We start from the raw sequence: 492,500 nt of genomic DNA, 5'->3' as shown, positions 1-492,500 counted from the left end.
CCACTGTGAGATTGAGCCGGAGTGCTGTGACCCTCTCTGATGAGTAACACACGTGGCTGAGATGGTGACAGGCACTGTCCTGCCCACGCTGTGTTATGTGTAGCTCAAATCTCAAGGGATTTCCTGAACCAAGATGTGTTTGACCAAAACAGTTGGCAAGCTAGCTTGCAGAGATGATTAATTCAGTTGACAGATAACATCTAAACACAAAACAGCTCACTGATAAGAACTTTGACTGATGGCTTGTGTGAGAGCTTGTTTCTGTGTGACATGTCACATCCTCCCTGTGGTCACTGAAACTCCCATCTTGTTGGTTGAAATCAGAGATTATTAATAACAAAAAGATGATATGGATGTCAAATGTCAATGCTCTGACTAAAAATTACAGTAAAAAAGACAGTTAGGGATTTCGTTGCAAAACACAAACTTGCCCATATGATGAAATGTCTAATTTACGCTCAAGAAGTTCACGGTCAGTAAGATTTTTCATGTTTTTAAAGAAGTGTTTTATGCTCACAGACGCTGTATTTATTTGATCAATACTACTGTAAATTGTAATTTATTTCCATGACAGTAAAGATATATTACCAGCATCATTATTTTAGTGTTCAGAAACTATAAACTAAATACAAACAATCTTACTGACCCCCAAACTTCTAAACAGTAGCATATTTTGGGGCAAGTTGTCACATATATTATATAATTGTATGTAATTCTTTATATTATTATATTATATAAAACTGTGAAACAATTAATTACAGTGTCTACTGGCTGAATCAATTTGAAATTTTTATTTTTTCTTTGATAATAACAATAATAATTATATTATAATTATTATTATAGACATTTTAATAGCAGATTCCTAATCTGACTTACTCATTATACTGTGTAAAAAACAAATTAAAAAAAAAACAAATTTGAAAATCAAAGGAAATCCAATTTTGAAATTCAAAAAAACTAATTTGAAAATGTATTTTTTTATATTGATTGATTGATTAGTATTTTATTTTGTATTTTATAAGACCACAGCAGAAGGAATAGGGTGTTATTTGAGTGGCTATCACCTTTCAATGTGTTTTTCAAGCAACAGTCCTTCTCGACCTAGTGGAAAGGCATCTCAGGTTCTTCAACACACTATAGTTAACCTGTCACCAAGACAATAAATAAATAAATAAATAAAAATAAAAATAAAGAGGCCTGGCAGCCTCTTGAAACCACTAGAGAGCAGCAGAGTGCTACTATATGATCTCTATAGCAATTAGTCAACATTTCCTTCTGAATTGCTTGGATTAGACTAAAATATGGTTCAAATGAGAGAAACATTGAAATAATAACACAAGCAACAAAATTTTAGTTTTCATACATTTTAAACCCATGACCCTCGCTGACAAATTTAGTTTTGCTTTAAGCAGAGAACAAGCAAAAAATATAAAACAGCATGCCCTAGTCAGAGAAATCCTTGTTAATAAATGTAAGAGGCTATATGTGAAATGTCTTGTTTATAAATGTGAGGTGTCAGCTCAATTAATTTGAGCTTGACAGCTTCATTGCTTTATCTTCAGGGAAGGGCAATCTGATGTAATGAAGAACAGTGGCTTTACTGCTCATCTGAAAACTTGATTTTAATGATTGCATCAATTACTTTATATTCATAGAGGTTCTCAAATGATTGCTCGTGTAGACACTGCCCTTCATCACGGGCCTTCAGCGGATAGTGTGAATTAGATTCAGAGCTCAGTGACTGGACAGTTATTGGACATCCAGTGAGGACAGAGTATCCTGTTCTTCTCTTTACTGCTCGACATGACTTATAAAACAATTCAGTTATATGCTCATATATGAATATACACACTCAAAAAAGTAATTATTTTGACAAAATTCAGTCTTAACATTAAACTCAGTTACCTTGTGATGTGATTAAAATGGATTTGGATAAACCTAATAAATTAGACATCACTGACATACCATTACAGTGGTGTAAAGCATTTGTGTAAATGTCAATAGTTACTGTACTTAAGTATCATTTTGGCTACTTTGCACTTTAAATATCAAGTAGTACTCTCTACTTGACTACTCTCAAAAAAAAAAAAAAAAAAAAAAAAAAAAAACTGGTACACTTTCAAAAGGTACACCTTACATTATTTACCCCTAAATGGTGCATTTTAACACCTTAAAGTTATGTATTCGTACCTAAAGTGCACATGGTAGATATTAGGCTACCTTATGAAAAGACAGCTTTTTCTATTTTTTTCTGAGAGTGTACATTTTTTGAACAAGTAGCTTAATACTCTTTACACTAATTACTCATTGTATGTTGCATGCCACAGATGTTTGTTTCTGCTACAAAAGAAGCGATATCGCCATCTACAGAGCATTGAAGTTACTACACTGAAAAAAAAGACTATTGGATTTACATGATATAATCACGCACTGTATATGAATCCCACAATAATCAGTTAGGTATAAGAAACGAACAAAATTTATTCACATTAATTCAAAATTATGAAATGAAATCATTTTAGCAAAAATGTGTTCTTCATATCCAGAGCCTAAGCAAATGCTCTACTCTTCTTCCCAATTTTAACCCAGTGTAATTTAAACGGTTCTTATTCAACGTAATCAAATATTAAACACTCTTAAACACTATCCAGTCCTTGCTTAAAAACACACTTCATTTCATCATTTTTCCTCTCCTTATTAAGTCCCGAGAAAAGCATGCTGGAAACTACAGTTTTAGCAAAAAAATCATTTTTGAGTACTTGATTGGCCCACATTTGCCCTAAATAATTGAATCTAGCAGATTGCACATTTTAGATAATTACATTAATTGAAAGCAAAGAAATCAAGTTTAGAAGAGAAAGACAATTTTGTTGTGTATCAAATAATATGATGGACAATAGTTTTTCAGTGTAGATCTTGTGAGATTGTGCACACAGTTTTGTCAACGAGGTTATACTTTAAACAAATACAATATCATTAGCAGCTAGTTGCTGTATCACAGGTGTTTCGTATATGATGAGGCCAAAACCAGCCAGTCCAGTCCAAGTTGGCTTTGACTATTTCATTTTACTTAATATTTTATTTATCCATTATCCTGAAGAGAATATTTTGAAGGACATAACTTATGCAGTTTGTGAGCAACTAAGACTTGAGTGTTTGTAGATGTTTAAAAAGCTGTTGTGCTGACGTTGATTTATTGCAATATTGAGGTGTTCAAAATAAACGTGACTGCTCTCCACACAAATCAGCAGTTTCTTTCTTTTTTTCTTTTTTACTGGCATATGTCTCTATGGGTCTCTAGTGTTAAATATCGTTTTGGATGTAATATTTTGCATTTTGAAACTGTCTTGAACTTGTAGATTTTTTTAAAGGTCTTTTGTTTCATAAATATGAACTCTGCAAGTACAGTTCTTTTTTAAGACTACACTACAAGGCCACATTCATACACTTCTTTTTCACAAGAGAACGCAAAGAAGAGAAGACAGTTATGCTAACTAAATATGTTTAACTAAAACAGAATATAGATCAGTCTTTACCTTGATTAGCCTGTGCCCCAAAACTCACAACGTTCTTCCCAACTTAACAGTATTAAACACCAACAAGTCCCCATTTTCTCATCTTGCTCAAAAACATTAACACTTAATTTCAACATATTCTCTCCCCATTCAGTCCCATACTGGGATCTAGAAATCCCTTGCCTGAAAGAAGCAAAATTACTCATGTTGTCCTGGCACAAACACATTCATTTAACACTGACTGCTTGTAATGAATTTAGCTTGTGACCAAAAAAATAAATAAATAAATAATAAAAAAAAAGAAATGTTGCATTAGCTCATTTTAATTAAGTAGATTGAGCAAGCAGCAACAAAAATCAATGTTTTGAGTGACAGTTTTTATTGTATATTTCACACTTGTAAAACCACCTTTTCTTACTGGTAGATGAAGCCCATGTAACCAGTAAAAGACCCATAAACCCATTCACACACACACACACTCACACACTCACACACACACACACACACACACACACACACACACACACACACACACACACACACACACACACAAACAAACATTTAATATTTAACACAAAAACACACAAAAACAAACACAAAAGTACTAGACTTTCCTCTCATCTGATCTTTGATGATGATATGTGTCCTTTATTGCACAACATCATTAAAGAGAGTTTTAATTCAGCCCTGAATACTAATAACAACCTTTGTCTGAATGATCAAATGCAGACTAGGTTCATTTTCCATTACATCGTACACATTAACAGTTACATTATGTTTCTTAGTGGGTGGTACACTGAACAATTTACCCTGAAGCTTCAGATGAACTTGATGTGCATCCCAACACAAACAAAATGAGTGAATTACTGTTGCTTGCATTGCAGATTGTGCAACACATGTTAATGCAGTGCGAAACATATTGTTCTTTACAAGAAGACAACAAAAAAATCATATGTGTATTGTGACTCAGCACTTGGAAAGTGAGGCCCATTAAAGAGTGAATTTGTACTGATTGCTGCTTTGCATTAATAACAGTTTGATCGCATGCAGTGAAATCAGTGACTAAATGATGAAAGTGCTGACATTGAGAAAAGGGATCGTTTTCAAATGAGCCACTTGACCATCGGCCTACAGAGTGGCCCGGGATAGGCATGTGACCCTTGGTTTTATTATTTAAACAGAAAAACTCTCTCAGCAGAGATGGGAATGAGGTGGAAAGTGCTTCTTCATTAAGCCTGCAAACATTACTGTCAGTCTGAGTGTCAGAAGCATTTGGTAATTGTAATAGTGGAGGATCTGAGCTGGATAATTAATACAAACTCAACCTGCACAGGACCAATAAGCATATAGGTGTTGGCATAGTGATTTTCATCTTATAATTCAACCTTAATGTTATGATAATGCCTCCATGTATACATTCATCTCTCTGTGTGATGGATGGGAGTGCTAGTCCTGTGATTTATGACTATAATTAACGCAGCTAACATTTGATTTTGTATAACAAGTAAACAAGGGCATTTTTCTTAAACTGGAGTTAGCAACACCTAGGCAGTGTTGTTGTAGTTAACAAATAATAGAACATTTTGTTATTGTTATTTGAAATAAAATAATTAAATGACATATTAGATGACAACTACTTTAAAATTAAACATAAAATGATGTAAATAACTGAAACAAGTTTAAACTACAATTACTACTATAATGGAAATTAAAAGAAATTAAAAGAAAAGTAAATATTAAAAAATGAATAAAATATTGTAAAAGAATATAACAAAAACAAATTACTAAAACTTAAACTTAAATTAGAATGAAACTTAAAATGAAAATATTAATTTGACATTTGACATAAATTAACATAACATAAATTAAGAAGATTTTTTTCTTTATTAAAGACAACATGTCAGTGACCCATATATCACATTATGAATGTAAAATGTGCTGAACCGAGCAACTTAAAAATGAAATATAAATACATTTTAGAAATATTCCAAATTGTACATTTGTATAAATATTTTTACAGATTTTTTTTAAAACAAAAACTAAAAAAATAAAAATAAATGGTAATTCAAAATATTAAAATACTATAATAATAATAATTGCAGAAATTAATAATAATAATAATAATAATAATAATAATAACTGTTATAATAACACTGCACCTACATGGCACAGCTACACTCTTTCAACTCTTTCAACCAATTACAAACACCTTGCAACATCTAGCACCACCTTGGCAACCATCCAGAACACTTTGCATTGTATCGGTGAGATCTGCACAGGTAAGCACTACTGAAAATGTGAAAATCTATTTTGTTGTGTTCTGTCTTAATATGTAAACTTTTAGACAATGTAAATGTATTACCAAAGGGCCTAATTAATACAAACAGTGTCATAATTATTCTAGCACATAAATGATCCATGTGCAGAGAGAACATGCAAACTGGGATAAGGGAATCCGCTGGGACTGTAATGCAACACAATTATTATGCATGTGTGTAATGTGTCTCGGTGAGAGAGCCGCTCAGTGGGTGGAGCTGCAGTCGTATTTCTCGCAGTGCTTTATGGCCGCAGTGAAACGCAGGTTGTAAATGCATCTCAAATGAGGCTCCACGCTTAGACAAAGGTTTTTCTCGGAGGACAAACAAGGGTGTCTGAGCACCTTGTCAGTTGAAGGGTGGGTTATGGGAGTCTAAATGAGATCATGTCACCTTGAATTTATCACTGTATAAATTGCCCTCTATATAGGATAATGTGAACCAGCCAGAGCTGAGTTTCTGTTTGAAAAATTGGGTGGAAATTCAGAGGATTACTGAAGACCCTATTTGGGTGATGTTTCTGCAGGAGGGTCATAATAAGAATATGGTGACCAATCTGTGCTTTAAAAAATGTCAAATAACTTATTTGTTCTCAAATGAAAAAATAAATAAATATACAAACAAATGTTACGTATATATATATATATATATATATATATATATATATATAAATATATATATATATATATATATATATATATATATATATATATATATATATATATATATATATATATATATATATATATATATATATATATATATATTCTGTGACCCTTCAATGAAGCAGAATGTTTTTCTGAACTCTTCCCCAGATATGTGGCTTGACGCAAACCTATTTCTGAGCTCTATAGGCAGTTCTTTTGACCTCATGGCTTGGTTTTTGTTCTGATATGCATTATCAGCTGTTAGACCTTTTATTAAGATGTGCATGCCTTTCCAAATTGTACCCATTCAACTGAATTTACCACAGGTTCACTCGAAGTGTAGTAACATCTACAAGCAATATGGATGCTCCTGAGCTAAATTTCAACTGTCCCAGATAAGGGTATGAACACTTATCCAATGGAATCATTAAAGTTTTTTATTTTTAATAAATTTATAAAGATATAAAAAAACATTTTTTTTTTTTTTGCTTTACCATTATGGAGTATGGCGAATTTAAAGCAGTTTAACATAAGGCAGCAACATAACAAAAGGTGAAAAAAATGAAGGGGTGTGAATACTTTTAAAAGGCACTGTATATATAGCACTCAATTTTCTCAATACATGTCTAATCAGTTAACTTCTAAAGCAAAAGCTGCATCTTAAGCAAAATAAGTGATTGAACCTTGAAGTGACTGATTTGGAACACTCTAAAAAAGCTCACAAAAACCACTCTTTCATTAGTTTGATGTTACACTAATAAGAATAAATGTGTTTAGCACAAACAAACAGTGTGTAAGATCATATATAAAATATTATACAGTATCAGCAGTTTTATAATATTTTTTTCCTGTATTCACTGAATTCTCTTTGTAATCCACACTTCTCTAACAGCATACACCATCTTTGATTTATTCTGCTCACAGAGCTTGATGCAGTGTATTCTGGGATCCTCTTTTCTGCAAAGCAGACATGTGCTGTTGCCTTGGAATTCAACCAAAATCAGGTATATCTGGAGGCAGTGTAATTATGCTTTATAATTATGCTGCCTACCTTTTGGAACAGTCCTCGCATCAGGTGTGCGCCTGTGAGGAGGCTGCTCACTAGATTTGGGAACAGCACGTTGGTGCCAAAGCAGTTTTTCAGAGAATCGTGCTGGCGAGCAAGCCAAGGACGATAAAGGCAAGGAAAAAACAGCTATGATGGGTAAGTCATCAGATAATCATGTCACTGAATCAGATGACTGAACTAATTTGTAAAAAATACACACAACTCAGACATATACGACTTTTGGCTCATTTTACAATATGCCTACTAATTAGGAAAAGAAATGATAGCCATGCTGGGAGCGATTTTTTCAAGTGGCAAAGAATGACAAAATGGCTCGCTGCTGTCTCTCAAGACAAATTTGTCTCAATTTCTCCATCAAAGCCTCAAAGCGTCCTGACAGTCCTATTAGAGGACCCCCTTCAATCCCAATGACTGTGTACGTGGAGCGAGAAAGAGTGCCAGAAGAAGACTCGCGAACACCTGAATTAAGAATAATGAGGACCGAACCGGACTGAGACATCGTTTCATCTCAAACCTCCATCAGCATGAGCAAACTCAACTTTAGATAAAAGACTATATTACACAGTTTAACCTATGGCTTCTGTAGGTTTGCACTTCAACATGTAATACTCAAGATTCAGTTAAACGAGGTGTCACACTGATTATCTTTGAATTGCTATTGGGGGAGATTTATATTTTGGCAGACACCATGGTTCATTCAGCCAAGTTTCTAAGTGAATTAATGGTGACAGGCTGGCAGCATACATGATAGATTTTGTCATTAAATTGATTCTGAGCTTGGTGTGGGGTTCTCGCTTTCATCTGAAGACTGTGAGGAGAGCTTTGAGACAGACTCTGCTCTTTACAATAAACCATTCAAAATGTCTTTACAAACCTTGTGAAAACAAAGTGACCTTAAATGTATTGAATCTGCACTTATTAGTATAATTCAAATCTTAAAAGCAGATTTAAAAAAAAAACTTAAATAAAATAAAAAGGCCACTTAAGTGAACCACTTAAGAGAATACACTTTCATGACTGTATTTCTTACTATTTTAAAAAGTAAACTTATTTGTCCAAAATAAATGCTTTACTTTCAACGTACATTTTAAATATATATTTTTAATAATCTTTTGTTATGTTTTAAAGAAGTTCACTTTTCATTACACTTGTTTTGACATACTTTTAAGCCATACGTAGGCTAGAATCTGTGATTTCGAAGTACAGTATCCACACTGGTGCAGTGACTGGCAGCCACACGTTCACCTCAAAACATTAGATTCATCCACGCTGTAGCTGTGTCGAGGCACGACCCACGTTTAGAAGATAATTCTGCTAATAACTGCAATTGCAGGTTTCAAACAGAGATGGCAACAACAAAGGCAAAACTTATGGCCTACAGCTTTAAATACAGTACACAAAGTTCAATAGAATAACATTAACATTTTTGAGAATATATCAGTTTATAAATGCTTGATAGTACATTCTGCAGTACACAATATTTCATAGACAATAAAAGCAATTATGAAAAAATTACATATAAAGATTCTTAACTGGGTCAAAAACACTCTAAAGCTCAGCTAATTGAATTTAGTATAAATTTAAACTATACATTTTAATCTAATTGCAATTAACATGAAATTAAGTGTCCAAAACCATTCAGTTCACACTTAAATATATATATTTTAAAGTATATTGTTTCTTTTAGAAGAAGTCTTTTTAAAAGTATGCTAAATTGTTGTTCTTCTTTTTTAGAGAATGTACTAGTAGACTTTAATATTTATAGAACTTATAGAATTGTATTTTGCCTTATTTTTTCTGTTCTGTGTGATTTCTGGAGACTTATTCAACTTGTTAAAATGTTTCTGTCACTTTACTCAAACCTAAACTTTAAAAAGTTAAAATAAAGGAAAATTCTGTGATTATTCAATTATTATATCATGTTTTTTGTTTTGATTTTTATGTGAGAATGATGGGTCTAAAACACCCAATGCAACAGCAAACTATCAAAAATGATTTCTAAAACTGCATACACATGTACTGTGTTTTAGATGCTGAACAACTTCAATTTTACACAAAACTTCATGAATGGCTTCAGTGGCGAATGTAGTGCACCAGTTATTCTGACTGTTTTTATAAAACTTTTGAAGAAAGAAACTATATATTGGATAGATATATTGGATATGTTGTTGTTGTTTCAGGTTGATTTGATAGAAAGCTCAGTGGTATTTCTCATCTTCTAGAGGCCACCTCACACCACCTGCCCAAGCTGATCTCGACCAGCGTCTGACCCTCTGACCCTTCAATCAAACACACAGCTTTCCTGAAGCAGCAAGAGAGCAAAACTAACAATGTACTCATGTTTGGTCATATCAGGCTTTAATATTACAAATACACACACACGCACACACACACACACACACACACACACACACACACACACACACACACACACACACACACACACACATATATATATATATATATATATATATATATATTCAGAAAGTATTCAGACCCCCTTCACTTTTTACAGTTTGGTTATGTTGCAGCCTGATCCTACAATTGTTTAAATAATTATTTTTTTTTCCTCATTAATCTACCCTCTGCTATGGGGAAAACTCCTGTTTTACTCTGTACTGAAGCTTGATTTGTTCATGTTTGTGTAGCTGCACAAACCAGTGGAACTTTAGCCAGCCGGAAAGGGCGGAGCTGACCCCTATATAAGTCAGCTCAGAGCGCGATTCATCAGATCATTCAACTGAAGTGTCAGTTATCGATTCGTGTGCAGCTTATAGTGTGGCTAGTGACGCAACACTCGTTCCCTTATCTCAGGTTGAGGTTCGCCTTATCTCTTTTGAACTGTCTCTCCCATTACGTATAACGCTATGGGTAATGCATCCAATTACGCCGCACAGTGTGCCCCAAGCTAGTAGCTGAGAAGCACAAATACAACCAGCTTTACCCAAAACGTGGAGAAGAATGGCCAGAGCCGGACAGTAACGGAGTACATTTACTTGAGTACAGTACTTAAGTACAATTTTGAGGGATCTGTACTTTACTCGAGTATCATTTTTGGGGAGTACTCATGACTTTACTCAAGTACATTTGAGAGGCAAATATTGTACTCTTTACTCCGCTACATTTCTATCCATAACCGTAAGTACCCGTTACATCTTCGGCCCCGTCCACACGGAGACGGAGCTTACCCCAATCCGATCTTTTTTTCCTCGTCTCAAGAAATATCCGCGTCCACACGAAACCGCAAACCGATGTAGTATACATGCCAGACCAGCATGTGGCGCTGTAATTCTGCCACAGAGATACACTAAAAACGGAGAAGAAGACTTGGACTATGCTCATAAACCTTGCGCGTGGTACACAAACAAACATGGAACAATACATTTATTAATCTGTGTTAATGTTAGTTAATAAAAAGACAATCGTTCAGTGTTTGTTCATGTTTTTGTTGGTATTACATGACGTTGCGGTGTCTGATTAGGGCGAGACGTGGGCTGATGACTTCATCATTTCAGAGAATATACGGATTCGCCGTCCAGACGAAAACGCAAGGGCGGCGTTTTCAAATTTATCAACTCTGGGACCCGGTTTCAAAAAACATCGGTTTCACTCTTCCAAAACGCCGGATTCCGTGTGGACGAAACACCTATCCGATAAAAAATTTGTGGGACGGAAAAAAAGAAGAATCTCAGAAATGTGTTGTTTCCCTCTCAAACGTGATTGGATTGTGCAGGCGCCACTGATTTAGACACAGCCTATCAGCAATCACATTCAGCTATCCGCCTAAGACTTCATGACATCTGACTGAATTGAAGTACAGTACACACACATAGATTGTGTGTGTGAGAATGGTGTTATTCAGCTGAAAGTATTTTCTCCTGCCTTTGTCTGTATGTCTATGAGAGGAAGGGGCTTAAAGGGTTAGTTCACCAAAAAATGAAAATTATGTCATTAATGACTCACCCTCATGTCGTTTCAAACCCGTGAGACCTCCGTTCATCTTCGGAACACAGTTTAAGATATTTTAGATTTAGTCCGATAGCTTTCTGTCCCTCCATTGAAAATGTATGTACGGTATACTGTCCACGTCCAGAAAGGTAATAAAAACATCATCAAAGTAGTCCATGTGACATCAGAGGGTCCGTTAGAATTTATTGAAGCATCGAAAATACATTTTGGTCCAAAAATAACAAAAACTACGACTTTATTCAGCATTGTCTTCTCTCCCGGGTCTGTTGTGAGTGCGTTCACAGCACTGCAGTTTAGTGATATCCGGTTTACGAACGAATCACTCGATGTAACCGGATCTTCTTGAACCAGTTCACCAAATCGTTTGAAATGGTTCGCGTCTCCAATAAGCATTAATCCACAAATGACTTAAGCTGTTAACTTTTTTAATGTGGCTGACACAGAATAAACCAATATCCCGAAGTAATTCATTTACTCAAACAGTACACTGACTGAACTGCTGTGAAGAGAGAACTGAAGATGAACACCGAGCCGAGCCAGATAATGAACGAAACATTGACTCGTTCTCGAGTCAAGAACCGGTTCAAGAACCGCCTTCATGTTATTTACATAAAGTACTTTACCTCATGTATTTAACATGAAGGTGTTTCTATGTACTTCAAGTACATGAAATTTCTTGTTACATGTTCTACATGCACAACATTGTTTCCTTTTATGTAATATAAAATTTGTTATAATAAAGATAAAGAAAAAAGAAACATGAATAAGGCTCATTAATATAACAATAATTCTTATTAATAATTATGTATTATGTATTTACTTATGTGTATTTAACTTGCCTCTGACCTGCCCCAAACCCAACCCCCATCTGTCGAGTCCCGCCCCCACGCTCACAACAGACCCGGAAGAGAAGACAATGCTGAATAAAATCGTAATTTTTGTTATTTTTGGACCAAAATGTATTTTCGATGCTTCAATAAATTCTAACGGACCCTCTGATGTCACATGGACTACTTTGAAGATGTTTTTATTACCTTTCTGGACGTGGACAGTATAACGTACATACATTTTCAATGGAGGGACAGAAAGCTCTCGGACTAAATCTAAAATATCTTAAACTGTGTTCCGAAGATGAACGGAGGTCTTACGGGTTTGGAACGACATAAGGGTGAGTTATTAATGACATAATTTTCATTTTTGGCTGAACTAATCCTTTAATACTGTCACTCAAATTAGCTGAATTTTATTTTTCCTTCTTTGTACGCTGACCTTAACACAGCTGATTAGCTGATTTTCTTTAATAATTATTATTTTCTCTTCTATGCTGTGTGTAAAACACGGTCAGGTTCAGAGGTGTGTCAGAACATTGCTATATTGCCTTCTTTGCTGGTTTAGGTTTATTGATTTGATTGATGAAAAAACAGAGAAACTCACATGTACACACAATTATTAGCTGAATTTTCTTTTCTGATATTACACATTAATGTAAGCTGAGCATTTTCTTTGATGTTCTTGAGTATGCAGTGTGTTTAACACAGTCAGGTTCAAATGTGGGTGCAAAAATTCCATTAAAACTCTAGCAGAGGTTTGTCAGAGCATTGCCATTGTGCGCAAGTGAGAAATGTTAAATAAAACAACATGGTAAAAAGATGAAAATGACTTGATTTTACTTTCAATTCCTTTTACATTCTCCAAGGTATTAACATTAAAATTTTTCATAACTCCATGTAGGACGTTTCTGTACATTTAGAAAATATACTCTTGTACTCTTGATACTCAAGTACTTTTAAAAAACAAGTACTTCAGTACTTTTACTTAAGTAGACATCTGACTGTAGTACTTTTACTTGTACTTGAGTAAAATTTAGCAAGGGGTATCTGTACTTTTACTCAAGTAATGAAGCTGTGTACTCTGTCCGCCTCTGAGAATGGCAATTTAAACTGAAGGAACCCGTTCCTGCAAGGCAGGGACATCTAAGTTGTAAAATCTGGCAAATGTAGACAGCGACAACCAGCCGGCGGCCGCACAAATCTCACCAATAGAAATTCCACTGGACCATACCAAGGAGGAGTCCATCCCTCTTGTGGAGTGGGCCCTCACACCTAACAAACAAAAATCTGCTCTGACTGTCTGAACAGGCTAGGGTGGTCTAGATATACTCTCAGAGACCTTAGTGGACAGAGCAGGTTCTGACATTGCTCACCATCAGTAGCAGGGAGCACCAATAGGGAGATCACCTAAGCTCTGAGTCGAGAGCACCTTAGGAAAATATCCATGTCTTGTTTTCAGGATGACTTTACAATTGTTAGATCCAAACTCAACGACTAGGTCGTTTCTGCCGATCGATTGGCCAGCTTCAAGAAAATATTCAAAGTGGCACATACACTTTGAGTGTGGTTACCACATGGGACACGTCACATGATACCGGGTCCAAACTCCGACCATTTTAGGCTGTAAAAGCGGCTTGTAGACGGTGCTTTTGCCACCAAAATGGTATTGTTTACTCTCACTGGGAGCTGGTTAGGCTCCCATCGAGGCACCATACATGAAGGACCCACAGCTCCGGCCAGGGATGCCAAATCATGCCTTTCACCTGTGATAGAAGCCACTGCACTAGCTCCCGGAACCAAACCTGATTCCTCCAGAGCAGGGCCATTAGAAGGAGGGAGCACTCGGTCTCCCTGACCCACCTGATGACCTGAGGAATCAGGGTGATCAGGGGAAAAGCATAAAGGCGAGCACTGGGCCAGTCATGGGAGAGAGCATCTCGCTGTATGGAGAAGTATGTTGGGCAGTGAGAGTTGTCTTCTGAGGCGAAGAGTTCGATCTCTGCCTTCCGGAAGTCAGACCAGATTTTTTGAACCATTTCATGATATAGCACCCATTCGCCCGGGGCTACCTTGCCTCTGGACAGCATATCTGCACCAAGGTTCAATCTGCCCGGCACGTGAACCACCCTTGAAGAGAGGAGTTCGGTCCGTGCCCAAAGGAGGAGGCGACAAGCTATCGTGTATTGAGCGCATGACCTGAAACTGCCTTGGTGATTGATGTAGGCCACCACCGACATGCTGTCTGACCAGATTAAGATGTGGTGCCCCTTTAAGGCCGGTATGAAGGTTTTTAGGGCTAAGAAAACCCCCAACATCTAGGCAGTTGATATACAGGAGCTGCTCCGGGACTTACCAGGAGCCAAACATCAGATTGCACTCCAACAGGGTGCCCCAACCTGAGTTGGAAGTGTCCGTTGTGACTACTATACTCTTGGAGGTCAGTCCTAACCTCATTCCTGTTTGAAACAGGTGAGAGGTTTTCCATACATCCACAGCCTACACACACAGGAAGCCTACCCAAACACTAAGCCGCCCCAAACACAAACCTTGAGCCAAAACTCAAGTTTTTAGCAAAAAAAGAAGGCGCCGCATGTGAGGCAGGCCCAGAGTAATTATAGAGGCAGCAGCCACCAGAGTAACCTCTGAAAAACCTTCAGGAGATGCGTCATCCCAGTTTGAGTGATGCCGCTAATCACTGAATGGTCAAGGATCACTCCGGCGTAATCCATGCCCGCATTTGGACAGAGTCTAAAATTGTTCCCAAAAAGTCAGCTAGCTGTCTGGACAGCAGGTGACTCTTCTGCAGGTTGATAACCAACCTGAGGCACTCTAAGTGGCTGAGTAACAGCTCTCTGTGAGCAGCCAACTCCCAGTCTGATCTGGCTAGAACAAACCAATTGTTGAGGTACTTCAAAATGTGGATTCCCATCTGCCTCAGAGGTGGAAAGAGCCATTTCCACACACTTCGTAAAAGTGCACAGGGCCAGAGACAGTCCAAACTGTAGGACTGCATATTGATAGGCATATTGATACTATTTGCACAGTGCCTTTTGCAAGCAATGTCTGCACTTCTGAAATGAGGTGGCCTGCAAGCGAACTGAAGCAAGTAAACTCGTTGGATTATGTTTAGAACCCAACTCGACCCATCCGGTATGGCTGCCTAGGGCTGTGTTTCTCAAAAGCTTCGTAAGCCTAAGAAGTTGGTTAAAATGATCGTATGACTGATCTTAATATTAAGTAACGTAAGTAGCACTTGAAAATCATCGTAGCTCTACAAATGCTCTTGAGTAACCGTAAAGCCCTAAATGCATCGTAAGAAGACACATTTATACGGTCACCTGCAGGACAATCGGCAGATTATACCATTAACTTTATTCAAGTGCAATGCGATTATAATATAAGGATTTGATCTTACTTGATTGTACACTTTATTACCCTTTTTTTATTCATTTATAAATTAAATAATTAAAAAGGGCAGAAAAATAGAAATACACATCTAAATTAAATGACTGAACAAAAAAAAAAAAACGAATAAAAGAAGTCATGTAGGAAATATGCCTCAAAGACTGGGGAAAAAAATCTGTCAATGACTTGCTGACGTGCACGAAAACCAGCCATGTATTGAACCCGGAAATAACGTCTCTCTCTCTCTCTCTCTCTCTTTCTTTCTCTCTCTCTCTCTCTCTCTCTATATATATATATATATATATAAAGTATAATGTTATACATATAACATAATATAATATACAGGTAATATAATATTATATAATATTGTATTATAGTTATTATATCCGAGTTGTCTGGAATGCAGCATTAGGTTAACATTTCAATAAACAAGCCTGTACTACAATTACGAGCCATTCTAAAGGGGACATTTCAGCACTTGACAAATGGATAGCGACTTCTAATTAGCACTTAAAACACAGCTATGTGCAACTGTGTTAAGTGCATTTTTTGGAAACACACATGAACTAATAATGAACGATCATAAATTGACTTGTAGAAAAGCACTAAGATCAATCGTTTTTCGAGAAAAGCAGACCAGGCCAATAGCCGGGATGCGAGAGGATCTATTGTGCGAATGAAGGCTTGCCGTGCCTGAATTCACAAGTGAGAGAGTGTGAAGAGGAAATTTGCTCTTTGGTCCGCTATAGCAGTAAAATATTTGGTTCTCCATTGCACCTGTAGGGCGTGACCCGCAGAGAACAAAACTCCATCTCTCAGAGGTGTTTGGAGGGATGGAGGATGAAAACAAGCTGTTTTTGAGGGAGTACCGACTGATGCAAGAACTAATCCTCTCCTCTTCCTCTCTGCAAAGTTTGCTTTGCTAGACTCAATGCTCTCACAATGAGAGAAGCCAGCCCCCCCGAGCACAGCGTCAGAGTGGGTGTGGTCCAGATGCGTCTAGTCCGAAGCTGTCAATGATAATAATCATTGGTGGCAGCATTCCCATTTAATCCACCTAAAATTTAAAAAGAACTGATGATCTTCATGTGTAAACACACTGGTTCAGAGGGCTGTGAGGAGAGTGAAATGCGCTGCTGGCGTGTGATCACTCAAACCCGGTTACTCAACTGACTTCACCATTTCTTCCTGGCGGTTCAAGTGTCGTGAGAGAATGAGCTTGTGGGCCCATTGCCGGGATGAGATCACTCAAACCTGGTTGCTCAGCTCTGTGACTTCACTGCTTCCTTCTCCGAGCTTGCTGAGAGAAGAGAAATGGGAGAATGGGCTGCCTTCATCGAAGAAGGTGGGAGTGGAGAAGAGCAAGATTCATGCTTCCACAGTGAAAGCAGCCTGTCTTAGTGAGCGCAGCCTCAGCGGCACACACACAAATGCAATGTTGTGAGCGATATGAAATCATTGGTGACAGCATTCTACTCCGATCCGCCCAGAAGGATGGAGCTGCTCTGTGTAACAAGGTGCTGCAGGGAGAGTGAGCACGCAGCCGGCATGGGATCACTCAAACCCGGTTGCTGAGCCGCGTGACTCCACTGTTCCTTTCTCCAAGCTCACTGAGAGAAGATAAACGGGAGATCTAGGCTGCCTTCATTGAAGAAGGCAATTCTCGAGCAAAGAAGAGCGAGACTCATGCTCTCTGTGAGAGCATTTCGTCTCAGCGAGCGTGCAGCTCTGTGTAGGTGCTGCCCAGACAGGTGACGCACTCACTGCCCTTCTGCATCATGCAGAGGATCCCCGCACGAACAAAACTCATGGAGCTACATTTGAAACCACGTCGCTAGGAGATTTGCTTCTTCTACGGTGGCGAGCTGCAGCTATATAGAGGTTGGCTCCCCCCTTTCTGGTGGCCTAAAGGGCCATTGGTTTGTGCAGCTACACAAACATGAACAAATCAGGCTTCAGTACAGAGTAAACAGGAGTTTCCCCCATAGTGTTATACGTAATGGGAGAGACCGTTTGAAAGGGAACTGAAATATCCCATTTAATTTAGTTCAGGTGCCTCCCATTTCTCTTGATCATTGCTGAGATGTTTCTACACCTTGATTGGAATGGTAAATTAAATTGATTGGACATGATTTGGAAAGGCACACACCTCTCTATAAAAGGCCTCACAGCCGACAATGCATATCAGAGCGAAAACCAAGCCATGAGGTCAAAGGAGCTGCCTGCAGAGCTCAGAGACAGGATTGTATCAAGGCATAGATCAGGTGAAGGCTACTAAAAATTTCTGCTGCACTGAAGGTTTCCAAGAGCAAAGTGACTTACATAATTCTCAACTGGAATAAGTTTGGCTGAACCAGAACTCTTCCAAGAGCTGGTCATCTAACCAAACTGAGCAATTGATGGAGAAGGGCCTTGTCTATACTGGTGACCAAGAATCTGATGGTCACACTAGTTGAGCTCCATGATCATATATGCAGATGGGAGAAACCTACAGAAGGATAAACATCACTGCAACACTCAACAGATCTGGGCTTTATGGCGGTGTGGCCAAACTCAATCCTCCCCTCAGTGAAGACATGTGAAAACACACTTGGAATTTGCAAAACAGCACCTAAAGGACCCTCAGACTCTGAGAAACAACATTATCTGGTCTGATGACTCTCAATTCAGTTTGAAGGAAACCAGCTCTGGTCATCTCCTGCAGAGTACCATCCCAAAAGTAAAGTGTGGTGGTTGCAGCCTCATGCTGTGGGGCTGTTTTTAGCAGCAGGGACTGAGGGACTCATCAGAGTAGAAAACCTCAAATGCACCAAAATATTGAGGTAGCCTTAATGAAAACCTAGTCCAGAGCATTCAGAACCTCAGACTGGGCAGAAGGTTCACCTTCCAACAGGACAATGACCCAAAGCACACAGCCAAGGCAACACAGGAGTGGCTTAGGGACAACTCTGTGAATGTCCTAGAATGTCCCAGCAAGAGCTCTGACTTGAACCCTATTGAACATCTCTGGTGATACCTGAAAATGGCTGTCCACCAACAGTGCCCATCCAACCTGACGACTTGAGAGGATTTACAAAGAAGAATGGCAGAAACTCCCTCATCCAGGTGTGCAAAGCTTGTTGCGTCATACCCGAAAAGACTCAAGGCTGTAATTGCTGGCAAAGGTGCTTCAACTAAGTATTGAGTAAAGGGTCTGAATATTTATATAAATGTGATATTTCAGTTTTTTCTTTTTAATAAATTTATAGACATTTCTAAAATTATGTTTTTACTGTGTCATTATGAGGTACGGAGTGTAGATTAATGAGAGAGAGAGAAAAATAATAATTTAAACAATTGTAGTATCAGGCTGCAGCATAACAAAATTGAAAAAAGTGAAGGGGGTCTGAACATTTTCTGAATTCACTGTGTGTGTGTGTGTGTGTGTGTGTATGTATGTGTATACATATATAAATATAAACAGGAAATAAAATAAAAAATAAAATAAAGAATGCAATAGTGTATATTGACAGTTTGCTTGGTGTTTGAAATAATAATTATTTTATAATATTATATATTACTATCATCAATTTATATTTCTTAATTATAATATAATTATTTAAATACTTTAAATACACACACACACACACACACAAATAATTTATATAAATTATTTAACAGTTAATTTAATTGTTGGTCATTTTAATGAATTTGATTATTAAAATAAATGAATATACAAAATCTAAACTGATACTCATGCTTTCTATTAGTGTTTCAACTCAAACCATCTGCTGTTACAGCCCATCTGGTAAAGTGGCTGTAATAACTGCACTTTGTATTTGACATTCATTTCCACAGTCTAGGGATCTAGAGATAACGTTGTAGATTTTTTAATTACTTTAATTTGTAAATAATATGGACACAACACATACAAGAAAGCTATGGCAAGTCTTACAGATGTTGAAAGAAAATGTGTTGCAATGCTTGTTTCCAACACAATCAGCTATGGAGCAGTAAATTGTGTGATTATTTATCACCAGTTTTGAAAGCTATGACTTCCAGTGTCTCGGTGGACTGCACAGATGCTGATGTGGACACTTTTTTACATGTCCCTTAATTGCAAAGCTGTCCCCTCTTGTTTCCTTTAGGTGCAGTTGTGTGGATATCTGATTTATGTAGTGGTGTTTTGTGTTACTTTTTTTAATGAGTTTTTCATAAACTAAAATTCCCTGAGGCTACAGCTGGTGAGCATTTGAATCCCCTACAGTTTTACTCTACGCTGCTAACAGATAACATGCTGCTGCTGTTTTACAATCAAAGATTCCATTCAAATTATCTTTAATAAGATTATTAAATATTCTCTTCTTGGCTTGCACAGTGCTCAAAAGCAATGCTCATTTTTTATTCCATTGTAAGTTTGACATTTATCTTTTGTTGTAGCCAGTGTTATTGCTGAATAATAAGTGCTCTAGTCAGAGGAAGCTGCATAATTCCTCCAGTGGAGGTTCTAATGGTACGCTGTTTGATGGGGCGTGAGCGCGCATTTGCATAATGCTCTGTTGGTGTGAGTAATGTGTAAATAACATCCTTTTGCTTGGTTTTCGTCATTACTTTCAATATTGTATCATTCTGAAGAAGAAAGAAAAGAGACGAGGATGAAAATCCTGATGTTTCATGCTGGGATGAATTCTCTTGAGGGTGTTTCTACAATTGTTCCGAATTCACATGCGTTATGGTTAAGCAGCAAAAAGATTTTCAAATTGCAGTGACTTAACTCTTACTGACAACTCTTACTTGCACACTTAATGCTGGTGACTTATCTTGATCTTCAAGCATAAAAAGATGGACATAAAATTGATGCGAAAGAACTCAATTGAGTACTTGCGCACTGTGTTCGGTGCGCACACAGAGTGCCGCGTCTCAGAGCGCAAACACCAAATTGACGCTCTTTTGCTTTTCTTGTGATTGAACAAACAAATACACTTCATCAATATAAACATTCAAGCACAAAAATGTCGTGTTAAGATGGCTATTCATGCAAGTATTGTGTTAGAACAGGCCAGGTGAGAGGAACGTCAAGACATGCAACTTTGTTGCCTAAACTCTCCACTCCCCCACTAGGGGGCAGTAGTTAACCATATCACCACATCCCCCTTTCTGCGATCAGTTAATTTACTCCGGTTTGTCCATTCCTCTGGTACTGAGAAGTCAAACTTTTGTAGTAGCGGTACCTGAAAACTAATCAATTTTCTCTTTTTACACAGCTCTCTTCTCTGCATTTGAATTTTCACATTAAATAGCATGAATTGTATGTATCACTAATACATTTAGCAGACACTTTTATCCAAAGCCACTTACAGTACATACAGGCTAACATCTTTTACCTAACGTGTTCCCTGGGAATCAAACCCACAACCTTTTGCACTGTTAACGCTTAACGCAATGCTCTACCACTGAGCCACAGGAACACTCATGATGAAAGGGCTCTCTATGTCCTCCTACATGCCTATACATGCTTGAGCTTCCGTGACCAAATTTGAATGTTCAGTACGTATGGTTTAATTCTTTGATCTCTTTAAGAATGTTTTGTGTGGAGTTTTGGTTGAACAAATTTTCAGTGGATTTGATTAAAAATATCTTCATTTGTGCTCTGAAGATGAAAATTTCTGTAAATGATGGAGAATTTGAATTTTGGGGTGAACTAACCATTTGAAATTAGAAATTGAGATGTATGCATCGGATATCACTCTTTTTAGATGTAGAAGAAATAAGAAAGACCAGTAACGTGATTTTGCAAGTGTGATATCGCTTTAAGAAACTGTTAAACAAGAAAAAAATGTCTTCATATTACCATTGTTTGGGAAAAATTTGGTGGACGAAATCCAGTCATTTTTAATAGGAATGCTAAAAGAGGAAGGTTGGAATTGGTTCTCCTTGCAAGAGCACCATCATGTTTGCCTGTCCTTGCCATCGAACAGAACCTGCGTTCGACTTGAAGATGCATAAGGTAGTTATGATTTATTTTTGATCACTCATTTCCATGCTTTCATTTGAATTATTCTTTAGTTTTGATGACTGTTATGTGAAAAGTTATTATAAAGAGTCAATGAGGTGTCCTGACTTTTGTCTGACAGAGACGTTAAAGTCAATGTTTTTACAGAGGTGTTCTTTAAGAAATTCCTGCTAATGTGTTTAGTCAAAATCATTCATGTTTTCCCATTTCAAGGTTGCTGCAGATGAAATATTCCTCTATTTTTCAGCATCTAAAGTGGGAGCACCTCACCCGACCGACTGCTTCACTTGCATACAATGCCAGAGGAATGTTCTTTCAAACCTAACAATAGTCCTCGTCTATTTCACCTCAAGGACTCCAAGTCTTTGTCATGATTTTTTGTATTGTGGCCCATTAATGTGGCAGAACTCACTGAATATGTAGTTCACAGCAAGAGAGCTACTTAAACACCCCAGGTATCACTGCCCGTCTGCTGCATACAGTACGGTGTGTGTGTGTGTGTGTGTGTGTGTGTGTGTGTGTGTGTGTGTGTGTGTGTGTGTGTGTGTGTGTGTGTGTGTGTGTGTGTGTGTCTGCTGATTATTATATTTTCTCTCCCCTGTTTGTGTGACAGTTGCAGGACATTACTGACATTCTGATAAGCAATGCTATTATTAAAGGATATGGCAGAATGACTTGGAACCCTGTGGTGAAAATCCAGGCAAGACATTCCTTCCTGTTTTTGCACATTGCTTTTTTTGTATTGATCATTTAGGCTTTTAGCGCTTTTACAGCTCAACTGTTCATTAACACCAGCCCATACCTCCAGACCCCAGGGTAGCATCTAAACCTCAGCAAATGAGAGAAACCCAGTGAACAGATTTATTGTTTCAGCCTTTCAGTGTAAAAGTTTAGGCCTGATGTTTCAAAACTGAAAGATAACGTGGAAGAATATTTTTGGTCTTCTTGCATTTTCTTCTTAATGTCCTTCACCTCTATCTGCTTTTTCTTCTTCTTCCTCTTTTTTTATTTTTTATTTTTTATTTTTTTTTGAGTGAAGATACAGCCTCATGAGACTCATATAGAGGGCTGATATTCAGATCTCCAGATATTTCAAATCTTATCAAAAACTAAATATATACATATACCTACAGTATAAATGTCACATCACTGTGACATTCCATATTTCATAGATGACTCTTTGTACTTCAACCGCCTCAAGAGAGAATTTAAAAGCTAGACTACATTTTAATGCAAACAGTGTTTGGGTGAAGAACACAAAACCTGTCAAGATGATGTCAATATCATATTTCACCCCAAAACCAACAGAAAGAAAGATATATTTTGCTTAATGAAAATTAAGTGTATTTTGTGTTTTGATTGTGACTGAATGCAGTCATTACTTGAATGCAGCCTATTTAAACCTGAAATGATTTATACATTTGTATCACATTGTAGTAGTTATTGTACTTCCATTAATTTATGCTTTTAATTAATAAAAAACTTGTAGTATAGTAATAAAATGTACAAAAAAAAAATTAATTCGAACTTTGAATAAAAACATTAATCCAACACAGTTTCTAAGTTTAACTCGCCCTTGAATGAATCGACAGTTGTGCCGTTTGTCATGAATATGATTATAGATCTGTGAGCCCTGTTTGTCAGTCTGCAAATATTGTCAGAGATTTTCTCTCTGATTGCTATGCATATTTAATAACATTGTGATATTAGCATAATGTTAGGACTGTTTTGAAGTCTTTCATCTTTATAACTAATTGGTACTTGCTTGTTATTTTCTCAGTACATTTTCAGAACACTGCCCATAGTCTCCATCTTATTATTCTCGGGTTTTGTTGGTGTTCTTATTCAGCAGAACCTGTGTCCTTCTGCATTGTACTGTCACTGAAAATTGCATGTTTATATATATATATATATATATATATATTTGCATGTTTATATATATATATATATATATATATATGTATATATATATATATATATATATATATATATATATATATATATATATATATATATATAATATTTCAAACAGGTTTCATCTCAGTATTAATGCCAAATTTCTATTGAGCCTTTGGTCAGTGGTTCTGAAAGGACCAGTTGCGTCACTTGGAGTTGGAACTCTGCCCACAAGAATATGGCTGCATACAAATATGTATACTTATATAGACACTATGTGAAAATTGTCTGAATTCACAGTATTCATAAAACAGTAGGGAAAAACGTACTCAGGTAATCTATGATGTGTGAATGCCAGTGAAGCAATACAGCTGATGCTGGTAGATCACATGACAATTCATACTATAGCATATACTATATATACCATTTTAAAGGTTGCAAAGTACCTACTCTGAGAGTATGCACAATTTAGATGGAGCCAATGATGGCTTTCACCATGACCATTTCAGATTAATTACAACTATGAATGTGGTGTAATCATATGTTGTAATAAAAAAACAAGGATTTTTATTTACAAGGAATAATAAATACTGTAGCAAATGTCTTACTCATTGTTGGTTATTGTTGATTAATGCATTAAATACGTTTTTAAGTATACTGTATTAAGGAAGCCTGTACTAACCTTGATTTGTCATAAGTTAATTTACCTTAAGTTAGGATGAAACAGAATTAGTGACAGATCTTTTCTTCTTTATTGTTATGCACATCCGAGTGTTTTTCAGTAAGGTTCAGTAATGGCATTTTGACCAAACATCACAAGGTCAAAAAACATAAAGAGCTGAACCATATGCACAGACGAATGGTTCTCAATAAGATCTATAACATGCATTTAGAAAATAGATACATTTTCATTCCATGCTGTCTTTAAGAAATGAATTGACCTTGATGCACACTGAACTTGACTTTTTGAAATTTGGAGACTTTCAAATATTAATAAGCAGAGATGCAATTTTATTTAAATAATATTTGTTTCTAGAAAATAATAAAAGCGTGTGCTAAACTACTTAAGATTTTCTCCATCAAAGAATTTCATCCTTTTAATTAGGCTTTTGTCTTCATTGATTTCAAGTTTATTGTAATACCCTGATGAGAAATATTTTTTATAATTGGATTTTAATTAAATTAAAAACATGTCCATTGTATATTCAAGTCAAAATCAATGCATGAATTGAATTTTAATGCATTTTTGAATAGATTTATCATTCAGTGTCACATCATTGACCCTTATGTTATACAAAAATAATATGGTAACACTTTATTTAAAGCCTATATAAAAGTAGTTTTAATGCATCAATTATGCCTTGTAATGCACCTTACGATACATCTCATGAATAATAGTAACCACAGTTATAATACATTATACACTTAACTATTCATCATTACACCTTTAGAAAGTATAATGCATTTAAAACACACACACAAAAACAAACATTTAAATATTACAATGCATTTGAACTTTGGTTACAATTAGTTATTAAAAAAGATATAATGCATTACAACATAGATTTTGAATAACTTTATAATAAAGGCTTTAAAAGTGTTACCAATTAGATGCCAGTAATAAGCAGCCCAAAACATATTGTAGCAAAATCTATATTTATCCTTGTAGCAAGTGAAGCCTTCTTTAATGTATTCAGGCTGATAATTGTCTTTTACCTTATGTTGTTTAAGGGGCAATGTACACAAGACTGCTATCAACTAAAACCTGCAAACTTTTATGCATTTTGGCCTTTCATATATATGTTAACAGCATTTTGGGGGCCTCAAAATGCAAACTTTTGAAAATGGATTTTAAAGTGCAAGCTTCTGAAAATGTTTTGTATAGTGTTGTCATGTAAACGTGTTTTTTTATAAAGAGGACATCGCACCAGCCTTCCATGTTGACATGAGCCTAATTTGACTATAGCTTCTACTGAATGATAGATGAATGTGTGGCAAAATACCATAGATCTTGATTGGGTGCACAGCCTTTGACATCAACAAGGAGATATTTAGCATTTTATTATTTGTAGTCGGTGTTCTTTCCCTGCTGTCCATGACCCTGTCAGATCAGACTTGCGGCCCACTGCCTCAAACCACTAGACTTTCATGTTTTCTTCCAGCATTTTAGCATGCCATCACTTTTCTGTTTTGCACCCACAGTGAACTGCACTGACACACTGGAAATCTGGTCACCTTATGTGGCAACACCTCGTGAGTCACACTTGTCTGCGAGATAGAAACATGAGGAAATTTACTTCACAATGCTGCTGTCAATCACAACGCAGCACTCTGGAGCAGCAGATGGTTTCGCAAATCCAAAAACAAATTCATCTGAACCCCAGCAACCGAGGTAAATAGCTCACGTGCTTGGAACAGACTCTTGCCGCCGTGGAGAAGGATCTCAGATAATGGGCTCTGTCCAGGGTGCCAGCCTTTCGAGCGCCGCACGTCTCCATCTCCTCAGTGCTCATCCATCACACCGGGAGCGATGACGGAGCGGAGGACTGAGGGAGGTCACTCTCCTCAACGTTATTCGCCTGCCGATAAGTGCCAGCGCTCGTCTCTTGAGGACCGTGCATTTAGGGCACTAAATCTGCCACAAAGAAAGTAGGAGGAAACCATATGCTGTCCGTCTTTAGGGGTTGTTAAGTGCCTCTTCGCACGTTGAGGTGGGATGGAACATTGAAGGATGAGATGGAGATGTATGACATGTGAATCAGGCAGGAAATAATGTTTATTAATGACCATGTGATTGATGTTTCAGAAGCAAGTCTGCTTTTGGTGTGAAATGTAAAAGGAGTCTTTGAATGTTGCTAAAGACCCATCCTCTCCAGTGACAGATCAATACATATTTATGTATTTTAGCAAATTCATTTGAACATCCTGTGTACACCTAATGCTATTTGTAGTTTGTCTGTTTCACGTGATGTCTTTATGCGATCCAACCTGATTTCAGTTGGAATGACACCTTTGAAGGGATAGCAGCACCTCTGCTGTCATTGCCAATAGAAATGTTCATGTACTTCAGTATTCTCTTTAAAAATGTCTAGCCCTGGATTTAAAATGTATTTCCTGCACTCACATATAATATTTTAAAGTTAAAAAAAAAAGGTCTTGGTGTCATTGAAACCAATTAAAAAGGGATATACATGCATGATGTAAATTTTAAGGGTGACCAAAACATGTTCAGGCCACATTTCATCCTCAATTAATAACCTTTATATATATATATATATATATATATATATATATATATATTTTTTTTTTTTTTTACTTTAATAAAAACTGAAAAAAAAAATTATACACAGAACAATTAGGCTCTAATGCAAATCCCCACTGAGAGTAATAAAAATGGTAACAACAACATAGCATTATATATATATATATATACCATTCAAAAGTTTGGGCTCTGTAAGACTTTTTTTTTAGTCTATTATACTCACCTAGGCTGCATTTGCTTTAACAAAAATATAGTAAAATGGTAATATTGTGAAATATTATTACAATTTAAAACAACTGTTTCCTATTTGAATATGTTTTAAAATTAAATTTACAAATAGTGATGCACAGCTAAGACATTATAGACATTATAAATAACTTTACTGACCAATTTATTGCATCCTTGCTCAATTAAAGACATTCCACCAATTTTTAATGGTAGTGTATAATATAGGCATGTATCTAGGTCGCCGTGATTTTGCCAAGTAAGACATGTTCCTAGATCAACATCTTTTGTTCATTCTGGATCAACATTATAGTCTAAAAACATAGACTTAACCCAGTCCCTATCCCTAAACCTAACCTTACCCAAAATTTATTCCTAAAATCAGTGGGAAATGATAGCTGATTAACAAGGGTGTAGAAGCACCTAACCCTGATTGTAAGCCTAAACAGATATAAGTTATATATCAATTCTGATTGGTTGATTGGAATGTTGTTCCAGGATCAACAAGGATGTTGATCCAGGAATATGTTGTACTCCGCGAAATCACGCTCACCATGTATCTATGTATGGGTGGATGGATGGATTACTTTTATTTTGGGGTGAAATATGACTTTTCTTGAGGAGTTACTTTGAATTCATTTCTAAATAATGAGCAGACGGAAAGTATTCTGCTTTTTGTTAAACACATACTTCAAATGTTCCATTGCATGGTTGAGATCCAGCCAACTGCAATCAGTTTGCTACAAAAACATAACAAAAAGTTTGGTTTTTAAACTAGGTCTTTTTTGCCTATTTTATTTAATTCAAACATGGCAGAATTGATAAAATTGTGCAAAACATTGTTTCATCTGAACTACCATTTGGACCAAAGACATCAAATATGTAACAGTAATGACTTCATATCAAACAGCAACAACAGTGACCCCCCTTCATAAAAGAATTTTCAGTTTAATGAACTTCTCAGCGAGTAAAGCAAAACATCAATGGCAAAAATAAATTGGTTAGCTTTCTAATTACAAAGTTTCGCAGCTTCGTACTCTTTGTAGAACGGTTGTTTGGCACTAAAAGTCTGCAATGTGGTGAGTATTCTCTGTACCTCGGAGCTGGAGAGTTTGAGCCTATGTCGAAGTAAGCAGGAGAACAGATCTAATGGCAGTGGTCCAGGAGGAGACAGTCTATTGACCCGATATCGGATCTCCATCAGCTGCAGCAGAGCAGAGTCCTGAGATCCCTGAGTGTACGGATAGTCCAACTGTAGAATCAGATCCTGGATAGCCTCGGGGTCAAAGTGCATGCTGTAACCGAACAGCTGCATGCTGTTGATCTTCATGTATCCAAAGTTCTGAGAGGCATCCGCAGCTTCCAGCGGCTCGAAGTAGACTGTTTCGTTCCCCTGAGAGGACTCGGTCCGAATGCGGCTCCTCAGGTAGAAGTGAACAGTCTCAAAAAAGCTCTTCCACCGGTTGCCCAAAGTCAAGGTCCAGTTGAAACAATCCAAAGGAATGTCCAGCTTGGTCTTTTCCCAGTCCGGGTAGCCATTCTGATTGATGGGCATAGTCCAGCTTTCTGAATGGCTGCCGCCAAAAGGGTTGACGTAGACAGACAGCGCAGGCTCCAGGGTGGAGTTCTTGGTCATGCAGATCTGCAGCGAGATGCCCAGGAGCATAATAACGACGCTGCATTATAACAACTTGCTCCTCATCATAATAAGCATCATCCTCCTCCAACACCAAGACGGGTCAAACCAGACGTTGAGGCGAACGTCGTTGCTGACGAAGATGGCGTGCGTCGTGATGCGGCTGTCCCGGTGTTGCAGTAGGTAGCGTAGCTCCAGGTCTTGTAGGTCGGTCTCAAAGCCCAGGTAGTGGTCTGTAGGGTTGGGTACGGCGTTTTTACAAACTCCATGACTGAGAACGTAACCTGGGTTGCAGCTGGAGCAGCGGGTGCGGTTGTCCACCGAGCAGGAGGCACAACGGTGACTGTCACCCACCTCACACGGGACAACACCCTGGCACGAGGGGCTCTCGTACGGACAGGCGCAAGTCCGTAATTCCTCTGCGTAAAATCCTAGTTGGTTATTCTCACTGCAGTACAGGATGGACAGGGTGAACTGTAGCCAGTAGCTCAGCGGCCTGTGAAAACCAATAATAAAAGAGTGAGGAAACATGACAAAATGGGATTTTATAGCTTGTAATGTATGCAAATAATTGCGGAGATTATAAGGCAATGATTCGCAACAAACGGTGACTGTCAGTAAACAGCTTTGTTTAAGCAACAGAACTAATTGGTTTCTAACCTTGAGCTTTGCTAATATCTGCCTTGAAAGCGCTGCTAGGGCAAAAGTAATCCATTAGTGCAGCAGTAGCCTCAGAGGCTGTAGTGGGTGGTTAAACAATAGATTAGTCATTAGTCTTTTTTACTCACTTGGAGATCAGGTTTGGCAAAACAATAGCGCTTTCAAATCAAAATCCAGTAGTGTAATAATCATCGAAGTGTTTTCACAATCCCAGAGGACAACTGCATTGCTCAGAGGTTACCTTTTCAAAGCTCAAAAGACATAATAGAGATTTTAGCTCTGTTTAATTTATGTATCATCAACATATTAAATAATAACAACTGTTGGTTTTAAAACTTGCCAAGAACAAAGACTGCTAATATGATGAACCTACATTCCTAAAACGTAAAAGCAGCTGTTTATCTTCATGTATAAAGAAAAAATAAACAATAACACAATATAAAGACAAATATTGTTTGCAAAATTAAATAATTGGCTTTTTTGTTGCCATTGTTCTAAAGCCGAAATAAATGATTAAAATATTTGGACTTCACGGTGTCTTTTTCAGCCCACTATGAGGTAGATGTATGAAACTGAAAGAGAAACATTTTCAATTCAAATGTATTTATATAATGCATTTCACAATAAATATCATTCCAAAACATTTTAACAGAGAATAGTAAATGAGTTAAAGGTGCCTATAGTAATTCCCTATATCTTCCTAAAGCTAAATGATTTTTTTTTTTTTTTTAACATCTCACTAAAACTAGATAGTTATGAATTAATGATTCATTTCATGATTTACAACAAAAAGAATGAAAGACAAAACAGTAATACAGTAAAATCAATATTTGCTCAATATTGTTAAATATTGCATGTTAAGCAATTCATTAATGTAATTGGTAACACTTTAGTATAGGTACCACTAGTAACTCATTGCTTATTAGCATGCCTATTATTATTTTATTAGCTGTTTATTAGTTATAAAGCACATATTCCACATCTCTAATCCTACCCAATACCTAAAGTTAACAACTACCTTACTAACTTTTAATAAGCAGCATATCAGGAGTTTATTGAGGCAAAAGTCATAGTTAATGGTTTGATAATAGCGAGAATCGGACCTTTAAATGAAGCGTGACCATTTAATTTAATCTGCCAAAAAAGTCTCAAAGAATCCATATGTTCCACAGAAGAAAATAAGTCATGCTGGTTTGAATAACTGAGATATTAAAGAAATCTTATTTGTGATATTTCTCTCCTAAGAGATTGAATGGGAACACATACCATTTCAACTCAAATCCAATGAATCTCAAACTTTAATGCACAAACATTCAGAATTCCTTATAGACTAAAACTTTGCAGATTCATTTGCATAGCTTGCATAATTATACAACACCAAATTTAGATTCATGGGTTTAATGTGTGCCTATAAATATGTTTTACCTCTCCCTTAGAGACACTATTTTGGGCTGTGTGCGGCATCTCTTGCTGAGGCTGAAGAGCTTGTTAGCAGTTCGTCGGGTCTTGGAGAGCAGGAGGCTAATGCGACTCTCTAGCTGTCTGTAGCGTTGCTGCAGAGCACTGTCTGTCCTCCACAACTGCTGGATTCTTGATGAATTTAGAGCGCTCTGTGTTGGTAGTTTACCCATGAAGCTCTGGAACTCATCTGATGAAAAAGTAGATCTGAATTAACACACCATTTTTGCGAAGATTTTCAAAAGGTAGTTGTCAGTAAAATAACGATACTATGAATACTAGAATTATCAGATCATTTCTAAGCACAAACAAATCACATTTAAAAAAATAATTATTTGAAGGTTAAAGTTGTAGTATACACAGTACAGTATATTCACAGTTTGTGAAAATGAGAGCATTAAGTACAATTAGAAAATATTTATTTTTAATTTATTCAAGACATAATTTCATTGTTAAAATGGGTAACTTTCAATTGTTACTTTAAAAATAATTTCTGCCCAATTTAACCCATAAAATTTAGTTGTGTTGCTATAATTTAAACATTTAGGTTCATTGAGCAATAAATAATGTTTTAAATTTAGATTTTTTTCAGTGTTTGTTATTATACTGGTTTGCCTTTTGTCTGTGTATTGTTCTTGTACTTTTATATTGTTAGTTTATACTCTTCAATTGTTGGTAATTTCCCTGCTTTATCTCAATTGTAAAGTATCCTTGAGCTATGCAAAGGCGCTATATAAATGAAAATTTATTATTATTATTATTATTATTATTATTAGTATTATTATTATTATTATTATCTGTTTGCTATTAGTAATGGTTACTATGAACTTTTTTTACATACTACAAGACAGCAACAAAAAGCAGATCCCAGCCATTGAAGATACTGTAACAGTCCTCTGTGTCCTCTGTGTTTTGGTCTAGCATTCATATGTTAATGCTATTCTAAAGTGAAGACTTATTTTAAAAAGAAAAAAAATCAAAATGCATGTGGACCAAACAGTACTATTATGAACACAATATTGCACATGGCAACAATTATTTTTAAATACAAAGTGTCTATTTGTACTCAGATGCAAATAGCATCTCCCACACAGTGCAGCTATTAGCAACCACAGTAATGTGAAACCACAGATATTTAGGACAAAATATCACTAAAATCCAGCTACACTACCCACATCTCATTTGACTCTTTTCCCAACTCTTTTCTCTTCCAAATCAACTACAAGCTTGTCCTCCATGTTGTTTGTTGACTTGCTGTTTTCGTGAGTTTGTGTGAGAATGTTATTTTGGGATGAGAGCTGATCATATAATTGCCACACGTAATCTGCGATAAACTAAATACTGTCAAAGTGCACAAGATGATGAGCTTCTGTCTTGTAATGTGTGCTTGGCTAATTTGTACATTATTATTGTTTATTACATGGCTTTCTGGAATACTTGATTTTGATTGGTCAATATGGTCATACAGATAATGAAACCGACTCGCTCTCTTTAGTTTCATACAAACAGCGCCATCCTGCATCTCACTTATCGACAATAGTGAAAATGACCTCAGAAAGTAACTGTAATATATTGTTAGTCTTGTTGCTACACTGTAAAAAATACTTTTCGAAGTTGAAAATCAAACTATTACTGGAGTAAGTTTTACAAGAAAAAATTATTTTAGTTTTAGTTTTCCACTTACAGATTTCACGTTTAATTAAATGTGTTGCTTGCTGTTTTTTGTAATTGTTTGTGAAATGACTGACAATAGCTAAGTAAATTGTTTCTAAAATTTTTTTGTTTGTTTGTTTTATTTATTTATTTAAGTGTAGACTGATTGTACATTGTAACAAATTACGTTTTTCCTAGCGAACCTAAAGATAACACAGGTGAAATGATAAAAAAAAAATATATGTATAATTGACAAATAATTCGATAAATAAACACCAAAAAAAACACTGCTATATAAGTTTTATTTATGAAAAACACAAAATGCAAAAAAATGTAGGTTCATTTTGATAAAGTCGTGGCCTAATTCACCAATAAAAGGGTTGTGAGTTCGAGTCTCGGGCCGGCAGTGCTATTTGCATAGTTTTTCAATTGACTATGAAAAACCCCAACTGACTCCCGGGCGCCGCAGCATAAAATGGCTGCCCACTGCTCCGGGTGTGTTCACAGGTGTGTGTGTGTGTTCAAAATGGGTTAAATGCAAAAAAATTCTGTAGGTTCACATACTTTGAAAGCAACAAAATGCAAAAAAAATGTACTTTTGATGAAATTAATTAATATCTTTTTTAATAAATTTTATGCAGGTATAAACAACATGTAAACACTGTAAAAGGTTTTGTCACAAACTCAACTGACAGGCAAGTAATTGCAAAAAATTATATAGTATACATAAAAGTAAATAATAAACAACACAAATAATATCCCTTTAAAGTCACAGTCAGTCAAGTTTATTATTTAGTAAACTGATTTCCACTTTAATAAAAAAAATATATATATATATAATTTCTTGTATATATATCTTAAATCTTTTTTAATAGTATATACATTTTCATACCAATTTATTAAAATTTTAACAAAAATTACATGTTCAGGGCCCTATGAAATGTTTTCTTTTTTCTCACCATATTGTTTATATTTTTTTATTGTTACCAAATTATGTGTTTTAGCATGTCTAACTATTTGAATGCATAAAACAATTTATCCATCTTATTTTTTTCTTCAAGTAGCCTTATAAATTTTTTTTTCCCCTCAGAAATTCTGTGTTGTGTATTTACATTTTTTCTGGTTATCAAATATAGGCATAAAACATTAATTTAATCATTTATCATTTAATTATTGAAAATTAAGCAAACTTTATTTTTTGACACTCAAAAGGGGATTTACTATTAAAATTAAAACATTGAAAAAATTATAAAAAATGATTATTGGTTCATTTTAGTAGTATTAGGTTCATTTAGGCTATCAAAAGTACTATTATACTGTCTAACATTATTTCAACTCTATTAAAAACTACACCAACTAAATAAAGACGTCACTGCGTAATTTTCCCACTTATCATGGACTTACATACCTTACATTACATACCACTGGTGAAAGGGCGAGTGTAATGCAAATATATCTGAAAGGTCTGCGTGAGGATATCGTCACCTTCTTGCGAGACCAGTCAGATCTCGTGAGACTCATCGGATCTCGTCACACACACCTAATTATTAATATTTAAAATTAGCTTTAGTTCCCTTTCAGTCGGTCACTCTCGACGTCACGTCAGATGACCGACAAATTGGGATATCGCATCGATAGACCAATCTACTTCGAATGTAAACTAAACGAGCCAATGCACATTGGCATACAATTATTGCATTCAGCTGCAGCTGATCACAGCATGAGCACAAAAAGGCAGCAGGTGCAATGCAGCTTTTTGCTTCGGGGCCGAGCGACAACATTGTTCTGCTCTATCCAAGGGTCTTCAGTGAGCTACAAGTTCAACGCACTCTTGAAAGCTTTTGGTGTTGGCAGTCTGGCGCTTCATCGGTGGTCGTTCCTGTGTCTAGTGGGTTGCACACTTCAGGTTGCACTACCCCCTGTTGTGCTGCAAGCAGCCATCCCCATTGGGGCATGTTCCCATTGGGGGAAGATGACCGTCTCGGAGCTGCGGGCCAGGCTCCATTGCCGCGATCTAAAGCTTGTCCTAGCAGCTGACAGGCGAGAACTATTTCCGCAGTGGCACAGGTGGTTTTGAGGATCACAGCGGTGGCAAACCCCTCAGGGAACCAAACCTCAGGGTCCACCACTCCTCTAGTGCTCCGATCCAGTTGAGTGGCCAAAGGAATGCGCTGGGCCCTCTTCAAAGAGGGTACCAGCTGTATCCTTCGGTGCTCATCCCGACAACTGGATGTCGATCGCTGCATTGGAGGGAGAGCTCTCTGAGGAAGATTCGGCTGCGCTACCGCCCTCCAGGATGGTGGCAATGCCTGAATCGGATCCAGAAATGACAACTATGCTTTCCCGGGCCGCTAAGAAGGTAGGGCTCAAGTGAAAAAATCCACTGCGTCCTGAGCCTTCAAGGTTGGACGTTTGGTTTCTCGGGGTGGCTCGCGCTGGTTCTCAGTGCCACGCCTTGGTGCCTTTCTTCCCGGAAGTGCATGAGGAGCTCAGCAGGTTGTGGTTGGGCATATGGCAGCAGCACTTACACCTCTAGGTCTATTGCATTTGAGACCGCTTCAGCAGTGGCTTCATGGCTGAGTCCCACGCTGAGTGGGCGTGGAAGCATGGCACTCACCGGGTCAAAGTTACACCAGCCTGTCGCCAAACTTTCATCCCATGGTCAGATCTTACATTTCTCTGGGAAGGAGTGCCCCTGGAACAGGTCTCCAGGCATGCTGTGGTTTACACGGATGCCTCCACCACCGGCTGGGGGGCCAGTGTCTGGGGTATAGATGCCTAGAGTTGTTAGCAGTGCGCCTTGCCTTGAAAAGGCGCTCATGAGGCAATCACGTGCTGGACTGAACGGACAACACACGACCGTTGTGTACATTAACTGATAAGGTGGTTTGCGCTCCCTTCGCATGTCACAACTTGCCCGCCACCTCCTCCTTTAGAGTCGGAAAGGTTCTGAGGTCACTTCATGCCATTCACATTCCGGGCCTGCTCAACCATATGGCCAACGAGCTGTCTCGAACTACGCTCCCAGGAGAGTGGCGACTCCATCCCTGTATGGCCAGCTGATTTGGAGACGTTTCGGAGCCACTCAGGTAGACCTGTTTGCCTCACCAGAGCTGTCAGTTGTTCTACTCCCTGATCAATGGAACACTCAGCACGGACGCACTGGCACACAGCTGGTCGCGGGGCCTGCGCAAGTATGCATTTCCCCCAGTGAGCCTTCTCGCACAGTAATTGCATGCCAATGTGCATTTGCTCATTTATTTTACACTCTAAGTAGATTGGTCTATCAAATCCATATAAAAATACTTCTAACATTAAAAAACACAACAACATTCCCTCTATCTAGCAAAAATGTCTACCATAAGTAACTGAGACGTTCTTCTATTTTGTTTTCATTTTAATTTCAGTTTAATTTTTTTCATTTTGTTTTGGGCTGTTTTAATTCTTAACCCGTTTATATTTAGCTTTTCAATTATTTTAACTATATGAATGATTCATTTGTAAATAATTTTCAGTAACTTAAATGTGCTTTATTTTAATCAGTTGCCAAAGCAACATTTCTGCTCTTCATTTACATTTTTTCCCTCTAATATTTGTATGTTATTTGATTATTAAAAATTAAAGATTTTATAATATTTAAGTAGTTAACAATAACAACACTTAAGCAGAATAATGTACAGTCAGCTGGTCAATAGTGCAACATAAACCCCTTACATAAGACAATGGACACATTTAAGTTGGTGGTTAGGTTGGTTAAGCAAGCTTGCAGCTGCCTAATGGGGATGATAATGTCCCACGAGAAAAAGAGAAACACAAGAAGTTTTGGCACCTGAGTCTTGAAATTCCTGGTTTTCCTGCCTCCAGGCCTCCTTCATGCGCTCCAGGTAGTTTTCCTGGGAACGGATATCAGCCTCAGGGCAGTTACACTGGGGAAACTCCTTACTGCACTGGCACCAGCAGTCATTGTCTTTACACACAAATTGGCCTTCAGCATTGCAGCCTATGTAGCCTAAGGCAGCCTGAACAAAGTTGCTCCTTAAATAACTAGGCAGAATAGCCTGAAGTCCTGGAAGGAGAAAGACAGAAGTGTGAGGTAGACCACACATGCCTCCACTTTTCCAGTATGGCCTTATTCTTGTCAGTTGCTAAATCCTTTAATCTCATTAGCAAGCAGAGTCAACTATCAACATTCAAGATTTGTGTATAATTAGCAGGCTAATTAGACAACGGCAGCATCAAGGCTTTGATCGTGTAGCTATACCATGGCTCATCACACAAGCCCGACCTCTGGAAAACACTTTAGAATCAGCATCAGGACGAGAGGAAGTGTTTTGAGAGGACGTGTGGGATTGTGTACTTCTTTACCTTGCAACTGAACTCTGTTCTCATGGCTGTGAACCAGAACGGAGCTGACAGAGTCGAGGTTGTCATAGTTACTGCAGCCCAAAGGGCCGGTCCTGGTCTCTGTTACCTGGAGAGAGAGACAAAAGCAATTATTGTCTTTGTCTAATAAGTTAATTGAAGTGACTGGTAAATATCAAACACATCTGATCAGTGGGTGAGTGCTTTTCAATGTACCCATCTAAATGATCAGCACCAGGGATCCTACACCTTTTGGCCGATGAATATCCACAGATTTTTTAAATATAATTTCCTCACAACAAGCTATTTTAATTTGGTGTAGAAACAATTTTCACTCAGAAATTGCTGGTTAACTTTGCAAACAAACAAAGAGCAAATAACACGCTGACTTTTGAAATGAAATTTTCAAGTAGAAAATAATTGAAATTATATTTTCTTGTAAAACAATCAAAAAATTATTTTTACAGTGTTATACACACACAATGCATTTTGTAATTTAATATCAAGAAAATAATAATTTTATTTAGCAAGGGTACATTAAAATGATCATATGACAGTATATTTTAGACTTACATTGTTACAAAATTTCTGTTTTAAATAAATGCTTTCTATTCATCAAAAAATATAAAGCAGCACAACTATTTTCAGTTTGTGTGTGTGTGTGTGTGTGTGTGTATATATATACACACACACACACACACACACACACAGTAGGCTATATATACAATAGATAGATATCAATGTAACATATCCTAGCTAAATATAAAAAGTAAAGCAAAGTTAAAGTAAAGTTTCAAAAAAAAAAAAAAAAAAAAAAAAGAAGAAGAAAAAAATGTGTACTGACCCCAAACATTTCAACGGTAGTGATATTGTTACAAAAGATATATATATATATATATATATAGCTATATATATATATATATCTATATATATATATATGTATGTATATATATATATAAATATATATATATATATATATATATATATATATATATTATATGTATATAGATTGAATTCTGGTCTTTTAGCTTTTTATTCATCAAAGAATCCTGACAAAAGTATCACAAGTTAAAAATAACTATTAAACTGTTTCAAAAATTGATAATATATAAGCATATTAGAATGATTTCTGAAGGATCATGTGACACTGAAGAATGGAGTAATGATGCTGAAAATTCAGCTTTGTATGACAGGATTTTTGTTTATTTATTTATTTATTTTACTGTTTGACCTTTTGAGCACTGGAAAGTAAATTTCACCCAATATATCTTATTTTCCTAATATTTCTTATTTTTCAATATTTCCCTAATAATCTTGCTACACTTGCCTATTTTGACACATTATCTAAATCACTTTATTTTCAAAAGTTTAGAAAAGAAAAAAGAAAATACACAAAATCAGCACTTTTTACCTTTGCAACAACAACTATGCAGGCCTACTTCTGTCTGTGTAATGATGCAAGAGTTGGTTGCATCTGGTCCTAATTTATCATGAAACTAATTAGGTTAACATCACTGTATTTAATTAACATTTTTATTATCTTTGCATCTTTGTGCAGCCCAGCGAGCACTGTTCATCTCTGTATTCTGCTGTGGCATAACACTATGGATTTTATCCAGCAATATAATTCAAAAGCTTAGGTAGTTCATCATTTATGAAAAAAAAAGCCATAAAAAATATTGAAACGGCATGAAGTCAAGGGCAAGAATCAGCAGAGTGTGAGAGACACAGAGAGAGAAAAATCACAACTTCATTACACCCGCAGCAGGCTCTTACGCATCTGTTAATGCTGCTGGAGGGAGATTCATTAAATCCTAAAAATTGTCTCTGAGGTCTGAGCCAGCTCATTGTCCCTGCAAAGGCCAGAAACATTATAGGCCAGTTGTAGCACTCTGCCTCTAATTGTACATCAAAGAAATAATTGAAAAAACTACAGAATTGTATTCAGGACCTAGTAAATGACAAACATACGGTTTGTTGTGAACCATGAATATAGAGGAGGGGGAGATTTTCTCATACAAAGCTATTGTGTGGCTTCAGAAAACCAGTGAAAGCTGTACTTTCATCCTTCAAAAGCTTAAAAAAAAAATTATATATATAGAGCAATATTTTGTACACCCTGAATATGTGTCCACATATTAGTAATTATTTAAAAAAAGTAACTTTTTGTGACAATTATTATTAATTATTATTTTTTTTTAAGAATTATTATGAATTATTAATTTGTATTACTTTTTTGAGGGGGTTTTAACATTGTGAACTTACTGTGCTTAAGGTAAAAGGGTAAAAAAAAGGTACATTTTTAAAAAAAAACTTTTTTTTCTGTATCACTGGTCACTGCATGTATAAATTGCATTTCAGTGTATTCAGAAATTTAATATATTTTTAAAAAATGTATTGTTATTAATATAGCTACTAAGGTGTCACATCACTGACCCTGGGAAAAATATAAGAGTGCAAATAATTTCCTTTTTGTGTGTGTGTGAAGAGTTCCTTTCAAACCACTGATTGACATTGGATGATAACATATTTTTAATTAGTGCTGTCAAATGATTAATCGTGATTAATCGCATCCAAAATAAAAGTTTTTGTTTACATAACATATGTGAGTATACTGTGTATATTTATTATGTATATATAAATACAAACGCATGTATACATTTAAGAAAAATGTTGTTTATATATAAAATATATTTATATATAATATAAAATATAAGAATATAAATATATAAATGTATATACACATGTAAATATTTTCTAAATATATACTGTATGTGTGTGTGTGTTTATATATACACATAATAGATATACACAGTACACATACATATATTATGTAAACAAACTTTTATTTAGGATGCTATTAATCGCGATTAATCCTTTGACAGCACTACTTTTAATATATTACCTTTATATTATATAAATATATTTTATATAATATATTTCATATAAATGAATATTTTATATGTGAGCATCAATTCTTTTCACTCAGTCTACTAAATCATTATTTTTTTTAAATAAATAAAATAAATTGGTCAAAGATATCATATATATAAATGTATTAAATTATTCAGAATTTTCATTTTTGTGTGAACTGATCCTTTAAAAGCACTAGTTAACACTAGATGACAACATATGGCCAGACACTGGCAAAACAACACCAAAACAAATCTTCCCCGGTGAACTTAGAGACACTTTAGTAGTGAAAACTGATTTCCGCTATCTAAATGATGGCATCCCGTGGTCAAATTTAATTAAGGTGCCAGAAAGAAGCATTTTGAGTTCATGTGAAGGTTAATGTACTTTGGCCTTCTGTCTTCCGCTTTACTGAAGAGTAAAAAACTGTGAATATGTGACTGTGCTTAATGTCTCTCTCCAAACACTCTGGATTTACTGCTTTGATTAATACAAATGCAGAGCGAGTATTTCACCCCCACTTTTACTGTCCATGTTAAAATGAAAAGCTAATTCAAACAGCAAGAAATCTCCACCTGATAAGACAATCAATACTCTTAATGAATAACATATAACATTATAAAACTATTATTGCACACAGACAAATCATTATTCTTCTAAACACAGTTAAGACCATTAATTAGTGAAGAGACAGATAATTGTTCAAAGCACAGATGAGGTCAGTTACTGATGCCATCTGCGACCGAAGACCCAGCTAAACTAATGAGGCCGAGAGATTCGAAAGCAGTGCATCACAATCAAACCTCTAATTTATGCTCTCAAACACCCTCTGAATAGCATCCTCCCTCACCTGCTCATCCATAAGACTAACATTGAAGAATCATCCAACTAGCTCCATTTAACACCTCGGCTAACCTTACAATGCATCTTCCATACATCTGTTTTCTTGCCTCAGAGCTCACTTCATGCTAGATGCAACTAATGAGCTGAATTAGTCAACGCAGAAAGGAATGTAAATGGAAGAGCCAGGCTGATCTATCACCGTGATGCATGTTGCGACTAACACCGACAGGCGCTTTGTCCTCATTAATAGCAACTTAGCCCAGGATCCTCTTAGTGAACGGGCTCAGACCCCAAAACGGTTTGCCTGAGTGAGATTGCGAATGACTGAATGTGGCAGGGCCGAGTTCGGATGGAAAACTGCAGCCTGGGATTAAGTCGCTGCTTTTTCAAAGGAAACCTTGGGTCATTCATATCTGAAGCACTTGAGTGGTTTAAGCATGGATTTATATTTAAAAGGCTGTGCTTGGCGCTGGCGCTTTAAACAAAGCCTGAGCAAATGAGATCAGCGTGGAGTCTATCACGAACGCCGCAGGCGCAAGGTTATGCTGCTGATAACTGCGCGTTGAATAATGAACTCACCTCTGAGGCGGTAATAATTGTATTCAAGAGGAAGGCGTTTGCACATATGAACCTAACATAAATTCACATTGAATAGCAATCCTGTTTTTTTGGTTGCAAAAATGGTGATTTGAGACTTGTCTTGGATTCCAATTTAGTGTCTTTCGCAGGATTTAAAGAGAAACATTTTCTCTGAATTGCGACAGTTTTGTAGAAACAAGGAATTTAATAAGTCCATTTCTGATTCTTTTATTATTCTTTTAATAATGATTGACTGATCAATTCAAATGCCAATATGTGGCCTTAAATATGTATTAAATAACAATACTAAACGACAACCCAAAAAAACTAAATAATAACAAAACATATGCATAACCAGTCAATAACTGTTTTTTACTATCATTGTAATATTTTGAATTAGACTATATAACAGTATGCTTTTTTTTTTTTACCATTGTCAATAAATTAGACTATTATATATATATATATATATATATATATATTATATAATATATATATATATATTATATATATATATATATATTTTTTTTTTATATTTTATACTTTCTTTCTATTTTTTTTATATATGTCAAAATAAAAGTTTGGTTTTCACTAAGAAACCGTGACAGAAATATCACTTAATGTAATATATAGTACTACTAATAAAATTATGAATTATTATTGTATTTCCAGAAAAATTATTTAACAGAGTTTATTTATCAGAAATATTACACAACACAAAAAAAGAAAGAAAGAAAGAAAGAAAATAATATATATTTGTTAATAAAATCAATTAATTAGAAATGCTAAAAATGCAGAATTTGGTAAAAAATAAAACTGAATTTGAGAGAAATAAAAAAAAATGAAGGGACTATAAAAATGTAATTTTTATTAAACTTTTAATAAATTGCTGTTAAATATTGTAAGTTTCATGATTTCAATTAATTAGACATGCATTTTTTTTTTACTAATAAAATGTAATACAGCCATTAAAACAATCTAAAAAATTAATAATATAATAATTCAAAGGGAAAAATAAAACAGAATTTGTGCCATATTTTATGTTTAACAGAAGAAAGAAACTCTTACAGCTATGGAGCATTTTGAGGGTGAGTAAATCATGACAGAATTTCTGGGTGAACTTACCCTTCAGCTGAGCTGTATGTGTTTGATTCACTAAAAAAGAACCGACTCATTCTCGTTCGAGACTGTGTGGACTACACTGGATGTGTTGTGTATTTGATTTACTTAAAAGAACCAATTCATAAAAGTCATTTGATCAAGAATCACTGGTTCCCCTGTACAGTATGTTTTCGATTCACTCACAAGAACTGAATCATAAGAGTCTTTCATTTGGAAAACAGACTACAATGTTGAGCTGTGTTTTTGATTTATTTAAAAGAACCAAATTATAAGAATCATTCTTTTGGGAAACAGACCGCACTGGTTGCACTGTATGCTTTTAATTTACTTTAAAGAAACAACTTTATTGTTATTCATTCAGGAAAGAGACTGCAATGATATTTAAATTAAATGGAACTGATTCATAATAAGACAACACTTTTGGTTCCCCACCAGGCCCCTGTTGGCATATTGGTGGAACATTCACCACATAAAACGTGCTAGAAATACAGAATCATTCATAATGTTAAATGTAGCTGTAGATATATTCTGGTTAAGCATGAGGGAAAACAAATCCCTGTTATCACAGTTATCCATTTATTTACTACAGGGAAAACAAGAAAGATTATGAGTGGGCATTCAGGGAAAGAAAAGCTATGTCTGAACATTGTTCAGTGGTTTTCATTTTTAATTTCTCCCTTGCTCACTTGGATAATGGGTAATGAATAAACTATCCATTTTAAAAGTACACAGTATTACGATAAAATGGTCTGTTGATTCAAGTAAAAACTTCTAGACTTATGTTATAATAAGAAAATTCAGTGAAACAATGTTACCACAGAGAAAACTATTACTTCAGGACTTGAGCTCTAGCGTGGCCTTTCAACATGGAACTGAACAAGACTTGTGAACATGTCTGGTCCCAAATCTTCTATAAAGGTTACCCATAAAATAATGGGCATTAAATAAGACCCAAATACTGTACCAGTAAACTGACTAGCACAAACCTTAGTAAATTACGTTGATTTATTTAAATACTCTCCTCCGTCTGAAAGGGAAACTCCTACTAATGCAAATGCTATAAAGTCCATGCCTTTTCATCCCTAATTCCTGACAGTAGTTTTTTAATGCCAAAAGTGGGTTTACACTGGCGCAAGTTGTTATTAAATCTGGCTCATAATTACCTACAGCTAATGCATGATTAAGTTTAATCAAAGCTGCCAAAAAGGCAAGTCCTTCGCTGATTTGATGTGAAGTTAGTCAATCAGTAAGAGCACTAATTCAAATAAAGCTAAATCAGACCCTGTTCCTTTTATATATTTTATACATATGATTATGAAAAGATAATTTACTATTAATGTAATGTACTAATGGGGGATTTAAACCCAGGATGATTTAATCAAGAGAAAAATTTAACCTCCGGCTCGACTAACCACATATCTCACAACGGTGTGTTTGAAAAAATAAATTAAAAAAAATAAAAAAACACTAGAAATTAAAGAAAACTTATAATATGCTACTAGGGCTGAGTTTGAAAAAAGAAATATAACAATAAAAAAACACTAAAATTATATTAAAAATATTTTGAAATAGATTTCTACAAATACCAAAGGAAGAAACAAAAAAATACATACTAAAGAACAAGTATGGTGGCCAAGAAATAAAAAAAATAAAAAAAAAAAAAAAAAAAACAAAAAAAAAAAAAAAAAAAAAAATAAAAAAAAAAATAAAAATTATTTTGAAACAACATGACATCAAATGTGCTGGAAATACTCCAATGCAACCAAAAACAGAAACACACTAAAAATACTTAATGCAACCAAATACAAAAACATCCTGCAAATACTCACAACACACACACACACACAAACAAAAAGCAAAAATGAAAACCAAAAAAAAAAAAAGAAATGTGTTGCAAATACTCACAATGCAACCACATACAGAAACATGCTACCAATACTCACAGTGCAAAAAAAGAAAAAGAAATGCACTGCAAATACTGCAAAAAACAAACAGACAAACAACAACAACAACAACAAAAACAGATTCACTGCAAATACTCACAGTGTAAACAAAACAAAAAAATCCAGAAACATGCTGCAAATACTCAATGCAAAATAAAAGAAATGCAATGCAAATACTCACAATGCAAACAAATACAGAAACATGCTGCAAACACTCACAACACCAAAAAAATATACAGAAACATGCTGCAAATATGCAAACAGATATAGAAACTCTGCAAGTCCTCACAATGCAAAAAAATAAAAAATAAAAAAATAAGTTTTTTGTGAGTTATTTCTACATTTTCTAAATTCCATAATGCTTAATTAATAGTTAAAACAAAGTCAAAATTGCAGATTGACGTTATGAATAATCTTTTTTGTTGTAGTCTGTGCTATTTACAGCAGTTTTCTGTATTTGGTTGCATTGTGAGTATTTGCAGCATATTGCCTTGTGAGTATTGTGAGTGTGTTTTCAAACTAATATATCTATATAGTTTTATATGCTTTCTTAATTTGCTGGTGTTTTTTCTATTTGCATGTGTTTTCTTCAGTTGCAGAGTGTTGAGCTCTCCCGGCCACCATAAACAAGTGTCTATTCGTTTGCATTTACACTCACACAAGACTTTATGCATATATTTTGACATACACTATCAAGTTTTTGGTACGGTTTATTGCCATGGCTAGCAATGTCAATCATTACATTTTCAAATTCAATCCTGCATTTAATACACTTGTCAGTCCAGAAAATTTGCAGTGTGTTGTCAGTAGCGTGAAAAATATGAATAGGTTGTAATAAAAAGCGTAGAAAGCGAAGACATTTTCGAAAGCAACCACCTATCGGCTTTGATGGTCGAAAAAAGGGGTGGAATTGACTTATTTTATTTATAAGCAAAAAGTTATTGCGATATATATGATATTTCCATATTTTATATCATCAGCAAAGATATTGTGATAATATCCCTAATATGCAATGTATCGCCCAGCCCTGTTTACTACATAGAAGCAAAATAGATTTTTGCATTTATTTACCGCTGCCATCACATTTCAAACCTGCTTTGTAGCATGGGGGTCATACCTTAATGGCGGTGGAGGCGATCTGGAGGTGATGGAGCTTCCGGAGCGTGCTGTCTCTGTCGATGAAATAGGATGCTGCCAGTTGGTGGAGGGCTTCGAGGGTCAGCGAACCGGCTGTAGAATTGGAGGCACCGTCATTCTGCTGACCTCTGCTAAGCTTGCTTTTGTCCACAAAAATGGTCAAGGACTCCTCACCTGATCAAAAGCCAGACAAATATTATCATTTCAGCTGGAGAAGCTAATCAACCCTAATCATCTACAGCATGAGCTCGCCCCATCTCAGCCCGTCGGGGCCCACAAAGCCATGTAGCTCTTCCCCATCTGACGCGTCAGCTCTAATTACACGCATGGTACAGATGAGAGTATCCTTCATCTCCGAGTGAGAGGACTCCAATGAAAATCAATTGACTCAGCTGGTGGGTTTGTTTGGAGAGAATAAATGCAGAAAGAAAAAAAAAATAGAGTCAAAGGTGTCCTGTGGAGCATTAGCCAAACCTTCAAATGATCTCCACTTTCAGCCTCTGTCATGGTATAAAAGCAGTTTATTTATGGAGTGAGATACTGATGGCTGAGAATATCTCTTTTGAAGAGGTGTATACTGTAAACAGTCTCTTGGCAGGCAAGGTATAAAGGACTATAGAGAACCGAGAGACTGCTGCTCTCCAATATATCTACAAATGAAGATGAGTTCTCAGAGCTGAAAAGCAGCTAAACAAACAGATGTACCGGTCCACACTTTTCATCTTGCCTATGGAAACTGACAAGGCAGTCGCAATCCATTTTACTTTCATATCGACATATTTTTGGGAGTGAAACAGATTATTCAGAGAGAAAAACACATGGGAAACTGATTGGACAGTGAGGAGTGGAAAAGATTCCTTGATATGTCACCAAAACTTTTGATGCTGGTGCTAATGTGAAGAGCATCTCAACATAAGCCAGAGCAGAATGGTTCCATGTACACCCAGCATTAATATGCATTTTCTGTGATCGTTTCATGATCAGAACACACTTCACCACATTAAAAAATGTGATCGGATCACTGCAAACACATTTTGAGGTGATCTGGAATATTGACTACATTTAAATGAGGGTGTAAATGCAAATGTATTTTTCATTATTCGTATGCAGCAATGAAAGTAATATGTGCTGAGGTCGGGCTGCAAAAAATTCAATTCATGCACTCTTTTGGTCTCACCCAATCCAATCAACAATTTCCCATTGAATTATTTTTTGGATTACACTTAGAATCTAATTTCTCTCAATTATCTCCCCCTAATAAGAATTTTAAACCACCAACCCCTCCTCTTTTCTCAAACCCCTACTAACATTTAGAATTTTTTTTTTTAAGTCTGTATTATAAATCAATGTTTTTCAAATGAATATAAAACAATATAAAATGATACAGGGAGAAATGTTTTTGCTGTCAGGTGTACAGGGAGCCTATGGTTATTATTGCTGTAAATTATATATTGCATGTATCATGTTGACTATTTTAGAAGGGTGGAATTACCTACAACAACAGCCTAAAACAATTCCTAATCAGCTATTTGTTAGCATTAACTATTAACTAATAGCCCGTATGGCCTATTGGTCAGTGGTTCCCACCCTTCTGACTCAAAGGCCTAAACTGTTTAACACAATATCTGAATATCTATTATTTAACATAACATTAACAGAATCATAACTATAAATACATATATTGACTATAATATATTATTAACAGACACAGTGTCACGGTTGCCTACTGTGCTGGAGTGGGGAACGAAATTGATGAGGGAATAACAGTAATAACAGTCTTTAATCATCCAACGGAACCAATAGCAAGCACATAGCAACAGGGATTTGACATTTAAGACTCGACACAGAAACATAGGGCAGAACACTTTAAATACACAACACAAACGAGGGAATGACAGGTGAGGGGATAAACTAATAATGAGACACACCTGGGATCAAATGAACAATCAAACACAGGGGAAACTCCCAGATAGCATGTAGTAATCTGCCCGAGCTCTGCTTGCCCTTGGCTCAGACTCGGCATCGGCGAGTGTTATCCAGGCTGAGTGTGGCCCGCAGCTCTCTCTCGCACGCATGTGTTTGTGATGCGGCTGTAAAGAAATGGCCCGATTCCTGTTCACTGTAACCGGCCTGAGTCTGACTGTAGAGTCCGCGCCACTTCTGTCAATGACTCAGCTCAGTTCAGTCATAGACGGTTACAATAATATAGCAATAATTTACATAAAACTGTTTTAAACTTGACTTAAGGCCTTTACAGTATCGTATATTGTTAACTACACATTTGTCCTGAATTTGAAAAACAGAATATCTGCCATAAAATGAAAAAACAAACAAAAAACAATATTAAAAGTGCTTTATAGGATAGAACATTCTCTAATATTTTTAACAATAGCAAATCTATATTTACGCAACGCAGCAGGTCATTCTTATATACACCTGCTTGTATGTATTTTGAACTCGCTACATTGCGCTCTTAGATGATTACGCTCTCACCTTCACTCGCGCAGCGTGGGCGGAGTCTTGTTCTCGTGGGTGCTATCCGCCATGTTTGTGAAGGTAGAATGCGAGCAAATCAATTGATTATTTACCAAGAGATATGGATGTATGGACTCATTTCGATAAAACACATCTGGTAAGTATCGTTAGGCATTTATTTTTAGTATTTTACTAGAGCAAGCGCTCATAAGCTCATAAAGGAACTCGCAAAAGTTCACCTCACGTGAGATTGCAGCGAACGCGGCTTGCTTGCTTTATGCAAAAAATAAATAACCGATATCTTTTTCATCTTTGATCTAATTACTGATCTAATAATCTTTGATCTACGAAAACTGACGAGCAACACTAGTCCACCAACAAACAGATGAGGAAGAGGAGGATGATGGCGGTCCAGCATATACAAAGAGAAAGTTTTTTTTTTGTATTTTTAGCTTCCACGTTCTTATTTTTGTAAATGCAGTTGCAACACGCAAATGTTGTTTTCCCCATATTTCTTAAAGTAGGTGAGAATGAAGATTTGTTTTGGTGTGTATAAGGTCATTGTTTTCAAATAACTAAATACATAATCTAGCTTCAGTTATTTTTATGATGAGAATGTACTGCAGTCATATATGCATCAGTTTGTCTGAGATCATCTGCAGTGGCTCTGTTCTGCTTTTACAGCTGCTAAATGCAAGCAGACTGTACATGTACAGATGCTCATCTCTGCCAAAACACATGTGACTGCAACACAAACACAGCATCACAGTTCATCACTTTTGTTGCTACTTTAATTGCTTCTTCACTCAGGACGTAGAGACACACAGGAGTAACTGATTATTTCTCTTAACATGCTACACATTTCTTTTAATATTTCTATGTTTTGTAGTAACCAAGAGAAGTGCCATCGCTGAAGGAATGGCAGACGTTACTCAGACACGTGTGAACACTGAATCATCTTTATTATACTTCTGACTGAACTAGCAAGGAGCATTAGAGCCAACGAGAAAGTAGATTCAAGTAAAATGTCTGCATTGACCATTTCACCATGTTATTTTCTGCAGTAATTGCGGGGAATATTAACTGAAGAGACCTGAATGATAATAATAATAATAATAATTTTACTTTATCCTGCAGTCCCCTTGGATTGGTTGCTGAGGCCCTTCTAGTGGGCCCCGGTCCCCTGTTTGAGAAACACTGGCATAGGTGACATCAGCCAAAAAGGAAAGTCATTTCAGAGTTTCAGTTTAACAAAACTGCATTTTTAAAGAAAGATGACAAAGACAAGCCTTTTTTCTTTTCTTTGGAATAACATGCACCGATGAAAGTTTGATAAATTTTGAGTTCGTTGTCTGACCTATTAAGTTTATCCAGGATCTGAAGTTATCGGTGTCATATCCATTAGACAACACTAACCCCAGTGTTCAATAATGCATAATGTCACGTCAGCCTCAACAGAGACTATATAAAGATGTCCTTGCAACTCAGGAACAAGGCAAGAATGAAAATCTGTTTTGCAAGGATAATAACTAGCTCACACGTAACAAAGTTTTCTTACCTCCCAGAGTGGCAGAGAGCAGGAAATGAGTCCCGTATTTCTTAATGATGGTGTCAGTAATTTTCTGCAGGCTTGGCCTTCTCCCCAGAAGCCTGATGTTATGGATAAAGTCGGGGTCAAAGGGCACGGCCACCCCATTGCCTTCTTGTCTCTCCGCAGCAAGGCTGTTGACCTTCCATCGGCCGAACTCCCTGTGAGTTCATAATTATTTACGTGAGACGTTGTATGAGCCGATACTAGAGCACAATAATCAGCACATTAGTCATTACAGTCACTTCCATGTTGCCCTCTCCTCAATCTGGCTCTTCTCCACATCAGTCCCTCTTTCCATGTTTGTTTGCTCTATTCCTATTCCAAAAAGCTCTTTTGGGCTCAACAGAGCAGCCAGGCCCGTAGGTGGTATTTCATTGTTAGGGGCTTGTAGAGCCTCCATAGGGAGCCAGGTGCACAATCTGAGCACATTTCTACAAAGAAATGTGAGGATGTAATCCCTTAAGATCCTCCTCTAAACTCTGTGTGGTGCCTGTGCATCTCAAAGTGTGCATATTAGTACGTTGAACAAGGTAAAGCTTGTAAACCTCTGTTTAACCACTCTAACCAAACACTGAGGTGGCACGGTGTCTTATATTGGCAGTTACATTTGCTTTCAGAACTATTATCTGATTACACCCTCACACAGAATAGCAGCAATCCCATGTTTGACTAAAGGAAGTACTGTAAACTAAAATGCATACTGTACACCCACTAAACTATGAAATAGGTATTGTGGATGGGGAATGGAATCTAGTTTCTTTCCATTTAAATACATTTGCATCTATTATTACGCAGCGAGAGAGCTCAGTTTCAAAGTTTAGTCATCTGATATTCTGTTCTAATCTGGTCTGACAGAATTTGTTGCATTCCCTGAAGCTAATGCTCAGATGGTAGATCTTCAAACAAAGCATCCCACTCGTGCGTCCCTAAACACTGTAGCAAAATTTGAGAGAGAATGTTAAACTTTTTTTTTTTTTGTTAATTTTTTGAAACTTTTCTTAGTGTGGAAACACACTAATTTTGAGCATCACTTTTCAGCTTCATGATCATATATCTGTAAAATAAAAAATAAATAATAAGAATTTCATACAGGCAATTAAGAATAAACGTGATACTCAAGAGAACATTTTGCCTTTGGGGAAGATATCATAAAGTTTACATGCAATTCAATATAATTATTAGGGCTGTTGATTTAATTTGGTAATTTGGTTTGATTAATTATGAAAAAAACAACAACAACGTTTAAATTATTTTTACATGTTTACCACAACCTGGCCTGGCCTAGACCTGCATGTCATCTTACACTGCATGCAATTGCTTAATGACGAACATGATGCAGAGAAATGACTCAGTGCATGATGTAGCCATATGATAATGCAGTTATATGCAAAAAAATATATACAATATTTTAAAAAAATATATACAGTTTAGCAATATCATTTGAGCAAGAGCAACAAGGCTATTTTTCCCCTAAATATTTGCATGATTGATTATGATGTGACATTGTGACATACACGTGATATTGATTTTATACAAAGTAAACAAGAAATAAACTTATATATTAATTTAGAAACATTATTGTCAATATCACTGTTTTTCTCATTTTACGAATGAAAAGAGCACCAAACAATAGTAATAGTATTTATTAATTAATTTATTTTTAAATTAGTCCTGTCAAACAAATAAAAAATATAAATCTAATGCCAAAATAAAATATATATAAAAAAAAACATATATGTGTATACTCAATAAAAATATTTATTTATAAATATTTACAAAAAAATAATTAACAAAAAATATGTTACGTTTATATATGAAATATATTTATATATTATATAATTTATATGAATATAAATATATACACATTAATATATTTAAATATTTTTTACAATAGATGCTGTATGTGTGTGTCTTTATATACATAATAAATATACACAGTACACACACATATATTATGTAAACAAATACTTTTATTTTTGATGTGATTAATCGTGATTAATCGTTTGAGAGCACTATTTTAAATGAATAAATTTATTTGGCAAGGATACATTAAATTGATCAAATGTGACAGTGAAGACATTTATCATGTTACAAATGGTTTAAATTTCAAATAAATGCTGTTTTTGAAGTTTCTATTCATCAAAGAATCCTGAGAAATGCATCACTTTCCACAAAAATATTAAGCAGCACAACTCTTTTCAACATTGATAATAATCAGAAACGTTTGTTGAGCAGCAAATCAGCATATTAAAATGATTTCTGAAGGATCATGTGACACTGAAGACTGAAGTAATGATGCTGGAAATTCAGCTTTGCATCACAGGAATCAATTACATTTTAAAATATATATTCAAACAGAAAACAGAAAATAATATTTAATAATATTACTGTTTTTACTTTATTTTTGATGAAATAAATGCATCCTTGGTGAACTTAATAGACATAAATGTTTAAAAATCTTCCCGACCCACAACTTTTGAACAGTACTTTTTATCTGTCTTTTCGTGCATCGCATACAGTAAAAGATCATTTAATATCAGTGTGTCAAATGACAGCCAATTCGATTTGTAGCCAGTACTTTTTGCCTTATGGGAAAATATCTCATAATTTATATACAAATCCATTTACTGGTATCCAGGCAGTGTACAAATTGCATGGCAAGCAAAAAAAACATGCCTCTTCTTCTCAGGTTCCGCAAGATCACACCATTAGATCAATATTTATTATTTTCTTTCATCCTATTTCCCACATTCCCTATCTCCATTACAAGGTTATTAGTCTCCACACCGGAGAAAACACAGGAGTTTCCCCAACCTTGGCTGAAGAAATCTCTCTTTAGAGATTAGCAATTAAACCACAGCCCTCTATACTAGTGACAGAGTTTAAAACTCATGGGAACCAATCCAATCACTCACATGAAGAGCCCTATCCAGAGAACAATCATGAAGGGAATGGAGGATGTCATTATCACCAATCAGCCCAACGAGGGATGGTGTAAGTATCAGATGAGGCGCCTGATGAGCACTAGCATTGAGCACCTAATCCACTGATCACCACCGACAAACCAGAAAGGGCAAAACGCTCCTTTGTTGGAGAGCTCTCTGAGAGCCTGCGGTGCAGACCTGAGGGCACCATGTAATCAAAAGCCACAAGCTATTTAGTAATCACAAGCAGAAACCAGAGGCATAAATGAAGATGAGATCAAGAGGAAAATGATGCTAATAATAATCTAGAGTTCGGCTGCAAGGCTTTGTGAAGGCTGTGGAGGTGTGTTTATGCATTATTACTTATTGTTTGGAGAAGGTATTTATTGGTGATTTCTAAGGTATTATGCTGAGTTTATGATACTTGACGTCTATTCACCAGGGATGTTATACAGAATTGTGTTATGATTTGTTTGGTTATGGCTAATATATGAGCCCATGAGAACAAATACTTCAGTAAACATTAGGAACGTTGTCACAAACCCACTTGACAAACTGTGTAATAGTGTATGGTGGGTTTTCATATCATGAAATGGCACCCTCAAACCACCCAAAGTCTGTTTGTTGCATAATGAATAAAAATGGCTAGTACTTTCTTGATCTGGCAAGCTATGATCTGATTGGCTGCTTGGCTTTACACAATTTTAAGCAGTTGGGTGCACAAAAAGTCATGTTTGGAAGGCATAAGGTTGCTATATTATGCAAATCACCTTATAATTGCCAAAGTTTGTAAGGCAGTGGGATGAAATCTTTGCAAGATATGAGTTTTGTTTTGAGGAACTCGCAATCAAGTAAACTAGACATTTTTGACTTGTATATTCCACTTTGTTTTCTGAGTTAGAGAAAAAAAAACTTAATTGGTGTTGATGGTCCCATGAATAACCTTTATCCTTTATGGAAACTTTCCATTTCAAAGGGTTCTGTAGCTAAAAAAGGTTCCTTAGTTGTTGTTGTTGTTTTTTTATGTTCTTCTGAAAAGTTCTTTGGGGGACACAAAATGGTTATTTTATGACATCTCTAAGGAAATCTTCTTTTGGAACCTTTACTTTTAGGAAGGATCTTTAAGATAATTTGCATGTATTAACATTTCTTATTATAATGTGTACACACATATTTTACAAATCCTGTTTTACATGTACATACTATTTACTTATTATAGTAATTACATAAATTGGGTAATAACCAGATACTAACCCTGAATGTACCCTTAAAGCTAACCTTATACCTTATATTACCCAGTACTTTCTTTGGAAAGTACACTGTAAGTGCACATACTACAAAATATAGTGCAACCCATATTTCTGATAAACTCCCCTCTGAACAGCTTGTACAGATGACCTGTGGTTGGTTGTTTTCCATGCCAGTCAGACAGTCTCATGTTGTTTATGTGGGCAGTTCTTGGCTAGAATATCCTGTGTGGTTTGATGTGGGGGGAAGCAAATCCCAGTTACTTAACCATGAATTAAGAAAAATATTATCCAGTACATTTTGTATTTTTAGAAAGAAAACACTCCATGACATGCACATATTCAGATGTGTCATTTCACCAACACACTTTCAAGAGGAAACAGAGGACCCCATTACTTCACCCATGACAAAACTTTAAAATGTTCAAATGAAATTAATTACAATTCTGTTATTTACTTATTAATTTACTTTTTGTTTGTCAGTTTTATGTGGAACTCAAAAGGTGTTTTTTTTATTGTTGCTAAAAAAAAAACATAAAGCACTGAAGTAATATAACAGGTTTGTTTAAAGAAGAGACCCAGATTTAAGCAATAATTGTGATAAATTTAACTGAAAAATGTCCTCTAAACTCAAATTTAAACACTCAAAAGTGTCAGGAAGTGTTGTGACACATTGGACATCAGTAACATCAAATCCATTTGATGTCACTTGACTTGCAACAGATTTTAACACACTAATGTGTGGATGTATCTTTTTAAATGGGAAAGTTTTCAGTGAAACCCAACTTAAATTTTGCCCTGCTTTTCACACAAACTATGCCTTAATAACACTTGGAATAAGGCATTCTTTTAATTATATAATTATATTTATCATACTGGCTTACATGCCATGCTCTCTTGGCGTTTTCATTTAATTAAACAAATGCAAATGCGATTAAAAAAAAAAAGGAACAGATTTTTTCTCTATAAAAAGCAAGATCTATTAGAAATATATAATTAAGCAGGATTTGTTTTCCTCTACAGATGGGTGATAATGTGAGCCAATACTAAGCGAACGCTATCTGTTATCATTTTCCAGCTTCAGTGCTTGAAGCATGGGTTTCTTTTGGAACTATTTTCATTGGCAGAGAAGAAATACACGAACCAACTCAAGTTCTCAAAATTCAATATTTATAGAACTGCTGTACAAGAATGTGATAGGAATATGAGCAACTCTTTTTAGTGAACGGAGTCAAAAGATTCGAGTCACCTGTGGGCTCGAGCTTAAGGCGAATCAGTCATGTTGATATTCAGCAGTACAGCAGCACTGTAGCCCGGGTTAAAAAAGACACCTAGGAACGGTTTAAAGGGCAGAGTGTGCTGGAATCTGACCCTGACCTCACAGGAACCGAAACGAATAACACCGTCACATTACTGTTTCTAAGACCTGTCGTACCTGTATATTTTGTATCTGGTTGTAAAGCCGTGTTGGTATCGCTCGGTGAACTCGATGAATTCCTGAGAGCGATGGAAAGGACCTTTATCGGACAGCAGCCATCCGAGCGGTTCCGCTGAGCCCACATACACAGCCAGGGAGACGAGCACACAAGCCCAGCGGAGACAGATCACCATCCCCTCCCATAGGAGCATCAGGTCAGGCGGTCTAGGACCAACACTCCGAGCCCACATCCTTCAGCCATACATGCTCCCTCCTCGCAAATCCCCGTTGTTTCCTGCAACTCAGAATAATAGGTGTTTTCAAACGGCGATCTCAAGTTAACATCCCCATCACACAGATTTCGGAAAGAGCGCAGGCATTACCTGACATGAGTTACACTTCGGCTATCCGAGACACGGAGGAAATGATGAAAGACAACACTCGGAAATCCTCCGAGGAACTGTCCGCCCAGGAGAGCGATCCTTTTCGGAACAGGTCTAAAGTATGTCGATAAAATGTTTTCTCACATCAGGTGAAAGCAGGTGCGCGCGCGTTCCCAAATCCACGCTGGCGCGCAATGGAAGAAGTTGTCGCACATCTGACAGAGGTGTGGAAAAATGTTCTATGGGAAACGCTTTTCGCAGAAATAAAAAGTAAGATTTCTTTAGATCCCTCTGTTCTCTCGGGGGGAGCAGGTTGGGTGCTCTCTCGGTCTTGATAGGCTGTAAAATATGATGGAGCATGAATGCCGGTTTCCCCACGAATGCGTCTCCTGCCTTAACACTTTAACACTGAGCGATACATATAAAGCATAACTCTAGTGCCCCCACCCTTTCTCTGTTTCTCTCACCCTGTATGCCCCTCCTTCTGCGCATTCACCTCTTTTAGTTGGAGAATGTGCCCCCGGAAAATGATGTGGTTTTATTTCTTCTAAGTAACAGAATTTAAATAAGGTAAGTCACTTGCTATAAGTTTATTGTACGATTGTGTTACATTAACATTCTGAGACACCAGCTGTTTTAATAGCCCAAAAAATACTAAAAATGACTTTTCCTTCCTTTTTTTACGTACAGTATCTTATGAGAAATTAGTATAAACATTCAACAACTTGATAACATACTTTAAAGATCCTCCAAAATTACATAAACAAAGTTGAATAAATTAAATGATTTTCATATGTATTTCCTATATATACATTGTGATCACACACACACACACACACACACACAATGTACAGTCAGTATCAACAGTACACGAGAGCTCTGTTTTCTGCTGTGCACTGTGATTATAAATAATCTCAAAAGCACTGATTACAAAATGATGAGGAAGGAAAAACACCAGAATATTAGGTTTGTGGAGAAAAGGGGAAGTATTAGAGGAGAACTATTTCATATTCACAAAGAGACTCGATCATGTATGGGATATCTAAGTACTGGAATATCATCGTTCTATTTTAGTGCTACTCTGCTGGATTTTTAATTGAAAATGTTTTGACTTCCAAACGTCTGATACATTTTAGATGTGGTATAGATATGATTCAAGTGAGTTCCTGTCGGATACAGTTGAGTTTAAACATGAGAGTACACGTCGATGGCCTCGTTGGCAGCGCGCCGCCAAATAACACTATTGCGCCTCGGGTGTCTTGAGTTCGAGTCCCGGCTCACGGACCTTTCCCAATCCCATCACCTTCTCTCTCACCCACTTCGCTTCCTGTCGACCTGTACTGTCCTATCCAAATAAAGGCATAAAACGCTATATATGTATATCATGGCAAGCCGTTCAGGAAAAAATTATATTTATAATATGAAGTCTGAATATATAAAATGAAGGTCTGAATATATATAGAATGAAAGTCTGAATATATATAGAATGAAAGTCTGAATATATAGAATGAAAGTCTGAATATATAAAGGATGAAAGTCTGAATATATATAGAATGAAAGTCTAAATATATAGAATGAAAGTCTGAATATATATAGAATGAAAGTCTGAATATATAGAATGAAAGTCTGTAATGTTTGCTTGATAAGCAGGAACTTCCTGGGCTGTGAAGTTCACCGCATTCGCTCTTCCGCGATGAAATAACGAATAAATTTCTTCATCAGTAGAACGATGTTGTGTACGGTTGCCAATATTTTGGCCCGTACACGCATTCGCCAGGGTGTTAATTAGATGATCGTTACTTAAAATTGCTGCTACTAAATTTCGTGCGGACTCGCTCATTGCTCAAAATGTGAATAAAAAATAGTAGACGAATAACACAAGATGGCGCTGATAACATCAGATTTTCATTCCATATATTCAGACTTTCGTTTGATATATTCGGACTTTTATTCTATATATATTCAGACTTTCGTTTGATATATTCGGACTTTTATTCTATATATATTCAGACTTTCGTTTGATATATTCGGACTTTTATTCTATATATATTCAGACTTTCGTTCTATATATATTCAGACTTTCATTCCATATATTCAGACTTTCATTATATATATTCAGACTTTCATTCTATATATATTCAGACTTTCATTCTATATATATATTCAGACTTTCATTCTATATATATATTCAGACTTTCATCCTATATATATTCAGACTTTCATTCTATATATTCAGACTTTCATTCTATATATATTCAGACTTTCATTCTATATATATTCAGACTTTCATTCCATATATATTCAGACTTTCATTCTATATATTCAGACTTTAATTCTATATATATTCAGACTTTCATTCCATATATATTCAGACTTTCATTCCATATATATTCAGACTTTCATTCCATATATTCAGACTTTCATTCTATATATTCAGACTTTCATTCTATATATATATTCAGACTTTCATTCCATATATATTCAGACTTTCATTCCATATATATTCAGACTTCATATTATAAATATAATTATTTCCTGAACGGCTTGCCATAGTATGTATATATATATCAAAGACCAGTACATTTAGTCTACCATTTCTCTTATATAATAAATTTTTATTACTAATTACAATATGTTATCAGCAAAAAATCATATTGAGCTTCAGTGGAAGCAAGAACCTGTGAGTCACATGATCAATAAGTACGTTTACATGGACAACAATATTCAAATTTAAACATGATTAAGACAATACTCTTATTAAGATTTAAGGATCTACCATATAAACAGATATTTTTGGTAACCTTAATCCGACTAAAGTCATAGGCTACTCGAAGTAAACACAAATCGAATTAAGACATGTGGAGTAGTCCTATTTTAGTCGCATTATTGAAGTGCAGTGTAGACATGTACACAACTTAATCACTTTATTACCGTTGTGTAGGACTTTTCGCCGCATTTTACGGATACCCCGGATTTGTGTGGGAAGTCGTGGCCTAATGGTTAGAGAGTTGGACTCGCAATCCAAAGGTTGCACGTTCGAGTCTTGGGCCGGCAGGAATTGTAGGTGAGGGGAGTGAATGTTCAGTGCTCTCTCCACCCTCAATACCACGACTGAGGTGCCCTTGAGCAAGGCACCGAACCCCCAACTGCTCCCTGGGCGCCGCAGCATAAATGGCTGCCCACTGCTCCGGGTGTGTGTTCACTGCTGTGTGTGTGCACTTTGGATGGGTTAAATGCAGAGCACGAATTCTGAGTATGGGTCACCGTACATTTAAAACTGGAACATGAAAGGAATATTCTAAAACACCTTAATCATAATATTGTCTTATTCAGAATAAGGTAAATAATCAGATTACCTAGTCGATGTAAACGTAGTCACTGTCACAGAAACTCTGTGAGTGTTCATATCTTATGGAGTTGCTTTTCACACTTGTATAAAATTAAGTAGCAATTTAGTTTTTTGATGTTTTACTAAAAGGAATTAAACCCATTAAATGTTTTTTATTTAAATGTTCTGTACTTTAAATGTAATATCCACCAACCAGTAATCCATGTCTTGAGTGTCACATGAACCTTCAGTATTCATTTTAATATAATGGTTTGGTGCTCAAGAAACATTTAATATTATCGACAGTTGTGCTTTGTACATATTCTCAGAAATAATGGTGTACAGGTGGTTTGGATAGAAAGCATGAAAATGTGCTTTCATCATTTAAATTAAATAAAGCAAATCCAGTCAAATTGTACTTTTCTGTTAACAACACTCTAGTGATCATCTCTGATTAATTTCACAGTGGAAGATTTACCATTTAAAAAATGAACAGCAGGTAAAGTTTTGTGTCGTGGTCTGTCCCATGTCTGAAGAATCGGTGAACTATTTGCTGTGTGTGACCTAAAACTCCAGTGAAGCTCCAAAGCAATTACAAGATTAATTAAAGTGAAATTAAAAATACTCTGGACACTTAGAAATATTCTCCAGGAAAACTTAAAAAGTGATCTCCGCTCTTGGGAAAGTTGCTCACAGTTAATCTTTACGGGCAATTCATTACCCTCAAGCTTTTGGAGATAATTTCAGATGTAATGAAAGTCTGTCAGCAGAGGCAGAACATCAAATGTTTGCTCTGTGTGTCTCTGACATTATTTCTGTGAAGAGCAGAGTTGAAGAGGGGAAATGAGTTTCCCTTGAGGCTAAAGACTGTTATAGTTTCCAGTGTTCCGGGTCTTTGTTGTCTGTTTACACAGTAATTGAAATGTTCCTAAACCTTTGCCCTGCCTTACTCTTCCCTTTTTCCCTATTTCCCATTCCTTCTGTCTGTTCATTTCACTTTCTGTTCCGCACTTTACCCTCTACTCCCGATTCCTTCTCGCCTCTTTGTTGCTGCGTTTCTTTCGTTGTTTTCCTCCTGCTGCCTGCAGAGCAGAGGGATTCAGTCACACTGTAGTTATTTGTGTGGTAATCATCTCCTGCACCTCAGTAGCTCAGCCGGCATAGAGGAACCAGTCGCAGAGGTACGTTCTCCATTATGAGGGAAAGACTTTTTTCTTTTTCTACCAAACCAAAAGAATCTGGAGATGCATGTGTCCTTCTGTCTCCAGGAAATAGGTTTGATGCTTTGGGTCACTGCAGGACTATGTGTGCATGACAATAAAATGATTTCCTAAAGAACCATGTTTCATGTACACTCTTAAGGCTCTGTTAAGTCAAGTCAAATCACCTTTATTCATATAGCGCTTTTAACAATAACGATTGTGTCAAAGCAGCTTTACAGTAATAAATAGGAAAATAGTGTGTCAGTAATGCCAAAACGACAATAGTAAACACTCAATTTTCAGTCAAAGGGAGTTCATCATTGAGTTCAAATAGTATCTGTGCAATCAAGTCGACAATTTGGCAAATTAAGTGTCCCCAACTAGGCGACAGCAGCAAGGAATCAAAACTCTGCGAGTGAATAACCACTTTACTTCTGCGATTGTATCGCTTTAGAATGCTTGAATTAAACCACTGGAATTGTTCGGTTAACCTTTATGTCCTTTTTGGACCACACTGACTTTCACTCTATGAACAAAAACAACTGAAACATTCTTCTTTTGTGTTTCTCACAAAAAATTAAGTTTCTTTATTGGGATGGTTCTATGAAGAACCTTTAAAGGGGTCATATGACGTTGCTAAAAAATAACATTATTTTATGTATTTGGTGTAATGAAATGTGTTTATGCGGTTTAAGGTGCAAAAAACTAATTATTTTCCACATACTGTACATTATTGTTCTCTATGCCCTGCCTTTCTGAAACGAGTCGATTTTTACAAAGCTCATCGGTCTGAAAAGGAAGGTGTGCTCTGTTTGGCCAGCTATCCAGTGCATTGTGATTGGCAGAATACATCAAGCATGTGATGGAACAACGCGTAAACATAAAACCATGTCTGCATTTGTGATCGGGGAAACGACAAACAACTAGCGCTGCTCTACACTGCTCAAAACTTACGTTTGAATAGTCAGTGGCAGATTCTTTAAATATGAAAATGTACTTACAGGCTGTGAGTCAGCATTATTTATCAGAACACCGGCATTGTAGGCTACTCTCCCAGGAAACTGTCCTTGTCCTCCATAAATTGCGCTGCATACATCTGAATATTTGATTTGATTTGTTCTGGAACAGTGTTGTAAATACAACATAACTACTGACTCTAGTTGTGTCCTCTTTTGGAAGGCCAAACAAAGTAACACACAGTGTCTCCACGACATGGTGGTGGTAACAATACTACAGCGAGAATCAAAGTTATGCCTTCTTTCTTTGCCTGAACATTTGGGCGGTGTTATGCAAATCTTCCCACACAGTGACGTAGACATGAGTGGACGTGTTTAAACGAGGCGTTTTAGGAGGGCGTGGATGAGTCTTAACTTTTATTAAAGAATATCTCTTTGGGTTTGAGACTTTAGTCTTTGCAACTTATCTATTCACAAACAGCTTGTAACACTCCAAAGAGAAAGGAAAACTTGAAATCGCATCACATGACCCCTTTAACATCTAAAATGTGTTTTATAGTGGAAAATGATTCTTTAGATTAATAAAATACACTCGACATTAAGAAAAACATGGTTGTTTTAGGAAGAGTTTGTGGAACCCAAGGAGATTCTACTGGATCACTGCGAAAACCCCCTTTATTTTTAAGCAAATATGGTGACACATCAGTAACATCAAAGCTTACAGGTGTTGGTCTCATGACATTACACGACATGCGAGAATCAAGTTTGATGTTATTAAGGTATTGCCCTGTTTGATTTAGGCTGTGTGAGAGTGTCTAAATCATGACAGAATTTTCATTTTTTGCTGAAGTAGTAGTTTATTGCTGAGTAGTAGTCTATTGAGATGACTCCCAAAACATGAATGGTTTTACAGGTGGAGGCCACTGACATTTTTTCCCCTACTTATCTTTTCTGACTATTTTTCACTAGTTTTGCATTTGGCTAGTGTCAGTGTCACTACTCGTAGCATGAGGCGATACCTGGACCTTACAGAGGTTAAACAGGCAATCCACTGAATGACCCCCATGCTTGCATGACCTAAATCCAATAGAACACCTCTGGGACATTATGTTTCGGTCCATCCGATGGCACCAGGTTGCACCTCAGACTGTACAGGAGCTCAGTGATGCCAAAGTTCAGATCTAGGAGTAAATACCCCAGGACACTGTCGTCTCATTAGGAGCATGCCCTGACATTTCCAGGCATGCATACAAGCACATGGGGGCCATACAAACTACTGAGTACCATTTTGAGTTGCTGCAATGAAATCTCAGCAAAATGGACTGGCCTGCTGCATCATTGTTTTACTTTGATTTTCAGGTTGTCTTTGAATTCAGCCCTCTGTAGGTTGATAATTTTCATTTCCATCAAAAGATGTGGCATCCTTTTGTTCCTAACACATTACCTAGTCCATATCAGTATAGATATCCAGCATTATATTTTTGCCCATTGAGATGTGATGTGTTTTCAAAGTGTTCCTTTAAATTTATTTATTTATTTATTTATTTATGTATTTATTTTTTTGAGCAGTGTACAATATGAAATGTATAAAAAGGTTTTTTTTAAACATATCCGTCACTGGGATGCAAGCAGATCGTATGAAAACTCACAAATTAAAATGTACAAATATTGTACAAATATATTGCATGATGTGCCATGAGATTGTGTTGGTCTTTAAGCTTTCAGGTGTGCAGCTGAGATGTTTGCTTAGAAGAAATTCTGAAAGCAGTGCCTCAAATTCTAAATAAGGAAATAAGAGTTTAGAAAATGTTAAATATTTGAAGAAATAGTGTGTAAATTATTCTTTTTCTAAAGTAACACTGTCAAAAAGCAAGGCCAGTGGACAAAAGATCAGAATGGTTTCTTTGTTTCCTTGGAGAAACGAGAGATCACTAGAGTTACTAGAGATCAGGCAGTGCCTCCATGTACTTTTACTAATGGTTCAAAAAGAGGGTAATTTTTAAAAATAATAACTGAACAGCAGTTAAGTACAAATAAAGAACAATTCCATCTCAACGGACGTGACATTTGCAGTGAAAATGTTAAATGTAACTTCACTGAGAAAGAAATCACTAGTATGTGGAACTATTATTAAGCATAATAAACTGAACCCCCTGCAGGTGCAGTCCAGATGTCAATCTAGACAAGTTTCGCTCCACTTTAAATTGAGAAATCCACTTACGTTTTGGATGTGATAAAGCATAATGGACACGACTTTTTGAGAGATAACACACTTTAGGGAGTCTGTGATTTGAAATGCACAGTTTAGAAATGGTAATAGCCACATAGAAGGCCTGGCCCTCTGAACATACAGTATAATGTTACATTTTTTCGTAGTTGTTCTCATATTAAAGAAAAAAAAACAACTACCCCCCACCCCCTTTAGTTTTGAAAGTAGCAATTAAAAAAGACATTGGGAAACCAGCTACAACAGATGAATAACAATTTATTTGTTTTAGATATTTTATGTTTAGATATTCTATTTTGCGTGAGTCCTGAGAATCATTTTATTCTCCCACATCCTGCACACACGAGTGTCTACCTGCTCACAGCAGCATCTTGTCGCGTCGGGTCTAGCGGGAGCAGGTCTCTAATCCACTGGCACTTGACTCAACAGTGCGCTACATCCTTTTTACAATCTCTAGATTATAAAACACTGCATTCTGTCAGCAATGTAACACGGCAGTAACGTATAAAGACCTCTGCTTGTAACTATACTCTAAATTATAACACGTTAAATTACTCCGTTAATAAAAAAGTAATCAAATTACAGTAACGTGTTACTAAGTAATGCATTACTGCCCAACACTGTTAATGAAGCTTTGCGCCAACAGTTGTACACTGAAGCAGCTCTGGCCTGATGACGCATGAGGTTGACATTGCGCATGCGCCAGTTAGTCTCGTGAAAACCAACGTTAGTTAACAGGAGCAAAGGAAGCAAAGTTTCCTTACTTTAGCAAAGGAAAACCAGTCTCCTCTTGGCTTATATCAAAATACTCTGACATTCTTCTTTACAAATCCTCATTTTCTACTTCTAATTAGTGACCATAAGTTTTGTTTTGATCACTCCCTTGTGCTTCCGCGTGCATCACTTCTGAGCGGCGCATGCGCATAGATTACTTTTAGATTACTCTTTGTCAAACTTGTTTTAAATTTTCCATTAAGCGTATCACATTGATATAAAAAAGCAAAGAGAAAGAAAATATATTCCTTGAATATTTTTCTTTCTTTCTTTCTTTCTTTCTTTCTTTGTGAATATAATCAAAGGTGAATGGTATGACACACAGTATCATTGTTAGAAAGAAAAATTTACAAGAGGTAAAAGGAGTATTAAGGAGAATCAATAAATTATTAGTAATTTACTGCCGTTGTGTGAATAATACGTACTCATGCAATCCATAAAAAATAACTGTAATATGGTTATGATAATTTTATAATGTAATACTCTAATTACAAGTACTTATTTTTTGGAATCTGATTACATAATCTGTAATGTAGAGCCTGTCCTCCAACAAAAAATGACCATATAGGTCGTTTGTGCAAGCAGCTTATTACGACCTATATTTACGTTTTAAAGTTAAGCAGCCTCTAGCGTAAAAATAATGACAGTATTGCGTTGCGTCTGTCGTCATGAAATGACGTATAACGTCATTACCAATCAAAAACGCATGTTTATTTAAATGCAATGTGTGGACTTTTTACACCGATCTCACAGTAATTCGTACATATTTTACTAGGTGGCTTATTCGTCTCGAATGACCACACCTAACCCCACCCCCTAAACCTAACCCTCACAGAAATCATGCTAAATAATGATTTATTGAGCATATACATTTTACGTGCACGTCCGTTCTCTGGGATCGAACCCATGATAGCATGATTGCATATCAAGGTATAACGCAATAATCTACCAACTGAGCTACACGAAACGCAAATTAACAGTGCAAATAAAAGAGAACAAAACATTAATATTGAAACGACCTTTTGCCCGATAGGGGCGCAATTGGAGGACAGGTTGGTAATGTAATCAGTTACTATCCATGTATTCTGCATGTTAGCTTGAGCGTATTAGTTGGAGGACAGGTTGGTAATGTAATCAGTTACTATCCATGTATTCTGCATGTTAGCTTGCTAACTGTGGTCAAGAGCATGTTCTTATGCTAAGAAGAAGCTATTCTCCACAGGTTTTAACCACAGGTTGAGAGCTGTAGTTCCAGCCACAAGTTTGTGATACTGTTTGCGAATTTTCTTTGGAACTATGGTCAAATGCCAAACATTGAACTATTTTGGTAGTGGTAATGACGTAACTTGCGGGTACAGTTGGCTAACAGTGTTTTTGGGAAACGAATCACTGGCTGCTGAAACATTTGTTTAGTTTGGCTGAATGTTAGTCTGTGAACATCTCTCTCGTATCATGAAAAACGCTCCCGCTTTTCCGCTTGAGCTTTGTCCTCATAAATGCTGGACAATCAAAGGGAGAGGAAATCATTTTGCAGCCCTTTGTCTTGACTTGGCTCATTAGTGGTACTGAGTGGAAACAGCACATTGTGTATCACAGCTCTGACACGCCACTGTTTCTCAGTTACTGTTTCTGCAGCACATGTCTACATGCCCTTTGTGTTTTGAGTAGCATTTCCACAGTAAAGGACTGACCTAGAACATTTTACAGTGGGCAGAGGAGCAAAACACGAGAGCACTCACAATCACCTCATTTCTGTTATATCACTTGACACAAGCTTTCATTTCAATGTGCCACATTCAAAACGGACATGAATGCACAGAATACCCTTTGTAGTGGAGTCTGGTATTGCTGATCCGGTGTGTATTGAGATCTGATGCAATCCTTTCAGGTTGACATATATGGCTTGCAGTATTCATGAAGTACACTACTGTATGGTCTTTCTGGTATTTTAATGCATTTGGTTGTTTACCTTGAATAGTTGTCTCTAGATTCTTCGATTACTTACAGCGGTACAGCAAATTAAACCCCAGACGACATGCTGGGCTACCGTATCGATTTGCTTACTCAGCCTCCGTTTGGGGGCGAAATGAACACAGTGAAGCCTGGAGGAAAAAATAAAGTATTAAAAAGTAATACCTTGAAATAGAATTATCCTTGTGGAGTACAACGGATTTTGATCAAATTCTGTGTGTTGTCTGCCCCACATGAAAACACCAGCGACTCCTGACCTCTGATGAGCTGAGGTGAGGAGCGCCATCTTATTAAATGAGACATGTAATTTTACACATAATCCTGTATTGCAGAACAACCCCATCAAAATGAACAGTGCTTCTGGCTGTATTGAGTAACCGGGCCACACAGAAGGTCAGCTATTGTCATTGCATGTTAGGATAAATATCAAGAGTCTGCACTACATGGCATTAATGGCAAAATATTTAGAAAGCATTACTAAAGCAGTTACCATATAGGCTGCTTGTGGGTCAGTGTTCAGCTATGGTGTTTAATCATGCCTCACAGCAATATGAGTCAGTCACCCACACCAATGCTAATGTATGAACTTCTTATTATAATTCAGCTTAATACAAACTAAAATATAGGGGATGCCAAGACTACACTTTTTACTCCAAATAATATTTTCAAGGTAGTTTTTATTATTATTATTATTATTATTATTATTATTTGAAATATTTCTGTATATACTTTATATATGGTAATATAAGTTATTATTTAGGAAAAAATTATACAGTTACCGGGTATTAATTAAATCTGAATCAGATTTTTAAAAATAAATAAAAACATATGATAACAATGTAGTTTAAATATTTTTTTCTAATATAGTGTACCTCTAACCTTGCAATACCACAGATTTTTACAAGACATTACGGTTTCATTAAACTATTTTTATTCTATTTGTATGCATTTTTTTTATACTTATATTTTTATTTGATAAATAAAATGTTACAAATATTTTATATAAATCATTTTTATATAAATACAATAAAAAGTAATTTAATAAAGAAAACACAAGAATAAACTTAAAATTTTAACCCTTTTGTTACAAGTTATTACTGGTTTCATTAACTTATTTTTATTTGATTAATTTATGTATGTTTATTGTAGTTATTGCCTATTCTTATATTCTTCTTTTATAAACAAAATGTAAATACAGGTACATCTAAAAAAATGTGAATACAGTATCATGGAAAAGTTCTTTATTATTTTGTAATTTAATTCAAAAAAGCAAACTTTCTTATTCTCTAGATACATTGCATACAACTGAAATCGAGTTTTAATTCTGATGGTTACGATTTTACAGATTAGGAAAATTTAAAATTCAGTATCTCAGAAAATTAGAATATTTTCTCAATATGCACTCAATACTTGGGCTCCTTTTGCACAAATTACTGCTTCAGTGCGGCGTGGCATGAAGGTGATCAGTCTGTGGCACTGCTGAGGCATTATTGAAGCCCAGGATGCTTAGCGGCCTTCAGCTCCTCTGTATTGTTTTTCAGATGTTACTTATCTTCCTCTTCACAATACCCCATAGATTCTCTGTGAGGTTCAGGTCAGGTGAGTTGGCTGGCCAATCAAGTACAGTAATATCATGGTCAGCAAACCACTTAGAAGTGGTTTTGGCACTGTGGGTAGGTGCTTTAGTTTTGCTGCAAAATAAATTAATCAGCATCTCCATAAAGCTTGTCAGCAGATGGAAGCATGGAGGGTTCCAAAATCTCCTGGTAGATGGCTGCATTGACTTTGGACTTTATAAAACACAATGAACCAACCCCAGCAGACATCACGGCACCCCAAATCATCACTGACTTTGGAAACTTCACACTGGACTTTGGATTCTGTGCCTTTCCAGTCTTCCTCTAGACTCCAAACCTTGATTTCCAAATGAAATGCAAAGTTTACTTTCATCTGAAAAGAGGACTATGGACCACTGAGCAACAGTCCAGTTCTTTTTCTCCTTACCCCAGGTGAGATGCTTTTTACATTTTTTCTGGTTCAGGAATGGCTTGGTTCTAGGAATGTGACAGCTGTAGCCCATTTCCTGAAGACGTCTGAGCGTGGTGACTCTTGATGCACTGACTCTGGCTTAGGTCCACTCCTTGTGAAGCTGTCCCAAGTTCTTGAATCGGCTTTTCCTGACAATCTTCGCAAGGCTGTGGTCATCCCTGTTGCTTGTGCACGTTTTCCTACCACACTTTTTCAAAAAAATAACAAAAAAAAATTACAAAAAATAAAGAACTTTTCCATGATATTCCAATTTTTTTTTTAGATGTACCTGTATATAATAAATAAAAAAAATTGTAAAAAATACAATAAAGAAGTACATTTATAAATAAAACATAAGAATAAACATATTTTTAACTTGTATGCAATATTCAGAACTGAAAAAAGTGGCTCCCTGTCAATTCAAGGTGACACACAGGAAGTGAAATTTACAATTACAAAGAACGAAATTTAACACAGCTTAAAAATATGCACTATTTCTCTATAAGGCCTATAAACATTCAAATTTCAGAACTTTTTAAACCTTTTTTTTTTCTAAATCATTCAATTAAATTACATGCAAAGTCTAGAACAGTAGGCAATCTCGATTTAATTCTAAATCAAACAAAACATCATAAATAACTGTAACATTTCCCCTCGTTTTCCACAAAAAAAACTTAATACCACCCCCATACCACAGACAAAGCTTAAGCCTAGTCCCAGACTAAAATGTATGTCTGAGCTGTTTCAACTGAAAGACACTTGCACTTATTGTTCTTAAAATATATCAGTGCATTTGTTTTGTCTCAAGAATAACACCTATAATATATATATATATATATTTTTTTTTTTTTCTAAGGCACGATTATAAAAATTACTGAAATTACCTAATTGAACTATGGCCTTATCCTGGCCCTGTCTGTGAAACCAGGCCTATATGTATTATTCAGCTTATATGTCCATGAGCAATGGTTAAAAATAATATTTAGCTCATATACCCAATGGTTTTAACAAGGTATTTGATATAAATCCGACGTAGTGTTAATCTATTTTCTTAAGATGAATCTGTAATTTCACAATGTGTGATTTGAATTAATTCACAGCCCATATGCTGCATTGCTTAGTATTCAACACACACACAGTCATATTCTTCTTCATATCAGTGCTGACCACATTGTAGAACAGCCGCTGACTTTCCCAAGGGACTTGTCTTTCTGAAGATAACAACTTCATGTAAATGCAGTTATGTCAAAATAGAGGTCAATATGTAACACGAGAATGATTTACAACTCAATGTCACTAGAGGAAATAGTCATCTGAAATTCTTAAGGCTATAGCTCATGGAAAAGCTCGCAGTCTATTCTAACTGCTACTGTGAAATGAAAAAAAAAGAGTTTTTTTCCTTTCTTAATTTACAGTACATTTTGAATATCAAAAATCTGAGAACAGACAGTTTGACGACCATCATTATTTTGTTTTTGCCTAAGGGTGTTTCTAAAATAATTTGGTCTACATGCTGGATAATTATTGGTAATAGTAGTTTTCTCTTCAGGTTCATAATGTTTTGCACTGGAATACTGCCAAGTCCCAGTTCTTTAATTATAACCTATGTAGTTCCATGGGTTGTTATTAACCTTCGGCAGGGCAAGCATCACTGCCGCAGCGTGTGCATGACTGAAAATGAATTCTTCACTATTATTATTTCCCACGGTTCATAGTCTGCTTTTGAATAGACACATAAGGGATTTCTCACATTCTTTTAATTTTATTCTTTTCACATACTCTATTCTAATGATACAGCAGCAGATGTGATTGTATCAGACAATCATTGCAGAACACTTCCATTCATTTCAGTGGTGAATGTTCTTTGGAGGCGACTAGGAATGAAATGAAAAGGCATGCTGAGCCCGAAATCCAAATATATCTGTTTTGTGATTACTTTAGATTCCGAAGATTTTTTATTATTATTATTATTATTAACAGCAACATACTGTAGAATGATTGAGAGACCGGTCCCCTGGAGCAGGCTGAGGGCCACTGTGTTTTTTTTTTTGTTTTGTTTTGTTTTTTGCCCTGTGCACATCTTTTTACTCCCCCCACCCCCCAACTAATTCACTGAATTCGACTGCTAGTGATCGCCCAGCATTTTCATTTATGGAAAACAGCAGAACTATTCATTTTTAAATGAAAAAAAAAAAATACCTTTATGTACTCACTAGACAGTTTAAGTACACCTGTTTGCCTGTTAACACAAATATCTAATCCGCTAATCACATGGCAGCAACCCAATGCATTTAGGCATGTAGACATGGTCAAGATGATCTGTTGAAGTTCAGAATGGTGAAGAAAGGTGATTTAAGTTAGGGATAATGTACATCCAGCTGGTTGTTCTCGCAGAATAAACCCCGACAGGGTGATCAGGACCCTGATGCGAAGCGGATGTACATTATCCCGCTTATTACAGGGCTACTTGCCACATAAGTAAATAATTAGACGCAAAATATTTATTTGAGTTGAAATGTTTGAACGCAAAGCTTCCGTGAAGACAGCAGTTGCGAGCAAGCGGCAAATTCAAATTAGACGGACATTGTGCAGTCCTTTTCACCAAACAAAATAATTAAGGCAATAAAAGGAAATAAAATAAGAAGAAAATGTTTTAAAACCTTACCAGTTTGTGTTAGTTCTCTTATAATCCATTACAGCGTACAAAACAATCGTAGCAAAATGGCAGCAGCTGGGTTTGTATGAAACGAGAGAGTCGAGTCCGCAATACCAGGATGAAAATAAATTAAATTAACAATTGTACACCATTTTGAATTGAGTTTTAATATTTTATTAGCTTAACAAACGCAAAGCTTCCACCAAGAACAAAAATAGTTCAAGCAAGAGTACAGCGCCGACTGCTGTTACCCGGATGAGCCTGTGTTATTAGCTTTTACAGGTTGTTATCCAGTGATAACATACCTCGGAATGTTGCAACTGACCAATCAGAATCAAGTATTCCACCGAGCCGTGTAATAATGACTTTTAATGTGGCATGGCTCTTGCAGCGAGACAGGCTGGTCTGAGTATTTTAGAAACTGCTGAAATACAGACATTTTCACACACAATCATCTCTAGAGTTTACAGTGAATGGTCCGAAAAAGAGATAATAGTCAGTGAGCGGCAGTTGTGTGGGCGAAAGTGCTTTGTTGATGCCAGAGGTCAGAGGAGAATGGCCAGATTGGTTTGCGCTGATAGAAAGGCAACAGTAACTGAAACTCGTTATTATCGAGGCATGCAGAAGAGCATCTCTAAAGGCACAGCACATCAAACCTAGAAGCAGATGAGCTACAGCAGTAGAAGAGCACACTGGGTGCCATGAAGAACATGAAACTGAGGCTACAATTCACACATGCCCGCCAAAATTTTACAATAGAATATAGGAAAAAAGGTCACCTGATGTGATGAGTCTCGATTTCTTTTGCAACATTTGGATGGTCGAGTTAGAATTTGGCATAAACAACATGAAAACATGGATCCATCCTACCTCGTATCAACAGTTCAGGCTGGTGGTGTGATTGTGTGGGGAATATTTTCTGGCCCCATTCAGTGAAATTAATTTTCACAGAAAGCTAAGAATTAATATGCCATTAAATTTTGGAATTATTTACAGAGCCCCCACATGATGTGGACAAAAATGTATTTATCGTGGCTACAAATTAAGAATTTGCTCTCTCATTTAAAAAAATAGTGACCATGTTGCACTAATTTGTACCCTTATATTACTTAAAACAAAATGAGGTTAAAAAAAAAAAATAGCACAATAATACAACGTTGCAATGAGTTACTAAACCAAGGGAACAAATTAACAACTTCTACGCATGAATATCAACAGTATATATTTTTTCCCGCATGTCATGTGTGGGACTCTGTACTGATTCCCCCAGGTACCCATGTGTAATAACTCCACCTTGGTTAAGTAATATATTATAGCTTAAAACTGTGATATTCAGTAAAATGGCAACTAACTTCAAACCATAAATGAACCATGTTTTAATAAAAATACATTGTAAAAATGGAAAATAAAAATAGAACATGCATCTAAAATCATCCCAAGGTGGTCAGCCTTATCTGCTGGCTGACTTTAAAGGGGTTTGGAGGACTTTTAAGCTGGTCAGGCTGGCTGCCCAACCAAACACCACTTTGACCAGGCTGAGATATCATCTTGAACTACAGTAGCTGACACAAGCTAAGGGTTTCTTGGAGCAGTGAAACTCTAGTGTCAAAAGAAAGTGTTTTCGGATTGATCTGTCGTGTACTAACCTCAGCTGTGAATCAATCAGTAAAGGAAAAAAAGCAATATTAATAAAAGCAAGCTGGGACAAGTTTAATTCGGTAATCTGGTTCACAACTGACATCGAGGCACATCTGACTGTAACAGGTGTATACTGAATTGTTAAGTAATCAAAAACCATTATTGCTGGTTCAAAGATAATTGCAAGTTACTTTAAAGGGATAGTTCACTCAAAAATGTGAATTCTGTCATAAAGAACTCACTTTCATGTCATTCCAAACCTGTAAGACCTTCATTCATCTTCAAAACACAAATAACAATATTTTTGATGAAATCCAAGAGCTTTCTGACCCTTCATAGACAGCAACCCAACTACCATGTTCAAGGCCCAGAAACATAGTAAGAACATTGTTAAAATAGTCCATGTGACATCAATGGTTCAACCATCATTTTTTGAAGCAACAAGAAAACAAACATAGCGACTTTCAACAATTCCTACCTTTCTGGGCCTTGAACGTGGTAGTTGCGTTGCTGTCTATAGAACATCAGAAGGCTATCGGATTTCATTAAAAAATATCTGTTAGATTATTTTATGCTCTCTGCCAGATGTTTTTGTGCCTCTCTGCAATCCTTCCTCCCTTTCTGTGATCTCCTCTCTCTCTCACTACTCTGTCTTACCTCTCTCTATCTCAATCTATACACACATGCGCACACATGTATATTTCCTCATGAGTTCAGATGTTCAGACCAGGACGGGGGCTATAGGCCCGAAGGTTATTGAGTTCGGTCTGTCCTTCTGCTCAAAGTTGAAGTATCCTTGGCCAAGTGTATGCCTAATATGTCCAGAACTTCCTGGCCATACTTCCAGTCTATATAACATACAGATGTAAATCTACATCCTACGGGCTCTAGAGGCAGCAGGAGGGAAAACCCCTTGTTTGCTAGACATTCCTATATGATGTAGTGTACAATGCTTATTGGATAAACCACTACACCACCCCTTGCAATGCAACTATATAATGTGTGAATGTAAAATAAACTGGAAAGAAGTTTGTGAGCAGACTAAATGGCTTCATGTTCATTTACTTCTTTCCATGAGCTCATGCAAGGACTGAGAATGGTCGGACGGCATCGAAAAGATAAAGACAGAATTATGTGTCATTTAACAATATCTTAATTTGTGTTCTGAAGATGACGGTCTTACGGCATTGGAACGACATGTGGGTGAAAAAATAATGACAGAATTTTCATCCCTTTAACACATTTGTGACCCTGTACCACAAAACCAGTCTTAAGTCACTGGGGTAAATTTGTAGCAATAGCAAAAAAATACATTGTATGGGTAAAAATTATTGATTTTTGTTTTATGCCAAAAATCATTAGGATATTAAGTAAAGATCATGTTCCATGAAGATATTTTGTAAATTTCCTACCATAAATATATTAAAACACAATTTTTTGATTAGTAATATGCATTGCTAAGAACTTTTTTTTTTTTTTTTTTTTGCACCCTCAGATTCAGATTTTCAAATATTCGTATCTTGGCCAAATATTGTCCTATCCTAACAAACCATACATTAATGGAAAACTTATTTATTCAGCTTTCAGATGACCTATAAATCTCAATTTCGAAAAATTGACCCTTATGACTGGTTTTGTGGTCCAGGGTCACATTTATGCTGAGAAAACCCCAATTTTGAAACCAGAAGCATTGTCAGGAGGGCATTGTGTATGTATGGAAATTGGAAATTACAAATGGTCAATTTTCACAAAATAAAGTAAAGATGAAAAAATAAAGTTGTACGTACCAGTGAAGTTCTAAGTCCTTGTTTTAATACAGTGGTTGACAGGTAGGCTTTTAGGGTTTTCCAGCATGTTTTGTGTACAATACAAATGCACGTTTTTTACTTAGAAATGTGGTTTGAGGATTTGAATCACAAAATTTACACCTGTATTTACTGTAGCACTGATCGTATCACTGACGGATGTTATTGCCAGGTGTAAAAGGGCTTTGTGTTAGAAATCCAGATGCCTAACCATTAAGCCGCCACATGCCATTTGTATTTCAATGGGTTCCTGAACAAACCCCCTCTAGCAAATTGACATGTGCAGCTTTGATTTCCCTCCATTTGTTTGAGGCGTTGTTATAAATGAGAGCGGTTTATCTGTGCTTTCATTTATTTATCATGGGTGGGATGGTTTGAAATACATGGCAGAGGATCCACTGAGTCCCATTTGATAATGGACTAAGCAGGATTTTTCACTGCTAATGCATTTTTAATGGAAGCAAATTTAAGAATGGGTGGAGAGGTTAGCTAGCACAGCCTAGCCTGAACCTTTCAAAGCTATGGAACAAACACAGTAATGGTGAATCAGCGGTGCTAAATGACAGAAGAGAGTTTGCATAAATTTTTGCTGTTGTTCTGGCACTTTAGGCTCCACGTCCAGTAGAATAATAATCATTGTGTGAATTAAAGAATTCACAGATGTTTTATTATCACAGGTGTTAAATTAACCTTTTAAGTGAAACACAATGCACTGCCACAGTACTGAATTCACCAAACCTGATTTTCATATAGGAAATTTGGAAACATTTTAACTTCAAACATTTCTCTGAGGTTTTGGTTTAAGGCTTTTAGTCAAAGCCAAATGTTTAAGTCAAGGCTTGCATGGCCACTTTTCAATGGAACATCTTCAGGACCTTTATTTAGGCACTCACCAAATCAATTAATGCACTTTCAATGAATGACTGAAACACCCACAGAGCTGGAAGAATGAACATACAAAGGCTTGAAAAACAGCCCAGTGTCACCGTAAATCCAGCTAGGCTTATTTAGAAACTCATGGATCTTTTCTCAGCAGGTGGGTTTCTTTGAGTAGTAGATACGAGGGGAATGGTCCTAATACCACGCTGTGCTGGGAACAGTTTAGTCTCTGCTGGATTTAGATTACAGAATGTTTGACTATAGTCTTTGCCAGCAAGACCGCTGCAGAGCTGTGGAAGCACACCTAATAATAAGATTACTGTGCAAAAAAAACCTGCAAGTACAGTTTTATAATTACAGCCAAGGTAAAAGTTTCTTTTAACATGACGTCATAAAAGCTGTCAGTTCATTTAATTGCAGGCATGTTCTCACTTGACAAGCCTGCAGATTTGAAGGACGTGTCAAAACGGAGTTATATTAATGAGTGATTTGTTCCCCAAGGCATTTGCTATATTAGAGAGATCACAAAACTTTACGAAACTTTAAGAGGTATCAGCAAATTAGTATGTTGAATCAGCTTAAAGGAATAGTTCACTCCAAAATGAAAATTCTTCATGTTATTCCGAGCTTCTATGACTATCTTCTCTGAAGAGTGTACTCTTGCTCTTTTCCATGCATTTATCATGAATGGGGACTCAGTAGTGTAAGTAGTATAAAAGCAGAAAGCAGTATCAAAGTATCATGAAAGCACAGTATGAGAAATGTAGTCTGTATGACTTGTGATCTACTTTATACGCAGTGTTGGGAAGGTTACTTTGGAAATGTAACAGGTTACAGGTCACAGATTACAAGTTACCCTACTTAAAATCTAATAAGTACTGTAACTTCTTAATTACTTTATTAAAGTAATGTAACTGATTACATTTGATTACTTTTTGATTACTTTTCTAAATTTCTAAAGGTTTTCAACTGTTAATCATTTTCAAACATGTAAACCAGGCAGGGTTGACCCTACAGTAGTACTCAGCACTGATTACTGTCAGACTTTCAAAATCCTTCACTTGAATTAAGATTGTAATATTTTAATTTTAAAAGAGTGTTTACATGGTGTTTACATATAAATGTATCTTAGCAGTGTGTGGACACAACCAGCCTACAATGATAGAAATCCATTCACTCCTTTTTTTAATCCCCCCAAAACCTAAACAGTCTCAATTATCAAGCCATTTAGATTTTCTAAGCAGTATGATGTCATATTGCTCAGGCCCCACCCACAACCGCTGATGAACTGCACAGTATTAGCATATTTTCACCCTCAGCCAGTTGTATGAAGTCATTCTATCTAATCATTCTATTCTATGAGGACACAGTGCATTAATTTTGTTTTTTATTGGTAATGTGCCACCGAATACACCTAAATTTGTTTATGTCTGTGCAAATCATTTTACTCCAGACTGCTTTCTGAACAAGGAAAAATTCAAGGCAGGTTTTGTTAAAAAGTTAAAACTGAAGGATAGATCAGTACCTATTGTTTGTGATCCAGCTGCACCTCCAGAATATGTAAGTCTCACACTCTATATTTTTTATGATTATTTGAAAATTGCCTTTGCTCTTCCACAGAAGAGAGGGGTGGGGTGATTAGAGCTCATTAGCATTTAAAGAGATTTGCACCGAAATGAGTTGCTGTGTTGTTGAAACGAGTCGGGTGTTGTTTTACACAATCATGGAGGAATTTTAACCAAAGTATGTTGCAGACATTTTATGAAGGCCCTAAAGAATCATACCAGCTTGTGGAAAATAAGCATCTGATATCCCCTTTGAAGCACAGCCTCCACAAAATCAGACTTGCTTTGAGATCATTCTGAGGTTAAATACATATTTAAAATCATAACAAGAAATATTTTAATAGCTACAGGTATGATGCTGTTTTTTAAATCAAATCTTTGCATAGATATGACAGGAAACACTGGAATCTAACAATGCCTTGGAAAAAAACTGTTAATCTTAAAAAAAAAAAAAAGAAGTATAGCTATTCATAAACCCATATAGGAAATAAAAGCTATCGAATAAGCATGTTCTAAACTCCTGAAAAAATGGTGTTTCATATTTTAAAGCAGTGACTGCAATTTATGAAAGAAATCAATTAAATCTGCACCTTTAACATTTTCATAAGTAACTGTAATTTAATTACACATTTTTGTAACTGTAATTTAATGTAATTTAATTACACATTTTTTTTCTCGGTAACTGTAACTGATTACAGTTACTTTTATTTTGTAATTAAATTATGTAATTCCGTTACATGTATCTAGTTACTTCCCAACACTGTGTATGTGACAAGTCTTCCGAAGCCATATGATACACTATGTGAAGAACAGACAGAACTAAGCTGACTACGGTGTTGCCTGCATCTGGGCCGAAAAATTACACTTAAATGCTGCAAAGACTACAGTCAGTGACCAACTAGCAAATGTGAGAGTAAAATAAAGCTGCAAGCAATGGTTACCGGGATTCAAGCGCATTTATGACATGGATGCTGTTGTGGTGTAGACCAACCTGAAATGTACGGCTGAAACTAAAACATATCCATGATGGAGAATACACTCACACACACAAACACTCACAAATGAAATAGTTAATCTTTTACATTAATACTCATTAAACATGCTTACACACCCACACACACACACACATGCACACACATTTTGTTACAGATATAAATCTATATAATACATTACAAACAAAATCCTTACTTCAACAATTTATATAACATTTTCAGATTTCAATGTGATCATAATGTGGCATAATGTAATGTCTGTTTTGGGTTTTGGTTCATGTTCTTGTTTTCATGTCTTTTATTTTGTAATTTGATTCATGCTGTTGGTGTCATGCTTCCCTTGCCCTTGTGTTATCCTGCCATGTATGTGTCATGTCCTTATTGGTTAGTTTGGTCATGTGTTCCCCTGTGTTTGCCCTGTCTAACCTGGGCTGCGTTCAGTCCCGACAAAATGGTGCAAAACGTTTTTTAAACGGAAATGGTGGTGCGTTGAACATCGCGTTCTGATGACGCAAGAGTTGCAGCTATGGCAGCTGAGGAGGCCATTCTTTGTGTTCTTTCTATTCTTTTTGAATAATTTTGTGGAACCTGATGAAATTGGTATAAATAAGTGTTTAATATGGCAAAATACGCTCAACGTTACAGTCACTTCACCTGCCGTCCAGAATAAAAGAGAACATTCCAATCGAGTGAAGGGATTTGTGGAAACTGTGGTTCCTAATTATTGTGATCCAACATTTGCCTCGCATTTCAGGATGAAAAGTCAAACATTTCAGGCGAAGGATAATCCACTTCTTACCTCCGAGACTGTGTTATGATCTATATGACCTTATTATTTTTATTGTAAGTATTAGGCTTATCATTATTGCTTTATTTTGATGTTAATTACATTGTGCGAGCTGTCTCTTTAATATTGTGTGGTTTATATACATGTTGCTGCTAATTGGGCTGACATTTTTGACACACCCACCAAACAAGAGAAAACGTATCTCAAACCCCATTGCACACCGTTGTACACCGTTTCCAGGAAACATGTAATTTAAACCGGAAACCATAGCAAAACGTTGCACACCGGTTTGAGCTTGAACTTGCCTCTTTTTGTTGCTATAGTTTCCAACGTGTGTTGCCATAGGCACTGATTAGTTCCGCCTCCTTATTACCTAGTTACCTCATTCTTGTGTATATTAAGCCATCGTGTTGACATTGTTTTTTGTCTAGCTTTGAATTTGGTCTAGTCTGTTCTAGTCTAGTCTAGTCTAGTCTAGTCTAGTCGGATTATGTTTTATGTCTTTGCTGTAAGTAAACTGCGCTTGGGTTCTTCAAATTGCCTTCAGTGGACTATTTGTTACACATAACTGTAAAATCTGATTTCTTAATGCAGATGAAGTGGTAGACTTTGACAAAGTGTTATATTTTAAGTGTTATTTTTTATTTATTTATTAATTTATTTAATTATTGGATAATTACTGATATTCACTCAGGTGAAAACAGGACTAGTTAGCAAAAGCAAAAAATCAAAAAAGCTGAACATTTTGCTGATTGGTGATTGAACCAATCATATGTGTTTTGTTTGTCTTAACCCAAAGACACTTGAATCTGCGACATGCCTTTTAGGAGTTATGAGTAGCGCCCCTGTCAGGTTTATCGGGGTGAGCTTTGATGATGTTGTAGATGAAGTGGGTACTACCATCCCTCAAAGTTTCAGGTCTCTGTGTTTTAAGGTTTGGTCTGCCCAATCACTTTTATGTCAGAATGCTGATCTTTGAAAGTCATAAAGGGGTCATATGATTCAATTTCATGTTTTCCTTTCTCTTTGGAGTGTTACAAGCTGTTTGTGAATATGTAGATAAGATCTGTAAAGTTGCAAAGACTAAAGTCTCAAACCCAAAGAGATATTCTTTATAAAAGTTAAGACTTGTCCACACCCTCCTAAAACATCCCGTTTAAACACGCCCCCACATGTCTACATCAGGATGTGGGAAGATTTGCATAACACTGCCCAAATGTTCACGCAAAATAAGGCATAACTTTTATTCTCACTGTTGCCGCCGGTGCTATGTCGTGGAGATGCTGTTTCGTTGTGAAAGGGAAAATACTTTGTTAGGTCTTCCAAAAGAGGACACAATTAGAAATCAGTGGTTAAGTTTTATTTACAACACTGTTCCAGAACAATTCAACCCAATATTTAAATGTGTGCAAAGCGTTTTATGGAGGACTGCAAGATTACAATGCCGGCTGTTCTGACACACATTCTGTAAGTACGTTTACATATGTAAAGGATTTGCAACTGATGATTCAAACGTGAGTTTTGAGCAGTGTAGACTGAGTAGAGCTTGTTGTTTGTCGTTTCTCCGATCACAAATGCAGACATGGCTTTCTGTTTACGCAGCACAATGCAACGCAACGCGTAAAAACACAGTATAAGTCATTATAATCCATAATTATGTCCTCACTGGATGGAACAAATGGCTCGTTTGTAATGGGTTTTATTGTTTTTGTCTTGTCTTGCCGGTGTTCTGATTGGGACACACATCACAGTATGACAAGGGGCGTAACATTTCCATCACACGATTGAGGCATTTGCCAATCACAAAGCACTGGATAGCTGGCCAATCAGCGTCCACCTCACTTTTCAGACTGATGAGCTTTGTAAAAAACATCGAGTTTCAGAAAGGCGGGGCATAGAGGAGAAACAATAATGTACAGTTTGTGGAAAATAATGTGGTTTTTGAACCTTAAACCACATAAACAAAATTGCACAAAATACACAAAATAATGTTATTTTTAGCAACATCATATGACCCCTTTAACAATTACAAGAGGGTTTCACCATTACGTGCTTGAACTCCTAATAACTCTCCATACCAGCAAGTGGCAGTAGTCTATATTTGTCATTCATAAAGGGAACCCGGAAAAGCTATAGGACTACAGATACCCCCTTCTCACCAATCAGCACAAATAAGATGATGTAAAATGAGAAGAGCTTTCTGTATGTACCCCATTTAATTTTTTATTTGTTTGCTTTCATTACTTCTGTTTGTCTTTTTCTAGTTGGCTAAGCTAAATAGCCAGAGTAAAAACATTAGGCTTCACCGCAAGTTCAACAGGCTTAGTTAGCTGAAAAGCCTCTGATGGGGGTCCAACTTGTGCAGAACACAATATCAGCCCACTGGCCCTGTGTGTCATCCACATAGCCTGTCCTTTCCACATTCCTAAGAAAAGTAGCCAATTTGTGAATGACTCATTCTATTGAGTCAGATCTTATCCTTGAATAATCTAGTTTACAATACGGATTTAAATGATTCATTCACTCTTTCTCTCTGGATATTTGCATCCAGTGGTCAGATAACAAGATTATATTTGAATAATGATGTACATTAGTGTTTCTGAACGGGGGCGTTCGGAGAGCAATATTTTTGAAAAGGGGGCGCTGAGGTGTTCTTTAGGGCCGGTTGGTTAAGGCGAGTTTACACCAAAGATGTATGAGCTGAAACTTGCAAAAGAAAATGGTCTGGCACATCCTAGCGCTGTCTCTACACTGGATGCATCAAAGCGCACTTTATGGGCTACTGTAGGCTTTTATATTTGGGTTAAAATACATGCTTTTAAAATATGTTAATATTACAAATATAATATAGCCTATAATATACACTAGCATTCAAAAAAAAAAAGGTCTCTTCTGCTCAGTAAGGCTGCATTTATTTGATTAAAAAAAACAGCAAACAGTACATCTACAATTTGAAAGAACTGCTTTCTCTTTTTTTTCTTTTTCTGATTTCCTCCCATCTAAAGCTCCATTACTCCAGCTTTCAGTGTCACATGATCCTTCAGAAATCATGCTGATTGTTGCTCAAAAAAAAAAAAGACAAAAAAGCAAGATTTGAAATATAACGGACTAACGAAGATATAAATTAGGACAGCACTAAAACAGTTTTAAAATGAGGAGCATATGTTTCCCATTTTATTACTTAGTATTTGTAAGCAAACTTTGAAATATTCCCCCAAAATCGTGAAATATAGTAAAGGATGGTTTACATTTCTTCCATTTGCATATATAAATGTGGTATTTACAGACCAAAATGACCATATTCACTGTCAGAAAAAAAAGGAAATTCAATATATTCTCAAAAACAGGGTATTTTCTAAAACTAAGGGATAAATGTTAGCCTTCTATTTTTCACTGAAAGCTTATAAATGATAAATCACAGGACAGTGTTGACAATTTTCTGCACTGCTGAATGTTTATATGTGCACGTGATCTGTCCATTATGTGTGAGCTTGTGTGTTGTGTGTGTGCATGCAGTGTAGCAGTGCATTATTTTAGAGCAGAGATTAGCTACCTGTACAATAAACTGTTTAAAATGTGAATTTACCCAGTCAGTTTTGATTGTCCACATGCTACAAACAAACATGCTTGACATATAACCTCCTGCACTTGTCCGTTGTCATCATTATAACCTTCAGCTTCTTTCTGATTTGAGTGATCCACATATCTGTCAAACCAAAATGATGTTTAATGCATGAATTCTTGATAAAACGCAGTTATATTATGGGCTGTTGGCATTAATTGTCCTCGTGATGGAGCGGTAGTGGAGCGCTCTCGGAGTGACTGAAAACTACGATGCTCCGACTTTCAAAAAATCCACTCCTCGCTTCAGTCAAAAACCACGCCATCATGCCACTCCACTCTGCCAGGAACCAAGAACAAATTAAAATCTCTTCTGTAAAAATGCTCCTGTGAATAAATTCTAAACAGGAATTTTTAGCAAGTCTTTTTACATTTAAGGCAACAACATCACCAAATACTTATCAATGAAAATCACCAACATGCATAAAAACTCTGCAAATAAATGTTATTGCTCTTATTTTCAAATAATCTATTTAAAAAATGTATTCCACTGTCATTTCATTTTTTTTCATCAATTTAATGGATCCTTGTAATTTCATTTAAAAAGAAAATAAATAAATGACCCCATACATTTTATTGCTATACTTGAGTTCTACTGTAACCAAACACAAAATAATAATCAACTTCAATAGTCTGTGAAGACAATTAGACTACTTTTATTTGATGGGGGGCAGTGAGGAACCTAAATAATGGGTAGGGGGGCGCTGGCCCAAAAAAGGTTGAAAACCACTAATGTACATTATTGAACTATTACTCATACAAAACCAGACCATAACTTAAAACTTGGTGGTGGTGGTGATGAAAATCACCTCAATTCAACTGACCAACAAACCAAGTTGTATCATAATTCATTATGGGAAATGTTTAATGTAAAAAGCAGCAGAGTCTAATTCTGCTGGTAATCACATTAGTGCGCAGTTGAAAGCCAAAGAGTGCCTCTTGATCCTAGAATGTCATCTAATTGCTCTTCTTCAAAACAGGTGCATTACAATAATGCTATAATCCCAACAAAGCCTTGATTCCCGCTCTAGCTAATAAATATCTCAGCTACATTCATGTAAGTATTTGAGTAACGTCAGCTACAGATAAAGCCACAATAAGCCAGTGGAGCTAACATGTCAGTTCATCTTGATGGATGATTATCTGACCAATGAGAGGACAGTTTTACTCACGTGAATTGTATTAATACATTTTGGTACACTTTAAAATGTTACCCTGTGAAAGCGTCTCGAATCAAGAAAAAATGTAACAGTTTAAAGGGATAGTTCACCCAAAATTTTTAATTTTGTCATAATTTGCTCATCCTCATGTTGCTTCAAACCTGAGTTTCTTTCTTCTGTTGGACACAAAAGATTTTATGAAGAATGCTGGTAACAATTAACTTCCATGGTATTTTTTCTCTCAATAAAATCACAGTCAGTGGCTACCAGCAGCTGTTTGGTTACCATCATTCTTCAAAATATCTTCTTTTGTGTTCAACAGCAAATGATCTACAGGTCAAAAAAATGCCCTAAATGATGACAGAATATTCATTTCTGAGTGAACCTATTTTTTCTTGAAATTCTGACAGTAATGACACAAGATTATTTTGAAATGTTTCAGTGTAATCGTTTTAGCTCTCACTACCCAACTACTTATGAAAAAAAGATGAAGCAAATGATTTAAACCTCAGACAGCTAATTACCTAGGTGTCATAATGATGCAGAATGACTCATACATTTCCTGCATTGTGTGAGAGTGACAGAATGGGAAACGCTGGAAAACAAATCATCTTTGGTTCTTTATCATGCAGCCCCATCACTCAGGTGAAGCGATAAAAGCCTCACTCTCTCATTCTCTATAAAACTTCCTTCAGTGGGCTGGCCCAGAGCCTGCCGTTAAATCAAGCAAACAGAACCATGCTTTATCGCTGAAAACTCTAGAATAACAGTGTACCAAGATCTGGGAATTAAAATAAATACCAATCTATAGCAGCCAATATTTTAATAAAAGAGTGACTTCCCTGTCGATTCTTCACTCGTACTGCGTATGCTAAGACACTATAGGAAAAACTCCTTTTGTCTCCTGAACTGAAGCCTTTTTAAATAACACAGTGTAACTGCATGGCCATTGGTTCGTGCAGTACACTTCAAAAAATGAACCAATGGCTCAGCAGCGGTGCTGCACGAACCTATGGCCACGAAGCCCACCAAAGCATGCCAAAATGGGCAGGGCCATCTGGCTATATGAGTGGCCACTTCGCCATAGTATTCAGATTTCTTCTCCTTCAGAAATGACAACGTTCTTCACTGATCTCCGCTGCCTGAAGAGCCTGCTCGCCGTTGACACACCTCGCAGTGGAACAGTAACCTTTCTGCTTGGCTGATTCGCTGCCTTTCCTGCCACCTTCAGCGATGCACAGCAGTGGTACAGCTTCCCCTGCAGCCATCCAGCGACCCTTATAAGAGGAAATTTCTAAAGAGCAAATTTTTGCAGCATTGTTTCAAATGCCACACCGTTATTGCGGTACGTGCAGGTCTCCCCTGCATCCCAATGATGGCCACCGTGAGTGCGTTTCCTGCTTGGGGAAATCCCACCTGGAATCCATGCTCTCCGAGATGGATTGTTCCCATTGTGAGAACATGAGTCTCGCCTCTGTGCTCGTGGATAGCTTTCTTTTCAGAAAGCGACTCTGCCCCTCGCGCCCTCCCGTTTTCTTCCTCCCAGGAGCCTGTGTATGTGGCGCGCCCCATACTCTGCACCTGGTGTGCCTCATACATCCTGAAATGTGAAGCTGTGGGCTCTTTGATCACCCCCTGGCTGGCTGCAGTACAGGTCATAAATCCCGCCCTCTCCATGTAAACGAATGGGACTTGAGTCAAAATAAAAAAATCATAACACTTCCAATAAAATTTTCCGAAAGATGTTTTTTTTTTATTTAAGGTAGTAGTTATCACACTGATATATGTTCAATTGTTCATTTTTGTGATAAGTTTGATTTTAGCTAGTAATTTGATGGTATAAAATGGGGTGTGTCGCTATGGTTGATTGGGTCTGCGGGAGTTTGATACTGCAGCTCCACCTCATGACACTTCTGCACAGGCTCTGGCCCCAAATGACGTCATGGTTGATTGGGTCTGCAGGAGTTTGATATGCGGCTCACCATAATGACACTACGGTGCAGACTCTGGCTCCAAATGACGTCAAGATGGCAGAGGCCATGCTGAGATGCTTTTTTTTCACTTTTCTGTAGTGGAAGGAAGTGGAGACGTGTTGTCCATCTTTTTGTTACAGTCTATGCTCTGCACACCTTCGTACTTCCGCTTCATCTGCCCTCACTTCGGTGGACGGTGCTGAAGATAAGGGATTTAAAAAAGCTGCCTCTGCTGGACGAGTCAGTGGGCGCGCATCTCTACCCGCCCATTGCTATTGGCTGGATGGCAAAGGCTGCCCATCTGTCCAAGCCGTGTAGGACGACTTCAGCCCTCGCTGGACGTGCCTATTCCTTGGCTGGGCAAGCAGCCTAGGCGCTTCACTCGATGCCGGTTCTCCAAGTCTTCCAGGCCAAACTCCTCGCCTCAACAGACGAGTCTGGCCCAGAACCCACGACGCTCTGGGAGCTGAGAAGCGCTACGGACCTGGCTTTAGGGTGTTCCATGGCCAGTCTGCCTCTAGTCACCCCAAGTCTTGCGAAGCCTGCACCTTGGCCACCCAGCCAGCCATGCCTGAGCCTCGACGATGTTCCCGTTTGGCCAAACGCTACCTGTTTCCGACGCCTACTTTCACATCAAGATAGCCCCCCCCAACACAGGTGATTCTTTAGATTCGCCTTCGAGGGAGTGGCTTATCAATACACGGTCCTTCCCTTTGGACTGTCCCTGGCTCCACGCACTTTCATGAAGTGCATGGATGCGGCTCTTTCCCCCGCATGGATGCGGCTCACAGCTTCCTTCAACAAACTTGGGCATGCTTTGTATCCGTCCCCTTCAGTACTGGCTGAAACCGCCATCACAAACCCATGCTTGCCAAACTTGGGCATGCTTTGTATGCGTCCCCTTCAGTACTGGCTGAAACCGCTGGTCCTATCCCATGCGTGGCATCACAGATGCCTGCTTATCAGGGTAGACCAGGCTTGTGTAACAGCCCTGACTCCATGGAAGAATGCTCAGTGGATGGAACAGGGCATCCCCCTGGAAATGGTCTGCAGGAGAAAGGTGGCTTCGACAGATTCTTCCAACACGGGTTGGGTAGCTCTGTGCAAAGGAAAACCGACTTTCGGCCAATGGTCGAAAGCAGAGGAAGGTCTTCATATCAACTGCCTCGAAATGCTGGCAGTTATCACGCCTGTCAAACCTTTCTACCAGACCTGAGGGGACACCACATTCTGGTTCCCTTGGACAGCATGATTGTGGTGTCCTACATAAATTGCATCTTTGTGCTGATAGAGCACCTCCTGGAATGGGCTCAGGTCAAACTGCACTTATTAAAAGCAGCACACGTTCCGGGAAAACTGAACCAAGGAGCGGACATGTTGTCATGAAGCAGAGGAGTGGATACTTCATACGCAGATGGTTCAAAAAATCTGGGAGATCTTTGGCAAGGCGGAAGTGGACCGCTTCAACCCCAAAAGACAACACTCATTGCCCAATTTATTATTCCAAGGACAAGGACGCGTTTGCCCACGACTGGCCCAACATCCTTCGCTATGCTTTTCCCCCGGTCACCATGATCCCGTAGGTAATTTGCTAGGTTTTATAGCCTGGTCGTCCCTGCCTTGCAGGCCAGGGTTCTTTCCGCATAACTGGCATGCACCTGCTTACGCAGTACCGCTCTCAGCAGGAGTTTGACCGTAACATGCTCAAACCCATCAGAGTACTTACTTGGGTGCTCTCAGCCCCTGGGTGCCGAGGCTGTGCAAGTCTTCTGGAATGATCACTCAGGCCAGGCGTGACCTCTGTGAGCTTAGCCCGTTCGCCTCAGGGTGAGTACTGCATTGCTAGCTGTGCTATGTAGCTGTACTACTCAGTTGTTGCTTCAGTTGAAGTAACCTGTATCCTATGGCGAAGCGGCCGCTAATATAGCCAGATTGCCCCACCCATTCTGGCGGGCTTTGGTGGGCTTTGTGGCCATAGGTTCATGCAGCACCGCTTTTTTGAACTGTACTGCATGAACCAATGGCCGTGCAGTTACACTACGTTATTGAAAAAGGCTTCAGTTCAGGAGAAAAAGGACTTTTTTTCCATAGTGTCTTAGCAGACGCAGTACTCATTACCATATCTCAGGGAACTGAGGTTACATTTGTAACCGAGTACGCTACCTGTTCTTTAATATTTAAAGTTAAAGTGTGACATTTCTATGTTGGTTGTATCAACAACAACAAAAAAGTTAAATAGTATTTTTTAAAAAGAACCATCTTTCTTTGGTCGAAAAAACGATAGTCCCACCTCCAAACTCACACTATTGGTTGAGCCGGTGTTGAACACTGTCTCTGTTGTTTCTGCACATTAAGATGCCTTAAGACACCAATATTACACACATTAGCTTGGAAAGAAATATCTAAATAATAGATTAATAAATATCTGTAATAGAAAAGAAGAACATGCAAGACAAGCTTCTGGCTGATTGAAAAGACTGCTTCTCATTACTGAAAGTCCAAATTCATCCAAATTATTGCAGCAGAAAACTAACAAACATGCAATCATGGTCTATTGTCATAACTTACAATGATAAATGATTAGCGATGAAACCCTTTTGGTTATTACCTTTTGTTCAAGGCCCGTTTCCTGTTGATTAATCATTACTTATTACAAGAGCAGAGAGAGAGGGAGAAAAAGAAAAGTCTGCAAGCTCTCATAAAAACAGCTTTGCCAGAAGCCTGAATAACTTCTGTGTAACTGTCATTTTAGACTGTGAAATGGGGCCCCAGAAAAAAAGAAACTTTAAGATGAATCAAGACAGAGCTTTCATTTAAAAGGAAGAGAAAAACAAATGTGCTGTCAAATGAATTAGAAAATTTGACAACAAGAACAAAGGTAAAAGCTGGGAGCTTTCCCCAGGGGTCGGCACATGTCAGTTCCCCGCTTCACTCTCTGGTGTTCCAGTGCAGGTGCTCCATAGACAGACTGCCAGAAGTACTTCAGTCATCTGAGATGCATAAATGATGGAATTACACTCTAAATACTTTGATTTTGAATGATTAGGACAGATCTGAAAATATAAAAGATGAAAAAGAGATAGAAAAGCTGGTAAATGTCTTAGGACTCTTAGTGTGGTCGCATTTACCTTTGTATGGTAAAGTGTTGATTTCACAAAAGATTCAAGTGTGTTCAACTTTAAACACTCAGAAATGTTATGCATTTACCAAATTAATAAATAAATAAACAGCTGCTTAGTTTGGAAATGACCAGGGCTTCATGCGTTGGTACACTATTAATAATTTACAATTTACAATGTTATATCCTTAATGTGACTGCAACTTTACATTAAACAATCCAACAAATAATCATTGTGCTTGAGCATTTTAGCATTAGTTGCAAACCATATCATACATTAGGGTACTTTAACTTTGAGCCAGCCAGCAGATTTACTCATTTGTTTAGACTAGCGGTTTCAAACTTCCAGCTTTAATGTTATCTCATTACAGTTCTCTAGGGGTCTGTTAAATATCACACTAATATATGTATATTTAAGCAATATTACAGAAGCAAGAGTGCTGTATTCCTGAATATCAGAATGCAAGGCCTTTGGTAACCACAGGCATTCTGATACTCAGAAAACCAACATGATTTTGAATTTGACATTGCTTTTATAAAACAGTTCAACAAACAAGAAAGTAATATTCAGTAACTTAGGCCTAGATTTTTGCCCCAAATACACTCTTAAAAATAAAGGTGCTTCACGATGCCATAGAAGAACCTTTTTTGTATAAATGGTTCCAACAATAACCTTAAACATCTGAAGAACCTTTCTGTTTCACAAAACTTTCTTTGTGGCGGAAAAAAGGTTCTTCAGATTATACAAAGGTAAGAAAGAGATGTTTTTTTTTAAAAGAACCTTTGACTGAATGGTTCTTTGTGGAACCAAAAACGGTTCTTCTATGGCATCGCTGGGAAGAACCTTTTAAGCACCTTTTATTTTTAAGAGTGTATGCCCTATATTACTTTGTCTATTTAAATTTTTAAACCAAACCATCAGAGCCCTTGCATGTCTGTTAGGGATGTTCATTTCATAACTGAGGCCGATTCATAGCCAATGATGAATCAGCTACCGATGCTATACGATACGATTCATGAATTAAACAGCACAAATATATTCGCTGTTTGCCATGGTGGATCGATTTAATCCATGATCGACATTAAGGGCTGCTTGAGAATAAGCGTCCACAAATTAGTTAGATTGTGTCTAACTTCATTTGTCGTTTATGGAACCGCTTTAGCCCTGACTGATTTTTTAGGTTATTTTAAGTCAGGTTTTGGACTGTAATCCCTTTCCTCAGGTCTCCATAGATTCGTCATATTCACGCAGCAGCAGTGATGAGAGAATGTGCTTAAGAAACAGTTCAGAAAGGAGAGATCAGTCTAAATTTACATTTACATTTAGTCATTTTGCGGACGCTTTTATCCAAAGCGAATTAAAATTGGGGAATACATAAAGTGATTCTTCTTAAAGACACAAACAGACACAGGAATTGCTCGTAAAACCAAGTTTCAGGCATTTATTCAAATAAGTACAAGCTAGAAAGGGGAGGAATAAATAAAGAGAAAGACAAAGTTGTTGTTTGTTTTTTTGTTTTTTGTTGTTGAGTCAAGTAGCGTCAAAAGAGATGAGTTTTCAGCTGTCACTTGAAAATTATCAGGGATTCAGCATTCCGGATAGGGGTGGGAACATCATTCCACCAGCCAGGAATGGTGAACAAGAATGCTCACTAGCGGATCTCAGACTTCTGGTGGGGATGTAGATTCGTAATAATGAGTGGAAGTAGGCGGGTGCTGAGCCTGTGGCTGTTCTATATGCAAGCATCAATGTATTGAACTTCATGCAAGCTGCAACCAGTAGCCAATGCAAGGAGATAAAGAGAGGTGTAACATGGGCTCTTTTGGGCTTGTTAAAGACGGTGCAGCTGCATTCTGAATCATTTGTAGAGGTTTGATTGTTCGTGATGGAAGTCCAGCCAGAAGAGCATTGCAGTAGTCCAGCCTAGAAATGACAAGGGCCTGGACAAGAAGTTGTGCAGCATGCTCTGTTAGAAAAAGCCTGATCCTTCTGATGTTGTGCGATGCAAAACTACAAGATCAAGCAGTCTTTGCAATGTGGTCTTTGAAGGTCAGCTTGTCATCAAAGATTACACCAAGATTTCTGACCGAAGTGGATGGGCTAATTGTAGAAAAACATACCTGGATGGTGAAATCATGCTGTAGAGTTAGAGTGGCAGGGAAGACAAGAAGCTCAGTCTTTGCCAGGTTGAGCTGTAGATGATATTCTTTCATCCATGCCAAGATGTCCACCAGGCAGCCTGAGATCTGTGCAGCTACCATTGGATCATCTGGTTGAAATGAAGATAGAGCTGTGTGTCATCAGCATAGCAATGGTAGTAGAAGCCATGTGCCTGTATGATGGGACCCAGTGATGTAGTGTATATGGAGAACAGGAGGGGTCCAAGAACTGATCCCTGAGGAACCCCATTGACCAGTTGATGAGCTTTGGATACCTACCCTCCCCAGGCCACCCTGAAAGACCTACCAGTGAGATAGGATTCAAACCAGCAAAGTGGAATCCCTGTGATGCCCAGTGATGAAAGGGCGGACAGGAGGATCTGATGATTGAAAGTGACAAATGCAGCAGATGAATCCAGCAGAATAAGAACTGATGATTTGGAATCAGCTTTTGCAATCCACAGGGCTTCCGTGACTGACAGTAGTACAGTCTCAGTTGAACGGCCACTCCTGAAACCTGACTGGTTAGCATCCAGTTTGTTGAAAGAAACAATGATACCTGGTTGAAAACAACTTGTTCAAGGGTTTTCGCTATGAATGGAAGGAGAGAGACAGGTCTGTAGCTATCTGTAAGTGAAGTTTTTAATGTAGGTTTTTTGAGCAGTGGGGTTACCCGAGCCTGCTTGAATGCAGTGGGGAAAGTGTGTGTGAAGAGAGATGTATTGATGATGTGTGTGAATACTGGTAAGAGTGTAGGAGAGATTGCTTATAGAAGGTGTGAGTGGACTGGCTCTAGAGGGCATATCGTAGGATGGTTGGAGAGGAGAAGTTTTGATACTTATGCCTCAGTGAGGGGACAGAAGGTGAATATGGGAGTTTTAGCGGTGGGTGTGGTTGGTTTGAGGTCCTGTGTGTTTGGAGCTGAGAGTTGACTACTGATTGTTCTAGTTTTGTCTGTGAAGAATGTGGCAAAATCATCAGCTGGTATAGAAGTGGTGGGGGGTGGTGGAGGGGGACAGAGGAGAGAATTAAATGTTTTGAAGAGATTACGTTTGTCTGGGGTGCTGTTGATCTTGTTGTGGAAAATGAACATTTGGCAATATGGACTTTAACAGAGAAAGATGAAAGCAAAGACTGATACATACTCAGGTCTGACGGATCTTTTGATTTGCACCATTTTCTCTCTGCTGCCCTGAGTTTGGGCCGATGCTCATGAAGATCATCGGATAACCAGGGGTTTGAAGGGGCAGCCCGTGCTGGCCTGGAGGAAAGAGGACAAATATCAAAGAACAAATCGGTGAATCTTCCCATTCCTAATGTCTGTAAGCAAAAGGCAATAGTGGCAGTTCCTGAATGAATTAGATTTTTGAGCAAAATAATCGATTGAGCGAATGATTCAATGACTCATGCATAAATTCAGCTTCTTGTTTTGTTTCTGAGTGAATCAGGTTTGTAAAGGAGTCACCATAAATGTGTACGTTTTATCCGCTGATGGCAAGTCAATGTTGATAACCTATGCAGTTTATTTAACAGACAGTAAACCAGATACAAAATAAGCAAAACTAAAACATGGCAACTTGAACTGAATTGAGCTTCACAGGAACTTGATTTGAACAGTTTGACAAAACTCACCAATAGCAACAAGAGACAGCGGGCTTGTCTAAATTCCCACACTTGTGTTCTTGGCCACTTGAGAGCATGTGCACTCAACATGAAGTGACAAAAATCGCACTCTGGTGCACACCAAACAACCGAACCGAGACCCAGCTGAAGAGGTGGTCTCGGTTCGGTTCCAAATGAACTCAGGTATGGTTCGTTTAAGGTGTGAATATGATCTGACCTCAATCCAACCCAACTGCAGAAAGCACTGCGCCTTTTGATTTAACAGGCTCCCGTAGTTGAAGTTGCCTTATGGGAAAGTGTTGTGTTCGCTACATTTGCTAGCCATTGAAAAATGAGTCGTGGTTTGACCTGGAGCTCCAAAGAGACAAGCTGCCTCATTGACATTTGGGCAGATTCCTATATATCACAGCTACTGGAGAAGACGCATAAAAATCATGTTGAGCGAGGGTGTTTATGGGCATTCGCGCAGTTAGCTGACACTTGTGAAAGCCTGTAATCGCTTTCCTATGTGCGCTGTTTTTTAAAGTTTCACTTTTGCTTTCTTTATACCTAATCCGTCATCTGCACAGTGCCATTGTCAGTATGCCATGGTAGGTGCACATAAGAGCATGCTCTCTCCGTCGAAACCGTCCTGTAGCACTTCTTCGCAAAATCCTTGTTACAACATCTTATAGATGATATTGTCTCAACTGATGTTCATAAGTGTCTTCATATTGTGTTTGTAGCTGATAACAGAAAATCTGTAAAATAATAACAATTGCACTACGAAAAATCTCAATGATTAGCCTGTTTTCAAACTTCCTGCTTTTCCCTGCTTGAGAAAGGAAGTGTGAAAGTGAACCGCACCAAACAAAAAAAAAAAAAATCTACATTGCATTTGGTCTGGACCAAAGCAAGTGAACTAGTGGACTTTCCTGGTGTGAATACACCCTTAGACATTTATTTTGATATACAAAGTATTAAAAATCTAATAAAGCTGTGTAAACACTTGTATTTTTACAACACTATAAGTGTATCCCATCTGCTAATAAAAAGTTCTACACACACTTGTGGTCTTCCCGCTCACATGGGGCAAATACAGGAAATACGTCATGTAAGGAGACAAGTAGTCAAGTGCAAAGACTTTATATCACTTTGTGGTATTTGGACAGGTCTAAAGGAAACATGAGGGCTATTCACTCACTGGCCACTTTATTAGGTACACCTATTCAACTGCTTGCTAATGCAAATATCTACAGTAATCGCATGGCAGCAACTCAATACATTTAGGTATGTAGACAAGGTCAGGATTATCTGCTGAAGGTTAAACCTAGCATTAGAATGCGGAAGAAATTTGATTTAATTGACTTTAAACATGGCATGGTTGTTGGTGCCAGATGGGCTGGTCTGATGCAACTGCTGATCTACTGAGATTTTCATGCATGACCATCTCTAGGGTTTACAGAGAATGGTCCAAAAAAGGGAAAATGTTCAGTAAGCGTCAGTTCTGTGGGTAAAAATGCCTTGTTGATGCCGGAGATCAGAGGAGAATAAGCAGAAAACAGCAAGCATGATTATGACAAACTTCAAAATATAAGGCATAAACAAATCCTTAAAGAGACATGACAAAATGCAAAAAGACAGTGTGTCTTGAACACACGAATACAGAGAAAGTGAATTCCCAGCATGGATCTATTGTATGTATGCATTCATTCATGCATTCATTCAGTCAGTCAGTCAGTCATTCACTCATTCATTTATTTATTCACTCACTCACTCACTCACTCACTCACTCACTCACTCACTCACTCATTCATTCATTCATTTTTATTTTTTATTTTATTCAGTGCCACAAGAACAGGGTATATTACATAGTCACAATATTAACAACTTTAGCTGCCAGAAGAAAAGTTACAAATCAGCTATTATTATTTATTAATTTTATTCAGTGCCACATAAGCAGTGAATTACATAGTCACATAATTAACGAAAACAGTTGCCAGAAAAAAAAGTTACATATATTTTAGTGCTTTAAAATAATTACTTTTTTTATTTTTATTTATTTATTTATTTTAGTTTGTTCCAATAGGTTTATGTATAATTTAAATTCATTTATAAAATGGGAGAAATTTTGTTTGAGAAAGGCCTAATAAAACAAATAATGTTTTGTAATTTACTTAAAAAAACTATTTTGAAAACAATAAAGTGCATAATAACACAATTTCAACCATACACTCAAGTTTTCTGTGAACCCAGGTTTCTAAATCCTTCCAAAACTTTATTTTGCCTGTTCATCTGAAATAAAATAATTTTATTTTCAAACATCATCTGTTTGAATGGACTGACGTATTTTTAGTCCTGACTCCTTAAATAAACAACTGACAGTTACATCAAAACCAAATCAACATTCCTGGTCTCAAAGCAGTTACCTGCCTGCATGAAAAAAATGGCATTCTCAAGAAATACAATTTCAGGAGTCATTAGTTCACTAAGCATGCTAAGCAATATGGATGAGGAAGAGATAAATGGCTCCAATCTCAAAAGTCTGCCCTTACAAATAACTGTGTCAACTGTATAGTTAAAATCCATGATTGTACCTGTTTGACTGCACCAATGGAGAGCACCACTTGTTTAGCAACTCCTAGATAATTTGAGACCCCTAGTTGAGAATACATTCCCAAAAACAGGCCTTTGTATATATGTTGATATCATTTGAGAGCAACTGGGTTCTTTGTCGATGCTTTGTGAAGTTTACACAGAGAATCTTAAATGCTAGGAAATGCTAGTGAATGCTGGCGCAACAGGGATTTCACAAATTTTTAACAATATTGCTGGTTTGTTAAGGGTTTGTAAGTTTCCAGCATGTTTTGCAGTATGAATAAACAGCTACTCTTAAATAATTATTGTTTTACTGTTTTCTGTTTTTCCAGTTTTTTAAGCTATTGTTGTTGTTGATATTGAGTTTCTTGTGCAGAAATGTTCACATCTCATCTTTTTACTTTACTGATGTTTTTGTTGATGGACAGCATTATTGCAACTTACATCATAAATGCAGATTTTCTGATACACTCCAATTATATAAAAACATCTAATTATAAAGAAAACATTTAAATATAAATGATAAACAAAAAAACAAATCAATCAAACCTAAGACCTCTTTCTTTATAAGATGTTTTCTCCTTCAGAGGCAAACAATAATCTGAAAACTATGCATGATGCAGACAACAACAAATCAATGATTCCTGTGTTGCTAATTGAAAATTCGCTGAACATGTTTCTAGCTGGAGACATTTAGCATTTAGTAAACAAATCAAAACTGGCTACTGGTTTCTTTGTGTACAGATATACACACAGTGCAGACCTTGTGCTCATTATGGGCATCATGCAAGCCCTTCTTTAAAGATCTTTGTGTAATTTGTACTCTGATCATGCCTTTTAAAATCACACACAAAAACAAAATCTATGAAGTGTCCTAAAAAAAACCCCCAGAACATTATTGCATTAACTTGAGTAAACAACAATGTAGTGATCTTTCATGTAGACAGAATGCAGGCGGGTTATCATTAAAGAAATATTCTGAGTACAATACAAGTTAGGCTCAATCTGCAGGATTTGTGGCATAATACAAAAAATTAATATCGACTTCTTAAAAAAAGAAAAATGGCTTACAGTGAGGCACTTACAATGAAAGTGAATCAGGACTTCATCTTTTTTTTTTTTTTTTTTTAAAGCAGAAATATGAATCTTATAATTGTAAAAATATATATTCTTAAAACTGTGTATTGGGAGCTTCTAGTGGTAAGAATACATTTTTCTGTTCCTGTAAAAGCTTTTTGATTGAGACATGGTTCACACAATTCTTCATGGGAAGACCTTTTTCAGTTATTGAACGTTTTCAGCTTTTAGAGACAGAGAGGTTACTTTGTCCAGCTTGCCCTGTCAATGGTAACTCAGTGTCTTCAAAAAGATGTTGAAAAGTACAGCTGATGTTTTATTCACAGTTTATTCACATTGTGCTTGTTAAAAATTGTATTTTACATGAAGATCCGGCTATTTTATGATCAAACAATGCAGAGATCTATATTATCAAATGGTTCACAAGTTTAATCTTGCAGCTCTGTTACATGAATGGTTTAAATGTTTTACAGAGTGGAAATCTGTTTAAATTATAATTCTTCTAGTTGTTTAGAATATTTACAGCGTTCCATTGTCAAGTGGTCAAACATAATATAACAACACAGAAAATCACACTAAAATAATGTGTGCTGTTAATGTCTTGTGATATATTGAAACAGTATTTTAACATTTTCAAATTGCTTCCATTTACTTTGTGTGTATCTCACTGTAACCCAGAATGTTTTTTTTTTTTTTTTTTTTTTTTTTTTTTTTAAGAAAATAAAGGGTAAATGGAAATGAATCAATATAACGCCACACATTGTGTTTCTAAACTTAACATTGCTGAGCCTAGAATATTCCTTTAACAGTCATCTTAATAGAGTGAATTTAATCAGATGTGCATTAATATCACAGGTTAACAGAAAAGAGGGAAAACAGCACTTTATAGGCTGCATATATTGTGCATTAGGACAAATAAGCTCTGACACTGATAAAAGAAAAAGCAACATTATAAATAACATGAGTTCTTAAGAAAAATGAAACAAAGTGGAATACTACTGTATATTATGCTGCATAAATGTATTTTGGAAACTCACTGTGGCAGCAAAAGGACTTAAACACAGTATGGGTCATATTGCATTTCATCCATCATCTTTTGGTGTTATTGACGATTTGGCGGAGTCTTATCACAGTGCCCAGACTATTGTTTGGTGCAGAGACAATCATTGTAATCTGCCCTGATAATCTCAGCGCCTGGATAAACCTTTTCCCTCTGTCAAAGCCTTATAAACCCAAGATACTGTGTTCTGCTTGTGGAAATCCTCCTGGGCATTTATCCTCCCGTGCATACTTAGCATCAGAGACTGTACAAAAATAAACCTGAGTTGGATCAGATCCCCATAAAAGCGACTCATTTTTGATGTTGGAATAGATGTGCTGTGCTGTGCTGTGCATTTACTGACTGCTGTTAGTGTTTTCTAACTGCTATTGTCTTCACTTTCTTATTTATTTGTTTGATTGTCCAAGATGCTTTATCATAGTACTTGGCATCTTTTAGATGTACTTTTAGGCTCCAACAAAAGCAGTGACATACTTTGAATTTGTTAGTCCTGTAGGATCCAGGAACTGAGATATCCCGCTTCAGCCGACCAATTTACTTTGACAAATTCTTTATTGAAAAGCATCAGTGCTTTAGCCCAGGAAACGTGATATTACTGGGACATTTCATGTGATCGATGCAAAATACACTGCTCTTTTTTTTACCTGCTTTGTCACTTACTTGCTGCGGTGGTAATTTTCTTTTAGAACCTGACTTCCTTTCAATTGGGCAATTTTGTGAATGCTATGAGCCCATTTGAATGCTTGCTATTGTGTTCGCAGTGGTGCATTAAAGGCCTCCCTGCTCTTTCATTACCCCTTTGATCCACCTTACTGATCACTCACTTAAGCTCTAGGTTAATTTTCAGGCAACACTGTAAAATATCTAAAAAATAAAGTTTTTAGAGGTCAGCACTTCAGTAAAGGGAAAGTTGCCCTTTAATCGTGCTGTGAAGTGTCCCTACCTACAGTATATTCTTGCTGTGATACGTCAGGCACTGCAAAAGTGATTGAAAATCACCACTAAGGAGCAATTTCCACTAATACCCCGCATGTCTTGATGCGAAGCACAGTGGGAAACCATTCATTATCAAGCACTTATAGGAAAACATCACCTGATAGACACAAATGTCAACTTTTTTCTTTATTCAGACGGTGTGAATGAATTTTTTGTCACACTCTATGGTGTCCTATGCATTTAAAGATCTTTGTCCTCTCATTGAAAAAAGGCTTTCTACTGATGTTGTATTGGTGAGCAATTTGGCAAACATTTCACAATATTACTTAGCAATAAATATTAATGTTTATTAAAATACTTAAGCAGACATAACTGGTCATACTTTATATGACAATGTATTTACAAACAATTGTACAAAATAATTGCATCCATTTGATGATAGATTTTATGTGTTATATGAGCACTTGTTCTTACTCTATGATGGGGATAAGTGATCTAAGTTTTATGAAAGTTGTTGTTAGACAATCCTGGTTCAACAAACTCTGGTCCTTTAAATGATCTTAGTATGAAGAAACGAGCAGACGGCATTGTAATCTTTGCAAGAATGCAACTTGAAATGAAATCAAATTGAGTGTTTGGATGTTACTGGCAGTATGAAGCCCCAGAGAAGTTTCTCTGCAACCACTTTGAAATTCATTTTAGCCTCTTAAATAAAAAAAATAAAATAAAAAAATGCCAGTGTGGCCATTTTTGATAATGCCGGAGTCCAAATCCGTATCTCGTCTGGATTTAGAAACACTTGCCATGTTACAGTGTAATTTAATAGAAAGGATTTTCTTTTTGAAACCCAGTTGAAGATCAGCTGTGAGCCTTGAGTTGTACTCAGAGAAATGGCCAGGCTGACAGGCAGGATCTCTCTGAGGACAGCTCTAAGGCTGATCCAGCTGAAAAACATGACATATGCTCCCCTCAGAGGCACAGTGCACTTAGTCTATGTCACCTTCACACTTTGTACAAGGAAAGGTTGGGGCGAAATTTACATGGTGCCAATTAAGCAAGATTAAAGTAAGTATAACGTTCAATGACTTCTGATCTGGTAAATAAATCTTAAATTTCTAGTAATCCGACTGCCAATATCTCTGTCATGACAACTCTCGGAGTGATTTGCATGGTAATATACATGACAATGTTAATGTATTTGATCTTGACGGAATAGATCTGTTACGCTGCTGCTGCTGCGGCAGAGCAAGTACCAAGACTCACTGTCAATACATCCACAGCATGCTGCTGTGAGCATGTAAGGAATATTGCTGCTGCGCATATAACATATATGAATAACTCCCCTAGCATACATGATCACCCCTTAGCAGATCTATACAGGTGGAGCTAGGGAAGGTGGAGGGCGTCTGTAGTGCGCTGCTACTGCTACAGCAAACAATGGCAAGTATTTGAATGTTGAGCAGCGAGCTCACTGGCTTCTGATATAGAAGCGAATCAATCAGCTGTGCCATGTGATAATGATGCCATTATGTCATATTGAGTTAGATCTTTCGGACTGCGCCATCTAGAGTTTCATGCTAGATCTTTGTATATATCTGATGTATCATCATACAGCAAGTAATGCCAACAATCCCAATCAACGGTATACAGTACAAATAAAAGCTCAGTTACTCAGTCAAATAACAATACAACAGAAATACAACAATTGCATGTGTCTTTGTCATTGTTTAGATCAATACAATTGACTGTAAATGATTAGCGAAGAGACATGGTTCACACAGCGCACAGTTTGTCACGGTGTCTGTTCTGTGTCTCCCTGGGTGGCCACTAGAGGTCTCACTTCCCCTTATCATCACCCCCATAACAACAACACCCACCACCATCATCATCTCAATCATCACTGTTCATTGGGTTCAGCTGTCACCACTTACCTTGTTTGCACCTGTCTTTAAATACTCTGGTTGTTCTGTCATTGTTACAGAGTCCTTGTTGAATGTCACCCTGCGTTTTCCTGGTTCCCTGGTTTTTTTTCCCGTGTTTCTGGATGTTGTCTATGTTTCTTGTTTTGGACGGATTACCTGGATTTTGACCTTTGCCTGGATGTTTTCTGATGGAACCCTAATATAAATAAACAAACTTCATCCAAAACTAAATGCCACTTTGACTGTCAAAAAACAGTTGCAATAAAGGTCATCATGTCTGGACAGAAATCACAGGGGTGAAGCTGAATTTGGCACTGTAGACTTAGCACAAAATGAAATGAAATCTAATATTATCTAAAGGTGACAAACCGAAAAACATTGCATCTAACAGACATGTTTTTCTCCCTCAAAGCCTTTGACTAATAAAGTCTCATCAGACATATGAGTTGTACTGCCATCTGCTTCACCATGTCAGTGTGGCAGTAAAAACAGACCCCCTTCCGTCTCATAAATATGCTGCTGAGTTATCATCACACAGGGACTTAGTGTGAAAGAAATGAGATTTGACTTGGACCGGAGCCTGCGTTTTTTCCTTCTATCTTAAAAAAACGCAGCTGATGCACCTACTGACATCATTTCAGCACCGGCGGAGGGGGATCTCATTAAAGATCAGCCCCCTGAAATCTTTACAAGATCAGGGCTGCCATGAGCCAAGAGCCTGTTTTGAAAAGAAGAGTTTGTGAAGCACATTGTGTGGGAAGCAAAGATGTTGTTACTGATGCAAATGCTTGTCTTGTCTTTTTTTTTTTTTTGGATGGTATGCCTATTAGAGCAAATTACATTTAAATTACACATACTTTGCAAAGTTAAATTACAGCCACCATAAAAATACAATTATGCTATTAAGCCAAAAAGTAAAATATGCTTTCCACATAGTGACTGCTGTAATGCTGTACTGACTAATTAGCATCCAAAACCTGCCTGTTTTATAAAGAAAAGCACATCCGTTATGAATTCAGTGACAGAAATTAATCCACGTTTGCAGGTGTGCAGGAGCTTTTAGCTTTGCTGCACACATAAACCAAAAATGCCAACTGCAATGCCAATCCTTGGCCTACTTTTCTAAAGTTCCAGTGTCTTCTGAGTATTAACGGCCTTATGATTGATGCGCCTATCAGTCACACCAACATTCAAGTAGGCCATTGCACACGTTTGCTCTTCATCTGTCACAGAGCTGGTGTCATTAGGTCTCCTGGAGCAGGGAGGGGATTGGGTTCCTGTCATACTAAGGGGGATGCTTCCCGAGAGAGTGAATTCCCTCAAGAAAATGTACTTACAGTAACTGAACTACCCATGCAGAAATGCAACAAAAGGAAAAAAGTTGTTGCATGCTTTAGGACTGTTTACTGTGGCAACATGCACTCTATGTATAAGATGTGGCTGTTTGCTAATGATGATTTTTCCATCAAAATCTTTACAGAGATTTCTGTTGAACTTGCACTGAAATCAGCCTAGAAAAGTTCTTAAAAAGGACTAGGGTTATTATTGTCAACTATAATGCTGGGTTGTTAGCATGCTGGGTTGTTTTATTTAAGTCAGCTATTGTTTAAAAATTATTATATTGCTGGCTTAAAATTGACTGAAAAAAAAATGCACAGAATTACTAGAGGCAACAGCAATAATCAAAAGTTTTTGTTATTTTTAAGCATTTATTATTAAACAAGAGCACATGGACAAAATACAAGACAAATTGAATTTATTTGGGTGATACAGCACAGTTTACAATATCACAATATTACATACATTTAAACTTGTTTAACAAGCATTTCAGACATAGAAATGTATAAAGTAGCCTTTTAATATTCAACCGTTCTCTGTAATCAAAAGATAAAAAGTGATGTCCAATGCTGTCTGTCAACTATTCAAACAGTCCACCATGTTTTAACACCTTTCATCTTCCTAATTAACAGCTTTGTTATCTACCTGCTGATCAGCTGCATAAAATGCTCAGCAGGAAGACATTAATGTGATTGAAAGTGATAAATGAATCATTTACACAATTATTTCAGGTTATGTTACACTCCTGGATTGACTTATTGGTTAAACATCTCACAGGGCGACCCATGAGCTATTAACATTGAGTCCTGGAGCAAGACACTTAACCTCATGTTGCTATAGATTAATTGGTTAAAAGGATTTCCTAAATAACTTACGTAGCTTCCTACAGCTGCTTTACAGATGTGTCATCAACTCAAGAAATCTGGACATGATGAAAGTGAATAAATCTAAGATAGTAATAGCAAGACTTAACCGAATCCCTCTAAATCCTAATTCAATTCTATTATCAGAGTTTATTTTCATAAAAAAAGAAAAAGAAAATAGAAAAACTAACTCAGAGTCCTTTGTAAGGTTACACAATATTGTGCTAATCTATCAAACAATGTTTTCTATGCTCAAAGCCCATGAGGTTAGTATGACTCGTGATGGTTTCTCCTCGATAAAAACTTGGATGACTGTGGCTGTACAGGCAGTGTTTATGAGGATGTAAAAGCTGCCATCTGTCATAGAGGTGTGAGATGATCCTCTTTGGTGTGTTCTTCACATACCTTCCTGAATCTCTTAAATTAAAATGAGCTTCAGCTTCACTGGGTCTTTTTAGTTGTGTCTCCAAGATATCTATCTTTATTCCTACTTTAAAAAAAGGGAGATTTCTCAAAAGGAAATAGACATACTGTATCAAGGACTTGGTATTGCTTTAATGAGCATTCCTTTCCTCCAAATATTTTTTTTTTTCAGTTGTTAATAAACTCATGCTAGCTCTGAAATGGCTTGAAGGGGTGATATTTTTCACTTTGAGGAACCATCATTTAACCACACAGGCAGTGCCTAGATTTAATATGTTTCCTGCAAGAACTAAAACGATAAAGTTAAAAATAAGGCATACATTTACATAATTGTTCAGAAGAAGAAATAATAATATGTAATTATTTCTATTTATACCTGAAATTAGTAATACACATAGTAATAGTGAAAATGTTAATCTGAAAATGGTCATATCTAAATTAAGTGGTTTTATTCAAGTCAAAAAATTATTTAATATCACAGAGTCAAACTAAATGCATACAATTATGCCAACAAAACCATATGGGTAAAACAATGTAGAAATAACTATAGGTACCACCATGTTCAGTGTACATACTGTATATTTACTATTTGTACTATTATTATTATTATTATTAACTAATAAATTTTAATTGTGGACATTTTTAAATATGACTTTGAGATTAAAGAAAGAAAGAAAGAAAGAAAGAAAGAAAGAAACATCATACAAGGCGTGTTGCTCAGACACACGACAGTTCATTCTGCTTGCCTTCTTTTAGTACTATTTTAATTTGTCATAGCAAAAATAGACAGAGCAACTGGCAATATTGTGTCTAAAATGTATTTAAAATATATAAAAATTGTACAGTGATCTCAGAGTGCCCAAGATCCCACATTTGGCAGTGAGAATGACCAACATAGAAACACTTGAAACAAAATACACTAAATAAAAACTTAAAAAATCGTACAAATGTATACATACGAATCGCTGCTGTTTCCAGTTGCTATGAACACTAGAGGCAGTAAAACTCTGACAACTTTTATTCCTTTTCACACAGAGTATAATTTGCAGGTCCACCGTTTTGTTCAATAAAGCCAAATTTTCTCATAATTACATGAGGAATATTATGCTATAAATTCAAAACAATTTTAACATGCTGCTAGATTTGAAAATTTATATTTTTGAACGTGTTGTCATATCCAGCTTCATATGCATGAGTTTTCTAATTCAGTAGGTTTGCTCGGTAGCTCACGCAATACGCTTTGGTACGAACCCCATGAAACTACGGTTCAACAAACCAGCTCAAATCCACATAAGGAAGTTAAAATAGCATGGCTGCATCAACAAATGCATTTTTATATCACTTTTGCATTTGTTAAAACTATCGGGTAGGTTTAGGGTTGGGTTTGGTGTAAGGGATATTTCCAGCATGATAGAGCAACTTTTAGATTTTTCGGATATTTGAATTATGAACCAACGCAATAGCTTACCTATCGTACGTAACCTATGTAATACAAACCAAAAAGTCCCTTTAAGGCAAGTCATGTCACTCGGTGGCCATCTTTGAAATGCCTCTTGGGCATGCAAGTGCAGCTCCTATCACTTTGTATGCGAAAACATTAAATTCTCCCAAACTGTTCGCTAAACTTACGATTAAATTTCATATTTGAAATCAGCAATGAAATCTGACAACAACTGTTTCATAAATGTTTTTTTTTTTTTTTTTTTTTTTTTTTTGCTCAAATAGCCTTATAAAAAGCATATTTTTTTCAGGTTAGATCAGCTAGTGCGCATGCGCAGTCCTAGGCGCATGTCTCAGAACGTTGACTGTTTCTATTGATAGTTTTCACGTGAAATCACACACTCATAGGAACGCTCACCTGGAGGGCAAAACTAAGCTCTGCTCCACTGACCGCCAGTTATTTTTATGCAGTTTGCATTAAGTAGTAATGTGGGAAAACGCAGATATTAAAAGGTGAAATTCAGTAAACACATTATGGTTTATGTATATGTTGTACAGGCAAGCATAAGAACCTGGAATATAAACGCAATGTACAAAGTTTCACGTAAATTTGTTTCCCATAGAAAACTATTATAAGGAAAACACTGAACCATTAAGTGGATTGGCCTGAAGTAAACTATGCATCATTAATATAGTGATTACTGAATTTGATCTTATAACATTACTTTTATATAATATATTAAGGCACTTTAAGTGTTTTTACAATGTTTGTCGCACTGTTTAATGAATGAAATATGGGTGCTTAATATCAATTGCAAATGTCTAAAACTTGCTTTTTTCATATACAATTGTTTTATCCTTTCGAGAGGTGATCTAAATTTGATTTAGGCTTGAAAATTGATAGGCTTGTGCTGCAGTTCAATGGATGTTTTGCCTTCCAGGTCTTCGAGCCGGTTAGGTGACTGAAAGCTACCAAATGCAACCAGGATTTCTAACGGCAGCTGCAGTGACGCGCTGACTTTACCGATTAGTGAATGGTTCTTTTATTCAGAAGGCGGGGCTTCCTGCGATTGAGCGTCCATATTAAGCATGGCATTTTTCCCCATTCAAAACTATACAAGTGACATATCTTGTATGAGTATTTTACAGTCTTTGATACAAACACTGCAATACGTGCCTATATCAACATAACAAAAATGTGCCAGGGTCACATATTGAACCCACGTTTTAGTGCCACTCACTGGACATTTCGCTTTGAAACTGCCACGAAATGTGCAGTATGGTACGTAATAACAGTGTTGCAGAAATGTATTTAGAGGCACATACTGTATTTTGAATGAGCCTGGACTGCGAATGACACTCTCTCTGACTTTAGAAGAACAGCTGGGTGGAGTGGCGGTATTTTCGGCGGCCATCCTCCCACACCATGTCACTCATGGTGGGTGCAGAGCTCACCTCAAGCTGTCCTGAGGGGCGATCTACCTTCAGGCCATATCTGTGTGTGGGTCGTCTCTCATGCGCCTTACCTCAAGGTCACGTCTGCTGCGTGATTCTACCTAACAGGGCCCACCAGATGGTCCCACGTACACAAAAAAAAAGAGAAAACATTTGCACTTAAACCTGCCTAGACTGCTGTTCCATATTAATCTTGTTTGAGGATAAGTTACATCTTTGGATTAGCTTAGCTCAAAGGGATCGGTATTGATGTATAGGGCTTCATCCATATCTAAACATTGCAGTAGCGAAGATTTTAATAGTGATGTGCAGAATTATGATTGTTTCCTTCTGGCAATCCTGCTCACAGTATGTGAGGATTTCCATATTAGCCTGCAGCAACGCATGGTGGGATTTACAGCATTTTCATTTCACTATCTAACACAAACACAGCAGACTAAAATATGTTTGATTTGAGCAGACTTACCCAAGAAAACAATACAATGATATGGAGTTATGTGCAGTCAGCATGCTAAAGTTTATCCCTATTTTATCTACTTAAATTTTTTCATTAAAGGCACATTCTCTAAACTCCTAGAGTTTAAAAGATGGAAGACAGTAAATCTGCTCACATTCTCTCTTTCAGATGATAAAAACGTTCCCGTATACTCCTGTGTTGAACCCCTTCGTGAGCAGAGCTGTGTTTGTAGCTGCACTGCCAATTTCGGGGCAACAATGTTGTTGTCTCGGGAACTGAAAAGTTTGGCAACATCTGAGTCTTTGAAAAGACTGCTTACAAATGCTTTCTTTTTTAAAAAAAAATTTTTTTTCTTCGGAGCACTTTAAGAACAGCCAAGAACACTGTTCAAGTATGAAATATTTGTTTCTGTATACGTTTCTTGAGTTAAATGTGTGGAGTTTTGGAGGACGGTCTTTCCATCTGATACTACAAGAATTCCTTAAATTTTTTCTAATTTAATTTCATAATTTATTAAATGTATTTTTTACTTATTTATTTAATTTCTATTATTAAAGGGAGCCTAATACCTGTAGATCAAATTAAGATTTTAATTGTGTGTTTATATTTTTATTTTTAGTTAATTTCATATCCTTATATAAATGCAAGATTTGCATATGGAAGACACACATGGACACAATATTTAAAATATTTGTAAATATTTTAGCTAATGTGATAATGATTTAGCTTGGTTTAACACATTTTATGCTTAAATCCACTCCGCAAAATTCTGTACAATTTCCCTTAAAATCCTGGTGAATTTAGGGCTTCATATATAACAGGATGTTTAATATGTCCATACTCACATGTATATTTAGTTAAAGAAAAAATATATATTTTTATCTAATACTCACTTTGTATTTTGAAATATAACATTATTATAACACTATTATTTTATTTAAAAAACCTAGATGTTATTAATATTATTGTTTTTTTTTTTATATATATAGTTATACATAAAAATACACAATACAAACATAAATACAAACAAAAAAAAAAACCAGCTCTGAAATAAACAGTACTGTGCAAAAAACTGATGTGCCCCCCTGTCTTTGTGTGTACGTGGATTCTAGTGGTAAAGTTAGATACTGTATGCATTCTGGGCTACTAGATGTTAAATAGATGATTTTCTCCTATAATTAAAAAAGTTACAGCCATAAAAGTCAAACCCAGTATTTAATAACCATTTTCAAAAAGTTGATAATTCCAGTGGGACTATTTCTACTCCAAATTATTTTTGTTAAGACCAGCTGAAAGAGACAATTTAAGCTGCTATTTGGCAGCCAAAACATGGTCTGTCACTGTCATTTGGATCCGGACTACAGAAGTGTCCATCAGGAGAATGAAAAAGGCCTGTGTGGACATTTGGTCACGTCCTGCACCACCTGGAAAGATGTCATAAAAAGAGAAAACTGTCAGATGCGAATAAGAGAAAAAGACACATAGGCGGTGTGTTGGCCGGCTCCAGCACACAGATCTCAGGGAACACAATGCTATCACAGCTGCTGTGACTGTTCAGGGACACAAGCCTTTAGCCTTGGCTGTCAGTTGTGCTATCTCTTTCCCGCAGCTCAAATAAAGCCTCCTCACCTTTGCTCTTGCCCCAGTCAGGAAATGTTGGCAATCTCAGGGGGCTGAACTTGAGGACATTACAGATTTAGCGCTGGCAGTTTGAAGACTAAAATTGTAGTTTTTGCTGTTTCTTAAAACCATTTGGAAAGAAACGATCTGCTAGAGACATGGATTTTAAAAGTAATGTTTAAAGTTATGTTAAAACCCTCCTGTTGAGGCAAAAATACATCAAAATCAACATTGTGAAAAACACAAAAGATTCCTATAAAAATGGAAAACTTCCATTGTAGGTTAATATTTTTATTGTTATTTCTATTGTGCCCCGCCCTGGTGGGGTCTAGCCAAATCGTAAACTTCCATTGTAAAAACGTACGTTAATATTTTGGAAAACCACATATATATTTTTATTGTTATTTCTATTGTGTTAGAGGTCAATTTGACCCACATATGTTTTTGTTAACTAGTTGCACAAACTCAAAACTTTGCACGTAGTGCAAATAGCCTCTGCCTTTTTGGTTTGTCTTGGTTCTCTATCTTTTGTGAATGTACAATGGGTTTCTCACACTACTTTTTAATGCTGCAGTCTAACAACATCCAAACACATTCTTTCAGAGATTTTCGACTGGGAAACAAAAATAAACTGAATTCTCCTTGGATGATTCAGAAGATTAATCTTCATTTTGAGTAAACTTTGAGTCATAAATGTAAAAAACGTTCATGTATTTAATATTTTAGTATTCGATAAGCAGCAATAGAATAGTTTGTTTGTTTTACCTAACTCTTTGCTGTTTTCTCAGAGTTGATTTTGGGAAAATTGCACAGAAGGTCAGTTTGATCACCAAAACAATTGATGCAACCAAAATGTGTATGGCCTTTCCAAAACATATCTACAGTATGTCTCAAACTTTGTATGAAAAAATGGCACAAAATTTCAAGAAATAACTAGTTGTTGAACCAGTGTTCCAAACAGTTTGAAAATTTAATTGACCCCAATACAATAGGAAATCAAAATCTAATTCAGACTAGATGTATCATGACAAAAAATACTGTATGGCTTGCTTTTTTGACATCAGAAAGACATCAATGCGAGAAACGTGTGTCCAACCCAGTGATTGGCCATAGTTACTTTATGCATATTTTTATAATATAATGCCGTTTTTGCAAATAAGCTCTCAGTGAAGGATGGGGAGTTAAAATTAATATTGGAGGCCAGAAGCATCATGGGACATCGTGCACCTATTTTCTTGATAGGGCACTAGAGACGTTTCTGGCTCACTTGGTGCCCTATAAAAATGTTACAAAAACCTCATCAGAAAATCTCTTCTGTATATTTAGACTATTTTGCCTAAAGACTTTTTGCTAAACTTATTTATTAATATTGCATTCAATGTGCATTGGACTATGGAAAACCATAAGGAAGAAATATCTTGCAAGTTGTATTCCCCCTACTACTGGTTATTAAAATACATAAAGTGATTAAAAAATGCAGCTTGTCACCTGTGGTTATGTCTGTGGCTGACAATAATCTTACCAGGGCCTTTTTACTTTTAGTTTCATTTAATGATAAAAATATGCATCCACAGAGCTTAATGTATAATTTATTTTATTTTTTTTCAGAAATTAGATGTTCATCCTGAAAAAGAAAGAAAGAAAGAAATCAGAAGAAAAAAAAACATAATAATAAAAGGATCTGAGAATGTAGTCATGAAAGACTATAAATATAGCCCTAGTCAGACCTAGCCTGACTAGATTTCCCTGAAGAGGTCAGGTACATTTTTGTTTCATAGATGTATTTTATAACTTTAATCTCATCCTAAATTTGCTGTTGCATGGCTTCGTTGTGGATTTAGACCTTTTTGCAAACTTTCTGGGCAAAATAGCAGTTGGAAGTTTAAGTACTGCTGACTTAAAAAGAGAAATAATAAAAAACATTATTAGATTTTATTAGAAATTAGATTAGATTTCTGCATTGTTACACTTTTAATAACTTTATTTATTTTTATATCATGTTTGCAAATGAAGACATCCCCAAAATGAGGTTTGGTTATTAGATTAGATTAGAAAATTATTAGATCGTTATTAAAATCAAAACCTGCATCTGTAAATATGTAATGTCAGAGTAGGTGATTTGGTTTAAAAACATTTTTTCTTATGCTAGTTGAAAGTCTCTTCAAATCCCAATAGCAATCACTAAATTAAGTGGTCTACATGTATTTATATCCATTTATTTCGTCTGTGGAAGGAGTAGAACCATAAAATATTTGTTCAATCACATCCCTCGGTCCAAGGGCTACAATAGGCTGTCTTACCTGCCTGTTAACGTATGTATTTGCATCCCCCTCCACACATTCTGTTCACCCAGACATGATGCGTCATCAGCGCATACTATTGCGCTATTGCATACAGAGCAAGAATAGAAGGCATTATTATTGTAATATTATGCAATTTGTACTGTAATGTTTTCTCACCAGTGAATGAGACATATGGTAATTAGACACTGATGCAGTCTCTCATTAGCCTCTGGTCTGCCCGTGGCAGTTCATGTGTTTTGGAGGAGGCGTGGCTTTGGAGAGTGATTTTGCAGGGAGGGTGGGATCTTATGCTTTTAAATCTAGCTTGCTAATGCTAGCCTCTCCGAAATTACCTACCCTACCTTCAGTGAACCTGAGCTGACATGAACTAACAATGAACCATTGTATTTTTATTAATTTATGTTAACTAAGATTAATAAATATTGTTGAAAAATTAATAAAAATCTTCGTTGTTAAAGCATTAACTAAGGTGTTAACTAATGGGACCTTAATGTTACAGAATATTTTCAAACTTGAAAACAACATAATATTCTTGTATATAAGCATCTCAGATCTTTATGAAACAGAATCACAAGTTTGGCAGGATTAAAAGATGGATGAGGGTATAAATACCGTTCAGTCTTGATTGTCCTCATTGTCATATACATATACAGTTTGAGTTCATCCTCATACTACAAAAAAAAAAAAAAACAACCACAAATAACAACAAAAATCAACAAAGAGACAGAAAAGTCAAAATACAACTACAGAACTACAGGGGCTCTGAGAGAGACATGCGTATAACAGTAATGAGTCTAAGGGGAAGAGAAGGAAAGCCTGAGAGAACAATTGTGTGCTGGAGGGAAGAAAGGGATAGAAAGAACAAGCAAAGAAATGAACAATTGGTTGAAAATAAGAGAGATGGAGAGTGAAACATCTGGGAGTTGGAAGACGCTTATTGTCAGGAGAGCTGCTGGCTTCATCCTCTGAATACGTACCAATGTAAGGGAAAGTTCGTGTGGGAGATTGGGATCAGGAAGGTCAACTTTGTAGTTATTAGATCTCACAGGTTAGCGGTGTGGTGGGATGGCTTCATCCTCTGAATACGTACCAACGGCTCTCCAAAACCCAACCTTGTTGCCTCTGTAATGCAGGTATGATGTGTTACGCAACAAAACCTGATGTTAATGAATGACTTATGCAAATGTGTACTGAAATGTGATGTCTCTCTTTACAGAATCATAGCCTGCCATTACTATGTTTTTTTTCTTTCTAACGCAGTGATACATTTTAATTTATATAGACTATTACTGAAAAGCAGTCCCCACCCCCATACACCCAACAACCCAACACCCCCCCGCCTTATACGTTATATATCCAATGAACAAACAGTGTCTAAAGACAAGCAGGTTCTGAAATAAACATAAACAAAAAAAAAAAAAAAAAACGCACAAAAATTGCCCATATCAAACCCAAAATAGAAAAAATCCTAAAAACCACAAAAATAAAACAAACCATCAAAAAAAAATAATAAACTACAAATAAGAAACAACCCAGCAAATAAAATTAATTAACTGTCTTCCTGCTTCCTCAAAGATAAAAAAAATAAAATTAATTAACTGTCTTCCTGCTTCCTCAAAGTGAAGTGCTTGAATTAGTTTTTCAAAAATGAGGTCCACGTTTAATAGCCTTCGCTAGATTTAAAAAATGTATAATTTACATTTACATATTTATAATATGCTAAAATTTAAAAAAAAATGTCTTTTGTTTATCTGTTTAACAACATTAACTTACAATATTGAAAGACGTAGATGTTATGCTTATGATCAATAATCACGTCTGCGCAAACTGATTAGCAGAAATCGAAACACAAGTGCCACTCGCTATGAAGCGGGAGCGACTATGCAGCAGAAGATTCCGCTTGGTCTTAAAGCCTTCCTTTTAGTGGCTACGTTCGCAATTCAAACAATGATTTGGAAAATTATAATTAATTTGTTATCTGCATGGTCTAGGAGGTCATTCGGTGTTTGCCTGCAAATACAGGACAAATTGCATTCCGAAGCTTTTATACAGAACACTTCTCTGATGTCTTAAATACTGGATGATTCTGTATTACATGGAACAGTTGGCAACCCTATAATACGCAAAAGAGAATTGTCTCAGGGGCCCCCTTAGTATTCGGGGTCCTGGACTGCTTCCCATGTTGCCCATGAGGATAACGTGGCCCTGTGTGAGATACATTTTAATAATCTAAAGACCCTTTTTTTCCACCAAGAACATAAAAAAGAATGTTTTGTCCAATGGAAAGTTTCCATGGATGCTAAGGTTTCTACATAGTACCTCAGATGCTAATAAAAAAACCTTTATTTTTAAGAGTGTAGACAGCTTTGTTTATTATAATGGTTTCAATCTAATTCTCTCATATTTCCTACTAGCAGTGTAGAAACTGCAATACATGAGAATATTTGATACTCAAAACAGTATTGATTGAGTTGTGCAATCTGGATGTGCTGTACTGTACATGCTGCAGGGCCATTTTCTCAGAGAAAGCAAAGGGACCAGTGTCTCCTCAAAATATTTAAGTAAGGGGACATTCTGTTTTTATATACAACTAGTTATAAATACTATAACCTAACCCCGAACCAAAAACTAAAACATTTAATAACTTCATCAATTTTAAAATCATAATAACAAAATTTAATACATCACAAAAATTATGCAAATTAATACATCACAAAATAAAATTATTTTTTTTTTTTTTTTTTTTTTTTTTTTTTGATCCAAGAAATATGGTTAAGTACAAACACAAAGACAAAACAAATATTACAAAATATGAGACAGCATGTAAAGAACTCTTTATTTCCCAGAATACTCTAATTTGCTTAAAATATTATATATAAATTTATGTTGCTATTTAATTTCAAGTAATTAGAAAAAAAAAATGTTGAATGGCGTATAGTAAAACTAATATCTCTAATGACTGTGTTTATTATTTTGACTGTTCTGAACTTAGTTTAGAGACATATTCCTGTAATAAATAATCAGTCAAGGAAAACACTTACATATGAAACAATAAGTGATATTAGTTTTGTAAATAGATTTATAAATTAAAATTAATGATGTAACTGATATGTAATTATGTAATAATGATAATAATTATTTAAACAATATTTTTAATCATGTCATTGCAATTCTTCCAAACTTCCTGCCAATTAAAATTCACACTTGTATGATGGTTTCAGAAGATTTAACTTAACGGAATAAAAAGAAGCAATGTAAAACAGAAACAATATTTTAAAATGTATAAATGTGATGAAACGTAATGTGAAATTGTAATGAATGTTTTAATAACCAATTATATAATATATTAACATAAAAAATTTAATAGTACTGGTTGCTTGTTGATAGTGCAAAATGTGATGTCAATGCTGTTTCATGTCTTTTTATGTTTTTAATGCAGTCTGTGTTCAAGTTTTCAAAGGTTTTGATTACCACACATTTCTTATGAGAAATTTTAAGCCATTTATTCGCTCAATGCACTTTATTTCTCATCAGCTGCAAATCTTTCAAAAGAAAACCTCCCAACTCTCAAAAACCAAGACTCTTTGGAAAAGAAAAGAAGAATAGGCTCTGAATATCTCAGACAACATTAGGATGAAAATATAATGTGTTTGATGTTAATTTTTTATTGTTGTTGAATACAGAAGACAAAAAGGGATTGTGTGCTTTGAGCTGATGAATGAAAAGGATTGCCAGCATCAAAAGTTTTCTTGAAAGAGTGTTGAAATGTGTCTTTGTGGATAATGAGAACTTTCGCCAATGCGCAGTCAGATGCTATTTCTGTGAAACTGCTGCACATAATACATAAGCGTCCCATCTCTGATGCAAGAAACGGTAAATAGCAAGGTACAAATGCATTTGGATGTTATTGTTTTCTCAGAACTCTATTCAAACCTCCAGGCTCGTAGTGCGCTGTCTGTATAGAAGGGTATTCAGATTTCCCAAGGCAGGTATAAAAACCAATACGAGTTATGAGTGTTTGTGAATGATTCATGAACAGTAGTCATGAGATACATGTAAAGAGAAAACAGCTTTGTTCAGTGTGATTCATTATGTGCCTTTCTCTACGTTCCTTCAGTGATCACGGTTTTTTATTAATTTATTTTCTTGCTCACGAAGCGTCTCAGGCATTTTTGTCTTATAGAGGATGATTTCATGTTCCTTGTGACTGGCAGATCAGGAAACACATGGTGGTAAAGCAAGACATGTGCTGTTGAATAATAGAATATCCCTCTATCACCATGGGTCTCTTGTAATATTGCACTGATTTGCAGGGTAAATATATTGTGTGTATATTATTTATGATCCAAGTTATTTTATATAAAGACTATTAGATTCTAGTTAATTGTGGATATTCTCTCTATGCACCCCATTTGTGGTTTTATAACAGATATCTCTAATACAAGATTAATCTTGTCTTTTGGAGATTAAGCGTAGACTTTGACATTATCAAAATGAAACAGAACAATGGGGTATTTGATCAAAAGGATTTGTATTGTTTCAGGGAGAAACTCCGCTGTGGTATTAAAGATGTTTTGCATTTTGACGATTGATGTTGGTGTATTGAACTGCAGAACAGTAGCTTGGAGCTGAAGTTCGTCCTGTTGTGGTCTGATACAGTACGGTTAAAGTCTCTTTCATCCTAAAAGGATTTCAATCAAGCTAGGAATACATTTGAAGTCAAATCCAGGCCAGCTAATGCACCAGATATGAGGGGTTTCTTCAACAATGGCCACTTTTGGCCCTGCGGGTTTCAAATGAACTCCTTTAAAACATATTCTCATTATTTGTTTATAACAATATTCATCAGTAATTATACAGAGCATGCATTGTATGAAATTTCTGTCATTTTTCCTAAAATGTCATAAATGTTTCCAGCATGTTTCTCATTTCCATCATGTCTTAAATCACTGCAATGGAAATGACATTTTATAACATGGAGTACCTTACACTTTTTTTGACAGAATTTCAACTTGTTTGGAAATAATGCACAATATGCTCAAAACTGCGCAAAAGTGATATTTAGTTGGCACACCTTTATTAAGGCGGAAAAAAAAAATGTTTGTTGAGTTGTAAATGATGACACAACAATTACACTCTCTGTTTAGATTAGATCTAATAATTCATGTTTTTCTGACTCAGTAGTCATACACAGAGTTGGGTGTAATTACTAAGTAATTATTTACTGTAAGTGAATTAGTAAAGTAATGGATTACTCTTATTTTTTTATTTAAAAATAATTTTAAATAATTTTTTAAAATAATTTTTGTAATTTAATTACACTTCTTATGTAATTGCATTTTTAAAAAAAGTATAGATAGAACAATTCTATACAAAACAATAATGTATTTAACATCAAAATGTAACATCTAATGTTAAAATGCATGTTTTAATGTAACCTTCTCCCTTTAAATACTTTGATCAGTTCAGGAATAACTTTTGCAATTTTTTATTATTTATTTGAAAGAATCAAAGAGAAGTTTAATGTCTATCCCTGTATTTTAAACTGGCTGAGGTTGATTTGGGATTTAGAAAGTAATTACTAATAAGTCATGCAATACTTTTGAGTGAGAGTAATTAGTACAGTAATCTAATTACACCGTTGGAGATGTAATTAACTGCATTATTATTATTTTTTTTTTAGAGTAACTGGTATTAGAGACTTTTATAAAAAATCTACAGAAAAAAAAGGCTTAACAAAAAATATTGATGAAGGTCTGGTAAACAGTGTCCACAACAGCTTTAAACTTACTTTTAATAAAAAGGAACCTCTAGGACACAACTGTGCCTGTAGTTGAAGAAACACCCACATTCATGAAAATACAGTCTGTGAAGCATCATTTTAATTGTGTCATTAATCAAAATGATTACCAAATTAGTAAGATAACTCCTCACTGAATTCTATCACTTAAATGTCGTCAAAGAGATTAACAGCATTTCCATAAAGCTTTAATGTCACTGCAGTATCAAGTTAGAACACATTAAAAACCTGTGTGTGTTCTGGTGAAGTGTGTTCTGCTGCCTATGGTTCAGAAAAACACTCCCTTTCTACTGAGGGGCTCCTCATTTTCAAGCCGACCGCTTACAGCAGACTCAAAGGGAGAAATTGATTGCCTTGCTTTTGCAGTTCGAGACAGCTGTTCAATTTCATTGCTGTGGCATTTTGTAAAAGAAGAGAGAGGCAGTATTTGGAAGATAAAATGCAGATATAAGCCAGCAATGTAGATGAAAGGTTAGAAAAATAAAAGTTGACTTTTAACATTCTAAAATCAACAAACTCAAGTCACAGCTAAATTAAATCATGAAATGTCTGAGCACATGCAGTTCTTATAATGACAGTTTTTTTTTAAGAGATATTATTCTTCAAAGGCCAGGAACTGACGTGACTGTGTTGTGGAGAACAAAAGAGGCTCTCCCAGAGTTCTCTGGGAACCTGAATTTAAGTAAGGAATACAAAACTCAGCAATTCTTCTCAAACATGCCTCGAAGAAGTCAGCTTTAGGGCATAAGAAATGCTTAAATGGGGGATTGAAATTTATCACAGCTTTGCTTTCACTAGAAAAGGTTCCAGTCAATAAATCTCTGTGGTTTTCATTGATCATATTCCTCACAGCAGTAAACCATTCTTCTGTGAGAGTTTCTAAAACAGGGAATTGATTGTGTGAAACAATAAACTTGCTGTTTTCATAACTTTGCATGTCCCTGAACAATATGTATTAGGTTGAAGGGGAGGAAACAATAGCAACATCACACTTTTTTGTTTTTGTTTTTTTTTTTGTTTACTTTTCTTGACTAAAGCTAAATCTCATCATGTTTGTTAAATTGTTATAATCGTATTCATCTTGAATTTTCATCTGAACATCAAAATGTATTCCTTTTTCATTATTATTATTATTAGATCACTGTGATCTGGGAATTTGTTTTATTACTATGATATTAAAACTGTTTATAGTATGTCTACTTAGGGGATTTGTGGACAGAACTCATTTTGATTTGTAGGGTAAAATATATTGATGTGATAAGATAAAGTTATAGGGGTTTAAATTTACCAACTCAAAATTAGGGGCAGGAAGTCACCAGTGGCATGTAGATGCTAGTGTTTTAACATAGGCCTATATATTAAATATTCATTATAATTATTGGAGTTATTTAATAATTATTATTACATTATAATTACTATAATTAATTACATTTCAAACATTATTGCCATTTTATCACTTTGATTAAAAATATAGGCCTGTATATAAATTATACTGTGTAATATTTATGTCATTATTGAGTAACGACATTTACATACAATATTTTATTATAATAAATAAAAATATTTGTCAGTTTTGGCTTTCTGGCTAGATGAATAGTATTGTAACCACAAGTGCAGGGGGTAAGACTTTATTTTAAAGTGTCCTTGTTACACAAGACACATGTACTTACTATAATAATAACAATAAATTATGCATAATTACATGCAAGTAACCTTAACCCCTAACCCTACCCATATACTGTAGTAAGTAAAAGTAGTTAATTAATATTCCTCAGTACTTAAATGTATAATTACACTGTAACAAGGACACCTTAAAATAAAGTGTAAGCGTGCAGGGATGAATCCAGTGCTGGTTTAATTATGTAATTAAACAAGAAACCAAAACCAAGAACAGGAACATGAGAACCAATGTGAGAACAAACATAGACAACTGAGAAACCAGGCTTTAAATATACAATGGCTAACAAACACAGGACAGCTGAAAACAATTAAGGAGTAACACCATGAAAACAGGAAGCAGGAAGCAAAGCAGAACTACAAACTAAACGTTTACAGAACAAGAGGACAGATGATACACAGTACAAGTATAAATGTCCATTTGAGTCAAAGCTGATTTGAGCTTGACTAGTGTTGGTTGAATTGTTTGAACTAGCCTTTTCCTCAGCTATATCTACAGTACTCGACCAGTATTGTATTACTAATTGACTTAGCAAGTTTTGCAGGTTACAAATTAATACATGTGTGTTTAATCAGCCTTGTGAAATAAAACCAGCACCCCAGCATCCAAAATACTTAATAAACCGGTCTTCTAGCTGGGATTTTTGCTCACTTTATTTGACATTATATGCCAATGAATTATGTATTATAAGAGAAGCCATTTTCCAACACTGGCAATTTTCAACAAGGAAAATGTGGGTGCCATCATACATTCTCCATTTTCTTAAAGCCTTGAATGAATATTTCATGAAAACCAGTAAACATGGCAAACATATGTACATCAGAAGTCACAAAACCCTTCACCACAACCTAATAAACGTTTTGTTTGCCTTGTTAAGAGCCATGGCTTATCCGGGAAACCTTAATAAGACGACAATAAAAAGAGTCATTTGCATTTATCAGTGATATATCACCAAACAATACAATTACAGAAGCAATAAACGCACTGCGAGTCCCAGACGTGTTTAATGTGAACAAATATTTTTTAGGTGTAACGAGAGCATTTAAGCATAATAATCACATCTTTCAAAACTTCATCCTAATAAAAACAATTCTAAAACACAGCTTGGAGTTCAAGCTCTGTAAATACTTCCTAAATGCAATATTTTTTGTGTGTGTGTGTTTGACAGCTTATGTACTCGGAAATGAAAACACTGCACCAATTTAAGAAAGTGAGATGTTTGAAAATAGGAATGAAATAACTGGAAGCAAAGCAAATAGCAGCTATCAAACCCGTGACCTTCAGACTGGTGTTAATATCCTCTTAAATTCAAAGAATAGCAAGTTGTCATCACGATGAGCTCATTTATAACATACAATCTTCTTTCCAATTTTATTCCATCTCTAATTAGTATTTCTTCCGGTTTTAAGGTTGCTAATGATTGTCTTGCAGATAAATGAAGCTCTCCTCTGGCTGGATATGAACGGTATTGTTGAATGTTTCCATACAAAATAAAAGTGTTAATAATTATAAAAAAAAGAAAGCAACCACCACTGCGGGGAGAGTGCTCGCGTTGATCTATTTCCGAGGTCGTGGTTTTTGAAGTTGCGTGGGTTTGGGGGCTGGCCTGAAGAATGACTTCAAAGTTTTGAGACACAAATGAGATCCTGATGAGGCATGGAGATGCAGGCACATCTCGTTAGCAAGCACACACCCCACACTGAGTGCCTGCAATAACAATGAAGGAAATACCTGACCACTTGCCTGCTGGGAGGTTAACGTCAGCGTCTGGAATTCTTTTAGCTGCAAGTTTGCGTCTTGGCCTGAAGTATATTGTGGATCCAGCCATGAAATCTTAGAAATTGGAGGCTTCCTTTTATAGTTAGAAATCTGTGGTTTGCTCTAATAGGGTATTTAGACAGAGCTCTAGAAGTTTGTGCATGAATTAGTGTGGAATCAATTCAGTTGAGAAATAAAGTAAACTGAAATAATCTGTTTTCTTTTACTAGTAGGAGCCTCTGTTGAGACTTAAGTCAGTAAAGGCAAACAAACCAAAACCTACAAACCTGAGGGGAAGATAAGTAATTAGAAGTTGGTTTCAACATACTGTATTTACTCAAAACCAGAGTCGGAACACCTAAACTCAAGTTCAAAAGACAGTTTGAGGACAACTGGATGGAAAGATTGAGTTGAACAGTGTCAAGGTCACAAGGCCCTTGATGACGTGAGGCTGAAGCAATCGCCTGGGTTTTTTCATAGAAATGATTGCCAGTGGGACTGTATGCTGAGGTCCCCAAAGGTGGAACACTCTATCAGTGCATATTTCTACAGATGGGAATGCATATCTATGAAGCACACGGACAGCATTTTGATTCGGTTCACAGAGCATTTATGCCTTTTTATTTTAGGGCTCCATGTAGGGTAAAAGCTGACTGTCTTTAAAAATAACAATGATGATTCAATGAACAAAACGTACCTTGCAAAAGAGTAACTTTCAAGGTTCATCACGGTTCATCAAAATAATTATTTTCTAGTTAGAATGGCAGTGCACAGGTTAAATTCTACTGGAGCTGTACTTGAATTTCCAAAGCACAAAACAAAAAAATTATAAGAATAATAATAAGCCAGAGGTGCGTTTTCCAATAGCATTGTTAACCAGCTGTGGTTGCAGATTTCCCAAAGCATAGTTCCAACAAACATTCACAAACATAATTATGTGATTAGAACTTCAGCTCTGTATAAGCATAGTTTCTTCTTAGGATGACAAGTGGACTTAAATGAATCATGGTCTTTGGCACAATAAGCAAGGTAACAGGCAGTATATTCTACAGCTTTCATTCCAATTATATATATATAAAGGGATAGTTCACCCAAAAATGAAAATTCTGTCATTAATTACTCACCCTCACGTCATTCCAAACCCGTAAGAACTTTGTTAGTCTTCAGGACACAAATTAAGATATTTATGAATTCCAAGAGCTTTTAGACCCTGCATAGACAGCAATGCAACTGATACATTCAAGCCCCAGAAAGGTAGTCAGGACATCGTTAAAATAGTCCATGACAGAATTGTCATTTTTGGGTGAACTATCCTTTTGGGTGAACTATTCCTTTAAATCTATATATTTTAGTGTGTCAGCAATCATCACTGTTTTTGAAAAGCAGGTATGTGTACGGGAACCCTGGAGTATGACTAGATGGTATCCTAAAATGAATCAAACATCAAATTAAACAAAAGGATGGAGATCAAAAATAGTTAAGTAGTCCTCAGATGTCATGTTCATTACAGCAGCATTTCTGATAAATTACGTTGTTGAGAAAACTGCTGGGTGAATGAACTGAATATAGTCTAGTGGAGTACACCAATTACATACTGCATGTAAACATGATTAAACAAATGAACAGCTTTCTGTTGTTTCAAGAAAATGAACCATAATAATGAGATATTAATTGTGATCTTTAATTAAGTAATCAAAAGACTTTATCACTCCACCAACTGTGCGTGAAATCATTAATAAATGACGGAGGTGCAACAATGTTACTGTGGTGTCAGGAAAAAGTCACAACTTACTTGTTTTTTTTTTTTTTTTTCAATGATGCATCATACTTTGATGGTTAAACTAGAAGATACGACATTGTACAGGAAACGCACACTAGTAGGATGCATTCAGTAATTTTTTCTAATGTCTACCTAAATCTTATTTGTCTCAGTAGCATCAATGGCCCTAGCAGAAACCTAAATGTGTGGATGTGATCAGTTACTAACTGCTATTTCACAGCAATGCTGTGTACTTTTATTTTTCTCTCTCTGCCTTATGCTGCACACATCCATTGTGGAAATTTGTGGGCTCCACTGGTCTTTGGTAAGTATAATGTGTTTGTTTTTATATGGTTTGGTTTGTTTAGATGTTTTATGGGGTTGTTGCATATTTCCAGATAAAGAGATTTTGTGCAATAAATAAATGTAAAGAGATACAAATAAATAAAACATGATTTGCAAATATAAAAAAGTATCCATATATATGTTTGTATGCCACAAACACAACTTTGCCTTGGCATTCATTTGTGGATTGCTTCCTGTGCATTTGGATTTCTACCTGTGCATTTGTGGCTTTGAAACATTTCTAGCATCAACACACACAACTCCAAAATAGGTTGACTCCACCCACCATCTACTTAACTGTCTATATCAGCAGCTGTCAATAATCTATATTCATCACCAAAAGGACAAAACTGAAACAAGGATATACAAGATATACAAAATGTTAACAAAGCAGTGCTTGCTTACCTTCTTGAACATCATTTACTGTATGTTGATAAGTTTCTTCATTTTAACCGTCTCATGTTATTGTAAAAATATTCGCAAATTTGAATGCTTGGGTAAGATAACGTAATGTGAAGTTGTTTGTTTAATATTCATTTTATTCTATTTTTGCATGTTTTTGCTGAGGACTTTTATTTTGGTGTTGGTTCCTCAGAGGGAGGAAAATGTAATCTGAAGGGGAGTGCGGGAAAGAGAAAAAGGGGAGATTAGAAGAGTGTGGCGGGCACGGAGTAGAGTATTGCTCTCCCCCAGTTCTAGTATATTGCTTAATAAAAGTTACTAGCCATCAGTATTTTCAAGTATTTTCAATTGTTTTTAATCAAATTAACCCACAGGCAGCTAAACCCTCATGCCTTACAGTAACATTAGAACAACTTTCTGTCTGTGCTGTCTTGACTTGCTTGCTTTCATTACTTGAACTTTAATTCTCTTATCTTTACTCCTTCCATAAGCTTAAGATTCTATCAGAGTTCTCACTCTCACTTGACGCCGAATCAACATGCTGAATCAGACAAATAGCCACCAAAGTGTAGAGTACAGTGCAAAAACTAGCCTGACAGTCGGTGCCGATGTCCTTGTGGGCAGTGCACTGACATACAATGTCGTTGTGCTACGGGTGTCCTGAGTTTGAATCCTAACTCGAGAACCTTTCCCAATCCCTCCCCTATCTCTCCAAAAATAAATCTTAAAAAAAAAAAAACCTGACAGACGTTCGCAGATGGCCCGTCGTTGGCCAACATCTGACCGTCCTTAAGCCAATTGCATAACAGCCACATTGTGCTACCATGAATCAAAATATATTGCAAAATATATATTAAGGTGTTTGAAGAGCATGTGGAGACCAACTTGATTACATTCATGGGAATTAATTTCATTTACAATTAGCTCCTGATTCACCGTGGGTGAAGAGAAAAGCCATAGAGCCAGAACCAGTGCCTGTCACAGATCTCCTGCTGGAGCAGTCATTCGTCCTGAAGCCTGAGCCTGCTGCCCTGTCTGTCCCAGAGCTGAAGCCAATTGCCATGTCCATCCTGGAGAAAGTACTGGTAGGTCTTGTCCCACCAATATCCCTAGTCCTAAAGCTCTTCCTTGTCTGCTGGTCCCATCCGGCCTCCTGGCTCCTTTATCCTCGCCAGTTCCATCCAGCTTCTTGGCTCCTCCTCTCCTGCTTGCTCTATCCAGCTTCCTCAGCTCGGATCCCCCTGCTTGTCACTCTGCCTCTGCCACAAGCGATTGGGGCTCTGGCTACGCTTCAGCCCTCCACCCCTTTGGATCCATTGGGATTCCCTCCTTCCCTCTGGCTCCTTTGTCTTTGTTCCCACTGGCTCAGTCTGCCGAGTCCCCAGCTCCACCTCATCCCGTGAGCTTGCAGCTCTACCTTGGTCCACTAGACCACTGTCATTAATCCATTCATCCAAATGATTTGTTAATTCCGTAACACAGCTTTGTTTGAAACCTTCTTCACTGGCAGTGCAAAAACCGATATGGCAACTGGCAATATTGTGTCTAAAATGCAGGTTACTTACAGTAACACTACTATTGATTGAGCTAACATTAACTTAACAATGGGCCTTATTCATGAAACACGAGCAGAATGATTTTTTGTGTAAATCATTCGTAAAGCTGTTCTGACGTAAACTTTCAAATTCATGAAAATGTTCGTATTTTCAAAATGTTAGATGGTACGAAAGAAATGTACACCTGCTCCCTACCATGTGTAAATGGTGCGTAAAACATTCTGCGTTCTTTTTGGCAAACTGATGACACTGCAATTTGATGCACTGCCATAATAATTAAAAGGTCATTTGCCCTTGCCCTCTTTTTGAAAACAGTTGATAACTCTTAAACACAGCTCTCATCACTGTCAGTATTTACCCAGCTGTAAATAGAGGACGGGTGGGACAAATAGCGACCAACCATCCTGCTTGTACAACGACTGCCTAAAACAATTCAATATTACTGGTTACTGCATTTTTATATTTAGTAAAAATCTTTAAAATGAAATACTATAGTAATACGTTGTCGCCATGGATATTCCAAATCATAGCAACTAAAGCGTCTTAGCTGAAAAAACGCTGTGCCACAAAAGCATTCTCAAGCGCCACCAAGTGGTCGTTTACAGAAGAGCGCCTGACATTTTTTCAGCTGGCTAAAAACTCTTTGGTGGACACACATTATTGAATATTTATTGTTAGGCAAATGGCCTATTAGTCTTTTTTTTATTTGCATTTATGCAATATACTGGAGACAAACCTGAGAAAGTAGACCAGAATATTCCACTGTGTTCCTGGACACGCAATTTACGTAGCTGTAATTTATAGACAGGGATTATGCTAATTGTGAATGAGCGTGCACAAGCGCCATATTTACCAATGATTGGAATTCATTAAAATACACGTTTAACTAACAAATTTGACATTAACGAAGCGTTTGTGAATCTGGAGGAAACTTATCAGGGAGGTCTGTTTTATGCGCAAATTATTCAGAATTTACTCATATATTTACGAATGTTTCATGAATGAAGCCTATTGTGTTTATTAAACTGTCGTTATTAAACCTTCTTGTTACTCCAGCAACTTCTAAGAATCAGACAAGCCAGAATTTCTATTTCTTACATGATTTTTCTAAATTAACAAAGGTTTGGACCTGGAGCATTGCTAACCCTTTTTTCTAGGGCACAAGCCCCAGTGAAATACCTCTTCTGCCCAGTAATCTACTACTGATAAATCCTTTTATCAGTGAGATAGACTTATACCGACCAGAGAATCATTTGTAGTATTTCAGCAATTCATTTTTATTTAGTACTGACCTGAATAAGATAAAAGACGTTTACGATAAGTCCACAAGAGAAAATAATAGTTGAATTTGAATTCATTCAAAAGTTTACATACGCTTGATTCTTAATACAGTGTTTTATATATATATATATATATATATATATATATATATATATATATATATATATATTCATTTATTTATTTTTACATTACATTTAGTACTGCCCTGCAGGAGTTACATAAGGTATACATAACATGTTTTCCAGAAGACAAAATAAGTTCATTTTACCCTGATCTTCAAATTCAGAAAGTTTTCACCTCCAGGCTCTTAATGCATGGTTTTTCCTTCTGGAGCATCAGTGAGTGTTTGCACCTTCTGTAATAGTTGCATACGAGTCTTTCAGTTGTCCTCAGTGTGAAAAGATGAATCTCAAAATCATACACTATAAAAAAATGCAACTGCATATTTTCCAGCTAACGAAACCTTTTGAGTCCTAAATACTAAGAAATGAAGTTTTCTTGAAACTACATAAAATCCCTTGTCAGACCAACAGAATTGAACATAAAAACCTTTGTCAGACCCCAAATGTTGTCCCAACTAGTCAAACACAGTTTTCTGAACAAAGAATTTCATATTGCTGAAATGTTAAGGCTTTGTGAGTTCCCAGCATCCAATGCAGCATGAATAAATTATGCAGATACTGTTATAGGGTTCTTGTTTTGCTGTTTGCTGGCTTCATTTAAACTTTTTCGTTGTAGTTTGTCATTGTTGTAAGTTGTTTGTTGCGCAGTGATTTAAAGAGCTCATCTTTTTTTACATCACCATTCTTGAGGTTTATGTGTTGTTTATTTACAAGTGTGTGCATTGAAATGCATATGGCCAAATCATGGCCCTGCTTTAATAATATGTGGATAAATTAGCCCCCATATGTAGGCTATAAAACACTGAATATACCATAACCACAGGATATATGTGTCCTGTAAGGATATGACAGCTCACCTGACTTCTCCCTGCTATCACGCTGAACTACGTCTGTCATTTGTCTCTGTCTTTTGTAATCTGCAGCAAAACGGATAACCTTGTCAAGAAAATATTACATTGTGATACTTAGTTTTTTAATAAGCTTGTATGTTAATTGCACTATTATCACAGATTAGATTCTAAATATTTTATGTGTTCATTAACGCATTACGTTTGCCTCTATGTAAGCTGCAGCATTGAAGTCGCATTAATAATTGAAATAAACCGTCACTGGTTTGCGCGTATGACCTAGACACCCATCTAAATATATTATTCATACATCAAACATATTTGTGTCTGATTATGCAGGGAAAAAAACTCAAAGGGTGCAGTTGACTCAAATCCACTGTTTGAAGTCTTAGTATAGGAATCAAATATAAAGGATTTTCTGCAGCTGTGTCTTATACTTGTCTTTTTAATAGAATAGAGTGCTTTTGAATAGTTTATGATTCATATCTGAGGCTGCTATCTGGCTCAGCACAACTTTAACATCTTTCAGACATCTATTTCATGAATTATTCTTCAAACATAACTTGCATTGATGAAAAAAAAAAAAAAAACGAACTGTCGTTAAAAGTCCCCACAAAAACAACTTCAAGCCCCTTATGTTAAATGATTAGTTAACTTAATAAATCAGATATCATTTTGGTTTGTTCCCTGGTGGCATTGTTAATTGAGCTATCAGACACACAAGCAACTGTGTTTGTGTGCATCTATGTGATGTATCCAATTTGTTAATTAATTATTTAATTAATGATAAGATGGGAAGCTCTAGTGGATATTTTCTATATCATACAGGATACCGAAGAGAGTATGATTATGGCACTGATAGCTGTTATTGACTAGAATTTCATAACACAGACAGCAATACGTCAAGTGAATAATGTATTCTCCTCTGTTCCAGTAAAGTGTTGGATTTTCTTGCAAGCAATTATATATCCAAGTTGGGGGCAAAGCTAAGACAGCTATGAAATATGGATCTCATGTACTGATTTTAAAACATCACAAATGCTGACTTTTGCAAAATTAAAGCAAGATGGGAAAATTAATATTTGAAACCTGCCTGCCACTAACGTGTGAAAAATGAAACAAAACTGTTCTTACTTATATATGACCCAAAGGTCTCACCCAAACCCCAAATCTACTGTAACCATGATCGTAGTTTAAAGGGTTTTACAAAAGTTGTACCTTTAGTATCAATCAAACTATATGATATCCACTCATGGATCTTTCCAAAAACTTTCCAAAATGTAAAAAATAAGATCGGCTTCATATCATGATTTCAGGTTAACATCTTACAATTTCATGATCTCTTTCAAATTGTAAATACGTACCATGCACATTTTTTGCAAAACCTCAAAAAATTTACAGTACCTGCTAAAACAAGCTAAATTGCATGATAAAAAGGCCATTGTGTCATGTTTTGCTGCATCTCACACCATGAGTACAGCATTTTAACAGCATGTCTGAAAACCCCAGCATGTTCTTTTTTGAACATTAACTGTTTTTGTCCATGTCCCTTACAAAACACACATATATAGGAATATACTGTAGGCTGCTGGAAAATATAATGCAATTTATTTAATTATACTGTACATTTCTATATATGGGAAACTTGTGCTTATATATTTTTTTAATATAGTGCAATAAGCAATAAAATATCCCCCACACCACTACACACACTACACCACCAGCAACAGCCTGAACCATTGATACAAGACAGATCCATCTCTGCTGCTGTAGCTCCTCTGCCTCAAGGTTTGACGTGTTGTGTGTTCTGAGATGCTCTTCTGCACACCTCAGTTGCAAGGAGTGGTTATTTGACTTACTGTTGCCTTTCTGTCAGCTCAAACCAGTCTGGCCTTCTCCTCTGACCTCTGGCATCAACGAGGCATTTTTGCCCACAGAACCACTGCTCACTGGATATTTTCTCTTTTTCAAACCAATATTCAATATTCAAAACAGAAATTCCTTATAATGTATGTCAAAAATTGGAATATATTAAGACAATATATTGTTCTATTTATTTTCAGTATACATTAAATCATTTAATATATTGATCATTAAATAGATGGAAACATATTGTCATTGCTTAAGGGGTAGATAAGGTCAGTATGTTCTAAAACGAAATTGGTGATTAAATTAAATTAAATCAAATTAAATTATTATTTTTTTATTTTTTATTTTTATTTTTTTTTACTAAAACTTCAATTGCTGCAAAGTAGGAAAATGCCCAATTACAAAATTTACATTAAGGGTAGCATGCATTATATTCTATATTTTTAATTGGAGTAAAATAATGTTAATTTGACAGAAATTTGTTACATTTGTCAGCATATTTTTGTGTTTTTTTAATATAGCCACCTGTCCCCTGTACTTTCATCTTTTTCTAGGTGCCAAAAAGTCAACATAAAAATCATGCGATGTAGGTTCATAAATCTCAAAGCCACATCCCCTCAGGGCTTACAGTCTGTTTTTGAGAGGTCTCGCTGTCTGGATTCACGCCACAGTGTGTTGGCTCTCACACATCAGAGTGAGAAATGTTTTGCCACGTATCTGTTGACCTTCCTGATTTACATTATGGTCCAATGAGACCGAGCGCCCGGGGGTGGTGGCGGTGGCATGGAAAACACAGCACTAATGATCTATTTGTTTTTGTCTGGAGATGTGGACACACTCCTCGCCCCTCTGCGAAGAGCTTCCTTTGATGAACCGATTCCCCATGAGATGCCCATAATGAGCTCCACGGTCACTCCATGAAGCAGGTGATTTAATTCTTTATTAATGAACGTTTTCTCAGGGATGAGAACAAAGTAAATCATAATGCATAGGCAGCACTATGTCTCTTTTGTGTGTATGAAGAAAGGTGTAATGGAGGAGGTTGCTGCCTCATGATTTTTTTCCCATTCTGCAATGCATGTGGAAATGAGGACATGGGGGAGGGGAAGTACTACAAAGTTGCAAAAAGTTTGATTCACTATGTTTTCTAACTTTACTCTGCTTGTTAAAGTAGGAAGAATAAAGGATAAATAATTCAGTACACAATGGATCTGATTTTTGTCATCAACGGACCAGCAGTTTAATAATTGAATAATGTATTAATAATAATTTTTGCTGCAGTAGCCTCTACAGTATAGTCTCAAGTGTAAAGCATCTGAGAAAACAAGGTTCTGTTTTTCAAATACAGGTCAGTGCTATAAATACTTTATTTTTAATTAGAATTTTAATTAGCTCATAGCAGTTTGGGGAGTAAATAACAAAATGTAGCAACACTAGTAACTTATACAACTACAGTAGTGTGAGAGCAGCTTAAAACAGTGTTGTTTTCTGAGAAACCAGCTTGCAGGTATGGCCACTTAAAGCTGCAGTCCGTAACTTTTTTTGAATAAAAATTATCCAAAATTAATATTTGAGCAAGTACATAACCAGACAGGTTTCAAATCTGTCGCCTAATGTTTTCTAGTATGAGAGGTACGGGTATGTTTTTGCAGGAAATTTGAGCATGGCACTGCGTCATTACGTCACGTCTGTAAACATAAAGAAGTTGTCCCGACTACTTGGCTATCGCATGCGAGGATCCTCCAGGTGGTGGATCGTGTATAGCCTTTTCTAACAGCAGCTAGAATAATTAAATGTATCATTTTGATGGTGGATTGTTATCCAGAGAGGATTATGTGTTTATGAAACACATGTGAATGAAATTAAATTATATTCCAGTTTCTGATTACAGATAGACTGGGATTACACAAGATTTGTATTTTAAAGACAACTAGTTTGAAGGAAGCATAATGTACTTTTTGGATTAAAAGAATTTCATATTATGAAATTCGATTGGTATGACAATTAGAGATTTAGACTGTACAGAAATTTCAATCTACACGCTAATACACACTATAGGCAATGCTGATGTTGTTAACATGGCAGACATGGCAGACTTGTTACTTGTTCAGAAGACAATATACGGTGAAAATTCTTATTTGGGACATATATTCCAAGACGTAGGCTATAATCTGTGATTGCGAAGTACAGTAAATATCCACTCTGGTGCGATGACTGACTCCTCAAAACATTAGATTCATCCGCCTTGGAGCCGTGCCGGTGCACAACCCACGCAAGGAAGATAATTCCGCAAACAGCTGCAATTGCAAGTATTCGAACAGAGATGGCGACAAAGAGGCAAAACTTACGGACTGCTTTAATTAAAGTGAAATATTTATATTTACGTAATACTGCTGTTCATCAGTGTGTTTTCAATTCTATGCACTATGTACTCAACCATGTAGTGTATGAATTATATAAGGTTATTTTGTCATTCATAAATGGAGCCTGATACAGAAGCCCCTCCCCCTTCGCTACGTTAAAGCATCGGCAGTTCGGTGCATGCAGTGTCCAACATTTCACACTTCATTTTTTCAGTTATTTAAGTGCATTCTTTTTGGAATTTTCAGTGTCTCGCACTATTTATACTACAGAATGTCATAGAATAGTGCATAAGGCTATGTTCACACTTGCCGTCTTTTTTGAAACTGCCAGCATCTGTTTTACATTAAAGTCCTATGAAGTAAACCGTGTTTTCAAAAATCTTGAGCGCTTTTGACACTGCCGACATCGTTTTCTGCAGCTCAGAGCATCTTTTCAAGTTGAAAAAAGTTAAAGTTTTCTGACAAAAACACACTACGTCAAGTGCCTTTTTGACATCTGACCAATGACAAGCGAGTAGCAAGACCTGTCGTTTCCATAACAACAAGAACAACGAGAAAATAGGAGAAGGTAATTGTAGATGTAACATACTAGTTTAGAGCACAAGGAGTTGCATGATATGAGGCCAAAATTGTATCATAATATATTAATTAGTCTAATATGTGCCACAAACCATGCATCATCCAACCGGAGCTCCTGGACTAAATTGTTGTAAGCACCATACTGTTTCCTTCCCTGTATAATGTTGCGCGCCCATAAAGGTCATTGTGAACCGACATTCTCCTCTCTGTTAACTTCAAAAACCAATGCAAGAGCCAAATTCCTCTTTTTTGACATTTCTGCAGCACCCAGCACTAGGCTACTGTTGCAGCTGTTGTACTGCAACAAAAGATGCCTTGCCTTCGTCTGCAATTTGTAACAAAAACACTACCAGCTAGTTTTTAATTTATTTTTTTTAATAAAAAAACGCCCTTGTCAACTTTTTTCTTGTCAAAAAGGACACCAAGTGTGAACGCCTTAAGTACGCAATTTGGGATGCACCTATAGTTTTTTAGGCCAACCCAGAAGTTAGCATCATCCTGGTGCCTTCAGCAAAAACTCAATAGTATTTTTTTCAGTATTTGAGATTGTTGCAGAAAAACAGCTCTGCCACCAACAAAAGGTTATGAGGTTTTCATGTTTTGTTCATCATAATCTTCATAAATAAATACAAATTGAATTGTCAGAAGCAAAAAGCTACAGTTAGGCTATAAACAAACATACACTATAGTCATGTGACTTCAGCATAATCCACACTAAGCTTCTAAAAACTCTTTCTCAGTCTTATTTTAATTCTACAAGTTGCAACGTTTGAATTAGAATAGTTTGCAAGAGCATATTAATATTAATTATTAATAAGCATGTTGTATATGCAGACTGGATGACTAGAAGAGTTTTCTTGTTTAGTGTGATGATGTTTAACCTCCCTTTTAGCCACTGTAGAAAAAAGATATATCTTGAGTGTGTGTCAACCACAGACCTTATTTCAGGCATTTAACAACAACCCAATTCAAAAAACCCATTGACTGCAAGATGAGGGAACCAGGGGTGCTAAAATGCTAAACTTGCTAAACATGCGAAACATGCTAAAATGTTTTGTAAAAAGTTTTACTATCAGTTTATGGTAGGTTTTAATGTTTAGGTCGTTCATAATTTTCAACGCCATAGAAAAATTCATTTCCAGACTGATGTGATACAACCAATCTAATAAACCGTTGCCAGATTGACACTCATATGTTGCTGATATTCCCATTTAGCCATTTTTGAAAAAAAGTTTAGAATAAAGTAGAATAAAACAAAAAATCTCAAGTTTATATAATTATTTCAGGCACATTACCACTCTATTATAGTTTTGTTTTTAGCATAAATTAGAGATGAAATGGTTATTCATTAGATAATTAATTAAAAACCATCAGTTTTTGTGCTAGAAGAAAATTTGTCTAATTTTATTGATAGTAGTTTGTTGTGTACAGTAGCTAAGTTTTAAAGAGTACTTTAAAGTACTAGTAGCTGTTATCGTAGCAAGCTACACTTCTAAAGCAGCTTCTGTGACACTGGTTCATAGTGAATAAATGATGCTGAATCATGAGGCCTTAATGCAATGAAAGTAAAAATGTTAATGCACTGGTACTGTATCTGCCTCTTGGAGTAATTCTGACAGCTACTCTACAGTGTCTATTGATTAGCAGACTTGGTTTATCAGGGAACATGGTCTTAGATGTGATATTGTAATGAATCACGACAGTCGGATTATTTAGTTGTGACCTGGTTTCACTGCCTGTTAATTTTGATGTTTGGCATAGGCAGGAGAGGAGAGGGAATTTCAAAGATAATGGTCTCATTATGCTGATATGATGTGTTTAAAGAGTTGTGCTAACAAAGCTATGCCATCTAATGAGTCTTTCACACACACACACACACACACACACACACACACACACACACACATACACACAACATTGGAGCGTATTGATCTCTCACTCTCTGTTCACTGTGTAAGATCATATAGTATGTAGGCTACTGTGTGTGTTGTGCGAGAAGGCAATTTTCATGCAATTTAATATAAAATTTATACTCCCAAGATCAGTGTTTAAATTCAGTCCCTCAAAAAATGATTTTGACTCATACCTCATTTTCTGTGTAAAAAAAGCAGAGATTTATGCTTATCTTATGTTATGCTTGCAGTGGAAGTGTATGGGGCCAGTTTTTGGAGGATATTAAAGCATGTTAAGCTTATAATTTTATAAAAGTAATTAAATGAATTCTTGTGTTAAAACTTGTGTATTATTCAAGCTGTATATATGTTTAAACCATCAATTTTACAGTCATTCTAGAGTTTATGGCATTACTTTGTCATAAAGACGAATTAATTCTTAGAAAGTGATTTTATTTAACGTATAATATGTATTTCTTCTTTTACAGTTATGAAATGGCCCCATTCACTTCAAATGAATGAGCAATGGAGGACAAATGCAAAGGAGGGATATCAGTAAATTATTCAGAATTATGCGAAAGTATGCAACACTATGCAAAAAAAAAAAAAAAATCTGTTGATTGAGCATAACTTGTACCCAGAATATTTCTTTAGTATGATGATTAGAACTTTTACATTTTCTGAAGAAAATATTCAGTATTTGGTGTTTGCCGATGCAAATGCCAGAACATTGCTGGTTACTAGGTTGTTCCAAGGTTTTTTATTCTTTCTTCTAAATGCCATGTGCTTCCCTGTCTATTAGTCTTAACCCGCCCCTCTTGTTATTTGATTATTGGTTCATTTTCCCCACCTGCTTCCTTGTAATCTCGCCTCTTATTTATTCTCCTTGTGTGTGCTGTCCTGTGCCAGATTGTTGTCATATTCTTGTTGCATGGTCTTGCTCCCAAGTCTTCTTGTGAGCTGTTCCAAAGTCTTGGTGTGTCTAACTCCCTGCCTTATCATGTTCTCAGCCCTGCTGTTACAGAGGATTTGGACATTTTCCTCCTAGTAGTTTTGGTCTGCATCTTGTTTAGCATCTCAAAGAACATTCAAGTGCATCTCTGCGTTTGAGGCCTCACTTCCCTGCATCATCTTTGACACCATAATTAAGGCATTGTAACTTTAAACTGTCACTTCTGGCCAAAGTACGAATCCATAATGAGTCCTCCAGTGAAAAATCCATCCCCTGTTGACCTCTCACAATAAAATCCATCCACTTATTTTAAGAGGATGTTCTACTCTCTTAAGATGTTCTACCTTGGACCGAAGAGCACCCAAATCAAACTTAAAAGGGATTGAGCACGCCATTCATCTTGAATCTAAACACCTTCCACTTATTTGTTTAGAACTCACCAAATTTGTGTATTACTCTCAAGAATAACTGAGACAACCTTTTTTCTGGAGAAAGTAATATCATGGATAGAGGACTTGCATTTTAGCTGGAAACAAAGGTTTCAAAGTTATTACAAAGCTTTTCATTTCACAAGATGTTAATTGATGGACTGGAGTTATGTGGATTATTGTGATGTTTTTATCAGCTGTTCACACTCTCATTCTGACGGCACCCATTCACTGCAGTGGATCCACTGGTGTGCAAGTGATGTGCAGATCATATGGACAATATTGCTTACAATAGTTAAAAGTCACTGCTTCATAATTTGACTGAGTTTAGAATTAATTTATATAAATTGTCTCAAAGGCCTCCGAATGCAAGAAGATTCAGAGCAGTGCTGTATAACTAGTGTGAGCTTCAGACAGAGCTTTGATATTTGCAGAGATTTGATAATGGTCCTCTGTGTTTACCCAGGCTCAGTAATAAACTTTAAATAACAGACCAAGCCAAATATAAAAAAGCCCTTTAGTTAACTTTGAAGCGTTACATGTGTGCTGAATCTGTGTCTTTGTTCATGTGAAGTTTTATCAGAACAGAAGTTTCCTTCAGCAATTCAAATCTTTCAAAGTGAATCACAGTTCACAAGCCAACGAACAAAGTAACATCCCTACAGCAATTTCCTACCTATAAACGCGAATAAGATGCTATAAAACCCCAATTCCTGTGAGACTCAGCAGGGGAAAACAATACTCTGTAATACACAGAAATAATATGAATTGCTGTCTGTTCTGCAGCGTGCAAACTATGCAGATCTAAACCTGTGTGCAATGAGAACGCTCGATCCAATTATAAGTGCGTCTCGCAGATGTCCGTGATGTTTGTGGCTCAGTGCGCTGGGAACACCTGATGTAGGGTTTAGAAATTGTTACAATACATCATTACCATTTCTCTGGAGAGCGAGGATGTGTATTAGCAATTTTCACTTTAACCACGTATATTTCAAATGTCTCAGACGGGAGCAATTATGCACAAAAGGTGGTTTTGGTGCTTTTTATAAATCCTAAGTGCTTCTTTTCTGTACATTTTACAGCTCCTGTTCTACATTATAGTCTTTTAATCAAACACTGCATGAAAAAGAAACCGACATTGGGTCAAAATTCCATTACATTCTTGGAGCAAGATTACACAACTTGTTACCAAGAGAGACTGGAACTCAGACTGCCGCAGACAAACATCAGTCAGACCAAAATGATGTCCCATCATCATCTGCTCCATCCTGGAGCTGTGTCATCCTGTCTGTCGAGGCCCTCTGCGCTCGCCACCCTGTCCGAAAAGCGTTGAAGTGAAGCGAATTGCTGTCACAACTCGTACCGGCCATTTCATCATTTTTCAAAGAGGTGTGAAACATGAAGTGATTGCACTTTGCAGAATTGACCATGAGGACATCTCTTGGCAAGAAGGCATTTCAGATGTCGCTGTCAGAGGGTGCAAGCATTAGAGTGTGCAAAATGATGAAACGGCAATGTAGAATGACATTGTCCTTGAGAATTTTTTTTTTTTTTTTTTCATTTAAATAGAGACGTTTGTTTGGAGACGATCATCTTTAACAGATTTGAAGCATTGTACATGGTCCCAATGCAAAGGCTATTCCACAAAGGGTTATTAAAACTAAAAAAAAAAGTCTTCCATCCAAATTCTCTTTTTTTTACATTTAAATTAAATTAAGCCAATTGAATACTCATTAGCTATACCAAGCAAACAATAAACTTGCTTATATTCAAATAAAGTTTTGAATTATTTAGTCAAACTCTTTTCCAAGGCTAAATTGTTGTCAGATCATATTTGAGCTGATGATGTATCTGCACTTATTATGGAAGTTCAAAATAAAAGTTCAACCAGTGAAATACAAAATACAATGCTAGATAAATAATAAAAAAAATACAAGCTTTTTTTATTTTTAGATAAAAACTACATACACTCTAAAAAACAAATCTTTGCGCTCAACAAATAAAAATAATGCAACCGTTTTAATTAATATTTTTTTTAGTTATGGCAACTTCTAATGAAATTATGTTCAACCAATAGCAAATGGTTCACCAAATTTGCTAAGTTTTTTAAGGTAAGTGGAACTGAAATTGCAATCAATTTATTTTAGCTACATTAAATAAATTTAGCTGAAAAACTTTCAACGTTTTTTTAACCACTTACCTTAAAAAAAATAATATAAAAGCATAAATACACATTTTAAAGTTAATTACTAATATAAATAGCTCTAACTAATTTCAAGATAATAGAGTGTTGGCCTAAGAAACAATTAATCTATTTCATCTAAAATTAACAGCTAGCATATAGCACACAGTAAATGTGACTTATTTAACATATAAATATAATAAAAAAGATATTACTTTAATTTACTTTCACTTTAATTTTTATAGAATATTAAGTAGGTGTAATGATCAACATTATTATGTCAACAACACTCATAACATAATGTTTGCAACTTTTAGTTTATTTAATTTTGAATTTTAAACTTGCAAACCTACATTTATTTAAGTTGTAACAGGTCCTCTGAATTTTTGTAGAGCATTTCAAATCAGACATTTATGAAGTTCCATGATTTTCTGGTCTCCCAGCATGTGCACTTGTTAGCTGGTCAGGCTGGGAGATCACATAGACAAGCTTAAACAAACTAAGACCAGAAATCTATCTTAGAATGTATGTATAAGATGTTTTTTTTCTTTCATGCTTGTTCACATTCTTTTTTTAACAAGATGTTGAATCCTCACTGATGAAAAGCAGGCCCACAGCATGACGCTACCTCCAGCAGCACTTCACTCCAAGTGTTACGTTTTTGAAGTCTGAGAAAGGCTAGATTTTCTCTGTATGTATTGCTTTGAATTTTTTAATCTAGACCTCACCAAATCCTTTCACACATATATATTTGAGCAGTTTAGATGCTTTTTGGCAAAGATGTTTTTTTTTTTTTTTGGATGAAATAAGAGTGGTGCTTGTCTGTGCCACTGCATCGTTAGGATGCTGTGAATAGTTGCCAGGTATACAGATACAGAAGCATTTGCTGAGGCAACCATCTATTTTAGCTTGTTAATACAAGTCTTTGAGCTCTTTTATTGTGACTCATGTTTCACAGGACTGTTTTATTGTAACTTCAACCAAATATGCAATCATTAGTGCAATGCTGTACCAGGTGAGCTACCGAGCACGTTTACAATGTCAGAAAAGCCGTATATGTAGCTGATTATGTGATTTAAATGTCAGAATGTATTAGTTTACAAATCATGCAGTATTGTAAATGTGTATACATAGTACACACATAACAGTATTGTGCAAGGAAATATGTTAAAATAAGTGTTTAATAATCATTAATTTGCCCCTGTAATTATGATTGAAAGAAATGGTAGCTCTTTTAAGTAAGGGTCCATTTGTTAACATTAGCTAACCACATTAGTTAACATAAACTATCAAATACTTCTAAAGCATTTATTAATGTTCGTTAATACTGATTCCAACATTTACTAATATTATTAATATAAGTTGTATCTATTAATGTTATTTAATGGACCTGAGCTAACATGGACGAACAACGAGCAGCTGTATTTTTATTAACTAACGTTTACAAAGATGTAACAAATGTATTGCTCATTATTATTAGTTAATATCAATGTAATAATTATAGTTTAAAAAATGGAACCTTATTGTAAGTTCTGAGGAAATTAATAAAGGTAAAAGGAATAAATGATGGTATTTTACTAGCACTTATTTCAGCTAGAAACTGCACTGAATTGTACTGGTACTTTTTATGGAGTTTTGTAATTGATCAGGCAATCCATAGATTTTCCGCTTTATCATCAGTCTGACAAAAATTGTAAGTACTCCTCATCAAGCTGCATAATTTGCAGCACAAAGCACAGTAATAACTAAGCAAATAAATGTGAATTAACGGGACATACCTGAACAAATGACTAATCAAATGAGAGGGAGAAACTGGGTCATTGGGAGCACATAGGGAGAAAAACACAAATCACATTACCTCCCAGGAAGGTGTGTCCTCGCACCAACTTAACTACCAGACATTGGGGGGGGGGGGGGGGGGTTAGGGTGGTAGCAGTTCCAGGAACCATGGTGGAGCAGGCAGTTCAGGGGGCCATGGCTGGACAGCCTCGGCACTCTGCCTGGCCACTACAGCAAGAGACATAAAAAAAAATCTTGGGGAGGACTCTGGGTCCCCTGGCTGGCACAGGCATTAGGTTTGGCTCAGGAGTCCACTCCAGGATGCAGTCGGGAATAGTAGCCTTCCCTGGGCTAGGAGCCCGCTCCCAAGCCCGATCTGGGCTAGGCTAGACGGGCCCTCTCTGGGCCAAACTCAGGAACGGGAGGCCTTTCAGGCCAGGGGCCTCAGGATCTCTGGACTAACAGACTGACAGTGGAGCAGCCGGTGGGCCTCAAGTGTTAATTTATTTAAATGGAGGGAGATGGCAAATTGTAATATGTGGAGGCCGCTGGTAAACGAAAATGAAAAGCACAATGTATGTGGAGGGTGCTGGTAAATGGTGAGCCGAAGTGACCACTTGCTTCCAAATGTGAACAGGACGACATCAACAAGGAACTCAGAGTCATTTAAATCAAGGACATAATTAATAAAGTCTGCTACGGGTCTAAAACAATCGTCAGGAGACAGGCATCGAAACAAATTATCATTGTCCGGTCCCATCCGGAAGCATGCATTAATCATATGATCGCTCCAGCTCACCAGATGTATGACACTCAGGAACTCCTCCACATATCGTTCCAAAGGCCATCCATCCTGCTGGAAGTTCCAGATGAAGTCCTCAGCCCAGTTCATACATTGCATGGTCCGGTGTTCTGTCACGGTGCTTCTATGTGGAGTCGAGGAACGCAGCGATGAGGGAGGGTCCCGAATAACAGACTTTATTTATCCAAACAGGGGTAACACAGGGCAGGCATGAACACACATGGAGCACATAGTATTGACGACACTGGACAAAGGAATCAAGGAACAGATAACACTTTAAATCGAAGATTGAACGAGGGTGAATTAACGGGACACACCTGAACCAAATGACTAATCAAACGAGATGGGAAAGCTGGGTCACGGGAAGCACATGGGGAGAAAAACACAACAAAACAGGAACACAAATCTGACAATGGTTAGGAGTATAAAAATTTCATGGAACTTTAAATGATAAAAAGAGGCTGTATAAGAGACAACTTGCGCATTCATACCACAAGAAGCTGCTCTTGACTACAGATGAGATGGTCCATGACCAATTAAAGAAAAAACAGCAAGAAGCAAAGAGATAAGGATGCTGGTTCTGTAATTGAATTCTCATTTTATAATGCAATTCAGAAGGCTTGCAGCATCTTAACAGCATGGCACGTATTTGTTTATGAATGGGGGAGGGGTCATCAAAATTTTATTGTGTATATTCAATTGCGCTCCGAAACAATAACCATTTGTAGAGAGGCCATTTGTCTTGACTCTTAAAATACTTAAAAACAACAACAACTGAGGATCTGCTGAGTGCATCATCAAATAAGGTCTATTTAAGGTCTGTTCGTTTGCACAAGCAGAAAAATTCTCTTAACACTTTCAATTTAATTAGCAAGGATGTGCAACAACAGGATAATAAAACCCTAATTAGAGATGCATTGGAAATGTTGGTTTTAATGGAAGCTTCAGGCTCATTTCGTCGTGTGAGGTTTTCATGACATGTTCCAACCTACTTGCCCCAAAGAGCTGACCCACCTGGGAACTCAATTTGTGAAAAAGTGGCATTCAATTTCAGTGGGATGAGAGAAAATGAAGAAGGCTCTTTTTAAGGGGAAAATGTGCATTGATCAAGGGGACTTGACATGTAAATTCTAATTTGTATGGGTCCACTGTTTGGGCCAGGGGCCTTTCGGGCACAGGAATCCATCACTATTGGCATCTGTATCTGATTACCGCAGGGACTGTGAAGCTTTCATAGACCAGTAATAGAGAAAACTGTCCCAACCTTTTTACTAGTGCATCACTCAGCGGGTCTGAAGAATGGGACTCTCCTAAGTGACAGAGCGACCAGTGCTCTGTCCTTTTTACGCAGACATCTCAGCTTAGAGGATCGGATAATGTGCTGAGCTCTCACAGCCTTACATGTCTGCTTGTCCAGTGGAGATGGATGTGTATGCCGTTCACTACCAAGTCTGAGCAGAATGAATGTACTTAGCAAGTGCACACTAGGCTGAGGAGCTTGTCGCTCATTTAGGATCAGTGCTCTTTCTTATAGGCGATGTGTTTTAAGTGGCTGTCAGCATTCAGGATCGCTGATTGCGAGCATTGTGACTCAGATGGAGCACTGACAGCTCTCGGAGAAGTTGCATGGAAGGCTTTTCATGAGCCACAGGGAAAACATCATGAATGAGATCTTTGTAATATTTCAGTTGTTTATCTTAGAGAGAAATGAGATTAAGTGGAGAGCAAATGGAGATTTAGGCATAAGTCTGCTGCTTCGCAGACGCCAGTAATCTAAAATTTCAATAGTGTCACACACTGTGCACATCCTTACAAAGACTGCAGTCTTTCTCCAAATATTAAATTATCCTACGCTATGTTATGCATTAAATCATCAGTTTTACTTTAGTTTTATTTATATACTATTATATATAGCTTTTAATTTTATATTGTAATTTTTCATTTTAAAATCATTGTAATTTTAGTTGTTTTTATCCATTTTACTTGCGTGTTATTTTTTAAACCGTTTCTGTTAAGATTTATTTTAATTTCAGTTTAATCATTTTAGTACTTTGGCTTATTTTTATAGGTTTTTGTCACTTTTATTATTTGGTTTATTTATTTGTGTGTGGGGGGGGGGTAATATTAGTTTTTATTTATTTTTATTTCATTTTAGTGCTTCAACTTAAACTTATTTCAGTTGGGTACCAACTTAGAGAAAATTTCTTATTTTCATTAAGTTTTTTAGTTTTTAGTTTGTTTCATCTAATATTTATATATTTTTTTTATTTCAGATGTATTTCAACTAACAAGTGTTTTAATGGTATTAAAAGATTTTTTGTTTGCTTGTTTGTGTGTGTGTTTGTGTGTGTGTTTGTTTTGTTTTGTTTTGTTTTGTTTTGTTTTGTTTTGTTTTGTTTTGTTTTGTTTTGTTTTGTTGAACATTTTTAATTCAGCATGGAGGTGGGGAAAAAAAATGAATGAATATTATAATATTTGTAAAAATAAATGAATTCTTGTCTTGAAAATAAAATATTAATTCAAATATAATGAATGATATGTTCATTCAAATGTATTCAAGGTGTAAGGTAAATAAGTTGTCTAAGAACTTTTCTTTATCTTTATCTTTGTTTTTGACCCTTAAGAGATTTGTTATCATCTGGATCTGCGGTATCAGTCCAATTCTGTAAAACATGCACAAAACATTTTGAATGTGTCATTTTGTGACTGCAGCTTGAAGTTGTCAGCTGGGTTTAGTAAAGCACAGTCACGCAACTCTAACACTGTTAGTCAGTATACAGCAAACAGTCATTTTCATGTATTCATTCTCTTTCACATGGGCCCTGCAGACCCACAGATCCTTGTAATCGATGCCCTCTGTCTGTTTAGCTCCAAGCAGAGATGACTGAAACTGAACTTCAATTCACCTCTGCCTACTAGGATAATGTTGCTTCCATGGGATTCTGTTATTTTGGAGAGTATTCCCGGTGGTACATTACAGTGGTACAGGCTGTGCTGAGTGTAAGACCGGATATAAAATGGCCAATCATCTCCATTAATCGTCCCAGAGTGGATGCACTGTTCATGCCGCAGCAATTCAATGCCTGCTGAACAAGAGAATCTGTTTTGAAAAAGAGGGACACCACTGTCAGAGTGAGAAACGACGAGCCACTGAAATGCTTTCCACTTAACTGGATGCATTTAATGTGTTTTTCTCATTTTAACTTAATCTTTGATTGTCTGAGGCTCGTGTCGGTTGATCATAATGCATTAGGTTTCTCCATTAGGAGTGTTTTTATTAGTTTAGTTTAAAAAAATCTCAAATTGATCCTGCTATCATTTACTCATATACTCCAACAATGTTCCACAACATGTGCTGTTATTGCTGTGTGTAACAAAACAGTGGATATTTTTTGGAGAGTCCCTACATAGCTCTTTATAATGAGCATATCTGCTCATCCAAAAAGTCACATCAAAAGACCATAAAAGTGGTCAGTATTATAATATGACATCTTCTAAAGTCAAACAGTTTAGTGTGAGGGAAATTTATGTTGGACCTTTTACATTTTCAAATTCAGGGGACTTTGGTATAATAATAGCTAATTAAAATCTGTCAATTAAACAATTACAAGTATGTTAGTCTTGTGAAAAAGAAGTACACTTTAACATACTTTGTACATTTTCAAAAGAATATATAGCTATGGAAAACAATTAAGAGACCACTTGAAAATTTTCAGTTTATCTGAACTTTTATGTCTGAGTAAAAGGTAAAGTAAATTTTAAAATAGTCTGTTTTATTCTGTAAACTATTGATGAAATTTCTTCCAAATTTTAAAAAAAACTTTTGTTATTTAGATCAAATGACAATTGCTCAAAATAACAAAAATATGCCATATTTTCAGACATGTTTATATTAATTTTTAGGCAACACAATACCAATTTTTTTACTTCAGATTAGAAGAGTTAAGACATCAGTATTTGGTAGAATAGCCATGATTTCCAAAAACTTTTTCCATAGCTGTACTGAAGTGTGAACTGAATGTGTTTGGGCTGTTGTAACCCCTAGATTCTTCAACTGCATGTTCATTGCAATGAAATTAAAAGGTGTTATAGTTTAAATTAATATTAAATGCAATTAGCTGAAATTAATCTTTCTTTCACCCCACTTAAGTAGTCCTGAAGAACATCTTTATGTAATGTCATAATACTTAATAATAATTGTATTGTCCTTGAAATAAGGTTAAAGTGTACTGTCGATGTACTGACAACAGTTCATGTTAAACTAAGACATCCTTTAATGTTATTTCTACTGAAACTTGAATTTAAACATGTTTGTAATTACAAATTTACTGTATAAGGAAGAAGCTGCAACTTAATGCATTTAAATATATTAACTTATAATGTAATATTGAATAACACACTACAGTTGAAGTCAAATAGTCTGTATATGCTTTAATATGTTTTTGAATGCATAATAAGTAAAGTCAAGTTTTAAATAACAATGAAAAACATTATTACAAATAAAACAAAATTCAATATATTTAAAAATGTAATGTATAAAAAAAAAAAATTAAATAAAAATAATAATAAATAAAACATAAAAATATATACGTATATATATATAACTTTACATGGGGCAACTTTACAAAGTGCATTATATAATAACATTATATTATTTTAAAGTACATCTTTTGTAAAAAAAAAAATAAAAATAAAAAAATTTGTTGTTTATTTGTTTGTTTGTTTGTTTGTTTTTTTAGATTAAAAGCACACTAAATGTACTTATTTTTGTTTGTTTGTTTGTTTGTTTTTTTAGATTTGAAGTATACTACAAGTGCACATTCAATTTAATTAAGTGCACTTCTTTTGTCACAGTGGAGAGCAATTCTTTTATTATTGGGATTTTATGATTTTGAGACCTTGACAGACATGGTCATTATGCAGTTGAAAAAAAATCATCTTTTGTGCTCCACAAAAATAACAGCATATTGTGTGGAATGGCATAAATGTGAGTAAATAATGCCAAATTTCAATTTTCGGGTGAAGTTTTGTTTTCCGTATTGACTTTGAGTTTTCTGGACTGGCAACAAGCCCAGAGTGCAGCTGAGAATCTGTAGCTGCTTTAGTGGCTGACTGTGAAATACGATGTTTGAAATTATTTTCTGACCTCTTGGTACGCACTGTAAATGACAGCATGGTGTCACTGGCCTGTTCTTCACAACAGATGTTTGGCTCCTGTGTTTAGTGCCAATTAGAAACATCCTATTGACTTCCATTTGAAGCAAAACATTCATTTGAGTCCTAAAATATGATTATTTTGTTTGCTCTAGCTCTGAAAACTCTTGCTGTAGCACTCTGGTCCTTCATCATCTTCCGAGGTATAATTTGCAGCTGTTTAGGTGATCATTATATGCGGAAAAGCATTATATGCATATGATTTCAGATGAAAATTACAGAGCTTTTTCTATGTTGCTCTGGATAAGAGGTTGTGCTAAATGCCTTGAATGCAAATGTATTGTATATATATATATTTCCCCAGACTCATAACTGCTATGCATGCCATTTCATTTCCTTAGGGGGAAGTTGTTTTTTCTGTACATATAAGAGACATTTTCACAAGAGAGAAAGTTAATGCTTCTCAGCTGTCAGATGAGTCAGCCTGGTTTTAAATATATGTAAATGGTTGCAAGTTGTTTCAGGCTCTGCTTGCCTCAAACTTTAAACTTGATCACTCGCACAAAATTTGACTTCATCCTACGATTACCTCAAAAACTAACCTAATTAGTCTAGTTATTCAAAATAACAACATTGCTCACATCACCTTCTTTGCAGAAACTCTTCAAAATATAGTTTTATATATATCTATGATATGTTACGCTTCTTGTTGCCAATATCTCTTGCTTCACAAATTATTCAGTGATGCTTATCACTCTTCGAATATGATATGAATTCATTCTAAGGTTATTGCTGCTATCCAGGGCTCTATTTATAACAACCCTCATTTTCAACCTCCTTCTTGTGGGAAAGCAGCAATGTTAAATCTTTTAAAGACCTTTTTGTGGTTCACGCTTGCCACTCAGGCAGTTTTAGGCACTTTTCTTTCCTTATCATTGGTCTAATCCTGAAATAGCTTGTTTAAAATCAAATCAGCAAGGATTTCTTTTCCAGTTATACAACATCATGTTACTTCATAATGTTCTCTGGATCTACTGTTTGAAAGTTTGTGGTCAGTAAGATGTTTCAATGTTTTTGACAAGAAGTTAGTAAATTCTTAATTCAGTTTCCTTACAGAATTTACTTTAAAACATAATTTATTCCTGTAATGGCGAAGCTTAATTTTCAGCAGTCATCACTCTAGCTTTGCTGCTATAAAATCGGTAATCAAATTATTCTTATGCATGTACTTCAATAAGCCATTGGACAAACTTAGAAGTCATAAGCAGTTCATTTTACATTTTAAAGCACAACCCACAGTGATAAATATAAGGCAAAATGGCATATAATTCTAAGTACAAGCCCTAATGACCATAATGTAACAAGATCCAGCCTCAGTGACCGCAGCATGTGGGATTTGTAAGTTGTTATGTGAATAAAACCTTGCAATGCTGAAAAATACAATTTTGCATTTTAAGATAGTCTGATCTATAGCAAATAATAAGCTACTATTTAGGCACGTAAATGCCTATTTAAGAAATAAATGTTCACATTGGAGCTCTGTAAAATAAACCAAAAACTTTAAAAACAAAATTTAAATGTGGAATGTGTATTATTATTATTTTTATTTTTTTGACCATACTAAAGCAAAAGGGGGAAAAAAATTATTTTTGGAGATATTTAGAAAACATGCTAAGTTCATATCCTTGTTTCTCCAAAAAGCAATGCTACAGTCAGTTATTCTACTTTGAAATGTATATACCGTGTCGGAATGTCTGTTTTTGTTTTGTTCTATAAGACTTCACCCACTGCCAGTTTAACCAATAGTATTTCAACACCTGGGTTGCCAGTTGGTGGAAAACAGCGTATTGCAGCCATGGAACATGGCCAGCAAACAAACTGAGTCAGAGATCACAAATTCTACCCAACCTAAAAAGCGTTATGACCTATATCTGTAGAAAATCTACAACTTACAGTGTGTAAAGCTTGTTGCTATCCAGCTGCACTCTTTCCTGTTGCGTGTCCTCAATCTGGCAACCTGGCAATCTGGGGAGTGTGAGGAGGAGGGAGCAGGAGAAAAACACTCTCCAGTATTTTAAATTTAGTCTGCAGTACCCATTTCAACCACTAGCTGTCAATATCACATACTACACCTTTAACAAATGAATGAAGGAAACATGAAAATTAGCACTTTGCATCAAGTAATATACTTGTACTTTGTCAGTTGAAGCATCTACACAAATGAGTTTATTATATTTATTATAAACCAACCAATGAAACTGAATGTGAGCAGAGTGACACGTGTTGCCCCGCCCCATTTCCCATAATGCATTGTGAAGTACCAGCGATGCTCAAACAAACAGAGCAGTGTTTTGACAGCACCAAAAAAGCTGCAGTCTTTACAACCTGTGCATGGCTTGCCGTTTTCTCTGCTATTAAGCTATGAGAAAGTATGGAAAAAATGACACACATCACCTTTAACTCCTCTGCAGGCAGATACTTTAGCACTTGAATCACTTCCAGTGTGTAACAAGAGTGCTACTGAATGTTTCTTGTTCTCCAAACATTTTCCCCCAGGGAGACCTGGGTACTGTTTGACAACTACTGATACGTAAGGTGATACACGTCAAGCCTTCTGACTTGAATAATTATGTTTACAGCAACTTTTGAAAGCCGATTTTCTGTTCAGAATAACAAATTGGAGAGAAAAGACAATCATTCTGCTACTCCCTGCAATGACTGGCAGATAAACACAGCTGCATGAATCTACATTTTGGAAAGCATCTTTTATCTAGCACAGCTGCACAACTGAGATAAAACATATTACAACTAGAAAATTTATGAAAATGTCCCTTCAACTTGGCATTAGCTAGCTACCTATTTTATGTTTGTAAAGTGGAAAACAAAAGTTGTGGAGGGCAGAGTAAGTTATTATTAAGCAATTTTTTTTACATTTCAGTTTTTTTCATTTTATTTTGTGGAGTACCAAGTAAAACATATTAAAAATGTCCATTTTCATTGCGAAGATGTTGTGTTTTTCACATTTTATAGCATCTTTTCATCTGAACATTTAAGAGAAATGTAGTGTTTAGGAATGACATTTGGTGATTCAGACAAATAGTTAGAGTGAAATTGCTAAGTTGTTTACTTACTCAGAAGGTGAAGAGTGTTTCCTTGCAAAACAGCTTCTGTAAAAGCTTTTACATACAGCAAAGTGGAAGACAATGTTTACGCTTTCACAGTATAAAGGTCGCCAAATGACAAAATGGTTTGCTTTAGCTTTAAGGGTCAGCCTAAAATTGTCATGTGACCTGTCAAAATCGAGGAGGATTAAAATGCCTGGACAAAGCTATGTGTTAGCATTCAGGGTCATCTCAGTGGAAGTTGCTTGGCTGGTGCATGACCCTGGAAGAATGCAATTTGAAAGAATGCCTCTTTGAAATTTACACTTTGTAAAAACCATGTGGAAAAAGAACTGGGGACTGTAAAACATACCATAATAGCCATTATAATATAATCTAATATTTGCTTAATATAATTAATTAAATGTAATTTAAATGCTTACAAATTTTACCCGATTTTGAATAACCGTCAATGTCGAAAGATGCTTTCAAACGTTCATGAGAGAGAAACACGTGTCAGGTCGTCCTGTAGTGGGCAGCAAATCTCTTTTCAGTGCAGTTGTCATGGCCTTAAATGAATTGCATGAGAGTAGCACAATGAACATTATTCATAACTTACACAGTTCTCATTCTCTGTAGGTCTCACTCTCCATTTGCTGTATCATTTCTGTAATACTTTCTAGAAAAGTGACAGCTCCATTGATGAAGAGATCACCACAATATGAAAGTTCTGTCATCATGTGTTCATCCTCATCATGTTGTTGACTTTCTCATATATATCAACTATATAACGAGATATATAAATATATAATTCTCTGAAGATACATTGTCTCTTAATGTCTGCAATTTTACTTCTCAAGGGCAGTAAATGACACGAAAAAAAAAATTTTTTTTTTGGATCAACTATACATTAACTTTGCACCGTACTGTAGGCTATTGTTTGCATGTTTCAATGCACAGCATCAGTGAATAACTGGAGGCCACAGAGGTTTGCTTGAAGAAACCCTGACACATCAGGGTCATTGCTAAACATCGGTGTGTATTAATGGTGTCAGCCAGTACCATTAATAAAGCTGGCCCGTATGTGTCAAGAATTTGATCTGTTCCTGTAAATTAGTAAAAGGTGTTTTTCTTCAGGTGTCATATCCCTGAAAACCCCTACTCACATTAACAGTGGCTTGCTGTTATCTATACATCTCTAATTTTTTCACACTATTCTGTGAGAAAAACCCTGCATCCTGCCTAGTGGGTAAGTTTTGTATTCAAATCTCTCAAGTGTGTAGGTAAGGAAGTGACGTCACTTGAAGCTGCCTGTCTTTATGTTGTTGTTAAGCAGGTGTCTGGGGTTATTTTGAACTGCTAGGGAAATACATTTACTGAAAGTCCCTGGTTTTCTCATAAGTGCGCAGAGGATCATAACACAACAAACGGTTTCGTTTTTTAAAAAGTCTTCTGAGATGATATCTGATGATGTGGTTTACACACTTGAATGAAGGAGCTTTTGTTATGATTTTGCTGTCTATTTAATCAGTACACTAAACACCATAGCAGTACCATGTTTTTTTGCACACTGGATCATGGAATCCTTGGAAGTACCATGTAAATACCATAGTGCAGAAATATGGTAATCATTTAGTGCTATGTTATACTGTGTATCACAGGACATTTTTATAAGGATATGGTGAGCATGAATTCATTTTACCTTCAGCTTTACCTTTAAACTGAAAAGTCACACAACTATGTAAAAATCATATGTTGTTTCAGAATAATGAATGGCAAATAATATTTAAAGCAGCTAATGACTCATGAATGTAAATCCAGTCCGGTCGAACACACGTCCTACTGACAGCCGCCTTCAATCAGCATGTGTGAGGGGCAGAAAGGGAATGCTAAAACAAAAGCAAAGGCAGTTGCAGAGAAAGGAGACAGCAGGAAGACTACGATCACAGATGCTATAGTGCTCTTGTATAGATGAGAGCATAGGACCAGAATCTATCAAATGAGGGTCCCTTTAACCGCAGGCCACTAACCATTCGGTTTGAAGCCACTTCTGCTCTTGGAGGAATGAAAGTGATCCGCTGAGGAACAAGCTCTTTAAGCTCTTTTTACCACATCAGTGATCAAAGTCTTGTCTATGTGGCAAGAGAACAGTCTGCTCAGATCTCCTCGAGATCTAATATTCAGAATTTAAGATTCGGCTTCCTTCAGTTCATGCCTTTAGGTCTTTAGTGGCTGCAACACATATAAATTGAAGTGAAACAAAAAATTGTAATTGCAAAATTGCAATCCAGTGCAAACCATCAAAAGTCAAAAAAAAAAAATAAAAACTTAATAATAGTGTTGTTGTTGTTGTTGCTATGCATATTTTTATTTATGCTAATTAACTTACCTTAAGTCCAATATTAACAATAAAAACAAAACAGATTTAAATTCAATTCAAAATTGCAATCCAGAACAAACAGTAAAATGTACAACATAAATATAAACATAATAATAATAATAATAATAATAATAATTATTATTATTATTATTATTATTATTATTATTATTATGTACAAGCTAATTCCTTTTAGCTAATTAATGTCATATTATTTAAACTTAAATCCAGTATTGAAAATTGACACAAAACTGATTTTAATTGAATTCAAAATTCAGAATTACAATATAAATATAAACTAAAATTAATATTAAAAACAAACTAATAGAAACTAATCAAAAACATTTCAAATAATAATAGTTGTTGTTGTTGTTGTTTTATGATGAATAATAATTATTTAGGCTGATTAACTTTAAATTACCACAACTACCAATTTTCCAATATATTAATATTTTTACCAATATTTTAATTTTCTCATACAGCACTACAACATGTCTACCAGATAATTTAAGGTGAATTTAAAAAAATAGACAAAAAAAAGATATTGACATCAGAAGTGTTCTTTTACCATGGTTCATAAAAGTAAATTTATTATGCAATATGTAATATAATTTAAATACACATTATAGTGCCATTCAGAACACTGATTACTAGATCATCCAACATTCTGGAAATGCCCTGTATGTTGCATGACAACATGTTTGTATTCAATTTCATACTGAAGAGGGCAATTATATAAAATTCTTAGAACTTCATCCATTTTTATCTTTCTTTCTTAAATTGAAATTGGAATGAATGCATCATTTTTGCTGGCTGAATCCAGATTCAATTCAGGAAGTGAAGTGGAATTTGAAAGGCGTTCTCAATTCACTTCTAAATGAGGCACAATCCTGAAACTCCAAAACCTGATGAGCTCACTGCAGTTGGAATGCAAATTAGATGTCAAAGGGCATTTGTCGATGTCAGGAGATGTGTTTTCACCAGCACTAAAGACAGGAAGTAGCTCTTCTCGTCAACACATTTCATTTTCAATTTCTGTCTGTCTCGCATTTCCCTTTTTTGTCAAGAGCTTATGAGAATCTGACGACTATAACAAATGAATCACGCTTGAGTAAAACTTTGATGTAAAAGACTGATGAACAACATCCTGAGAGAAGATCTTCTGAATAACTCACAGTCTCAAGCTACTACTTCATAATAAAAACATAATACTTATGATAATACTCGTTGACAGTTTAAAATTGCTCATAACCTTACCTATCAAGCCCCCAAAAGTGTTTGCCTTTTTCATACAAGCAGAAAAGATTTTCTCTGAACTATGTGCATAAACTTTGCGATCTTTTTCACATTTTAAGGCGTCACTTGTCATTCACAGCTTAAATCTATTCGTTTCTCAGTTCCTCACGAAAAGCTGTTTTATGGGAATGGATGCTTTCAGTGTCTAAGCAGCATATTGTTTAATATTTGACATGACAGAGGAAAATTTACATAATGTATAATTGTTATATTCATGTTGAGAAATCGAAATTAGATCATGCATATATATAATTAGTGCTGTCAAATGATTAATCACAATTAATCGCATCCGAACTATATATGTACTGTGTATATTTACTATGTGTATATATAAATACACATACATACAGTATATATTTTGAAAATATTTACGTTTATACATTTATATATTCATATTCTTATATTTTATATTATATATAAATAAATTTAATATATAACCATAACTTATTTTTTCCTAAATATATACATGCATGTGTTTGTATTTATATATACATAATAAATATACACAGTATACACACACATATATTATGTAAACAAAAACTTTTATTTTTGATGAGATTAATCATTTGACAGCACTAATATATATATATATATATGTGTGTGTGTGTGTGATCCGAATATTGGTAATATAGATTTTTAAAATATATTTAAATATTCTAAATACTTTTTTATGTTTTCCTTATTGCCCATTTTTAATATATTATTAGTCTAAATATATTTTAAATATTTTTTTATATTTTATAGTCACAAATATATTTAAAAAAAAATGCTTTTTTCATTAACCCAAAATGACTATTTGAAGATAAAAAAAAAATTATCTTTGAAGTACATTTTTCAATATATATGCCTATATTTTAAACCAATTCTATTTGAGTGTGTGTGTGTGTGTGTGTGTGTGTGTGTGTGTGTGTGTGTGTGTGTGTGTGTGTGTATAATTGGCAGAAACCGTTATATTTGTCAGCAAGCAAGGAGTGTTTAATTCTGCAAATATGTGAATGGTTGATGTCTGTGTATGCAAATTGAAAAGTTTTACTTAGCGCTGCCCAAAGCCTTTAAGTGATGCACTTGAGATCCTGCCCTCAAAAGGACACTCTGTGGATTGTGTGGTTTGGTCTGTGTGCCTCTACGGCTGTTGATTAAATGAAGATGTCACCCTTGTCTCTGTCTGAGGACATTTCTATTCCCTCCTGTCATTTATTGTGCCGAAACGGATTTGTCCATCATTATAATGGCTCTGCAGAGGCAACAGCCACAGTAGGTATACAGAGTCTGTCTTTCTCGACAGTTTCTTTGGTCTTTTAACTAATGCTAGGATTAGTTTCAGCTTATGTTGAAGTCTTCACAAGACCACACAAAAATCAGAGCACCCAGCTGGGTTTTTCTGAGACTGAGGGTCAATGACAGTTTCACACATTTCTTGATCATTTATTAAAAATGTATTGATTATTCACATTATGACTTGTTAATTTATTGAAATAATTATTACAATTGCAACCGACTTACAAACTTGTTCTGATGATTTTGTTGTTGTTTGTTTTTGCTTTTTGTGGTGTTTAATCAAAAATGAAAAGTAAAAAAAGTAAAAATCTATAGTTGGTGTAACTGTAAGTCTGAAATCCTTGGGGAAGAACCTTTATGAAGTAGTTTGTTTTAATAATATAACATAACATAACATAACATAACATAACATAACATAACATAACATAACATAATATTTATTTATTTATTTATTTATTTATTTATTTATTTATTTATTTATTTATTTATTATTTTTATTTATTGCTGTTAAATGATTAATCGTGATTAACTGCATCCAAAGAAAAAAATATAGACTTAAAAAATTTTAAATATATACAAAAAATATAAAAATATATAATATAAATGATATGAATATAAATAAAGTAAATAAAATAAAATAAAATAAAAACAAAAAATAAACTGTATGTGTATGTATTTATATATATTCATAATAAATATACACAAAACGCACACATATATAAAGAAAACTTTTATTTTGTATGCAATTTTTGACACCATTTTGATTGATTGATATTTCTAAATAATAAAAAACATGATATTTGTAGCATGATTTTCTAAGTACTGTATATGCCACTATGCCAAAACTTTCTAAATATATTTGATATGTTTAAGCAAAAAAGTAAATAAATAAAAACAAAATATATTAAAAAATTATTATGATTATACCACCTGGCATTTTAGTGCTTAAATAAAACATTTGTTGAAGATGCTTTGATGAATGCATGAATGCAATGGTTTTCTAAGAAAGGAAAATTATTTAGATTGTTTTCAGACATCTATTGTTAATATTTGCCTTTACATAAGCCATAAATCATAACTGTTAAGATGATGAAGTCTGCTGATTTGTTGGAAATACTAACACGGTCTTTACGGGGTCTTCAGTCCTCCCTCTGCATACTTCAGAAACCTCTGACCACACGCTGACAGCCCACCATCCTGTTGTAATTTAGAAGGAAGTAGGACATTAAGTAAAACTTGACTAAAGCATATTGCCTGAAAATAAATTTGCTTAGAACTTTGCTAGCAGATGGATGTCCTACAGCAAGAAAACCCAGACAGAAAGATATTACAGTAAATGGCGGGTAGTTTCCCTGACAGGAAGTCATCTTAACAGGTATGGGAAATGACCTCCTAACATGCCTAGAACACAAATATGAGCTTCAGTGTTTGATAGTTTACACTAGACCGAGGACCTGCTGTGTTGATTGTGAGTGTCAACAAGAGGGAAGAGCATGAAGATTTTTGTGTTTCTGTTTCCTCAGTTAAACTTCTCTACACGCAAGAAGGAAGCATATCTCAAAATGCTCAGTGAGGACGAGCTGCTCGCCTGCAGAATGAGAGAGACCAACTTGAGGTACAGTTTTTTCCCCCACACTTTTCTCATATTATCACCGAAAGCATTGGGGGGAGAGATGTTGTTTTGCATATTCACCGTCTGGGGCTTTTGAACATTCTTTTAACAAGTGTATTGAAATTAAGTCTGGGTAGTTTTCTCTTCATTGTATGTTACTTCCTTTATTTCTGGAGCTCACCGTTGTGACCAAACACGAATCTGTTAGTCTTTCATTTTGTAATGTTGCACCTTTGGGATGTATTAAAGCAACCTTTCGTTCGCTTAAATGAAAAAAGCCAATAGAACAAATCATCCTGCACCAGAGAATGTAGATCAGTGTAAAATACACCTGCTTCATGTTAGACGTGTGAACCTTGTTTTATGAATATATCTTATATTAAGAATAATTGTGGTAGTATCTATCTCACTGCTGAACCAGAGATATGTCTACATCATTTCTTTGCTGGGATGAGAACATTTTATAGTGAGAACCAAAAGTACAACTATTGCTATAACTAGGAATGCATTTAAAACATTTAGAATTAAGTACATAAACACTGTGTTTTACCAGAACTCTTATTTACCATGTTGTTTTTTATAGCTAATGATCAGACTGACTTTTGTGCTTCAGAATCTATAACTAGCACTGTGTTAACACTTCCCCTTATAGCTGTCACGAACATTTGGTTTGGTGCCTGGTGGAAGTAACACATGTGATGTCTGATTGTACCACACCATAGACAGACAGATAGATAGATGGACAGACAGACAGACAGACAGACAGACAGATGAATAGACAGAAAGATATAAGACAGATGAACGGACGGAGGGAGGGAGGGACGGATAGATAGATAGATAGATAGATAGATAGATAGATAGACAGACAGACAGACAGACAGACAGACAGACAGACAGACAGATGGACAGAGAGACAAACGGAGAGTTAGATAGATGGACAGACAGACAGATAAACAGACGGAGAGACAGACAGACAGATGGATGGACAGATAAATGACAGACAGACAAATAAACAGATGGATAGACAAACAGACAGACAGTCAGACAGACGGACACATAGATAGATAGATAGATAGATAGATAGATAGATAGATAGATAGATAGATAGACAGACAGACAGACAGACAGACAGACAGACGGACAGACAGATAGATGGACAGACAGACACATAAACATCCGGATAGACAGACAAATAGACAGACAGATAGATGGACAGATAGATAGACGAACAGACAGATAAATAGACAGAAAGACAGACAGACAGACAGACAGACAGACAGATAGACAAACAGACAGATAAATAGACAGACAGACAGACAGATAAAGAGACAGACAAATAGATGGACAGACAGACACATAAACAGCCGGATAGACAGACAAACAGACAGACAGATAGATAGACGGACAAACAGATAAACAGACAGAAAGACAGACAGATAAACAGACAGACAGATGGATAGACGGACAAACAGATAAACAGACAGAAAGACAGACAGATAAACAGACAGACAGATGGACAGACAGACAGATAAACAGACAGACAGACAGACAGACAGACAGATAGATAGACGGACAAACAGATAAACAGACAGAAAGACAGACAGATAAAGAGACAGACAGATAGATGGACAGACAGACACATAAACAGCCGGATAGACAGACAAACAGACAGACAGATAGATGGACAGACAGACAGATAAACAGACAGACAGACAGACAGACAGACAGATAGATAGACGGACAAACAGATAAACAGACAGAAAGACAGACAGATAAAGAGACAGACAGATAGATGGACAGACAGACACATAAACAGCCGGATAGACAGACAAACAGACAGACAGATAGATGGACAGACAGACAGATAAACAGCCGGATAGACAGACAAACAGACAGACAGATAGATGGACAGACAGACAGATAAACAGACGGATAGACAAAGATAGATAGATAGATAGATAGATAGATAGATAGATAGATAGATAGATAGATAGATAGATAGATAGATAGATAGATAGATAGATAGATAGATAGATAGATAGACAGACAGATAAAGAGACAAAGACAGACAGAGACTGACTGACTGACTGACTGACTGACTGATTGATTGATTGATTGATTGATTGATTGATTGATTGATTGATTGATTGATTGATTGATTGACTTTGCTTTCTCTCTTTGCAGGAGTAAGGATAAAAAAGGTAGACTCAGTCTTCTTCTGGCAAAGTCTGGATCGCATGAAAATGTCAGTCCTGAGAAGAAACCACCAGCTAAAACTAACCAGTAAGTCTTCATCATGTATAAACACTTATTCATTTATTTAAGAAATTGTGGAGTATTGTCAAAGTGTCACTGTTTAACACCCATAGGACAATTCAGACAAAAATTACACTATTCATGATGCAGCACCTTTCTAACACTTAAAGGCTTCACTGATTTATGTGATTTGAACAGCATCGCGCCAGATGTGGCTCTGAGATGGGGTGATTCATTTGAGGAGCTGATGAGTCACACAGGTAGGATCTGTTTATCTTAGCAGTATACTATAGCATACTGAATGTTTCTCAGTTTCATCCAACAGAACCACAGAATGACAAAAACGGCTTTTGACTATAGGGTTCTGAACTTTCTGGTTGTGATTCTAACCAATGAATACCTTAATTCAACACACACACAGTTTGATTTGTGCCACCTAGAATGTGTTTTGTCAGTCTCTGTGGATGCACAGCTATAAACATAGTTGTAAACATTATAATAGTAATAATTATAGCTCCAAAAATATTAATAAAAAACTAACAAATGTTATTTAATATTAATTTATGGGACCTTATTGTAAAGTGTCACCAATTTACCATTATTCAGAGTTTTATTATTTTGGACCAGTTGGTCATACTGCAACCAAGTTTGCACTGTATTATCATGGTAATGTGATGATTTGTATTTAGTGATTGACACTGTCTGTGTCAGTATACAAAAGCGTTGCAGGAATAATGCCTCACTTCCTGTTTGTTGTCTTGGTGGGTAAATTCATCATGGTTTTAATTTAGCAATTAATGTGACATTGCATCTTGTTTCAGATGGGGTAGAAGTCTTCACGCGGTTTCTGCGCTCTGAGTTCAGCGAGGAGAACATTGAGTTTTGGTTAGCTTGTGAAGACTTCAAGACCACTGGATCTGCAACCAAACTACAGTCTAAAGCCAAACAGATACACGCCATTTTCATTGATAAGGAGGCACCCAAAGAGGTACGTACACATTTGGATTTTGAACAGTAAGAACAGGGTAGATACCATTTGTACTGTAGTTTTGCACAAATGTATATGTGCAAAAATAGAAGCACCTGTTCTATTGTGCACTTCACCCAGCAGACAGATTTTTGAAAATACCTTTGCATTAAAGGGTTAGTTCACCCAAAAATGAAAATTAGGCTGTGTTTTACTCACCCCCATGGCATCCTAGGCGTGTATGACTTTCTTCTTTCAGACGAATCCAGTCGGAGCTATATGAAAAATTGTCTTTGATCTTTCAAGCAGTTTAAAGCCACTCAGTGGGTGTTGCATGCATCAGTCCAAAAGAAGTTAAAAAAGTGCATCACACAGCTCCAGGGGGTGAACAAAGGCCTACTGTGGCGAATCAATGTGTTTTTGTAAAAAAAAAAAAAAATCCATATCCAAAACATAATAATCACTTTTTATTCTAACTTGCGCTCACTGTTGTAAACGGAAGCAGCTCTGGGCTGATGACGTATGAAAAAGAATGTTTTTGAACATTGAAAACCAGTCTCCTCTTGGCTTATATTGAAAACCTTCGACATTCTTCTTTACAAAACCTTTCTTTTGTACTTATAATTAGTGACCATTGTTTTGTTTTCACTTCTGAGCGGTGCATGTGCAAAGCCGAACTCATACGTCATCCGCCTGGAACTGCTTCCATGTACAACAGTGAGCGCAAGCTAGATTAAAGTGATTATTACGTCCATGTTCACACGTTTGTAAATTAAAAAATTTCTCGCCGACGTTTAACGCATCGTGACTACCACAGGGGCGCCTTTGTGTCATGCACTGAGCCGTGCCGCGCAGACAGCGTCATTTTTTTTGGTAATGGGCTCGGGTTATTTTTTTGGTTTGACGCACTGCGCGTCAAAAACAGCGGGTGGACGGACCAAGCTGAATGGCATTTTGCACACTTGTCTGGATAGATGCTGGTCCAACTTACAGTAAAACAAGGGGGCGATCAAACAACAAAAGACTGTCTGCTGAGCAGGAGCTAAGTAACGGCGAAGAATATTACGCCAAGTAGCGTCTACCACTGCCGGGAAAACAAGAAGACAAGGCAACATGCACACTAGAAATGCTGGTCTCGTTGGTGTCGGAAACACAAGACGAACGTTTATGACAAACGCGACAGCGATTCCAAAAACGATAAAAGAGAACTAGTATTACTAGTATTTCTGTTTTAAAGGACGCGCCATCTAATGTCAGTGGAGAGAATTTTGCATGTTCACGTCGGAATCATGTCAGCGAAAATCGCTTTGGGTGTGAACACAAAAAAACGCGTTGAAAAACGCTGGCGAATAACGCGCGCCCACCACAGGAGGCCTTTGTTCATGCCCTGGAGTTTTAAATATAAATATTTTTCTCACAAAAATGCATCGATTCACCACAGGAGGCCTTTGTTCACGCCCTGGAGCCGTGTGAGACACTTTTTTTTATGGATGGGCACTTTTTATTTAACGTCATTTGGACTGATGCATGCAACACCTGCTGAGTGGCATTGAGCAGCTTGGTCCATGCTTGGTCCAACTTGTTCTAAGTGCACTATGTTCCAAGTCATCTGAATGTTCAGTCTTCAGTATGTGACTGAATATTTTTGGTGATCTGAACCACTTAAAAAAACAAAAACAAAAAAAAAACGGCACATGAAATGATATTATTCCAAATGACGTTATTCCAAATTACATTATTCCAAATGACGATATTTCAAATTACGTGACGTTATTCAAATGACGTGACGTTATTTCAACATTATAGCATTTTTGCCTTTGTTTATGCTCTGTAGCCAGTATGTTGCAAATATAATAACTATAGGATGAATTTGAACAGATTCAGATTTAAATTCTGTAATTGAAATCTGCCCAATTCAGTTGAACAAAGAAATGACTCATTTAGACTATTCAGTTTTAAAGCTAGAAGCAGAAAAGAGCAATTTTGTTGCGAGCAGTGTTGGGGGTAATGCATTACAAGTAATGAGACTTACATAATTAGATTGCTTTTTCAAGTAACTAGTAAAGTAATATATTACTTTTTAATTTACAAGAGTTATTATGTTGCAAAATGAGTGTTGGGGTAACACATTACAAGTAAAGCAAGTTACGTAATCAGATTACTTTTTTCAAGTAGCTAGTAAAGTAACATGACTTTTAAAATTACAACAAAATAACTTTTACTTTTTCATTTTGATTTCCCATTTAATCAAAACCTCTTCTGTCCCATGTTGAGAGAAACTGGAAGTGTGGTGCAGAAGCACTTGCTTCAGCCTGAGGCTTATTAATCTGACTTTTGTTGTGAAAGGGCTTTTACAGTTGCCAAAAATATAACTTCTGTTTTTGTTTTTTTTTTGTTTTTTTATAAATAAGCAAGCCCAGCCCAGGTGACAAAAAGTAATGCAACAGTAACACAATGCATTACTTTTCATAAAATGTAACAAAGTAACGCATTGAAGTAACTAGTAAAGTAATGTATTACTTAAACAACATATTATTAAATTTACAAGAAAATATTTATTGTAATGGATTACTTATAAAATTTACTTTTCCCAACACTGGTTCCAAGTATCCAGAATTTTTATTTTTGAACTCATTTTCGCCACTAGTTCAACCTGTTTATCGGACCCCACAACAAATAAATGCATGATGTTTTGGAAAGCACCTTATTTCTGCTGACGAACGATGCTATGTTGCTGTGAGCAAAGCAGCACTTTGTGTAACCTCAGCGGGAGTCACATTAAAAAAAAACGCGGCTCTGTTAAATGATATCTGTGGTGCAGTGCAGAGCTGCATCACCATCAGAGACCTGACATAGTGTTTGCGCAGAGGCCATTGTGGGCCCCCGGCCACATGACTGGGGGCAGATGTGACCGTGTGGTTTTCCTGCTTTTGGCTGCAAACTCCCCCTCAGCCGCCCACACAGCTGAGAAAATAGACTCTGAAAAACTGAGAAGTGAAAATGAGGCAGTGGTACCACTCGCTCTAGTCTGACCAAAGTAAGAATGAGTAAAGCAAATAAGAATGAAAGGCAGCGATGCTGAATGTTAACTTTATCTTATAGTTGCTGGTAAAGGAAAACCTTAAAATTGTATCACATGTATTTATTCATAAATAAGGAGCAGTGCATGCATTGCAACTGTAAAATTGTTGTTCAACAGACATGTGTTAGTCTGATGTAATACTTTCAGAGAAGAAGTAGCAACTGTGGCCTGGACAGAGGGAGAATGAGTCAGAGCAAGTGCTGTGGTCAGAAAAGATGTGTGTAAATAACAAATAACAGACAAACAAATAACACTACAAATCAAAATGCTTTCATTTTATCCTAATTTTCCTAATACAATATTTGCTATAAATTATATTAACAGTGAAAAGTGCAAATTAAAAATGTACATGCATTTGAGAATGTTTCTGTATTAGGTTTTGCCAGTACTCATTTGTTTGTGTGATTTATTAATTTATTCACAAATATTAAAATGCAATTCATGCATACAAAGACTTGGGGGTTATGAAGTCAGAAATGTAAGGGTCATACTGTATAACTGTTCTGATATTATGACAAAGAAAAAAAAAATCAATTAATTTCAGATTATTATGTAATAATTAATTAGTCATATCTGTGAAAAATATTTTTACTTTATAAATATATTACATTATTATTATTGTTCTTGTTATTATTATTAGGATAGAAAATAATTATTAAAATAATGTTATTACTTTTAACTTGATGGTTAACTTGTGGTTACACCACATCTCAGTTGAAACTAAAACTGAAAAAGATTTCCTTTTCTTTTTTGTGCACAGAGCATCATGTGCTTTAATAGAAAACATTTTGGCTGCATCTGAGCTTAAATGAATTCAAATATCACAAATTTGCTTAAATGCTGAATTGTCAGTACCATTTTACATTACAACTTTTATTTTCAAAAAAAGTTTACAAAATACTTTGTTTCCAGGCTTCTCAGTCTGGTCTCACACTTTTACAGTGGGTGTATTTTTATTTATTTTTTAATTCTAAAAACAGACTGAAAGAAAAGGTACTGAGAATCACCTGCTCATAAGATTTTCTAAAGCAGAAGAAAATACAGATTATGGCGAAATCATAGTTGGCCCTCAAAAATTAACTTACAACATCATTTTTCATCTTGCATAATTTCAAGTATCTTGTCTTTCGTTATAGTGCACAGTTCCTGAAAACTGAATTTTTTGACGTCCTCACGCTTTACGTTTTGCTCTTTTCGCCCCTCAGATCAACATCGACCACTCAACCAAGGCCAGCATTGAGAAGAACATCCTGAAGCCCACTAGGTCCTGCTTTGATGTAGCACAAAATAAAATCTACGGCTTAATGAAAAGAGACTGCTACCCACGATTCCTCACCTCCGACATCTACTTGACCCTGACCAAGAGGGCAGGCCCACCCACTATGACCAGGAGAAGGTCCCGCTCCTTCGTTTTTAATGAACGTTCTGAAGGCACACCGGCCTGGTTGTAGATTTGTACTGTTATGCTAGTTATTTTATTGTATATTGTCCATAGAAATTGATCATGTGACACTTCCTACTGTAGCTATTTATTAACATTAGATTCTGTGGGCTGGTATTTAAATACTAATCGTTCTATCATGATTGTCAAACATTCGGTTCTGCTTGAAGGATTTCATGCCACGCTTAATTTAATCTACATGTTTAGAATGCCTAAACATTGTAAATAACTGTTTAATGATAAATGTCTGTATAATAAACTGTACATAAATGTCTTTTATTTTGGCCTACAGCTAATTGTAACAACGGCCAATGTTGTGTGACTCTCAAAGGCAGTAAAGAGAGCAAAAATGTTGAAAGAACTTTGGAAAATTGAAAAATAAAACCACATCTCTGAGGAAAAAGTGATGGGATTCAAAAATCTATATTTATGATGGAGTTTGATTGTGTAGCCAGATTTTACACAGTCTGGTTCAATAGAGCACAACACTGATCACATATTTTTGTAGGCCAACATTGAAATTAGCATCATCCTGGTTCTCTCCACAAAAACCAAACAGGAATTTTCCATTAACTTTTGAAAATTGCAGAAAGTATGCTCTGTGACCAACAGAAGTTCATGATTCTTACACATTTTGTTCATTATGATAATATTCACAAATGAACACTTTAAAAGAGTCCTATTATGCCCTTTTACAAAATCTTGATTTGGTTTTTGATGTGGACTAGGTTTTCCTTAAAAAAAAAAAGCCTTATTTTTCACATACTGTATTTACATTATTACAGCACCTGTCTCAAATGTCCTATTTAGTTCCTGTTTCGATGTAACCCCTCCTTCTGAAATAAGAAATTTACTCTGATTGGGTAGCTTGAGTTTCATCTGCCCAGCTGTAAATATTAATGTTGGTGTCAGTTTGTCATGCTGCTGTCCTCAATAAAATGTGCAGCACACAGATAAACGATGGGACTATATTGTTCAGGATCAGTGTTAAAAAATAAGTTTGGCCAAACAAAGGTGTTTTGGAATCAGGGTTGCCATGGTGACAACACAATACTAAATCAGTGCTTCTTCTTCTTCTCTAGTCCAGCTCAGCGTTACTCTCTAAAAAAGTTACTAATTACATCAGTTAATTAATATGTAAATTAATTTTTTACATCTATTCTTATATCTAATCATTGCTTTAAAAAAAAAATTTTTTTTAAAAAAAAAATTTTTTATATTTTTTTGAGGAATACTGAATTTGTTTTTGTGCAAGTGAGTAAGTGGTGAGTACAGGTATGTTCATATTTAGAACTACAGTAAGCTTCATGCTCACACAGCGCACACAACACCTATGCATCTTCTGATTTCTCTCAACATGGGGACAGAAGAGCTGTCAGTTACTAAAAAGTAACTCAGATACTCTGGTAATCTTGGAGATCTTTTTAATCTTAAACAGCAACATGGCATGAGGTTAAAAAACGATCCCTTTATGTAAATACAGTAACCTAAAGCTAAACAGGAAAATATATTGATCTTATTTCAAGCATTTAACCAAAAACCAATTCAAAACAAACGATAGGAAGTGCTAAAATGCTAAGTCATTTCCAGGTTTGGCCTACAAAATTACATCATCCCTGCAACACAGCTCATTTTAGCCAAGAACCTTGGCTTAAGTTTAGCGTGCAGTCTGCAGACAGACTGTGGGAGGTCCGCAGGTGCGCCGCTTGAGGCTGGCACTAGTTGTGTAATGCAAACATGGCTAACAGGTACTCAGTGTTTGCAATTTGTCGAGTTTTTATCCCAGTGATGTATTCTTTTTTCCCCACAAATCATTTTCTCCGAGATGGCCACATCTACCTCCTGATGTGAATCATTAGAGCTCATGTCAGGCTTCCAGCTGTCTTCAGAGAGACCCACGTCTGATTCACTGTCATCCTATCAAACCAGACTGCTAGTGTCTCACAGCAGACATCAATTATGCATGCGCAGACAGGCTACTGGGATGCATAATGTCTAACTTTGGGTGCCACCAAGCAGAACGCACTCAGAGAAAGAATTAAAAATATTTTTATCCAACATTTTACTCAGTTTCTGTTTGCAGCATGAATCTGCAGAATAATTTTGCATCCATAAAGCAAACCATTTACTTGAATTAATATAAACATAACCATCAATGGGGCATAAGCATTTTGTAGGGCCACCAATTAGGTCAAATTTAAAATACAGTACTTGCCATGAGATTGTGTGCATGTATAATTTTAGTGACCCTTTATTCTAAGATGTCTTTATTACAGTACATTTAAGTACTGAGTAACAATAATAGAGTGCAACAGTCGGGTTCCAGGGATAGGCAACTCCGGTCCTGGAGGGCCACTACCCTGCAGAGTTTAGCTTCAGCCCTCATAAAAACTGCAGGATAGGCACTTACCTTCAGCCACTACCCTGCAGGTTGTTAGCTTCAGCCCTCATAAAAACTCACCTGCCTGTATCTAAAGTAATCCCGAAAACATGATTTTGTTCAGAGTGTATTGGGTTGGAGCTAAACTCTGCAGCACAGTGGCCCTCCAGGAACGAAGTTGCCTATCCCTGCTTTAAAGACAGACTTACTTTCAGCTCTGAGGTTGTTAATCAATATAAAATGCTGGGTAAAATAACCCAGCATTTTTTAGAGTGTATATGCTTGTGCTAAAGCCATCAGTTCACATTATTTAAATTATGTTTTACATAATTGTGATAAAAACTGCAGAATCCCTGATGGTTAAAAAAAAAAAAAAAGAACTACATTACCCATGATGCTGTAAAGACAATTCCACCAATCAGAGAGTAGCAGTGATCAAATGAGCACTGAGCTCCTCCCACTCCTATAAAGCGTATGTATACATATTTTGCAATAAACTCAAAATATGTTGTGTCTATACAGTATATACAAAAAAAATCTATTTTAAATGGATGTTTAATTTCGCCATCATATTTAGTTTGATTATCATTAGCAATGATTTGCAATGGGACTGCAGTTTTTTTCCCTCACTAAATCCGTTAAGTACACAATCTTGTATCTTTGTCTTTCTGTCTAATATTCAATACTTTTATTTTTCAAATTAAAGTTTGTAATGTTGAGATTCATGGTTTATAGCACTTTAATTATTATTGTTGTTCCTAGGGGGGAAATGAATGGAAAAAATACTTTTGGAACCAGTGCCGCTGTAGAAGTGGGGAGGTACTAATGCACTCTGTTTAAAACATACTTACTAAAGGGTTAGAATTAGGGTTTGGGTTAGTTGAATGAAATTATTCATATTTTACTGTTATTACTATAGTAAGTACATACAACATGTAACAAGTACACTGAAAATAAAGTGCTGCCATCCATACTTATAGGGATGTACATCTAGGGATGTAAATTTCCCAAATTTCCCCTATTAGAAGCTCAAGGATGCAGCCCATAAATCTTTAAGCCTTTAAGCATTATCAATCTTAAAGTTAATCAGACTAACACCATCAAACCATAATGATCATAATTAGCTCTAAAATCGAGCATCTTGGTAGAACGATTATTTTAATAGCTATTAAAGTGAAAGAACTGAGGTTTCATGAATCATAAATGGATGTTGACTAATGAACTGTTTCATGAGCTGTGTGAGATCGAGCAGAAATGTGTCATCATTACAAACACAGAAGACTGATTATCGCTCTGTACAGATGTACAGAAGATGTCTTACACTGTAAGGTAACCAAAATGAACATTTGCCCAATGTGAACATATGGAAAAAAAGCCTTCTGTGGTATAACTCTTGTTGTGGGAGATTGTAATACAGACAAGAATTAGGGTGATATGATCAAATGTGTTGTTGTGTTTAACACCCCACAGTGCTACTTTGAGATACACCAGATGTTTCTGCAAAAGCATTTGACCCTGACAGGAAAGAGAAGCTACTCTTAAAGGGATAGTTTACCAAAAATTAAAATACTGTTATTTACTAACCGTAATGTCTTTCCAAACATGTATGAGTTTCTTTTGCAAAACACAGAAGATATTTTGCAAAATGTTTTTTGTTCAGACAATGAATGTCAATGGGGGCTGATGTAGTTTGGACCTCACTGAATTTCATTGTAGAAAAAAATAGTTAATAAATGACAGATTTTCCATTTTTTGGAAAGAATAGGATTCAGCAGTATGACTGTCTGGAATAAAAATATATGATCTGAATAAATTGAAATATCCTCTCTGCATTGTGAAATGAAAGGAAAAGCATTTACTCCTCCAAGTGACATATAAATTACCATCATCTTGCTAAGCTACACAAATGTCAAAATGGGAAAAGGATTATGGGTGTTTTTGCTGTCATCCTAGAGTGGACTAATAAACCCTTACAGCACATCATCTCTGCATGCCGCCATTATACAGCCATGCAGCAGAATATAGTTAGTTAATATCTTTTAGCTGACACTCACAGAAAAACAACACAAGAAGTGTATGTTTGTTTGTCACCATAACCCAACTGATGGCATGGCAGCATGTGAAGATCTGACACTGATAACACAAATTCATCCATGTTGATGCTTGTAAGAGTGGTGGGCGTGTTTTGCACGTGGATGTTTAGTGTGCAGCAGGCCAGAAGGGACAGAGGTGAGAGGAAGTTCATTTAGGAACCACAGCTCCCCCTGCTGGAGGATGGAGTTTGTACATTTTGACACTTGATGTGAGGGGGATAGTTCACCCAAAAATGACAATTCTGTGATCATTTACTTATGATCTTGATATTTTGAAGAATGTTGGTAACTGAACAGTTGACAGTAGCTAATGACTTCAAAAGCAATTTTTTTTCAATATTATGGAAGTCAATGACTATTTGTTTGTTTGAAACTGTTTGGTTACCAACATTCTTCAAATGCCTTCTTTTTTTGTTTAACAGCTGAAAGAAATGCATACACGTTTTGAATAACTTGAGGGTGAGTAAATGATTTATATATACACTAACATAAGTTTGTAGGGAGTAGGATTTTTTAATGGTTTTGAAAGTAGTCTCTTGTGCTAACCAGATTTAACCAGAATTTATTACAATTTAAAATAAGTTTTCTATTTTAATACATATTAAATGGTGTAATTTATTCCTGTGTTACAAAGCTGAATTTACAAAAATATGGTATGTGTTTGTCATGTGGTAGAGTTTTTAGTTTGTTTGTTTGTTTGTTTTTGTTTTTGTTTTTGTTTTTGTTTTTGTTTTTGTTTTTGTTTTGTTTTGTTTTGTTTTGTTTGTTTTTTAGACATTTTTTTAGAAATGGTCCGCCTTTTATGTGTATGTTGGGGTTAATGGTCTCGATTGCTGGTGTCATGAAGAATTTGGTGTTGTCTGTTAAAACTAGTCTGTCTAGAACTTCAAAACAATCCGACTGGCTGTTAAACTGCTAAACTGTTAGTATAAAACCAAAGCTATAGATACCAAAGCTACACACTTCTATTTCATTGTGTTTTTAGCTAGCTTATGTTATGCAATACCACTACTGTAGTTAATTAGCCTATTAACTTAGCTTATTCCTTATGAAGATGTTCAGATGCACATTTTAATGCATTTTTGTTTGATCGGGAATTACAAAAGGCTACCCTCAGGACAGACTTAGCTAAATTGACAGAACAAACTTTTCACGATTTCAGGATCCAGGATCATTCCAGCCCAACTTTTTCACATATTACTACCCAACTTTTTCAGTCTATGCTATGCTTTACTACACTTTTTATCTGAATTCTCAACCAAAGAGAATTCTAAATATAGCCTGACAAAGGGAATGCCTGATCTTGCTGACCCTGTCGAACACAACAAACACACAGACGTCTCACACACACACACACACACACACACACACACACACACACACACACAAGCTAGCACAGGTGCAACAAACAAATTACACAGACAAATGAATCAGTCCCCAGCAAGACTGTGTTCCCTTCACAGCCCAGTGTGAACATGATGGAAATTTCCTTGTGTGTCGCAGTGAACGAATAACTCTGATTTGACCTGGGTGTCCTCACCCTTGCCAGCTTTTTTGGAAACCAAATTCTCCTGGCCATGTGTAATTCATTATGCATGCAAATCTGTCAGAGGACTTTCCATTGCTTCTGGAGATTTACATGGCCATTGACAGACTGAGACAATACTAATGGAGAGCTCGGAGGGGATCACGTAGAAACCTTTCTTTCTCTACTGACATTCAGATAAAGGTGATTTGTTTGCACTCGTGGTTCTTTGTTATGACCAAAATCAGAAAAGGTGGTCAACAAGGTTGAAAAAAAGGATATCCAGTCAGTTTCCCAACCTTCAGATCTAGTGTTACCCATGAATCAAACCATAACCCGCGGTAGGAAGTTTAAATACCACTTTTCCACTGGCCACCCAAAACCGTCACTCCAAATTTCCAATAGAAAGGACTTTTTAACTCTTTAACCCCTGATCCCATAGTATTCAAAACCACAGCTCAGTATCTAGTGAACTAGAGAGAAACACACAAACTCTAACAAATATGGAACTGGTTTCGGGGCATTGTCAGACAAAGACGTCAATGGGAGAAGTAGTTGGGCAAGTTAGCCACATTAAAAACTAAATATGTGTATGTCAACGTCAAAAGCAGAACAAGCACACTTCTGCATTATAACGCATTAAAGCATTATACAAAAATAAATTCAAGTGGATCATAGTTAGTACACCTGTGGTTACACCTGTGTGAACTTGAGGAGAACTGACTTCACAAAGTACATCCACTAAAATCACTTTGAAACCAGTTTGTTACAAATCATTGCAAAAATGGCTTGAGTTCTGAGAAATGCTTCAGCATCATTTGTTTGCAGATGCCTCTTGGTTTGGTGTTTTGTATCAAATGCAATGACTTTCTGACATTTGTAAGCGCTTCTCAAGCATCCAAATAGTTTTTGGTATAATTATGATATTTGAGATTTCTCACTTTTTTCATGGGAAATTATGGAAAATTAAAAAGGAGGTACACCAGTATTCTGGTACCTTTGAAAGGATTAGATCGTATATAATAGGCAAATACTTCAATTAAGGTCTATTTCAACCACATGTTATTTGGTTATGGCAGGATTTCCATTCTGTGATTTCAATATTGTGGATATATGTGGTGATGACCTAATGGAGACCCACCTGGACCATCACACAGACAGGTGTTGCTGAGGTACCAACCAGTTCTGGGACAGGATGCCCCAGCTGCACGTGGGCGAGTTCAACATATGCACAAGTAACACTAGTATCTGAGCACATGAACTTAATCAAACATTAATCAATGTTTAAGCGAAATATTTATGGTTTACATCAATGAGTCCTTTGTGACGTCACTCCTTTAGACATAAAATGAAATTGAAATCATGTGGATTAAATCTTAGTAGTTCTCCAGGAAAAAAAAAAAAAAAAACTAATCTAATCTAAACATCCAAAAAGAAAAATAATAATAATAAAAAAAAAACATTTAAATTATTATTATTATTAATATTATTATTATATTAATGTTATTAGAATTAGAATGATAAATATATATATATATAATAAATAGTATCTTTTTAAATGTATCAAATGTATCAACATATGAATCAAATACTTTAATATATAATACAATTAAATAAAAATATTTTTTATATAAATAAATTTCATAATAAATTAAAATTTGAGTATTGCATATTTGACTATTTTTTTACGCAGTTACTGAATATTTTTATTTGCACATTTAAATATACTATTTAATATATTATTTAACATTTAAACTATTTTATACATTATTTACATCAATAAAAATGATTAATTTCCACTCATTTACTGTATGTCTTCTACTTCTACAGTCTTCTACTGAAATGCACAGTTTTTTAACCATGGCTTGTTTACAAATTTGCAAATAGTTAATTGGATCCATAGATCAGATCTGATATTATGCAAAACATTACTTATGAGACATTTTGACCTATTATTGTTGCACTTAAAGGGATAATTCGGCCTCAAATGAAAACTTTGTCATCATTTACCCTTTTATATTGCTCATAATCTGTATGATTTTTTTACTTTCAAGGAACATGAAGATATTTTGAAAATGTATTCAGTGCTTTGAATTTTAGCTACTGCATCACACCAACCAACACTTCTAGATAATTCAAGATATTTCATCTAATTTTAGGTATTTGGTCAATTTATCAAAGTGATATTTTTTTTTCATATTGTATATACTAAATTAGCCATGAAACCTCACATTTTGATTGTATTTTCACAGATTTGCAAAGGGAAAAAAATATGATGCTTTCTTATAAGCATCACTATTAAACTTGCGTTATCTCATGACACAAAAATTCATAAAGCAATGTCAAACAGTGGACTGGTGAGCAGGCCATCACCTCAGCGCTGGAGATGTTTTCTTCATGACCTTACAGACTGAGAAGGTGACCCTGCCCAAAGCTTTGCATGCTGATTTCCATGTGTTCCATTCATGCCAGTAAATGTTATTAGACCCTTCAGAGCCACACAGAGTCAGAGAGTGAAGGAGACTCCATGCAGAGGACACCGCTGTCAGAGATGGCCATAAAGTGAGTCCCTGATTATTAATGGTTCCTTCTGCTTTCTTATTTTTGAAATGATATTAACGACTAATACACTTGAATCTACTGGTCACGAGGAATTTCAGATTCTAAGGAGTTAAACTTACAGGAATATTGTTGGCAGAATGCTATAGGATTCTGTAATCAATGTATTTGAGATCTGTATCACAATCAGCTTCACCAGTGAAGGATCTCCATGTAATTTTCAAGGGTAGATTTTGTTGCTTTTCTCAGGAACCTGTTGATGATGTGGACTCTTGGGGCGAGTCCATCGAGAAGCTTCTGTCCTGTAAAGGTAAGAAAATTCAGTTCTGAATATTATCTGGTTAACATTGGATTGAATATTGTGCACCATCCATTTAAGAAAAAATCATAAATATTACTTCTAAAGAATCTGACTAATTCATAAAGAAAAACATGCTTTTAATCAGCAAAAAAATAAAAAAAATATATATATATATATATATATAAATATAAATATATTTCATCATAAATATTTATTTATTAGCTATATGTATTGAGAAAAATAAAATATTACATTTTGCTTATAGTCTGTTGAAAGCATAAGAAGATAAGATAAGATGTCTGAAGTTTGGCATAATGCAAATAAATAAAGAGTTACTCTGTCATTTGTAAACAAATTAGTTTGAATAAAAACAATGGTTCATGTTGAAGTGATGAATCTCAATCTCATTGCTGTATGAATACTTATCAAATATTGTATCTGCTTAAAGTATGTTCAAATATTAATTTTCAAATTTCAGTTTCAACATCTAAATTGGAGAAGTAACACTTAACTATTTGTGATAATTAACTCTCATGATGGTGTCATGCTGCAGCGGGACAGATGGCTTTCCAGGACTTCCTAAAGTCGGAATACAGTGAGGAAAATATTCTGTTCTGGCTGGCATGTGAGGAATACAAAAAGATCACGAGCCCACCAGAGATGATCAGCAGGGCAAACCAAATCTACACAGAGTTTGTGCAAACGGAAGCACCCAGACAGGTGAATGACTGAAGTGTGCTCAGCTCCTGTAATGTCCTACTGAGGGAATCAACTATTCGGTCCTGCTGCTCAAAAGTTCATGAGAGAGTCCTTCATTGCCAATTTCACCTTCATCCTTGGGAGATGCAGGCATTCAGCATTTGAAGATAGAAATCAGAAAATAGTTTAGTCCCAATTTGTCCACAACAACAACAACAACAAATAAAATAAAACTAAATAAATCATGGATTTTATTTGGTCTATTCATATTCTCAAATAATGTATAAACATTTTTGTCCCTTTAGATTTAAAAAAAATATATATTATTTATTATATATTATATATTTTTATTATATAATATATATTATATATTTATTTTTATTTTATTATATATTTTTTTACTTTTATTTATTTATTTATTTATTTATTATTAAGACAAAAAAAATAAAAGTGTGTTGCCCTTATTTTCAGGTCAATATTGATTCTGGGACTCGCACAAATATTACAAACAACATCTCAGAGCCAAACCTGAGCTCATTTGATACGGCACAGAAGATGATCTTCAGTCTAATGGCGAGAGACTGCTATCCCAGGTTTCTGAAGTCTGACATCTACCAGTCCATTCTGCAAAAGCATGGAAAGAGATGACTTCATAATGAATAATGATTAGTGTACATCAAGTTTAACTATTGCCAGTAAGTTTATTTGTTTGTTTGTTTTGTTTGTTTGTTTTATATTTGGTAAACATGACCTTTTTAGTTTTGGACTTGAATAGCTCATCATTTTTTATCTTTATGTTGCCATATAAAGTTTTTTGAAAGAAAAACATTATTACAGTGTCACAATAGGATTTATTCTGATTTGATATTCTGCTGTTGCCTTTTGATTTATTTTTCCTGTTCACAGAAAATTCGACCAATTAACTACACCTCATTTTAAATTATAACAGGAAAAAAATCATGCATCAAAAAACCATTCCATATGGGATTAAAAGGATCTGTTATGGGCCTGAAGGAATTCAGTAATTTCCTGTTTATCAACATACTGTTGAGAAATCAAGAATAATACGAAAATGAGAATTTGAATGCTGCTTTTCAACTTTTAACTTTAACTTGTACAGCCAATTCAACTACAGTCCATTTCTATAATAGTGCAACCTATCAGTCAGACATTTTTTCAAACAAGTTATTATGATGATGATCATGATGATGATGTAGGTGTGCTTAGGTTTTCTTATGATTGATGTTATGACCATCAGGAGTAAATTTGTAAAATGATTTTAAAAGACCATTTAAATATGACCATTTTTATGCAGGAACATCCTGGACTGCTTATATAAAAAGATGAACATATACGTATATATATAAAAATTTAAATAAATGAACATGAAACATGAAAAATTGTGTGAGCACTTTATATAAAATTTATATATATATATACATATATATATATATATATATATATATATATATATATATATATATATATATTTATATATACAATTTTATTTTATTTTTATTTTTTTCAGTTTGTGAACCATGAGTAGATGGCATACTGACACAGATAAATGCAATAGAAAGTGAGGAACAGATCAATAGTTTGTTTAATAGATATGACAATGCATTACTGACTACAGTCCATTCTTGCCATTTAAGAACCACCAACTAAGGCAGAGAGAGAGAGAGAGAGAGAGAGAGAGAGAGAGCATCTGTTAAAATGACCAACTAAAATTAGGGGAAGTTTTATAGGGGGGAGGGGGGAGGTTATACCACAATAATAAACCAGCACTGATGAAAAAATGCATAGCATTTATAATGCCACAGAAAAAGTAAAAAAAAGAAAGAAAATAAAATCTGAATAGGCTTTGTATCTGTTTAAAAAAAAATATTGATTATTTCACAAATGTTATTCAGAAAACAATTTGAAAATTTGATGTGGTCCTAGATATCTACTTGCTAATTACCTCCAATAAAACTCAGAACCTAGACCACACTTCTGGAAGTTTTTTATCAGCCAGCCAATCAGCAATTTGCAAATGTGTAAAGTTATTTTCTTTTGGTGAATAACATGCATCAGGCTCATGTGTCCAGAAGTTCCCTCATTCTGTACTCCCTATACTACATACTGTAGTGCACTATTTAGGGAAAAAGTGAATACATTAGCCTAACTAATTTTGGAAAACAATAAGGATAGCAAAATTGATTACTTTGTAATGCAATAAATCATTATTTTTTATGTTTAATATAGGCTATTAATGATAGTTAATATAATAATAATAATAATAATAATAATAATAATAATATAGGCTATAATAATAGTAATTGATTTAAAACTATCGCTCTAAAAATTAATAGGAAAACTGGTAATGCCAGAATGACGGAGAATTACCAGTACGCTTTACGTTTTCCGACGTTTCCTTCAAACTTAAACACAACCCCATTATGTAACGAGTATTTTAAAAAGTGGGAAATCCTGTGAGAAATCAATTCTTCTTCAAAAATTCCTTCAAATTAACAAGATAAACTGGGCTGTATTTTTACGGAATTTTCTTACAGAGCATGCAATCCCATTCGCGTTGCATTATAAGAAATATGAGTTTAAGCGTGTGTTCATATATCCACAAGGAGAAAGCTATCCGGGAGTAACTTTCATGGATGCGTGCCTATACTTGAGCACTAGGTGGCGACAGAGCACTACAATTAATCATGTTTTGTAGTACAGCAGCACCAGAACTGAACTGAATCACAGAAGCTCAGGAGTTTTAGACTTGACCCTATAACTGACCCCAAATTGTGTAAAATATCAAGCTTTTTTGTCATATATCCTTTTTAAATTCAAGCACAATCATTAAAATATCAATGAAGAAGACAGCATGTGGAATGTAAGGCCTGCTGTTATTTTTAGCCCTAGCTTAATTTTTTCTTTACCCCTTTAAAAAAGACATGCGTATTTTAAAAGTCGTGGAGAGAATTTAATATACTCCAGGACAATACACAGTTATCAAACTTCCCTATTCAAACGCATTTAATGAGAAAATACGCCTGTTTATGTGTAAATTATTTTTAAAAATTTGCATGGGTTACAATATAGACATTGGCATGCAAAATACGTGGCTGCTTTTACATCAGCACGCCTAGAAACTGCAGTACAGTCACATTTGAAACCAGAAACAACGTCATATGCTTTCGACCTAAAAAGAGAACATAACACCACCAACGTAGCTAAATTAGGTGCAAGTATCAGCTGCTTCAATAGCAACTAAGGTTTGAAGATAAAGAGGTAGCAGAAATTTCCAAAACACTACTTGCCTGGCAGTGGTATATATAGTTTAAATCAGAGTTATGATGCTTTAGGTGGCTAATTTTGGGGTTGTTATGGAGTCAAATTGCTTATAAACTGTTTAAAGGTTCAAGATTAAATAATCTGAAGCAACTAAGAGAGACAGTTGAGGGTTTGCACATCACTAAAAGTTAGTTTTGGTTTTTTGTCTTAGTGGTTGGCATCATAACAGACAGATGTTGCGTCTATGTCTTTCTATGTGTGTGTGTGTGTGTGTGTGTGTGTGCACCCTCTTGTACACCACAGTGACTTCCTCTTCTGTGCTTATCATTTTTTTAGTGTACATTCATACCCAAAAAGGAAACGTTAGAGAACATGTTTCAGTAGACATCATGTCACACATGCTTTTCCCAATAGGGCCACATTTATCAATGTAATATTCATTATAGCATCATCTTATTGGCAATGTGTTACTGTTAATTTAGATTTTGTTTGTTGTTGTTGTTGCTGTTGTTGTTGTTGTTTGTTTGTTTGTTTGTTTGTTTGTTTGTTTGTTTGTTTGTTTGTTTGTTTTTCAATCATAGTTATCCTTCATAATTCACTTTTTTATTTGTATAATAAAATAAAGTCATGGGCCACTTGAAATCCTCCACAAAACATATAACTGAGAACCACTGTCTATGGCACCGGCCCAAGTCAAGTCAAGTCACCTTTATTTATATAGTGCTTTTAACAATACAGATTGTGTCAAAGCAGCTTTACAGTATCAAATAGGAAAATAGTGTGTAAATAATGCAAAATGACAATAGTAAACACTCAATTTTCAGTTAAAGGCAGCTAATCATTGAATTCAGTGATGTCATCGTTCAGCTCAGTTCAGTTTAAACAGTATCTGTGCAATCAAATCGATGATGTCACTGGAAACAAACTGACCACAAAAAACAAACACAAAATAAACAACAACAAGCAACCAAAAAACCAGACAAAACAGGCAGTATATAAGGAATAACCTGCATCCACTCATAGTCGGGGGCCAGTTCTCCTCTGGCCAGACGAACCAGCAGTTACATGCTGCAGCAAAGTCAGATTGTGCAGAGGACCCATCTGGATCCTGTGGTCTTGTCTCGATGGCCATCTCTGTGACGAGGTCTTCACTGGGGATCTGTGTCTGGGGCTCATCTACTGTAGTTGTCCTGGTCTCCGCTGTCATTTAGGGCTGTAGAGGTCATCTCTAGGTGCTGATCCACCAACTGGGCTGGATACATACTGGATCCGGGTCACTGCTGTGACCATCTGATCTGGATACAGACTGGATCTGGTGGCTGCGGTGACCTCAGAATAAGAAAAAAAAGACTAAAATTAGCATAGATTCTATTCTTCTTACGATGTAACAAGTACATCGGGGTTATGGGAAGTGTACCTGGTTCCGGTTTAACTAATTAATGCAGCCTAGCAGCCTAATTTGAATTTTAGAAACGTATTAGTGTGTTATGTGTAAGCCAGGTTAAAGAGATAGGTCTTTAATCTAGATTTAAACTTACAGAGTGTGTCTATCCCCTAACAATGATAGGTAGATTATTCCAGAGTTTGGGCGCTAAATAGGAAAAGGATCTGCCACCCACACTTGATTTTGATATTCTAGTTATTATCAAATTGCCAGAGTTTTGAGAATGAAGCAGACATGGACGACTATAATGCGATAAGAGCTCATTCAATTACTGAGGTGCTAAACCATTCAGGGGTTTATAAGCAATTAGCAAGATTTTAAAATCTATACAATGTTTAATAGGGAGCCAGTGCAGTATATGGGTTAATATGGGTTTACTTCCTGGTTCTAGTAAGAACTCTAGCTGCTGCATTTTGAACCAGCTGGAGTTTGTTTATTAAGCATGCAGAACAACCACCCAATAATGCATTACAATAATCTAACCTTGAGGTCATGAACGCATGAATTAACATTTCTGCATTTGACACTGAGTTTATAGGGTGCAATTTAGATATATTTTTGAGATGGAAAAATGCAGTTTTACAAATGCTAGAAACATGGCTTTCAAAGGAGAGATTGCCATCAAATAGCACACCTAGGTTCATATGATGAAGAATTTACAGAGCAGCCATCAAGTGTTGGACAGTGTACTAGGTTATTACATGTGGAGGTTTTAGGTCCGATACTTAGCAGTAAGAAATTACTCATGATCCAGTTTTTTATATCGACTATTCCATCATTTTTTCAATTTGGTATGTTTCGCCGGGTCGCAAAGGAATATAGAGCTGAGTATCATCAGCATTGCAGTGAAAGCTAACACTGTTTCCTTATGATATCTTCCAAGGGTAGCATGCAAAGTGTGAAAAGTAATGGCCCTAGTACTGAGCCTTGAGGAATTGATGGCTATCAGATAAGTACGATTTGAACCATGCTAATGCACTTCCACTAATGCCAATAAAGTTTTCTAGTGTATTCAAAAGAATGTTGTGGTCGACAGTGCCAAACGCAGCACTAAGATCCAGTAGCACTAATAGAGAGATACAGCCACGATCAGATGATAAGAGCAGGTCATTTGTAACTCTAAGGAGAGCAATCTCAATACTATGATACGGTTTAATTCCTGACTGGAATTCCTAACAAATACCATTTTTCTCTAAGAAGGAATATAATGGTGAGGATACTACCTTTTCTAGTATCTTTGACAGAAAAGTAAGATTTGAAATTGGTCTGTGATTAACTGGATCTTTGGGGTCAAGTCGTGTTTTTTTAATGAGAGGATTAATAACAGCCAATTTGAAGGATTTGGGGACATATCCTTATGACAATGAGGAATTAATAATAGTCAGAAGAGGATCTATGACTTCTGGAAGCACCTCTTTTAGGAGCTTAGATGGAACAGGGTCTAACATACATGTTGTTGGTTTAGATGATTTAACAAGTTTATACAATTCTTCCTCTACTGTAATAGAAAATTAGTGGAATTGTTCCTCAAGGGATCTATAGCTCATTATCTGATGTGATACCGTATCTGATGACTGCATGGTTACAATTTTATCTTTAATAGTATCGATCTTGGAAATAAAGTAGTTCATAAAGTCATTACTGCTGTGCTCTTGGCAAATGTCGACGCACACTGATGCTTTATTTTTCATTAATTTAGCCACTGTATTGAATAAATACCTGGGGTTATATTTTTTTAATTCTAAAAGAGACGAAAAGTAATCACCCAGACCAGGCCCACCCGTACTAATAACTGGTCCACCCATAATAACGCTGCCAGAATAGTGATATGGAAATAAAACGCAACTGCAAAGTAGCCACATCTGTTGATCATATAAAGTTTGTAACGTGTATTTTTACAAATATGTAATCATCAATCAGATCATGAATCTGAGAGATGTGACCGCTATTTCTATTAAATGCATTGTGCAGCACAATTAGCATTGGATTGCAACTATCACTGTTTAAATTGCCACATTTGTGTTACTGCCGAGGCTGCAGTAAAGTGGTAAACAACCACACTTTTGGATCTCTCTTATATGTAGCGCTGGTAAATTAGATTATTATTATTTTTTATTTTTTTTTTAAGATTGTGCTTAAACAGTCCTCCTTCTTTCAAATGTAGGTTTGGAAAGTTTGATTAATTAATTAATAAAATCGCTTCATTCTAACCCTCTTTCTCTGACATATGGTGCCTCTCCTAAATTGCCAATGTTGGTGGCTCTCATGTCAGGAGAAAATGAAGACTCTTATGTTCGCTTTTACATACAACTGAAAAACAGCTGCATTGCTTACGTGACAGCTGCTTGACAGTGGAGAAAATGGCGGACAGTGCACAACTGGCTAAGGGCAGAAATATGCTAATACAGGACAGTCTGTCACCGGCCGTGGGCCGGGGCCTAAGCAGAATGATGTCATACTGCTCAGAGTATCAAAAAGGTTTGATAATTGAGATTGTTTAGGTTTTCTAGGGACTAAAAAAAGGAGTGGATGGATTTTTAGTATTGTGGGTAGTTGTGTCCACACACTGCTAAGACACATTTATATGCAAACACCATGTAAAAGTGAATTTTGCATCCAATGTCCCCTTTAGCCTCACAGTAGTACTCAACACTAATTACTGTCAGACTTTCAAAATCCTACATCACTTGAATTAAGATTATAATAATTAAATTTTAAAGCACAGCCACCACAAAATCAGATTTTTGCACCTCTTTTTATTTTGAGCTTGTTCTGATTTTTTGATTTGATGTTACACTCTGGGCAATGTTTGCTGGGAAATCTTGGGTCCTGACATTCATGTGGACATTACTTTGACACGTACCTCCTACCTAAAGATTTTTGCAGAGCACTTACACCCCTTCATGACAATGGTGTTCCCTGATCAGCAGTATAATGCTCCCACCACACTGAAAAAAACTTGATCAGGAGTGGTTTGAAGAACATGTCAAGTGTTGAAGGTGTTGCCTTGGCCTCCAAACCCCCAGATCTCATTCAAATTGAGCATCTATGGGATGGGCTGGACAAACAAATGCGATCTATGGAGGCCCCACCTTGCAACTTTCATGAATCAAAGGATCTAATATCTTGGTGCCAGAAATCAAAGGACCAATTGCTAAAAAGGTGAGTTTGCTGAAAAACTTAATGCTGCCCAGAATAGAAAGGTGTCAGAAGACACAGTGCATTGCAGTTTGCTGCATATGGGGCTGCGTAGGCTCTGACTGGTCAGAGTTCCCATGATCTGGACCCTGGACCAACAAATCCAAGATACGTGGAGGCCCCATTTTGCAACTTACAGGACCCAGAAGGATCTGTTACTAATGTCTTGGTGCCAGAAATCACAGGACACATTCAGATGTGGCTGATCAGCGTATGGCCTCACACTAGTCTATAGGATTTTCTTTCAATTAGTTATTTTGCTTGTGTCATTGTCTGCCAGGCAAAATCATTAGTCTGTTTTTTGTGGGTTATGGGCTGAAGTTTCATATTTCTTATTTTAACAAACCTCTAAACACTGAACAATAGCAATAGTGATACCTGCCTTAGTAAACATAAACACATCTGTACGTAATGTTTTCGATATTTTCTCACCGCACGTGTACAGAGAGTGCTGCTTTGCATCAAGTACAGAGAACTTTTCCATGCTCATGCCTTAGGCAAGAACATTGTCATCTCCTGTGGTGTTTTTGACTGTCGTGAAACTGTTTGATACTGTGTAATGGACGATTCAATGCAAATCGCATCTGGTATCAGAAATTTGACTCTGTCTGCTCATTTAGTTTGTTCTAACTGATACAATCACTGAAGTTCTGAGAAGACGCTGGATTTTGTGAGCAATAACAACCAATAAATGATATTGAAGAGGGCAAGGACAAGTCACAGTGGTAATGCTAATCTAAACCCAAGGCAAATGGAGTTGCAGTTGCAGTTTCCTGTCTGACACTTTCATTTTTAGTCATTCTTTTCTCAGCTCTCATTCTTGATTAACTAGTGCTACACGAGAGGAAATGACTGTGCACACATTAGGATGTAAGTTGTGAGATGTATGAAAGTTAAAGCATCTGAAAAAATTTTTTACATTTCCCAAACGATGATGCTTGCTTATTATATTATGCATGTAGGTTTACGAGAATACCTTGTGCTGTAATTTTAAAGCAACAAAGTGATACGGACTGACTCTAGCGTGATGTGTAGTTTTGTCTCATGTTAAGGATATCTTGATGTCCTTTACATAAAAAATAGTTCTGTCAAATGATTAATCGCAATTAATCACATTCAAAATAAAAGTTTTTGTTTACATAATAAATATGTGTGTATTGTGTATATTTATTATAGAAAAATACACACACATATTATTTTGAAAATATTTACATATATATATATATATATATATATATATATATATATATATATATATATGTGTGTGTGTGTGTGTGTATATATATATGTATATATGTGTGTGTGTGTGTATATATATATGTATTTATGTGTGTGTGTGTGTGTGTGTGTGTGTGTGTGTACAGGTCCTTCTCAAAAAATTAGCATATTGTGAAAAAGTTCATTATTTTCAATAATGTAATGATAAAAATTTAACTTTCATATATTTTAGATTCATTGCACACCAACTGAAATATTTCAGGTCTTTTATTGTTTTAATACTGATGATTTTGGCATACAGCTCATGAAAACCCAAAATTCCTATCTCAAAAAATTAGCATATTTCATCCGACCAATAAAAGAAAAGTGTTTTTAATACAAAAAAAAGTCAACCTTCAAATAATTATGTTCAGTTATGCACTCAATACTTGGTCGGGAATCCTTTTGCAGAAATGACTGCTTCAGTGCGGCGTGGCATGGAGGCAATCAGCTTGTGGCACTGCTGAGGTGTTATGGAGGCCCAGGATGCTTCGATAGCGGCCTTAAGCTCATCCAGAGTGTTGGGTCTTGCGTCTCTCAACTTTCGCTTCACAATATCCCACAGATTCTCTATGGGGTTCAGGTCAGGAGAGTTGGCAGGCCAATTGAGCACAGTAATACCATGGTCAGTAAACCATTTACCAGTGGTTTTGGGCACTGTGAGCAGGTGCCAGGTCGTGCTGAAAAACGAAATCTTCATCTCCATAAAGCTTTTCAGCAGATGGAAGCATGAAATGCTCCAAAATCTCCTGATAGCTAGCTGCATTGACCCTGCCCTTGATAAAACACAGTGGACCAACACCAGCAGCTGACATGGCACCCCAGACCATCACTGACTGTGGGTACTTGACACTGGACTTCAGGCATTTTGGCATTTCCTTCTCCCCAGTCTTCCTCCAGACTCTGGCACCTTGATTTCCGAAGGACATGCAAAATTTTGCTTTCATCCGGAAAAAAGTACTTTGGACCACTGAGCAACAGTCCAGTGCTGCTTCTCTGTAGCCCAGGTCAGGCGCCTCTGCCGCTGTTTCTGGTTCAAAAGCACACGCTTGTGCACGGTGGCTCTGGATGTTTCTACTCCAGACTCAGTCCACTGCTTCCGCAGGTCCCCCAAGGTCTGGAATCGGTCCTTCTCCACAATCTTCCTCAGGGTCCGGTCACCTCTTCTCGTTGTGCAGCGTTTTTTTGCCACACTTTTTCCTTCCCACAGACTTCCCACTGAGGTGCCTTGATACAGCACTCTGGGAACAACCTATTCGTTCAGAAATTTCTTTCTGTGTCTTACCCTCTCGCTTGAGGGTGTCAATGATGGCCTTCTGGACAGCAGTCAGGTCGGCAGTCTTACCCATGACTGCGGTTTTGAGTAATGAACCAGGCTGGGAGTTTTTAAAAGCCACAGGAATCTTTTGCAGGTGTTTAGAGTTAATTAGTTGATTCAGATGATTAGGTTAATAGCTCGTTTAGAGAACCTTTTCATGATATGCTAATTTTTTGAGATAGGAATTTTGGGTTTTCATGAGCTATACGCCAAAATCATCAGTATTAAAACAATAAAAGACCTGAAATATTTCAGTTGGTGTGCAATGAATCTAAAATATATGAAAGTTTAATTTTTATCATTACATTATTTAAAATAATGAACTCATTCAAAATATTCTAATTAATATATAAATAAAATTTAAATATATATATATATATATATAATAGGGCTGTCAAATGATTAATCACGATTAATCACATCCAAAATAAAAGTTTTGTTTACATAATATATGTATGTGTACAGGGTATATTATATATAAATACACACACATAAATTATATATTTAGAAAATATTTACATGTATATACATTTATATATTTATATTCTTATATTTTATATTATATATAAATATATTTAATATATAAACATAACATATTCTTCTTAAATATATACATGCATGTGTGTGTATTTATATATACATAATAAATATACACAGTATGCACACATATATTATGTAAACAAAACTTTTATTTTGGATGTGATTAATCATGATTAATCATTTGACAGCCCTAATATATATATATATGTTCATGGAATTGATATCATATATAAATTTAATATATAAACATAACATATTTTTCTTAAATATATACGTGCATGTGTGTGTGTGTATTTAAATATACATAATAAATATGCACAGTATACACACACATATATTATGTAAACAAAAACTTTTATTTTTGGATGTGATTAATCGCGATTAATCATTTGACAGCATTAATAAAAATCATGTACTGTTATTCAAGTTTGTCATCACAAGTATGTCAGTTTCCATGTGCAAGGTCACACCAAATGCTTTGTTCCTTTCCACACTGGAAACATCAGTACCACATATAGCACATACAGAATGTGTGTGCTGCAGGGTCTAAAACCCACACACTACCAAGCTGGTGACTGCACCTAAAGATAAATATTCCATATGAAATCATTAAGTCAGCAAAATATCAACATTTTCTTTCATAATACATATTTTTGGTCTTGTTGTGCACAGTCTATCATTTTATGTTTGTCATGTTTACTTGTTTAGCTGAATTTACCTATAGACCAAACAGGCAGGAAAAATTTTTATTAATTAAAAGAGAAATATGTCTGGCATTGTAGTTACTGTTCTACATTCAGGTTTATTTTCTTTTTATTAACACTTGTGTGCCATTTTTGTCTTTTTCATTTTTGTTTTTCTGATCATTTTAGCTGACACTGCACAAAGCTGATGTTGTTTCTAATTACTGACTGTAATTCCAAGACTGTAATAATCAAAAAAAAAAATCTGCTTAGAATTTAGTTTATGGAGAATAATTAATTAATTAATTTCCCCCAAAACATTGCCATTATGTAAACAAAATGGAATTTAAAGGGGTTAAAACCTTAAAAATTAATGAGTTTTTGGTAGTTATGATCAGAACTGATGCTGGGAAAAAAAATACATTAGTGAAAGTGTGTCCTCTGAGGACCTCTGTGTAACTTGACGCACAGGGATTAAATATCCTGACGCACAAGGGCTAAATATCCTGTTTCGCTCTGCAATGCTTTGTATTATAGAGATAAAAAGTGTATCAGATGCTGTTTCCTGTTGGCTTTAAGTAGTGATCTGCTGTAAAATGTAAACTCTGGTGTCATTTCAGTTCTTTTTCAGAAATGACTGCAGTTGCTGGCCTTGCCTGTCATTCAGTGTGAATGTATGTCAACACATTGAAGCATCATGCTCTCTACACATCTAAATTCACATCATATTTTTGTATTTTTGTGCTTTCATAGTTTTAGAATGCAAGCATGAGCACAAATGTGATGCAAACAGTTCTTGCTGCAATAATCTCTCTAATCATCATAGTTCCTTTATTTTAAAATATGAACTGCGAGAGATTTGAATATGAACATGCAGAAGCTGCAGTGTGCCTGTTGTTCATGATAAAGGCCTACATCTCATGATATACAAACCTCTTGAAGGCACGCAGGGATGCTGAAGCCTATGCACAGCCTGAGTGTATTTTATGACTGTAAATGCAGTCTGCTATCCCTTCACATACAATTTGCAATATGTTTTGGTATTTTTCCATACCAAAATCAATAACATTAAACATGCTGCTTACAGCATATATTTATATACATATACATATTTGTCATAACAAGTGAAGTCTCAGGAAACAAAAACAGAAGTGATACCGTTGACTTGAATGGGGCTTTCTGTTGTGTTAAAGTGACATGTCTCAGTAGACAATACATTGTTTTCCTCAGCAAAAATCCCTAAGCCTTGGGACCGTTTATTTTACAATTTTACTTGGATTTCTGCAAAATCAGATTTCTTACGAACCACAAGCAAATGTCCCTGCAACTCTAGGGATTCGCTAATAATCTTTTTATGTTGTTACCTGTGCTAACCATGGTCTCTGGCAGTGTTGGGGGCAGTGGATTCTCTATGAAGCCCCTCAAAATCACTTTCAGTGGTGGCGGGCCCTCAGTTCCCCTCTCAGTCTCTGGACTGCACTCTGTCCCCTTTTCCTGCTATTGCTACACCCCTGGTTGGGTGTAACGCAATACAAGTAACACACGTTATTTTCAGATGCCTGTTGAACATTAAATACATTTTTACTGTGTTAAGGATTGAAAATGTGATACAACAAAATATCTTTGCACTATTTAAATTGTTTTTTTTTTTTTTCAACATGTTGAATGTGTCATAAAGTTGGCTATTGTAGGCATCAGTTCAGTTGGCCAATTTCCTAAAATACACTTAAGTATATTAAAGATGGAAAAAGCAATAGCACTTGCAAACAAGACGTGCATATCAAAAAAGCACAGCCATTGTTTGTTGGCTAAACACAAACACAGAGCTTGTTTACAAGAGATCTGATGCAAAAGTCATCATTTGCTTATCTTCCAGTGAACTTTCCAGTCTGATTTGCATCTCTGCATGTACACACCCGTGCTGTAGCTGCTTTCATAGACAGAAACACTATTGCGCCTGTTTAAGCTAGTTAGCGTCACCCCAAAAAACTTCCTCTTTCATTGTGGTTAAGTGATACTAACCAATGACATCAAGACAGATGGTATAAAAAGAGTTGTGAGAACAGCCCGCTCTTATTAACTGAAAAAACTGAAGCACAAAAGCACGCCAACACATATCTGCACCAAAAAAGTTATTACGATGCCAACTATTTTATCATCATCAACTGAAATAAAGAACATGAACAAGGAGGATAAACCAGTCAGTCCTAGGTAAGTGTTGTTTATTCTTGCAGTTTTTTAAATATGAGTTAAAAACAGTATGTTTTTAAAAACAGTATGTGTGCTTTTGTCATACAAATTTAACTGAAAAAAAATTCTTCCTCCTCAGGAGACTAGACAAGTGGCGGTTTCGTCGCCTGTTGACAGACAAGTAAGTTACTTTCATTCTCTTATAATCACTATTGTGATAGGATTGCATTTGAACATCCACTCATTATGCTTTATTCAAACAGATTGAACCCTAGTGAGACTCTGCTGTGGTCCCAGTCATTGGAAAACCTTCTTAGATCCAAATGTAAGTGGCATACACATAGTTACTTATTGAATCTAATACGCTTGACATTATGCACACATACTGTACTTGTATGAATTTTGTATTCATAAATACATGTTATAACAGCATTCACAAACACTTCTTTTCCATTGTGGTTTTAATTGATGTTATGTAGGTCAGGGCAAAAATGTACAAACAAAGCCTACACTGTTTACTAGATGGTCAGATAGCTGGATCAAGCAACTGACCTGAACTAGTGGTGTATGTATGCAAAAGAGTAGAGAAAAGCAGCTTCGGTTTTACTAAAGCTGTTTGGACACGTAAGCCACACATAAAAATGTAAATAATAATCGTACAAAAATTTACTTATATTTAGTGTGCATTAAATTGATCAAAAGTGACATTTGTTATAACAGATATTGAAATAAATTCTGTTCATCAAAGAATGCTTTAAAATGAAGTATCGTGGTTTTCACAAAATATCAATCAGCACAACTGTTTTCAATAATGATAATAATAATAATAAACGTTCCTTGAGCAACAAATCAGCATATTAGAATGATTTCTGAAGGATCACGTGACACACTGAAGACTGGAGTGAAGGCTGCTGCAAATTCAGCTTTCCATCACAAGAATAAATTATATTTTACAATATATTCAAACAGAAAACAGTTACTTTAAATTATTACTTTTACCGTATTTTTATAAAATAAATGCAGCCTTTAAAAAACAATTTTTTTTTTTTTTTTTTTTTAATCGATGGACCACAAAATTTTAAAATGTGTAATGTTTTTTTAATGTCCAATACTTGCTGTAAAATCGAAGCTGATTTTGGCTTTCAGTTTGTTTTTTAGAGATCATATTTGCATACATACATTTCTTGCTTTGGATCTTTTTTTTTCTTTTATATATATATATATATATATATATATATATATATATATATATATATATATATATATATATATATATATATATATATATATATATATATATATATATATATATATATATACATACATATTGAGAGAGATCAAAAGTATCTCAAAGCATGGAATAAATTTGAATATCAAGCAAAGGTGTTTATTTATAATAAAGATCAAGCACCTTGACACCAGTTGGTTAAAATTAATTTTAAAAATGGTTCTGTTCTAAGAAAATCACTTTTTTTTGTAGCTGCCACTTGATATTTTTTATACTCATTTTGTATCCACTGCGATGAAATTCAGTTTTCAGAGGGATTTAAGTGTCTAAACACTTACTGAGGCCCAGTGGCTGCTGCACTGACGTAAAACAGATACACTCACATTGAGCAACAGACTAACCCTGCGGTTTGTTCTTATAGATGGCATGGCAACATTCCACACCTTCCTCAAATCTGAGTTCAGCGATGAGAACATTGAATTTTGGCTGGTATGCGAAGACTTCAAAAAAATCAGGAGTTCCTCCAGACTATCCTCAAGGGCCAAGAAGATATTCGAGCATTACATCAAGGCAGAAGCTCCCAAAGAGGTAAGAACAGTGTGAACCAAAGAAGATCTCCATGTGGTTTTATTAATCGATCAACGTCAATATGACTCTCCCTCAATCTCTCCTCAGATAAACATCGACCACGTCACGAGAGACCTTATCAAGCAGAACGTCCAAGCTCCCACCAGAGTGTGTTTCGATGAAGCTCAGAGGATTGTCTACGGTCTTATGGAGAGGGATTCCTATCCCAGGTTTCTTCGCTCGGACATGTACAGATCACTCCTGGAATCAGTCTCACAACGGATTAAGGTCTGAGAACATCTTGAATGAAGGACTTTAGGACTCCAAACACATCTGTGGCACTGCTTTGAGCAATGGACAAGATGGCCGTGGACTAATCAGGCTTTGTGGAGACTGAGGCCTGGACTTGGGTTGCACTGGACATTGTGATCCAAAAAAAAGCTTAAATAAGCTATTGTTTATATGTACTGTATTACACTGCTCTATTGTTCCCTGTGGCTGTGGGATATAAAAAAGACAAATGAGCTTTCTGTACAGCTCACCTGTGATGAACCACTGGAGATCTCAAAGGTGCTGCAACCACAGGAACACCATATGGACCTTATTTAACTTTATTACTATGATGAGTGTCAAATCAGGTTAGCATGAGATGCCTCGGGAATAATACTAATGACATCTTAAAAACTAATTCTTTAATTTTAACTCATTACAACAATTTCATGAACATTAAATGATCTGTAAACAGCAAATGTAAATCCCACTGTTTTTGTGTCCAGTGGGGACCTAATGGGATATTCTCACAATAATATGTATAACACACCTAGACATTTACATTTTTCTAAGATTTCTCATTTGGATATTATTTCAGGAGGTCAACAAGTAATATAAAAAGTTTGGCTTGTGTTTCCTGGATGCATCAACTCCTGATTTCTGAATGGCAAATTAATGTGATGGACTTAAAAAAACATGAGATCCAGATTTTCTGGATGTTCATTTTTAAGAGCCATTTAATAACTTAATAAACACAACTGTACTGTACATAGAAAATCATTCGTTGTTTTTTTGTTTTATTTGGGGACACCTGAAAGATTTATTTGGAGGCCAAGATTTAAAGGTAAATATCACTCCATCAGATAAAGAAAGTACTAAACCAAGTGACATTTATTTAAAAAAAAATAAAAAAATAACAAAAGCAAAACTATTTAACAAAAAGATGGTTGTTAATTTTAAATGTTAATATGGTCACACTTTAGTTTGGGGACAAATTTGCACAATTAAATATCTATTAACTATGACATTTGCCTCAATAAATTTGCCTCGATTGCTACTTATTAATAGATAGTAAGGTAGTTTAGTTATTGAGTAGGATTAAGAGATTTAATACATGCTTTATAAGTACTAATAAACAGTCAATATGCTAGTAATATACATGCTAACTAGTTAATAGTGAGAAAATGGTTTCTAAACTAAAGTGCTACAGTACTTTGAAAACAACTGATATTCTGTTCATTGAAAAACAAAATGATTCAAAAGTACTGAAAATGTAAATGATGCATAAGTGCACACACACACACACACTATTTTTTTTTTTTTTTTTTTTTTTTTTTTTTTTGCTCAAATATTTTTTGGACCACAACAAGCAAAGCAGACATATGAGGTGTAATAAACAGACGTAGTTATAAGAAATTTATACTGGATATCCCCTTCAGCATGCTGCTTTCTGTTTCATGACCGAAAGTTTGAGGGGGAGGGGATGGGGTAACATCACATGATGACGCCTGACTTTTGTCACCACTTCCCTATTTACACAAATAGTGTGATAGTCCCCGTACTCTTTTCAAATATCACAGACAAACAGGAAGTTGACAGGCTCACTCAGTACCCCTCAGCTAGAACAAAAGATAATCACATAACACACGTACTGTCTGGTTTATTTTTTCCTATAATGCTCATTTGGAAAAAAAAAAAAAATTCCTCTGTGAGAATATTGTAGCTTTTATGGCTGATCAGGTGCTCTTGAAAATTCTGGGTAATTTACTTACACTGTCTTTTACTGTTAACCACAATAAGGAGCATATTGTAAATTACTTTATGGTGTATGACTCATTAGAAAGGGATGTATAAAAATATAGGCCTATGTCAATGTCATGGGATTTGAAAAAAAAAAAAAAAAAAAACTTTTTATTAAATATCACCTTGATAGTGAAAAATCTGATATAAATTCGTTAGCACTTTGTGTGACAAGAGCATATAAAGACCGCACCATTAGGCATCATCTATTGACTGGTAACTGATTAACTGTAAGTTACCTTACCATACTGTATATGATGAAAACATTGAAGATGGTTTAACATCACATTATCTGTAATTTACAAAATACATAAGTAAATGACTTTTGTGTTTCATTCTGTTTCTGTTCTCCTGCCTAGTTGGTTCCTTTGACCTAGTTTCTTGTGTTTCCCCTTGATTGCCTTCAATTTAGTTCACCTGTGTTAAGTTAATTATAGCCATTAGTTCCTTTCTTGCATTTGTATAAAATATGCCCATTCAGTTCTTTAAGTTGCCGGTTATTAATGTGGATTTGCTTTTGGTTTGCTGTGTTGGATATTCTCTGTTGTTTCCCTGTGAATTTATTAAAGACTGTGTATTGAACTATCCTTCTTTGTTGTGTGCTTTAACTTAGCTTAAGGGCTCAATGACAGAATTCTGGTCATGTAGCAAATTCATTGAATTACAGTTAATTTACTTACCAAAGCAATTCCTCTGGTGCCTTTCTCCAAGGGCCTTTTTCAGTGACTCTATGCTGATTATTCATAGTTCACTCATCAACTGAACCCAAAACCTTTTTATGACCTTACCAAAAGGGGTTTGGGACCCCTGTTTCACCTCTGTTTAAACTCAAAGCAGATTTAACGACAACCCTATCTCGTGAGAAAACTATTTATATAAAACTATTTATGTCATAAACTATTTATTAAACTATTAATGCATAATGGTCCAACCCAGGTTCACATTTGAGTTACAATCCTAATCCACATTTGGGCGTATGCGGATTGTATGAAAATTGATATGAATTCACCACCAATTCACCAAAACATAAAATAATTACAAATTGCCATGACAACGTGTTGTTAAAAATGCTTATAATAGCCATAAATCTGGCACTACTCGAACATTCGCAAGTTACATTTTACTGGTGATGTGCGTGTGTACTTATGCGTCATCATAATACATGCTCACACTGACATGCTTTGTGTGCTTGAGACGTCAAAGCAGAGGTTAAGAGTGTTTAAGCACACACGCAAGCCACATCCTTTAATGATTTCATTCTGTTTGATCTACTGATATCAAAACAGCAAATGGAGGTTGCAAGATTTGGAAAGGACAGCACATTTAAACATTTTCAGACCTGACAAAGCACGTAAGCGAAATCATTTGCACCACAAACACACAATCTTTTCAGGCATCTAATCCACAGTTGAAAATCTTGGACTTAGATATTCATACCTAGTTTCATACCTACTCTGGGGAAACCCCAAAATGGCAAAGTCATTCGTGAGAGAAAATCTACACTTATTGATTGGCATCTGTTATAATAGATAAAGGCTATAAAGGATCCTAGGCCTCTTGTATGATTTCCTTCAGGTGGATGAGTGGGTTCAGTCTCTTGATAAGGTTTTTTTATTTTTTTTTGCTTAAGTTATGTTAATGAATCTAAGCATGCCAATAACACATGGCTCATTGCATTCATTATCACAATGTGTTTAGAGACAACATTGCCATCTACAGACAAAGTTCTGAATAACCGTCTATGGATTTTATGTAAACTACTGATGCTAGAGTTTTTGAGTTTTTGAGAGTGTGTCTATCAATAACCTTTTTTTTTTATTTTTTGTCTTTGTTGGTCCATCTGTCGTCTGGCTTCAGACTTTCTCTGCTTCCTTGGCCTTGGTTCTGATACTCATTGTCTTTGCTGGTAAAGCATGATAAGTCAGTTTCATTATCTAATTTTAATGCTTTGCATCGCTACTAGCACATCTTAGACCTTGAATTTGATGCAAATTAAAATTTGATAACCGGGAACGAAATTCTACAAAAAAGACTAATTGCTTTATGGCAGCAACAAATGCATGTGTACAGCTCTCCGCTGTAGGCTACTTACAACAGTGATATATTTGCAATAGCGAAAAGTCACAAAAATAACAATTAGAGCCTACTGCTTTTAATTGTCAGTTTTTAACATCAAAAACATTAAAATAGCCTAGATTTAATATATTACGTAATTAAAATGTAGCCTAATACATGTCTCAGTCTATCAATACAGGTGATAATGCAATACAAGGAAATTGTTATGATTCTTATATTGCAAAGCCACTAAAATGATCACTAAGTATGTCAAATGAATATGGTAGCTATGCAACAATATGTAACAATAACAGTATATAATAAGTAACAATACATGCTCCATCTTTCTCTGTAAACTATGGGGGTCCTTGGCTTGTACACGGTTGAAAGCACAAAGGAATCTATAGCCTGAGAATAATGCCTGTCCTTGATTCTTTCATTCATTTATGCAGGAGTCTTGGAGGATGAGTGGTGACTGACCGAATTTGTGTTGAGCCTGGTCTGACATAAGTTTTATCTCCTGTAGAAATGACAAATGAAATTCTGACACTTAGGCATTAACTGGCCCTGGCTCAGCGAGACACTTCAGTGACTCTAAAGTATCTAAGATGTCCATTAGACTTGACCAGAGGTGATCTGATCGTACTGCAGCCCCAAAATTGTGATCTTTGGTAAGTAAGTTTATTCCTCTTTCAGTAAAATGACATTCTGTGCAAAGCAGACTGTTTTGTGAAGTAACTATGCTGACAGTTTGCTTACTGACTGGCTGTGTTTTTAATCTGGTTTTAAAATATGGATTGTAGTCCAAACGAGTCGTTCGTTGTAGTTTTTGAAAAGTGATTTCTGTTAAATAAAATATCTCCCTTTGAATTGAAATATTTTTTTATGCTCAAACAGCAACATTACAGACTAACTAAAGTTGAAAAAGTGTTAAAGCATAATAGCACCCCTTTAATGCTTGTAAAATCAGTTTCAGTAGACTGCACGTTAAAAGACTTCATGTCTTCAAAGGACTGGTTTAAAATAAAAATGTGTTCAATAGCGTCATCTAGTGGAGACTGCAGGCACTTTGATGAGAAGCTACTGACATTCAATCTGTACACACATTTTATACACTCATTTTTACCAGTTTATATATTATATTGTATTATATATTAGATTAGATTAGATTTCAATTTATGGAGTCACCTGACCAAACGTGTTGCTAAATACACTAGAAACTGTAAAAAGTTTTTTAAAGTAAAAAGTTAAAGTTGTTATTGAGCAATTTTGGTGGTTATTTGGAGTATTTTAAGAACTCATACAAAATCTTTTACAAAACGATTTAGAATGTATTCGGACATTGGCTCTATATTTATATATAATTATATTAAAATATTAATTATTTAAAGTTATTATTGGGCCGTTTTGGTGGTTATTTTGAGTATTATATATGGGTTTTGTGGATAATTTCAATATGCAAATAAAATAAATAAATAACCTAAATAATCCCTATATCGTACACATGAACAAATTTGTAAAAAAGTAGATAGATTTTTTCTATTAAATAGATTTTCTTTTTTTATTAGAAACACTGATCTATAATAGAAAATATTTATCCTTTGCTAAATTTAAAAAATAGTTTATTCACATGGTTCACACACTTTTTTGAATTTCCATTACTTCTTTATGACACACACTCACAGTTTGTGATTTAATTAATGCATTAGGATGTTTATGAAAATACATTTTGAAAATACATTAATTTTTTTAACCTATAGACATAATAAATAAGTATTTTTCAACCACCTACCTCACTTTGGGTTAAGCTACTTTTTGTATATTGTGGGAAAACATACAGTAGGGCATGTTTTCTTGGAATGTAGGAAGCAGAATGCAGGAAAAATGGCACTTTTTGATAAATTGGCAAAATTTGGAGTTAAAGTGTTTTCTGTTACTTCTTTGTTTGGACACAGTGATAAACATAAACTGATCTCTGAGGTTGTTCTTCAGTTCTTGCATAATACAAGACATTATATAAGAATTTAGTTCAAACTTTGACCTATGGAGGGCAGTTATACACCCAGTAGAGTCTACATTGCCGGAAAGAAATAAGAAGAAGAAGAAGAAGTAGAACCGCCTACCTCTTCAGTTATCTGATTGGTGGAGACAAGCCGGAAGTTGCCTGACGCCATCGCGCTCTGTGAGCAGTCTTGGGCCAAAGCGCGCGAGGATCTTCAGCGAGGTTCACTGGTTTGTTCCGTCCGTTTCACACACTTGACTTTTGACATAAAAGTTGACGAAAATACACCATAATCACTTACATATAGCTTCCGCTTGTCTGTTTTACACGTCTGCAGTGGTTTTAAGGAACGAATTGTATCAGTTTTTAAAGTCTGTCGTCTGTCTGCTAACATTTTAGCAGAAAGCGAATTTCAGCGTGACTTCAGTGTTTATGAAACCTCAGTAAGTTAATGTTGAGACGTTACCTGCTCAGTATCTCACAGTAAATTCGCTGTATTAAAGTTCCCGAAGTGGCCTCTAAAGCGATGTCTCAAGTGGTTTCGTTTTCATGTTTTGATTTCATTTGATTTAACGTTACGTTTCATTTTGCGCTCAAACTGTAAGTAGCCTATGATAAACTGACTGTTAATGTTGAATTGTGTTACTGAATATCTGATCGTTCGCTTTACGACGTTTCTGTGTGAACGGCCGTGATTGCATCAGTTATGTCACCTTTCCTTTTGTGGTTTTGTCTTGGTTTCTGTGATCGTGATCAGTTTTGTCAGGTCTGTGAGACAAGGACAGCTCAATGTCAAATCAAAACCAGAACAATACCAAAACACGCCAGTCTATGTTATGCGTTTTCAGATTTCTTTTTTTCTAGGCTTACTGTGCAATGCAAGTAACTGCATTAAACATATACGGTTTCTGCTTACACTGTTATCTATAAATTTGCCATGTTATAATCAGAACCACTGTTGATTTGTCTGTTTTCTTAGAAGATGGATCCAGCCTACATGCTCTGGCTATTGGTCAGACTTTCTTATAATAATCCTCAAACCACATGACAAACAAAACAGCAATTTAAAAACAATCTAAACTCAGTCCACCTTTGCTATAACAAATGTTAAATTTGTAATCTTGATCGTGACAGCTAAAAGGAAAGCACAACTTTTTATATCACAATTCAGATGCTTTTCTTGCAATTCATCTTTTTTCATAGAACCGCAAGATATAAACTCAGAACTGCCCAGTTAAAAAGTCGCAATTTCCTTTTTCTTCTGTGGCTGAAACAGCAAGTGAGAAAAAAGTCGGATATATAGAGAGAAAGTTGCAATTACCTTTTTAATTTTTTTTTTTCTTGAAGGACATGAGTTTATTTATTATAGATCTTACTGTAAACAGTTTCATTTTTGTTTATCAGAATGTCATGACTGGGCCGTTCTCTGGTGATACATGCAGGAATTCTCCAGTCATTTAGTCCACTTAAACCCGTCCGCATGAACTCGCATTCATCTGCTTCCATATTTGGGTGCAGTGCCCACGTTTCAAAAACTTTTTGACAGCCGATGCCTCAAGCTTAGTCTCTGCCCTGCATTTGTACTTTTCTGATCATAGGTTACACTCAGATCTAATACAAAATAAAAGATCTGTTTCAACTTTAAGTGGTTAGATTGATCTAATAAGATTTGGTGTTAATTTTTTTTTTTTTTAAGCTTAAACTAGAGACTTTATTTGCAACAAGACAAGGAATACATACAAATGTACAAATTCCCACTTGTTGTTTAACCTCCTATTAAGTGACGTGGCAGTGTAATGACAATAAAGGATATAAATGGCTGTGTGTTTATTGTGAAAGATAAATGTTTGATGTTTGTAGGAGATGTCGAAGAGAAAGAGCAGTAATTCAGGGCAGACGCCTGATAAGAGAAGCCGGTTGTCTCAACCCGAGGCCTCTGAAGAGGATGAAACGGGCTACTTCAGTTCAGGAGAGGGCTTGAGCACATCACAGAGTGTAAGACTTTCACAGCACAGTACAACTGTCTTTACTGCTAATTTTTGCTGTAAAATACTTTGTGTAATACCTTATGCATATTCTACATAGACTTTTAATTGAGACATCCCCATACACGATCTACTGTATGTATGTGTGTTTTCAGGTCACAGGTGAAGTGGGCATCATAGAGAGTATCTCTCTAAAGAACTTCATGTGTCACTCGATGCTTGGTCCTTTTGCATTTGGTCCAAACGTCAACTTTGTCGTAGGAAACAATGGAAGTAAGTCCTCCTCCATATTTAATTTTTTTTTAGTTGTATGAAAATAGATTTTTCTGTGCGGTGTAAATTTCAAAAACCTGAGTCATGGCAATGTTTTACCTGAATTGTGAAGTTTTAGTAACTGTTCTAGATTCGAAATCAGGACTACTTGTTTGAATCAGTCTGATGATTCCTCCATTGAATGAACTCATTGAACCCATTTGATGTTGAAAATAAAGAATCATACATGTTATTCACTCTTTTTTTAAGTCTTTCATTTAGCCTTGACGGTTTCTTCACCCGGTTTTTTTTTTTTTTGAGAGTGAAACAATGTCACTTGTCTTGTCCAATATAACAGCAAAACATTCAGCCTTGTATAGTGCTAACATAAATGTGTGGCATAACTTAATAATCAAAGATTTAGTTATAGTGGGATAAAAGGGATAGTTCACCCAAAAATGAAAATTCTGTCACTAATTTCTCACCATCATGTTGTTCCAATCCAAACCCATAAGACCTTTGTTTATCTTCGTAACACAAATGAAGATATTTTTGATGAAATCCTAGAGATTTCTGACCCTGCATAGATAGCAATGCAACTGATATGTTCCCAGACCCCGAAACATCAGTAAAACAGTCCATGTGGCATCAGTGGTTCAAAAGCAGTTTTAGGAAGCTACGAGAATACTTTTTGTGCGCAAAGAAAACAAAAATAACAACTTTATTTGTGTGTTAGGTGGAAAAAGTGCCGTGCTGACAGCTCTGATTGTAGCCCTGGGCGGTAAAGCTCTCACCACTAACAGAGGCTCCTCACTCAAAGGATTTGTGAAGGAAGGAGAGAGGTACGACACACCTATCTGGATTTCTCTGCGTGTAATCACAGTTTATTTATAGTCTCTCACACTGCTTTTGTTTCTGATATGTTTAGTTCTGCAGATGTGTCCATCACTCTGAGGAACAGGGGTCGTGATGCGTATAAGCCAGACGTGTTTGGCCAGTCCATCACTGTAGATCTTCGTATCTCCAGCGAGGGAATACGGACATATAAACTAAGAAGCAAAACAGGTATACTTACAAATAAAGATCCTTTTCACCTTTGGGTACTCTCTTACTTTGGGTAGTTTATGATTTACTTACCCTCATGATGAATTCATGTATCATTCTTTCACTCATTTTTTTTTTAATATTGAAAGTAGAAAAATGAGAAAACAGCTCCTTTTTTTTCCTCCTAAGAAACGAAAATCAAGAATAGAGCTTAATTTTTCGTTTTTCGTTCCGGGGTAGAAAAATGAATAAACGGCTTGAATATTCGATTTCTACAGATGGGCAGGAATTAAATGCCCCTTCCTGTTAATTGGTCAGCCGAAGAACAAACCGTGCCTTCATCAGTTCTTCGGCAGTTCCGCGAATAATAGTCCTCCACTGCTGCAGGTGTATGGTTTCTGCAACTACATTTCATCTTATATAGCTAGACACAATCCGTTCTGGGGAAGAGTCTAGACAGCACTTTCTTCCAGAGAACTGGCACTTTGAGTTTGCTATAGCCTACCGTATTTTCCAGACTGTACAGTAAAGTCAGGTTTTTGATACGTGCTGTGATTTATTCCAAAGTGACTTATATGATACATTTAACATCAGATAATCTGAATGTAGACGTCTAAAAGTAGATACGTCAAGTATTTGCTGTGTATTGGTTCATGTATGTGGCGTGTGCCAAAAAGATGCTCAACAGACACGCTAAATCAGCATATTTTGCCGTTTCTTTATTTTTCAAAAGCATGACATTTTGTTGTCATTTTGAACGTGCACAAATAAAAATATAAATTTTTACCATACGACTATAAATGACAGTGTTAGTTGTAGTAGTAGCCCTTTATTGTCACTGGTCACAGGTACCAGCGAAATTAGCCATCAACCTGTCCATACATACAATATGACAAGGGAGTAGACAGGACAGGAAGACAGGGGATTGAGGAAGAAATACAGCATAACATGAGGGAGGGGAGGAGAAAAAAACATCCCCCAGACTATGCTCCTGTGGGGAGTACAGTGTGGGAACAGGAAAAAACACCTCAGCAGCATAAGCACATAATCAGCACAGCATGAAAAACACACGACTTGCAACAGGGCAAGGGGAGTGGGGGGGTGGAGGTAACCCAGCACAGGCAAGCAGCCATCCGGTCCTGCAGCCATTCTCGGCGCTGGTCACAGACCTGCTTAACAGACTGGCGGTACAAAGCGGCGAAGGCGAGGGATGGGGGGGTGGTGGGGGTGAATGCATATCTTTATATGTGCGTATGTGTGTGTGTGTGTATGTATGTAAAAGTTCTTGTATGTGTAGGCCTGGAGTTTCGCTACTCCTGGCATCAAATCTAGGTGCCTCAGTCTGCAGGATTGTCATAGCGATACACAGCAAGTTGCCATGGAGACAGCCTTGATCAGGTCCCAGACAGAGTCCATAATCAGCAGGTGTCTGTGGAAGTGGGGGGAGGAAGGCAAGAGTGTCTCACTGCAGTGCTCTTCCGGGGAGTTGTTGTTCCAACAGCGGCCTTGGCTGAGGCCAGTGCTGGTTGAGGGGAGCCGAAAGCAGATAAGATTGGGATTGTTTGGTCTTGGGGCGAGTAGCCGCATTCCAATTTACACGAGTACTCTCTTAGTCCATTCTGGTCTCCGAATCGATCCATTTGCCTTTGCAAAGCCGTGAGCTTCTCCGTGATGTTATCCATATTGCGGTTAATAGTCCCAGTCTCAGTGCTGACCGCTCTGCCCACTGCTTCAATCATGACGGGCAGCCTTGTGAAGCTTTGGAAAAATCCAAGTGAACATCAATTATTAGACCTATACTTAATATTAATTAAATAAATTAATTAAACTCAGCAAAAACTAAGTTATGATTGCATATTAGACCTATACTTAATATTAATTAAATAAATTAATTAAACTCAGCAAAAACTAAGTTATGATTGCATATTTCCTGTACATTTCAATACTGGTCTGCATTTGACTGTAGTCGCGTTTGTCTGCTAGGCTATTTAGTTTACTGAGTTTATTTAACCCATTGAACATCGGAGCTGTGTGAACTAGCGGGGTAAATGCTCACCTTGTTCTAAAGGCTTATTACCTTCGTTTTTTGAAATGCACACACACTAGGGCTGGGCGGTATATCGAGTTTGTATGATATTTTGATATTTTCTTCACAAGTGATTCGATACGAGGCAATACCGTTTATCGATATACAGTAGTTTGATGCGAGCACATCTGAAAATGTAGTGGAGGACACAGTGGAGAAAGTGCATATTCCAATTTGTTCTAAACATGTGACAAGCTTCATATTAAAGGGGTCATATGATGTGATTAAAATTTTTCCTTTCTATTTGGAGTGTTACAAGCTCTTGGTGCATAAAGAAGATCTGTAAAGTTGCAAAGACTAAAGTCTCAAATCCAAAGAGATATTCTTTATAAAAGTTAACAGTCAACCACGGCCTCCTAAAGCGACTCGTTTTAACATCGCCCCCACATGTCTACGTCACGATGTGGGAAGATTTGCATAACGCCACCCAATTGTTCACGTAAAGAAAGGAGTAACTTTTATTCTCGCTGTTGCAGACCGCGCCATGATGTGGAGACGCTGTGTTACGTTGTGAATGCGAAGCTACTTTTTTTGGTCTTCTGAAAGAGGACACAACTAGAAATCAATGGTTAAGCTGTATTTACAACACTGTTCCAAAACAGTTCAACCCAAATATTTGTGTGTTTGCAATGCATTTTATGTAAGATGAGGACTGTTTCCTAAACCAGTGACCTACAATGCATCTGTGGTACAACGGCTGTTTCTATAAAGTGGAGCAGTTCAAACTTTGCAAGAACAGTCTGGCGCTTCTGACTCAGACTGTAAATACGTTTTCTACATTTAAATAATTTGCCACTGATGATTCCCAGGTCACTTGGTGTCATCAAAAAAGGAGGAACTGATCTCCATTTTGGATCACTTTAACATCCAGGTATGGCTAAAGATCCTCTCAATTCTCTAAATGTTTGCTAACAAAAATATTTAAATGATCTGTTTTGATTTATCTGATCGTTTTTTTCATACTCAGGTGGACAATCCGGTCTCTATCCTAACTCAGGAAATGAGTAAACACTTCCTCCACTCCAAAGGAGAGGGTGACAAATATAAAGTGAGAATTCATGTGTGTTTGTGCATTTGTTTCTCTCATAACAAATACAAACTTGAAATTTGCTTTGCTCTTTTTTTTTTCTTTAGTTTTTCATGAAGGCTACTCAGCTTGATCAGATGAAAGAAGATTACAGCTACATCATGAAGACCAAGACCATGACCCAGAATACCGTGGAGAAGCACAGGGAGGTGAGTGCTGAAATAATCACATTTACATAGTGGTTTATGTAACGGAACTGAAATTATGTATTGGATGGAGCATCTTTGGAAACAGTATCTGATTGGATTGATAGACTAGAAGCTCTTTAAGAAGGCAGTTTAGTTTTCTTTCACTCTCTGATTTCTGGCACACCATTTCTTCTCACACAGACGCTACAAGAGCTAAAGAGAAAATACCATGAGAAAGAAGAGCGTTATAAAAGTCTGGCTTCACTTGATGAAATGCAGAAGAAGTTGGATGAGCTGAAGAATCAGATGGCCTGGGCTCTGGTTAGGAATCACTGCCAGCGTAACATGAGCTCAAATCAAAATGAACACAACAATACTATCATTTCCTAATCAGATTTTATCACTTTCATATTATTATCATATAATCTTTGTAAAGGTAGACTGTGGTTTTTATACTTTTAAGCGCACATTTATTTTGAGTTGCACTTAATGTACAGCCTGATTGACAAATGAATGGATTTTTTAATGATTCAGTCAGAATGACTCAGAATTCATCTGTTTTAATCAGTGTAAAATATCATTCACTGACTGAACCTGAATCATGAATTATTTATAGTTCCCATCTCTAGAAGATCACATGCTTCAAATATCTCTCAACCGAAGATTGTGACCTAATACTGAAATGTATGTCCATGTACATCAGGTGGCGGAGGTGGAGCAGGAGGTGAAGCCAATGAGAGAACGAATCACAGCTGAAGAGAAGTCAACTGTCAAATATGACCAGAAGGTGGAAGAGTGGGAGGTGACTGAATATTATCTGGAGTTTCTGTGGTCCAGTTTCCAGTTTCATTTTTGTGTTGTATGAATTTTTGGCTAGAATGAGACTGATGACTTTAAATCAATCAAAATCTATTTTGTTGTTGTTGTTGTTGTTGTTTTTTTTGTTTGTTTTTACAGTTTAGGGGCAGGTTTAGCAGAAATGCATTACTCCACAGTATAGATTCAGATTCAAGTAGCTTCATTGGCATGGGGAAACTTTGTATGTGATAAGAGATACATATGAAATATGGAAAGCGGGGGGGCACGAGGACTGGAATTGGGAACCGCTGGATTAGACTATTTGCAACAGTAGGCCATTTGCTAGGACATTGCAAGCAAAAATTTGCTCTTGGCCACAGTAGATCACGACTTTCGCACCATTGATATTCTAACTCATATACTGCCATCATTCAACAACCCATAAAGCTTTTTGCTGTTATAACAGAACTCTGTTGGGATATGCACAGCCAGCAGCCCTAGTTACTTTATTGAAGAAAATACTTAGTGAAAATCTAATCATGTTTGATTCACAGTAATGTGTAGTGTGTCTATTCTGGGTTTTACTTGTTTGTAGGGAAAAATTCAGGAGGCCAACAGGATATTGGGACAGTTGCAGGATCAGCTGGAGGGTGTGACGCAGCGGATGCAGCAGCTGCAGCCACAGTGTGCTGAACTGAAGAGCCGAGCACAGGCACGCAACCGAGATCTCAAAGCCGCTGAGGTGCGCAATCACAACACCATAAGAAAGGAAATAGGAAACTTTATATTCTCAATTCTCAGTGCTTATTTTTTATCATTTTTCTTGGTTTAGGCTGGTCTTCATCGTAAAAAGACTAACTTGAGAGACCTTGAAAAGGATAAAGATCAGCTTAACAAGCGGATCCGAGAACTCAAACACAGGTACTTCAGAAGTCTACCGAGAGGAAACAACGTTACGTAACATTATCCTTGTACCATTTCCAGCTGTTTCATTTTGACCCAACCCCTCCTCTCTGTCCAGCATAAGTCAGACGAACTCAGCTGACACTCATGCTCGTGTGGAGAAGATGAATCACATTCAGGCTGAGCTTGAACAACTACATTTCCAGGACTCCACTCTGACTCAGCAGATCGATCAGTTTAAACAGGCCTGTGCTGCAGCTAAAGACAGACTGGGCAAAATGAGGTTAGTGCAGTTGTTGGTGAAAGTCTTTTCTATATACAGGGGTTCCACTATGATGTTTAGAAATATCTGGGAATTTTACAATTTTCATGCCTGGAAATCCCATTGGGATTTTTTTTTTAAGTTCTTGATTAAAAGGTTTCAAGTTTTGAACCAAACCAGCTATGAGGATGAAATGGGAACATTACAAACTTCAAATTAAAGCAAAATTGTTTAAAATTGGACAAAAAGTCAAAGGTACAAGACTGTTTGTACACAATGGCTTTAATGAGAGAAAGAACTACAATCCTATGAAGCATTGTGCATGCCTTAATTGAATTAAAATTGGTGGAGAAATATGAAACTATTGATTTAAAGGTGCTGATTATACATATGGAGACAAAATATTTTACATTTATTGCAAAATATGAGTGTTATGCATCGGGATACTGGCTCTACATCATTCACAGTGCTTTATGGGAGTTGGTGGCACTAAAGTGTTCTTTTGCTGTGTATTTTACAATTCTCTGATAGATGGAGATTTCTCTGCAGAATCATGGTTCATGTAGGTTTTCACTAGGATTTCTGCTTTTGAAATAATGCTGCTTCATCAGAAGCGTATACCATCAGTTAACCACGTCTGTGCTCACAGTAGGTCTTAAAAAGTCTTTAAGTTATAATTCAAAATTAATTGAAAACTGATTTTTTTTAGTTCTGAAACAAGACTGTTCCACTCTATTACTGGCACTGATAATGGGAAGTCCCAGCAGATTCTCTTGCTTTCATTTAAATTCTGATCGCATAATTCATAAAAAAAAAAAAGGTTCCGTAATTAAAATAGGAAAAAGGTAAAAAAAAAAGAAAGAAAAAAAGAGAGAAGCATTTCACTAGTGGTCCCAAACTTCTGGGTTTACTGGATCTTAAATGTGCAACAAAAATGTCCTTGTTTCTAATTCTTATTTTATTCTTTGACCTGTCTCACTTTGTCTACCTTGCAATCTTCCTTTTCTTTTTATTTTGTAGCCGTGAAAAGCAGGACCTGCTGCGTGCGCTGGAATCTAAACGACGTGACCTGGCTGCAATGGAAAGCAGTCGAGATAACAGACTTTGTCGCTTTGGTGAGCATATGCCAGCACTGCTACGGGCTATTGATGAGGCTGACCAGCGGGGTCTGTTCAGAAAGAAACCTGTTGGACCGCTCGGTAAGTATCCTGAACCTCAGAATTCAGATTCAGGGGGTTAAAATTAACTTTTAAAATAAATTTGATTTTAAATTTGATTAGTCATCAACACTTCTGCAGAAAAATAGGGCAGTCACTGGGCAGGGATGAAACTTTCTGGTGCCCATGTGTTCATGTACACAATGAAATCATCTATACTTTGAAAGGCTATCCGTTTTGTCAAAATTTAAGTAAACTTTTGGCTTTAGGAGAAACAGTGTTGTATGGATTTTTTATTTTATTTTGTTTCTAGGATTCTGTATTCGACTGCGGGATCCAGAGCTGGGTCTTGCAGTGGAGTGTTGTCTAAAGGCTCTGATGTTAGCTTTCTGTTGTGATAACCACGCTGACGAGAGAGAGTTACAGAGAATCATGAGTCGCCACTTCCAGCAGGGCAGACGACCTCAGATCATCGTCAGCAAATTTACCAACACGGTCTATGACGTCAGGGGCAGGTAGCTAGAGATCACCTTACCTGACCCGATAACTCATTTAGTTGTTTTCTGGTTTCTGCCTTATTTTAATTATTATCTGCTAGTTTGGTGTCATTGTATTAAAAGCTATTAATAAAATGGTAAATCCACATTTACCAGCTGATCTAAAGTTATGTAAAAAGTCCCACTTGATTGTTTTTTAAATGTCATTTAGAAAGTTTCAGCATGTTGGTTTCTAGCCAGAACTTCACATCTTTGGTTTGTAGCCAGTATAAGTTTATCTGTCAAAGCATAAAATAAAATGTGTATCATTGAAAAAAATTAATTAAAAAAATTTCCTTTTTCTATTGGTTTTCAGGGCTGTCGATCATGATGATTATCCAACTGTGCTCAAGGCCCTTGAGATTGAGAATCCAGTTGTGGCCAACTGCTTGATTGACATGAGGGGAATTGAAACCATTCTGCTCATCAAGGTAAGACCATGAGGAGGCAGATGAGCATTTCCCTGTTTGATCATAATGTGTTTCCACATTCTGTGAAGTGTAGAGCCCTGTTTAATTCTGCTTTGATTTTCCCACAGAACGCTAAAGATGCGAGAAGGGTCATGCAGAGTGAAGCCCGACCACGCAACTGCCGGGAGGCCTTCACGCGTGAGGGTGACCAGGTCTACTATAACCGTTACTACTCCTCCGAACAGAACAGAGCACTCTACCTCAGCGGAGATGTCGAAGAGGAAATCAGGTTTGAAAATATGAAATGCATTTTTGAGATGTCTGGATTCTTTTCAGTGCATGGCAAAAAGAAATCAATTGACCATTCGCAAAGACCCACCCACCCTTAGTTACTGTTGCTATCCCAGACAAATAATGACGCTCTCACTCTGCAAATCATTTTCTCACGCAGTGAAAAATACATTGCATATCAAAGAGGAAACTGACAACACAAGACGTTTACAGCAGAGCAGGTTGCTTCTGGTCTGGAACAAGGTCTCAGGACTCTCAGGGTTCAAATTTTGTCATTTTTAAAGAAATTTAAACAATAAATACCGTTCTGTGGCTCTTTAATATTTTGTGATTTATTGCTCTAATGCCTCAGTTCAAACACGTGAACCGATTGTCTTTTATGTACTTAAAGCACAAAATAAATATGAATTAACATCAGAACATATATCTACTCTCGTGTCTGATTTGTGGTTAAGGCTAGAAGGGATACAGTTGTTGGGGTAGGTGTAGACGTTAATAAAACACAATCTAACCACCTTTTTCTGAATGCAGAAGTCTCGTTCGACTGGAATGGTGCTTTACATTTCCAGTCTCTGGTGTTTCTATTCACATTTATATATTTTCTTAACCGACAATATAAGATGGAAACCTATGAAAATGGTTTTAAAAAGACTTCCATAGTAGCTTTTTTTTAATATCAAAGTCAGTGTGGACCAGCTACTTTTTGGTTACCCACTTTCTTTAAAATATCCTCTTTTGTGTTCAGCACAACAAAGAAATTAATACAGGTTTAGGACAACATGTGCGTGAGTAAATAATGACAGAAATTTAATTTTTGGGTGAACTATACCTTTAACGACAGTCGGCTGGATGTTTAGTCTCCTGTCCCTTTCAGAGCTGCATGCATCTAAAATACAGGAAACGTGACCGTTTTTTTCCCGCCTGTTTAATGTCACTTTAGACATAACCATACTGAGTCTATGTGTGAACCTTGTGTGTTTAGACAGTATTAGCACAAAAGATAACTTAGTCCAGTAATCAGGCGCTGTTTTTAATGCTCCGAGCTCAGAAAAAGCACACGTCAGAACAGCACGCAAATTAATGTTTAACCAGCAAGGCCTTGAAGCACATGCAAATAATGCACTTTTGTGATTGCAAATAAGTGCAGTGTCCTTTTGAGTGTAACTCTCCCTCCAAGTTAACATTTGATGTGAATTTACAGTATATTGAGGCGAAGGCAGCAGAACTGCAACTGATGCGCTGTAGCACGATACTATGATATTTCTTTAAAAGCAGACCGTGGAGACATTTTTTATCGTCCACAATCAAAAATCATCATATTGCACACCCCTATTTCACACTCAGTATTTTAACTTATAGGCTGCAAATCTGGACAAATCTGGTGCTCAAAACAAGTACTCTAAAGGAATTCCTTTAGTTCATTGCCATTACTGTGGCAGCCAACAACAGCACAGCTTAACCCTGCGCACATTTTTATATTTAAAAAAAGTTTAAATATAAAAACTGAAAATGTTTTATTTCAGTCTATCTTTTTTACCCCGTTTTAACATGGATTTCTATGGAGACCGGCCGTAGCTGTCAGACAAGATGGCGGATAGCGACGACGACATAATATCCGCGTTCTTATTGGTCAGATTGGCTGCCAATCAAGCTCTTTGCGAACGGTCAATTAGTTACCATAACTTAGGTCTTTAGTTTTTCTAAATCTTTAACTTGAGACCGAAATTTCTACATGCAACATACAGTATTTTGACCTAAAGCATGGGGCCTAGTGGCAACACTGCCTTGTTTTACAGTCATAAACCGATAAGATGGAAAAACAACAGACTACTTATCATATAATTGGAGTCACTTTCAGAATGATTATTTCCAGCTGATGAATGTTAAAAACATTGACAGCTAAACAAAATCCAGCCGACTTTAAAAAAAAAAAAAGTCAAGCATTTAAAGCAGCATACGACAGAACAGCAGTTCACAATTGTAAACTGATGGTCTGATGGTATGTCTGGTTGTGATACATCTTATCCGTAATATTAGTATCTGTGTAACATTGGAATCTCTTTAACTCTAGTTAACAACTTAGCAGCCATCTAGCAACAATTTAGAACACCTTAGCAGCATCTTTTTTTTTTTTTTTTTGCCTAAAGAATTGTATTTTTCTTCAGCAAGGGCAAATTATATTGCTCAAAATGTGAAAATTAAGTCATTTATAATGTGACATTGTATTTTCAAATAAATTCTGATCTTTCAAGCTTTGTATTCATCAAAGAATCCTGGGTTTTCAATGTTGATAATAAATGTTTCGGTAACACTTTATAATAACTGCACACTATTAATCATTAATTAAGCATTAGTAAACAGATAATTCATCATTTATAAAGCATTAATAGACATTAATAAGCAGTTTATAAATACAGATATAAATGCTTTATTCTTGATTTAAAAGCATATCTATAATGTGTTTAATAATTTTATTGTCATACTTTATTCATGATCAATTTATCATTTCTCAGTGAAGAATAGCATTATTTACAAACCAGTTATTTAGGAGTTGCCAGTGATTCATAAGATCACAAGAAATTGTAAGTAAATGTAGTAAATTCAGGTAGTTATAAAGCATTTAGTAGTGGTCAGTTAACTATTTATGTGAGCTCATCTAAAGTAAGGACTAGTTATGCCTTGTAAAGCATTTATAAAGGATATTCAAAGGCTCAGTTATCTTCTAAACAGAAAAAGGAAACAAACTCAACACAGTGATACAGAACATAGAAATATTAACAGCCTTTTTAATCTCATTTGAAAAAGCTTTACAAGGCATAAATAGTCCTCACTTTAGATGAGCTCACAAAAATAGTTAACTAACAACTACATATGTTTTATAACTACCTGAATTAACCCTGAATTACAGTAGAAATACATGTTAATAAACCATTTATTAACACTCTAAGTAACTATTACGATATGTCTGAATAATAAGATGAATGAATGCACATTTAAATAGTTTATTAATCATTTACTTACAATTTCTAAGTGATCTTATGAACCACTGACAACTCCTTAATAACTGGTGTGTAAATAATGCTATAATTCATTTAGAAATGATAAATTGATCATTAATAAAGTATGAAAAACCAATTATTAAATACATTATAGATATGCTATTAAATCAAGTATAAAGCATTTATATCTGTATTTATAAACTGCTTATTAATGTCTATTAATGCTTTATAAATGATGAATTAACTGTTTCCTAATGATTAACTAATGATTAATAGTGTGCAGTTATTATAAAGTGTTACCTCACTTTTTTAACTTTAGTTAGTGTGTAATGTTGCTGATTGAGCATAAACAATATCTGCAAAGTTACAATGCTGAAAGTTCAATGCAAACGGAGATAGTCTTTTAAAATGATGGCAGTTGAATGCTTAGTTACAGCTGATAGGGACTACAACAAGCTTCTTCCTGGGTTGGTGACATCACAAACCCTGAAATGTAAACATAAACCCCATCCCCGGGAACATGCAACAAAGGGGTGAGGCCATGTTGTGCTTTAGGCCGTGTTTACACTAGTGCATTTCCGGAGTAGTGTAAACGACAGGTGTAACCGTAGCAAATTAAAATGAAATGCACTAGTGTAAACGTAGCCTTAGATAAGTGGAAGAGTTGTTGCCATGCTTTCAAAACTAGGGGTGCTCAAAAAAATCTATTCAAATATGACTGTATATGAGGTCACTGTGTTGAGACATGCTGAAGTCGCATTTGGTCTCAGACTGTATCGCATACCTTGTCAGTGTCATGCACTTGCTTAGCCCTTTGTTGTGATAAACAGTAAAGTGTGTTCAGCTGAATTCAATTTCCGTTTTGTCAAACGGGTATAAAAAAGGTTAGTATACCGAGGCAGCGGTCTCGACAACCCTCGTGTTAAAGGGTTACTCCACCCCAAAATGAAAATTTTGTCATTAATCACTTACCCCCAAACCCGTAAAAGCTTAGTTCGTCTTCGGAACACAATTTAAGATATTTTGGATGAAGACAGGGAGGCTTGAGACAGTCGCATAGACTGCCAAATAAATAACACTGTTAAGGTCCAGGAAAGTATGAAAAGCATCGTCAGAATAGTCCATCTGCCATCAGTGATTCAACCGTAACGTTATGAAGCGACGAGAATACTTTTTGTACACGAAGAAAACAAAAATAACTTTATTCAACAATTCTGTAATATTGTTGTTAAAATATGGCAATTCTGAGCAGCACGCAGATGGTAAGTACACGTAAAAATAAACGTATCCTTGTGCCGCGGCTGACACAGAAGAGTGTAAGCCACCTGCGTACAGCTCAGATTTGCCAAAATGGCGCTACGCTGATTTGGAGAGACACAGAGGAGAGGAATTGTTGAATTAAGTCATTAATTTTGTTTTCTTGCTTTACAAAATGTATCCTCGTCGCTTCATAACGTTACGGTTGAATCACTGATGGCAGATGGACTATTCTGACGATGCTTTTCATACTTTCCTGGACCTTGACACTTGTAATTATTTGGCAGTCTATGGGACAGTCTCAAGCCTCCCTGTTTTCATCCAAAGTATCTTAAATTGTGTTCCGAAGACAAACTAAGCTTTTACAGGTTTGGAACGACAAGAAACCATTTAAGTAATGTTTACATAATCTTTTTGGGATGGAGTGTCCCTTTAAGCCCTCCTCATGTGAAGATCGAAGAGTGTAAAGACACTCTACCGTGGGACTCCACTATTCAGGGACACCGGCAAGGGACATAAGTATCTCTTTCGATTCATCCTCTTTTCTACACCTTGCTTCACTTCTGTTTCAGTTGTATGACCAACTCTTACTATGTGTTTCCATATCGCTTCAGTTACTACCACTCGCAAACCACGCATCACACACTATAGGCAGCGCGATCCTTACAACCTGTGCACTTTGCCTGTGTCCGCTAACACACTACTTTCTTTTTCTATTGGTCTTTGGAATTGTCAGTCTGCAGTAAACAAAGCATATTGCATTACATCTATTACTAGTCATTCAAGACTAAACCTCATGGCCCTGACAGAGACGTGGATCAAACATCTAACAACTGGGGCGCCTCAGGGCTCAGTTCTTGGACCACTTCTCTTCTCTGTCTACATGGCATCACTAGGTTCTGTCATTCAGAAACATGGCTTTTCATATCACTGTTATGGTGATGACACTCAACTCCGATGATAGCTGCTCGCATCTCAGCTTGTCTAACAGACATTTCTTGCTGGATGAAGGACCATCACCTTTAACTCAACCTTGCCAAGACAAAACTGCTTGTGGTTCCATCAAACCCATTGTTTCATCACAATTTCACCATCCAGTTAGGCACATCAACCATAACTCCTTCAAAAACAGCCAGAGACCTATGAGTTATGATTGATTAACAGCTGACTTTCTTGGACCACATTGCTAAAACTGTCCGGTCCTGCAGATTTACTTTATTCAACATCAAGAAGATCAGGTCCTTTCTTTTGGAACATGCTTCACAACTGCTTGTTCAAGCTCTTGTTCTGTCCAGACTGGACTATTGCAATGCTCTCTTGGCAGGTCTTCCAGCCACTTCTATCAAACCTTTACAATTAAACCAGAACGTGGCAGCAAGATTAATTTTTAACAAGCCAAAAAGAATGCACATCACACCTCTGTTTATCAATTTGCACTAGGGGTGCACGATATATATCGGCCGATGATTATGCGCATCTCATCAGTAAAGCTGGTTATCTAATCAGTGGTAAATTCCATCAGGTGTGTAATTTCACATAGAGCAGCTGTTTCGACACAGACCCGTTGTTAAGGGACAAGCTGCGCAAATCCAAGCTGATAATGAACTTGGATTTGTGCAGCTTGTCAGTTAACAACGGCTCATTGTAGTAACAGTTGCTCTATGTGAAATCATGATTAGATAACCGGCTTTACTGATGAAATGCGCATTAATCATCAGCCAATATATATCGTGCACCCCTAATTTGCACTGGCTACCAATAGCTGCTCGCATAAAATTCAAGGCATTAATGTTTGTCTACAAAACCATCACCGGGCCCCCCCCCCTTACCTAAATTCATTACTTGAGATTATGTGCCCTCTAGAAGCTTGCATTCAGCAAGTGAACGTTGCTTTATTGTGCCATCCCAAAGAGGCAAAAAATCACTTTCACTGACTTTTAAATTAAATGTTCCCTCCTGGTGGAATGACCTGCCCAACTCAATCTGAGCAGCTGAGTCCTTAGCCATCTTCAAGAATCGTATAAAAGCACATCTTTTCCATTTTTATTTGACCCTCTAACTCTAGCACTCTCTATTTAAATTCTATTCTTTAAAAAAACTTGCCCCTTTTAGACTTGCACTCTATTCATTTACTAATTACTTGTTTTCTTAAAAAAAAAAAAACTAGCTTCTCTAATCTTTTTGTATTCGGTTTTTTTTTTTTTTATTGTACAATCAAGAAAGGCAAAAAAAAGGCCTCTAACACTAGCTTGCTCTGTTCTTTTTCTATTCTATCTGTTTTCTTTTTTTTATTTTTCTTTTATTATACAATTTAAAAAAAAAAACTTGCTACATGCACTGCATTAAGCTAACTGAGATTTATTATAGCACTTGCATATCATTGCTCTTTTGTGAATTTTGCTTCTTTTGTCCTTATTTGTAAGTTGCTTTGGATAAAAGTGTCTACAAAATATAATGTAATGTTAATATGAATCGCGATTCTGTCCTCTAACATTTCTAATGGAATCACAAGTTTCTAAAGCAGTGGTTCTTAATCATGTTCCTCACGTCCCCTGTTCCACATACGCTCGCTCTTTCCCTCTCTCTCTCTCTCTCTTTCTCTCTCTCTCTCTCTCTCCCAGATTCAGCTCGTCTGCTCCATCAATGAACTGCGCTAATTATACACTTTGTGTATAGAGAGAGATATTTTTCACATAGCTACAAGAAGTGTTAAACATGGACATGCACGCGGTTGCCATGGTAGCGAGCAATACTTGCTGTCAAACACTTCCTACTGTTACAAAATAAACAATTTACAAAAATACTACAAATCAAGCATTTATTCTGCTGTATTAAAGCTTTAATCAGGATAAAAAACATATATTAGAAGCTAACCTAAGCAATAGCATTTACAAGTTACAGTGCATCTAAAAGTATGAGACAAAAACAAACAAACAAAAACACCATTCTTTAGTGTCCTGTAAGAGCCGTGCTTACACAGGTTCTGTGCGATCCTCTTCACCAATATTCTCATTCGGGCTCAAATAAGCAATATTGACGACACCCCATTGTTTACAATACAACCGGAGCACATGCCACTGAGCTGAGTGGCGTGATGTTTAGATGCGCAGTAGGCGGTTTAATGAATCAAAACACACTGAGCCAGCTCAATCTGAGACCAATCTGAGCTCATCGCGTATTTCTGAGGAAAGGGCTTCATAAAACCAGGAAATCATCAGAGTGTTCATAGGAGAAGAGACAGAGCGGTGTAGTGGTGTACCTGTAATAAATGTAAATTTTGTGAATCATAATGCATTTTTTTTTCTTTCAAACCATTAACTCATGTTAGACTGCACCTTAGAAAAAAGCAGTCAACCAACCACCCCTTTAACTTTTGAATGGTAACGGTTTAAAATTCAAAATGTATCTTCTTTGTCACACCAACACTAATTCAACATGTCAAACCAGCATTCAACATGATTATTTAATTGTGCATTGTCAGGCCTCCCATCTGCACTGAGACCTTGTCATTACCTTTTTTTGTACCCCCATATTTTTGTTATTTTAATTGGATGTTATTCATTAATTTTGATGTTGGCTTGGATCTAGAATTCATATTCACGTGGACCGTTTTCTATTAATCTGATCAACAACCAAGAAAGATCAAAACCTTTTTTTTCTTTGTTCTTGCAGACATTTGCAATCTGCTTTACATGCTCAGAGAACACATTTGGATCGCTTTCAGCAGGACATGCAGCAGGTCACTGAGGACGAGAAGCAGAACCAAATTCTTCTTCGCAGAGCCTATGAAGACAGCAAGAAAGCCCAGGTCATTAAATACCTGCTGTGCACAGACCACATCATAGCATTTTAACCAAATATGTTCTAATATGTATTTTTCGTTTATTTTGACTAACAGGAATGCTGTCGGAAGCTTCAAGCAGAGCTGACAGAATTGCAAAATGTTGAGGAGCCTCAGTCAGAAGACTTGAAACCTTTGGTAACAAACAGATTCACTCATTATAAAGAGAAATGTTTCAGTGGGTTTCTGTGTCTAATTTTGGCTGTGTTCAGGAAGAGGAACTGGAGGAGCTCAGCAGCCGAATAAGTGTTTGTCGAGAGGAATTTGAAGCTGCACGGAATCAGATGCTGACACACAAGAGGGAATATGAGGAGGCTGAGCAGCTCTCCCGGCAGCAGAGGGAAGCTTTCAACAGCATTGCAGAGGAAGCTGAGCCCATTAAGGTTAGTCAAGAAGTCAAGAGTGTGTGTAACATCATCAGTGAACAGATTTTAACCACCAGAGTCCTAATTCATCTTTGCTAATGTTTAAAAATGACAGGCTGTCAAGCTTTAAAATAAGGATCATGAGCTTCAAGTTCACTACTGAACAGTCCACAACAGCATACATTCTTAATTATCAATGTGTCCTATCTAGTAAACAGTTTTGTTTATACATGATTGCTTGTAGGAGCAATTGAGCAACAGTGATGAGGAGCTGGCGAGGAGTAAACATCATAAAAAACACTATGAAGAGAAGCGGCAGGCCCATGTGGACATGATTGAGACACTGAAGAAGAACTTGAATGAGAAGGACCAGCTGTTACAGGTGGCCAAACCCGGACATCTTACACTGATCCATTAGATATAAAGAGATTTCCGTTTGTTTGACTGAATCTATTTTTGACAGGCTTCCATAGCGAAAGCCGCAGAAATTTGCCCCGAGCGGTTAGATGTGAGGAGAACCGCTAAGAGCTTGGACAGTGAGATCAGCCGCCTTAGACATAAGCTTAACACCCAGCAGGACCAACAGGGACAAAGGGACACTATTGTCAGGTACATAGACACAGTCTCCAGCAGTCAAATAAATGTAACCTGGTGGTATGTCACCCCAAAGTTAAAAGAAAGAAACAAAATTAAATTTAATGTGTAGAAAAAAGAAGCCTATTTTCAGGACCATTAAAGGAATAGTTCACCCAAAAATTTATATTTACTGAAATTTACTCACCTTCAGTACGTCCAAGATGTAGACGAGTTTGTTCATTTGAAAATATTTTTAGAAATATAGCATTATATCACTTGCTCAGCAATTGATCTCCTCTGCAGTAATGGGTGCCGTCAGAATGAGAGTCCAAACAGCTGATAAAAGCATCAGCATATTCCAGGGTTTCCCACACATTGATTTATTTGTGGCGGGCCGCCACAATATCAAAACTGACCGCCACAAATAGATTTTCCAAAAGCCTTTGACTTCATTGAATAAACATGAGCACTGCACGTTATAAAATCAAAAACCGATGCAGGTGTTTTTATATCACTGTATTTCAGAAGGAAACCGACTGTATTTAGAAAATTTTCGATTTCATTTTCATTTCATTTTGCATGTAATGCTTGATAAGGCAGCGTTTGTGAGCTCAGCGCTGCTTTGCAGCTGTTACCTAAGAATCTTGTATCTCTCCCGCTCTTAAAGCGCCTCCTGCTGGCAGAAAATGAATTTGCATATTTGTGTATATATGGGGCGGGGGAGTGCCGCCACAAATAGAGTGTAAGGCTGTGGGAAACACTGTAATCCATAAGTAATCCACACCACTCCAGTCCAACAATTCATGATTTGTGAAGTGAAAAGCTGCTTTTAATAATAAAAAAAAAAAAAAAAAAACTATAATTAAGAGTATAAATAGACTATAATTAAGTTTTTTTTTTTTTTTTTTTTTACATCAAATGAGTGATCTATCATAATACTGCTTTCTCAAGAGAAGAAGTCACCTTATCTGAATCAAGAGAGAAATATGCATTTACAAGCGAAAACAGCCCAAAGCAATTCTAAACAAATATTTTCATATGAGATTGCAAAAGGAGATGGATTTTATTCCACTGGAGGAAGCGTTATTATGGATTATGGACTCTATTTTAGCCGAAAGCAATGGTACAAAGTTAAAACACTGTAATGAGATGGATTTATTTCTTACAAACATGCAGCTTTTTGCTTCACAAGATGTTAATTGATGGACTGGAGTGGGGTGGATTATTATGATGTTTTTATCAGCTGACTTTCATTCTGACGGCACCCATTCACAGCATAGGATCCATTGGTGAGCAAGTGATATAATACTAAATTTCTCCAACTCTGTTCTAAAGTAGAAACAAACTCATCTACATATTGCATATCTTACAATTTTTCAGCATATTTAAACATATTTTCTCTCTGATTCTCCCCTCAATTCTTAAAATAAACTGTTTGTTATATTATTATTTATACTAATTTATACCATGGTATATGAATATGATGATTAGAGATGCACTGAAATGAAAATTATGGGCCGAAACCGAAAATTCAGCATTCACTTGGCCGAAAACCGAAACCGAAAATGCTTTGTAATGATTACTTATTATTTTATTAAATAATATAAAGTAATTTTGTAAGACTTTTTAATTTAACTCAGTAATTTTAATGATACTAAATTTAAAAAACACAAGCCAATAAAATAACCACACTTTTACTGAAATTAACACAATAAAACTGGACAGAATTTATATTAATATTGGTAACACTTTACATTAAGGTTCATTAGTTAACGTTAGTTAACTACTTTAGTTAACATGAACTAAGAATGAACAACAGTTCTTCAGCATGTATTAATCGTAATGTTAATTTCAGCATTTACTCTTGCATTATTAAAATCAACAGTTGTGCTTGTTAACAGTTAATGCACTCTGAATTAACATGAACTAACAGAGAACAACTATATTATCATTAATTAACATTAAGAAAGATTAATAAATACTGTAATGTATTGTTCATTCATGTTAGTAAATATATTAACTAACATTAACTAATGGAAGTTATTTATCCCAGGGCAGTTATTTTCCCCTTGCCTCTATGAAGCACATCTACATTGTTTATCATGCAGGTGGGGTTTATATGTTATGATGTTATAATGGTGAAGTTGTTGGTCATTGAATCTTCTAGGCAGTTTCACGAGGCGAAGGAAAACTTCAACAACATAGCCCGACAGGTCAAGGGTCTGGAGGCATTCATCCGCCAGTTATCTGAGATCATGAACACCAGACACTACGTCTACTCTGAACTGAGAATGTAAGTTTCATTAAAGGTTCTCTTCTGATTCTCGCAGACTGATTTAAAATGTTTTCAAATCGATTGTTTTTTATGTGTCTGAACCTCAGACCACCAATTCAGTGGTCACAAATGAAACCACCTTTGTTTGTCTGCTTTTGATATTTTAAAGAGCAGGTCATAATGGTATTTTAAAGTGTCCTAATATTGAGTTGGACTCCCCTACAACAGGTTTTAATGCATCTAAGGTCAGAAAACTTTGTAATTTTCTCAAAATATACATTTAATATTAGAGTCATTTGCCAATGATTTCGAAATGATTCGTTCCAAGCAAGTTTGGAGCAAACCCCTCCCTTCCTCAAGCCTACTCTGCTCTGACTGGTCAGCTGGCCAAACCTGTTGTGATTGGCTCAGAGATGAGTCCTTGAGCCTTGAGCATAATATGACTACTGTAATGTTTGAAGAACGACAGACAAAAGACGCTCTGTTTTAACTGTTAATCAGAACGCAGAACAGTATCACAGGCACAGCAGCCTCACACTCGCTCATCTCTCCCGCATTAACCCTATAACTGCCAGTGCAGCACAATGAACAGCAATTTCACAATGATTATAAAGTCTGTGTGCTACACTACATTCTATAATTATTAAACGAAGTATTTAGAACAACATCAGTCTACAAGAATCGACACAAAATGTTTTTTTATATATATATATATATATATATAGAATATATATATATATATATATATATATATATATATATATATATATATATATATATATATATTACAAGTTTTTTAAATGGTATGTTTAAAAAAAGCAACAATTTGCATACATTTCCAGAACAAGAATCTGAACATTATATAAAGCCAGGTTCAGAATTCTTTTTTAAGGTTTTTACATCAGGGATTTTGGATATCATTTTATCACTCCATAAATCAGAAAATAGTGTACTGTGCATCAGCCAGAAAAAAAATAAAAATAATCAGATGCACATAGATAAAGTGCAGTAAGATAGTCTGAAACATGTTTCAAAAAGCTCAAAATTGACCAGTGCATTAAAAAAATAAAACACACACAAAAAAACAGTGGTTTTGCCTGTAGTGTCTTGCCTTAAAACAGCGAGTTACAGTGGGACATATCAAAGGGCTTGACCATGTTAGTGGATATTTAGGGTACTGATGATGATGTAGGTTGTGTTTCTGTGTGTTTCCAGGTATCTTTCTGTACGCTGTAAGTGCTACTTTGACTCCATGCTGTCTCAGAGAGGATACATAGGGAAGATGACCTTTGACCATAAGAATGAGACTCTCTCCATATCGGTAAGACTTTTCCTAATGATAACATCATTGATGTAGTTGTTTTCTTGATGAACAGACACTGGATGCATGCATAGAGGCATGCTGTCTTGTATAATTTAATTTTGTTGAATAGTAGGGCTGTGACGGTGTCAGATTTTTACCACTGCGGTGGTAATGTGCCAACTACTGCTGGTTGTGCGGTGTTGATATTAAGGCTGGGCGATATTAAAAAAATCTTGATATTGTCAAAATTTTTACGATATTCAATATATATATCTATATTAGGGCTGTCAAATGATTAATCACGATTAATCACATCCAAAATAAAAGTTTTGTTTACATAATATATGTGTGTATACTGTGTATATTTATTATGTATATATAAATACACACACATGCATGTATATATTTAAGAAGAATATGTTATGTTTATATATTAAATATATTTATATATAATATAAAATATAAGAATATAAATATATAAATGTATATACATGTAAATATTTTCTAAATATATAATTTATGTGTGTGTATTTATATATACATAATAAATATACCCTGTACACATACATATATTATGTAAACAAAACTTTTATTTTGGATGTGATTAATCGTTTGACAGCCCTAATCTATATGTTTGCATTTGCATTTAAAAAATAAAAAAGATTTTCTTTTGCCCCATTTAAAAAAAAAACAACAAAAACTATTTAGATTGAACAGTTAACTTAAACAGTTAAAGTGATCACTTACTGCTTTTTATTAAATGAACACATGTAGGCCTATATGTAACTGAAGTAGTGCAAAACATGTATAGAAAGTGCATTCTGTCAACTTTTTTAGTGCATGCAATTCACAATTTAAACTATGCAACAGGGGGAAGAAATTAAACTGGAATAAGTATTTTACTGTAATTTTTTTTTTTACAAGTTTTTTTTTTAGCTAAGAACACAAGTCTTTCAACTGTCTGCGTTTTTAAGAGAAGCTCTGTGGCATGAAACTATGTTCCCACTGACACTAAAAACCCTCTTAGATGAGGGGCTAGTTGTAATTCGAAATGGCCATAGCCTGTGTTTCTCTATTCAAACATCAGCAGTCGAGTGAGTGCCTTTATTCAGCGATCACAATCGCAAACAATACAGTCGAGATCTCATGACAGAACACAGACTGGCTGAACGACGCTTTCATTAGATCGCTAAACTCCAGCTTGTTAGTGTTTTCAGATCATCGTTGGCGGTGCTTCCGCAGTGAGGAGTGAGCACGTGCGCATGGTTGCCAGATTGCTTAAAATAAGCAAACACCGGGCAGAAAATGTATCCTTGTAACAGCGAAGCTCTGATTCGGGGATTTAAACTCCTGCTATCTGGCAACCGCTCTCATGAAAGCTCTTGTAGTAGAGGCGTTGTAACTGAAACAGGTCAATTTAGCTCAAAGGGAATCATTTAAGATTTTAAAGGGAATTTGAACAGAAGCACTGTTTCACGGCTGATCACTGAAACGGCCAGCGATTCACTGAACGAGCCGTATAACATCAAATCTGCACTGGATATTAATATCCAAAGTATAGTGAAAACACTATTAATTAGCACAGTAACAAGATCGGCAGTTTAAGACATTAACAAAACACAAGATACTTCTCTTTTCAATATGAATAAGGCTTTATTAGATAAATCTAAGACATATAAACTAATCTAACACATAAGCACACACACTCACACATACGCACAAGTTGCAGGAAGATAGAAAGTTAGGAAAGAATGGGTTAAAGAATGAAAATGTGAAATCCCAAGTTTACAGCAATATGTGAAATTGCATAGACATGAACAACCATCAGTCACTTAATTAACCCTCGCATTGAGTTCCTCAATGAGGTTGAAATCATATTAGATTCACCAGTACAGATCAGAGTCTGGAGGTACGTTACTTGTGATGCCTGTGTAACGGGGTTCCCTTTGTTGTCGCTGAAAAGGGGGTTTCCCGAAGTTGCTGATTGGCTGGAAGTTCAGTAGTCGTTGAAGTGACGTCTTGGGAAGCCCGCGGTTGGGCGTTGGCTGAAGATGCAGAGTTGTGGGCTAGTTGAAGTTTCAGACGGGCACTCGAGGTCAGACTCGGAGACACGGCATTACAAAACTTAACTCAGAACACGAAACTCTCAAGCCAAAGCTAAAAGCAGGCTAAAAAGAAAAATTTGAGGGTGTCCTGAGTATTTAAACCAATTAGATATTGTCTTTGCTCGGGGTGTTGCGATGTTTGTCCTACCCATTCATAAATCATGTTATCTTATCAATCACGTGGTCCGAATTTTCCCGCTCTTGCAGGGTATAATTTTGGACATGATTCCTATGATAAGAATATGATACATTTGACAAATAACTGATGGTCAGAAACGTTTCAAGCAAGAAGATTCGAACACACACACATACTAAACATGAATATGAATACTTAAGCTATTCAATAGTTCTTTAAAAGACATACACAATAAGTGATTAGAAACATGATAGTCAAATGTGTGGGTTTCATAAATGATAGGGAGTTAAGCAATGAACTGATATTCCTTTATAAGTATTTTTGTGTTCATCTGCACAAGACAGTTTCTCTGCTTTTCTCTGACATAAGGATGTTTTGTGGAAACCAGAGGTTAAAAGGTGCCCTTAGGAATTTCAGTCTGGTTCTGCTAGGTGGGGGAATTTAATCCAATGATCTTGTTTACTCTCATGAGTTTACATGTGATGGTCAGGCTGTGCATCTCTTTGACCAGCAATCTTGATCCCTCTCCCCAAATTTGACAATCTTTTCTCTGAATTGAAATTGTCAATAATTGTTCTAATGGTGGTAATGTTGAAAGCTGTTCTGTGAAAGAGCTGGTTGGTTATCTTGCTTCAGACTGTGGTGCTAGGAGTTGATTTACAACATCCTTTTGCCTTTCTGAGGAATTCGGCTCCTCATGTTTCAACCATGGTCCTGGTCGAATCTTTAACCCTCTGGAGTCGATTAACGCGTATACGCGTTTTGGGGTATTTTTTCCTGATAACCCCGAAAATAACTTAAATTACACTTTCAGTTTTGATCGTACAGATAAGAGCAATACATCAATCGAATCTGTAAAGGGTCTACTTTTTGTTTGTATACAGACATAATAACAACAAAACTTTGTGCACTTATAAAATAAAGGTAACAAACAAGGAGTGCTGTCTGCAGCCTTTGTCTGCACTGATCTTCAGATACAAACACGTCATTAAAATGAACTGTAACTCAGTGAATACTCAACACAGAGACATGAGAGAGATATCTATAGAAAGCCTGACATGTCTACTTTTAAACTAAACGAGTGCTGCCGAAAACAAATATTCTGTGATAAAGTAATCCATATGAAAACAACGCGTTGTCCGTTTTCCACGTCTCCCTTCATTATCTTCTAATGCGACCACGCCCCCGCGCCGAACGCGCCTTTCAGATTCAAATGTTTCACTGAAGCGCGCGGCTTTTGAATACGCCCACACAACAGAAGACAACAGCGAGACTGTTCTTCAAGTTTTTTTATTTTACTGTTTGCTTCGCGATGAGAGGAATAAGACATTATTCACCCCAAAAAACATGTGATGTGGTTGAGGATTTGAGATTTGGATTTCCTCAGAAAAAAAAGAATGAAGCACTTTATTCAGCAGAGATCATTAACATGAGTAAGTCTCTTTTTATTTATTTATATACTTGTACTTTCACATAACGTGGTAAACATTTTACTAGTAAGACTTTTTCCCAAGACTTTTTCCAAACTATAATTCCTGACTAAATGTACAATCAAGTGAAATATCATGAAGTTTCAATAACAATATACACTACTATACCATTCAAAAGCTTGATGTAAATAATATAAATGTACCAATAAATGTAACTGTAACATATGTAATAAACAATGCTGTTCTTTCAATTTACCCTAAAAAACCAGAAAAAATATTCTCAGCTCTTTTCTACATTACTAATAATAATAATGATAATAATAACAATAAATGTTTTTTTTGTAAAAAATAAGATTGTTAAAAGGATATCTGAAGGATTGTGTGACTGGAGTAATGATGCAAAAAATTCAGTTTGAAAGTCAGCTTTGATTGTCCCTAATAAACTGTTTAACTGCACTCACAAGTGAATATAAAATTATGTTGTGGGATAATTAAATATATTCTAAATAAACTACAAACATAAAATTATATACATTTATTTTGTCCTCACATTCTTTCTTGTAACTCATCGCTCTCAGTGACACAGCTGACTGAATGGCTCATTAAGCAGCTCATTATGCAGGCCTTTGTCTTCTCAGGTGTGAATTCATGATAGTTGACGCCTACTCGCATATGACTTTTACCAACAAAAAGTGTCTTAGAAAAATTAAAATCAATATATTGTTTTCTGTAAGTGAGTAAACAAGATGATTTTCACATCATTTAGAAAAAAAAATTCTAGGCTACAAGCTCCAGTTCTCAAAATTCCCGGGAACCGATGTTCTGTATGTGTTTTATTGCCTTATTCAAGTGATTTAACATTTTTAGTTTTTCAATAACCACGCATAACATTTTTTTTCTCAAAAACACAATCATGTACATACATGCTGCTCACATATTATTATAGCCCAGTTTGTGCTGATTACAGTGAGATTAGACTTTAGCCATTTAGATATTTATAAGAAGCTGAAAAAAGCACAAATGTCAGGGCATGACAAAACTTATCCAGGCCCCAAAAATACCCTTAGACTCCAGAGGGTTAATTTGTCTGGTTCGGGTCTGATATGCTACAGCGTGTAGAGCAGTCCGCAATTATATGTTCCTTTTTTGAACATTCGGCGCGTTCTTTTGGGAAAGTATGCTTGAATTTGAAATATTTGATATTCACGATATTTTCAAATTTTACATTGTCGTTAAAATTGTTCCGATATTATCGCTGCGCCTGCTAAATGACTAAATGTAATATTCAATATATCTCCCAGCCCTAGTTGATATACATATATAATTAATATTAAATATATATATATATATATATGAAGAGTTCAGATGCAAAACCCTCTAAAAGCCATCTGAAATTTTCTTCTGAAATTAGCACTTTTATCAAGCTCCTGTGTTTATGTTAAGTTATTTCACTTTAATGGCAATGAGAAGAAACTATTCAATGACATTAAAGTGAATTTACTGAACATAAACACAGCAGCCGAATAAAAATGCTAATTTTTAAGGGAAATTTTCAAATGGCTTTTAGAGGGTTTTGCATCTGAACTCTTCATATATATATATACAGTATATATATATATATATATATATACACAGGGCCTTCTCAAAAAAATTAGCATATTGTGAAAAAGTCATTATTTTCCATAATGTAATGATAAAAATTAAACTTTCATATATTTTAGATTCATTGCACACCAACTGAAATATTTCAGGTCTTTTATTGTTTTAATACTGATGATTTTGGCATACACCTCATGAAAACCCCAAAATCCCCATCTCAAAAAATTAGCATATTTCATCCGACCAATAAAAGAAAAGTGTTTTTAATACAAAAAAAAGTCAACCTTAAATAATTATGTTCAGTTATGCACTCAATACTTGGTCGGGAATCCTTTTGCAGAAATGACTGCTTCAATGCGGCGTGGCATGGAGGCAATCAGCCTTTGGCACTGCTGAGGTGTTATGGAGGCCCAGGATGCTTCTATAGCGGCCTTAAGCTCATCCAGAGTGTTGGGTCTTGCGTCTCTCAACTTTCTCTTCACAATATCCCACAGATTCTCTATGGGGTTCAGGTCAGGAGAGTTGGCCGGCCAACTGAGCACAGTAATACCATGGTCAGTAAACCATTTACCAGTGGTTTTGGCACTGTGAGCAGGTGCCAGGTCGTGCTGAAAAAACAAAATCTTCATCTCCATAAAGCTTTTCAGCAGATGAAAGCATGAAGTGCTCCAAAATCTCCTGATAGCTAGCTGCATTGACCCTGCCCTTGATAAAAACACAGTGGACCAACACCAGCAGCTGACATGGCACCCCAGACCATCACTGACTGTGGGTACTTGACACTGGACTTCAGGCATTTTGGCATTTCCTTCTCCCCACTCTTCCTCCAGACTCTGGCACCTTGATTTCCGAATGACATGCAAAATTTGCTTTCATCCGAAAAAAGTACTTTGGACCACTGAGCAACAGTCCAGTGCTGCTTCTCTGTAGCCCAGGTCAGGCGCTTCTGCCGCTGTTTCTGGTTCAAAAGCACACGCCTGTGTACCCATGATTGCGGTTTTGAGTAATGAACCAGGCTGGGAGTTTTTAAAAGCCTCAGGAATCTTTTGCAGGTGTTTAGAGTTAATTAGTTGATTCAGATGATTAGGTTAATAGCTCATTTAGAGAACTTTTTCATGATATGCTAATTTTTTGAGATGTATGCCAAAATCATCAGTATTAAAACAATAAAAGACCTGAAATATTTCAGTTGGTGTGCAATGAATCTAAAATATATGAAAGTTTAATTTTTATCATTACATTATGGAAAATAATGAACTTTTTCACAATATGCTAATTTTTTGAGAAGGACCGCTGAGCAATGTGTGTGTGTGTGTGTGTGTGTGTGTGTGTATATATATATATATATATATATATATATATATATATATATATATATCTATATATATATATATATATATATATATATATAAAATGTATGTATAAAAAAATGTATAAGTAATTAGCAGAATATCCTGCTATTTTAACACTTAGTGTAAATAACATATCACTAAAAAAATACTGCTATTATCACTTGTATGTATAAAAAAATGTGTGTGTGTGTATATGTATTTTGAAACACCAATAATAATAAATGAGGCTCAATCATCTATTTACAAACCTACGTGTTTATTTTAGCACTTCCGGCAGTGAATATGCAGCCCGGCAAAACACTAAAATAAATATCAAAGAAATAATACAGTTGAACAAGCAAGTAGCCTAAATAGGAAAGTGAAATACACACTGTCTACAGGACGCAAGCGGCGCGGTTCAACACGACAAAATACTATAGAATAGAGGTCGACCGATATGGGTTTTTCTCTGGCCGATGACGATATTTAGAAATCAGAGCAGCCAATGGCCGATATATGATGCCAATTTTTTTTTTTTTTTTTTTTGACTGATATGTTTGGCCAATTTTCTTTTTCTTTTTTCCCTTTCATCTCATAAAAGAGAGTTTGAGTGAATGTTTACTGCAGGGTACAAAATAGTCGTAGTAGTAGTAGTGGCCTAATTCATAGTAATAAAACAAAACCTAAACCAGTAACGGTTGTAATCAAATTAGCACTGTGCTCACAAACGCTACTTTATCAGGCATTAACGTTACAGAAAAGAAGTGAAAATGACATCACAGCTTCTCTGAAGACGGTCGGTTCTTTTCAAAGACACATTCCTATAAAAATACCCACGCTGCATTTTAATTTTGAAACATGCAGTGCTTAGTTTATTCAAGGAAGTATAAGCCTTTTGAAAAATCTATATATGGCAGTCAGTTTTGACATAGTGATGAGCCGCCACAAATAAATGAATGTATGGGAAACACTGGACACTGCTATAAATCATTTGGCCATAATCTAAGTGATAAAAATAAAAGTTTATTTATAATACACAGCCTGCAGCTCACGAGCGATGACATCATGGACTGGAGGCTGTGGGACCCACAGACACATTTAATGAGGGAAGTTAATGTGCACATTATAGTCAGCCCAGAAGTTCGTCTGAATTGCACGTGTTTCTGCTTTCACATGCAAATGACTTGTTGCATCAATTCTAGTAGGGTAAAACATAATTACACATTCGAAATGTTCTGTTTTGCCCTGCCATCATTAGCTAAAACTGTGTGTGTACATGCCAAAGGCACGGGAAGTGGGGGTGCTGAGGGTGCTGCAGCTCCCTGTTTGTTTTTCTGTGGGCAGCTGATAACTGTTGGGAATACACTAATACACTAAGTGCTAATAGGTCGCCTTGTTGGCAGAGACACCAGCTTCACCCACCAACGTGTGATTGGGCTAGTCAACATTACAAAAGACGGTCATCAGTCGTCAGATTCAGTGGTGCAGACGATAAAATGTGTGTCATATTCCTTTTGAAGTGATCAACCCAGGTTCGAATCTGAATCTGTTCGAATCCCTATGGTAAACTTTTTTTTTCTCCCTTTTCAAATTTCAGATCACATCAGAAAAGCATTTATTTTTATTTTTATTTTTTTTTTAAAAAGTTGAAAATAAAGTATTGTGTAGGGTTAGCGTAGGCTTTTGTCCCAATAAGGTGGCATCCATTTAATAATTTGAATTAAATCAATATATTTATTTGAAATAAATAAGTTATTATTGCATACTGTTTTATAATGTATTACATTGCTGAGGTGCAGATAAATGCCACTATTTGCAATAAGTAATTAGCAGAATATCCTGCTATTTTAACACTTAGTGTAAATAACATATCACTAAAAAAATACTGCTATTATCACTTAGTGTAAATAGGCTCTATCGCGCGAAAACCCACCCCCTCTCTGTCCAGTACATACAGCACCCAACCTAAAACATCTTTCCCGCGCCCCTGGTACAAGCCGTGGTTGTAGAGTGTGAGCTGCTCCGTCTCACGCTGCCAGAGGGAGAGGGATTCTCTGGTACAGCATTCCACAACAATGCTTAGCTGGCCGCAGATGCGCCTGCCTATAAATTGGCCTAGTTTGCAGCACAATCGGCCGATGCCGATCAATTTAAATATGCCAAAAATCAATCAAATCAATCAAAAGATCAATCGGTCGGCCTCTGCTATAGAACTCATTATAATCAGTGAGGTTACAATGGATGTGGCACGACACGACATGACAAATCCCTGATAGTAAACTACCTCATTCTATTTTTGCGGTACTGACACAGTGTTCAAATGTCCTGTGTAGACACTAGACAGACTAAACCTGTTGCGACGCATGTAGACACGGTTCAATGTCCGATGTAGACACGGTTCACTGTTCTGCCCCCAAGCATTAACTCCTCGTCTGCACACGCTCTCTTTGAAATAAGAATCGTTGCCACATTTATTGTTAACATCTTTCATTTATCGCTGTCTCGTTTGTATACAAAACTTCGTATTATGCTTGTTATAGAGTGTGTGACGTCACATGCATTACCGCTGGTGGCAGCAGACAACCGCAGTGCAGTGACGCAGTTGTCACGGCAACCGTCACAGCCCTATTGAATAGCCTATGCTCTCAAAAAAAACTCCTTGGGGGGTCAGGATTTTACTCTACATGCAGTAACCATGACTTTTTAAAAGTACAGTAGTTTCTCATGATGACGGTCATCTGTGTCTTCCTCAGGTTCAGCCAGGAGAGGGTGGTAAGGCCTCTCTGAGTGACATGCGTTCACTGTCTGGAGGAGAGCGTTCATTTTCTACCGTGTGCTTCGTTTTGTCACTGTGGGCCATAGCCGAAGCTCCATTCCGTGCCCTAGATGAATTCGACGTTTATATGGTAAGGAATATATTCAAAGAATTCTGTAAAAAAAAACAAATGCATGGTTTTCTCTAAAATATATGATCTGATATCTTTGATGATGGTAAGAAATGTTTCTCGAGCAGCAAATCAGCATATCAGAATAATTTTCAGAAGGATCATGTGACACTGATGACTGAAGTAATGATGCTGAATATTTAACTTTGAATCACAGAAATAAATAAAATGTTGAAATATAGTCATAAAAAACATTTACTGTAAATTGTAATATTTTACAGTATTGCTGTTTTACTGTAATTATGATCAAATTAATTTTTTCCTTGGTGAGAATAAGAGACTTTTAAAGTTTAAATCTTACCAATCCCATTCTTTTGAACAGTAACAGTATTTTTGAACAGTCTCTCAGGCATTTTATTATTATTTACTAATTAAATGTAAATGGGGTGCTGTAACTGGTAACCATTTTTTCCACAGTTTAGCTTTTTGTAGTTCATTTAAATGGTCAAACAATGTTGACAAATGAATTTTTACATGTGACCATAAAGTATGCATACATAAATATGCAATTACGAAAAAAATGTTTGTAGTTTTTTTTGACACTTCTGTCACTCCTTGATGGAATCGTGAAGTAGCTAATAACATGGTTTGCCAATAGAGTAAGATATTTGTCATGGCGAGGAGAATCAGGTGACTGGACTGGAGAAGAGCATGCAGTCACTATTGTGTGTTTGTTCTCTCAGGATATGGTCAACCGGAGGATCTCTATGGACATGATGCTAAAGATCGCTGCCAGTCAGCGCTACAGACAGTTTATTTTCCTCACACCACAGAGCATGAGGTAAAGAGCTTCTCTAGTGTTCATGCAGAAATGTATAGATGCAGTTTAATTAGAATTCATGAATGCCTTATTTTTATAATTTATTAAACTGTTTTAAATTGATAGTCCTAGTAAAAATGTAATGTTCTGTTCTTTCTGTATCCCAGTTCTCTTCCAGACAATCGCCTGATCCGCATCCTCCGTCTGAGTGACCCTGACCGCAGCCAGTCTGCTATACCTTTTGGTCAGAGGAACCCAGAATAATGCTACTATCCTTTGAATGTCATCTTGTGTGTATTAGGCAAATTAGTCAAAATACTTACAGCTTACAGCTGCACTTTACAGTTCTATGCACACAAGTTTACAGGCTTTTTTTCTAATATCATTTAAATGTACATTTAGAAATAATTTTATTTAAAACCAAAATTTGCAGGTTCTATTTGGTACCGCACTTTAAATGTTTCTAAAATAATACTTTTTAGTTTTTATAAAAATGTTTGTTATTGCAATTTTATTTGCATTTATACCTGTTGAATGTAAAGACCAGTTATAGCGTGTTGCTGTTATTTGTTTTTATTTCATTTTCAGTCTTCCAATGCTTTATCTTTATCACTGAACTAATTAAGAAATTAAAATGTTTCTGGTATAACAAGAAATAATCTGTCACTATTTTGTTTGATCATTCATCAAAAATGTATTGTTTTGTATTACTTTTTTTGTTGTTGTTTTGTATTTACAGCAAGTTATGAATCTTTAACATGGCTTCCACGGGGCATTAAAAGTAATTAAATTAAGTCCTTAAATAGCATTAAAAATCATTAAAGTAATTTCTACAGGCATTAAAATATTTTAGATGGTTTGGAAGAAAAATATTACCACTTTATTTTGTATATAGCGCCTTCATAATTAACTTTTTCATTTGCTGTTGCAAAAAATGTACATTGGTGTGATACACATGCAAAACTAGTTTGGTATTCGTCTCCAGTCGGTGCGAAATTGCCATAACGCTGTATGTTTATACAGCGGCGGACTGGGACAACATATAAGAGAAAAACTGAGAGCAGAGAATGTAAATTACATAAAGTCAGAAAAAAATCGTGTAGTGCAATTAAGCAATTTCAGCGAGAGCGACTGAATGATTTTATTACATTCGTGGTAAATGACAATAGGTAATAATGGATAATGTATTGACAGAGTTTTTATATTTAAAACGTGATGTAGCCTAGTTAAGCAACATGAGGCTACCAAGAGAGTGCTGATTCCCGAGTATCAGCACAATTGCAGATTTGACATTGATTTTGTTAACTCTATAAACAAGTAATAATCATTCACTAATATCCGAGCAGCACACAGTGTTGTTCAGTTACTGAAGGATTCAGCGTTTTTGAATTGATCATTTGATTCAATGATTCAGTGATCCGTTCATAAAGACAGGCATAATATGTATTCTGTTACAGTTACTTAATCCAAGTACCACAATATAAAAGTAATGTAATCTGATTACTTTTGGATTATTTCTAGTTACATATGTAAATAAGTCAAAAAAGCAATATCTAAGTACTTTTATTTAACTATGACTTTAAAATTAAAAATAGAGCCCTTTTTTTTTGGTGCCAATAGCAATATTAGGGAGTAAAAAAGTGCGATATCGATATATAGGCCATATTCTTTGAGTATATTATAGCACAGTACCAGTCAAAAGTTTGGACACTTTCCCATTCGTGTGTCCAAACATTTGACTGGTACTATTTATAGAATACATTATATACATAACCAGAATATATATATATATATATATATATATATATATATATATATATATATATTATATATATATAGATATTAAGTTCACATACATAAACACATTTTTTGCAATGATCACCCAAATGTGGTGATCAAACACTTATAATGACATGACAGAGTAATGGAGGCAGGGCATTTAACAATTTAACAATTTTTATTATCCAAAATGGGTCTGACATCAGTGCACTGAACAGTAAAGTTGAAATTTATTCAGCTTTAATTCAATTCAATTCCATTCAACTTTGTTCCCATGAAGTTTATTTCAGTTTGGGACATTCATTAACGGATCACTAGATCGGTCAGCGCCTGACCGCAAATTTAACTGCCGTAACTCCCGAACCCCGGGGGCTATCGACATGGGGGTGGTCACATTTGAAAGAGAGCCTCTAGACCTAGAGTTAAAGGAATTCCCCGAATTTGGTGCGGATTCGCCGTGCCGTTATGGAGATATGGCCTTTCAAAGTTTCAGTGGTTTTCCATAGATTTAAGCTTTAAAGCGTTTCATCCAGGTCGCCAGTAGCAAACAACAGAGCGCGCTTTGCTGAACAAACTAATTACACCATTTCAAGCATTTTATCTGCATTATATGTTCTGTAAAAAAATAAATAATATCGCCGACATATTCGGTGACAGGCTCATATCGGCCGATAATATCGGCAAAACGATATATCGGTCGGGCTCTAATTAAAACTATTTGAAACTAATAAAAATTGTCTTGTTTCACCATCTAGATATTACAGGCTGTATATTTATATAAAAGGCTATGCAGACATCTAGTGGCTATACAGTTTAGTATTACAGTTTTATTTTATTTTTTTCTTTAACATGTACAAGTAAAAATAAAGTGTATACACAACATTAAAATATTTACACCATATACATAGTCTATTTTAAAATAAGCCTACATGAATGCAGGTGAAATGCCATCTTTCTTTATTTCATTGACTGAACCAGGGTGTGGGGACTCATGTTAATTTCTACATTTTAAGGCTCATTTTCCGTTAGAAAACTATGCACACCATGGAATTTTAAATCACTAACACACTAGTTTTTAGCTAACATGATGATTTCCATGCTACTCAGACGCGTACCTGAAAATGTTCAAGTTGGTTGAGTAGCCTTTGTTAAAGCAAGAGTCTTCATGTATAGCTTACACTTTATCCTCTTTGAAAACAAATGAACTAAATAAAATTTCCAGACTTTATTACGCCCCTAGGGCTGGGCATCGGGCCAATTTTTTACGTCATAGTTCAGACACGGGCTGGGCCTCGGGCCTGTTTTAGGCTTCTCCTTATTTTTTTTATTTTAGACATCCATCAATTAGATGTCTAAAATATAAAATAAATTATTAATAAATAATTAATTAATAATAAATAATGATTTGTTTGATGTCATTAAGTAGTAATTTAAAGCTTTCTATAGATATATTTATCATGTCTGTGAGGCATCTATTCGCAGAGTTTCGGATCATTTTTGTGAAGCACTCCTGTTCAAGACGAGACGGCAGAAAGCGCATCATATTAGTTTTCTTTATTTTATTCTATATTCGAAATCATTTATTACTCTTACCTTTATGAGGAAAAATTATGGCGTATCCACTGAAAAAACTGCAAGTGATCACACTGGCGCCTCCATGTCCTGCAAAGCATTCTTTAGCTTCCACTCTCCACACAAACTATTGGATACAGCGCACATTTATCTAGGTTTAAAGTTTACACATTGTTATATGCTTGAACTGTTTTTTATCTATAGATTTATTTTAGGCAATTTGTTTTATTTGAGAAGGCTAAATTGATCAAACATACTGTAGGCTATGGTCAGCTCACTGTCTGCCGCTTGGTCGTTACTTTAAAAAACAAAAACTTGTAACAAACAAAAAATGCTCCAAATGTTTTTCTAAATTAACTTAAAAAAACGAAAGGAAATATAATCACTTTGCCGTTACTTACAAAACTAAAGTATTTTAATAGCTGAAACAGTAGTATAAGGGAGAAGGGGATAAAAAGACAGGCCGGTAATTCTGATAAGCTGTTGGACACGGGCCGGGCTTGGGACTACTGTATATTTGAGGTCGCCATCTGTGTGAAAATCTGCAATTGCAGCTGTCTGCGGAATTATCTTCCCTGCATGGGTTGTGCAGCGGCTTGGCTCCAGAGCGGATGAATCTAAGGTTTTGAGGAGTATGTGTGTGTGTGGCAGTCAGTCACCGCACCGGTGTGGATATTCACTGTACTACGCAATTACAGATTCTAGCCTACGTCTTGGAATATATGACCCAAATAAGAATTTTCACCGGATAATGGCATCTGAACAAGTATGTAACAAGTCTGCCATAAATCATGGTGATTAAGTGTGACAATCAGTTAGCTCATATCACATCACAACATGCAATTATTATTATTTATATACTTTATTCTCAAATTGTTAAAGGGGTCATGTGATGCGATTTCAAGCTTTCCTTACTCTTTAGAGTGTTACAAGCTGATTGTGCATAGATACGTTCCTTTAAGTTGCAAAGACTAAAGTTTCAAATCCAAAGAGATATTCTTTATCACAGTTAAGACTCTGCCATGCCCTCCTAAAACGGCTCATTCAAACAAGCCCCCACATGTCTACGTCACAATGTGGAAATATTTGTAATAGCGCCCAAATGTTCACGCAAAGAAAAGAAGGCTGGGTTTTAGTAACCGCAGTTAGTGTTGAAGCAGCCATGTCAGGGAGATGCTGTGTGTTTCTAGGCGAAAGCAAAAGCACTTTATTTGGCCTTCCGAAAGTAGATGCATTTAGGAAGCTTTAAGAAAACTTACAACAAAGCTGCAACTCATTTTATGGACGACCGTTTTGTGAACCTTGGAGAGGAGGTAATTCTGACTTTGCTACAACAATCTGGTAATTCAGACAAGTGCTTGCGGTGTTCGGCCAATCACAATGCACTCGGTCAGTTGGCCAATCAGAGCAGACTGCGTTTTCTGAAAGGAGGGGCTTAGAGAGGTGGGGCATAGAGGACCTACAAAAATGTACAGTATTTGAAAAATAATGTATTTTTTGAATATTAAGTCGTCAACATATTGTTACACCAAATAATGATCTTTAAAAAAAAAAAGCATCATATGACCTCTTTAATATTAACAACATAAGCATTACATGACTATGTGATTATAGTGTGTATTAGCATGTAGATTTCAATTTCTGTACAGTCTAATCTCTAATTGTTATACCATACGAATTTCATATTAAGAAATAATTTTAACCCAAAAAGCAAATTATGCTCCCTTCGAACTTGTCTTTAAAATGCTAATATTTTGTTATCCCAGGCTATCTGTAATCAGAAGCATATTTAAAACTGAAATATAATTTAATTTCATTCACATGTTTCATAAACACACAATCCTTTCTGGATTACAATCCGCCATCAAAACGATACAGTTAATTATTCTAGCTGCTGTGAGAAAAGGCTATAAACGATCCACCACCTGCAGGATCCTCACATGCGATAGCCAAGTAGTCGGGACAACTTCTTTATGTTTACAGATGTGACGTAATGACGCAGCGCCATGCTCGAATTTCCCGCGAAAACATACCCGTACCTCTCATACTAGAAAACATTATTATAAGCTAACCGTTATGAATCGGGCTAAAGTAAAGCGATAGTTTTGAACACTGGCTGGTTATGTACTTGCTCAAAAATTGATTTCGGATCATTTTTAACCAAAAGAATGTTACAGACTATAGCTTTAATTTTAAATTAAACAAATGTAATCCTGATAGTATTCTCAATTTTTCCAAAATGTTACTAATCTGAATACTTTGTTTTTTGATGTAACTGTAACGGATTACAGTTACTAGATTTTTGTATCCTGATTACTTAACACCGTTACATGTATTCCTTTACTCCCCAGCCCTGTTTGTAGGCTATATTAAAAATGATTTAAAACACTAAGCTCATAACATTAATCATGCAGTTGTAATTTTGCAATGTAAATTCATAAATGGAATTTAGTCATTTTAATATGAATGATAACTCAAACGTTTGATAAGATTAGGGAAATACATTTTCGTTCTTTAGTTGGAAAGCAATTTAAGGAGCCAGATATCACAAATTTGCAGAATAATGTACTTTTATTCTTCCAACAAACAACAATGTAGTTCTTCAGAAACAGTTGTGGTTCCAACAAAGTGGTTGCCAAGCAACACACAGAAGTAAACAAAGGTATGTGTTTGTAGTGTAATTTACAACAGCTTCGAACCAATCAGAATCAAGGACTGGAACTAACCGTTTTATAATTATATTTTTCCACTCTTCCTTTGCTGAATTGAAAAATGTGTTTATTCGCATGATTCACACACTTTTTTTGAATTTCGATTACTCTTGTATGACACTCATTTGTGGTTTAATTCATGTATTAGGATGTTTTTGAAAATACATTCATTTTTCAAACACCTTCTGAGAGTTAGCTGATTGGTGGAGACAAGCTGGAAGTGTGACGCCATCGCGCTCTGAGCAGTCAAAGGCAAAGCGCGCGAGGAGCAGGAGGGTAACGGTATACTGGTATGTTGCGTCTGTTTCACACATGCGATTTTTGACATAAAACTTGACATAAAAACACCATAATCACTAATATATAGCTTCCGCTTGTCTGGTTTACATGTCCGCAGTGGTTTTCAGGAACTAATGGTATCAGCTTTTAAAGCCTGTCGCCTGTCCGTTAACATTTCAGCAGAAAGCGAATTTCAAAGTGACATTAGTTTTTATAAAACCTCAGTTAATATTGCACCTGCTCAGTATCTCACAGTAAATTCGCTGTATTAAAGTTTTCGAAGTTGCCTCTATAGCGATGTCTCAAGTGGTTTCGGTTTCATGCTTTGATTTCATTTGATTTAACGTTACGTTTCATTTTGCGCTCAAACTGTCTGTTAGTAACCTATAATAAACTAACTATTTATGTTAAATTGTGTTACTGAATATCTGATATTTCGTTATACGACGTGCGAAAGAGCATAACGATTTTCTGTGTGAACGGCTGTGATTGCATCAGTTATGTCACCTTAACACCTTAACTTTAGTGCTCTTGTCTTGGTTTTTGTGAGTTTTGTCAAGTCTGTGAGACAAGGACAGCTCAATGTCAAATCAAAACCAGAACAATGGCAAAACACGCCAGTCTTATGCTTTTCAGATTTCCTCTTTTTCTTCTTTTTTCATTTGTGGGCTTACCTTATGATGCAAGTAACTGCAAAAAAACATGTAATGATTCTACTTACACTATTTCATCTGTAAATTTGCCGAGTTATACTCAGAACCACTGTTGATTTGTCTGTTTTCCTAAAAGATACAGTTGTGCTCATAAGTTTACATACCCCTTGCAGAATGTGCAAAATAAGAGGGATCATGAAAATTGCATGTTATTTGTTTTATTTAGTACTGTCCTGAATAAGCTATTTCATATAACAGATGTTTACATTACTCCACAAGACAAAACAATAACTGAATTTATAAAAATGACCCCATTCAAAAGTTTACATACCCTTGAATCTTAATTTTGTGATAGTTGTTCATGAGTCCCTTGTTGGTCCTGAACAGTTCTTCAGGAAAATCCTCCAGCTCCTGCACATTCTTTGGTTTTCCAGCATCTTCTGCATATTTGAACCCTTTCCAACATTGACTGTATGATTCTGAAATCCATCTTTTAACACTGTTGATGACAATTGAGGGACTCTTGCATAACTGTAGAGTGAGGGAGCTATGACGTCACTCTGTAGGCGGATCAGCTGTTAGCATGACACTGCTTCCCTTGACAAAAAGCCTATAGAATTTTCCCATAGGCTTTTGGATTATCACAAAAAATAAGCTCTGTGTTCAACCATAGTTTTGTCCATCAAGATAATATAACTTAAATGAATTTTGAAGCCTAAATAAAAGCAGCAGAACTTAAAAGCTAAACTTATGCTATAAACAAACTACAGCACTACGGTCGCTCGCCTTCAGCGTCACCACCACCACGCTTCCCACAACTTTTTCAAACTTATTTTTAACGTGTTCAGTGAAAAGGATTTACTCTGTATATGAATTTTAATCCACGCTACATGAACCTTTTCATATAAACTGGAATAAATACAAAACTTGAGCCAAACTAAAACTAAAATGAGACATTAATAATAAATAGTATAGTGAATAAATGAAATAATCATAACTAAAGGACATATGAAAGCACATATTTCTGTACATTTCAAAATAAGGTGCATTAAAAGTCAAATAATTCTTGATTAATATGCAGGGGTGCACATAATTTTTTCAGCCTGGTTTTCAAAAGAACCTGGAGATTTGGTTTGGTCCTCACACTGCATATAGCATGACCCATTAAATATAACTATAAAAAATTAATTAATAATAGTTATAATATTATTGCACTTTATTTATTTAGTTTTTTAAAATAAAATAATAAATAATAATGTGTGATAATATTATTTAAAATAAAAGATAGGCCTAGTATTAAATACAAATACAATTATTTTATAGTAAACTTAAAAATAAAATGCTAATATTTACTACTACTTTCTTTGTTTGCCTCTTTAAGAAGAATCGCTTTATGTATTCCCCAATTGTAAGTCTCTTTGGATAAAAGCATCTACAAATAAATAAATAAAAGCCTTTTCATCATTTTCAAACTTAAAATCAGTAGGCTTTTATTTTGTCGGGTTGCCGGCAAGTATGTATACACGCTTCCAAATTTAGTGTTGCTGCTGATTAAAGAGCGTCAGTGAATGAATGTCACTGTTTTGCATTGTGCTTTGTGCTTTGAAAATGGCATGGGATAGCCTAGATTCAAGCTTTCAGTTTGAAAAGAAATCTTATATAGTACAGTTTGTCGATCTAAAATGGTAATTGTGTATGAAAAGCCATGTCAGTACGCAAATGCACTGTCAGAACTTATTTATATAGCGCATTTTTTATTTTGGTCGCGCATGCCGGACCTGCAGACCACTTATGTGCATCCCTGTTAATATGAATATTTTGATTAAAAATGTGTCTCCATGAACTATTCAATAAAATTCTAGTGCATTTAATCTATTAAATAAGACAGAGTGAACAAGTTTTTGGATATTGTAAGATTAAATTTATTTTAGTGAATAAAGTACCACGTTTCAGCTTTGTTAGGGTGTAGGGATCGACCGATATGCATTTTTCAGGGCCGATGCCGATACCGATTATTACAGATCAAGGAGACCGATAACCGATATTTTGAACCGATATGTGTCTTGTGTAAAAATGAAAATTAATGTCAAAATTAAGAATAAAAAAGGCCTCTGACAAAGACTCTCTTTAAATTATTTTAACACATCTTTAATTCTGAGGACTGTTCATAGTAACAACATTAATATTAATAATAACAACAAACATAAAAAGTGCTGGGAGCATCCATCAGCAGCATTCTGTAAACTAAGTAAAACTTGCATCCATCAGCACCATCCTATAAACAAAGTAAAACTTAAAGCAAATTTAAACAGCAACAAATGAACAAATAATGGAAAATAAATGTAATCTCTCTCTCTCTCTCTCTCTCTCTATATATATATATATATATATATATATATGTGTGTGTGTGTGTGTGTGTGTGTGTGTGTGTGTGTGTGTGTGTGTTATATTTAGCATTTTATTTGCAACCCAGAATTGCATTAAAATCACACACAACCCATATTGTAATAGTGTTTTTTTTTATTTTTGATGTGTAAAATGCTTGTTTGACTGTTTATCACGGCGATACAAACTAGGAAGTATACAGGACAGCGTCATCCAGAAACGTGCAATGTGAGATTATTGACAATTTACGTTATTAGCATAGGGTTATTAGCAGGGTGCTATTTGTGAAATAAACAAAGGGGGGGATGCTTTTGAAAAAATTTTATGAAATGTTTTTAATACGACGGAAATTGTATTTAGTGTGATCTCAGTTTAATAAAAACATTGTAAGCCTACGTTAGGCCTATTAATTGTAATTATTTAATGTCCACAGTTATTCAAACAACAAATTACATCGAGAAAGCGAGCAAAGAACACAACGGAGCTTTTTGAAACGCTGAATCAGTTAAACCATTGCTTCACAAAATGATTCACTGTTTCGATGCGCTTCAATCGGATCGCGTATCGCGAATCATTTGATTCAGATCTGGACGTCAGAGCGGGTTTGCATGATGTTTTTATCCCCACCGGGGATAAAAGTTATTCAACAGAGGCAGGGATGCATAGACCAGAAGGGGGGAAATCCCCCCATCCCCCCCGGCAAATCGCACCCTGGTTATTAGTCAAATGAGAGAGCGCGGCCGCGGAGATAACTAAATCATGAATAGGGAGCTTGCGTCGCGTCAGGGCATCAGAGCTCGCGCTTGATGCCCTTTCAGCTCTTCAAAATTGCATAATGGTAATTCTGAATCTGTATGATAAATTATTTTGCAATCATGTTAAAATAAAGCAACATTTCTCCAAATATGCGCAATTTATTTGACTAAGAGCCCCAACGGAACGGACGCTGTTCAGTGAAGCTATGTGAACAACACCAAAAAAACCCGCAGCAGACGTGAGTGAATTCATTCGTGTTGATAATCTATTCACAATATAACGTTAAGTTGGCCGAATGGTGAGAGAAGTAGGTTTTAGTTTCACTATCTCAGCACTGATGTGATGATCCGTTAAAGCATATCACTGCAATGACGGACAGATCGCGCATTTCAAAATAAAATGGTTTTATCGCCAAATCGGTTTTGAAAATGGCCGATGCCGATAACAATAAAAATGCTTAATATCGGCACCGATAATCGGCCACGCCGATAATCGGTCGACCCCTAATATAAACTCAGAATATAAACTCTGAATTGCAAGGTAAAAAGTCACAATTACCCTTTTGTCTTCTGTGGCTGAAACAGCAAGTGAGAAATAGTTTGGAGATATACATTTGGAATTGCAAGTAAAAAAAAAAAAAAAAAAGTCAAAATGAGTTTATACCTCACAATTCTCTTTTTTTTTCTCAGAATTGAAAGGAACAAAGTGAATTGTGAGATAAAAAGTGCAATTGCCTTTTTAATTTTCTTTCTTGAAGAAAATGGGTTTATTTATTATAGATCTTTTGTCTGTGCATATGTTTATTTTTATTTAATTATTTATTTATTTATTATTTTTAATCAAAATGTCATAACTGGACCGTTCTCTGGTGATACATGCAGGAATTCTCCAGTCATTTAGTCTGCCTAAACCCGTCCGCATGAACTCGCATTCATCAGCATCCATATTTGGGTGCAGTGCCCACGTTTCAAAATCCAATCAACAGCCGATGCCTCAAGCTTAGTCTCTGCCCTGCATTTGTACTTTTCTGATCATAGGTTACACTCAGATCTAATACAAAATAAAAGATCTGTTTCAACTTTAAGTGGTTAGATTGATCTAATAAGATTTGGTGTTAATTTTTTTTTAAGCTAAAACTAGAGACTTTATTTGCAACAAGACAAGGAATACATACAAATGTACAAATTCCCACTTGTTGTTTAACCTCCTATTAAGTGACGTGGCAGTGTAATGACAATAAAGGATATAAATGTGTGTATATTGCAAAAGATAAAGGTTTAATGTTTGTAGGAGATGTCGAAGAGAAAGAGCAGTAATTCAGGGCAGGCGCCTGATAAGAGAAGCCAGTTGTCTCAACCCGAGGCCTCTGAAGAGGATGAAACGGGCTACTTCAGTTCAGGAGAGGGCTTGAGCACATCACAGAGTGTAAGACTTGTGCAGCTGCTAATTTTTGCTGTAAAATACTTTATGTGTAATACCTTTTGCATATTCTACATAGACTTTTGCTTGAGACGTCCCCATACACGATCTACTGTATGTATGTGTGTTTTCAGGTCACAGGTGAAGTGGGCATCATAGAGAGTATCTCTCTAAGGAACTTCATGTGTCACTCGATGCTTGGTCCTTTTGCATTTGGTCCAAACGTCAACTTTGTTGTAGGAAACAATGGAAGTAAGTCCTTCTCCATATTTAATTTTTAGTTGCATGAAAATAGATTTTTCTGTGCGGTGTAAATTAGGGCTGGGCAATTTTGCAAAAAATTTAAATCTTGATTTTCCAGAATGTTTGACCGATTCCCGTTTTTTTTTTTTATGATTTTTAACTAGTAAACTTGAAAATGATTGCACACGAAAACGCAAGGCTGTTGTTTTCAGATTGATCCACTCTGGGACCCGAATTAAAAAAAATATCAGTTTCACACTCCCAAAACGCCGGATCCATCTGGACAAAATGCCGATACGATACAACATTTTTAGGTATACAGCTAAACGCGCCTCCGTGTGGATTGGGCCTAAGTTTGAACCTTGATCAACTGACAGCATTTCATTGTTTGAAATAAACTAATTTAAGGAACAGTTCAACTAGGGCTGGGCGACATAGCTTAAAAATTTATCAACAATATAATATTTCATATCCTTTCAGTATCGATAATTATTTAAATTTTTTATAACCTTTTGTAAAACAAAGAGCAATAGATTTTTTTTTAACCACTATATTTTTAAATTAAAGGGATAGTTCACTCAAAAATGAAAATATGCGGATGAAAATGAAATCATACGTGGATGCTGTTCTGGCGGATGACGCAGCACATATGCATAGCCCGCGTACCTCTGAGATATGCTAGTATCACAAGTTTATTTATAGAAGCAAAGGAAGCAAAGTTTCCTTACTTTAGCGAAGGAAAACCAGTCTCCTCTTGATTTATATCGAAATCCTCTGACATTTTTCTTTCCAAATCCTCGGTTTGTACTTCTAATTCGTGACCGGCATTTTGTCTTGTTCTATCTCTGCATTCGTCACTAATCACGCAACACCGACATACTACAACATCTGCTGGAACGGATTCCGTGAATGACAGATAACGGAAGTGATAGAAAAGTATTAATTACATTTGAAATATGGATATTTTTCTTACAAAAACGCATGGATTAACTACAGAAGACCTTTATTCACCCCCCGGATTCTTATGAATGCTCGCACTTTATTTGACAACTTTTGGACAGTTCAACTGTCACACCCGCTTAGAGCGCATAGATAGATCTTGGAATAGCCAAGACAGTTTTTTAATATAACTCAGATTGCATTCGTATGAAAGAAGAAAGTCATAAACACCTAGGATGACTTGACGGTGAGTAAAACACAAGCTAATTTTCATTTTTGGCTGAACTAACCCTTTAACCCAATTTATTGAGACACACAACAAATATTTTTTTGTTTTAACAGTCAAACACACAATAAAAATTTTATTGTGAATGATGCAGTGAAAGAACACACTCTAAATGCGCACTTGCACTAGACTTCATAATGTAAGCGTACACTCTGTAGGGGTGTTTTAAATGGTATTTTTTTCAAAATACTCGATAATGTGAAATGGCACATTGTTAAAACAACAATTACGATATTATAGCAGATGATATATATCACACACCCCTAACAGATTTGGAGAAATTTAGCATTACCAAGGCTCTAGACTCATCCTGCCCACTGGTCGCTCTTTTGCTCTTTTATCATAGTTTATAGTCATATGGTAACGAAAGTGTTAAACATTCAACCCGTTCTTTTTCATCAGTATTATTTGTGGTTTGAATTTTTGCGTATTCGAAATCTTGGTGTCACGCTTTACAAAAAATATATAATTGTCTGTTTTACTTATATGTATGCACCTTTTACTTTTTAAGAATAAAACAAACGATTGATTCATTAATTATTCTTAATTAAAACCACAAAAACAATAAAAAAGTAGGCTATAATGACAAACTAGCTTACATAACGTTTATTAACAAAAGTGAATAAGATGAGGCTTGGCATACACCACATGCTATATTATATACCAACCATAGGTGCTGATCCTGTGGGTGCTCGGGGGCTCGAGTACCTATGGGAAATCCTATTCACTATCATATTGGCGAAACCGATCTGGCAAACTATCCAGTTAATATTTGTGTTTGCTCTCTGGAAAGCATCAAAATGTTTATTTGCATCGTGTTTTCTGCAGTACTGAGCATTGTAGCCAATCGCAGACATATCTGTTGATCTCTTGAACGCAATTTGCTGTTTAAGTTGGAATCCACTCACCGCTCAAATGCTAGAATCCAGTGCTTAGTTTTCCAAGAATCCTCATTACAAAAAAACTTCCTGAGATCGCAATGAACTAAGACAAGGAACAGCTTTTTAGTGATTATAAAAGGAGTGCTCTTTATGTGCTTTCAAGGCTATATTATCCATTTAGATTTGAATATATGTTTTTTGTTTTTCGGCCACATACACGCTTCAAAAAGATTCGGTAATGACATCCACAGTGGGATTCACGCTTGAAAGAGCAATGGATGGGACAAAAATATACACGAACATTTATGTGCATTGAGGCTAGAGCACACTCACTCATTTCCAAAGCACCCTCAGTATTTAATTCTGGAACCGGGCCTGGATAAAACTGTGTTTGAGCAGTTTTCATTATCAGTAGGCCTAGCTCATATTTAGGCGATCGCACAGAGTTTTATGTGGCAGTAGACTAGGCTTTATGCTTAAAAGTCTGAAAAATTAGCAGGATATTTGTTAATTTCCTTCGGGAAAATCTCAATACAGTTAGAGTGAACAATAATGCAATTTTTATTAATATTTTAAATAATGCAAACAATAATTTGGTTTTATTTAGTGTGAATCTCTGGTTTCAACAGCTCTGATATGATATGCAGCTGGCCAGTGTTAACTTTATTTTAATCGAAACACAAAACATTATTTACCCCGTTTGCATCTGTGAGGCATCCGTTACACATTTTCCCTGTGATAACGTCAGTATTTATAACCTGATATTTATGACTATCGAATGTCTGACTACTTGAGTCTTGTATTTTGCGGTCCATGTGTTTCTATTCGCAAACTGAATTCATCAAGCACACCATCGCATGGAGAAAAAGCCTTGAAAAACAAACACCAAGTATAGGCCTAGTATAACACTGAGTAATGAGCCCTTATCATTTGCTCAACCAATTATATTTGGTTGATAATGACAATAAAATAAATAAATAAACTTTTTAAAGACTACAATAAGAAGAAAACATTTCAAGGGACACAGTTTTGTGACAGTTGTTACTGCTTGTTATCAATGCTGACAAAGTTTTTATGGTTTTATTTATAGTTATTTCATGTATGTTTGTGTGTTAGGTGGAAAAAGTGCCGTGCTGACAGCTCTGGTTGTAGCCCTGGGTGTTAAAGCTCACACCACGAACAGAGGCTCCTTTATCAAAGGATTTGTGAAGGAAGGAGAGCGGTACGACACACCTATCCAGATTTCTGAGTGTAATCACAGTCTATTTATAGTCTCTCACACTGTTTTTGTTTCTGGAATGTTTAGTTTTGCAGATGTGTCCATCACTCTGAGGAACAGGGGTCGAGATGCGTATAAGCCAGAAGTGTTTGGCCAGTCCATCATCGTAGATCACTGTATCTCCAGCGAGGGAATGGAGACATATAATCTAAGAAGTAAAGCAGGTATACTTACAAATACAGAACCATCTCACCTTTGATTTGCTTGCAAATTAGATCTGTTCTCAAGGACATTTTTTTTCAATATCCGAAGTATTCCCAGACTGCAGATTTTAACTTTTTTTTTTTTTTGATGGGGATGGAGATTAGATACAATATCTGTCTCTGTCATTTTCTCCACTGTGCTTGCGTTAAAGCAGCCAAGTGAATGAAGAGTGAAGCGCCTCTTCATTCATCAGAGCCTCTTCAGAGGCCATCTTCAGATGATCATTACTACATCCAACAACAAAACACCTCAATTGCTTAGGAGACATTCTTGTCTACACCTGATCTGGCGTCGAAACAATGGCAGACTGTTTACATCTCACTCAGGGCGGGTCTAAGGTAAAACCCCAGTATCAACCAGCAATCATGAGAGCGGCCTGGGTCTGTGTGACATCACACAGCCAAGAATCTGTGAACAGCTTGATCTGACAAAGGGGTTAATATTTATGGGGATTTAAAAAAAACTTTTTTTATCATTATTGGGTGGTTGTGTACACACACTGCCAAGACACATTTCAGTTCAAACAACATGTAAAAATGATTTTTGCATCCAATGACCCCTTTAAAACTTTATGAACTGTAATCTCTAGCTTCTGCTAACTGGTGTAAGCGCATTCACGAGAGAGTGGAGTTCCAGCGGATGATGTAGCCGTAGCATAAACTCCGTTGAGAAGTGACGAATGCAGAAGCCCAGAGGAGAGAGCAAAACGTAGAAGTACCAAACAAAGATTTGTCAAGAAAAAATGTTGGACTATTTCGATAAAAGTCCAGAGGAGACTGGTTTTCCCTTGCTGTAAACAAAACTTGATTCTCGCAAGACAAGCATATTTTTTTGTGTGCTAATTTTGTACAAATTAATTTATAGCAATTAAATCTTGACATGGCAGTTTATATTTACATTTAATACTGATTCATATAACAATTTCAGTTGAAATGGTTATTCTTTTGTTTAGTTTAAACTGAACTTTTCAGCGCCATACTTTTTTAGCTCCTAAAAATGTTACTTTGACACGTTCCAAAATAATATCCGTGTCTGTGCTCTCGTGACAGAAGGCACGTGAAGATTTTCTGAAGCGCTTGCAATTAAAGCCAGCATTTAATTCTTTCCTGATGTGTAATCGACAGCCAGTTGAGTCAGATGTGCTCATATGCACAGCATATGTGGCATCTGTGGTGCTCCGCTGCTTTTACTTAAAGGGATCCTTTTATGCTTTTTCACTTTTTCAACTTTAGTTAGTCTGTAATGTTGCTGTTTGAGCATAAAAGATCTGCAAAGTTACAAAGCTCAAAGTCCATTTCAAAAGGAGATATTTTATTTAACAGAAATCATTTTTCAAAAACTACAACGAACGACTCGTTTGGACTACAACGCATATTTTACGAGATTTGTGTTATCACAGATATCGACGAATGGGAGGAGACCTGGTTGAGCTGCACTAGAGAAGGCAACAAGTGTTATATCACTATGTCTGAGACATGCTAGCTATCCCAAGCAGATGAATTTGTTAGTGGTTACAATCATCCGGGTTTAAATTGCTTCTCAAATTGGTTTCATTTTGACGCAATATTTACACTGAAGCTCACAGGTGGCTATGGTAAGGGGCATGACATTTCCCGACCAGGCGCCGAGTGCTGCCAATCACAACACACACTGGCCCAGCTAACCAATCACAGCACATCTCATATTTCAGAAGACAGGCCTTCATTTGAAAGAGGAACTATTCGAGCCGTTCATGCCAGACTGGGGAGAGAGGTGTTATAATAATGTAAAATATGTGAAAAATAATGTGTTTTTCACTGCAGAAAACACACTGTGGTTGGTACAAACCATGTTTATACTCTTTCGTAAACCTTTAATTGGTGCATAGATTTGTTCATGGGGTTTGAGGATGAGGGCAAGTCACACAACCTGTCCATGGTGACATCTGCCTAATTTGGTTTGCTTCTACCACATGAGAGATGAGTTAGCACAAAAATCTGACAATTTGATTTGCCTGTCTCCCAGGTCACTTGGTGTCATCAAAAAAGGAAGAACTGATCTCCATTTTGGATCACTTTAACATCCAGGTATGGCTAAAGATCCTCTCAATTCTCTAAATGTTTGCTAACAAAAATATTTAAATGATCTGTTTTGATTTATCTATTTATTTTTTTCATACTCAGGTGGACAATCCAGTCTCTGTCCTAACTCAGGAAATGAGTAAAGACATCCTCCACTCCAATGGAAAGGGCGACAAATATGAAGTGAGACTTTGTGTGTGTTTGTGCATTTGTCTCTCTCATAACAAATACACACTTGAAATTTGCTTCGCTCTTTTTGCTTTAGTTTTTCTTGAAAGCCACTCGACTTGATCAGATGAAAGAAGATTTGACCTGCATCATGAAGACCAAGACCATGACCCAGAATACAGTGGAGAAGCACAGGGAGGTGAGTGCTGAAATAATCACATTTACATAGTGGTTTATGTAACTGAACCGAAATTATGTATTGGCTGGAGCATCAGTATCTGATTGGATTGATAGACTAGAAGCTCTTTAAGAAGGCAGTTTAGTTTTCTTTCACTCTCTGATTTCTGGCACACCATTTCTTCTCTCACAGACTCTACAAGAGCTAAAGAGAAAGTACCATGAGAAAGAAGAGCGCTATAAAAGTCTGGCTTCACTTGATGAAATGCAGAAGAAGTTGGATGAGCTGAAGAATCAGATGGCCTGGGCTCTGGTTAGGAATCACTGCCACCGTAACATGAGCTGTGACTGCATGGCTCAAATCAAAATGAACACAATTTCCTAATCAGATTTTATAACTTTCATATTATTATCATATAATCTTTGTAAAGGTAGACTGTGGTTTTTATACTTTTAAGGGCACCTTTCTGTTGAGTTGCACGAAATGCACAGCCTGATTGACAAACAAATGGATTTTTTTAAAGATTCAGTCAGAATGACTCAGAATTCATCTGTTTTAATCAACTCATTCACTGATTGAACCTGAATCATAAATTATTTATAGTTCCCATCTCTAGAAGATCACATGCTTCAAATATCTCACAACCAAAGATTGTGACCTAATATTGAAATGTATGTCCATGTACATCAGGTGGCGGAGGTGGAGCAGGAGGTGAAGCCAATGAGAGAACGAATCACAGCTGAAGAGAAGTCAACTGTCAAATATGACCAGAAGGTGGAAGAGTGGGAGGTGACTGAATATTATCTGGAGTTTCTGTGGTCCAGTTTCCTCTTGTGTTCATGAAAACACGCATTTGACTACAGGATAGTTTGAGCCAGATTTCAGCTTTTCCTGCCTTAGTAGGCGTTTTTGGTTAGAATGAGACTGATGTTTAAAAATATTTTTTTTTCTCCACAGCTTAGGGGCAGGTTTAGCAGAAATACATTATTCCACAGTAGGGCTGTAAAAAATCGAATTTCGAATATTCTTCGATTTTAAAATAAAAATCCCCATTATTAGCCTTATCAGTGGCACACGGGACATGATGTCGATGAAAGTGTCGTTGCATTTTAATGTTTTTCATAGCTTATCAAGTTGAACCCACCAGATGCAGCGCTGCTATGTACACAAAAAAGTTAGATTAAGTAACAATGAGAAGGGAAGGCAAAAAAATAGGCAATGAGTATTGATGTTATTATGCCGTTGATGGACTGTTGCACAACACCTGGCAGCCATGTTTGCGCTTGCTGAGGTTTCTCCTCCTAGCAGATGTGGGAGTTTGTTCTTGATGTAGACTGGGATGAAAAAAATTCAAGTAATTGGACAACAGTCAAACTCTTGTATTGAAAACAAAACAAAACAAAAAAAATTTTAAAAATGATTTTCAAATAACCTACTACAAAGTGCTTAAAACAAAAGTTGAATAACTTTTAAAGATTAGATGCTGCTAACCAATCAATTTCTTTATCAGACATGCTCAAGAGTTGCTTAAAAACAGCCAATTGGATTGAAACGGACAATTTTGCTTTGTTTTCATCTAATTTTTACAATAAGATTATTTGTCAACACATGACCAATTTATAATTGCAATGGCATGATTTGGGTTTTTTAGCTTTTTTACTGCACTAGAATACACAATCAGGTTTGGCACACCATGATTGATAACAATCGTTTTGATAACAATGAGAAATCCAATGAAGAAAAACAGCTACAGTTATGCAGCTTATGGACATTAATGGGTTCATGGAAAGTGTGACGATTATTAGGATTTATTTATTTATTCCATATGGCATAGATAGGCCATTTGCTAGGGCACTGAAAACAAAAATTTGCTTTGGTCACAGTAGATCATGACTTTAACTCCATTGATATTCTAGCTTCCTTACTGCCATCTTTCAGCAACCCTCAAAGCTTTTTGCGGTTATTACAGAGCTCTGTTGGGATATGCACAGCCAGCAGCCCTAGATATTTTATTGAAGAAAATACTTAGTGAAAATCTAATCATGTTTGATTCACAGTAATCTGCCGTGTGTCTATTTGGGGTTTTGCTTGTTTGTAGGGGAAAGTTCAGGAGGCCAACAGGATATTGGGACAGTTGCAGGATCAGCTGGAGGGTGTGACGCAGCGGATGCAGCAGCTGCAGCCACAGTGCGCTGAACTGAAGAGCCGAGCACAGGCACGCAACCGAGATCTCAAAGCCGCTGAGGTGCGCAATCACAACACCATAAAGGTCGTTTCACACTGAGCGTGATGCAAAAAAGTGAGGCGAATCGCAAACGAACGTTGCTTTCACATCAAGCGCAAAATGATTGATCGCCTTCTGCTAATTCACACCTGCATGCTAGGGAGTGCCGACCAACAATGTCTTTTCCTTCAGATATGTATCTCATATATGGATTTAACATCGTCCACTGCTCAATATACAGCATTAAATTAATATAGCTAAATAAAGTTTGATTTTACGCCAGAAACACAAACTATCTATAATGCTTACAATAATACATATTAAAATATAAATAGAAGTACAATTAGCATGAAGCCACATTTGAAAATGTATGTCATTATTAGTGTATATGCTTAAAACCCACTTTAAATCATCATCTAGTGCTTGTAATAACTGTGGTTGATTTTGATTCTATAATAGACAGCCATGCACTCTTTGTAGGCTTGTTTAATGTTTAATAACGCCACACTGCTTATCGTCATAAACATCCTTTATTGTTATAAAAAATACCATTTGCTGTATACAACACACATACAAAAAATATATTGCCATAATCATATGTCTATATGCTTTGATATTTCACATGTAGAAAAATGTTTCACTTGATTTTTTTAATACGGAAGATCTAAAGAGTAAAAGTGCACTGACTCAACACTCGCACACGTGGATGAAAACGGACACTCCAGATCACATAATTCAGTGGAGAATTAATATTAACTATATTAAGAACATGTGAGAATAAATTTGTTTTCAGATACCAAAGATAACAAGAACTCGGCATCCACTCTCCTCTCTCAGGATACTCTTCTTCTGTGTTTGTTCACACTGGTTTTCGAAACAGCGCCACCACTCTTGCCTTTTTGTGCAACAGCTGTTTGTGTGCAAGCATCCGTAGGAATCTGTTGTTTTGTTCCAGTGTGTCATTGCGTCCAATATTTGTTTTGCTTTTTCTTGCTCAGTGTGGAAAGGCCATAAGCAGGGAAATTGGAAACTTTGGGCAACAGTTTTACTAACAGCTTGTGCCAGCGCAAACCGTCTTTTGCTGTTAAAATTTTACTGTCAGGTTTTACTAAAGACACGCAGTGATGAATTAGTGCTGAAAAGGCATGGACACATTTATTTATATGCAACATGTTTTACTAATGTTTGTGCTCATCAAATTACTGCCATTTGTTTAACGCCCAAAAAAAGCATGTCTTAAACTATTTTGCACTTGAAATGGCTGCAATTATTGCTGCTAGAGGAGGCACCGCAGAGAACAGAGAGCGCGTGATAGAAGGGAGAGGATTTTTTCCACAAGTATTAATTTAATTTTGAATGCCAGAAGAACACATTATCCAAACATATTGTTCGCCAAGACATGTTATTTCTAATTTGCTTCAGGAAATAAAAGACAACTTGGAACCAGGACTGTCCTTAGGGGGGTGCAACTGGTGCCTTCCCACCGGGCCCTGCGCTTGATTAATTTGCACGTTGTTAGTAAATCACCCGCAGAAATTTCCCCTACCATCACGCTGTTTTGGAATTGCACTCTCCTGCTAATTTGGCCGGTAAAACTGGCCCTTTATATTCTCAATTCTCAGTGCTTTTTGTTTTTCATTTTTCTTGGTTTAGGCTGCTCTTCATCGTAAAAAGACTAACTTGAGAGACCTTGAAAAGGATAAAGATCAGCTTAACAAGCGGATCCGAGAACTCGAACACAGGTACTCCAAAAGTCTACAGAAACTAAACAACGTTACGTAACATTATCCTTGTATCATTTCCAGCTGTTTCATTATGACCCAACCCCTCCTCTCTGTCCAGCATAAGTCAGACGAACTCAGCTGACACTCATGCTCATGTGGAGAACTTGAATCACATTCAGGCTGAGCTGGAACAACTACTAGCTGAAGACAGACTGGGTCAAGTGAGGTTAGTAGAGTTGTTGGTAAAGGTTTTTTCTATACACAGGGATCCCACTATGATTAGGGCTATCGTGATTCGTCAATTCTATTTGCGTATTAAATTTTTAAAAAATTCCCGATTTTATTTTGCCCGCTTCGACAAACTGGCAGTATAACGGAAGTGGCGCATTCCACTGACGAGAATCTATGAAATGCATTATTAGACTGTTTTCCAAGGCTGCGTGATATATTAACCCATTTAAAAATCATAATTAAGCATACTGTTATTGTGAATTCACAAACGCTGTCATTCAATTAAATAAATGTATGCGATGCAGGTTTTATACTGTATATGCTCTTTAATTATTTACATCCGTGTAGGTAACATGCGTGCTTGTCAGAGTGGCTCCATTCAGTTAAAGGTGCTGTATGTAGGATTAACACCAAGTGGTTGAACTAGGTATTGCAGTCCAAATTCAAAATGTTGGAGAGGGTTTTTTCACCCGGTCCCTCATCCTTAGACTTCAGGCACAGGCAGGTTGCCTGATTGACGACACCAACAGGAAAGAGCGCACTTGATGATGAATGAAATGAAATATGCTGTGTTTTCCGCCAACTGGCAACCCGGGGTGCCGAAATACAATTGGGTAAACTGGCAGTGGGCGGGTTTCACAAACCAAAACAAAGATTGACATTCCGGCCCGGAACGTACATTTTCAATGGAGAATAACTGACTGTAGCATTATTTTTCAAATAAACAAGTATGTTAACTTAGCATGTTTCTTAAATATCTGCAAACATATTATGGTACTTTTATGCTTTAGTAGAGTCAAATCTTACATACAGCACATTTAATGCTACCCCACACTAACTGTTATCATTTACATTTAATAATTTAGATTTGTATAGCACCGCCCAAATGTTCACGCAAAGAAAGAAGGCATAACTTTGATTTTCACTGTTGCCGCTGCCACCATGTTGTGGAGATGCTGTGTGTTTCATTGTGAAAGTGAAACTACTTTGTTTGGTCTTCCAAAAGAGGACACAACTAGAAATCAGTTGTTAACCCTTTAAAGTGCATTGTAACCACGCGGTTGACCTTTTTTTGTGATCAAATTACTGTAATTAAAACTCGCCAAACCCTGTTTTTGGCCGTTTCTCCTTAAACCTCTCATTAAATAGAGTGTGTAATGGCAATTATATCCACTGGGTGACACTGCAGCAAAAATATATTGTTGCTGAAAAGCCGAGACAAAACCAGGAATGTATTGACGTGATGCCTCTCTTCAAACACTAGCTGCAAGTAACGTCAAAAATTAAAAAACTATTTAATCGGATTTCATGTTCTAGACCTCCTAACAGTAAATTTAGTTAAATGGCAGAAACATGGTGATAAAATGTATATCTGTTTTTACCTTAGAAAATGTGCTCGACCCCTCGGTTGAGTTGCCCAGTTAGGGTAAAATGAACTGAATCCTAGCTACACTCAGCAACGCGATCATAACTCGGAATAGCACTGCACAAGATCATAGATGAAGTTGTTCCTTGTCTGAACAAAAAACAGTGTTTTGTTGCATATCACAGAATATCATATCAATAATTTGTTCTATTATATTTATATTATATTACATTGAATATTTGCCTTTTACCTTACATTTTATACAGGTTGTCACTACGTAGATCCATTATTGATTATTTGCATTATTTGTAATGTAATTTAATTATTACACTGAACAAAATTATAAACGCAACACTTTTGTTTTTGCCGCCATTATTTACGAGCTGAACTTAAAGATCTAAGACTTTTTCTATGTACACAAAAGGCCTATTTCTCTCAAATATTGTTCACAATTCTGTCTAAATCTGTGTTAGTGAACACTTCTCCTTTGCCGAGATAATCCATCAACCTCACAGGTGTGGCATATCAAGATGCTGATTAGACAGCATGATTATTGCACAGGTGTGCCTTAGGCTGGCCACAATAAAATGCCACTCTAAAATGTGCAGTTTTACTGTATTGGGGGGTCAGGGGGGTCCGAAAACCAGTCAGTATCTGGTGTGACCACCATTTGCCTCATGCAGTGCAACACATCTCCTTCGCATAGAGTTGATCGGGTTGTTGATTGTGGCCTGTGGAATGTTGGTCCACTCCTCTTCAATGGCTGTGTGAAGCTGTTGGATATTGGGAGCAACTGGAACACGCTGTCGTATACGCCAATCCAGAGCATCCCAAACATGCTCAGTGGGTGATAGTCCGGTGAGAATGCTGGCCATGCAAGAACTGGGATGTTTTCAGCTTCCAGGAATTGTGTACAGATCCTTGCAACATGGGGTCGTGCATTATCATGCTGCAACATGAGGTGATGGTCGTGAATGAATGGCACAACCATGGGCCTCAGGATCTCATCACGGTATCTCTGTGCATTCAAAATGCCATCAATAAAATGCACCTGTGTTCGTTGTCAATAACATACGCCTGCCCATACCATAACCCCACCGCCACCATGGGCCACTCGATCCACAACATTGACATCAGCACACCGCTCACCCACATGACGCCATACACACTGTCTGCCATCTGCCCTGTACAGTGAAAACCGGGATTCATCCGTGAAGAAACCACCTCTCCAAAGTGCCAGACGCCATCGAATGTGAACATTTGCCCACTCAAGTCGGTTACAACAACAAACTGCAGTCAGGTAGAGCCCCCGATGAGGACTACAAGCATGCAGATAAGCTTCCCTGAGACAGTTTGTGCAGAAATTCTTTGGTTATGCAAACCGATTGTTGCAGCAGCTGTCCAGGTGGCTGGTCTCAGATGATCTTGGAGGTGAAGATCCTGGATGTGGAGGTCCTGGGCTGGTGTGGTTACACATGGTCTGCGGTTGTGAGGCCGGTTGGATGTACTGCCAAATTCTCTGAAACGCCTTTGGAGACGGCTTATGGTAAAGAAATGAATATTCAATTCACGGGCAACAGCTCTGGTGGATATTCCTGCAGTCAGCATGCCAATTGCACACTCCCTCAAAACTTGTGACATCTGTGGCATTGTGCTGTGTGATAAAACTGCACATTTTAGAGTAGCCTTTTATTGTGGCCAGCCTAAGGCACACCTGTGCAATAATCATGTTGTCTAATCAGCATCTTGATATGCCACACCTGTTAGGTTGATGGATTATCTCGGCAAAGGAGAAATGCTCACTAACACAGATTTAGACAGATTTGTGAACAATATTTGAGAGAAATAGGCCTTTTGTGTACATAGAAAAAGTCTTAGATTGTTGAGTTCAGCTCATGAAAAAGGAGGGCAAAAACAAAAGTGTTGCGTTTATAATTTTGTTGAGTGTATTTTGTTTATTGTTTGTATTATTATTTTGTTTTGATGTATTTGTTTATTTACTTTAAATTATTAGATTTCTATTACATATAATTTTAAAATTTTGTACAGTGGATTTCTGTTATAATAAGAACAGTTATTTATATGTGTGTGTGTGTGTGTGTGTGTGTGTGTGTGTGTGTGTGTGTGTGTGTGTGTGTGTGTGTGTGTGTGTGTGTGTAAAATCATGTGTATTGTTATCATATTCTACTGTCTTTAATGTTTTTATACAAAAGAAAAAAAAAACTTTAGTTGCACAAATGAAAAATTCCATTGATGCATCATACTTTTTAGTTCATACCGAGTTACCCTAATTGGGCAAGTCAACCGGCTGGTGTATCTGCTTAGTGAATGGGTCATCTGAAAAAAAGAAAGAAAAAAAACCCTGAAAAGTTGCTCATTGTGGTGTCAGGAACACAATTTTAACAATAAATAATTTTTTGCAAACATATTTCTTAGTGTGACTGTTAAAGGGTAAGTTGTATTTACAACTCTGTACAACACTTCAACCCAAATATTCAGATGTGTGCAGCGCATTTTTTATGGAGGACGAGGACTGTTTACTGGGAGAGTAGCCTACAATGGCGGTGTCTTTTTCTATAAAGTGGGGCAATTCCAACTTTGCAAGGATAGTCTGGCCCTTCTGACTCACAGTCTGTAAGTACGTTTTCATATTTAAAGAATTTGCCACTGATGATTCAAACGCGAGTTTTGAGAAGTGTAGAGTAGCGCTTCTTGTTTGTCGTTTCTCTGATCACAAATGCAGACATTTTTTATGTTTACGCAGCACGATATGCAACGCAATGCGTAAAAAGACAGTATAACTCATTGTAATCAGTAATTATGTCCCAACTGGATGCAACAAATCTCATCGTGCTGGGAGACTGCATCACAGTATGTTAAGGGGCGTAACATTTCCGTCATACGCTTGAGGTATTCAGCCAATCACAACACACTGGATAGCTGGCCAATCAGCGTACACCTCGCATTTTAGAACGATGAGCTTTGTAAAAATCTACGCATTTCAGAAAGGCAGGGCATAGAGGAGCAACAATAATGTACAATATGTGGAAAACAATGTTTTTTTTTTTGTTTTTTTTTAACCTTAAACCGAATAAACACATTGCATTGCACCAAATACACAAAATAATGTTCTTTTTAGCAACGTCACATGACCCCTTTAAACAAGGATTAGATCAGTAAAGTGTAAAACAATCAGGCAGTTGGCGCCCTCTGCAGGCCTTTATTGTAATGTGTAATGTGCATTAGCTCTATTGTTTATAATACATTATGTATTTTAAAGGATTAGATCACCCAAAAATGAAAATTAGCCTGTGTTTTACTCTCCCTCAAGCCATCCTTGGTGTATATGACTTTCTTATTTCAGAATAATCCAATTGGAGTTATATTAAAGGCTAGGGGTGCTCCGGTTGATCGGCTACCGATCACTATCAGCTTATAATCACATTGGGATGATTGATCTGCGGTCTCTAAAAAGTCAGATCTAAAAAAAATGATCTCAAACTGATGACGCTGCAGTGAGAGGTTTGGCATGACATGCAGCAGCACCATCTCAGTCTCTGTCCGGTGCGGGTGAAATAATTATAATGCTATATTTCTTCATTAAATAACTTAAAAGGTAATTTGAAAACCTTGTGTGCGACGTAACTTCACAAACAGCGTGAGTGAATCACCAAGCGTTCTCTCTCTTTCTCTCTCAAAATACTCAAATGGCTTCAAATCACCACACATCGCGTCTGTCTATAAACGAGCTGTACACTGCACAGTTGACACAGGAATTGTCACTTGCACAATCGAGGCAGTGTCATATCGTCACTAAAGTTTATAAATTGAAGGGGTTGCACGACTACTGATTTCTGCTAGTCGATTACTTATTTAAAAAATACTCGAGTTACTCGACTACTCGTGGTTCATGCTACTGTAAATGAATAGACATTAAATAGTTTTTTATCAATAAACGTTTATTAATTAACTAATTAATAGCCTAATGCAACAATTACATAACATACGTTAACTGTCAAAACTTTATAATTATGACATTACATATTTTAATTTTCATGTAACCAGTATTTGTATCTGTAACAGTCACAAAATTATTATTATCTGTTTTCGGATAAAACCAGGTGTCGTACAGTTAGATAAGACCGTTATGACTATCTTTTTTCCCGTAGTTATCACTGAACAAATATGCTGCGTTAAAGTAAAATAATTATTCATTTCTAAAAATAAATTAATCATATAAGCAGAGATGTCATGACAAATGTTTAGTGATCATTTGAACATGACTGAATGAATTCATGGCGCACATTTTCATTACGCAGAATTCTCTAAGTGAGTCTTTTTGAACTTACTAAACAAATGTGCGTGTGCCACGCAAACCAGCAAAAGATAAAGAAGCAAACATAGAAAATGTATCTGCATCTAAGTTGATTATTAGCCTACTTTTAAGAGAGAGAACTGGTTTGGTTTTTGAGAGACTGAGGCACGCAACGCGGCTGTTTGATTGGTGAGCGCGCTGTTTATTCCATTCATTCATGTATCATTTCGTAGCCGATGGTTTAAATCATTCCTTTTTAAATATATATACAAATAATAGACCGTGTATGATGTAGTATTATAGGTGATATTACTCTTGCCAAGCTCTGAATTCTGAGAGATGAATTGAGAGGCAACATCAATGCGGTGTTTGATTCTTTGACTCTTTTCACTCATAAAGTTTACATTCATTCACTTCACACTCGTGACTTTAGAGTTCTGTGTATAATATTGCGCTGATCCCCGGGCTCAACTGTTATCTAGCAAACACCAGAGTGTGCCTGCCATATTCAGGCAGAATTATTCCTTATCTGTTATTCATTTTTGAAGCCATTATCCGTGCCATTCCGAGTAAGGTATTCGGCTTCGGGCACACCCCTAATTATTAAATTACATATTTTAATTTTACATGTAACATAGAGAAAGTGATAGAAAGTAACATCTACATGCAATATTGTAATCCTACAATTTGTGTTGTAGGCAAACTGTGCATGCATTATGGTTAATGCACGCACGAGTAGTCGATTGTTTCCGACAGCGCCAACTAGTGGTTAAAGTAGTCGATCACTTGACTACTCGACTAGTCTATGAAACCCCTAATAAAATGCATTACTTTTTAATTCTTGCCAGTGTTTAACCATTCAGCACTCGCTCGCTCTCCTGGAGACCGTACACTCATGCACACTCGCAGCACGCACACCAGGTTCACATTACTCTGTTTGCAGTGCATATTTTTTCCGTGCTTATGTTAATGGATTAAAGCGTTCACACTGCACATGGTTGCGGTCCGGCAGAGCGTCTGCAGCAGTGCAGAGATCATTTCCACACCGAGTCTATTGCTCTTCATTCAGTTTTACTTGCCCTCAATTGTGCCGACATTTGCACAAAAAAAAAAACTAGATACAGTAGATAGATTTAGCCATTTTAACATAGATTTCTATGGAGACCAGCCATCGCTGTCGGACAAGATGGTAAGATACGCATTCTGATTGGTCAGATTGCCTGTCAATAAAGCTCTTTGCGACCAGTCCATACGTTACCACAATTTAGGTCTTTAGTTTTTTTCTAAATCCTTAACTTGGGACCAAAATTTCTAAATGCAACATATTTTGACCTAAAGCATGGGGCCTAGTGGCAACAATGCCTTGTTTTACAGTCATAAATAAATGGATGAGATGGAAAAACAACAGACTACTTGAAATGACTTGGTCCTCTGCAAAATGCGCTGCACACATCTGAATATTTGGGTTGAACTGTTCTGGAACAGTGTTGTAAATACAACTTAACCACTAATTTGTAGATGTGTTCTCTTTTGAAAGGCCAAACAATGTAGCTTCGCTTTCACAACAAAACACAGCATCTCCACAACATGGTGCCAGCAGCAACAGCAAGAATAAAAGTTACGCCTTCTTTCTTTGCGTGAACATTAGGGCGGCGTTATGCAAATCTTCCCACATTGTGACGTAGACATGTGGGGGCGATGTTAGAATGAGCTGTTTTATGTAGGCGTGGTTGACTCTTAACTTTTATAAAGAATATCTCTTTGGATTTGAGACTTTAGTCTTTGCAACTTTACATATCTTCTTTATGCACCAAGAGCTTGTAACACTCCAAAGAGAAAAGAAAAATTGAAATCACATCATATGACCCCTTTAATTGTGCATTGTCAAGCCTCCCATCTGCACTGAGACCTTGTCATTACCTTTTTTGTACCCCTATATTTTTATTTTATTTGAATGTTTCTCATTAATTTTGATGTTGGCTTGGATTTAGAATTCATATTCATGTGGACAGTTTTCTAGTAATCTAAAAGATCAAAACCTTTTTTTTTTTTTTTTTTCGCAGAGCCTATGAAGACTGCAAGAAAGCCCAGGTCATTAAATACCTGCTGTGCACAGACCACATCATTGCACTTTAACCAAGCATGCTCTAATATGTTTTTTTCGTTTATTTTGACTAACAGGAATGCTGTTGGAAGCTTCAAGCAGAGCTGACAGAATGGCAAAATGTTGAGGAGCCTCAGTCAGAAGACTTGAAACCTTTGGTAACAAACAGATTCACTCATTATAAAGAGAAATGTTTCAGTGGGTTTCTGTGTCTAATTATGGCTCTGTGTTCAGGAAGAGGAACTGGAGGAGCTCAGCAGCCGAATAAGTGTTTGTCGAGAGGAATTTGAAGCTGCACGGAATCAGATGCTGACACACAAGAGGGAATATGAGGAGGCTGAGCAGCTCTCCCGGCAGCAGAGGGAAGCTTTCAACAGCATTGCAGAGGAAGCTGAGACCATAAAGGTTAGAGAAGAAGTCAAAAGTGTGTGTAATTAGGGCTGGGGGGTATATCAAGTTTGTACAATATATTTTTTTTTATAAGCGAAACAGTATGAGGCAATACCGTTAATATCAATATACAGTAGTTTGATACGAGCGCATCTGAAAAAAATATAGCGGAGGACAGACTGAACTGCAGCAGAGAAAGTGCATATTGCAATTTGTTCTAAACATGTGACAAGCTTTATATGAAGGGCTTTAAAAAACTTGTAAGATATAGTAGCCTAGGCATGGGCCGATTACCGGTTTCAAGGTATACTGCGATTTGAAAATGTCATGGTTTCAAAACCTCTAATATTTTCCATTATACTGTTCCTGCGGTATGCGCTGTTTTCCATGTCTCCTCAGAGACTGAAAGAGTAGGAATCCCTCAGACTGAGTGCAGTGTAGAGAGTAACACTGACCCCTCCTCCTCCTGTTGGTGCGAGCGAGCACTCAGTCAGGTGTGTGTAGGATGGCCCGGGTACACTTCACATTGTTTCTTTCAGTCTCGCGCACAACCTTTCCACACAGCTTTCAAAAGTATACTCAACTGCAGATGAGCGCGGACGGATGAGCTCACATGTGCAGTACCATGGTTGCGTGGCTGACTGCAAGCCCTCTTGATGACGAAAATAACGTAATGCGGACCGCCAAAATATACTCTGGCCTTCACGTGATCGGCAACCGGCCGTTTTTTGCCTTATTGAAACTCTGTTCTGGACTTGCACAAACTGCTTTGTAATGCAATAATTTAGATCTAATCAGATTTAGGTTAAATAAAGATGTCAGTCTTTAATTTTTTCTTTTTAGGAAACAAATCAAAGAAAAAAAAACTAATTCTACTGTTTCTAATATTCTGTATGTTGCTCAAAAACAAAATATATTGTGTCCAGCGGGAAAAAAATATTTTTTTTACCCAGTCATTTAAAAATAACACATTTCAGAGCTGTAACAGCAATACAGTGAAACCATGATATTTTTGCTTCTATATACATAACTTACATTGCACAGGTATATTCTCCACCTGTAAATGTTAAAACGGCCAAGGAAATGTTTCCATTTTGCTGTCAGAAGTGAAATCCCTTCTGTTTTGTGATTCTCCGCTAAACTTCACAGACCTCATTTACCCCTTGTTTACACTGCACAAGTCAGGGGCGCGTTACGGCTCTGGTGAGGTTTTGTTCCATCCTCCAGACGGTGCCAATTCACACCAGACGTGTTACAGAGGCGAAGCGACAGGATTTGCAAAACCTTGTGATTTGCCTGTACAACGTTGTTTTTCTTGATTTTTCTTTTTTTTGTAACATGGTTGGCTACATGTTGTTTTGCCCGGTTTAATTCTGTTTTTTCCTCTCCTGCAATTAAACTCCACACCTTTTCCTTTTTTGAATTGTCCTTGTAAAAAGGATTTGTGGTGTCATATAACAATGTGTGTTCTCTTTCTAACATTCGTTCCGTATCTCTCTATGGAAACGCCTCAGGCGTGACCGATCATGGAAGCACCAATAACACCAGGTCTGCCAACTATGGCAGACCAATCGCTGCAGCGATCAGGGAGTCCCGCCTCCCTGTATATAAACTGCTGCTACCTGCCGTTTCGTCATTCTTGCTCTCTTCCCTGCGAAGATTTTGGAAGCTGGCTCAGCAGACTTCAGGAATTATTTGCTTAAAAAGGTTGTATGGCGTTGCTAAAAAGAACATTATTTTGTGTATTTGGTGTAATGAAATGTGTTTATGCAGTTTAAGGTTCAAAACACATTATTTTCCAAATACATTATTGTTTCTCCTCTATGGCCAGCCTCGATTTTTACAAAGCTCATCGGTCTGAAAAGCGAGGTGTACTCTGATTGGCCAACTATCCAGTGTGTTGTGATTGGCAGAATACCTCAAACTTGTGATGGAAATGTTACTCCCCTTACCGCACTGTGATGCCACATCCCCATTCACCATTATGTGTACCTTTTCATTTATAGTGAATGAATGTTGTATTATTGTTTGCTGTTAATTTTATGTTACTTTAGTTATTGTTACTAACAATGTTCATGAATATGCATGGTCCCTGTTAAATAAACCAATAAATTAACCCCGGTGTTTTATCAAATAATGCTACCTATCAGATTATGTTACCAACCAGGGCCGTTTTTAGGCGAAATCCCTGTTGTTTATAGGTTTATATTCCCGGTATTTTGTGATTCCCAAAAGAGGTGGAGGTCTCTGTCCCATTTTGGATTTACGGGTCCTCAATGAACACCTCAGAAAATACAAATTCAAATTGCTGTCGCTCAGAATGTTGTGTCAGAGTATTCATCAGGGAGATTTGTTCACCTCAGTGGACCTCCAGGATGCATATTCACAGGTTCACTTAATCAGGGCACAGCATACGAGTATACGAAAATACCCTTTGGCCTTACTTTGGCTCCCATGGTTCTCAGCAGAGCCGACTCAGCCACAAGAGTGCACGTTTCACCAGAATGAGTGAATCAGTGGAGTGCCCTGTCTTTTCTCAGGACAGGATGCCCTCTTGGTTCTTTTATGTTAAGGAAAGTGGTGACGACAGATGCATCTCTCAAGGGTGGGTGGTGGGTGGGGGGGGATGATAAATTTTCTAGAACTACTAACAGTGTTGCTAGCTCTGAGACATTTTGTGCATTTTCTCAAGAATCATCATGTATTGGTCAAGATGGACAATACAACGGTTATAGCCTACATAAATCTACAGGGAGGAGTTTGTTCTCACAAGCTTCACTTGTTAGCGAAAGAAGTGATTATGTGGAGCAGCAGGACCCTTTGTCGTTACACGCGACAAAGATCTCTTTAAGATGCGCAACGTCTCCTTTTCTTCTGTCTGGCCGGCGACGATGCACCGTTGGGTGTGAATGCTCTAGCCCACAAGTGGCCAGACGGGTTACTGTACGTATTCTCTCCGTTGAGCCTGATCGAGCCGACACTACGGAGGGTTTGGCAATGCTAACATTTAATGATCGCGCCATACTCACCGAGGAGACTGGGTTGCAGAGATTACGCAGCTGCTCTACTACAAGCCATGGCCGTTACCAGTACGTGTTTCATCCCTCCCCTCAAATACTAGCTCTCTGGGCCTGGCCCTTGAGAGGCTAAATCTAAATGCAGCAGGGTTACCTCCGAAAGTGAAAGAGACAATTCAGAACATGAGGGCTGCCTCGACACATTCTTTATATAATCTCGAATGAAGTGTGTTTGAGGGATGGTGTGCAGATAGAAATTGTTCCTTTCTTGTGTTCAGTTTCGGATGTGCTGTGCTTCCTACAGGACCTTTTGGATAAGGGCATAGCCTTATCTGTCCGCTATCTCTGCATGTCATATTGGTCTTAACGCGGGTACTATTGGCCAACACCCTCTCATCTGTTGATTTATGAGAGGGGCACGTAGGCTACACCCAGTATCAAAGCCGCCATTCCCACCTTGGGAGTTGTCCGTTGTTCTGAACGTGCTCTCAAAAGCCCCTTTCGAACCCATTGATAACAATGCCTTGAAGCTGCTCACTTTTGAGACGACTCTGTTACTTGCTGTCACTGTCACGCAAAAAGGGTGAGTGAGCTACATGCTTTATCACTTCACTCCTCATGTATGATGTTCGCTCCAGGGGGTCGAAAAGTAACTTTTAGACCTAACCCAGCATTTGTGCCTAAAGTGTTTGATCACGCTGGTGCAGTTCAATCAGTGGACCTGCTAGCTTTTCATCCACCACCTTTTTCATCCCCAGAGGAGGAGAGGTTACACAGTTTATGTCAAGTTCGTGCTCTGTATACGTATGTTCAGAGAACCCGCACACTTCGTAAGAGCAATCAGCTATTTGTCTCGTGGGCTGACTCTTAAAATGAAAACCTATTTCCCATCAACGCTTTTCCCACTGGGTGGTGGAGGCTATCGCGTTATGTTACAATAATGCGAATATAGAGCCCACTCTACTAGAGATTACGAGCGCACTCTACTAGAGATATGGCTACATCCGGGGCTTTGTTTAGAGGCATTTCTATTCAAGAAATTTGTGTGGCAGCCAGCTGGTCTTTTCTGCACACATTTGCTTGTTTCTATAGACTGGATGTGACAGAACCCTCGCTGGCCCACTCAGTCCTGGGAGTGAGTAGTCAGGGTAAATAATGCAGGTCATTAAGGGACAAATTCCTCAGATTATTCTGTTTTCATCTCCGTCAGGAGTTATGATTCAGATAATAACATACTCTTTCTTTAGTCTGCTTCGTCAGCATATCGGCAGTATGGGAGTTGTCTATATCCCATAGTGAAATACCGAAAGAATGTTAGAAAGAGAACGTTTTATACAAAAATTCCTATCTCTGTATTTTTTGACTGATTGGCAGTATACGGTATATATATATAACGTATACTGCCAATCAGTCAAAAAATACAGAGATAGGAATTTTTGCTCGTATCACCCTCATCAGTGGACAGCTTTTAACCAATTCATTGTCCTAATTCATCTTTTCTAATGTTTAAAAATGACATGCTGTCAAGCTTTAAAATAAGGATCATGAGCTTCAAGTTCACTACTGAACAGTCCACAACTGAACAGTCCACAACAGCATACATTCTTAATTATCAATGTGTCCAATCTAGTAAACAGTTTTGTTTTTACATGATTGCTTGTAGGAGCAATTGAGCAACAGTGATGAGGAGCTGGCGAGGAGTAAAAATCATAAAAAACACTATGAAGAGAAGCGGAAAGCCCATGTGGACATGATTGAGACACTGAAGAAGAACTTGTATGAGAAGGACCAGCTGTTACAGGTGGCCAAACCCGGACATCTTACACTGATCCATTGGATATAAAGAGATTTCCGTTTTTTTGACTGAATATACTTTTGACAGGCTTCCATAGAAAAAGCCGCAGAAATTTGCCCCGAGCACTTGGAGGTGAGGAGAACAACGAAGAGTTTGGGCAGTGAGATTAGCTGCCTCAGACACAAGATCAACACACAGCGAGACCAACAAGGACACAGAGACACTATCATCAGGTACATAGACACAGTCTCTAGCAGTCAAATAAATGTGACCAGGTGGTATTTCACCCCAAAATCGAAAGAAAGAAAAAAGAAACCTATTTTCAAGACCATATACAGGATTAGTTCACCCAAACATGAAAATTTGCTGAAATTTACTCACCTTCCGGACATCCAAGATGTGGATGAGTTTGTTTCTTCACCATAAGAGATTTAGAGAAATTTAACATTATGTCACCAAAGCAGTGAATGGGTGCCGTCAGAATGAAAGTCCAAACAGCTGATAAAAACATCAAAATAATCCACAAGTAATTCACACGACTCCATTCTATCAATTATCAATGTCTTGTGAAGTGAAGTGAAGTTTTCTACGTGTATTTACACTTTGATTTGAACGAAAACAGCACATCCGTGCAGCGCAGCTGACACAGAAGAGCGTACGCTGCTTGTGTCCACCGGATATTATTCAAAACGGCACCACAGTAATATGGAGAGCCGTAGAGGAGACAAATTGTTGAATAAAGTATTTTTTTGTTTCGACTATTCTCGTTGCTTCATAACGTTATGGTTGAACCCATGATGACAGATGGAGTATTCTGACGATGTCTTTCATACTTATCTGGACCTTGACAGTCTAATTTACTTGGCAGTCAATGGGACAGTCACATACCTCATCCAAAATATCTTAAATTGTGTTCCGAAAACAAACAAAGCTTTTACGGGTTTGTAACAACATGGGGGTAAGTGATTAATGACAACATTTTCATTTTGGAGTAGAGTATCCCTTTAAGATGTTTTTTTAACATCAATGAGTGCTCTACCATAATACTACTTTCTCAAAAGAAAGTCACCTCATCTGAATCAAGAGAGAAATATGCATTTACAAGCTAAAACATTCTAAAGCAATTCTAAGCAAATATGTGGGTAGATTTTCATGTGATATTCCAAAAGGAGATGGACTTTATTCCAATGGAGGAAGTATTATTACGGATTGTGGACTCTATTTTAGCTGGAGGCAATGGTACAAAGTTAAAACACTGTAATGATGGAGTGGTGTGGATTACTTGTAGATTATTGTGATGTTTTTATCAGCTGTTTGGACTCTCATTCTGTTTGGACTCTCACGACACCCATTCACTGCAGAGGATCCAAGTGATGTAATGCTAAATTCTCCAACTCTGATGAAGAAACAAATTCCTCTAGATCTTGCATGTCTTAAGGGTGAATACTTTTTCAACACATTTTTACAATTTTGCAGGACATTTGAACATATTTCCTCTCTGATTCTCCCCTCAATTCTTAAAAGAAACAGTTTGTCGTGAAATTATTTACTTATTAAATTATACCATGGTATTAACATATGAATATGATAATCAGAGTAGTTTCTCTTGTAATGTACCATGGTACTGACTAGGGCTGCCCCCTAATAGTCGACTTATCATTAGTGGACGAGAAGAGCCTTGGTCGACCAAAATTTTATTAGTCGCAGAAAAAAAATCCACAGGTGAAGTCATGCAGTCCATGACGGACAGATCATTAATGGCTGGTCTATGTGGTAATACAGTACATTGGGCAGGACATCTAAACGCTTAACTATCATTAATCCACCACAAATATGGCTTATCATCTGAAATATGGAAGTAGTAGCAACTTTACATGGCCGTTCAATCTCATGTTAACCTAGAGAAATGTCCGCTATTCAAGTGTCTGAACATTAGCGCCCTCATAGCATGACAGATGGAGGCGCCGGTGCGCTCACTTGCTCTTAAAATACTCCATAATATTTGGTCATACAGATAAGAGTAATACATCTTTCAAAAACGTAAAGACTCTACAAAAACAAAAATTAAAACAAACAGGATAAAAAACACGCTTTTGTAAAATAATGAAAGCAAACAGGATGCGCTTTTTGCCGTCTTGGTCTGTGAACTTGAGCGCAAAACTCTGTGTGTACCTTTGCCTTACAGACATGAAAAGTATATCTATAGAGAGTGAAATGTCTACTTTCAAATGAACCTTTTTAAATGAAAAGAACAATATAGATTTTCAGCAAATTATTAAAATGTTAATGCAGCCTCCTTACAGTTTTTCCCTTACACATTCATAATCATAGCTTCTGCAGTGCGCTGTGGCATGTTTTATACATGTGCTTGAGCGCTTATTAGGCTTTGTAGGCAATTAAAGGCTCATTATAATCATTTAAATGTTTTATTAATAAACGTGCGATTAGTCGACTTATGATTAAAATGAACGACTACTAGTCGACCAGAAAAATCCTTAGTCGAGGCCAAGGGCAGCCCTATTACTGACACCATGTAGTTATTTTCGCCTTGCATCTATGAAGCGCATCTACATCATGCAGGTGGGGTTTATATGTTATGATGTTATAATGGTGAAGTTGAATCTTCTGGTCATTGAATCTTCTAGGCAGTTTCACCAGGCGAAGGAAAACTTCAGTAACAAAGCCCGACAGGTCAAGGGTCTGGAGGCTATCATCTGCCAGTTAACTGAGATCATAAACACCAAAAACAACGTCTACGCTGATCTGAGAGTGTAAGTTTCATTAGAGGCTCTTGTCTGATTCTTGCAGACTGATTAAAATTGTTTTCAAATAGATTGTATTAATGTGTCTGAAATTCAGACCACCAATTCAGTGGTCACAAATGAAACAACCTTTGTTTGTCTGCTTTTGATATTTTAAGTCACTCAAAGGTAAATCACTGTATAATTTTTACTGAATTAAAAAAAAATCCCTATTAAGGACAATGCAAGTGAATAGGGTATAAAAATAAGTTACCATACTTCCCCAGTTGATTGATTATATTGAGAATTATGTTTTATATTACAAGTTTTTTTAAATACTATGTTTAAAAATGCAAATAAGCCATTATTTCATTAAATATTTAACATTATAAACATTTTCAGAACAGGAATCTGAACATTATATAAAGCCAGGTTCAAAATTCTTGTTTCATTTTGTTGACAAAGTTAAAGAGTTTGACATCAGGGATTTTAGATATTGTTTTATCACTCCATAAATTAGAAAATACTTCACTTCACATCAGCCAGGGGAAAAAAATCAGATGCACATAGATAAAGTGCTGTAAAATAAGTTTTCTTTCCACTAGTCTGAAGCAACATGTTACAAAAAGCTCAAAATCACAAAAATTTGAAATTTGAAATTAAAAGAACAGTGGTTTTGCCTGTAGTGTTTTGCCTTAAAACAGCGAGTTACAGTGGGACATATCAAAGGGCTTGTCCATTTTAGTGCAGATTTTAGGGTACTGATGATAATGATGTAGGTTGTGTTTCTGTGTGTTTCCAGGTATCTTTCTGTACGCTGTAAGTACTACTTTGACTCCATGCTGTCTCAGAGAGGATACATAGGGAAGATGACCTTTGACCATAAGAATGAGACTCTCTCCATATCAGTAAGACTTTGCAAGATGATAGCATCATTGATGTAGTTGTTTTCTTGATGAACAAACACTGGATGCATGCATAGAGGCATGCAGTCTTGTATATTTTAACTTTGTTGAATAGCATGTGCTCTCAAAAAATGTCCTTGGTGTCAGGATTTTACTCTACATGCAGTAACCATGACTTTTTAAAAGTACAGTAGTTTCTCATGATGACGGGCATCTGTGTCTTCCTCAGGTTCAGCCAGGAGAGGGTGATAAGGCCACTCTGAGTGACATGCGTTCACTGTCTAGAGGAGAGCGTTCGTTTTCTACCTTGTGCTTCATCCTGTCATTGTGGGCCATAGCTGAAGCTCCGTTCCGTGCTTTAGATGAGTTCAATGCATATATGGTAAGGAGTGTGTGTGTGTGTGTGTGTGTGTGTGTGTGTGTGTATATATATATATATATATATATATATATATATATATATATATATATATATATATATATATATATATATATATATATATACAGTCCCCCTATTTTCAGGGGCTCAAATGTAATTGGACAAATAAATATAATCATAAATAAAATGTTCGTTTTCAATATTTTGTTGAGAATCCTTTGCAGGCAATAACTGCTTTAAGTCTTGAACTCATGGATATTACCAGACACTGGGTTTCCTGCTTTGTGATGCTTTGCCAGGCCTTTACTGCAGCTTACTTTAGTTGTTGTTTGTTTGTGGGTCTTTCTGCTTGAAATTTTGTCTTCAGCAAGTGAAATGCATGCTCAATCGGGTTGAAATCAGGAGATTGACTTGGCCATTGCAGAATATTCCAAGTTTTTACCATCAAAAACTCCTGGGTTGCTTTTGGGTGATTGTCCTTTTGTGCTATGAAGTGCTGCCCAATCAACTTTGCTGCATTTGGCTGAATCTGGGCAGAGAGTGTATACCCCATACACCTCAGAATTCATTCAGCTGTTTCTCTCTTCTTTCACGTCATCAATAAACACCAGTAACCCAGTGCTACTGGAAGCCATGCATACTCATGCGTTCACACTGCTCCACCATGTTTCACAGATGATGATGTATGCTTTGGATCATGAGTTGTTCCAAGCCTTCTCCATACTTTTTTCTTCCTGTCATTCTGGTACAAGTGGATCTTAAAGGGGTCATATGATGTTGCTAAAAAGAACATTATTTTGTGTATTTGGTGTAATTAAATGTTTATGTGGCTTAAGGTTCAAAAAACATAATTTTCCACATACTGTACATTATTGTTTCTCCTCTATGCCCCGCCTTTCCGAAACGCATCGATTTGTACAAAGCTCATAGGTCTGAAAAGCGAGGTGAGCTTTAATTGGCCAGCTATCCAGAGCTTTGTGATTGGCCGAATCCCTCAAACGTGTGACAGAATGTTACGCCCCTTGTCATACTGTGATGCGTGTCCCGGTCAAAACACCAGCGCCACAGGACAAAAACAATAAAACCCATTACAAATGAGCCATTTGTTGCATCCAATAGGGGACATAATTACGGATTATAATGACTTGTACTGTGTTTTTACGCATTGCGTTACATCGCGCCATGCCATGTCACGTAAACATAAAACCATGTCTGCATTTGTGATCGGATGCCCGCCAGCTCTGCATATTTCGCACGTCTCTCTCTTTGTTAATCAGCTCGTTAGAAGTGAGCTTCGTGCATGAACTGTGTTCCCATTGACATGGTCCCTACACAGTGTTCATTGCTCCCTGCAATCTATTGAAGTTTACATTCATTTATTCACGGATTTGACACCAACAAGTGTGACATCATATACCTCTGTAAATAAATACAATTTAAATTAATTGAATTTATTTTGTGCAAGAAGTTTTCTGGGAAAAAAAATCATTATTCCCTCCGGTCCGCTAATGTGTTATTTCGCCAACAATTCGTGGCCTATGCATTTTAGCTTGCTTGATTTACGCGCATTTACGCGTTACATGAAGTGTTACCATGACGTTCACACACGCACAAATCTACTACAATGGTACCTCAACGTTTCACACAAACACACACACTGTTAAACATTGCAAAAATAGTCTGAAACCACTGAAACATGATGCCTGGAAAATGCAAGTTTCAAGATATTTGGCTCACCAAATTACATTAAAAAGAATGGCTGAAAACTGTAACAATGTATCATGTAACCTTGCTCTCACTTGAAATGTGTCCCCACATTAACAGGGTGGCCACGGGGTCTTAAAATGTCTTAAAGTTTTCCTAATAGAAGGCCTTAAAAAGTCAGATTTGATGGGTCTTAAATATTTTCGGTCCCATTTCCGCAAAAATTTCTCCAGTCTGACGGACCCAGTGACTGTTTAAAGTCATTGGACAGACAGATTTTTCCCCCCTGTAGTTACCGCTACAGTTAGCTGACCAGCCTCCTAGTTAGTTTAAAAAGGGGTTAATGCAAGTTTACTGAAAAATGGCTCTAGAATTTTACTTGCCCGACCGGACAAAAAACAGTGAAGCATCGAAACACTAGAATGATTCTTCTGATTTTATAACATTCTATGTATTATAACAATCTATTACATGAGACTGATAATGGATAGTGTATTTCTGGTATCAAGATGCGCTATTTAGGCTCATGCTGCCGGTTTCTTTGTAAGACATTTATGGAGATATCAAATCAAATGAGTGTATGAAATGAGCAAAAGAGCTGAACGGGACACAAATAAACACAATATTGACTGTTTTGTTCTGTTTCACCAACTAAAATAGGTCCAAACAAAGATCACAGCAGAAGTATCGCGCAGTCTCCAAGCTACAGGCAGCTGTTTTTGACTGAATGTTTCAGAGAACGGTTGAATGAATGAGTCACTAGACTCACTCAATGACTTACCGCCACCTACTGGCGGGGTTAGTATGTTTAAAAGTATGTATTTCCCCCCAAACATTTCCATTTTGGATATTCAAAATTGCATTTAAAACATTAATCTCATAACATTAATGCAGTTGTAATTGTGCAATGTAAATTAATTTGTTTGATAACAGCCTTAGTGTAAATTGATTGACAGAGAACACAGATAAAATATTGCTTCAGAATAAATTGTTTACACAACCAGAAATCTTGGTCTCAATCGCAAAATCCTTCCAGTGCACTGGAACGTTCGCTCCCTGAAAAATCCCACAATGCACGGCAAAAACTAGGGAGCATCGCCACTCGCTATACTCTCTTACCGGAAGTAACATCATTTTTCTGAAGCGTGAAACATAAACCACACGAGTCAGCTCAAAAAATATAATGACACGCGATAGAAGATTTGAAAAGACAAACCGATTTTTAATATATTTCAACATAAACACACATGGCTAGACGGGTAATGAACACATATAATCAGGGGTGCACATAAGTGGTCCGCAGGTCTGCATGCGTGACCAAAATAAAAAATGCGCTATATAAATAAGTTCTGCGCATTTGCCACAAATACACAATTACCATTTTAGATCGAAAAACTGTACTATAGTCGGCGCCAATAGCCTTGCGGTATAGACATATACAGCGCAACTGCGCTGACGGCGACCTGGGTTCGAGTCCCGGCTCGTGGTCCTTTGCCGATCCCGCTCCCCTCTCTCTTCACCAAAAAAACACTTTCCTATCTACTCTACACTGTCCTTTCCAATAAAGGCATAAAAAGCCCATAAATAAATCTTTAAAAAAAAAAAAGAAAAACTGTACTATATAAGATTTCTTTTCAAACTGAAGGCTTGAATCTAGGGTATCCCACACTCTTTAATCAGCAGCAACGCTAAATCCGGAAGCGCGTATACTTACTTGCCAGCAACCCAACAAAATAAAAGCCTACTGATTTTAAGTTTGAAAATGATGAAAACGCTTTTATTTATTTATTTTTAGATGCTTTTATCCAAAGCGACTTACAATTGGGGAATATATAAAGCGATTATTCTTAAAGAGGCAAACAAAGAAAGTAGTAGTAAATAGTAGCATTTTATTTTTAAGTTTACTATAAAATAATTGTATTTGTATTTAATACTAGGTCTACCTTTTATTTTTAATAATATTATCACACATTATTATTTAATTACATCAATCAAAAAAAAGTAAAATAAAAAACAAAAAACTCCAAAAATAAAAAAACTATTATTAATAAATTTTTAAAGTTATATTTAATGGGTCACGCTATATGCAGTGTGAGGACCAAACCAAATCTCCAGGTTCTCTTATGAGAACCAGGCTGAAAAAATTGTGCACCCCTGCATATAATTAACATTTATAATTAATATTCGGCTGAAATGTTGTAAGAACATGTAACAGAATGATGTGTTTAAAGAGAATAAAAAATAATATAAAAATTTGATTGGTCCTGCCTGTTGTTTATGAATTCCAATGATGATGTTCTACTATGTCATCCATTGACATTGTACGTAAAATGTGCAGTGAGTCAGGGAACCTACCAGTGACCGAATTTGTGTACATGGTCTACTGATTCACAAGCTCGGGAGCTAGGTAGCTGATTGAGATGGACCCTTGGTCATGCAGTGCTTTTGTGGGGATATTTTGTATAGGATATTGTCTGCTGATATGACCAGTTTGCTGTATATTCACAACGAAACAGCTTCTCCACAACATGGCGCCGGCGGCAACAGGCAGAATCAAAGCTACGCCTTCTTTCTTTGCATGAACATTTGGGTGGTGTTATGCAAATCACACAGTGACGTAGACATGTGGGGGCGTGTTAGAAAGAGCCATTTTAGGGGGGTGTGGTTGACTCTTAACTTTTATAAAGAATATCTCTTTGGGTTTGAGACTTTAGTCTTTGCAACTTTACAGATTTTCTTTATGCACCAAGAGCTTGTAACACTCCAAAGAGAAAGGAAAACTTGAAATCGCATCATATGACCCCTTTAATTTCAGCCATCCAAAGAATGCTTTTCCAGAAGTGGTCAGGCTTTTTTTAGATGTTTTTTGGCAAAGTCTAATCAGGCCTTGTTTGCACCTTGTGGTGAAACCTCTGTATTTGCTCTTGTGAAGTCTTCTCTTGATTGTAGACTTTGTCAGTGACGTGTATATATATAATACAACACAATAGACCACCCAAATCATCACGGACTTCAGAAACTTCACACTGGACTTCAAGCAGCTTGGATTCTGTGCCACTCTAGTCTTCCTCCAGACTCCAGACCTAGATTTCCAAATGAAATGCAAATTTTACTTTTATCTGAAAAGAGGACTTTGGACCACTGAGCAACAGTCCAGTTCTTTTTCTATTTAGCCCAGGTAAGATGCTTCTGACTTTGTTTCTGTTTCAGAAGTGGCTTGATAGCCCTTTTTCTGAAGATGTCTGAGCGTGGTGACTCTTGATGCACTGACTCTAGCTTCAGTTCACTCCTTGTGAAGTTCTCCCAAGTGTTTGAATCGGCTTTTCTTGACAGTATTCTCAAGATGGCAGTCATCCCTGTTGCTTGTGCACCTTTTCCTACTCAGTTTCTTCCTTCCAGTCAACTTTGCATTTAATATATTTTGATACAGCACTCTGTGAACAGCCAACCCTTTCAGTAATGACCTTCTGTGACTTACCCTCCTTGTGGAGGGTGTCATTGATTGTCTTCTGGACCACTGCCAAGTCAGCAGTCTTACCCATTATTGTGGTTTCAAAGAACAAAAGATACCAGGAATTTATACTGCAGGGATGGTCATTTAAATGAAACTCAAATGTAAATATTCAGATATTTTGAGATACTGGATTTTTAATTTAATGAATTGTAAGCTCCAATCATCAAAATTAAAACAAAAAAGTTACACATTTTGAAATAACTAAAGAAGAAATTTTTCACAATATTCTAATTTTTTTAGATGCAACTGTGTGTGTGTGTGTGTGTATATATATATATATATATATATATATATATAATATATATATATATATAATAAAAGATTCCTGTAAAAAAAAAAAAATGCATCACCTGTCAAAATTTTAGACAGCACAACTGTTTTCATCTTTGATAATAATAATGTTTCTTCGGCGGCAAAGAATGATTTCTGAAGGATCAGGTGACACTGAAGACTGATGTAATGATGCTGTAAATTCAACTTTGAATCACGGAAATAAGTAACATTTTAAAATATATTAAAATAAAAAAAACATTTACTGTAAATTGTTATAATATTTAACGATAGTGCTGTTTTGGTGTATTTATGGTCAAATTAATTCAGCCTTGGTGAGAATAAGAATAAAAAATTTAAAATCTTACCAATCCTATTCTTTTGAACCATTGCCGGATCTTCGGCATGCAGCGTTTGGCTGCAGAAAAATAAATATTATAATCCTACATTAAAAAAAAAAAAAAAAAACTTGTTGGCATCACTTCCGAGTCCATGAGTTCACCTACCAATGGTATGAGAGGATCACAGCTTTCACTCTCAACCAAACTAACATTACTAGCCAATCAGAATTTTTTGCTCTTATAAATACGAGACACGCATAATAGTATCCAATTGCAGAGTCGCAGCCCTGATGAATGGAGAAGCACGGCACGTAAAAAAAACTGCGAGGCCCAATGGTCAAAGATGTCCATCTAACCCGTATTTATGTAGGAAAACTAATTAAAAAGCAGCAGAGCTTTGTAAACAGCTCAGAGTAATGCTTGTCATCTCCATAAGAACGATATGATAGCCAGAACAAATTTACTGGAATTTTTGAAAAGGTCCTGTTCACACATGATCTCTTAATGGTAACTTACGGGTAATTTACCAGTGAAGACTGTTTGTGTGAAAGGGGCTAAACTCTTCCTCTGTATATGCCATGAATTTGAATTGCTTAAAGGGATAGTTCACCCAAAAATCAAAATTATGTTATTAATGACTCACCCTCATGTCGTTCCAAACCCGTGAGACCTCCGTTCATCTTCGGAACACACTATAAGATATTTTAGATTTAGTCCGAGAGCTTTCTGTCCCTCCATTGAGAATGTATGTACGGTATACTGTCCACGTCCAGAAAGGTAATAAAAACATCTTCAAAGTAGTCCATGTGACATCAGAGGGTCCGTTAGAATTTTTTTGAAGCATCGAAAATACATTTTGGTCCAAAAATATCAAAAACTACGACTTTATTCAGCATTGACTTCTCTCCCGGGTCTGTTATGAGCGCGTTCACAACACTAGTTTAGTGATATCCGGTTCGCGAACGAATCACTCGATGTAACCGGATCTTCTTGAACCAGTTCACCAAATCGAACTGAATCGTTTGAAAACGGTTCGCGTCAACAATAAGCATTAATCCACAAATGACTTAAGCTGTTTAACTTTTTTAACATGGGTGAAACTCCCTCTGAGTTCAAATAAACCAATATCCCGGAGTAATTCATTTATTCAAACAGTACACTGACTGAACCGAGCCAGATAACGAACGAAACATTGACTCGTTCTCGAGTCAAGAACCGGTTGCATCGGTTTTCGGATCACCGGTAGTGATGGGAAGTTCTGTTCTTCTCCGCGAACTGGTTCTTTCGGACAGTTTGATTCAATAAACCGGTTGCCGAAAACGGTTCACCAGTTCTTTTGCGCTCGACGTAATGACTTCAATGGCGATGATTGCCCTTGATTCAAGCCTTCGGTTTACCCGCGCTCATAACATTAGCACAGAATCGGTTCAGAATCAATCACCAAAAGAACTAGTTCGGTTCAGACGCGCTGTGTGTCAGTCTGAATCACGCATGCACAGTATCATCAGCTCCTCGGTTCTCGAACCGGACGCGTCCGACAGAAACGGTTCTTGACTCGAGAACGAGTCAATGTTTCGTTCGTTATCTGGCTCAGTTCAGTCAGTGTACTGTTTGAGTAAATGAATTACTCCGGGATATTGGTTTATTTGAACTCAGAGGGAGTGTCAGCCATGTTAAAAAAGTTAACAGCTTAAGTCATTTGTGGATTAATGCTTATTGTTGACGCGAACCGTTTCAAACGATTCAGTTCGATTTGGTGAACTGGTTCAAGAAGATCCGGTTACATCGAGTGATTCGTTCGCGAACCGGATATCACTAAACTAGTGTTGTGAACACGCTCATAACAGACCCGGGAGAGAAGTCAATGCTGAATAAAGTCGTAGTTTTTGATATTTTTGGACCAAAATGTATTTTCGATGCTTCAAAAAATTCTAACGGACCCTCTGATGTCACATGGACTACTTTGAAGATGTTTTTATTACCTTTCTGGACGTGGACAGTATACCGGTACATACATTCTCAATGGAGGGACAGAAAGCTCTCGGAATAAATCTAAAATATCTTATACTGTGTTCCGAAGATGAACGGAGGTCTCACGGGTTTGGAACGACATGAGGGTGAGTCATTAATGACATAATTTTGATTTTTGGGTGAACTATCCCTTTAACGTTCATCTGGGAAAACAGTGTGCATTATTGAAATTTGGAACATAAATCATTTATAAACCTTTGCCAACACAGGAGAATACATCAACCTGTTTCTTAATATGCCATTTATTGTTCATTGCGATTTCAAAATAAAAGTTTCTGAGTTTGCATGTAGCCAAATATTAAAATGTAATGGATTTAAACATTGTTTAATCACGCTGTAAAGTGAAACATCACCAGGCTGTTGGCGCCCTCTGCAGGTATTTGTTATAAAAGGGAAAATAACCAAACACCTACTCAACCTCAAAATGAAAAATATAAAACAAATCACTTACCCCCAGGTCGTTCCAAACCTGTAAAAGCTTCGTTCGTCTTCAGAAAACAATTTAAGATATTTTGGATGAAAATCAGGAGACTTGAGACTGTCCCATAGTCCCGAGAATACTTTTTGTACACGATACAGCCCTGATACTTCCCCGGTGTGGGGAAGGTTGTTGCTCTCAGGCCTCCTTGGCAATGTCTAGCAACCCACAGGGTTGTCGTCCAAACAGCACCTCAAACGGGGTAAAGCCAGTGGAGGCTTGGGGCACTTCTCGTATCCCAAAGAGCACATAGGGGATCATTTGGTCCCAGTCACGTCCATCCTCAGTCATCACCCGTTTTCACATTTGCTTGAGGGTCTAATTAAAGCGTTCGACCACGCCATCTGTCTGGGGTTGGTACACAGAGTTGCGAAGATGTTTTACTCGCAGCAACTTACACAGATCAGCCATGACCCGGGACACAAAGGGGGTGCCCTGATCTGTAAAAATTTTGGAAGGAATCCCCATCCGGCTGCAAAGGGCAAACAATTCCTGGGCAATGGCTGCGGGAGTGGCTCGTTGAAGTGGAATGGCCTCAGGATAGCGGGTGGCATAATCCACCAGAATGTATTTGTGGCCCCGTGCAGGCCCACCATGTTCGTCCCAATGAGTGAGAATAGTACCTCTATTACCGGTAGCGGAATCAGGGGGGCAGGGGCAGGTCTCTGAGTCGCAGTTCGTTGGCATATTGCACAGGCCTGACAGAACCGCCACACTTCAGAATTCATCCCAGGCCAGTGGAAGCGATCTCTTATACGCTGCAATGTGTTCTCTGCTGCCAGGTGTCCGGCAAGTGGATGGGAGTGTGCCAGGTGGAGGATAATCTCCGTTTTACCAGCAGTTCCTTTCGTTCACCCCGCCTTTCCGTTACACAGTACAAGAAGTCATTCTTTACGATAAAGTGTGGAGTGGGGTGTCGGGGTGGCTGGTGTTCACTGCCATTAAACACTCGGACCTGTGACCAGCAGTTTTCAAGCGATCATCCTCTTGTTGTTCTCTTTCCAGGGACCCACTCCCTGTAAATAGCTGGAAAAGATCAGAGAAGACTTCAAGGTTAGTTTGAGAAGACTCACCCGCTCTCTCACACTCTGATGCAAGGTTAGCCTGGGGAGCTCTAGGTTTTCGTGGATGGATCCCCCCCCTTCAGGCACCGGGGTGTCAGGTTGTTGCAGAAGTTGTTCCAATCCTGGCCAATCTCACCTCAGCAAAGCGGGTACAAGCAGATCCTTCAATATCCCCACCTTAACCATCCAGGTTCCTGGGGAGGCAGAAATGGAAACTGTTTGGGCCGGCACATACCTTGTGTTACAATGAACGCAGGTGATTGGGAGAAGGGCCTGGCCAGGCTCCGCGGTTCCAAGAAGCTGGGGTTGGATGAGGCTGACACTGCTGGCTGTGTCCAGAACGGCCCGGACTCGACGTCCATTCACCCGGACTTCATGGGTGATACCCCTCCTGAGGAATGAGGCAGCTCTCTCTCCTGATTCCCTTGCCACCACGGCTTAAGATAATTCCACTGCCTCCACCAGCTCCGCTAGAGTTTGAGGATTTTGTAGTCCTGCAGTACGATGGTGCAGGCAGGTTGGGGAGCGTAGTGGTCTATCGACAGTGACCTTTTCGACTACCTCCATCACGTAATAACATCTGTTAATAGCCAAAGCCTAAACAGTCGGGACAGTTGAGCTGCTTGCATGCGGATGGCTACCCGAGCATCATACACCCAGTCATGGACCTTTTAAGCAGCACAGACAGGTGAGAGTCCTACCTGAGCCAGGATCTCTTTCTTCAGAAAAATCATAGTCATCCCGGTGGGGAGGTGGAAGGGAGAAATAAACCTGTTAGGGTTCCCCGGTGAGAAGGAGTGCTAACCTCTGAACCAGATTCAGATTTTTCCCAGCCTCCTCTCCCTGCCACAATCTCAAACGTATGCAAAAATGCTTTGGGGTCATCCTGCTCAATCATCCTTGGAAGTGCTGTGGGTTGCGGCGTGGGTCTGACATCTGTCAAGGGGGCCCTGGAGTAGTCTGAATGAAGACGCACCAGTTCCTCCATTACATGAGTTTGCCACGCAACCAGTCATTTGATAATTGCTGCTGCTGCACCGACACATAAGTGAGATGACGGAAAGGGGTTGCCTCGCTGGGATCCTTGTATCTAGGATCTCCTGCCCGCATTCTCCACCAATGTAGCACTCCACTACAGGAAAAAAGGAGAACAGCCACCCTGATAAGTGTCTTTATTGTCTTCAAGCAGTGCAAATTTAGGTGCAATCAAACTCAAACTGTGGTGAGTAGAGCAGTTCTTCCTTGCCCAGCTAAGAGAGGGGTGTTTAGCTATTTCAATGGACATTCTACACTCACTTGGGGAAATCAGTCACTTTCTGGATAAAGAAAAGACACAGTGAGAGTCCATACCGCTCTCCTCTCATCTTCTTTGCTGGCGTTTATATCTCCCTCTAAGTGATTGCCTCATTGTCGTCAGCTGGGATCGCCAGGATTAGCATGATTAGCGTTGTCTGGGGTGACAAGTGGGTAGCAAGTGCTACTTCGTCACTATATACAGTATATATATGTATGTATGCATGTATGTAATCAATAAGGTACGAGAGGCTGTGCTGTATCGTGAATAAATCACGACTGAAGGGCGTTGTTAGGCATGACGCGGAGCGGAGTTACCACACAATAAAAATTATTAAAACCAAAAATGTATGTATTGAAATGTTACTTTTTTTGAAGCAAGTTCGTTAAATGCTGTCCTTCCGGTAAAAAAATAGCTCCTTTACAGCAACAGTAAACTGCAAGCGAATGTTCCGAACGTGCCTCATCTTATGGAGCTTAAACAAAAACAGAGAATAGGAGCTCTTATCCGCTGTAATTTTTTTTTTACACCATATATGATATTTTCTCACACACATACGTCTGCTTATCTTTCAGCATGAGATTTTTAGTTTTCAAACAGACGATTCACGGCACAGCGTGAGTTTGCAAGCATCATTACAGTGTAAACTGATGGACATACAGTACAGAATCATACCTGAAACAGAAAACTAATAAATTCAGTAATATTCCCTCCTCACTGCAACTGTAGGGCTTCCACGCAGACGTGTACACACATCAACATATCTCCACATGAGAAGGGTTTATTAGATAGGGGAAGGGCTGCGTTTCAAAGTTAATGATGAAACGTGCAACATAATGCCAGAAGGGGTCACTACTTCATTAAACAAATAACAAACAGTTAATTCTGCCAAAATACATAATACATAGAACATTTTTAATGCTAGATTATTGACTGTTTATGTTGCTATGTTGGTTGCTAAGGGTGTTGCTCAGTGATACACAGAATGTTGGGTGAAGCGGTCATAACTGTGCTGTATCATGAATAAAACAGCTGCTGACCAATCAGAATCGAGGAATAGAACTAACCGTTTAATAAATATATTAGAGCTGCACGATTAATCATTCATATTATCACAGAAATACTGGGGTAAAGTTTAGTTCAGATATAAACATTGATGTCTATGGCAACGATTAAAATAGAGCAAATCCCCTTTTGAAAGTAACTGTGCTTCAAATAACGTATGTGTCGATTGCATTGTTGATTGATTGCATTGCAAAGTGACTTAAAAATGTATTTGTCAATGAATTAATTATACATTCAAGAGAATTGTTCAAAAACGCTGATTCATCCAGTAATGAAACAAGTGAAGTAGGTTTATGAGCAAGTTGTTGAATCATTGATTCAAACATTTTTTTCATAATTTGAATATTAAAAATTGGTGTATTAAATATTGTTACAATCCTGGCTCTAGGGATGCAACATAAAGGACACAAAACAAAACTATGCGAATCAAAATAAGTTTATTTAATAACAAAAGGAAAGAAAAGGGGACTGAAGAAGCAGAAACACTGCTACTGCAGTGCTGGCTGCAAAACGAGAGAGAGAGCAAGAGCATGGGTCCTAGATTTAAAGTGACTCCCTTCAGATGGATCCAATTAACCTGTTAATTGCAGGAGAGCGACCAGGGAAACTGCAATGAAACACAGATTAAAACACTCCCACATAACAAATATATATACCAGTCAAAAGTTTTTGAACCGTAAGATGTGTAATTTTTTTTTTAAAGAAGTCTCTTCTGTTCACCAAGCCTGCATGTATTAGATCCAAAGTACAGCAAAAACAGTAACAGTTTGAAAAAAATTTACAATTTAGAAAAACTGCTTTCTATTTGAATGTATTTTAAAATGTAATTTATTCCTGTGAATATTCCTTCATTCCTTATTTCGCAATATTACTACTTTTGCTGTATTTTGGATCAAATAAATGTACGCTTGGTGAGCAGAAGAGAATTCTTTAAAAAACATTAAAAAAATCTTACTGCTCAAAAACTTTTGGACTGGTAGTTAATAATAAAGTGATAAACAATACATCCAAATTAAACAAAAAAAATCAAATAGACTGCAGCAATAATATTTTGTCACACATTATCTTGTTTAGTTTAGAATCGTGGGAGAATCATGATCTCTATTTGAGACAATAAAAATCATGATTCTCAATTTATCCAGCTCTTATACATATATATATATATATATATATATATATATATATATATATATATATATATATATATATATATATATACAGTACAGGTCAAAAGTTTGGAAACATTACTATTTTTAATGTTTTTGAAAGAAGGTTTCTTCTGCTCATCAAGCCTGCATTTATTTGATCAAAAATACAGGAAAAAAATGTAATATTGTGATATATTATTACAATTTAAAATAATTGTTTTTAAATTTATTATACTTTAAATTATCATTTATTAATATTATTCAAAAGCTGAATTTTTAGGATCATTATCACATGATCCTTTAGAAATCATTCTAATATGATGATTCATTATCAAAGTTGGAAACAGTTCTGCTGCTTAATATTTTTTCAGAACATGTGATACTTTTTTAGGATACTTTGATGAATAAAAAGTAAAAAAAAAAAAAAACTATGTTTTTAAAATATAAATATTTTGTAATAACAATATACACTACTGGTCAGTAATTTGAGGTCAGTAATTTTTTTTCTTTCTTTTTTTTAAATAAAATCAATACTTTTATTCAGCAAGGATGTGTTAAATTGATAAAAAGTGATAGTAAAGAAAATATATTATTAGAATATATATTATTATAAAAAAAAATATTTTGAATAAATGCAGTTCTTTTGAACCTTTTATTCATCAAATATATTAGACAGCAGAACTGTTTCCAACACTCATAATAAATCAGAATATTAGAATGAGGCTGGAGTAATGATGCTGAAAATTCAGCTTTGCATCACAGGAATAAATTATTTTTTTAAAGTATATTCAAATAGAAAACTATTATTTTAAGTTGTAATAATATTTCACAATATTACTGTCTTTTCTGTATTTTTGATCAAATAAATGCAGGCTTGATGAGCAGAAGAGACTTCTTTCAAAAACATTAAAAATAGTAATGTTTAGTAATGTTAATATATATAGGCTAAAGCAATCCTTTTTTTATCAAAGAATCAAGTAAATTGAAAATAACTTGCTAAAAAGTATTTTATGGATTTTGTTAATATTTACTAATTTAATCAGGATTTTGTCTTCGGTGTATAATTTGGGTGCTGCAACTGGTAACCATTTTTTCACAGTTTAGCTTTTTGTAGTTCATTTAAACTGTCAAACAATGTTAACAAATGAATTTTTACAAATAGAAAAATGTAATGTTGTCTCTCTGTTTAATATGGCCATAAAGTATGCATACATAATTATGCAAATAAAAAAAAAAAAAAAAACACTGGACACTGCTGTCACTGCTTGATGTATCATGTAAAGTAGCCAATAAATTGTTGTGTGAAAACAATATATTTGTCATGGCTAGGTGAATCAGGTGACTGGAGAAGAGCATGCAGTCACTGTATTGTGTGTTTGCTCTCTCAGGACTTTGTGAACCGGAGGATCTCCACGGACATGATGCTGAAGATCGCTGCCAGTCAGCGCTACAGACAGTTTATTTTCCTCACAACAGAGGGCATGAGGTAAAGAGCTTCTATAGTCTTCATGCAGAAATGTGTAGATGTACAGTGCCCTCCATAAGTACTGGAACAGTAAAGACAAAATTGCTCTGTTTGCTCTGGAGTCAAGATATCTGTAAATATTAGGGGTGTAATGATTCACTCGTTTTCTTGATGCATCGATTACAAACCCTGACGATGCATTTGCATCGATCCTGAACATGGATTTTTGAATCGTGAATCGTCGATCTCGGACAGTAATTGATTTAAAATGCTAAGAATCGAATGAAGCGCGATTTCTATAGGGATTCAATGCTTTTAAAATATATTCACATTAAATGACTACAAGTACGAATTAATGGAGACCTTGAACAGTGTTCATGCCTTGCATCTCTCCTTCGTGCACGCCACAATTTACCGCCTTTGACTGTCACAGGATTGCGCTCACGCTCCATTCATCTCGTTGACATATTTTTGAGCAGCTGATGTGTGATCTCTCCTTAGGACTCATGGCCAGTAATGCTAAAGTGAAGTAGTTTTACTTTTCTGTAGTTTTTCAATGTCTCTCGGTCATACCGACAGCGTTACCTGAGCAGTTGAAGGCTGCAAATTTATTGCATGGACGGAGCAGAAATGTAAGTGTCTAAAGCAGTGGTTCCCAAACCTGTCCTGGAGGTCCCCCCTGCCCTGCACCTTTTGTATGTCTCCCTTATCTAACACACCTGATTTCAATCATCAGCTCGTTAGAAGAGACTGCAAGAACTAAACTAGGTGACATGATTAGGGAGACATACAAAATGTGCAGGGCAGGGGGTCCTCCAGGACAGGTTTGGGAACCACTGGTCTGAAGCATACGCACAGTTCCATTGAATGATAAATGTGTTTTAACAATGTCGTTGAACCAAATGTTGTGGCTGCTGTGCAATTTGCCCCTGACTAAACATTTGAAGAATTTAGGGGAAGCATTTAAATAATCTTGTGAATACACTTAAAGAATGCAAAATCGAATCATATCAAATTTAATTGTGAATCTAATCGAATTTAATTGTTCTGAATTGGCAAAAATCGTTCTTGAATCGAATCGATTCATCCAAACATTCACAGCCCTAGTCTATATGATTAAAAGATGAATATGAGACAAAACTACAGAATGTCACATTTTATTATTGGGTGATTCAACACAGATGTTTTACCAGCTAAGAAGATCAGCACTTTTAGAGTTTCATCCCCCTATTGGATGTGAGCATATAAGTATTAGAACAGTTGCCTCTCAGGGCTGTGATCAAGTAATCATCTGTGTCCTGTTGCATTAATTATTCAGATATTAAAAGCAGGGAATGTGCCATATCAGTTATATCCATGTCTTCTACATTCTGAGTCTTGCATTTGATGACACACATAAACCAGGATGAAGACGAGGGAGCTGAGTTTGAGAGAAAAAAAGCAAGCAATTTGGATGCTAAAAGAAAAGAGGAAGTCAATTAGAGCTATAGCAAAACAAAGGGCATGGAGAAATCAAGAGTTTGGAAACCACCGGCAACATCAGCAACCAACGACGACCTGATCGACTTAGAAAAACAACATAAAATCTGTGAAAATTAACCCTAAAATTTGTGTTAGTGAAATCACCAACAACCTCCAGAAAGCTGGGGTGATGCTCTGACAATCTACAGTCCACAGAAGACACAAACCTCTGACTAGCACCAAAAATAAAAAGGCAAGATTAGAGTTAGCAAAAAAAGCACAAAGGTGAGCCAGTAGAGTTTTAGAACAGAGTTTATGGACCGATGAGACAATGATTAACCTTTATCTAAGTGATGGGAAAGCAAAAGTGTAGAGAAAAAAGGGAACTGCAAATAATCCTAAGCATACAACCTCAACTGTAAAGCATGGTAAAGGTATTATCATGCATGGGCATGCATGGCTGAATTTGGAAGAGTACAAAACCATCTTGACTACCAATATTCAAGAAAACATCACCAGACTCATCAGAAAGCGCTTCATATTGCATCAGGACAATGACCCAAAACACCCTGCCAGTTCAGTCAAGGATTTTATCAGGGCAAAGAAATGGAAAGTGTTAGACTGGTCAAGTCAATCTCCAGATACTGTAGCTTGAACATGAATTTCACCATCTGAAGAGGAGACTAAAAACAGAAACTCCCCAAAACAAGCAACAGTTGGAATTGCCTGCATTAAAGACTGGGAAAACCATTTCAAAGGAATAAGACCAAGAGTCTGGTGATGTCTGTGAGTCACTCTGATTGCATGCAAGGGATCTGCAACTAAATAATAGCTTTTAATCTTTTACATCTGCCTTAAGTTCAACTGTTCCAATACATATGCGCACATCAGATAGTGGGATGAACTCTAAAAGCACTGTCCTTTTTATTTGGTAAAACATGTATGTGTTAAAACAGCTAATAATAAAAGGTAACATTCTGTAGTTTTGTCTCATATTCATCTTTTAATCATGTTTGCACATATCTTGACTACACAGCAAACAAAGCAGTTTTGTCTTTACTGTCCCAATACTTATGGAGGACACTGTAGTTAGATTAGAAGACATGATTACCTTATTTTGTATAATTTATAACGCTGTTTTGAATTGATAGTCCTAGTAGAAATGTAATGTTCTCTTCTTTCTGTATCCCAGTTCTCTGCATGGTAATAGCCTGATCCGCATCCTCCGTCTGAGTGACCCTGACCGGTCACTTGGTCAGACGAACACAGAATGATGCTGCTATCCTTTGAACCTCATCTTATATGTATCAGCCAAATCAAGTCAAATCAGGCAAAGTACTTATAGCTTACAACTGCACTTTACGGTTCTATGTGCAAAAGTTTACAGGCTTTTTTTTCTAAGATCATTTAAATTTACATTTATAAATAATTTGGTCATTTAAAACCAAAATTTGCAGATTCAGTTTTTTAAATGTTTCTAAAATAATATTTTTTAGGTTTTATAAAAATGTTTGTGATTGCAATGTTATTTGCATTTATACCTGTTGAATAAGGCATATAAAGGCAGCAGTTAGCGTGTTGCTTTTATTTGTTTTTATTTCATTTTCAGTCTTCCACTGTTTTATTTTTATCACTAAACTAATTAAGAAATTAGAATGTTTGTAGTATAACAAGAAATAATCTGTCACTATTTTGTTTAATCATTTAAAAATGCATTTTTTTTTATTTTAACAGTATGGAAAAATGAAAAGTCTGTTTCAGTTGAAGGAAATCACATGAGAGACATAAGAGAGAACCGTATTACATGTTTTCCATTTCCCTTTTTTTGTATTTACAACAAATTATGAATCTTTAAACAATGACCGTGAATACATCTGGCTTTTGAATGGGCAGAATGCAAATAATGCTATAAATTGTGGTTTCCCAGTAAAGCTTATGACATACAGTCACAATGGCACTGATTCAGTTCTGTGGTACTCTTTAAACCTGCACTTCAGTAGCCACTGCATGATGGCTTCCATTTGTCTCTGAGTCTCTTACTTGACTCACAGTTCCTCTTTGTGGAGTCAACTTGTCATTGCTAGTTACATCCTGTCATTTTTTTAAGGCAGTTCCCCTTGACATACATTTGTGGTTTTTATGATTGATTGTGTGCAAACTGGGGACTGAACATTATGTCACCTGTTCATTGCTCATTCATTGTTCAATGTTTTCTATTAGATTTTAGTCAGAATATATTCAAACATATGGACTGAATCATTATTTACAGAGTATTGAAATCGACCTTTGTGAGTTTTTATCTTTGTATGTTAACTTAAGTCAGAAATACTGTACATTTTAAATGTATTTTTCTTTTTAAGGATAGCTTCGGCAACTTATAGCAGAAACAAGCATTTCAAATTTATAGTATTTCTTTGGAAAATAGTCCAAAAAAATAATGACTCCTAATGAACTACAGAGATTGTTGTCCAATCAAATTCTCTGTATTATGAGAATGTCCCTTCCTCAATACCATTTGAATTATAAATATGTAAATATAAAGTCTATATGTAACAGTTATAATCTTTCAGATTGAGTATATTTTTAAGGATATACATCCTTAAATTATACAAAAAAACCCTGAAAAACTATTTAAATGTTAAAGGTATCATTTAAAATGAACAAAACTAAGTCTTGCATTTATATAAATGAAATTAATATTACATAAAATGTTTTTTTTTTTTTTTAAATCACAGCGTGGGTAAGAAAGCAAGACAGAATTAAATCATTATTATTTTAGTGCATTTGCTGCTAGCTATTTTGTATAAATATGTAAAGAGCTACAAAATAGCTGCCACAAAGTATCAGCTTATAAAAAAATTCCAACACAATCCAGCATTCATAGTCCTGGCCATGAAACAGGTACAGTGCAGGTAGCATAATAATTAGTGGCTGTACGGTTACTGTTAGTAGATGGATCTAATTTCAGGTCTCAAGTAATATTGGTCCTTAGGTGATATAGGTGGCTTTCGTTTCACCCCTACAAAATGAAGTACTGGTCTAAAATGGTTCATCCAGAAGTCAGGGTGATTCCTGGCCGTCAGTCCTTGATGGCATCAGCATAGAGCAGGAATCCAGAGAACGTGCTGTCATCCTCGCTGCTGGAATAAACACCGTTCCAGTCCCGCAGAGTCTCCAGCCAGACCTGGTCTCCAGATGATAGACGGAGCACTGCCATGTTGGAGGCCTGGTCAATGTCCTGGCCGTAAAGGGAGTCGCGAGTTCGCAGTTTCCGAATGCCGTTCACCACCAAGGCTGCACGCAGGGGACGATTACGCACTGTTATGTAGTAGGAAAAGACATAAACACCCCCATGAGTGCAGTTGAACTTACTGGCGTGGGGGTCCCAGTGACCCTCCTCGTTGTAAATGACTTTGTCAAACTTGATCGGTAGGCCAGGTGGCGGGAACGATCGGCTGGGAAAGAGACCAACGCTGAAGGCTGAGCGCTTCTGAACCGCAGGTTCACCCTTAAAGCCCTTGAATCCCCTAACACCTCGTGCTCCCTTCAGGCCTCGTGTGCCTTTCATCCCTGGCATCCCTCTCTGCCCTGGTGGTCCATGGGGTCCTGGAGGACCAGGCTCTCCCTGCTTACCTGGGGGTCCTGGGTCTCCCTTTGAACCCTTGGCCCCAGGAAGCCCATCTGTGCCGTTCAGACCTGGCACACCCATGTCTCCTTTTGGCCCTTGAGGCCCTGGCTCCCCCATAATGCCTTTCTGTCCTTTCTCTCCATATGGACACTCTCCTTTGTCACCCTTCTCCCCCTTGATGCCATCTGGTCCGGGGGGGCCAGCTGGTCCTTGTATGCCAGGCTCGCCCACCTCTCCCTTTGTTCCATTCCAGCCAGGCTCTCCCCTGTCCCCTGGGTCTCCTTTCAGCCCGATTAAACCTGTATCTCCTTTGTCTCCTTTGAGGCCCATTTCACCTGCACACATCAAGTGGAATTTGAAATATAAGGCCCATTCTCTGGTAAATGTTACTGTATAATACTTTTTTTGAAAGGCTACTGCTGAACACTTTAATATGTCAACCTTACTTCAATTTTCCCACAATAAGTGCCACAACCACCGTAGACACTGAGGGATCACCACGTGGTATTTTCGTGGGGGATTTTGCATTATAACATGGTTAAATAGAAAGTAAGGGACAGATAAAAACTCTAGATTCTCAAAAGCATTTTCCAAAAATGAAAACATAAATGCCAGTAGTTATTTACCTTTAACCCTAAAGCTCTACATTATTTCAACCCCATCACAGTTAGTCAATTATTCATATACTTAAATAACTGAGTAAATTATGATAGTATCACTTAGTTTCAGAAATTACACATAATTAAAAAGAAAGAGGGAAAAAAAGTAATCAACCTTGTTAGAGTTAGGAGCCATAACAGAATTTAAATATTGAGCTTCATGAAGTCAGTGTAGATGTAAAAAAATGCTTAAAGTTCCATCTCTTTGAACTGTCTGGTCTGAAAGATTTTTATGGCACTAAAAGATCAAAACATTTTTGGAAAGAGGGGGAAATGTCACATCGTAACGGGGTTGAACAATAAGTAAGGGACCAATGCAAATTCTAGAATCTCAAAAAATGTGTTAAGCATTTTAGAAAAAAATAATAATTAAAACATGCAATAATAAATACCAGAAGTTATTTATTACTAAACTCTATATTATTTAAACCCTGTGACAGTTCACTTGCAATTCTTATACTTGGATAATGGAGTAAATTCTAATAGCACTGCTTAGTTTTGGTGTACCTTGTAAGAAAATGCACATAATTAAAAAAAAAAAAAATTATCACACTTATTAGGACTTCAAATATTGAGCTTGATAAGGTCCATATAAACTAATGAAATAATTATAAAGGCTGCAAAATAACCTGTAAAATATATGTCCATAACAGAGTTGAACAAAGTAAGGGACAGATACAAATTCTAGATTCTCAAAAATGCATATAAAGCATTTTAGAAAAATAAATCAACATAATGAAAACATGGTATAATAAATACCAGTAGTTATTCATTCTAATTCTACAGTATTTCAACCCTGTCCCAGTTCAACTGCAATTCTTATATTATTTATTTGTTAGAACCATGTGGTCCGAAAGACCACTCCCTTTAATATGTCAAACTGTCATTTTGAAAAGGATGGAAAGTGTCAAATAACAGGTTGAACAAAGTGTGGGACAAAGACAAATTCTGCATTTTCTCTGGAGGACATTCTGTGTATATATATATATATATATATATATATATATATATATATATATATATATATATATATATATATATATATATATAATATATAAGATTAATGCTCTTAAGAAGTTCTGTCAGATAATGTGTCAGCAATTCAGTTCAGATAATTCAGTCCCCCTGAATTAGTAAACCATAGCACTATTTCTTGAGAACAGTCCATAAACCAACATAGCAAGCATAACATAGAATCAAATACTGGGTTAGGGATTTGTCACAGATGAATGTACCTTTCTCTCCTTGTTTCCCAGTGACACCGGAAATCCCGGATAGCCCACTAACTCCAGGATCACCTTTCTCTCCTGAAGGAGGAAAGGACATCTGTTAACAAACTTACAAGCATTATCTGTGCAGTAACTACAACAATGGGACATTGTGTTTAAGACAGAACACGCTGTTTTGGAAATGTGTTGTTTGGCTCACAGTGCGTAAAGAAAGATCTCTCCGGATACGTTTGCATTTTGTTCTCATACCTTCACTTAGTATTGTCATCGTCTACTCTTTGATAACACTGTTTATCAAAATTAGTGCTGTCAAACGATTAATCACATCCAAAATGAAAGTTTTTAACATAATATGTGTATGTACTGTGTATATTTATTACACATATATAAACACACACGCATACAGTATATATTGCATGTATATATTAATTTTCATATAATTGATATATATATATATATATAAATATTTTACATGTATAAACTTAACTTATTTCTCCTAAATATAAACATGGATTTGTGTGTATTTTTATATGCATAATAAATATACACAGTACACACACATATATTATGTAAACAAAAACTTTTATTTTGGATGCGATTAATCGTTTGACAGCACTAATCAAAATAGATCTCCATCCTTATGAATACACAGGTTTACAAGAAAACAAAACCCCTGAACACTGGTGTATTTATTTATTCCAGTGGTGAAGAGCTTGCTTGGGCTAGAAAGAGAGAAGAATCAGAGATTTAAGCTTTGCAGACAACCTTTAGTGTAATCCCAGGGAACTTGTATTACCAGTTACAAGACAAATTGTAGGTTTTGCCAACTTGTGTGAGCATGCAGCACTAAAGGAAAGGGAAACATTTAGTCTGTTTGATTTAGGCGTGGTAATAGTTTTCTTTCTTTTTTTGGTAGGGACACAGGAGGAGAAGCATTGAGAATACACACACAAACTCCATGTAATTATCCTTAACTAAAGTCAAGGTCTTCTCCAGTGTTTGTCCTTCTTGCAAAACAGGGATATTTGTATACACAATCAACAGATGAGTGCCCCTAATCCTTTGTTTATAACTTTGGGTAGACTAACTGCCATATGTGGAAGTTGTGAAAGAAACAAAATATGGTCCTTTTGTAAACAGTACTTGCCTAAATTTCTTTCCACTCCTGTTTATGGAAGCTTTAGAACTTACATAATATCATTAAACACTAAGTTCTTTCTTTTTCTGCAGGTTACATTGATTCACTGACCAACGACTTGCAAAAAAATCTCTTAACCAATTTGTTGAAACACAGTTTCTGTATCCAAATATGCCTACTACCCTATTATATAATAACTGAAAAACAGCATGTGAAATTGTCTGAATTTGTTGTATTCATTAAATAGTAGCCTAAAAATACATGGATGACCTAGTAGGAGTTGTGAAAGGCAGTGAAGCGATGCAACTGACGCCATAGGTCCCATGACATATAAAACATGGCATATGTAGTATGGCCAGGTTTCATTGATACTTTACAGAACATACTGTTTACCGGTTGCAAAGTTCATGATTGAGTGAAATGTGATGTCGGACGCAGTCACAAGTTAATGCAGACACAAACAATTATATAAACAATGACTGAGTCATTGAATGGTTCACTCAAAAACACTAATTGTGAAAATGGAATGAGAATGTAATGGGCAATATTGTGTCAAAAATGTACTCAACATCAACCTCTTGTTTATTTAACTGTTTTGATCTCATGCTAATGCTTATGTTACACACACAAACACATGACATTACTATACAGACCTTTTCCTCCATGAGGCCCCTGGGCGCCAGTGAGTCCATTCTGACCTGGAGGTCCAGGAGGTCCCATCTCCCCCTTTTCGCCTGGAATACCTTACAAGATGAGAAATACAGGGCAAAGTTGGCAAAGTTTAATTAAGCATTTGATTGAGATATAATAGATGACAACTAGACAAACTTACCTGGCAATCCCTTTTCTCCCACCGGTCCTAGAGGACCTCTCTCTGGTGGACAGCACTCACAGAAGTTGAAAAAGCACTCGTTGTAGTCCATTGTGTAGTTCCCTGGGCCAACCCGGGGAGGGAGCATGGCCTCCGTGTGGTAGTCTGCAGAATAAGCATCACTGGAGTAGGTGGTGCTGTCAGTGGGGGAAGTAGAGTAAGCGTCCATCATGGAGTCTGTGACTTCCTCTGTGATGCCACTGGCGGTGGGGCTCACGGTGGTGGTGATCGGATGGGACCCCAGGCGGCCGGGGGGCTGTGGAGGACCCCCTTCGTCTCGAGGCACAGGCTTCTTAGTGGGTTTCAGTAGTGGCCAGTGTGTGGTCTTGGGTAGTGATGCTTGATTCCCTGCTGTTACCACCAGCAAGGCCATCAGCAGGATGACCGGGTGGACAATATTGGGCATTGTACAAGTACCTGCACATAAACAGCAACAAATGCACTGCAGAGGATGCCAAATGGAAGCTGATAAACTAGCCCTCCTGAAAAAAACAGCATATGCTTGTTAGGTATGTATTGAAGCTGGGATGCTGGTTTACGCTGGTTCTTTGCAGGTTTAAGCTGGTCCTTTGCCAGCACATGACCAGCATAAACCAGCAAAGGACCATTTTAACCCAGCATAAACCAGCATCCCAGTGTCAAAACATACATAACCAGCATATGCTGTTTTTTTTCAACAGGGAGATCTTTACATTTTCTGAAGAACAAAATACCACTAAAACTTACCTAGTCGTTGACTTGCGTGCCGCCTCTCCGTTCGCTTCTCTAAGAGAAAACTGCATCCAGATCACTACCTTTTAACTACCAGTGCCTCCCCATCACCCCTCGGTCCAGCCAATGAGTGTTTTCTACTGCATGGGCAGGTGACATACACTTGGCACAGGCCTGCGGATTTGATACCTGAGGAGAAGCCTAATGAGATGGCTTTAGAAAGTTAACGTACAGTATCAGTCCTTCTTACTCTCATGCATCTGTGTTATACCACTTAAAAGGACAATTAAAGTGCAGATGTTTGCACATACGAGTATATGCACATACACCTGTCTGTGTCCTGTTCTGTTTTGTGTCTGTGATTTTCTTAAAGCTCTCTTACAAAGTTTCAGTAGCAAAATTGCATGCTGCCCAATGTTAAACATAGGTCGAAGAAGTCATGATTTTCCCAAGGATCAAAGAGAATCAGAGACTTCTGGGGGATTTTTGAATGGTCTCAGTGGAGAAAACACCAACACTTGAAGGGCGAATGGTCATGTATCCTAGACGCCTTCAAACCCTTCCATCAGACACACAGTCTACTTCCTAACAGTGTAAAAGTACAAAATTTGAACGAAGAAACCTGGGGTCAAAACTGCCTTCTACAGAAATGTGGCCTGAATTCTGTGTAACTGGTCCATTTGGCCGAAGCTCAAAGGGAAGTTAAATAATCAAAGCAAATGAGATGTTGGCCCATGAAACAAAGTCATGGCAGCCTTTCTGCAGCCCTCCTTCAGGGAATCCATCACTAGTGACTTTGATATCTCAGAGGGTTACTGACCAGAGTAACCCCAGAGTTGAGCATCTCGTACCTCACGGTGTGATATGATGTCTCCCAGCGGTGCAATGACATCATTCAAGGAAAAAGCTTTTAAATTACACCTCCAGTGTTTGTCAGATCAGTAGTGTGTGATTAAAGCGTGACTGTGTTCAGACCGAGTTTAGTGCATTTTAAACAGGACATACATTTCAACAACTTCCATATCACCTAAACTTTTACATTATCTGGAGAAACGTGCTGCCACCACAATACTATGGTGTCGCTATTGTGTATAATATCACCATCAGTATAAGTCTATGGGTTTTATTGTTGTTTTATTGTTGGAGCATGTGGTGTACTTGCAGGAAAAAAAGCATAAAAATGAGGCAAACCCTGCTGACCCTTGTGACTGTTTCAAGATCAAAGTCTTTCAAAGATTAGTTCATGTTGTAAAATTTCTTATGGTGTGAACTCACTAAAAACATTTATTTATTAATAATCATGAATAAAAATTATAATTATCAAAATAATTATTATTGAAGTAGCCTATTTATAGGCTACTTATAGGAAAAATATATTTGCATATAACATATTCAAGGTGTAAAAAAATTTTTATTAATTTTTACTTGGTTACACCACGTTACATTTTTAATCACTGAAGTCAACTTTTGTTGAAAATCATATAAAGGTTTTTCAAAATCATAAGAAACAACTTGACAAATGTGTTTTAATGTTTTAAAACCATTTTTTTTTCTTTTGTCATTGACCAAATCACATCGTACAAGATTGTAAGAAAACTTACAGTATATGCACCGAAACTGAATGATTGAGCAATGTATAAATAAACGTTACTCGACATTGTATCAAATTTGATACATTTTTAATATGCTTTTTCTAAAAAATGATGTATGGTAATGTAGAAGGCATGTAGTTGATTGTGTACAAGTAAAATCTTGATCATGTTGATAATATAGAGGCCTTAGAAATTGACGCATCAAATATGATACAGAAGGTTTTATTGGGTTAATGATTTTTTGCATTAGCGTATTACATTGCAATGATGTGGCAATGTTTTTTTTTGTTTGTTTTTTTATTTTACTAAATAAAATTTAATTGTACAAGTTTATGAATGAAAAAAGTTTTAAATTTAAAAAATATATATTTGAAAAATGTTTTTCAAACCAAGCTAAAGCAACTTGACAACTGTTTTTCTGTATCTTTTTATCTTTCTCATTGACCCATCTATCACATTGTATCATACATGATGCAAGAGGATGAATATAGGCATACAGGTTTGTTGAAATCTCCAGCTCTAACTATGAACAATAGTAATAGCGATGTTTTCCTTAGAAAACAGCACTAAAACAAACATGTTTTAGCTGGCATTCCCCTCTCCACTTACAGCGCCCATTAGACTCATCTAGCACTGTTTCTGTGGACACAAGGGCACCGCTGGGAGTGTGAGGGGAGGCTGTGGGCTGTTATCTGAGCCTGTATAGCCACCCTCTACACAGGCCATATGCATTAGCTTCAAGAGGCTCGAATGCCCTGTGCTAAAAATGACCTGCCCTTGTTGCCAGGTAGGCAAAATGGAAACCATTAGTCAAACCAAAAGATCCATTTCTCTACACCTCACTAAGCTTCCAGTAATGGAGCAGCACAAAAATAAATCCCATTGGACTTCTGTGATGAAAATGAAATCAATAAGATGTGCATCCATGATTTGGCCTCTGGAAGACTAACAGTATGGTAAGCACTTTTCTGCATGGTGGTTTTGCATCAGTTTAGCCGTTACTGGCAGTGTTTACTTGTGGCATCCCTAAATGGATCCTTCACTTGACAAGCCTGTGCAGAGTCATGTCAGGACATGAAGTAAAATAACTGGTTTCAGATTAAGGGTTTTCTTCAGTGTGTTGCATTTTACAAAAGGCAAGAGGTTTTTTCAAAATAATCTTTCATCAACAAATGTGTTAACGCATATAGCAGTTTTAAATGGGTGGTTGGCATGTATTTGTACCATGTAAACCCTACCATATGAAATAATATTCAAAACAATATTTTTTTTTTATGGAACGATTTATTGAACCAAAGACAAAATATAAAAGAACAACTATATGTTTTATGATTTCTGTACAAAGTAAAGATCATGTTGGTAATTTACAGGCCTTAGAAAAGCATGTATTAAATATGATACAGTAGATATTTTTGCCTTTGCATGTTCATTTTAAATGGTCTTACAGTGTGGATTACTACAATAATTAGGAAAAAATAGTTTTAGGTGAACTAGAAAGCTATGATAGCCGTATGCCTGACATTCTATATAAACTACCCAAATATTATTCCAAAACATTTTATCACGTTCTTTTGCTCTGGTTTTGGATTGGTTGCTTTGAGATGCCATACCAAATATGTAGCTTAACTTAAACAACAGACAATGGACAACCATATTAAATATTCTAAAAAATAATATATTATTATAATATATAATTACACCCATGAAATGTCTAAATGAAAGGAATATTAGGTAAACTATTTGTCTGCCAATGAAAAAAAAAATCTACTAAATGGTCTTAAAATCCTGAAATTGATTTACCGACTAACTAATGACTGATAATATATAATAAAATTTACCTAAAAAAAATAAACAAGGTACTAATTAAAAGGACAGCTGCGCGTGACGTCACGGCCTTTCAGATTCATCGATTGGTGCGTCACGCTGCGGCATCGGTAGTACAAAAAAAATCTGTTGGCTGAAATGTAGTCTGACGTAGGCTTCTCAAGCTAACGGACCGATGTGTTGTCCTTTCTTTAGTGTGTTTGTAGTGTCTATTTTCCCCGGTCCACCAGGCGCTGCAGTCAGTCACGCAGAGGCATGCGCATCGACGAATTAGCGCTTTAAAGTGCGTTAAAACTCTCCGTGGCGTGCGCGAACGAGTAAATAACAGCCCGCTTTGAGCAGAGACTCGTCGAAAACGCGAGCTAGCGGCGCAGATGGCTTTATAAGAGGGAATGGGTTCGCTGTCGCTGGGGGTAATGGGATCTGTGCGGTTATATACAGCGCTAGAGCCAGACTGCAGCTGAAAGCACCGGGAACTCGCTCCATTCTGCGGCTTATAACATCACCGCCGGCTAGTCGAGATTTCAGGGGGTCATCAAACACGTCGGGCTGCAGATGGGCTTTAATATCGGTCTAATGAAGTAATTTGAAGCCCATACTTCAGTCCCCGAGCGTGTGATGATAGGAGACACAATGACGCTTTTGTCTCTTTTGGGTCGCATCATGCGTTATTTCTTGCTCAGGCCAGAGACCTTGTTTCTGTTATGTATAAGCTTGGCCCTTTGGAGTTACTTCTTCCACACGGACGAGGTGAAAACCATCGTCAAGTCCAGCCGGGATGCCGTGAAGATGGTGAAGGGAAAAGTGGCGGAGATGATGATGAACGACAGACTCGGCGGTCTGGACGTGCTGGACGCGGAGTTCTCCAAGACCTGGGAGTTCAAGAACAACAATGTCGCGGTGTACTCGATCCAGGGCCGGAGAGATCACATGGAGGACCGCTTCGAGGTGCTTACCGACCTGGTCAACCGGAGCCACCCTTCAATCTTTGCCATTTTCGACGGCCACGGCGGGGAGGTAAGCGTGGGTGCTGATGAGAGTCAGGGCGAAAGCTTGAACGATAAATATTCAGTTTAGCGGTTCGCGAAGCTTGCTAGTTTACTCCTAAAGGTGGAATTCTAAAAAAGAACGTTGGAAGTTGGTTTCCTGAATAACCAAACATTAATGAAACGTTCAGCGTTAGCTGGGACGACCTTCAAAGGAGCAGTTAATGCAAAAAAAAAGTTTACTCGCCCTCATGTTGTTTCAAACCCGTATTCCAGACTCATTTCTCTGGAACATGAACGATTATAAAGTAAACCATGGACATTCTTTTGAGTACTGAATGCAGATTGGGACTGGGGGTGTAAGGCTTAAAAAGGAAACAAATCACCCTAAAGTATAAAAGTGGCACCTCTGAACAGGTGCCGCTGTAGCAGTATGAAAGTGTGAATGTTTTCATAGGAATCGTTCACAGAAATATTTTCTCTCAAGCCTCTGTAATCTTTTTATTTTAACGTCTGGTGTAATTTTACTCCATACAATGAGTGAATGGTCTTTTGTGTTGGATGGGGGAGAAGGTCATACAGATTTGGAACAACAGCAGTCTGTGTAAATAATGGGTGAACTGTCCCTTTAAGACTGACTATTTTCAAGTTTTTATACTCAAGGTAAATTCGTGGTTATTATAGTTAGGTAAAACGAAGAGGCTACTAAAACTAAAAAATATTTACTTGAATTTAATTTATTTATTTTATTTATTTATTTTTTTAATTTAGTTTAACTTGTTGTACTAAAATAAATAAAACTGAAACAGAAATTGCTAAAAACTATATAGGTAAATGTTTTTTTGTTGTTGTTGTTGTTTACACACGTGTGTGTGTTTAATTAAAAAAAAAAAAATTTAAATGACAAAAAAATGAAATTATATAAGCATACAAACTGATTAAAATTTTTAAGAAAAACTATAATAGTGTCTCAATGACACTAAAATATTATTTGAGATTATCAGACCAGTTGGCTAATAAACATAGGTTGTCCTTCTGGATTATGTTAGTACCAGAAATACCTTGTTTTTCTGTTTATTTGCAATTTGAGTAAATATTGTGAGAATAGGTTTTTTTTTTAAATACCTTTTTCTGTATATCCTTTAGCCACACTGATTCCTCCTCAATATCACACCATTGGTTGACCACAACATTTTAGGATTGATATCCCTCTTTTTTTCTTTCTCTTTTCTTTTTTTTTTTTCTTTTCTTGCATTTCTTCGAAATAATAATAATATGACCTGAAAGTTGTTTTTAGTGCATTACAATGTAGAATCTGAGAGATCTGCACAAACTGCCTTTGTAATAGTTATATGAGAACTCTAATGCAGCCAATTGAGATTCCCATGATACTTGTCTGGTGCATTCAGTCAGTTCCCCTTCCCCCCGACATCTGCTCTGATTTCCCAGCCTTTATGGCGCACAGACAGATGTTCATTTTATCTTCTTCACTGTGCAGTAAAGCAGATGAATGCTGGATGGCTTAATGTGTGAATGCCTTCAGAGATGCTCTTAAGCAATGAAATTAACAGCTCACAAGGTCTAAGGAGATCTGATAGATGTGGAAACCTATTAAAACAGCTCAGGAAGCTCTTTGAATCTGGACTTTACACATCAGCTATTTTCCTCAGCATTCTAGTCGGCTGTTTCTGGCTCTCATGATCATATATGGAATGCCTAAATTCTATTTATAGAGCTATTTGTTTATACACGTGTCCAGAGGCCCTCCTGCTATCCAAGCAGTTAATATATTAAAATGTGCCAACCTTCGGCCCCAGTAAAAGGTCTTTAATCTACTCTATCTCCTCCCATAAATGTTTGCTGACCCAAACGTCCTGACATTGAGTCTTATCTGTATATACACTTGGCAAATTGATATCCGCACTGGCTGATTTTTCTGGTTGTGAAATGGAAAGGCTATGATAATTATTGCTTAAACTAAACTGTTAATGTTGGATTACTGACACAGCCACTCAATAATAGAAGAGTGCTTGAGTTTTTATTACTGCTGAATAGGGCTGGGTGATATCTCAATATTTCTCCAATTTTTTATTATATTTTTGCCTTTGATCTGGAATAATTTAAAAGCTGATTTTCTTCTGCCCCAATTTAAAAAAAAAAAAAAAAACACGATTTGGATAAAACAGAATGTTTAGTGCAAAAAACACAAACTAGTGACTACTGCTTTTTATTAAATTAACATGTGTAGATGTAACAGTATGAAAAGTGCAAAAAGAGCATTCTGACAGCTTCTTTAGAGCAGCATAATTCACATACTACATTTTACTTTGTGCAGCTGGGGTAAATTATGCAAGTGTTTCACAAGTTTTTAGCTAAGAACACAAGTCTGTCAACTTTTTCCAGTTGAGGAGATGCTCTGTGGCATGACACTGTTCCCAATGGCACTGAAACTCTTTCAGATGAGGCACTAGTAGCTGGAACACACAAGCACTTCTTGGCTAGTTTGCAAGAGGGGTGAAATTGCATATTTGTGCCATCTTTGGCACATTAATCTTAATTGTCACGATTCATGATATTCTGTTATTTTATAAAGATTATTCAATTGTTGTGATAATAGCTTTAATATTTGATCTATTGCCTAGCCCTACTGAGCAGTTAACACAGATTTAAGACTTCTGTAGCTTCCAGTTAGATTTATTTGGCCAATCAGCTCCAGCCTAGTTTGTTTTTATTGACCTTTTCTAGGCTGCTTGCCATTTAGTCATTTTTTTTATCATTGTTCTCATGTTGATTTATTACAGCTGTGAAGGGCTGTACTTGTTTTCTTGGGTGACAGTCGTCTGATTGAAACACCTCAGCTGCAGATAGAATTGACTGATGAACTCAGTGATGATGACACAACAGCTAATGGACGGATAATAATCAATCATATTGTGGTGTAATAACATGTACTGCAAATATAAGTTTGCAATGCAAATGTAAGTTGAGATTTAATATGTCAAAAGTAAAAACTAGGTCTGGAGTTTGATCCAGGGGGTCTGTTAAAAATACCCTGTTAAATAGACAGCCTTGTGTTTCATCATCTTCTGCCCTGTGGTGTCTGCTAATGAGGAGAGCTCCCGCTAACAATGACTAGCACAGTTGGCCTAATCAAACTTGTCTTCCGCATCCGTTGCTCTTCCTCTATTCCCCGGTGGTCTGGTTTTCTCGTTATTATAATCTTGAATTAGGCCTGGTAAATTGAGCTTTTAATTAGCGATGCTGGTACGAAAGTGTGAGTGTTGTGACCTTATGTATGAATTACTGTGTAGTCTTTCTTATTTAAATCTGATTCTGAATGCTCTGAATTGGTGAATCCCATCAAAACATTATCAAGTCACATTATATATATATGCATGTATGTGTGTGTGTGTGGGAGTGTTTGAAAAAAGTCTCTTATACTCCTCAAAGCTGCATTTATTTGAACAGAAATGCAGTAAAAACAGTAATATATTCTGAAATATTATTACTATTTAAAATAACCTTTTTTTATTTGAATATATTTTAAGGTGTAATTTATTCCTGTGATGCGAAGCTGAATTTTTAGCATCATTACTCCAGTCTTCAGTGTCACATGAACCTTTAGAAATCATTGATTTTCTGATTTACTGATCAAGAAACATTTCCTATTATTAATACTGAAAACAGTTACATTTATTTGCAATAATAATATATTTTTTATATTTTTATATTAAATATTTACCAACAATTTTGAACAATATAATTCACATCCTTGCTGAATAAAATTATAAAAAAGTAAAAAAAAAAATACTGACCCTAAATTTATGAACAGTCGTATATTTTGATAATGCATTTTTTTGTAAGTTTATTCATTTATTTTATTTAAAAAAAGAAAATTGTATTAACCTTCTAAAAAGTAAATGTAATGCAACAAACACTGCAATACCTTATTAAAGTTGTGGCATAATGCAAAAAAAATTCTTAATGGTCTCAAATCACAGGAATGAACTGATAGGAATACACATTCACAGGGATACAGAGATATGTTTGAACACAGGTGCTTAGCAGCAGTAATAAAGCCCTCATTGTGCTGGTGTGTGAATGAAGTCAAATGGACGCGTGACTGTAGTGTGTTTGCAGTGGGAGGGTCTTGAGTGGATAGAAGTCACTGCGGGTCACCACCGCCCCACTGTCTTCATTCCTGAGACACAATTCAGCAGTCCCCTATCTATGATCTAAGCTTTGAAAGGCTCGACTGTGTGTGTGCTATTTACGGTTTTAAAATCACTGCCGTGTGCAAAGTGTCCCTGAGCTATATCTGCTTATTCTGTAAGTGTTCTGCATGAGCGATGCTTCTGCGTAAATAATGCATCGGCTTCATCAGGAGGCTCCACCGTGTCTTTTCTGTAAAGCAGAGACTCACTGTTGCCGGGAAGTGGCTTTGAAAAAGACTGCAGCGTTCTCTTGGCAGACAGGTATTATGTTTGCTTCTCTGGTTTCATCATTGTATTTATAACGTGGCATTGCTGAGTCACTGCAAATGCTTAATGTTGAAAACGCAGAAGGCTGTAGTGTGAGCTGCTGAATGGAATCCAAACCGTCCTGACTGATGACGGGGAAACAGAGTTGAGAATGTTTTGGTGATCTGGCAGTGTTTGGAAAGGGCACTCACTCTCCAGAGACTTTCTGTCCCTTCATCTGTATTCTGCTGTGAACTCCATCTGGCTAGAGCTCTTACGCCTCTTTTAAAGGCACAGTTCACCCCAAAATGAACGTTCTGTCATCATTTACTCCTCCTCATGTCACTTCATACCTGTGTGATTTGCTTTCTTCTGCTGAACACAAAATAAGATAAACTGATATGTGATATGATAACTGTCATGTCCTCTTTATATGTTCTGCAGAAAAAAGAAAAACCGGTTTGGAACAACATGAGGGTGAATAAATGATGACAGATTTCATTTTTGGTTCAACTAACTGAGTTAGTTATGAAATTAGGGTTTTTATTATGTGGGTGAATCTCATCAATAACATTCCTGTGTCATATTTCACCCCAAATCAAAAAAAGGAATGAGATTTTGCATTAAGAAAATGAAGTGATATGACAGATTTTCCTCTAATTCTCATTTTCAGAATGCAGAAATCCTATTATCATTACTGTAATGAGAAAGAAATATATGTGTAATAAGTGTAATTTGTAGTATTTGTTGTACTGCCATATAAAAATCACTCTATTGCAGAAATGCATTATTGAGAATCTAATGAGAATCACCATTAAGAACAAATGGAAATTTTAAAAACATGAAAGTGAAATGCATGATGCATTATAGTTAGGGTTGGGCGCTGAATCACATTTTATTTTCAGTTACGTTTTCAGCTCCCAGTAATTTTGAAAATACATGGGTCAAAGATGAAAAGGGGTTTTCAAATATCAAAACAACAGAAGTTTAATACAACTTTAATAGATTTTTTCCTGCATTAGAATGTGTCCTAATTACAAAAAATAATGACTCATACATTTTTACCATGACTTAAGAAAAATTGTCAGTGTAACAATATTTCATATAGCAATAAATATTGTCAGTAATATTTAGAACCAGAAACATTAGATGACATTAAAAGACTCCATTTAAGGGAACACAGTCCAGCCACAAAATACTAATTAATTATAATTTTAAATATTTACCAATCTTGGACACTATCCTTCAAACCACGCGGTTTTAGCCATTTGTCAGGAAGAAGTTTTAAATGATGTAAAAAATCACTTATTCCTTTCATCAATATAAGGTAGAAACTATTTGTATTTAAAATGTTTTTGAAATTACTTTTTGTAAATTTAAATTGATGTGGTCATCAATTTTTTACGTGTGTGTGTGTGTGTGTGTGTGTATATATGTATTTAATTATTACTTTCAATTGAATTATAATTTAAAGGAAATCCACTGATAAAAAAAAAAATAATAATAATCATGATTATGATTTTTGCCATAATCAAGCAGCCCTAATTATGGTAATGCCAATAGGTGCTTAATTGTCATAAAATCTTTAAATAAAATATTATTTATTTTGGTATGTTTTCGCTCATTTGCATTTCTTTCCCCGACATAAAGGTTTTCCACATAATTAACACCCTCAAGTCTTTCAGTTATCAGTAGAATTCCGAATGAACTTCATGAATATGAATTCTAAATGCTGAACAGTGAGTTCTTCATTGTTTTGCTGTTCCTCTCAGGCAGCCGCTGATTATGTGAAGGCCCACCTGCCCGAGGCTCTGAAGCAGCAGCTGCAGGCCTATGAGCGGGAAAAGAAAGACAGTCCTCTCTCCTATCCATCCATCCTAGAGCAGCGCATTCTGGCTGTGGACCGGGACATGGTGGACAAGTTCTCTGCCACCCATGATGAAGCAGGTGAGCAGGGGCGAGAGTGTGTTTTCGGTTAATTTAGCTGACTGGAAACAGTAAACGATGCTGAACCCTTCTTTTGTCTTCAGGCACAACATGTTTGATAGCCCTGTTGTCAGACCGTGAACTGACTGTGGCAAATGTCGGAGACTCTCGCGGCGTTCTCTGCGACAAGGACGGCAACGCTGTGGCCTTGTCACATGATCACAAGCCTTACCAGCTGAAAGAGCGCAAGAGGATCAAGAGAGCAGGTGAGGTGCTATAACCATAACTGATGATTTTAGTAGGCTTAAACAATTTTGACACGTACAAAAAATAAGTGCTTCAGCTACAAAAAACCCAATCCAAATTTGTATCTTTTAGGCACTTTTAATTATTATTTCTTATGTATCAGTTAATTGATTAGAATTTAGGCCATTTTCTTAGGGACATATGTGACCCTGGAGTACAAAACCAGTCTTAATTCTCTGGGGTATATTTGTAGCAATAGCCAAAAATACATTGTATGGGTCCAAATTATTGATTTTTCTTTTATGCCAAAAATCATTAGGATATTAAGTAAAGATCATGTTGCATGAAGATATTTTGTAAATTTCCTACTGTAAATATATCAAAACTAATTTTTTCATTGGTAATATGCATTGCTAAGAACTTCATTTGGACAACTTTAAAGGCGATTTTCTCCATATTTAGATTTTTTTGCACCCTCAGATTCCAGATTTTCAAATAGATGTATCTCAGCCAAATATTGTCCTCCTAACAAACCATACATCAATGGAAAGCTTATTTATTCAGCAATTACTCAATTGAAAAATCGACCCTTATGACTGGTTTTGTGGTCCAGGGTCACATATAGTATATGTAACCATATACAGTAGGTGGGGGGAAAAGTCTTCTACCGATTTGAATCGATTCATGAATTATGAATTAAGCTTACTACAACAACAGTTCCTATATCACTGTCTTAACGAACAGAAAATAGGCTTAAATAATGTATATTTACTGGCGCACATCTCTATGCACATGTACTTTTTACACACAAGAAGCACTTTCAAAAATCAAACAATAAAGTGCTTGTAAAACATGCTGATGAATGAACATTCCTTTGATTCAATACTTCTCTCAACTTGATGCTCACATGAACTGATCAAATTTGAATAATGCAGAAAACATATGCCTTTACATTTTCATTTGATTCAAATTAAATTCAACGTTTAACCTAATCTAAAATCAAATCTATGCATATATTGAATACAAATTTGATTCAAAAGTTTTGTTTTGTAATTTAATGAAATTAAAAAAGGTTATTATTATTATTTATCCTGGATCACGCTATGGGGTCTGCGTAGATCCAAACAGAGCCAATAAATTTCCAAATTTGTAAACCTCATTAACCTCATAGCATTATTTTTGCAATGCTTATTGCAGTGTAAATGACCTCTGAACAGTCTGAATAAATACACCCAAGTGCCAGCTTCTGAAAACATGTTTTGTTCTCATTGTAGCCTTATAGGTTTATGTGCAATAAATTCAATGTTAAAACAACATATTTCTTTCTTTTAAGTATTGTCAATTCAGTCATTTCAATATTAATTAATTAATTAATTAATTAATATTCATTTAATTATATTAAAACTCTTCTCAGCCCTAGTATACATTTTTCTAATTATATAATTTATATTTTTAAATGCATATTTACAAACCTTCACATGGGGAAATCAAATTAAAAAAAAATGAGCATTTTAATATGACAAAAAAAAATTCAACCTAACACTTTAGCCTCCTATTTAACTATTGGTTAGTAAATGGACATTATTAAACTTTTTAGTAATTTTTCAGTGATTGGGCCTGCTGTTGTTGTAGGATTGCACTTGTGATGAGTTTCTGGCAGTTCCAGATGACTTCACTGTGACTGTAACACATCTGTGTGATCTCATCCATCAGGTGGCTTCATCAGTTTCAACGGCTCTTGGCGTGTGCAGGGCATCCTGGCCATGTCACGCTCACTCGGTGACTACCCTCTCAAGAACTTGAATGTGGTCATCCCAGACCCGGATATCTTGACCTTTGACCTGGACAAGCTCCAGCCGGAGTTCATGATCCTAGCCTCCGATGGTCTGTGGGACGCGTTCAGCAATGAGGAGGCTGTGCGATTTGTGCGGGAACGCTTGGATGAGCCGCACTTCGGCGCCAAGAGCATTGTGCTGCAGTCTTTCTACCGCGGCTGTCCCGACAACATCACTGTCATGGTGGTGAAGTTCAAGAGCAGCTCTGGGAGCAAAACTGGAGAGTAGTTGGACTCAACCAATAAACAGCCTCCAATGTCTTTCCATTAATGCATATTGCCAGAGGCTAGAGCTTGTAATTAAAGAGGCAAAAAAAAATTCTCACAATTACAATAAACTGTACAGATACACATATGCATGTGCAAACACGTGCATTCCCAGATTTTTTTTTTTATTTCTTTGGTGTGTGCCAAATGGACACTTTATGGAAAATGTATTCTGTAATTACTCCTTTTTCAATGCATTACTCTGTAAAGATGGTGTATCCTGGCCTTACTTAATCAGAGCAATATTATTTGTGAAACAGCAATTGGCATAAATGGTAGAACGACATTTATTGCCTTGAAGATGCACTCGTAGTGTTTTGTTCAGGAGACATGCATAAATATCATAACTTTATTATTTTTCATTTGTTTCTTTTTCTTGTTTTTGTGAATTAAGGAGCTGATGAAACCGTCTACAGTTCTTGAATTTGGATGTGCATGATCCATTCATATCAGTTCAGGGCATTAATGCTGCTCATCAGTTAGTTTAAATGAGGGTGGAATAATGTTGTGTTAGCTTAAGAATGTCACACTTTTATTACATTTCATAATAGGTCTATGTCCCATTCATTCTCAGCAATTCTAGTCATTCTTGCTCATTTATGTCACTGTTTTTATGGTTCTATGAATACAGAAGTGGCTGGATTGAATGTAGGATGTAATGTAATTTGAAGTAATACTGGCAAACTGTCCTTCAACTTTCCTCCTAGTTTACTGATAAAATTGGCAGCCAGCCCCATTCTACACAAAGGTTTAATTTCTTGCACTGTTTGAAATGTATGTGGGAGAATGAAGCGATAAATAAACATAACAAATCAAAGCTGATATTACTCGTCTTTGCTCTCTCTCTCTCTCTGATAAAAGTTTCATGTGTTCAGTATTTGGCAGGGACACATTAAATTGATCAAAAGTGACAGCAGATCAAATCATCATAGAATGATTTCTGAAGCATCATGTGACTAAAGACTGGAGTAATAATGCTGAACATTCAGATTTACATCACAGAAGTAATTTATATATATATATATATATATATATATATATATATATATATATATATATATATATATATATATATATATATATGTGTGTAAACATTAAAAGATAAGTTATGTTAATTTGTAATAATATTTCACAATATTAATGTTTACTGTATTACTGATCAAACAAATGCAGCCATGGTAAGAAATTTTTCAAAACATTTTTAAAATCCTTCCAAACCTATAATACTATAAGGTGTATAGTAGATATATTTATTTAAATAGAATTTTTGTAATTGTCATTTGAGGGAAAAATGCTCACTTACTTTAAATATCATAATCTGTTGTATTTATCCTATATATCCATTGAAATAAATGCAAAGTATTTTAAATGCAGGTTCATGGTTTATATGGGTATATAGATACATTTGAAAACATATATTAGTATCTGTATATTTTTATTATATCAATATCAGTATATGGTCTCCTAGATTGGCCATTGTAACAAAAATACACCTGTTGCAGATCAAGCAAACAAAAACAATGGGACAGCAATATTATTTGTGAAACAGCAATTGGCATAAATGGTAGAACGACATTTATTGCCTTGAAGGTGCACTCATAGTGTTTTGTTCAGGAGACATGCATAAATATCATAACTTTATTATTTTTCATTTGTTTCTTTTTCTTGTTTTTGTGAATTAAGGAGCTGTCTACAGCTCTTGAATTTGAATGAGCATGATCCATTCATATCAGTTCAGGTCATTAATGCTGCTCATCAGTTAGTTTGAATGAGGGTGGAATAATTTTGTGTTAGATTAAGAATGTCACATTTTTATTACATTTCATAATAGGTCTATGTCCCATTCGTTCTCAGAAATTCAAGTCATTCTTGCTCATTTATGGCACTGTTTTTATGGTTATATGGATACAGAAGTGGCTGGATTGAAGGTAGGATGTGGGACAGCAATTTTTCCACTAGATACAAAGCTGGTCAGAGGCCTAGGGAAAGCTGGTTTGGTGGTTTTAGACTAGTTTAAACTGGTGCAGCTTGACCATCTGAAACTGCCCTCTAATCTCCAGCATTAGCAGGTTGGGAGACCAGTAAAAAACAGCTTTGTCTTTATTGATCTCATATATGTGAGCACACGGATTGTGAGGCGAATAATAAGCAAACAGAATAAGCATATGACGCTTTGCTGTTTGCATTCTTCCAGAATGACTGACAGGTCCAGCCGCAGTAACCTTTAACGGTGACGCGCTGCCGGATGCTCAGCAGTCCATCGTGACAACCGGGGCCAGGTGTAAAGCCCCAGAATAGCACCAGCATTGTTGACTCCAGTAGACTATTAAAGCCCCATCGTGCCTGTTCCCACTGAGTAAGCCTTCTATAAATCTGCCCTTACACACTCTTCCTGGATCTGACGCCCAGTAGTGCAGTGGTCGTAACGTATAAATGTACGATTGCGCTTAGTCTTGGCACGGAGTTTACAAGACACCCAGCGCCCTACATTACAAGGATTTTACGACGCACAAAAATGGGTCAGTGTAGTTCAAAGACATCCGAGCAGTTTAACGAGTTCACGTCACTTACAACTATAAAGTTGTGTGAAAAACGCACTCCAGGCGTTTCTCAAGGGAAGTGGCGTCCGGACGCCTCGCATCAGAATGAAGCGGCAGCGGAGAGACGGCGGCGCGGCTGCGGGACTCACGACGACTGCTCCGGACTGGTTTTTGTGGCTGATCCGACTGGTGGGGTGTGGATAGACGAAACCCTCGGAAGACAAAGGTGAACCCGTGGATGTGAAGTTGGGGTCGTTGTTGTTCTTGTTTTTCCCTGAAATCCATCCTGAGGTTTCTAAAGGTACCGACAACAATCCAGTGCTGGAAGCATCTGGAAGGATGGAGATGGGATTTTTTTGGATGTCTGAGGGGCACAAACCTGTTTTGTTTGGTTTCCATTAACTGAAATGGAAACAGATTTATTTAACAGAGTTTTTCCAAGACATTTATTGTCCTTTTTTAGACATTTATGACCATACTGCCTGGTCATGGTCACACGTCATGTGGTCAGTTGACAAATGTCATGGGAAACATGATTAATTTCTTTAAACTCACATGTCTCAGGGCAACAGTCTTAACTGAGAACTTATAATTATGTATGTCATATATATTTATAGCCTATATGTATTTATTTCGCAAGTGTTCATTTTTCAAGTTCCTACTTCATGTGTCAAATCACATATTCTTTAGTTTCTGTAGGATCTTAAGCCAATGGTTCCCAACCTCGTTCCTGAAGGCCCCCCAACACTGCACATTTTGCATCTCTCCTTTGTCTGACACACCCATTTCAGGTCTTGGAGTCTCTACTAATGAGCTGATGATCTGAATCAGGTGTGTTTGATTAAGGAGACATGGAAAACCTGCACTGTTGGGGGGCCTCCAGGAATGTGGTTGGGAACTACTGTCTTAAACCATTTCGAACATATATGTGACATGAGAATCCATGAAAGAGATTTTAATTTAGTTTTATCATGGAATGTTTTGTTTAAATGTGTAGGCTACATTATTTAAGACACGAGAGATAAATTATGCAGAACTCCGTTCCAGACATTCTTAGCATATCATTTGGGAGGTGTCCTGAGATACTTTGACCCATTAATCATACAGCACTATGTAGATAAGCTAGATGTAATACATCACTGAGTAATGCAGACCAATCTTAAGTAAACACATTTGTTGAGCGAACACAGTGAGAAGCTTTGGTGATTTTGAACATATGACATATACAATGGGCCATTCAGGATCCAGACACAAACCTGAAGCCCGTATCCTGCTCTTAGGGCTCGACGGAGCTGGAAAATCAACACTTCTTTACAAACTGAAGTACAATGAGGACTTCCACACGGTTTCTACAGTTGGATTCAATGTTGAAATGATCGAAGCGAAGAAGAACAGGGACAAAATCACCCTGACCGTGTGGGACGTTGGAGGGCAGGTTAAGATGCGAGCGCACTGGAGGAATTTTTACCAGGACACAGCTGGAATTGTGTTCGCTGTGGACTCTTCTGATATTAAGCGTCTGGATGAGGCCAAGAGTGTGCTGGAACAGACCTTAAAGAATGACCACCTCAGGAGACTCCCGGTGGTGGTTCTTGCCAACAAACAAGATATTGTAGGAGCTGCAACGGTAACCGAGATCACAGAGCAGTTTAACCTGAGAAAGAGTTGCAGTGATCGAGACTGGTTCATTCAGCCGTGTTCGGCGCTGACTGGAGCGGGACTGGAGGACGGCTTCAGACGAATGGCACACCTGGTGAAAATGACACCTGAGGACAATAACATCAAAGAGACTGTGAAGTACATAAGATCAAAATCGGTTATTTCAATGAAGAAATAGTCTGCATGGTAACTTATTAACCACTTTTTATGGAAGGTTATGTACACAGTGCTACTAAATTTGGATAGTTCATAACGTGAACTGAATGAAAAATTAAGTAAGCTACTGAAAGATACCGAATGTTACTTGGATTATAAATGAATTATTCTTAAATTAATATAGTAACCAAGATTGTTTAGAAAAATAAAATCTTAAATGTCTGTAATGAAATAAATACCCATACAAACAGCAAAACCTGTTAACCACATTTACAAAAAGTTATGTGAACAAATTAGCTCATACTAGTTGTTCAGAATCATGTGAGCTGTATGGGAAGTAGAGTTTTGAGGAACCATAAAAGGGTCTAAATATTACCTTGAATTAATCATTAAATGCATGTTAACGTGCTGTAAAGCAGGTAAAAAAAAAACGTAATGTACAATTTTTACTTTACATTTGTAATACACATACTTGAAAACCAGACTTTTAAGAGGTTATGTAAATAATCATGTGAACTAAATGAGAAGTTGATGTAGGTACTATAAAATGTGCCAAATGTTACTTTATAATTCATGAATATATTTAATACGTGTCAGGAAATATATAAAGAACATGAATGTGCAATTTATTTCTTTAAAATCAAACACCCAGTCCAACAATTGAGATGTATGAATTTTAATGCATGAACATACTATTTCTGTGGTGACAGCATCTGCAGTAATGGCAAGGACCAAAAGGAGATGTTCTAAAACTTTTATTTTTAGAAAAGGTCATGTTGTCAGTTTGCATTTTTCTCATGGGCTCATTTTTCTCATGCGGAGGGTCATGGTTCAAACCCGCTCCCCTCTTCTGAACTGAAAAGATCAGAAGCATTAAGGAACAGGCCCTTCTCTAATGGACTAGAGCTTTCGGTCTCTTGATCGGTTTTAAACTCCAGCTCAGTCACAGGACTCGTCTCGGTGGAGTTGAATAAGAGCTCCGGCTCCTCAGCCACGGATGATAAGACCTCAGCTGGGCCGGACTGCAGGGACCCAGGTGATTGGGTGGTGATTTCTTGCTTTGGGATCAGAAACAAAGGACCTATTGAGGCAATCTTGCTCCAGTCTGTTGTAAAAAGAGAAGGGTGTTTAAGTACCACATAAGTTAAATTGAAGAATGAAACATTAAAAAAAAATAAAAAAAATAAATAAAGTGGAAACCTTTGTTCGAGTCAGTTCCTCTCTTCGACACACCACCGGCATATTGCCTTGAATTAATAAGAGCTTTAAAGGGTTCCAATGACTGACCAGGTCTCACATGATAGAAATCAGCAAATTTTGGTTTTTGGGCCAAATAAGGCTGCTTGAGGGGAGGGGCTAGCGTGATGCGGGAAGGCTGGATTGGTTGAGGCTCTGCCGCAGCTTGTCTGGATGGCTCACAGCCGTTGCAAACCTCATCACCTCCATCCACAGACTGCCACCTGCAACATCCACAGGGATCTTGCATAAAGAGCAACTGGGCTGGTTGAAACAAGGACTTGATACAAGCCAGTCATTACCTTCCATCAATAGAGGAACATGCTCGATTCTGAGAGTTCACAGGATACGCAGCAGGGATAGCTTTTAGGTTGCATGTGATGAATACCTGTTTCAAATAAAACAAGGAGGCATTGCAGAATTAGATTACACAGACATAGTCTTTAACCAAAATTTTTTAAAATTTACTCATTCTCTTGTTGTTCCAAACCTATACAGCACTATGGTATTTTAAAGAAGGAAATATTTTTAAAAACTGCACCGTACACCATGTGATTTTCTATGACGTGTTGCCCCAAGTGGCCAAATTCTGTACACAAGTCAGTGTCTTTCAGTCTTGGACAATCGTCATACTTGGGTGAACAATCCTTTCAATTAAGCTTAACTTCTGCTCACCGAGTTGCTGGTCAATTTGTAGAATCTGAAGGCATCCAGTTGCAGGTTTAATTTGTTGCCTTGGCTCCTCTGCAAGAACTTGGAGCGAGAGTACGAACTCCTACTGTCTAAAAGACATCTGAAAGCAGTCTACATGATTAGCGCTTCCTTTCCAGAAGTTCAAAATGCTGAATTCAAGTGTACAAAAACAGGCAGAGTGTTTCTCAGTGCCAAAACAAGTAAACCGTTCTTGCATAACATTTTCTACATCCCTTTGGATACACTAAAAACTAATGTGGAAAAAACATTTAGGACCAGAGTTTAAATCTAATAGATGCGGTAATCAATTAGAGTCTGACAAAACTCACCCATGATTATCCACAAAAGAATATTTGATGTCACTAGGAACCACTTCATAAGTTGGTGTAGCCACACACCAGTCAATAAACAGGAGGAGGGGGAAGTGATTGGCCAAGGTAACCGATGCTTGAAGGTGTATCACATCCCCAAGGAAATAAACATTCGAGCCCCTCTCAAACTGCCAGTCATCTTAAAAAATAATAAAGAGAATCAGTTAAATAATTCTGAAGCAGAATGTGGTGAATTTAACTACTATACCATTCATCAGTCGGAGACTAAAGTCCAGATAATCGGTGGCAGAAGCACTGGAAACAAATGGGATCCAAGTGGGTGCCACTGCCGCACTGTCAACACTGTACCGCCTTAAGAGCATGTAAAACAAGAGTTAAAGCTAAAATAAATCTAAAATTAAGAAATGAGGTTTGTCAGCGTACCTCCGGTAATGGCACTCAACAGGTATGACTGCACCTTCCTGGCGGAGCACACCATCAGGAGATGGTAGAGGGGAGTACACAACGACATTTGAATATACTAGAGAGTCTCCAGTTACCTGAGAAGACAAATTAAACACCACATGAGTTTGTGAATTATTTACCAGTAGTTTACAAGTATCCCTGTTCTTTGAGGCCTGCCGAGTTGGTTGCCCACTAGTCTTCCAAGGATCAAAACTCACAGAAGACCACCAGAAAGCAGGTTTGTGGCCAGTTAAGAGAGACCATTTTTCAGCAGAATACCCATCTGTAAAAGGTCTTCGGATAGTTTGTGAACTTACATGTAGTTTGGTTCCACAGTCTTTGAAATAAGCAAGTATTGTCAGCTGTGATTTTCCGGTTTGCACGGCTCCACATGATGCTGCAGACACTTTGTTAGGCAGAGATGGGGAACCCAGCAACAGCTCCTCAGCATAGACTAGAAACCCCGACGCAAACAGGTCTGCGTTCATCACAACCTCTATCGCTTCTTCATGGCAGTACACGGACACGGTTTTCTGACGCCCCTGCGGAACAGGGTCGTTTATTTTAGGCGGACTTTGCGGAATCGCAGCCTGATATTGACTGCTCAGGAGCTTCTGGCTTGCCAAAGGCGCTCTTTGCAGGAATGTACTAGTAGACGATCGAGGATAACACTCAGTGAGCAGGGGCGTCATAAGAAAGACAGCAATACACCACGTTAATGTGCTACTCAGCCACATCTCGCCAGCTAAACAATTATATCAGAAATAATTATGATAAATAATTATATCAGAAAACCAGCTTATCGAGCACGCACATACAAAAACCCGTAGGTCGCCGTTTTTAACACGGATTAATGAAAAACTCTTCTTATTCTAGCATTAACTGCCTAATCACTCACCCAAACCACACACACCTGATTTCTATTCTTTAAGGTCAATTAGGTGCAATGAAAATATTTAGAAGCAATGACGTCGCTGCACCTGTGCGTACGATACGAGGCTATTTAAAACTTTTAAGAACCTTCTAAGCTCTATTTAGATTTTTTGAACTTCATATGCAGTGCAACAAATGATCTTTTAAAGGTTCATTTTTTAAAAACAAATATTCCATGTAAACCCCAAATAATGTAACAAAAACTGCATTTGTGTTTGACTACAAAAATACATTTACAGTGTGGAGTAAAGCATGTCACACTGCTTGCAACAAACTGACGATAACCACACATCTATGTAAATTATTAATAAATACTCAATAAAGTCTAAAGAAATACCATTTCATACATTTTGTTTGATATAAGAGGTCCACTATTGAAAATTATGCCCACAGACGAATTTCAGTGTCACTGTGATAAAACCGTAGCTTCTGTTCTGCTTATAAAGTTCTTAATATATCCTCAGCAATTCTTTACAGTAAGTATAAAAACAACAGAGACATGTAGAAATCAATGGGTTTATTTGGGGTTATAAAAAGTCTAAGGCAGAGAAGATAGAGAAACAGACTACAATGTTAAAAAGGCACAATAAATAACTACGTTTCCTCTGCTGTGCCACACAAAAATACAAAAGCCTTCCCTCCACAAAACTGGAGCGCTGTTTATCACTCATTAAGGCAGACTTTTTAGTTTGAGGTCTTCAAACAGAAATCCGAGGGCTGTGAGAAGGAGAGTCAAGCGGAGACATTAAACAAAATTCTTATTCTAAAATGAAAATGCATCATAACAGACATAAAGCAGCCAGAGGGGCAGATCCTTTCAGTTCTTGTTTTTGTGTTTATGGCATGAGGTATTAACTGGCAAGACGACAGCTGTGTGCTGCTGCTTTTTCAATTACACATCATGGCAGTGGTTTTCCCAGCAGAAATATCACAGGAACAGGAAAAAGCCTGGGAAGAGAAATATTAAATGTCAGTTTCAGTTTAGTATAGTCTAGTTTTTAACCAGATTTTAAACTCATTCTCACCAATGGCAGATGCCCATCACGGACCCTCACAAGAAGGAGCAAACCTTCTGTGTCCTGAAGGGGTTGGTGCTCGAAGACACACCGGTCAGCAGAGGATCTTGTAGGGCGTTCTGAATGCAGAACTGTTGAAGCTCTGCAGCCGCCTGAGAAACCTACATATCCAAAATAAATATTAATAATAAAAAAAAAATCACACCATCTCACAAATGTCTTAGAAGTGGAAATATTAAGTGGGTTGAAATGCTAAATACATAATCATACCAACAGACACACAAATACATTGAAAAATGGGTGTAATATCAGAGTAATGTGTATTTATTGACTACGTTTCTTATATATAAATGAGGGAGGGTCTAGTTACATAAACTCACTCAAGTTACCCATTCTAGCTAGCTAGGCGTAGATCACATTTCTTTACCGGAGTCTGTAAAATGCTCAGTTTGTTTAATTGATATTAGTACTACGTCACTACAGTATAAAAATATTTTAATAACGCAACTGAGAAGGCTGTGAAAGCAAGCTAACGGGCTACAGGTCCACGCCCAAGCTCACCCGGCGCTAACTCTCTGACTGTTAGCTTCAGTTTCCTCAGAAATAAACCGCTAAAAGAAACAAACCTTTACTCTGTTGATGTTCGCCTCGAAGCGCAACTGCTGAACGATTTTCTTCATCGCAACAATGTTTGATGAGCCCGACATGATGTCTGATATTTCTGATCGATGTGCAGCAGCGAAAACAAAAGTTGTGAGCAGGCGGTTTCCGGTTGGTTCAGTCCGGAAGTACACGAGTGAAACGATTCCGTTCGCGTATTTTTCCGAAACCTACTGTGGCGAAGGCTTCGCTCATGAATATTAATAAGGTCCCAGCAAGTGACCTTCCGCTTGAGTTCTTTAGTCTAATTAATATTCATAAGATAAGCATTCAGCGTAGTATGATTGGGTCACCCGTCAGCCGCAGTACAACGCCCACTTGCCAGCGTCAGCCAATCAGCAAATCAGTCGAGGGCAAACCAAATTAATATTCATAACCTAGTTGAAAAAACAAACAGGAACCGAAGTGTTTTCATTTCGTATTCAGAACGTACAACCTATACGCCACCTGTTGGCGATTAGATATCATATAATATTAATATTTTCCTCTGATCTATAATAGAGAATTATTATTATTATATATAGATCAGTGATAGTGTCTCGTTTTTGATTCTTTATCGATAATATGATTGATACTCGCCATTAATGATTCTAAAATGCTATGTAAATACTTCTCAGTGTTCATTATGTTGAAAAGTGAATTAAACAGGAATTATTATGGAAACAAGACAGTCCAATAAAATGCGTTCTAGACTGCTGTCTTAATTAGATTGGTTTGTCTTATTTGCAAAGCACAACTGATTGGTAGAGCTTTCAAAACAAATTTCCCCACAGCAACCTTTGAAGTACTATCTAGTCCCTTTTCCTTTTTCCTGTGAAAACTTTGGATTTTACCTGAGAGATTTCATGTGTTTCACGATCACGCTATTCCAGTTTTTGGCCCACTTTTGTCTTTTTTTGTACTGTTCACGATGTTTTTCTATCCTACGGTACTCAATCATAGGACCGGGTGCTTTGCCACGATTTGGTAAGTTCTCGTTTCTTTCTATACAGTTTTAGGATTGTTAAAGTGTGCTTACTAGTATGAAAAATCCACAATTAGGATCTGACCATGTTGGACAGTAGGCTATAATGTTAAAACTGAGGCATAACTATTAATATCTAACTAAATATACTTTTTTTTGTCTCAGGTTGGCGGCCACTAAAGGACGGAAGATCAGTCGAAGAGATCTGCTCAAAGTCAATGTCCAGCGCACTTGGTTTGTGTCCTTTCTGTGTAATGAAAAATCATGCATGACTTGTGAACTGTTTTCTACATAATCAGATTTAAAGACAGTTGATACGATCATGCATATTGGGTTCATCTGTGAAAGTTAGGGGTTTTATTATTGGAGATAAAAAAAAATATATATTATTATGCATCAAACAATAAATATAGAACAAATTGAGCCTGTACAGGAATAAAATTACATCAAATCTGCATGTAAAGATTCACAAACTAAATTAAAGTAAATAATTAAAATACAATTAAATATAAAAGAAAAAAGGGACAGCATTCTAAAACACATACAGCGGAAAACTTATCTGTGTAGGCCTATTACCAAAAAAATAAAAAATATCATAATACTATAAGAATCTATCACTTTTCTCATTTGTAATCAAGAGAATTAAGAAATCCATCAACTTCAGTTCAGAAATGTTAAAAGGTAGGCTGCTAATCAGAGAATTTGCTTATGAATAATATATATAATATATATATATATATATATATATATATATATATATATATATATATATATATATATATATTAACAATGTAATTCACTGAAGTATTGGTTTAACATCTCTTAACTGAACGGATCTGGAAGAATCACATGAAGATATAAACTATTCCAAAAGTTTTGAGTTTCGTCACAGTGAAAAAAAATAAATCAATCAGAGTCTCATCTTTAATCTCACACAGTGAGAAGGACGGTCAGCATCCATATATTTTGCCACAGTATCATTCACAGGATATATTTTGCACAAGATCTTAAAATGAACTTGTTCTGTCTAACTGGGAATGCAGTATTTGTGAGGAAACAACACATTTGTGTTTTTTATTTTATTTCCAACATATAATATAAAGGTACTGAACAAATATAAACTCACATTAATGGAGTTGTTCTCACGTTGCTTCACAGCTGTGACATCATGGATTACGTGTTGGTCAGAGTCCCGCCCCCTGTATCAGGATTGCCCCGCCCACGTTTCTCCCTGTACCTGTCCTCTCAGCTGCAGTATGGAGTGGTGCTTGTCTACCACAGACAGTGTGAATTTTTGTTAGGTTGGTGTGCTCAAACTTGAGGGTAAATGATCATTTGTGGGCTGGGACAATTTTTTTAAGTCAAAAATATTCACTTGTATACTTTTATAAGGATATTATTGAAATGCCCCTAATATATTCTTTAGGCTTGATTTACTACAGATTGATTTAGCATGTAACAAAAGAAGCTTTTTGCAGTTTTGACTGCATCTTTGCTCTTTTAAGATGACAAAGTGCATTACAGTGCAGTCTTAGAGCTGATAAGGATCATGAAATTTGTAGAATTTAGAGATTTTGATGTGTCCATTGATTGTGTTTCTGTAATTTTTTTATTAATGTTGTTTTCTCAGAGGACACTCAGGGGGCAATAGATAGATTGCTCCGCCTTAACTTGAAGTCCAACATTGATATGGGGGATGAAGAAACCAGGTCAGGCATTTTATATCTTAGATATTTTTTATTTTGAACGTTATATTATAATGCAGATGAATGGAATCCTGTTTATGTTTTCTTCTCTTCATGACAATAATGTCTGATAAATGTTGTGATCCTTTAAACAATCATCTCTACATATAGCACTTACATTTTTATTTTATTCGTTTATTTAGCACGGGGACCGTGCACATTATTAAACATTACTGTAAATATTCCATCTGCAGTCCCTGTACAGAATGTTACAAATACAAATGACAATTACAAAAATAATTCAAATTGACATTTCGTGCTATTTTTAGATTTGCACAAGCAACATTGCCAAAACAGCATTTGTAACCCATTTTGACACATTTACGATTTTATCGGTATGGCCAGTTTTTAAGTTTTTCAAAAAAGGTTAAGACTTTTTTTTTTTTAAATGAAATGCAAAATATGACAAAGAACATGTAATAAGACAAGAAATAGGTTCTTTTGTTATATAATGCTGACTTTAATATAGTATATCACAAGTTTGTTGGCCTCTTAAAATGTGAATGGCTACAAGTAAAATTGGAAAAAAAAGTCTTCCAAGTAACAATTACAGACCTTTTTTCAAGTTAAGCTTAAAAGCAAGCAAATATTTTAAATCCAGAATATTAGGTTAGAGCAACAATAAAGCTAAAATAAAATAAGAATGAAAAAAGATGCAGAGCTTGAAACATATAAGATGTTTCACATTTTCAGTTCCTCAACTTCCTTCTTCTTCTTCTCAGGCAGAGTCACATGATCCCAGATGCTGCTGCACTATTTGATGAAACAGAGGGAGCGAGGGATCCATTCTTTGGAGTTATGGAGACTGGTTATGGCCTGCCAAGTCCAAGCAGCCTCATCCAGGTGGATGCAACTCTGAATTTTAAAGACAAATTTCTATTAATCAAGAAACAAAACTGTATCATGATTTCCACCAAAATATTAAGCATCACAACTGTTTTCAGCATTGATAATAATAATAATAAATGTTTCTCGAGCAGACATCAGTATATTAGAATGATTTCTGAAGGATCAAGTGACAATGAAGACTGGAGTAATGATGCTGAAAATTCAGCTTTGCATCACAGGAATAAATTACATTTTAAAATATATTCAAAGAGTATTATTATTTACTGTATCAAAAAGATCAAATAAAAAATGCAGCCTTTGTTAGTATTTGAGACATAATACATCTTACCGACCCCAAACTTTCAAGCAGGTAGTGTTATTTCTAGGTGTTATTAATTTGTTTTGTTTTTTTAGTTAAGGATGGGTTTTATCAGTCATGTGTAGTCTAACCTCTCTCACTGTGGCTCAGCGAATGGAAGAGGTCTTACCTGAGCAAGTCCCGCCCACTAGAGAACCAACACCACCTTCAGATGGTGAGTACTGTAATGTGATCCACTGCCACAGCAGCACACTTTTACAAATATCAATAGTCTTTCAAATGATGCTATGGGAATTTGCACAGTCAAAGTAATGATAATAACAGACCAGTAATAACAAAAATGAGAAGACAGACATATAGAAATGTGAATTTTGTGTATTTTTAAACCTCCTTATTTCCCCTCTAGGCATCACGGCCAGCCAGGAGTCCATCACCCTGACAGAAAGAGAGCCAGTCGTCATGCCTGAGCCAGAGGTACAGCTGTCACTCAGTGTTATCACCATATAATCGCTGTATAAAATCCTGAATGCTGTTTCTCTCATTCCTCAGTTTGAAGGAGCAGATCTGCAGGAGTCTGACATGATCGAGCTACTGCTGGAGCAGCCGGATCACTTTCTTGAGCGTGAGTGATGGCAACATGCTGTTTTCATTCACACCCTTAATTATGTGCAGTAATTATCCAGATCCAGATTACACATGCACAGACTAAATGTACAACTCACACGAAACATGTTCATATTTCACCCTGAAATCAATTAATGTTATGAAAAGAATTTAAATATTCATGCTTTTCATAAAATATATTTTTATTAAAATTATTATGTTTAAATTGTGACATTATCTATCTATCTATCTATCTATCTATCTATCTATCTATCTATCTATCTATCTATCTATCTATCTATCATATTTTTTTTATTTAAGTCAATGGCTCAAATGAACTGTTTGGTTACAGACATTCTTTAAAATATCTTCTTTTGTGTTTAGTAGATGAAAGAAACACATACAGGTTTGGAACAACCGGAGTGTGAGCAAATCATGACAGAATTTTCATTTTTAGGTGAACTATCCCGTCAGGTTTTCTGGGATTTGCCCAAACACTCACAATGATTCAGTCCTCAGTTCATGTGGTTTCATCAGTTTCAGCCCTTTCTGTCATGTTGTGTCTTGTTTTATATCATAGAGATATTTTAAATGAGTTTTAGGCTTAATTTGAGAAGGCTTTTTTCTTTGCAGGTGACGATGAGAGGCAGCTGGAGATAGACAGGGAAAGAGAGCAGATAGAGAAAGAGACAGAAGAGGACAGAGAGCCCAGGATGCCTGATGAAAGAGAGCAAGAGAGAGCAGCACTTGAGCGAGAGGCAGCCAGAGATCTGACAACATCAGTCTCTTTAGATCTGTACGTTTAGAGAATCACACTCAAACTTAGACTTACGCTCGTTTCTTTTTTAGTAAGCTTTCAGTAAACAAAAGATACTAAAAATGGAAAGCTTTGAAGGTTTAAGGCTTTAAAGTCTCTTTCTCTAGTTTTCACATTGGTTAGTCTATTGTCAGGGCTGCATTCCTGTTAAAAAAAAAAACAGCATGCTGGTTAGGTATATGATTTGAAGCATGGCTGCAGGTTTGAGCTGGTCTTGTGCTGGTCTTAAGCTAGTCCTAAGCTACTAGCTCCTGCTCATGACCAGTTTAAACCAGCAGCCATCCTTCAAAACATTCCTAACCAGCATATGCTGTTTTTTTCCAGCAGGGATGATTAAACATATTTTAACCGTGATCATGATTTCTGCTTTTCTCAATTATTTAAGCATTATCATTTGTGATATTGACTAGCTGGTAATATGTATCCTTTTTTTGAAATTTAAAATGATATGATCAGTAAGTCATGGCACCTTTTGTTTTTACATTATTTTGACTTATCAAAACAAGCTGAGCAATTTCAACTTGTTTTTATAAGCTATGAAATTCAACTTAATTTTTCAGTTGGTTTAATGTAATTTAAGGGGCCGTTTACACAACGTTTTCAGCCAAAAACGGGAAACTTATTTTGTGTCATGGCCTAATGGTTAGAGAGTCGGACTCGTAACTGAAAGGTTGCAGGTTCGAGTCTCATACTGGCAGGCATTGTAGGTGGGGGGAGTGAATGTACAGTGTTCTCTCCTACCTTCAATATCACGACTGAGGTGCCCTTGAGCAAGGCACCAAACCCCCAACTGCTCCCCGGGCACTACAGCAAAAAATGGCAGCACACTGCTCCGGGTGTGTGTTCACGGTCTGTGTGTGTGTATTCACTGCTGTGTGTGTGCACACTTTGGTTGGGAAAAATGCAGAGCACTAATTCCGAGTATGGGTCACCATACTTGGCCACATGTCACGTCACTCACTCACTGTTGGGGACTGATAACGCTTATTTTTGAAAAAGGGTTTCAAAGGTCAAGTTTATGAAAACGCCAACGTTATCGTTTCCGTGTAAACACACAATACAGGAATCTTTGAAAACGGTGATGTCATGCGCGTGCATAGTACGTGTTAAGTATGTAGACATGCGCAGTACGTGTTGATTTTAAAGGCAAGCTCGAACACTCTTGTTGCTGGTCAAGAGTTTGCTAACGCTTCTTCAGCAAAGTGTGGATTTACTTCACCAATATTACAACCAACAGCGGACATGCATCATATACAACATATAATCGTCACTTCCCTACAGGTACTGTTTACTAACAAGGTGACAGCACCAACTACTGGCCTGCATACGTGATACAGCGTTTTTGGTCGTTTTCACGGATATGTGTAAACGTGAATCGTTTTGAAAACGTTGTCGTATATATGTGAAACTTTTTAAAAACGCAATGGAAAAACTTTTCCATTTTTGTTGTCATGTAAACGTAGCCTTAAGTTGAAATGACTTATACAGTCAAGTAAGGCAGCAACTGAACTAAAATGTTTTACTGTAAAGCCTCCAAAAGCGTTCAGGCTTGGGGTTGCCAGAGGTCAAGTGTTTAAAATACCCAATCAGGGCTATTATCTTATCCTCCTAGACTTTGAAGCACTGGCAAACATGTATGCTGGAGTTAAGTGAATATTCTGCTCAAATGAAAGTTAAATATAACCAGTCTTTGTTCCTTCAAAAGCCTGCTTGTGATATTTCCTGCGACTAAATCTGTGAGAAAACGTTCTCAGTGAGAAACTAATGAATCTTGACTAAGTTGTTTGCCATTGTGGCTCCCAAACAAATACACTTATGGATCCTTTGTGCTACAATACAAAATCATTTTTTGTCGTTTTACTGTAATAATAAAAAAAAAGAATAATTTGTAATTATTGGAATTAATGTTATACATTAAATGTATTGGCAAAACTGCTTTCAGTTCCAGTTATATGTTATATGGGTTGAAAAACATCAAACCAGTGCTTTAAGATTATGATTTTCCAGGGCACAGATCACTGGCGTATCAAGCCAGGAGGCTGTCCTGCTGCCTGAGGAGGATCTGGGGCTGCCCATGGAAATGCCTGTGTTAGAAGAACGAGAAAAGACCCCGGTATCTGTGTCTATACCCATACCGTCCCCTCCGCCCGGTGAAGAGGAGAAAAAGGCTGTTGAACCCAGAGAAGAGAGGGCAGTGAGAGAGTGGAGCCCTGATCTTGAGGTGTGTTACGTTTTGAGGTCTGTCTTCATCCTGCATCGAAGCGTTTGACATCAAGCCCCATGTGTCCCTTTGTCAGCCTGCTGTAGCGAGGCCTGAATCCCCTACAGAGCGGAGGAAGAGGAGGAGACAGCTGTTCTTCATTGATGAAAACACACAGATCTCTCAAGAGGAAATGAGGGCCCGGATTGATGACGTTGAGACAGAGACCAGGCCATTGGTAAATCTAGAATGATTCGCTTACTTCAAGTCAGCGTTATGTTGAGTATAAAAGCAAAATGGTGTAAATCATGTTTTTCTTCTAGGCATCACTTGTCAAACCACCGTTTGAGAAGAAGGGTGCTAAGGAACTACTCGAGAACCCTTGCATGAGTAAGTTGATCATAATGAAAAATAAACCTGCAATATATATACAGTATATACGACCATTGTAAAGACATTTTTAAAAAATAAAGATATTTTCTATTTGAAATAAATGAACTTTCTATTTATCAGAGAATCCATAAACAAAGTATCACAGGAATAAATTACATTTTAAAATATCTTCAAATACAGAAAAGTTATTTCATATCATAATATTTTAACATATTATTGTTTTACTGTATTTTGAGGAAATAAATGCAGCCTTGCTGAGCAGAAGAAACGTAAAAAAAAAAAAAAAAAGACAGATCCCAAACATGTAGTGTAAGTAAATGCATTGTGCATTATTTCCATGAACATTAAGCCCATTTTCCTCTTAAAAATCTCAAGCAATCATCCTCTCCAGACACAATATTTTAAAATTAAAATAAGTGAAACATACATTTATATTGTACTTTAAAGCACTAAAATACATTGGTTTACCAAATAGATGTACATAATGTACATAAAGATTTATACACATACATATGAAAGGAGTTTAATGAAAACTGCAAAAATATATATTAGAATTAGACTTAGAATATTTAATTTTCATGAAAATCTTTTTTGCATTGCTTTTGGGGTCAAATATAACCTATATGGATATTTCATGACAGTTTCCATGATGTTCACTGAAGCATCCTTAGCTTTACCTCTTTCTACAGTCCAGAGCCTAAGCTAAAGGTCATGTTATTGACAGTGAAGTGTTATGCTTACACAGGCCTTCCGCCTGAAATCCTGGTGCTATGGAAACAGGCCGCGGTCCTGAGGCCCATCCCACCGTCCTGGCAGCGCAGGGAGGTTCCCGTAGCTGAGGAGATACCAGAGAGAGAGCAGGAGAGACCAGAACCGGGACAGAGAGAGGAGGAGGAGAGAGAGCTTAGCTCTAAAGAGGTGTAGCATGTGTCCCACTAACACTATTACATTCTGAGATATAACTCGTCCCATACAGACACGATTAACACAGTACATCAAGATTGCCTTTATGACCTAAAATGTTTACTTGAAGTCCCCCTGAGATTTTACGATAATTTTTGTATAATTTAACTACATATTTGAATGTTCTCAGTACTCTGATGTTGGTTGATGGTCACATGACATGCAGACAAACAAATACATTAGGTATTTTGTTTTGATTGATTTTATTATTAAGTACATTGTAAAGACATAGAATATAAAGCGGGACACAAAATTGTAAATGCACTCAAAAACAGGCATAAATTAAGGATTTATGTATTTGAATTGCATATTAAATTTTACATTCATTTAGACAGTTTTTAACATAATAAAAAATATTGTGATTCATATTTTTTAGTTATACATAAATGAAATAGTAACCAGGTATATATATTTGTCAGCAATAAATCCAACTGACTATTGCCATATTTCAACCATGTTTACACTTACACTTGAATAACTTTTCAACATGAACAGATTTATCTTGATTTAAAACAATTGATATAAATACATTCTGAAAATATGATAAATCAAATAGATGGAAAGATCTGATAAACAATAGCATGATTTTTAAGAACAGAAATCTTACCTCTTTTATTTATGTATGACTGACAGATGTGCATCACATTAAGTTTATTAGTTTATGTTAAAACTGTGTAACCCATGTGGATGAAAATTTTATATGCATTTCAAAAACAAAAACCTTAAATTTAGGCCTAAATAATTTTTGAGTGTTTTAGTGACTGATCTTTTTGTCCTACAACCTTACTACTGTAGATTCCCAGAGAAATGTTGGAGTCTGGCCTCTTCCAGCAAGAAACACCAGGTAAAAACATTAGCACATACTGTATTTGTAGAATAACTTTTTTTGATAGTTGTTGTTGTGTTTTGAAGGAAGGGAAAGCAAGAGAATAATAGTTTAGCTGCTACATTTACATACTGAATGTTCACGTTTCAATGAATTGGCAGCGTCTCTGGTGGTTTTGGAGACGACAGACAAGGATTTCTCTCCACTGGAGACTCCTGAAATGAGACGGTGAGAGGAGACATGCTAAAAGAGAGACAGAAATAGCTGTTGCTGTCAGAAGCGACTGGTTTGACACTTGCGAGTTTCACATTCAGTTGCTGGATAATTAAGTGCCTCTGAATAATGACTTCGTATGTGTGTGCTGTCATGGCCTCAGATCCCCTGTTCCAGAAATTCAGTTCGGTCTTGAGGGCATCCCAGAAGAGAGGGTCCCAGAGATGGAAGATATTACAAAGGATATCGAGGAACAATTAAGGTACTGCTGAAAACCTCTTATTTTTGATGCCAGTGTCAATATAAAAGTTTTTTTTACGTTGTTAATATAAGTATTTTTTATGTTTTGTTATTTATTGAAAGGCTATTTATATTTATATTACTATAGCCATGTCCAGTCACATTTATATGTATTGTTCTTTATACAATACAGATGTTTTCAAAGAAGCTTCACGATAATAAACAGGAAAATAACTGTATTTATGTTGGAAAGTTCTTCAGTTATGAAACAAATACAATTTCAGCTGTAAATCAGCTTTACAAAGACAATAGTGTCATTATTCAGCTCAGTTTGATTTAATTCAATGTTGATTTAATTCAGTTCAGTTAGTGTCACTAGCTGCATTTTCATTGCCCTTCAAATTGCGCAAATTGAAATTATGAATTGAATACACGCCTAATGCTCTACAGAAGCCAGTTGTGTGGTTAGTCAACTCAAGTCAGTTCAGTGTTGATTCAGTTCAGTTCAATAACAGTATCAATGTTGTAGAGTTCATCAGTCATGAAACAATTGTGATTCAGGTATAAAGCAGCTCTACATAAGACATTTTAATTATCCAACTCAATTTAGTTCAAGTTTTGTTCTCATCCAGTAGTGTGAGTGCAGTCAGTTCGATACTGTTACTGATTATTAGGTGTATAGTAAAACAATTTATTCCCTAAATCTTTTTTTCCCAAATGTTTTTGTTTTGTTTTTGTTTCAATGGTTAAATTAAATTGTATTAATTGTATAAAGCCCATCTTATTAACTCAAATAATTAAACATACAATTTAACAGCACTTTATTAAACACTTAACAAAAATAAAAATTTTAGGACCCTATGAAATACATTTGTGACCCTGGTCTACAAAACCAGTAACAAGAGTAATTTTTTTTAAATTGAGATATCAATGAATCAATAAGCTTTTGTTAGAATAGGACAATATTTGGCTGAGATACAACTATTTGAAAATCTGGAATGTGAGGGTTAAAAAAATCTAAATTTGAGAAAAAAAAAGTTGTCCAAATGAAGTACTTAATGCATATTTCTAATCAAAAATTAAGTTTTAATATATTTACGTTAGGAAATTTATAAAATATCTTCATGGAACAGGATCTTACCTTAATATCCTAATTTTGACCCATATGATGGATTGTTGGCTATTGCTACAAATATACCTGTGCTACTTATGACTGGTTTTGTGGTCCAGGGTCACATATATCAGAATTTCTGTGCATGTGTTGTGCATTTGAATTTTTATGGTAATCAAATGAAGACAATAATTGAACAAACCCTTTCAATTGTTGCTGCACAGCAGAGGTTTACTCTTAAAATTAAAATACGGAAGAAACAATTATTCCTTAAGAAATAACGTTTTAATAATAATTTTATTAGTGGTAGCAGTATTAATACATTAAGGCAAACGTTAAATATGTCTGTAAAATAGTAATATACTTATGTCACAATTTCTTCAAGTTAAACCAGACTTTCATTTTGATGGGTTCCTGTGAAGACCTTTAAGTTTCTGTGTGTATATATGACGGTAGTTTTTTCTCAAAATATCATGCATCAGATCTTTTTTCCAGCATCTCGGAAATCATAGGACCCTAATAATATATATTGTTTAGTATTTTACATTTTTTGCTTTGTCCATTTTAGTGGCATGTGACTATAGACAGATGTAATATCTAATGCATTTTTTGTCTAATGTATATTTTTTTGTTCTTCTGAAGGCCACAGGATGTTATTGAAGGTTTGGTGACCTTTCACTCTCTGCTGCCCCCTCAGGCCAGCCGCAGAATTGTTGCCCAAATGTTTTTGAGATTGCTAGGTAAGATTATGGCAGAGGATTTACCATTCTATAATGCCTGACAAAATCAGTGAAAAGAAATTAAGAAATTGAGATTTTGCTGAAAAAAAAAAAAAAAATAGGAGCACTGGGACTGTTCTCAGAGGGATGATTGACTTGTAGCCCACCTACCAAAATCAAATTTATTTTCAACTGAAACATACAAAGACTTATACTGGTCAGGTATACAGTAGGTGACATGTTCCACCCCGTCCATATGCTGTCTTGTCTTGTGTTTACAGAGGAAATAGTCGCAGGACAGGTCACAGTGCGACAGGACGAGCCGTATGGTGACATCATCATTTCACAGCTGTAGATCGATGAGGACTGATGAGGACTTGCCATTGTTTCAGGACAAAACTGGTATGAGGAGATTTATTCACATGGCTTATTATGTAAGTGTTCTGGTTCATGAATTTTATAACAACTGAAACAGTTTTAGTTGTGGTAACATTACTGATGGTTTAACATGTTTGTTATTGTTATTTTATTATTGTGATATTTTGTACTCTATGAAAAAAAAAGTTTTGTCTTTTTAAGAATCAACTTTTATGCAATGTTTTCTATATTATTCTAATGATACCATGTTTAGTACAGTATTTCTGTTTTTACTATAATATTAAATTGTACTGTTAACATAATTAGGTTTTACTGTTCCACACCTAATATTTATTTCTTAATATTTATCTCATTTTTACATACAGCACGTATGAAATCTGCATTGTTGCTAGTTTTAATCAATAAAGTTTATATTGCCCTGTTCATAAGAAACTAATAAAAACTGTATACAATTCATATTTGTATTGACTCTAATTTCACCAGTTTCACCATGTTTAACTGTGTAAATGTGATATAGCATGAAGCTTTACAAACACAAATAGTTTTCTTATTTTATTACAAACTCTTATTTTTACAGGTTCATCTCAACAACACAACTGTGCAATATATATTTATCAGTTTGTTTACCACTAATCAGTTTTGGCACAAAGTACATTAGGCACTAGGTTTACCACAAATACCAGCGTAGACAGAAATGAATATCTAAAATACATTTTTGTAATTATTTCACATACCTTCATTATATGGATCTGGACAATCAACTTTGTCATAAATATCAAAATCACAATTCAGTTTAATACAAATTTGTTCTCATTCTAGAACAGTCACATAAAAATGAACATTTTCCTTACTACAACTTTAGCTCTAACAGTGCAAAAGTCTAGAGACATTTATGCTAAACCCAGGGAACTCTTTTTCTAAAAATTATCTTGGAAAATAAACCAAAGCCCCTAAAAAGAAGAAGAAGAAGAAAAAAAGTGCAGTACTATTTGCTTGTATAGATTTTAGACCTTTAGAATAAAATATAAGGGAGGATTCAGCTTTCAGATGATGTAAAATATAATATTATATAAAAGTTAAGGTGCGGTCATATTAGCAAAATTGTGTGGACAGAAAAGGTCTGTTGTCTGAACTGTCAATAGTGTAGTGATTTTGGTCAAAGCTGTGTATTTGTGTGAACATCTTGAACTGTGAAATCTGCATGAGGAATATCTGAAAATCCTGATTGCATGCAATCCTTTTGAAAGGACTGGATTATGCCTGTGAAAATTTGCCAAACAACGGTAAATGTGACCATACCTCAGAGTTTAGGTTTAGGATGAACTAAATGATAGCATCATATAATATTGAGCAATTACTTAGGTATAATTATAGTGTCTAATAAAGGGGAAAACAAGCTAATTATCTCCAACAAACTCTAAAATGCAAATTGTTTCTTCTACGTGTCATGTTTGTAGAGAAAATGTTTGTTATAGTTTCTCTACATTTGTAGACAATCTTAAGGTGAATAAAAAGTATATTGGTTCTGTTGTCTTGAAATTCGAACATTCTCTATAAACACCTGTTAATTAAGAAACTGTGAACTTTTAAACATAGAATAAGACTGTTTATCTTATTTTATTCTTTTTTCTGGAACCCTTATTTTATTTGAATGGGTTTCATAACATAGTAAAATAACTAAATGTTTTATTCCAAAATTACACAACCACATTTTAGCATCAAAGCCCAGAAAAACCCAGAATCAGAGATGAGTTGTGAAAGACATCTTTCAGGGGATCTGCACCAGTAACAACACTGGTTGCCTGAGGAATCAGATGATGAAATAGTGGAATTCCCTCTTGCTAATACGTGTATCTTGACAATGGTGTGTCTTCAAGGAGATCATCCTGCAGAAAAGCACATCAGGGTTGTATTTTTGAGGTCAGCACTTGAATTCTCTAATTTTATCATTATCAGAGTTGATTTGCAAAACATGCTATCACATTTGCAAAAAATGACAATTACCATTATCATGTAAATTAGAGATTGAGCAACAGTGGATTTTACTGATAACAATTTTACCGATAACCGATAACTAGGCTGGACCACATTGCCCTATAACTGATTAATCTACTGACTGTTTATTAAAAAAACAAACAAACAAACAAAAAAACAACAGTATTTAAAAATATTTAAATGTATTAGTAAATGATTATTATTAGTAAATGAAATTAGCAATCTAAAAATGAACAATACTTCTTTAGCATTTATTATCCTTGTTACCATTTCATATAAAAATAAATATCTACACAAAGTCCATTGCATTGAAATTAGATACATATGTATATTAACTGTATACTCTCCCACTTTATTTGCTTCTATTTTAGAACACTTTTACAATAGAATATTATTATCTAATACTATTATAATCTAATAAAAATAGAATCTAATATCAAATAGAATCATTTTGGAACAGAATAATATTATCTAATCAAAATAACAAAATATGTTTTACAGTGATGATAAAAAATGAAATTAGTTGCCTTTCTGATTTGTTTCTGTTGACTGCATGAACATAATTTGCTTTCTCGGGTCACTAGCTTTAAATTAGTGCCGTCAATCGATTAAAAAAAGTAACTAATTAATAAAGTAATTAAACATGATTAACCCCATCTAACATTAAAGTTTTAAATATCCTTCTATATTGCAATAATTACACTATCGTCAAATTAATGTAGAACCAACATAAAAACAGTATATTTTAAATATTTGTTTTAGTGGCATCTTTTTTTACGACAAGGTGAGTATCACGAATACCAGTACTACTGATGTCTCTAGGAGACCATTCTTTTCTACTAAAAAAAAAACAACTACAAAATAAATTAGAGCTATCAATTTTAACATTTATTAGACTTTAAAAATAACAACTTTTAATTTAACTGAACTTAAAAAAAAACTTCACAGAAACCCATAACAATAAATGTTTACCTGTGCCCTTCAGCAAGTAGGAAATATAAAGAAACTGAATAAAGTTATCAACACTAAATTCTAAATTAAATATAGATGAATCCTTAAAGATACAAAAGTTATTGATTTCCTTTTTGTTCTTTGATTAACAGACATTACAGTGGCTGGGTTATTAGGTTATTTGACTGCTATTACTCTAAGAGCTGCCACCTCAGAAAACATGACACGGATCTGACGCACATGCTCATGAAATGATACAGGCTACAATGTGCACCGCTGTATTTGTGCGTGCAATTGAAGAGCACATGCTACGAGCACAGAATAACGACTGACAGGACAGGAAAATCATTTTTTACTGAATTATGGCCTGATAATATATCATCTGATTTTGACCGCAGTTCACTGCTGTTCTACTGAAGCTCCTCGTCACCTGTACTGTTTCCGCGCTTGTTTGACTTGTGCCTTGAGCTGAGGCGAAGTGAAGTGCATGTCTGAAAAGTCTCCTGTTTGATGTGGCTGTAAATATATTCTGCGCCTAAATAAATGCAATTCTTGTCAAGAAAAAAAGAGCATGCAGCAGTTGTGAGTGGGGTGGCCAACCCTAGCTCCTCCCTGTGTTAACTGCGTTAAATATTTTTAATGCCGTTAAACTGGAAAAATTCATCGCCTGTGTTAACACTAACTTTGACAGCACTACTTTAAATCTACATATAAAACAAACAAACTCCATTCTTGTTCTGTATAATGACAGTGGACCTTCTCAGTTCCTCCAGCAATGGATGTAACCTGAAAAAACTATCGCTATTGTTTCAGCAATCAGTTACTGGTGCCGATTAATCAGCAAAACCAATCAATTGTTCAACCTCTAATGGAAATCTATAAAACTCTCAAAGGTCTCAATTTTAAATATCCCAATTTGCTGCCTAAATGCAAGACTCACCATAGGGAGGTCTTGAAGCCGGTGGAATTCTGGATGCTCACTATGGTGACGGAACCTGAGGAAGAGGACGGCTGAGACCATGGCAGTGCAAATAATGAAAATGGTGACCAGAGCAGCGAGCAGGGGGTCCAGAGGTGATGCAGGGCGGTGGGGATCCTTCCCTGACTCTAGATTGATGAATGGAGCAGAGACTGATTATCATCACAGGAACTAATAAAACTGAAGGAACATCATGTACAGAACGCAGAAATAAGTGCAGTTGGAAAAATAATGAAATTATCATCTGTCAATGTGCTTACTAGACCTCAACGGCAAGACCAAAGACACAACTCAAACTAATTATATGCCTCTCCTACTTATGTAGATTATTTTTCTGGCCTTAGTTTAAAGTGAGCTGAAATGTTTTCCCAAAACTAAAAAAGTGGTTGTTGAGCTTCAGTTGACCATATTTGATGTGCTCTATGTGCGTTATGCAGAGGGGTATGGGCAAAAATATTAACGCAATATTATTTTTCCATATCATACAATATTGCTATTTATTGCTTTATTTATTTAACATTAATGGGGAAGGGAATTATTTGCATGTTTATAAGACCTTGAGTATAAATGTAAACATAACCTTGTTTGTTTACAATTAATCTCCACAGAGTAAGATACCTTTTAATTTGGAGGCCCATGAAATCCATTCGATTTTCTCCTAAATTCTTTTTTTCTCCATTTTATTTTTCTGGTCCCTGTGCTTTATGATTCAATAGAAATTTAGAATAAAATGTTGTTTAATGAACTAAATGAATAAAACTAACAATTTGATCACTCTTTTAAAATGAAATCTAATTAATCTACAACAAAGAATATTTATTGTGTAGCAAGATGCTGCACAACAGAAATGTACCAATAGCATTATTATTATTACTTTGAGAATTATATTTTAGTATACAATAGTAATGTCACGGTTCTGTGTAGAACAGGGCTGGGGAACGTTGGTCCTGGAGGACCACTGTCCTGCAAGGTTTAGCTACAGTTTGTTTAAGAGCACACAGGCCCTCCAGGATCAACGTTCCCCACCCCTGGTGTAGAATGAACTCGCATGAAGATGAAAGTAAAAGTCTTTAATATTATCCACACAAGGTAATCCACAACAGGGAGGCATAAGACCGGACCAAGAAACAATATAAAAACAACAAAATATACAAGACACAAAATAATAATAACACAAAAAACAAAACAACACATGATGACACAATTAAGGGGAGACAGAAACTAGGTCAAGGAACATGAGGGATGAAAATGATAACAAACACAAAAGTCCATGAAGTGTGAATAAAATATTTCTGTCATAATTTCATCAAATTAAACCTAGACTTTTATTTTGATGGGTTGTCGTGAAGGTCTTTCAGCTTTGCTTTCAGTTTCAATGTGTATTTGATGATAGTTTTTCTCAAAGTAAACAGTGTAAACCTGGTGAAGCGACTCTGTGATAGACTGTTAGATGAATCCATATTGAGTAAAAATGTCCAGAGCTTATCATCATCAACTTAAATTCTATCTCGATATGATTTTGTTTATCACCCAGCCCTATTGTTTCTCTTAAGAAGACATGGATTACACCTTTTGATGATTATCTCAACAGTATCTTTGAACTTGAAATCTATGGTTGCCTGGATTGCATTAAATAAAAAAATAAGATAAAAATATCTGTTTAATGTTTAATGGGTTTGGAATGACACAACAGTTGAAAGCATTTGCTATCCACGCACCTTGATCCCCCACATCCAGTTCAGAAGGTTCATCCTGGTCTTCCAAATTAGCTGGTCCAGTGACCTTTGAACTGCTGGTCAGGATGACCTGAGATGTCTGAGGGGAAGTGGGGGTGAATGGTGGAGCTGTTTGTGTTGTCTGGATCACGCTGCTGGCTGGAGTAGAGACTGTCTGAGGTCCTTCACTTGGACTGAAGGATGTTGCGGGAGCTGTGGAGGCTACTGAATATGAAACGGTGCTCTTCAAATAAGAAACTGACGTGCTGCTATTAGAAGAACCTGCAGGAGAAAAACATGCACAGAAACACAAGCTTTGACTGAGATAGAGCTCTCCTTCAGTGTAAGTCTATGGTAAATTTTTTACCCGTTTTACAGTCTGCCGGGCAAAAGCAGTTTTGAAGAACTTGTGTTTTGAAGTTGTTTTCTAAGAGTCATACTTAAGGTCTGGCAGAAGTGCAGTAAACCAATAAGTAGATATTCAACTGCCCTAAATATAGCTGTGTTTCCAGTGAAATGACATTATGAGAGAGGGATATTATTTACAAACACAGTCGTGTTCCAAAATGTTACACCCACGTCCAGCCATTATTTACGGACAGACGTTTGATCAAGTGGGTGGAATGTGGCAGTTTCCCAGAGAGTCTCACGAGTTCAGTCTGGAATCAGTCACATTGAGCCCAGTGTTTTATCATTAAAGTGGAACAAAGTGACGTACACCCACATGAAAGCACTTAAAGACAAACGCAAATGTCAGTGCATAAAACCTGAAGCATTGTGTCTTTTACAACAATATGCGAGCAACCCCACCATCTTTACCGTCATCTCAGCTTGTGACGTCAATGGGAACATTTATATAGCAGTGTGGCAAATGTGATAAAGCCAATATATAACAATTTATTGATGGCAAATGCAAAAAAAAAATTTAAATAAAAAAATCTAAAATAAAAAAGTTAAACAGTTTTTTAGAAGCATTTAGAAACAGGTCAGAATCGAACCCAAATTTCCAACTTGGACACCAACCAGAAAACCACAGCTCTGACTTAATCACACTGTAAAAAAGATTGCATGAGTTCATTTGACAAGAAAATTGTATTGAAATTAAAAAAGTTTAATTAAATGCCTTCCTCTGTTAATGTGTGCCTTTTTTGTAATTATTCACAAAATTTACTAGCAATTTTTGAAAATTGTTTCAAAGTAAACCCTACACAAAAGATGGTGAAGAAACAGTTTTCACTTAGAAACTGATTAATAATTTCACAATTATTATAAAGAAACAGAAAGTAACATATTGAATTAAGCATGTAAACTGGTAAGCATGTAAATCTTGTAAACTGCATAGAGCAATAATCCTAGAAATGTCTTTTTTTATAGTGTATACCACATTGAATATTATATTATATGTGAATATACACTCTCAATATAAAATTTACTGCATCTTTCAGCTCTTCGTAAACGTAATTTATACAGCATTGTCTTCCACTGTCCATGTTGTTGTTCTCAACACAAAGGATGGCAAATTTGTTTTTAAACCTTATTTAGACTGATTAAAGACAGATAGCTTTTGCAATTAGATTAGGTTTAATTGTATTAGTCTTGCCTGGTCCCGAGGCTGTGTCCGTGTTGAGGGTGGTGACTTCTTGTAGCGCAGGGGTCTGTGAGATGGCTGGTGAAGGAGAGGTGCCATTGTGCACTACAGCGTCTTTGGATGACTTTGATGGAGGAGGAACAGTAGGTGTGACCTCCGTTGTGAAATCCGCTGAAGCAGAGGAGACGCTTTGATAGGCTGTAGTGGCTCGTGATTCCAAAATGTCACTTGCTGAAGTCATGGGATTTTTTGGAGTGACTTCATTCAGAGTGGACCTCACGTCTGGGGATGAGTCTGTGGTCTGACCTGGGAGAAGTAGAAAATGTCTGCATGAGCAAGCTTGCTCGTTCTTATTTACAACTGTACTTGTAAATCTAGAAAATAAACATGAGCATGAAGGGGAAAATATTTATATGCCAGGAAATATGTTTATTTGATTTGAGCAGAGCTACAGGAAGAACGCTGTGTGTTCTCATGCTGAAACGGTTACGTGGGTGTTCTAGACCGGATCTGTACAGTTGAGTTTACTGGTCACACTGTGAAGAACAAAGCAGTTGTGACCTTTATGTTTCAAAAAGCAGCAGAGGAACAAACAAACCAGATAAATGGAGATTTTGACCTCAAATGTGCAGGTTTTTGAAGATTTAGAAGACAGAAAATAAGATCTCAGTTACACCATAAACCACTTAAACCAGATGCATAAACAACTAAATGTTTTTTTTTTTTTTTTTTTTTAATGAGTAGATGATTCAATTTGGGGCTTTTGCCATTTTCTGTTTATGCATACACGGTATACAGGGCAGATTCAAACCTACGTCTCCCACATCAGCACCAGATCAACGTGTCAGATCAACCAACGCATCCAATTATTCATGAAATTAACACTTGATTAACCCAGATCTCACTTTAAGAATCTAATTAGCACTTAAGGAGGATGTGCAAATAATACAAATTAGAGTCCAAACATTATGTTACAAAAATAAAATATATAAAATATGTTTCTATTCCCAAATATGTTAATATTAGTAATATTTTAATCATTGCAGCAGCCTATTGTTACATGTAAATACTCTTGATATACTTTTCAAAAGAAGAGAGGACAGACAGACAGACAGATAGATAGATAGATAGATAGATAGATAGATAGATAGATAGATAGATATTTACATAGATAGATAGATAGATAGATAGATAGATAGATAGATAGATAGATGGATGGATGGGTGGATATATGAATTGATTTTGTCCCATAATTTGTACCAGGCTTAACAATGTCATTTCAAATAAATAAGATGCATATAAATCATTAGATTAATCAGGAAAAAAAAAAAAAACATGCGAACAAGACAAAGCCTGCAGATACTGCAGCATTATAGAATCCTGTTGCGGTTTTCATGCTAAAATCAAGTAAACCATAAACCATGCGTTTACCTTTTATGATAGACAAACGAAGAAGCATCGCAGTCCATATAATAAAAGCGCGTTGAGTCCTCATGTTAGATAAAGCGACTCAAGCGCAGTCTCCGTGCGGATTCGCTCTGTGATTCCGGAATGATCTTTCCGTTAGATGACAGCGGACATCATCAGAGCTAAAAATATCCCGAGGGCTCTGGGCTTCGACAGCGGGGTGTGGTTAAGAGCTGCGCAGCCTATAGTCCAAACGACAGCTTATTTATAAAGAGAGCCAAAGGCTTCAGACTGTGAGACCCTTTGAATCGAAATGTGAAGCTACAGAGAGATTTGAGTGTGAAGTGAATGACGTGCGGCGTCAGCTGTTCTTAGCGCGAGCCACGTGTGCGTCGCGCTGGAGCGGACCATCCTGAGAGCACAAACACACGCATGACCTGACAGGACCCCCTCACACCTTACCACCGAATACTCACTGTTACTGAGCGCAAGAATAGGAGACAAGGAAGTCAGTGAGGATTGGGAATGGATGCAGTGAGCGCAGACGAGTTCACGGTGGAGGCAGTGGAGAGGGTGAGTAGAGTGAGCTGCTGTGACTCACAGAAACACAATAACCCTCGAGTTGTGTTTGAGAGGACGCGACTAACGGTGACTAATACAAGGTTATAGCGTTACACCTAAATGTTATATTAGGGAAACTGTAGCCTATATTTTAGTTGCGGCAACTGGTCATCATTTAGTTTTTCACTATTGCAGTTCCTGGCATATTTGGGGTCTGAGTGACCTTGGTAGCAACTTAATAAACGTTAAGTATTAACGTCAAAGCATTTGGTAGAGACTTTAACATTTCTTTTCTAATTTTATAAGTGCTTATTAAAAATGTCCTACGTCGCAATAACACACAAAGGCCCCAGATATAGGCTAAAACATGAAAAAAAAATTGCAATGTTAATATTGTTTTTCTGGAGACACACTTATTTATTTATTTGCTCCACAATGTGTTTTTAACCCCCCCCCCCCCTCGAAAAAAAAAAAAAAAAAAAAACACTTCTAGCATGGAGACCAGTCAAAATACCTTTTATCAATAAATACATAATTTCTTTTTTTTCTTCTTTTTTAGCTTATTGGGTTTTAACTGGGCCTGATTATTATTATTATTTTTTTTAAATTGCTATAATTATTTTGACACTTATATCAATAAGGTGTAAGTAAAATTTTTAAATAAAAAAGCAATTGAAATTTTATTATCTGGGTTGTGTTGAAATAGCACTAAGTTAATTTTCAGAAGTATTTTTATGTTATGTTTTAAGGATCGAGTGGCAACTGACACCAAAATAAAACGAAAATCCAATAGGGGTTAAAAAATACCTTTGTTTAAGAGTTAAAATCCATGAACCAAACCACACAACCAGGTGAAAATCACAACATTGCACAATCAAAACATTATCTGGAAATCTGACAATAAATAAAAAACAAGAAACAAAGGTACAAAGAACTACAATCCTAGAATCATTGTGAACAATATAATTGAAATAACAATCATGGATAAATATAAAACTGTTTATTTAAAGATGTTGATGAGAAAAAGAGAGAGAGAGAAACAATTTATTTTACATTCATTGAGAAATGAATATATGTGAATATATCCCTGATTGGTGGCTTTTTTTGATTGGTGAATTATGGGTAATGTAGTTTTCACCAAGAATTTAGCTGTTGAATATAATAATTAAAAAATAAGTTGAAATAATACATGCTAATGGCTTAAACAGAAGTATACCAGAAGAGTAACTCATGATGCTCTGTCTTTAAAGATCAATAAAGTAACATTAAAAATCAGTTCCCCAATGGAGTTTTACTTTTCCACTCTTATCACTGTGTAAGGAAATAAAATAAGTTGACTGCAACACTGTATTGACCAATTAGAAGCCAGGACTAAACTATCAATTTTATTCCATAACTAAAACTTATGTTAAAATATCATATGTCACGCAGAACATTTCTGTCACTGCTTGGCATTTCATGGAGTGTGTGGATAACAGTTACTTTGTGCCAGTGCCTCTGCATTTCTGAAGATTATTGCTAACACTTGAGCTGAATGAAATGTGTGATATAGCCATACATTTTAACAAGCCATTTTTCTTTTCTTTAAGAGCAGTTAAATCAAAACTGCCAATGTTTGGAGATGTAAACCTGAGGCGAGAGCTGTAATTCAATAGAAGTAGATTTCATCAGCTCCATTCAGGGCTGCCTTTCGTTTGGACAACGCTGTCCCTGAGGCCTCTATTCCTTCATATTCCTGTAATTCCACTAACAGCTGAGAAAAAGCCACACAAGTTTGAAGGTGTTTGGCCTTGTGCACGTCAGAACAATAAAGAAGCTTCTGTAAGTGGAAAGTAACTTGATATCTTCAGTAAGCTGTGCTAGTCTAATAATAACTGTCAGCATGTGGGGGATTTGGTGGCTGGTTTATGTTATGCTTCTCCATTGTGTGCTGTGATTTCAGTTACATCTTATCTGTGCATTATCAATACATTTTTGGTGGAAAGAATATGATAATATCAATATGTACTATACAAGTCAAAAGTTTAAAATCATTACGATTGTTTAATATTTTTGAACTGAGTCTCTTATGCTCACGAGGGTTTTCTATTTGAATATATTTTAAAACATAATTTTATCCTGTGATGCAAAGCTGAATTGTCAGCATCATTACTCCAGTCTTCAGTGTCACATGATCCTTCAGTAATCAATCTAATACAGGTGCATCTCAATAAATTAGAATGTCGTGGAAAAGTTCATTTATTTCAGTAATTCAACTCAAATTGTGAAACTTGTGTATTAAATAAATTCAATGCACACAGACTGAAGTAGTTTAAGTCTTTGGTTCTTTTAATTGTGCTGATTCTGGCTCACATTTAACAAAAACCCACCAATTCACCATCTCAACAAATTAGAATATGGTGACATGCCAATCAGCTAATCAACTCAAAACACCTGCGAAGGTTTCCTGAGCCTTCAAAATGGTCTCTCAGTTTGGTTCACTAGGCTACACAATCATGGGGAAGACTGCTGATCTGACAGTTGTCCAGAAGACAATCATTGACACCCTTCACAAGGAGGGTAAGCCACAAACATTCATTGCCAAAGAAGCTGGCTGTTCACAGAGTGCTGTATCCAAGCATGTTAACAAAGCAAAATCGATTCAAGAATTTGAGTGAACTTCAAGGAATGGACTGAGGCTGAGGTTAAGGCATTAAGAGCCACCACACACAGACATGTGAAGAAATTTGGCTACAGTTGTCGTATTCCTCTTGTTAAGCCACTCCTGAACCACAGACAACGTCAGAGGCGTCTTACCTGGGCTAAGGAGAAGAAGAACTGGACTGTTACCCAGTGGTCCAAAGTCCTCTTTTCAGATGAGAGCAAGTTTTGTATTTCATTTGGAAACCAAGTTCCTAGAGTCTGGAGGAAGGGTGGAGAAGCTCATAGCCCAAGTTGCTTGAAGTCCAGTGTTAAGTTTCCACAGTTTGTGATGATTTGGGGTGAAATGTCAAAGTCACTGCACCTGTTTACCAAGAAATTTTGGAGCACTCCATGCTTCCTTCTGCTGACCAGCTTTTTGAAGATGCTGATTTCATTTTCCAGCAGGATTTGGCACCTGCCCACACTGCCAAAAAGCACTAAAAGTTGGTTAAATGACCATGGTGTTGGTGTGCTTGACTGGCCAGCAAACTCACCAGACCTGAACCCCACAGAGAATCTATGGGGTATTGTCAAGAGGAAAATGAGACCAAAAAATGCAGATGAGCTGAAGGCCACTGTCAAAGAAACCTGGGCTTCCATACCACCTCAGCAGTGCCACAAACTGATCACCTCCATGCCACGCCGAATTGAGGCAGTAATTAAAGCAAAAGGAGCCCCTACCAAGTATTGAGTACGTGTACAGTAAATGAACATACTTTCCAGAAGGCCAACAATTCACCAAAAATGTTTTTTTTTTATGAAGTTATGAAGTATTGTAATTTGTTGAGATAGTGAATTGGTGGGTTTTTGTTAAATGTGAGCCAAAATCATCACAATTAAAAGAACCAAAGACTTAAACTACTTCAGTCTGTGTGCACTGAATTTATTTAATACACGAGTTTCACAATTTGAGTTGAATTACTGAAATAAATGAACTTTTCCACAACATTCTAATTTATTGAGATGCACCTGTATATTTATTTGCGGCTCAAGAAACATTTATTATTATTATTATTATTATTTGAAAACAGTTTTTGCTGTTGGGGGTAATAAAAAAATATTAAATCAATACTTTTATGGCATTAATACTCCTTTATATGCATTAAATTGACCAAAAGTGACAGACATTTATAAAGTTACAAAAGATTTCTATTTCAAATAAATGCTGTTTTTTACATTTCTATTTATAAAAGAATCCTTAGAAAAAATGTGACCCTGGACCATCGCTGGAGTATATTTGTAGCAATAGCCAAAAATACATAGTATGGGTCAAAATTATTGATTTTTCTTTTACGCAAAAAATCATTAGGATATTCAGTAAAGATCATGTTCCATTAAGATATTTTGTAAATTTCCTACTGTAAATATATTAAAACTTCATTTCTCATTAGTAATATGCATTGCTAAGAACTTCATTTGTTCAACTTTAAAGGTGATTTCTCAGTATTTTGATTTTTTTGCACCCTCAGATTCCAGATTTTCAAACAGTTGTATCTCAGCCAAATATTGTCCTCCTAACAAACCATACATCAATGGAAAGCTTATTTATTCAGCTTTCAGCTGAAATGACCCTTATGACTGATTGTGTGGTCCAGGGTCAAAAATGTATAACAGTTTCGACAAAAATATTATATAACAAAAATTGTGATACTGAAGAACGTAATGGTTGCTGAAAATGTATAAATAAATGCATCCTTGGTGAGAGATCTTTTGTAACATCATAATTGTAATGTGTTCATGCTGAATAAAAGTATTAATTTCTAAAAAAAAAAAAAAAATTTAAATGAACTTACCCTAACCATATATATATATATATGAATTGTAGTGTGTCACGTTTCCACACAAATATTAAGCAGTAAAAACAGTTTGAAGACTGGAGTAATGGCTGCTAAAAATTCAGCTTTGTCATCACAGAAATAAATTATATTTTAAAATGAATGAACATAATAATAATTAACATATTAACATAGAATATCTCATATTTAATACAACTAAAACTATAAAAATCTGAATATTATTTTACGTATTTTGTGGTTTTTTCTAATAAATGCAACATTGGTGAGCATAAGAGACTTAATGATTTCAATCTTTTGACAAGTAGTGTAATTATAATAGAATCAGTCTTTGGTCTTTCCTGATGTTCTGTAGGCTCTTCAGCAGCTCTACTATGACCCTGATATGGACAAGAAGAATGTGGCCCAGAAGTGGCTCACACAAGCCCAGGCATCACCACAAGCCTGGCACTTCTGCTGGGCTTTGCTCCGGACAGACAAAGTAAGCAGTGGGTTCGACTACACCACATACATTTCACTGCATTCCATTCATTGATCTTACTTATTCGGTTTCACATTAGGTTCCTGAGATCCAGTTCTTTGGGGCAAGCACATTACATGCTAAAATCTCCCGCCACTGGTCCGACCTCCCGCCGGGTCAGTTAGACTCGCTCCGCTCGCAGCTCATCGCTCAGGTCGGCCAGTTTGCATCGGGGCCTAAGATGGTGCTGACGAGGCTGTGTGTCGCTCTGGCCTCTTTGGTTCTTCACGTCTTACCTGAAACGTGGCCGACGGCAGTACCAGATCTTCTGCGTGCCTTCCAGACTGGAGAGAGTGTGACAGAAGCTGGTGGTCAAGCCCAATGCCTCGCACTTCTAGAGCTCCTCGCCGTTCTGCCTGAGGAGCTGCAAAGCAGCAGTATCCCGGCGTCTCGGCGCTCACAGCTGAGAAGCGCTCTGGCTGTGGACTGGAGCTCGGTTTGCTCCCTGCTCCAGCAGTTACTACAGCGGCCGGACGCACCCTCTCCGGTCAGAGAGCGGGTGCTGAGGTGCGTGTCCTCCTGGCTCACGCTGGACATCGCTTTAAAAGACAGCGAGGGGTTGCTGGAGAGCTGCTTCGCCCTGCTGAAGGAGTCTGAGCTGTTTGACACAGCCGTAGAGACCATCGTCAGCATCATCTCACAGCCTGACTGTCAGAGGTGAGAGACGACAGCTGCTTGTACTGTTAAAACATGCATGAGCTCATGTCTATGTATTAATAGTTCTGTCTGTTTCCTTAAGCATCAGATTATTTCCCTTGTCTTGCCAGATGTATTTGAATTACATATGAAACTTCCATCCATTTGTATAACACAGTCTTAACATAAACTAATAAGCTTAACCAGAGGCATATTTGTCAGTAAAACATAAACGAAACATGTAAGAAACAGGCAAGATTTCTAACTAACTGAATGTGTTTTAAATACAAAGTAACCAGGTTTAAATATAGGTTTCCAATTTGTTTCAATGTTATACATTTTAACTAATTTTTACTGAATATATTTTTAACTGAATATTGTTTGTTTCACAACTTGTCATATTTTTTAACTGAATAAATGTAGTTGTTTTCACAACTGATTTATGCTAATTTGCATATTTAAGCAAAATGCATTTTAAAATGTTTATTTATATAAAATCAAAAAGATATAGAAATAATTTAAAATAAACTATGCTATGATTTTTCAGTGCATAAATCTTACTTTTTCATTTATGTATTACTGACAAATATGCATCGCATTTTGTCATATTTATTATATGTTAAAACTGTGTAATCCAAATGGAAAGGCTTATAGAGCATATTATCTGTCAGACAGACAGGTAGTGGACTGTACAAAAAAAGTTAAACATTTTAATTAATTGATTCTTTCTATTAATAAATCTTATTTAATATTGCTAAATTAACTCAAATACATTAGTTTATGTGTTAAATCAGGTAGAAGTAGCTCTTTAAGGAAACAATTGCAAGTTACCATTGTTTATGGTGTTTGTTTATATAGGGGAATTTTTGCATTAAAATTTATAGATAACTGAATATATTAAACATCTTAACATATTCTGGTAAAATGTGCGTAGAACAGCAAAGTATTTGCCAATGCATATTTTGCTGCCATAAATCCATAGTGTTATTCAAATTCCAAAACTGATAAGGTGATAATTATTTTCATATTAAGGAAAAATAACAGAAAAATAGCAAAAATGATAAACCTGCACCTGTATGCTACTTTATTACATAATAAAGAAAATTAAACTGAAACACAGTAAAAAGCAGTCTGATAATATTTACCATGAAAGATTCATATTCCTTTAAAAATGTGACATAAAAAAAATATTCAAACAACATCCCTGCAGCTGGTGTATGTTTTTCAAGAAATGAACTCATTTTATGCACAAGCTAAACTATCAAAAATCCAATACTGGCTGATAATTTTGAAAAAAAAAAAAGTTTGATAACTGATTACATTCTCCCTTACACAAGAAAACGAATCTCAAGTAATTGTCATAGAAACTAATGTCTGTGCAAAATCTTGTTTCACAGAAGGTTGTGTGAAATATTCATATTCATAGTCTATGTGTTTGTGCGTGTGGAGGTTTGCAGACAGTCTGCTGAAGGTTGTTCCTCAGGTGCTGGGACTTCAGGAGCAGCTAAAGAAAGCGGTGCAGGATGGAGACATGGAGACGTCTCACGGAATCTGTCGCATTGCTGTAGCTCTGGGAGAAACGCACTGCAGGTTGGACATAATGATCTATATGCATCATCAGTCTCCCATTAATAACAGTCTTATCTGACCTCAGATGGCCTGGGTCTATAAGAAGACCAATTCATCATCTGACTGCCCTTGTCTGTTTGGTGAAAGCTCTTTTCCCTCGTTCTGTCCGTCTCAACTCCCCAGGACTCTTCTGGAGCAGGTGGATCACTGGCAGGGCTTTCAGGCTCTAGTGAGCATGATTATGTCCTGCACAGGTACACCTGGACACTATCCTGTGGATGAGACCTCCAGCTCGCTCACGCTCACATTCTGGTACACCCTACAGGTACAAGTCCACCTCCAAAAATCACTCATGTTTGATGCCAGCTGGTGTTGCGTTGACTTAACTGGAGCAGATATGATGTCCTTTTGGCTGCTTGTTTCAGGACGATATAACGTCATTGGATGCTGAGAGGCAGACGCTGTATCTCCAGATCTACAGGCCTGTGTACTTCCAGCTAGTGGATGTTCTGCTGCAGAAGGCCTGTTTCCCCAGAGATGAGGACTATGCCGCGTGGTCCGCAGATGATAAAGAGCAGTTCAGGACCTACAGGTTAAACTTCATTTTTAAGAAGGAAGAAATACAACTGCATAGTTAAAACTGCTAAATTGTTTAATAATAACCCCTGTATACATAGGGTCAATAATCAAGAAGGGGATAAAAAGAAATATATATGCATATATATATATATATATATATATATATATATATATATATATATATATATATATATATATATATATTATATCTATATATATATATATATATATATATATATATATATATATATATATATAAACAAAAGCAGTAAGAGACAAGATGTGTGCAGTATAAATTGCCTAAATAAAACTTTACACAGAAAAGGTTAAGAACCCCTTAAACAACAGTTTTGTAGCTCAAATAATACACTTATTATATAATTACATGATTTTTTTAATATACTTATAAACAGAATAATTAATTTAAGTGATTGTATAAAATTATATGCTTCACATTTCTGCTTTCAAATTCTCATAAAAGTGCCTTTCCTTGAGATATATTTTGAAATATATATACAAAATTAAAAAATATAAAAAACGTGCTAAAATACATTTCTCTTGTAGATTTTAAAATATATTTATAAATTATATCCTGTGGGTTTTAGTTAATTATATTTCCTGAATTTTTTTTTATATTTTATCTAAAAATATCTAAACATTTGTAAAATTAAATAAATAAAAAAACATTTAGCATTTACTTAAAATCTGTTTTTAAGACTGGAAACGGATTTACCCCATGCATATTGTGTAACATATCTTGGCATTTAATGGTTTAAAATAAATAAAGTAAAATTTTAATTTTGAAAAACTATTTTTTTTTATCAACTCTGTTTACAGTATGTTTATAGCATATAAATTAAATGTATTTGGGCAAAAAATAAATTATATATTTTATTCATCAGTGCATATTTTTTTTTACAATGTGTTAAATTATACAGCAAAGATTAATACTTAAAATTAAGGGTTTGTTCATTCTGTGTTGATTGATTCTCTGGCAAACAGCATTAATATTTCAATTTTTTCATTTTTTTCTTCTCCATTCAGTCTTCATTTATTTTTCATTTGTATCATAATGCAATAATAAGCATGTTTAATTGGATTTGAGGGTTGACATCTCGGATACTCTGATGTATGTGTATGAGCTGCTGGGCCCAGAGCTCCTCAGAAACCTGTATGATAAACTAGGCTCACTGCTGACGGACACGACGCACCCCTCCTCATGGCAAGTCAGTCCTAATGTTACACTGGCTTATAAATACGGTGTATATGTCATGTATTCTATTGAACAATATCTCTGTGTCATCTCCCTCTCTCCCGTGGAGGATATAGAGGCTCTGCTCTTTGGCTTTCAGTCCATTGCTGAGACAGTAGATGTCAGTTACTCAGACGTTATTCCAGGACTGATCGGTCTGATTCCTCTCATCACAGCAAACAACGTTCAGCTGGCTGAGACCATCATGTTCACCATAGGTACACTCATTCATTTCTAAACATAGCTTGCAAGTGTATTCTACAAATCAGGCCTTAAAAAGTCTTAAATTCATAAAAGCATTTAATTAAATGTTTCAGGTACATTATCTTATTATCCTTAAATCAAGATACGTTTACTTGAGATTCTTGACATGAAAAAAATTAAGTGAGTTTAAGCTTAACAGATGCTGTGTGAACGGTTTGTGTTCATTGTTAGTTCAGTTTTACTATTGTGGCAATATTGTAGTGAAAAATGATTTCACTGACTGCTGTCATGGTTTCTCACAGGCTCTTTGGCCGAGTGGTTGGCCGATCATTCGCTCATGTTGGCGAGTGTCCTTCCTGTGGTGTTGCATGGTCTGTCCAACCCGGATCTGTCCGTGGCTTGTGTCTCTGCTCTGAAGAGAATCTGTCGAGAGTGTCGACAAGACCTCCACCTTCACGCCAATGATATCATGGCCGTCTCACAGGTTGAATACAGTTGCATCAAAACATTATCAGTGTGTAATGTAGAAACTCATGGTGGTCTTTTTGGTCTCAGGCGGTGCTTGTCAAAGACATCCATAAAGTAAGTCCAATTCATTTGTTTGCTTAGTTTTGGTAACACTAAGTGTAACTTACACTAGTAAAAATAAAAAACATGATGACTTTATATAATGCTTTTAACCCTCTGAAGCTTTTCAAAAAGAGTCTTGGCTATTAATGGTCATTTTTAACTGGGAAGACAGTAAGACTGTAGCTTTTTTAAATGAAATGATGTAACACTAATTTCTTGATGTAGTAACATCAAGCAATACTTTTGGGATTTTAGGTCATTTAGATGATTACGTTTCTCTATTTTCACCATTGTTTGTTTAAAGGGATAATTCAACCAAAATAAAAATTCTGCCATCATTTACTCAAACTCAAGTTGTTTCAAACTTGTTATAAACCTGATTTTTTTGAATAATGTTGGTAACCAAACAGTTGACGGTAACCACTGACTTCCATTGGATAGAAAAATGTAATGTCTTGAATATCTTCTTTTGTGTTTGACAGAAGAAAGAAACTCATACAGGTTTGGAACAGCTTTTTGGTGAACTGTCTCTTTAAATAAATATGTAAACTTATGGAAGTTCACTAAAGTAAAAATCTACACCATACAATAAAACTAAGTAGCATTTATTTGGGCATGCATCATGTCATGGCAGTAATGGCCAGTATATGTAGTATGCATTTATACAATTATCTGTCAAATTTTGCTATACATTTTTTTTTTTAAATCACTTTGAAGTGTAATTTTCACAGTAATGCTTACAGTCTTAGACCCCCTTTGCTTTACATTTTTCTGTCTGTGTAAGAGTAATTTTAATTTATATATAATTTTAGCCCTTCGTTTCCGTGTCTGTTTGTTAAACACAATATATAGATTTTATTTAACACATATTTAAAAAAATTGGTCTGTATTACATTAATTAAATGTTAATTAAACTTAATTAAAAGGGTTTTTTAAGATAGCACTATGTTTTTACTCAGATTGAGAAAACCATTGAAACAATGAAATCAAGCAAAAACTGAAAACCGAAATAAGGGTTAAGAGAACACTAGTCAGTTTTCTGTATTCATGTGAATGGACCGGACATGAGCTGCTGATCATGCTTAGTAGTCATAGTCGGACTGACAGTAAGTCTCCTGTACAGAGCCCTCAGTGTATGTGGATAATGCAGGCGCTGGGGTTCCTGCTCTCAGCCCTGCCCCGTGACGAGATTCTGGGGAAGCTGCTCTCTCTGGTCACCCCTCACATCCAGCAGCTGGAGAAACTGGCCAATGAACCGGTGAGGAGCAATAACGGCAGTGCATGCTGAATTCAAGAGCTGCTAGAGTACCTTTAAACCTGTGAAGAAAATGTATATGTATCGTACACAATAAATATAGTTCCAGAGAGGCTTTCTAGTTAACTTAAAACCCTTTGTCCTTCCGTACCTGAATTTGATGGAACAACAATACTCTCTTTTCCCCTTCTATGCAGCCCAGTTCTGCTAATAAGCTTCCTATTGTCCACATCCTCGGCCTGCTGTCCAATCTCTTCTCTACATTTGACCTAAACAAGCAAAGCGAAAGATTGGAGGTCATGAGGCCTGTCCAAACACAGCCACACAACGACAACCCGGTATGACAAGCCATCGAGACTCAAAGTCCAATCAGCTATTGTTGATCAAATGAGCACCTAACATCTGTTCTGGCCGTTTCTCAGGTGGTGGTTGTCCTGCAGCAGGCCTTCCCTCTGATCCAGACCATTGTCAGCAAGTGGCTGAATGAACCAGAAGTGGTCGAGGTCAGTGTGTGTGAACGTGTGTGTGTGTTTGTGGGAGTGTATGAATGATTGGCTTTTCTCTCGCCCCATCTCAGGCGGTGTGTGCTGTCTTTGAGAAGTCCCTGAAGACCCTTCTCCGTGACTTTGCCCCGCTGGTGACTCAGCTCTGTGAGCTCATTGGTCAGATGTTCGGCGCTTACCCACAAGCCTCGGCTTTAGACCTCACACGACAAGTAATGACATAACGTATAATTAGCTTGATGATAAGACAAGTATTGTTTATTCTTTTCATGTTTCCCTCTAGTTAGTTCACATTTTTGGCTGTGAGAAGGATCTCTTTTCTCCAATCATTGCTCTGTTGGAGCTGATTACCAACATCACCATGTCCATTTTTCATCTCGGTAAGAGATTAGAATGAGTTGCTATCAACATATCAACAATGAGCTCTGTCAGGGTCTGAATTTAAAGTGATTAGTCGATTCAAATAGTTAGCAAAAGTGCATTAAAAGGGATAGTTATCTCCAGATGAAAAATCATTTTCATTTACTCACCCTCATATCGTTCCAAACCGGTATGATCTGTTGTTTTTTTTTTGTCTGTACAAAGAAAATCAATGGAGTCCTGTGTTGTTTTGGACATTGTATGCACAGAAACAGTTGAACGATATTCCACAGAAGTAGGAAAGTCACACAAGTTTGGAACGAAGTGAAGATGAGTAACTGATGACAGAATATTTATTTTTTTAAGTTACATTAAGTAACTTTTTCCACTGTTTTATCCTTAAAGAAATGAATAGTACTTTATATTATTAAAATGTGTACATGAGTGGCCTAGAAAAAGCATGGTGGCTGCAATGTTGAGATCATATCACTAATACTATTCATTTTATCTCGGTAATCAAACTCTGTTGTTGGCTAATGAAGCAAATAAAAAAATACCTTTAACATGCACAATTTTGCAAGCTATATTAATGCTTGACTTTAAATGTTGTTGTAGGCTCCAGAGATCATCCAGATGTGGTGGAGTCATTTATGCAGCTTCACACTCAGGTCTGTAGTTTATTTTTGTCGACTTTAGATGCTAATTTACATACTGTAATTTGCATATATTTACATAGATTACATAGTTTAGATAAATTTTCATATTTAAAAAGCAACCTCTTCTCATTGTTTTTACCATGTGAAGAGGTTTCCCATTTTTCTTTTTTTTGGTAATATTTTCTCTGATCTCTGCAGGTTTTGAGAAGAAAGGCTGACCTGTATCTTTCAGACCGTCTTGATATCAAAGCTGTTTTCTACTGTGGTGAGCATCAGTAAGTGTGTTAACAGCCACAGCTTTCATTTATGCATCCATTCATTAACTTTCTATGTCTGTGTAGGAATCTTGTCATTCAAATGTCCTGAAACTCCAACCCTGAAAGCCACTTGTCTGCTATTTGTAAGTACAACACTGAACATGTTCTCAGAAGTGGTTCATCTTCTCAGACAGCTGTAGTTGAACACAGAGCCCAAATACCAGAGCTGGAATGAACTCTTTCTGTACCAGTAATACTTGTAGTATTATTCACCCAGTACTGTATACTCCATGATATGCTCTCTTGATGCTCCTGCACAGACGGAGCTGATCTCTCATTGTGAGGATATTCCTGCTGTGAGGGAGGTGCTACAGGAGGACGGCAAGCTGCTCCTTCAGACCCTACTAGAGGTCAGTACTGTTTTCATCAGCAGTTCAGACAGACTCTCTGTGCAGTTCATATTTCTGCAATTTATATTGTTACACCAGTAGGTGGCGACAAGTGACCTTTATCAGTGAGTCATTGAATAATGTATTCAACCTATTCATTCAAATACTCATTCGATTCATACAAACATTAATTCATTCATACAGGATGGAAACAACTGTTTTTATGAGTGAATTTTTGAATATGAATTTTTACTTAATTGGTTTCAGGTGGTGTGCAGCTAAAAAAAATGAAAAATTAATGATTCAGGAGTAACTTAAGTGACTGTCTTTATGAGTGATTCAATTAACCATTTTATTCAAACAAACTGATTGATTCAGGATGAAAATGATTAATTTTTTTCTGAGTGAATAACTGATTCATTTAGGAGCAAGTTATGACTGTCTTTATGAGTGAGTAATCGTGTCATTTCTTTAACCTATTTTTTCAATCACACTGATTCACTTAGTATGGAAACAAGTGACTTTTGGAGTCATTGAATCATTCACTCAGCTAATTCATTCAAAAACACTTATTCACGCAGCAATGAAACAAGTGATCGAGTCACTGAAACAAATACTGATTAATGAAGGAATGAAACACCACTAATGTTTCTTGGAGACCAGAAAACAATATCCTTTTATTTCCAAGTAATTTCACTGGCAGTGCAAAAATGTCTAAAATGTAACTCACCAACCTGAAATATAGGAATTCAGTCCATTATCTTATAAGTCACTTGTGTATTTCAGTGCAGGCTGTTTAATTGTAATATTAATTGTGTGTAAAATAATTGATGGTAGTGTTTTAGGAACATTTACTTCATACAGGAATATGCAGCCATAAAATACTAGATATATATTGAGCATGTAAGGACCGATATCATTGTGAATGCAGGCCATTGGGGGTCAGTCTCCACGCAGTCTGGCGGAGCACTTTGCAGAAGTCTTGTTTTCAGTGAGTCGTAACTGTCCCAGCATGCTGTCTGTGTGGCTTAGAGAGGCTCTTCTGCCCCCTGGCTTCCCCAGCTCACATCTCACCACTGAGCACAAAGAACACTTCTGCCAGCAGATCCTCAGGTAGAACCATGACATTAACACCAGAACACCACCCAGGAACTCTGCTGCACTTTATACAGATCTGTTTCTTCTTTTCAACTGTTCACACAGGGAACAAGTGAGTAAGCGACGGATGAAGGACATTGTGAAAGAGTTTGCTTTGTTGAGTCGAGGACTACAAGGTACTGAGTATGCAGCGAACTACTAAACACTCTCCATACAAGATCCAGAGTGGAGTCGTCATTGTTTTAGTATTATGGGGTCAAAAGATCCAGTGCACTGTTTTGAACACAATCAAGCCATATTGTTAACAGGTTATGATTAGTGCTGTCAAACGATTAATCGCGATTAATAAAAGTTTTTGTTTGCATAATATATGTGTTTTCTGTGTATATTTATTATGTGTTTGGATTTATATATACATAATAAATATACACAGAACACATACATATATCATGTAAACAAAAACTTTTATTTTGGATGCGATTAATCGCGATGAATCGATTGGCAGCACTAGTTATGATTGAAAAAGCAATTTGAATGATTGAAATAATTGGATATTATTTTTGTAATCTTATCAGATCTTCTGTAAACAACACAACTGCACTGATTTCACCACAAGAAAAAATTTTTTCAATAAAACAATCAAAACATCCTTAAAACAAGATACATTTACTCATGACTTGTTTTCAAAGAATATATCTCTACTCATTAACTCGTTCTTTTTTCTTTCTATTTTTTTGAATGGTGGTTTTTCCGATTCTGTGGAAACCCGTGGAGCTTTGCAAGCGGTTTTGTGTGTTTTTTTCAGTGAAACTTTAAACTTTTACATCTAATATTTCCAATACAAAAAGTTTTAAAGTTGGCTTTGCTAAGATTTTGTTGTTGTTTTTTTAAATAAGTCTCTTATGCTCACCAAGGTTGCATTTATTTGATCAAAATACAGTAGAACATGAAATATTATTAAACGTAAATAGCTGTTTTCTTTTTTAAATATATTTTAAAATGTAATTTATTCTTGTGCTGGCAAAGTTGAACTTTCAGCATCATTACTCCAGTCTTCAGTGTCAAATAAACCTTCAGAAATCATTCTAATAAGCTGATTAGGTGCTTAAATAACATTTATTATTATCGGTGTTGAAAACAGTTGTGCAGCTTCATATTTTTCTGGAAAAGTGAATCGAACGTTTGAAAGAACAGCATTTGTTTAAAAACGGAAATCTTTTTAACATTAAAACCTTTACTGTCACATTTGATCAATTTAATGCATCCTTGATGAATAAAAGTATTAATTTATTAAAAAAACAAAAACGTTTGAATGGAAATGTACATACAGTAAATACATAATTTTGTCAGTTTGTCATAAAAACCAGCAGGATTAGTGTTAAGTGTATTTATTTCCCACGGATATCATCTGTTTTGATGCACACATATAAAATATTGAAATTTCCATAACGAGCCATTTCATTTTAACCTCATGACTGACAGTCATGATAATGACAATATAGGTCATATAGGTTCATTTCTCTATTAATACTTCTACTTATACAATAGCACATCTGTCTGGACATCCACAATGTACAATAACAAGAAGAACGGACTGAATCTTAACATAAACAACGAGCCCTCACTCAGTTTTACAAGATAAAACAGAAATCTGCGGAGTAAAAAAGTGAAAGTGAAGGAAGTGCTGGGGTCTCTATGTCGGAGGGTCTAGAGTTGATGCATGAGTTCAAGGCTTTCATTCGGTCACGTGATTGGATGGATTGCTCTCAGGCTGTGGATTACCGTATCCTGGTGAACAGGTTCAACACTGATTTGGATTCCTGGAGACAGAAGACAAAAAATGTGAAAGAGGTAAGGGTGAGATGCAGCATGAGCTGTTCGTCCAAATGTAAGACTTCCTCCTGACCTTGGTGCAGCGTGTTTTGCTGAAGACATTCCAGAACCTCAGCGTCTCGTCTCCTGCTCCTGTTACGATGGCCTCGCCATCCGGAGACACCGCCTGTACACAACCAGACACATCCTCAGCATACACTCACTTCTCATGTGTGTCTTCACATTATTCAATTACACATAGAAGATTTGATTATTCTTTGTCTTTGCCGGTCATTTGTACTTAATTAAAAATCAGATCCAGAGACAAACATACCTTCTGGATAATATGGGAGTTTACACCATCCACAGTGTCTCTCTGAGCTATAGAGTCAGCTTTCATATTGATTCACTCGGAAAATGTAATTCATTTTGATAAAACATAAAACTAAGTGTCCATAATGACAAAAAGGATGAACACTTTGTATTTTTGTGGGTTTCATATGGACTGTATGATGGGTGCTTCTTCATGAAGCTTCAAAACATTCATGAATCCTTTGTTTTGAATCAGAGGTTTGGAGCTTGTATCAAACTTGGCATGTCATGTGACTTTAGAAACAGATTCATAGCGTCACACTGTTTTGAACTTTGCTTTCCAAACATTTAAAAATGTTGAGGGCTCGCCATTAGATCTGGTGAACCCATAAACAAGTGTATTATTGGTTTTTAACTGATCTCAGGTTAGTTTTATGATGCAGGATAATTTTATTTTGATTTATTGAATTTTCAAACTTTTCTGTAACTTAATTGCTTTTAATTTCCACATACGCCAAGCCTTGCCTTATAACAAATTATTTGTACTCATTATTTTGTATGTTCGGTAATTATCTGTAGAATACATTTAATAGGTTACACTTTGAAAACATTTGTAATCAGTGCATTAGCAAGCTCTTGGAAACAGTGAATCGTTTTATGAAGCAACTGTTTCAGTTGATTCAGAGCTACAAAAAACTTAATTTCTCCCATCCCTGGGAATGTGGATTTCAAAACCGTTTATTCAGGAAGTTTAATGGCTCTAGAAATATCATGTGGTGTGACCAGTAAGTTAAAAGCAATAACAAATATTCCTTTACCTTGAATACATGAGTGTCCACAACGTTCTATTCTAAAACTTGTTAAACTTGTCACTTTTGGTAAAATTTTATGCCAAACTACTTAATGCGGTTTTCTTTTCAAGAATTTCATTCTTTTAACAAATCTTTTTTTCTTACCCTGAAATTTTGAATTTTGATTCAGAAACTATAAACATGCTCATCATAACAAAGTGTTTAAGTCATGGTATGTATAAACTGATTGTTATCCGAAAAACTCTTACCAAGTAGAGCACTCGGTATGAATGTCCTGTGAGCTTGGCCACCTGGGTGAGTGAGGGGTATTTCCACACCAGGATCTGGTTCTGGGAGTAGCCGTGTGTGCTGACCTGGTGGACGTCAATGGTGTAAGCATTAGATTTGAGTGTGAGTGTAGGTGCTTGTCTTACCAGCTCGTTGGCGTGTTTGGACCAGGCCAGGTTGCAGACCTGTGAGCCGGTGTCGGTACTCTGTAACGCCTGTCCGGTCAGAGTGTTCCAGAAGCGAAGGCAGCGGTCCGCCGTTCCCCCTCCGGAGGCCAGCAGGCCGTGCTGGTGAGGAGACCAGGCGATGGCCTTCACAGCGGCCAGATGATCGCTGTACTGCTGCACAGGGAGCAGACTGGAGCTGTTCCACACCAGTAACTAACAGCAGCAGAGAAAAACACAGCCAAATTTGAGTTAGTTTGTTTTGCACTCATGCTGGAAAAAAAACCCCATTTAGACTTAATTGGGTTCTTATCAACAAAACGGAAATCATCTGTGTACATTCTAATCATTCATTTTTTTAAGTTAATATTGAAAGCAGAAAACAGAGAAAGATATATTTCAACTGAAGACAGAAGTTCCATATGTGGAAATCAAAATATTCAAGCTGTTTATTCATTTAAAATTTTGGGCAAGGGGTCTCTATACACTATTAAAACTATGCACAGTGTCTCTCTACACTATTCTGAGTTATATAGTCAGCTTTCCATTTGGTAAACTTGGGAAATATTAACTGTTAAAAGTGTCCACAATAACAAACAAATCATGAACTGGAGTGGTGTGGATTAGCTTTGGATTATCATGGTGTTTTATCAGCTGTTTGGACTCTCATTCTGACGGCACCCATTCACTGCAGAGCATCCATTGGTGAGCAAATGATGGAATGCTACATTTCTCCAAAACTGTTTAAATGAAGAAACAAAGTCATCTACTGTACATCATGGATGGCCTGAGAAGTACACTGTTAGTTGCTTTCATTTTCGGGTGAACTATTCCTTGAAAATATTTAGTTTTTTTGTTATTTCTTTGAAAACTGAAAAACGAGAAAGGCTGCTTTCAGTATTAAATCAAAAAAAGAATGAATGCAACATACACGGACCATGTTCTCAGCCAACTGAAAGGGATTGTTGTAATCAGATCATCCCGTTTATATGACGCTCTAACCTTGTTATCGTTCCCTCCAGAGGCGAGGTGCTGGTGGTCAGGTGACCACTTGAGGCCGCACACTTCCTGCCTGTGGCCCTGGAGGCGTCTCTCCACAGGAGGAGGTGTCCTCACGTCCCTCTGCAGAATCACTCGGTCCCGGCTACCCGACGACAGCTGCTCTCCATTCCACGCAAGCGCTCCTGAGAGAGAGCAGAGAAGGTGAGACTGAAACTGCCCCGGTTATATGAAGATGATTTGCTCTTGATCAAGAGTTTAAATTGCTAAACTGCTCAGAGAGTGATTTAAACCAACAGACATTTCAAGTGAGTGATTTTAGTGCGACACAAACCTACGCGTGCTGAATGTCCCTCCAAACTGGTCAGCTTCCTCCCTCCAGCTGCGTCCCAAATCTGGACAAATCCTTTATGGGTCCCTACAGCCACCAAACTTCCCTGAATGAACAACAGAGAAGAAAATATTACCCTGAACAATCACAAATACAATCACAAATTAGAAATATTCATATAAATAGGAGGTTTGAGCTGACCCTCTCATTCCAGCACACTGATGTAACAGAGTCACCATCCACTGATAAGTCACACAACCGCGTCACCTGTGTAAGTTCACAAGTGTAAAATGAAACGCTCAATACTGACAATCACATCAGCTGTTTGTCCTTCTAGTTCGTCTCTTACCTGACTTGTACAGGCGCTCCACAGATAAACACAGGCCCCCAAACCAACACTCAAGAGATTTCCAGCTGACCAGTCCACCTGTTCAGAAATTACACCGCAAATGTTAACATCTTTTGTATAAAAGAAATGTATATTCAATTAATTACATTACATTACATTACATTACATTACATTACATTATATTATATTATATGTGACCCTGGACCACAAAAGCAGGCATAAGTAGCACATATACATTTGTAGCAATAGCCAACAATACACTGTATGGGTCAAAATTATCCATTTTTCTTTTATGCCAAAAATCATTAGGATATTAAGTAAACATCACGTTCCAAGAAGATATTTATTAAATTTCCTACCGCATAAATATCAAAACTTAATTTTTGATTAGTAATATGCATTGCTAAGGACTTCATTTGTACAGCTATTTTGATTTTTTTTGCACCCTCAGATTCCAGATTTCTAAATTGTTGTATCAGCCAAATATTGTCCTATCCTAACAAACCATACATCAATGGAAAGTCTATTTATCTCAAATCTCAATTTCAAAAAATAGACCCTTATGACTGGTTTTATGGTCCAGGTTCACATCATATCATATATTATAAAATATTTGGAATTTTAAATGATCGGAATTTTAAATATAAAAGAAGTTTTATATTATTTTACATGGTTCTCTGAAATACTTATGACTGGTCAATTGCGAGATTCTACAGTTTAATATTTTTGTGTAATGACCGCTAGACTGTAAAATTGTATAACTGAAGTCCCAGGAAACCAGTTTCTTACAGTCAGCTGGTCATTATTGCAAAAATAAAGTAATAATAATGTATTCTCTTTCCATTATTTCATATTTTTAATTTGTAAGACGTGTAAAAATATTTGTAATCGAAGTATACCAGGTTGAGGTAGAAGTCATCCTGCAACTCTGGGGCATCAAGAACCTTGAATGGGATCTTGGAAATCTTGCGTGCTGGCTTTCGGGGTGAACGCAATAGTTTGTGACTGCAGATGCAAAAAAAAAAAAAAATCAGACATGAATAATATATGGATACAATTAATAATGTACAAAAATGTCATGTTGTTTTTATGTGCTATAAGAAAAAAAAAATCTTAATCAGTATTTCATTATTTTTGTATGGAGACCTGCACAAAATCTGCAGGAGAAAATTTTTAAATATTATAAATATTTTTTCCTCACAACCAATTTGTGGCCACGTTTTATTAATCATGTCCACGTTGTACTGATTTGTTCCCTTGATTTAACTGAATCTTCACCCGGTCTTGGGAACAAATTCTTAATTTGTTGTGACAATATCTTTTTCTTTGCATGTCATGTGTGGGGCTCTGTATTTTGGTCTTCTTTTATAATAAAAAAATGTATTTGTCAAAAGGATTGAGAAAAATAAGCTTAATTCTCACTATTAACTAGTTGCTTATTAGCATGTCTATTATTAAGATATTGGCTGTTTATTATTAGTATTATAAAGCACATATTCTGCATGACCATATTCTACATCTCTAATCCTACCCAATACCTAAACTTCACAACTACTTTACTAACTATTAATAAGCAGCAAATTAGTAGTTTATTGGGACAAAAGTCATAATTAATTCTTTGTTAATGGCGAGAATTGGACCTTAAAATAAAGTGTGACCCTTAAGTAAATTTATCATGTTTGATAAAGATGTTTTGCAGTGCACACAATAAATGAAAAAATGATCAATTATGTTTTGAATTCATGCAGAGACTACAGAGAAACGATACCTTTTGTTACTGAGAGGAGAGAGGGAATAAGGGGAGATTTCATTGTCAAAAGGCACTCTCTTTGTGTGGATGGTGTACTGAGAGACACAAGAAAAACAAGAGTCTAATACAATATAATAACACGTGAGAACGAGCTGGTGTGTAAAAGAGCAGAAAACATAGTGTTTCTCCCGGAGCTTGTTATATGAGAGTGAATCTCACGTGTGTCATGTAAACGTTACGGTGTGTTGAGTGGACTCACCCTGAAGAGGCTGTGTGTGTCCTGTGTGACGAGGGTGTTACGACGGTCATCTGTGTGTGGATCAGGCACGGTTTCAATTCCTGCTCCCAACAGCTCGTTCCTTAGCAGTGCAGCATACGCCACAGCATCTGGAAAACACAATGTTATTGTAATATTTATATCTTCTGCTTTAGTGTGCCAACAAACACTGAACACTCCTTTTTTCCCCTAACAGTCTTCAGCTGAAGTAGAAAGCTTTATTAAAATTATAAATGTCTTAGTTCACATAAAATTATTTTTCTTTGATTTCTTACCAAAAACAAAAAAACATCGTACTGACCCCAAACTTTTGAATGGTAGTGTATAAAGTTACAAAATCTTTCTATTTCAGATAAATGCTGTTCTTTTGAACTTTCCATTCATCAAAAAACCCAGAAAAGAAATTATGCACTACTATTTTCAACATTTATAATATTAATAAGTGTTTCTTGAGCAGCAAATCAGTATATTAAAATGATTTCTGAAGGATCATGTGTCAGTGAAGACTGGAGTAATGATGCTGAAAATTCTGCTTTGATTCACAGAAATAAATTGCATTTAAGATGTATTCAAATAGAAAACAGTTATAATAAAATATTCATGTTTTTTGTTGTATTTGGATCAAATAAACAGCCTTAGTCAGCAAACGATGCTTCTTTTAAAATCAATTATATATATATTTTATGTTTTTAAAAGAAGTCTTTTTTTTTTTTTTATGTTTTTAAAAGAAGTCTATATGTGTGTGTGTGTGTTTGTTTGTGTTCATGTGTATATATATATATAAGAAACCTTTATATATATATATATATATATATATACAGTGTATATATATATATATATATATATATATATATATATATATATATATATATATATATACTCAAACTGATCAAAAGTGACACTAAACACTTTTATACTGTTAAAAAAATTCTGTTTCAAATCCATGCTGCTCTTCTGAATTTCTATTCTTGAAAGAATCCTAAAAGAAGTATCACAGCTTCACCCAGAAAAAACTTACCAACTCTAAATTTTGAATGGTAGTGTTTGTATATTTATCTGTGGAAAAATTGAGGGCGTGTACGAGAAGATGCAGAATGACTTCACCTTTCCCTGTGTCTGTACTAGCATCCTTCGCCCGCTGATTCTGATTGGGTGACCAACAGTTCTCCTGCAAACGAACATAGAAATATCAAGAGAATTTTTAGTGGTGAAATGACATTAATATACTGGCTTTAATCGATCATTCTTCTTTACAATGGATGAGTGTAAACACTTCAGATGAATGGTAACTCACATTGGCACAGTGGAAGTTAATGCTCCAGTTGCTGCCGGCACGTGTGGGGATGAACCGGTCTCCTGACTTCACAGTAAGCGGACTGCACGCTGCATACCCTGACTGCACACAATCATCATATGCAATATTTACATTTCTACCTCTTTAAAGGGATAGTCCACCCAAAAACGAAACTTCTGTCCTCATTTACTCACCCTCATGTCATTCTAAACCTGTATGACTTTCCTCCTTCTGTGGAGCACAAAAGATGAATTCTGAAGAATGTTGGGAACCAAACACTTTTGGATCCCATTTACTTCCACAGTAGTTTTTCTGTCATCAGTGGGACTTAAAACCATTACTAACATTCTTTAAAATATCTTCTTTTGTGTTCAACAGAAGGAGAAAAGTCATATGGGTTAAATACATGACTTGAAATATATAATAGTATATAACTGATATTTTTTGTGCAGTACAATACGAGCTGATTTTTACAATTTACATTAACATTTACATTTAGTCATTTAGCAGACGCTTTTATCCAAAGCGACTTACAAATGAGGACAATGGAAGCAATCAAAAACAACAAAAGAGCAATGATATATAAGTGCTATAACAAGTCTCAGTTAGCCTAAACGCAGTATACGTAGCAAGGGCTTTTAAATAATATAATAAATAAAAAGAAAACAGATAGAATAGAAAAAGAATAGAGCAAGCTAATATTAGAGGTCTTTTTTTATAATTGTATAAGAAATGAAAAGAAAATAGATTAGATAGATAGATACATTTTTTTTAAATAGAATTAGAATAGTGAGTGCAAAAGTTAGAGGGTCAAATAAAGATGGAAGAGATGTGTTTTAAGCCGATTATTAGCTAATACATTACATAATAAATGCTTATCGAATTATTCAAATTCAAATTGTGTGTTAATGAACTGCTTGCACTGACATGTTTGACACGAGAATGTGTTTACTGTACATGGTTAGAAATATGGCTATATATTTTTTATCCTCACAAAGCTACACAATGTCAAATGGTCATCAGTTATGGATCTTTTTATGCTTGCCTTGGACAGATGGTCCTCTGGGACGTTCTGGTGGTTGATTTGCCTTAACAGGCGTCTCTCATAGTCCTGGTCCATTTCTACTGTGATCTACAGCAAGACTCTCTCCTTCAGTCTGCAGATGGGGGTCCTTCCAGGTCTCCCATCCCTACAATAATAAAAAAAAAACCCCAGATGTATCCATCATTGAATAACACTATACTCATAATACTTTACTTAATATCTGCTCAAGTGACAGCTGTCAGCAGATGTCAAGCCAACATACCTATAATACTGTCACATGCTGAAACATATATATCAGTAAATCACATTTTCTGATTACCACATTAACTGTATTTTGATCTGTTTTTTAAATAATAATAATAATAATAATTCTAACCGGAGTACTATCTGCTAGATAATAAGTGTAACAATACATTAACCATATTAGAAATCCAAAAGCACACGTTTTATAAGTAATTCGTGGTGATTAAAAAAAAAGGCGAAGTGTTAATAGAGGAAGAGAGCATTAAAGCCAGCAGGAGGGTTGTAAACACGCGTATGTGATCAGTTGCCATGGCAGCTCGCTAGCAGCGCTGAGCTAACGGAAGCTTAACATCCAATAATATGACAGGATAACAGCGTTTTTATGAGTTTAGTGAATCTAGAAGACCTTTACGCCTCGTATTAGTAAAGAGAATCATCTTACCTTAACCAAGTGCTCAGGAAACCCACATTATACTGACATGTATGTTCAGCTACGTGCGCAGTGATTTCCTAAACATCTAACGTTAGTTCGTGTTTCTCGACGCTGCGACAGAGTATTAAGGGTGTTTCGGTAACGTGCTAACAATTTTTCGGGGTTTAGAGATAATGGTGCGATCATTGAGCAGAGGGCATCAATGTTTATGTTCATGTCAAGATGGCGAGCAAATCAGCTGTGAGTGGCAGGAGTGTAATTCCGCGCGCTGCCACAAGAGGCGCAGCGTGGCGCTGTCAGAGCAGTGATGATGCTGCAGTATAATGTCAGAAACCAACAGCACAGATTACAGATGAATCCCTCATGACTAATGTGTGATTAGTAAAATCACGTATGATATATATATTTCTAATATTATCTCATTTGATTTTTTTAAATAAATTAAAATGCATTAAATGCAATTAATTTAGACAATAACTTGGTTTGAATTTCTGAATTAAAATGATTTTTTATATTATTTTGTTGATCTTAATGTAAAAAAGTAATGATAATAATAATAATAATAATAATAATAATAATAATAATAATAATAATAATAATAATAATAATAATAAATAATAACAACAACAATACATTTTTTGGAGAAAAAAGTCTTTAACGGTGATTTATTTTTTATTTTTTATTTTTTTGCCATTTGCAATTATTAAGGATGTAATGTAAAAAAGGTAATCAGTAAAGATGATTTTTTTTCTAAAATATTATCAATAATATGGTATTATTTCTAAAATAGTACACACAGGAACTGCTTGCCTCTGTCTGAACATCAGCTGTAGAAATGCGACATCTGCTGGTGGTCATGTGACAAAATGTAAAGAAGCAGTTCCCACTGGCACATTAAAGCATTAAACAGGCTCACAGGCATTAAAATTATATTTACTTATTTACATTAGATTCTGTAAATGGACAGATTACGTATTCACAAACACACACACATACACACACACACACACACACACACACACACACACACACACACACACACATACACACACACACTTCAGTGATACTAAACTTTTTTTAAAGGAACATATGTTGACAACAAAAAGGCTTACACTTTGACATTTTTTAAATGATTTATATTTTTCTTTATTTCTCCAGTTACACTATAAAATTTTTTTAAATGATCAATAAAACAACTTAATGTTTAATTCAATGCATTACTTGCCATTTCTTTGTAATTATTAATGCTATTTACTAGCAATTACTGAATGAGTTTCAAAGGAAATCAAACACCTTTTCCCCACTTTTTTTAATCATTCTATTTTTGTAAGAATGTAAGAATTTTTAACTATTTTATTTATGCCAGAATTGTTATATGCTTCATTATTTTGAATAGATATACAGGTGCATCTCAATAAATTAGAATGTTTATTTATTTCAGTAATTCAACTCAAATTGTGAAACTCGTGTATTAAATAAATTCAATGCACACAGACTGAAGTAGTTTAAGTCTTTGGTTCTTTTAATTGTGATGATTTTGGCTCTCATTTAACAAAAATCCACCAATTCACTCTCAACAAATTAGAATATGGTGACATCCCAATCAGCTTAACCACTCAAAACAACTACAAAGGTTTCCTGAGCCTTCAAATTGGTCTCTCAGTTTGGTTCACTAGGCTACACAATCGTGGGGAAGACTGCTGATCTGACAGTTGTCCAGAAGACAATCATTGACACCCTTCACAAGGAGGGTAAGCCACAAAACATTCATTGCCAAAGAAGCTGGCTGTTCACAGAGTGCTGTATCCAAGCATATTAACAGAAAGTTGAGTGGAAGGAAAAAGTGTGGAAGAAAAAGATGCACAACCAACCGAGAGAACCGCAACATTATGAGGATTGTCAAGCAAAATCGATTCAAGAGTTTGAGTGAACTTCACAAGGAATGGACTGAGGCTGGGGTCAAGGCATACAGACATGTCTAGGAATTTGGCTACAGTTGTCGTATTCCTCTTGTTAAGCCACTCCTGAACCACAGACAACGTCAGAGGCGTCTTACCTGGGCTAAGGAGAAGAAGAACTGGACTGTTGCCCAGTGGTCCAAAGTCCTCTTTTCAGATGAGAGCAAGTTTTGTATTTCATTTGGAAACCAAGGTCCTAGAGTCTGGAGGAAGGGTGGAGAAGCTCATAGCCCAAGTTGCTTGAAGTCCAGTGTTAAGTTTCCACAGTCTGTGATGATTTGGGGTGAAATGTCAAAGTCACTGCACCTGTTTACCAAGAGATTTTGGAGCACTTCATGCTTCCTTCTGCTGACCAGCTTTTTGAAGATGCTGATTTCATTTTCCAGCAGGATTTGGCACCTGCCCACACTGCCAAAAGCACAAAAGTTGGTTAAATGAACATGGTGTTGGTGTGCTTGACTGGCCAGCAAACTCAACAGACCTGAACCCCAGAGAGAATCTATGAGGTATTTGTCAAGAGGAAAATGAGAAACAAGAGACCAAAAAATGCAGATGAGCTGAAGGCCACTGTCAAAGAAACCTGGGCTTCCATACCACCTCAGCAGTGCCACAAACTGATCACCTCCATGCCACGCCGAATTGAGGCAGTAATTAAAGCAAAAGCAGCCCCTACCAAGTATTGAGTACATGTACAGTAAATTAACATACTTTCCAGAAGGCCAACAATTCACTAAAAATGTATTTTTCATTGGTATTATGAAGTATTCTAATTTGTTGAGATTTGTTGGGTTGTTGTTAAATGTGAGCGAAAATCATCACAATTAAAAGAACCAAAGACTTAAACTACTTCAGTCTGTGTGCACTGAATTTATATTTTGTAATGTTTTTAAGTATAGTTTGTATTTTTTGTAATAATTTTATAATAATTAATTTGAATCAAATCATTAAAAAAAAAAATCATCATCATCATTTAATCACCCTCAAGTTGTTCCAACCATATGCGTTTCTTTCTTTTGTTGAACATGAAAGAATATATTATGAAGAATGTGGGTTATATGGTCCCTATTGACTTCCATAGCATTTTGTCCCCTCATACTATGGAAGTCAATGGGGACCAGAAATGGTTTGCCTACGAACATTCTTTATTATCTTCTGTGTGTGTTCAACAGGCGAAACTCTTAAGGCAATTGGAAACAACTTGAGGGTATTAATTTTGATTGAATTTTCATTCTGGTTTCAATTTTTTACCTTAAAGTACATTTTAAATAATTATGTTTTAATAATATTTTGTCATGCTTTAAAATGCAATTATTCTGATGTGTTGACTAACATGCTAAATGTCCTTGATTATAATTTGAATTGTAGTGTGTTATTCAACATTACATTTACAGTTAATATATTTTAAATATATTACATTGGGACTTAAAAAAAAACATTCTTAAGTTTAACTAATAGCATTTAATATAAATTTAAACTAGCATTTAATTGCAAATAATAGCCTTATGTAATTATTGTCCAAAACACTGCATTCAGTTCATATTTAAGTATATATATTTTTCATAATATTAGGACTATTTTTAAAGGTTTGGTAAAGTGTACTTTTTTTTTCATAAGTTGTCTTGTCATTGTGTTTCAAATATGTGTCTAACAAATATAGATTCAGCTTATTCTTGATAAATAAGTCATATGTTGCTATGTACTTCACCAGCGCAGATGCACTCATTACACAGCTTGACTAAATTAGACCGTTGCTTTATCTGATTAGTATCAGGCTAGTATAGCTGCACACTTCTCAGTATGAGAGATATGTAAATAAGTTCAGTCCTGCCTAGGGATCCAATTGTGCAAAACAGGCTGCATATTAATAACAAGATGGCATGAGGGAAAATTAGGATTTTCCCATCACAGCAGGCACTGACAGCAGGACCTCCTCAAGACAAGTGCTAACAAAGCCCTAGTGAACAATGCTTAGTATCAGTTGTTTTGAAGTGAAGAAGTGCATGAGGTCAAGGATTTTTGGAGCACTGGTCATTCCATTCAAAACGTACTATGCAAAATAGCAATAATCCTGTATTTGAGTTTACAGAAATATGTGTAACACATTTGCTTGCACATAAAAATGTAAATTTAGTATTGTAATTTTGTCTTTTGCCTTTCCCTGTAACATTTATTTTAAACCTATCATTTTGAAAGTTATAAATTAGAACTGAATGGGACTCACAGCTGAACTTACATGTCTGAATAACAATGACTTGACTTGTCAATAAAGTGAAACAAAAATATTAATGATAGTTTTGCATAATTTAAAGTGTATTGAATCAGATTTAGTGTGTTTTAACAACTGCAAGGATCAAGTAACTTGACTAACATGATTTATGACTATATCCTTTATGTTTTATTGCTCTTGTTAGCACTACTACAAACTTGTCAAACATTTCATATTGACTCACGCTGTAGGCCTGTCTAGATATGTAATCCTCCTAAAACATTCCTTTTATGATTTAGCATACTGAACCCACTTTGAAGTAAGCAAAACCCAGGTTACGGATGTTGTTTGTTATATATGCTCACTAAAACCTGTGAACGTGACACAAAGACGGTCATCACTAATGATGAGAGATATGCTGATTATGCCCATGTTTGTAGGTTGAAAGCAGCTCCTTTTAAAACCCATGTTTGAGGCATTATTTGATCTGAAGCCCGCAGCTGCGTTTTTAATTTGATCTCTTTGTGTCCAGCCGCCTCTTATCAGACCCTTCATTGGTGCCCATGGCAACTAGGTTGAGAGATGGGACGCTGAAAGAGAGGGGGAGGTAAAAGACAAAAAAAGAGATGAAGTCTGTAAATGACAGCTCGCTCCCTAAAAACAAAGAACATTAGATATTCTAAATGTAGGAAGCGTTGGGAATGCCAAGCTATGGTGTTTACTGTACAAAGATTTATGCATGTTTGGATGAGTGCATTGATTTACTTTCTGGGAACTGCTGCAGATAACAGAGAAGAGGAAAGGAATATGAAATAAGAATAAACAATGGCAGACCCTAAGTTAAAGCATCAGTCAGTCTGACACAAGACAGCAGGGAAAATTCCACGAACCGTGTTTCCTCCTCAACAAGGAAACACACGCACATTGCATTTATCTTATGACATAGCAATACAGTGAATGTGTATAGGGCAGGAAGATTATAATAATCTGTGAACTGTGAGGTCAGTGAGGGTCTGCAGTTACATAATGTATCGAGAAGTTGAGGAAAATCCAACTGAATTAAGTGACCTTGGACTTTTGGTAAATATACAGAAGCCCCATGAGAAGAAACCTACGGCTGAACCTAAGTTTTGCTTGAGTGAGAAACAGCTTTAGCTCATAACTGTAACACAAATGTTTACACCATTTTTAAACATTTTAAAACAAATGCATTTCACAACTTGTCTTGTGTCATGACTAAAAATAGATTAAAACCACTGAAAGCAGTTCATTAGCTAGTATATGCATATTTGTAATTTGTATAACAATGATTTTTTTTTGTAAACAGCACATCCCCGCATGTGTCCGGCACAGAAAATGTGCAAAGTCATGCTGCCATAAACAGATCTCTGTAATTTGGTCATTCCACGGAGCATGTACTTCTCGAGACTGTGGATCTCTCGGAGTATCGCGATATTTGAGCAGGACCTGTTTGATTTAAACAGAGCGCTGCCGTGAGTTCACACTCATTCATTGACAGAGACACACCGAATACTCTTGAAGGTAAGCTATACTCTGTTAAATGTTTCATTCTCTTTTTTTAACCGAACACGTTTTTCATGCTCTTGTTTCCATATAATTTCATTTCGTGACCGCATTTAGTGGGAGAGTTTCGTTTTCATTGAATGCATAGTTACATTAATGGTGTGTATTTACATAAGTTTGAAATGTTAGCGCATTGTGAACTGTTGCCTTGTGACCTTTTTTTAAGGCACCTAACGTTACCTGTTGCACTTCGATCAATGAAAAGTGCTTTCATTCTTATTTTTATCTTTTCATGTTTCTGATATGCATTAAGAACATCTGAGTTTTACAACTGCTTTATATACAATTATTATTATAATAAATTTGTATATACATATAAATAGAATTACGTTAAAAAAGGTTACTATTACGGAAGTTAACTACATGGGTTGCAAATTAAGGAAACTTTGACATAACGACATACAGAAAAGGACTTCCTGAGGACTAACTGTTATATTGTATTTCTGTTCTATTTATAACAAGCAGTTAATTATAGATCAAAAAAAAAAATTTTTGCATATACACTTTAATGTGTAACTGTTTTTTTTCTTTCTGAAATGTGGTATTAGCGTTTTGTTTGTTTTAAAAAACGTATTTCCTATTATTTCTTTTTTATTATTTTTGAAACACTTTTTTTGTCTTGTCTTGATCGAAGCAGAAAATGGCAGCTGGAAATGCACATATTGGCAAGCCTGCTCCAGGCTTCACGGCCAAAGCTGTGATGCCAGATGGACAGTTTAAAGATCTCAGTTTGTCTGACTACAAAGGTATGACATTAATGTGGGGAAGAAGAGCTGTCAATACACAAATAGAATGTAATATGTGAGACATGAAGGATATTTAACTATAAACAATATGCATTTGTTATTTGTTTATAAAAAAAAAACTCTTGAAGGAAGTATTGTCAGGAAACTCATGGGTGTGACTTTGGATCACACAAATATTTTATTAGTGATAGTACACATTGTGTAATATTGTGTACACCCTGTGCACTTGAGGCAAGTACGTTTCTCTTGTTTCTAGGGAAGTATGTCGTGTTATTCTTCTATCCACTGGATTTCACCTTTGTGTGCCCCACTGAGATCATCGCCTTCAGTGATGCAGTCGAGGAGTTCAGGAAAATCAACTGTGAGGTCATTGGTGCCTCTGTTGATTCCCACTTCTGTCATCTTGCCTGGTGAGCGACAAAGATGAAGAAAAACACGTCAAACTAAAGGGGTCATATCATACCTGCACGTTTAAGAAACACCTGCTTTGAAAGTAAAATGAGCTACAATGTTGATCTCACACCTGTTTTATTACAGTATGATTAGCATACTATTATAGTTTTTTTAATAGTTAAAGTTTTAGTAATTTTGTAGTCTAAAATGTCTATACTTTTTATTAAGCTTTAGTTTATTTAGCTTAGTTTACTTCAACTTAAATGAAATGAAAATAAGTTGACTTCGCAACTAGCTGAAATGAGAATACTTTTTTATATTTATTTATATTAGTTAATGCAATTTTTCTTATGCTTTCAGTTTTCGAATTTGTTCTGGATAATTATGCCTGTCTCACATCGCCTTGCGGGTCTGATGTCATGTCAGATGTTTATATACTGCTGCTGTCAAATGATTAATCGCATACAAAAACAGCCTTGTCTTTTGTAATTTTATAGTGCTATAGACAGCGTTGCTCAATATTATTGAAGTTACTAATGAATTACATTGTTTTATCTGTGTGATGATTACAGGATAAACACACCTCGGAAACAAGGCGGTTTAGGGCACATGAAAGTCCCTCTGGTGGCAGATTCCCTCCGCTCCATATCTCAAGACTACGGTGTACTTAAGGAAGATGAGGGTATTGCATACAGGTATGAAGGGACTACCTAAAGCCAATTATTTTTAGGGAAGAAACGAATACTCTAATTCAGCATTTAATTGATCAAAGACTTTTACATTGTTACAGAAGATTTTTATTTCTAATACATGCTGTTCTCTCTCTATCACGGTGCGCACAAAAATATTAAGCACAACAAGAACGATAAAAAGAAATGTTTTTCAGTATATTAGAATGATTTCTGAAGGAAAATGTGACACTGAAGACTGGAGTAATGATGCTGAACATTCAGCTTTGCATCACAGGAATCAATTATATTTAAAAAAGATTAAAATAGAAATAGAAAAGTTTTTACTGTATTTTTTTTTAATCAAATAAATGCAGCCTTGGTGACCATAAGAAACGTCTTTTAAGAAAACCTTACCGACCACAAACTTTTGAACAATAGTGTATTTTTCTACTATGCTGTAGTAAACACAATTTTAAAACAAAACAATAAAAAAAAAATTCAATTCAGTATTAACTTTCTTTATCAACCCTTATTCATTTCATTCCTGACTTAGAGGACTTTTCATCATTGATGACAAGGGCATTCTGAGGCAGATAACCATCAATGATCTGCCAGTGGGCCGCTCCATCGATGAAACCCTGCGCTTGGTGCAGGCCTTTCAGTTCACCGACAAACATGGAGAAGGTACAGCATATTTTCTTGGCTTTCTTTCTTTCCTTTTTTTCTAGATTTAACATACAGTGCAGTGTGTTCCATGTAATATCAAAGAGGCAGAAAGAAATGGGTTTCGATGTCAGCTCATTTGTAAAAATATTTTTTAACAACACAAATATTAAATATAAATTTTGTCTTTTGTTGTTCATTTTCCCTAGTTTGCCCAGCCGGATGGAAGCCCGGAAAAGACACAATTAAGCCGGACGTCCAGCAGAGCAAAGACTACTTCTCCAAACAACAGTAAAAAACCCACTAGACTGTGCAGCATAGTGTAATGAGGACTGTCAACATGAAGTACTGCTGCTGGTTAGCCTAGCACATCCATGTAGACCTGAAATCTATTGTAACATCTGCGTTAGCATGTATACTGTGTCTTTCAGACCTTTTTGTTGTGAAAAGAGATGTTATACAGTGGGGACCAGCTTATTGTTTTGTCACAAATTCCTCCATTTCAAACAATAAAACCATTTTTTTAACAATAAATTGTTTTTTAATAGTAATTATATATGTAATGTGTATGTATATGTGACCCTGGACCACAAAACCAGTCATAGGTAGCACAGGTATACAGTATTTGTAGCAATGGCCAACAATACACTGTTTGTGTCAAAATGATTGATTTTTCTTTTATGCCAAAAATCATTAGGACATTAATTAAAAACCATGTTCCTTGAAGTTATTTTGTACATTTCCTACCGTAAATATATCAAAACTTAATTCTTGATTAGTAATATGCAATTCTAAGGACCTAATTTGGACAGATTCCAGATTTTCAAATAGTTGTATCTCGGCCAAATATTGTCCTAACAAACCATACATCAATGGAAAGCTTATTTATTTAGCTTTCAGATTTTTTACTCTTATAATTTTATTTTATATGTATACACACACACACACACACACACACACACACACACACACACACACACACATACATAACTATTTAAAATAACTGCTTTCTATTTCATATAAATGCTGTTCTTTCTATTCATCAAAGAAACCTGAAAAAATTCTACTCAGCTGTTTTCAACATAATAATAATAAACGTTTTTTAGCAGCAAATCAGAATATTAGAATGTGACGGGAGTAATGATGAGAAAAATGAGAAAAATCAAACAGAAAACAGTTATTTTAAATAGTACAAATATTTCAAAATTTTACTGTTATTGCTGTACTTTGATTAAATAAATGCAGGCTTGGTGAGCAGAAAAAACTTTAAAAATATTTAAAAACTTTTGACAGGTAGTATATATGTATATAGTATTGTAGTGTGCATACGTTTGTAGTTATACATAAATACTAGTAAATATTAATCAAGTATTAATAATCTGAAATAATTCACACCCTGTAATCTGTCGAGGTCTCTGTGTTTACCGCCAAATGCGCGCGTGACAGTGACAGGTGTCTGTCGCGCGCGTTTATTCCGCGCCGTAATTTACCTTAAACCGTCATCGCTTTATTCGTTACACGGCACAAATAAACGATAATATTTATCAAATAACACTTTGCTTTACATAAACAACGGCAGATAAGTTAAGTTAATAACGTGCTGAGTTCTCTTTTATAAGCCATAACAGGTTTTGAGGAGATAATTTCTCTGAGGAAGCGAAGTTAACAGTAAAGTTAACATGACCACCAGACAGAAGACGCTAGCTCAGGACAAACAGATGATTGTTGAGGTGAGATACAGAATCAATAACATTCACTATATTTACTTATGTCTTTATCACAATTTTACTGTAGAAAACGACTGTAGTAACAGTGGAATTAAGTTAACGTTACCATGGTCATTTTTCGACTTACGTTAAGTAGCAAATCACTACGGTGGTATCAATTATTAATATATATATATATATATATTATATATATATATATATATATATATATATATATATATATATATATATATATTTAATATATATTAAAGGAATACTAAGACAAAAATGAAAATTTGCTGAATATTTACTCCCCCTCAGGCCATCCAAGATGAGTTTGTTTCTTCATCTCAACAGATTTAAACAGCTAAAAAACATCACAATAATGCTGGTCAGCAAGTGATGTGATGCAAAATTTATGATAAAGAAACCTCTTCATCTTGGATGCCCTAGATTTTCAGCAAATGTTTATTTTTGAGTGAACTAACGTTAACTTACTCCTTCAAGGCCCCAAAATTATAATTTTATTACATGTAATTTTCATGTAGATTATTATTAAAATACTGTGTTCTCAATTACATGTCCCCAGATAAGTATCTGTGTATGTATGTACGTATGTGGATATAGATTTCAAGGCACTAATCTTTGTAAAGCATGGTATTATAAATCAGCTAAGCCCCTGTGTTTCATCAGGCACTGGATACTAAAGCTCAGTCGCTGGTTTTTGTCAAACGCATGGTGGTTATAGCTGTGTCCTCCATCACCTACCTGCGTGGGATATTTCCAGAGGACTCCTACAGATCCAGATACCTGGAAGGTATAAGTATACACACACTGATTTATTAATGGATGAACATCAGGCTGTTTGAAATATCATCAATATCAATCAGTTCTGATGAATGCTGTTCTTCAGATTTGTGTATCAAAGTCCTCAAACAGGATTGTTCATGCCCTGAAGCCCACAAACTCGTCAAATGGTAATTTTATTATATATGTTGTTCTTGTGTAGCAAATTGCTATGTTTGTATTAGTGCTGGGCAACGATTAATCGCATCCAAGATAAAAGATTTTGTTTACATTATATATGTGTGTGGACTGTGTATATTTATTATGTATACTATATAAATACACACACATGCATGTATAGATTTAAAAAAATATAGTAAATACATGTAATTGTATTCAAAATATATATTGTATGTGTGTGTCTTTATATATACATAATAAATACACTGCGTTCCAAATTATTATGCAAGTGACATATCAATAGGATTTCGGTACAATAAAGAGTCTGATTTTGGTTTTGCAAGACATTGTATTCTTTCATACTTTTCATCTTCAGAAAGATCTTTCTTCCTCACGATATTTCATGAGAACTGTGACTTGCTTAATAATGTGGAACAACCTCTTTAAGTAGGGTTTCCATTTACCTAAGAAGACCTGGCAAACTACTGAACAAACCTGTCTCAGACTGATACCAGTTATCTAAAAAGATGTGAAAAACAACACAAACAACAAATCTGACTCTTTATTGTACAGAAAGTCACTTGCATAATAATTTGGAACGCAGTGTATACACATTAAACAAAAACTTTTATTTTGGATGCTATTAATCGTTTCCCAGCACTAGTTTGTATATTCAAATGAGTTCTTGAAAGTATATTTGTAATGCTTCATTGAAGTGTAAAATATAATGCTATAAAAAGTCAATATAACCGTACTTCTGTCCTTCAACTGTTGGGAAGTTTTGATGCATTGGAGAAGAGATATGTAAGTTAAAAGCACCATATTTAGATATACATCTCTGTTTCTCTTTATTTATTTTAAATTATTATTTCATTGATCTTTATATTTTGCAGCTTCAAATGGTGGTCATTGGGGTCAGTTATGCATGTTATCAATTCTATAATACTTTTTTCACAAAAAAACCCACATTATTTACATTTCCTGTTTGTTTTTGTTTGTTTTTTATTCTGCAGGTACACACAAGCCCAGATGACAGTAATGTAAGTCTACAATCTTCCACTGAGTTTTTAGATCAGGGTTTTTGAAACTGTTTTTTTTCAAATATATTTTTTTGTGTTTAAAATCATTTATACTGTGAGGAACTGTGTATGTGAAATATTACACAGTTACAACATTAAATTATTGCCTTTTATATTGTTATCATACTAAAGACAAATTCTAAAGAATATAATTTTTTCAAGAAAATAAATATTTTCTATTAAATTTATCTTAAGGTTTACACTTTTTGGACCCAAATTGAAAGAATGTTAGACGCAAACCTGGAGAGAAACATTTTCAATATATTAGTTGAGGCGAGGATCTAAATTTTAAAAAGTGGACAGTAATAATATAACTTTTCCAAACTGGCTGTTTTGTCTCTTACGTGTCTGTTTTCTCAGCATGTCATTGAGTCCTACCAGTTTAAGTTCAGATACTCAGAGTGTGGACCACAGATGGACATCCTGTGGAGGTGTAGTATTGTACATTGTTTACTGTTTTTACCATATTTTTGATCAAATAAATGCATGAGCATTAAAAAAAAACATTACAAATCTTACTGACTCCACACTTTTGATTGGTAGTGTACACAGCATGGACAGTACATTAATACAAAAACAGTTGAAACCTCCATTCACCTCACACACACTAATCCTTTCCTCTTTTCTTCATTTCAGTAATGTGACTGGGGACACAAGAGTGACCTTGGAGGACACAAAGAAAGCCTCAACGCTCCTCATCAGGAAGCTGTTCCTCCTCATGCAGAATCTAGAGGCTTTGCCCACTGGTGTTTACCTCACTATGAAACTCTACTACTATGATGATGGTACAATATGCTGCCTTTACATCCTTCTGCAGTATGTTAAGAGATGTAGATAAGAACGGTTTCTTCATGACTAGTTCAAACTAGTAATGCTTTTAGGAAAAAATTAATGTGCTTAGTGAAACATCTTAATGACTGGTGTGCTTTTGTCTCAATTTGTCACTCCACCTGAGTATGAGCCACCAGGATTCAAGGCAGGTGTAAATGACAGTCTGTGGTTCGAGGGAACTGCAGTGCACTTCAGAGTGGGCGATATTCAGTCTCGCTTCCACAGCATGAAGTTGCGCGTGACGGCAGCACAGAGCCGGCTTGGGAAGCTACAGGAGGGAGGCCAGTTGAGTGAGAACGACATGGAGATGGAGACACCCTCTCTCACTCGAATCAGAGCAGCAGAAAGGGTATAAAGCAGATGTTATACATGATAAACTTTGATATGCGTTTACCAGACTGGATTCAGATTTTGAAACGTTTCTCTGTCTTGTGACAGGTGACCAGAAACTGTGAGCAGGACCTGCCCTCTGAAGATGGTAAGTACCTGAAACAGCTTTTGTTCAGAAGGTCTCGTCTGACCAGATGTGTCGCACATGTCCTGAAAAGTGAAGCAAAAACATTTTGATCGCCATCTAGTGGCTGGTTGCAGTTTTAGTCAATATTTTTGATGCTATAAAAATGGGATGTGATGTCATGATTGTGTGCTAGCGATTGGGTCTGTGGGAGTTTGGGTGGGACTTTGATGCTGTAACTCCAGCTCACGATCACTACAGTGCAGACTTAGCTCCAACTGAATCACTACTGTGCTGACTCGGGCACCAAATGATGACAGCAGCCATATCTGAGATATTTTGCTTTCACTTTTCTATAATGGAAGGAGGTGGAGACGTGTTTTTACAGTCCTATTGTCTTGACCTTTTGCAGAATCTATCGCACAGTTCAAACAGCCCAAAAAAGCTATAGCAAAGGTAAGGTATTTTTTATTTCTTTATAGAGATAAAAAAAACTGTTTGTTTTTTTTAATTCATTTTTTCCCCATTATATATTTGCACAGAGGAAGTGTGTCCGAAGCAAAGTCACAAGGAGGAAAAAGAAGAAATGCTTTTGAAACCACAAGTTCACATCAGACAAAATGATTTTTTAAAGGGTTTTTGCTAATATATATATTTTAAGTAAATGGAAGTAAAATGTCCTTTTACCAGGTAGAAGTTTAAAAAGTTTTTGACTGGGTAATTAGTTCTGGGGAATTCATCCTCCTCATATTCTAGAATGTATATATTTATTGATTGGACTTACTGTTTGTAGTACAAACGATGTTGAATGCATGACACATCAGCCGCTTGTATGAGTATATACATAAAATAAACAATACTTCACATTACCTTACATGAAATATTCCTTTATAATACACGCTTTTTAGTACAATCATTTTTTTGTCATTAGTTCAAAAATATTACATGCATAGTGTCTCTTCAACTGAATGAATAGGTAAAGCATATATTCACAGCACAAGCATGGTCTGATACACGTGCATGTTAACCAAAATATCCCATTAAACTTTTTAATAATCAAATATAATAATAGTCACTTTAAATGAATACAGTTTACATTCTTTATGCTCATTAAGAATCGCACTATCCTACAGTACAGGCACTTTATTGTGAAATATTCATAGACAGCTCTCATTTAAGTGACAGAAATTATGTTGGCACGCGAAACATGGAGAACATTAATACTTAATAACAGTTTATATTTTAAAAGCCTTGCGTTAGTTTTAAGAGAATGTTGGTAATTGCATTTAAAGATGTTTCTGTAAGATTCAGTCATTGATCTGCAACCAGAATACACCTGGCTCGTGTTCAAAATAGACTGTCCACATCACCCATCTCCACCACCACAGTCTTCAACTGAGTGTAAAATTCAATGGTCACCTGGCCATTTTCTCTGCCAATACCTAAAATCAGGAAAAAGGTCATGTTTAATTTGAGTACAGTGTGTGTTTAATGTTACAGAGCAAACACAGACAGACAAGTAATGTTTGGTAACTCCACCTGAGGCCTTGTATCCTCCAAACGGCACCTCCACAGGGGTGATATTGTAATTGTTGATGAAGCAAGATCCAGCCTGCAGGTTTTCTATAACACGATGAGCTCTCTTAACATCTCTGATGAGTCGGAAACAGACGGGAAAGGAAAATATTAGCAAACAGTATAGCTTTTTTACCTTTATGAAACCTGAAATGTTTGAATGGTAATGAGCATAAAAATCATTTTGACTTTACTTAGTAAAGACTCCTGCAGCCAGACCCAGAGCGCTATCATTGGCTCTCCGAAGAACCTCGTCCTCGGTGTCAAAGGACAGTACTGACATCACAGGCCCAAAGATTTCCTCTCTGACACACGTCATGTCATCCGTGCAGCCGTCTGAAAACAGAACGCGTGAATGAACACACAACACAGACTGCAGGAAAAGAACAGAACAAAAACAGACCATTGAATGTTTCCAAAACACATGACCAACCGTTTTTTCAACTCACCGAGCACACATGGTGTCATGTAGTATCCATTTTTTAGTTTAGGATCTGCTGGGACGAAGGGCTCCCCTCCGCAGAGCACTCTGGCTCCCTATCAGGAAAAAGTAACTACTTTAAACCAAACCATATCATATAGATACAATCATACTACTATGAATATTTTCTGAACAACACTTGTACCTCTTTCTTAGCTTGCTTCACATATCCCAGCACCTTGTCCAGGTGTGGTTTGCTGACCAGAGCTCCCATACGAGTCTCATCCAACAGAGGGTCTCCGATCTGGATGGCTTTAGTTCTCCTGGCCACTTCTTTCAAGAACTGAGGAAGAATTGAGCTTTGCACGAAAACTCTGGTGCCATTGCTGCACACCTACAATTGAGCAATACAAAAAATACATATTCATTAATCATTAGTGTATAAAAATACATATGTTTATGAATATGGAGCTACTGACGAGCATATTTATAGATACACAACACAGGTGACCATAAACAGCATGTGCATCAATGTGAGTGGGTTTTCATAATTAGTGTTCAGTCTGATTGGGCTGATATCACTATAGGATAATTGCAGACAAACTGTTGAAAATAAATGTGTTGAAAGTTTTTAAAAGTTTGGGCTCAGTAACATTTTTTCAACAAAAATGTATACTTTTATACAGCCAGGATGCATTAACTTGATCAGCAGTGAACACACACACACACCGTGAACACACATCCGGATTTATGCTGCGGCGCCCGGGGAGCAGTTGGGGGTTCGGTGCCTTGCTCAAGGGCACCTCAGTCGTGGTATTGCCGGCCCGAGACTCGAACCCACAACCTTAGGGTTAGGACTCAAACTCTCTAACCACTAGGCCACGACTTCCCCGGAGATCAGCATGGCTAGATGCTCTAAAAATACTTTTTATGTGAAACATAAGTTATGATTCACTGAAGAAGGCTTGTTGCCGAAACGTTTGATTGTCGATTGCTCTGTTGCAAAATGAAAATAAATTACAAGAAGATACAGTGAGTGCGGATCCCTTATCTGAAAGTGATGTTACTGATCGATCTACACCCAAAAATTATTTTTTTCATGAATATGAAACAGAAATAGAAAAAGATGCATGTTCATACTTTGACTTGGCTTTCCAGTACAGTACCTGGCCTTGAGACAGGAAGTTGGCCATGAGTGCTCCTCTGACAGCATTTTCAAGGTCAGTGTCCTCAAAGATGATCAGTGGAGATTTACCACCGAGCTCCAGTGTCACTGGTTTGACCCCTCGGGAAGCCATTTCCATTATCTGTTGGGCCAAAACGCGCATTTGAATGAAGGAAGTGCATTCCAGGATAGTTTCCACTACAACTACTTAGTGACTTTCTCAATAGAGCGTACTGTATAATGTCTGGTATAATAAACAAAACTTAGATCAAAGGAATAGTTCACCCCAAAATTAAACTTTTCTGGAAATTTACTCATCCTCGCTGAAGAGTTTGTTTCTTCATCAGAACAGATTTGAAGAAATTTAGCATTACATCACTTGCTCACCAATGTATGCTCTGCAGTGAATGGGTGCCGTCAGAATGAGAGTCCAAACAGCTGATAAGAACATCATAATAATCCAAAAGTAATCCACACCACTCCAGTTAATCAGTTAATAACTTGATTATTACAAACACAGTTTTTCTCTTCACAAATTCATTTAGAATATTTTTAACTTTAAACCATCACTTCTGGCCAAAGTATAAGTCCATAATCGATAATAAATAATGCTTTCTCCAGTGGAAAAAAGTCTATCTCTGTTGTCCTCTTACATCAAAATCCACCTTCATATTTATTAATAACTGTTTTAGACTTCAGATGAGAAAATTTTTTTTTTTTCACTGGAGAAAATAATATTATGAATTGGTTTGAAGTTAAAATATCTTAATCATGAATTTGTTTCTTACAAATATACAGCTTTTCACTTCACAAGCTTGACTAGATCAACTTGATCGATGTACTGGAATAGTGTGGATAATTGTTTTTATCAGTTGTTTGGACTCTCATTCTGACGGCACCCATTCACTGCAGCGTATCAATTTGTGAGAGAGTGATGCAATGTTATATTTCTCCAAATCTGTCCCAATGAAGAAACAATCTCGTCTACATGTTGAATGAATACATTTTCATTTTTGGGTGAACTATTCCTTTAAACCATACAATAAGCAAATTGTTTACGTGAAGAAGTTCTGTGACAACTATTACTATTAGCTCGGGTCGTCTTACTTTCTTGCCTGTGGGCACACTTCCTGTGAAGGAGATCTTTGCCACAGATGGGTGATGACACAGCAGAGAACCCGTCTCCTGTCCGCCCTGCACCACATTGAAGAGGCCCTCAGGAGCCCCAGCCTGTGAATAAATCTCGGCCAGCAGCACTGCAGTCACGGGGGTCACCGGTGACGGCTTGAACACCATAGAGTTGCCTACAATTGAATCGTAATAGAAGACTGTGAATGGAGAGTATTAAGATAATCATTTCAGGCACAGATCTAGGACAGACCGAGAGTGAACAAAGAGGATATTAAACAAATAAAGTTCTTCACCAGGATTAGGGTCTAAGATTATGTTTTATAGTGCACCAGGTGAATCATTCATGTCTGTAACAGGACGTGTTATGTTGTGCCATAATTTAAGTTAAGGTTATCATCTTGTAATTTTTAGGCAAAATATCTTCTGGTGAAAGACAGACTTCTCTTGTTAATGCATTTTAATGTGGCTTCATGAGTAAACAGTTCAAATTGTACACATATTGAATAATCAAAAACTAAATGTGGGTCACATTGCATTCAGCTGGTACTTTTTTCTTTTTAAAAGAAATATCTTTAATTATGTATTTCTTTCACTAGGGGAAAAAAAAATCTAAATCTAAATTTTTTAGCCAGGGGCCTCTGGTTGAGTTAACATGGAATGACCCTTGTAGCATTTAAATTGATTTATTTTATATGACTATTATTTCATTTGAATTAGTTTGAGAAAATAATATCAAATTGTATTATTATCCATTTATATCAGTGGATACCTATATTTAAGGAATATGTTCTGTGATTCCAGTGTTCTAAAACACACTTACATAAAATATATACAGGTGCATCTCAATAAATTAGAAAGTTCATTTATTTCAGTAATTCAACTCAAATTGTGAAACTCGTGTATTAAATAAACTCAATGGACATAGACTGAAGTAGTTTAAGTCTTTGGTTCTTTTAATTGTGATGATTTAGGCTCACATTTAACAAAAACCCACCAAATCACTATCTCAACAAATTAGAATACTTCATAAGAACAATAAAAAAAACAACAACATTTTTTGTGAATTGTTGGCCTTCTGGAAAGTATGTTCATTTACTGTACATGTACTCAATACTTGGTAGGGGCTCCTTTTACTTTAATTACTGCCTCAATTCAGCGTGACATGGAGGTGATCAGTTTGTGGCACTGCTGAGGTGGTATGGAAGCCCAGGTTTCTTTGACAGTGGCCTTCAGCTCATCTGCATTTTTTGGTCTCATTTTTCTCTTGACAATACCCCATAGATTCTCTCTGGGGTTCAGGTCTGGCGAGTTTGCTGGCCAGTCAAGCACACCAACACCATAGTCATTTAACAAACTTTTGGTGCTTTTGGCAGTGTGGACAGGTGCCAAATCCTGCTGGAAAATGAAATCAGCATCTTCAAAAAACTGGTCAGCAGAAGGAAGCACGAAGTGCTCCAAAATTTCTTGGTAAACGGGTGCAGTGACTTTGGTTTTCAAAAAACACAATGGACCAACACCAGCAGATGACATTACACCCCAAATCATAACAGACTGTGGAAACTTAACACTGGACTTCAAGCAACTTGGGCTATGAGCTTCTCCACCCTTCCTCCAGACTCTAGGACCTTGGTTTCCAAATGAAATACAAAACTTGCTCTCATATGAAAAGAGGACTTTGGAGCACTGGGCAACAGTCCAGTTCTTCTTCTCCTTAGCCCAGGTAAGACACCTCAGGAGTGGCTTAACAAGAGGAATAAGACAACTGTAGCCAAATTCCTTGACACGTCTGTGTGTGGAGGCTCTTGATGCCTTGACCCCAGCCCCAGTCCATTCCTTGTGAAGTTCATTCAAATTCTTGAATCGATTTTGCTTGACAATCCTCGTAAGTCTGCCGTTCTCTCGGTTGGTTGTGCATCTTTTTCCTTCCACTCAACTTTCTGATAACATGCTTGGATACAGCACTCTTGGCAATGAATGTTTGTGGCTTACCCTCCTTGTGAAGATCAGATCAGCAGTCTTCCCCATGATTGTGTAGCCTAGTGAACCAAACTGAGAGACCATTTTGAAGGCTCAGGAAACCTTCGCAGGTGTTTTGAATTAACTAACTGACATGCAACTAAATACAAACTAATTTATATATATTAATAATTGGTTTTTTGTTAGTTAAATGTAAGCCAAAATCATCACAATTAAAAGAACCAAAGACTTAAACTACTTCAGTCTGTGTGCACTGAATTTATTTAATACACAAGTTTCTCAATTTGAGTTGAATTACTGAAATAAATGAACTTTTCCACGACATTCTAATTTATTGAGATGCACAGAAAGAAAGAAAGAAAGAAAGAAAGAAAGACAGATATAGAACACGTACCACAAGCGATGGCTGGGGCAGATTTCCAGGCTGCAATCTGAAAGGGGTAGTTCCAGGCTCCTATTCCCACACACACACCGAGCGGCTCCCGACGTGTGTAAGCAAACGAACCTCCTGGCAGCTGAACATGCTGACCTGAGAAAGAATAGCCCAAACACACCTGTGTAGTCCTACGTTAACATAACTATCATTTTAATTTTAATTGTATGTTCACTACCAGTCAAACGTTTGTAATAATTAAGATTTAAGAAAGAAGTCTCTTATGCTTATCAAGGATGCATTTATTGGATAACAAAAAAAATTCAACAAAAACTGAAATATTACTTTTAAAAGAAATGTTTTCTACTTGAATGTATTTTAAAATGTGAACAAATTTGTATTTTCAGCATCAGTGTCACATGATCCTTCAGAAATCATTCTAATATTCTGATTTGCTGTCCAGTTATCAATTATTATTAATGCATTTTTTAAAAAATCTTAATTATAACGAACTCTGGACTGGCAGTGTCTTTTTTTTTTATTTTTTTTTTTTTTTTAGTAATGAAGTTTTAAAATGTGGTACTGTATTATATGAGAATGCTCAACGGCAAAACATCTCACCTGAAAGAGTGGTGGCTTGTCCTGCAAAATACTCAATGCACAGTCTGGCTGAATCCACATCTAAGCGGGCTTCGGTGATGGACTTGCCATTGTTGACGACCTCTATCTCAGCAATCTCCTCTCTTCTCTTCTATTCTCAGCAACAGAAGTAACTGAAAAGATCAGACTCAACACGACTTGAATCAATGCAGCACTGTTTTGTAATGTGTTAGGATGCCTAATCAATGACTCCGGTCTACCTCAATGAGTCTGGCCGCCTCTAGCATGACTCTGGCTCTTTCCATGCCTGCCAGTTTACTCCACACTGTAAAAGCAGCGCTGGCGCTCCTGACAGCTGCATCAACATCTGCGGCACCACAAGCTTGTAGCTGGCACAAGACACGGCCTACAAAGATCCGAGATGATAATGTCTTTTCATAGAACAACACGGTGTATTGAGGAACTCAGTGGAAGCCAGATGTGACTGTAATCATCTGATGGGGCAAAGTCTGATTGATTGGGCAATGCTTAGAAGGGGTGAAATTAGTTTGAGAAACACATTACCAGTTGCAGGCTCATATACGGGTTCGGATTTGGTTTCCACATCTTTAAGGCTCACTCGGCCACCACTCCAGAAGTTAAGTGAATCTATGATATGAAGGCTTCCTGAGGATATGCTCCTGGTCCCGGTGTAGTACAGGGCCCCACAGAGACCCTGGGTCCGGAGAGAGCTCAGCAGGGCCATCTTCAAATGCCTAACACTGAACTTTGATCCCCTGGACGAGTGTCAACAAACCAGATCCTCTCAGATTTTGCACCAAAACATAGTGTTACAGCAATAAAAATACAACAGTCAAGCATAAATTAGAAGAGATTTAAAATAAAAGTTAAGAGTATTTGTATATATACAAGTCCATGACTATGTTATTTCTACAAAAGCCTGTAAGAGTCTAAAGCAACAACTTTGGCCGTCCGCTTAAATGCAGCCTACCACATAGCAAGTGTTGCATTCAAGACTGAAAATACTAACGCTAGTGAGAAAGGTTTCGCAGTGACAGACGTGCACTTTACTCACCTCCTGCTGCTGAAAGTCTGAAGAAAAACACGATTTCGGATCAGTCCAGCCATGTTCGAGCATTCTAGGGCGGGGCTTATACGCGAGAGCGACTCTCATTGGCTTCTTCTTGATGATGTCATCTGACGATTCCGAAAAATTAAATGTAGAAAATTTTTTAAAAATGTTAAAAATTACATAAAATATATGCAGTGAACCTTATTGTTTCTAAATATGTTGATGCTGACAGTACCTGCTTATTCTGTAAATTTGCTATCACTGCGAAACAAACCTAATAGAATGTTATTATGGTAATACATATGATAAATCACTGGAACATGTTATAATATAACATATAATTAATTATATATATATATATATATATTATATATATATATATATATATATATATATATATATATATATATATATATTTATATATATAGGGTAGATGTTCATACAGGGATAGCGTAAATTCCCTGTCAATAAACCTACCATTTTGACCTACTTTTCCACATATTTTAATTGAGAATTGAGTCAAAATGTTTGTCTTTTCACATTAATTTGGACACATTGGGACTTGTATTCAGAGATATATGAATATATTCATTTATTATTTTTTATTATTATTTTCTTTGAGGAAAGAGCAGTGAGTGGGACAGTAGGAGGAGCGCTGAGAGAGAGAGAGAGAGAGAGAGAGAGAGAGAGAGAGAGAGAGAGAGAGAGAGAGAGAGAGAGTGTGTGTATTATTAGAATAGCGACACACACTCTTGTGCTCCACTGCAAGCATGGCTGGCGACAGTGAAACACATCTGAAGGACAGAACGGAGAACGAACACAACACCCGACAGCCGTTCCTCATCGGTGTGGCTGGAGGCACCGCCAGCGGAAAGGTTTGAGCTTTACGAGTGCTCGTCAGTAACCGGTCATGTAACGTTAGGTTAACGGGGGTTTTCTGTGACGCCGGTGCCTCTAGCGACCGCGTGGCTCTAACCAGCTCATAACACAAGATTTAAGAAATACAACATACGGGGTTTTAAAATGTATTCACACGCCCATATCTCTTATAGGTCAAAATCGATACATTTAATTTAAAACCTTTAAACATTTTTGTAATTTGTAAATCTTTTGTTTCATAACTGGAAACAGTAAGATAACTTAAAAAACGCGGAATTAATTTTAAACTTGGAGTAACCGACACGTCATATTTTTCATTATTCCATTAGGATTTGTTCAGAATCGTTGTAAATGTCGACAACGTCATGTTTGAGCTCCACGTGGCGCTGCGTTTAGAATCACCGCGTGTCCTGTTGTCGTGTATTTGCTTGCAAGCGACCTCGAATGTCTACATCAGAAGTTTACTTATGTTTATTAGTTGCCATGCTGGTTTAAAAGAGGTGTGTTGTAGCTGTTAAAAATTAAGTGGGGAAAAAAAGTGCCACTTCCTTCCATGTAGGCGAAGGAAAGTTGCGGGCCGTGACGTCATAACCGCGGAGGATGTTTACACTGACGCCACGACCCCGTTTTAGTAACAAGCGTTCATTAAACTTCCGCTGACCCTAATGTACAGGAAACTCCGCTAACACCGCTTAACGATTACCACTGAGCTTGTGAAAAAAACTAGTTGGCAAATTAAACCATGCTATTACTGTTAAAATAGGGTTTCTTTATGCTCATTGGCTCTGAAGCGCGGAATTCTGAGCCCAGATTTTAATTGCACACAGTGGAGGAGATTTCCTTACATGGGATACGTGACCCACCCCACGCTCCTCCACCGCGCCAGAGTTACAGCACATGTCTGTAGAGACACTAGTGGGAACAGTCTCCTTTGTCTATAGTACAAGTTAGAATGATGGTTTGCCAAAAAAAAAAACAATTAATTCATCATTTGCTCCCCTTTTTCATGTTAAAGATATTTTGAAGAATGTTTGTAGTCAAATAGTGTTGTGTTTGTGCCCACTGACTTCCATTGTGTGGACTACAAACACTAAGAAAGTCATACAGGTTTGGATCAACATGAGGACAAGTAAATGACAAGGTTTTTAAGCCTGGCATATAAAATGATTTTATTTTATTTTTTTATCTAGTTAATTGAATCTTTAGACAGATTATTTAAAAACATGCATATGTGGGAGTATCATATTTGATGCACCGGGCCTTTAGGGCTCGTGTAATATGATATAAGAGAATATGGAGCTCAGACTACTTGCATAAAATGCATATGAATATCAGTTTTATCTCCCAATGATATGCCTTCGTAAGATTAGTTTTGTGATCGGATCTCTGTAGTTTTAATATTGTGGGGTAAAACAATGCAATTATGATTGAGAGATGTACAAAAACATTCCTCAGAAGCCTTATGTATCATATTTGATACCGATTTTAACATGATTATTCTAAATAATGACATGGATTTTTTGCAGTCCAGTAAGTGTTCATCTTAAATTCATAAGAAATCAGTGAAGATTTCACAGCACAAATACTTGGACCACGACCTGAAGGGGAACGTTTCGTTGGAATTATATTGAAAGGCCTTTTATAGAAGGAATGTAGTAGATTGTGTAAAACAGGTTTTACAAGTTTGGATCATGTTGATAATTTAGAGGGCTTAGAAGTTGTGTCTCAAAAATGATTTATAAGTTAATTAACGCAACCACTGTGGCTTTAGCTTGTGTATATCTCCGCTGGGGGGTTAAGCACTTACTAAGTGGTTTTGGGTCCTCTCCTCTCAGTCTTCAGTATGTGAGAAGATCATGGAGCTGCTGGGCCAGAATAAGATTGACCGTCACCAGCGGCAGGTGGTCATCCTCAGTCAAGACAGCTTTTACAGGGAGCTCACACCTGAACAGAAAGCCAAAGCGCTCAGGGGCCAGTTCAACTTCGATCACCCAGGTACTTTAATGTCTGAGGGTTGTTAAAGAAGTCAGAAGTTGACTCAGAAGTTAGAATATACTCATTTATTACTTATATTCATGGAATGGGGGAAAAAAAACAAACAGCCCACATGGTCACTACACATGTGTTTTGTCAGTCTTCAATTTTAGTTCCGTCCTTACACAAAAATATCATATGGTTTCTGAAGACACGTGTCATGTGGACATTCCTTTTAAAGATCAAAATGTAATTTTTTCTTTTGAATAGTTTCTTATAGAGGATAATCTGTTTATCAGTGTTTCCATCATTGGCAGATGCTTTCGACAATGAGCTGGTCATGAAGACTCTGCGTGACATCATTCAGGGGGAGACCGTGCACATCCCAGTTTATGACTTTGTTACCCATTCCAGGTCAGCGCTGCTCTATCTCTCTCTTCACAAGTTGCTATTTTGGGCGTTCTGAAGGGTGAACCACTGTTGGACGTATTATGAATCCTATGTTCTGCACACCTCTTACAGGAAAGCTGAGTTTGTGACCGTGTATCCAGCAGATGTGGTTCTCTTTGAGGGGATTCTCATGTTCTACTCGCAAGAGATTCGAGATTTGTTCCAAATGAAGCTGTTTGTGGACACAGACCCAGACACACGCCTCTCGCGAAGAGGTAGATGACCTGACTGACATTCTCACTTGCAATATGGTTTAAGTAGTGCTTTTTGTCTTTGTTTTCCTAAGTAGAGTAGCTCTATGAGCTTTGCTGATGATAATGCGTGATTTCCTCTGGGTTTTCAGGTTCATTATCATTACCTGAAACTAGAAAAAAAATTGTTAAATAGAAATGAATGCAAATAAGTTTTACATTTTGCTGCATTCCAAAGTTTGAACTGACCTGTGCATTTTTATCAATGCCAGTTACCAACTACAGGTGTGTAGTGCTGCAGGAAAGTTATTGCAGGAGTTATTTATTATACTGAATTTGTTTTTAAATAAGAAAACACAGAGCATCATGTCATATTATGACCAGTGCAGTATTTAAAGAAATTTTGTGTGCTCTAGTGTGACCACATTATGCTAAAAAAAAAAAAAAAAATTACAAAAAATGGGTAGGTTGCCTTAGGAGCTAGATGAAATTAAGTAAGTTTAAGTACTAAAAGTGAAAAATATTATAATAGAAGAAAGAAAAAAGAAAAAAGGACCTGGAGATGTGGGGAGCGAGTTCAGCTTCCTGACAGCCTGATGGATGAAGCTGTCCTTCAGTCTGCTGGTCCTGGCCTGGAGACTCCGCAGTCTCCTACCTGATGGCAGCAGACTGAAGAAGCTGTGTGACGGGTGTGTGGGGTCACCTGCGATGCAGAGGGCTTTGCGAGTGAGACAGGTTCTGTAAATTTCATGGAGGGAGGGGAGAGAGACACCAATGATCTTCTCAGCTGCTCTCACTATGCTGCTCTCATTAAATGGATACTCCACCCAAAAATGAAAATTTTGTCATTAATCACTTACCCCCATGTCGTTCCAAACCTGTAAACGCTCCGTTCATATTCGGAACATAATTTAAGATATTTTGGATGAAAACCGGGAGGCCTGTGACTGTCCCATAGACTGCCAAGTAAATAACAGTGTCAAGGTCCAGAAAAGGTATGAAAGTCGTCGTCAGAACACTCCATCTGCCATCAGACATGCAATCTGGGTTATATGAAGCAACGGGAACACTTTTTGTAAGCGAAGAAAACAAAAAATAACGACTTTAGACCATATCCTCTTCTGTATCATCCGTGCCACAAGGATGCACTGTTTCTACGTGTATTTAGCTTCGATCTGAAAGAAAACAGCATCCTTGTGGCACGGATGATACAGAAGAGCATACGGTGATATGGAGAGACACAGAGGAGACTGTTGACAAAGGAAATGTTGAATAAAGTTATTTTTATTTTCTTCGCTTACAAAAAGTGTTCCCGTTGCTTCATATAACCCAGATTGCATGTCTGATGGCAGATGGAGTATTCTGACGATGACTTTCATACCTTTTAAGGACCTTGACACTGTTATTTACTTGGCAGTCTATGGGACAGTCACAGGCCTCCCGGTTTTCATTTTAGGGTGGAGTATCCCTTTAAGTTAAATTTATCTAACTTTTTGTATGTATTTTACATGTATGAAGATTATTAAATAATTTAATGAGATAAAGTACCATTCATTTGTATGTAATATGCTTGATTATTTAAAAGTTCTTTATTTATGTAATTTATAAAACACTTTTGCACTGAACTTCTGGCAATAATAGCTTTATTGAGGTACAATGAGCGTGAAGGTTTGTTTAAATAAATAGTAACTGTGTGTTTTCTTGTTTCTATCAGTGTTGCGGGACATAAGTGAGAGAGGGAGAGAGTTGGAGCAGGTTCTGAACCAGTACATCAACTTTGTGAAGCCAGCCTTTGAGGAGTTCTGTCTTCCTGTGAGTATCCTTACGAACGAAACCTCACGTCTCTATTATTATAGCTGCTTTTAACTGTACTATATTGTCAGAAAAAGTATCACATATACTGATTTGACACATTCCATCTGCTTCCTCGCTGTGACTTCATTCAAATGATCTTGAACATTTATATTTGCAGACCAAAAAGTATGCAGACGTGATCATCCCCCGAGGAGCAGACAATCTCGGTGAGGCAGCAGGCCGCTAGTTATTTGATATGAAATGCACACTGGAGAGATTTAACTTGATGTACTTTTATCTCCCTTTCTCTTTAGTGGCTATTAATCTGATTGTGCAGCATATTCAGGATATCCTGAACGGAGGATTCACCAAACGACAGAACGGTTTTCAGAACGGCCACGGAACCCCCAGACAGAGACGGCCGTCTGAGTCGAGTCGACCTCACTGACCTCACTTTGGCCCTTCCCTCCATTGAGGAGAGGGCGAGACTGAATAATAACAGTGTGCATCCCATTCATCCAATGACAATGAAGGGATGCAGGAGCTGAAATGCCTTTGTTACAGTCACTATTATTTGCATTTTGCATTTGAAATGTTGTTGTTGTGGATGTTACAGGGTTTTGAAAGTGCTGTATGTTGTTTTTTTGGAAGGTTTGATTGCACGCTCAGCCTGTCCTGTCAGCTTTCTAAGCTACTCCGAAAATAAATGAAACGTTTGGAAAGTTTTGTTCCGACTGGAAGTAGAGACAACTTTGATTACAGTGCTATTTGCATACATACTTGAAGTCAGAGCTCAGGTTGGGTGGGTTGTTCCGTCCACAAAAGAAAATACCCGAGTACCTCATATCTGAGGCCCTTTTATGTGTGATTTTGTAATGATGTCAACATTAGCGTTTTATAGTTGTTTTATTTTTTTTGTAGCTTTCTAGTTGAATCGCAATGTTGTTGTGGTTCTTACAATTATAGTGTTTTGTACATATGACACATTGTGTCATGTTTTGTTGACTATATTTACAGTTTTACAAGTAACTGTGCTTCTTTTTGACCGCAATATCTCATTCTCAGTGTGCGTAGAGAGTATTTTACCCTAATTCTACCTGACCCCCAATTACTACTATCCTCAGATACAATCAGGGAATACATTAAATACCTCAAACACATTTAATGTTACCACTAGAAAAATGATTACTTGAATTACACTTATTTTAGTAACCTTGTGCATACCACTTAAATAAGTCTGTGTTTACACTTTCCCTCTCGTGCCTCTCTGGCACGCATTTTTCATTGGATTAATTATTTACATCTGGTTTTGTTGACGAATTATCCATTACGTTTTGGTGGAATAAAATAATAAAACTATACACGGTCTCCGTGTCTTTGTTCCACTCGTGCACCTCGTTTCATCCTTGTAATACCCCGTATGTCCGCTAGGCGGCGCTGCTATCGTGGCATCCGTCGCGTTCTTTATACGCCGTCTGATGACGTAGAGCAGCAGAGGCGTGGCTCAATATGGGGGTATGTGTGTAAAAGCATTGGATATTTGGGGAAAAACAACGAATAGCCGCTTTACTAACTATTTATTTTTATCTGTAGAAATTTGGATTGCAGTTTAAAGCCACTTTGGAGAATGTTACAAGCGTGAGGCCGGTGGGGGATGATTTCCGCTGGTATTTAAAGGTAAAGTGTGTTCTGACAGTATTAACAGACATCAGCTGTTTTGCTCACAGGAAATACTTATACTTTAAGCATTCACTGTTTTTATGGCAACTGAGAAATCATTTTTAGGATCTATAACTATATAAACTTAGTATCATTCGTAACGTGATGAATACTGATAATGCACACTTGAAAACTGTGCACGTGGCCATGTGAGTTAATGAGATGTCATTTTTTAGTCTAATAACTGTCTCCTGTGCTTGCAGCTGAAGTGTGGGAATTGTGGTGAGGTGTCTGATAAGTGGCAGTATATCACCTTACTGGTAAGTGTTTCAAATATAGCCAATAACTGGTTTGCATCATCTACTAGTATTGCTGCAAGATGTTTTCATGCTTTTAGCAGTGAAGATATGTTCATCTTTACTATTTTAAAAAGGAATGCTTTGAATACATTTCGCAACAAAACTAAATAAATAAAGAATATTTCAATAAAACACCAAAAAGGGAACAAACGTGCAGTTTTCATTGTGTTTTTCTCATTTCATGGTCATTGTGCTGTTTTAATTATTTCTCAAAATAGACAGAAAATGCAGTTTAGTTTTTTTTTTTTCCCTAAGGCAGTTTTTAAATGCATTTTTATGTCACTTTTGTTTTACTTTTTGTTGCACAATGTGTAAAAATAATCTAAAATAATTCTAAAATAATTTCAAAATACAAGACTGTCACACTGACATACTGTATATGTGTGTGTGTATATATATTTATTTATTTAATATATTTTTGTTTTTTTATTATTTTTTTTATTTTTATTATTATTGTTATTATTTAGTTTTTATTAATTCAAAATCTCACCTTCACTGATACACTGCAACTTTTGCACTTGTGTGACTCATGTTTACTAAATTGAGTGCATAGAAACGCCTGTATAGTGACGGCTGGTCTTTTCCTCACTGCAGGACAGCATGCCGCTGAAAGGAGGACGAGGGAGTGCTAGCATGGTGCAGAAGTGCAAACTGTGTTTTCGGGAAAACTCCATAGGTAACCAACCTACTAGCTAGTAAATGTGCTGATAAAGTGCTTACACATGGCTAAAAAGTTGCACAATAATATCTTCTCTGTTGGTTTTTTTATATTTTGGTTGGGTAAGTGTACATGAATGTCTTACTGGACTTAAGTGGATGTCTGACTGTTTCCAGATATCCTGAGGGACACAATTACACCTTACAATGTAAGACAGAATAAATTCATTTTTTTTGTTTTTTACTTTATAAGCCACAGTGAATAATGCAGTTGCATATTAATATTTATAGTTGCATATATGCATATATTATTTATTTATGCTGCCAGAACATGTATTTTCTCTTCTAAAGGCAGAAGACAGCGAAAGGTTTAAGACAATTGTCCAGTTTGAGTGTCGGGGTCTGGAACCAGTTGACTTCCAACCTATGGTGAGATATTACATATATTCCAGTAGCTTTTAAATAAATACTTTTATTTAGCAAGGATGTATTAAAAAGAGTTGTTACAAAAATATTTCTTTTCAAATAAATGCTGTTATTTCGAAACTTTCCAATCATCAAGGAATCCTGACAAAACAAATGCACAGTGGTTTCCACAAAAATACTGTTTTCAACATTGATTATAAGAAGACAGACACCGAAGTCTGGAGTAATGATGCTGATGATTCAGCTTTTTATCACAGGAATAAATACAGTTTTAAAAGGACTCATAGTATAGTCATTTGTAATAGTATTTCAAAATAATTCAGTATTTTAATGTACTTTTGATCGAATAATTGCAGCCTAGTAGACCTCAGAATCATTAAAAAAAAAAAATCTTACTTACTCTAAACTTTTGAATAGAAGTGCATACAATTATGTAGTTGTAAAATGATCTTCAGAAGCTTTCCTCTAGTCTGAATAAACACATAAACATTCACCTTGTTTCTCCACAGGCTGGTTTTGCTGCTGGAGGAGCAGAGACATCCACCCAGTTCCCTGAAATCAACCTGCAAGAGAAAGTAAGAATTCTCCGAGTCATTTCACACCTTCGAGTTCATTGGTGAGGTTGTGACAGTCTTTCTTCTATGTATCAGGACTGGACGGACTATGATGAGAAGGCCAGTGAGTCTGTGGGGATCTACGAGGTCACACATCAATTCATCAAGTGCTGAAAAATAAAGAGGTCTGATTGAAAACCACTGACTGGTTCCCGAATAAAGAATGAAGTTATAAAATGACTACACCACACACTTGTTAGTCAGTGCTGATTGCATGTTGCTAATTGGTAATTAAAAGGCTTATTATATGCAAGATGGACAGTAAGTTTGATTATACTATACTACAGTAATAAAGTGTGGAATTATTGGATACATTTGTGTGTGTTTTTGTGGGCTTGCAACCCAGCTAAATACTTTTATTACGCTTTTAATAAAATGAAGCAGAAAAGGAAAAGAAAGGAATATTTTTTGCATGCCATTATGATATAAGGCAATGCTGAACATTCAAGAAGTGAACATCAATGGGATGTTTTAAAACAATAATTGTGTACTATGTTTATACAAACAACTTCAGAATTGAGATTTCATTGCTCAAATTTTAAGTGCTTGAATACTTAAGCTACTATATAAATATAGTGTCATAGGATAATCTAATTTTTTAGATTAGGCAACACATTCACTATTAACTGTACTACTAAAATGCCTTTCTAGAAGCAGTTGGAATAAATACTAGTGTCTAATAAAAAGCTACTAATGCTAATTAGTAAATACTAGCCACTATGAGAGCATATCTACCATTTGGAGGTTTACTACATGGCTTCCTATTCTGAGGTGAATAGTCTGTATATGAACCACAGATCCATATAAACATCAAAAAGTCAAAATGTGCAAATAGTTACTTATCACTGCTGAAGTAACAATTATGAATAATGACAAAACTGGATTAGTAATAAGTAAAAATAGATACCAGTTAGATACCAAAAAGGTTTTACTTCAAAATAACACCAAATAATAATAATAACAAAAAAAGAGCATTTATACTATAGTTAAACCATGTTAACTACAAAATGTTAACTATTAAATTAACCATGGGTTTGCTATACTAACCAAAGGTTAAACATGGTATTTGATGTAAAACTGGTTATACAGATACAAACACGCCAAAACAAACAAACAAAACTATAGCAAAACCGTGTTTAATTTTCCTAAGCAAGCAGCAACATAAAATAGATATTACTTTTTAAGGAATAAATGGTAAAACAGCTTGACAAATGATCATAAAAATAGATTTCCCCTTTCTGTCTGTAACTTTCTGCCCTGGATGTGGATGTGAGTGTCGGTGTGTGAGGATAGAGCGCCATCTGTGTGTCAGTGTTCGTGTGTATATCAGCTGCTGGGGTTCAGTGTCCGTGAGTCGAGTCCAGTTGAGCTGCCACAACGCTGACCTGAGGATGGCTGCAGCAAGAAACAGGGTTTTTGTTATCGGGGTGGGAATGACTAAGGTAAACGCATCGATTCTGTGATATATGTGCGCTTTGTAATGGTTTGAGAAAAGGCTACTGTAACGCAGCCTAGCTTATTGCTTGATACAGAACACACTGTGGTGACGTTAAAGACAAAGCCTGTAGGAGTTGGAGTTTTATATATAAAAACTTAACTTTAAAGACACACGGTGGCTTTGAATATAATATGTTTTATCATTAAAATATTGTTTAGTTGTTTAGTTATGCGCTGTACAGTAATTAGCTTTATTGCTAAAGGCAGACTGCATGCTGCGGTTCAGAACTTCAGTGCTCTGAATAAAGTGTTTAATCGCCATTAAAAAACAAAAACATAAAAGAGTTATGCTATCCTGTAAAGTTTCTTATCAAAGATTCACTGTGCCTGTGTCTCTGTGTTGAGTAACTGTAGCATTGCACAGTGCTAAAGTCCTTCACAGAAACGCAAATGTATCAGTATAATCAGTAAATGACCCTGAATTAAATGTGTCAAGGGTCACTGTGCAAGATGACAATGAACGCGTGTTACACAATCAGAAAAGTTACAGTTTTCAAAGTAACTATAACGGAACAATGACACTTAATGTCTTAAGTATGAATTCAATGTTACTGCATAAATGTTTTTCATATTGTATATTTTATAAATGTCCTTATTACTATAAACCTAATGGTCAAAATTTCAGGCAACATTTTAAAATGCATAGTTCTAAAGAGCCTTATTTTAGTCAGTGATTCTTTGTCCTGTTTTTTCAGTTTGAAAAGCCGGGTGCAAGGGACATCGATTACCCAGACATGGCCAAAGAAGCAGGTGCAGTCGATGAGCCTTGTTCAGATGTTTAGCACATTGTGATGCAGAAATATGAATATTTTTGCTTCCCTTCTGTTGTGGCACAGGGCAGAAAGCACTGGCGGATGCTGGGATCAGTTACAGTGCCGTCCAGCAAGCCTGTGTAGGCTATGTGTACGGTATGTCATACCTTTTGTCAATATTGGATATAGTACAAGACATGTTAACATGTTATTCTCTGATGTCAGTGTTGAATTTATATGGTTTTTCTGTATTTCTCCAGGAGACTCGACATGTGGCCAGAGGGCTATTTATCACAGTCTGGGTTTGTCAGGGATCCCAATAATCAACGTCAACAATAACTGCTCTACCGGCTCCACAGCACTGTTCATGGGCCGTCAGCTCATTCAGGGAGGTGCGAAAGCTACTGCAGTCTGCTGAAGACTAAAGTCTGTACTATAGAAGGAGTTTGATTTTGAGTTTGAAGAGTGATTTTATTTATTTATTTATTGATAAAATAAATTGTCATTTATTTAAACTATGGTATTGAACACACTTTTTTTATCGAATAGCAATAATATAAATAAAAATAATATGAATAAAGTAAAAAAAATAACACACTAACTTTCAGAAGTTTGGGGTTGGTATGATTTATTTATTTATTTATTTTTAAGAAGTATCTAATGATTACCAAAGCTGCATTTATATGATCAAATACAGTGAAAAACAGTTCTGTTATGAAATATTATTACAATTTAAATGGACTGTTTCCTGATTGAATATATATTTTAAAATATATATACATTTATTTAATGTGATGGCAAAGCTGAGCTGTCAATTTTTAGCCCATATTAAATAAAAGTATTACTTTCTTTTCCTTCCTTCCTTTCTTTTTTTTTTTTTTAAAAAAATCTTACTTTCCTCAGACTTTTGAATGGTAGTATATCACAATTCAAATGTTAAAAAAAGTATTTTTATATATACATTTTCTATATTTCTCAAGCACCAAATGAAAATTAAGCACTGCTAAAAAAAAAAATGTAAAATTTCACAGGCATCACAGGAATAAATCACAGTTTAAATATAAAACAGTTGTTTTAAATGTAATAATATTTCACAATTTGACTGTTTCTACTATATTTCTGAGCATAAGAGACATTTTAACCGTTATTTCAAACTTCTGACCAGTTTATGTAATACAAAAACTCTTGCACTCAGGCTTGGCTGGTTGTGTTCTTGCCTTGGGCTTTGAGAAGATGGAAAGAGGTTCACTATCCTCAAAGGTGTGAGTGCAGCTCGCAGCTCTGTTATATAATACCAGCGATGAAGCAAATCAGCCCGTGTCTCATGTGATCTCCTGGGTTTGCAGTACATGGACAGAACCAACCCTATGGACAAGCACATGGAGGTGATGATCAACCGTTACGGAGTTGCGGCGGCACCAGCTGCACCTCAGATGTTCGGCAACGCTGGAAGAGAACACATGGAGAAGTACGGTAAGATCTCAGCGAAGCTGTAATATGAGATATTTCGATTGATCCAGACAACTACTCAAGACTCCTGCAATCTGGTTCCTTCTCCAATAAAAGCTTTGTGTCTTCTCTAGGCACGAAACCAGAGCATTTTGCCAAAATTGCTTGGAAGAACCACAAGCATTCCACCAATAATCCGTAAGCTTTACTGAGTTTGTTACAGAGGAAACGTTTATTTCTGTGCAATAGAAGGTAACAGGTAACAATAAGACATATTCTCTTTTTTCCTCCACATTCTCACTCAGATACTCTCAGTTCCAGGATGAATATAGTCTGGAGCAGGTCATTAACTCCAGGAAGGTCTTTGAGTTCCTCACACTCTTACAGTGTTGGTAAGTGCAGCAGAGAGTCTGGGTGAATAAGGTCATTGCCATGATTTGAATATCCACAAAAGTATGGCAGTCATTAGTATTTAATATTCATAGTTCAGCACAAGCTGATCTCAGGCGACAGCACTTGTAGCATATTGCAGTTTACCACTAAAATGTATTGTCCCTCCTTTTCTTAAAAAAAAATCAAGTAAAAATTGGTGAAGCACTTACAATGGCGGTGTGAATAAGACGATCCATAACTGTTAAAACACTCATTGTTTTAATAGTAGAGCCACAAGACATAAACAATATGTGTGTTTATTGATGTGCAAGGGAAAAAGTTCTATTGAAGTCTTTTTTTAGAGTCTTCTGTCATATATTAAGTGGCACATGAGAGACGTTTCTTAAAATTGAGTCGAAAGTTAATTGGCTTTGCATTTGGCATGTAGACACAGAAAAGTAAAAAGTACATTTTTTTTTAATACTATTTAAAATGTGCAATTTATGATTTATTCATTTACTACATTATTGTTTCATTTGACTATATAACTGTTTTTCAATTGAAAATTAATTAGCTATTTTATTTAACTACATTTTTAAAACATGAATTTAAATAAACCATTTCAAATATGTAAATTAATTAGTTCATTATTTTTTAACTGATCTCTTATCTATTATATTGAAGTGTCACTCTTGGCCCTCAACAAAAAACTACTTGTTTTATTTATTTATTTTTTTGTGGTAATCATTGTTATTCCACAAATGCCGTTGACTGAATTTAATATGTACTGAACACAATTAAATACTCATATCAAAGAATGTTCTGGGCGTTTTACAAGCTGGTGAACTTTTCTGCATGACGGTCATTGTTCTAGCTCATAAATGATATTATTTTAAGAAATGTGATGCTCTTAATAGATAGCTTGTTAAACTGTGAACTGTCCAGCAGAATCAGATTTTTATATCGTGTCTTATTTTCCTGCAGCCCAACATCTGATGGGGCAGGAGCTGCGGTTCTGGCCAGTGAGACGTTTGTGAGAAGGAACGGATTGGAGAAAAAGGCTGTGGAGATCATTGCTCAGGAAATGGTCACAGACCTCACCAGTACCTTTGAGGAAAACAGCTGTATGAAAATGGTAAGAGTAGCTGATTTTGTTGAGCAGCACTCAGCCTAAAAAAAACTTTTAAGTTATTGTTTTTTTTAAAGTTGACTTTTAAGTACTATTTATTCACCCTCTTGTACTTTCTTTATTCTCTGGAAAAAAAAAGATATTTTGAGGAATATTCATGTCTAGACAGATTTGGTGTCCTTGGACTTCCATTATATGGGCAAAAAATACAATTGGAAGTCAATGGGAACTGAAACTCAGTTGTATCAAAAAATAATTTTTTGTGTTCCACAGAAGAAAGAAAGTCATGCAGGTTTGGAATGACATGAAGGACAGATTTTCATTTTTGGTATGATTCTTATGTCTAATATAATTTTTTTTTTTTACTCTGTCCATCATAGGTTGGTTATGACATGACCCATCTTGCAGCTCAGAGGTGCTTTGACGCTGCTGGTCTGAAGCCATCAGATGTTGACGTCATCGAGCTGCACGACTGCTTCTCTGCCAATGAGCTCATCACCTATGAAGCTCTGGGACTGTGTGCTGAGGGTGAGATGGACCGCTTCACAAGCACAACTTTTTAAAAAGGTGAGTTTAGATTAGCAGCGTGTTTTAAAATATGATCTGTTTTTCATTGGTAGGTAAAGCTGGTGAGCTGATTGATCGGGGTGATAATACATATGGTGGCAAATGGGTGATAAACCCAAGTGGAGGACTCATCTCTAAAGGACATCCGCTTGGAGCCACAGGTACGGTTAATCAAACACACCTGATGACCGATCTGGGGGAATTGATAGGATCATTTTTACTCACACTCATGTCACTCCAGATCAGTCTTTGTTTGGGCTGTGAAACACAAAAGGAGAAGTCTAGCACAGTGTTCAAGCTGCTGTTTTCCAGCTGTTGTCAAGCTCAATAAAACAAACAAACAAAAAAGTACAATTTTGTGTAAACTTTGTGTGACCAAATTTTAAGACGTTACTCACTAAAAAAAATCTGGTACTTTTTTGCTTGACAGCAGTGGCATCAATTCACTAAAAATCAAAGTGTGGCAAGTTCAGATGATGTTATTCAGCCTTAACAATATCACATGACTATATCAAGTCAATTAAGTGAAGAATGACAGAAGAGAGAAAGAAAAAACTAGAGTTAATCATTAACCAACAGCAATAAATAAATAAATGTGACCCTGGACCACAAAACCAGTCATAAGGGTCAGTTTCTCGAAAATGAGATTTACACATCATCTGAAAGCTGAATAAATGCGCTTTCCTTTGATGTATGGTTTGTTAGGAGGATAGGACAATATTTGGCTGAGATACAACTATTTGAAAATCTGGAAACTGAGGGTGCAAAAAAATCAAAATACTGAGAAAATCTCCTTTAAAGTTGTCCAAATGAAGTTCTTAGCAATGCATATTACTAATAAAAAATTAGTTTTGATATATTTATGGTAGGACATTTACAAAATATCTTCATGGAACATGAACTGTACTTAATATCCTAATGATTTTTGGCATAAAAGAAAAATCGATAATTTTGACCCATACAATGTTTTTTTGGCTATTGCTACAAATATACCCCAGCGACTTAAGAGTGGTTTTGTGCTCCAGGGTCACAAATAGCATAGCTTTTGGCAGGAAATAACTTGCAGACAGCTGCTGATATAAGAATAAATTAGAGGCACCTCAAAACCATAAAATGAACAAATACACCTGTAATTAATTGCTTTCATTCACTTAGAGTTTACTCTCTTCACAGCTTATTTTCTGTGACTGTCTGTAGAAAAGTAACAGCTGGCTTGAGTTACCAAACTGGTTTGTTCCTAATTGTAAACTGGTTGGTGTCGTTAAACCAGGTGTAGAACAATGGACTCTCAATGTAAATCTTTTTAACCTCTCCATCCAACCATCCATCCATCTCTGTGTCCCTTCCAGTCTCTCTCAACACTGAACTTTAAATATGTAGTAGTGCTGGTGAAGCTGGTTAAAACTCACTTAATTTCCTTTTTGGACTGACATTGTATTCTAAATCCATTTATCATCATCATAGTGGTCTGATTATTTTTTTGGCATATGGATCAGACAGAATCTGAAGATATTTGAGATGCTTGATTTCTTTCTCCAGTTATCTAGTGGTTTGACAGTTTTTCGATCCACACCTTTTCTACGAGGAGTTAAGAGTCACAGGCTTGCTCTGTCTGACTGAAAAGCTCTTATTTTAAATCTCTTATCCTGTTGGGGATAATGAGAAAAAGCGCAAGCAATTTAGCCCAACAGGATAAAATGCTCAGCCTGAGTGTTAACACAGGAGTCAGGACCTCAGGATTAAGGTGGAGTGTCAAGTCACCGGACGTCCAGCGCTGCACACGCTCATCAGTTCACTGCAGTGGTGATAGAAAAAAGAGACGTCCTGACTTAACCTCGACAGTGTGAGATCGTAGTTTTTAACTCTTCCCCCCAGCGATTTTGATGATTTTCACTAAAATTATATTTTACTGTATGAATATTTGAATATGCGATACACCAAAATAAAGATCAAAGCCTCTACTTTTAAACATAAAAATCTGTTTAATTCTAGCTTGAATATAGGTAGGTTTCATAAAAATAATATAATTTTGAGCAAAAAGGTCAGAAAATCTACATCTACATCTGGATATTATTCAGTGTGATTATCAAAGCATAAATCCAGTAAATCGCTCCCATCAACACCTCCAAAGCTTGCACAGACATGCAGTATACCACTTCCTGGATCATCATTTTACTCTGTAACATTATGCAGTTTTCATTTATATGCTCTCTATTGCTGATGATCGCATTATATTTAATATGCATCTGTTTACATATCGTTTCTCCATCCTGTTCACGTGTGTTTTTGTTCGGGAGGTTTTGTACTCGTTCAGAAGATGTGTAATAGCGCCCCCGAGTGTATAACAGTTAAAACACGAAAAGCCGCAAAAACTCGTCTTTGGCGGGGAAGCGTTGTCTTCTAAATGACGAGATAACTCATCAATGGCAATTATTTTTTTTTTACCTTAAGCAGTTTGTCCTCTTGGTTAAAAAAATGCCATAAAATAAAGGCAGGGAAGGTGATTTCGGCCAAAAACATTTTTTGTTATGCTGGTTGCAATTCTCTTTACATCCTGAAAAAAATCAATAAATTAAGTGGACTAAATATATTTGTATTGTCTGTGGAAGCCATAGAACTGTAAAATGTTCGTCCCATCATAATCTTCAGTTTGAGGGCTGCAAAAGGCTGTCTTACCTGCCTGTGAACATATATATTTGCATACCTCTGCGTACCCTGTTCACGCAGACATCATACATCATCAGCACGTTCCAGCGAGAATGGAAGGTGTTATTATTGCAATATCATGTGCTTTGTATTGTAATGTTTTCTCACCGGTGCATGAGACATGAGGTGATCTGACAGCGCTGATGCCGTCTCTCAAATAATTTTAGTAGACAAAAATCTGGAAATTTTGCGTTTTAAAAATCATGTGTCCTAGGACATTTATGCCATTAAAAAAACTTAAAATTCAATATTGCATCCACCCTGATTAAGGTCTATCGAAAAAAGTTATTTATATTATGTTCTGCAAAATCATTTATTTTTTTTGTTTATTTCGTAAACCATTTCTAATCCCCAGTTTTATGCAATAGCATGTAAAGAATATTTACATTTATAGTTACATATACAAGATGTTGTATGTCTGTGTGGCAGGACAACAAATTTTCAGCGTTTTCAATGCAACTACTTTGTGCAAAATGCTATATAAATGAAAATTTAACAGAGACCATCAAGAAAGTACCTGGTCCCTTTTATGGCAGTTTTGTTCACTAATTATTAGAGGACAGAAGAATCATCAGGTCACAAAATATAGAAATGCTCAGAACCAGTGAAGGATGTGTGACACTGAGAGCGAGTGAAGGATGAACTCTGGCCTGTTTTCGTGGCTCAGGTCTAGCTCAGTGTGCAGAGCTGTGCTGGCAGCTGAGGGGGGAGGCGGGGCCTCGGCAGGTCCCCGGGGCAAAGGTCGCCCTGCAGCACAACATCGGTCTTGGTGGAGAAATTGAGATTTTGACCCTGGGGCTGAAAACCAGTCAAAAAACAAAATATTCTAAAATCAAAAATATGTTGCGACCTGTCTTAATGAGCATTGAGAGGACTGGCCTAAATATATCCAGTAACTGTTATTATATTCAAATTTCAGTCAATTTTTTTTTTTTTCCAAAATCCCATCATCTGTTCAAAAGTTTGGGCTTTGTAAGACTTTTTCATGTTTCTGAAAGAAGTTTCTTATGCTCACCATAGCTGCAGTGATTTGAATAAAAAATACAGTCAAAACAATTATTTTATAAAATGTTAATACAAATTAACATTTTATTTTAATATATTTTAAAATGTTATTTATTTCTTTGATTCATGATGATTAGATGCTCAAGTAATTCATTGTCAGTGTTGGAAACTCAACCGTGATTCATTTGTGTTCAGAATAGAAAGTTTAAATAACAGAATTAGTTTGATTAGTGTCACTTTTGTTCAGTTTAATGTGTCCTCGCTGAATAAAAGTATTAATTTGAACTAAAGTATTAATCTTACTAACGCCAAACTTTTGAACAGCAGTGTGCCCTATTATTTTTTATTTTGTTTTATGCTTGAATGGTTCAGCTCTGTTGTATGTTTGTTTAAGCATACTGAACACTGGGTGCAAAATCCAAGGTACAAAAGATTTCTATATGACCTACCTACATACATAATTACATGTAAGTCTGTATGAGTACATAGAGTTTGTGAAGTTATAAGTCAGAAAATAATTACATTTTAAGTATTACATTTTGTTAAATGCCGTAGTTCTTTTACATACATTACAAGCAGACCTTTGGACTTGGTTCACACCATATATGCACCAGCAGTGTTGAACTGTCTGAACTAAACCTTCTCAGCTCTCGGATCGCTGCAGTGGCCACCAGCGCAGCCAGCGACCTCAAAGGCTTCAAAGCTCACACTGTCTTCAAGGAGATAGAGAAGAAGCTACAGGAGGTAATTCATCAGGAATAAGGCTGCCTCTCACTAACCATGCAAATCAGACTCTGCCTCTGTACACTGACAGTGGTCTGGGGTTTGTTAATGCCTTCGTGGCTTCTGCAAACCTATTACACCCAAAAATGAGATGCACAGATAGACAGGAATGAACAATGACTCGTGGCTCTTTTCTTGGAAAGAGTGATATTCCTGGAGGATGTCTAAATCACATCTCAAATGACTTTTTAAATTAAGTCAGCGTGGATGTTAAATCTTCAGTGCTGTTACTGTAGAAATAATTTGCATCAGTGTAAGATGAAAAATTATAAAATGGCATACTGTAAGTGAAATTCAGAAAAGAATAAGATTCACAGGAGTTTTCAAGTGGGTGAAAAACAAATCCAATTTTTTACCTATTTATTAAATGATGTCAATATTTTTAACAGGAGGGAGAGGCATATATAAAGAAAATTGGTGGTGTTTTCGCTTTCAAAGTGAAGGACGGTCCAGGTGGAAGTGAAGCATTATGGGTCGTGGATGTAAAAAATGGCAAAGGTTCAGTGACCAATGATGCAGGTGTGTTTAGATTTTTTTTTATCCACCTCATTGTGTGTTGCATATTACTGAAATTCATTAAAAAAAAATGAAAGCATGACATTTACATTTTAATAAAAACAAAATGTTACAGAAGATTTACATTTGAAATAAATGCTGTTCTTTTGAAATTTTATTCATTAAATAATAATATCAGTGAAGCAGCAAAACTTTTAAAAAATTGATAATAATGTTTCTTGAGCAGCAAATCAGCTGGAGTAATGATGCTGAAAATTCAGCTTTGCATTACAGCAATAAATTACATTTTAAAATATATTAAAATAGAAATTTTACAGAAATAAATATTTCACAAAATGACTGTTTTTACTGTATTTTTGATCAAATAAATGCAGCCTTGGGACTCTTATATTCTTAAAATATTCTTTTTGATATTCTAATGAAAACAAGAGAACAGTTATTACTATTTTTTATTCATTTTTTTATAAATAGTATTTTGCATTGCACATTAAACAGTCATTTAGTTAGATTTAACTCTAAAGTCAGTGGTCTCCAAGAGCACTTTGTCATAGATGAATTTGAACATGTTTCACTGTTTACTTCCTGCACAGGTAAAAAGGCCGACTGTACTATCGCTATGTCCGACTCAGATCTGCTTGAATTGATGACGGGGCAGTTGAATCCTCAGACGGTACGGTTATTCTTAGTGGTCTGTTGACATCTTGGGTTTGTTATGAAGTAAAGAACATTGAAGCTGTTCAGATAAGTTGGTGTGTATCAGTGTAGTTTGAGAGAGTCCTGGGACAGAGCCAGCGGTGCAGGATTAGTCCCTCTTAAACCTTGTCCCGTGGCCTACAGACACTGCTGATTTAACTTCCTCAATGCAAGTATCTTACAAATTACAGCCAACACAAGATTTGCAGACTGTTTTGACTTTATCTGCATTTTTCACAAGTTCCAGAAATGCAACATGAATGATACTGCAAATCAGTAGGGCTGGAGTTATATAGCTGAAAATAGGATTTTTTGTTTAATAATCATAATAAAAAAGGAATAAAAGCATAGATATTTTTCCAAATAGTTATAATAATTACAATAAAAAAATAAAATCTGATCTTTATAGACCAATTATTTTTACAAAGTACTGTACATACAAATTGTTAACGGCAAAATCCACACTAGTTAAAAATATTAATAATCTAGACATACAAATGAATTATGGTTGTAATTTAAATTATGGCTTACTGTCCTTATAAGGTAAATGTCTAACATTTTTGTTATGTTAGCTTTAAAACCGAATGTTCTTTTTTAATCAAAAGTTGCATCTTAGCATCATAATTTTGCTGGCTGATATTGCAATAGATTAATCCAATGTCAAGGCTGACCTTTAACCTGTGATGTGCAGTTCATAAATCTAAACTAATCTCTATGAAAAAAGATTAACATTGAGTTATTTTGACATTCCCTTGACCTGGCTTTAGCTAGCATGACATGCATACAGTATTATGTTGCATGTCCAACCATTACTTTTGACTGAATCACACACATTAAAGCACATAAAGCCTCCTGATCAGAGTGAAGCGGAAATCTTTTACGCAATCCCAAATTAGGCTAACGGCCTCTAATGTCTCCTCCGCTGATGTGAGTCAGAGCATGAAAAATAGATTGTTTTCATAAGCCCTCTGAAATGTCATTCCCCTGTGATTCACCCGCATCTGTGTAGACTCCACCAGCCTCCATCGTGTCTGTCCATCAGTGGAACACCACATCAGACATCAGATGGTTTGACAGAAGCTTCATCTAATAATTAGCCACTCTTTTCACAGTAATCCTCCATAAAGGGAATCATTTTCAGATTAATCCCAACTAGAAAAGCTGAACCGTTTAGAGCTCAAATCCATCATGCTCATGACGTGGAAATGTCAAATGGAGAGAAACTCACATGAAATGTTGGGGGAGGAATAATATATGACCATAACCTTTTTATTTTGTACTCGTATACAGTGTATAGTAGCATCACTGAGATAGTTTTTATTAATATTTTGAAATCGTTTATGTATGTTTTGATTTTAAATTTGGTTAAAAAAATTTTTTTTTTGGCATTTTTATTATTATTGTTTTTTTAATTATAAACTGTATGTTTTCTTTTCTTCTTAATTTTCATTTCTGTTTTAGTTATTTTTTTAGTTACAAAAAGAGAAATGTTGCCCTTTCCACTAGCTGAAGTAAAAAAAAAAAAAAAAAAAAGTTATAATGTGTATATATATTATTTTTAATTAAAAAATATATATATATTATTTGAGTCAACATTTTATTTCAAGTACAAAAAATTATTATTATTTTTTTTTTTGTGGCTTTAATTAACCTTAATAACCCTGCTCTGTGAAGCCTTAATTTGTTAATCTTGTTTTCTCATTTAAAGGCATTTTTCCAGGGAAAACTAAAGATCACTGGGAATATGGGAATGGCCATGAAACTTCAAAACCTTCAGCTGACACCTGGAAAAGCCAAACTGTGAAACTGCATCTACTGATGAACAGGGAAGGGGCACGAATTCATGCAAATGAGTTGTGTGGAGAGATGCTAGAATGGTTAATCAATTTCTAAATATACATTTTTCCTGAAATAGTATGCATGAAGTTGTGTAATATTACACAATAACAGTGAGTCTGTTGGTCATTGCAACGTAACTGCATAAAGAGTACCGTGTTACTAAAATACCTGAAAGACATAAGCAAAGCATGTTAAAAATTGATCCTGTACAATAATAATAATAATATTGTGGTATATCAGGAAGAAGAAAAAAATGTCATGTTACCTTGGGAAAGATATCACAGTAAAGTAACCTTCAGATCATCATCGTTTAGTTGTGATTGGTAAATCACCTCTTGAATCTTGCAGATGAACATGGAGTCTGAACTCTCAATTAGTAAGCTGTCCTATAATGTGCATCTAACTGACTAATATCAGTTTAATCATTAGATTTCAAACTTTACCTGCAAAGGCTTGTGCTGGACCTTTATATCTAGTGTGCAGTCAATTCAGTTCAAATAGAAGCTAAGAGTAATAGACTTTGATTCCGAAATTTTCATTGAATCTTTAAAAGCCTTAGAACTGTGGGTGTTGGTATATTGTCATTTCAGAGTATTTTTGTATAATTGTACATTAATCAAGTTTGTAAAAAATCACAACACTTATTTCTAATAAATATGCAATTTACTTCAAAACATGTTGTCATTTTCCTACAGTGTTTTCAGATTTAAAATACAGTAATAAAAACGTCTGCAGTATTACAATACAGACTCTGCACTGATGGAGGACTTTTTTTCTTTCACCATTTTCTTTCATCTAAGTCATTGTTGAATAGCAAACAGCCGATTTGGTTGAAAATGCACTTTATTTGACATAAATCAAGATGATTTATTACTCACCTGCTGAATTTTTATCCTGAAACGGGTTGACTTACAGCTGCTGGACTTAAATTGTGACTGTTTATGGATCTATCTGTCTTCTACAACACTTTCAGCACTGCATATTCTATAATATTATTCTATATAATAATCTGCCAGTTGATGTCCAAGGCTGTCTCTCTGTTAACTGTGTTCCTGCCGTTGAATCGCCTCACTACTCTCGTATATCTCTCTGTTTTGTAATAAACCCTTGTCACTCACTCTATAATTGGGTCCTCCTTCCAGATCACTGACACACAAATATCTAATCTTTGAACATTATTAAATGAGAAGAAATGCATTGCTTTCGTTAGGCATATCGAGTGAGTCATCATTTTATGGAATTTCATTCAAATCACAATTATTACATTTGACATTTTTTAACACAAAGAATCCATACAAGCTGTGTAAGGCTTTGAGAGTGTGTGGCATGATGTGTTGAGTCCATAAAGCCCACTTCTGACAAAATTCACAGAAGTTTGTGTTCATTTTAGTTGGGCTTGCCCTGAAATCGGAACATGTCAAGACATTATACACTAGAGCAGGGGTTAGAAACCATCCTCCTGAAGAGTTACAGGTCTGTTAATATGCAAACAATACCAATCAAACATTTAGGGTTGGTAAGATTTTTTTAATGTTTGTGAACAAAGTCTCTTATGCTCAATAAAATTAAGAACAAAGATTTTTTACATTATTTAATGAAATTCTAATCTAAAATATATCTAAAATCAATTGTAATTTATTTATTCCTGTGATTTAAAGCAGAATTTTCAGTATCAATACTCCAGTCTACAGTGTCACATAATCCTTCAGAAATCATTATCATACGCTGATTTAACATTTGTAATTATTATCAATGTAGAATAAGTTGTGCTGCTTCCTGTTTTTGTGGAAACTATAATAAATATATTTTTTCAGAATGCTTAAATAAAAAGAAAGTTCAAAAGAACAGCATTTATTTGAAATATAAACCTTTTGTAACACAATTAATGGCTTTACTGTCACTTTTGATCAATTTAGTGCATCCTTGCTAAATAAAAGTATTAATTTCTTTAAAATGAACCTTACTGATCCCCAAACGTTTGAACAGTAGTGTGTGCATACAGCTGTATATATTTACAGTATTCCCCAAAAATATTTGTACACTTAAAAAAAAGTCCAATTTGAATATATAATCATAAAACAGCAGTGCATTGGATAAAAGATCAAGCCAAGCATCTACAAACAAAAGATGCTGGAGCTTTTCTTACTAACTTATAAACATCTTGTCTCAAAACTAACTTTTAACCAGCTGGAGTTTTGGTCAAGCATCATTACTTCAGTGTCACATGATCGTTCTAATGTTTGACAGTCAGAAAGTTTCCAAATACTTTTGATGTCAAAACAGGCTTTTATCTATATAGACTTCAGATGCAAAAACCTCTCGGATTTTTTTCTTTTAATTGAGCATTTTTTTTTTTTTTTTTTTTTTACCAGACTCCGATATTTAGGTTCAGTAATTTCACTTTAATGGCAAGGTTATTAGTCAGTTATCGAATGCCTTATTTTCAAATGTCCAATGTTATTTTCATAGGAGCCTGATTAAAATACTCATTTAAAAGAAAAATCTCAGACAGATTTGGAGGTTTTTGCATTTTAAGTCTCTCTCTCTCTCTCTCTCTCTATATATATTTATGTTAAGCCCTAAGCTATAGCCATGTTTAAGTTTCAGGGTTGTCTACAGCTCTAGATGGAGTTAAAGGCTGAAACCCCTCATATAATGCACTGATATTTGGACACTTTTAATACTATAAGTGTCCAAAAACTTCTTGGGGCCGCTGTATGTGATCACTGGTGGTTAAATCTTCTTCAGGGGACAGTTTTTTCCTCCCTCTTTTACCGAAAGAGCAGACTTAAACAGAGAAAGCTTTGAAAAAGAACCTTTCTGAAGATGAAAAAAGATCTCAGCAGCATAATAAAACAACTCATATCCACACTCCTCAGACAAGCTGTCCATGAAGAGTGTTGTTCTTCTCTCCTGTGGATCACAGGGAAAGGACACAATGACAATAGCACTCATACGTACACCGATCTTCCTCCACACACTTCGGCCAGGAGCTCAGCCTCCGGGGTCAACAGCGTTCAGTGAATCCCCCCAGCAGGTCCAAAGATTCACAGCCCCCGATCGCTTCAGCTTCCCGTCGTGAAACTCCCTACAAAGACATTCACACACAAATCCAAAGGTAGAGAAAGAGAACGGCTGGCGTCTTGCAGCTCAGTTTTGGTCTGTGAAGGAGTCTAGACATTGGTCTCCAGACCGTTCATGTCTATGGTACAGTGGTCTTTGTCTTTATGGTCTCGTTTGTAATGGTGTGGAGACAGATGAGGGGACCTCTTCTTGTCCGGGGGCCTGATGCCCTCCTCCAGCTGCATGAGACGGGCCACGTCAGGAGACAGGTGCTCGGGTTTCCTCAGGGGGCCCGGTGGAGGGGGCTGGAAGCAGCCGTTTTTCTGATAGGACATCATCTGCTGGATGCTGATCATGGGCTTGGTCTCACAGATGAGAGGAATCTGTGACGAGAAGAGATGAAATCCTCATTTTTATAATGCAATGGAGTCCACATGCAACGTGTTATTGTTTCAAACAACCTCTACAAACTCATTCCCACCTCCTCGCCCTCCTTCACGAAGTCTTTTCTGCATATGTGTGCCATGATTCCTGTGGCCAGAGCATCACCCATCACGTTCACCATCGTCCTGAACCGATCCCTAACAGACACACGAGTAAACCTCATATTTAAAAAGTTATTAATTATAAATCTTAACCAACATCAATCACCAGTGTTGCCAAATCTGTAGTTTTCCTACGGAATCGGACTACTTTTATACTGTTGCTGCAGGTCTCCACCCTGGAATGTGATTTCGACTGAGATAAGATCCCCCAAAAGGAGGTTTTGACTCATCTAAACATGATTTTGGAATGATTTTTGATAGCCGATATGCCCCAGAAGGTGATTGGGCTAGTTTTGAGTAGCAGTTTGGCTGGTCTACATTTCTACACTCTACATCACAAATCTACATTTACAATGGAAATGAATGAATGAGAGAGAGACTTACAGCGCCCAGTCCACAGCGATAATAAGAGTGATGTCATCTGTAGGAAGTCCCACTGAGGTTAACACGATCACCATGGTTACCAGGCCGGCCTGTGGAATGCCAGCAGCTCCGATACTCGCTGCTGTAGCTGTGATGCTGAAGTAAAAATAAATAATAAAATAAAAGAAAAAATTATTCACAAAATACAGAATGAGTAAGAACTTGATATATTTTCGTAAGATATATATGTGTGTGTATACATATATATCATTATGATTTGGCACTAATGTTAAATACTAAATGTATGTTTTTTGACAAATTATTATTATTAAATTATTAAATAATGAAAGAACAGAATCCAGTCATCTGAATTACATTATGTAATTATATGTATATTTTATATATGTATATCACTTAATTTATCCATATTCAATATATTAATAAATTATGTTATATCATCATAAATTAATATATGAATAAATAAATATAAAAAAATAAATATATTAATAAATTAAGCGAATTCCACCAGCTGGTGAGTCGCAACAAAGGAACTAACAATCATGTTTAAAATTTGCATGTCATTTATGGAGTTACTAAACAACATTAATATAACATATAATAATAATAATAATTACTATTATTATTATTATTAGTAGTAGTAGTATTAGTAGTAGTAGTGTTACAAACAATAAAAATATTATCCACTGACAAAAAAAAACAAAAGAAGAAAATGTAACACAAATTAAAACTGTCCAAAAGGAACAATCAAAAATGTTCATATTCAGATGAATAGTCAAGATAAATTAGAGCATAAATGTTACCAGACAAGGTCTATGGTCAAAAGGGGCATCTTACCCCTTTCGTACCCTACCTGATGGTGATGATCTGTCCAAAGTCCAGCTCGTAGTTGTTGACTTGAGCAATAAAAATGGCTGCCACGGCCTCATATAGGGCAGTGCCGTCCATGTTGATAGTGGCACCAACAGGAAGTACGAAGCGAATGATGCGGCGGTCAATGTGGTTGTTCTCCAGGAGGCACTTAAAAGTGATAGGCAGCGTGGCAGAGCTGGAGTACAACACAAGAGTTTGTCATTTACATTTGTGCTACTTTCAATTCAAGGCTGGAATACACAACTTTTTGTTTTCATTTATTATGCGTCTTCTAGCAATGAGGTGCCTGTTTCTGCATGAGTTTGGTGTGTTTGGAACAATTTGAATGTCTGGTAGTGTGTGATCCTCAGCTGTATAGTGATGATGGGCAGTTTTCTGTTAACTATGAATTGCATGAATGTGCGGTTACCTGGATGAAGTAGCTAATGAGATGAGCAGGGCCTGTAAAATCCCTCGGATGTAGACGATGGGACTCTTTTTCGTAATGAAGAAATACATGGAAGGCAGGATGAACAGGCCGTGAAGCACCAGCCCCATGACAACAGTGATGGCGTAGAAGCCCAGTTTCTTCCCCATAGCTGAGGGGTCATCCATTTCCAAGATCTTTCCCGCCACCAGAAACACAATCCCAAACGGGAAGTACCTGAGGTGTTACATCAGAGATAGATGCCATTCAGGGGGAATTCACTGAACAGTTGCACTCGGTATGTAGGTGCAAACACTGGTGCAGTGCTGAATGTTTTTAGTGCAACGCATATAAAAAAGGTAATTGTGAATTGCATACAAACTCAGAATTCTGATAAATAAAGTCACGATTCTGAGAGAAAAAGTCAGAATTGCAAGGTATAAACTCACAATTGAGAGAAAACATCTCAGCAGTTGTCAGACTTGCAATTCTGACTTTTTTCTCAGAATTGTGGATATATATCTCAATTGTGAGTGATAACGTCAGTCTTTTTTTCCTCAGAATTGGTCGGATAGCTCATAGTTGCGAGTTTATATCTCAAAATTCTGAGAAAAAATGGGTCTGAATTGCTAGATAATGTAAAGTAAACTTACAATTGAATTAAAAGTCAGAATTGTGAAATGCGAGAAAAAAGTTTATATCTCACAATTCTGACTATATAACACACAATTTCGACTTTATATCCCACAATTCTGATGTTATAAGTAGCGATTGTGTGTTTATATCTCACAGTTCAGAGGGAAAAATCCATAATTGCGAGATATAAACTCGCAATTCTGAGAAGAAAGTCAGAATTGTGAGATACAAAGTCACAATTACCTTTTTTTTTGTGGAAACAAGCTTCCATAGTTTGGTAAGAATGACCCCAACATAACTCTCTGTGTAACGGCTCTAGTTATTTGGTTTATTGTCGTAGTGAGACATACAATAATTTTACGTTTGTGTTACATGATGTTTGTATATACCATATAACAATGGCCACAATTTTCAGCACGGCTTCATTGAGACTCTGGCAGAAGTTGACGAGAGCGCTGCCATTTGGTCCCATTCTTCCAAGCATGATTCCTAAACGACACGAATAACTGAATATTTATAAAACAGACTGGATAAAGCTGTGGAATTCCAGATGTTGCTGCTGCCACTCACCCATAGTAGCTGAGAAGATCACGATACCGAGGACGTTCATGCCCTCACTGGTGCCAGGAAGCGTCCTGAAGACCACATCTGGAGGTGGCGTCAGGTCCAGGGAGAAGTTCTGGATATCTGTGCCGTTGTCATCCTGGATCCCATAAATGAAGACCCGTCTGGTGGTGGCGTCTAGTACGTCCTGACCAATGGTTGGTTTGGGCTTCATGATGGGGATGCTCCTTGTGCGATACTACAATTCCATTACAATTCATCATTAACATGGCATATATAAAACAAATTTACAGCAAAAAGTACAGCAATGCAAAGATACAATATCAAAGGAACTGTACACATGCAAGGTTAATTTCAACATTATGCATACAACTCTGGCCGAGCTGATAATTATTTCCATGTTTTAGCCAATAATTGATGATCAGTTCACATTACAGCGCTTAATTATTCTGTCTAAATAAATGAATTTAAACACTAAATGTTCAAAGTAAATTTAGGCATCACAATATTATAATGTGCAGTATGAAAAATAGATATATTTAACAGTGTTTTTGGTAACACTTAGGTGTCCTTCTTACACGTTACGTGTACTTACTATTATAATAATGATAAATTATGCATAATTACATGAAAGTAACCCTAAACCAAACCCTAATCCTAACCCATATAGTAAGCATATGTAGTTAATTAATATTACTCAGTAATTAAATGTATAATTACACTGTAACAAGGACACTTTAAAATAAAGTGTAAACTGCTTTTTATTTATTTTTGTTTTTGAAGGTTAACTTAAATTGAGCAGCAGATGACTACAACTAATTTAAATAGAAGAAAAGAACTGCACAATTAAGCAGACAATACTGATTTATATGAACACAACAATCTGTAAAATTGGCCGATGACAGTTGCATGGTGTGAATTACGAAGCAACATTTTAAGTACACAGCAGTAAATATCTTTAATATGACATTTTTCCAGTTTTAAGCCCTGTTTACACCAAGAATGATAAATATAAAGATAATGATATTAGCATCCACAAAAGTGAACGATATCATCTGTTTATTCTAAGCACACGCGCATCTGCTGCGGAGCTCGTCACAGCAGGATTGATTCTGATTGGCTGTCAGTGTTTTTATCGTTCAGTGCTGGGAAAAAAAAAATCGTTCTGAAAGTGATTCCAACGATATCGTTTCTCTGTGCCTTTGTCGTTATAGCTGTGGTGTGAAATCTGCTATTCTTTAATATTGAGAACGATTTTTAGAAATATATCTTTATCGTTATCTTTATAGTTATCGTGATTGGTGTGAACGGGCCTTAACAGCGTTGAAGGCGCAAGGCATGAAACTAATAGAAAAACATAAAAACTCACTTGCTGAAAAGTTGCTTGGACCAAGTTGGCTGGAAACATGTTGCTGATGGAGGAAAGAGAGTTTTTTATATGAATATTATAATGAATATTAATGTTTACTACACAGAATCAGTGGGATTCTGCTGAAAATACTAAACTGGTTTATTCTGATCATCCACTAATTTGGTGCTGGTCAGTCTGGTAGACCAACAAGCTAAGATGGTGAGGCTGGATAAACAGGAAGTTTTGTTGACTGAGCTAATTAAATGAGGTCAACATCCAAATCACAACATTTGCTGTCGACCAACCACTGTATTTTTTCGCATCTGTAAAAGCACCCCTTGCACAATAGAAGAAGAGGAATATTATGACAAGAAACTTTTCAGTTGGACAAAGTCCAACTCTGTAACTGAAGTTTAAAATGTATGAACCTTAAAGTTAAAAGATAATAGCATTTAAGCTGAACTCAAATCACTACACATCAAGTATTATATTTTATATTGGCATATGTTCTTTCCAATCACCAGAAAAAGCACCATAAGTGCATTGCAGAAGTGTCCACATTGTGACACAGTCACCTAATCCTAATCCAAGTGCCTTGCGTCTGGTTAGCACAGAGGGCCCCAGAAGTGCCAATCCCAATAACCTCTCAGTGGAGATCACAAATATCACGTGCTAATTTGGTACCTTTCTAATTTTACCTGTCTAAGACTTTCATCATGAAATGCACTCTTAACAAATTGAGGTAATCTTGTGGCTGTATCAGTAGTCTCCTCCTCTTTCATCACCTCAGTGAGGGCCATATGGTCTCTGGCTCAGATCACTAATCAGTTTTGGCTCCAGTCTTCACCATGCACTCTACTGACACGGGCCGTGCTCTGTCACGCAGCACAGGAGACAGGTGCATGGGGCAGGAGTTCCCCATTTCTTAGTCCTCAGCCAACCCTAAACTGAGCCATGTCTAAGCTCTCCTGATCCCTCAACATCACGGACACTATACTTTAACACAGAATCCAGATTTTCACAATAAAATAAAATCATTATGCCTGGCAATCAACAACATCTGATGGTGCAATGCATCTTTGCATTTGTGTATAATGGGATTTATGTTTACATTTCTGAGAAATGACAAGTAGATAGCAATAATAATGCTCATGATCAATACACACAACACAAGAATCCTTGCATATAAAACGTGTGGCTCACTTTTAAAGAACGTTATATTCAATACATATCCTGAACTAACTAACAATTTCCAACAGTCAAGAATTGTGTATGTGTATGAGTATATATACTGCTGCCTACATAAAGAATTGCCTTTAAGTGCAACAAAGATAAGTAAAGTGAAATGAATGTCAAGGTCTGGGACTGTCTTTCTCCTCCTGACTGCATATGAACTTACTACATTCATGTAACTGTTTGTGACAAGTTCTTGACTAACTGTTCCACTGACCGACTGGAACAGTGACACAGCGTAACTGGGATTAAAAAACGGCCTCATTTACTCAAGCAAACAGCAACTGGCTTATCATTAGCTTTACTCACAAGGTTTAACAGACAGCTCAAAGGCTCAGCTTCTGAGATATCTGGAACCCTTTATGTTCTATCACTGAAAACATGAGGGAAGTAACAGTGTTTTTCTCTGCATAGTTAACTGAAGCCTACGCAATAACTATCCTAGCATAGGCAGCAAACAGACTGATCACGGATACACAACAGCACAGGCTTACCGGATAAGGTCCAGCAGAGCATCAGCTGAGCTCATGATGGGCTTCCCGCTGTCCTCCGAATCCTCCTTCTGGGCAGCTCCACCTGGGTGGATGATGACGACCATGACAATGCCCACCACCACAGCCACAAAAGTCGTCCACAGATAATAAGAGATTGTCATAATGCCCAGTCGACTGGAGCACTTAGCATCCAGGGCTGCCAAACCAGACATCAAACTGAGGAGAGAAAAACATGTTTAAATGTTAATAAATCAAATGAATGCAGAGATGCTAAAATATCAAATAAAATAAAAGAATTTAAAATCAATAAAAAATAATAATAAAAAATAAATAAATAAACATTGTCGCATAAAAAGATTCAAAGACCAGAGCTATAATAATAATACGTCTCCAAAACAGGTAAATTATCTTCATTGTTCAAGCTCTACAGTTAATTAATAACTAACACTAAAAATAGTGGTTAATTTATTAATATACACTTTTTAAATAAAATAGATGTTTGCTCTGTGTTTACCTCAGATGCATGTTTGGTGCATTCAATTCATTCCATACCAGGCAATTCAGAACAGAATAGAAAGAAATGAAGCTGTGATGCTGTTTGCTAATGTTTGTTGGAACTGTGGATTCAGGAAACACTAAATCATTGAACTATGTTTATAAAAGTGGAACGTGCAACCATAGACACTTGTTTTTTTTTTAAATATTTTATAAAAAAAAAAAAATCAACAACATTGTCTCAGACTACAGACAGGGATGGGCAGTATTTCAAATAAATGTATTTGAAATACAAAACACTATTTTGTATTTTGTATTTAAATACACTTAATCTTAGTATTTTTGTAGTTTCAAAATACATAAAATACTTTTTTCCAATCAACCTCTTTATTACACTGCCGATTTCCTGTATCAACAAGTATACAAAAATTCTAAATACAAAAACACTAAGATTAAATGTATTTAAATACAAAATACATTTGACTCTTTCCAAAGGTATTTAAATACAAAATAGTATTGAAATACTGCCCATCCCTGCAGGAAATCAGCAGTCTAATAAGGAGGTTGATACTTTATGTATTTTGAAAATGCAAAATACATTTGATTTTTTTTCAAAGGTATTTAAATACAAAATTGTATAATAGTTTGTCTTAATATCCGAGAAATGATCCCCAGACAGTGACAAACTTTTCAATGGAGTTAGACCTCAGAAATTGGAGTCTTTCCATTTATATGACAGAGATCATAATTCAAATTCAAAAATAGGGAGGTGAGGATGTCTTCCAGTTCTTTAATATAAGTCTCTTAGCCACAATCATGCCCAGTGTAAGGGCCTGCTGTAAAGTTTTTGGAAGGCTAGAGGTGTGTTGTGAAAAGCCAAAGATAGCAAGTTCTGCATCCGGCATACGAGGCCTATTATAGGCTTTAGAGTACGAATCAAATATGCTTGTCAGTGAAGGGCAAAACCAAAAAGCACGAGCAGTTGTATCCTCCGAGACCTTGCCCTTGTCACACAATGGTGAAACAGAAGAGAACATTTTGTGCAGTTTGGTGGTGGTATAATGCAAGCAACGAATGACCTTGAATTATATCAATTGATGTCTGCATGTTGATACTGCAGTCAAAAACCTATCCCACGTTTCATTGGAGAGCTCAGCTCCTAGTTCAGTGAGGAGTATTTCAGAAAACATCAAAAAACACGTTTCTCAGGGAGGAATTCAAAATCACAAATTTTGGACTTCTGTTAATGCCTGATTTGTAAATAATGAAAAAAGTGTGAATGGGGCAGATCAAACTTCTCTCTTAGCTGATTAAATGATGCAAACCTTCCCTCAAAATAAAGGTCCTTTATAGAACTTAAGCCCCTCTCCTTCCAAACAAAATAGGTTCTGTCAGACCATGGGGTGAAAAAGAATGATTGTAGCAAATTGGTGTATACACAGAGGTCTCTGGCAGGGACAGTTTTTTTTCTTACTTGATTTAAGATTTTGATAGAATTTTTCGTCACAATACTTAGCTTATTTATAGCTGTGGGCTTATCTAATTTGGAGAATAACATGGCTGCTAATAAGGTCCCAGCTGCCAGGCCTGTCTCCATTTGCACCCACAAGGGAACATCAGGAGTCAGATTGTCCGGTGCTCCCTTCTCCCAGTACACTAAAGGAATAATGTTTAAATACTGGCAGACCCAGACCACCCACAGACCTGGACTTTTGTAGATGCATTTTAGATATCTGATGTGTCGTATAGTTCCAAACATAAGACAAAATCACAGAATCCAGTTCCTTAAATAAGGACAGAAAAATTGGGAGATTTTCCAGTTCTCTATATTACATTTGAGTTTTGAAAGAAGCTTCACAAAATTCAATTTACATAATAATTTTGGGTCTTTAGGAATTGTCAGCCCTATATATACAAAGTGGTCCCTAACTATTTTGAATGGAACGTTTTACCAAAAAAAAAAAACCTATATAAAGTATCAGAGAGTGGCATAAAGTTACTTTTTCGACAGGTTGGTTGTATACCCAGATAATCTCCCAAAAGATGTAATTAACTCTAAAGAATGGGAACATAAAGTTCTGCACAAAGACTAATAAGGGCTTCACTCCCCTATACTTTGAGACCTGTGATATCTTTTTGACTTCTTATACATATGGCATGGGGTTCTATTGCAATAGCAAAAACAGCAGGCGAAAGGGGACAACCCTGTTATACCGAGCAGTGTAAAGGGAACTTAGACGACCTGTCCGTGTTTGTTAAAATTGAACACACTGATCTAGCATATATTAATTTAACCCATGATATAAATGTCTCACCAAACCCAAACTTTTGTAATGATCCAACATGTAAGGCCACTCAACCTGATCAAAAGCTTTCTGTGCATCCAAGGACCGAATTGCTGTCCTATTAGCTTTTATGTGATCAGCGTATATCGTGTTGAGGAGGCGATGTATGTTAAAAAAGGAGAATCTGCCAGGTGTGGTCAGGATGAATGATGGAGGATAGATGTTTGTTATGTTTGTCCAAATCCAATTCAGCCTTGGCAGCATCATTAAGTTTGGGTATTTCAAGAGAATCCAAAAAATAAGTTAGATCAGAATGAGTGGCTTCATAGCTGGAAGTGTACAGTTCACTATAAAATTCTTTAAAGCGAGCACTAATATCTTTGGGGTTGGTTAACAGGGTGCCATCCTTGGACTTAATGCTATGGATTGACCTACAGGCTTGAGCCCCTTTAAGTTGTCTTGCCAGGAGCTTATCCAGCTTATCACCGGCTTCAAAATATTTCTGTCTCATTCTCAAAAATAGATTGTTTATTTGACCTCCAAGAATACAATTATACTTATACTTAAGTTTCACTATCTTCTTAAAATCTTCGGATAACTTTGACACCTGGTATGCCAATTCAAGAATAGGAAGAATACTTTGTATCTCTAGAAGTTGTTTCTATATTTCCTTTTTGGCATTAGATTCGTTGGAGATAATGTGCCCAAGCATGAAAACCTTTAAAGTCTCCCAGAGCATAGAATCTGACACCTCCGCATTATCGTCAAACTCTAGAAATTCTTTTAACTAGGTGATAATATAGTCTACAAATTTACTGTCAACCAGCAAAGATGTATTGAAACGCAAGGAATAAGACTGCTTCATGGGAGAGATCAACAGACACGGTAAGGGGACTGTGATCAGAGATCAGTATGTTGTGGTATTTGGTTTCAGTAACATGAGAAGTTAACTGAAAATCGATTAAAAAAGAATCAGTTCTCCTGTAAGATTTGTGAACATGTGTATAGGAATAATCCCTGTCAGCAGGGTGTTGAATTCTCCAAATATCCACCAAATTTCTCCACTTAAGCAAATTGTTTAGGACCTGTACTGATGCAATTCCAGGTGGGTGACGACTGTCTAAATAATGGTCTAAATAACCGTTCAAGTCACTGATTACTATATTAGAATTATTCCCATCGGGGAGTAAATCAAAAACCTTCTTGTAAAAATAAGGGTTGTCAGTATTTGGACTGTAGACATTCAAGAAAGTCAACGGGAAAGAGTTTATATATCTGCCATGGGGGTCTGTGACCATAGAAGAAAATTGAAATGGAATATTTTTCCAAAGAGGATGGCCACACCCCGAGCATGAGAAGTGAAAGGTGATTGATAAACTTGTGCTATCCAGCGACACCTTCACTTATGCTGCTCGTTTGCTTTAATATGAGTCTCCTGTTCAAAAATGTTTGAACCTAGTCCCCTAAGTTCACACCAGACCGTTCCACGAACAGTGCTGCCTTCATCGGATCCTTGAAAACTGTAGGCACCCCCTACCACCTGATGTTGAATTTGTAGCCTAGCCAGGTATTGCAGCATAAACTTGATTCCTTTTTTGTGCAGGTTTTGCATTACATCCCAAAAGTAATCACCTTGCTAGCATAGTCAGGAAAGATCAGGACCCTTTTTCTCTTGTACTCCAACTGTACTCCAACTGTCTCCCGCGGCACAGAATCAGCTCCTTCTCTTGAAAATGATGGATGCATGCCAGGATTATGTGCGGCATTTCGTCCGCGGCCCGTTTAAGCTAAAGAGAAAGATGTGCTCAATCCACTTTAACCAGATGAGGGAAATGCTCTTCCCCAAGCCGACTGTTTTGTTTAGACAGCTCTGAATACTTGGTTTCCAACCCCTGTATCCTTGCCTCAGATTCACTGGTCGCCAACTCTTGATTAGCAACCCAGGCTTGTAGCTCAGCCTGAGAAGTTGCAAGCTTCTGAAAGTTGAGTTCAAAAGCATCAAAGCGGGCGTTTGCTCCTTGCAAAATTGACTCAGACATCTCTTTACATATCTCTGGGCACATAGTGAGAGCGGCATCTGGACTTTTCTCAGCCATGTCAGATGAGCTATTAGCTTCAGCATTAGCTCTGGTAACTTGATCATCAGTGCTCTTAACTTTATTAGAGGCACTCGGCTTCAGCTTAATAAGAGTTTATAATAAATTAAACAGGTATACTCACTTTAAAAGCAAAAAACTAAATAAAACACGGTAAGATAATACCTTTGTTGAGACCACAGAGAGGAGCTCAAGCCAACCATAGACACTTGTATCCCAGACATTCTAGTTCTTTATACTGACTAGCAATGAAATTGAGCAGATGTTCAGACCCACTAAAAGCTACAGTATCAGACACTGATTCAGAAGTGCTATGTCACTGACATTCATAGAGCTATTTCAGTTTGAATGAGTCCTTGATAAAAGTACTTTGGGAGGCTAATTTAAATAAGACAAGAGGAAATCCTCTTCCATTCAATACTCATTGGAATCATAATTCTGTAATTATGTCGAGATATTGATTCCTCGATTGTATTCTCAATTTGCTCCTCCATCATTGCATCCATTGATGGAAGCGCAATTAACCTGTCAAGGTCCCTTGATCTGAATTCATTATTTTAAATTAGCAATTCTCCATTGTTTAGAGGATTTGGAACGCTGCATATGTGTGGTGAAACAAACAAAAACTGTAAGACACAAAGCCAAAATGATCACTGCTGCACACAGAGACAATGAAAAGAGCTTTATAGCAATGAAATCTTTGCCTTCTATATGAGACATCCTTTGCTGGAGAGTAACTAACCAAAATGAGCAATGCTACTAACCTGACTACATCAGTCACTAATGCAATTTAACATATAAAATAAATTCCTGCAGTTATTTTATTTTTGTGCATGACCTTATTGAATATGCATTTGTAGGATTTTCCCTTTCAGACACAGAATTTATGGGAGGAGAGTATTAAAATGAATCACGCAACGCAATTTACTAATGTTTGTGCTTGTCAAATCACTGATATTTGCACCATTATTTAACACCCAAAAAAAGCATGTCTTAAAGCATGTGGTAATTTGCGCTGGCCATTATGGAAATTATCTGGATGCATCTGTGTTCTTTAATGTGTGCATTGTCAGTTTTCTGTGCTTTTATGAAATTGCACTCTTATGCTAATTTGCCCTGTTTAGCAAATCTGGACCTAAGTCTTGTTTTCTGAAAAATGTGTTCTTTGCTTAAAACAAGAAGAACAAAAAAATCTGACAGTTGACAACAAAAATCACTTAATTTTGATATATTCTGACACAAAACGAGACTTAATACCTTGTGTCATTCTACTTCTGAAGTACATGTATCTTGATTTAAGAATGTTTCGATATTTGTAATAAAACTGAGACAACAATACTAAGAAAATGCTTTTTGCAATGAATATCCCTTTAGGAAAATAAACAGTTCATTTTGATTTCATGTCTGACTTCAGTCTGTTAAGTGACTTTAATCACTCTAGAGTGTAGTGTCTAATAATCCATAGGCCTACTTCTTTTCTCTTCTAGCACTGTATTGTACTGAGTGCTGGTTGTGCACGAGCAGGTGCACATATATGTTAATAGTGTATGTACATGTGTGTTAAGCCCCTTGTTGTACCCTGCATGTGTTTCTGCTACAGGCGGCCAGCAGGACTTCCAGACCATCTGGAGCTTTCTGTGAAGCACCTCTGTTTGACAGGAGCATTACCCTTAATCCTGCCTGGAGATGGGAAAATTCAGATAAAGGCTCTGCGCCTGGGCCTTTTCCCCACGCAGGTCACATGGGTGTCATATTTCTGAGGTGGGACAAAGCAAAACACCTGCATACAGTATATAGCAGAAACACTCACACAAATCCAAATAGCTGAATGCATAAAAATATGTCTAGGACACATTTCAGCCAAAATAATAAAGCAAAACGTAAAAGAAAAAAAGTATCTTGTATAAATAAAAATAAGCCAGTTTTTAAGATCTTTTATTTTTTAAATTAAAATGTTTTTTTTTTTTTTTTTTTGCATTGTGACATTATTTACATTATTTACATTCACATTATTTAATGTTATGTTTATGTATCACATTATTTTATTTCATTTAATTGATTAATTAATTTTAATTTTGATCATTTTCTCTATTTTCCTTTGTTCTCAACTGTGATTTTCACCATGTTCTCATTACTACTTAATAACACTTAATTTACAAAATGTTTTTACTGTATTACAAAATATTATAACAATGATTGAATTTTTATTTACATAAACTACATATTCACAGTACAGCAAATACCTTTTAGTTTAAACTTTTTTTAACTGTACAATCATGAAAAGTTGTTTTTGTGCTTGCCTTGTCACAGTGCAAAAACATTGGTCCTAAATGTAATTTTCTATAAGCAAAACATGATTTCTTATTTATGTTTTGGTGAACTATGGCCTGGACATGTTTTTGATCTTGGTTTTGAGACACTCTTATGTAATTCTTATGTAACTGTTATGAAATTCAAATGTACCAGCAATTAAATATTACCATATAGTGTTCAGAACTATTTTTAGTACTAATTTTGAAATTAATCGACAGTACAATAATAAACAGAACAGATGATAACTCATGTCTAGTTATGTATAAATCGCTTATTATTAAAGTAAATCACTAATAAACTAATACATGAAATAGCATCACACTATTGGTCACATATGACAACTTGATGATTAAATTAAAAATTAAATAAAACATAAATTAAAGCTGCACCTCCTGTTACCATAATTACACTTACAGTATTGACTCATTATCTGATGACTAATGATCAAGCTACTAATACTTCACTAAAGGGACAAAGCAAGAGTTTGTGGTAATAAAAATATATTCAATTAATTACTGTACATATTGTTAAGATAAAACATGTCTACTAATGTCTACTAATGTATAAAAACTTGATGAGACTTTAATACTTATTGGCTGAAGTTATAAATGTGCAAAAAATGTTAGGTCACACTTTAGTTTGGGGACAAATTCTCACTATTAACTATTAACTGTGACCTTTGCTTCAATAAGCTCCTAATTTGCTGCTTATTAATAGTTAGTAAGGTAGTTGTAAAGTTTAGGTATTGGGTCAGATTAAGGGATCTAAAATATGGTTGTGCAGAATAAGGCATTAATATGTGCTTTATAAGTACTAATAAACAGCCAATAAAGCAGCAATATGCATGCTAATAGGCAAGTTAATAGTGAGAACTGGTCCCTAATAATAATAATAATAATAAAATTAAAACATCAAATAGATCTGGATCATGGTTTTACAAGCTAAAGAGAACAAACACAAAAGAGGATACTTTATCTCCTCATTTCAGAAGACCTCCAAACACCACCACCAGCACAAAATTTGGAGAGAGAAAAAAAAAACATATGTCAGCTTTAAGGAACATAATCTCATCAATCTGCCACCATGATGCAGCCGAGCTGAAAACAGACATGCCTTAATCTTTCAAAATGTCGATTGATTTTCTCCATATAGATGCAATCATTACGCAATGACTACAGCAGCACCCAGCATTAAAAATCAAAAATGTCTTAAAGCAGACTTTTTTAACATACGAGAGGATTATGTGTCCTGCATCATGCTCTGTACAGATTCTCATTCTGCACATCTATGTATTAAAATGTAAACGCAGAACGACAGGAAATGGAGATTTGGATTTGATTGGGGCTCAGAAAGTGGCATGTTATCAAAGGCAGTACATCTAAAGCATCTATCATGTAACAGTATTTGCCTATAGACCGAGGAGAAACACACACACACACACACACACACACACACACACACACACACACACACACACACACACACGCCTGCTGTGGTTGCCAGATCTTTGGCATGAATATACAGTAGCAAACATTTATAGACTTGCATTAACTGATACAAAGTTATTATACAAACCTACTGAAGTACTAAAATCTACCTTTACAATACACTGAGAACCAGCAAAAAACCCATGTGAATATGAGAATGTCTCCTGATGAATCAAAGCTCATCACAAGTAGCTTTTCCACAAGCTGATGTAAATACTATATACTAGTAGAGTGTCATACTCACAAATACAAAACACCATCATGGTGATACACATGACACTAAAATAATGCAATAAACATTAAATAAACAACTTAAGAAGTCACACAAAATCTGTATAAATGAAAACAAAGCATTTAAGGACATTTCAATGAATAAATATTAAATGTGAACTGTCACTAAGGAAATTCTGGGAAAATTCTGCTAAGATATGTTTCAAAATATATTCACATAAATATAATTGATAACAATCTTCTTTTGTCTATTTTTGGTGTATTTTTAAAATGTTTTTTTTTTCAAATAATTTTTTTTTTTTTTTTTTTTTTTAAAGCATTAAAAATCATTTTGCTCTCCATATAAGCCTTTTTTAAATCCATCTTACATTTGAAGAAATACTTTTTTTGGACATATAACATTTAGTTTTTTGGGATATGAAATACACAGAAATATATTTTCAATTTCAAAAACATTTTTATTTTAACTACATTGTTTACAACATATTTGTTTCTGGACAAAATATATCTTAAATATTTTTTTGTTGCACAGGTATTTTACAACAGTATTTTACTGAAAAATTACATGTTTGATTAATTATTCACTTTATAGTAATGGAATTTACCATTTTACAGGTTTTTCCTATAGCATTTTTTTTATAGTTTATTTTACTGTTAAAATTATGGTAATTTCTTACAGTGTAAACTACATTCAGAATAAAGTGCATGCCATAATCTCTTGGAATTCCCCATTGGTGGCCTTTTAAAACTGTTCTGCGTGTCTGCACGGCACACAGGGATAAGAAAGGGCCTTTGATTGAGGCTGGTGTGTTCATCGGATAATCTGGTTTCCGCTCTTGCTGGTAGGCAGATGGCATTGAAACGAGGACAGTACGCAGACCCTGCTTTGGCCCCTAAGCCCTAGCATACCATTTGATTAATATGACATTTTTATTTATTTTAAACCAGCTAAGGCATTGACAGACCCTTGAGCATCTTCCATCTCGGACCCTGATGAGGAAGGTTCTCATAACCCAAATTACTTCCTAATTCAATTTGCCGCTAACTACTACATTTAGGTCAACATAAACCTGACTGTTTTATATTTAGTCTCTGGTCATTGTATGTGGATGCACTACTTTGGTGTCTGATTGGAGATGTCTTGGCTACTGTGCATATGCAGTTGGTCCTTAGCTTCCTTAGATTAGTGGTAATTAACAACCCTGACCCCACGTAATGACTCCCTAGTGCGTGTGTTTATGTTCGCTGGGCATCTGGAACACTGACCCAGAAGGAAATGTGTTTGTTTGGAATGAGAATCCACTTCGTTTTAAGACTTTGCTGCACCGGAGCAGGCAAATACATCCAGCATGTGATCATTTGGTTTGGATAGTTTTCTTCTACCTTTGTGGTAGAACAAATGGCTGTTAAATCCTAAACCAATACTGACAGTTCACAACATTTCATGCTTTATGCTTTAGAGGGTTAGTTCACAAAAATGTATATTGGTCACCATTTACTCACTCTCATGTTGTTTCAAAAATGCATGACCTTCTACTGTTGAACACAACTAATTTATTTATTTATTTATTTATTTATTTATTTTTTGAATGTCTGAACTGCTGTTTTCCATGCAATGAAAGTGATTGGAGATACAAAAAAGTGTTGAAGTCAGTGCATATGACCAATAAGTCTTCTCTATGAAGCCATGTGATAGCTTTGTTTGAGTAACATGCATCATTTCAGTTGTTATTCACTGAAAATCTTCATTTCTGCTGATATTTATAATAAAATAATATTTATAATATATCAAATATTTAAGAAGCAGTGATGTCACTGACATCTAGAGGTGCCATGTTTGAAAGGATAATAGTTTTAATTTTGCTCTGTTTTTTATATTAATATATCATATGGACTCAGAAGCCTTAAATGCACACGTCAGTCTGCTTTGTGCTTTATGGCGTTTTTGGAGATTTCCAGTATAAATCATCATGCATTTTCAATTATCTATGGAAAATATCAGATATTCTAGAAAACATTTTGTGCTCCACAGAAGAAAGAATATAATATGAATGACAGCATTCATGAAGCTTATACAGTAGAGCACGGCGCTAGCAAAACCAAGGTCATAGGATCAAGAAATGCATGGACTAATTAAATGTGAATGCAATGTACTGTGATTTGGTATTTTTATACTAATGCATACTGATCCTCAAATAAAAAGTAGATCATAAGTGTCAGTAAAGATTGCTAGTGATTTAATTTGGCATCCAAATTAATATGTAAAGCTGTACAGTATGTCTATGTTTAGGCTACCATGTTTATCATGCTTTACCAGATTCATAGATGTTAACAGTTAAGTTACTCATAATAAGATTCATGCAAACAGGGACCTCAAGAAGGAGTAAATTTAGTCCTCTCTTACCTGGAAACTACTAGAGGCAGGATGAGCATCTTCAGCATCCGCATCAGCAGCTCCCCTGGGAACTGGAAGTACTTCACCTCTTCAGGAGAAACAGAACCACACAAAACTGATCTATCATAGAGTCAAAGTGTACGTTTGTAGGCTACGTGTTTTGTCTGGCCAGTTTACAGCTTCAAAGGATTTGAAGCCATTCCAGTGCAAGAAGAGGCGGAAGAGATACTCGCGCCTTGTTTTCTGCGTGCACACACACGGAGGCACACAGAGTTGATTCGTCTTTCGCATCTCCTTGCACTTGTACATACACATACACATAAAATTATGTCAAAATACCCCTTTCCACAATCATTCTTGTAAACATGGAAATAGAGAAAGAAATTGGATGTGTATCATTATACTGGATGCGTGCATCAGGTCTTAAAGTGACAGCAGCCTATGAATATCTCCTGCTGTCTTTCATTAACCCTCATCAAACAATAAATCAAAGATTAATCTGAATTTATACAGTTAAAACTGTTATTTTAAACTTATTACATTTCTGTACCTGAATACAACAGTTAAACCTTATTTTATTTGTAGCTTTGGTATATTGTATATGCTTGTAGTTATTTAAAATTTTTTTTTTTTTTTTTACTTATTTCACTTATTACTGAGTATTCAACTAATCATGTTTGAAAAAAAATGTTCTTTCTGTGGTATTGAAGAAGTACATAAAGTGTGCTTTAATAAATGGAAAGCAAAGTTACATTTATATAATTTTTGACTCAAAAAATGCAATATGATCCAAACTGTGAGTTTTGTGATTTTGAAACCACTAATTATCAACATCGAACATATACAAATGTCTCTTTTAAACAACTTGCTGTGGCTGGTACAGTAATACGCCAAGTTAACTGTGCCACACAAATAATTTTGGATAAGTCACAATCTATAATATGCCTAATTTACATTAAAAAACAGGTGTTTTGTGTTGAACATTATGGTTGAACTGTTTAATGACTTTTGATATTACAGTCCTGTTAATTTCATCATTAGTTCATGAAAATACAGTTCTATCATAATCCAAATTGTCCAATATCATCATGTTTCTTCAAGTTCAAGATAACCTTATACTGCAGGCCAAAAAAGTTGCTGAAGAAGAGCCTTTAAGCAAGAGAAAGACTTATTGAAGACCATATTGTGTTTGAAGGGAGCTGAGAGTCATGATGCTGGTGTTAAAGCGCTTACAGGCCAGCATTAAGGAGGGGGCAGGGATATGGAGCTTAGATCAGGGCCGTTGTCTAAGCAGCATCATGATCGATGCTGACAAATGGCTGTGCATCTCTGGCACTCCTGTGCCACGTGCTAATGCTAACACAGCTGGCACCGAGCCCCTACATCTGTCACTGGCATCCCTGACTTGGGCCATGTAAAGTCTGTAAAGCTGCCATGTGGCGTAATCTAAACGGACAGGGATGCCAAAGCTTACTGCTAAACATAATAACTGATGGAAAATATAGTGACAAACTTCAACTCAATTAAATAATCACTTGTCAAATTTGATTATCAACTTATCACATTTGACTTTTTAGGTATTACCAGATTCTGACCAAGTTATTATTATTATTATTTTTTTTTTACTATGGATGATTGATGCAGTTAAGCAGTCACTTACTGCAATAGTGCTTTAACGTTTCAGATGATTGACTGATAATCCTCTGGGTCACTAGATGCCTGCTTTACTCATGTCATAATGACAGAGAGCACATCTCACTTAATCAATGAAACAGCTAGTGAACACTCAGTGCTGTAGACAGATTATTGTCAAATGTTTAGTTATCTGATATTTTATGCACTGTAAAAAAAAAATCGAAGTTGTAAATAAATATTTTTTATATAAAAAAATGTCCATTCTAAAGCAAAGGAAAATCTTTTATTAATCTAATTTAAAACACTTTTTCCACTTTGCAGTCACATTGGTTTAGTTTGGTTTTGAAAAACTTTTATACCATTTTCAACAAAAAAAATCCATTACAATGTCATTTGGTGTAACCATCAAGTAAACAACTGAATGCATTTGAGTGTACACTTCTTAATAATTAATTTAAAAGTTTTTAAATGCAGTACATCTTTTTTCAAGGTAAAAGTTTTTTTTTTCATATAAATAGCACGAGTTATTAATTGACAAATATCAATATATTTTGTGGTGTTGCACCGCGTGACATTTTACAACCTGAGCTAACCTTGTCTTGTCATAAAAAGTACAGATTTGATAGTTTAAGAAACTTATTGACCTTGACACACAGTCAGGAAATCATTTCCTGTCTTGTTTATTTGTCTGCTTGTTGGTTGCACCACATGACTTTGATTTGGTGGACAAAAGTTTTAGTATTTTAAGCAGTGAATTCTTTTTTTTTTTATATTCTAATTCAGAGAATTCAGTGAATAACTACTTTTGCTTTTTTTCTACTCCAGGAATTAAAAACATACTAATTAAAGAAAGGGCATATTCAGTTGATTGTATGTGTGTCTTTTAATGCATCATGTCAATAAGAATACCAGCTACCTGTATCTCCAGCTGCTGTCACTTTAGCTATACAATTAATATCTGCCATTAACTAATGTCAGATGGAAGGAAAGTTGAGACACTGCAGGAAAGATGGAAACACTGACTCTTATTGGTTCAGGAGGTGCGGAAAACCAAAACTAACCTGCTCAGAGAGGTGTTTGGAGCGCAGAAAGAAGCCCAGCAGGCATCCGATAACCACGGCCAATACTGACAAGATGAGGAGGCCGTTCTGTTGGCACACATTTTTAATGCGGCTCCACACCGCACCCAGAGCCATGGTGACACGTCCACGTCTACTGCCCGATCAATTAGCCATACAAACACCCTGACCTGAGTGCACAAACGTCCCGAGGGGGCAAAAAGAAACAGACATGTAGAGAACGAAGGAGTAAATTAGGAAGGTAGTAATGATGGTATTGAATGTCCCTCCGAGAAAAAACACTTGTCAATCCACCATTGGTCACTACAAAAGCCCATCACCCTTTTCAGTCACTAACACATTACCCTCCTCTCTCTCTCTCTCTCAGTCTCTCTTCGTTCTGCCCCATCACACCCCCTTACCCTGTACTTCAGCCTGGCCAATAGGGGGCTCTGGGACAGCTGGCGGTATTGTCCCAGAGGTTAATACCAGCGATCCTATTAGAGCCGCACTGCATTAAGCCGATCTGAAGATGGATTAAAGATCTCTGAACAATTGGAAAGGGGATTGTTTCATGTAATAAAACAGGGCAAAAACATAAAAATGAAGCAAGTGACATGCCTCAGTGTAGATGTTACACAGCAGGGGGTTTAGACAGATTTGGCCAATGTGGACATGGGTTGCTGTGGCTCTGTCAGTAGTTACAGGTATGTGTATGTGATTTTGCACCCTCCAGTGGATTATGGGAAACAGTATCTAAGTCCATTTAATAACTCAGTCTGCACCTGCACACAAGTTCAAGACAGGAAATGCAGGCTGTGCCAATCACAACATGCTGGGATCATTTATAATGATAATTTCACATGATGTTGATTCAGGGGAAATGTGTGAAAGGGTTGTTAAATGGATGCCTCAAATGAATAAACTGCATACCTATGGGTATTAAAATAATTATACAAAATTGCACAAAAAAGTAAATAAATAAAATAAAATAAAAAAGAGAAAGAAATAAAGGCCTTTTTTTTTTGCATTGTGACATTATTTCAAGTGAATCTATATTAATATAATGCAAAAAAAAAAAAAAGAATTAATGAATGAAGAAAATGAATTATATATTGTTCAAATTGCAAAGCATAAAAAGTTAATAAAAATGTCCTGGCAGAAAACTACCAGTATATTTTACCATTTTTTTTTTTTTTTTTTTTTTTTTTACAGTGTATTATTATGGTATTTGTTTTACTACCTTAAGTTTTTGAAGTATTTAATTAAATAAATCATTGTACCACAGTATTAAAAAAGAAAACAATAGAATTGCAGTAATGAAAATTGCCTTTGAGAATAATGGAAATTAAAAAATAAAAATAAATAAAAAATTCCTGAAATGTTAAATGCATTAGGATAATGAGAATTTTGTTTTGATGCTTTATTTTCATAAAAATAAAGTTTTTTAATTACCTCAAAAAATTTAATGGACTCATTTTGGTGTTAAATGTCTCCCAAAAACAGTTTATATAGTCATATTCCCCCATATTTCTTGATATTTCAGAGGTTGCACTGAACTTCTGCTTGTACAATGTACACAATGTACAATAGGACAGGTATTATATGTTCACATAAAGGCAAGATTACTAAGGTTACTCTTAGAACAATGAGATAGCCTATCCAATCAAAAACTTATTTCTATTTGATATCACTAATTTAGTCAGGAAATAGTACCTCTTCTTATTTTTCATAAGTGATTGTTACGTCTTGAGACATATAGTGTGTGTCTTGCTTTGCTGGTTCTTTCGCTTTCTTGTTTTCTCTCTCTCTCGCTCACAGGGTTGGATCCTACCAAAGTGATCTCCAGATCTGATTGGTGCTAATGGGACCAAGGAGCAGCAATAAAAGGATCTGCTGTGCCTGAGGAGAGAGCTCTGCTCAACTTGTGATTTCCTGTTGTTCCATTGTACATTTGCTGTTGTGTGTTTGCTACAGGGTGTTGATGCTCTTGAGGCCTGTTGATCTGCCTATTGTGTGCAGTGTGGATTTTGAGTTGATAAGGTGTTGTCAATCTCATTTTCCATTTTTTATATTTTGTAAAACATTGTAAATACTCTCTTTTCACACTTAGAGGCTGTAGGGGGTGAGTGCTATTTTCTTTTGCAAATATTGTTTTCTCCTGTTTTTCATTAGATAGGGAGTTAGGGTAGCATATTGTATTTTTATTTAGTTTTTCTTTTGTTAGGGAATTTAGTGTTCTCTGTTAGGAGCTGACTTGGTGTTTGTTGTTTTGGCCTTTGCTCACCCCTGAAGTTGTGCTTTTACTCTGTGGTTCTGTAAATAAATGTACAAAGGATCGTAGATGGTTAATCTCAGTTTATGTTGGAGCCTTACCCTAGACAGGGTCGTAACAGTGATCTATAATGATTTCTAGTGGGTCAGAATCAGCAGAGGTGCATCTACGCTCTCAGAAGATCATTAATGCTGTGCTTTCTCTTCCATTTACTTTATTTTTCTAAGTGTTCTAAGTTCTTTTGTTTCTGTAAGTCTCAAATGTAGCATGTAAAGAGTAACTGAACCTTGTACAGTTATGATATTGGTGGTATTGTACATGTATTCCATAATAAAATTAATATAAAGAGAGCAAAACATGCCGGGAGTGTCTTGTGATGTCTGATGTATCAACCTGACAACGGGGAAAATGAGATGACCTTATTATAACACAAAAGAGACCTCTCTCTTCACTGACTGTGTGTGATATGAAAACATCTGACATGACAAAACACAGATTTATCAATGACCTGACTTAAACCAAATGTGAAATGTCGCTGAACAAAGTTAATTGCAAGCATCATTTGTAATGGTATCTGTTTCACCTCATCAGTTCAGACCAGACTGAAACAAAATCCTGTTACACAGTTGTCCACCATAACTCATTTTTGAACATGTTATTCAGTAAATAAAGAAATAAAACAGATTGCGAAATGATAACATTTGAAAACAGCTTTATACATTCAACTCAAAGACAATGAAAAAAAGATAGTATTATTAAAAGAGTTCAAATTAGTTATCTTAAAGGTTCCTTTATAAATAGTTATAACAGTATAGCCTAGATAAACATTGCAACCATGTTCTAATATAAGTTATATTTGCCATATTAATTTGTTTATAATTATTAACATATACAATGTATAATTATTAATTTCGTTAATTCTTTCTGTGTAATTATACATTTAAGTACCGAGTAATAATAATTAACTACATGTACGGTTAGGATTAGGGTTTGGCTTAGGGTTATTTGCATGTAATTATGCATAATTAGCCTAATTGTTTTTATAGGAGGAAACATGTAACGTGTAGGACACCTTAAAATAAACTGTTACCACTTGCTGTAATGCATATTTTGAAAATGTAAGAAAAGTAAGAAAGGTAAAATGTATGCACTCAAAAAATCATGAAAAACAATTTGATTATCAGACAAATGGGTAAATTTTAAAACCCCAGTAGAGAGGAGAGCCGCTAAAGGTCGTAAAGAACCTACTGTAACACAATGTTGAATTTCAAAGCAGTTTTCACAGGTGAAACGGAAGTATTAAAGCTTTCAAATAACCTAAATCAAGTGTATTACTTAAATATGTGATAGAGAAAAAGCAATAAATGTAGAGTGCGCCAAGCATCAGTGGTTTGTAAATTGTCTCTTCAGTTTTGGAACTCGTGTCTGTGTGCAACAGTATTTCTGAATTAGCAAAGCTGCAGAAATGCTAGACAATCAGCATGAATGTTAAGATAATATATCACATATATAAATATTTTTTTAATTCACCTGTTGGAGTTATTATGGATACAGTATACAAAAAGGAAAATGTACTTATTTATTTATTTGACATCTTATTTTTGATTATGTCACCAACTCAATTAAACAAAAAATAATTTGTGTACATTGTATTTAAACATGAAAGTAAAATGAATGCATTGAAAGTTTACATTTAGCCTTGTTTCTCAACTTTTTGGTACATTTATGTTTATTTTTTATATATATATTTTTTTGAGGTATTGTGTTACTGAAATAGCACAATTTTGAAAATTGTGCCGTGACCTCATCTCTCCTACTTCTCTGAATTCAATTTAATTCAGTATTTCGCATGCTGATACACAAAGTGAAGAATCCTGAAAGAAGAATAGCTCACACTTTAGTTTGGGGACCAATTCTCACTATTAGCTAACTATTAACTATGACTTTTGACTCAATAAACTTCAAATTTGCTGCTTATTAGTAAGGTAGTTGTTAAGTTTAGATATGAGGGAGGGTTAAAGGATCTGAGTAAATGATGACAGAATATTCTTTTTTTTTTGTAACAAGCATGAAGTTAAGCATCAGTTTGCAGTATATTCATTTAAAGTATAGGCGTATTATTCCTTTTTCACAAAGGAAGGGAAGATGTTGCACAGGGTGAAACAAAACAGTTCATAAACAGTTTTTAAGCGTCCAGTGCGGATCTGCTGATACCTGCAAAGACACACGGAAATGAGTTAACAGGTCATAAAAATTACCTGTTAACCCAGATGAAGAGTTACACCTCTTTCAACCTTTGCTCAAGATGCTTCCATTGTGATGCACTCCACACTGTAAACATGATAATGAAAAAATTATAAAAAACACTGGAATATTGGATTGTACCAAGCAACGGGTATGTATAAAAACATTACTGTTTATTTTACTGTTATTTCAGTGGGTTTTGACTATTTCTCTTTTCAGCTGATCAGATGAGAGTCATATGACTGTTGCATTGCTTTACACTGCTCACCACATCCTTGTATTTAAGCCTTAATACTACAGATGTGTTAAGATGACATAACATTATTATTGAGTAAGGTTTTGTATATTCTGTGTCTCAAAAGGACTGTTATTAATGTACTTCCACCACGCTGTTGCTTAACTGACCTACTGTATTTAAACAAAATGTATTGCTTTGACTTTAATCATGTTAGTCCATACTAGGAAACTATTTGCTTTTTAAGCAATATGACAGGACTGTGATATGATTTACAGATGAAAAAAAAATCATAAAAATATTCTCTCTTATAGACAGGTCATCATGGGAAACATACACCACAGAGTTAATACGGTTCTGATCACATATTTGGTTATGACAATGTCTGCACATGAATGTCTGACTCCTCAAGAAGACCAATCAACTGTTTCATCAGAACTTTCAATGAAAAGTACTTCAGATGGACAAAACGGTTAGTGCATCAATTTAATGTCCATTAGCATATATGAAATATGTTTTGATAATTAAGTGAATGCTGATGAGAACAGTATCTAATTAAACACTTTAGTCATATCAAACATAAATCATGCATTACTTTATTCAAATTCACTTATTATTGCGTGTGTCAATTAATAAGCATTATTAATTTACTAAAATCACTTTTGCCATCCTCAGACTCACCGGGAATCGCTGAAGTCCACTCCACCTGGCCCACTGTGCTCGGTGCTCTGACAGCGGTGCTTTCTATCGGCCTCCTGATAGCACTGAGCGTGAGGTACCGCTTCTTCCGATGGTGCCTGACCAGAAACAGTCACGCTTTATTACTGGAGGGAGAAACGGCCAGTCAGTTCGGCCAAGCTGGAGATCTGGAGAGAGAGATCCCAGTGCGTGACATGAGGGGCAGATTGATCTGGAGGAGAGAAAGTTCAGATGATGATGATGATGGCTTCATCGAGGACAACTACATCCAGGCAAACGAGAGAGAGAAAGCCGAGGAAGAGGAAATCCAGCAGGAAGATACTGAAGATAGTGATGATGAACTGCTCATTCCAGACACTATATACATAAACTGATGTCCCCACTAGGAATATAAAGTCTGGAATCATTATAACAGTTTGGACATTTGTATTTCTGATAGATGATGTTCTTCAGAACGTTTGTTCATCAAAGATTAGAAGAAGTCCAAAGAAGTCTTTGAAGGAATATTCTGGTTTTAGTAAAAGTTAAGTTCAATCTTCGGCATTTATATCGCATCTTAAATCTGGGTTACAGAGGCACTTACAGTACAATGGAAATGAATGGAGCCAATCCATAAACAAAAAAATCAATAACCTTTCTGCTTATGCCTAACTGATGGTTAGATTTAGTGGTGTAGTTACTTTACTCTCTTTCCCCCAAAAAAATTTTGTTACACCTGAAACAATCAAATTACTGTAAAAAATATGGTTTAAACAACTTTTAAAAAAAGAAAAAGAAGAATGAAAACAATTATTTTAGTAAAATTATAAACTTAACATTTGTTCTCAAATCCTCCAAAAATGGGCTCAGATAATTTCCATTGTAAGTCTCTCAAAATAACCTCAATTTTTTAAATATAAATGATCATTATTTTTTTGCTAATAAATATAATGCCACAAATGCTGTTGATTGAACTTAACTTGGATATGAACCCTTAATATTAATTTGACATTCAATTATATATATGCACACATTTGTTTTCTTATGATCACAGTTCCCGCAATAGCTCAACAACTCAAACTTATGAAAATTAATCCATCCATAATAATTGATAACCATGCAATCTTTTCTTCTTATTAGCCAGTGTGGCTTTTTCTTTGAATATATTCCTAAATGTCTAAAAGCCTGTCTTAAAAAAAAAAAGTAACTTGCAATGTAGGTGTGTTCAGCTCTCCAGCGAATGAAAAAAATACCACACTTAATAATTGAACAAACATGCTTATGTACATATATTTCACTACTTACAGCATAAAATTAGCACTTTTTATTTATTTTTTTAGTTTAGGTGAATTAATACAGTTATGAAGAGCTCATTACAGTTTACTACATTACACATATACCACTTACATTTAATGCAGCTCTATCATAGATTTATTTAGCAAATTGTGCATACTTAATGTACTGGTCATTCAAAACATATAGTGTAATAACTACTCTGGAATGTGTATAGAATTAACTGTTGCCAGTTTTTGGCGCCACCTGTAGACAGCTGTGTAGAACAAGAGACTTCAAGTCAACAACTTCACTTCAAGTCAAGACAGTCTGACTTTGGAATAGCATACTATGCTTACTTTTTGCCACAGAAAACTGTAAGTTGGATACCAGTGTGCTAGAAGTTTCTGTTCATTCATCAGATTTGAAATGCATGGTGAAGTTGAACGCACTGCATTCTGGGATATGGTATTCAAAGGAGTGAACTTTGTTGTACAAGGCGCAATTTGGCAAATCCAGGTATTCAATTCAAGATTAATTTCCATATGGAATATTCCTACTTGATCATTTTGACTTCCAACTATAAGTTCCATCGCCTGGTGCACATAAGACGATACGTAAAATGGCAATGAAAGCATTTGATTTGGAGGCGTCTGATTGTCACTAAAGATGTCTTCTAGCCAAACTGCAGGTACAACAGTGTAAAATAAACACCACTGAAGCTCCTTTATTGTGTTTTACACACCAGTTTGTGCAAATAGGTCTTAATATCATGTAGGAACTAGAGACAAATGGAATTCTCGGTTCTTCTTTCACAACAAATTCGACTGACTGGAAGTTGAATCCCTCCATGGTCGGTTCCTTTGCCTCGTCACTGTATACACTCTCACCCTTCGTCGTCTTCGCCTTCTCATGTTTCTCCTTCCTTGCACATAAACCATCACACCATACGCCATCACACCTAGGACCACAGCGCCCCCACTGGCCAGGAGGGTCACGCCAGAGAGCAGCATGTCCAGCTGAGTGAGACTGAGCAGTGTAGTCCCACACACCACCAGTGCCAAACCAGTGAAGAGCAACAGCACGGGATCCACCGTTCCTCCACTGCGCAGCTGCTCGATGCGCCTGCGGCTGCGTATGCAGCCCATGTCTTGCACTGCAGAGCTGAGCAGCTGCTTCATGAGGACCACCAGTGCCAGGAGACAGAGAGTGGAACCTACGCCCAAGCGCCACAGCACCGAGGGCCCCGCGGCGGAGGAGGCGGTCGAGAGGAGCCCCACGCCGGCTAAGCCCAGGCTCAGAACCATGGCCACTGAAAAACAGTAGCACAGGAGAGACACGTGCGGCTCGTTGAACCACCACAGCTCCACCTGCTCCTCCACAGCTTGGCGCTGGAGCCACAAAGGGTCTGCTTGCAGACGAAGGGGCGCTCCGGGACTCATCACACTCAGGGGGAGAAGCTCCATCTCCAGGGTCTCTCAGATGCTGCAGTCGTCTGGGGTGTGTATTGCTTCAAAACAACACATTTTAAAATGAATAACACTTCCTAAAAAGGTTCAATGCATTGACATTAGTTATGGTAACATCTAAATTTACTGGTTCTCTTCAAATTAAAAAAAATATATATATATTTAGCATCACTATATCAACCTAAATTAAAAACAGAACTAATTTTTATGGGATAAGTCATGTAAAAATTGCACTTTAAGGAAACTTTTGAACAACATGTTTACAAGATTAAAATAGAATAATGTTAATTTACAAGTATTAATTCTTGATTTGTTTTTTTTTATACATCAACTAATGTTAATTTATGCAAGTTTAAATGTTAAAACCAAGCGACAACCTCCCGCTCTCTCTCATGGAAGTGACTTTAACTGTAATTCATCGACTGGCCGCTTGAGGCTGGCTGCAAAAGGCAGTCAGTCCCATAGACTCCCCATGTTAAAATGCCCAACTTTACAGCAGAAAAAAACATGTTTACAGCCTGGTTTAAAAAGTGGTTTTGCTCTATATAGCAAATTTTGCCCTTCATGACAACTGTGAGGGGGGTGAATTTTTTTTTATAGCTCATCCGTTTAAATTATATTAAGCCTTAAAGTTCTGCATAATTAAGGGCATGGCCACTTGAGTGACAGGTGGATTGCCGCTGCTGTCACCGCTGTTGAGCTTGGTGGGCGTGACTTCAGCAACCAGCTCCCGCCTTTTTGCCCATTTTTGATTATCCAGGAGTGACGACGCGCTGCCATAATGGCGACGGCCCGCTCCGCCCACTTTGAGCTTCAAAAACGCTCTTCAGGAAACTACGGGTGACGTCACAGACACTACGTCCATGTTTCTATACAGTCTATGGTTAAAACGTACATGTAGACATTAACATTAAAAATGCTGTTAAAGTATTATTTATTGTTCTTTCATGTTAGCTACTGCACATTCCATTCATGTCAAAGGCAAATGGCACATGCATTCCTCAAGATGAATACAAATTGCATGCTGCCATCTTTGCTGTACAGGCTCTCATTTATTTGAACCAATCAACTGAGCCATAGATGCCATGTGACTGATCACTTTTCATATTTGAGTTCATATTTGAACTCTTCACAGCAGACAAAACAAAACAAACCTAGTACAAAAAAAAAAAAATCACAAATAAAACAAAACCATAATACTTGGTTCTTTTGAATGGTTTTCACTAAAACAAGGACCATGTTTGAAATGGAATACTCTGGAATTGAATAATCTACAGTATGTGTGTTTACCTTACTCTTTACAAATAGTAGGCCTAAGTAAATCATGCATATTTACATGTTTAACATTTTAAACAATAGTATGCTTCACTGTTGTCAAATGACTTTTTTAATTTAGAGAATGGCATCCAGTTATCATTTTGGGAAAAAAAAAAAATATAATTTGAATTTTACATTGCATTTGTGTAAAAATATCTGAAAAAGAAACACTGGCAAAAAAAAAGGTGATATGCATTTAAAAAAAAATAATAATATTCAAAATATAATTAATACGAAAAAATGAAAGCTCTAATTGCAAATGTGTTATTTTCACTACACATTATCAACAGCCTGTCAGTAATAAAACTGACTTTTCCAAACTTTAAGTACTCAAAACTTGCTGTATTTCAAGACATATCATATCACATAATAACTTGCAGTTCATTAACGGAGTCAGATGATTTAGTTACCACTTTGATTAAGCGCAGGATTTATCAGACTGATTCAAGGAGCTTTTTTTTATTAAAAGAATCATAGCAATCCTAAATTATAAGAGAACTTAGGTGCTGTTCCTGCACAATCTTCACAAAATCACAAGCTTGTGAAGTGACACTGTCAGTTCTCAGTGTATCTGTAACATCTCAACCTACTTTAGCAAAACAGTTATGCATCAAAGCTATATTAATGCTTTAGTGTGTGCAACCCAACCTTTATTAAACAATATCACCTATGCCTAAATTACTTAAATTAGTTTATTCCATTAAAACAGTTTTTCAGCATAGACAATACAATAAAAGCTATCATCACATTTGCATAAAGTAGTTATAACTAATGGTATATAAAGTAGTTGCAACTAATAAAGTTTCCTCACCTTTCGTCAGTGCATGTTTCTGATCCTTGATTCAGACTCAAACTGTGTGAAGTGTGATCATGTGTCCCGAACAGCAGTCATTCGTTCCTGTGGAAAAGATGGTCCTGATTTAAAAAGGTAATTTTTTAAAGAAACACACCATCCTACCATCCTCAAACTCCTTTATCTTTGCAGCAGTGCAGGACTGTTTACTGTCACGTCTCTCTCTCTTTCTTTCTGTCTTTTTGTTTACCTGTCTCTCTCATGCTGTGGTGTGTCATGGTGCAAGCCGACTGGACACTGGTGCCAAGCACTTGGGATGATGACATGCTCCCCCGTTGTCTTCTTCTGCCACATTCCACCAGGACAATAAAAGGTTTCTCATTGTCTTCTTTGTGACACTAAACAGCATGTCCGCAAACGGAGAACACACACAAACGCTCACTCTCATACATGTGCACGCCTAGCAGCCAGAATGACTGACACAGAAAAGCAAGGATGTCTTTCAAGGCATTGTGGGAAAAACAATAGGCCAACTGGAGGGACATCCCACCAAGTGTATCTCTGATGTCACGCCTTCAGCATAATGGACTTTTTGTGACTGTAAGGATGGTGTCATTCACATGACATAAGTTTACTTCGCTTCTGCAACAATAGAGCTCCTCTTCTCAGAGTTTATATGTGCTGATTGTCCAGAACAGCATGTGTGGCTCGCTATTCTTCAAAAACCTCCTTCATACAGGATAATATATGAACTGATATAGATTAACAAGTGCTAACTCATGTCAAAAGTTGACAGTCATAGTCAATTTAAAAATATTGTGCACATTATAGGAAATGAATCAATGTGTAATTGTTTGCAATTTTGCAGAAACTGGCTTATGATGTTTGTCACCACAGTTCAGTTTTGCTAATGTTGAGTATTTATATATCTTGAAGAAAGTATAGGGTTTGGTCAGGTTTTCAAAATTTTCAGCTTTGTGATGCTCAGAAATCACTGTCAAACTTTTTTTTTTTTGAGTAATAGCAAATGCAATTTGATTAAATAATAGCAATGATTTTATGTGGTCCGATTTTATTGGGTTATTACAATTACGTATTACTAGAATGTAGTACAAGCAAACTGTAACTACCTTTTATTTGTTTCCTGTCACATGACTCTTCTTCTCACATTCATCAGTGTGGTCCAGCAGCTCAAATGGTGTCATGTAGGCCGAGAGAGTCAACAAGGAACGGATAAGTTTCAGTAATATGTTTTGTGATATTCATTTAAACATAAATTGATTTTATGTATTTCTGGAAAGTTTTACCTTCATTGTTCATCCCAGTTGCACAAGAGAAGTAGACTACAGCACTGTTATGACGTTATAACATTAGTAGAACGTTCAGGAACAATAAAATGAACATCCACTGTAACTGCAGCTCAATCTGTCCATTATGACGCCATTACACGCATGTAGTACAGAACAATCTGAACAAATATGGATTCAGTATTAAGTATCGAAATACTAAACAAAAAGCAAAAATCAAAACTTCCAAAGGTTTGTTATTTTATCATGTCAGCTTATTAATTTTCAATCTTATCGTATAAAAGTATGCAGGATAAAACAGGGCAGCAAAGCATCGTTCATCATAGAAAAATAAAAGACCACTGAACTCCACAAAGTCAGTTTTGTTTGAAAATAACTTTTAGTGACTTTTACAACAAAAAGTACAAGCAAAAAGAACAATGCAAATATAATGTTATAGGCCATTGTCTTTTTAATTGGACAGCAATATCCACTCATGCCTGACAAATATGCATTAGGATTGATAAAATTCAAGGTACTCTTTAATGATGTATAATCATTTAGGAAATCACAGATTTCTGTGCAATCTAATTATATAAAATTTAGGAGATACTGTAAGTGTACCATGGTTTTACAAATTAATTTCTATTTGTATTTGTTTTTAAACTGCATTACTTTCTGCATTACTCTCTTTTAATATTAATTGCTGATCATTTAGAAATTGCTCATGTTCTGTGTAATTTGTCAGCACTCTGGAGGTAATATTCTGTATTCTGTTCATCACTGATTCATAAAGAATCTATGACTTATATTTGACACTTTATTCATGCATGAAGCACAAGAGGTGCATTCAGTTGGTGAGTGGTGGTAGTTTGGTTCTGGATGAAGGCATCTGGCCGTTAATCTCCTGCTTGAGCCTCTGGATCTCCAGTCGCTGAAACTGGATGATCTTCTCTGCTTCTTCTAAACTCTGCTTCGTCATCAAGCCGTTCCTCCCTGCTGAAGCTGCACCTGAAGCATGAAAGAAATGCAGCTGAGAACCTCCAACATGAACACCAATGATATCATGGTCCATGTTTATCCAGGTTTATTCAAAACCCATAGATTTCACATTGGTCACCTCTCGTGTTTGCAGAGCTCTTGTTAAAGCTGCTTTGACTGTCATAGTTGTGCAGCTGCATACGGACAGTGCGCAGCTCCTGACGCAGATCGTTGATCTCTTTCATAAGAATGACGTTGTCCTGGACACAGATGACAGATGTGAGATCTTTCTCACAAACAGACGCAGTGATTGAAGGAATACTGAATGTGAAACACTCAAAGTACTGCTTCCATCTCCTCCCTTCATAGTATGAATAAAAAAACCTTTGGATACTGATATACTGGAATCTTTATCTCCTATGACTTTGCATAATCTAATAGGTACTATAAGTACTATTCATTTCTTCAGGTGTTTAAAAAATCAGTAAAATCAATCCATTTAGACATTTACTGTCTAATTTACTGTTAAATTATATCTACTAAACCAGAGGAAAGTGATAGGCTACAGTAGAAGTACTATTCTTCTACTTGCACATGTCCTAATGTCAGACTAAAGATACTAATTTCCACATTAACTGCACACTGTTATTTGTTTCTCTCACCTTCATTAGCTTTGTATTGTTGGCCTGGAGGACGTTTGTGTCTCTGGTGAGCTGGTTCTTCAGTGTGGTGATAATCTTTTCGTAGTGCTCCCTCTGTCTGTGGTTTTCCTTCTGGGTATCTGTGTCCACTGCCACTTTCTCTACCTACAGTCACACACCACACAAGCATTCACTGGAAATCAAAACAGCACGAATAATTATCTAAATGTATTGATCTTACCACATCTGATGACTCAACGTAGCATTTATAGAGCTCTCGAATGTGTTCCTTTAACACATCAGGCCACTCAATGAAATCCAAAAAATTGTAAAGAAAATATATAAATCTCTTAAACATAAACACAAAAACCTCAAACTAAAAAAAAAAACAAAAAGCAATACATTGTCTAAGAAATATAGTCAAACTAGGGTAATGGTATTTAAATGTCAATTAAAAACAATAAACAAAAAGCAACAAACAAACAAATAAATAAATAAATACTGTTAAATGTAACCTAAAAAGTATATCTTAAAAAGAATGCTTTTTAATATTTCCCAATTTTTCGTACTGTACATTATAATGTATAACATACATAATTTGTTGCTAAATACTCTTGTATTTAACACAGCTAATTTTAGTTTGTAGGATTTTTATCTTTTTTTAATTATTAAATTATTTAATGAAAAATTTACTCAAACTCAGACCATGCAAGATGTATATAAGTTTGTTTCTTCATCAGTACAGAATTGGAGAAATTTAACATTACATCACTTGCTCACCAATAGATGCAGTGAATGGGTGCCGTCAGAATGAGAGTCCAATCAACTGATAAAAACATCATAATAATCCACAAGTAATCCACACCACTCCAGTCCATCAATTAATATCTTGTGAAGTGAAAAGCAGTGTTTATAAGAATCAAATTTCTCATTAGGACTTATTAAGAGTCCATAATCCATAATAACACTTAAAAAATTCACCCATTGTCCACTCACATTGAAATCCACTAACATATTTGTTTAGAACTGTTTTAGACTTTTTTTGCTTGGAAATGGTGCATATTTCTCTCCTGATTCAGACGAACTGACTTTTTCACTGGGGAAGGCAATATTATGGATAAAGAGCTAGCATTTTAGCTGGTTTGAAACTTCACAGTTTGAAGTTAAAAACGTCTCAATTAATTTGTTTCTTATAAACACACATCTTTTAACTTAACATGATATTAACTGATGGACCGGAGTGGTGTGGATTACTTGTGGATTATTGTGATGTTTTTATCAGCTGTTTGGACTCTCATTCTGACGGCACCCATTCACTGCAGTGGATCCACTGGTAGGTAAGTGATGTAATGCTACATTTCTCCAAATCTGTTCCAATGAAGAAACAAACTACATCTTAAATGGCCTGAGGATGAGTACATTTTCAGCAATTTTTCATTTTTGGGTTAACTATTCCTTTAAAGGAAATATTAAAAGTAGAAAATATACATGGGTAGTATCTATGATAACTTAGTAATTGTGATGACAGAAGGTTCCAAATTGAATGAATGCTCTTTAATCTCTCGAGTAGCAAAGTGAAGTGAAGTGAAGTGACATACAGCCGAGTATGGTGACCCATACTCAGAATTCATGCTCTGCATTTAACCCATCCAAAGTGCACACACACAGCAGTGAAGACACACACACCGTGAACACACAACCGGAGCAGTTGGGGGTTCGGTGCCTTGCTCAAGGTCACCTCAGTCGTGGTATTACCGGCCCGAGACTCGAACCCACAACCACAACTTCCCCCTACTTGAAATCGTCAGCGCAGTGACATGGAGACCTGTTGTGCTGGTGTAAATGACTGCCGGTGTGAACCCTGAAGATGTCCAGTGCAGAACACATACTAACCTTCCTCATTTCTTTGTGCATTTCTTTGTCTTTGGTTTTCAATTTTAAGTTCAGTTCAGCAATTTTCAGCTCCAACTGTGTGTTCGTCTTATGGAACTCCTTCAACTCTCCCTCCATCTGAAACACACATCTTTTATCACACTGTGTTCATAACACTCATCTCGTTTATGTAAAGCGATTTTATTTACATACTGTATGTGACTATGTTCTGTGAGACATTCAGTTATTATGAATGATATATGTTTTTGTTATTAATGAATGTTACTTTTTAGGTTTGATGATGCAGCAATATAGTGCACAAAAGGGCTGAATAAAACATGGCAGCTTGAAGGGATGACACATGGCACATATGCAGTAAAACGTGTCCCACCTCCAGCATCTGCTCCTTCAGATCTTGGATTTCGTTCTCTTTTGGCTCAATCTGCTCTTCCATATATTCAGCCCTGAACTCCATCACTTCAATTGTTTTGTTAAGTGTGTCATTCTTCTTTTTCAGCTCATAGATGCTCTTTTCCTGTTGAGACAGAACAGATTTTACTCTCATGTACTGTTCCCTAGTAGCTGAAACTTAAATATACTGACTCTGAGTTCATGTTTCTGATCTGGAGTCTGTCAGATGGCATGGAGACAATACTAAAACAGTTTTTGCTCATATAAATTAAACTAATTAAGGCTCTGTGATTGATTTTCAATCCATAATACATTCATTCATTGACCATGTTTACTTCAAATGCACATTCCTCAATCATGTGCTGCCAGAATGAAACCTTAACGAGTTAACATTTCTGAACTTCAATTCTATCATCCTGAAGTCAATAGAGTGAATTTTGCATTTTAAAATCTGTCAATAACTGCTCAGACAGCTAAATGTCGTAAAATGAACAGGAATACTTGACTTGGTTTTCCTCATGTCGTCATATGTTCTCACCTTGTCCTGTATGATCCCATCTCTCTTCTGAATTGCAGTCTTCAGCCCAGTGATGTCGTTCTCTAGTGCTTTGATCACCGACTGCAGCTTCTGCACTTCCTGCTTCAGCTTCTCGATCTCCAAGTTCCTGTTTTCAATTTCCCTCTGCAGGACATGAAACTGTACGACACAACACAAGCAACGTAAGATTCAGCTCCCTGCATTTACTGCATTACTTCAACACACTACTAGGTGACTGTCCTCAATCTTCAGTAAACAAGCTACAGTTGCTAGCATTCTTACCCGGCCAAGAAAATATGATCATATCCCCCCACTGGACTCATACTTTGAAGCAATGATTTGCAGTTAAAAACAAATCCATTGATGGATTTGTTTATTACAAACATGCAGTGGACTCTCATACTGACTTGGACTCTTGGATGGCCTGAGAGTATATTTTTAGAATTTTTGGTGAATTGTTCCTTATTATTATTATTCATAAGGTTATAAAACGATTGATTTTGATCGTACCAAGGATTTCAAGTCTACTTAAGGAGCTAGAGATTTACTCGTCTCTGATACACTCGTCTCTGGCTGATAGCAAATACTTACTAATTATAACATTAAAACAAACATTTTCTGAAACAATATGCATTATGAAAAAGCATTATACAAATAAACTTCAACTCAATTCATTTGTCATTGTTTATACATAGTATATTTGAAGTGAAGAAGTCAAAACTGATGAATTATAGTCACCTGCTTTGTTGTGGTATCTAGTTCCACTTTGAGCCTAGTGTTGGCCTTTTTTTCTTCTTTAAGATTTTGCTCGTACTTCATGCGGATCTCATGGATTTCCATATCTGCATCCTCTTCTTCCTGCTTTATGTATTCATCAAATTCCCGAACCTTCTGCTGGACTTCATCCTGATACTGCAAGTTGGAAAGAAAAGAATGAGATATTCTGTTTTCAAATTATTATTCTGTCATCACACCTAAAATTTCAAAGGTTTTTTTTGTCATTGCTGGGGTAGATATGTAATGATATGAAATATGAAATGATTCAGCGTCTCCTTTTGTGTTTCACAGAAGTAATACTGGTTTGGAACATGAGACTGAGTAAATTAATTTTTTTTTGTTAAGCATTGGTAACTTGTTTCGCAGTTGACTTTACCTGGGTGACCAGCATCATCTTCTCCTCCAGCTTGGCCTCATAAGACTGCATCATCTCCTCCAGGGCTCGGGTCTTGCTCTCCTCCACACTGTGTAGCTGCTGCTCATATTCCTGCTGAACTTTATGAAGCTTCAGTTGTAGCTCCTGGTATTTCTCATATTCCAGCATGAGCTTCTGGTTATTGCTTGACTCTGTGAAGAGCAGCTTCAGTTAGTCCCAATAGGCTAATGCTGAGAGCGGTACTGACTGGTTCTGACGATAGTAAAGGTTTACATTACAAACAAAATGACATCTCTGTTTATTAAAAAAAAATGTAGGCACAATTTATATCAGTTCCATATTAACACTTTCCTCTCCATTGACGAGTTATCTTGTCTTTTAGAAGACAACACTTCCCCGCCAAAGATGAGTTTTTACAGCTTCTTACAACACTCTGGGGCGCTATTACACATCTTCTGAATGAGTACAAAACCTCCCGAACAAAAACACTGTGAACAGGACGGAGAAACGATTGATCTCTTATGTAAACAGATGCATATTAAAAATAATGCAATCATCAGTAATAATAGACAACATATAAATAAAAACTGCATAATGTTACAGAGTAAAATGATGATCCAGGAAGTGGTATATGTCTGTGCAAGCTTTGGAGGTGTTAACGGAAGCGATTTAATGGATTTATGCTTTGATAATCGCACTGAATATTAACCAGATGCAGTTTTTGATAAAAATGTGATTTTCTCACCTTTTTGCTCAAAACTATACATTTTTATAAAACCTACCTATATTCAAGCGTTGATAAAAAAGAATGCTTTAAGCTAGAATAAAACAGATTTTTTTTGTTGTTGTTTAAAAGTAGAGGCTTTGGTCTTTATTTTGGTGTATTGCATATAAAAATACTCATACAGCAAAATATACTGTATTCCATCAAATTTTAATGAAAATCATCAAAATCACTGGCGATGGCTGGTAACTTTTTTCAAAAATGCTGGCGGGGAAAGAGTCAACTAATAATATTAAGTCAAGTGTTCAAACCTTTAACTCAGTGATTCTCAACCAAGGGGCCAGGACCCCTTGGAGACAGACAAGCGTGCCTTAGCAAAGTGGGTATCAAGATGGCTTAAAATGGTTTAAAAAAATAAAACAAGACATATTTCTTATGTTAATTTGTTCCAGTGGTCTTGGGAAATTTGGTTAATGTGTACAGTATATACAGTATAGTGTGTACTGTTATTGCTATGTTTTAAAAGTATGATTTTCACATGGAAAAGTCATGAAAATTTCTAGAATGTATATGACTTTTTCTAGCTTTGTCAAACAGAAACTGCTATTTGTGCATAATTAAACATTTTAAAAAAAATCCAGTAATCATAAATGATAATGTCATGTAAATAAATTGTTTATAAAAAAGTGTGATCCCAATAAAGACATTGTAAATAACTGTAATTTTGATAATTATTTTAATATACTCCTAGTTTCTTTAAATTAAAATGTTTGAAAACAAGTATCTTTGTCATTACAGAAAAATCTATCTTAGGTGGCCTTCTAATATTGTGTTGAACAATGGGGGCCTTGGAGTTTAAAATGTTGAGAACCACAGCTTTAACTAGTAGTGTAAAGGTTTATCATTAAAAGTAAATGAATGTCCAATGTCCGTAGCATAGCAATATACTTTATAAAGCACAGCTGACAAACCAAGCAACAAAATCTGTCTGGGGAACATTTTCACTCTGATTGCAAGGATTCCTATTAGGACGACTTGGAGAAATTCCGCAGAGTGATAGCAAATGTGACCGCAGTTTGTAAAAATGAATTAAATATGTTTTATTTACCCATGTCCTGCTGCTCTTTATCATGTTTCTCTAAGACTTCTGAGAGAGCTTTAACATGGGCTGCTTGCTGTTTTTCTTTCTCTGCTTTCAGGACCTGTAATAAAAAATAAACATCTTAAGTTTAATAAGCCATTGTGTTCCAAAATTAGAATGGTTTTCATTTTGAATCTCTCGACACTGACCTCTTTCTCAGCATTAAGTGAATTGATCTGTTGGATACATTTTTCAGTGAGTTCATTGATCTTCTCCTTGTATTCAATGTCCCTGAGGCTGAGCTGGTACTTGTTCTCCTCCTGGAGCTCTGTCACTCGTGCGTTCAGGTCCAGCATTATTTTATTCTGCAGGACGGTTCAACACAAGATGTAAAAAGGCTGAAGGTGCTCTTGTGGTTCACAGCAGGACAGTTCTGTGTTCATTTTTTCCAAAAATGTTTCCTAAAATTTCTCTTAAACTCCATGTTTTATGCAATGTTAAGATAGTTAAAGAACACAGTTACTGATTTGAAGAAGACCTAAAAACCTGAGCTTAGTATTTGGCTTTTTTATTTTAATTTAAGGATAACAATATAAATCAAGAAAGTACAAAATTTGCTGATTTTTTTGTATAAAGCTTAAAATGACCAACACAAAGGAAAATATTGATTGAGATTACCTTTTCCTCAAGGTCTGATTTGGTGATGAGGATCTCTTCTGCATATATTAATTCCTTTTCTCTTTTCAACCCTTGTCCCTCTTTGTCAATGATTTTCCAGATAAAAAGACAGCTGTCTTCTGAGACAGTTATGAGGAACTGGTCATCAAAAGTGATAACCATCTACGGACACAAGACATAAAAATATGAATGAAAAACAAGCTTGACTTCTGACTAGGAGCTCACATTCCAATGAATTTTAGCAGTACAAACCTTAGTGACAGGGCCAGCATGGGCCTGGTACTCTATCCAGTCATTCTGGATGGGTAGAGGGTATTTGAAGGCTCTCACAGTCCCAATGGATGTTCCAATGAAGAGCACTCGTCCTGAACGAGACATGGCAACAGTGGTGCAAACCACATCACCAGTACGCACTTCCTTAAGGATCTGCAGCAAGAACATTAACATACTTTTATTTATTTTTTTATTTTATTTTTTTTACCAAGAAAATGACCAAGAAGTTGAAATAAATATTTGAGGTACAAAACATTTTACCACAAATGCTGTTGATTAAGCTTAAGATGTATTGAACCCATAATATTCCTTTAATAAACATTACAACATTGCTCTAAACTAGTGTTTGTCTGTAGTTAGTTAACTACTTTACATCCTCTGTCATGTCCTGGATTCATAGTACTAGCAAATTGAGAATTTAAAACATTTTTAATGATAATTTTATGCTCTGTACAGAATGGTGACACAGTAATGTGAACATATGAATAAGAAAACTATATGATAAAATAGGCTGTTTATTGAACTATCCATTCTAACCACATCAATAAATTCTGAAATACACAAAATATTGAAAACCAGTTAAAAACCCTGTGTTTAAATTACTTGCATTAAAGTAAATCTATACCAATCAGAATCCAGTGGCTTTGGTTTTAAGATGTCAAATGAGTCTTCTGAGAACGTGCCCACCTGGCAATCTTGGATTTCTTTCAGAGAGCAGTCTGTCCCGACAGCGAAGAATGTCTTTGCGTCGGGGGACATGGTCACTCCTGTGTAGCTGCAGGTCTTGAGGACGCTCTCAGACTCTCGCGCACCGGTGAGAGTATTCCACTCATACACGGCCCCGTCCATGCCACATGACACAAGACGACTGTCGTCTGCGCTGAACGCTATGGCCCGCACCTGAAGCACAATAACATAGACACTTTTTAAAGACTATTCAGGGAGGCTAAATTAGAGCAGTGGATTCCCACATTAAAGATATCGTATTCCACAAAATACATACACACAGCATTGGAACAGAGATGACAGAGTTTTCGATTCTGGATGAACCTTTCCTTTAAATTTCAGAACACATACTTTTTCATTGTGTCCCTTGAGATTTAGGACGTCCTCAAATGTGGTAGTGGAGTAGATGTTGATCACGTTTCCATTGACAGCAGCAAACAAGTGGCCCCCGTGGCTGAACGCACACTGGGGACAAATTAGCCACCACAATTAGTCAATCCACAACATGTATAGGCATGCTTATACAAGAACAATGTTGTATACATAAATAAAAAGATACTAGTAAAGTTGAGCAATGTGGAGACGCACCTCACGGCAGCTGCGTACAGTGAACTCCTTGAAAGTCCTGATGTCATCGATGAGCAGAGTCATGAGACGGAGTTTGTCTGAGAATCCCACCAGGATGTAGAGTCCAGTGGGGTGAAGAGCTATGCTGTAGGCTTCCTCCTGGAACTCCTTATACATCTCTAAAACACTGGACAACACACACTCACGCTACTGGAAATATCCAACACAAGCCCTGACAGCTCAGAACTCATGGGATTTTAATATGTTTTAAGGCTGTCAAAATATCAATTAAATATGTTCAGTAAAAATAATAAATACACTAACATTCAAGTTTTTAAATTAGGAGTCAGTAATTGTTTTGTGTTTTGGAAAGAAGTCTAGTTTTCTTAACAAGTTTCCATTTGTTTGATCAAAAATACAGTAAGGGGCCATTCACACAGAACCCGTTTTTCTATTCCAATGCGCTACTTTTCCATTGATTTTTTTATGTAAACGCGCTTTATAGACGTGCGTGACCGTCTTTTGGAGCGCCTTGCACATAAGCACCGCGCTTTTAAGACGCCAAAGTTAAAAGCATTTAGAGAGCACAGAGGGCGAGCATTAGGGGAGCAAGCTAGTGAAACGTTGCACGCGCAAAAGAGAAGTTCTGCACACATTCAAAAACTAATTTTAAATGCAAAACAGATTTTCGTGCGCTCAAAGTACTTTCTTCTCTGCGAGATGAACATTTTCCCCACAAAACTTAGTTCACGCGCGCTCAAAATGCACTTTTGCGCGCACAAAATATAATCTTTTGCGCTCAGAATTGTGGCAGAGAAATAACCCCACAGAATTATATTAAATTTCTTCAAGTGATTATCACAACTTGTTCCTTAAAAAAAGAGCTTGGAGAGAAATATCTCTGTCACTGAATATAATTGTCGTTATTGCATCACGTGTCTCGAGACCCTTGAGTTCTACCCTGTGCTCTTTTAAAAGCCATTCCTGAGCTCTGCGTCTTGTGTTTTTAGACGCAAAGACACATTCTGTGTGAATGAACCCTAAAAAAGTAATATTGTGAAATAATACTGCAATTTTAAATAATTGATTTCTATTTTAATATATTTTAAAATGTAATTTATTTCTGTGATGCAAAGCTGAATTTTCATCAAATTACTTGTTACATGATCCCTCATAAATCATATGTTGATTTGCTGCTCAAGAAACATTTCTTATTGTTGAAAACAGTTGCGCTGCTTAATATTTTTCTGGAAACTGTGATATGTTTTTTTTTACAGGATTTTTTGACAAGTAGAAATTTCAAAAGAACAACAATTATTTAAAATATAAATCTTTTGTTAAAATGTAATGGTCTTTTCTGCCACTTCAATTTAACGTATCCTTACTAAATAAAAGAAAGATAAAAAACAAACAAATAAATAAAATTAAAGAAAAAAACAAATTTTACTGACCCCTATTTATTTTATTCAAATCTCTAGTTTTTAACAGTAAAATATCAAAATCTGTTTTGAGAAATCTCATATTTCTTTAATAAATAATGCTGTCTTTATAACATTTTTCATTTATTTTTACTCACAATATAAATAAGTCTTTATAAACAGAAATATACAGCTGGTTTATATTTTAGTAAGGGGGATCTCTCAAAAGGGTTCATTTATTTGGGCGTCCAATAAGTGTGAAAACCCATAATAAATGTAGGATTAAAAGATTTAGGCATTTTTGGGAATTTGTGGTAAGATCTACCAAGACACGATTTATACAATTCTAGATCTGGATATTTCTGCAAAGCGACCATTATCTCAAAACATACTTTTCTCAGAAAGTAAATACTGCTTTGACAGACATTTACAAGAGCATAAAGACCCAAAATAAAAGCCTCACAGTCTTAAGCTCACTAGATACAATAAAGTACCTTGTCTCTTCAACAGAGCTGAACTTACTTGGTCTCAAAGTTCCAGATGCGCACTGAGCGGTCCTGGGAACAGGTGGCCATGAGCGGTTTGCGGATGCAGGTGGATAAACCTGTGATAACGCTGGAGTGGGACGAGTGAGACAGGTGCTCAAACTGAGCACAAACACCCTGATAACACAACGGGAGAAAGATACAAACAGAGTACAAACAGATCTACGAGTAAAACACCTCTTTTATTACACTAGACATGCTGCTATTACAGGACATTGTGAAGTTTGTCATCTTGCTTCTCACAATAGCTCTCTCAGTTTAAAAAAAAACAATAAACTAATAAATAAATAAATAAAATAAAAAAGAGATAAAAAAAAATGAACCCAATTTCTGACCATCTGAGATGAGGTCAAGCCCAGAATACTCAACAGCACAGGATTGAGGAGTGAGGATTGTATAGCTTTCTCCGTGTGTACAGGTTGTAATTCTTGATGCAGCAACAGACGGAAACAACGATTTTTATATTTACTCCTGAGCTCTCATTAAGTTTAGATCATAGACTGGTATTTTGGCCAGAAGTGATTGTTTAATTGTCTCAATGATGGATTTGTTTCTTTCAAACATGCAGCTTTTTGCTTCTCAAGACGTTAATTGCTGGACTGGAGTGGTGTGGATTACTTGTGATGTTTTTATCAGCTGTTTGGACTCTTATTCTGACGGCACCCATTCACTGCAGAGCATCCGTTGAGGAACAAGTGATGTAATGTTAAATTTCTCAAACTCTGTACTGATGAAGAAACAAACTCATCTACATTTTAGTTGGCCCAAGTACATTTTTAGCAAATTTTCATTTTTGATTAAAGCATTCTTTTAAAGTGCTAAAATTACCAACTGGATATAAATAAAAACTAAAATCAAACTAAAACTGAAATAAAATTAACAAAACTAGCCCATAGAAAAATTATTACAAATTGTTCTAAAATTAAAAAGAAAATATAATAAAAGCTCATTCAAAATATCAAAAAAAAAAACTATAAATATATAGTTAAAAAATTAAAGAAACTAAATAAAATAAAAAAAGAGATAAAAAAATGATGATAAATAAATAAAAAAAATAACAGTGAGGCAGACCTTGTTCAGCTCGGCGAGGGAGAGGCTGATGCCGTAGAGCTGCCCGCGGTCTGTGCTGGCGGCCAGGGTCTCTTCTGACGGACTGATGCACAGAGTGCTGATTTCCTGCTGCTCTGCAGAACTGGGATCATTACTGAACAGCTCTGGAGGAATCTGAGATGACAAGACAAGAAAAGCCATTCAGGATCAACCTACCACAGCCCGTGAACATTTAGAATGAGAAAATGTCATGGCACCTTTATTTCTTTGGTTTTCTTATACTGGTCTTCCTCCTCTCTCTTCTCAAACAAGCACACAGTGCCAGGACCAGCGGAGCAAGCGAAGCCATTAGAATAACCTACGATGGCTGTCACCCGCGGCAGTGTGGAGAAGGTCTCGTTACAGTCCTGCTTTTCTGACTGACTGCAAGAACAACACACACAAATGAAAGTAATACACATTCATGACATTTTCTATGTTAGGCTTTAAAATGTTGCAGTTTAATAGCCATTGTTTTGCCAAATTAATAAATAAATAAATCATAATGAGATATATATGTTACATATACCAGAAAGTTGAATAATAAAAACGCTAATAATAAAAATATTCAGGGCTCTGTGCATATAAACTGGAATAAGACACATGACATATTGGTCCTCAATTACTCATGTACATGCTGTATTTATTCTTGTCATATATTATTATTTTCATTCTCAATGTATTATAAGGTTTAAGAAAACATGAGATAAATGACTTCAGAGATTTCCCCTGTATTGTACGCACACTGCATGTATGAACTGAAATTAGTACAAGCACTTGACGTCACAGTTCTTTCCACTCACCTGGAAACCTTCTGCACAGGCGTCACATTCATCTCCCAGCGCTGACGGCCCGACTCAAACATCATCAGCTGACCTGCGTCTGTGCCAGCAATCACCTGCTCCGTGGACATCCAGGTGTGGCACAGGAAGTGATGGGTGTCTGTTTTAAATGTGCTGGACTGTTTCAGGATTTCTCCAGCATAGCGAAAGATCTTGAACACCCCGTTGCCACTCACACAGATCTGTGTGTTGTCCTCAGGGTTGAAGCTGATCTGAGAATTTGGGAAGGGTTAGATTGTATTAGGACAGCTTGATCACTGCAGTAATTTTGACCTGTGATCAAGATGACGGTTAAAGGTCAAATTAAAGTTGAATTAATTAATGTGGTTGATTTGCATTATGGTAATGAGAATATGAGAAATAGGATTTTTTTTTTCAAAAGTGTGCATAACTGAAAATAATGTTACAATAATTTGTTATATTGTGATGAGCAAACAATCATATTTCGTGTGGAAATGCCAGAAGTTTATTCCATGTACTACAGATCAGCACTTATAGTTTTATAGTTATTATAGATAATATTAGTAAATGATCTTTATACAATTTATTCATATATATTTCAAAATACATTCATTTGATAAAAATCCTGATTTCCTATCAGTATTATTTATACAATATTATTGTTTTACTAATATTTTGAATTAGCTTTTATTTTATATTATTTATATTTTACATTTTAATTTTAATTCAAGTTTTAGTTTTGTACTTTTTTAGTTTATAGTTTTTAGTAATCTTTTATGTGATTTTGTCATTTTTATATTTTATTACTATTTAGTTTTTCACTTTTTTAGTTTAGTTTTAGTTCAGTTTAATTAAATAATTACAATAATGTAATTTAAATGCTTAAGTTTTAAGTAATTAACTCTAATTTTACTCCAATATTATTTCAGCCTTACAGCTTTTTCAAATATTAATAATATTTGAATAGTTTTAGTTGACAATAATGATGCTGTTTCCTACATATGATGTCATAAGATTTAGAAACACAAATTCATATTAATACAATTTTTAATATTATCTTAAATTGAGGGATTGTGATGACTCAAACAAAAATCAAAATAAAGAACATGAACGATATTTTTTTAGGACCGTATAATCTTTTTTTTTTTAACATAATTACCCATATCTTCCCACACAGTTCTCATTACTGTATTGCAAAAAATGAAATGAATCCTTTAAACAGTAATAGTAACTAATTGTAACTTTAATTTATGGTAGGGAGGGGGACGTGTAATTGTCATGAAAATAATGCCACAATCTCAAACTTCTCCATGGTCCTAAAAACAGACTTTATCTTCTGTTTTTGTCATTTTAAGTCACCTACCTGTTAAACGTGTTTACCTGGTTAATGGGGCCATCAGTGCTTGTCTTCACAGTGGCCATCACCTTCTTCTTTTCCCACATCCAGAGGAAGAGAGTCCAGTCTGGCCCGCCTGCCTGACCGATCAGATACTTGGAGTCCGGAGAAAAGGCCATGCAGACAAACTTGTCCACCGCAATCTCTCCTCCAGTCAGCACTTTCCTCTTCCTGCTCTGCTCGTGCTGGAGATCAAACACAGTGATGGTGGCTTTCTCTACACATTCGGACACAGCCAGATAACGCCTGTTTGTGCTGATGGCCAAGGCCTGCATGCCCTGACTTCTCTCTGTACCTGTGCAAACACAGGAAACAGATGCTGGTCACCAAACGTGGGTTCTTTTTCTCACAGAACATGTCCAAAACCACATTTAATCCCAAAATCAAAATAAAGAACCAAGGAAAAACACTGCATAAAAAAAACATAAGGAACATTCCTGTATTAGTAGAGAAAAAAATACTAAAACACTATTATATATGTATTAAAATAATAATATAACCTTTTTAAAACATAAAATATTACTTTATTTCAATGCTGGGAGAACATTAAAACATTTACTGGACTGAAGCAACTTAGGTTTACTTTATAATACAAACACTTCTTTTTCCTTCAAATTATCATGTTAACTTGAACACAGAGATTAAATACACACAATGTTTAGGATCAGTAAGAGTTTTAATGTTGAATATTGTGAAATATTATTGCAATTTAAGAAAACAGTTTTCTATTTTAAAATAAGTTGAATTTATTTCTTTTATTTTAATATTAAGCTGAATTTTCAGCATCATTTCTCCAGTCTTCAGTGTAACATGATCCTTCAGAAATCATTCTAATATGTTGATTTATTGTCAATGTTGTAAACAGTTGTGCTGCTCAGTATTATTATTATTATTAGTTTTATTTTTTGGAACCTGCGATGAAATATTTTAGAAATCCTTTTATTTTTCTCTCTATAACAATGTATTCACTATCGTTTTTTTTTATCTATTTAACACATCAATCCTGAATAAAAGTATTAATTTATCAACATAAATTAGACAGATATCTTGTTAGACAGACATAGCCTTCTGCCTAACATATGAAGCGAATAAAGATGATGATAAAGTTTTGTTGTACCTGGAATGAACTTCTGGCATTTCTGATTGATGTTGTAGCGCACACAGTTGTTTCCACACGGAAATATGACGGTTTGCTCATCAAAATACAATAAATTATTCTTCACTCCTGTCCGCAGTCCGAATATAAAATGAGACTGTGCCACGACTGTAGCCATCTGACAAAATTAATAGCCAACACTTTGTAGAAAAGAAAGTTTTAAGCGGGTCGGTTTGTTTGCTGTGCATCTATCTGAAACTGCAGTGTTGATTAGTTAGTTACCACGGTAACGAAAAGCTTCCGCTTCGGCGTCTTTCAAGACTACAAGCCACGCCCATTTCACCGCCCACCTCAACTAACAACCCTATCAGCTGACAGAAAAAGTCCCAAAAAACAAATTTGCCCTAATATACGATTATTCACGAATTACGAATGATTATTATAGCCGTAAAAATTAAGTATTTAGGGCTGCCATAAATAAGCATCCATTTTAACATCAACAAACATCTGCAAGTATGACTTCACACCAATAATAAATGAAAACAGGTGCTAAATAATGATATTCAAGCTTATTGTGTATTTGATAAGCCCAAGCCTAATCAGTATTATATAATAAAAATACTATACAAATAATATAAAACATAGAAAGAGAAAATAAAACATAGAATTTGGAAAGATATAGAGCTATAGTGAATGATTGAATGGATAAAAACAAAGCCCATACAAAGTAGGACACAAGAAACTTGACAGACATCATCCTAAAATCCCTAATACAGAGCTTTGCGAAGTTATAAGCCGGTGAAATGGCCAAACAAAATGTAATTTTGAATATTTACAGGTCAGTGGTCTTCAGTGTTCCGTAAAGAACGGAGTGATGCTCTGCTGCCCTCTTGTGCTTGGATCCTAACATTCAGCCTGGATATTTTTATGAAATTTTCTCGGAAAGTAATAAACTGCCGTGATTTCCACTGGTGTGGTGCAAATAAAAAAGAAAACCTCTTGATTTTTCGTTTTTTCTCTGTTTAACTAATGTTAAAGTGATCAGATAGCATGTGTTTAATAGAAATGAGGAATGTTTGCATTTGAATAGCTACTAGATTCTATATTCAGCTGCTTTTTAACATTTAAATGGAGCTTTAAAGACAGCACAGGTCTTCATATGTCTAAGGTAGGACTTTTATTAATTGTGTTGTTTACATGCACTGTTTGAGCCGCCACAGAGGTCAATATGTGTCATGTGTCAACAGTAAATTAACACGGTAATGTTTAGCAACCCAAATTTTTATTACAATAAAATAATCATGTGTTTCATTTTACTACATCAGAAAATCACTGTATCTCTGATACTGGTGTTCTGTGTTTCTTTCAATGCTTGACACTCTTTAACTACGTGCCACTGAGCGATCCACAATGGAAAATGTGGCAAAAGGGTCATGTGACAACTTCAAACTGACACGGTAACCCAACTTTTTAGTCCAAAACCTAAACCACATGCACTGTTTAACAATACTGACCTCTTGTCTTGTTTAACAAGACAAAAGTAATGCCATATAGAGGTACACCGTCACTTTTTTTTAACTGTGCAGGCTTAAGGATCTGGACTTAAACAATGAAGAGCAGAAGAGGTCTGGACTTGCAGCTGTTTGCCCAACAGATTTGCTCATTTCCTACTCCATTCCTATTATATATATCTGTAAAACAAGTACCATTTAATGAGATGGGTGTGCTTGATATGAATTTCATAACTGCTGTTTGGCTGTATCAGAGAAAGTCTGAGTCTTAAATTGCTCTCTGTGGGCAGTCTGTGTCTATTGTTTGTTACGCCAGTGAGTGCTGAGAACACAAATGTACATTGTTGCAAAGGGCCTCAAAGTCTTTACAGTAAGTAGTAAGTGCGATAGATGTGCGCTAACAAATAGACAATGCAGCCCGGGCCTCCTTCTATTCTTTTATTTTATTTTTTTATCTTTTTGTCTGGCTCCTTACACAATATACCAGCCAGAGCCACACCGGTACGCATTAACCACCTGCCTAAAGATCTTTCGCTGCTACCGGACACACAATTGATGCACATGTCCAAAGAGACAATGCAACCCTCCTCTCCTTCTACTCTTATTAGCCTACCTATTTGCAATCTTACCTTAAATTTTTTCCCTCTCTTTTATTCCATAATGGAGCATGCATCCTGTGGCACATAAGCGTTGCGCCTGCCTCAACATCTCTCACTTGTTTACACTCCGATAGATGCACGAGCGCAAACAGACAGTGCAATTCTACATTTATTTACCTATTTGCCACCTTACCTTATATTTTATTCCTCTCTTTTAATCCATAATGAAGTGGACGTCACACCTGCCACAACATCTGTTTAGTGTTTACACTCCAACTGATGCATGTAAGCAAACAGAGGTGCTTTTTTTATTGCAAAATATGGCACTACCATTTTTTTGGACATGTGAGGGGGCACATGCTTATACATTTTGCATGTGAAACACATGCTTAGTTGAATGTTATTTAAGAGTGCACTATAATTAAAGGACCTTTCAGTATTTTGTTCATGAACCCCAGTTTGAGAACCATTGCTCTGGCCTGTACGCTCCTATCCACACTTTTTGACCCTCAGACAACAGGACAATTTAAATATGCTTCCAAACCTGACCATTGGCATTACAACTAAATCCTGTCATAACCCTGCAACAGGAAAATTAAATCAATGAATGAGTTGTACAGTCAATTGTACAAAACAACAAAAACGGCTGCCAGCAACCAATAAAATTTCAGTGGTTAATAATATCAAGCCTGAATGGCCTCTCAAGACACAAAAAGGATGTACAGTACATTGTGTGATAATGTACAGTAGCTATATGTGTTTTAAATTCTGTGAAAATGGGCTAATATGATTATATCTCATGTGCAAGTCCAAAACTTCATTTCAGTCATTTTTAGGAAACATGCTTAGTTTCAAAATTTTGTTATGGACAGGACTAATAGCAAATTCTGATGAATCAGCAGGTTCATTTGACACATAAAGCTGTAATACTATAATGTTCCACAGGATAAGAATCAGTTTCCATCATTAAGAATCCTGAATAGCTTAACATGTAACAAATGCATGCATGATATGAACATGCACAGAACCAATTCATTTGTAGAACCATGGCTCGCTGACGATATATTAGTTTTATATCATTATTAATGCTGTGCATATTCAGGAAGTAGGCTAACTGTCAAGATTACTTTATTTTATGGGGATTTATAAAGTGCTGACACCTCCACACATTTTACACATTATAATGTCATGCTATAAATTAAATTAATAAAAGAGTTTTCAGTTATTTGTTTATATGGTGGTTTTGCTGTAGGCTGCAGATTCCCTGACATATTTTACCTGAACACAGACGTGTTAACACGGAGGGGTGTATTTATAACTCTTGGGTTTAAACGTTTTTATTTTTTTATTTTATTTTTTTAAAATAAAATGATAGATTATAAACCCGAAGAATGAAACACCGTCCTCCGGTAGCGGAACCATTCTTTTGCCGTTCTCTGTTTCCTTCAGGGCTTTAATGTTACGCACACTCGTGAGAAACAGTGCTGTCCACACGTGAAGCTAGTGGATGTTGTGAAAACTTCTGTTACTGTATTTATTTTTCTAATCCCCGTTCTGTATTCGTTTACAATGGTAGAAATAGTTGAGGATCCCCAGATGGGGTTTGAGTCCGAGGAAGACGACGACGAATTATCCGACGGCGAGGTGAGAATATAGTGCACTTCATGTGTTTTGTTCAAGCAGTAGGCCTGCCGTTTTATATTACAGCAACTTGTCATGATACATGAGTGAACGAGTAGGTAAGAGATCCAAAAGAGTACGTCTGCATAACACGTTTGTCTCTGATCAGCTGCAAGAAGCCTTCGCCAAGGGTTTGCTCAAACCTGGACTGAATGTTCCTCAGCTCGAGCCAACGAAGGCCGTCAACAATGTGGTACGTTCTGTGTCGAATTTTAACCTGTGAAGTCTGACATCTGACATTTATAAAGGAGCATTTTTTGTTTTAATCTTTAGACAAAATGTTGTGTATGTGTTTTATATTCATATACGATGCTCCAGCGTTTTATAGCCCATATGGTGTGATATGTAAAATACTCAAAGAGGGGGGGGATTAATCTTTGTGTAGATGCTGAAATATTTGATACTTAATTTTAACCTGTTTTTTTTTCTAAGAAATTATGTATGGATAATCAAGTAGACCTAAAATGCTTTAGTCAGTCATTATTTCTAACAAGATAAAAGTCATTTTTTACGTTTACTTTTTAAAAAGTATGAATCAATTAGATGACGATGCATGCAGAAGATTGTGTAGAACAGATTTGATATTGTTACTAATTTAGAGGCCTTAGAAATTCATATCAGATCTGATACTGTATGGTTTATAGAGTTAGTCGTAATATATCAATTTATTGATTTGACTCTATATCATTCAGGAGGGTCTTAAGAAATGTCTCGCTGAGTTTAAGAAGAACCTGCCGTGGGCTGAAAGGCTGGACCTCACTAATTATCCAGCTGCTGATATTGTTGCGAAGGCGGAGGGCAGAGCGCAGCAGCCTGAAGGAGAAGACGTCAGTGCAGAGGATGACTTTCAGAGGGAGATGTACTTGTAAGTTTGTACAACAAGGATGCTGCTTGACTTACGGTGTTTACTTGTGTCTGATATTATACCTTGTTTTAGCGTGGCATGATTAATTGATGAAGGCGGAAATTATTAAAATAACTAATTTTAAATACATTTTGTAGGGCTGCACAAGTGCATGTATATCAATATGACTAATAACAAATTATTATTGTATTATGAGGTTTATTAAAGGAGTTAGAATAAAATATTGTTATGATTCACATCTTTGACAGTAGTTTCTTAATTTTTGACAAGAGGTATGCAAAATAAACAGAGTCCATGCCTTTAGTAAGAAACACAGATATCTTATGCATCCACTGAGGAGATAAAAAAAAAAAACCTTTTACAAAAGTGTGCTTGTTTGAAGAAAAAAAAAGTATGGCTTCTCATATGTTTACTTAAAATTTCTTTAGAGAGAAGTATTATTTTTACACAGAATAGGGTGCTGTGAGCATTAGGGTGCGCTATAAACACATGTGATTTATGTTTAATTTATATTGGAAGTTGAAGGGCATCCTTGCTCAGAAAGTCTAAATATGACAAATACATAAGTAATATGTGACTCTGGACCTCAAAACCAGTCAATTTTTGACATTGAGATTTAAATAAGCTTTCCATTGATGTGTGGTTTGTTAGGACAGGACAATATTTGGCTGAGAGACAACTATTTGAAAATCTGGAATCTGAGCGTGCAGAAAAATAAAACATATTGAGAAAATTGCATCGCAAATATGCATATTACTAATCAAAAAGTATGTTTTTATATATTTAAATTAGGAAATTTACAAAGTATCTTCATGGAACATGATCTTAATGTCCTAATGATTTTTGGCATAAAAGAAAAATTGATAATTTTGACCCATACAATGTTTTTTTTGGCTATTGCTACAAATATCCCTGTGCTGCTTGAGACTGCTTTTGTGCTCCAGGGTCACAGATAACTTATGAGGAAGTCCCTAATATAGACAAAGGCAGGGTTGTCCAAACGGTTCCTGGAGTATTTGGTCTCAGTCGTTTTCTTTAGAATAAATTCTATTTATAATGCAGTGCTAATCAACATAGCCTTTATTACAGTACAGGATACAATCAAATAATATATGTTCTGCCTCATTCTGTGATATAATTCCACATAAGATCACAACAGCAAGATATTTCAAATGCTCGACTGATGTTGTGAAGTGAGTTTGGAGTAAATTTTGGTGTAAAAAAATTGGTGTAATTTTACACTATCTATAAATTTTGGAAACTTTTTCTATGTTTCATATGTTACAGTTACCGGCAGGCCCAAGCAACTGTTTTAGCAGCGCTGCCAAAGCTGCACAAGTTCAAGATTCCTACCAAGAGACCCGAGGATTACTTTGCAGAGATGGCCAAGACTGATCAGCACATGCAGAAGGTGAGAAGATGACATGACCACCAGGCAAAGCACATTGTCCAGTAAACAGTGGAAGTAGGAGTGCCAGTAACCTCCAAGGACATGAGAAATAATATATGCTACCAAAAAGTCAAAAGTTTGGAGTCAGTAATATGGATTTTATTTATTTTTTGAAAGAAATGAAAACATTTTTGTTTTGTTTATTCATTAAATTAATCAAGGTTGATAGTAAATGCATAAGATTACAAAAAATGCTGTTCTCTCTATTCCTCAGAGAATACTGAGAAAACTGATAGATTTCACAAAAATATTAAGCAGTTTTCAACATTGATAATCTTCAGAAATGTTTCTTGAGCAGCAAATCAGCAGATTAGAATGATTTCTGAAGGATCATGTGACGCTGAAGACTGGAGTAATGATGCTGAAAATGTATAATAAATATATATATATATATAGAAAACAGTTATTAAATTGAAATGAAATTTTACTACATTACTGTTGATACTTTCAAATAAATGCAGCCTCGGTGAGCAGAAGAGAAATAAAAATGTGCATTAATAAAAAAAGTAAAAAAAAAAAAAAATAGTTAGTGTTCCACTTTGTCATTATGTTCATTAGATGATTTCAGTTCCACTGTCTGTCAATTAAAAAAATCATAATTTCCCCCTTTTTTTATTTTACCAGATTAGGAAGAAGCTTCTTCTGAAGCAAGCTGCAATGGAGAAGTCAGAAAAGGCCAAGAAGCTCAGAGAACAGAGGAAATATGGCAAAAAGGTCAGTTTTAAACCAGCTGCCAGATTGTCCCGGAGTGATGTTTGGGGCTGTTGACAGACCTGGTTTTAAATCTCTGGCTCTACAGGTTCAAACACAGGTCATTCAGAACAGGCAGAAACAGAAGAAAGCAATGCTGTCAGCTGTAAAGAAGTATCAGAAAGGTACATTCTCACACGTGTACATCATGTTTTCGTTTATTTACCAGTATTATCCAGGTAAAGTTTTAGATTCCTCATTGGTGGAGCACATTTTCACTCGTCCTCATGTCCCACAGGAATGACAGATAAATTGGACTTCTTGGAAGGAGATCAAGATCAGAGACCGAAAGGATCAGCAGCAAAAAAGCAAATAAACAAAAAAGGGTAAGCAATGACTCTATATATTTTCAGTAGCTTTACATTACTTCAGCTGTTTTCAAATTAGATAGTTATTTTTCAACAGGAAGTGCCATAACATTTTCCAGATTCCCTGATTTTAGGTCGTCTTATTTTATGGGGAAATATTTAGTTAAATGCTGTTTGTGTCTAATTGTGTTTAAGTGAATAGGGCTGTATACATGCTTGTATTGCATTTTATAAATGTTGTCTCTTTTAATTCTGTTAAACTGAAAGATAATGTGGTTAATCTGTATGAAGAAAACTGTTTGCTGAAACATCAGTAACATTAACAAGAGAATTGCAGAGTGCACAGTGTGTCTGTTGATCAAATGTGTGAGAAAGTTGCGATCATTACTATAATCACATTACACACACACTGTATACTAATCGAATTTGCAAGCTGATTATATGATCAATGATCAGATAGATGTACATGCAAAAAGTATTGCCGTCATAGAAAGCTTTAATGTATTATTTTTTGAAAGAATTATCTTGACTGTTTAATTACTTTAAAGGGGTCATATGATGTTGCTAAAAAGAACATTATTTTGTGTATTTGGTGTAATGAAATGTGTTTATGCGGTTTAAGGTTCAAAAAACACATTATTTTCCACATACTGTACATTATTGTTGCTCCTCTATGCCCCGCCTTCTGAAACGAGTCGATTTTTACAAAGCTCATCGGTCTGAAAAGCGAGGTGTGCTCTGATTAGCCAGCTATCCAGTGTGTTGTGATTGGCTGAATTCCTCAAGCATGTGACAGAAATGTTATTCCCCTTAACATACTGTGATGCCATCTCCCGGGAGCGCCAAGACAAAAACAATAAAACCCATTACAAACGAGGCATTTGTTGCATCCAGTGGGGACATAATTACAATGACTTAAAACGTCTTTTAACGCATTGCGTATAGCACCGCATAAACATAAAACCATGTTGTGATCAGAGAAACGATAAACACCAAGCGTTACTCTACACTGCTCAAAACTCACATTTGAATCATCAGTGGCAAATCCTTTAATTATAAAAACATACTTACAGACTGTGAGTCAGAAGTGCCAGACTATCCTTGCAAAGTTGGAATTGCCCCACTTTATAGAAACAGCCTTTGTGTAGACACATTGTAGGCTACTTTTCAAGGTTCAGGAAACAGTCTTCCGTAAAATGCACATCACACTGTATCTGTATCAAATATCTGAATAATTTGGTTGAACTGTTCTGGAACAGTGTTGTAAATGCACCTTAACCACTGATTTCTAGTTGTGTCCTCTTTTGGAAGGCCAAACAAAGTAGATTTGCTTTCACAACGAAACACACAGCATCTCCACAAAATGAATCAGTGAGAATCAAAGTTATGCCTTCTTTCTTTGCGTGAACGTGGGCAGCGTTATTCAAATCTTCCCACATGGTGACATAGACATGTGGGGGCCTGTTTAAACAAGGTGTTTTAGGAGGGCATGGACAAAAGTTAACTTTTATAAAGAATATCTCTTTGGGTTTGAGACTTTAGTCTTTGCAACTTTAGGGATCTTATCTATTCACAAACAGCTTGTAACACTCCAAAGAGAAAGGAAAACTTAATTGCATCATATGACCTCTTTAAAGAGATATTTCACTCAAAAATGAAAATTGTTTACTCACTCTCATGTTGCTCCTTCCGTTGTTTCTTTCTTACTTTTGTGTGACACAAAATAATATATTTTAGAGAATATTTTAACATATGTCATGTTTTTAGTCCAAATTCTAAGAAGAAATACAAGGATAAGAAGTTTGGCTTTGGGGGAAAGAAGAAGGGCAGCAAATGGAACACCAAAGACAGCCATGACGACGTTTCAGGATTCAAGGCCAAAATGGCTCATGGGAAAGGTGGCAAACATTTCGGCAAAGGAGGCAAGACGAATGTAAGTGTTTTATTTTATTTTTTAAAGCGATAGTTCACCCAAAAATGAAAATGTGATGTTTATCTGCTCACCCCCAGGGCATCCAAGATGTAGGTGACTTTGTTTCTTCAGTAGAACACAAACCAAGATTTTTAACACAAACCGTTGCAGTCTTTCAGTCTTATAATGTAAGTGGATGGAAATCACGGCTAAAACATACAATAAAGCTAAAAAAAAAACATACACAAAACAAATCCAAATTAAACCCTGCGGCTCGTGACGATACATTGATGAGTAAAGACACAAAACGATCGGTCTGTGCAAGAAACTGAACAGTATTTATATAGTTTTTTACCTCTGATTCATGCAATTTCAGAACTGTTAGAACTCTCCTGAGGGAGTTCCTGGCGCCCAGGTGTGTGAGGCTTCTTCTTGCTTTATGTTGGATCACAGACTTATAAGTGCATTACCGCCATCTATCTCTCAAGTGGACCATTGACATTCTATCTACAATCTCAATTAGGAGTGTCAATGGTCCACTTGAGAGATAGGTGGCAGTAATGCACTTATAAGACTGCAATCTGTCATAAAGCAAGAAGAAGACGTCTCTCGCCTGGCCGCCTGCTGCTGAGAACGCACACAAGAGGAGGCTCAGGAGAGTTCTTACAGTTCGGACATTGTGTGAATCAGATGTAAAAATAATATAAATACTGTTCAGTTTCTTGCACAGACCGATCGTTTTGTGTCTTTACTCATCAATGTATCGTCACGAGCCGCAGGCTTTAATTTGGTTTTGCTTGTGTATGTTTTTTTTTTTGTTTTATTGTATGTTTTAGCCATGATTCCCATCCACTTACATTATAAGAGTGACAGACTGCAACGGTTTGAAAATCTTGGTTTGTGTTCTACTGAAGAAACAAGGCACCTACATCTTGGATGTCCTGGGGGTAAGCAGATAAACATCACATTTTCATTTTTGGGTGAACTATCCCTTTAAATCAGTACTGTTATATTCTAATATTCTAAAGACCTCCCTTGCACGGTTTAATCCATCTCTTTCTCTTTTTTTGGTAATTTTTTTTTATAGAAACGGCCAGGGAAAGAGACACGGAGGAAAATGAAGGCACGTAAATGAGCTGTATCTTCCCATTTGTACCTCTCACTCAAATTAATTGTGCCATTAAAAAGACTTTTTTAAATCTCTATTTCCTATTACTTGATTGATGTTGTGGCTTTGTTCTTTTTTTGACAAACACCTTTGTGTTTTTCAAAATATTTTATTTTTGTGTTTGTATTAAGCAGTCCAATGTTAACACCATCAATAAAACCATTCAGGGTGCTGATCTCACCATAGTTCTCTTCCGTTTAAAAGTTATTTCATTGAAATAAAAAAATCCATAGATTTGTATCTATATCTATTTTTAAATGTAGAGACAGACTGTAAAGCTAGTTTCCCCCTACTTGTTTGGGTTCAGAAAGCACACAGTCTTGTACTAAATCAGTCAGCAAATCAAATCTCTTTTCACAGTGATGTTTGTATTTGCTATGGGAATAAACATACTGCTTTATCTGCTTACATTTTGTACACAAACTTGAGTTTGGCAGACATCGGATCGGAGTTTTGCATTCAGCGCTGCTCTGAGCCAGAGGAGCACATTAATATTCATGAGACTAATTAGTTTATCTGCCCACTGGTCCTGACAGTGTTGTTCCTGTGCCGTCTGGGTTCAGATAAGCAAATGAAGTGAGATGTTCATCCTGGGAATCTTAATGTCTCTTTACAAACAGGATCACACCGGGCCCGAGTTACACAGGGGAAAATAATAATAATAGAAAATACTGATTTAAGAGTCGAGAGCTGCTTCAGTTAAGCTTCACAAAATAAATAAGACTAAATCTTCAGAATTTGAACTGTTTATTCAAAAACACTTATCCAGATTTAGGAAAATAACATCTTGAATTTCACTAGTGCCTCGAAAACAGTACAAACAACAGGCATTCAACTTTCTAACCTGTCAAATGCGACAACAAATGAAGACTGATACCATAATCGATTCAGTAATAAACTGATTGTAGTGTAAAAAGCAATTTAAAACTGTTGCCTTTAACTGGAACAAAGACAGCAATGATTTCAGCTGTGTCTACTGAAAGTCATGAATACAACATTGTCACAGTAATGAACATGCATTGAAGATGCTATTGGAAATTGAAAAAGAATAACTCCTGTTTTTGAAAAGGAAACGATGAATGTCTATGTACAAAAGATGTGAGGTCAGTCGACATGAAAACTGAAGATCTCATCTGGTCTCATCTGCGTTCCTCGAGGAAAGACTGTCAGCAGGTACAGCATCTGCTTGCTGGATACCACTAACTTGACTTTCTGTATTAAGAAAACAATGAACAACATGAAAATGTAAAAAAAAGAAAAAACCTATTTCAGTCACTGTGGCAGCAAAAAAATTAGTCCTGACAAAAAAAAAAAAATTGAAATCAGAATACAATATGTCAATATATTCTATAAATGTAAATGTCTAGGAAGCAGAAAATGAGTTTTATGAGCAAAAGTTTAAAAATACAACTTTCAGCGGATCTCAATTACTATTTAAATCATTTGACCAAAAAAAGGTAAAAACTTAACTGTCCTTTCTCAGTTTTGTCATGTTTTCCAACACAAATGTTTCAAGATACAATGAGAAGTAAAATTACATACTGCGATATCTTAGTCTTGTTTTCTGAGAAATTGATCAAAATGAAGAGAGTATATGATAAAACAAGAACAAAACATGCTCAGAAAAATCAATGAAAATGAAAATAATGTTTTCATTCCACACTGACAGATATTTGCTCTTGTATTTAGCATAAACTCACTTCATGTTGAATTTCTCAGAAAATTAGACTTCATTCTTCATTTTGCTTCACAAGTGAATGCATCTTGATTTAAGGATATCACAAAAGAAGACAAATACCGAGGAAGATGTTAATTTTTTGCAGTGCACGTAACATTTAATGTCATGTCTTAATGATTTTAAGGCCTTAATTTGTGTAAGGGTGAATTTTGAAGACCCACCAAAACCTGGTAATTTCCCCTAATTTTATCAAATTAATCAATAATGTATGGTTTCAATATTTAATACCTGAGATTCTTGCGAATTGAGGAGGAAGCTCAGATCTTCCTTGCTCTCGCTCCATGTGACTCTGTGAATGATGGGAAGGTTCATCTCTCAGCCCCGGATATGACTCAGCGTAAATAACCCAGAAAAGTTATTGCCTTAGAAAGTCTGGGACAGAGCTAAACTTTGAAGGAACATTGATTAACTTGATCTTCCTGTTGATTTACACTGTTCCCGAAGGTTTTGATAACCTCGGAAAAATCTAATGAGTTACTCAGCTGCAATACTGTCGGCCGTAGCCTGATATCGCAGGACTGCTGTCTGTGCAGATTATGGAAAATGAAGTGATTAGAAAAAGAACATCAAAGAAGTTAAACTAGCTTTGGTGTTTCAAGCGTTCATATACTGCAAGTCGACTCCACAAGATAAAGAGAACAAGAACTAGACATATTTTCTCTTTCTCCATTTTTCTTAAAAGTGAGAGCAGCCCAACAGTCGTGACAGTTTTTGAAGTTTGGATGAAGAGATAAAAAGTTATTTAAAAGTGTAACAATGAGAAAGAGCAAATAAATGATTGCACTACGTTTCAAACGTTTAGGTTAAGTAAGCTGTTTTAATGTTTTTGAAAGATGTATCTTATGCTCACCAAAAATGCTTTATTTGATCAAAAAATAAAGAATTAAAAAAAGTAAAAGCTAATTAATATTATTATTGTACCATTTAAGATATTTTAGACTTTTATGGCCTTAAACTTGATCAAACTGAATTTAAAAAACATGTTACAAAAACCTGTTTTACCTCAATTAGTGTAAATAAAAGTACTCTTATTAAAGTAGTAATAAGAGTGTGTGTGTATATATATCTATATATATATATATATATATATACTACTGTTCAAAATTTTTATATATATATATATATATATACTACTGTTCAAAATTTGGGATCAGTAAGATTTTTAATGTTTTTTAATGGACTCTCTTGTGCTCATCAAGGCTGTATTTATTTAATCAAAAATATAGGAAAAACCTTGTTATTTTGTGAAATATTTTTGCAATTTAAAATAACAGTTTCTATTTTAATATACCTTAAATATAATTTATTCCTGTGATGGAAAGCTGAATTTTCAGCATCATTATTCCAGTCTTCAGTGTCACATGATCTTCAGAAATCATTCTAATATGTTGATTTATAATCAATGTTGGCTTCATGTTTTTTGGAACCTGTTTTTTTCAGGATTCTTTTATGGATAATAAAACAAACAAACAAAAAAAAAAACATTTTATAAACATTTATTCAAAATGGAAATCTTGTGTCACAATATACACTACAGTTCAAAAGTTTGGAGTCAGTAATTTTTTTTCTTTCTTTTTTTAAAAAAAAATAAAACTTTAAATAAACGCTGTTCTTTTTATCATTTTATCAAAAACTAGATAAAAAAGTTCGTCAAGAAAAGATTTTAATTTAAAGTAAATGCGGTTCTTTTTATTCATAAAAAAATACAGAAAAAAGTAGGTTTCCAAAAAAAACGAACAAACAAACAAAAATGAAGCAACTGTTTCCAGCACTGATAATAAATCAGAATATTAGAATGACTTCTGAAGGATCATGTGACACTGAAGATTGGAGAAATGATGCTGAAAATTCAGCTTCCCATCACAAGAATAAATTATATTTGAAAGTATATATACGTATATATATATATATATAAAACAATATTAGAAATTGAAATAATATCTCTGTATTTTTTATCAAATAAATACAGCTTTGAAAAATAAACCTTTTCTAACATTAGAAATGTCTTTATTGTCACTTTTGATCAATTTAATGAGTCCTAGCTAAATAAAAATTATAATTTCTTTTAAAAAAATTTTTGCTGACCCCGAACCATTGATCGTTTATGTATCAAAGACTTAGCTCACCCAGTTTTATACAAGCTAACACACTGACTACAATGGACAATGCTGTCTTTGTCTTACTAACATAATAGTTTGTAGGAATTTGAATGGATGCCATTGCAGAAAAATCATGCCTGCTAAACATACTTGCCATTCAGGAGTCTCCAGCGGATGGGACAGCGCCCCTGCTGGCAAGGGAACAAATCCAACATGTTCCCTGAAGGCTCCTGGTGCAGGGGGTCTCAGGGTCACCAGCACGGCTGGGAACATGTATCTGTCCGGGTAATGCTGGTACAGGGGAAGAGGCATCGCAAACATTTCTGATGGATAAATTTGCCCTGGAACTGCCTCTTTAATTATGTACTCTCCAGGAAAAGGTGGAGCATCTGTGGATATACACAGTAATATTCAGTAACATTTTACAATGTTTAAAAGATAACTGTTAATATATTTATTGCAGTGTAAATGTGTTTTAACACGTAACAAAAATAATGTTGCTGCATGAGTTCACTTCTAAATGAACTCATCTTATGCAAATGAAAAATATTTTGCATGGCCAGAGAAATTAAACGGGTCAGAATATACAGCATTTTTGATAAATGACAAAGTTTAAAATAGTCAATACATGTTTTATTCAACATGTACTGAAATTGATGTGTTAATATATCAGCATGTACAAATTAGTGTTCCAAGAAACACAATAAACAGATTATTGTACTGATATTAGTAAAATCTATTTATTGAATGTGTTAAATCTTTCCTGTCTGTGACTGGCCACAGAGAGAGATTAACTACGTTGATTTAATTAAATGCCGTTTATTGTTCATTAAAATTATTGTTGCCACGTTTTAAATATAATTTATTGTTTTACTAAAAATAATAATGTTTAATAATAATGTCCAGAAAGGTATGTTTTATTCACATTTTTAATCCCGAAATACACTGGGACTCTTATTTTGAAATGTTTATGCTTTATTACTGAGCCCAACTTGGCTTTTTCGAAAAAAGAACCGGCGAATCTCTAAGATTAGGGAGATAGATTATAACAACCATCTACAACATGCTATATAAATACAATAAAGTAAGTATGACGCAAACATTGTCATAAGGTATTTAGTGATTGTGAACTGCTGTGAAACCCCGAGCCTGTGGAGTGCGCAACAATTTGGGTAATTAATTACATCATCGCCATTTGAAGTTTAATAAACAAATTAGGCCGTATCGCAATGTTCACAAATTCAAGAGCTCTTAATGATAATTAAGACATTTGTTATACCATTTTAGATATGTAAGAGTTGTGTCACCTCATATTTATTCAAACTGAATTTATAAAACACTTAAGACATTTTACTCCCCCGAATCCTGATTTGGTTACAAAAACGTTTTATTATTATTAAGTTTATTCAAGCAGAAATTGCTTATTAGGGTAATAATATAATTATTAAATAATTATTAAGGTTATAAATTTGTTTTTAGCAATGTTACGAAATGCATTTAAACGCTTTAGAAATGTCATTACCTCTTAAATCATTTTATTTTTGTTAAATTTAGATTTTCTGAATCAATTGTATATGGAATGTATGAAAAACTATACTGAGCCCTGTTCATTTATAATGTTTGTATAATTAATAATGACTTATTAGGCTATAATAAGAGTCCCTCCAAAAACATGTATGTTATATTAATATGATTACTAGTAAAATTTTTCCATTGGAAGTAAAGGATTACTGGTTAAAAAACAAGGTTTAAAAATTGTATTTAATGAAAAAAGCACAAACCTCCAACGGCGCAATTGTGCGCGCTCGGTCCCGCCGGTGTCTTCGGGTCACAGTTAACCGCGCTAACGGCACCGCACGTGCTTACAGGCGCGCGGAGCTCCGTGTACGTTGTATCATCAACAGGCGCTTTAACAATAGTAACGTTACTCTTCTTTGTTGCGCTGATGTCGGTTTCACTGTTTAACGTTACCCCGTTAGTAGAAGTACTGTTACCCGCGGAGACCGTTTTTCTGCTGGATAAAGCGGTCTGCTCGGGACGCTCGGTTCTGATCCGCCGTTGAGACGCGAGGATTCTCGTCCGCTCGTTGATGAGAGAGCACTTCCAGCACAGACACTGCTTGAACTGACATTTTCCCGAATGGCCTTTTAACTGCACGATGAAACCGTGGTTCCGACACCTGGCGCACTTCGGGCTGCGCGCCGCTTTTTCTGCCGCTGGAATATTTGCCATCGCAAATATATATCAGTATCAGGAATAGTTTGAAATATCAAATAAATGTGTTACATTTGAGTAAATTGTGTGTGCAGGGTCTGTCCGCCAATTTAATGAAAAAAAAAAAAAATTGTGAAAAAAAAAAAAAAAAAAAAAGATTCACGTGATCTACCCCAGAAGCGTGAGAACAGACCTGACTCGTTAGGGATGTCTGGAAATTCCAGACAGCGTAATTCCCCTAAAGCGGGAAATTCCCAAAGTTGTAACTATACACGTAAATAAAACTTTTGACATGATTATTTTTAAAACACATTAATGATTTTTTTTAAACATACTGAATTTAAAGCTTGTAGTTTTTTTAAATTCTAATTTTATATTAAAGCTTTAATTTTATGAATAAATAAGATTGATGTGGATTACAATTAGACATGTAACCCTTTCGGGGGTTAATAACCTTAATTAATAACGAATTGTTGTGCATAAATAAAGAAGCTGAAACTGAAAGTTCGGAATAATTACAACGTTATAATGTTTTTGAAAAAAAGACTCTTATGCTCACCAAGGCTGCATTTATTTGATAACAAATACAGTAAAACAAATATTGTGAAATATCACAGCAATTTAAAATAACTGCTTTGCCTTTCTCTTTCTTTCTTTCTTTCTTTCTTTCTTTCTTTCTTTCTTTCTTTCTTTCTTTCTTTCTTTCCTTCTTTCTTTCTTTCTTTCTTTCTTTCTTTCTTTCTTTCTTTTTAAAATGCATTTAAATTGTAGTCCTGTGATGGTAAAGTATTTCCAGCATCATTACTCCAGTCTTCAGTGTCACATGGTACTTCAGAAATCATTCTGATACGCTGATTTGGTTCTCAATTATTAATAATGAATAATCCTAATCTTATCTGTTGAAAACAGTTTTGCTGCTTAATATTTCTGTGGAAACCCTGATACACTTTCTTCAGGATTTTTTAATGCGTATAAAAGTTCTTAGAACTGCATTTATTATAAATACATTTTTTTGTAATATAATTAATATAATGTCTTTACTGAAACTTTTAATCAATCTAATGCATCCTTGATGAATTAAAGTATTATTATTATTTTAATTGTACTAACCCCAAGGCTTTGATCACCATTTAAAGACATTATGCAGCAAACACTGTTTTAAAACTGATAATAAGAAATAGTTTGTGAGCATCAAATCAGCATATTAGAATGATTTCTGAAGGATCATGTGACACACAAGACTGAAGTAATTATTTATTTGCATCACAGGAATCTATTACATTAAAAAATACATACAAATGGAAAACACTTATTCAAAATGGAACAATATTTCACAATGTTTTTACTGTTTTTTTGATCAAATAAATGCAGATAAGCAAGAGATCATCAGAATGAGAGCTGGTTCAAAGTTTTAATGATTTATGATGGATCTATATATAGACGGTAATTGATGGACTGGAGTAGTGTGGATTACTTGTGGATTATTGTGGTGTTTCTATCAGCTGTTTGGACTCTCATTCTGACGGCACCCATTCACTGCTGATGATCCGTTGATGAGCAAGTGATGTTATGCAAAATTTCCCCAAATCTGTTCAGAGGAAGAAACAGACTCATCTACATCTTGCATGTCCTGAGGTTGAGTAGATTTTCAGAAAATGTTTATTTTTGCGTGATTTCCTTTAAAGCATCTGCTCAAACTCTTTAAAACTTGTTCTAAACATTTTCTTTCAGTGACAATTCAGTGGATCCCTGAAGGCGGATTGGCAGCCACCTGCTGCCTGTTTACAATCTGTGTATATCCCGAGTTTATGACAATAGGGTCTTTGCCCCTGTAATTTTTTCCTCTTGAATACCTTGTTGTCATTAGACGTGTACATAGTTAAGCAGTTTGGGGAGGGGCTTCAGTCCCATCTTACTGCTATTAAAATGACTGATTATCCTGTCAGGATGGCTCTGGCCTAGTTGTGACTGACAGAATAGTTCATGCTGGCACAGTGCCACAGATGCAGTACTATATTACTGTAACTCTTTTACAAGGTCACCTAACCCCATTATCTTAATAAGGATTATAATTAATGCAATTTCAAAACTGATCATCTCATGCTTTTTCTGCCTTCCCATATTTCTCCACAGTGATACACTTTTAAAAAAAAATTTTTTAACAAACACCCAGGAGGTGTTGCAGCATTTCATCATAAAACTACACACAATTAGGCTAAATTATCCATGCACTCTATGTATTTTCAATATGTGCATTTGGAAATTCACGGGGAAATTGAATTAACTGTATTGTAAGTCACTTTAGCATATCAAATGAATGAATACAATGAAATTTACACACAAGTTTTAATAAAAAGCAAAGGTTATTGGAGTATGTTTTACAAGAAAATACTATTTTTAGTCTATATACTTAGTCTAATTTAATGTGTCTATTGCCTTTTCTTTGTAAATAGCTATGAAATTTATAAGCAATTTCTGAGGGACACCATAACTGTACACCAAATTTTTAATAAATATATCACAGAAAAATAAATAATAATATTTATTCATATAAAATTAACTAAATTAATAAGTAAAACAATTAATAATGGATAATTTGTTTTAAATGGTATTTAATTCCTTACCATATTAATAATGCCACAATTATTGTATTGTTTTGACTCATTTTCTAGTAAATGGTGTTTGGTTGCATGCTACCCTTCAGTGCAGTTATTTTTTTATTTATGTATTTTTTATTTATTTATTTTTTATTGATTTCCAACATATAGAGGTACTGAACATATATAAACTACAACAAAGAAATAGAACATATACAGTATAATATAAATAATAATATAAAAAATAAATAAGAAAATGAAAATAATAATAAAAAATAAGTAAATAAATAAATAGAAAAAAAAGTATGAGATCATCATATAAATAACATAAAGCTTCACAAAGTGACCTAGTGCGTTTTGCTAGTGTGTTTTACTGTTTTTCTACCCAAGTAATAACTCAGTATAATTTTTCATATCTATCTGAAATATTCAGTGCAGTTAGTATTCAAACCCGCTTACGTTTGATGTCGTCACTGATTCAAATCGCCAGTGAATCTTTTGGAGATTCACTGAAGGAGCGACGCCATCCGGACGCGCTTTGTTTGTGGACGAACACTAACCCGTTTCGGAAATGTGGACAGAAACTGGGAAATTATTATTTTTTCATGTTTTAGTTTGGGAATTATACTCCGCAAAAGGTTTGTTGTATTCTGGTTTTGAAATGTAATTACCCGGAGTGAAGGATGCTAAACACTCCTGATCCTACAGACACACTGCAGCCGTGTGTTTCCACATTTCTGCCTATAAACCCACACATGCATAAAAAAAAATAAAAATTGAAAAAGCTAGTTTGTAACACGAGTAGAACATTAAAGCAGGATGATTTGGCAGCATACGCGTTTATTGTTTCATGAGCATCACTATCATCAGAAACATTTTCGTCTGTAGTAGCACTGAAAGAAAGAAAGATTTGTGGGTGTTTTCTTTGTCATGGCTTTATAGAATTGCGCGTGTGATTATAGAATTGCTGCTCAAAGCACGCGGTGTGTTCGGTGCTGTTTTATCGTGCAGTAGTGTATATGTGTCGTGGGCGACTGTAAATCTCTTCGCTGTCGTTCGCAGGTGCTGAAACTGGCGCTGACACGGAGTGCGAGGACGGACAGTTTCAGTGCAACAATAAGAGATGTATTCCCACCATATGGAGATGCGATGATGATGATGACTGCTCTGATAACAGCGATGAGGAGAACTGCTGTGAGTAGCGTTCACTCACACTGACACAGAGAGGGCAACAGCAGTGATATTAAGAGCAAACAAAAACCAGACCACATGCATCAGCATTTATTGGGTTTATGACTTATGAGATTTTTTTTTTTTTTAAACAATAACTTTTCACTTTTTATTTACTGACGTTTGTGCTGTGCACTTGTAACAAATGACCAAAGACGAAACGCATCAAAACTAGAATAAAATTCTCTTTGCTCCATTAATCTTTATAGAATAATTGTTTTTTTTTTTGTTTTTTGTTTGTGCATATTAGAAACCTTTAATAAATAAAAACTAACATGTATGTGCCAGTATGCCTATGGGGTCAGTAAGATTTGTTAGCTTTAATTTGATCAAAAATACAATAAAACAGTAATATTGTATTATTGCAATTTAAAGTAACAGTTTTCTATTTGAATATACTTTAAAATGTATTTTATGTGATGAATTTTCAGCATCATTACTCTAGTCCTCTGAGCATTTTATATTATTATCACTAAATTTTTCAGTAAAAATCAGCGTTTAACATTTAAAACATCAATTTGATATGTCCCTTCTCAATAAAAATCTTACTGACCCCAATTTTTTTTTTTATACATAGATGTATATGACAACTAATCCATATTAATGGAGAGTAACTGAAAGAATACCTGCAGATTTTAAATGTATTGCATATGATTTGACTGTTTTTGGAGCATAAACTATAAAAACAAAAACTGTGGAATTCATCCAGCCAGACATTCCCAGCATTCCATGCATTGTTCTCTCATTAGACGGTTAATTGCGGTATAAGACCAATCCATGTACGTGTGTTTTGTACAATAACTTTCTCACATACTTTTAAGAGTGTTTTGTCAAGTGTGTCTTGCCTCATTGCATCGGGTTATTTTTAAAGGCTCCAGGCTTAAAACAGGTCAAAGTGAGTGCTTGTTTTTTTAAGCAATTTATGTTTCACCGCATCATGCGCCTGTTGAGTTTACTGTTATGACTGCTCCTTCAATTTTTCTCAACAAAGGCCAGTCATGCAGTCTGAAGTTATTGCATCCAAGCAGTGCAACACGTCCATGTGGGATCCTGCCTGTCATAATAGGGAAATGTTATTTATTTCAACTTTGTTCATTGATCCCAGCACACAATTAGGTGTCGTAGATCTAGAAGTATTTTTTTTGTCTTATGTATAATAGAACAGAATGAAAAATAAGCCTGTTTGATTTTCTGCTGTTGCAATTAGATAAAGAGATTCTTGATCCTGATTTCCTTATCTTGTTCTAACAACTATTGGCACACACACCACTGACCTCCTCCCCAACGGATTCCCTTGATGCTCCTCCATCCCATCCCATCCCATCCCATCCCCCAGTTTCCCTTTTATCCTCCTCCTATACCAGCACCCCCTCCCCATGTCAAATCAAACGGATTCATCCGCACGCTGTCTATATATCCACCTCTAATGCATGACAAGGCCATGCGTATGTGTGAGGATCGTGATGAGTTCTTGATTCTTGACCTGCCGTCTCCATATCGCACATTGGCGAACGCAGCTGTTTGATCATGTGTCATGAAGATGAGTCATATTTGTCAGCTTATTGAGTCGTGTTGAACTGTCTTTCTGCAATTTAAAATGATTAATAATCTGAGACTGAGAGCTTAAATTGAGTCAAAAGTGATAAATGTGATAAGCAGCAGATTAGGTATGGCAGCGATTTTGCTTCAGGACCCAGATTTTACTTTTGAATGTGACCCATAGTTGTTTATCATACAAAAATAAACAAAAATGTCCTTAAAATATAACATAGTAATTCATTACTATTACTCTTGGCCCATTTTTGGGTCCCGAAGCACCATACTGTGCAGCAGAATAATATCTAAAGTAATCTACTTTCTCAGGTTAAAAGTCATGTAAAACCTATTAGAATATTTGCAAAAAAAATAAAAATAAAAATTTACACATTATACCTTTATGTATCGTCAAATAACTTACAAGAATATAATATATATAAATGTATATACTTGGAAATATTATATAGTATATTATATATACATTATATATATATATATATATATATATATATATACACATTATATTATATATCATATTTACATATATACATATATTATGTAAACAAAAAATCTTTCATTTTGGAATTCGATTAATTGCGATTAATCGTTTGACAGCGCTAATATATATATATATATATATATCTATATATATATATATATATATATATATATTACTCCTAAATTGACATTTTATTTGAATTACATTTTATTCAGAAAGGATGCATTCAATTGATCAAAAGTGACAGTACAGACTATAATGACACAAAACTCAAATAAAAAATAAACACTGTAAAATCTAATCACCAAAAAACCAAAAAATAAATAAATAAATAACCTAAAAAGGGGCATAATCATTTTAACAATTTAGATTAATATGAAATGTTTCTGCACATAAATAAGTTATTTTAAATTGTAATAATATTTCACATACACTCCTGTGTTTTTGATCAAATAAATGCATGAGCAATGAATATGACTCATTCTTGTTTATCAATTTATTATTATACAAACTTATACAAAAATATACAAATTTATTAAAAATTATACAAAAAATAAACAAAAAATGTCCTTAAAATTCAACATAGTAATTAATGATTAATTTTGGCTAATTTTTGGGTCCTGAAGCACCATACTGTAGAGTAATTTCTGCAGTAATCAAAATTTTTATTTATTTATTTGGATACATGGATGCTTGATCCTGGTCCAAAACTCCACACCTTGTTCCACTAAAAACTGGCACAGAAACAAAAAGAGTTGAGGTGTGCCAAGTGTTGATCCAACATATTAACCTCTTTTTATTTAATTCTCCATATTTTCCTCTTTTTAGTGTGATTATAATCCAAAGGGCAGGAAACCAGCCAGAATAATTAATAAAAATGCAGCTTCACACCATACGTGTTGCGTATGTGGAAATGAGGGTTCTCTTTTTGTCAAGAGCAAAGCGTTAAAATGTATTTTAAAGCTGTGTCATTTTGGCATGTGATTTTGCATGACAGAGGAGGCAGGAAGGATTCTTCATCTCAAAAGCATAATGCCTTTCTGTGTTTGATACATTTCCTGCTGCGTTAGAAAAGCAAAACATTTCCAAACACAGCTAAATGTGAAATTTAAAGGCTTCATATCAAGAACACTGAATGGCTGTTTCCAACAGGTCCACAGGAAGGCTTACAAATAAAGTCTAATGATACTACACTGTACCAAATAGTGTATTGCAGGTGATACTGAAATCCGTCCTTTCACTCACTATCACCATAACACCGCAACCCCACGCGGCCTGTGTACAGCTGTAGCCCCCGTCTGTGGCCACCTCAAGGGGCTTTTCTATGGATCTTATAATATGACAAAACTAACTGAATTTGTTTTGTGTAAATCTGAACTATTGACAAGTGTCATTTAACAAAACTGAATATTATGTGGCATTTAACATAGTTCTGAATTAGATTTTTTTTTTACTTGAATATTAAACATTCGAAATTTAACACAACTGAATGTTTTTTAAGGCAGAGTTTTAGAGACATGTATTTTCAAACAGCAATTTTTTTTTTTTTTGCAGATATCCAGTTTTTAAAAAATACAGCTTTAAGTTTTCAAGATGAAGAGGAATTTCGGAACATCAAATTCAATATTCTAAATTCAATAAAATTCAGATCGTACAGAAAGTAGGTCTTAGGTAATCCACAGGGAAGGGCAGATGATCTCAGAAAAGTCAAACGAAGCATTTTGGCCAATTAGTAGATTTACTACCTGATCATTAATCGCCCGAGGTAGCCTAAGTGATTCTTAAACATTTATGGTTTATATACTTAGATATTAGGTTCTCAGAATGTGAAACATTTGTCTAAGCGGTCTCTGATGTTTGTTTTGAAGTATATTTGGTCTGAAAGGGATAAGCATGCCACCGTGTCTACACAGGACGTGAACGAAAGCAAAAAAGACAGTAGAGCCCATTGATTATAATCAGTGATATCTCCTACACTGGATGCGGCGTGGTGCAACACTGTATGGACACGACTGCTTGAAGCAACAAAACGCCCATTACAAAGAGCTTGGACTACTTCAGGAATAACGGGGAATCCGTTTGCTGTTGGGAATTTCACATTCAGTGTAGACATTATTGATTATAATAAATAGGTTCTGCTGTCTCTAGTTCTAGGTTCTGAATCAGTTGCGTTAAATTGTGTTAAAAGTGAAAAAAAAAAATCTAATTCCATGTTAAATGTTAAATACCACATAATATTCAGTTTTGTTAAATGACACTTGTCAATAATTCAAATTTACACAATACAATTTCAATTAGTTTTGTCATATTATAAGCTCCATAATATTTCCTCCGTCTGGCCAAAAAACTCTTTTGTATTTGGCTCGAGTGCGAGTCTTGTTTGTGTGCAGACTTCCACTCAGAGAATGCTGGAAAACCACTCAAAGGCCACCACAGAGAGAGACCTGCAGGGACCGGCAGAATAAAAGAGCAAAACCAGAGGAGAGTAAGATGTAAGATTTAATGTTTGGAATAGAATGAAAAGGAACAAGAAAACGGCAGTAATTCAAAACAGAGCGGAGTGAGAAAAAAACAGCAGCGCTGAACAGTGATCTTTAGACGTGGACTCAGTGCAAGAGAATGATATTGAAAAGGTGTCTCTGGAGGATTTTTTGTAGCAGACTGTGAAGAGCAAAGATCCTAATAATGATAAAAGGCTCATGGGATGTCTGCATTCTCATTATAGAGTTAAGGAGATGTTCACATAACTAGGCCTATCAACTGAATTTTAACTACTGAAGAGACCATTTGCAACCCTTTCACCTTCAGAGAATTGTAGCAAAATATAACAAGTATGTTTGTCCATTATTGTCCATTATGTTTGTCCAAATTATGCAATACAAATAGGACTGTACAGTTATATTATACAAAGCTTAGCACCATTTTGTACTGTTTTTTGCTTGAAGATGCTTGATTAGTCATTTTGGTCGATAGTCAAGGTTTGTTGTAAGGTTCTTGGACTTGCAGCAGTTATGTAATTTCATTTACATATGCATTTTCCAGCCTCATGCTGCCCCTTTGAATTCCGGTTAACCTAAAATCACAATTTTCACTTTCGTAATGCATGTTTCTGGTTTATTGCGCAGAAAGCAGTGCACATTATTAAAACAGTCTACAATTAAGAGCCTTAAGATGTTTTACAATTTACATTGCAGCATTATTTCTAAAACAAATTGCTAATTTTACCCAAATAACATATTTTATCTTTAAGATTTATATATGTAAATGGCCCTTTTTGTCATCACTCTAATCCATGGTTTCATTACTGTAACATGAAAAAAATAACATTTGTTGTACTGCCTTTAATTACTTAAAATAATTTATTTTGATTTTAAAAATAACATCTTTACAGTAATGAGAATTCATTAAACATAATTAAAGAGAGAAAATACCAGATGCACTTAATATTGAAATTAAATAATATAATGAAACTTTGGGGTGAAAATGTTTTCTTTTTTTTTTTTCAAGATTTATTTTTGGCATTTTCAGCTTTATTAGGATAGGACAGGTCAGAACTGACAGAAGAAGAAGTGGGAAAGAGATAGGGTGCGGGATTTGGAAAGGTCCTTGTGTCAGGATTCAAAATCTCGGGACACCTGTAGCGCTCTGTATGTTGGCATGCTGCTCACAAGGTTATCGGCGCAGAAAGGAGTGAAAATTGTCATCACAATGCAAAAAAAGAGTTCTAATTACATAGTTTTATGCAATATATGTTTTGTATTTTTTTCCCCTTTTTTGGAGGAAGATATGAACCGTAACCTGGAAATTTCTTGAAATGTTTTGTGAGAGCCACCCTTGTCAAGTCCCACCCTGAATTTTTGTACAATAGGTGAATATCTCTTCAGTTACAAATCAATGCTGTATTACAATATGTTGACTTTGAATATGCTTCTTTTCTGCTGTATCATTAAGATTTCTGCATGTAAATGCCCTTTTTGTTACTGGCTAATATTTGCAAACAGAAATAGTTCACATTGTTGTTCATTAGGGTGGGCCAAATGTGTAAATTTGGGTGGTCATATTTATTTGCTCATGGTTTGTGATAAAATCATGATGGTTTTTGATCAGTTTTTCATGTAAATGGATAGCTCACCCCCCAAAAATTGTGTCATCATCTACTATTGTTCCAAAACTGTCAGTTGTCACCAAAACTGTTCGATTGCCAACATTCTATGAAATATATTTTCTTTAATGCTCCACAGAAAAAAGTCATACAGTTTGAAATTAGGGTGAGACTTTGAATTTTCAATCTCCTTGAGCTTTCATGAATGCTCTGTGTCTTTTCTTCGGAATGAGAAAGAAAATTCCATGATGTGTGTTTTTCCAAGTTTGATTTTAACAGAATTTCAATGACTTTGAGTAACCAATCCCGGAATTGCCTCAGAAGTCTTGACATGTGAATACCTGTGGATAGGCCTTTGTGGGGTTAGTGTCTTGAGCGAACTAAGTCTCCTTATCCCTACAGCAGATAATCAGTCTGCGAGGTGTCTCCCCTTCCTGTGTGATCTGGGTTCATGAGCTAGCGGCCCGATGTGGCTATTAGGAACTCAGTGGTTCAAATCCACCCATTATCTGTGATTAGTCAGGGTGATGTTGTGGGAAGATTAGTGGATGCTGAGCAGGAGAGCATAACACATACCGATGCATAACACATATCTGTTCATAAGTTCTTGTGTGCGCAAATCTGTTATGCTAAAATTCTTAGAGGACAAACTGAATATGCAATTATGCATCTAGTTTCCCATACATCAGTCAAAAATGTGTTAAACTCTTTCGAAAGGAACACCATTCTTAAAAATAAAGGTTCTTTATTGGCATTGATGGTAACATAGAGAACCGTTAAGATACATGGAATCTTTCCATTCCACAAAAGGTTCTTTATCGTGAAGAAGGTTCTTTAGATGTTCTTCACACTATAATTTTTTTTTCTTTTTAGAACTGTTCTCTGAAAGGTTCCAAAAATGGCTGTTCAATGTCATCGCTGTGAAATGTTTATTTTAAGAGTGTGGGTGAAGTTTTTAGGTGTGGTAACGCATGAGATTGAAGTGGAAGTTTACCTGAAAGGAGGCAATCACACTGTCTGGCTCATTACTCTGTCAATGTGATAATGCTGGCCTATCGTGTTCACAAACATTCCGCAAATCTGGGTCAGACTTTTGAAACAGACAGACTAATTGCAAAGTAAACAGCTCACCCACTCAGATATCATCATTTTCAGTCACATCTGAATCAAAATGGTTTTGAAATGGTGATCTGTGAATGAGCCGCTTTTAGAGCACTCAGGTCTGTTAAATTAAACTGGCACCTCTGAACCCACGATCATCATGACACCTGTAGTGTTTACAGAGTTATTGAGTAATGGTCCAAAAATAAAGTGTCTATTAAAAATGATAGGTAAATAACGTTGGATTTGTTGGAATCGTTTGTTATTGTATTTTATTGGTCCATATAATTATTTTTGAATCAATATGAACGTTTAAAACACATAATGTATCTATGTATCTGTGTATCTATCTGTCTGTCTGTCTATCTACAGTCATGGCCAAAAGTTTTTGCAGTGCCAAAAATGTTGTGTTTTGCAAAGTTTGCTGCTTCAGTATTTGTAGTTTATTTTTCCACATGTTTCTATGGTATACTGAAAAACAATGATAAGCATATACGTTTTAAAGGCTTTTATTGACAAAAAAATATAATGAGTCAATATTTACAGTGTTGACCCTCTGCTATTCGCTCTGGAATGCTGGATATTAGCTTCTGGGCCAAATCCTGACTGATGGTGATCCATTCTTGCCTTATTAGTTCTCGGAGTTGATCACAGTTTGTGGGCTTCTGCTTGTCCACTCGCCTTTTGAGGACTGACCACAGGTTCTCTATGGGATTGAGATCCGGGGAGTTGCCTGGCCACGGATCCAAAATTTCAATGTAATGATCTTCGAGCCTCTTCTTTGTCATTCTTGCTTTGTGACATGGTGCTCCATCATGCTGGAAAATGCACGGATCATCACCAAATTGCTCATGGATCGTTGGAAGAAGCCGCTCTTGCAGGACGGTTTGATGCCATTCTTTATTCATGGCAGTGTTTTGGGGCAGAATTAGGAGAGAGCCCACTCCCTTGTTTGAAAAGCAACCCCACTTCTTGGAGAGAAGTGGCTTCTTTGCTGCCCTTCTTGACACCAGGCCGGTGTCCAAAGGTCTTGGCCTCGCTGTGCGTGCAGATGCTCTCACACCAACCTGCTGTCATTCCTGAGCAAGCTCTGCACTGCTGGAGACACGATTCTGTAGCTGACTCCTCAGGAGAAGATGTCCTGGCGCTTGCTGGACACTCTGGGACGCCCTGAAGACATCTTCACTGCAGTTGAACCTCTCTCCTTAAAGCTCTTGATGATCCGGTAAATGGTTCTTTCAGATGTAATATTCTTTGTAGCAATTTCCTTGCACGTGAGGCCATTTTGATGCAAAGCGATGATGGCTGCATGTGTTTCTTTGGAGGTAACCATTGCTAACATCTATCTATCTGTATATAATCCCACAGACACAGATGGGACCGCCGCTGCTTGAATGCCCACCAAGTTATTTTGGATTATAGCTAGTGTCTGCCAAATAGTTAAATGTAAATGATGCTGTTTATACTAGAGAAGAATCATGCAGACAGTGGGCGTCTGTTTACATTTAGGATTTCTTTAGTCTTGTGAGAGGCGACCGTTAAATTCAAATGTCTCCTAATGTTTTCTGTAAATCACTTTATAGTTACTGCTGCAAACACTAAAAAAATACACAATGCATCTGGTGAGTGTGATGTGGGTCAGGTCCATATGATGAGTTTAAAGGTGCTGTATGTAAGATTTTGACTCTACTAAAGGATAAAAATACCATAATATGTTTGCAGATATTTAAGAAACATACTAAGTTAACATACTTGTTTATCCGAAAAACAATGCTACAGTCAGTTATTCTCCTTTGAAAATGTACGTTCCGACCCGGAATGTCGGTGTTTGTTTTGGTTTGTGAAACCCACCCCACTGCCAGTTTACCCAATTTACTGTATTTCAGCACCCCGGGTTGCCAGTTGGTGGAAAACACAGCGTATTTCATTTCGTTCATTGTAAAGTGCACTCATTCCTGTTTGTGTTGTCAATCTGGCAACCTACGTGTGCGTCAAGTCTGAGGAGGAGGGGCCAGGTGAAAAAATGCTCTCCAATATTTTGAATTTTGACTGCAATACCTAGTTCAACCACTCAGTGTCAATCCTACATACAGCACCTTTAAGGGTGAATGTGCAGGTTATAATTGGCCCTTAAAATCTAACAGAAAGAAATAAGAATTAAGACTTTTTAGGACCTAAAGGTTTTTTTACTGTGATATTATTTTCTCAACAGTTTTTTTAAATTTCAAAGTCTCATTACGATACTGCAACCAGACATTTTACTTTTGAGTTGCCTGTAATTTGAATTATTCTCATGATTCCCATTATCATAAAAGTACTTTTTCATGACTTACAATTGCATTTAGCAGATTAGTGCTAAGTTGTAAAATAGTTACATTAAAACATATAATATAAAACGCAGGCAGTTGAGATTTGCTATATAGTATATATATCGCTTTACAAGAGTGTACTTTTGCAAATAACATTTTATATAAAATATATACAACTTCATATACAGAGCTTTGCAATAATAAAGTTAACATATTTACAACAATATCAAAAATCATCAGTCAAGATTTGCTATAAAATATAGATTAAATTACACAAGTGTACTCTATGTACTGTACTATGTATTAATATATAATTTATATTTTTATTATATCACTATTATATTATTTAATATATCATATATGATTAATCAGTGTTTTTTTTATTAAATCAGCATAAGCCTAAGGCTGTACAACAAACATTAGCATGATGTCTCTCTATATGTAAACATATGACAAATTTGCAAATATATTAAAAATAGAAACTGAAATATGTGCATTGCACAGGTATTCATATCCTTAGCTCAGTACTTAAAAGGATACTCCACCCCAAAATTTTGTCATTAATCACTTACCCCCATGTCGTTCCAAACCTGTAAAAGCTTAGTTCATCTTCAGAACACAATTTAAGATATTTTGGATGAAAACCGGGAGGCTTGTGACTGTCCCATAGACTGCCAAAGAAACTTACACTGTCAAGGTCCAGAAAAGTATGAAAGACATCGTCAGAATAGTCCATCTGTCATCAGCGATTCAACGGTAACGTTATGACGTGATGAGTGATTAATGACAAAAATTTTTATTTTGGGGTGGAGTATCCCTTTAACTGAAAAAAATAATTTAAAGCAGTTTTTTTAAGGCAACAACATAACAAAACGTAAAAAAAATTAAGAGGGGTTGTAAGAGGCACTGTATTGTTATGTTGCTGGCTTATGTTAAAACCACTTTAAATTTTATATATATATACTAGTGGTGGAACGGCACACAGATGCCACGGTTCGGTACGTACCTCGGTTTTGGGGTCACGGTTTGATACGATTTTGGTACAACAGAAAAAAAAATCTACTATGCTTTGTTTCTTTTCATTTATTTTGAATAAATATTACATTGTTACATTTATATAATCTGCAGTACATATATACATACAAGGAATAAATTCTTGAAATATATTTGATTTAGTTTACTGATAAACAAGGGTAAAAACTGTGTGACGTAACGTAACCTATATATGCTGAGTTTCAGTTTATTTTTGTGACAGGCTTCATTTGTTCACAGAAAGGAAACTCACATGGCAGAAAGCGACATCCTGTTTGTTTTCTTTATTTTACAAAAGCACAGTGTTTTGATTTCATTGGGAGTGTACACAAATAAAAGCAGACATTTATACAGTGATGCATTATTAATAAGACAATAAGTGTTTAAAGTTGATTCTGCTGGTATAAGGAAACAGTTGAAGTGATCGCACCGGCATACACACACACACACACACACACACACACAAAACACATCAGTTCCACCATTGCTAACTTGACAGCACAGTTGGTACCTTTATCAAAATAAAATACAGTGAACCAAACATCAGCGTGCCCACCTCTATGTCACCGTTGGAACTGAAGTACAAAGGCTATAATTTACATAAGCAGGGCTCCAGACTAACATTTGAGAGCAGTGGCACCAGCGCCACTAAGTTCTACAGATGGGGGCACCAGGAGCGGATTTGGTAGCGCTGGGGGTGATGTGTGGGGGTATTCAAAATAAAGATTATTTTGCATTAAAGGGGACCTATTATGCTCTTTTACAAAGTCTTGATTTTGTTTTGGGGGTGTACTAGAACAGGCTCTCATACTATGTTGTTCAAAAAACACATTATTTTTCACATATTTTTCATTATTACAACACCTCTCTCCCCAGTCTGTCATGAACAGCTGGGATAGTTCCTGCATCAAATGAAGGCCCGCCTTCTGGAATACGAGATGTGCTGTGATTGGTTAGCTGGGCCAGTGTGTGTTGTGATTGACAGCAATCGGCACCTGGTCGGGAAATGTCCTGCCTCTTACCATTAGCTGCCTGCTGTGAGCTTCAGTGTAAATATTGCGTCAAAATCAAATCAATTTAAGCGCGATTTAAACCCGGATGATTGTAACCACTCTAAGCTTGTCTGCTTGGGAAAGCTAGCGCGTCTCCGACATAGTGATAACACTTGTTGCCTTCTCTAGTGCAGCTCAACCAGGTCTCCTCCCATTTGTCGATCTTTGTGATATCACAGATCCCGGAAAATATGTGTTGTAGCCCAAACGAGTCATTCGTTGTAGTTTTTGAAAAGTGATTTCTGTTAAATAACATATCTGCTTTTGAATTGTACTTTGAGCTTTGTAACTTTGCAGATCTTTTTTATGCTCAAACAGCAACATTACAGACTAACTAAAGTTGAAAAAGTGAAAAAGCATAATAGCAGAATTGTCAGTCTGTGAGAGACGCATTCAGAGTCAGCATATGGTCACTGTCTAGTGGGCTTTGTTTTCAAGTGCACAGCTCACGGCATTCGCTGTTCTTCTGCTGGTGGCCGGTTATCAAACAGCATTGCATTTCTGCGGGTGCCCCCTTCTGGATTGGGGGTGAATTGCTTGTATTCGTTGTAAGGCCTCATGCACCGAAACCCAGATGTCCGTACCGTGATGGTGTAGTGTCGTGTCTGCTGCCATGGATCTGAGGAATCACACTCAGTATTGGGGTTTTGTTTCCAGAAGACAGACTTTATTTCAGAGAGAAACGAAGCCGAGATGTTCTCTGTGAGAAGATCTCCCGAATGTTATGTGGAATCTCCTTATATACCATATACAGGGCGTTCCCAATATTCCATAATTTTTCTTATGCTTACAATTCGATCCCCAGAAAGAAGGGGCCCCCTATTTGGTCTGGTAAGGAGAAAGACCCTTTTCCCAAATGTTTCTCATCTGGGTCTGGACATCCTGGCCACGTAGGCATCTTTCTTCCTATACTAAAACCATAGGATTATAATGGAATAATAACTATTGACATATGTGGCTAAATTCACCTTAATTATACTTGATTGATAAAAAATCTTATTAATAAAAATCTCCCACAATGGTTCGGTACGAAAACATGTATCGTTCCACCTCTTAATATATACAGAGATATATAATGAAAGTATTTTATTTTTATATTTTTATTTATTTCTTATGACATTGTGTTGAAATATGTTCTGGTTTTTTGAAAGATAAAGTTTTGTTGGGGATCTGAATTGTCTCACAGGTCATGATTATGTTTTCCTGCGCACATGTAATTGCGGTGAATTTGCAGTGATTATTCTCTGATCCATGTTATTAGCTTCTGCCACAATAGATCATACATGATGACCGAGAGCTCCATAACACACAGATCACACACAGGTCAGTAGAAATGCAAAATGGTTGCGATTAGAGAACCACTGACTACCATCTCTGTGTTAATACTCTGCTTTCATACAAAAATGGAAATTTTTCTCAGAATACCATTATTATCTTCTGACATTGATTTTTCCCTCTTGAAATCCATTGCATTCCATTACTGAAATGTTGGAAATGAGATGAAACTGCCGAAAGACTAGAGAGAATGTAATATCTTAATGCTGACTGAATTTTAAATTTCTTTTGAGATCAAGAAAAGTCGAACAGTCCTCCACAATACAGCAGACTTCAAAGACTCGCTCCAGTCTTTTATGAAAGAGCAATATCTGGTGGCTCAGTCTGTCATCTGCTTGCTGTATGTTAACTACTGTGCTTAACAGAAAACCATAATATTGATTTACTAAAATGCTCTTTTTGTGTCACATTATCAAAGAGATGCAACAGGTTTCTAGCTACGAATTTACACACTCCTCTTCTTCTCTCTAAAAACGTACAGCCCCATATCCTGTCTGGTTTGATCATGGTGTAACTTGTAACATTGTTTTAGATAACCTTAGACAGGTGTTTTCATCATGTGTTTTGCTTTTGCTCTTTTTGTGGCAAAACGGCAGCACACAGGAAAGCAATCTAACTACTTATTTTCTCTTTATTTCCCCAATATTAGCTTATTGGTCATATGGTAATGAGGGCAAACCACAAAACTACATTACTTTGCAGCCTTGCTGTGACTCAGCAGAACACAGGCATAGAAATGACCTAATCCTGACTGACCCATTTATTATTAATGCTAAATTAACGGTATGTCAGTGACTATGGCACATCGTTGCTACCGGGCTTAATTATGTAAGTGAAAAAGAGTTTCTTGTTTGCCAACATTCTTTGGTACCAAGTCAACCATGCTCATTCTAATAGTATTGTTGTCTTGCTTTGAAAGTGAATAATGGAGAAAAAAATGTAGAGTAGGTTTTACTTGAAAAAAGGTTGGAAACTATTTTTAGTCAGACATTTTGGTGAATTTAAAAGCATGTTTTCAAGTAGTTTACTTACTCTGTTTCAAAGTAAAATTGATGAACTCATTGTTTGTAAGTAGACTTTTAATGAATATCTTATTCCTTAATATGTGTCCAATAAAATATATGAACATAAGTCAATAACATTGACAGACAAACTTTTCCATGAAAAATATTTTTATTCAATGTCTGAATTATTGTAAATGTATTTATTCATTAAAAGATAAAACAAAAAGCAAATACATCTTTCAGTTTCATCTGTCCAGATTTATTTTACTCTGCAAAAGCAAAAGACAAGTGAAATAACACTGGTAACACACATAGAGTGCTAATTAGTATTGCACAGGTTGTACCAGAAGTATAAACTCAGCTTACCTTGAAATATCCACTTCATTCAAATGGTTATCAATCTGTAGATACACATTAATGTCCAGCTCTACAAAACAACACACACAGTATGAATTAATGATTTACTGAATCAAGCTCTATTTTAGCACTTCCAAGGGTAACAGAGGTACAAAACAAAAAGCTGAGACTCAAAGTACACCGTTCTAGCACTCATATTTACATTAAACATCTGCCTGCTGTTATTTATATGTGAAATAAATATACTTACATGACAGTCATTTTCTAAACAGGTGTAGTATGCTAACTCAGTTGATTGCATTGGCTAAGGCTAAGCTAATTGGGTAATCAGCTTGTTAACTCAACTCGGTTAGCTATATTAATAGTTTAGGTAACGTTATCCATGTGGACATCAAAACACAATTACTGTATGTTAGCAAGTGTTATCTTAAATCCTGTTAACATTCAGGAGATCAGGTAGATGGACATGATCAATTTTTAGGGATGCACCGATACCACTTTTTCCAGGACTTGCCCTATACCGATACTTTTATTTTTGGTACTTGCCGATACCGAGTACCGATACCAATATTTTTATTGCATTTGTAAATTTTTTTAATATTGGGTACAGAAACCAAAATAGTATGTATAATGTTAGCTGGTTAACTTCATTTATTAAATAGAAACACCGTTCTGAACGCAACAAACTCACTCATAAACATGTGCTTTTTTGTAGATGCACAACAAATGAAAATAATATGTGTTTTAAAATATGCTCAAAATATCAAACTAAGCTCAAAATCCTCCGACTGGACAGATTTATGGTCTGACGCTAAAAAAATCATTATAATGCCTGATTTTCTGTTTCTTCTTTTTTTCTTTAACACCCATAGAACCTTTCCATTGCAAGGAAGGTTATCTACAGGTTATTACATACATATATATTATATATACGTATTATCTTAGGTTATTACATCTTTTAATATAACTCTGATTGATTGAATTTGTCTGAAAGAAGAAAGTCACATACACCTTGGATGGCTTGAGGGTGAGTAAATAATGGAGATGGTCCTCACTGGAGAACACAAGATGCAGGGGGCGTGGTTGGATCCAGATTCAACTACTACCACCTTACATATACCTAAACCTACCCGTCTCCAACCCCTGATCCCTAAACCCACCCACTGCCACCCCTAAACCTACCCATCTCCACCCCTAAACCTACCCATCTCCACCCCTAAACCTACCAATCTCCACCCCCTGGATGGGGATCGAACCACGCCCCCTGGATCTTGTGTTCTGCAGTGAGGGGCTACTGAAATAATGGGGTAGGTTAATCTTCATTTTTGGGTAACTATCCCCTTTAACTGAAAGTTATTTTTTGGGAACCCAGAATGGTTCTTCTATGGCATTGCTGTGAAGCCCCCCTCCTTTTATTTTTAATAGTGTAGGGTCAACTCAGTGGCAAAAGTTGTGTATTTCAGGCTTTAAGAACATTCTTGCAAACTTATTAGAATGTATCGCTTTATCTTAATTGATCTTTAACTTCAGAAATAACTTAACTTCTTTCTCATGAAAATCAAATCTTATCTAAATTGTACAAACTTGATTGTGCCTCAGGTGACTGTGGCAAGGTCCTATAGAGTAGAGCCTTATACGAAATGCAAGCAAGAAGGTGAAATGCTCCCTCCTCCACCTGCGAAACTATCATTAATCCACAGTTGAGGGTGAAATCCAGCCTGGAGGAGCAGAACAGACAGCACTGCTGACTGCTGAAGCTTCATTTTAGTGCATCTCTAATGTTTGAGCTCTAATGCCAGATGGCAGCGTGCCCCCTGCCAAGCACCGCCCGACCCCTGTGAGGCTTGTGCTCGGTGATCAAAGCTCTGCTGAGCTCTGCCCGGAGGAGACGCAGTCCAAATGCATCATTGTTGAGAAAAGCTGGGCTGAAACCTGCCCAGAGAAGAAAGGGCGTTAAAAGCTGTGTTTTCATCTAACGTCATGCTCAGACTCAACAGAGCAGCTGTGGCAGATGAAATAGTGTTCTTCATCATTTATCGCAAACATATTGCGAGGCCCGAGGTCAAAACAAAGGAGAACGCAGATTAACGATTACCACCAATTTTTCAGCAAAGTATTACACTGCCTAGAAACAAATTTAGCATCGATTGAGGGAAATTTGCTGTGAAGAATAAGGAAGGATCTTTGTGAATTGTGAAGGAGGTGCTCTGTTTTCTGTGAAGATGTTGAAGGCTTGTTTGATGTTTACACGCTGCTGCTTAAATGATGTCTGTAGGAAACAGCCCACACATTTAAGTGCACTTTACTAATCAAACGTGTACACACCACACAAACGGAGGCTCTTAATTCTGAGGTTAAACTAGCATCAGCACTCTTATATATTTGATCAAATACTCGTAGGCTGAAGGTCTCTGACCATATTGTGAGTGAGAGCTACCTGAAGAGAGCTGCTGTATTCATGCTGTTTCTTTACCCTTATGCATCAGGCAATAACATTCTACTGATAAGTATATCCTTTTATTATTGAAATATTATGATTTCTAGCAAGCATTATATAGATTTTTATAATAATAATAATACAGTTAGAACTGTATCATTGTTATTGATTATTGATTCTGATTGGCTGATGGTTTCTCACAAGCATTATTTTTCCAATTTTTCCAAAAAAAAAATTTTTTACCAGAAATTCTGCTGTTATTTATTTAAAAATGTGTATTTTGAAAAAGCTTGATGCTTTCAACAAAAGCATATACCACTGATTAACAATCTCAAGCTCACAGTAGGTCTGTCTTGTAATGTTTATAAGCACCACTATGAAGAAAATGAATGGAATTTTAATTTCAGAACCAGACAGTTGCACTCCACACAGTAGTTCTATACCACATCTTGTTCTTGATTCTAACTGGTTTCTCACAACATTATGCAGTATCTTTAAAACCACAAGATTGTTATCTAATTGGCTGACAAACATTTTAAAGTCTGATAAAAAAGTCATGTTGTGGGCTCCATGTTGGGGTTGTGTGCATGCTTTCTGAGATCCACAGATATCTTATCAAACTGACTAGAGTTGGAAGTCATTCACTAGTCTCCTAATTTCATGTCGAAATCTCCACTGCAACACTTGCAAACAAATGTAAATTTTCTGACAAATGTAAACTGTACTGCATGTAAATATAAACTGATACCATGGATATAACTGAGTCAGTTATAAGGGCCAAAATAATTCATAATTGGTGGCCAGTTTTGCTTGGATTTGATTATACAGTATCTCTTTAATTTTCCCCTGATGTCACTGACAGCCAATAAGCAATACGTATATTCATTGCCTGGCTGTTTCAAGGCCTACATGTAACCATTGTGCAGATAAAGTCTTCAGTTCAGTAATACTGAGGCAGGAAATTGATTGTTCAGTGAAGTGTAATGAAGTTGGACCTGTGCCAGTGCAGTTATAGCACTTCCTTCTAACTACTACTGCAATACTGTGTGCAACGTCCATACAACCATAAAAAAAGGGGAAAAAGAATACATCTGAAACCTTGAAAATGCTTAATACTGGTCTTCCTTCACTTCCTTAACACCAACTGGTCAGCTAGCCATTCAGAAACCCACTGACTAGTTAATTGTAAAAAAAAATAAAAATAATGATTTGTTTTGCACATCCCTATTTCAGTAAACTTGAGAACACTTTTATAAGTAGCACAGAATGAATGGTTTGATGACAATAGAGCTTCACGTAGATGTGTATTTTATTATAACCTCCCTTGAGAGACCATTAGACAGACGGCAGCAGAAAATTACCACTGAGAGTATTAAAGTACACACATGATCAAATCCTCATAGTACTATAATAGAACATATGCCTCTCCAGTGCTATTTTACAAGCACAAATATACACAAGTAAAATAAACCAAATGTGTAAGTAACATTATCAGCATCTGATAATAAACTGTAATTCTTAATTCCAGCCAGGCTGCCAAATATTGATTTTGCATTGTTAATATGAGGATAAAAATATGAGAGGATCTGGATTAGATGTGAAGGCATGTCATGGGTTTATATTCTTATATGTGAAGCATGTCCAATTGTGTGATAGAGACATTTATTTGAGGATTACACACATAAACATGATTGGGGACAGGCTGTTCTCTGGAGCGGGTATTCAAAGCTCCAGGTATTTCAATTTGTCCCTAAGCCTTAATTCTGGATCAGACTCCTGTTCAAATCCTTTAGTATTATATATGAGGGAGAGGAAGTGAAAGAAAGAGAGTGGCAGAGAAGTTAATTGTAGTCTCAGATCAGAAGGAAGCTTGAAGACTGTTTTCCTTTATCCTATGCTTGTGTTGATTATCACTCATGAAAGTTTTAAAATTACTCTTTTTAATTGCAGTCATCTTGTGCTAAAATTGCATGATTGATGCATTGTTTGCTTTATTGCATTATTTTTAGGTATGGTAGAAAGTTATTGCTTTGCCATTATTCTTAGCCTGGATTTAGATGAATGGTATACACTGAAAGAAAATGTAGGGTTTTTTTTGGCTGTTATTTCATCATGTCCTCAAATTTAAAGCTTGATTAATCTATTAAATAGATTGCTTGATTTTAAAATGCACCACAATGATACTCAATTGATCTGCAAATTTGTTGGTAGAGAACTTTTACATGATTACTCATCATAATAATCAGTAGATTGTCTACATTAGCTAAGGTTTCTTAATTCCAAGAGTTTTACATTAACATGTCACTAGGATAATGATATGATACTCTAACAGGAAAAACACAGAACACACAAATATTAGCTCAACAAACCTGTTAGTAAATAGACTGATCTATTGCGTAAGACCTGCATAGGAATCCTGTATGTTGCTCTATCTGTCTGGCAGCTTGTTTGAATGCTAATTGTCAAAATAACTGCAGGTTACTTGATTAGTAAGATTACTCAATCAGTTATTAAATTAATCATCAGTTTAATCAGTTATGAAGATGTACAATGAAAGTTACTCAAATATCAAAATAGTTGGCAGGTTACATGATTATTACAGGTTGCGTGCGCTATTAGCCAGTAAAATAGTCATCAGTTTACTTGCTTTCGCATCTGTATAATGTGGATTACTCAATTCATCAACCAGCTTTACTCAATTACCAGGATGTACAACAAAAAGTTACTTGATTAATCACCAGAACTTATCGGCAGATTACTTGATTACCAATAGGTACTCGATTAATCATCAAAATACTTTTTTGATTACTCAGTTGTCACAAGTTACTTGATTAACAATGACAGAAGTCATCAGATCACTTGCTTTTAGGGGTGCACGATAAATATCGGCCGATAATTAATGCGCATCTCGTCAGTAAATCTGATTCTCTAATCAGCGGTAAATTCCATTCGGTGCGTGATTTCACATAGAGCAGCTGTTACTACACAGAGCCGTTGTTAACTGACAAGCTGCGCAAATCCACGTTCATTATCAGATAACCGGCTTTACTGATGAGATGCGCATTAATTATCGGCCGAAATTTATCGTGCACCCCTACTTTCTTTCTAAACTGTACAATTTGGATTACTCAATTAACCCTTTCACTCATAAGTTCAACATATTTTTTTGAGGCAACAGTTATTTTAGAACATATTGCCTCCATATTTTATTGGCTATGTGTCATGCTTTTCATG

At 36.1% G+C, this 492,500-nt stretch overlaps 28 protein-coding genes and 2 long non-coding RNA genes across 37 annotated transcripts in view; 17 read left to right on the top strand and 13 right to left on the bottom strand.

The window, feature by feature from the left end:
- Window positions 1-27,886: 27,886 nt before the first annotated feature.
- brinp3b (bone morphogenetic protein/retinoic acid inducible neural-specific 3b) lies at window positions 27,887-55,911 on the bottom strand. The gene is given in 8 exon segments (XM_042717889.1): window positions 27,887-29,257; window positions 30,847-31,069; window positions 36,362-36,598; window positions 36,898-37,003; window positions 45,412-45,605; window positions 49,465-49,655; window positions 55,104-55,380; window positions 55,469-55,911. Coding segments are annotated over 7 exon segments (2,307 nt in total). The 5' UTR covers window positions 55,337-55,380; window positions 55,469-55,911; the 3' UTR covers window positions 27,887-28,134.
- A 94,938-nt stretch (window positions 55,912-150,849) lies between these two features.
- On the top strand, window positions 150,850-160,764 carry rgs18 (regulator of G protein signaling 18). Of its 2 annotated transcripts, none has more exons than XM_042717886.1 (6): window positions 150,850-150,979; window positions 152,527-152,618; window positions 154,800-154,898; window positions 155,070-155,131; window positions 155,693-155,859; window positions 160,126-160,764. In XM_042717886.1, exons 1-6 carry the CDS (start codon window positions 150,866-150,868, stop codon window positions 160,369-160,371), a joined length of 780 nt encoding a protein of 259 aa, XP_042573820.1. In that variant the 5' UTR covers window positions 150,850-150,865; the 3' UTR covers window positions 160,372-160,764. The 2 variants fall into 2 exon arrangements, with proteins under 2 accessions (XP_042573820.1, XP_042573822.1); XM_042717888.1 differs by lacking the exon at window positions 150,850-150,979 and adding an exon at window positions 152,142-152,378.
- Window positions 160,765-168,651: 7,887 nt separating this feature from the next.
- rgs1 (regulator of G protein signaling 1) lies at window positions 168,652-171,266 on the top strand. The gene is made up of 3 exons (XM_042719302.1): window positions 168,652-169,228; window positions 169,773-169,939; window positions 170,390-171,266. Exons 1-3 carry the CDS (start codon window positions 169,081-169,083, stop codon window positions 170,564-170,566), a joined length of 492 nt encoding a protein of 163 aa, XP_042575236.1. The 5' UTR covers window positions 168,652-169,080; the 3' UTR covers window positions 170,567-171,266.
- Window positions 171,267-183,691: 12,425 nt separating this feature from the next.
- rgs13 (regulator of G protein signaling 13) lies at window positions 183,692-186,675 on the top strand. Its single transcript, XM_019122865.2, has 5 exons — window positions 183,692-183,851; window positions 183,970-184,011; window positions 184,094-184,155; window positions 185,480-185,646; window positions 185,734-186,675. Exons 1-5 carry the CDS (start codon window positions 183,781-183,783, stop codon window positions 185,917-185,919), a joined length of 528 nt encoding a protein of 175 aa, XP_018978410.1. The 5' UTR covers window positions 183,692-183,780; the 3' UTR covers window positions 185,920-186,675.
- Window positions 186,676-191,831: 5,156 nt separating this feature from the next.
- LOC109111118 (structural maintenance of chromosomes protein 6-like) lies at window positions 191,832-226,269 on the top strand. 3 transcript variants are annotated; one of them, XM_042717882.1, is made up of 27 exons: window positions 191,832-191,982; window positions 193,613-193,747; window positions 193,893-194,010; window positions 194,726-194,831; window positions 194,918-195,054; window positions 197,929-197,990; window positions 198,087-198,167; window positions 198,254-198,355; window positions 198,536-198,655; window positions 199,038-199,136; window positions 199,728-199,874; window positions 199,965-200,053; window positions 200,154-200,318; window positions 201,318-201,496; window positions 201,768-201,969; window positions 202,307-202,421; window positions 202,529-202,689; window positions 210,620-210,755; window positions 210,846-210,926; window positions 211,001-211,171; window positions 211,398-211,535; window positions 211,617-211,762; window positions 213,897-214,022; window positions 215,220-215,325; window positions 224,662-224,814; window positions 225,537-225,634; window positions 225,781-226,269. In XM_042717882.1, exons 2-27 carry the CDS (start codon window positions 193,616-193,618, stop codon window positions 225,875-225,877), a joined length of 3,267 nt encoding a protein of 1,088 aa, XP_042573816.1. In that variant the 5' UTR covers window positions 191,832-191,982; window positions 193,613-193,615; the 3' UTR covers window positions 225,878-226,269. The 3 variants fall into 3 exon arrangements, with proteins under 3 accessions (XP_042573816.1, XP_042573818.1, XP_042573817.1); XM_042717884.1 differs by having other exon boundaries at window positions 191,848-191,974; XM_042717883.1 differs by lacking the exon at window positions 191,832-191,982 and adding an exon at window positions 191,996-192,195.
- A 5,615-nt stretch (window positions 226,270-231,884) lies between these two features.
- Window positions 231,885-281,796, top strand: LOC109107726 (structural maintenance of chromosomes protein 6-like). Its single transcript, XM_019120954.2, has 23 exons — window positions 231,885-231,965; window positions 237,039-237,173; window positions 237,302-237,419; window positions 240,633-240,738; window positions 240,823-240,959; window positions 243,004-243,065; window positions 243,162-243,242; window positions 243,325-243,426; window positions 243,598-243,717; window positions 244,096-244,194; window positions 245,504-245,650; window positions 247,283-247,371; window positions 247,472-247,579; window positions 255,329-255,356; window positions 255,447-255,527; window positions 255,604-255,774; window positions 260,440-260,577; window positions 260,659-260,804; window positions 263,217-263,342; window positions 264,115-264,220; window positions 264,447-264,599; window positions 278,894-278,991; window positions 281,624-281,796. The coding sequence occupies exons 2-23, from the start codon at window positions 237,042-237,044 to the stop codon at window positions 281,703-281,705; spliced, it is 2,430 nt and encodes an 809-aa protein (XP_018976499.2). The 5' UTR covers window positions 231,885-231,965; window positions 237,039-237,041; the 3' UTR covers window positions 281,706-281,796.
- A 1,424-nt stretch (window positions 281,797-283,220) lies between these two features.
- Window positions 283,221-288,481, bottom strand: LOC109109875 (otolin-1-A-like). Its single transcript, XM_042717885.1, has 4 exons — window positions 287,918-288,481; window positions 287,739-287,828; window positions 285,954-286,025; window positions 283,221-284,394 (listed from the first exon to the last, which is right to left on the bottom strand). The coding sequence occupies exons 1-4, from the start codon at window positions 288,360-288,362 to the stop codon at window positions 283,511-283,513; spliced, it is 1,491 nt and encodes a 496-aa protein (XP_042573819.1). The 5' UTR covers window positions 288,363-288,481; the 3' UTR covers window positions 283,221-283,510.
- Window positions 288,482-292,202: 3,721 nt separating this feature from the next.
- On the top strand, window positions 292,203-302,619 carry LOC109109886 (protein phosphatase 1L-like). Its single transcript, XM_042717880.1, has 4 exons — window positions 292,203-293,100; window positions 299,302-299,476; window positions 299,560-299,721; window positions 301,415-302,619. The coding sequence occupies exons 1-4, from the start codon at window positions 292,702-292,704 to the stop codon at window positions 301,762-301,764; spliced, it is 1,086 nt and encodes a 361-aa protein (XP_042573814.1). The 5' UTR covers window positions 292,203-292,701; the 3' UTR covers window positions 301,765-302,619.
- Window positions 302,620-304,126: 1,507 nt separating this feature from the next.
- arl14 (ADP-ribosylation factor-like 14) lies at window positions 304,127-306,532 on the top strand. The gene has a single exon (XM_019122907.2). It carries the CDS (start codon window positions 305,559-305,561, stop codon window positions 306,177-306,179), a length of 621 nt encoding a protein of 206 aa, XP_018978452.1. The 5' UTR covers window positions 304,127-305,558; the 3' UTR covers window positions 306,180-306,532.
- Window positions 306,533-306,897: 365 nt separating this feature from the next.
- Window positions 306,898-309,721, bottom strand: zp3b (zona pellucida glycoprotein 3b). The gene is made up of 8 exons (XM_042717879.1): window positions 309,180-309,721; window positions 308,842-308,957; window positions 308,666-308,769; window positions 308,416-308,596; window positions 308,069-308,186; window positions 307,696-307,781; window positions 307,358-307,617; window positions 306,898-307,262 (listed from the first exon to the last, which is right to left on the bottom strand). Exons 1-8 carry the CDS (start codon window positions 309,597-309,599, stop codon window positions 306,982-306,984), a joined length of 1,566 nt encoding a protein of 521 aa, XP_042573813.1. The 5' UTR covers window positions 309,600-309,721; the 3' UTR covers window positions 306,898-306,981.
- Window positions 309,722-310,297: 576 nt separating this feature from the next.
- On the bottom strand, window positions 310,298-311,605 carry gng5 (guanine nucleotide binding protein (G protein), gamma 5). Its single transcript, XM_019122919.2, has 3 exons — window positions 311,438-311,605; window positions 310,821-310,972; window positions 310,298-310,743 (listed from the first exon to the last, which is right to left on the bottom strand). Exons 1-2 carry the CDS (start codon window positions 311,516-311,518, stop codon window positions 310,847-310,849), a joined length of 207 nt encoding a protein of 68 aa, XP_018978464.1. The 5' UTR covers window positions 311,519-311,605; the 3' UTR covers window positions 310,298-310,743; window positions 310,821-310,846.
- Window positions 311,606-311,908: 303 nt separating this feature from the next.
- Window positions 311,909-316,167, top strand: LOC109112462 (meiotic recombination protein REC8 homolog). Its single transcript, XM_019125387.2, has 8 exons — window positions 311,909-312,437; window positions 312,601-312,669; window positions 313,594-313,736; window positions 314,066-314,144; window positions 314,903-315,023; window positions 315,478-315,541; window positions 315,734-315,801; window positions 315,877-316,167. Exons 1-8 carry the CDS (start codon window positions 312,382-312,384, stop codon window positions 315,955-315,957), a joined length of 681 nt encoding a protein of 226 aa, XP_018980932.1. The 5' UTR covers window positions 311,909-312,381; the 3' UTR covers window positions 315,958-316,167.
- A 202-nt stretch (window positions 316,168-316,369) lies between these two features.
- LOC109107747 (meiotic recombination protein REC8 homolog) lies at window positions 316,370-324,419 on the top strand. Of its 2 annotated transcripts, none has more exons than XM_042717876.1 (10): window positions 316,370-316,726; window positions 318,755-318,968; window positions 319,045-319,185; window positions 319,271-319,337; window positions 320,086-320,258; window positions 321,099-321,147; window positions 321,291-321,357; window positions 321,506-321,604; window positions 323,336-323,433; window positions 323,694-324,419. In XM_042717876.1, exons 1-10 carry the CDS (start codon window positions 316,644-316,646, stop codon window positions 323,765-323,767), a joined length of 1,065 nt encoding a protein of 354 aa, XP_042573810.1. In that variant the 5' UTR covers window positions 316,370-316,643; the 3' UTR covers window positions 323,768-324,419. The 2 variants fall into 2 exon arrangements, with proteins under 2 accessions (XP_042573810.1, XP_042573811.1); XM_042717877.1 differs by lacking the exon at window positions 316,370-316,726 and adding an exon at window positions 317,673-318,028.
- On the bottom strand, window positions 324,330-332,607 carry si:ch73-344o19.1 (uncharacterized protein PB18E9.04c). Its single transcript, XM_042717878.1, has 5 exons — window positions 332,450-332,607; window positions 331,031-331,324; window positions 329,434-329,712; window positions 327,677-327,843; window positions 324,330-325,676 (listed from the first exon to the last, which is right to left on the bottom strand). Exons 1-5 carry the CDS (start codon window positions 332,511-332,513, stop codon window positions 325,632-325,634), a joined length of 849 nt encoding a protein of 282 aa, XP_042573812.1. The 5' UTR covers window positions 332,514-332,607; the 3' UTR covers window positions 324,330-325,631.
- A 253-nt stretch (window positions 332,608-332,860) lies between these two features.
- Window positions 332,861-347,965, top strand: ipo13a (importin 13a). 2 transcript variants are annotated; one of them, XM_042717874.1, is made up of 21 exons: window positions 332,861-332,998; window positions 337,817-337,942; window positions 338,022-338,638; window positions 340,067-340,207; window positions 340,370-340,511; window positions 340,612-340,778; window positions 341,871-341,991; window positions 342,088-342,235; window positions 342,524-342,705; window positions 342,777-342,803; window positions 343,915-344,049; window positions 344,244-344,384; window positions 344,469-344,549; window positions 344,624-344,761; window positions 344,833-344,929; window positions 345,525-345,577; window positions 345,764-345,830; window positions 345,907-345,965; window positions 346,143-346,232; window positions 347,143-347,324; window positions 347,415-347,965. In XM_042717874.1, exons 1-21 carry the CDS (start codon window positions 332,951-332,953, stop codon window positions 347,509-347,511), a joined length of 2,859 nt encoding a protein of 952 aa, XP_042573808.1. In that variant the 5' UTR covers window positions 332,861-332,950; the 3' UTR covers window positions 347,512-347,965. The 2 variants fall into 2 exon arrangements, with proteins under 2 accessions (XP_042573808.1, XP_042573809.1); XM_042717875.1 differs by lacking the exon at window positions 332,861-332,998 and adding an exon at window positions 334,588-334,807.
- A 716-nt stretch (window positions 347,966-348,681) lies between these two features.
- On the bottom strand, window positions 348,682-357,662 carry LOC109109929 (fizzy-related protein homolog). Of its 2 annotated transcripts, none has more exons than XM_042717872.1 (15): window positions 357,407-357,662; window positions 356,722-356,866; window positions 355,677-355,778; window positions 355,487-355,550; window positions 354,365-354,492; window positions 354,124-354,200; window positions 353,255-353,360; window positions 352,356-352,433; window positions 352,208-352,273; window positions 352,010-352,112; window positions 351,679-351,860; window positions 350,659-350,892; window positions 350,494-350,598; window positions 349,216-349,308; window positions 348,682-349,129 (listed from the first exon to the last, which is right to left on the bottom strand). In XM_042717872.1, the coding sequence occupies exons 2-15, from the start codon at window positions 356,794-356,796 to the stop codon at window positions 349,088-349,090; spliced, it is 1,455 nt and encodes a 484-aa protein (XP_042573806.1). In that variant the 5' UTR covers window positions 356,797-356,866; window positions 357,407-357,662; the 3' UTR covers window positions 348,682-349,087. The 2 variants fall into 2 exon arrangements, with proteins under 2 accessions (XP_042573806.1, XP_042573807.1); XM_042717873.1 differs by lacking the exon at window positions 357,407-357,662 and adding an exon at window positions 355,871-355,907 and having other exon boundaries at window positions 356,722-356,820.
- Window positions 357,663-362,956: 5,294 nt separating this feature from the next.
- LOC109094234 (peroxiredoxin-1) lies at window positions 362,957-366,152 on the top strand. 2 transcript variants are annotated; one of them, XM_042717869.1, is made up of 6 exons: window positions 362,957-363,103; window positions 363,780-363,891; window positions 364,148-364,301; window positions 364,857-364,979; window positions 365,509-365,639; window positions 365,828-366,152. In XM_042717869.1, the coding sequence occupies exons 2-6, from the start codon at window positions 363,786-363,788 to the stop codon at window positions 365,911-365,913; spliced, it is 600 nt and encodes a 199-aa protein (XP_042573803.1). In that variant the 5' UTR covers window positions 362,957-363,103; window positions 363,780-363,785; the 3' UTR covers window positions 365,914-366,152. The 2 variants fall into 2 exon arrangements, with proteins under 2 accessions (XP_042573803.1, XP_042573804.1); XM_042717870.1 differs by having other exon boundaries at window positions 362,979-363,103; window positions 363,783-363,891.
- A 900-nt stretch (window positions 366,153-367,052) lies between these two features.
- zte38 (zebrafish testis-expressed 38) lies at window positions 367,053-371,523 on the top strand. Its single transcript, XM_042717868.1, has 12 exons — window positions 367,053-367,348; window positions 368,018-368,141; window positions 368,238-368,302; window positions 369,059-369,094; window positions 369,184-369,204; window positions 369,304-369,330; window positions 369,730-369,800; window positions 370,006-370,154; window positions 370,311-370,549; window positions 370,639-370,678; window positions 371,067-371,110; window positions 371,197-371,523. The coding sequence occupies exons 1-12, from the start codon at window positions 367,298-367,300 to the stop codon at window positions 371,248-371,250; spliced, it is 921 nt and encodes a 306-aa protein (XP_042573802.1). The 5' UTR covers window positions 367,053-367,297; the 3' UTR covers window positions 371,251-371,523.
- Window positions 371,524-371,525: 2 nt separating this feature from the next.
- Window positions 371,526-379,096, bottom strand: aldh9a1b (aldehyde dehydrogenase 9 family, member A1b). Its single transcript, XM_042717867.1, has 12 exons — window positions 378,972-379,096; window positions 378,461-378,672; window positions 378,157-378,302; window positions 377,918-378,047; window positions 377,318-377,452; window positions 374,923-375,119; window positions 373,817-373,957; window positions 372,856-373,044; window positions 372,679-372,766; window positions 372,424-372,565; window positions 372,194-372,306; window positions 371,526-372,096 (listed from the first exon to the last, which is right to left on the bottom strand). The coding sequence occupies exons 1-12, from the start codon at window positions 379,022-379,024 to the stop codon at window positions 372,002-372,004; spliced, it is 1,641 nt and encodes a 546-aa protein (XP_042573801.1). The 5' UTR covers window positions 379,025-379,096; the 3' UTR covers window positions 371,526-372,001.
- A 562-nt stretch (window positions 379,097-379,658) lies between these two features.
- On the top strand, window positions 379,659-385,307 carry LOC109056160 (uridine-cytidine kinase 2-B). Its single transcript, XM_042717866.1, has 7 exons — window positions 379,659-379,843; window positions 381,683-381,842; window positions 382,139-382,235; window positions 382,344-382,486; window positions 384,177-384,274; window positions 384,435-384,483; window positions 384,571-385,307. Exons 1-7 carry the CDS (start codon window positions 379,739-379,741, stop codon window positions 384,702-384,704), a joined length of 786 nt encoding a protein of 261 aa, XP_042573800.1. The 5' UTR covers window positions 379,659-379,738; the 3' UTR covers window positions 384,705-385,307.
- Window positions 385,308-385,635: 328 nt separating this feature from the next.
- Window positions 385,636-388,281, top strand: LOC109056321 (CXXC motif containing zinc binding protein-like). Its single transcript, XM_019073557.2, has 8 exons — window positions 385,636-385,771; window positions 385,850-385,933; window positions 386,179-386,235; window positions 386,869-386,950; window positions 387,109-387,140; window positions 387,283-387,360; window positions 387,867-387,932; window positions 388,008-388,281. Exons 1-8 carry the CDS (start codon window positions 385,766-385,768, stop codon window positions 388,083-388,085), a joined length of 483 nt encoding a protein of 160 aa, XP_018929102.1. The 5' UTR covers window positions 385,636-385,765; the 3' UTR covers window positions 388,086-388,281.
- A 976-nt stretch (window positions 388,282-389,257) lies between these two features.
- On the top strand, window positions 389,258-401,953 carry scp2a (sterol carrier protein 2a). The gene is made up of 16 exons (XM_042719341.1): window positions 389,258-389,413; window positions 390,164-390,218; window positions 390,305-390,376; window positions 390,481-390,612; window positions 391,416-391,480; window positions 391,567-391,693; window positions 391,804-391,867; window positions 391,975-392,061; window positions 393,026-393,176; window positions 393,551-393,698; window positions 393,791-393,898; window positions 397,111-397,295; window positions 398,004-398,192; window positions 398,621-398,750; window positions 399,338-399,417; window positions 401,149-401,953. Exons 1-16 carry the CDS (start codon window positions 389,363-389,365, stop codon window positions 401,242-401,244), a joined length of 1,740 nt encoding a protein of 579 aa, XP_042575275.1. The 5' UTR covers window positions 389,258-389,362; the 3' UTR covers window positions 401,245-401,953.
- Window positions 401,954-403,282: 1,329 nt separating this feature from the next.
- slc1a7a (solute carrier family 1 member 7a) lies at window positions 403,283-425,719 on the bottom strand. Its single transcript, XM_042717865.1, has 11 exons — window positions 424,823-425,719; window positions 422,137-422,215; window positions 410,826-411,041; window positions 409,117-409,159; window positions 407,754-407,985; window positions 407,573-407,672; window positions 406,551-406,784; window positions 406,122-406,316; window positions 405,272-405,406; window positions 404,824-404,923; window positions 403,283-404,725 (listed from the first exon to the last, which is right to left on the bottom strand). Exons 1-11 carry the CDS (start codon window positions 424,956-424,958, stop codon window positions 404,453-404,455), a joined length of 1,743 nt encoding a protein of 580 aa, XP_042573799.1. The 5' UTR covers window positions 424,959-425,719; the 3' UTR covers window positions 403,283-404,452.
- Window positions 425,720-429,122: 3,403 nt separating this feature from the next.
- LOC122136159 lies at window positions 429,123-430,387 on the bottom strand. The gene is made up of 3 exons (XR_006153963.1): window positions 430,256-430,387; window positions 429,390-429,426; window positions 429,123-429,309 (listed from the first exon to the last, which is right to left on the bottom strand). It is a non-coding gene; the product is annotated as an uncharacterized LOC122136159 (long non-coding RNA).
- A 1,186-nt stretch (window positions 430,388-431,573) lies between these two features.
- Window positions 431,574-435,214, bottom strand: tmem125b (transmembrane protein 125b). The gene is made up of 2 exons (XM_042717863.1): window positions 435,122-435,214; window positions 431,574-433,035 (listed from the first exon to the last, which is right to left on the bottom strand). Exon 2 carries the CDS (start codon window positions 432,988-432,990, stop codon window positions 432,337-432,339), a length of 654 nt encoding a protein of 217 aa, XP_042573797.1. The 5' UTR covers window positions 432,991-433,035; window positions 435,122-435,214; the 3' UTR covers window positions 431,574-432,336.
- A 1,570-nt stretch (window positions 435,215-436,784) lies between these two features.
- cfap57 (cilia and flagella associated protein 57) lies at window positions 436,785-452,678 on the bottom strand. Its single transcript, XM_042717864.1, has 23 exons — window positions 452,403-452,678; window positions 451,270-451,580; window positions 449,890-450,140; window positions 449,305-449,470; window positions 449,069-449,221; window positions 447,975-448,114; window positions 446,056-446,221; window positions 445,819-445,932; window positions 445,429-445,641; window positions 444,721-444,894; window positions 444,469-444,630; window positions 444,000-444,155; window positions 443,818-443,911; window positions 441,986-442,176; window positions 441,571-441,744; window positions 440,833-440,991; window positions 440,275-440,418; window positions 439,905-440,021; window positions 439,214-439,222; window positions 438,253-438,387; window positions 438,033-438,176; window positions 437,510-437,630; window positions 436,785-437,400 (listed from the first exon to the last, which is right to left on the bottom strand). Exons 1-23 carry the CDS (start codon window positions 452,557-452,559, stop codon window positions 437,240-437,242), a joined length of 3,612 nt encoding a protein of 1,203 aa, XP_042573798.1. The 5' UTR covers window positions 452,560-452,678; the 3' UTR covers window positions 436,785-437,239.
- A 3,217-nt stretch (window positions 452,679-455,895) lies between these two features.
- On the top strand, window positions 455,896-462,668 carry ebna1bp2 (EBNA1 binding protein 2). Its single transcript, XM_042717861.1, has 9 exons — window positions 455,896-456,135; window positions 456,281-456,364; window positions 456,864-457,036; window positions 458,324-458,447; window positions 459,111-459,200; window positions 459,286-459,361; window positions 459,475-459,562; window positions 461,312-461,477; window positions 462,544-462,668. The coding sequence occupies exons 1-9, from the start codon at window positions 456,061-456,063 to the stop codon at window positions 462,589-462,591; spliced, it is 924 nt and encodes a 307-aa protein (XP_042573795.1). The 5' UTR covers window positions 455,896-456,060; the 3' UTR covers window positions 462,592-462,668.
- Window positions 462,669-463,354: 686 nt separating this feature from the next.
- Window positions 463,355-464,692, bottom strand: LOC122136158. Its single transcript, XR_006153962.1, has 2 exons — window positions 464,591-464,692; window positions 463,355-463,836 (listed from the first exon to the last, which is right to left on the bottom strand). It is a non-coding gene; the product is annotated as an uncharacterized LOC122136158 (long non-coding RNA).
- A 1,696-nt stretch (window positions 464,693-466,388) lies between these two features.
- On the bottom strand, window positions 466,389-468,793 carry LOC109071436 (doublesex- and mab-3-related transcription factor B1-like). Its single transcript, XM_042719301.1, has 2 exons — window positions 468,243-468,793; window positions 466,389-466,850 (listed from the first exon to the last, which is right to left on the bottom strand). The coding sequence occupies exons 1-2, from the start codon at window positions 468,691-468,693 to the stop codon at window positions 466,516-466,518; spliced, it is 786 nt and encodes a 261-aa protein (XP_042575235.1). The 5' UTR covers window positions 468,694-468,793; the 3' UTR covers window positions 466,389-466,515.
- A 2,960-nt stretch (window positions 468,794-471,753) lies between these two features.
- Window positions 471,754-492,500, top strand: part of LOC122136157 (low-density lipoprotein receptor-related protein 8-like) — a 54,859-nt gene continuing 34,112 nt past the window's right edge. The window contains exons 1-2 of the mRNA XM_042717860.1: window positions 471,754-471,910; window positions 472,335-472,466. Of these exons, the coding sequence (XP_042573794.1) occupies window positions 471,844-471,910; window positions 472,335-472,466 (199 nt within the window). The 5' untranslated portion in view covers window positions 471,754-471,843. The remainder of the gene's footprint in view (window positions 471,911-472,334; window positions 472,467-492,500) is intronic.

Source organism: Cyprinus carpio, chromosome B2 (assembly GCF_018340385.1).
Source record: "Cyprinus carpio isolate SPL01 chromosome B2, ASM1834038v1, whole genome shotgun sequence".
In the NCBI taxonomy this organism is placed as follows: Eukaryota; Metazoa; Chordata; class Actinopteri; order Cypriniformes; family Cyprinidae; genus Cyprinus; species Cyprinus carpio.
The sequence above is the reverse complement of the archived record's forward strand: the minus strand, read 5'-3'. Positions and strand labels throughout refer to the sequence as shown.

Coding starts and splice junctions, on each gene's coding strand:
- LOC109094234 (XM_042717869.1), top strand. CDS start 363,786: ATGGCAGCTGGAAATGCACATATTGGCAAGCCTGCTCCAGGCTTCACG. Junction 363,892..364,147: donor CAGTTTGTCTGACTACAAAG/GTATGACATTAA, acceptor TCTTGTTTCTAG/GGAAGTATGTCGTGTTATTC. Junction 364,302..364,856: donor CACTTCTGTCATCTTGCCTG/GTGAGCGACAAA, acceptor TGATGATTACAG/GATAAACACACCTCGGAAAC.
- zte38 (XM_042717868.1), top strand. CDS start 367,298: ATGACCACCAGACAGAAGACGCTAGCTCAGGACAAACAGATGATTGTT. Junction 367,349..368,017: donor ACAAACAGATGATTGTTGAG/GTGAGATACAGA, acceptor GTGTTTCATCAG/GCACTGGATACTAAAGCTCA. Junction 369,801..370,005: donor CAGATGGACATCCTGTGGAG/GTGTAGTATTGT, acceptor TCTTCATTTCAG/TAATGTGACTGGGGACACAA.
- LOC109107747 (XM_042717876.1), top strand. CDS start 316,644: ATGCCTGATGAAAGAGAGCAAGAGAGAGCAGCACTTGAGCGAGAGGCA. Junction 319,338..320,085: donor ACTCGAGAACCCTTGCATGA/GTAAGTTGATCA, acceptor ATGCTTACACAG/GCCTTCCGCCTGAAATCCTG. Junction 320,259..321,098: donor GAGAGCTTAGCTCTAAAGAG/GTGTAGCATGTG, acceptor TTACTACTGTAG/ATTCCCAGAGAAATGTTGGA.
- LOC109071436 (XM_042719301.1), bottom strand. CDS start 468,693: ATGGCAAATATTCCAGCGGCAGAAAAAGCGGCGCGCAGCCCGAAGTGC. Junction 466,851..468,242: donor GCACAATTGCGCCGTTGGAG/GTTTGTGCTTTT, acceptor GTATATCCACAG/ATGCTCCACCTTTTCCTGGA.
- rgs1 (XM_042719302.1), top strand. CDS start 169,081: ATGTATTTGAGATCTGTATCACAATCAGCTTCACCAGTGAAGGATCTC. Junction 169,229..169,772: donor GAAGCTTCTGTCCTGTAAAG/GTAAGAAAATTC, acceptor GTCATGCTGCAG/CGGGACAGATGGCTTTCCAG. Junction 169,940..170,389: donor AAACGGAAGCACCCAGACAG/GTGAATGACTGA, acceptor CCTTATTTTCAG/GTCAATATTGATTCTGGGAC.
- rgs13 (XM_019122865.2), top strand. CDS start 183,781: ATGCCAACTATTTTATCATCATCAACTGAAATAAAGAACATGAACAAG. Junction 183,852..183,969: donor GATAAACCAGTCAGTCCTAG/GTAAGTGTTGTT, acceptor CTTCCTCCTCAG/GAGACTAGACAAGTGGCGGT. Junction 185,647..185,733: donor AGGCAGAAGCTCCCAAAGAG/GTAAGAACAGTG, acceptor ATCTCTCCTCAG/ATAAACATCGACCACGTCAC.
- aldh9a1b (XM_042717867.1), bottom strand. CDS start 379,024: ATGGCTGGACTGATCCGAAATCGTGTTTTTCTTCAGACTTTCAGCAGC. Junction 378,673..378,971: donor CAGACTTTCAGCAGCAGGAG/GTGAGTAAAGTG, acceptor ACACTCGTCCAG/GGGATCAAAGTTCAGTGTTA. Junction 372,307..372,423: donor GCTGCAGGAGTCTTTACTAA/GTAAAGTCAAAA, acceptor CCGACTCATCAG/AGATGTTAAGAGAGCTCATC.
- scp2a (XM_042719341.1), top strand. CDS start 389,363: ATGGCTGCAGCAAGAAACAGGGTTTTTGTTATCGGGGTGGGAATGACT. Junction 392,062..393,025: donor CTCACACTCTTACAGTGTTG/GTAAGTGCAGCA, acceptor ATTTTCCTGCAG/CCCAACATCTGATGGGGCAG. Junction 393,177..393,550: donor AAAACAGCTGTATGAAAATG/GTAAGAGTAGCT, acceptor TGTCCATCATAG/GTTGGTTATGACATGACCCA.
- zp3b (XM_042717879.1), bottom strand. CDS start 309,599: ATGTGGCTGAGTAGCACATTAACGTGGTGTATTGCTGTCTTTCTTATG. Junction 308,187..308,415: donor TCTTTTGTGGATAATCATGG/GTGAGTTTTGTC, acceptor GACTGCTTTCAG/ATGTCTTTTAGACAGTAGGA. Junction 307,263..307,357: donor AGGAACTGACTCGAACAAAG/GTTTCCACTTTA, acceptor TTTTTACAACAG/ACTGGAGCAAGATTGCCTCA.
- tmem125b (XM_042717863.1), bottom strand. CDS start 432,990: ATGGAGCTTCTCCCCCTGAGTGTGATGAGTCCCGGAGCGCCCCTTCGT.
- slc1a7a (XM_042717865.1), bottom strand. CDS start 424,958: ATGGCTCTGGGTGCGGTGTGGAGCCGCATTAAAAATGTGTGCCAACAG. Junction 422,216..424,822: donor CAAACACCTCTCTGAGCAGG/TTAGTTTTGGTT, acceptor TTTCTCCTGAAG/AGGTGAAGTACTTCCAGTTC. Junction 404,924..405,271: donor ATCGCTGTGGACTGGGCGCT/GTAAGTCTCTCT, acceptor TGTGTCTGTTAG/GGATCGGTTCAGGACGATGG.
- LOC109107726 (XM_019120954.2), top strand. CDS start 237,042: ATGTCGAAGAGAAAGAGCAGTAATTCAGGGCAGGCGCCTGATAAGAGA. Junction 240,960..243,003: donor TAATCTAAGAAGTAAAGCAG/GTATACTTACAA, acceptor CCTGTCTCCCAG/GTCACTTGGTGTCATCAAAA. Junction 243,718..244,095: donor ATCAGATGGCCTGGGCTCTG/GTTAGGAATCAC, acceptor CATGTACATCAG/GTGGCGGAGGTGGAGCAGGA.
- LOC109056321 (XM_019073557.2), top strand. Junction 386,236..386,868: donor GGCAGTATATCACCTTACTG/GTAAGTGTTTCA, acceptor TCCTCACTGCAG/GACAGCATGCCGCTGAAAGG. Junction 387,141..387,282: donor ACACAATTACACCTTACAAT/GTAAGACAGAAT, acceptor TCTCTTCTAAAG/GCAGAAGACAGCGAAAGGTT.
- si:ch73-344o19.1 (XM_042717878.1), bottom strand. CDS start 332,513: ATGAGGACTCAACGCGCTTTTATTATATGGACTGCGATGCTTCTTCGT. Junction 331,325..332,449: donor TCGTTTGTCTATCATAAAAG/GTAAACGCATGG, acceptor TACTTCTCCCAG/GTCAGACCACAGACTCATCC. Junction 327,844..329,433: donor ACTGGATGTGGGGGATCAAG/GTGCGTGGATAG, acceptor TCATCAATCTAG/AGTCAGGGAAGGATCCCCAC.
- gng5 (XM_019122919.2), bottom strand. CDS start 311,518: ATGTCGGGCTCATCAAACATTGTTGCGATGAAGAAAATCGTTCAGCAG. Junction 310,973..311,437: donor CGAACATCAACAGAGTAAAG/GTTTGTTTCTTT, acceptor TTGGATATGTAG/GTTTCTCAGGCGGCTGCAGA.
- arl14 (XM_019122907.2), top strand. CDS start 305,559: ATGACATATACAATGGGCCATTCAGGATCCAGACACAAACCTGAAGCC.
- LOC109111118 (XM_042717882.1), top strand. CDS start 193,616: ATGTCGAAGAGAAAGAGCAGTAATTCAGGGCAGACGCCTGATAAGAGA. Junction 211,172..211,397: donor AGGAAGCTGAGCCCATTAAG/GTTAGTCAAGAA, acceptor GATTGCTTGTAG/GAGCAATTGAGCAACAGTGA. Junction 211,763..213,896: donor CAAAGGGACACTATTGTCAG/GTACATAGACAC, acceptor TGAATCTTCTAG/GCAGTTTCACGAGGCGAAGG.
- LOC109109929 (XM_042717872.1), bottom strand. CDS start 356,796: ATGGACCAGGACTATGAGAGACGCCTGTTAAGGCAAATCAACCACCAG. Junction 354,493..355,486: donor TAGTACAGACACAGGGAAAG/GTGAAGTCATTC, acceptor TGTGTTTTCCAG/ATGCTGTGGCGTATGCTGCA. Junction 351,861..352,009: donor GGGACATTCAGCACGCGTAG/GTTTGTGTCGCA, acceptor GCTCTCTCTCAG/GAGCGCTTGCGTGGAATGGA.
- LOC109112462 (XM_019125387.2), top strand. CDS start 312,382: ATGTTTTTCTATCCTACGGTACTCAATCATAGGACCGGGTGCTTTGCC. Junction 312,438..312,600: donor GGGTGCTTTGCCACGATTTG/GTAAGTTCTCGT, acceptor TTTTTGTCTCAG/GTTGGCGGCCACTAAAGGAC. Junction 315,024..315,477: donor GTCCAAGCAGCCTCATCCAG/GTGGATGCAACT, acceptor ACTGTGGCTCAG/CGAATGGAAGAGGTCTTACC.
- cfap57 (XM_042717864.1), bottom strand. CDS start 452,559: ATGGCTACAGTCGTGGCACAGTCTCATTTTATATTCGGACTGCGGACA. Junction 450,141..451,269: donor CTGATGGCCCCATTAACCAG/GTAAACACGTTT, acceptor CCAAATTCTCAG/ATCAGCTTCAACCCTGAGGA. Junction 444,631..444,720: donor ATGCTGGCCCTGTCACTAAG/GTTTGTACTGCT, acceptor TTGTGTCCGTAG/ATGGTTATCACTTTTGATGA.
- ipo13a (XM_042717874.1), top strand. CDS start 332,951: ATGGATGCAGTGAGCGCAGACGAGTTCACGGTGGAGGCAGTGGAGAGG. Junction 342,236..342,523: donor GACCATCATGTTCACCATAG/GTACACTCATTC, acceptor GGTTTCTCACAG/GCTCTTTGGCCGAGTGGTTG. Junction 344,050..344,243: donor AGAAACTGGCCAATGAACCG/GTGAGGAGCAAT, acceptor CCTTCTATGCAG/CCCAGTTCTGCTAATAAGCT.
- rgs18 (XM_042717886.1), top strand. CDS start 150,866: ATGAAGATGTCACCCTTGTCTCTGTCTGAGGACATTTCTATTCCCTCC. Junction 152,619..154,799: donor ATGAGAGAGACCAACTTGAG/GTACAGTTTTTT, acceptor CTCTCTTTGCAG/GAGTAAGGATAAAAAAGGTA. Junction 154,899..155,069: donor CCACCAGCTAAAACTAACCA/GTAAGTCTTCAT, acceptor TGATTTGAACAG/CATCGCGCCAGATGTGGCTC.
- ebna1bp2 (XM_042717861.1), top strand. CDS start 456,061: ATGGTAGAAATAGTTGAGGATCCCCAGATGGGGTTTGAGTCCGAGGAA. Junction 459,201..459,285: donor AGAGGAAATATGGCAAAAAG/GTCAGTTTTAAA, acceptor CTGGCTCTACAG/GTTCAAACACAGGTCATTCA. Junction 461,478..462,543: donor GCAAAGGAGGCAAGACGAAT/GTAAGTGTTTTA, acceptor TTTTTTTTATAG/AAACGGCCAGGGAAAGAGAC.
- LOC109109875 (XM_042717885.1), bottom strand. CDS start 288,362: ATGCCCAATATTGTCCACCCGGTCATCCTGCTGATGGCCTTGCTGGTG. Junction 286,026..287,738: donor GGGGCCTCATGGAGGAAAAG/GTCTGTATAGTA, acceptor TTCCTCCTTCAG/GAGAGAAAGGTGATCCTGGA. Junction 284,395..285,953: donor TGGGAAACAAGGAGAGAAAG/GTACATTCATCT, acceptor TGATGTGTGCAG/GTGAAATGGGCCTCAAAGGA.
- LOC109056160 (XM_042717866.1), top strand. CDS start 379,739: ATGGCTGGCGACAGTGAAACACATCTGAAGGACAGAACGGAGAACGAA. Junction 381,843..382,138: donor GTTCAACTTCGATCACCCAG/GTACTTTAATGT, acceptor CATCATTGGCAG/ATGCTTTCGACAATGAGCTG. Junction 384,484..384,570: donor CCGAGGAGCAGACAATCTCG/GTGAGGCAGCAG, acceptor CTTTCTCTTTAG/TGGCTATTAATCTGATTGTG.
- LOC109109886 (XM_042717880.1), top strand. CDS start 292,702: ATGATAGGAGACACAATGACGCTTTTGTCTCTTTTGGGTCGCATCATG. Junction 299,477..299,559: donor TGCCACCCATGATGAAGCAG/GTGAGCAGGGGC, acceptor TTTTGTCTTCAG/GCACAACATGTTTGATAGCC. Junction 299,722..301,414: donor CAAGAGGATCAAGAGAGCAG/GTGAGGTGCTAT, acceptor CTCATCCATCAG/GTGGCTTCATCAGTTTCAAC.